Below are 576716 nucleotides of genomic sequence, written 5' to 3'. Positions count from 1 at the left end.
ATATTGTTGTAAAGTTTGTGTAGTTTTTATAGTGAAATTCAACCATCCATTGTCTATCAGATTTATCGAAGGTTTGTCAGGGCATCTTCATATTTATTTATAGTGCGATAAAACACTTTTTTATTTTCAATAATATGGTACTCTAATTTTTTTCCACATGCAAGTTCCCATCTAAATATGTCTTACGTCAAAATAGAAATGTATGTTTCGATTCTCAATATGTTATTGTGTTAAAAAATGTCAGTAACAAACGCATGTGAATGTTTCAGTGGGATAAATGTTTCTGACTTATGTAAACTATTTTGAAGAAGTTCATCAAAATGAAACACAGCAACCAGTTGATTATTTATTAAATTATTTCATGCAACCAACCCCAGACTAAATGTGCTTCGGGATGGAACTGAAAGATAAAATTGTGATGTATCTACCCAAGTAAAATAAAAGCTGATACTTCACTGAATATATGATCACTGAGTTAACATGATTGTGACCATGATAGTACTAGAAGGATTTTATACAAAATGTATCCATCTGTAGAATGTAGATAGAATACTGATGGAGAACTTTTCGACAACCTACAGAAAAGATAAAGAGAAAGCCGACATTGTGGAAATCCTGTTAAATATTTCATACTACAATTTGGAATTTTTTGGTTGTCCCCATGGTTTTCAACATCCTACATCAACACCATCAACACTATGTCCATATTGTACGAGTGAACATTATAATTATAGTGCAAAAAAATATATGCTATATTTAAGTGGATGTACAATATTGTACAAATAAGCAATGTTTATATGTTGTACTTGTAAAAACAGTCCATTTAATTATAATGACTCTTAGTGTTAAATAAGATCAAGGGTTTCTTTGCATATTACCTAAAGCAAAACAAACATTTATCAGTGTGGTTTAAATGTTTTAAAGGACAATTCTCCCATCATTAACATATAAAATCAGAAAACTAATTGTCACAAGTTATTATTGAGATTGTTGGCAAGGAAAAAGACTTCAGTTAAATGAGCTAGAAAGTTACATGTACAGAAAAAGGAATTTCCACCATTACTTGTACCTTCTATATTTTCGATGTTTAATGGAAGACATGCAATAGGAAAAGTTGCTAGAATATTAAAATATGGAAGATTAATGCCTATTATTCCTAAATAACATACACACACACCCCTACTTTATTAACCCAATAATTATAAAACACTAATACATACAATATTAAATCCAATAAATAATGAAATCTAGTCTTCCATACAAAATGAGACGTTATCCATAGGTGATAAAGCAAAGATGTTAATAAGCAGTTACACTTTACACTCGCCAGTTATTGAATCCATTAAAGCCGAATGAAATTGCCAACTCATGAAAAATTAGATACTCTCGATTTTGTTTGTTTGTTTCAATTTAAGCACAAAGCTACACGATAAGCCATCTTCGCTCTGACCAGCACAGGTATCAAAACTGGTTTCTAGCATTGTAAGTCCATAGACATACCACAGATATTATCGAACACATTACTCAGAAATATAAAGAGAAAGCTGAAGTCTTATTAAACGAAATAAATTCTAGAGATGTACAATCATGAAATGATTGAGGAGAATTAATGATTAGTGAATGACCAATCCCAGATAGTAATATAAAGGATCCGATCAACGGGTGCATTAGGTAATTGAAATAATATGCAAAACAATTTATGTATAAATACTTTAAAACAGACCACGAGAAATAATGACAGATGGCGATATTTGAAATATAAGGATCAAGTAACAAAAATTAAAGGATCCAAGCTTGTATCTAAATAGGTTAATTTTTAATAAATTAACAATGCGCTGTTTATTCATTTGTGTATTGGATGTCATCATGGACCATCGCCATTTCTTTAAGTTTGAATAATGTAGCAATTAATCCTGTTTTTTGTAATGGGCATATTGATACTGCTCTCAGAGACAGAACTGGTGGTAAACTAAATGAAAGTAAGTGGTATATTAAATAATTTCTGATGTGGATTAAATACTTCAATCTAAAGCTCGGCATGGCCAGGCGGTTAAGGCACATGATTTATAATCTGACAGTCGCAGGTTCCAAATCCCCGTCACACCAAACATGCTCACTCTTTTAGCCGTGGGAGCGTTATAATGTGATGGTCAATTTCACTATTCGTTGGTAAAAGAGTAGTCCAAGAGTTGGCGGTGAATAGTGATGACTAGCCGTCTTTCCTCTAGTCTTACACTGCAAAATTAAGGATAGCCCTCGCGTAGCTTTGCGCGGAATTTTAAAACAATCTTCGATCTATTAATTGTAATTCTGCTCACTGCGCCATTTATGGCGGAGTACAACTTTTATTGAGATCTGTAAAAGCGTTAAATAAATGCATCACTCTAAAACAAGTCAAAGACTAGTTACGTATGTGACGTCGTTAGGACATAACTTTTAAGAAAATGCGTGATTGTATTAGGAAATAATGAACCATGGCATACCAGTTTGGTAGATCTCTCTAATCTAAGTCATTTAGCAATCACTTAAGTATTTACTCACTTATATCGATGTAATTGCTAAATAAGCATGAGTGTTGCATTCAAGGATAAGAATAGTACGACACCTGTCAAAGCTTTCAAGTAAATTTTAAAACAAAGACAAAAACTGTAAATTACAGAAGATGTTGGAAAAACTACTAATTGTCTGTTTCAATGTTATTTTGAGGAACTAGACATTCAGTTCTTCATTACACATAATGAAATAAGAGCAACTGTGGTTGAATGATTTTATTGTACTCATAAAACTAAAATGTAGTGTTATTTTACACATAATGGTGTTTACAAGTGTATATTTTCACTGAAAAATCTGGTCAAGTTCTATATATATATATGTATAATCAGTCATATTATTGTAATATTAGATTGAGACCAATATACTTGAGTTACTGTAGTCTCTAGTGTGGAAGACAGTTTACAAATTCCAATCAATTTACGCTTTATTATTTCGAAGTGTGTGATCAAGTATGTATTAGTAAAGTCAAACACCAATTAAAAAAAGGCCATATGCCTGGATGGGTAGCCTAAACACTTATGATTCATAAGAAAGGTTATAAAAAAACCTCACTGTAAGACTATATTAAAGAAATATGAAACGGAACTTTCTACAAATCATTTCTAAACAGTTTTCAGACTATTGAGATTGATATAAAGGGCAAAATGGGTTGGCCTATCCAATTTCAAAAAGGGAAAGACACCATAACACTTCATTTTCATCGTCTGTGACATCATGAGAGTGCTTTATTTTCGTGATGCATATTACAGTTACTAACCGATAGATCATTTACCTTATTACACTGGATATCATTACCAATTGTTTATGGATTGGGGAGCTGTATTGAGTAACCTGTTTCGTTAAGCTGTCCAAAAAAGTTGTTCAGTCTGGCCTACATCTGTCATCAGATTTCATACAAGGAAAATCTTTTTTTGATGCTGGAAAATAATTAGCAACGGAAAGAGCTCAGAACCTGATTCAAGATATCAGTAGTTGATGAATATCCAACCTTAAATAAAAAGAGAGACCTAAAGGCTTCTTCTTGAGTATAACTAAAACCGAGAGATAAACAATACCAACTCCAGATTTTATTAACAAGTAATTATGTCCCTTTCAGGAAAATGTCCTGTTAGTTCTAGTAAGTCTGAGCTTGACATTTTGTTTCTCTCTTCCATATAATCTGTAATTGAATATTATCCTTTAGCAGTAGTGACTGACAGAGAACCCATAGAATTTTCCATATTCAGGTTTTGGAGATGAATATTTAAGTCCAGCACAATCATATCTTCATCTAAAAAGCACATATTATCAAATCAGATGGAACCAAGATAAAAAAGGATGAAGATCTTTCTATTCCTCGTAATCTGTTTTTTATTCTCTGTTTTCCTAAGTGAACGTGTACTTGAGCAACAAGCTCGTTTTGTTATCTCACAATCTTCACATGTATAATGCTTACATGAAACTTTACTGAGCAACAGTGGAGAAGCTATGCTAGAAATGTCAAGATCAGCCATTCCATCTTTTTGGTGCATCCTGAAGCATTTCAGAAAGGTATGGCTAATTGCCCTTTCAAATATATAATAGGCACGATATTTTCGATTTCACAAAGAAATTGCAAGCATCTATTGATAAAGCGTATCAGCTCAGGTCTCGCATATATGGAATGTACTGATAACGATTCATTTATTGGATTTTTGAAGAAAAAAACAATTCACAAGACTTAAAATATTAAAATGCAAATTTCGTGGCAATCAGCTTGGACGGAAAACAGATTCCTTTTCGGCCTATAAAACTTAATTTTGATGTTGATTTGTGTGCATGATATCAGCTCTGACGAATACTCAGATGCCATGTACACTATTTGCCTTTCACTTAACACCCAATTTGTCTGAGATTAATACTTTAGTTAAGCGAAGGAGGAAAATTTACATTTTGAGATACATTTGACAGGGTATTACTTAACGCTATAAATATTCTCTCCTATACAGAATTTCAGTTTATTTCAGAAATTGATCAGTCCAGAAGCATATAAACTGAATCGAAACTACAAATACTATGGAAAGTTATTTGATATCCTCACAAGACAAGCTAGAGGTGTGTTTGCAAGTGATCTACTATCTGATCATGCAGAAAAACAGATCTACAATGTAGACATGAATTCGAGTCCTCAACCAGACAGTCACTGAGTTTGTGGTTAACTTGACTAAGATGAAAAAGAAGACTATTTTTACTCATATGGACTACCTTTCCAGATCCTAAACGTAAGAAGAAACATCATAAATAACTGTCAAATGTGGTTTTAACGTAGAAAAGTACTGAAAAGGCTAAAATTTATGTGTGGACAATATTGTATTCATTACGCATATTATCATTGCTTACATAAGTCAAAACAAAAATGTTTACTAATTAAGACCCGATAAAGACGATAATGGTATGTTTATTCATAAATTTATTTGTTTCAAAATACTTTTATCTGAAGGTACTCTTGTTAGGTATATCTTTTCTTGTAGAACAAATGACCAGATCTTTATTGTGAGAAACAATAAAACAAAAAAATTGAAATATTTTTGTCAAGAACATTTTTTGTTGATAACAACAACTAAATAATCTTAAAATCTCTAAAGGAAGGACACTTTATCTTTGACAAATCTTGTATAAAGGCATCTTTTGCTACAGTACTCCAGAAAATGTCATTGATAGGTCCAGATAAATTTAACTATATTACATTTTGATTAAACACTATGAAGTCCATGCACAAAATATCAAGGCTAAACTTAATATCTAATAAACGTAAAATCCTTTGGTTGCAAAGCATATTTTGTAATGATAAACATTGTACATTAAATGTGATATATAATAATAGTGCACTGAATCAATACTAAAAAATAAGCAAACCATAACGCATATAATGAACATCAAAAACTAGATTTCATAACATCTGATAATAAACACAAACTACGAGAGTAAAGTTTATTTAAATGGTTGATATTTTCTTCAATAAGTCATTCATTTAGGTGATATGGTTCAGATGTAAAGTTTTAATGCTTTGGATTGATTAAAATAGTTCTTTAAATATAAGATCATTTAGTGGTGTAAACTATAAAAGAAAACTGAATTAGATTATGATTAGTGAGACATGTTTTATGTATATAGAGTTTGAATGTTTTAGTATAAAACGATAACAAACGGTCCTTTTAAGAACTAAATAATAAAGTAGTAAAACCGTAAAAAATATATCATACAAATTAGATGAGTTATTGATGTTAAGGTTTGATTATTATTGAAGTGAAACATGTACAGTTGATGACGTAATCACATGTTAAGACATGACGAAATATGTTGATGTAGAAGAGATCACGTTTAATAGGCTATCTCTCGTTCCATACGTTGGTCTTCCCATCTTCTTTCCCTAGCAACATTCTCTTTGGTTCCACTTCGTGGAACTATGACGGCACATGACCTCCTAGTCTTAAAGGGGACTTCTCTTATGCATCTGCATCTTGCCATGTAACAGGCTGGTATTTGGCATAAACTCGATATTGAAGAGTGATGCTAATAAAATTTACACAAAGTAGATGGGGATCAATATTTTTATTAATTTCTTCATTAAAACATTTTGTTTAGCTGTTTCGTATGAAATTAGTATAAAAAATAAGAGTCAAACGTCACAATTAAAGGGCACTGGGTTTGATAGTGGTGTATGAACACTGCAGTAATACATACTTGTGTTCATGCAAACTATGTTTATGGTAAAGAATAACACATCTTGCTTCTTGAAACTTCTCAGACTAAAACATGCTTATTGAAGTTCAAGTTTTCCAGACAATGGGTTTTGATTTTTTTGCACATTGGTGTTTATCCGAACTAATGAAAATGTCATATTTACATAAAATTGTACTTGTGCACAAAATGTGTACACATCGTGTAAGTATGACTTGAATAGTACTTTGCTCAGCTTATTGGGTATAAGATAACAGAGATTTAGCTTTGATTCTTACATTTTTTGTGATTGGTGATCTCTGACTTTCTGAATCTTTACCCAACCTTGTGCACCAGTGCTAAGTTTGAAAACATCAACTAGAGTTACTGAATTCATAAAATGTTTAACTGCTTTTGCAAATATGTCAATTGTAGTTGTGTAAACAGCTATGAACAGAATTACAGTTTTTTTGTCATGTTTGTACACGAAAATGTTTTCTATGTATTTTTTCAAGGTTTCAGTACAGCATCCAATGGCATAGGAGTGTGCCTGCGGATTAACACAGCTAGAAACCTGGTTTTGATACCCGTGGTGGGCAGAGAACAGATACCCCACTGTGCAGCTTTGTGTTTAACTCAAACAAATAAATTACTGTACATCAATTTATATGTCACCTTGAACGTCATGTACAAATAAACCTCTGCATTTAAAAATTGATTTATTCATAATTCATTAACACTTTGGTCATTTTCAACATCTTGCCTCATTGTTCCACATTTTTCTGATAGCTCTATTTTTTATTTCATTTTAAGTTTCTCTCATTTTGGAATTTGTTCATCCTAGTGTTTTTAAGTTTTTAAATTAAGCTCAGTTTTTAACTTACGAAATACTTTTACTCTGTAAATCTATGTTATTTATTTTCCTTGTAATTTAAACAGCTTATGCTCTCCTAAAGTTTCCAAAGTTTCACATATATGTGTATGTATGAAGGGGATGATGCTGGTACACATCTGTCAACAGAGAAACTGATTACGGTATGAGGCTGTCTTGTTAATGTGCTCAAATTACTTATCACCATAGGTCGATACCCTTAAATGTTACTGACCTTTCTCTCATGGAGGATATTGTCGGACGACTATGTCATTTATCATAATCTACTATTGTACTAACTTCAACTGTATGGAAGTTTGATATCACCCTAGTTGTACTTATAGAATCATCAGACACAAGTAGAAAATGTATTCTGGGAGATACGTCCTCTTGTGTTATATATTTTCATGGTTTCTCATTCTAAAACAAATTTTCCTTCTCCACAAAGCTCTTTCCACATATCGGAAAAATTAATACTGTCAGATTGGCCTGTGCTCTCTTCTTTAATCGTGTTTGATTTTAAATACCGAATACTTTGCACTTGTTTTTGTAGTGTTTGGTTCCTTTCTTGAAACATGGTCAAAGTCACAAATTCATATTTATTTCCTTATAACTTTCTCTGCCTTTACCTCTGTTATTTGTACATACTTCTCTTATCTGCGAGTTAATGAACTCAACTTAAATGCCACATTACTATCATAAGTTATGATTGCATTATACTTAAAGATACTAATGTTTAGAATTGTTCTATTGTTTCATTGGGAATCTTTATCAATCACGAATAAATGTGATTCTAGATATATAGCCTTTCTGCTAGGCCATAGGTCAGTTCGATTTTAACATTCCTTAATTAAGCATTGACGCTACGTATCGAAATTTCACGCGAGGGGGCAAATTTTCAGAAACTAAATGTTTCTGCTTGTGATTAGACAATATAAGAGACGATGCGAATTATAGCTTAGGTATTATAAATTATAACTTTTTTCTCAATCTCAGTTTTTGCAAGTAAATCCACCTGTGCTTTTGTCGATAGGCTTAATTAATTTTCATTTATTTTTAGCTACAATATTGTTTTTATTCGTTAAAATGTTCTTTTCACTTTTCCAGCTTGTTCATATCACTAGCATTGTTAAATGTGCCTTAGGAACAGTAAAATATTCCTTATCTTACACAAAACTAAAGTGTTTCTTTTCAACATATTCTCACAAATATTCCGTCCATCAAACCTGAGAACCTTTTGTTATATCAGTGAATAGATCGTGTTCCAAACATTATTAAATTACACAATAATCAATCATTACATATGGTCTGTTGGTCAGGGCATCTGACTCACAATTTTTGGGTCGTGGATTAGAATTTCTGAACATGCTCACCCTTTCAGGTAAGGGGATGTTATAATGTTACGGTCAGTACCAGTATTCGCTTGTAAAGAGAAGTCCAAGAGTTGGAAGTGGGTTATGTTGAACAGCTGCTTTCCCTGTAGTCTATCCCTTCAAAATTGGGCCCAGCATATCAGCTGGTAATGACGCTCGACTTGTAATCTGAGGGTCGCGAGCTCAAACACTAATCACACCAAACATGCTCAACCTTTCAGCCGTGGTGGCTTTATAATGTGACAGTCAGTCACACTATTAGTTGGTAAAAGAGTATCCCAAGAGTTGGCGGTGGGTGGTGATGACTAGCTGCTTTCCCTCTAGTCTTTCATTTCTAAATTAGGGACGACTACCGTAGCTAGCCCTCATGTAGCTCTGAGCGAAATTCAAAACAAACACCATATATACACGTTTGTAAATTTTTCACTGGATATATTTTTTTTGTAAACTTCAAAATGTTTATAATACTGAACACTTTGTTTTGCAACAATATACACGACAGAATGAATTGTTGAAGTTCTAATTTGTCACGGTTAAGGTTGTCGAACGCTGTTCTAAATGTGCTGTATTAATTCTTACAATCCAGGCGTGTTGACTCCCTTGCCGATTGACTTTCTCAGTTTTCATATATGTCTTTACAATGAAAATTCAATCAAGGCAACTTCTGTAAAATATTCAAAATTAAAAACGGAACAACAGTTGACGCAAAAAGACTACATGTATTGATAGCATAACGCTACTATCATAACGAGTAAAAATATACATGATTATGGATAGTTGTACAGAAAAAAGATTTAACTCATTGTAGTCTTTAAAGGTAGTATGAATATTACACGTAAGAAATCAATACTACTTTTAAAGCTAACCGTTCATCTCTATTTTCTAAATAATTGTTTAATTTGCAGCACAAAATTTCTATTGATTTTCTAATATTAAACTCAGTTTGAGTATTAGTTGATTCAAAACTACTGTTTGTAACACATTGTATGCATGCTAGTTTTTATTTCTTGAAGAAAACATACGGATGTGGTTAATATAATATTATAGTTAGGAAGTTTGTGGTACGAAAGGTACAGAAAGTACAAATAGAGTTGGTCTGTATTTATATTCTTAGAGATTGTGAGTTGTAATGCTGTTAAATGCAGTGATTTTCTTTCGACATGATCTATTAATGTAATGTGTAGTTTATAGGGTTGTGCTTATACAAGTTTTAATATATCGAACAACACAACCAATTAACTCTTAACAGATCATGTTTTCATGCACATTCAGCCCAGTACCTAATAATCTGATAGCTTTGGAAGCAGTATGAATATTAGTTTATTTTTGGTTTGTTCAGTTTAATCATTTCAAATTCAATGTTCGTCATTGATGATGTAAACTATCTAGCATAGTGTAAAAAAAAATTACTTATTGAAATAAAATGTGTTGCAGCTCTATCGAAGAACCTCATGTTGGCATGGATTTCGAGTGACGTTTGTAGAAAAAGCTTGATGTGAAGTCAACCAAGTAACGAAGAAAGAGATGATTTTATTATATTGTTTAGCCATTTTCCGCACACACGTTGCTTTGAAATCAGAAACACGTACCCGTATTTAGTGGATTCAACTATGGTATTTCAAATACAGTTCTACTATCATACTTCATTTATGCATCTAAATGGGTTAGAAACGGTAGACTTAAAAATTCAACACGACTTAATATATTGAATGGTATTACTTAGTCACTTCGCTCTTTCAAGGTCAACCAATGTAGGATTTGACTTGTTTGAGGGTGGTTTTTGACCCAGAAGGAGTAGTATTACGTTCTCAGCAAAATTTAATTACTAAGGAAATCACTGTAGCTGAATATTTTGTTTAACATATTATCTTTAGATTGATTTATAGAAATATGCGGCATATTTCCCTTTATAAAGCAAAAGTGTTGGATTCATTAACCTAGGTAAGAATACATGCCATTAAGTAAAACAAGTAATAATACAATATAGTTAATACTTTATTCTATCTATCGCAAGAAATAGTTATATGTGGCTTTGATAAGATACATTGATAACTTTGGAATAAGAAGTTAGTTCCACTAGCAAACATACTCTTCCTAAAGACAGTAATTCAGTACAAGGGATGTAACGAAAAGTTGGAATGGCGGAAATGAGATAAACTAAAAATTAATTTTTGAATACTTATTGTCTTACCCCCGAATCTACATTATAATAATATTAATTCGTATAATTATCATTTGATCTGGGCGTGTCATGAATGTTCTTATCAATAATAAGCCCCAAGAAAGGGGGCATTTAACTATCCCAGAAAGGTTACTTACCAACCTCAGCCTCCCTGAGTCGAGTTTACTGCTTTGGATCAATCTGAAAATCAGAAATGTTCAAGCAAATAACGAGAAGCCAGACAGACAAAATATCGTCTATTATAATAACATGTCACATTTCAATCAGTAACTCAAACATATAACTCTAATGCCATCTAAGGTACAAAAAACTGTAATTCAAAGAGTTTTCTCTCTACTAGTTAAATAATAGTACGGTAAAGTGAAAACTATATTTTGACATAAGCGAAGAGAAAGAAATAATTAACATTAGTAAAGGAATTGAGTCACTGCTTATATTTCAAAGAGAGAGATTATAGTAAGAAACTACTTAACTCGTTATGTGAATAAAGAAAGTGATATATTATGGTCTGGCATGTGTGATGAAAATATTAAGAAATTGTTTCTATTGTGTCATTCATGAAAGATATCTCTTTATTGTGCCGATATAAGTCACCCTAAAAAAAAGCATTTAAGAAAATAGTAAAAGACGAAAGAATGTACCAGAAACGTAAAACGTTAAAAGAAAACGAGTAAGGAAGATACAAGTAAAGGCAGTGTTGATGTACACAAGTTGGAAACAAATACATAAGCCAATGCTCTAATTTGTTTGTTTTAAAACACAGCCACAATTTTCTATCCTCTGTGGCCACCGTAAAGAATCGAGTTCTGAATATTTTCGCTGTAAATCTGTAAATTTACCACTGATCCACTCGGGGGCCATCAAACGGTATTAAGTAGATACAAATAAGGTAGTGTTGATATATACAAGTTCAAAACAATGATGTAAACAAAAGATATAATCGCAATGCAAGTATTATTTATAAAATATGTTAATAATCATAATCTAATCAGCGTGGTAGATCTTACATGTTACTTAATGGTAGAATTCGAATCAATGATATCGAAATATTTAAAGCAAGTTTTTCTTTCAAAATAAAGTATCCTAATTACAATTATATAATATGAAGACTACTCAGAATTCCATTAAGGATCAACTAAACATGACACACATTTACTGTTTTGAATGTTTTCTTTATTAAACATTACTAGAAGGTTCTCGTTATTTTTATTAGCATAATCGTGAAACTGAACACACTTCCTCTTTTGTAGAATCCTGTTGTAAAATTTCAAAAGCAGTGACTATAACAAAGTGAAATCTAACCCTTAACAATACTACTTCTTTTAAGGAACTATTTTCTTAGTCTTTAGAGCACCTTTAATATGAGCTCTCGTTCATGGATGATGTATTTGAAAGTAGCATGGAAAACACAACCAAGGTAAAAAATATTGCTTTTTAATGCTGAGATAAGTTTTCTGGTAAAGTAAAGAAAAGGGTTCAGAATTGACGATACACCATAAAAAAGTAAATACATGTATATACTTCAATTATGTCTTCAATACAATTTACGGATTTTTAGGTTTATTAAATTTCTTAACAAATACACTTTGAATGAGTATGAAATTGTAAAAAGAAAACAGGAAGCTGCAAGAAGCCCAAGACACGAATTAATGTGTTTTCTTCAAATGCACCATGTTCCTCAACATCCCAGCCAATCGGCAGAAGCAGATAAAGGATATTGTTCATCAACTATTACTTCTTCATTGTTGAATCGCCAGTAAAGGTTGGCCTTGAAAAAATATGTCAGTCCTGTGAAAGAAGGATATAAATTAAAGAAATTAATATGTAATGTTCATTTAGAAAGTTAGATACTGATTACGAATTTATCTTGTATTTAAACACAATGACGAAATTTTAAATTTATCTTTATTTAAGATATTGAGTATGTTAAAAGGATTTCAAAGCTTGACCACGTTTTTATAGGCCATGTCGCCACGACACACTTATATAACAGCTGTGCATCGTGAAAGTAATCCTGTAACATAAGTTTCATAACAAAAGGTTACCATTTCAAAACACACAGCACCTCCCAGCAGGCTATCTATAAGCCATATAGTGTAAGAAGATGATAGTTTCCTTGCATCCGTTTTAACAGTCTGACTGTATGTTTTGTTTGTTTGTTTTTGTGGAACAGTTCAAATATTCATTTCATCCTCGAGTTTATTGAATTATACAATGGTTTAATGCACATGTTTGTTTATTTTTGAATTTCGCGCAAAGCTACACGAGGACTATCTGCACTAGCCATCCCTAATTTAGCAGTGTGAGACTAGAAGGAAGGCAGTTAGTCATCACCACTTACCGCCAACTTTTAGATACTCTTTTACCAACGAATAGTGGGACAGACCATAACATTATAAAGCCCCCATGGCTGAAAGGGCGCGCATGTTTGGGGTGGTGGGGATTCGAGCCCACAATCCTCAGATTAGGAGTCATACGCTTTAACCACCTGGCCATGCTGGGCCTCAATGGATATGTAATGGAAACAGCTTAAGTTGCTTCTCTTGGAGCATGTAAACAGTTTTACTTCTGCTCTTTATGTTCATGAATTATCATCTGTTACAAGACACCAAATTTTACATACCATAGTTGGTTACGACTTGTTACAGGTTCCACTGTGGATGGTCTTGGTGCTCCAAGTTGATACACATTCCTTTGTTTTTAATAGTGTAAGTACAAAAAATAGCTTGGAAATTCTAACTCACTAATCCGAACAGGTCTTTATATAATGTCAGTATATGAATATTTTGTGTTGGAGAGGGCTGTTACATATCCTTCCCAAAAATAATATATTTCTGGCGGCATTACGCTACCTACATAACACCAAAATCAGAACGTAGTTTTTCACAATCCTTATATCAGCTTTAGCTGTATAGTGTCTTGCTGATTTTATTAAATAAATTTAATATAAAGAACTTAACTTTCTACATTTATGTATTTGCATTAATAATTTTATTAAGTGATGTTTGCTAAAAGTCACAAATAATTCTCTACCATAAAAGTCATACAAATACTCACCATTCCAAGTAAATGCTGCATTTATATTAGAGGGAATTCCTCTCCACCGTTGGATTGGTTGAGGATAAAAGTCATCCATTCTTTTCTTTCTGTCATCATATCGCCAGTAGTTATTTCCTGCGAAGAAGTAAGTTTTTCCGTTTTTCTCCCATACCAGAGCTGCATCAAGACGATTCAAGAATGGAGGTAATCCCAGGTCAGTTAGAGGATAAGGGCTATCTTTAGTAAAACTGTTTCCATCGAAAACCCAGAAATATTTGTCTGGAAAGAAATAAAACTAGATACTGCTTAGAAGAAAATTTTTGTTGAGAAAAAATTAGATTATAAATAATCGACAATTTTGTCATGGTAAAAAAGAACAAATAAACAACAACAACAAAATTGCCAATTAAATAGAAAATTACTTAACAGCAGCAGCAGTAACCTTTCTATCTTACACGACAACATATATTTGGAAACATTCGGGTGTGACTGATAAATACAATCTAAAAAGAGCATATTCAGTAACATCTATCACATGTATAACTTATGTGTTCTGAAGATGATCTCGCAGCTTCTCAATTTCTCTGACGCGCTCTCTTCTCTTCTGCATCTTCCTTAATTATCTCATCTTCCTTTCTGAGGCCCAACTTAGCTGCTTGCTTCCACTCACTCCTGTTCTCAACAGTTTTTTCCACGTATGTGTATCGATGTATATCGATTCTCTTGCAGGTATCTTTGAAACGAAGGCTAGTCTTTTTTCTGTATCCAGCTAATCATTTAAAATATCTTTGGTAATACGTTCATCCTTCGTACATGGCCGAGTCATCTGAGTTTGCGCTGATAGAGAAGCAGAAGTATGCTATGGATATTTGCACGAAAACGATATGGACTTATATTACTCGTAGCTGCTGTTTCCCCCGTTGTTTGTATGTTGGTGACAAAGCCGGAGCGTCCTCTCCAGGATGCAAAAAAATGGACACTTCTGGAGATACTTAACGGTAAAATAAAATGATATACAGTTTTAAAAGGAAGTTGCTATGAAAACAACAGAGCTTATCTTTGTCTGTAGTTAAGCACAAAGCTAAGTAAGTGCCTTCTGTGCTGTGCTGTTGTCTCCATAAATCCGGTTTCTAGCGTTATAAGTTTGCAACTTATCGCTGCGCCACTGGGTGTCAAAAGAACAAAAAATTATCAATTGGAAAATTATGAGATTTTGGATAAAAGTTTCACATTAATGTAAAGAAACATTATTTAATATTTTAAAAGTCTGTAAATTAGTCAAACGGAGAATTATATAAAGGTCTAAAAAACTATATCTCAGACAAAGGTTAAATTGTTTAATAATACAGCGAACTTAATGCATTAATTTGGTTTGGTTTGTTTTGAATTTCGCACAAAACTACATTAGGGCTATCTGTGCTAGCAGTCCCTAATTTAGCAGTATTAGAGTAGAGGGAAAGCAGCTAGTCATCATCACCCACCGCCAACTCTTGGGCTACTCTTTTACCAACGAATAGTGACATTGACCGTCACATTATAACGTCCCCACTGCTGGAAGGGCGAGCATGTTTGGTATGAGAGGGATTCGAATCCACGACCCTCAGATTACTAATGCATTAAACAATCGCATAATTACATAACGGTCGAAAAATATGCAGTATGCAAATGACGAATTATGTAATGGTAAAATAAAACGCTGCACTCAATCGAACAAACAATTATGTAATGGTCTAAAAGCTATACACAGTAAATGGAAAAATTTTGTCAAGGCCGAAAAAAATATGTTTAGGAAACGGATAAATTAAAAAGTCATACACTGCTTAAACACATGAAGACTAGAAGGATTATAAATATGAGATTTCTGATAATGTTTTATTTCGTACAATACGGCAAAAATGACATATTGTATACTGTCCAGAAATGTTATCAACTGAATAAAACTAATTATATTCTATTGTAATTAGGTAATATGTATGCATAGTATGTGTGTTCTACCTTCTTATTTCAAAATAGAATGTTTCAAAGTCTGTCAGTTATTCAGGTGCATATACACTTTTCACACAACATATGGTCAAGAAAATCCTTAAGTAGTTATCGATCTAGCTATCCGTGTCGTTCAACTGAGATAACACCTGGTCTACCTTTGGAGGGTTTAACCGTACTTTGTGTATGATGGTGAATTACAGTTTTCTCTAATGATAACTCTAAATCGATAGGTCTGTGTTCTCGACTTTTTCTTATTTTCTAGAGGGAATGATCAGTCAGTTGATTAGAACTAAAAAACACTAAAAACTAAACGAAGGATTATGGTAAATTAGAAAAAAAACTATACAATAACCAAAAGAAGAATAATGTAATAGTCGAAGAAAAATATAATATTATTCAAAAGGAGAAGTGTATTCATGGAAGCTACAAATATGTAATATTAGTCAAATGGAGAGTTATTTCATGGATGAATGAAAAGACATTCATTAAAAAATGGAATGTTATGTATTACTCAAACTATGCGTTAATAAACCACTTAATCAAATAGTTGTAACGCTCGAAATAATGGCCCCGGTAATAATAAAATATGGGAAAAAGTTATACTAAAAATACAAACATGCGGTATTTGACAATTTTTTTAAAGAAATTGTTTATTTTTATATTAAATTCCGACAAAAACGCGTTGATACCTTAAATACTTAATAATTGAAAATGTAATATTAATTTCATGATCACTTATTTCTTACCACACTTTACATAAATATAACAACAGTTATGAAATTAACATAACGTTTCTTATCGCTTTTGTACTGTAATTACACTGCACTACCTTCACATTTTAACATATATCACTAGTAATGGGTCTGTTATGAAAGATATTTCATAACAGCACCCGAAGATTTTATCAAGTTGCATATAAAATAAAATAAATAATTTTAAAACATAACTTCACATGTAAAAATGATATTAATAAGGAAATTTAGTTCACAAACCTCTAAGTCTAAGTGTATCTCAAAGCGAGACCAGCTAAACTATACATGCATTAATTTGTTTATCCATAGTTGTATGATGAGATTTATGTTCAAGTATATTACCGGGTGAGGTGTGTTCTAGACTTTACGTCCGTCATATTCACGAAAAGACGATGGAATTACTTAAAATTAAGATTTAACTTATGTAGTTGCAAGCTAATCACATCTGACTGTAGACAGAAACATCAGCTACTTTCAATACACTGTTATTGCCTCTGCAAATGTGTGTGCCTAATAGAAGATATTTAATTATTTCTAGTAATATTCAACAGCTAAACAAATCGCCAAAGACAGTGCACTATTAATAAGAACACTAATATTACGTATTAAATAAATAACACACTAACTGGACGATTTGCGTGGCTACTAAAATAAAAAAGATAATTTGATTACATACGTAAAATTATCTTCACAAAATATAACTGTCCTTCTACGTTACAAGTACACGAGTACGATTCAGAATGATGGCAATAAATAATAAAAGTGGGAAACTAATTCTAGACGAGGTATTAGTACCTTATATTAAACCAGCAACTTACAAGATAACCACAGCCAATGTGAGGCGGGCTTTCTTAAGTGTTTATTTTCCAACTGGAAAATAATGAAAAACAATCTACTCCTATAAGTATGATTTAAATACTTCTTGAAAATATAATTACTTAAAAACCTTGTGTCCAAAATCTAGCAATCGGGCTAAATGCTGTAATATTCTTTCCACCTTGATGAAGATGACAGCTGTTCTTCACATGTGTTCTTTTTTACTATATTATATTGCAAAAAGCAAACAGGAAACTACAATAAAGTTTCTCTTCTGTTGCCTTTTTTCTCTAATAATATTTCAACAGCCAACTTTGTTTGCCATCTATTCTAAAATGACAAATATAAAACTCATCACCGAAATGCAAACCACCTTTGTATATTAGCAAAGGCAGATGTAAAAACTAATGTTATCTTATTTACATCTCTGCAGTAAATCCAGCTATATCAGTCTAATAAGAATAATTATTTTGTATTATGATACTTCCATAGACCATAAATGTTAGCTTTTTCTATAAATTGGCATTATACTAATGAGATCAACGCATATGTTAAGGTTTAAATTAAAACGATTTCCTTTACCAATTCTGTGAAACTCTTTACATGCATCTCACTATGTCCCTAGTTATCTGTTTTGATAAATAGACCTCTAATTATCGCTCACAGATTTATCTTTGTAAGGTATTAGTTATATAAACCTAAAATTACCACCACTCACAGCATCTGAATATTAGTTATACAGTTAAAGAGATACACACCTGTTATGTTCAAGGACCTTTTCGCAAGAAAATTAGTCGATTTGTGACTAATACATTTCATTTCCACCCCACTCTAATCAACTGCACATGGCAAAACTAAATATGGCAGGAAAAGGATTATGCACTCTATGTATTCCCCTCTGAAGCAAAAGAGAACACGTGAGGGAATTCATGCAATTTCATGTTCAGTAATTTTTATTGGAAAATGCAATTTACTCTTACCTTTTCAGTTATTAATAACAACAAATGTCTTGGCTGTTGTGTATAGCAATCAATCCCAGATTAAGACATGAGCCAGGTTGAAGCCCAGGGCCTCACACTATCTAGGGGGCCCCAAGCTATGAGTATAAATGTATCGTATATAAAGGTTCTATCTCGAGGTAGCCTCAATAAGTTGAAAAGCCTACGGCAAATAAACCCTTAATCTGGTCTTGATAACGAAATAACATAATTTGAATATTTACACTAGATATACGTGTAAAGGAGATCAAGTGCTTTAAAAAAACAACTAGTTTTATTGCAGGTTCCAAACGAATACTCTTGGATTATGTGATGATCAAATCAAATTATATACTTTCTGGATTGAGTTTACACTCTAATCTTTTTATTTACTCAAAAATTTGTAATCCTAAACAACCATAGAGAACACATGATCACAGTAACATGTTATTTTAAATACTTTCATGCCATAAAGTAATGGGAGAATGTGTGTGCGTTTTCTTAGATCAAAGCCACATAGTGCTATTTGCTGAGCCCACTGAAGGGAATCGAACCCCTGAATTTAGCATTCTAAATTCGTAGACATACCTCTGTACTAGCGGGGAGCTGTTATGGGAGAATCAGCTAATGATAAATTTTCAAAATGCAAATGTTTACCAATTAATCACAATAACGGCTTCAGTCACAGTACGATTTTTTGTTTGTGTTATTGCTTTGAAATTAATTTTTTCTGCTGGTGACATACTACTTTTAATACCCTACCATTGTTTATTTCCTTGATTTTCTGGAACATCTTAACATATCATGTAAGAAATAATATTTGAGATACTTATTATTTATATAGGTGGTTTTAGTAAAACCAACAAATCATCCGAGCCTGGCATAATTTAGGGGAAGACCGGAAAAAAGGAACCAGGTCGATAATTCTCTCTCTTGAGCACAGGGATGAGTGTCAGTCACTGTTGAGTGATACGTCATCACTGGATAATGTGACTGCGCGAGATCTTAGTTCCACGTTTGTCTCCTTTGAACCCTAAGTCAAAGGTAAGTTTTAACCTGTTTGCTCGTAATTGTGATTGTGAATTTGAGTCGCGATTAAAATGCTCAACAAAGTTGTTCTTTAAACATATGCATTTTTATTAATAAGTCAAGAACTCTTACAGTTTCTTCAACAAAAGTTTGTCATCTATAGTTAAGCAAAATCCGAGAGAGTGGGTAACTTCAATTAATCACTGTTAGGCGAAGGCAACCAGGCAAAAAGAACAAATGGTTCTTTTGGACCGGTATTTGTTATAAATCACTGCTTGTGTTCAGCCAGTTTTTCCAATAAAATACAACATATTTTGTTTTCCAGATGGTTTACTTATATAGAAGAAAGACTATGTGCACGCAACGAGATAAAAAATCATTGCAAACTGTCATGGGTGCCGCAAGAGAAGACATGGTTGCTATCCTAGAAGCAGCTAGTACATTTGATACACCATACCCTTAACTGCAGAAACACCTAATAAAATACAGTGAAAAGAAAGTTACTGGGTGTTATTGACCAGTCTTTTCAGAAGAACAACTTAAGTCTACATTGTAAAGATAGTCCTATTTTCATAGTCTCACAATAAATTATGCAAAATTAATGGTATACCAACTGACAATACGAAATCAGATCAAACACCCATTTAAAGGATCTGCAGATCTCGACTGAATAAAAGCTCTTTTGAAATATAATCCTACTGTCTTTGTTTGTACTCCTGAATTAACTTCTATGGCAAGGGCAACTGGTTTTAATTAGCCAATGGTCGAAAGGTTTTTTCCATATCATCAGGGAAGTTAAAACAAAGTAAAACTTTGAAGTTGCCATATGTATAACTGCAATGAGACTAGAATTCGAACCTCTGTCTTATATTCATCAAAGATCTAAGCAAAAAGAGGAGGAAGGTAGTGAATGTTACATCAAGTGTCGAGAAGGAAAAGTTAGTCATAGTTCTGGCCTGCTATTCAGCTTCATGTAATTTTGTGCTACTGATAATGATATTTCCGAGAAAAGGGATGAATTCTGTGCTCATTGATCGTGCACCACCCTAAATTAAAGGCTTTGTCAGTGATTCAGGTGGGGTGAAGGGATGAAGCACTAAGCATGTTTGGGCATGCCAGGGATGAAAGGTTCTTATCATGCTAGTCAATAATGAAAGTGTTATTTCAATTGGTGTCCTTGATTATGCAAAAGAAAACGAAATTGCCATGCTCTCGATTGCTCTACATACTTCCCATATACTTCAGCTACTTGACAAGATGGTGTACAGTTTTAAACGCAAAATTAAAGTCTAGTGAAACATGCAGAACTATTCAGTGCAGCCTACAGAAAAGCAGCTACTCTTCAAAATGCTGTTGAACTACTTTAGAACTGGCAGATGCGTTTTTAGCCAACTATTCAGGTGCAGCGGATCAGCCAAGACCCAAAATGCACCCGTGTCTCTTGTCTCTGATGTATCTTTGGCCTGAACAACCCTGCTACAATTCATGCACCTGAGGCAAGCACAGATAGTCCATTGTATAGCTTTATGCTTAATACCAAACAATTGATCAATCTTTCAATTTCTTATATTCATCTAATTTATAAATGTTCTTTCTTTGTTTTGTATTTTCTTTTAAATTCATTCTACACACTATGACTAGATATTTAAAATAAAGCTTCACAATGGACTATTTACGTTATTTCGTCCGGGCATAATTAAACTTCGGATTTTAGCATTGTAAATATAGAACCTCACTGTTGATCCACCTGGGTACTACATTATGACAAGAATTATTTCACTCCAAGTATTGTGAATAAGTAACATTAAATAATTTAATTTTTATGTTTTTTATATATTAAAATTAATTTATAATTTATTTTACTTTTGGTTAATCTATTTCCAAGGGTTTTATTTAATATATTCATCACGTATTATTTTGTATTTTAAATTGTAGTTAACAGGTTTTAGTTCTACTTTATTCTAATTCTTTGTTTAAACATTGTTTAACAAGTACAGTCAAATACGTGTCTATTGGTGATGTATCTTAATTCTTTTGTTATTTTTCAAAATGAATCAATTTAGAAAATGTGTGAATGATAAGTGCAAAGAAGAAAATGAATAAATATAGAGGATATTTCACTATTTGGCCTGACAAAAGTAGTTTAGAAACTGGCAACAAGTGTTTGCTTATTTTTTGAATTTCGCGTAAAGCTACACGAGATCTATCTTGGCTAGCCGTCCCTAATTTAGCAGTGTAAGACTAGAGGAAAGGCAGTTAGTCATCACCACCCACCGCCAACTCTTAAGCTACTCTTTTATCAACGAATAGTGAAATTGATCATCACATTATAATGCCCCACGGTTGAAAGGGCAAGCATGTTTGGTGTGATGGGGATTCGATCTGCCGGGCCTGGCAGCAAGTGATGTTGACCAAATGTTTTCCAGTCTAGTCTATCGTTTTGAAATAAAAGGTAGCAAAGCACTCACGTATCAGCTTTGCGCGAAATCTAACATATAATCTCTTAATGATTAAAGAAACACATGAAACGTGTGAAATAGCTACGACTTTCATGCACAAATCCGACGATTTAATAACTATGGTCACGTGATAAAGAAGTTCTGAATAGTAATGTTCCAAAAACCTAATATTAAAGCTGAAAGGTATGCAACCACTATTTTCAAGAAGAAATATTCACATGGCAAAATTATTTATCAATAGGTACAAAGATTTTGAAGAAACGAACGTTCAACGTTACTGTAAAAGTGGTAAAATTCTCACAACAATGATTAGGCAAACAACGGGCTCTCAAATACACCACAAACTATTAAGGCTGAATACTTTCATCCACAGTGATGACTTGAGTTATCAAAGAAACCCCTCTAACCCAAAAGTCATTAGATATATCATCTAGTATCAATAAAATTCCGAAGTTTCTAGCCACAACTTGATATTAGTCACTTCTTTCATAAGAGAGAGGGCCACATTAACTGATATTACAGCAATGCCATTCAACCACATAACTGCCAAGTCCTTCATTATAGCTTCAGAGAATGCTTACGTCTTTTATCTGCCTGAACATTGATTTGGAAGTCAAAGATTGCCTTGTAAAACCATAGAAATCCACATTTCTGTGCACTTTGTTTTAATGAATGCCTCACGTCCAGACTCACCTAGGATCACTTAGGTTTAATAAAAGACAATTGCATTGTGTTATCCAATCTTTGTGTGTCTTCACTTTAAATTTAAGACGGAGTTACATAATTATCTATTTAAGAGATACATTAAGATATTTTGCTTAAATATTAAATTCTGATTATGTTCCCTCATTTAAAGCATAAACACGATCTCTAATTTAAAATGAAAATTAAGTAAACAGAGTTGAACTTCATTTGGTACGTCATTAACATAAACACATTAACTCCAAAATCATAGACAGTGTCGTTAATCAAATATAAGTCACATAAAAAAATAATATCAATATGAAGATTGTTTGTTTGTTTTGAATTTCGCACAAAGCTACTCGAGGGCTATCTGTGCTAGCCGTCCCTAATTTAGTAGTGTAAGACTAGAGGGATGGCAGCTAGTCATCACCACCCACCGCCAACTCTTGGGCTACTCTTTTACCAACGAAAAGTGGGATTGACCTTCACATTATAACGCCCTCACGGCTGGGAGGGCGAGCATGTTTGGCGCGAACCCGCGACCCTCAGATTACGAAGCGCACGCCTTAACGCGCTAGGCCATGCCAGGCCCGAATATGAAGATAATTTCACTAATTACCACTGGGGTTTCCTATATATTTTACATAAAATATGTGGAATTATTACATTGAACATTGTGACAAGTAAAAAATATAACTTACTCATTGTTATGTAGTACATGGACCTCGCTAGAAGTGTATGGTATAAAAAACAAGTCAGAAATTTAAAGGTTAAGCATTTTCAGATATTTTGTGAAACCATGATGAACTAAATATTAGAACAAAACCAAGTGCTTCATACAAAATTATTTGCTTTTACAAATGATAAAAGTTATAAATACAATATTCAAAACAAAATTCCAGCTTACATAGCTATTTCTTAGTCTTTGCTTCAATCGTTTTTCTTATAGGAAGCCTGCGAATATATAAACTTTGCAATTTCTATATGATGTTACAAACACATAATATGAGAATAAATCAGATAAAATATATGCATACACTTAACAGTATAACCATACGGAAAAACCATAATAGGTGAGAGGTCATGAGCTCACTTTTTCGATGTTACCGTCATGTGAAAAAGTTAGGACACCCTATGAAAGCCTGTGTATTTTTGTAACATTTTTGGATATATAGATATTTAATCTCCATTTTAACAATACTGAAAGATTATAGGAATATAACTAAACAATTAAACCTGAAGAAAAGACTTTTCAAGATCTTCTGTAAATGTAATTCTACAAAAATGCATATTCTACCTGAGGAAAAAGTTAGGACACTCCCACATTTATTCCCACTTAAAATGACTCAACTCACACACAGGTGTATCACACCAGGTGCACATGATTAAAGGATCGTTACTCAGCATTGTGAATGAGGCTTGCCCTATTTAAACCTCAGACATTTAGTTTGGTGTGCTCCTGACTGTCAAAGTGAGAGTGAGCACCATGGTGAGAGCAAAAGAGCTGTCTGAGGCCTTCAGAAAGAAAATTGTAGCAGCTTATGAGTCTGGTAAGTGATTTAAAAAGATCCCAAAAGATTTTGAAATCAGCCATTCCACTGTCCGGAAAATATTCAACAAGTGGAGGGCTTTCAAAACAACTGCCAACATGCCCAGGTCTGGTCGTCCAAGCAAGTTCACCCCGAGAGCAGGCCACAAGATGCTAAAAGAGGTCTCCAAACACCCTAACATGTCATCACGGGACCTACAGCAGGCTCTGGCTACTGTTGATGTGAAAGTGCATGCCTCTACAATCAGAAAGAGACTGCACAAGTTTAACTTGCATGGGAGGTGTGCAAGGAGGGAAGCTTTGCTCTCTAAGAGAAACATCAAGGCCAGACTGAAGCTTGCCAGAGAGAATGTAGACAAAGACCAGGACTTCTGGAATAATGTTCTTTAAACAGATGAGTCCAAAATTGAATTATTTGGACACTAGAACAGAGGGCATGTTTGGCGTAAACTAAATACAGCGATCCAGGGAAAAAAACTCATACCAACTGTGAAGTATGAAGATGGAAGTGTCATGGTTTGGAGCTGTTTTACTGCAGCAGGACCTGGACAGCTCACAATCATAGAATCCACCATGAATTCTACTGTGCATCAGTGGGTGCTTAAGGATCATGTGAGACCATCTGTAAGAAAATTAAAGCTAAAGCGGAACCGGACCCTGCAGCACGACAATGACCCAAAACATACCAGTAAATCCACCAAGGACTGACTGAAAACTAAGAAATGGAGAGTCCTGGAATGACCAAGTCAAAGCCCAGATCTAAATCCCATTGAGATGCTGTGGGATGACTTGATGGGCTGTACATGCAAGAAACCCCTCAAACATCTCACAGCTGAAAGAATTCTGCATTAAGGAGTGGGGCAAACTTTCTTCAGACCGATGTCAGAGACTGGTAGATAGCTACAAGAAGCGTCTCACTGCAGTTACTTCAGCCAAAGAGGTGACACTAGCTGTTAGAGGGTAGGGTGTCCTAACTTTTTCCTTAGTTAGAATATGCATTTGTGTAGAATTACATTTACTGAAGATCTTGAAAAGTCTTTTTTTCAGTTGTAATTGTTTAGTTATATTCCTATAATCTTTCAGTATTGTTAAAATGGAGATTAAATATCTATATATCCAAAAATGTTACAAAAATACACAGGCTTTCATAGGGTGTCCTAACTTTTGTATCCCCAATACAAAAAAAAGGTTTGACGGTTTATTTTTTTCCCATGGATCTTAAGTTTCAGCTCTGTTATCGAATTCTCAAGTGGTGTACAACACTTCATATGAGGGTTTTAAACATCACCCCCAACGTAATGTTGTATCCTCTTTTTTGTATCTAAACGTTAATGGTATAATGCCACAGTACATTTTCATTCACATTCTGTTGATTTAATTGTTTATTAATTTACTCATAAAGTTTCTTTTAATAAATTCATGTAAAAAGGAAGCACTGGTTATTTAATTTAAAAACATTCTCAATTATACCAATTAGATTACATATGATGATTATATCATTATGATTTTTACTCTATATATTGTACTCTACTATAAAACCTTTTCTTAGTGTTCCCATGAAATATTTATTTATCACAGAATCAGCTCATAATTATCGTAAATTCGAAATTGAATTCTCTTTGTACAAACATATTTATTAACCAAATATTTTGGACACTTTCAGTCTAGATGGTTCGGTAACGAAACTACGTGATTTACAACTAGGTTTATGGGTCATACTCTACATGAATAAAAGTTTATTTTCTGGATTGCTCATTCAATGATAATAGATTAATTGTTCTCATTTATTATGAGACTCTATGGCAAAGCTTCGTAAAATGAAAGAAGATAGATTTTCATCTGATGATTTTGTAGATGGATACTACAAGGCACTGATTGGTTGCTTTAGTTTAAGTACAGTTGTGGAAGTTTTTGACGAGTAAGGACCAGAGGCGTATTTAGGTGAAGGTTCAGCCCTAGGGCCCATGACCTTAATAGGGTCCTATTGATACTTTTATTATATGTAAAATTATATGAGATGTTAGGCCCACACAACCTTAAATCCGCCACTGGTAAAGATGCACCGAAGCAATCAAGAAAAAGGAATGAATAAAAGAACAAGAAACAGGAGCAAGCAAGTATCATGTGCAACAGTTGCAAACTCTCTTCGTTAGCCTGAAGATGACCTAAGAAGGTCTAAACGTTGTTCTGTACTTTATTTCATCTAAAGTTCTAATACCCATACGAGCCGTCTTGAGGATACTCAACTAATCTCGTTTTTAACTGGCAATAAAAAAGAATGCGCCTATCAACAAAATCTCTCCATGTGAAGCAAGTCTTTTATACCATGTAAAATTCGTTTTTTATCAAACGAAAATTTGGACACTTTCTCACATTGTAATGGCTGATATAATTTCCACAGAAAGGTGGCGAAAGGACAGCAACAAGGTTATCCTATTGTATTTTAAGGAAAAATCGGCATCTGATATACTTTAGTTTATGAAGTGCTTCTATTGTGGAAAGATTACCTGCAAGAATGGGCTTTTTTATTTATAGCATTTGCGAACATGAAATCAACAGCAAATGTTCCAATCCCTGCATCAACCTTAGCAACAGTGGTGATAATGAGAATGTTGATCAGTGATTTTCTATATAAAAGCTTACAAGAACACAGTGAACAGAAAACATGATTAATATCAAACGTAAAGTATTAATGTTGTATTTTATTTGTATTCAAGGTTATTAATTTTCTTTGGGAAAAAATTATTACATAATTCCTTCATGGAAACTGTCTTGTCCATTTCACCACAATATCATAATAAATGTCTACAAAGCTTTTCGCTTGAACATTTGTTGTTGCTTTTGTTAAAACACCAAATTTTTCCTTACCTGTTTTGCTATGTATTTATTACTGAGATTTACTCATCGATTTCAATTATGAATGATCCCCTAGCCATTCAGATATGTATAATATGTTAGTAAGCTTTAATTAGAATTATAACATGTGTTTTGAAGATTTAGATATTTCACTGTAGTCGTTGTTTTGAATTAAGCACAAAGCTACACAATGGGCAATCTGTGCTCTGCCCACCACGGGTATCGAAACCCGGTTTTTAGCGTTGTAAGGCCGCAGACGTACCGCTGAGCCACTGGGGGGGGGGTCACTGTAGTCCTGAGACACATTCACGGTATCCCTGCAATAGTGTGATGAAGCATGGATTTCCATATTGTCCTACTCCATACATTCTATACACGTAATGTTTCGTATAATTATTTTCAAGCGTTCCCTGGTCTTGAACAACACTACAAATAATAAAGCATTTACATAACTTCATTCCGTCATGAAACGATTTGATACATTTCTCATATATCATAAAAGTTTACATAGCATATTTATGAATATTTTCGAAACATCTGAGGTTTATGTAGACAATTGAATTGATAGAATTGTCGGAGACAGTTCAGTTTCGTGTAACGGATTTACTATTATATGTATTTATTGTAATGTTTGTTTTGATTAAATATGTATTTGGAATATTCTCGACTGTAAAATAAAAATCAACAATATACGTTTTACAAAAGTACTGGTGTATCTTCGAATATTGTAGCCAAATGAATTTTCGAGAATGTCGTCTTAAAGTTTATAAACCGACACCCCGATAAAGTTACATGTAATATTTTTGATCTGCCACAGTCAATATACTATAAGCCTCTGAAACTATAACTGCGACAAACGTTCATTAATAAGAAAATTACAGATATTTTATTATAATCGTGTATAGATTTCAAACATTACAAACTTCAGTAAATTAACTTCGGAAGTCAGTATTTCTACCAGAACTTTGGGTATTTTGTCGGGAAAAACACTCATGTGTGAAGAATAGAGCTAGCTAGTATATCAACATAAAAGTAATTTGCGCCTCGTTAACCGTCGACAAAGTATTCAGTTCCATACATGATAGAGGACTTAAAATTGATTGTAAGTTTGTAAAAATTTTGTATATAAATAATTTATTTGTAATAACTATTAGAAATAGTCGTTATTATAAAATATAGTGTTGTTTGCATATTAATAGATATTTGTGTTAAGAAAGAAAACTGTATGCATCAACCTTGTTGGCAAATATAATAAATTTAACACATATCGACATTTAATTAACTAGTAAATTAAAACTAAAATTTCCGGCTATTTGAAATCGTAATACATAACGTACGTAACATAATAAACTGGAGAATCGTTCGAGATAAATTATATTATGTAGCATTCGATGGAAAGCAATATAACTGGTACAATATGTTCTTCTATTCATTAATAAATATTATGCATTTCGGAAAGTATTGTTTGATGTATTACTGATAACTCATAAGCAATAATGTAGGTGCACCCCTAATTATGAAAAACTGAAAATTAGGTAACTTTGGGTATTAAGTGTGTGTTTTTTATAGCAAAGTCACGTCGGACTATCTACTGAGTATACCGAGGGGAATCGAACCCAGTTTTTAACGTTGCAAATCCGTAGACTTACCTCTGTAGGCGGGGTACAGGGTATTAGGAGATACTCTCATTCTGAAAACGTACACAACAAAACCCCGCAATATGTCTAATACTGTTAGATATATATCATGCCACCTAAAAGAAAGACATTAAACCTTTTTTTGTACTAGGGTTACATTAAGTCAAAAATGAGCCCATGACCTCTCACCTATTATGGATTCACATTGTTATAGTAGTTTTTTTGAAACAATTATCCTTATACATTAGAATATCTACGCAAAGCAGCAATAAGGGGGCAGTGTGCTTTTTTGTGATGGAACATTTTTCAATGGAAACTCTGGATGGCTATTGTAAGATGTAATTGTCAGATTAAACATAACCATACATGGTGATGAAATTAGGCTCCAATATCATGGTAATATAAAGCATTCTCTATTTGTCTTGTCAGGTATTAACTGCCACTTGCCTATAAATTACCATTTCATTCTTCAGCTTATTGAGGTATATGACTGTTGAATGAATATTTTGTTACAAGCAAGTTAGGTACATGTAACTTATATTGCTTTCCCAAATACATATCATTATTGATTATGTTGTATACTATTGTTTGGGACACATGGACGGCTTATGACACTGGCCTTTGTATTTGTGGGTTTTCATCTGTTACAAGATGCTATATTTTGCTTACCATGGCTGGGGTATGACTTGTTGAATCTGGCTGATCTGAATTCCAAAGTTGATTCATATCTGTAATTTTTCAATGCTATTAAATACAAGGGATAACCTTGATCTACAAACATCTTTGTCATCTGAGTATATGAAAATTTTTATTCCGAAAAGTTTGCTAACTACCCTTCTTAAAAAAGTGATCAGTTTAGGTGATATCACACAGCCTGCGAATTGAGAAACAAAGAAAAAATGTAGATTATATTCGCTGTGGTTCCCATGCGACTTGCTATTTGCATATTGAAATTCTTTTTAATACAACATTTATTCAACACTTTGTACTACAAAGCCTGAAATTCATTGTTAATTATGTGGTAGTCCTCCTGTTAAATTTTTAAATACCAGCATTAGCAGCTAGCCTCCCGGTTTTGTCCTTGACATTGAACAAGATTACATCAAAGCATTGGTCACTGGTATTAGTGTTGTAGGTCTCGGACCATTTATTTGTATCTCAATATTTTACAGGTCTCGAAAACGAGGCCAGCTATATTTAAAAGTTTTACCGCAGCTAAGACCTACAAGGATTATTAAGCGTTAAATATTAAATATCAATTATGCAGCAGTTCATACAAAGTGCGGTATAGCACCAAAGGTATTCTTTGATAGATTAGTTAGGCAGAATATTCATGATGAAACTTTGTAGAATGGACGGTATCTGCGTGTTCATCTAAAGACGAAAGGCGGAAGACTTTCGAAATGTCGGCCTCTATATTTGTGTCTCCACAACAGGCAGTTTCCGTCCATTCTACAAAGTATCAGCACCAAAGATGTTTTACTAGTAAAACCCTTTGGTAGTTGGTACTACACCTTTGCAACGATGTTTATAGCGCTTCTCTTATTTTTGCTTAAATCACCAACTGCCACATTATCGGTCTTCAATCCACAGTTATAATATGCGCTATTCAAAAATAGTTGTTATTACGCATTGCATTATCAATAGACTTACTAGAAGTTGGCCCGACATAACCAGGTGATTAACGCCCTCGACTCGTCATCCGATGGTCGCGGGTTCGAATACCGGCCCTACCAGACATCCCCCCTTTAAATCGTGGGGGCGTTTAATGTGACGGTTAATCCCACTATTCGGATAGCTTTGCACCTTTGTACGAAATTCAAAAAGAAACAACACTAGAAATTTGTATGAACTTCGCCTTATGCATGTATTTACCTAAAGTGTTAGTGATTATTTCTGATATTCGACATGTTTAGTAGAACTGTTGTGATCCTGTTCGGCTTAAAAACTCATAATGAATTCACCGACACCATAAACTATTTAAAAAATAGAACAGCTTCACTTTCCATTTTGATTTATTCATAGATTTTTTATTTCTTTATTCATTCATTCATTATGCTTTCATAGGAGAAGATGTGAAAACAAAGACTCTGGGATTAACGCGTAAAAGATTTGCAGTTAAGATGTTAATAACATTTATTTGATGCAAGTTATTTTTATTTCTTTTACTTTATTCTTCATTATGTAATTTATTCCAAGGTCTCGGTCTTTATATTGACCCCTGAAGTTTCGGTTTTGATCTCGCCTTCAATATTGAGCATTAGTGTTAAGGATAAATTAATTCACTTTGTCAAAACCAGAACATCTTTGGAAGCTGAATGATCATAAATCTAAACACCAAGTTTCCTCACATTTTGTTAGGTTGTAATTTTCTCATGGCAAACTGGTTACAGTTGAGCTATTTGTAATCCGAATTTATCAGTTGGTTTCAAGATAATGACAGAAGTGTTACTCTTGCCTCACTCAGATTTTAAGATACTTGTAATGAGAACATAGATCTGTGGAGTCTTTATTTATTCTCCTGCTTTTTGTAATGTTTAACCTGACCTCCACAAAAGACAGTGTGTGACACGTCACGCTTGATTTCTCGAAATAGGAGAAAATATGTACAAGCCAAAATGCATCTATCCAATCAGAACAGTTCGATTACTGTCTGCCCATTACGATTTTAGCGAAAGGGGTGAAAGGGTGTGTGTGTGTGTCGTGAAATCTTGTAAGTGTAGTGAGTGTTGATATAATAAGCCTTTAAGTAACGACGTAGAGCGCGATCACGTAGCCTAACGCCAAGTGTATAAAATTTATCATGAACGTATACAAATTAAATTTCAATTTTAAATTTAAATCATTTCTGAATTAAGTTATTTTATGTTACTCCACTAACATTTTTAATAATAAACACATTTCTTTAATCAAAGGAGAATCTAAATTAACAAATCAACAATTTTTTCCAGTTTTCTTATCAATACGTTTCATTTTATACTTTCAATACATAAACAAACAATATTAGGTTATACCTTTTTCACTAACAATATGACATAAAAAAGCCATTGTTAGAACATAGTGTTACCAAAACATACTGGCTTTTCTATATTTATTAAAAGTTGATAATCTAAGTAATTTTTTACCAATAATTAATCTGTGGATACGCTACGAATTCATTTATTGAATGATCTTAATTTTGACTGGCTCATGTTTGACTGCTTCGACTGCACTTTTCTGCCTCTTTGTTAGTTAAGCTTCATTTTCCAAAATTTATTTATTTCAATTAAGTTAGTATATACCATTGGGTGGAGGTGGTAACACTTGCTCCGTCATTTTTGGCGGGTTACACTCTAGTTATAATAGTCTGTCATTTTTCTTTCAGAGTGCAATATTTACCATTTTATCTCATCTAGCTTACAGGGTATGTAATGATGTGTAGATGCATAAACTGTGTGTATGATTAGCCAGATTTCTACTGAAAACTGACATAACTCTAGCTGGTAGGGTTCTGTATTCTACCCCCGTTAACTCACTGCCATAATAAATGACTACCGGTACATTTTACTGCCGGCAAAGGCATGCAGAACTCAATTATTTCATTTTAGGGTTTTCTGTATGTGCAGACGTTATATATTATCGGAATATTATGAAATCAGTCAATATCATATCAAAACACTTTGTACAAAAAAGTATGTAATAAAATTTGTACCCGTGCAAACAAACAATTTCGTACTTACTTGGTATATAGTGGTAGCCTTTTCTTCCCAGCAAATTATTCGACTACTTTATTATTCTGCTTTTGTAACAATTTATTGCCCCCCCCCTCAGTGGCTCAGCGGTATGTCTGCGGACTTACAACGCTAAAAACCGGGTTTCGATACCCGTGGTGGGCAGAGCACAGATAGCCCATTATGTAGCATTGTGCTTAATTCAAAACAACAACTAGCAATTTATTCAACTAATTTATTATTTCATTTTATTTATAATATATTAAATACGATATTTTATTAGTTCACTACAATTATTGGAAATAACATCGTTCACTGTGTTAGGAAATGTTTTGTTTTAATAATATAATTATTTATTGTCAGTAAAATATTGCGGCAGTCAAATGGACGGCAGTGAAACGTTGTGATACAAGCTGGTATCACTACTTTCTTCATTGTAAAACAGCCATCACAGTTTAGCTATCATTATGTCTACATTCAACCTCTGTAAGCCCTTTAAGTGTTCAAAAACATCCAGTACAGGCTCATCCAAGCTAATAACAGAATAATGTGTTACCTGCTCCTTATTTCATTAGACGAATCTTACCAGATCATCTTTTGAAAAACCTCAAAAATGTGATCAATTGAATTATCTCATTTCGGCATATTGGCTAATCCAAAACAAACAGAAATGGTCATTTCTTCAGACATTTTCTAAATTTACAGAATAGCATGGTACTTTTAAGATTTTTACAGTTAGAACACTGGTCCAGAAGATATAAACAATTTCAAATATTCATGATCATCCAATGTTTATAGAAAAAAAAAAAAGCCTTGCTTTATCTTCTAATAAGTTTTCCTAAGGTTGCGAGTGAAGAATCAACATTGGCATTGGCACTTCAGTTATTTTATTACTTGTAGACAGTCCACGAAATTTTGACGGTTTCCAGGCGTTTAGAGGATCTAGGTACATTTTTTAGAAGGCACTGCTCTGTTCCCACGCATACTAAAATTCAGATTCTTGCTTGGAAGGACCCTGCAGAGTGACAGCCAACCCAGTATTAAACTCTTCTTAACACTGTTCTCCCAAAATAAGCTTAGAAACATTTAACATTTTCCATGATTCCTGCGCTAGACAGGAGATATCTTCCCTGTTTGGGAATATGGTGGTTTGCTAAACCAAGGAACTGAATTGATACTGCAAAAGGTTATACTACTGAACTACTATTGAAATGTAGGTGAGCGTTATAGGCTCACAAGAAGATTGAAACATAAGAGTCTGAGTGTATGCTCAATAATGTTTCGTAATGTTCTGATTACACAAGTAAATCACAAGAAAACCTAACCTGAAGCTTCTCAATAAATCAGGTCGAATGTAGTTTGCGAACTATGTTATTATGTGTGTAAAAGCCAAAAGACAAACATGGCCTAATGGTTAGCTGTCTGACCATACAGTTGTGATTTGCATTCTGTTACTGACAAAAAATCTTACTTAACACTTTAAGGTAATAGGTGTGTTATAACAGTATTGGAAGAATCACAGTATTCATTGTAACATGAGTAACCCAATGACTTTTGGTGTTTAGTGTTAACCAGCTGCCTTCCATCTTGTCTCTTTGAAGTGAAGCACAAAGATACTCAAGGAGTTATCTGTGCTTTGCCCATCACGGGTATCGAAACCTGGATTTTAGCGCTGTCCCTCTTGCCTATCACTTCAAACTCAACAAAACAAGACAAAAGCCAAAAAATGTTTCTCCCAACAAACTGAGCAATAAACTGAAAAAGTTGTTAGTGAGTGTCTAGTAAAACTAAAACAATCTAACGTTTAGGTTAAATGGGAAATGAATTTTGTTACTCAGGATTTAAGATTAGTATGTCATAATGCTAAAAGATATCCAAATTAATATCGTATATATTAACTTCGATAACAGATATATTCGAGATATCGTGTCAAATTAACGTTTGCCTAAATAAATTGCTAAGTCAATGGTGTAGGAAGGAGTTGCAAAGTGGGATGCTTGGCTAGACATTCAGATTTCATAACGAAATGTTGGAGTATAATGAGCTGATAACAGCAGCTTCCGTGTTACCAAAAGGGATGTCTGGGGTATATCCCCAGAAAATTAATATTATAATATCATTTACAGTTGTTGTATAAGTCAAATATGTAAACGTGGGTGTGTAAGTCACTATTCCATACTACCTAAACTTCAGATGATCATCCGGGCGTTTTGGAGCCTCTACAAGGGTTAATCAAACCTAAAATATATATTCCAGGTCTCATGCTGTTCACAACTACTTTCTCCAACATCAGTATTACTCATTTTAACTGTCATTGGTAAGTGATATTGCCTGATGCTGAAATTTTATTGTGATAATATTTTGCAAAGGACAGTGAAGACAATCTCAGTCATCTTGATAAATTTTCCACATATTATTCTCAATACACGAGAAAATGGTCTTCGAGACTATTTTTAAGGTAAGGAAAGCGAAAAATTATATTAAAGAAGAATTAAAAGACTTGATAGGTATGAGCCATTTGTGTTATTTGTTTCTTTGAAATCTTTCTTGTGAAAAAAGAACACATTAATCTTTAAATGTGTTTGGAAGCTTGTAGCATTCTAGGTTGTAAGAATTTGTCGATTTCAGATTTGATATCACTTTAACAGCTTTATTATAATGTTTTTTTTAGGGGAGTCGAAACATTCTTCAGTATACTGATGAGGATGCTACCTTGTGCTTTGGATAGACCTAAAATGTTGTTTTGGAGCCTACCTCTGTCCTATATATGAATACTTCCATTTCCACTGGATACAATGGATCTCGCTGTCTGAACGTCCTTTTTAAAACATATCTTAAATACGTTGCTAGTAATGACATCGCAGTATTGTAAGAAAATTGCCCTCATAAAATGTAATTAACCATTATTAATGCAAGGTAAAATGGCTAAATATAATACAAGTAAACATAATAATATAATTAAATATAATAAAAATATTTGAGAAGCACTTTAAAAACATGTCTTAAAAGCTCAGGATAAAATAAGACCAGTATAGGTTTAAAAAAAAAAAAACTCAATTGGTTAAACTCAATTTCATTCCCTTCTCTTGTAATGACCTAAACTAATGGACTTTCATCGATAAAAGAAAGAGAAACTGTACCTGTAATGTTCAGGTAGATCAAAAACAATCACCCACTGTAACCATAGTTATGATGAATACTGAGTGAGATACATAGTGGTAAATTCTAAAAACAGCCAAAATGTCTGTTTAATCAAAGACAATAACATCTTCAAGTAAAATCTAAACAGCTACAGAAATGTTTCTGAAACCTTAAGAACTGGGATTTGAAGGAATTTAACTCGAGACTTTGCTTGTAATATTTTATTGTATAAGCTTCCTATCTATTGTTCGTAAATACTTTTGGTTTATGTTAAATGATTCTGTTTTACTAACTGATATTTCTTTTTATGCTTTTCGATTTGTATTACATTTTAAAACCACATTTGCATCTTAATATACTTAATATGGTAATACAATTTTTAAAACAGATTTAATTACATTGGAAGCGCAATTCCGTGTTTAATATATTAAGCAGTTATAAAAATCTAACATGGATATCAAGATATTGTGTTGCTATGTAATTTTATAGAATAAAGTTAAATTGGTTATAATTCTTAAATTCTATATTCATTGATGTGAAATGTTGTACCTATCTTTTTGATGGCCCGGCATGGCCTAACGCGTAAGGCGTGCGACTCGTAATGCGAGGGTCGCGCGTTCGCGCCCGCGTCGCGCTAAACATGCTCGCCCTCCCAGCCGTGGGGGTGTATAATGTGACGGTCAATCCCACTATTCGTTGGTAAAGAGTAGCCCAAGAGTTGGCGGTGGGTGGTGATGACTAGCTGCCTTCCATCTAGCCTTACACTGCTAAATTAGGGACGGCTAGCACAGATAGCTCTCGAGTAGCTTTGGGCGAAATTTCCAAACAAACAAACAAAAAAAAAAAAATCTTTTTGATAATGCTACCGTACGGCGTAATTAAATATATCATACAAACACAGTTAAAGCTTGATTTTCCCAAAGCCAGACATAATACCTATTCATCATATATATAGATGTATTTTAATTCCAGGTTGTTTTAAACTTACCTGAAAAAAGTATAATATTATAATCTGTAGGTCGCTGATAGATTGCATCTATCCGCCGGACTGACCAAGGTAGACCATAGAACACGTAGTGAAAGTATATCGGATAATTTTTCGCTGACAGACCACGTTCTGTTAATCTCCAGACGAACTGCATAAAAATCATTGCAATATATCACAAATATTCAATAATCAAGCATAGCTCTTTTTATAAATTACAACCTCTTCTAATGATTCTTATAGTTAAAAATTATGAATAGTACCTAGTAACTGATTTAGAAGCAAAAACATAATTTTAAAATAAGTACAAGTGCAATAATATTAAAAAATACACAAGATGATAGCAAGCAAATAATAAAATAAGAAAAATAAAAGTAATGCGTATTTATGTTAACAAATCAGAGGATCGTTACAAAAAACTTCAAAGACATAAACTATTTCAAGTAACTTAAATAAATACAAAATTTAAGTAATTGTTTAATTTTGTTAGAGAGTTATTTTGCTTTTTCATCAATTGATTTACTCATCTGGAACTAAAGCAATAGATACAAACAAATATATGGTGTATTAAATACCATTAGTATTATTGACTTACCAAGCCTTTAAAAATAAATATTTCATTCCTAACATTGCCAGCAGCATCAAAAAAACCATTACAAGCATTTGGTTTATACGTTTTCTTGTTATCTGAAGTTTCATTGGAACTGTGACTTTTTTCATCATCACCAACTTCAGTTACGTTGACTACGTCATCGCTTTCAGGAGAGAGCTCAGGGAAATAACTTTCACTTGTTGTTTGTTTTCCATCATTGTCAATCGAATATTCCTCATCATTCTGATCAGTAGTTTCAGTAGGTGAGTTCGTCCGATCATCATCTGAATTCATTTTGTATTGATCATCTTCTACGTTTTCATCAGTTTTACCGTCATCGTCTTTTTGTACAGTTTCATTGTATCCCTTTTTCTTATCCACTCGCTCACTAAAAATGTCGTCGTCTGTACTAGGATTTGTAGCAGTTTCATCCGTTTCGGAAGAGATAGTTCTTGTATCGTCTGTCTCGTTAAAATAGCTATCATATTCTTCGTCTTCAAAATAACTGTTTGCATCTGTAAAACACACAAAGTGAATAACTGAATTTGTGAACAAAATGTCAACTTTAATGTTTTATTATATAAGTACGCATCCATTACAGCTACATTCGTTTCTCTAGCTAATTAATTATCTTAACAGTTTTTGTTTTATATTTTCTGCGTAAAGCTACACAAGAGTTATCTGTACGCAGCCAGCTACAATTTTGAATTTATAATCTAAAGGGAAGGCATTTATTCAAAATATATCCACCATCATTTCTTGGGTCACACTTGTTTGACTGAATAAAGTGAGTTGACTGACTTTCTATAGTGAAATCGCAGTAACCACTAGCCACGTCTGGTCCTATCACAAGAGAATCAAGAAGATATCTAACTAATAATAATAATAAATATATTTTCAATACTTACTGTATAATTCATACATGCCTATTACGTCATCGTAGTCTAATGTGAAGGAAGGGTTGTAGCCTTTGTAGTATGGAAACATTACCGAGTTGGGTACGGTGGAATGCGCAAGACCAAGGCTGTGCCCTATTTCATGCGTTGCTACCGTAAAGAAATCAAGACCTATAAAACACAAACAAATGAGTCATAAATAGAAAACACAACTATTATTATTAAGTTTATTTTGTTAACACTTTAAGCATTACAACTTCTTGATGTAAAGTGTTCATTATCTTAGTAACAATTGTAAGAGAACTTAATTATATTTTAAGACAGAACTGATCGAAAATAGATAAATTAAAATGTGTACTTGATAAAAAAAAAAGTAACCAGTTCTCAAACGCCAGTGACAATTATCGACCATTATACCAAGATTTAATGACACTTGATACATATCCTTTTGTATTGACACAAATGTACAGAATAGGCTATTTACACTACTTTTACCACTGGGAGTCTATAACATTACTATTAACCCACTTGGTTTAATTTGAATTTCGAGCAAAGCTACATGAGAGCTATACGCACTAGCCATCCCTAATTTAGCAGTGTAAGTCTAGAGGGAAGGCAGCTAGTCATCACCACCCACTACAAACTCTTGGGCTACTCTTTTACCAAAGAATAGTGTGATTGACCGTCACTTTATAACGCCCCCACGGCAGGAAGAGCGAACATGTTTTGTGTGACGGGAATTCGAACCCGCGCCCCTCGGATTAGGAGTCAAGTACCTTAACCACCTGGCCACGCCGGCGTTAAACCACTTGGAACGATATATATCTAGCTGTTATAAATAAAGCAGACGAAGAATAGAGATAAAAAAGTAAAACATATCACCAGAAATACTTAATGGGTTTATACTTTAAATATACCTTCAGTCCTGAGTTATATAAAATATAATTAAGATTTTGGTACATGAAGTATACAAGATAAAATAGTTTCTTTATTATTTTAGTAAAATCATTCAATGACATGAAAATATTCTTGATAAAAATTAGTTTCCATGTAAATTTTGGATAACGCTATTAAGGCCTAGTTAAACAAACAGCATTTTTTTCCCCAGAAATGTGTGTGTGTGTTTTCTTATAGCAAAGCCACATCTGGCTATCTGCTGAGTCCACTGAGGGAAACCGAATTCCCAGAAATAAATAATACAGTTAATGAAAAGAAAGTTTATTTCTTTACATTTTATATGAACAAACGTTTTTAATTGAAAAAACAAACTTATTAAAATGCTTAGAAAGACATATTCACAAGTACAGTTAATGTTTATATTAAAACCCACACGTAGAATTAAAAGAATCTTTACTGTGAAAGACAAAATACCAGATCTGATGAATTAGATATAATTGTAGATATTTTCCAAAGATAATCTTGGAATATAGAATTAAAGAACATATTGCTTTTACATTGCCAAAGCAATTAAGTATTAAACAAAACGCATTAATCTGATGAACTTCCAAATAAACTTATTTTGAAACTACTGTTAAGGTTAATAATGGATTATAGTTAAGGATTAAAGACAGTCTTTTAATAAACAGAAGCACTTTTATATTAAAGAATCATCATTTATACATGCAAAAACATATCATGTGATACCATGTTTTTCTACGTGCAAGCTAACTACAATATTTGCTTCAGCTACTGTCCAGAACAATATTAGGTTCCACTAGTTTAAATATAAGCATATTACAACTTACACTGCCATATCTTACACTTGACCCTCCCAGATGTTACGTGGTTTTAGCAAAAACAGGATATGACCCCGCTTTGTTCTTCCAGTATCATGACAGGATACAGACGATGCACATCTGGTGACTGCGTAAATCAGGGTTAAAAAGGGTTTTATCCATCATGACACCTTTTGACATTACCGGTAGTAAAGTTATGAGTTGATTCTGGTCAAACCATAAAGTTGTTATGGATTTAAATTAGCTGCTGTTTAGCATCCAGTAGAATATGGTCATTAAAGTTTTGGACAGCAGTATGAAAATGTAGGGTATATAAGTTAAATTACGAAATATATACAAACACAGTGCATTATGAGAGGAAATATGAAAAGGCATACTAAACAGAGATTCATATCCTACTTTCATTTTCTAATACAGTTTATCACTGAACGGCTGTAGAATATTCTTCCAAATAGGGTGTGACACTTTCTACAATTCATATGTTTCGTTGTCATTAAACTTTCTCAGCATCCATGTAACCCCATTTTTTGTTGATGTCTGTATCAGAACTGTTTGAAAGCCATGACATCTTTGTGAGTGTTACATCAGCCTCGTTACATTTTAAATAAGTTTTCACTACAAAGGATGTATATTTGTGATCATTATCATGTTGAAAAATAAAATCCTGACCAATGAAACGCACTCCTGAGGGAATGACAAAACCTTCCTCTATCTGTCAGTAGTCAGCATACCTTCTATTTTACGAAAGTTCCCGAAAACCTTAACTGAGGTACAGCTCCATAAACGTATATATACACCCCTACCATTAACTGTAGCTGTTGTACATTAACTGTTATACTGTTCTTCAGCCCACCTTCAAACAAATTGCTGATCATTACTATCTAAGTCCAACATGGCAAGGCGGTTAGAACACTCGACTTGTAACCTGAGAATCGCGGACTCGAAATCCTTTCAGCTGTGGGGCGTTATTATCAGGTTACGGTTAATCTCACTATTCGTTGGTAGAAGAGTTGGCAGTGGGTGGTGATGATTAGCTACCTTCTCTCTAGTTTAACACTGCTAAATTAGGGATGGCTAGGACTGATATCCCTCTTGTTGCTTTGCACAAATTAAAAATCAAACAAATCATTATTGCCAAACTGCTCAAACTTGGAGTTGTGTGTAAATCTTTTTATTTTGTTGCAGTGTCGAGTTTTCGAGTTTCCGAGTAATTACACACCAACTGGGTCATATCAGACTAATGTATATCTTACTGTTCTTCAAGAAACATTAACACCTCTACTTGCAACAAGGTTATTCGCATGTTCTCTACTGAATTATCACCTATCAGGTAGAGAATTTACTCTAAGGAACTTAACTTTTAAATATATTGGGTTTTCTTTCTTTACCTCTTGTACAGATAACAGTACCAATGTTATGAACCATATTATCGTCATCATCCACTTGGGCTACTCTTCTACCAATGGATAGCGGGATTGACCATACTTATAACACTCAAGGCTGAAAGTGCGAGGATGCCTGATGGATCTTCAACTCTCAGATTGCGAGCTGAGCGCCCTAAGTACCTGGCTATGCCATCTTAGTGACAGAGAAAAGTTAACGTGTTTTAATAATAAACACTACGAGCTGTAGTTAAACTAAACAAGGCAATAATTACAACAAAAATAAAGAAATGTGTTTATACCCAGAAAGAGAAACCTTTATCCTTTGAAGTTAAAACCCACAATAAATTCACATGACTATCACTTTTTTGAATATTAGTCACATACCACCATGGACCCTAAACAGAGAGATTTGAAAATTAAATAACGAATTTATTAAATTTGCAATCAACGGATACTGTAAAACATGAAGAGACAAGATACTTATGATTTGAGTGTTTATATTCTCAAACTTAAAAGATTTCACCTGACCTGTACAATATCGTATCAGATTTTTGCCACGACATATTCAACTGAAACACTGTATCAAGTGATCACTTTGATGTGTTTAAAAGAGATTGTTTCTTTTTTGATAGACCAGAGGGTAGGTATGATGATCACAGTGTCATAATTACTTTCGTCTAAAGACAATTATCCATCCCTCCAAAAAACAGTGCACTTCTTTGAAGTAAAAAAAAAAAGAGCTGTGCTTATTTTAAAAAAACAAAACAAAAACGACAGTTTAGCTTCCAAATTCCGTTTGATACAATTCTCAGTGAGTCAGTGGCAGATTTACAGACATATGATTCAAAAACTCTAGGTTTGATCCACCATGTTGAACAAAATATAGATAGACTATTGCATAATTTTGCTCTAAAACAAACATCATTCAAACACTTACCACCATCTTGTTTTCCCTTGGATTCGTCCACCCAAAGCTCATCGTCATCAAAATGAATGTCTCCACCATAGTGGCCATGCTCATATGGAAAAAAGGCATGAGCCAGTATACTTCCAGGTCCATCAAAAGGATATCCATCCCCATGAGGACCGTGTCCAAAAGCAACTATAATGTCAGCACTCATACTTCTTACGTATTTAAAGCGTAAGTATGGGGTTGGCTTAGTCCACACTTCAAAGGCTTTTTCTAAATTCTTATAAGTTTCTGAATGTTCAAACTCTGGTGACCAGTTAGCTAGACTTGAAAACAAAAAGCCATAATTAAGGTAAACCAACAATGAAAAGTCAAAATGTTTTAAATAACTCAAGTTGTGTATTATATATGTTAAAACTTTAAAATATTATAGATTTTTATATATATTTTAATTATCAATGGCGAAATCTGTAAGTAAACATAAAGTACATTGTTTAAGAAATGTAAACCAAAAAACAACAAAATATAGTATTGTTCAGCTGTGAAGGAAAAATGGTGCAAATAGTCTCGTACCATGAAAACTGTACAATCACATACCGGAAGCTTTCAACTATGTTAGTTCAACTGAAATTGATGGTTGTGAACAAATGATGTGTTTACGAAACGTACAGTTGTCTTGTTTTTCTTCAATTATGTAATTATATAGTTTCACGAAGAACTAACATTTTCAAGTAACAGTTACATGAAACTTATTAATTTAATATAACACCTATATTTCTCAAATTATGAGGTTACAGATGAAGTAATAAGTAACATTAAAAAAACTTACAATCGTATACCTGTTTCAGAATCTGATTTTGTTCAAAATAATATAATTTACCAACACACAACACATCTTCACCCATTCATTTGACATAGAAGCACGTCTACAGACTTACAACGCTAGAAACCTGGCTTTGTTACCCTTGGTAGACACAGCACAGATAACCCATTATTCACCTTTGTGTTTCACTGCAAACAAAGAAACACATCCTCTTCATTCTATATTGATTATTCTTACGTTTCAAATGAAGTACATAACGAGAGCTCTAAACAACCTAAACTGTTTATAACCGAGCAAGTCAAATTCCTGAAATACTTTATGTTATAATTTCTGAATCAAACTTATTTTTTCATTTGGTTAAGTTTCAAACGTTATAGTCTCCTGTATCTGGAATAACTAAACATGCTACGTCATAATTGTTATGGCCCTTTTCTATTTTGTTTATTCGTTGTAGAAACAAATGTGTTTAGCTTATACGATAAAGATCACTTAGAAATATTAACTATTTAGACAATTTCTGTTATAAAATATATTATAAACATTAATAAACTCTGAAAATCAATACAAGTTTGCTTTTTCACTTATGAGAAATATATATATATTTCTTTTTTAATATTCAATCAGCGGTTTTTCTTATAAATTTACAATGTAATTATCCCTGCAAGAAGCTATGACATTAAAAGTATAATCCTCTTATGTATTATTTATTGTAACCATCACAAAGCTTTGGAAAAAATGCACTTTTCACTAACTTAATTTCAATACAATGTGATAAACTCCATTGCTAATCGGAACTTGGTTTTATACAGGTCTAAGCCTCATACAGAAGTATTAAACAAATAAAACCAACATTTAATAGCATCGATAACTATTTAAAACGTGACTGTCCCATGTCTCAAAGTACAATAGAAATTGTTTTACTTAATTTTAAATTGTTTGAAGTTAAACACAAAGCAACACAATGGGCTATCTCTGTTTTGCCCACCACAGTACTGAAACCCATATTTTTGCGTTTTGTACCATTAAACTTTTGATTTATTTCTTTAATATGTCTATGTGAAACTTACACATATTTCATCCTAATTATAATATGTTTAAGCTTATTCTACTGATCAAGTCTCGCTTTTTATCCTTCCCTTTTGCTTCTGACGTTGCACTAGGAATGCTTGTTAATATTAAGTTTAGCTTTTTTTCTTATCGTTTGTTCTTACTTCTTGAAACATTTCAAAAGGATGAAAAGAAATAATTAGACAATTTTCACTGACTTTATTGCTATAGTGAACAGAGCGATGTGTTAAAATTCACCATTACTATAAAGACCACAATAGTATATATTTTAATCACATAAGGGCTTTTATCTTAATTTTACGACACACAACTGTTTATTAGAAAGGTAGTTTTATGAAATGATTCAGAATTTTTTAAATGGGTAGTCCAAATGAATGGTTATTGGAGAGGAACCCAAGGGACTTGCCACCCTCTAAAAAAGCTGAAATATAAGTCTGCAGACATACCACTGTGCCACTGGGGGGCCTGGACGCTCATACAGTATGGGGAATAATTACAGAAACAGAGAATAAAATGGGTATATAGTGCAAACTACACGTGAGAGAATAATAGCATTACAGGAAAAATAAAATCTTGCCTAATGCAGTGTCATATTGACGTGGCACAATGTGATTGGGTGTCGGACAATCATTCCGAAAGTACAAAACCAGCACAAACCCTGTATAAGTGCAGACAGTTATACGATTTTAGAGTGTGAAACGTTTTGTAAACACCATATCTCCTTGGAAGAAAATCACAAGAATATATAGATTACACCTTGAGCTAAAGAGGATAACCGCTATTGACAGATCGCAGCCCGGGAAGATTTACACGCGAAAAACATATATAAATCCTAGTTTGAGCTAAAAATGTCTACTCCTATCACAACTTGCAGCCCAAATTCATGTTTCATCCAGTGCTATATAGAAAACCCAGAATAGAGTAGATAAAACTAGTAATGTTAACAATACAAATTTTGAAGGAAGAAAACCCAGTTTACTCAAAAGTTAAGTTCCTTAGAGTAAAATCTCTATATGATAGGTGATAATCCAGTAGAGTTCTTGTGAATGATCTTGTTGCAAGTACAAGTGTTAAGGTTTCTTCAAGAATAGTAAGATACACATTAGCCTAATATGGTCCAGTTGGCAGCTACTAGGAAACCTTTGGTGAGAAAAGGCATCAAAGCAAAAAGATTTACAGACAAGTCTAAGTTTGAGCAATTTGACAATAATGATCAACAGTCTGTTTGAAGGTGGATTGAAGAACAGTATAAGAGTTAATGTACATGAGCTACAGTAAAGCATAATGGTGGATATATACATTTGTGGAGTTGTATCTCAGCCATGTTTTTCGGAAACTAACACAAATAGAAAGTATGCTGACCACCGAGAGAGGGAGGTAGGGTCAACCATGTCACTCCCTCAGAAACGTGCATAACTGATTAGAGTTTCGTCTTTTAACATAAAAATGGCCCTAATTTAGTAAAAACCTACTTGAAACGTAAAAATACTGAAAGAACGCTCACAAAAATGTCGTGGCGTTTACAAATTCCTGATATGAACATTATCAAGTTAATATAGGGCTACATGGATTCTGAAAAAGTTACAAGACATTTGGAACAAAATTCCTCAATTCTTCACCAATAAACTGTATAAAGAATGAAAGCATATTGTCGATCTCTATTTAAAGGAAAGGATTCAGATACAGTATTAATGTTCTGTACAATGTATTAAGTGTCTTTGCATAGTTTCTGTTATAACGCATTGTACTTATCTTTGTGCATATTTGCTTAATATAATTGGTATTACTTATCAACTTTGCCTCTATTTTCATATTTATTTCCAGTATGACTATTAATTAGACTACTCGTGAAAGCAAAATTGCATTTTTCTAAGTGCTATTCAAAGCGTTTCCATAGCCTCGTTACCCGAGTAGCTTCTGCACCGAAAAGTATATCACATTTATAAAAGCAGTATTCATTTTTTTTAGGATAATGTTTAATAAAAATTATTCGACTGAGTCTACTTATTTCTGAAGAAAGAGAGAGAACAGCAAATAGAGAGAGAATTTGTGTGTGAGGTGGATAGAGTTACCATCTCATGTAGAGTGAAAAGGATTGATTGGCTCGCTTCTGAATAGTGTGACAAAGTGTAGCCTTGCTTAAAACTAGCATTTTTGCATATTATTAGTAAGTCTACATGTAGTCATTGAATGATGAGCATTAGCCAATCAAAATATTTTTCTCCATATTTTCACGGGAATCAATCCAGGCTTCACCTTCATGGTTTGTGCCCGACGTACAATCCCATTTCTTACCTTATGATTAAGAGTACGCCTAGAATATGACTAGACCGACTTTGCTAGGTTCGATTGGAAATATGTATATCATTCAATTCTTTTTGTTAAAGGCTCTGAATTTTGTTCAATAAAAAGAGTTCACTCAATATTAACAAGGAAAGTAATAGTATTTTAAGCTGATATATTGTATCAGTTGTTTGTGTTTTTACACAAAATTTGCAAACTGTTATCCAATAAACTATCAAGTACTTGTAGGCCTATATTGAATTATTTATCAGCTGTAAATAATTCATTAAAAACTTGACAACCATCATTAATTTGAGGGTGTAAAATACAAGCATTCAAGTATAAACTTGAAATATTTGAAATAAGTACAGAAAATGATATATGATAATTTGTTACGAAATTATTAGGTTGCTCATTTTTACATTTCTCTCCCTCTTCCACACATACCCAAACAAAGCATCCAAGCACAAATATATAAACAAGTATGCTTATTTGTACACACACATATGATTTATTAAGTGTTTTTCTCGTCTATTACACAAATGTACAAACATAACAGAGGTAGGGAAAAGCTAAAGTCCAAGAAAGACGAAGAACAAAATTAAAGAAAGTAATAGCTAAACTTCGAAGATAACAGATTTAGTGGTTTTGTCCTTTATTACTTAAACCTTCGCCAGCAAGTCAATGGAAACAATGTAGACATTAAATCTCTAATGCTGATGACCACAATGTTTTGTCAATACATGGCGGCAGATTTCAGTGAATCTGCAAAATCAATTCCGAGTAACAAATATAAATGCTTGTGCTCAATTACTTTTCTGTTATGAGCAATTGGATGGTTACTCTGATGAAAACATGTTGCAAGGGACTTAATAGAGCTCGTTTCATAAAAATTCATCACCAATTTGAAAAGAATGATGTATGAATTGAAAATTGTCGTAAGCAGTCTTATGACAGCATGTTCTACATGAGTGGAAAATAAGTTGGCATGCAAACCTTGATCAAAGAAACAAACACATTGCAACAGAACTTGTTAGATTTCTCATTAATTTCTTTGAAATTAAAATCAGCACAGAGAAGAACCTTCTATTAGACTAGATTTCCTGTTATGTTCATTTCCACAGTTTGTTTAGACAATGCACAGTGGACTGTCGTATTGAAGTTTCTTTATTCTTTGTATATATAAAGAACTTTTATTTATTTTACTCAACTTCAAGTGCCTGTGAAAAAATCTACACGATGTGCTTGAAAAGTTAGAGTTCCCAATGATAAAGAAATTATGATATACGTGAAGAAGCACCTCTTAAGACGCAATGTGAGTTTCAAAAATGAGTACGAAGCCGTAACACAAATGTTGACTGTCAAAAGCTTCAGATTAGCCTACAGTGAAGCCTTATGCTACAACTAGTACAACAAGAAACACACAAAGTCATTCATTACAAAAACTATCAAATGGATATCAGTACAGCCTCTCATGCACTAAAATATCGCAAGATATTCATGCATTATTTACCAGATTAATTTTCCAAGTATGAGGAAAAGGATAAATAACTTTCAGAATGTAAAGCATATATGGTTAAAAAAATCAAGGAAGACGGGAAGAAATATGCGATGGGATGAAGGAAATACTAGTTTGGTTTTTGGTTTTTGGAATTTCGCACAAAGCTACTCGTGGGCTATCTGTGCTAGCCGTCCCTAATTTAGCAGTGTAAGACTAGAGGGAAGGCAGCTAGTCATCACCACCCACCGCCAACTCTTGGGCTACTCTTTTACCAACGAATAGTGGGATTGACCGTCACATTATAACGCCCCCACGGCTGGGAGGGCGAGCATGTTTGGCGCGACTCAGACGCGAACCCGGGACCCTCAGATTACGAAGCGCACGCCTTAACGCGCTAAGCCATGCCAGGCCCTAGGAAATACTAAAGACGATGATTTTTTACCTTCTACTCAATATAAAGTTAGACTTTTTGTGACAATGCCGTATGAAGATTTTCAGGATCTATGCCTATAGAGGACCTCTGCAATGCCATGAAAATCTTATTAATACGTATTCTACAGGCTTGCAGAGTTGAATAGAAAAAGGCAAAGTTTAATAAAAACTGTCAGGATCCAATACACAAATTATGATAAGAATGATGTGAAATCAATTATCATACTGATAATCTTAAGGATGTACCTGCACCTCATATCAAAGAATTGCTCAGAAAAAAATTACACTCTATGCTAAAAAGGATAAAGAAGACAATTTGAGCAACAACGTCCAAGACAGACTAAATGTAATTGGCGCTTCTATACATACAAAATGGCTAGTTAGGACTGCTTGACACCATATAGATCATAAATGTCTTTGCTACATAACGATACAGGAAGACAGTAACTTAACCAAGTACATATAACTGGGTCTGCTACTATTACTAAAACCAAAACACTGCAATTTCATCCTTGAGCACTAATTTTTTTTATAAGAACAAATTTAGTAGAATTATTTTATTATTATAAATATTTCAATCTGTAGACTGAGTTACTCCCATCATAATAAGGTAAAATATTAGGTTCACGATGGTTTTATGTTTATTATATTCAAACTACTGTCTGTGAATTTCATTTACTAATAACACTGGGGAACACTTTTTCAGTAACTTTGAGTTGCATTGGATATTTTAACTGATTCTGAAGGAGTTTGAGGCGCTGATTTCAAATCTGAAATTAGTTTTTCTCTACAAGCTCTAGTTTGTATGCAATTTGAGGTTAATGAAATTGTACAAATGTGAACTTGCGTAAACCATGTATAAGCATTTTCACGTCCATATATATAGATAGCTTCTAATATTTTGATCATTCTTCTTTTGTTTCAGATCAAACATGGCTTCCAAAAATAGATATCATTGCAGAAACAAGCCTAATGCCTTCTGCTACATATGTAGATGCTACACACTCAATCGTCAGAGACGTAACATATCCTCGTTCGTCAAGCGTGACTACAAGGCATATTTTGAAGTTCATCTTGGTGATCAAGACAAGCAATGGGCTCCTCATGTTGTGTGCCACAATTGTGAGGTAATGCTTCGAGACTGGACCAAAGAAAAACACAATGGTCTGCCTTTTGGTGTTCCAATGATTTGGCGCGAACCCACCAATCATGTAACTGACTGTTATTTCTGCATGGTAAACACAACGGGTGTTGGGAAGAAAAACCGACATAAGATTACGTATCCGAACATTCCCTCAGCTACTGGGCCTGCTCCGCACTCTGAAGAAGTTCCTGTTCCAGTTTTCAAAGGCTTGCCTTCATTGGACGATAAAGACATTGGACATGATACAAGCGAACAAGACAGTTGTGACAGTGAATTGTCAGAAAAGTGTACACAATCGGAGAACTGTTCTTCAGACACTGAACCTTTCCCCGTCCCCAAGCCTCTTCCCCAGGCTGAACTGAATGATTTAGTGCGGGATTTAGGTCTTTCAAAGAAATCAGCAGAGCTTTTGGCATCAAGATTACAAGGCAGAAATCTTGTTGATCACTCTGTTAAAGTATCATATTTCAGAAAGCGTGATCAGCTTTTTGTGACCTTCTTTTCAGAAGACAGACAGTTTGTTTACTGCCATGACATCCAAGGGCTTCTCAAAGAACTGGGTGTACCTTACACCCTCTGCTGAATGGAGACTCTTTTCAGACAGTTCAAAACGCAGTCTAAAGTGTGTTCTTTTACATAATGGGAATGTTTATGGAGCAGTACCTGTCGGTCACTCAGTGCATTTGCGGGAAGACTATGATGATATGAGAATGGTCATGGACTTATTAAAATATCATGAGCACAATTGGATCATTTGTGTAGACTTAAAGATGGTCAACTTTCTTCTTGGACAACAGAAAGGTTTCACCAAGTTTCCATGTTTCCTCTGTATGTGGGACAGCCGAGCACGAGACAGACATTGGGTCCAGAAGGACTGGCCTATTCGTGACACCCTTGAAGCAGGCATGCCAAATATCATACAAGACCCAATTGTAAGCAGAGATAAGATCATCTTTCCTCCTATTCACATCAAATTAGGTTTGATGAAGCAATTTGTCAAGGCACTGGAAACCGAAGGTGAATGTTTCCAACACATCATCACAGCTTTACCAGGGTTATCATTTGAGAAGATCAAAGCAGGCGTGTTTGATGGCCCACAGATTCGAACCCTAATTCGTGATGATCAGTTTGTTGCTAAGATGACCGCTTTAGAAAAGGCAGCATGGTTATCCTTTGTGGCAGTCGTTCAGAACTTCCTTGGAAACAATAAGGCGGAGAACTACAGTGAACTTGTGAACAGAATGCTCCTCGCTTTTCGTGATCTCGGGTGCAACATGAGCATCAAGCTTCATTTTTTGAACAGCCACCTTGATAAGTTCCCTCACAACCTGGGGGCTGTGAGTGACGAACAAGGAGAACGATTCCACCAAGACCTAAAGGTCATGGAAGAACGCTACCAAGGGCGCTGGGACAAAAGTATGATAGCTGACTATTGCTGGAGCATTAAACGAGATTGTCCAGATGAAGTGTACAAACGCAAAAGTTACAAACGCAAATTCCTACCTGAATAAAATACACAAACAAATTGATAAGCTATTCCTATAATTTCCTATAATAACGAAAAATTAAAAAAATAAATAACAATGTCAAATTGCCTAAAATCTGTAGCTTGCAGACAAAAACCGACTTCAGATTTGAAATCAACACACTCAAATTGACTATAGAAAGGTCTTTTTTTAAATGCAACAAAATGAGTGTTCCCCAGTGTAATAATTTCACATACTAATGAATATTTTAAATCACATCGACAGAAATATGTTCTACAGTACTCTTTACAAAAATATGTTACTAGGTTCAACAAGTAAAATTGTGTTATTTAAAATACAAGGTAAAATTTTTTCACTCTCTCAGCTGTAATGTGAGTGTCATGGTTATTTTTATTTCCTCCATAAAAGTGCACTGCCTGTTAATTTTTAAATGTTAAAATGAAAACATATTTTTACTACCACTAATGAAAAAATAGATAAAATGCATTTCCGACAATGTTTTCCAGGTTAATTATTACAGTTAGCCATATATTAATTAATTATAAAATCTAGGTCTCCATGTTCTTGTTGCTTATTGTTATGCTCTTGGTGTAACTGAATAATTCATATCACACAACACCGCTGAATGACTCTGTGAAATGTTCATTATCACACTTCAGCTCACATACATATATTTATTTATATGCATTTATATAAATCTATAATATCACTGGACATTGTCGAGTACTCTAGTAGTTTATACTGTTTACTTAATTACAACATCAATCGCTTCAGCAGTGCTCAGGTTATCCTCAAAAGCTATTTCCAGTTGTGTCATCTAAGAGCTAGAAAACTTTACTCATTTATAGTTTTCACTTCATATAATAAGTAATCAACAACAACATTTAGATAAATTAATACCTTTAACTGAAAGTCTAGTACAGGATTACAATTTGTGCTGTTACTACTATACTTCAATACACGTCAGAGAAAGGACGACTACCTGGTATTTTGTAGAACCAACATACCTCTCAGATAAACAGACAAAACATCTATTGAACACAGTATTCTTAATGCTCACCTAGATTACAGGTTAATACTCTTGAAACATCAGATGGTGGTTCCCTTCATAAAATCCACTCAAAGGCTTGAAAAGCAAGGATCACAACATACTTTCAATCAACGATTTTCCAATAATATATTTCTCCTAGTAAATTAAATGGTAATATATACAGCTTATATCATTAATGAAACACGGACTGATATATCTCAGAAAGCAAAGATTGGTTAATCTTTTCAATAAAATGTTCAAAATCCTAGCTATGATGTTGATGTGCTAGTATTATAACTGTTCATTCCAGCTGACTGAGTAATGTCAATATGGAGTAGTACAGTGGTTTCCAAACTTTTGTTACCCATGTCACCCTTTAATAAATACGATTTATTATGCATTCCTCCTTTTTAAGTGAAAAATAAGTCACGTGATTAAAAATTATACATATATAAACAATAAAATGCTATGTGTGTTACAGTAATTTCTTATAACTTTCCTTCGTTTGTTTGTTTTGAATTTCGCATAAAGCTACACGAGGACTATTTACGCTAGCTGTTCCTAATTTAGCAGTGTAAGATTAGAGGGAAAGCAGCTAGTTATCACCACCCACCACCAACTTGTGGGCTACGCTTTTACCAACATATAATGTGATTGACCGTTACATTATAACACCCCCACAACTGAAAGAGCGAGCATATATAGTGTGACGGGGATTCGAACCCGCGATCCTCGTAAGTCGAGCTCCCTAAACACCTGGCCATGCTAGATCTCCTTAGCAAAAATATATTAAAATGCGTAATTTTTCATAACTGCACCATAATTGCTCGTGCCCTCCAATAAATTATTTGCATCTCATGGAAGGTGTGTCTAACACTTTGGAAAATGCTGTTGTAGGAAATAGAGGGGTACTTCATGTTATCTCTCAGGGGTTAAGGAAAGCAAAGGTTGCAACACATTTTGGTCACTGACCTTTCAATCCTATGGCTGTTATAAGCTTTGATGATTAAACTTCCAATATAGAACGTAAATCATATTTCAATACCACTTGATATTTCTGAAAGTAAGGGTCACAAAGCCATTTTATCTGTTCATTTTTCAATCAAACAACTGATCTAACTGTCGATAGTCAGACATATTTCTCCTGATATTTGGTTGATATCTCAATCAATAAAACTAAGAAAAAACAGAAAACAAAAATTGCAAGACACTTTCAATTATTGGTTACACGCAAATGATTGCTAAAGAGCCTATAGATCTCTGTATTCCACTATCAGGTGTGACAAGTGTTCATGCTAGTCAATCAACAAATGTTACAAGCATCTGTTGGGTAATCTGTATTACTTATTCTTATAAGACATCAGTGTGAAGATGATAAGGTGAAATGCTTATCTTCAACACACTTAACACTCAAGATAACCATGTGAATAATTAGCTATTGAAATTGGCTATTTCATCAATGTGAATTTCTTCCAGTGCTCCCAACCACGATATACAATTCTCAGTGAAGCACAATGCTAATGCTATGACTAAGGAATAAGCCATGACCCACTTCGTAACATAGCTGATAACAATAAGTATGCATTCATGAGGTTTTGCAAACTTTGGGAATGGACTTTCAATACCTAAGGCTGTCCTCTAGACAGAAACCCCCTCTTAGTTATCTGGACAGCATACAGTATGTTACATATATCCAGCATTCCCAAACATTTCAACTTTAATCTGGTTAAAAGAACCATCATCTTATGTTAGCACAAGTATGGGTAATACCTTGGTGTCCTCCAGTCTTTATGCTATGCAAAGTTTGAAAACTTCTTGCCACAAAGCCATAGAAACCACCAGTTGCAGAACAGTAGACAAACAATGTAACTGTGATCTATAATAGAGGTACAAACACTTTCCTGCACTTTAAAGTGGTCGTTCTTGTACCATGGGGTATGTTTATCCACGCTACCCTCCTATATTAGAGTGTAGCAGATTTAACTTTGCTGTAGAGCAAAGAACGTTCATACTTCTAAGTTGGAGTCCTTAAGTTGATCTTCGTCGAATTCCTAGTGTTAATTTTGGTATTTACCCAGTATTAAAACTTTCCACTTCATGACTTGTCATTGCTATGGATTCCAGTATCAGAACTTTATATGAGTGGTCAATATCCACATGTGTGATCAAATAATCTATCATCCTTTCCATGATATTTCCTTCCATGCATATTCTTCAAACTCTGTGATAAAACCTGCTATTGTCCCCTCTGGAATTTTGAAGATCATAAGCCACTTCATTAAAACATTTTCTACTCAAATTCATACCATAGAAATAGCTGTAGTAGTCTTTCATGAATACCATACTTGCAAGAACTTCTTCTTCATACAGTACCTGCTTTGCGAGCTGTAAGCATATGATTAACATGCGAGTTTACACGTTTCACTTCATCCTGTAGTTGTGATAACACCGTTCCAATTCAACTGTCACTGACATAGGTGCTAACAGTAACTCACAGTCTTTTTGTAGATAGAGTAACACTGGAGTTTTGCAGAATGATTGAGGCAAGGTGTTATTATTGCTAATGGTATAATTATTTGGACTATTATTCTCGTTTTTATTATTATGTGCATCGTTATTTTCACAACATTTCGACCTGTGAGTTCTCCAGCCATTTTCAGGTGTTATATCAGGCCTCTCGTACTAGCAGCGTGGCTTGAGTATACTAACGATACTATTGTCCTATGGCAACATCAAGAGGGTGTAACATCATTCCTGAACCATGTCAATAGTCTTCAACCGTCAGTCCAGTTCAGCATGAAACGTGAAAACAATATACTACCATTCCTAGACATACCTAAGGCTTGGGGTTGTCTTTCTTCCTCCCTGATTATTCCTTCTTTGTCGTAACCCCAAACAAAAAGAGGGGAAAATATATGGTTTATGTCAGTCTCTATCATTTTACATTCACTTTTTTCTCCTGTGACGGTGATATTATTGACCTTTGGAGGTTTCAGACAAAGCTTATTGTCGTGGGATTGACTGCAGGCGATAGACCTACTTCGGATACCTGATGCCACATTCTCGGATCCCTAGCTTATTGCCGCTCTTGTATCAGATTACGATTTCAAGACATTCAGGTACTATAAACCGACAGCCACTGTTTGATGCCTTAACTTCGTTCCACACCATCCAGATACTGTGAAGAAACGCATTAGGAAATGCCTATAACGAATGTCAACAGTGCTTATAACACAATATAAAACAAGAAATGAACCAGTTAACAGATATATTTAAGAAACATGGATACCCCAAAGATTTCATAAACGAGATATATAAAGAGGTCATACAGAACAACAGGCACACACCCAAGAGAAATCAGTACCAACTTTGTCACATCCACACATCAGAGCCCAATCAGAGAAGGTATAGAGAATATATAAACAATACACTATTAGGACCATCTTCAGAAATAATACGGCACGTCAAAGAACACCCACCAAAGTCAGACCACTGACGTCTAAGGAGCAAAGAAAACATTACATGTATGACATCCCATGTAGTTGTGATAGATTATAGATCATAATAAAGCAACTATCCAGGGCAAGATCGACAAGTTTGGCATAGTAAAACATGTATGGTCTGAAGGAGAACACAGACCAACATGCAACAAAGTTATTACCATTAACAAGGAGCCACAATGGCAAATAAGAAAAATGAAGAAAGTGGAACACATTGCACTGGCTTTTACTTCTATCATTAATTCAAGTGCAGGCATAAGCCAAATATGCTCCCAGTATTGCAAGTAATTGGGATAAGATATACAACAGATGAAATTAGAGGTACTTCTAAAAACATTCTAAAAGTATTTTCCTGATAGCCAAGCGGTTAGAGTACCCACATTTGGTATCACATGTTTGGGTTTTTGAAGACTGGTAATTCCACAAAAACTTTCTGATTGTATGCACACAAAATATCTTATATAACAGTAGCTATTGTTATGAAAATATAAAGAAGAGAATAACAGTCCAAATAATTACACCATTTTAGGAATCAGATGCTTGGTGCTGCTGTCCTGGAGAAATTGGCCACAAATTTCGGCGATATAATATATAACCAAGGAAATTGCAAGCTTCTTGCTTGGTCAGAGCTTGAGATCAACCTTTAACAGCAGCTATCTTAACTCTACAATGTGTGACCAAGAAACTCCACTTATGACCATACTGTTTTCTAAGCTTCAATTTCAAGTTTGCTTTTTGATTTGCTGGAATACAATTCTCAGGTTCTCATCCACAAACTAGAAATTGTGCCAAAATAAAAACACAGAAACACACGTACATTTTCATTCATTCGTAGTGAAAAAAAAAAGGCATCACTGAAAGTCATCAGGCTTACCCATCTAAAACTGAGAACCCTGGCATACCTTCTTTCTTTCTAACAATTACTATTAAACATGGCCAAACACTCTTGGAAGTTTGTATGGCTCTCCTTCAACATCAGCTACATTCCAGCCTTAGTCACCTTTTTAGATCACCAGGGAAGGTCACTACACTGATTGCTTTATTGCACTGCATCACCTCTAACCATTTGATGCTGCATTACAACTATGTGAACCAACTGGCAACTGGATCTCAGAATTATATCATCATATTCAACCAAAATGTCACTTAGTTGCTTTTGATACATTGAGTGTAGATTGTTTTCTTGATCCTCAACCAGTGACCTCAGATGAGCCAATAACCACATGTTTACTTTCAACTATGGTGTGGCAAATGAATACTTGGCTTTACTGCTACCCTTGGTTACTCCCATTTCACTTATCACTCATAATTATAACACAACGCTAAAACTTCATCCCTTGTTGTACTTACCTTCTTTCTGCGCAGAAACGAAACCACTTTTAATGTGTAACTGCATTACATGGCAATAGCACATTGAACTTTGTCCAGACTAAACCACGTAGCACCACATATATATTTGAAGGTAATGTTATTCCCTTTACTATGTACAATTATGTAGTCCATTGTTCATGGACTCGACTTGAATGGCATTAAATAACCTCTGTAGGACATTCATCCTGATAATGCCTATTCTAAATCCAAAATAAATGATGATGCCCATTCTAAATCCAAAATAAATGATGATGCCTATTCTAAATCCAAAATAAATGATGATTACCTTTTTTCTATGAATGACACCTGTGATTGACATATAACATATAGTCTAAAACCATTTACCAGACCAAAGTTATTACCCACACAATTGTGATGCCATTTGAAAGATTTAGAACACAGTGAGTTCTATGAATGATCTCACAGCCCTATGTCACCTAAAAAGTAACCCTATCTTCCTTGTATTCTCACTATGTTCCAAGTTCCATTCAGCTATGACAAAGCTGGGGTGATGGCTAAAGTTTTTAGCGCAAGTAGTTTTCTGTCTTCCTCGACGCTTGTTGCCAAACCAACTTCGTCTTAACAATTTTCTGAAGCATTTTCTAGAACATCCACCACTTGCTGTTGGTTATCCTGGAATTGTTAATACACTGACCACTACTGATAAACTTCTTTATATGTTGTTGAGCAAAGTACTAATATTGTAGGTTTGCTGGCATCTACTAAGTCATTAGCTGAAACAGTTAACTGCTTAGCAAAGTATGGGAAGTTTCTTCATCGGTTATCGACCAGTCCACAAATGAAGTAAATGCTTTACTCTTCACACCATGAACAATATCTAAGCAGAGGTCACATTTAATGCAGCATGTACCCTACGTGTTGACTTGGATAACCCTAACCATTCATTGAAAACAAGTGTAGTTTCTTCACAGTCTCAAAGTACATTAATGACTAATTAACACTCGGTCTGGGTATACCGTAATACACTGGATATGCCCAAACATGTTGGTCTATCCGAGTATTATCTATAACAGTTACACTACTGTAGGCTTATCAGATGACTGGCCTGAAGTTACCATTTCATTCTGTGTTACTATGAGAACTGCCTTGGTTAGGTTGAGGATGAATGTTCCTCAAACCCAGGTATTGCCTCATGGCGTCACTGAGAATACCCTCAATAAACTTGTTCATGAGTATATCTCTCGTCTTGCATATCTCATTACTGGGTAGGCCTTCCCATGAAATTAGATCAGCTGCTTAACTGAATTGAATTGGCAACACGGCTCATAGATTAATGTCTCCTAATTTTTTTGCTGCTCCTTATGCAGATATTTAGTGGAATTCAAGGACTGGACTGTCCTAGTTACGAGCTGGATGTTTGACAGCTGTTCCTGAGTAAATTAATTCCAAGCAGTTACTTGCCTGAAATGGTTCGAGTCATTTCTCGTCACTCACAGAAACTAGTAATAATGACCAAAGCATCATCCGTGCGGGTTATTATCAATGTCTAGCTGAGATTATACCAATTATATATGTACAGGACGATAGACGTACTCAGAGACCATGATACTTAAATGAGTAATCACTCTCTGGACTGGGGTGATTGCCTATGTAGAATAATTCATCACACAGTCCTGAATGATACCCAGTATTGTCACAGACATAGTAGACTCATGGAAAATCTTTGAACTTGGAAAAGCTGACTGCACTATTGTTCATTACAATACCTGTGATTGCCTACTGTCTCTTCTGTCAGGAAAACTGCTTTGACTGGCAGAGGTTATAAACTAGTGACATATTTAGTTCTTCTTGGCTGGTCATCAGTAATCTAAAACAGAACTTGAACTTTGGTTCTCTGGGTATAGACAACTTTGGAACTCTATAAAGAGCTACTTATGTGTTGTATTATGCAACAGGTACCAATGAACATCAATAACCTTCAAATGTCCTTACTTGCACAGAGATTTGAATTACCAGTCTGTGTGCTTCAAACATAAGCAAATATTCCTGGGCCGTAGGTGTAAGCTGATGTCATTTATTTCACAACATAAGCAAAAGCGTAAGTCCAGGAGAAGATGACTTATTCTACACTCAAAATATCTCCCATGCATATGTAGGTAAGCTGGAAATAGAAAACACCAAAAATGAAGAACCTTAGGTCATATAGGTAGTAATAAAATTTGTTACATAATAACAAAAACTAGTATTTGAAAAATTTTGTCTTCCACACTGTTTATTAGCGATTTTTTGAAAAAAAATCCATCAGTTATTGCCAATTTCATAGTATTTGTAGATTTCCATAACCTCCCACTATCTAATTGGAGAAAAATTCTTATAAAAAACTTCGGCCTCAAGATGTAATAACAACACACTTAAGAAGGTAGAAAATCTGTTTTAAACACATAATTAGTATGAAAGGTTTAGTCAACTAGGAATGATGCCGAATATGTGTATAACACATCGTAAAATATCATAATTTTTTCTGAAATTTTTCGAAATATCGGTCTGTCCTCATAATGACGCGTAGAAAGAATAAAATAATAAAATTGACCAAGGATATTATGGCCTATACAGAAACAGTAATAACGAAGTAAAATCCTAATCGTGTGAAACGATAGTAATAATAAAGTAGTATGGGCCAAAACCTCCTTTCCCCAGTGCCATATATTTATTTATATGCATTTATATGAATCACTGGACATTGTCAAGTACTCAAGTTGTTATAGTTGTACACATAGTACATTGTATAGTTTTGTGCAAACAAACAAGCCCAAAACCTCACACCATGAATCATATGACTTCATCAGCTAATGAGATTCAAAATTTCGTTTAAGACTACATTTACAGAATCTAGTTAACATTTATTTTGAAAATCGTCTTTAAATTCTTACCTTTTATATAAAAATGGCAAATCGAGATTGTAATAGAGATAAAAATATGAATTTGGAAATTTCAAAAGAAAGAGGCCTGCTGCTTTCTGAAACATTTCAAATGATCTATGAGCATATATTTGAAAAATAAAAGAAGTGGCGAGAGGGCTGATTCTAGTAATAATGATAGTGAATAACGTGCGAAAGCAAAATAAATATTCAAAAGTGTTTTTTAATAAATCAGTGGGATGTTTGGAATGTTATGGTAGTGTAATGCTAATTCAACAAGCGTAGATGGTAATTTTGAGGGCAAGTCTGTTTCCTTTAGCAATTTAGATTATCCTGGTGGGTGAATTTGGCCATCAGGTATGCAATATTTTCAAAACAAGACCCAAAAGTCGAGCGCTTTCGAAAATTTGAGTTTTCTTCTTCAGAAGAATAAAGAGTTCAGGCATGCAAGGTTATTCAGAAAGGCCCAATTCGCATCTTCAGCAAAAATTGATTTTTCTCTAGATGATAAAAAAGTTTTAGCTTACTTCACTATAAATACACATTAAATAATGGTGAAAAGCATATCGTCACTGGTCGGTGCATTCTCAAAATAAGGTTGGTTATTTTGTTTTAATTGTTGTTAAATAATAAAAGACATAAATAAAGTACGATGAATCGGCTAGAATTTGAAAGAGACTTAATAGTGAGAATACAACTAAGTAGCATGAACAAGCTCAAATGTAATTAGAGAAACAACTGGAAGAAATATAATATTGTTTTAGCATCACATAACTTAGCCTTCCGTGGTGATGAAGAACGTAATATGGCAATTTCCTTGGATTGGTTAATTTATTAGTTAAATTTGATCCATTCATTCTATGATATTCAGGTCGAGTCATGAGGGATAAAATACATACTCACTACTTTAATAGAACTATTCAAAACAAATTAACTAATATTTAAGAAAGTGAAAAAGGCGAAATATTACGCTTTTATTTTGGACTGTACAAGGGACGTAAGACATCCTGAACAAAAGAGAATAATGTTGCACCATGATAAGTGTAATTTTGTGTAAAATAAAAAGCATTTTATCTGTTTTTCAATCAATACCAGAAACAACAAGAACAGATTGAAAGAAATAAAAAACCTTGGCTTGAACGGTCAACCTTGTCCTGGACAAGGCAATAATAATGGTGCAGATATGCGTGGTGAAAAGAATGGCATAAAAGCAAGAACATTTCAAATAAATCCACTAGTTTTTATCCAGTTTTGGTCCTCTTGGTTGTCATAATTAGAATTTGACCTCAGCAGATGATGTTTCATCTTGTACAAGAGCTGAAATATTTGTTGACTAACTTCAAATGCTTTAGACTTTATTTTCAGCTTTTTCAAATAGATGGCATGTGTTAAAAGTTAAATATTACCTTCAAACCAATTTCAGAAAATAAATAAGTAAGACACAGAGATAGAGCGAAACTCGTTTGGTTTCACCTCAAAGAAATATGTGATGGTTTGCTGCAATTATCGGCAAGTTATAAATGTGATCCCAAACTTCGTAACGAACGTGATTCTCTCATTAAAACGACTATGTCATATGATTTTTTGGTATATTTTTGTTATATGGTATAATCTTTCAAAGAATGTATATACTATCAGTACATTATGGCAGAGTAATAACATGCATTTGGATAGCACTTTAAAGCACATAAAACAATTTTTAAAATGGATTGGTGAAAATAAATCAGCAAGCCATGAGTCGAGACTTTGAATTGCCAACGACTTGACACAAAGTTTAGATACTGAAAATGATTTCAGAATAGAACGTCAGCGAATAAAGAAAATGATGTTTATATATCAAAGTGAGGTTCTAAATATATATATATATATTGTATTTTTATATGATATAACTTACCTCGACACCATTACAAAAGAAAAGCTTTTGCAGTATTGTAAATATCTTATGATTGAAATTAATATCAAGGACTCATGTTACACCAACGAACTGGAAATATTCGAGTGGTATCAAGCGTTTTGTTCGATTATACCACTTAATACCAATACGAACTGTGCCTTAAAATGGTTTATGTGAGATATAGCCAAATATAGACAAAGCACTTCACATAGTCCTGTCTATTCCAAATATACACATAGCACTTCTCATAGTCTAGTCTATTCCAAGTATATACAAAGTATTTCACATAGTTGTTTATTCCAGTTACTTGCTGTTTGGCAGAAAGTTTTTCTCGTCTTAATCTTATCGAAACTTTCATTCAATCTACCTTGTCTATAGAGATATTAGAATTTCTGGCAATATTATGTATAGGAAATGATATATATCAGACTCTGAATGTTTTTTTCTATTTAATCGGGGACTTTAGTGCGCAGAAGAGTAGAAAAATATTGTTATAAACTATATAATGTGCGAAAAAATATTTTATGCGAGTTTAATTAAACGTTTATATATATTTCATGTATTGACATATGCAACAATATATTTTCATTCCATAACTATTCTTTATTTATTTAAAGTATCAATATATCACTTGCGTAACTTATTTTTGAAAATTGATAAAATGCAACAAGAATGCTTGAAATATATTTTTAGGAATTGAACTGATTTTTAGTTTTCCTTTAAGCGTATCGATTAGCAGCACAGTCGTATATCAGCGGACTTACAACGCTGAAATCCAGGTTTTGATACTCATGGTGGGTTTAATTCATTGACTGTTTGGAATTAACTACAAAGTTACACAATGGGCTATCTGCGCTCTGCCTACCAGGGTAACGAAACCCGATTTTTAGCAGTATGGATCCACAGACATACCATTGGGATGCACGGGAGGCATACCGGGGGAGGCATGATTGGCAGAGCACAAACAGCTCATTTTGTAGCTTTTTGCTTAACTTCAAACAAACAAACAAACAATGTCTATTAGCTAGTTACATCAAGCATGCTTGCCATTTCAGCCGTGGGGGCGATCAATACCACTATTCGTTGTCAAAAGAGCAGTCCAAGAATTGGCACTGGGTGGTGATGACTATCTGCCTTCCCTTTAGCTTTACGCTGCTAAATTAGGGACGGCAAGCGCAGGTAGCCTTCGTGTAAATTTGTGCAAAATTAAAAAACAAACAAACCTCTAACTAGCACTTTTGAATGGAATAGATGTACGGACTGACAATGGACACTTTCAATATGGATATGTAGCTTTGTGTTTGGGTTCAAACAGACGAGTCTTTAAGCGTTAGTTACATATAGCTACATTATGTATCGCAAAATAGAGCATTTAACTACTTCGATGGCCAAAATCGCTTACATAAGGGGCCAAGAATGCCCAGCACGCCAAATTTGCATAGGATCCCACAAATTCTAGATCCTGCTCTCAGTAATACATACAATTGTACTACAAAATAAGGCGTGGTAACAAGGGGCTACATTTTTTTTACAACAAAGAAATACCTACATAACTTAGGTATATTACACACAATAAAGGTGTTTCATATAGGCACTAACCGTGTTGTTGTTAAGTTATTTTCACCCCTTATTGTTTCAAGGTGGTTTTACTGGCTAAATTTAAGAATATAAAACCTGGTCCGTATTTTGTATAAGACGCATTGTCAACGTTTTTCAAGTATCGTCTCTTACAATCAAACTAAGACAGTACAGAATGAGTTTTCAAATAATTGTATTTATAGCATAGTTTGAAATACATTTATACAACCGCCCTACAGTACCGCTTCTCTTCATTTCTAAACTAATACATAGAAAAATGGTTGAATAGACCAGTTATGAACATTTGTATGTCGCCAGCTGGAGCACAACCTAATATATGTGATGCTACCAATGGAACACGCCTTCTTTTTCAATAAAAATGTGTTTATGAATCCTTATCGTATACTCTTACTACGTAAATCAAGCCACTTGATCTTCTTCATTCATAAATGTTTCTCAGAACACTTGCGCGTATGTTTAATATTTCAAACATCTGGAAGCAATATCAGCTTGTTAATAAAGGGCTTTGAACGCGTATTAGAATAGAACGTCTATTGCCACATCTCTTTTAACGAAAAACTTGTGAATTTTCTACGCGTATCACACCCATGAAAATCTGACTCTATATTAGAACTTCTACTGATTCACAAAACCTATATTATATATATATATATATCCCAAAGTCATTTGTAGCGAATATGATTCATTTTGAAAAATTTGAAATAAGTGATTTTTAATACTTCAACAACGTTTTGTACTGCACAGTGGCAATAAAAGGTTTCTTGTGGCTTAAACTCTTATCCCATTGAAAATCATTATAAAGGTTTACTTTTGAGTTTATAAATAAACTGTATTTTATTATTTCTAGGTATTGATTAACGATCATTTAGTAATTACACTAAATATGGTTTGGTAAGTCGAGGCTGTCCATTAACTTATGTAAGTTAGGTCTAAAACACTGAACTGACTTCAACTTATTGTAGATTTAAAGTTATCATGTACTGGCACTAAAAATATAGCTTAATATTTTATCAACCACTCACAACTAAAACGAATGTTCTAAGGAGGATCCTTCACTAAAGGAACATCGTGAGGATATTTTTATTAACCAACCACAATTAGCACGTACTTCCCGAGATAATTAACTTTTATGTCGTTTATGGCTTGACCATCTAAATGAAAGGAATTCAATAGTGTAATATTTTCCTAATATTATTATACATTTAAACCTCATTCAGATAAAGTTACAGAAATATCCCAAGTTAAAATACACTGCTGGCCAAATCTTAAAACCAATGAACATAAAGAAAAAATATGCAATTTGCGTTGCTAGACTGAACCACTTATTTGACTAGAGCTTCGAAAAATGAAAATAAGAAAAGGGAAAATAAAAATAAAAAACTTTTTTAGCATTTAATAGGGAAATTGTGAACCATATGAAATTAGCCTAAATACTAGCTGGTCAAAAGTTTAAGACCATACCAAAAAAGAAGTCCTAAGCAGGGTAGGAAATGCCCAACAAGACGTCTCAGTAGTGAGTTGCACGGCCGTCATTGCGAGTAACTTCAAACATTAGTCTTGACACGGTCGATATAAGCGTTTGCAGAAGGCTGGCTGGCATGTTATTCCAAGTGGTGAAGATGGCTTCACAAAGATCACGCACTGTTTGGAATTGACGTCTATTTCTATAAACTTCCCTTGCCATCCACCCCCAAACATTTTCAATGGGATTCAGCTCAGGCAAACACGCTGGATGGTCCAAAAGAATCACGTTATTCGCCATGAAAAAGTTCTTTGTCCTGCAGGCATTGTGAATTGCAGCGTTGTCCTGTTGAAAGATCCAGTCATTTCTACACAAGCGAGGGCCTTCAGTCAATAAGGATGCTCTATCCAACATGCTAATGTAGCCAGCTGCTGTTTGACGCCCCTGTATAACCTCAAGCTCCATTGTTACATGGAAGGAGAAAGCACCCCAGATCATGATGGAATCTCCTCCACTGTGTCGTGTAGAAAATGTCTCCCGTGGGATATCCTTATCGTGCCAGTAACGTTGGAAGCCATCTGGACCATCCAAGTTAAATTTTTCTCATCAGAAAACAAAACCTTCTTCCACTTTTCTACGTCCCATGTTTGATGCTTCTTAGCAAAATTTAACCGAGCTGTTTTGTGGTGTGAAAGGGATTGTGGCCTTTGAAGACGTTTATAGTTTTTAAAGCCTTTCTCTCGTAGATGCCGTCTTATTGTTCTTGAGCTGCATTCTGCGTCCCTAAGGGCCTTAATCTGGTTCGATGATCGGCTGGTATCTTCCCGGACAACCCTTCGAATCCTCCTGCTCAAGGCTGGCGAAATTTTCTTGGGCCGACCACTTAAAATTTTCGTTCCGTATCCCTCAGGGTCCTTTAAGAATTTGCAACAGCAGTTTGACTACGCCCAATCTCACCAGCACCTTGTTTTTGCAACTCGATATTTCTGCCACGTTCAAACTCTGTCAACGTTTTACCCTTTTCCATGTTTTTACCCAGTGTAACACAGGAGATGTCAGTCGGAGATGTTGACAACGCTAATGCTTGAATACAAATGACTAAATTTCGTTACGTGTTTACCGATTAACGCTTCGTTTCAGTATAATCTTAAACTTTTGACCAGCTAGTATTTAGGCTAATTTCATAATGTTCACATTTTCTCTATTAAATGCTAAAAAAAAAATATTTTTATTTTCCCTTTTCTTATTTTCTTCTTTCGAAGCTCTACTCAAATAAGTGGTTCAGTCTAACAACGCAAATTCATATTTTTTCTTTATGTTCATTGGCCTTAATATTTTGGCCAGCAGTGTAAGTTAATATTTAATTGTCTTTCATTTCTTAGAGCTGTAGGGTTTGACGCGGCTTAGTGGTTAGCGGATCGACCTGAAGGTGAAAGGTATCGCTGAATATGCTCTTTTCCTTCAGTTCTGATGGTGTCTTAATAACGATATTCAATACCGCTGTTCCGTTAGAAATAGCGGGTTAGGCGGCAGGTGCAGTTGCTTCTCTCTCTGGTCAATATTTTTAAACTAGGAATAGTTATGTCTGAACCTCAGGGATCTCTGGCCTGGTCGTTTAGCCCATGTTGTAGATATATTTCAAATAGTCACTTTATATTCCACCTCTGGACTTCATTTTGTCGTATTTTACTGTAATATTCTATTTAAGTCTTGGAAGTAGTCATACCATTTCCATAAAAAATAACATATTGACTGAGTTCATAATTACAAGTAAGTTACTGTAAAAAATAACACGTTGACTGAGTTCATACTTACAAGTAAGTTATTGTTCTCTTCTTCCACCCCTCCGCTCCAATCACATACCGCTTTTCCCTGATGCTATGGTTACTGGGAATTTTTCGTATTACGTCAGGAACACCACAACGAGGTAATGTCATCAGCTTTTGTGTCGCTTCATCAATTACACCAGTTTCCGGCAATCCGCCAAACCGTTGCATATCTTTAATAGCTTCTTTAAAACCTTTTTCTGAGTAAAGAGCATCTGTATTTGGTCCTGCATCGATCAAATAACCGAACTGCTTCATAAATTTAACCTGATGAAAAACACAAAAAGGTTTAGGTAATACAAAAAAAAAAAAGACGTAGATAAAATATAAGATATTTAAATGTTATAATTTGTGTTATAAAATGAATTACGTGATGTTTTACGTGCTCTTTATTTGTCTTGTAAGAAACAGTGGTTTCCCAACGTTAATGAAGAGTGAAATTGTTTTTTAAAACATTTAAATTAAACCACCAGGAATTTAAAATCTACTAAATAATTATATTTGCACTATTAGCGTTTACTTCTTCAAACTAACTACTAGAATTATTTTGTAGAATATTTGAAAGAATTATATGACATTTTAAATTATTTTCATGTTAGGAAAGCTGTTACACAATTATTATGTGAAATATTATGGTGGTTAAAATACTTATTTCAAATAATTTTACGTTATTAAAGTTATGGTATAGTTACATAATTATGATTTATGACCTTATGATTTTGTCGCGTTCTTCTTCAATGAAGTATGAAGAATCGTAGATTATTTATATGATTTTTTCTTGAAATTCTTTAAATGTAATTAATTTTGTTGGGAATAACATAAAAAGTCCAAATAATGTTTCGCTGTTTGGAAATATTATTTGAAAATTATGTTGAAATTTCCTTAGTAATGAATATTTTTGAGTACGAAGTGATTGTGTCTTCCTTTTTTAAAGTTTTTTAAAAGTCAGAATTTAATATTTAATTAATTTGTAATTTAAATGACTGGCAATAATATTGAACATATATACCTTTACTTAATTCGTAAATTTATACATTGTCATAAAACAGCCCCCCACAGAAATATTTACGGACGTTGCACATTTTCTAACTGCAATCTAACTACATCATGAAAGCGAATTAAAATTAACAATCGCAGTAAATTATTCACTTGATATTAAGTTTTTCTTGGTTCCCAGTGACCTTTAAGGCTGTATGAGAGATACATTCAAATCTCAGTCGCGCTACACACTGGGTCATGTTGTAATTGAGGCATCCTGTTGGGGACTTGACGTCAAAATAAACATCATTGAATCGTCTTCTTCTAGTATTAAAAATATATGAATATTTTAATGAATTTGGAGCAAGTTCTATTATTTTATAATAAAGCTTTCTATTTAAAAAAGAAAGGAGAAAAAAACATTTGTTGACTGTGTCTCTAGTATTAATTACTCTGAATTAGCCTCACGTTATAAAAAATATCTGTTGTGCATCTAAATCATTCTTACAAAACTTAAAAACGGTTTTTTGATATTTCCCATAGTTCAAACTGATTTCGTTATACTTATAAGACATGAATTAAACCAAAAATAAATAAATCTTAGACCTCAAACTACAGCGTATTTATTTTTTCTATGAAAGCAACTTGAGAGGTGTGTGTAGGCCAGAATTCACTCTCATTAAGCTTTAATATAAACTTTTATATTTTTGCCTATAAAAGATGTTTACAAGGCAATGTTTTGTAAAGTTTCAATAAAATGGTTTGTTTATCTTACCATTTCTGTAGAAGGTGAGTTTGGAATTGGTGCTGTACCTACAATCAGTACATATCCAAATAAGAGTAGTCCTGTATGTGATAATGGCTTGCTTATTGTGAAACACAGTCGATCTGCCATATTTATTTTACGTAATTATCACTTGAGACGTTGGAAGATAACTGATACCACAACGCAGTGGGAAACGGTCGCACTACTAATGAGCGTAAAACGTTAAGTAAGGAATACGTTTAAACAACAACAAAAAGGTTTACATATTGGCGGTTCTATATTCAGTTCTTTAATTTATCCTAAATTCGTGTAATAAATTAGCTCATTTTACCAAACTAACTTCGTTTCATTATATGAATACATACTTTTTCACCAAACCAAAAACTACATTAATTAATATAAAAACAACAACAAACAAAGAACATAAAATTAGGCAATTCATCTGAAAAATATGGTGTATATATGAGGTAAAATTAGGAGCAGATATTTTCTAAACATGTACACAAACATAATTCTTGCCACGTTAACAACGTGAACCTTGGTTCATAATTATAATATTTTTAGACCATGGGATACAGTTATTCTTTAATTACACAAAATTGAAAGGATAAATAAAGAAAAATTTATTTGCTGTAATTTTCTAATAACAATAAACTAATAACGTGACGCTCTCATACGTTTGCAAACTATGTGACTCTTTTTAACGTACAACATTAAGAAATATCACATTAACGTAACAGAGCAACATGTATGTTGTCTTGTGTATCTTAGATACATTTGGTCATTTTACACTATTATTTTTATTAATAATTACAAAGTAAAACTTTAACACTATAATACTAAGACGCCCTAAAAAGTGTTCACTTTATTCTCTGTTACAAAATTATTTTGTTGGATTTGTATCTCAGACAACCAATATCATAAAAAAAATCTCAAATACTCTTTCATTGATAAATACAATCACGCCTGTGAATAAACTATTTCAGCACCTGTGCAATATACTAAAAAGCAGCTTTGCTTGTTTGTCATTAAGCAAAAACTATATAATTGGCTATCTATCTGTGTTCTACTCAGTGGCCCGGCACGGCCAGGTGGGTTAAGGCGTTCGACTCGTAACCTTAGGGTCGCGGGTTCGAATCTCTGTCGTACTAAAACATGCTTGCTCTTTCAGCTGTGGGGGCATTATATGTGACGGTCAATCCCACTATTCGTTGGTAAAAGAATAGCCCAAGAGTTAGCAGTGGGTGGTGATGACTAGCTGCCTTTCCTCTAGTCTTACACTGCTAAATGATGGACGGCTAGCGTAGATAGCTCTCGTGTAGCTTTGCGCGAAATTAAAAAAAAACAAAACGTTCTACTCGTCACGAGAATCTCTCCAGACAAGACAAACACAGTGCTAAAATGATATCAATTTATAGCCGACGGCGAATGTAATCTCTATATGAGCATGAGGATTAATACAGTTTTACGACATTGCGATATTCGGTTAAGAATGTCATTCTAAATGCAGAAAGCCTGTGTTTTGAAAAATTTACCTGAATATGTCTGAATAAAGATATATTATAAAATAGTTATGGAAGAGTGTAATTTGTGGCTGTTATAGCTATAATAGCTTCCCCTTTTCTATTTTGACCAGTGAAATTATCATTACAGGTACTTAAAAAATTCGGCGCATTGGAATTTTCTGTGTTTCAATACAAACTCTATCATGAGTTTTTATTCTGGTTTATAAAGACACCAATTGGTGATTCGGAGCACTGACAAATAGAATCGAGACACAGACCCCATGTGGTAATGCCTAGCGATGACCCTAACGAAGAGGTTTAGTCAAAAACTCCATCAACCAGTAAGAGTAAGATAAGACCAACAATAAAGCTTAAATAAAGTAAATCAAAATCATAATTAAATATTACAAATCACATGAATTAAACAGAAGTAGAATAAAATAAGACAAACGAAAATGGCATTTATGATTTAAAGTAATCAAAATAAAAGTTACGTTATAGAAAATATAATACATTTAAAATCATAACTGACAACAACGGAATGCAAAATCAAAGCATAAAATAGACTTATACGGTGGGCATAAGACTGATAATATATTCTTCTTTGCTGTTAAGTGCAAAGCTACACAATGAGCTATTTGTGTCTACTCACCCTGGGCGTCGAAAACTGGTATTTAGCGATGTAAGCCTTTGGACTTACCATTGAAACAAAATAAAACAGGATACAAAATTTAAACACCGCCAACAAAATAAAGTAAAAAAAAATGATAAAACTGTACAATTTACATGCTTTATATAATATACCAAAAAAATTGCTATTAGGTATTTCATGTTTGGTCTGTTTTTACTATTAATTATTTGGTTAAAATAATTGCCAATTCAGTCTACGTAACGATAACGAATTAATTTATTTCTTGAATAGCGCTTGCTATAGACACTTGTAGTCCTAATTTCACATATAATATTTAAAGAGAAATTTCAAACTAATGGACGCTTAATTTGCCAAAAACTGACTTGCAAATTTTTTTCACTAACATATCGAAAGCAAACACGCTGACTGAATCACTTTTTAGCTTACTAGACGAATGACTGCCTAACACGCTAAATGACAAAGACATTAATAATTATAATTTATTAATTCAATAAATCACTGATTCTAATATGTGCATCATCATTATCCAATGGAAAGCTCACTGTAGCAAGTACATCACAACCATGATATATTTAATTCAATTTTCTTATGTGACAGAGGACCAGGTACATCCATAGGATTCTGCCAAGTTGTGCTAAAAATGCTACTGTATCTGTCTATTCTGTTTCTTTCACAGAACCTTTTTGTTCATAGTATAATTTTCATATCAATTTTCTGAATATTCTCAACAACCAAAACGATAGAAGCATTCTGATACTTTTTCTAATATATTATTAAAACCTAAGAGTATAGTCATTGGGAAGTTATGGGGATGATGGTGTGACACATAATGTAAAAACTGTGAAAGTACCAACTCTAATAATTGTTTTTGTCCACATGTGCCTTCCAATTTCCAATACAACAAACCATCTTTTAGGCATAAAGAATCTATTGTGACCAGTATATCTTTATCTTTGAGTTATATGAAGTGACTGTTTGCCATGACAGAGTTTTTACACTATTCTTCGTACTTGGTTTAAAACTCAGATTCTTTACCTGAGAATCTTTTAGTCGAGTGTTGGACCACATTAGTTCTTCCTCATCACTTGTGGATATCCCATCGTAGACTGTAGTTTATTGTACTTTAAATTAATCAGTTTGATATGTTATGCTTCACTTTTTTCAAAGAATTTTCATTCTCTATTAACACACATTCTTCGTAATCATGCAAGAGCATTTCTATGTTTCCATTGAGTGTTAAGGGTCAGATGGACCTGGGGCTAAATTTATCTACTGAACCTATTATGGTTGTAACTACAAACTAATGTAAAAAAAAAACAAATAAACTTCAAGACATGTTTAACTTTTGGAGACAATGGGAAAATTATATCTAAAGATTTACAAGACTCACCTAAAAACTAATTAACAATATGATATTTTATAATAGGAATAGTAGTTCTCTAACACAGATAAAATTTTCATTTGGACAACACAGCACAAAGACAGAAAAAACTACATGAAGTTAACCACTCGTGCATTCATGAGCGTGTACACAAACAGACAAACAAATGCGCAAACACATACACATTAGACTACACCATTACTCACATACTATGTCTAACAATGGTAGCGAATTCTGATTTTAATACTTGGTTAGGCTACTCTCTTCCTGGCTTCCTTTTAGCATATGAGAAACCGTACCGTCATCCAATTGGAAGTTTTGTACTGAAAAACTTTCTCGTAAAATATCTTCAGAATAGAGAAACATAACTCTGTCATTATACCAATTTCTTTTTGTTCCAATTGTAGCATAAGTCTTTTTCACTCTAAATACACTTGAGGTTTTCAGAATCATCGTCTGTAATAGAACGAAGGATTTCTGCTCTAGCTTTGTATACCATTTTAGGGCTTTTGTTGCCTTTGCATAGACACTCTTTCTAGTAACTGATAACCTCTTTATAATCGAAAGCCCTAATTTGTAAGTAAATAGTATAGGCACTTCCACTGACAAGTTGAGTAAACACATAAAGCTTCTGCATAAAGGCAAAGAATAAATAAGTTTCAATACAACAATCCACAGTGCATTGTCCAATCAGATAAGCATAACAGGGAGCATAATCTTCTAGAAAGTTCTCTTTGCTTCTCGTATTGGATGAAATCTCGGTTATTGTGTTATTTTTTCCAGGGAATTAAATGAAAAATTTACCACGTTCTGCAGCTGTGGAATTGCTTATCGGAAAGAAACTCTGTACCTCATCTAGAAAGTATCTAAACATTGTTAAAAGGTCATGGGTTCAAATGCCTATCCCACTAAACATGCTCGCCCTTTCAGCCGTGGGGGCTTTATAATGTGTGGTCAATTCCACAATTCATTGGTAAAAGAGTAGCCCAAGAGTTGACGGTAGGTTGTGATGACTAGCTGCTATCCATCTAGTCTTACACTGCTAAATTTGAGCCGGTTAGCGCAGATAACCTTCTTGTAGCTTTAAGCAAATTAAAAACAAACAAAAACTCCCTATCTTAGTGTTTCTGGTGTTAAGTCTACGCATTTACAACGCTAAAATCAGGGGTTAAATATCCTTCGGTGGACACCGATGATAGCCTGATGTGGCTTTGTTACTAGAAAAACACACACAAACTATCTTTCAGTGAAGCTTTTAGTAGTGAGTCTCAAAAGTACATCCTTATGTACTCGTAAATTCACATACTGTCTTCTATAATAATAGTATATGCAATTTACTGCTAGGGAAGATGGGGTCAGTTTTATCATACACACATTTTACTCAAAATACAAATGATTATAAAGAAGGGTTTGTGTGTTTTTTTCTTATAGCATGGTCGCATCAGGATATCTGCTGTGTCAACCGTAGGGAATCGAACCCTTGATTTTAGCGTTGTAAATTAAAAACTTACCACTGTCCCAGGAGAACTTAAAAAGGTTTCTTTCTGGTTCTTTTCCTGATTCCATTATTAATTATTTATTAATAGTTATGATAATTTGTTTACTAGCTGATTGTTTAGAATTAAGCACAAAGCTACACAATGGGCCATCTGTGCACCACGAGTATTGAAACCCGGTTTTTAACGGTGTGAGTCTGAAAACACACTGCTGTGCCACTGGAGCGGTCTTGTTTATTAATATCATTATGATGTCCTGATCAAGCACTTGTATATTAACAGTGTTTTAACATAGCGTTTTGGGACGACATGGGCCCTGTAGGTCCATTTCGTCTATTCTATCCTCTGAACTAAACTAAAATAATTTTAAAGATCTTACAGCCTGCCTTTATCTTTCATATATTTATCATTTTGTAAAGATCACTTAAATTTATTGCTTCTACAACATATAAAGGGAGCCCATTCGAAGGCCAATCACCCTATTAGAAAAATGAAACTGTCTCAGGTGAAGATGATTCCTACCTTGCCAAAACTTAATTTATTTTAGTGTCCCCTAGTCCAACTATTCTCACTGCATTAACACTATTAATTCTCTTTACAGTCTTAAACACCTTAATCAGATCCACCCTAACTCTTCTCTCGTCCAGAAAAGACAATTTTAGAGTTTTCAGCATATCCTCCATCCCAAGCACCATTCTAGTAACCTTCCACTGAATCTCTTCCAACCATTCAATATCTTTCTTAAGGTACAAACCCAAGACTAAACAGAGTATTCCAGATGTGACCTAAATATTTTGGTAAGTGTTGATTTCTAAGTGTTGTTATTGTAAATATATTGTTTTTTGTTGTTACACGCTGCAACTGTCAGAGTTCTGAGCATCTTTTTCATAAAGGTTGAATTGTGACTTTGAATGATTTATCTTCAATTTTGTATCGAATGATTAATTCAATAATAATTTAAGTTCAGTTAAATATAAATTAACTGGTGTATGAAAAGAACTGTTTTACTATGGAAGTTCGTGAGCCTGATGTTGCAAGCTTGAAAGAGTACTAACAGGACAGGTGGAAATGGTAACATGCATGAAGATTAATCTACTAGTGAGAAACGACTTAAGTATTCCTCCCATCAACCTCAAACACAAATGTTGAAGGTTTATTCTTCCCAGAGACCTGTGGAAAATTCATCGATTTACGTTATTGCTTGTTAAGAACTTCGATGTCTTGAGTTTCTTCAAGGTTTAGAAATACATTTTATACGTATTAAATATCTGTGAATAAATGGGTGAAAATTGTAACTTCTTGTTTGAGGGGAAGGTAATGTATTAAAATGGTGGAAGGCTTTTGGATCAGAAATAGCTTTAGAACACCAGGTAGAATTTAAAGAAATACTGACTGACTTGTACCTAACTGTGTTAGATAATATCGAATTGGCTAAGTAATTATCTAATAAGAGGTACCACGTTAATGCAGGTGAGTCATTTCAAAGTTTATTTGGACAACTGCAAAAACTTATAAATTATGGAACCCTAGACCTACAGAAAGAGAGATTGTAAAGTAAATAATATCACGATTGCACGTATATTTACAAGAATACCCGGAATGCCACTTTGTTGTATGTATTGCTGACGTGGAACACCAGAACAATAAACAAGAATACTTCAACAGTGAAATTATTAATCTGTACATCATGACATATTTGTAATCAAATACTTATATGTACATTGTCTCAAAGAAATAAAGTGTGTGAGCATGAAACAAAGAAACGGAGAACAGCAGTAGGAAAAAAAGAATAGGGTTAAGAAAAAGACTGTTTTGAGTCTTATGAAAGCAAGACCCTCCATTAACTATTTAACAACAACTAAAACAGATCTGCCACATCTAACCATAAAAATTAATTGTGTGAAAGATATGTAGGTATACTGGATCGGATTATTCATGCTAAATAAAAAAGATATGACAACAAATCCAGAGAAATGATCTAATACTTCGACTAAACAATTGGAGTAAATGTAACTTACGCCTTGTAGATGGAGTGACGAACTGTAAATTTTTAGAATATTGTAAAGCAAAACTATTATAACAAATAGCATTGTACATCAACGTTTTTTTGTCGTCAAAGATTTAGCTGTATCTTGTTTTATTGGGTTAGACTTCATTTAGGAAAAAACGAAACAACTCTTAACCTTTATTCCAAATGTTCTTAAAATAAATATACTATTTGTTAGGCATGAGACTGAAAATATATTGATTTGAAGAAATACAACATTCACATTTAAAGAGTAAAGGCTGTGAATAAGTAAAGGAAATTTGTTAAAATATGCCATTATTTTTAACAATTAATTGGCTTCGTAGATATGTCTGAGCATAGTATTGCAGCCACTAATGAAAAGCCAGCGTTTAGTACACTTTACCATTATTTTCCGACTAATTACAAGTGCTACACCATCAAGTGGATGAAATGCTTGCTTCTTGATGGATTATTTGATATTTGAACCCTCCACTTTTTGGACTTCTCCAGTAGTTACTGTGAAGAAGAAGATTAATGGTTTTAGATTTTTGTGGACTATGGGAAGTTAAATCAAAGTCTCAGAAACTGACTGCCATCCATTTCCTCATATAAATGATAGTTTTAATGTTTTGTAAGGGAGAAACCTGTATCAGTACGTTAGATTTACCAAATGGATACTGGCACATACTTATTAAGTATGTATCAGTTATGAAAGAAGCATATCAGGTAAAAAGGAATTCTCTAGTGTGAGCATGCATCCCAGAAAATAAAGCAAGCTTTATGTGAATCCACTCTATTGCAACTACCAAGAAAAGGTGAACAAGATTGTTTTCATACCTGTGCTTCAACTAGTTGATAAGGAGCAGTTATATGGCAGAATGGTTTCACATCATATGTGAATACTACAGAAAGAAGCTATACTACTGTAGAGTTAGAAAGTGTAGCCGTGGTCCAGGCTATAGAAAAGTTTAAGATAAAACCTAGACTCTTATATCTGATAATGACCCATAATTTGTGTCTAATTTGATTGATGAAACTTGTAAAGCTATGTTAATTAAACACATCTTAAAACTCCATAATATTCTCAGTCTAATATTACTGAAAAAGTAGATAGAAATAGTGGAATAATGATATTTAATATCTACTTATATTGAAAAAAATGATCGAATTTTGGATAATCATTTATCTGAATTTTTTTTACCAGTAAAAGTTCTACTCATTAGTCCACAGATTAAACGTCAACGAAACTTCACTTAGAACGTAAGATCTTCCTTCCTTGGGACTGCCTGTTGAAATACCCAACAAAACCTCAAATTGTTGTGGAAAACAGCAGAACTACGAAATGTCATACAGAAGACAAAATCCAATGTTGAAGTGGCACAGAAGAGTGGCAAGCCTACAATTGTAAGAGACGCCTAGGTATATTTAAAGTAGGTGATTATTATCAAAGATACATCCTTTATCCTCTGCAGTAAATTGTTTTATTTTATAGTTTGCTTTGTAGTGGAATGGACCTTACGAAAGTATAAAGTATGTTATTCCATTAGTGCATGAATTAAAAGACCCTAAATAGGTGAAGTTATAGGACGAATTCATATTTCTAGAATAAAAATATATATATTTCCTTAGTGACAATTCTCTCGACAGTAAAGAATATTGTAATCATCCCAGGCAGTTGCAACAAATCGAAAATGTCAACTACAGACATCTTAACAGTCTTTAACCCATAAAAAAGGGCTTCTGCTGGTATGTCAGCTTTTCATCTTTCAACTTGTCCTGCTGATGACTTATCTATATCTTCTTCTCAAAGGATATTGCAATCACTTTAAAGAGCTCATTATCATAGTTAGCTAGTCTTCCAAATGGTAGACTTTTGGTCAGTCAAACCAGAGTTGGAGGCTATAAAAATGTTGCTGAAGATTCAAAAACACGAATTGTACTTTTGCTGTAAAGTATTTATACTTACACTACAAAGAATTCATGATGTCAGTATAAAGAGGGTGATAAAAGAAAGGATACGAAAATTTAGATATTTTATAGGAAGTGATCAGTGTAAACACTTCGTTTTTCAAGGGTAAATTAGTGTGAGGTAGCAAATTATAATTTTCTATTTTTACGATTGCGTTTATCTTTCATTTATTATTTCCTTCTGTTGTTTACTTTATCTAAGAAATTATAGTCACGTTAAAACGCTAACTCATATTTTAGCTAATCATTTATATTTTGATTAAATATGTGTGTGTATAATGAAACTAGCACCAGTTTCTCTAGCGGTGACGTACAGATATTATTAATGTAGCAGAAAAGTAAGTGCATCTTTGATCACACGAAGTTGTTCTCGTGTGACCTCTTCTGAGAATAAATACTCTGTCATTAGCTTCACCAATGGCGTGTGAGAGTGATGATACATGTAGTGAATTATTGCTGTATGTCGCTCAATATTGTTATTGGCATTGAAAGCTGTTTTTGTACTTTTGTATTCGGTGTGTTCTTTTCCTTTTGGAATCAAATTTTTACTTTCTGGTTCTGATTTCATTATTATTGATTTATTAATATTTGTGATAAATTGTTTATTAATACTGGTACTTATTTATTAACCATGTTTCGGTAAGTGTTGAATTTGTTTCTAAGTATTGTTATTGTAAATAAATTGTTTTCTATACCCTTAATTTAATGATGTTTATTAAGTTGTCTACAAATTATTTACAGCTAATACATGAGTCGATGTGGGTCTACAAGTAATTATGGATTTCATATGGGATAATTATTTGCAAATTCTGTTCAAAAAACATAAATAATTGATACAATATAGCGCAAAAGCATACATTACTGTTACTTGTTAACCATCACTGAACATTACTTCAACAAAATCCAGTCTTTGAAAATGACGAATTAAAACACAGATATGTCTTCAATATAGCACAACAAATTAGATTTAGTTATATTCTAGGCTTACTGCTTGATCATAAGATAAGCAATAATATCCTGAGTACAAGCCAAGAGGAAGGAGTCGGGCTGACAACATCATGACAATGTGAAATGGAAAGATTTTGATTGTTTGAGGCATATCATTTCATTAGCATAACTAGGTCCAGCTTCGCTCATACTTTGCATATTTGCATTGCAAACTATATAAAGGTATGTTAAGTCATATAGTCACACATATGATGATGGTAAAACATAGTCCAAGAAATCATTTTATCTCATACAAGTTCTTTGATGTTAGCCATTTCTGGATAGACTGAACCTCAAGTGGGTCTGTGAACACTCCCTTTCTGTTGACAATGTGTCTAAACCTTACTTCTTGCCAAAACATTTCCCATTTCCTGGGAGTCAGCTTAATGTTCTCTTTTCTTCAACTAATTCAGAACTTTCTTTAGTATATATAATCATTTTTAAAGATGCTCCTCTACATGATTATGTCATTCAATAGGCGAGTACAGTTTTCTAGGAGCACACTCCATTAATCAATTTAAATGTTGCATTCTCTATATTACAAGCTGTCTTTTTCTCTACTCGCATCATTGGCTTTTATTAACAAAAATCAATTTTTAGATCTAATGTAGAAAACAAAGTAAATTCAACCCTTAGCAGCAGGTAGCCGTTCTTCTTCCTGACTTAATCTTGACTCGTAATCTAGGGGCTGCCAATTTGAGTCCCCGTCACACCAAACATGCTTCCCCTTTAGTCCTTTAGTGAGGGCGTTATTAAGTGACGGTGAATCTCACTATTCGTTGGTAATAGGGTAGCCCGAAAGTTGGCAGTGAGTGGGGATAACTAACTGCCTTCCCTCCAGTCTTACACTACTAAAATAGGAACGGCTAGCGCAGATAGCCCTCTTGTAGCTTTGTGTAAAATTAAAAAAAAAAAACTTTCTTGCTATCGTTGGAAGTTCAGCCATTCGTGTAGTAACTGTCATGTAGTGCAAACGAATGTTCTGGTCATAGAATGTGAAGCTACCATAACTTCTCTTCCATGTCTTTACATGAAATTAGTTCCGAATGCGCACACATCCCTAATGTTAATAACTCATCGTTTCCTACAGTAAAGGAAACAACCAACTTTACTCTTGATGGAAACGTAATGCCCACTTACTTTTACATCAGTATATCTTCTGTCTTCATCTCTGGAGGCAATTTCCTTTTACCTTTAATTGTCATACCTGGGCAGACAATTGTAGTTTAGAGTCAGTGTCAATCAAGGCTTCCCATCAACAAGCATCTGGACTTGTGAACTAGTTTTTTCAAGTAATGAATTTCCTTTAGGGTAAATGGGATATTTTCAGTTGATAATTTTCACATAAGTTCAGATAAGTTTTGTTTTCTGATGTTTAGTTAATTCTTTATCATTTTCTTGATCTGATTGGATTCTAACTCTTATCCTTAGGATATAGTCTGCTTGGTTTATTAATATCTATTGATTTATTAAGGTCTCTCTTGTAATGGCCAAATTTCTTACATTTATAACAGTTCCCTTTTACTGGCCTAATTTGAGGAGCGTCATTATTCTCCAAAGGCTTTGTCTGCAGTTTCTAGCAATATACCTTTTAAAATCAAATTTGAAACTCCTATTTTGTGGTTCATTTCCTACACTCTGTATAACTAGTTGTCTAACTAACACTTTCAATTCCTTTACTCTACCATCAGAAGAAGTTGAGGTATCAATAATATTTGATATAATAATTCCACAACTGCTAGATTATGCCTTTAATTGCTTTATCTACGACTTTATTAGATTCATGTTTAATTACTAACTGCAGAGTGTCCATTAAAAATTTAAACCTATTTTGCATCGGCCTAATTCTTATATCCTTATTTTTTATGGAACTTATAATTTGGATATGTGCTAAAAACTCGATCAATTCAGATGCAATCCCTCATAAGATAATTTGAATTTTTTTCCAATTCTTCTGCAAGTTCAGCTAAGGCTCTTTCTTTCTTTTGCACCCTGCTGTAAAACTTTTCTGGTACACTTCTTTTTAATGTGTTATATTAAGCTTGTTGAATACTATACTTCTCTGCTGGAAGGCTCCTTAATATTGTTAAATGATTATCAATGGCTTGAATACCCTGTAAAATAAAAAGAAGTCAATATAGCGCACATAAATAATAAAATTATTATATTAAAATATTAAAAATAGAATAAACAGTCTTGAAATATGTTAAATTAAAAACTTTGAAATGAGCAAAATGCAAAATTCCCATGATATTACAAACAAAAAATGCCACGTTACAAATAGAATCAAATCGTAAAGGCTAATGGACAAACGTATTGAAATAAAATAAAATATTTTATATATTATGCGTCTCTTTAGAGAGATGGTGATAGACAATTGAGGTATCTTAGTACAACATCCTTTTAATGGGTGGAGGATGCTGCTGATTGTTGTGGCTTCTTTCTACCAGAAAAAATAACTAGCAGTTTAGAATTATAGTTTTAAATGACAAGTCAGGAATTAAAATTATACTTAACTTGGTATATGTCGGAAGCTCAGCTAACAATTATAACCACAATTCATCCTTTTCTAGGAAAGACCATCTAGACACATGTAACGTATGTGGCATATGTTTTATTGTTTATGACTAACGAACTTGCCACGATAACATCAGAACACATTAGTTTGAAGCACTAGTAAATGTACAGTCCGCATAGCTTCTTAAGGAACTATGTTTTTACACCTAACTTGGCCAGACCTTTGACTATGCTCAATCATGGCAACAGTCAATGCTCACTGGGTTTAGTCATTTAAGTTACACATAGGTTATTCCATCATTAACTGGGTTATATTGTAACACAGACTTTGGTCCGATGGCAAATGGGAAAAATTACAAGACACCACACACGGTAACTGAAACTAAAACAGCTGCTTTATATGTAGTATCCGAAACTTTGAATTATGAATAATTTATAACAGGTTTGTTCATACATCCAAACTTTCTAATGAAACATGTTAAACATAATTTGAACAAATAAGTAACTTTCGAGTCTGCTTTAAAAAAAAAACAGGATTGTGTTCGTAAAAAACACCAGAACGTGTTATAAACCTGAAACGGAATGTCGTTAAAACATTATTATTTCGGAAGTAATATCGAGATTAATGATTCAATAATATTTGTTAAATTTCAAAAATGGTTCAATACCACTTAGTAAACACATTTCCAAACCAAATCTACTTATAAACAATAATTAATTATGTTTTCATTAATTTCTTTTCATAAAGACTAGGACTGAAAGACATTACTCACTAAAACCATTTAAAAAGTGAGTATATTACTTTTATTATGTGTATATCTCTCAGTGAGAATTTGCGCGCTAACCAACACTCTAGTGTCAGGCCAGACTTTCCATACTCTTATTAAACACAGAACATAATTGTACTTTATATTTGAATTTAGTCTGAACTAATAACTATAATTTTTCACCAAATATATTACATCTTAGTATATCAATTAACAATTTTTTATTAGCCTAAAACGTTGTGCTCTCAATATATCTTTTTTTTTTACATGCATAATAAAGTATGCACAAACTGGTTTAAGAATCTTAAAAAAACCAAAAACATGCTGTGGTATCATGGCTGTATGTCCATCATCACACATTAAAAGACGTAAGTTTGCAGTATATGACGCCACCGTTCAACATCTGGCTTGATTTCCACAGAAACTAATGTCAGTGTGTCACTTGTTATTAAAATGCGTGTAAAAGTCACCAAGCATCAAGCATATTTAAAAGAGTTCGTGAAAGTAAAAAAAAAAAAAAGGACTTATGAGGCTGGTTGGATATAATACACATAATAGCTTTTAAGGCGCTATTTAAAAAATCAAAATGCATGAACAACTATTATTATTTGGACTAGATGAAGTAAGTGTAATTTTTATCAATTTTATTCTAGTAATTTAAAATTACAATTGACGCAAAGCTACACAATGGGTTATCGAAACCCAGATTTTAGCGTTATATATCCGTGAACTTTCCGTTGTGCCAGTTTTCTTGTTAGAAGACCACTTAAGTAATTCTGAGAACTTATTATGACAGTTAAGAATAATTGATTGCTTGAACTATATTTAAAAGATAAACGTAATAGTGGATGAAAACAGTAGATATGGCTTATATGAACATCCAACCAGATCATATTTCATGTCACCAACTGCAAAATACACGAGTATATACATACTCACACAGTCTGATGTTGTGGGCGCACAAAGGACAACAGCAAAATGACTTTCGTGCGTAAAACATACGAGTCGCTTCAATTCTTTATGTTTATAACTAATCGTGTGCCATCTAGGGTTTGTAAAACCTGCTACATCAGATTAGCACGAAACATAATCAGATAGAAATCTAAAAAATCACACATTTCGTTTGAATTACACTCTGTTAATTTTTAATGCTGTATCATAAAGCAAATACTTTACTTCGTTTAAAAAAGCTGTTATGTACAAACAACACCCTCAAACTACACAACATAAAATGTCGATTTACAGGCAAGATCTCGGGTTTGTTCAGGAATTTTCTACAAATAAAAATATCTATCAAGATTTACCACAAAACTCAATTTATTACAAAGACGCGTCTAATGCGCAATATTTCGAATTTTCTCTAGATTTACCTACAGATAAATATTGGCCAACAGTTATTAGAAAACTCAGTTTGGATGATATTAGGCGCACTCTCGTAAGACAACGCAATAGAAAGTTTTAACGACATACGCCGAAGGTCACTGTTCTCTCAGAGAATTGTCGTATGCAAATATCAAGCAACATTTTCCACAAAGTTTAATCTAAGTATTTGGAAGGCAAGGATTATAAAGTCCTTTCAGCATGTTGATATGGCAGGCTCTCCAAATGTTATCAACAGTCAATTTTCCTTGGATTTTATTTTAAACCTTCAGCTATCTGTGTGGTCTTCTGGATAAATTGAGAACTGCGCGTTTTTTAATTATCGACTTACAACTTAATAAAAAGTTTGGAAACTTAGTTAATTTAAAGATCCAGCAATAGCTTAGTTGTACGCTAGCTATTTGATTTAATTCAGCCATGTTTCTGTTTGTTATCTGTTTCTTTAATCATCAGTTTTCTTTCCTCACAAGATCTCCTAACGATCTTTAGCTGGTCTATATTCACCACGTGTTGACAGATTGTAAGGGCACGTTTTATAACACTGGACACTTTGTTCTCAATATTCGAATGTTCTTCTATAACGTTCAATCTGAGGCAACAACTTACGTATTTGGAGCACCAGTATTGGAAGATTATTGTATCACGTCTGAAATAAATAATGTCAAAATCCTTATTGGTAACATTGGGTTGTTGGTTTGCATTCTTATAACTGTAACTCAAAACCATGAAATTTTAAGTAGTAGAAAGCTGAAGTTTAAGTAGTAGCAAAAATTTAGTAATTACCAAGCCAGATAGAAGAAATAAGTTTACTGTTTGAATAGAACTATAAAGATCCCATTATATCATCAGATAAAAATAGCATAAATTAGTCATTGAAGAAATGCAAGTGTTAAAAACATTAGAGTAGCGAATTCATTCGTATATAGAAATCCTTAATAGAAGTCTACAATTCCTAAAGAAAAATGACGTATGAGACTCCTTGTGCCTGATATCGGTTGTTTTTATAAGATTTGACAAGAATTGTAAATAATATTCTGAAATAATTTGCTTAGCGTGGTTTAAATTTTCAAATAATACTGGTTAAAACGATTGGTATATTTATTGATTTAGTTTAAAGTAAAAAGGATTCTGTCCATGACATGCCAAAGAGGATTTTAGGAAGTTGGCGAAAATAATAAAAGAATCGTATTTCATATTTAAAAACGTAGTATTTAAATAGAATGATGGAGTGAACGCGGATCCAAGTTTGGCTCCAGTCATAGCCAACGTAATTGTGTACTACATAAGATATGGATTAAACAATGTCAGATCACTTTTTAATCCATTTTGCATAATACGTACACGGATACTATTTTGCAATGTTTGCGAAATCAGAGTTTATAAGCGTCAATAGAAAATTTGTTATCCTTTTCCTAGATGCTGTTGTTTAGTTTAACTGGGACAATTTTACACAACACAAAATTAAAGAGAATGTGATAAACATTTAGATGGCCAAGCGTGTTAAGGTGTTCGACTCGTAATCCGAGAGTCGCGGGTTCGAATTCCGGTCGCACCAAACATGCTCGCCCTTTCAGCCGTTGGGGCGTTATATAGTGACGGTCAATCCCACTATTCGTAGGTAAAAGATAGCCCAAGAGTTGGCGATTGGTGGTGAGGACAAGCTGCCTTCCCTCTAGTCTTACACTGCTAAATTAAGGACGTTTAGCGCAGATAGCCCTCGAGTAGCTTTGCGCGAAATTCAAAAACAAACAAACAAAAATTTAGATTTACAAGTTTCTAATTTAGCTATTAATCTATAGTTGTTAAGCAAGAATTTTTTATTGTTTTCTTTCTTTGCAGTTAACCAAAAAGATACACAACGGGTTATATGCCGTATGATCAACACGGGGATCAAAACCCGATTTTTATTGTTAATCATTCCTCAGACTTACGCTCAGCCACCGGGAACTGACAAAATAATGAAAAATCTAAAAAAAATGTGTTAAAAAGTTCATTTGTAAGTTTAATATTGGAAAAGATTTACTAAGAATATTTGACTGAAGTTTTCATACCTAAGGAACAAATATGTACAATATATACAAAAGAAATTTGCATGGTTTTATAACTCACTGGTTTGTATTGACTGAAAAAATTAACAAACAACTTAACAGTTTAACTAAAATGTTAACCTGTTAATTAAATTGATTCGCATTTTGAAATTCTCGAGAACAGTGCAGGACTTCTCTTTTTTTCCAAAAGATTACATCACATTGCTCAATTGCTGTAATGTAACCTACCAATACCAGTGTTGAAACCTTTACATCAGATAAAAGGTTTGATTTTCCTGACAACGTATAACAGAGCGTTCGAATATTAAAAATAAAGAAGTGTCACATATTATACAACATGCACTTAAAACTTATAATCAAGTGTTGATTAAAGAACAGTTGGGAGAACCTGTAACAAAAGAGTTTGAATTTGTTTGAAGTTAACCACAAAGCTATACAATGGGTATCAGTGCTCTGCCCGCCACGTGTATCGAAATCCAGTTTCCAGCGTTATAAGTCAGCAAATATACCGCTCCACCACTGGGGGCGTAATGAAAAAAGAATTTAATATTATAAAGACTTTACTAATAAACAGATACTCGCTTGAACTAATTCAAACGGCTAGTACAAAAAGCAGCTACTAAAACTTTAAATTAATGTGAGTTTACTGCACTGAACTATTTGCATGTTAGTAGTTTCAGCTGTCAATTTTGTTTTTCAATCAATAAACTTTCCTCACTTTATATTAATCAATTGTTTATCATATAATTTGATAGTTGAGGGGAAAAAAATACTACTTCCTTTAAGCCTGTGATTTTCAAACCATTTGATTGTCGAAACTGTTGCTTATGCATTTAACCTCAACCATAAGCAGCAGGCGAATCATTAGATCAGAGTGACGGATATTTCTTCATGTTGTCCCTCATAAAAAACCAGTAATTTATTACCAGTGTCTTTCTATTCATTAACGGTGATGTTAATTTAAGATTAAGTACTGTCGTTATCAACTTTCTTGTCCATCACTGACTCCTGGAGTAACGAGTTTTTAAGAGGTTATCAATGGTTAACAGTTTCATCTCACTGATGTGTTCAACTATAACTTATAATTCATGTCATTGAACGTTGTACTACAAACATAGCTAATTTTCAAGCTTGAACTTTCATTCTACTCCATTCTTTGGAATATCTATTTATGTGCGTTCAATTTACCTATTTGCTATTATATAAATTCATGCATATAACATTGTATAAAATTGAATCACTTCATCTGCTTGTGTAAATACTATGGTACGTCAGCACCAGATAAATGGCCATACACCAGAAATGCTGTAATTTTTATCCAAACTTTAAGAAATATACAGATCCTTCAGTCAATTACTGCTCAAACGCATGATATCTCCTCATGATAAACGGTAAGTACTCATCCCAACCAGTTTGATTTGAGTTAACAAGCTTAGCAAGCACATACTAGAAAATCTACAAAGCCCTTTCAGTCAAACTATAACTCTGATGATGATATAATGAAGTTCGTTTCGTCTCCACATCCAACTCATGCCACAGATCTACAAACAATTGTATGTTGAATGTAATTCCTCGATCCACATGTAACTCTGCAGGAGTGCTAAAGCATGAACTCAAACAACTAATCTGGACTTAACTGTACTGTAAAATAACTGATGACGGCCATAACATATCATTTATGTTTTCCAGTTGCGAATAGAGGACCACCTATATTTAAGGTGAGTCTCTCCGAAATATAACCTGAAACTCTCTAATGGATTGTTTGTTTTGTTTTTTGGAATTTCGCACAAAACTACTCGAGGGCTATCTGTGCTAGCCGTCCCTAATTTAGCAGTGTAAGACTAGAGGGAAGGCAGCTAGTCATCACCACCCACCGCCAACTTTTGGGCTACTCTTTTACCAACGAATAGTGGGATTGACCGTCACATTATACACCCCCCACGGCTGGGAGGGCGAGCATGTTTAGCGCGACGCGGGCGCGAACACGCGACCCTCGGATTACGAGTCGCACGCCTTACGCGCTCGGCCATGCCGGGCCCTCTCTAATGGAAGTTTCATTCATGGGCCATATTTTTCTTTGGGCAGAACAGTTGATATTATAAATATGTATAGACATTTATTCAACAAAATGATGTAGATGTGGGTAGAAAATATAGTTTAATATGTTTTAAATAGTTTTGACACTTCTGGGTAGCCTCCAGTCCTTACACTATGAAAGTCCAGAGTATTTCTTTCTTTACAGCTCTAGAAACCACTAGCTGCTTTACGGGTTGGCTGCCACGTCTTTGTACAACACATTGTCATGCATTCATATCTGACTACAAATGCCAAGTATGACACACATCAGTACTATGTTTACTACTTTGTCATTGGCACTGCTATTTTGTTACACGACAACTGTTGCCCAAGCTCTGTCTAAATCTTTCAGGATCTCTTCTGAAATTTCCTTAATTATCGTCCACTTAGAATTCTCAGTATTCGTGTAGTTCATGGTCGCCCTTGTTGCGTTGTGTCCATGACCTTGGCATTCAATAATTGAATGCGCTTTCGGTGGTTGGTAAGATAATCAATCAGCATTTCTATGCTATTGACCTGGTGGTGTTGTTGGTTTAAGTTGTACTTTTTCATCATTTCTTTTCCAATGCTTAATTATACTTTTGCACTACTGTTATCTCAAGCATGTGGTATTTCTCAAATAACCAGGAGAGAAGAAAAAATAGACCCTCTTACAGTAGGAAGTTCTCAAAACTCAAGATTCTGATGTATGTTTTCTTCAAGATACAAAACTCAAATTACAGAAAATGAGAAAAGACACAAGTTCACACAAATATCAAATGTTTACTTGCATTTTCACAGTTTACGAAACGAAAAACAACAACAGTACACAATAATACAAAAAACAGCTAGGAAAGTGATCTTGTGTGTACTTCAAACGTAAAAGTGTAAAACTAGACAATGATGAATATTTTAATAATAGTGCGTTCTTACGCGTTCTACTCCCGGTAAATTAAACTATAATATAAAATAATATTAAATGCTAAATGAAAGTGTCTCCAAATAAATTGTAAAACAGTAAAGTTAGCTGTTGCTTCGATTATGTAAAATTTAACATTCTAAAAGTTCGTCAAAATGTAAATTAAATTACACTGCACAACAATTTTGTTGAAAAGATTTTGCTGATTGTGGCAGGTACCTGGTGCATATGAACAAATATAGTTTTGGTTTTGCTTCATCACGTAGGAACCCTGAGAAATAGACAGTTAACTGTTTACCGGCAATAACGTATTTAATTGCGTTTATATTTCTAATACGGTATTAAGTTCAACATAATGAAAAGTGTTTTTCTCCTGATTTTCGTTTGTATTCAATGTCCAGTGCATCGCGTTGCAGTGTCCAACAGTAGTCAGCAAGCATTGACGGATTCCAGTTGCCCTGATATCGTTTTTCCATTGTAGCAATGTCCTGGTGAACCTGAAGATTTCGATGAAACGGTACGTGATGGGCAAATTTGGATGTGATTTTCGTGATCAGCAGCCAAACATCTATAAGGAACACCCAACAGTGTTCAAGAAGCAAAAATTTTGTTGTGCAGTATTATCTTGAGAAACATTTGACTATCTCATGAAACAAACTCTTCATCATACATAAAACTCACTCACAATGAACGCTAGCAACTTAACTAATGTGATTATCAGGTGACCTTACGTTTTTAGATATATACTGTGTTCTTGTATGTTGTTGAGCTGAAGATTCTTTTGCAGTGGGTGTCTGTGATTTGTTGGCGGGTACATTCGACAAAATAAACGAACAGCACATATTTTATTTGTTTTCAAAATAATGTAAATATTCGAAACTAGTTAAACATACGTACAACAAATACTTTACCTTACAAGTGATTAGAAACATATCATAACAATATACACTTCTCTTCTTATCAAAAGTCCACTCAAGCCCATTTAATTGTCTTAGGATTTAAGTTGACGATCCAAATCAGTCCTTTCTATCACTATCGCCAAACTATCCGAATATAATTTACTTATGTTTCGTCGATTTTCCATTGGGTGTATCTCACACTTCTAAAATTGTCTGTTCCATTTCGTATTTAGGCCTAGTTCAAATAAACATCTACTTTTTTCTCAAAGTTCACACAGGTAGGTTCAATTACTTAAAAAATTTCTTTGATAAAAGAAATTTTGTCTTCTTATCTTTTTTCAACATCTTTAGTCCCACGCTAATATATATCAACCGTTGGGCCTATATTAATCATTCGCCCGCGTCGCGCTAAACATGCTCGCCCTCCCAGCCGTGGGGGTGTATAATGTAACGGTCAATCCCACTATTCGTTGGTAAAAGAGTAGCCCAAGAGTTGGCGTTGGGTGGTGATGACTAGCTGCCTTCCCTCTAGTCTTACACTGCTAAATTAGGGACGGCTAGCACAGATAGCCCTCGAGTGGCTTTGTGCGAAATTCCAAAACAAACAATATTAATCATTAGGCCCTGCTATCTCTGTACGTCTCTTATACATGACTTTACTTCGTTTCTCGTCTGATCTGTCTTTGTCTGTTTGTTTACTTTCCCCACTCACCTCCCGCTATTAGTATGTTTATAACTAAATAGTTCGTGTATCCTCGACATCAATAAATTTCACGCGATGTTCTATAATCTATATATCAATGAGTTATAAACACAACGTATGACTCTCGCCGAGTTACGTAACTGAAGTCGTAATAATATTTAGTTAAAATAATTGATTCTAACTCTGTTGTTGCAAACAAAATTAAACAATTATAAAATGTTTACTCACAAAATAAGTTAATCCATACTCTTTACATTAAATAATCGTTCATATCATAACATTGATGCAAGATATTAGGAGCTCAAAGAAAACTGGAATTCACAGAAACTTGCCTAACTTCTGCTGAAGAAATAAAAAAATAAAAAAAACACACACAGAATTCAGATTCTTGTTCAGCCACACCAATTGCTAACAGCTGCATAAAATCAAGCATACATCCATGCAATCTCCATAGACAAATATTAGCAGTATAATGGGCCATACCTAGGAGCTCAGTGACTTTCAACGTGGCACTGTCATAGGATGCCATCTTTCCAACAAATCGGTTTGTCAAATTTCTGCCCTGCTAGAGCTGACCTGGTCAACTGTAAATGCTGTTATTATGAAGTGGAAATGTTTAGGAGCAACGACAGCTCAGCTACGAAGTCGTAGGCCACACCAGCTCACAGAACAAGACTGCCGAGTGCTGTAAAATTCATCTGTCCACAGTTACAACACTTACTATCAAGTTCCAACCTTCTCTGGAAGTAATTTCACCACAAGAACTGTTCATCGGGAGATTCATGAAATGGGTTTCCATGGCTGAGCAGCTCCACATAAATCTAAAGTCATCATGAGCAATGTCAAGTGTCGGCTGAAGTGGTGTAAAGGACACCGCCATTGGACTCGGGAGTGATGAATCATGCTTCACTATCTGGCAGTCTGACGGACGAATCTGGTTTTGGTGGATGCCAGGAGAATGCTATATGCCTGAATCCATAGTGCCAACTGTAAAGTTTTGTGAAGGAGGAATAATGGTTCAGGGTTATTTTTCATGGTTTGGGCTAGGCTCTTTAGTTTTAGTGAAGGGAAATCTTAATTCTACAGTTTATAAGGACATTCTGAAGAATTGTGTACTTCCAACTTTGTGGCAACAGTTTGGGGAAGGGCCTTTTTTTCAACATGACAGCGATGTCCATAAAAACATGGTTTGCTGAGGTTAGTGAGGAAGAACTTGACTGGCCTGCACAGAGCCATGACCTCAACCCCATCGAACACCTTTGGGATGAATTTGAGTGCCGACTGCAAGCCAGACCTTCTCGCCCAACATCAATACCCAATCTCACTTATGATTTGTGGCTGAATTGCAGCGAATCCCTGTAGCCACGTTCCAAAATATAGTGAAAAGCGTTCCAAGAAGAGTGAAAGCTCTTATAACAGAAAAGGGGGACCAACTCAATATTAATGCCTATGGTTTTGGAATGAGATGTGTGTGATGATCGGGTATCCACATGCTTTTGGTCATGTAGTGTAAAATTTGCGAACAACAATAATTCAATATGCTTATTAATTGCTTAACTATTCCTGTAAGAAAATTAAATAGGTAACCTTTGACCTTTACGTAGAACCACATTTGCCACTTAGAGAAAGTTAAATTAGTAACTTATTGAGTGTTTCATTGCGCCTTAAAGTAATGCTTGTTTTGAATTTCGCGCAAAGCTATACTGGGGCTATCTGCAGTAGCTATCCCTAATTTAGCAGTGTAGGACTAAATGGAAGATATCTTGTAATTACCATTCACAGCCAACTTTTGGACTATTATTTTACCAACGAAATATAGGATTAACAATTACATTATAACGCCCCCACTGATGAAAGGGCAAGCATGTTTGGTGTGACGGGAAATCGAACCTGCGACCGTCAGATTACGAGTCGACGCCCTAACCTGAATGTAGTGATGGTAAGGTTTGACAAATACCACAAAAGAAAATCCTTCTTTGTCATACAGTATCGACTCTCAGAAGCAACCAGCATATAACTCTCATATAATATTGGAAATAATTACGGAAAGAAAGGATAAAGTGGGCATATGATGAAAAATACAGATGCTAGAATGTCTTTTTGGGAAAAAAAATGAAATGTTGCCTAATGCAGTGTTGTGTTGACATGCCACATGAAAACGATATGTACATTACAGCTTGAGCTAAAGATGGCTACTTCTATCAACAGATTGCAGTCCAACTTCATGTTTCACCCAGTACTGTATACAAAGCTCTGATTAGCGTTCGTGAAATTGGAACTGTTGATAATAGAAGTGGTCAAGGATAAACATCCAAGCTATCCGAATAAACTCTCTTCAATAAAAGCGATAATCCAGAGACCTTTTGAATTACCTTCCTCAAGTACAGATGTCAATGTTTTTTGGTGTTTTTTTTCAAGAACAACAGGATACACCTTAGCTGAAAATGGTCTCAGTGGATATGTAGCTGCTGAGAATATTTTGACTGAGAAGAAGCATTAAAACAAAAAGAATAAAATGGGCAACATAAATTAAACAGTGGGAAGATTAGACCTGAAAATATGTGCTCTTTAGGAATTGGTTCAAGGTTTAGCTGTTTAGAATTAATAAACAGCACTTTGTCGAATGCAGATTAAAGAGAGGTCTATCAGTTAGTGAATACCAGCTGCAGTAAAGCATGAAATCTGGTGTATATATATGTGGAACTGTATGTCATCCATGATGTCAGATATTTTCATAAAGTCAAAGGTACCTGTACTGCCGACAAGAGCAGGTTCTGAGCCATCATGTCATTTTCTCAGAAACATGTCTCAATGAGCAGGAGTTCATTTTCGACATGAAAATTACCCCAAATATACAACATTAACCTACTTAGAATATAAAGAGGCTGATGTAAAACTTTCAAAGATGTCACGCCTTTCAAAAAGTATTAATAAAACCATCATTGAGTTAATACTAGATAGCATGGATGCTGAGAAAGCTAAACAGCAACCAAATAACATGTATAAGTTGTGAAAAATGTTACAGGATAACTGAAAAATTATTTTATAGTTTTTAATGGTATTTTCCAGTTGTGTTGGGGAATGAAGCAAGAGATTAAGCTCTTTATTAATCAAAGAACTTAAATATCAAATATTAATGTTTTAAACAGTATATTCAGTATACTTGCACATTTCTTCTCAATATATATTACGTGTATTTTTATAATTATTTAATTAAAACTTCATTACATCTGTACATTGTCCTCTATTTCCACATTTATTTCCAATACTTTATGTGATTAAACACTCCATAATATCCTATATTTGTGACAAAACTTTGCTAAAATTGGTGCATCAACCAAGGTAGACTTCAAGGACTAGAACTTGTATTCACATTCCTTTGTATATATAAAGTACACATCATCCTTTGTTAGAAGAGTTAATGGTCATATATTTTGTATAAATTTGCTACAAATTAACGCTAATATAGCTCAAAACCAGAAAATTTTCGGATTTCGTTTAACAAACGAAAGAAGGTATGAGCCAGCTCTTGACTTTAACAATCTTGATATTATCGGAGAACACTACTAACTATGTGACTGAGAAAAAAAGCACTGCTTTATAAACATGCACATTTCTTGTTTCATTTTTAAGTCTGCATCCTTAATACAATGGAATACACACGCTGAATTCATTTATGACAACTAAACCAAGGAAACATGGTAGCTGTAACATGTTACCTTGCAATATTAGCTGCACTGAAATCGCCAGCTGACATTTTATTTGCACTTTGACTCATATCGCAGACTCTGAAGAATGTTTTGGGACTGCATTCATAGATGCAAGCTCAAATGCTGCTAGTTTATTTTTCAGCTTCAATTAGTGCTTCTATGAAACAACTTCAACCATTTTTATCATAAATACCATCTCTGTGAAAGACGAAACATACCTCAGATCCCTGTGGTGCTTGATGGATGTGTTCAAGCACCCTAAATTAACTTATCAATGGTTATCTCATTATGATATACAGACAGTATGTGGTAGAATCCTGTCCCTCGCAACCTCCATAAATTATCTATGTAATTTGCCAAGTTCTCATTGGCCTCCATATTTTAAACTCAGCTGTAGTTCATCTCATCTCTACCATAAATTGTGTATGGTCTCAGAAAATGCCCTTCTAAATGAACAAAATATTTATTAATAAAAACTGTGTATGATATCTCTTTTACCAGGCTTGCTGGCGCCAGTTTCAAAGCCTGACTACACTCGCTTCTGAGGTGAATTATACAGGCTGTGTTACCTCTTGAGATGAGCGCATTTCTTTCAAAACGGTGGGTTGTAGTTACACTGTCAAAGTACTATAAGCTTCTAGCCTCCAGGATATGTAACTTTCAACTAAGTGAAAGGATTAGTAAGCATTACGACTTTTCAACTGAATGTTGAAAAGAAATCATACTTCATGCAGAACACTGGCATGAAAATTTTAAAAAAATAACTCAAGATTGCTGCCTAAAGATACGTTATAAAATAATTATTAAAATATGAAATTCATAAACTTTTCAGACATAATAAATTCTGTTTTTTTCAGATTTTCGGAACTTACATTTTAACTGGTGAATGCATTGTTTATAGATAAGAGACTAATTTGGTAGAAATGCGAATGTTGCCTATCCATTGCGAAAATATCAATTCTTATTTACCAATTATTAAAATGTTTTTCAACAACTCAAAGGTTAAAATTAATTTTTACTAGTTTCATTATTACTGTAAATTTTGAGTATCTTGTTAAAGCAAAAAATGGAAAGGATACGAATCCATGTTTTGCAGGGCAGCCTCAAGTAAAAAAATAGCATCTTTATTCCATGGGTTTAATCTGTTCATAAAACTAATAATTTAGGACAACACTGACACATAATTTTAATTGAATAACAAGTATTTATTGAATTCTTCTGACAGTATTTATTTTGGTTTAATTGATTTTAGTTAGATAATTAGCTTATTTACAGAGGTTAAGTCAATTATATTAAAAATATTTTAGATTCTCACCATTTCGTTGTAGTCCACATAGGGTACTAACATCTATTTTCACAAACAGCACAAAAAAAAAAATCCCAATAATAAATAAATTAATCATATGCTTAAATCGTATCATTGTAGTTTCTTGCGAGTTATCTGTCAAAGCTCCCCCTTCACCTCTACTACAGTCGTCATTCAGCAAAAAGTGTGAGGGCTTATAAGGCTAAAAATCGTGTTTTGATATCCGCGTTCGTAAGAGCACGAATAACTCGCTATGTATGTTTACAAATGCTCATCTCATTCTTCAGATATTTGTGCAGACGATGGATCTATGAGAGGACACTTTTCAGTCCTTCTTAATATCTTAGATTTAATTCTCACTTCAACTATAGTTTCCCCTCTCTCCATCATAAATTGTATATGGTCTCAGAAAATGCCTTTTCAAATATACAAAATATTTCTTCACAGAAACTGTGTATGATATTTCTTTTACCAGTGTGTATAGCTTTTGCCGTCATGATACGCATCTATCACTTTGATTGGGTTAATGCTTATTGCAGGTCTCTTTCTGGATGATTTTTGGCCAAAGGTTGACCCATATTCCTTTGTTTTTCATTTCCATTAAGTGCAAATTGTATTCCCGTCTTGGAAATTCTAAATTCACAATCTAAACGTACTCTTTTTATCTTAGTGTATGAATATTTTGCATATGAAAGGGCTACAGAATGCCCTTCCTGAAAGCGATAAATGTTTGGTGGTATCACACTCTATGTAACACCAAATAATATCAAACTTAATTCTAATATATGCTGTTCCATAGGATTTTAAATCGCTTGTGGTTGACATGAGATTTGCTGATTTACATACTGACAAAAATCACTTTACTAAAACACGACCAACCTTCTCAGAAGGGTAACAATTAAAATCCGTATGATCCTATGACGTTATTAATATAATTTTTTGGAGGGTGATACAGTAAGAAAATAAAGCAGTTTTTGTATTAATCATATATGGAGTAATAGTAAAATCATACAGACAATAATAATTTATTCGTTATTTATTAAAGTCCCTATGTTACTTTGATTAATTTATTGGTTTTCAACATAGACGCTCCCCAGTGGCACAGCGTGATGTCTGTAGACTTACACCGCTAGCAACTGCGTTTCGATACCGGTAGTGGACAGAGCACATATAGCCCACTGAGTAGCTTTGTGCTTGATTCAAACAAACAAACAATCCAATAGAGATAGATATTTTCAACATACTTAGTCAAATGTTTGTACATACGTTTTGGATTATTAAAATAGTGTATAGAGAGCCTATAAGCGCGACGACACCGTAAAATATAATGACAGTAAAAACAGAAGAATAATGAACAAAATACTTAACCTTTAGTGATATTAAACACAAAAGGACAGCAGATATATTACATTCTTATGATAATCCGGATGGCTCAGAAATGAGTCTGTAGACTTATCGCAAAAAATATCAGCTTCGATATTCACGTAAGAAGAGCATGGATAGCACTATGAGTAGCTTTGTGAGAAACAACCCCTAAATAACTTAAGAATAACAATATTCCGTACGTGCTTGTGATAATTATATGTACAGTAAAAACTAGAAATATGACTGTTAAAATCCATATATTCCAATTACAGCTAAAGCAAAGGGAAATCAAGTAAATACCTAAGTCTCATTACGGTAATAACGGGTCATTAACGGTTAAAATCTGTGGATTTTGAAAACAGAAAGTGTACACAAAAATCAGTGAGACTTTTTTTTTTTTGTTGAAAGCAAAATTCTTGTCAACTGAAAATCAAGCGAAGTCTTATGAGAGATAGCAGCCAATGCATATAACGAAAATGTGTTTGCGATAAGAAGGTTCTCTGTAATGGTTCTATATATTACGTTCATGCCATATGTATTGTTGGTTTTTGGAATTTTGTAAAAATCCCAAGAGAAAAAAATGAAGTTATTAACTCCGCATGATTGTTATTTTTAGTGGGCACAACTCTTTATGAAGCGTTTGTTTCTTTCGATAATGAAAGGTATATGTAACTTAGAAAAAATGGAAGAAATAGGTGTTTTTTTTTAGATTTATATGATGGTCCTGAGATTATGTAACAAATAGGTATAACTGGTTAAATTAAACTGGAATGTTTAAATTGAAAATACCTTTTAATACTATTTTTTACCGCTGAATAATTCGCAAATTTATTATCTGATTCATAACATTTTTGTTCCTGTTTTGGTGTAGTGATACAAGATTGTTTGTTTTAATAACTGACAGTATATTGCTTTTTCTTTGTCCTCGTGACATTTTGGCTTTATTAAGTGTCAAGTGACAAACGTTGTGTTTTTATGATGAAACAAAGAAAAACAAATACCCTAAGCATGCTAAAGATATCTGTGAAAAAACGAAAAGTTTTATATTTGGCTTGAATGAGCAAGAAATAAGTTTCCAGTACAGTATTTCTTTAATAGTCTGAACATCATATAACTCCACGTTTCAAGATTCTGAACCAATAGGAAATTTGCTATCGACAAAATTTCGATAAACCCCATATGACAGTTAAATATTTATAATTGATTTTTCCGAATATTTTAAAGCAAATATAATATTTTCAGTTGAGAAAAATGTTCACAATTTTTAGGATAAGAACATCATGATGTAATATGTAAGACCAAATATTTATGACGTCATTTCATAAGTCAATATGACTTTAGGAAAAACAATGAGGACTATAATGACAGTAATACAACATGAGCATGTAAAGAAAAAACTTTTCCAAAACATTAGGAAATGTAATAATAGCACTGTTATACACTGCGCTACAATGTTAGAAAATAAAAAAAATAGGATCTATTAACCTCAACTGTGCTATAAACTAATTCTTCTCTGTGGTATTATGTAAGAATGATGCAAATACCTTCGCTATTATCTTGTTTATATTGTTTCTAAAAAAAGCTTTTTCTTTATTTATTTGTTTTTCTTAATGCTGTGTTTCAATTGACATAGTAAGTTTGTATTTATAACCAACTTTTAAATACAACGAGGTTAAACTGTAATATTTATTGTTTATCTGTCATAACAAGTAATTAGTGCCTCACTCCGTACTGAAGCTTTTTTTAAGAGGATACCAGATTTCTGTAAAAAAAGATAATTTAAAGGGCTAATCATAACATTGTTTATAGTAGAATTATAATTTCGTTTAATTACTGCTAGTTATTGTTTGTTTGAATTTCGTGCAAAACTACACGAGAGCTATCTCGCTAACCATCCTTAATTTAGCAGTGTAAGACTAGAAGGAAGGTAGCCAGTCATCACCGCCCACCGCCAACTCTTGGGATACTCTTTTAGCAACGAATAGTGGGATTCACCGTCACATTATAACGCCCCCCCCCGGGGTGAAAGGGCGAGCATGTTTGATGCGACGGAGACTCGACCCTGCGACCCTCGGATTACAAGTCGAATGCCTTAACCACCTAGCCACGCCGGGACCTGATAGTTATTAATAATACTTATAGAAGCGGGCACTACGTTTGAAACTATAGTACCTTAGTGAATTTCTTTTGTTTTTGAGTTGTCATTTAATAAAAAGATAGAGAATAAAAAGAAGTAATCCAAACTGTTTTCTATTATATTTACAAACATCCCAGAACTTGTGACTCAGGCATTAGATTACTATCGTTATAAAAAGTTATATAGCATTATGAAATTCTGATGACCTCTTGAGGAGATATTTAAAATACCATTTCGATTAATAATCCGAGCCATCCATACCTCGACAGTACTACCCCTGCCCCATATTACTTAAATATTAACACATTATTTAATGTTGAAAACTTAATCACATGACTAAAAGCTTAATTGGTCAGCTAATAAAACCAACAAGAAGTTAATCAACAATTTAGAATGAAAGAAGTAACAGACTGTAAAACAAGATATAATATTCATTGAGAATAATTTGTCAATAACTAAATTTTATTTTACCTTTCTCTGAAATATTTTTGTACCACAGTTTGTTAAACAAGCCTATTAAACATATGCATTTAAAACGTAAAACATCGTAAAAATAATACTTAGCTGAAAGTACATTAATAGTAAGGGCAGTAGCAGTGCAAGACGCTGTAAGAGGGCGTTACATGTGTGTCGATCTCAGATAATAGGAGGTGAGAGACTATGACAAAATCGCCACAAGGTGCGTTGCTTGGCTGCCATGACAGATGGTGATGACCGACAATTACGTAATAGTTATACAACTTATCACCAGAAGACACATTGTTAGACCTCCACAACAGACAGCCATGACGTCAGAGACGATTATGTAATAGTTCTATCAATTGAAATCAGAGGATATGATGGTAGGGATGGTTTGCTAGGCCGTCATGACAGGCGTTCATGACGTCATAGTTCCACAAAGTGGAACCAGCACCAGTTTGGTAGATATGTATTAACATGGCTATATTTAATATAGTCAGTACAAAACACAAATTTATCAGATCTATGCATATCCTGACCATTTTTATTCTAATAATCCTAAAAAATGTTTATTTAGATATCACTCAATAATTAAAACTTACTACTTGGCTCTTTAATTGTAAATCAAGTGATTATTTCAAATATTTTCGCTAACGTGATTATAATAAAAAAATCTGGACACAGTTGTTTTATTTAACAATTTATTAATTTCCTCATAATAAAGATTTTGCAATATTATGTACATGCAAAAGACATATTTATATAAAAACGTTTTACAAGAAAATCATGAAAAACCATTTATACGTAAATAGTCCTGAGAAAAGATGCTTAAAATTAATACTTTTTTCTATTTAATTACATTTCCTGATCAGTTATTTGTAAATCGTCTTGAAAATAAACACTTATTTGTATATCATGCAATAATCAAAACTTCCACTTCTACAAGTTTGACTTTATGATATCACTACAACTTGACAAAATATTTCATTTTATACATAATACATTATAATTTTATCTTACATTAAACTGTCAATGTATAGATTTAATTATGTTAAAACCATTATTTTAATGACATTCTTACTGTGCATAGGATTTTAGTAAACCTTATGCCAACCATTATTTCAATGAGATCACATTCTCTATAATAAAATATTTTTGATCACTATTATAGAATAACAACACTTACCTTTTCCACAAATTTTGAGGACTTGAACACATGTCGATAACGATAGTAAGAATATCATATACAATATTATCTACTCACACAGAGACAAATATGATCGTTACGTACTTTTATTTCGTTGTATGTTTACGTTCGACAGCTCTTCTTGATGATTTTCTTATACTGATATTATGTAAAGACAATCATAATGGATCAAATGTTCTCTTTTTTCATATTGACCTATGTAAATACAGACCAGTGGCTATCAGACTTATAACTCAAGTCCAGATTAATGATGTACAATTTTTTCTACATGGTCAGATAGCTGATCACTGACAAACACACCTCCAAACTTCTATTGCATATACAAATCTTGTGAAATTATTGATTAAATTTCTAAATTATTTTTAGTTTTTCACACAGTGTTCCATAGGACACTTGCTTTTTCGCTTTAAAAAATCAATGAGACAAACTTTATAAAATATTCTATGTGGACATTGATGTTAAACTAGCTTAACTCTGACTGTTAGAAAATACAAATATTTTCATGTGATCCCACCCACACAGATAGTGTTTTTATAAACGGAAGATGATGAGGTAATTGTCTCAATTTATTATCAATGGCAAAAATGAAGAGGCGGAAAACTTTTATTAAATTAAAAGGCAAATATAGTACACTGTCTTAATATATTTAAATTATACCTAATCCTGAAAATAAATTATTCAAGCTACATAGTCATATATTTCCTACATAAGTGTAACGTTCACCATCTTTTAACTAGAGGTTTTGTATGTCACTGAAAGTGAAAAGTCAGTAAATGTAGTTTTTGACATTAAATAGTAATACAAAACTTTGTTAACGATATCCTATTTCTGTTAGCATATAATCACTGCATACTGTGCCAAACGTACTGATACAGTTAAATGTTCAGAATGTCAGTCGGCTTAGAATAGTTTTTCAAAATGTAAGACCCATTCAATTCTAATTTATGATATTTTTATAACCATGTAAAATGTATGAGATTTCAATGCGCACTAATGTTTAAAAGTAAAAAGTGTATGAAATTTTATTATACAATACAATGAATTATGTACTCGAGTGGTAATTGAGTTAGTTGATAAATTCGTTCACAAGCTTAATCGTCATGTTTATAAACAGTTTATTACTGTATCTTAAAGTTTCGTCAACAAACGTTTCAGTATTTATACATAAGAATGGGATTTTATTTATATATACTAAAAATAGTATACTAGGCTATGATGAGAAAGGGTTTTACATGAGAAAATGACAGAGTACTGGTTTGTATAACTTGCAGTTGAAAAGGCATATTATGTTACAATTTGAAAATCTTCTTTTAAAATACTCAATAAACTAGTCTTTTTTTTTTAAGTGTTAACTGAAATGTTACATGATTAGTTTGCATTGAATCGTTTATTCATTTACGTAGTGGCATGTCGTTACTACGATGTTTTATATTAATTCAGTTGGTTTTTACATATTTGACACTCAATTCAGTTACAGGTTTCAAGTGCGTGATATGTCTTGTATAGTTTCTAAAATGAAGAAACATAATTTTGGAGAATACTCTTATGGTGAATAATAACGTGTTAGAACAAACATATAAAGCAGATATTACATTGTACCGTGTCATTATTTTATAAACTAAGATGTTTTTGTAAATAGCACATTAATATATCTTGAAGTCTTATTAAGAAACGTTTCAATATTTATGACACTTAAATCTGAGATTTGTTCTTAAATATATAAAAAATATAAATATGCTATAAACAGTAAATTAATCTATGACTAGGAGTAAGTTTCATGTAAGGAAATTAGAGAACACTGATTTATAGTTGATGTTTTTTTTATATAATTGATGATTTATTTACTAAGTGTAAATGAAAAATAATTCATATGATAAGAATTTCAAAATTCGTGTAAGGAAATACCTGTTTTGAAATAGTCGAATAATAATCACTTGATTTATAACTAAAGCTTATTTTACAATTATGATTGTCAACTACTTTTAGGTGTTGGTTATTAGTGAAAAAATGTTTGATGCTTTGTTAAACTAATAAGTTTAAATAATATAGTGAATATAAAGTTGAGCTTTATATATAAACAACGAATACTGTTACCACTCGAGTACATAATTCGTTGTATTGTATAATGAAATATCACACATTTCACATGTATATGTAAATAACATCAATTAGAACTGAACAGATCTTACATTTTGAAAAATTATTCAAAGCCGACTGACATAGTCTGACCATTTGCTGTACGTCGGGTACAGTATGTAATAACTCTATGATAACTAAAGTAAAAAATCGTGGATACAAATTTTAGTGCTTTGTATCATTATGTAACGTGAAAGAACTATTTACTGACTTTTAAATTTTAGTGGCATAAAAGCATTAGTTAAAGCATAGTGAATATTAAACTTATGTAGAAAATATATGATTGTATACAGTTTGAATCATTTACTTTCAATATTAAGTGTAACTTAAATACATAGCAACAACGTATTAAAACTAATTTTAGTTTAAAAATAGTTTTTCTCCTCTTATTCCTAGTAATTGATGATGTGTTGAGAAAATGAGTTCATATTTCTCCATTTATAAAAACAATGTCTGTATAAGGGTGTGCATGCGAAAATATTTGTATTTCCTAACAGTCATTGTTTAGCTAGTTTGACATCTGTGTCCACACAGAATATGTTATAATGGTTGTCTCACTGAATCTTGAAAACGAAACAGCAGGTATCCTATGAAACATTGTCTGAAAGAAGCTATAAAAACTTTAGAAATTTATTCGATATTTCACAAAATTTGTATATGCAAAAGAAGATTATAAAGCGTCTCTGTCATCAAATTTGGTTCCACTTGGTAAAATTATTACTTAAAGGTCTTTAACCTCATGTAGGGCTAATAATGCGTCCCTATTAACTAGCTCTTTGATTGTACTTTGTGGAACTGTTAAGCAATTGTCTGTAATGACCGCCTGTCTTGGCGGCCTAGCACCGCGTCCTCTAGTAACAATTTTTAAAATATGACGTTATTATCTGTGGTGACATTATCATTTCTTACTCCTCTCCAAATTGTCAGAGGTCGACACAAGTGTAACGTCCTCTACCACAATGTAGATTGGGTATCATCCTTACTACTATAAAGTCATAAAAGTTATTACAGTTGATAATGTTCCAATGTAGAAAGAATAAATAATTAATAATATTGATTATTCTGAATATTAAACGTGAATCTACACCACGGTCTGTTTGTGCCAATCGCAGATATCGAAATCTGTGTTTATTGTTCCAAGCACCCAGACTTACCTCTGAGTTACCAAGGCTAACTGCGATAAAGCTACGAGTGAGAAGAGTATCGAAGTAATAATGCAAGGTGAAACACGACTCAGTGCTGTAACCAGTGCTATCTTAGTATGAAATTGGTATAACATTTCACAATTTAACAATAGCTTGTGTTAATTGCTCAAGTAAAAATACAGAATATCTATAAGTAAATTATACGATGCAATTACAGGAAGCCTAAATAAAAATCATGTTAATATATGAGAGATACAAAACAGAATACTGTTGTTTAAAAAGTTTGTTTAAATTTTTTGTACTTAAGCACAAAGCTGTACAATGGGCTATCTGTGCTTTGCCCACCACAGGTATCGAAACCTGGTTTCTAACATTGTAAGTCTGCAGATATATTCCGCTGTGCCACTGGGAGGCATTTTAGTTGTAGTTCAGTACTCACCTACACAAAAAAATCTTTTTACTCTACTTGTCACGGGTATTAGAACCTAAGTATTAGCGTTATAAGCCCTTCAGTCTCTCTGTTGAGTCAAGGGATACAACTTTGAATAAACCAGCAGCAATCTAGTATGTTTTTAAACGTAATTTTAGTAACATTCTACATTATGAATTTAATGTAAGTAAAACAAGAATCTATATCTCCAGAACGCTTGTTTATTACTTTACTATTCCGCTATTACAGCCATTTTTGTCAGAAAATATCGATAACCTAGTAATAAATCAGGTAAATTTCGATTAAAATAAATTACATTTTAAAAAGATGAAAATATTTAAAACCTAACAATATTATAATTTAAGAAAATGGATACAAATTTTCAGTTCGGATAGAAAAGTTTTGCAAATATATGTATACATTTTCATATATAAAATGCAGATGCTCATAAAACGTGAATTCCTAAACATATACTTTAAACAAGCACAAATTTGAATAATATCTGCATATTATAAAAAACAACAAAAACGCGTCTCGTTGTGTATCTTTATCTCACTTTTGAGAAATACTAATTTTAAATATTTGATGAACAGTTTTCTTGACTTTTCTTTTTTTTTTCTGCATAGAAAACTTGGAGTTTTCAATATCTTCATTAAAGCTCAAGTTTGAGATTTATGGATAAAAAGTGCGTTTCTGAAAGTCAACACAAAAAACGTTTTATTTCAAATAATTAAAAACAAGCATAAAAAGCATAAGAATATGCACAACTTCATGTGATCGTAAATTTACATATCATTGCCGTCATAAACACACACACATATATTCAAAATACAAATGATTATGTAAATGCAGCGTTAGCCTTTTACTGCAACTAAATTTCATTAATAAGCTAACTGATAGAAAGAAATGATAAGTGAACGATAAACACAACCATGATCATAAGAAAGTATATATAATTCGCTGTTTCACAACAACTTGTACGCAAAGACACTAGTTTTACTAGCACGTAATTTACTGATCCACTAGAGACCAATATAAAAACATGGTGATCAACTTAACTGACACTAGCTCTCCTGCTCTACCGAGTTTTCAATAATGTGAAAACACAATATACTTGTCAACTAGAGCTTATGGAGAAGGCCAGATCAAACATCTAACTCACTTATACTGTCTATCAGAGATAACAGAGCTCAACTAATATACGAGCTACTTTAAAACCGATACTTACAGACTGATATGATCTACTGACCAACCAAGAATTATGGAGACGAACCGAACATACACATGTTCTACTGAACAGCGATGAATTATCGACCGATTTCCTTGATAGCATTGCATTTATAGGGCTGTTATTTTCACGTTTTAAAACCATGTGTTATGTTTAACATACAGTTCGTTTTTATTTTGATCACTAGATAGTAAACTTTCATAACTTTTACAATACAGTAAATATGCTACTCTGGAAGACATTATAGTAAATGAAAGTTGTATCTTGTCTATATTAACCACAAAATATCATACTTTCCAACAATTCGCTTCTCCGTACTCACCATCTATGGAAAAAAAGCTTCTGTGTTACGACTTCTTTATAAGGTGTGGTGGAGTGTTTCAGTTTAGAGCGGGTTACACGGCTGTTACATTAAAGAGTCTCGCCATTGATGGTAGTTTCACGCTCTCTTTGCCGCGCTCCATCTGCAGTCCATACCGCGTAGCTATGTGTGAGGACGGAAGAAGTGACGCTTTTCCACACAACTGTTATTTGTGAAACGTGCCGACAGGTGCATATTCCACTAAGAACACTGTTAATGAGGTGTCGGCATCACATCCAAAGAATGTTCACAAAGAATTTTAAGGCAATTAGTTCTTAACATAACTTCATGGAGATTTACTGCTAGATTCATGGTTTATCGCATTTGGGATCACCATTTAAATTAGTAAACAAATGCTCGTTAAACGAGGGGTTCATGCATGCCACTACAAATTTATTAAAACCACACTGCGCCTTCACAACCCTCGCTACAGCAAATAATTATGTTCACTGTAAAAACACATCTTTGAATTTCAAAAAGTAATGTTTGCTTACGTGAAGTGTCACCAGAAGCTGCAGAAATGGAGGCATTTCCCAGTAGTTTCATCAAATTGAAATTGATACCTGCTTTCCATTAAGTTCGTAATGTTATTTAAAACTGTACAAATTAAAAGATGAAATAATCTGAAGAGTTAAAATTTATAAACAGTTATGAACAGACAGTCTGAATGATTAGTAAATGAAATTCTTATTTATCAGTTCTAAGTGTTTCATAAAAATGGTAGATTTGAATAAATGGAAATATGTACAGAATATTTTAACCATATTCCATTTGGTATTCTCGGATATAGCATTACCTGCTTTAACTATTGATTCTGTAGAGAAAATTGCACAATAAAATCCACGTTTTCTACCTGAATTAAATGGTGGTAGACTTCGTTTACTTGTAATTAAGCACAAAGGACTATCTGTACTCTGCTCACCACGGATATCGATACATGATTTCTAATACTGTAAGTCCGAAAACATACCACTGGAAGTGGAGACAAGTCACAAGTTTACAGTGCACAATGTTTTATTAAAAAGAATCTGACAGTGTGCACCAACACACAATGTTATATTAAACAAGTTGACAGTGAGCACAGAAACATAATGTTTTACTAAATAAGCTGACAGTGAGCACAAACACACAATGTTTTATTAAACAAGCTGACAGTGATCACAAACACTATTCCTGGTCGTACTGACGATATTGATATACTACTGAATGTGTCTTTTTATTGTTATTTAATGTAGTGCTAAGCTACTCGCAGGCTGTCTGTGCAAGCTGTTTCTAGTTTATTAGCGAAAGATTAGAGGGAAGGCAACTAATCAACACCACTATCGCCAACTCTTGAATTATCCTTTACCAACGAAAAGTGGGAATGATTTTCTAAGAAATAAAAGTTGAATTTTTTGCAGTTACCAAAAAATGTTTCTGAAAGATAAACACCACTGGGAGGAGTTATGATGGAGTAACAAGCATCTATCCACATTATTAGTAAACATTGGAGCAGAACCTAACTATTGAGACATTATAAATATTTGAAAAATGATGAAGCACAATGAACTAACCCACTAAAATTCAAAGGTATCTCGACAGAGGACCGGACTTCTTTCCTTATACATGTGAGGCAAGTAATTGTCTTTAGTGGCTGCACTCGGGGACGGGTAATGCAACATTGGATGGGGAATTTTAATGATTTATACTGTTTGAAATATAAATAGCTCAGTGAAAATGACGTAGTTATAGATACGAGGTTGAGCTTTTGATACTTACGAATGTTGCCAGAATTTTGTCGGACCGTGCAATGTAACATGCTCCAGACGACGCCACCATTCCTTTTAGACAACACTGAACTTCTTCGAATATTGATATCTCAGGGATTGACCTACTATAAAAGTTATCATTCAACATGGCCTATAGATAGATGTGCAGATCCGTGTTAAAATCACGTAATTACGATTTGTCTGAGGCCACACAGAATGAACTCTGTGAATACTTGTATGGAAGAAAGTCATAGCGTTTCTAAAGTGGCATATCTGACTGAGGTATCAACAGTAGAGAATCTGTTTAGTAAGTTTCCACCATGTTTAATGTTGATAAAACCAAAGCACAGAAATATAGCATTGATATAACTTAAAACATTCGATAAAACATATAAAGTGTGGAGGAAAACTGGCCATTGCATATTAAGATAAATTAGCAGATGAAGATGGTATTTTTACTCTGCAGCCAGACATTGTAATAACAATCTTTGCCTTCCCTCTAAAAAAAGCAATCAATAAAACAATTATTTTCTAAGATAAAATATAGGTTGAAGTAATTATATAATTTGTCTAATAGAGGCAAAGATGAAGAAGCTGGCTATTAAGTATTAAGATAAAGCAGCAGATGGTTGCCAAAGATGATCGTATTTTACTTTCGCTAACCCCTAAACCACTAACTCCACACCGTTAAGAACAATGGGGAGGCATATAATCGACATTATAGTTCTTCATATATAAATATTTATAAATCATAAATCGGAATATTAGAATAATTAGTCTTGACCTTCAGACCATAGAAATGTGAAAGAAGAAGCCAGTTACATTAAGATAAATCAGTAGATGAATATGACCTAGATGTTGGTAATTTAGTGTGTATAATTATATTTCATACTCTACCGTGTAAACGATCACATTGGAAACATCATGAACAATTATCCTAGAAGGATTGACAACAATGAGTGTTCAAGTCACTTTTTGGTGCGTTCATTATTAAGTTTGCCAATATTACATCATGAACAATTATCCTAGAAGGATTGACAACAATGAGTGTTCAAGTCACTTTTTGGTGCGTTCATTATTAAGTTTGCCAATATTACAAAATAATCCAACTTTCAAACAATGTCATGATGTAATTGGAGGTTATAACATACATTTAAAGTGACCTGCAACACTGATTAACTCGTCATTGATATCACTAAAAATCGTTCGATAAGAGTTCAAGAACACTTAACACAAACTGGATTATCCGTCCCTTGAACGGAAATTATGTAAAACCAGTTATGTAAAAATCCGATGAAAGAGTTACCAGTTTGATTAAAGTTAACAAAAAATAAATGCATTCACGAATTTAAGTTAAATAGTGGAAGAGTACACGAAAATTTTATTCGAGAATTTTAAAAACCTCCTCGCAGAAAGCTAAAAGAAGTTATAAGTTACACAAAATATTAGCTTTCAAAATCATTCAATGCCTTGAATATAATAATAAACCCTTAGCATATGAAAAACGATGACTGGTTCTTATTTGTTTAGCTGGCTAACAGAAACTAGATTATTGGCTAGTCCACCCAAAGTCCACCGATTCGCTAAGAAGAATAGCTCTGCTTGCTAAAATTTAACTGTTTGGTTATTCCTCTAAGAGAACTAGATATCTAAATTTCGACCATTTTCTAACACTCCTGTTGCTGTTTAGAAAGAGTTAAAGTTAGTAACTAGAACTCCACTCAAATGCCTCACCGTTTAAAAACAATATAATTTTTAAAATTTTACCCTTTATCTCAAGGGGTGAAAAATGCATAGTACGTCCCCGTATAAAAGTAGCATGCGCAGTTTCAAACCCTAGCCCTCCCAATTACTCTTCGGTACGCTAACCACTAGGCCTCGCTCGGCCCGAGATAAGAGAAAAACCTCGCTGTAAGCTAGTATAACAATTAAATGTAAACTTGAAGATATATCGTTCTTCAATTAATTTTAATTAAACGTAATTATAAAATGAGTTTATAATAAAATTAGAGTACCTCCAGGCGTTTACAAGAATTTCGAGTATGATCGTTACAAGTTCTAAAATGATATGCTACCTCAACTTATCGACATTTTTATTATTTATTGATTATTATTATTAAATTTAAAGTACTGATAGCATATAACATTTCTTGTAAAACATAACATCTGAATTAGAAAAGGCAACACACTGTCTTAATAAACATTCCTTGTTATTCAAAAAATTGAATTGGGCATTACAGTTATAATAACCTTGATGAAGTAACTGGACATTACAGCTATAAGAACCTTAATGCTAATTAGACATTTCAGCTATAAGAACCTTCAATAATAATTGGATATCATAGCTATAAGAATCTTAAGTTTTCGTGTAGCTTTGCGCTAAATTCAAACCAAACTAAACCATGGTTTCGGAGTTAAAGATGGCGCCACACTATCTATACTGCTTGACAAGATTCCACACTTGAAAATAGAAAAACTTGTGCTAAAATCTTCTTTCGTGTAAATTAAATCAAGTAATTAAATTAAAATCTGATGCTGTAGCTAGGATTTATCATAGTGATATTTGAGAAAATATTCTATGGTGAGTGATTATGTTACTTGTAAGAAGTTACAGTTATGTATATTATTTGTAAGCCACTTCACAACATTCTTAATACAATCGTAGAACAGTTAAAGTAAAACAGAGAAAGGAAACTCATTAAAAAACAGTCGACATTTCTTCCAACATTTTTTAAATATTATTAGGCAACAATTAATCTTAGGAACTAGAAAGAATGAAATAACATTTGTATAACATGACACAACATTCATGACCAACAACATTCTGTGGTGGTTCACTAGCGAACCAGATAACAGAATTACCTGACCACGAACTGCAGATTATCTATTTACCCCTTACGAGTCGTAACTATCGCCCCCTAGTAACATAAATTAAAACTATCTTCCCTAGTGGCATACATTGCATCTATTTCTCTTTTGGCGCTACTATTTGCAATTATGTAGCCACACAGCATCAAAGGTTACCCCCCTCCTATGCCATTAGTCTCCACGTCCCCACTCATCGTTGAACCCCACTGGCGTGGCTACCTTCACCACAGTATAGGAGAGGTAAACTACTGAACATACAAAAAATGTTGTAACTAAAGGAAGGTAACATAATGAGCACTAAGTTTTGAGGGAGATAGTGTCATGATTAAAAAAAGAATTCATTTTCAGCTGGTCGTAAATGCAGGGCATGTATAACTTGTGGCATAGAAGTCAAAATTTGGAGGAATCTACAAAAAACGTGGCAGTGAAAGGAGTGTAATGACAATTATACGGGTTCTAAATGCAGCACATAAGCGACATTCTTTGCTTGATATCACTGTTTCATAATATTCAAGATTACAGACAGTCTGTTGTATAGTCTTTGCTTAACAACAAACAAAATTCAAAAGCTGTTGAAAAACCTTCACAAAGTTTTATAAATGTTGTTCAAGGTTTTCTATATCAGTATTCAATATTTTCTTGAGATTAATTATGATATTATTTTTAAATTTTAATAATATAAAATATGTTAATATAAAACTACTTGCCCGCTAATGACATAGCGGTATTTCTGCGGACTCACACCGTTAGAAACCGTGTTTCGATACCCATGGTGGGCAGAGCACAGATAGCCCATTGTGTAGTTTTGGGTTTAATTAGAAAGAATGAAATAAACAATAAAAGTAGTTTACAGTACATTCTATTGTATCCTCTTAAGAAATCATTAGTCTTAAAAGCATTTAAATGAGTTAAGTTAATAATACATTAAAATATTTTAGCCACGGCATAGCGGCTCATAGAACAGTTCAGAATTTGTTTGTTGTTGCCTTAGAGTACAAACTTTTAGCTCAAACTTCCGTCATCGCTTGACCAATTTGAAATCTGATTGCAATTTTTGACTCAGGAGGTCAAACCTTTTCCAACGATGCGTCTGACCACGCCGAAGGTCTCATAGGTTAATTTACTCTATTTCTGCTTAAATGGATTTCATTTTTAGGGTATGCTGGTAGAGAACTTAATGAGTAATAAAATTTAATCGGGTAAACTCTAATCCTGTCTAAAATAATTTCAAGCCGCGATTATTAAGGATTTTCTCTTGTTTCAGTTGTGTTTATTTGAAAATACTTATGAACTACAATTAATTAACTTACTGTCTTTTACGGCTTATAAGACGCTTTTTTTTTCAAACACCAACAACTCATAAAATCACCATGCTTCCTTTACGCGGTCGGTGTTCAGTTTAGCCTAAACTTATTTTAATTGGTATAATACTGAGATCATATTTGTTTTAATTTTTCTCCGTTAATTGGTAAGCAATAGCATAGGAATATTTCTACCATACTACAGTAATTTTTTTTTTAATTTTTAATTAGTGATAACGCTTCTAGCACGATGAATTTTAATAAGAGACATGTTTACACTATTCGTTCTAAATTACGCAAAGTTCATTTCACCAAAATAAATGATATCAAAGCTACAGAAAGGAAATTTGGGGCGCTGCCTACTGAGAAAATTATTAGTCTGGCATACGCAAGAGGACAAACTGAGGACCGCTCAGAAGAACAACCTAATATTTGTAAGATGCTATCAAGGTGGTCGGTCAGAACTAGAAGAAGTTAAAAATTGGATAATGTATGAAAGGAAGCTTGGAAATTCTGAGTTGACAAAAACTTTGATGAATGAGATCAGAGCCAAGGCCACACAAAAAGGGATCGAAGATTTTTCAGCAATCCCAAGCTGTTGTTTCAGATTTATGAAACGGCATGGATTGGCCTTGTGAATTCGCATAAGGATATCCCAGAAAATACCAGATAAATACGAAAGGAAGATCCTAGAATTTCATAGACATGTTATCAATGCCCAAAAAAAATGTAAATGAGGTCTCTCTAACCTTTGATGTCCCTTCGAATAAGACCGTGGACATGCTTAGTATAAAAAACATGACTATTAAAACATCTGGGGTGAAAAAGTCACTATACAGCAGTTCTGTCATGCTGTGCTGACAGAACAAAACTCCCACCACTTCTGATTTTTAAACAAACAACTCTACTAAAGGACAAAATTCCAGCAGAAATTTTTATTCACGTTCACCAGAAATGGTGAATGAATGAAGATGGCGTCAAACTTTGGTTTGACAAAGATTGGAAAAGGAGGCCAGGTGGCTGCCTTAGGAAACCAGCTCGGTTAGTATGGGATGAGTCTACAGTTCATAAAACCAAGACAACGAAGAAAAACGTACATTAATTGAAAATACAAATTGCTGTCATTCCAGTAGGTCCGACTCCCAACTACTACTACTAAATGTATCGATTAATAAGCCTTTCAAAGTTTTTATGAGGGAAAAATGGAGTCAGTGTATGAAGGGCTCTCTGGCTGTACAAAAAAACAACTATTGTACAGGTGTGTCACGTGGTTAAACTGCTTGAGAAGCAGTTAAAAGAGAAACAATAACTATGTTTTTCAAGAAATGTTGTATCAGTAATGCAATGGATAGTACAGAAGATGACCTATTCAAGTGGAGTGACAGCACTCATGATTCTGATGGTATCGATGACTGATAGTAATTGTTGAAAAGATGACAACAGTGGTAACTTTTCTGGGTTCGAAGATAAGTGAAGAATTAAATCTGTTTTCCCATTATTCCCAAAATTGTTGTCGTATTTTAAAACGTATTTCAGTATTAGTGTTATTTATGTAATTTTATCATTAAATATTAGTTTGGGCAATTAAACGTTATTAATTACAGATGTGGATTTTAATAAAACATATAAAGTTTGGTTCTGTTGGTGTAATATTACTTGGTATTTTGCCTCAAACCCCCTCGGTGGACTCAGCAGATGGTCCGAGGTAGCTTTGCAATAAGAAAACACATACACTGCCTCAAACTGTTTTCTGAATATTACTTTCCAAACTTTGGATGCGTCTCATAAACTACAAAATACGTAATTGTTATGGTAATTCGCAACACTTCTTTTCTTTTTATTTTGGTCGAGCTCGTACTTGCTGCTAAATACGCTCCGAACACAACTGTAAGTGGTATTCGAGTGAAGGCGTGCACTACTGCTGACTGCTTTTCCTTCGTCTCTTGTTCCCCAGTGGCACAGCGGCATGTCTACAAGCTTACAGCGCTAGAAACCAAGTTTTAATATCTGTGGTGGACATAACACAAATAGCCCATTGTGTAGCTTTGTGCTTAACTTCAAATAAATAAACAATAAACAAACCTTCCTCCAGTCATCAGTTCTATATTGGGGACAACTATGCTGGGACCTTTGTGTCTTCGAATCGTACATTTATCAATATCTCAACAAACTAAAAATATCAAATATTTTGTATTTCTCGAGTGATTTTTCTTTTTTTCTTAATACTGGGATTTTTCTTTTCATACAAAACAAGCATTAAATTATTTAGTTTGTTTTCATCGCAGTGGAGAAAGTAACTTCATAAGTCATGTCATTTGTGTGCAACAAATGTGCATAGTAATTATAGAGGGTTTGGTTATTTAGTTTAACCCAAAGCTGCATAATGAACTAGCTGTGTTTTGTCCACCCTAGGTAATCGAATACCAGATTATAGCGTTTTATTTTTGTAAACTTAACATCTACCCAGTGAGGAAACTGTACAAGTAGAAAGGATTTCGTGGTTTCGTGTAACGTAAAGAGGTCTTGTTCGAAAGACGTTGTTAGATAGCAAATAATATTGTTTAAGTGACCACGTACATTGTGATTATTGTTTAAAACTGGTGTATTACTTATAAACATGATATTAAATTACTTATAAATATACTTTTACACTTTTAGTTGACGATTCCTCTAAGACAACTATTCACGAGTTTTCTAATATGACATAAAAATTGAGTAAAATATAAATTGAAAAATACAAAACTATCAATATTTAGGTCATGTTTATGCTTCTGTCGATTTCTTCTGTGAATATAAAGAAACAATTTTATTTGTATAAATGCATAATGAACTTCAAAGTGTGGCAAACATGAGAAGTAAAGTCACTTTTATATTATATCATGAATCAGTCATTCGTAATTATAACATTGTCTATTTCTTGTTTGCTGATTTACTTTGATAACTATGGAGATAAATATAACCTTTTAGTTTAGTTGAAATTGCAACAAAAATTCAAGCTACACCGTGTTGGGAACCGCTTGAAATTATCAGCTACTTACTAAATTTCTTTGTTTGAATAAATGTATATTAAGAGCCTGAAGTGGATGTTTACTTATCAGTCATTGTAGCTACTTCTGTCGTAAGTTTGCTGTATAAAAGTTGATAAGTTGGCAGTCCTCTTTTTCAGTACTATTATTTTTCCAAGACTTCTCACCATAACCAAGTTCAGACGGTTCTTTTCGAACTGTTTAAATTGGTATTCTATTGGTTCTAGACTTAGTGATATTTTTTATTTGTTAATTGATGAAGCCTTTACAAATGAGTTAGAACAGGGAAAAGCTTTTAACTATTTGGTAGTTACGACTATTTGTTATGGCTTTGAATTTGGTTCTAGTACAAACATTTTATTTTAGAATAGATGGTATTATTTTATTATACTGTTAATATGGTTCATACTATTTTATGAGTCGTAATAAATTTCTTTTAATAAGAGCTGCCTCTTTACTAGAAGTATTCAGAAGGGATACCCAGTAAGTGACATATTTAGTTTTGTTAATTAAATTATATCTTGTAAGCATGAAGACGGAACATCGAGAGATGCTGCAGCCTTCTTCCAAGCCTCTTTTTTTTTCTTTCTCAGATTATGCTGTTGGTGTCAAAGTCACTGTTAGACAGAATATTCGATTTCAAAGTGATGCAGAGAGAGTTAATGATTATCAGATTGACTTAGAGGCGTCACTAGGTGCTTAAAAGATCCGGGCCTCAAGCCCACAGCGCGGGAGTTTTTGGCGTTTCACCGTGATATTGATCATGGTTTTCTGTTCTAAGTTTTCAAGACACCAACTGGGAATTCGGAATATTGTCAAACAGAAACGAGGCACGGGCCCCGTGTGCCAGTGCCTAGCGGCGTTTCTGGATGAAGTATAATAAATCTGCGGGTTTGTTCATGCAGGACTAATTCGCTTTTGCTATTTCTTGAACGTTCGTGAAAAATGGTGAGTCTTACATGTTTAGTTAGAAAATATATTTTAGTAATACTAAATAAATAAATAAACTTTCATTTGTTTGTTTATAATTAAGCACAAACTACACAATGGGTTATCGGTGCTCTGCCCACTACGGGTACTAAAACCTGCTTTCTAGCAATGCGAGTTCACAGACATACCGCTGTGCCACTGGGAGGGAGGTTAGTAAGTTTATATAACTAATAATTTGTTCTTATGTGAATGAATAACAAAAAAATAATACAAAAATGAACTCGCATATGAAAACATTTTATTATTTCAGTTGCCACATCGTAGGTGAATTGTCGATACATTAATTACCAAATGTTAACACAACACAAAGAAGATTGAATCTTACTTACACGGAAAAAGAATATTATAGTGAAGGTATTATTAATTCTTTACAAGATCATTCATGTAACAGAGGTCGTTTCGAATCGAACAGGTCATCAATAAATATGCGTTGGACGATATATATATATTTACCTGGAACTCTCAAGTAACTTTTATGTCCTCCAGTCACCCACTAAAACAGTACAGGATTGTGACGAAGCTGTTTCTTTCAGCACGTAAAAACAAACAATTCTGAATACTTCTTAAGCAGCTACGTACTCGAGGGCAAAGTAGAAATGTCACGACTTGCCTAACTTCTGAAAATAATCAGCTGTTCCTGAAATAAAAGATTGATTAATGCGTTTTAATCTGTTATGCATTTTAAGTTACTAAAGTAGAAAAGAAGTCAGACTTATTTTGATACTCTAACTAAAACCTTCAATTTCGCTAGTTGCTTGACAACGACATTGAGTTTGTATTTAAATATTTTGTTTTGTTTGTTATTAATCGTAAAGCTACACAATGGGCTATCTGTGTTATGCCCAACTTAAAGATGGAAACACATTTTTTTTAGTGCTATAAGACATACCACAAGGTCGCCGGTGGGTGTACGAAGAAAAATAGATACAAGAACAATTAATTGGTTTAACAACACCAAGGTGTTAAAAGGTATTATTTGTACGAATTCGAAAAGAAATTAGGTTTGATGATTTCAAGCTTTAATGAGAAATAATATAATTCACTTTTAAACCAATACTATGTTATACATGAAACTTAAACCAGCGGTAAGTTTATGGACTTACAACGATAAAAATATGGGTCTCAACATCTACGGGTAGACAGAGCCCAAATAGTTCAATACAGTTTCCCAAAATCAAACAATATTTTCCACATATTTTGAACTCATGTTATTCTTAAAACTGTATTAGTGCTTTATGAATTTAGAAAAAGCACACGGTAAGGTCCCAAGTGAAAGTCCCGGAAATGTTGGTAGACCAAAGACAGCAGTAAGAATAGGAAAAAACTAGGAAAAACCGAAGAGTTTAAAATAAGAGACGGTCTTCACCAAGAATCGTCTTTAAGTTTTCCCTGTTTGTGATAGTAATTGATGTTTTAAGTAAGGGAACAAGGATAGGAATGCTTTGGGACTTCTTTTTTGCGGGCAATTTGTTTATAACAACGAAACAGGGGAAGAGTTGCAGTAGGATGAGGCAGGAATCTATATAGAGAGAGTAGTTGGTTAAAGATAAATGTAAGTATTGCTAATCAGGGAGGGAGAGAAGAGTTGCAGATACAAGACAGTCAAATAACGAAATACATTTCTGTATCTAATCTCCAACGTTAGTGAGAAAGGAAACTGTAAAATGAAAGTAACAGAAAGAGTAAGAACTGAATGAAATAAATGGAGGAATGTTTGAGAGGCGATTCTTGGGAATAAAATACTGTAGAAAGTTAAGAACAAAAAGTAGTTAAGTTTCTTCTACTTTACGAAGCAGAAATTTGGCGCAAAAAGAAAAGAGGAGAGTATTTTGGAAAGAATTGAAACAATAAGGCTGAGATGCCTGCTGGAAATATCTCTGAGAGAAAAAGTAATGAGTGAAGAAACCAAAAAGAGAGTTGGAATCTGTAAGATCACAGAAGAAACCAAGAGAAGCAAGACTGGGTTTGGTTTAAACATGTAGTAAGAAGTGAAGAATGATGTTAAGTGAGAATAAAGAGCATTGGAAACACCGGTAGAGAGACGAAGAACAGATAATACACGGACAAATGTGATAGACAAGAATAAAAGGGACGATGGTGCAACTGGAAATGGTGCGCAGGATACTTGTCTATGGAGAAGTAAAACGCGAACGAAATGGTTAACGTTATATAAAAGTTTCTGAAGCCTACATAAACATTCGTTAATTAACTTGTTTTTTTTTAATTTAATACTATATAGAAATGACAAAAAAGCTTAAAAACCCAAACTAATTAAGACTTAAGCTAGGTATTATACTGGAGTTATTTTTACCTTTAACATTTAAATCATCACCTGGACTAAATCTAAAAAATAATTAGGTGTCAGATATGTCAATTATGTACTCACGCCTCAAAAAAAACAACTCGTTATGACAATGATATGAACAAGCAATTCATAGTCTGATTTAAAGTGTTCAATTATCTAACACTTGAACAAAGCATAAAACAAAACAAAATTTCAGTTCTGTAGTTGACAATAAGCCATTGTAGAGTGGCCAGAAAATCAACTTTTTCAACCATCTCTCGTATATAAGGGTGTTCGTTACACCAAACATGCTCGCCCTTTTAACTGTGGAGGCGTTATACGTGACAGTCAATCCCACTATTCCTTGGTAAAAGAGTAGCCCAAGAGTTGGCGGTGGGTGGTGATGATTAGCTGCCTTCCTTCTAATCTTACACTGCAAAATTTGGGATGGCTAGCGCAGATAGCCTTCATGTAGCTTTGCGCGAAAATAAAAACAAACAAACAAACTAAATCAAGCACAAAGTAATTAAAAACTACACTTTAATCGTTGTGATACTGGATATACACAACTCAAATGACTATACAGTCAGCTGACTTTCACTGTTTTTACACTTCGAACATAAATCACTTGGCCATACAATGTTTGTTTGCTTTTAAACTACAATCACAGTCGAACCTTCCTTTTTCTTAAGAAAAACAATCTGCACAGCAGAGTAGGTCATGTGTCATTTACTTTTCAACTGTAACTAAACTACAAATAGATGACTCATGCAATCAAACGTTCAGTAGCTTTCTGAAGATATAAACTAATGCAGCACAAAACTCCCATGGTGTAGCCTGCAATTAATATGTTATTTATAATCACCATTAAACATTCATTACCATTCTGCGGTAACCTACCTATAAAATACGAAATAATAGCACTAGGAGAAGAAAAAAAAAACAATTTTGAATTAGAAAGGCCAGTGGAACAGAATGTATCAGAACTACACTAGTGTTTATAATGTGTGGTCGCTTATGGGAAGTGTATGCAACAACTCTTTCCGACGCGAAATATTCATAGATTTAAATCATAATAATGTGTTCAAATCGAATACAGATACTTTTCAAAAAGAGAATATCCCTTGTACTTAATAACATTGGATAACAATGGCATATGGACCTACATATGGCACCAGCACCATTCAGAAATAGTATACATGCAACAGTTCGTACCCAGATCATGATAAACAAAGTTCGGCGTCTCTGAACAAGTGAAAATACACGAACACGAGGATCAGTGGCAATAGCCGTTCTGTGCCATAAGTAAGAGTACGCAACAAAATCAAGAATAATTCTCATCGCGAAAGAGTAAAAAGCTGCTTCGTGGTTAGCGTGCCGGATTGTGGATACGATGTTCCGTGTTACGGCTACTAAAAGATCGCTCTACGCTCTTTGAGGCTACAGGTGTTTTTAAAAAGCGATGGTCAAAGTCCAGTATCTGAACAGAGTGCCCCATTAGTCGGCGGTGGATGACACTGATTACTTATCTTCGCTCTAGTTTATCACTTTCAAATTATGGATGGTTAGTGTAGTTAGCCCTCTAGAAGCTTGATGCGAAAATAAAATAAACAAGAACAATCTGGAATAGTGACTCATACCACTTGTGCACAAGTCACTTACACGATATATCCGTTTTAACTGTCACATGCTTCTAGCAGCTTTAGGATGAGTATCGTAACAGTGCTGTTCCACAGCTGCAACTATGACATTTTCTATAGTTGGACTGTTGAATCTGGCGCTAAGAAACTCTCGTCTTTGGACACAAAATGGATTATGGAAAGTGTGGTGAGAAAACTGGTGTAGTTTGGACAGCACAGCCTGATGGCGAAGCCTTTTACAGTACAAGTTATAGTGCAGAGCTACTGTCAAGATGCACGATTGTCAGATAGACAGTGATTGGACGTAGCAAAATGGACATTTTTCTTTCCATAATGATCACTCTTCTTCGAATTTTCCTTACTTTAAATTTTGAAGCCACAATCTCATTACTGGTTAGAAATAAATTCAAAATAGCATCCACTCTGGTAGGTTCTCTGGCCAGTTGGTATAGAAAACCATCTGAAATAATTCAAGGAAATTCTCTTCCTCATCACTTGAATATATATAATAGTAGTCAATGTTCTAACCAGCTCGTTTGTTACTCTAAATATTTCCTTGGTAATTAAGTTCAATCTCGTTATTCAAGCAATGCTTTAATAGCCTTCATTTCAGCCTTGGATTTTTCCAAATCATTATTCCTGCATCTAGACCCCAAAGGGCCTGGCGTATATTTCTATCTCTAAATCTCTAAAGAAGATTTCTACTCTTTATAAACACTCCTTTGATTTATAATTTCCAAGATAATTTGCTTCAATGGGCACCCCAATACAGAAACTGGACGAGACAGCTACATACATGACGAAACAGCCCCTAATCCTTTACGGTAATGAAGTTAGAACCATACAACTTTACGACGAATCAATTAACACCTTTTCTTTGTACTGTTGTTACAAGCATGACTAAACAGTTAGGGATTGTGTTTAATTTATCCTGTTTATTTTCTTTGGGAAAGGTACAATATAAAAATAGGACTTATATAAGAATATAATGCAAAGCGTTTGACATGCCTACTTCTGCAAAGATTTTATTATAACATAAAACTCTTCAAAGTTTTATTACAGTAGCAGTTTGACACGTTTTTCTATCTTTGCTTACACCAGCGCGGTGGAAAATTAATCTTATATTGACCAAGATATGACATGTCTATAACCTATCGAATGTGTGCGTCATTAACATGAGAGCATCTTCACTATTGTTCAATCTATAAATATATATCAGTATGTAAGTAAAAACAATTCGGGAAAAGGGTGGAACACTATCTATAATTATCGAAGCTTATAATGCTATTTTCTTCCTTTTACTAGTTCTACAATAAACGTTTTACGAAACTTTAGAGAAACTGTTTCGTTTCCAAGATTATTTTATTTTTCTTAAAGAGTCCACACAAAAAAAAACTGTGTTGTCATAAAAGAAGGCAGAGTAGTAATCTCGTAAATGACAGATAATAAAAGCTTATGTCGTTAAAAATGTGTTGAATTCTACAGTTTTGTGTAGTAATAAATGAAAAGACTGCACAGTCCGAAATTGTAATTGTCCATGCCTACAAGCTATCGTTCGTCTTTCTTGCATTTGTACATCATAGTACAGCATATATTTAAATGCCTCTGAAATATTCTGCACAAATACAGAAACAGGCATATTGTATGTATAAGTTCTTTGTAATTTTTACCTAAACTGTACCTTATGTGCTAAATGGTCACGTGAGAGACCTCAAGGGCTGTGGTCATAACTGTTCCTAAATGTGAACCGCTCACCAAAACTGCACCCACCGCTTCAAGGTCTTTGATCGACTTTGAAACAAATAAGAGGAATGACTCTCACATTTATAAAACGTCTACAGTGTATTGCGTGAAGTGTGTTTAGTATAATTACGTCGCGAATCTTGGACCTTCCAATCTGCGGCCCAGCGCATCAACACTGAAACGATTCCAACCTATATTAACAATAAGTGATCTACTTCTTTTTAAGTAATTATTTAATTAAAACCACTGATTATAACATTTAAAATAATTTTGTATATTTAAAATAGTATTGTATATTTTGCTATGTTGATTTGCACTCAATACACGAATACTTAGGACTAACCTAGATTTTCTAAGCTGACCAGACTAGCAAAAATGCCCAAATAATGAATCAATATAATCAGATCACTTTTGGTTTTAATTTTTCTTCTTTAAGCACTTCTATACATTTTCTTGTTCTTGGGTCTATTTATCAATAAATTAATTTCTAGTTTTAATCTGTGTTGTTAACTTGTTTTTAATAATACGTTATTAATAAAGAGAACGAAATATTCCTCACAAACCTAGCCAAACTACTTATAAACATAAACTTACTTTTATATCAACGCCATATTTTTAGTTCTTTTAAGTAGCCAAATTATCTGAAACTGGGGAGTGAATAGTTGCAGGGGTATAGTACGTAGCTTTCACTGACTGGTCGAAGGTTATAGGTCGGGTGTAATATGGTGTCAAAAAATCTGCGGTACAAGTAGAAGAAGACAGAGCTACAGGAGCCGATGGAAGAATTGTGCTGAGGTGAGGAACGCTTAGCCCGAAGTTCGCGTGCAGCAACGGTCTAGAACCCATTCGAAGTTTCTCCAGCTCGGCTTCCTTCAGTCGTTTCTCCTTCGCTCTTCTGTTTTGGAACCAGATCTTAACTTGTGTCTCCGTTAGGCTTAAGGAGCTAGAGAACTCGGCCCGCTCAGCAATGGACAGATATTGTTTTGTTCGGAACTTCCTCTCTAGTGTTAGCAGCTGCTGTGTGGTGAAGGGAGTCCGTGGCTTTCGGTTACTCCTGTGCCGTCTCAGCTGACATTTCACGTTAGGAAGTTTGGGTATCTCGCCCAGCTCTAAAAATCATTCAACAAACAAACACGTACAAAACAGATATGTAGATCAAAATAGTTTTTGTCGATTTCATCGTATGTGTGAAATTCTATTTCATTTTTCGAAAAGAAAGAACATGCAGAAATAGGGAGTAATAGGTCAAGTTGACAACAACTTTTAAAAGCTAATGAGTATTTAAGTACGTAATAAACATAAAATTTAAAATAAAACGAACATAGGTTAACTAAAAGTTTTCCTTAAAAATGCACTACGGTAACTTTATGTTTTGCATTAAAAATATAAAAATGTAATCTTCTTTACCACTCAAACTTAAGTAAAAAGAAACTCTTTTATAAGATAAGAAACGTTACTATCGGAAACTTATGTAAAAACATTTTCATAGGTCAAAAGAATGTCTAATATACAAGCAGTGCCGCTAGTAACATGATAAGAATAAAACTTCTTTAAAATGTCTTAGACCAGAATTAAGTATAACCATCTTTGAAAATGACCTTTATAGCAAATGAATAATTTTGATCACATTAAAGGATTTATTAACTTCGTCTTGGGTGTAAGCTATAACAAAAATAAAATAACTCTAATTTTCAAGTTTATGGTAAAATTACTTTAATAGAATTTACGAGACCTCTTGACTCATACTAAACGCTAGTCACTTTCTTAGGTTTAAGTTCCAGTAAATCAAGTATGCATCTGAAATAAAACTTTAGAGCATAGGACTCAAAAATCATCAGCGCAGAGAAGACGAAAATATTTCAGGGAAAATCAAATCCAGTGAGATCTGCCTCATCTGAAAACAACGTGAGTAACATCAAAAGTTTCGTAAATTATAATATGATATTTTTATATGTGCGGATCTATACAAAAAAATCAAAATATGTAATGAAGTTTAGAGTGCCGCTATATTTAAGGACAATATTTCTTTTGAAAAGTATAGAAAATAAATCCTGGAAAAATTTAACCACTTCCACATCAAAAGGTGGGGAAAGTGTGGATCCTGCATTAGGAAAAGTAAAAAAACTAGTCAGACATTTTACAACAAAGATATATAATTATTTTAAAACTCAGTTTTCACCAATCTAAAACTTCCGTCGAACATAAACTAGCATTTATTCTATTGTAAATTATTGTAAACTATATGAAAGTAATTGATCAATTCTTAATAATGGTAAGAATTCTTTCAACAAGTGAAAAATCACAAGTTTCTTAAGAGTCTAAAATATTCAATATCAGATTCAGATAAAAGTTTGCATAAATAATATAATAAATATGATACATTGCCTATCACTTCATAATTCCCCTAATAGCGGTCTGTATAGTATGTGTGAACCTGTATGATAATCAACAGAATATTTTTTAGAGTTAATTACTTTTGAGATAGCTAAGAAAAATAAAATAAATATTTATTAATAAGTTCCATGAATTTCACTACTTATCAATTAGTTTCGTTATAAATGAAAACGTATTTCAAATTTTCTTATGGCTGCCGTAAGACATAATGAGAAGTATGTGTTGCTCCAGGAATATATCCATTTGAAAATCTCAATATATTTTTATTTATATACAATAAATGCTTGGTTATGTATTTCTTTGGGTATCCATAGATGAACATCTTTTAGGTTGAATGTATCGTTGTCATTTCTTTGGCACAAAATTACACAAATGACTATATTCACTCTGTTCACTGCGAAGAATCGATCTCCGAATATTAGCTTTGTAAGGCTAGAATCTACCGTTAATCCATCAAAGGATAGCTGAACGTAAAGGGATTATAACTGCAATTTGTGGGTTTACGTCTTTTGCCCTTGTAATAAGCCAAACTGCATTTACAGCACATGACCTTTCCCTATTTTATATTATACCAAATGATTTCTTCCATACAAACACATAAGTTGCGTTTTTCATACCATAACACATCATGTGGATATTCAATCTAGAGTATGTTCCAAGCACTGATCAAGCAACTAAAGTAAAAGTAAGTTCTTCTGTGTTTCACAAACCGTTTCATATAGTGTTCGACAGCTCTCTACAACATCAACATGCGCGGACGTCAGCATGTGAACGGTAAAAATCACTGTGCCGTGCCCTCCAGTGCTAACTAACTATTAAAGGTGTGGCGGAACAGCGACACGATACGAGAATCACATCGTGAAGCCGCGATACGCTTGTATCGATACATTATGCGATATAACACGATTTATGTATCATCAAGAAATTTGGCAAGCTTTCATTAAGTATTACAAATGTTTTGTACAGAAGAAATCAGATTTTCTGATAAATATTTTTGGTAAAAATTACTGCTTCAATAAGGGAAGTAAACGATCGAGTACAAATTGTTGTCTTCCTTTAATCAAGAAGATGAAAAATTAATAGTCACAAAATACATAAACAGAAGTTAACTTTTTTATTTTACTTCTCTTCCAACTGCCATTTAGTTAATCAAACCTGAGAATTTCATAAAGTAATTTAAAGTGTGAAGTACCTAAATAATATAATGTTAGTAATATAGATAATAAACGTTGGTAAAACGTTTGTATATAGCTAGACACGTATTATCAACTGCTATGATAAGATACGCATCCCTTCTATGTAGAGGGTTTATCCGAGCACACCATAAAACCTTTCATATGTGTTTAGCCAGGAATTTTATATGAATCAGAACAGTCCACAGGCTGATCTTGTACCAACAATGAAAAAGATGTCAGAATAAAAGGCACTCGTGCAATTAAAGCCCTCAACCCAACAGCCACGTCATAAACAGCGTCAAATTGCTATTTCAATCACACGGAGAATGATGTAACTTTCTCTTTGACATATACGACAGAGTAAGGTCTTTTTGGAATTGATGCTTCTTGAAACAGAAGTAATCCACACCATTAACGTTACTGAATCTACTATGAGTAAAGCAGCTAACTACATCCAGTGTGGGTACAGATAGAATGTCTACTTTTGACCATGGAACACGTAGTGAAAACTTGTCACAATCTAGTAACTCTTCGTTGAAAACATTCTACGTAAAAATAAATTCCGTATTCTACAAAAAAAAAAAAACAACATATATAATAATATTATAATATTTTCCCTAAACCTTGTGTAATAAAGCTCAACTTTCAAGCATTTGAATCATGATGCTTTGCTAATTTTGAAAAGAGACAGCTTGAAACTAATTCGACCTTTTTTTTTTTTGCCTTTATCTATTGTATATTTGATGCAAATTTGTTATTTAATTACCTGAAAGCATTGTTATTCAACGTGATCCATCTACTTCTGTAGATTATTCCTCAAAGATCACTCTGAATTAGGCAGTCGCAGTTTATTTCGCCTGTTTCTTCGTTAGGAAAACTCTGGCTAAATCATCCATAAACGTTTGATGACATGTCTAAGATTGCTTAAAGTTATTGAAGTATCAATTTGATTTTTGTGGTACAATGTGCTATATTAGGTGCTTAATGACAGCCATTCTATACAGAACAATACATATCTGCGGACATTAAACAAACTAGTTTACCGATATTACAAACAATAATGTTAAGCCATTGACATAGTGACATTATCTTTAGAGAAAAACTGAAAACCTGTATGACTTGCGGAAACAAGAACAATCTAAAGTGCACGAATTAAGTTTCTGTTTAGTATTCTGCAGCATTGAAACTAGAAAACAAGAGAAGGCAATTATTTAATGATTGCAAGATCAAACAGGACTTTGTCAGATGAGTGAAAAGATTAACATCTCTCTGAGTGGATGCAAAATGCTGCAAAAAGTTTTAAACATATAAATAGTTTCAAAATTTCTTGCTTAATAACTAACAGACCGATCTACACGATAAGTTATCTACTTTCGTTGCGCCTTCCTAACTGAAAAATACTTCGACCCATCGCGTGCCTTTATCGATTATATTCTTCTTACGAATTCACATGAAATATTAATAATTCTATGTGGTATCATATGCCAAAAGACAGCATAAGAGCTTACGTGAACTTTACTATCATAAATTTCTTTTTCAAAATATGTAGGATTAGACATCCTTTCTCTCAGAACAAAATCATACAAGAAAACGTTTTAAATCATGCGATTCACGAACATAACAGTTTGTAAGAATAATATTATAAATAATCATTTTAGTGATAAATTAACGTACTTATTAATATCCGGAGTTCGATTTTCTGTGGTTAGTGCACATACACTTACTGTTTTACAGTAACAAAATAAGGGCGTGTGCTCAAAACATTGCAGAAGATAAACAAGAAAAGGTTTCATTTAGATGTGTCAATGTATTCTTTATTATCCTTTATGAAACGTTTTCCTGTCACAACGTGTATAACAGCATTCTTTTAAGAATAGTGTAAATAGTCAACTGTGTTAACCGTTACTTTGAATTACTAAATAAAGTGACCCGGCATGGCCAGGTGGTTAAGGCGCTCGACTCATAATCCGAGGATCGCGAGTTTAAATCCCCGTCACACCAAATATGCTTACCCTTTCAGCCGTGGGGGCATTATAATGTGACGGTCAATCCCACTATTCGTTGGTAAAATAATAGCCCAAGAGTTGGCGGTGGGTTGTGATAACTAGCTGCCTTCCCTCTAGTCTTACACTGCTAAATTAGGGATGGCTAGAGCAGATGGCTCTCGTGTAGCTTTGCGCGAAATTCAAAAACAAACTAAACAAAGTATTACTTATTTCCGATATTTTAAGTCTTACAAAAATCAAGACATGGTTTAAAAAACAATCCAACATTTCTAATTTCAAAGATACATATTGCGTTTTATGAAAAACCGAGATTTAGTTTAATATATATATTTTATATCAGTTGCTTTTCATTTTACAAAAATTACATCTATTTTACGTAAAGTACCTTTAACTTACTTTAGCATAATGTACAACATATATTTCATTCGAAGAGAACTATATAACAATCTAAATAAGTTTCTTAAGTGTAATGTTTCACAAATGCCTATCTATGCTTTTCTGATCATGGATATCGAACTCTAATTTTCAGTCTTGCAATCCTTCAAGCTAACTGCTGATATATCAGGAAGCACATTTCGGAAATATTTATGCTGTGAATTGTTATATGTAATGTACTTTAGAAACTGAATATGAAATACAAATTAACCTCGATTTTTATATCTTTACTTGGATGAACATTACAGCCTCGCTTCGGCTTTTCATCCTTATTTATACAAGAACATCCTTACATCGCTTCTTGATTTTTGTATACAGAAAGGAATACAACCTCACTTTGCAACTTGATCTATCTGTAAAGAAAGGAGTATGACTTCACTTCGCTAACTGACCTTTCTATGTAGAAAGAAGTACGCCCTCACTTCTGTTCTTGACCTTTGTAGATAGAAAGGAAAACGACCTCACTTCGCTTCTTGACGTTTTTATGTAGAAAATAGTACTATCTCACTTCTCTACTTGACATTTGTATGCAGAAAGAAGTACGACCTTACTTCTCTACTTGACCTTTGCATGTAGAAAGAAGTACGACCTTACTTCTCTACTTGATCTTTGTATGTAGAAAGAAGTACGACCTTACTTCTCTACTTGACCCTTGTGTGCAGAAAGAAGTACGACCTTACTTCTCTACTTGACCTTTGTATGCAGAAAGAAGTACAACCTTACTTCTCTACTTGACATTTGTATGCAGAAAGAAGTACGGCCTTACTTCTCCACTTGACCTTTGTATGTAGAAAGAAGTACGACCTTACTTCTATACTTGACCTTTGTATGTAGAAAGAAGTACGACCTTACTTCTATACTTGACCTTTGTATGTAGAAAGAAGTACGACCTTACTTTTATACTTGACCTTTGTATTTAGAAAGAAGTACGACCTTACTTCTATACTTGACCTTTGTATGTAGAAAGAAGTACGTCCTTACTTCTATACTTGACCTTTGTATCTAGAAAAAAGTATGATGACAATATTCTGCTTGTTGAAATTTGTATATGGGTAAATAAATGGCCTTATTTTACTTGTTACTTTATATATGGAAATATACAATTGACATTTTTACTAATGATACCCTATAAGATTTAAATACAGATAGTGCTCTAGATAAGGCATCTCCCATTGCTTATTTAAAGAAAAAAAAGTTACATACAAATGTATATTCAACATTTTGAACTCCTCCACCTTTCTAATGTTAAAAACCGTGCGTTACTTTTAGCGGTTAGCCAACATCTTATACAGAAAAATAAACGATATAAGTCAAGATTCGGTTCTTTTTAATTGTTCGTTTTCATTGTTATCGATTAAAGTTATTTCACTACCATGATTACTTCGTCACTTGAAAAACTTTAATATCAAACAAAAGCAATTAATTATGATACCGCTCAAACTCTAATACATATAGGCGAATATGTAGTGGATCGTTTTTCAGGTTGAAAAGAAAACCCTAGTATTCAAATCGTTCGAAAATCAGGAAAGTGAAAACTTAAATAAATTTCAACATGCCCTTCTTTGATAATTCAAAATATAGTTTAAATGTTCAAAAGACGGTGATTTTGGTCATATGTTACACCCAAACTAATATGTGATAGAGGAAATATATTGTCGCATCAAAATGTGCAACAAAACCTACACAGAGAAATAAGTATATTATATCTGTTAGGACGTAAGAAATCATACTTATTATAGTTTATTTTTTGCTTTCATTCTAAGTTGCGTATGCCTAATTCCTAGGGTAGGAAAAACTATTAAAATGTTATTCTTTTCTAAAAGGCCCGGCATGGTCAGGTGGTTAAGGCGTTTGACTCGTAATCCGAAGGTCGCGGGTTTGAATCCCCGTCACACCAAACATGCTCGCCCTTTCAGTCGTGGGGGCGTTATAATGCGAGGGTCAATTCCACTATTCGTTGGTAAAAGAGTAACCCAAGAATTGGCGGTGGTGGTGATGACTAGCTGCCTTCCCTCTAGTCTTACACTGCTAAATTAGGGAAAGCTAGCGCAGATAGCCCTCGTGTAGCTTTGCACGAAATTTAAACCAAACCTTTTCTTTAAAAAAAAAAAAAAATTATCTAAACTAAAGCAATTTAAGTCAAAAATTTTGTGACTGAGTAATTTTACTCATCTGGAGATTGAAGTCGTATTTTGGCGCTAACTTGCCATTGTAACATAAACTGAAAAATTAATATTTTACCAGGCCATTGAATTTACATTTAGTCTGTTTGTTTTTAAATTTCGCACAAAGCTAGTCGAGGGCTATCTGTGCTAGCCGTCCTTGATGTAGCAGTGTAAGACTAGAGGGAAGGCAGCTAGTCATCACCACCCACCGCCAACTCTTGGGCTACTCTTTTACCAACGAATAGTGGGATTGACCGTCACATTATAACGCCCCCACGGATGAAAGGGCGAGCATGTTTGGCGCTACGATGATGCGAACCCGCGACCCTCAGATTACGAGTCGCACGCCTTAACACGCTTGGCCATGCCGGGCCTACATTTAGTCATTTAAGTTTTAAAAAAGTGCAAAACTGGTTGAAATTATATCGCTTTTTTCGTGGTTAGTTCAACTGAAAATAATTCCACAATTACTGGCAGTCAACGAAAAGTCTTATTTTGTAAATTTGTTTATGGGTTTAAACGTTTTTTTTTCAACTTGCAAATATTCGTAAGTAAATAAAAATACAACTAAGTTTCTTCTAAACAGAAAAATGAAATTCTTGTCAATGAGGTTACTTTATGCACAAAACACAATAATAATCCATATAATTTTCGTTCAGACGTTGCTGGAAGAATCGATGGTTTGTTCACCAATTGAATGGAGAACAGTGATTTAGGTGCATAATAATTGTAAAACGGTGACGATTTGTTCGAACACCTACTGAATGAAAAACAGTGACTTTGGTACATGATGATTGTAGAATGATGAAAATCTGTTAAAACTATATTCCAGAACGATGACCTAGGCACATTTTATTTACGTACAAATACGAGAATGTGATTTACATATACTTCGTTTACACATTAAATCAAATCTCGGACGGTGACTTATACTTAGGTTTATGATTTCTTTTGAAATTATGTGTGTAAATATATTTCCTCAGTGTTTACGGCACGACAATCTTATGCTAGATTACTAAACGAAGTGTAATAATACTGTTACGTTCTTACGAAGACAAGAAAATGATAAAATATTAACTACACAGCTAGCCCTAATTAGGCTATATACAATAAAAAAAACGCAATTGTCATTCGTTGAAAGAAATGCAATTAGTTTCTTTAACCTAAAGCCATAACAATGAATTCAGTGAGCTAATTGTTTATAAAGTTAATTTTTCAAAGTTTTCTCGCTCTAATTATAACGTAAATAAAAGGTAGACCGTTGAGTTTGTTCGTGTTAAAATAGTGAAAGAGTATTTATTACCAGTTACTGTCGTGTCACTTTAGACATAATATATTAGTATGAAGGTGCATTCTCCTTTAATGATTACAACTTAATACGAAAATCCTTTGAATTTTCGTTTTCGGGCTGTGAATAGGTATTCTTTGAGATTTACCAGGTCATCATTTAGTTATAATGCCTGTAAAGATGGCTTTCTACTTTTATTCTCTAGGCAACCATGAGATATTTTCAAATGAAATATGAAAATTCACATAATACAGACTAAAGCTTCAAAAAATATACAGTGCATTTTTTAATATTAAAAGTAGAACAAGTCATGTCAGTAATGAAACCTAGCACTTAGATGGCATAGGGTAAAGTTTTGAAATTACCGTGACCAGGTAGAAAAAAACATAACATATGGTACAGCCATCGTCTGAAACACTGAAAACATTATCAGAAAGTGTGACATGGGCATGGAGGACTAGAAGACCCTGTGTTGCCCATTAAGGGCCTTTGATATTATTCTTAAATTTTAAACATATTAATCAACATAAATATTTAACTATACCATAATTGGTTAAAACTAAGTTTTAACAGAATAATCTCGTCTAAAAGTCCCCCGCTGGTATAGCGGTAAGTCTACGGATTTACAATGCTAAAATCAAAGGTTCGATTCCCCTTGGTGGATTCAGCAGAAAGCCCAATGTGGCTTTGCTATAATAAAACACACATGCTCTTCTGAAAATTAATATTTTAGATCATTCTCCTTTCTTGAAACCTAATGTTTCAATCTGGCCGAATAATAAACGTTGTGTTCCTTACTGAACTGTTAGAAATATGAACTGCGAAGCATGTATAATTTGTTGTGAATATACCAATGATTGAAAAGTCCTGCTGACATCCTTCAGAAAAATGGACTACAGTATCCATGATTTTTTCAAAGTGATTTAAGTTTTATTATGCAATTTAGAGTTTTTATTGAGACAGTGAGTTTTAGAACAATGGGTGATACACAAATATTGTGTTAAAGGATTGCGACCGTGAAAAGATAAACTCTAGTATATCTATCCACGTCCAGAACGCCTTGTAGAACAATAAGTGTTATTATGGTGCATAGCGTGGAGACATCACTGAGATTCTGATAGGTTTTTTTTTCAGTCTCATCTGGCTTCATCCTAGCTCTTGGGTCCTGGCATGGCCTGGTGGTTAGAGCGCTTAATTCGCAATCTCTAGATCGCTGATTCCGATCCCAGTATTAAACATGCTTGCTCTTTCAAACGTGGGTGCGTTATAATGTGACGGTTAATCTCACTTTTAGTCGTTAAAAATATAGCTCAAGATTTGACGGTTAATGGTATTGACTAACTAAAGGTATTCCATCTAATCTATGACATCTAAATTAAGGACGGCTAGCTCAGATAGCACTAGAATAGGTTTGCGCGAAAGTTAAAAAACACACAAACATCCAAGCACGTAAATATGAGTGGTGATTTTCAGGGATTAACTTCACCTACTATAATATCAAAGTAATTTGGATCACAGATCAAGACACTGTCTTCATTCGAAGCTTTCACTGGATCGAATATTACTTCACATTAAGATGGGAAAAATATGTTATCAGTCCTGTATGTTATTTCCGAAGGTGACAGAAGCCTTTCTCTCCCTTATTAAAAATATTTTCAACTTTGTGAAACTGAAATCCAGGGAATTCGAACTACTGGAGAGATTCACTTGTATTCTTCATAACAGAACTAGTCTGGTGAATAGATCATTCGTAACTCTACTTTCTGTGTTCGTAATACTACTAGTAATTAAATTATATTCCCTTCAATTCATTTGTATTGGTTTGTAAGAATTTGTACTTTTTGTCATATGGCGTCTACTTACTTTCTACGTTCAACCCAGGCGTCATCTGATGAGGAAAATATACTTGCTTTACTTGCGAACTACACTTCATTAAATATGTTAATACAGGACCGAAATATAAGGCGAAGTATAATTTCATTGAAATAAGCATAAAGATACATACTGGGGAATAGGTGATGTGCCCACCACGGGTATCGAAATTCGTTTTCAGCGTTAGAAGCTCATAGACTTACCGCTGCGCCACTGTAAGGGGGAGTGTAATTAAAAGCAAAAAATTAAATTATCTTGAGTTTTCGAGTACTTACACCCTGTAGGATCTCAGGAATTCTTCCTCGTTGTTGGGGCAGCACAGCCATAATATTGTGCGGCACTTTTTCTAATATCATTTGTTATGTCCACAAGAGTGAATACGCCAAGTTTGGTGCTTTGTTCTAGCAGGTCAAGATGTTAATGATAGTGTATCTAAGTATAACAAGAAAAGTCAAAAACTGCACGGGCCCGGCATGACCAGGTGGTTAGGGCGCTTGATTCGCAATCTGAGGGTCGCGGGTTAACATACCCGTCACACCAAACATGCTCTCCATTTCAGCAATGGGGATGAAATCATGTGACAGTGAATCCCACTAATCGTTGGTAAAATAGTAGCCCAAGAGTTGACTGCAGGTGGTGATGAGCAGCTGCCTTTCCTCTGGTCTTACACTGCTAAATTAGGGACGGCTAGCGCAGATAGATCTCGTGTAGCTTTGCGCAAAATTAGAAACAAACAAATAAACCATAACTGTACAATAACATATAGTTTAAAGTTAACAGTATAAGTTTGTATAAGTAGAAAAGCTGCCTTTTTAACTAAACCAAATAAGTCAAAACATCGATTTAATTAAAGCTCTGTGTCTTCTAAAGACTTATTTATGCCTGAAGCTTCGTGTAAACATGGGTTTAACACGCGTCGAATACAAAGGCAGCCGCTCATAACAACATCGCATCTCTTATGCATTTGGTCTGGCATGACCAGGTGGTTAATGCACTGGACTCGTAATCTGAGGGTCGCGGGTTCGAACCCCTGTCACACCAAACATGCTCCCCATTTCAGCCGTGGGGGCGTTATAAAGTGACGGTCAATCCCACTAGTCGTTGATAAAAGAGTAGTACAAGAGTTGTCGGTGGATGGTAAAGACTAGATGCCTTCCCTCTAGTCTTACACTGCTAAATTAGGGACGGCTAGCGCAGACAGCCCTCGTGTAGCTTTGCGCGAAAATCAATACAAACAAACCAAACCTATGCATTTATAACCACGTAACTCAACTTTCAATGAAAAATAATCAGCTTTTAAATAGGAAACTGAAATTCGCAGCGTTTCACATAATATATGTGTTTAAGATTTAGTGCAAAGTAACCAGCCGATTTTGCTTTAGGCTAAGGAAACAATAATAATTATATGAAGAAATAAGCAAATTTTGTCTAACAATCGTGAAATCGCTTATTTTGCTTGTTATCAATGTTTGGTTAGTCTTAACTATTGAAAAGGACGGTTTTGAGTGTTGTTTCAAGAATACGTCTGCTTTTTTAACCCTAGTACACACACTCAAAAAAATTACGTTGCCCACACTGGAGGGTCATTTTTGACCCCCACCAAAAATATTTAAAAAAAAATTATTTTCACATAAGCAAAGTATATATTTGGACAAAATATTTATTCTATACAATTTATGCATACACTCTGGGTAACTTTATGGTCATTGCAAGCCATTTTACTACATTTGATACACTTTGAAGAAGTTTCTTTCCTTGAATCACATGCGCGTATTTGACACCATTTCCTAATGTTCTCTTCAGCAACTTTGTGTCTTTTTGGAGGGATCACTTCATTTGTATCTTCTTCAGGCAGTAATTCATCAGTAAGCAACTTCAGAAATTCACGTCTTGCTCTTTTTTGGTACTTTGATGCTAATTCTGGATGGCACTGGCTATAGAGAAGGAAAGCATTGTATGCGGCAGCATCAAGAATGTTATAAAATAGTGCCATTGGCCACCTTCTGGTCTTTCTTTTTGTGGAAAAGAATCTAACTATTTGGTCTAGTGTATCGACTCCTCCTTTGGTGGAGTTATAGTATGATATTATTTCAGGTTTTCCTGATTCATCATCGATTGAGGGCTCTCTATGCAACGTAGATAAGAATATTCTAAAATGCTCGAGAACATTTATAGAGTGTTCTAGAACACAAAATTTCATATCAAAATATTAATTGATTGTTTACCAGAAATGTAATTGAATTTTTTAAACTGGGGTCAAAAATGACCCCCAATGTGGAAAACGTGAATTTCGACATTAGACAAGGGGTGTAATACCCCATTTGCATAAAATACATGTTAAACGTATCAGTATAGTATGTTATTAGTATAGATTAAATTTGGTACATTTTTAGGCCCGAAAGTCACACCTTTGATATTTCTATAACAACTTAAACACAAGTGGGCCCATTTTTGACCCCCACCGTGTGTATCAGGGTTAAGATAGCTTTTTGCATGAATGCTCTATTAGAGTTTTGAACAAATTCCTGTGTGATCCCTATTATGTACCGCTGTCGTGGTCTATGATACTTGCCGTATGACTACAATTCTAAACACTATAGTTTACATCTAATCCCTTACGGATAATCAAGAATTATTATACACACTTCTAATTTTTTTTGAAAATCCCTAAAGGACTAGATATAAAACGCGGCGTTTAAAAATATAATAGGCTTAATATTAATCTACTATGACAAGTATCAATGTAATTAATTATAACAAACTTTCAACGTTTGTTTTTATTTTATCGCTTGCTATAAATTTTTGTCGTGCTTTTCACGGAATGAAAAAGTTTCTAACTGCAAGTGATAAAAGACAGAAGAAAACTTGAATAATATATCACTCTCGGAAGTTGGAGATACGGTGTTGTTTGATGTAGCACATAAAGTTAGTCTTTAGGTGTAAATCGTTGTCTCAAGTAAACGAGATTAGTTCATTGCTTGAAGTTTAGGCCATTGACAACAATACCTTTAATCATTTCCCTTTATATTATCAGTTAAGGTCATTTGAAATAAAAATATTTTATATTTGAGGGGTTTATTTAAAACTCTTATTTGTGGCTCAGTGATAAGCTTTAGGACTTACAACACTAAAATGTGCTATTTGGTTCAATGAAAGGTACAGAGAAGCTTTGCTGTTAATAACTAACAAACACATTTATTTGTACTGCCGTCTGATTTTCTTCAAATTCACTGTTCTCAATATTTAAAGCTATGTAAGTATAGTGAACATTATAGTTGCATACAGGTCAAATACACCTTTCTAGATTTCTTTCAGCAAAGATTCTTGTTTATTAAAAATATTATAAATTATAGTTCCAACCTATCAAACGACGCCACCTGATACACAAACAGCTTGAATTAACATGTACAATCTATTATTTATGCTAAAAAATTATATACCTTCATATTTTATATCTATAATTTACCAACATTGTTTTGAACACTGTATTTTAATGCAGTTTACAAAAAATTTCTTACCCAAAACCAGACTTTTGTTTAACTGTGTACCATATTGAGTAAGATATTTATCAATACCTTTCAAATACTTTTTCACAAGAATTAACCTAATCCCTGATTTTCTACAAATTATTTCAAATTTTAAGGAAACCACACAAGATATTTTTGAATTATTAAGTATGTAACTATTTGGAATTTTTAGAATGTTTTTCTGTATAAAATTACAAATATAACATCATCTTGCTGCTCTTTGTGATTTCAAATGCTATTTTCATTAAGAAATACTATCGGACTGCAATTGTCGAATTTTCAGGGATTCAAGTGGTTTTAATACCACCTCTTATCGCTTTGATAGCTCCTCTTTAAATTTCAAAGAAGTCAACAAATCTATAAATTACCAATATTATTTGAGGTACTTTATAATTTTTATAATTTATAATCTACTTCGTCAGTTATAATCTCCAGTCTATGGTTCTCTGTCCCAAAATTTCAGAGAATTTGAATTTAAGTACGTGATGCCAACAGACGAATTAAATCAAAAGTCAGTTAAACATATAAAAGCACATTTAATTCTGCCTGAAATCTAGAGGTAATTCAAATTGGTATAAAAGCAAATTAACTGATATTTGGGTGAAGAAAATATGCATTTAATAACTGATTTTGAAAGCATTTCTTGTAGCCGTGAAAATTATGTGAACAGACATTGGCTGTGTAAGAACTGTTGAATATACAATTAAGTGCTCAGAATCTGACAGAAAGTAACCTACTTGGGTTTCATGTTTACTTTAGAAACCAAGGAATCTGGAGTTTGATTAATATTACGTTAGAGGAAACCACAACTGAAAGTTTGACGAAAGCCGCATTACTTGTCAACTTACGTTTACTCTAGAAATTACCACTAACAGTTTAATGTATGTTACACTGCCTATGTTTGTATTTGAGGTATGAAAATTACGATATTACTTTCGTCTGCATGTTAATTTTAAACATTATTTCTTATTTCTGAAAGTTACTCTAGAATCATCGCGGCATTGACATAAGTTACGTAACCTATTTTTTTAAATATTTAGTGAAAATCATCACTAACGGTTAATTTAGATTACATTATTCACGTTTTTTATGTTAAGGTAGCAACACTCTGGCGGAGGTTAACACAGCTTAAGTATTTTACATTGTATATTTGCAATGCATATCCTTGTAAGTTTATAGTAAAAACCGCTAGTGCAGGTTTACACAAGTTAGGTTTTCCTGTGTTTATAATAATAATTATCATAAAATAAAATATTTTGTGTGTGCGTGTCTGCAATCTGTTGACAGTTTCAACCGTTATAATAAGAAATTATTCCATTTCTGTTATAACACTGAATTTGACTTATCTTCAAAAAGAAAGATCTCAACTGATATGCACCCTAGCCACCAAATGTGTGTCCCGAACAAATAATTATGACAGTGGTGTGATTATCAAACAGTGAAAAACTGAAGTTTCCGTTAAAAAAATCACAGACCATTTTACAAATAAACATTTAATAAGGAATGAGGACCAATAAAGCTAGCACGTATCTTGATTTATTGGAGTGTTGTGAATCAAACAAATACGATTAATTCCTCTTTCTCTTATATTGAACTTATCTTAAGGACTAGATCTTAGACACTTAACTTCTTTATAAACACGCCTGGAAATAATAGGAACTCTGTGAGAATAGAGTTCTGGTTTTCAAAAGTTCTGTACTAAAAACCACATTTTGAAGAACGTACAGGTTTTGTAACTTTAAAATATGACTGTAAGCTACAGTTAATTTAAATTCAGTACAAAACCAATTAACGCTAAAAAATTAATACACGGAAATATGGCGAAGTTTAAGCCAGATAAACAATATTTTGATACTGGTTTTCCTTCTTAATGGCATATTTGTATACATACACGTATACAAGTAGCTATAAAATTAATGGTTGCCAATGTTTTGCAATAGTAATGAAGTTATAAAGTCCTATAGAACAACATGAAGTAATAGTTTTATTGTAAGAAATAAAATTCATGTTCAGAACTGTTCTGTGTAAAAAAGCTCCAACTTTTCCACTTCACAAATGTGAAAAACTAAAAACACAGTATTTCAAATGAGATTAACATTAGAAATCCGTAAACCGAGCATTCAACAGTAAATACTGATAACAGTTATTTTCAACTACACATGTTAAACACTGATGTCTATATATAGTTGAATAGTTTGAAAGTTTTTTATTCCAGTAACTACAAATAAATACTTAAAACATTTTATTAACATACATTAAAAAATATACTTTTAAACGGTTAGATTATAACAAAATTTGAACATTTCTAATAGGTTCCATTGCCGTGAGTGTAACGCAATAGTGTTAAAGTCCCATGCTGTTTCTTCCCTGTCAAAGAATCTTCTTCAGTTTGTAATGGCTAAACGGTCACCGTTGTTTTAAGTATCATTGAGCTTATACCAGAAACTTTTGTTAATCACGATAGGAAAACTGTATTAGCCCCAAAACAAGTCTACCTTTATCAGCTATTCGTCGTGTTAAGTATCCCTCAATCTATACCAGAAAGGTTTATTAATCACGATAAGAAAGCTGAATAACAACGAAGATAAGTCTATTGAAACTAATACGTAAAGTGACTTGGTAAATAAACAGTTTTTGAGAAGTTTAGATTACATTTTACTTAATTTGAATATATCTTTTTTTTTATTTTTCTATTATGATTTTTCTCTGTTTGTTTAACATAGTACACCAACTTATAATTATATTACTTGTAATCTATACTTAAGTTACATGAATTCGATATACTTAGCATCTCATCAACATCAAGATTTTTCAGTTTTATAAAATTTGGTTTGATATTTAATGTTTAGAACTTGAACATAAACTACATACTGCTAATTTTCAAGAAAAATAGATGTATGTAATGAACATCCATGCTTAACTTATTTCTATAAACACAAAAACTTTTGGCAATGTAAGCTTGCAGTTTGAGAAACCTTAGGACTTTAAAAATAAAAATTTAAGTTATTTTGTAATTACATTTATCATAAGTCAAACCATGAAATATACATTAAATGATATTTATAAAGTTTTTTTCTCTACTGATAGGATAAAAAGTATTTATTAATGGTAAAAGTTAAGGTTTGAGTGTTTAATTTTTATATACTATAAAAAAAATTTATGAATCCGCTACTGGAGGCCGCTTTAGAGCCATTACTTACTTGCTTTAGTCGAACAAGATATCAGCTGGCTTTCGTTAGGTAGCCATGAAACTTGACCGGCCATAATAACGGCAGGGTTCCACGGTAAGGAGCACCGAACAGCTGTGGACAAAAGACCAGTTTTCACCGGCATCACATGTTTAGGGATCGGAGCCGTCGGCTGGGTTCGAACTTCTCGCAAAGAACTGTCTTGACGGACTAGCTTATCGATAGAAAAGTTACTTTTGGCGGCACTGTAAGATTCTTTACCAGGCTTTGTACTTAAGTTAGTTTTACGCAAGTCTTCGACATTTTCTGTGCTAATGCAATGGCGCTCATCATTTTCAAAGGAAGGTCTTGTGTCAGCTAAAAGGGAGGCAACGGTAAAACTAAATGGTTTCCGCGACTGTCCTTCGTTTGTGACGTTTAACGACGAGGACATAGTCATGAATATGGATGAGGTGTTGAAGTTAGGCTTAGTTGGAGAAAAATTTCAGGATTTCAGAGGTTTGCAATTTTCAAAATAAACACTAGGCATTTCTGGTAACTCCATTTGTTCGCTCCACAAAACAATTTAAAACTTAGCACGCTTGTTTTAATATATTTGCCCACTTCTTTCAGCTTGTGTTTATACTACTACGTAAGTACAGCTCTTCAAATAAAACAATTATTATGGTAATTTATAATTAAGTAAAGTGGGTAAAGAAAAATATATCAGCCCTAAATAATGTAAATTAAAACACGCATATTATGTCCTGTACTTACAGTAGTAACGTTTAAGAAGCTATTGAGACTGGAGAGGGGTGCAACCTCTTCGTCAACCAGTCAGCAGTCATATTATTATAATCTCTTCCTTGTTGTAATAAAACATCGCTATTTCACTGTCGTGGCGTTGGAGGTGGTATCGTATAATGGATGCCAATCATAGAAAACAGGCGGGCCAGAGCTCTTAAAGCTTCCTCTGATTGGATAAAGTTTTGACTGAAGCATAGTGTAGAGTTTCTTGTTGCGCGTCTATTTAAGTTGAAATTGATAATTGACTTTATTTGGCTTAGAAGTTTAACTCGTTGTTTATATTTAAATTATACAACTTATGCTATAGCCATTCACTGCAGCTTTCGACTAGAATAAAGCGAAGCACTTTATTGTGAAAAAACATATTTTAAAATCAGTAATAATAGTTATTCACAATGCAGCAAGAACATGATTATTTCCTAGCTTGTCCACACAATACCTCAATTTTGAGCAGACAGTGTCTCTTTAAATCAAAATAAATGAAAAAAAAAGTTAATTAATAGTCATAACGATTAGTGAAGTTTCATTTTAATCACATTCGGCAATTAATGTAATACACAGAAAAAGTTACTCAAGAAAAAATGTCATTGCATCATAACGATGCAATCGCCTTTTACGTTTAAAAACAAAACTCCTGAGCAGGTACTTGTCGCTATGTTAAAACAAAACACGAGAACTTCCTAAGTTCAATAAAACTTGATAATTTAAATATGGTTATTATCTCATCCTATATAAAAGAAACAACAATTCTATTTACGTGGAAAAGCGCCATTATATTATTGAAGAATAATTTTTACTAAAGCTGAGGTATGATTAATTATTTAAACGGAAAGAAATATTAAAAGTGTCAGGAAATCCTGTTACCAAAATAGTTTGTCCTTCAGTGGCACAGCGGCATGTCTGCCGACTCAAACCACTAAAAACCGGGTTTCGATACCCGTGATGGACAGAGCACAGATAGTCTATTATCTAGCTTTGTGTTTAACTCCAATCAATCAATCAAAATCGTTCATTTGTGTTTTAGTGACAGAGGAATTTCAGCTTCTGCTGTTTCCTCATTAAACGATTGGAATTGCATTGCAGCATGCAAGGACAATGAAACTGGAATTTCAACACAATTAGAAACGATTATATCAATATTTATTTTTTTTAAACTGAACAATAAGTGTGCCAAACAGAACATTGTTAGTTTACGAAGTATATTATTACATGTTTCTCAAGTGGTATTATGAAGCTTTATACTCGTATGGAACTTGTATATTTAACTACAAAGTTCAAAGAAAAAAGATCTAATAAAACTGAAAAGGCACACAGTAAGTGCAGCGTCCGCCTCGGAATGGTTTTGACTTTTATAATAACCAATTTAAAATCTATATAAAACATGTTTTCATAACCCTTAAATAATAGGTCTAAGTGCCAAGGTGTTCTTTCTTTAAAAGTTTCTCTTGAGGTTTGTCTGTTTCTTAAATATACCTACTTGGTACGATTACAATAAGAGTGGTTAACAATAAGACAAATATTTACGGTTTGAGTTAGATTCAACAAATATTAATGGATTTGTCTTGGGAGAACACTCGACATTTTATATAAAATTTGATCGAAATCGGATGAAATATTTTTGAGTTATAATTCACACAAACAAACACGGTGAAAATAAAACCCTTTCTGTCGAAATGGGTTAATAAATGTACGAATAGATTCAGACGACGTTTAGGTTATAATAACCTTAAAATATTTGAGACATATATAATTTATGATCAGTGGTAAAAAGCCTTATATCATAGTATAACTGATTTTGAGCCTGAAGTCAGACAAATTACAAATACTTTCAATAAAATTTTTACTCTGAAATGGGGTGGGGGAGGAAAGTATTTATTCCTCAAGTGTTTTGGAAATAGTTGCTGCCGCAAAAGCAACAGTTTGGGAAACGTATTCGCTTGAATAAAATTATGCCTTGTATATTATGTACAAGAAAACAGGAGACGAGAGCAATGACAATTCGGGAGAAAATCAAGCATTCCTGTAAAACAACTATGATAAACTTTTAACTAGATGAAGTAAAATATATAAAGAGTAGGAAAATAGAACTGCATATCTATCTTAAATGAGTTTGTTTCCCCTTATATAAAACATTTAAATGAATATACACGTTTGTGTATTAATACACGCCTAATGTTTGATATAAATGTTGGGTGTCCATAAATCTCTTGGTGTGATACACTGTTATTAAAGAACACTATAGCACTGCATAATCACACTCAATGTTAAAAGAAAATAAAGGTAGTTGTGTTTTTTTTCCTGGAAAACTTTGAACCGGTATGCGGTTTTTCTAGTTAATGTAATTTCAGAGTATTTAAGTGTAAGGAGGCAACTGGTTTTTACTAATCTCTACCATAAATTGGTATGATCTGTCTTTAAGTAGCCTAATATGATGGTAGAGAGTGTTTTTATGGGAAACATTTGTTTTTTGACTTTAATATATTCAATGTTTAAAATATTAAATGTACTCTATCTTCAGTCTGTTAATGAATGTTTGTCATATTTAATGAAAACAGCCAGATACTTCAGAAGTTTGCTTAGGACTGAACTTCAACTGAAGGCACAGGACAGTATATTTCACTACCAACCTAAAAAGCAATGGTTCTTAAAGCGTTTCAGGTAGAGAGTGGTCTGTATTCCCTGGACCCCAAACGAGACCACATAGTGTCTAATGTCTTGATGAGGAAGTGGTTAATGTAGTTGAGAATCTCAGTTGAAGGCATTTCAGTGACTGGGAGGTTGGCAGGATTCGAACTACATTTTAATATGGTAGAAGAGAAAGGCATCTGCAAATATTAACTCAAAACTTATTGATGTCTTATATTGAAGAATCTGAATGTCTATACTGATAACTTATGATTTTTTTCATGGCAGTGATAGGTCACAAGTGAAATTCAAAAGTGGTATCAGTCGCTATTCAGTTTTAGACGATCACATCTGCCAGTTGCCATAAACAAAAATCTAGTAACAGCTTTCCTTAAACGACCACGTCCTAAGCTGAGCATTATTTGATGATTCAGGTTGATACAAGAGCTTGACCAGATAGATTATCGGAATAATAGGTTTGAAAGCTACACAATATGACCAACATGGTATGCTTCAATACAAGCATATACATAAGATAGTTTTTAGTGAATACTAGAACCATCTTGACCTTTCTTCATATGAGGCAAGACCAAAAAAGAAAAACTTCCAGATTAATAACGGTGATAGACTTGAGCTGAACAGCACCCTTATAAGCATTTCTAGTTGAACCAAACTGGTGACTGAAGTCTTCGTGTGAATACATGTAGTCTCAGGAAAAATGTGCTCTTTAACTTAACTGCAGTGTGTTAACAGTTTATTTCAAGACAAGACTGCAAGAGTATATTAGAAAAGTAAGTGAAAATGTTATCAAACTTCTAATTAAGAAAAATACAGGCAAATTTACTTACAGATACTCAATTCTACCATAGTCATAGAACAGTTGCTGCAAATTTGCTATTTTATAATCCATGGTAGGAGGTTTAATGACAATTCTGATCAACAGCAGGAATGGTAATTTGTAAAATGCTGGAAAGAATTATGGAAGATGTAAGTGATGTCACACATACACTAAATGTTTCAACCATTACACAAAGTCCAAGTGGCCTCGTGGCACGTCTACTGTTCCTGATCGATGGTTGTCAAAGTATCTTGGGGAAGTGGTGAACATACTTACAGATTCTTTTGGCATATTAAATGGGAAACATAAACAACTGGGCTGAACTATATTTATAGATCATCACATTGTACATATAACATGCTATCTTTCAAGCAACCACTGTGCTGACTTCTGTGGTCCACAGGGGATCTAGCTAGCAAATAAATCAATCAAGTAATGAATGTATCAATAAATCATAAAGCTACCAGAAAAATCTAACCTTCAATAGTTATAATTGTTAAGAAAATGAAAATAATGCCAAGTTCCTACACGGAGTTTCATATGGTGAATATGAAAATGTAGGTATATTACTTTCTACTACCATGTACAAATGAATGTTTGAACACCCTGAGAAAGTCATGTTGGTTCAGTACCTTAGCCAAAGCGGATAGTATGAACCAACTTTAGTCTCTTATCAAGTCATCATGCTTGAAAGCTGAACATAGGAACAACATCTACTCAGAGAAAGCAGTATTCGCACACCTTGAAATAGTAATTCCATGAGTAAGTTACGAATTACACCGTCTTCTCTGAGTAGATGTTGTTCTTATGTTCAGCTTTCAAGATTTGCAATTAGTGCTACAGTGATTATAAGAGCTAGTTTAAAGTTGAAGACAGATGTGAACTGACGTGCGCATAAATTCGATTTCTAGAACAAGTACTAAAATGTGATGAAATGAAGTATTATGAAATTCATAATGTTGAAAAAAATGTTTGTGTTATCGTGGGCTTAGAGCGAGACGTAACAGTTACTTTCATTTTTATTATTCAGGATTATAGTAACGTTTAAAAATTCATTTTCTTATTTACATTAGTGTTTAGAAAGCCAAGAAACATATTACATTATCGAGACCATAACTTCCTAAATCCGAAATATCTTTTATGTTCTAAGCCATATATCAGGTTTATATATCTGGTTTCGAATTAATATATTACGAACCACAGGTTTAGAAGCTCGACTTATAATTATGTGAATAAAAATAGCTAAGGTAACAGCAACTATCAGTTGTCTGTAAAAACTCCTGTTGTTTGTTTATAAATATTTTATTAAACATAATATAATGATTGAAAAACTGAAACTGGAAAAATTCCAGGCGTGATAGTTTCAAAGTAAAAGTCTGGGAATATTTAAATTCATTCTTAAAACTAATGGACACCTAAATGACCATATAAACGAAATATATGCTTCTTGACTACTGACGTCAGATAAGTTGTACCATAAATATATACAACAAAAGCTGAAACTAATGTCTGTGATTTCTCTGCATTACATTAACAAACTTCGCTATATAAAGTACAATATCTAGTCAAAACATTTGGTCTTCTGACTAGAGTTGTACAAAAACCTGCTCACACTCTACATCAGATTCTTTATACAAAAATAAAAAGTTTAAAACAAAATGCTGCTGGAAATCGGTATATTGTTTGTAATCTATTTACAGCTAAAACGTCAAAGATATTCTGAAATTTATTTTGAAACAGGCAGACAACTACAAGTCTGTACTGCTGAACATTTCGGTGCCAACGACAAATTTCAGAGAGAAGTGCCCCAGCTACCACATCTATGATAAACACAGCTTTCTCTCTCAACTAGTACAAATATTTTTTTCACAATTAGAATACTGGCCAAGGCAATGTGTTCCTTAACATATACAACAGAGACGTTTTATTAATTTCTTAACTCCAGCCTACAATAATCAAATATGAAAGCCAGTGTTTGTAGTATAATATTCAGTGCTTATGAAGAAAAATACATGTTATATGATTGTTACTATTATAATAATGATAATATTCTGTGACTGTAGTTTTATAACTGTTATTTCTAACAACGCTTAAATCATGCTGTGGTCAATTTCACTTGAAATAGAACGGTTATCTGATAATTGAATCTAATTTATCATAGTGATCTTTTCTGTAAGAGTCCTGATTAAACCACAGGACGAAACATTAGTTCAATTAAATAAATTATTTACATATCTTAATATACGGCATTGATTTAACGATCGATAGTCCTTGGTCTTCACAGAACGCATGGTTCATGAGTTCTGCTTTGACTACCACCACTCACCAGTTAGCTAAATTCTGCTATCCTCCTGGTATCGCAAAAATGATTTAAATAGGCGTGAAATCACGTCATCATTAACTGCACCAATTGGAAAGCTGTATCAGTCACTGCTATTCCAGAATTGTTTTAAGTTTCATGTTTCAGTGTTCTGTACAAAATATATTTTAATATTTATAAATCATGTACAGTTCATGTTTAGGGTTAGTTGAATATGTAGCTTGATGAGATAAATAAACAAACAAAAGTAAACAAAATGCTGCATTAATAGAAGAATAAAAAATATCACGTGACACTAAAAATGTGTGAATTCCGTGTTACATGAATAACATAAAATGAATAATAATATTGGGTGTAAAGTTAGTTAAAATTACTTTCTAAATTAGTCTAAACATTACCTTCATTACGTTCTCATGTATCTTTGAGTAGATATACATACGTTCTGAAAAATGAAGGCTTATGTTGTTTGACAGGTATTATTGAGAATGACAAGAATGTTGTTAGTATTATATAAAATATATATTAAATTATCTTTCTGGGCACGATGTACCAAGCAAGTGAAATCTCATTTTATGTTCTAGTTTTTCAATTCACTTTATAATATACGCTCTCTTTTCACACGATTTTTTCTATTTAAGGTGAGATGTTTACATACTGGAGATGAGAAGAGCGTAGCCTAATAATTAGGCCTGCATGACTGCACATTACGAAGTTCGAGCCATAATGTGGCCCTGAACACATTACAGTTTTAGCTGTAGGGAATATCTTGTAACTGCAACAGTCAAACTTGTTTCATTGAAAGTAATTATATAGAGGGTAAGTGCTGCTGACTGGTTTCCATCCCTAAAATCTGTAGTCCTAAATCAGAACTTTTTATGCAAGACAGATCTCTGATCTGTCTGTGCAGTCTACGTGTTGTGTATTGTGCCATTCTGGTTAAACATAAAAAAAACAACGAAGAATGTAAAGAAAGGTAGGAGTGTGTTATACAGGAAAGGTAGGAGTGTGTTATACAAGAAAGGTAGGGGTTTGTTATACAAGAAAGGTAGGAGTGAGTTATACAAGAAAGGTAGGAATGTTTTATACAAGAAAGGTAGGGTGTGTTATACAAGAAAGGTAGGGTGTTTTATACAAGAAAGGTAGGGGTGTATTATACAAGCATACCATATTTCCTACTTTCTGTTATAATGTAGAATTATTCCAAACTGTTGACTGTCTAGTGTCCGTACTTTTATAACAGCAACACGTGGTTCAGAGTTTATAATATTATCGTACTTCTCAGTCCATTACAGACTGGATCTTGATTAAACGTTTCAGGAAGTATTTCATATCATCTCTTATCATGCCGTTAAACGTTTGGTCTCGCTCACAGGGGTCTGTGTTGCTTTACGAAGCCTTCCACTTCCTGTTGGGATCTTTACCAAAGTCTGACTGAGGTGTTACTAATGGTATTCCTGGTTAATGGGAGCAGGGTGGGAAATTATTTCCAACAATCCATCATTCAGCTCTTCTTGACTCCATGGTTCTTCATAATTCATGGGGCACTTCCTGCCTTAGTCAGGCTTGCTACCCTTTATTTCATTGCTTTGAGTTGAGTGCCTACCGTCTCGACAGCTCTAGCTAGTGAAATTATTTTGCCAGTGGCACTTTCAAACTCTGTCTTTAAGGTGTTGGTCCCGATCAGAGCTGGGGCTGTTGTGCTCTGGCTTGAAAAACACTTTCACACATGATCACAACTCACCAGTCACTGATCCACTTTGACGGGCATCAACCATCAGTGACTCTCTGTGAAGTACTACATATTCGTGGGTCTGTATTTGAGTCACCAATTACAGAATGATGAACGTCATAGACCTTTCTAGCATTAGTGAAAGTCCTACGTCTAGGAGAGGACCCCTTGACTCCACACCTCTCCTATGCAAATGTTTGTGTTTGGCATCTATCACTCTCATCTTACTGTAGTAACACACTCCGAGAAAGTCATTTTCTTCATAGAATAATTACTTTAAAGTATCTGCAAAATATTAAGCTAGAATTTGTACGCACTTGTCTCTCAGTCTGAAAATCTCAAAATAAATCCTGGATGTTATGGCATCAGAATGGCTACCTTTATAACCTGCTTTTGATACGTTCAGGTAAAATCAGTTTTTCAATAAGGATCAGATAGATAAACCTGCAAATAACAGCAGATTTGTTCAAGAATAAGGGGAGAATTTTGTAGTTGATAGACTTATTGAATGTTAAGTTGCGTGAGATATAAACGTATTGAATACATTTAAATGACAGTGAAAACAATTTTCACTTAGACACAACAACAGAGAAAGCGTACATAATCGTTATCTTATTACAAGTAATAGTTTATGTAAACCAATTCCAAGTAAGCTAAGATTCCGTTGTTGTGGGACAAGGATATTCTTTTATAGCGTTATTTGTTTTATTTTTATCTCCCTATTAATAGGGTTTCTTTGATTTTTATTTTATAGTATTTGTTATCCTTAGAAATTATGTTAATTAAATGATAAAAGGCTGTGTTACCGGAGTCTTGTATACATTTAAAAATGTGACAAGGCATGTGACTGGGCTTCTTTATGTTAGTGTTAAATTTTTTCCTCGTTTCACGTGCACAGCTGGCTGGCTGTTCAGTCCTTATAGTTACATTCATAAACAATGTTGCTAATATAGTTGTCTTGAAAGTTATTTAATAGAATTCTGCGTAGTGTTGTTTCAGGAATAAAATGACATGTTATTATTATGCTAATTTTTTTCTTTAATTTACAATATTATACTATTCTAGATATTGGGAAACACCAAGAATGTAGGGTAAGAAACAAGCAACAGATATTGAGTTGAAATTATTTATAATATCAAACTGATTATATTTATTAACGTTAGTAATTATAATTTCAATAACAGTTTAGAAAATCTGTTATTTGAATACAACATATCATTAGATATTGAATTTCGGTATTAAATATTGAATTTGTCTAGTGCGTTTTTCTTATAGCAAAGCCACATCGGGCTATTTGCTGAGGCCACCAACTCCTGATTTTAGGGTTGTTAATCGTAGACTTACCGCTGTACTAGAGAATTACAAATGGTTGTAGAATTAGAAGTTACTTTTTTTTTTAAGTACATATTTTTGATAGGTTGCGTGGAGATCAATGAAACAATATAAATATGATATATACGTGAAAATGTTAACAAATTATAAAGTTCATGTGGTTCTTGGTCTGTGGTGAATTCTACAGAAATACGTTGTTTGTTAAACGATTCTAGAAAAAGATGGTTTTTTGGTTTTTTGTGGATCAAGAAAATATCTTAAATATTCCTTGAATGTATTGTAGTCAATACATAGGAGGATAGAATGATATTTTGGGATATATTGTTCAATGGAAATCATAAATATGCCACCAAGGTATTGCAGTCGATCCATAAGAGGAAAAAAAAGATATATTTGAGTATATTTTTCAATCGAAATCATAAATATATAATTAAGGTATTGCCGCCTAAAAACAGAAGTAAAGGGTTATTTTAAAATGTGTTGTTTAATAGAAACAGTAAAATATGCCATCAACATATTGTGGCCGATACACAGGACGAGAAATTAATGTTTTAGTGCATATTGTTGAATGAAAATCATAAATAAATAAAACGACATAATAGCGAATGAGTTATTCAGCCATTTATTTGATTGTAGTTTGCGTTGTAAAATAAAAATTTAGTCATTTGTATTGCAAATTTCAGTTTCAAAATTTAGAAAGGACAAAACTTTGGAGAAAGCTTCTTGAATTCTTTTTGAAACGTTGTTTATACACTTGATGTCAATAGGAATAATTGTGTTAAGAAATAGCTGGATGTCCAGGTACAATTTTAGTGAATGTATATCCATCCCACTAGTTAAACCTGTAGGCTTATTACTCAACACCCAAATGTTGATACTCGTGGTGTGTAGTGCACAGATAATCCGTTATGTAGCTTTGAGCTTAACAGGAAGTGTGTGTTTGTTTTTCTTATAGCCACATCGGACAGTCGGCTGTGTCTACCGAGGGGAATCGAATCCCTCTGTATAACGTTGTAAATCCGTAAACTTACCTTTGTAACAGGAAACAAGTAAAAACGTAAGTGGTTTGAGTTTCATAAAATATTTAACTGTTGTGAAAGAGTTCATACACAACAACTTGTGAAACAAAGTGGAGATAAACTAATCCATGCATAGTATACATGTATATGAAACAAAAAATCATTAAATGTACCACTGATTGTGTAACAATGTGAGATACTCATACTACTCTATTCATTATGTAACCACTTGAGGTTATTCATACTACACTATTGATTATGTAACAACGTGAGATTATTCATACCACATTATTGATTATGCAACAGTGTGAAATAAACAATATACTTTATTCATTAAGTAACCACTTGAGATTACTCATACTACACTATTGATTATATAACAACGTGAAATTATACATACCACATTATTCATTACATAACAACGTGAGATTACTCATACCACATTATTGATTGTGTAATAACGTGAGATTATCCATACTACGATGAGAACGTGGAAGCTGCACACTAAACGCTATACAAGGTGTATAAATCTATTCTAAAGTTGAATCATCATATCTTACAGTCATTTAGTAAAAGCCTTGAGATCTATTGAAATAAATGTAATTACTCATGGTAAAAAAATTTATTTTTGCATCACTCATGCTAAATAAAATTATTTTCTTGTAAAACATTGTGCGAGTAAAAACATGTTTTTATATTATACGGGTGCCAGCAAAATATTTACGGAGAACAGTAGAACATGAAAGGAACGTATATTTTTAACTGTCAAACTTGTTAACTGGAGCTATTAAGTGACTAGTCTGCTATCAAGTCGATTGTCATGTAGAAGCGGTAGTGTTAATTTTCACTAGTGTTTATTTAAATTTATTACGATATTTTCTTTTCGTATTCTTCAGACTGTAAAACTGCAAAGCTCTTCTATCACATTGACAGTCTATCCATTTCCTATCACCGGATCTTCGCCATTCGTACGTTTATCCCCTCATTACCAGACTTTCTTGACAAGCATCATCGCTAAGCTTGTCACCGAACTTCGCTAAGAACGTCTGGCGGCCAGCTTACATACTCTATAGCCGCAACCGTCTTTTTCCTGCAATCTATGTTATTCATCCTTTGGTTCTGGAATGCTAAACATGTGAGAAAAATAAGTGCAAATGAACTTAACTGACGTGTATCTCACCATCAGGACAACATTTGTATTTCCTGCCCCTCCGCGAAAGATTGTGCTTTTACAGACTAACAAGCTGCCACGTTCTCTTGCTTTGTTCTCTTAAACGCGCAACAAGATAGGAGCACAAAAAAAGCTTACCAGTCCTGCAGCACCAGAGACTCCTTTTCCATCCGTAACACAAATTGGGCTAGTTTGTCTAATAGATCATGAACTAAAACCACATGGTAGTACTCTGGGAGTGGGAGGGTACGAAGCACCATATAAAAAGAACCATTAGAGTGTCATATGCCACTGGAAGAGTTTAAGCTAATTAACGTACAGTCAACTGAAAAAGACACGAGGGGTGTCAACGGGCGATCAAACTGAAATCTACGAACGTACACTTCCTGTTGACGTTCGTTAATGGCATAAATTTTCCTTAAATACACCTCGGAATTTTTCGTTGCTTTTCACATTTAAAGGAAACTGATAGCTATAACGACCCATGGTAACTAAATATTTACGGTGTTGACCAGTTGATAAATCTGTCTGGTTAGTTACTTTTCAACCTGACGAATAATTTGCATCTTGGAGAACATAAATAGTAGAGAATGTTCGGGTATATTTTTAGTAAATGTATTTAGACACGTCCTCTTACATTACGTCCCACATTTCAGTTGTATGTTAGAACAGTGTTGTCCTTGTGATTCGTACTACATGTTATAGTCAATAACCGTGATGATACTGATGAATTGTGTGGTCATTGAAACGTTACTTACACAGTTGATGGCTACCTACTACCATAGTCTTTATATCCTTTCTTGCTTCATTATGGCTACCACTATAGTCTCTACGTCCTTTCTTGTTTCGTTACGGCTTCTACCAAAGTATTTTCGAATTATGCTCTGATAAATCTCACTATTCAACTTGGTGCTCAAATGTTGACTGAAGAGTATTCTTTAATGATTTCAGCTCTAGCAACAATTCCAATGTATTTAAAATTTGAACGTATCACAACATTCGTGTTGATAAACACCGCAAAGAACATCTGTTGTTTTTCTTTACACGTGTAGAAAGGAAGTAAAGTGATGATTTTGGAGAGTCTTGTCCACAGCGGTGAGAACAAAAGGACAGAACAAACATTTGTTTAATTTGTGAATTAAACAAATACTTAAAATGTCTGTTTTACTGTTTGTCTGTTTTACTGTTCAACTGAGGCCGTGAGCACCGACAAGTCACTGTGATATATTACTTTGGTTTGTTTTTAATTTCCCACAAAGTAACATAGGAACTATTCGTGTTAGGCTTACCTAATTTTAAAGATAGGTAGTTAACCATCATCAACTCTTTACAAAGAATAATGGAGTTGTTATCATTTGTTCCTGTAAAGATCGCTTGTTGAAATGGCGACCATTACCGATAACCTTATACCTGAAGACAATGAGTCTAGTTACTTAACCATAAGACGACACCCCCTAATCAGGATGAGAAATTTATTTAAATAATTAATTCGTAAAATAATCTACGCGATGAAAAACCTTTATCATATTTCCATGTTCGTGGTGAAATCAATGATCACTCACTGACTGAACATGAGAATATGAGCGCAGTAAACAAAAATACTGAGTAGGTTTTATTAAAACTAAAAAAGTTGATAAATAATTGAAGTAAAATGTACTTATAATGAGAAACTAATAAAAAATTATTTTGATTTTTGTAAATATGACATTACGATACATATTTGTGAATCTTATTCAGATTTGTTGCCTTGGAGACTTTCTTGTGCTTTCCTCCTTTAGCGCCTCCGTGATGGTCAGCTCTAATGTGATGCTAGTTTAAATAGTTGTGTGTAAGTGATTCCTGATTAATTATTGGTTCTTGAAACATGGCTTGTGATTTTCGAGGAATTTAGTTCGTTCATTGCTGATCTCCATTCTTACGTCTTTGTTAAGTGTAGACGTTTTTATAGTGACGTCTAGAGCTTATTTTCGTGTTATTTTCTTTGTCAATTAATTTTGCTTTTGGGCAGATCTATACTATGGTATGTATCCATAACATATTCAGCGATATCACAACAGTTTGTCTTTATCAGTCTCTCAGAATGTTGGTGTTTTTTGAACCTGTGCACTAAATGTCTTTCTATTTCCCCTATTTAAGATAATTTATAGAAACCCACTGTTTTATAAATAACACCTTTGCATGTTAATGAGTCTGGGTGTTATTTGAATTGTATTACAAGTTTTAAAACAGACTTGAAGATAAAAAGTCTTGTACATTTTATAGATATTGTAATTTGATGTGGGAATAAACAGAACAGTGAACTTGGCGTTTGATTCTTTTAAAATCATTTCAAGCTTTGAAGAAGACAGAAGAGCTGTGACTTTATTTTCAATGCTTTGCGTTTGTACGTTCGATGAGGCTTATTAGATATCACCTAGCGCAGACAATCCTCGTGTTGCTTTGCGCAAAATTCAAAACAAATCAGAACCTATGTTAATGTTACGAAAAAGACGAATATACGTATTATATTCTTGTTCAAAGCATCCTAGTGATGTCAAGGGTCATAAGAGAAAGGGGAATCATGTTTGTCTGCTTAGTTCCAACTTTTCTACTTTATAATAACCTTTATTTAAAGTGTTCTTGGCGGATGGCAGATACACCTTTCGTAAACAAAAGCTACTGATGCTTTCAAGTGTTTATTAGTTGATTAAATATTTTTATTTAATAGTAACAAATACTCGGAAATTATACTAACAAAAAGAGAACTTTAATTATGAGCTGTCCTTGCGGTACCTAGTGGTACTAAACGTTTTAAATTAATTTTAGCTTCAAATCTAATTAGTTAAATTTCTTTTCTTTTTCACTACAATTCCCAAAATTGGAACATGACATTTTTCAAGAAGGTTTCCAACTTTAACATTTCCCTGGGTAAAGTGGTGATGAGGCATTTTCTTTTCTAATTCACTTATAAAAATAACAAATATTGTTTTATAACAAATATGAAGACGGTTGATAAAAAATAAAACATTTTATTTACAAGGTTCGATTGTTTCGAAATAACCTATTCCATCTTTAGCGAATACTGAAAATCATGTTACAGAGATAATTATTGCTAAAATTATAATAAAATAACATAACCATTAATTTACTTAGCTCGGCATGCTAATTAAACGGCACTTGTAATGGATTCATGATAGGGAAATCGAATTTCAATAATGAAGATGAAGACAGTTGGTAAAACATAGATTCCTTCACATTCTGAAACCACAAATTACAATATTTCATTTAACGATTTTTCTACCATTACCACAGGTTTTTCAGACCTTGACCATTACATTAAAGTAAGTCAACTCACAGCTGAAGACCGCCTGATCCTACAACTCACAAAACCCTTTTGATCTAAAATTGTTCTTAACTTTCACACTTACCTGAGCTATTGTGTAATATATACATATAAACATTGCTTTATACATCAATTTACCGCTTCCCTTAATAACTATTCTTGTTAGCGAATCGATTAGTTCATTCCTTTAAAGTTTCCTTCCTAAGCTTCGATAGTGAGCAATTGCACGAAAAGGGTCTGATGAAACACAGTAATCAAAGGTTATGAAACTCAGTTATGAAGATCTCAGTTAAAAAAGTACTTGTTTAAGCAAGCCCTAAATTCAAAAGGAAAAGTCAACCCATTTATTTACCAATCAGTAATGAAATATAATAAACATATTCACACTTACTCAAACAACATCAGTGTACAAACTTTTATATTAAAATATATAATGGTAATCATAAAATTTCTCATGAAATAAAAGAGACAGAATTGGGTAGAAGTAAAAAGCATAGAATATACCAGCTTTTGATAAAATGTATAAACAAGAACTATTGTAACCACAAAAATCATCGTACTTAACTGGTTCTAAATTGGGAAATATTTGTTAACATTTAGGTCATCATCACGCAAGAAAAAAATAAAAATTATCTGACACATTAGAGAATACGAGGTTAAAATAATGTTCTAATTGCGTGAAACGAGAACAACGATAAAATTAACCAACAATATTATTGAGTATTTGCAAACAGTATGTATGGGGACGAAGAAATAACATTAAAAACCTTTACTTTTCTTAATCTCTTTTAATTATTATTACGCCCCCCCCCCCAGTGACAGAGCTAAAAAACCGGTGAGCTTAATTCTAAACAAACAAACAACCAAGTTACTATTATATTATTTTATATAAACATTCTACTTACAAAGTCCTTTATTATAAATTAATTTTTATAGAAGTTACTTTAAAACAAATTAAATATACAAACAGAACGTTGAAACGTTGTATGGCCATTTTTATATATGTTTCTGTTTCTCTGCAATAAATTCTATAATAAGTTCTAAATTACACATAAGAAAGTGCTGTAATCGCCTTAGGTACACTTATATAAGTATGAAAGTTGATTATTGTAACAGACAACTTAGAGATGCAAAACTCCGACGAATTGAAAAAGTTGCAGAAGGGGCATAGCAAATAATAATATAAATTTTAAAAAACGCCTTCTCACAATATATTTTTATTGTAGGCAATAAATAGCTTATCGTGTGAAAAAGAATAAATGAGGGTTTACTTCATCCATACATAAAAAATAGTTATTAAAATTGCACTTTACCCGAGTCTTTCTTTAAGCTCATTGTTTTTCATAACTTGAGCTTTGTGAATTTTGAGTCATAACTACATATTTATATCTTATCTTCCACAACAGGCTCAGCTGATCACAAAAAATACACGTGTTATATTTAGTTTAACATTAGAATAAACTTAGTTGTAGAACTCCAGACAAATCCATTGAAACAAAGACAACCTCGTTCAGATTTAACGATCAAATTTAGTTCTACAAATTAATGATTTGTTAGGTACAATAAATACTAATACCAGCTGTAAAAACTGTGTGACAATTGAGCAGCTATCATTAGATACACCATTTATATCCTTCCATGAAATTCTGCTTGATAGCTCAGAAAGTAAGGGTCACAACAATATTTTATCCTCTTGTTCTTGTGGTTATGAGGTATCCTAACTTTATGATTATCAAGTACCAATCACAAAGTGTAGTGCACACCTTTCATCGTTTAGACCATTGATTCCTGTTAAAGCCAGAGAACTAGAGGCTAAGCAGTAACACACAACATGCTTCTAGTTCTTATATATGCCATGTGACTCCTAAACTTTGTATTTCAATAGACTTATCTGTTCAAGAATGAAATAAGAACCTGTTTAGTCATAGCTGGGCTGCTTACATGCCATTGACACGTACCAAAGCCACAACCAGTCTCATAACTGTTTTGTAGTAACAACTCTTTTGTCATAGACAGTCTTCCATACCTGTTGGCGATAAAACGTGCAAATCAGCCAGTCCAGAACTTGGCCATTCCACATATTCTTGTAAACACAATTTCTTTATGGAACAAATTTACGTCATTTACAGAGGGAGCAATATTTCCTGTTTAAACGTGAGAATATTTGGGAAACAGTCAGTCGATTTATGTTTTATTGTACAATGTGTTATTATACTGTATGGAAGTATTCACTCCAGTCAGTTTGACCGGGATTAACAAAGGTGAACAACGCGGAAAACATATGATTATTTAAAATGTCCCCTTGTCTTCAGGATCATTGAATTGAGCTATCCAGTGCCCCCCCACACACACACATACCAGAAATAAACTGTTCTAAAGTACTGATTAGTGGGTAAGTGAGGTAATTGATAATGAACCAGCAGTACCAACACATTGTCAGTAAAAGAAACCCAACATTTATTTGCTGGAATTCATTCACCCAGTAGCACACACGTTATGGTACCAAAAACTATTGCTTAACATAGTTAGCTTCATTTTCTTTCAGTTCATCTGCCATGCCTTTGACCATACCAGTGAAAAGCTGGACAGCTGACTTTCCATAATTAGAGAACAACATGAGGATAGATCGCTGTTAGAGCTAATGCTGCCTGTATTTTAGAGAGAAAAGAGTGCATTTCACATTTGGCTCTATATCAATGTTACCCGAAATCAACATACTAAACGCTATCCATGGTAAACCACAGAATACAACATGTATATATGAGAGTACTTTAATTCTTCTGTAATAGACATTCATGTAACCCACTGTTCTCGAGCCATCAAAAGATGGCTATCCTCATAAACACAGTTCATTTACTGCACAAGCAAAACTTATGAATAATTTCTACAGTATGTTAATCTCTCGGATGCCAGTGCCAGACCACAAGTTAAGAATAACTATATTCATTATGTAGCTTACTTTACTCACACGTTGCAAAAACTTTCTTTATCCAGCTCCAGTTCAACATGAGACATGGTCTGAAGGGTTTTTACTCTCTTGTGACCTATTCAAAAGTGTCACTTCTAGCTTTATAAGTGCAAAAATGACCTCCTTTAGGGTTATGATATATATTACACCCAAATGGTGCCTTATCGTTTTACTGAGAGTTTTCTATAAACTTAATAATGAGAATATCCTTGCAGTTTGTTCCTCCACTAAACTGAAATGTGGACAACTGTATCTCAGTCCCAGATCTATGCTTCCCGCAAGTTCTCGATAATATTCGGGTCCACCATCCAAACTCATGTCAGACATTAAATTTCCCCTTTTCCCAGCTAACATATGAGACAATAACCTGCCTGAAGTGCTTCAGATCCAGTTCCTCGTTTATTTCATTTTTACATACTGTGGGTGACATTTTAAAGCTTTCTCAGAGTTGCCCTTGGTTTTTAGTTCAAACCTTTCTCCCTTAGATTCTCATTCCATTTCAGACATTGTACATATTAGAGATGTAAAGGGTTGGGCTTGTACAGGAACCCTTATATTTCTGAGTAAGTGTCAGGCTACTATCCTGAGATCAACTTCCAAAATTATATGGCACCAAAGACCAGATACATTGATAATCAAAGATTGCCAGTAAGCAGAAAGAGGTTGGATTTCTAAGTATTTGATGAAATGCGACCAGTAGCTGATTTCCTTAAACAACCTAAGTGAATACGTATACTTAACTTTCGATACTACAAGAACTAAAATATAGAAGAATGGATGTAACACATAATGCAAGTGTACAGTTTTAAAGTTTGTTCCAAAGAACTTGTGAAAACAAATGAAATATGCGTACCCCTTCAGTGGCTCCGAAAAAGAACAGGCTAAGACAACGAATGACAATTGTTTTACTGAAAAACATAAAAGTCTAGCTTTATTTTTTCAATAAAATACCATAATAAATTTACCGTTTATCATATAAATGTTTGATTTTATGGTGTTGTATAACATCATATGGATTATATTATGTGTCCGGTTAAGAACATATTTTCACAATCTACAGTTAAAACCTAATGTAAACAACTGAGAATACAAGTTTTCATGTTCATTTCTTTAACGTTAAACTCCTAAAACACCCGTGCAGATAACCCAGACGTAGTCTGTTCACTAAGCAACTGCTATTTTCTTTAGTTCCTATCCTTTCGTACTGTATCAATTAGTTGTTGAATTATTTAATACTACTGGCAATAATGAAGGTGTGTAAAACTGAATGTTTTCTTGGAGCAAGTAGCAACCAATTAAATGGAATTACGTTATAGTAAAACTGAAACTCTTAGTGATGTTAAAACACATGTCTGAGTAATCGCAGTTTAAAAACTTTCTTATCTTTTATTAATTTTAATGCTGTTATTGTTTTTGTAACCACATAATTATTTATTTTGTTGTAAATAGTAATGTCGGTTGTTTTTCTGAACCTGAGTTGCCAGTTAATCGCATTTATTCCCACACAGCGTTCAAGGTAGTTGTAGGTAGAACTATTCAGTCAGATCGCCTGGAAGATATACTAGGAAATGACAGATATATTTTCACTGTTTCGCTTTTATTACGAGTTTGTTTTTTACCGTTGGTGGTTCCAGTTGGAGTATTCATGAATTTCAGATGCGCACTTCTCTCGTGACGCCACGCTGCACTTTGTGATGATATTATCAGACAACTAGTATAGATGACGTTCTGAAATTTGGTGGGAAAAAACACTACAAATTAATCATTTTGATCCACTTGTCACGAGATGAATCACTCTGTCGAATGGTTCTCCGAGTGAACTGTCGCTTTATTTCAGAAACAGAAGAACATTCCTGCAGAAATATCCCATCGTTGAACCCCCACGGTCAAATCCAGGTAAGTAAGTAACAGCATGTTTTCGGACGGCTCACCAGACGTCACCTGCACATTTAAATAATAGTAAAACGTTAGGGTAACGTCACGACATAAGGTTGTGGAAAGCCGTCGACTTCAGCAAATAAAGTATATACAGCATGACCAGACAAACCCATGAACATATAATAACAGTTAGAGTTATCTTAAAATACGATGTTTACATCCTGTCTAACTATTGCTAAATTTTTTTCATTAAATAAAAAAAATAAAATATCAAAGTCACCTACAGCACTTTTTACAAATCGCTTGACCTAAAAAATCTCACTTTCTCTTGATTTACCTAAAATGGTCAATTAAACACGCAGACACCAATCCGTTTGGGTCAAGTGTGGTCCAGTTTCTAGCGTGCCGTATAGATATATGGGTCCATCATTTGGTCGGTGAAAAGTATTCCAAGACTTGGCGAAGGATGATGTTGACTAGATGCTTTCACTCTATTTCATAAGTTTAAAAAAAAAAAAATAAAGACAGTTAGCTCAAATAGATATAGACTAACTTAGAGCAACTGGTCGAAATCAAATAAATAAGCAAAGAAATCCGTTTTGCTAATTATTTTATATACTAGGGAAAATATTTCATTAAAACTGATTTTCCAGGTTTCTAAAGATTATTTCGACTTTTTTTCTTCTTGATTATTTTAGTATTTATTCTAACAATTAGAAGATAATATGTGTTTAGAAATTATATGTACACATGTTTTAATTGTCAAGAGAAATATTGTAAAAATCCCAAATTAATAAAGCTTTCTGTATAACTATTCATTTAAATTAGCATAGTTTATAATATTCATCACCTATCATTACATTCATATTTAAAGAGGCCCGACATGGGCAGGTGGGTTAAGGCGTTGGACTCTGAGGGACGCGGGTTCGAATCCCAGTCGCACCAAATATGCTCGCCCTTTCAGCCGTGAGGGCGTTATAATGTCACGGTCAATCCCACTATTCGTTGGCAGTGGGTGATGATGACTAGCTGCCTTCCCTCTAGTCTTACACTGCTAAATTATGGACGGCTAGCGCAGATATCTTTGCGTGAAAAAACAAACTCACGTTCAACGAATATTTTCTGCTTACTGGTACTACAAATTTAATTCTTTTCGAAAAGATTATTTAAGACACTACTCAGTAAATTTTATTTTATTTTTGTTTAGTGTTCAGTGACTAAATATATAATTATTATAAACTGACAGAAGAACAAAATTAACGGATAAAAATCAATATTCCACTTTTCTCTTCAAGTGTTTATTGAATCATGAACTAGCATAATGGTTCATAATAGGGTTGTTGTCGTATGCTATTCAGCCCAAAGCTTCACAAAGAACTGTGTTTGCTGAGTCCACAACGAGTGTCGAAACTCTATTTAGTGGTCTAAGTCCGCTGTGGCACTGGGGAGGGGGGGGGGCAGTTCATAATAGGGATCACAAAAAATTGCTCAAAAACCGTAACAGAACATTAGAGTAAAAAGCACCTTAAACAGTAAAGATTCAGTTCAAATAACACTTTAAAATCTTTATTATTGACTGCTAAGGCTACACAATCAATAAAATGCATAAAAAAGCATGAATTTTAGGTTTAGAAGGAAATGAAAATCCGCTCAAAACCGTTTGAAATTATTATTATATCTTACATAATAATTATGTTGTATTATATTATTATTAATGTAAATCAAACAAATCAGTGGTCCTAAGACTGAGTCCCAAGGTACACCACTTGGAACATTACTTCAGTTTGACTAAATTCCAGTTATAACAACCTTATGCTTTCTTCCATTAGGCCTCTTTTCCATCCAACGAGCGAACTTATCTACCACGCCTGTAGAAGCCTTTTATGTGGCACTTTGTTAAATGCTTTCTGAAAATCCAGATACACCAAACCTACGACCTTATTCTTATCTACTCATACAGTAACTTTTTCAAAGCATGTCAAAATATTTATAAGGCAAGATTTTGCTTTAGTGAAACCATGTTGACTCTCAAAGAAAGGTATAAACTGTGTTAAATTACTTTGCAAAGTATCTTTTATTAGACTTTCCAAACCTTTTCCCACAACTGATGTAAGACTCATAGGCCTATAATTACTGGGATAACTTCTATTACCTTCCTCAAATTTAGAAGTGACACTGGCTAACTTTTAATCTGTTGGTACTTGTCCACTGTTCAAGGACTAACAAAACATTGTGGTAAGTGGCTCACATATCCTTTACCTCTTTTAAAGCCCTCGGGAAAATATTATCTGGCCCAGGAGCTTTATCATTCTTTAAACTTCTCACTTTTATTGTAACAATCTCAGAATTTATGAAATTGTCTTGTTCAACATTGTTTTTATCTATCAGTTATTCAAGATGAGAAAAAACTACTTGAGTCTTCATTTTTCAAGTCTTCCTTAGTTTTACATCTGTTATTTTGATTATGTCTGATGAACGGAACATCCGAAATGATTTTTGATGCTGTTCGTCAGATATTTTAACTTTAAAATGATTCTAGTTATATTTTTGTGTAAGTGGTATAATTTTACATTGTTTAGTTAATGTGTTTCCGGCACGATCATGCATTTGTTGGCGCGTTCACATTAGATAGAAATTGTATATTTTCACACACACAGTACCTAAGGATAGAATCTAAGTGGAAAGCTATGCTTCTTATCTTGTATATTTCGCTTGATAAAGAACTAGACAAAAAATAACGGTTCAAGTTAAGTCCGCAGAATATGAATTTAAATGTTAATCTATTATTGGATAGTTATTATAGTTACCATGACAATAAGGGAAGTTAACGGAAATTTCATTCTGCCACGAAACTCGACAATTTCACTCTAATAGGTAAAGATGACTTGATTTAAAAGGAATTGCGGTAGGCATAAGCAAAAGTTTGTTCACTTTTAAATAATTAAAGCCTTAAATTCACGATTCACATATATCTAATATTTCATGTGAATAATTCTTGTGGTAAACCATTCATTTCGAAATAGCTGCCTTTGAATCACACATAGAGTGCCATTCTTTTTACCACTTTTCTTCTTTGTGCCCGCAAATCCTTCACTTTTAAATTTCTTAATCTTTAAAGTGTTATATTATAACAACATTTTTGTTATTCTATTCAAGACCAGATGATAAACAAAAACAAAATGGAAAAACCAAATTCTAACAGTAACTGTGGAGACAGTGACTTCTTATTAATAACTATGAGAATGTGGGTACAAGCATCTCTTACATTAATAACCAATAGAAACGAGGAAACAACCATCGTTTGAAACAATAATCAACGAAAAGAAAGAGGCGACAATATCTTACAGTAATAACTAACAGAAACAAGGACATGGCCATGTCTTACAGCAATAATCAATGGAAAAAAAGAGGCAACAATCCTACAGTAATAACTAACAGAAACAAGAACATGGCCACGTCTTACAGCAATAATCAATGGAAAGAAAGAGGCGACAATATCTTACAGTAATAACTAACAGAAACAGGAATATGCCCATGTCTTACAGCAATAATCAATGGAAAGAAAGAGGCGACAATATCTTACAGTAATAACTAACAGAAACAAGAACACGGCCATGTCTCACAGCAATAATCAATGGAAAAAAAGAGGCGCCAATATCTTACAGTAATAACTAACAGAAACAAGGACATAGCCATGTCTTACAGCAATAATCAATGGAAAAAAAGAGGCGACAATATTTTACTGTAATAACTAACAGAAACAAGGACACGACCATATCTTACAACAATAATCAACGGAAAGAAAGAGGCGACAATATCTTACAGTAATAACTAACAGAAACAAGGACATGGCCATGTCTTACAGCAATAATCAATGGAAAGAAAGAGGCGACAATATCTTACAGTAATAACTAACAGAAACAAGGACATGGGCATGTCTTACAGCAATAATCAATGGAAAAAAAGAGGCGACAATATCTTACTATAATAACTAACAGAAACAAGGACACGACCATATCTTACAGCAATAATCAACGGAAAGAAAGAGGCGACAATATCTTACAGTAATAACTAACAGAAACAAGGACATGTCCATGTCGTACAGTAATAAACAATGGAAAGAAAGAGGCGACAATATCTTACAGTAATAACTAACAGAAACAAGGACACGACCATATCTTACAGCAATAATCAATGGAAAGAAAGAGGCGACAATATCTTACAGTAATAACTAACAGAAACGAGGACATGGCCATGTCTTACAGCAGTAATCAATGGAAAGAAAGAGGCGACAATATCTTACAGTAATAACTAACAGAAACGAGGTCATGGCCATGTCTTACAGCAATAATCAATGGAAAGAAAGAGGCGACAATATCTTACAGTAATAACTAACAGAAACGAGAACATGGCCATGTGTTACAGCAATAATCAATGGAAAGAAAGAGGCGACAATATCTTACAATAATAACTAACAGAAACAAGGACATGTCCATGTCGTACAGTAATAAACAATGGAAAGAAAGAGGCGACAATATCTTACAGTAATAACTAACAGAAACAAGGACACGACCATATCTTACAGCAATAATCAATGGAAAGAAAGAGGCGACAATATCTTACAGTAATAACTAACAGAAACGAGGTCATGGCCATGTCTTACAGCAATAATCAATGGAAAGAAAGAGGCGACAATATCTTACAGTAATAACTAACAGAAACGAGGACATGGCCATGTGTTACAGCAATAATCAATGGAAAGAAAGAGGCGACAATATCTTACAGCAATAACTAACAGAAACAAGGACATGGCCATGTCTTACAGCAATAATCAATGGAAAGAAAGAGGCGACAATATCTTACAGTAATAACTAACAGAAACAAGGACATAGCCATGTCTTACAGCAATAATCAATGGAAAAAAAGAGGCGACAATATCTTACAGTAATAACTAACAGAAACAAGGACATGACCATGTCTTACAGCAATAATCAAAGGAAAGAAAGAGGCGACAATATCTTACAGTAATAACTAACAGAAACAAGAACACGACCATGTCTTACAGCAATAATCAATGGAAAAAAAGAGGCGACAATATCTTACAGTAATAACTAACAGAAACAAGAACACGGCCATGTCTCACAGCAATAATCAATGGAAAAAAAGAGGCGACAATATCTTACAGTAATAACTAACAGAAACAAGGACATAGCCATGTCTTACAGCAATAATCAATGGAAAAATAGAGGCGACAATATCTTACTGTAATAACTAACAGAAACGAGGACATGGCCATGTGTTACAGCAATAATCAATGGAAAGAAAGAGGCGACAATATCTTACAGTAATAACTAACAGAAACAAGGACATGTCCATGTCGTACAGTAATAAACAATGGAAAGAAAGAGGCGACAATATCTTACAGTAATAACTAACAGAAACAAGGACACGACCATATCTTACAGCAATAATCAATGGAAAGAAAGAGGCGACAATATCTTACAGTAATAACTAACAGAAACGAGGACATGGCCATGTCTTACAGCAGTAATCAATGGAAAGAAAGTGGCGACAATATCTTACAGTAATAACTAACAGAAACGAGGACATGGCCATGTCTTACAGCAATAATCAATGGAAAGAAAGAGGCGACAACATCTTACAGTAATAACTAACAGAAACAAGGACATGGCCATGTCTTACAGCAATAATCAATGGAAAAAAAGAGGCGACAATATCTTACTGTAATAACTAACAGAAACAAGGACACGACCATATCTTACAGCAATAATCAACAGAAAGAAAGAGGCGACAATATCTTACAGTAATAACTAACAGATACAAGGACATGTCCATGTCGTACAGTAATAAACAATGGAAAGAAAGAGGCGACAATATCTTACAATAATAATTAACATAAACAAGGACACGACCATGTCTTACAGCAATAATCAATGGAAAGAAAGAGGCGACAATATCTTACAGTAATAACTAACAGAAACGAGGACATGGCCATGTCTTACAGCAATAATCAATGGAAAGAAAGAGGCGACAACATCTTACAGTAATAACTAACAGAAACAAGGACATGGCCATGTCTTACAGCAATAATCAATGGAAAGAAAGAGGCGACATTATCTTACTGTAATAACTAACAGAAACAAGGACACGACCATATCTTACAGCAATAATCAATGGAAAAAAAGAGGCGACAATATCTTACTGTAATAACTAACAGAAACAAGGACACGACCATATCTTACAGCAATAATCAACGGAAAGAAAGAGGCGACAATATCTTACAGTAATAACTAACAGAAACGAGGACATGGCCATGTTTTACAGCAATAATCAATGGAAAGAAAGAGGCGACAATATCTTACAGTAATAACTAACAGAAACGAGGACATGGCCATGTCTTACAGCAATAATCAATGGAAAGAAAGAGGCGACAATATCTTACAGTAATAACTAACGGAACTTAACACTGCGATCTCCTACAATAACAACCAAGAGAAACGAGTACCAACGATGTACTACATTACTTACTAGTCCTCTCGTGGATAACTTAAAGATGTAAGTTGTCTTTAGCATGTACCTAGTCATTCGTATCGAATGTGTTTGTATTATCACAGAGATTGTCTGTAAAGGTTTAAAATGTTGAACAGTCTGAAGTAATTCATTTTACAGAAGTAATAAACTGCTGTTTTGTTCTGTATTACAAATGAATTGACATATAAATTGTATTGAACCTTAAGTTTATATATATTTATATATACGCGTGTGTGTGTAAATACTTCAGTATTACATTTCGTAGGTATTACATATCGTATTCTGTGAGTTGTTTTAAAATTATCTATCCGACTTCTGTTATCTATAGAAACAAGTAAAAGTTTTCATAGATTCTTGCTTCCCTCTGTATTCTCGTAACTGAGGAGCTAGCGCCAAGACGTAGTCGGTGGTCCTCGAATGTCATCCTTTCCCAGTATTTCAGCTAAGCCTCTAGACACCAGGTCCGACACTCAGGTCGTTCTGTGTGGTCCCAGTCATTTCTTTCACTGATGTTATCAGCACCTGGCGGGCACCGTAGACCTCGCCGACTCATTAGTTTGACGGGCCCATGCATTACGAGGATCTGAGACTTTTCGACAGCAGATTATTTTTTACTCCTATAGTTTTTCATGGCTGAAACTCAGGGATACGTGGATTACTGTGAGGACTCTGGGGTACTTGGATTACTGTGTATGTGATAGGAAAAAACTTAGATGAAAGGGTTGCACATGTTAGAATGAATATATGAGTTCTGAATTCGTGTGCAGTGTGTTATAATACCATTATTCAGATAAATCATCTAAAACTTGAATAAAATATACCCTAGCACATTTACAAATAATACTAAATACACAACCGGTTCACCTGACTTTAAATATAATACAAGTTACTTTTTCTAGTAATATAAAAGACAGTTCATCTTTACATGTAAATTGGTAATAGTGAATTTTATTAAGTGTAAAAACATTACTTGCGATAGCACATTTCTGTAATTTCATACGCTATCAAAACAACATAATTAGAATGTTTTACATAAATATATTTTGAAATGAGTGGGAGACAGGTAGAAACATATCTGTAATATAAATATGTTTTATTTTGAAGTGAGTGGTATGCTTTCACTACCAAGTAATAATAATCGGCCAGTATATTTTGTTACGTTTAATTGTAGGCAGAATTATAAAGGTGTTTTATATATACGTTCGTTGATATACGAACTATGATATCATACGTGTTCGTTTGTCTCCTGATGCTCTTTAACAGTATTATTATTGTACAAGCTGTTGTGGTGTTTTTGAGATCAGTGCTTTTAACAATGCTTTGTACAATGACGGACGTATTTGTCTAGTTTAATGCATGTTTGTATAAATATAAAAGAGTTTCTCATGATCTACAGCCCTAAAGTTACTGAATCAGAAGCGCTCACTTTGACAACGCTCTTCTATGCACGCTATTATGGGTTCACTACGTTGCTTCTGTTATAAAATAGCAGTCTAAAGCGGGGAGATGTTATTATTAGACCGTTGAATATCGACTTCCCGAAAATAATGAACGCTAGTTACCGACAAACGGGACTAAATGGACCGTTAGTTTTGGATCTTTATACGCGATTTAATGTGGTTGGGTACCCTTCCTGCCTATTACATGTCTCACGAAGTTAAGTGTTTGTTTACTATGTTAATAGGTTTTTTAAAAGATTGAAAATGACGGCAGTTTGCGATGCACGTGACTGAGCAAGTTATTGCTGCTGACGCATGCGTTTAACTTCAGTAAGTGTTGTTTGGAGCTGCACGTAATAGCTATGGTCGTATGACAGTTAAATGTACATAATAGGCACACACAAATATCAACAGAAGTTCCACTGTAATCATTTACGTTTCTTTTTATTATTATTGTTAAAACAAAGTCTCAAAGTTTGCTTTCGACGACCGACCTAAAGTATGAAAAATTATTCTTGTTAGAAAAAAAAAAACACAAAAAATCGTTCTTCTAATGGATTTTGTTCCCTTAAATGGCTTTGTAAAAAAAAAGATTGCGCAGAAACACATCTCTGTTCTTAACACAAATATATTTTATTTAAGATAATTTAAGTTTAAATTCTAATATGACGTTCCAGCTATATAAAGGAGCCATGAGTTTGGCGGTCTAAAGGCGTATAACACTAAAAACTGGGTTTGATACCCTTGGTGGGCACAGTACAGATAGTTCATTGTGTAATTTTGTGCTTAAATGCAAACAAACAAACAAAGATATACATGTATGTATGTATTTAAGACGAAGTTAAAATGGATTTAAAATTATATTCACATAAGCCGCTTTGTAAATCGTTGTATATGTGATTACCGTTTGCGCCACAAAATTTTCACCAAAGTAGATCCTTTCAAGACGTCGCTGCACTTCATGAACACACGAAATGACACCACTGGTTCTCACGAGCGCGCGAGAATTTTCAATAGATGGCAAACGATGGGTGGAAAATCAGCGCTAGCCGTGACTGACTGCTTGGGTGAAATTTATGAGTCGGCAACATTGTTTATTGTTATCTGAGAATAGGAATTCTTTGATTGCACGGTTGGCTACCTACGTCTACTTACCTAGCTAGTTCGACATCTCGAGCGCTGAAAAGCTAAGTCAATTGTACAGTTCATTGGCCACGTCTGTACTCAAGGAAAACGATCTACATGTTACTTGGTTCTTTTCATGGTAAACCTCGGCCTTTGAAAACAGTTGCTTGACAATCGCTTCTATTCAAACTTTTATAAAAAAAAGAAGCAGTTGACCTGAAAGAGTGGGTCAAGTTGACTGCTGCCATAAAACCTGAGTAAATTATCGTGTTATGAAAACTAGTTGTAAGTTGGTACCTATACTCAATTTGACTCTATATCAAGGAAAAGTACTCTTTTGAAGCCGAGAAAGAATGTGTAATTCAATACTGTTGTTACGGCAGGATCGTTTACGTGGTTCAGTGGGCATACTTTTGTGTGAATGTTTATACTTTATACGTACTACAACAGAAAAGCTGTTCTTCAGAACTATCATAGGTTAGTTTTAGCTTAGGTTGTTTTTTTATATTACTGGTTGTGTTATTAGTTGATTACAAATATTCAGCTTAATGAATAGCGAAAGATATAGGTTGCATGTTTTGTTTATAGCATCTCCTGTAACTGTTTGTCTCTATTTGAAAGTTGTCATTACACGACTTGTATCGCTGTTTTGCCTCGGCTCGATACTGTTCTGACCATGAGCATGCAAGTTTTGAAACATGCACTTTGAACTCTTATGTTAAAACAACGAAATTGCATCAGACATTATCAAAGCGCATATTACTACAAGTTAAGGTTGCCAGTCTTGAGATGTTGTAATTACTAATATAAGATCTTACAATAAGAAAAGAAGGTGATAAAATATACGCTACATGCTTATTCAAAGTTATTCATCAAAGTTTACCCTTTATTTTGGTTGTGGTATTTAAAGAAGTCTGAACCCTTTACTTAAAAACAAAAACGCATGTAAGATTTAATCTTTATTTAATACGAAGTGTTTGATCTCGACATACAATAAATTATTTTATGTTCTAACTGTGGTCCGTGTAGAATATAGAAATAAATTAATTTGCAGCATATTGAATCCGTGGATCCATAAATTAAATCTAATAGTTTTATGAATACATTTTCATTGTACGCAAGCATAAATACGCAATTTACAAAAACAACTGGATTTTCTGTCAGTGTTAATTTTTAATTTCTTTACCAATAAATATTTTATGATATGCAGATACGATGATACAGCTTAATGCATATTTAAAAATCTTACCAGAACAGTAAAAAGTGTATTTTTGTTTTTCAATTTGCATGATAATAATAGAAAATATAAATTTTATTAATAACACCATATTTATGTTTCACTTTAGTACTATACTATTTAAAGATAGGAAACAGAGTAGGGGGTTTGGCGTCTGTACATTCTTCGCGGGAAATAACGTATTGAACGACCTTAGAAAATCTCTCCACCTTTGACCCCTGCAGTTTGTAATAAATTTACAAACTTTCCCCCATTGTATGCAAGGTATTTGCACCCCCATAGGAAGGTATCGTTTCTCCTGTGATATGGATAAAACTAGAAAGAGGCAGTGTCTAAGAAATTGGTCGCGGTGGGGTGTTGGCTTTTAAAATTGGCGTTGACGAGGGATGATTAGCTTCAACGTCTCCGTGGGTGGGTATCGTAGACCTTAAAAAAGGAGGATGCTTATCATATTCTGAGAGAAAATAAATATAAAGCCCTACCTCAAACATATATATGGAAGATCATTTTCAAGTGTCAGAATTATAGAAACGATATTAGGTTATTGAGTTTTATTTCAACTGGGACCATTCTCACACTAGTATAAATAAAGACAACGTTTTTCTACACTTTTTTTTGCCCACATACATATTTTGAAACGTTCCATATTAATCTTGCACAAACAAAGACTTTCTATTAGAAATAACGAAATAATTCTTTATCTAAACAAATTTTTAGGTTTTCTTGTACTCCTGCTTTACAGTAAGTGTTAAGCTCCTTTTATTTTGTCCTGGAAATGTTGAATAGTAGGAATAAGTTAAAAAAATAAATCACGCCAAATGAAGGCTTGAATGTTTCTTTGAATAACAACGTATTTTTGTGTCGAAAAAAAATTTCACTTTCTTGTTTAAGATTGATATTAAATTAGTTTAACAATAACTTAAAAATACATTGTTTACGTTTAAAAACTTACCTATGTGAAGTTTAATACCACTTCGGTGTTTATATAAATTACACTATGTAACGTAAGTTTTGTTCCTGAATAGTATGTCTTATTTCTTAATTGCTTATGTTATAAGAGTACACAAAATGGCCATTATTCCCTTCAAACTTTGCTTTTGTGACCTGAATAATGAAATTTAGAAATTAACATATTTCCTATGTAAAAACGGGCAAACTTGCACATTTTCATTTACATAAGGTCGGAATAAAACAACATATGAATCTAGATTTATATGTATTTATACTAAAGTCATGCAAAAATGAACAAAAATGTTTAGAAGTGAGTAGCTTTTTGAAATTTGCGACTGTAATATAAATCACTTTCACGTATCACCCTCCAAATATAGTATCCCATCATGTTTTCGCTATACACTCCTAAGTCACAAAAGCAAAGTTAGATGAGAAATATAGGTCTTTTCCACTTACTTTAGGCATAAGCAATTGGGAAAAAACTCTTTCTGCCCAGGAACAAGAAAAAATAAAAATTTTGTTACACAGTGTTATCATAAATTGGGTTTTAACATTTCACAGGGAGTAGAACCAAAAATAAACATTTCCCTTTGTTTCATAGCTAGAACTACTTTTCTGTGAATGACATATTGTTTGAACTTAATCCTTATTCTTTTATTAAATACTTTCTTTGAAATGTTCTGAAAATTTGGGTTGAATTTTACGCAAAGCTATACGAGGGCTATCTGCGCTAAGCCGTCCCTAATTTAGCAGTGTAAGACTAGAGAGAAGGCAGCTAGTCATCACCACCCACCGCCAACTCTTGGACTACTCTTTTACCAACGAATAGTGAGATTGACGGTCACATTATAACGCCTCCACGGGGATTCGAACCCGCGAGCCTCAGATTACGAGTCATGTGCCTTATCCACTGGTCGATGTCGGGCCCTGAACATTTGCTCTTTCATAAATGGTAGAAGGTAAAATGTTACAGTAAAGTGGCTCTCAAGTTGAAATAATATTTCAAATTGGGGAATAATTCTCATGAGGATCTGTCAAAGTCATCAACATATATGTCTGACAGAGATAGTCTGTCACAGTAAAATATTATGATTTCATATAGTTATAAGGTTATAATGAATAGTTTATTTTGCATGCTATGTTGTCATCATATTTCAGTGAAAGAAAGGATAAATTTGTCACATTTTTATATATTAGTTGTCCAAATACTGATTGTTGTTTGTAAAAGTGGCTTATATAATAATTCTACTCCTCGTTTAGGGTGTAATTTTGCGAATAATAATGTAATCGATAATCTCAAATTAAGTAATCAGATTTTAAGATATTACGAGAATATAACGTAGAATAAACCTTCCTGTGTTTTACTATTTATTCCCCAGTCTTTAAAGCTGTGAAGAATTTTGCGAAATTAAAAGAGTGAAACCATTTAAAATAATAGTTCGAATAATTTAAATTAAACGTTTTTATTGAATGCGTATTGGAAAACATAAAAGTAGAATCAAGCGGCTAAAGAAAATACACTGGAGCTTGGGAATAAGAAATATAGCTCAGTAGTACGGGAGTTGTTGAGAGTCTTTATTATTATTAAGTTCTCTATGACGAAGTTTTACAGTCAAGACACCCCTGACTGCGTTTACAGCTATGATAAGACAGAGGTTTTACCTGTAATGGACTAATTGAAAGAAATCTATTGTAACCAAACGTAATTTGAATTATTTCTGTTAAGCCTAAAATTCTCATTGCATTATAAGGTTTAGTTTATCACACCACTGCATTAGGTTTATTGTACAGTATATAAGTAACGTTGTTAATATGATGTCTTTGACAGTTACAGGCTAAATCTAATTGATTAGTTATAGTATTGAACAAAAGAACTTTGAAAAATGACTGTGGTAAAAAATAGATAGGTTTAATATATAATTTTTACTTGCTTCTGATTCCAAATTCTTGATACATTAAATAGAGTAATGTGAAGAAAACACTTTCTGCTGTAATTCGTTTTACATTTCTTTTATCAATAAAGGTACAGTAAAGCAAATTGTTTTTCTATTCATTACTACAGGAACTGCTTTGAGACTTTCAATGGAAAAAAAAACAAAACGAACTCATTTACGCTGTCAAAGGAAAGCTTATTATTAAACGTCATCAAAGGTTAACCCAACTGTTATATATTACACAATCAAAGGCCACAGGTTATATGGACAATATCAATTGTTAAGCTAACGTTTATTTACAATATCAAAAACTAAACAAACTCATAGAAACTCTCAAAGGTTACAATAATTTTTATGTACACTACCGAATACCAACTGTTATTTATTCAATCAAATGTACAGTTAATTGTTATCTTCACTTATGTTATTGAAGGTAAAATAAACTGCATGAATATTAAATCATGTTTTTCATTTCCAGGAAAGCTGAATCCTATGCCCCCAATCACGCAATTTTATATTCTGTCGCAAGAAAGCCACCTCTTGTTTTCACTAAAAAATAACACAAAAACACGTGTTCCAGATTTCAGTTACCAGAGAAAAGGTATATCACTGTATCAACAATTATAGGAAAATCAAGCCTTCTTTCAATCATAACAGAAAGTTTATCTCCTAATTCAACTACTTCATGAATACTAAACCATATTTTGGCTTGCATATGAATACTAAGTCTTTTTTTTTCTGTCATCAACTAACAAAGAAAAAGGAACTATATCAATCATAAAGTTAATTATTACGTAAATATTGCATAAAAACTAACCCCTCGCATAAATTAGTTAAGGGAGTATAACTTGTATATTAACTAACAAACTATAGTTTGTAATTATTTACAACAAAATTGGAAACGTGTTACATTTATCACAACATTAGGATAAAGGAGTTACCTTGAAATAGGTCTTTGATACAAGAAATTATCTTTCCGGCAACTCTTTATTAAAAAAACACCAAAATCGTAGCTCTTTTGTGGTAGCTGAAATAGAGTTCATTTTGCAGTTATATATAGTTCATAAAAAGGGTAATCTTGCATACATTTTTCATTCAAATTTCTATAATATATGTCACGTACAGTGAGGTTTACTATTATAGCTAATACGAGATGTCATTTTATTTTGTAACTCATAGCAAAGTAATCAGGTTATAATTAATCCTTCGAAAATGCAATTAACTTTCATACGGTAATTCAAGAAATTAATTAGATTTTCTACGTGATGACACTAGACGATACTTTACTATTTGAAAGTCAATGTAATATTTAGCCTTCCAGTAAACACAAGCGGGTAACATTCATTTTGCTTAATTTAACTTGGTAGCAAGCTATTTGTTTCATTGCGGTTTTATAAAGTAAAAATTTAGCAATTTTGACATACATTATCATATTGTTTTTATTGGCGTCTTGTTTTTAATCTGTAACGGCCAATGACAAAATAAGAGGACAGAATAGTGCATGTACAGTTTATGAAATTTTTATTATAAATAACAACTTCCTGAGAGAGTTGATACAAGTAAATAAACTATGTGTTAGTTAAGTCGTACATAAACGTGTTTGTTATGTTGTTTAATGATTTAGCTTTCCAGTGATGGTTTATATGACTAATTAACTTTCCTGTGATAGTTTCTATAATGAATTAGCTTTCTTGTGATATCTGATATAATGAATTATTTTTCCTATGATATCTAACACAATTAATTAGATTTCCTGTGATAACTAATATAATAAGATAAAATAGCTTTCCTGTGATATCGTATGAAATGAATTAGATTTCATATGATATCTGATATAATGAACTAGTTTTCTTGTGATAACTAATATGATGAATTTGCTTTTCTGTGATATCTGATATAACGAATTAATTTCCCTGTGATATCTAATAAAAAAAAATTAGTGTGTTTTGATATTTTGTATAACGCCAGAGGTTTTCTGCAAGAGTAAATAAAAGTATTATTTAATTTCTATATTGCATATTTGTGTATAGAAGAAATATTAATACTAAAAAACAAATTGACCTTATTGCACCAAAATATTGCTTTTATTTAATTAGATACTGAACGTTTCGCCTTACAGCTTCTTTAGAAGTGTTCATTAAGATAAGAAGAGGTTATCGTATTGATGCTGTTTACAAGACTATCCAGCGATTTCTGGTTTCTGAATACAATGAACTGTGAGGACATGTTGAAGATTTGATAAAAACAAGCACAGTTAAGATAATTTTTTCTAACATAGTTCTTGGCTTATAAAGTGAGTTGATAATTTCCTGAAAAATAATGGGTGATTTTTTTTTCTTTCTCAAATGTGGATGTGTAAAGACAACCTTGAAGGACAGTGTGGTCTCTTGTTGTCTGTGTGTTATGCCATATACGTTTTTGCCTTATCTCCTATAATTCTTGGAAAAAACCTTTGTGTGGGAGTTTCAGGAATTTAGTTTATCATTATTATATATATCACAGGTTTACTAAGACCTTTATGTTTGTGTTAATATATTAAATGTTTTTATGACACTTGTGGTGTAACATTAGATTATTTCACAATTAAATGTGAATTCAAATTTAGACATATTTTATATTAAAACATATGTACATTACTGTATTATTAGCTGACTCTAAAGTGGAACATATGCTGTAGGAGTTCAAAAGACTTATTTGTTTATAGGTAGAATCAAGACAAAGGAAAACAGATCTATGTTGCCAGTCACATGTCACCCATTGACGTTGTGATGCTTGCAAGTGATAATTGTTATACCTTATATTAAATATAATAAAATGTATAAATAATTTCAGTGTTTCTTTATAAAGGTATTTATTACTACTAACAATTTATATTTGTTCATAGCTTTAAACTTTGTTTGAAGTCATGTATTTGCTACTTCAAATATTGATTACATTTATTCTGGCATTTAAAGGTGTTTCATTATTAAATTCTGAGCTCTGAGACTTGAAATATATCAGTTTGTAAATAGTTAATTTGAAATAAAGCAAAATATCTCATATTTAGTACTATGAAATTAATGTTTATGAATTACCAGCTAGTTTGAGAATATTTTACATAAACCTTTAAAGGTGTTTATTACTGTGAATGTTGGTGTTCAACTCAGATTCACAGTAACTATTTACTGTAAGTAAATTTTGATGTTTTAACGCAGAATTCTAGGAGATACCTTCAAATTTTAATTTTATTTAATCTATTTTTACTGTGCTTTGTTTAGCCACATACGGATCAAAACAGATCATAATTCTATTTTCCGATGTATTAAATGTATAAGAAAAAACAGCGTTGTAAGTTAGTAAATAATTGTGAATGAATCTAGTATAGCTTTTCAAACGAAATTAAAATCTGTGACTCCCTAAAATGCTTATTAGAAAAGTCTATTTAAAAACAAAAAATGCCAATATTTTAAAATGTTTATTGGTATTTTAAAATAATAATATTATTTTTAACATAGGATCTTTCTCTTAATCAGAGGAGAAGTAGTGTTCTTGGGTGTCGGGACAAGAATAAGAAAATTCGGTATTTATTTTCCGACTGTGTACATACACTGTTGCAAATTCGAGAACACACAATCCACGTGATGTTAACTTATTTCAATTGGAAGTTATGAGCAGTCAAAGAGACGCAGGGTTTTGGAGTAGCCGCGCCATTTTACCAACAGTGGTCGCCACGTCACAAAAGTTATCTTTTGTTTTAATTATTATATAATAAAATTATCTGATCTTTCTGCATTGAAGCTGAAATCTTGTTCTTTGACGGAAGACAGTTACTTCTATCACTACTGTCCTCGCTAGAACCAAATCTATGTAGGAGTGACACCACAACATCTTTGGGATCGATAGATCGGTTTGTCTCAACAATAGCTGTCATAAAATCTCCCCAGCGTGTGGACAGGTTGCAAATCGAACATTTTCTCGCTATGAACTAGCAGGTAATCAGGGGAACAGTAATAGCTGAATATGACATCCTGAAGAGTAGCAAGCTTTCATTCACGGTCAGCTGAAGATCTGTTAGGCTCTGGTTTGAATAAAAAAAGAAACAGGCGGAGACGTACTCTCACTGATTATGATGTTTCTGACTACTGTGTGACGAGTCATAATTTGCTAAATGTTTTCAGAAACTGTGTATTGCTATATCCTTTTTAAGTTTCATCAAAGTCGGATAAATCCTCGATTTTTAACGTTCCATCCCTACCGACGAGGCTCATAACATCTGGGATTCTGTTGTTGCAACATTAACACCTCACTATTAGAAGCTAGTTACAAGATACTTTGTAGTAGAGTACTTAACAATAAGACTAGTTCTGAAACACAAAATCAATCTTAAATATCAAACGAATACTTATTTAAAACTTTATTATAACATAGCTGTATTTTGCTCACCCCAAAACTCATCAATAGCCTTATCTTAATGTTATTTTACTTTAACTAAGAAAGTTTCGTATCTTATTTTAACGTTATTTTACTCTAATTATAGTAAGTCCCAGTCATTTTATCACAAAGTGATTTTATATAATATATTGAAAGAGTCACTTGTCATCTTACTTTCATGGTCTTTCATAATAAATAAACTGAAATTCGCACAATAATCTCATCCTAATGTGATTAAAACCCGGTTTCTAGCACTGTAAGTCCGCAGACATACCGCTGTACTACTAACTAGGTGGCATAAATATTAGGTAGAATAATTGTATAGAAAACTTTCTAGGTAGAAGAAAGCACAGAACTATTATAAATGATGCTCAATAAACTGTATAACTTTCACAAGTGAAGTATTTCAGGGCGTAGTATTAGGACTTTTGCTCCATTTGATTTACATCCATGAAAAATGAAAAAAAAAAATGGCCAATAAATCAGTTAAATTAAAACAAGTACAAGGTAGTGGATATAAAATATCATAATGGGAATTATGATTATAAGTTTGATGAGAATAACCAGTGATGACGAGAAAACCGTGAACCTGACGATGACCTAAGAAGGTCGAAACGTTGTTCACTTCTCTGCATATAAAAAAAAAATCTCAACCCAAACCAGCCATTTTTACATATATATTTAACCGTAATAATGTTATGGAAGAAAAGCATCTTGGCATTTTAGTTTATCTGTACCTTAGACCAACCAACCAGTGCGCTATTGCTAGTGGCAGAACAAATAGTATTTTAAGTTGTATTTATAGAAATATTGAATACAAGCCTAAAACTTAATAATCTTAGTGTATATTTCATTAGTTCGGCCACATTTGGAGTATTGCGTTCAGTCTTTGTATGCTTAAATTAGGAAGGACATTTAATTATCGGAAAGGGTTCGAAGGAAGTGCTACCTTGAGAGGAGAAGTTATTATACGAGGACAGATTTCTGAAATTATTAGAGAGGATCTGATTGAAGGTTTTAAGATTGTTGAAGAAAATTATCGCCTTGACGCATAACTCTTTATGGTGGTTAATGGTGAGAATGGTAAGAGTATAAGACACAAATATACAACTTGGTCAGGTATGACGGTTTTCTTTTTATATCTCAATGTTTAGGTTTTGGAATAAACTGCATTCAGATGCGAAAGATAAAATTAATTTAAGGGAAGAATTTATAAATATTTTAATGATAAAAGCAGGTTATTGGTGATTAATTTTTATTTTCTCTTTTGTTTTCAGTTCACTGAATAGGGCAACCTGATAGACCAACAGGCCTATTATACGTTATGTGACAACAATGGTATGGTTCTTAAACTTCATTCCTATATTGTATGCCATTTATTGTGTCATAAAACAGCACGTAAAGGTCAGTGAGGCTATCATTATTGTTTTCTTTGTCCAAATCAGTTTGCCACATATTGGTCATTCACTATAGAATTGGGTCCGAATATGTCCAGGCAACTCTCCAAATGTTTATGCGTCTATTGTCAGGATAAATTGTGAAATGTAATTCATTTATGAGTAAGACATTCAATTATATATCTTTTCACAAGTCCATATTATCTTGACGTCACTGAAGACTATCCTTTTTGTAGTGATTAGATAAAGGAGCTATGTATTTGTCATTTGACACAACGGTTACTGCTTTATTTATGACGATTAGTAGTATAGTTGCTCTAAACTGTTTGCTTTGTTGAGAAGCTGAAGTCTTCCGGTTGATTTTAATCAATAATGTCAAAAGGCGATCCTACTACCTATTTATATAAAGCTTGTAGTCATTCTGACTTGTAGTCATTGAGACTTCTTGTAAATTTAACGTAGTCAAATTACTTCTCTCAGCATCATGGAAAAGACCAAATGATTATGCTTTATTTTCTTGCACAGTGAAGGGGGGGTTATTTTGATACCCGTGGAGAGCACAGCACAAATAGTCCATTATGTATCTATGCGCTTAAAGAGAAACAAACGTAAGGGTGTTATTCAAACTGTAATGAAGAATGTACTACTTTTTTCCTACTTTTATAAACATCAATGCAACGTGTATGTCAGTTTACACGACTAATTATCTGTTTGTTTGTTTTTGATTTTCGCACAAAGCTACACGAGGATTGTCTTCGCTAGCCGTCCCTAATTTAACAGTGTAAGACTAGAGGGAAGGCAGCTAGTAATCACCACCCACCGCCAACCCTTGGGCTACTCTTTTATCAACGAATAATAGCATTGACCGTCACTTATAACCCCCCACGGCTGAAAGGGCGAACATATTTGGTGTGACGAGGATTCGAACTCACTACCCTCGGATTACGAGTCAAGTGCCTTAACCACCTGGCCATGTCGGGCCGACTAGTTACATAGCACTTGTTTTATACAAAGTTAAACTATTGATGTAATTTAATAAAAGTAACTGGGACGTGGTGTAACTAGAATAAGAAAGACCAATTATTACTCGACTATTTTGGGCAATATTTATTTAATGTAATATTAACTACCAAAATTATGCCCTATCATTTTATTGTAAAGTAATTTTATAGTAGATAGTGAAAGACTTGTTGATGTGGCTTTATATAAGTACTGAAAGCTTTACTGTGCTCGAGTTTTGAATGAACTTGAAATGCCACTTTTTCTACTTTTTGTATCTACTTTTTCTCGTGGTATTTATTTGCCTTGGTGATAACACTGCTGTTGACGATGGCAATTAATTAGCGTTTCTTAACATTGTTTACTTAATGCACTAAAAACAAAACGATTAAGATATAAGTTGTTATATATTAATATCCACTATTATGACATGATATCCTTTAATTGCCACGTGAGCTCCTTTTTGATTGTCTACCTGAAGGTGTAGCCTTCCTCAGATTGTATCAATGTTTTCATTCATTCACTTTAAGTAACTACTTGCCTTGAGTGGCACACGTTACTGTTTTCACGTTATTTATTATTCTATACCAAGTTTTATACTGTGGTATTACCACACATAGACTACTACAATAAGTTTACAATTAACCAAACTTACAGCAACGTTTATGTATTTACCACCATATACACAAATGAATATATGGCAATAGATTTAAAAACATGTAGAAAGCTTTAAATAACATAGATTACGAACAAAATACAGACGTTGATACGTTAGTTTGCTTGGTTTCTATTCATGCTGGAGCTGTAGTCCCATTTCGTTGGTTTTGTGAATTTGCTTATAAATCTGTGTTCAGTTATGAAGTTTTCGAACTTACACCGCTATCAGTACCCACTGTCGGCTCTTGGGCTGTTACTCTTACCAACGACTAGTGGGATTGACCATGACGTTATAAGAGCCAGAATGTTTGGTGGGACGGGATTTCGGACCCGTAACCCTCAAATTGCGGGTCGATCGCCCTAAACATCAGGCAGTATCAGACCTCTTTTCGATAGTCAATCATTTCCTTCTTTCGAGTAGACCTTTATAACCAACCTATCGGTTTTTAGCTTTAGAAGCCTCAGAGAGGTTGTCGTGTTTGGCACAAAATATTTCCAGTAATAATTTTCTTATTGTGTTTAATAACGAAACTTTAACTTCTAATTTTCCAGTACTGTCTCTAGTGTGTCTTTTTACTTATAAACATACATTCTGATAACTTACCAATCACTTCTGTTAAGTGATATTTTTTCTCCAACACAAGCACGTACACGCATACACTAATACCCACATATATATGCAAGTGTGTGCACCCCTCCAGTGGAACAACGGTATGTTTGCGGGCTTATAAAGCTAGAAACCGGTTTCAATACCACTTGTGGGCATAGTATGGATAGCCCATTGGATAGCCTTGTGTTTAACTTTAAACAACAAACAAATATATGTGTGTGTGTGTTTGTGTACTTGTGTATGCATACACTTTAGCTTTATAAATTATAATATTTTTACACTGTCCATTGTTTAGTAATTATCTTGGAAGATGAATTAAAGTCATATCAATGTTTACTACTTACGGAAAACATGTATATCGGCCAGTAAATATATGAGTGAATGGATTAAAATCACATCCGTTCATTGTGCAAGTATATTTAAGCATAAAACAAAACAATGAGCTATCTGTGCTATGCCCACCATGGGTGTCGAAACCCGGTTTCTATGTTGTATGTTTGTTTGTTTTAATTTCGCGCAAAGCTATACGAAGCCTTTCTGCGCTAACTGTCTGTAATTTAACAGTGTAAGACTAGAGGAAAGGTGGTTAGTCATTATCACACACTGGCAACTGTTGGGCTACTACTTTACCAACGAATAGTGGGATTGACCGTAATTTTATGACCTTCCAACGGCTGAAAGGGCAAGCATGTTTGGTGTGAAGGGGATTCGAACCCGCGACCCTCAGATTAAAAGTCAAATGCCCCAACCACCTAGCTACACCGGGCCACAGCTTTGTAAATCTGGAGATATACAGCTGGGCCACGAGTGCGCTTTTGTATACGGTTTGGTTTGTTTTGAATTTCGCGCAAAGCTACACGAGGGCTATCTGCGCTAGCCTTCCTTAATTTAGCAGTGTAAGACTAGAGGGAAGGCAGCTAGTTATCACTACTCACTGCCAACTCTTGGGCTACTCTTTTACCAACGAATAGTGGGAGTGACCGTCACATTATAACGCTCCCACGGCTGAAAGGGTGAGCATATTTGGTGTGATGGAAATTCGAACCCACGACTAGTGTGTGTGGAAAACATATATATCATTCCGTAATTATATGATGGATAGATTAAAACCACATTACCACTTGTGTTTATTTTGAAAATATAATGTTCATATGACAAGGTGAAACTTGGATTTCCATCACACAATGTACCGTGATCAAATTAATAACATTACGTTATTCACAAGTTAATGTTCAGAAAGCATGTTTTAAAGACGGCACTTTTATTTCTTGATGGAATAAAGTATTCAAATAATTACCAGCACAAACAATCCTGACTAATCTTGTGTTTAATTAGTTTACTTTTAGAAACTCGACTGTTACTTTGATTTTTTGTTGCTGTTAAAGCAAAAAGCTACAAAATGGGCTATTAGTGTTATTTTAGCGTTATAAGCCTTCAGACTTACCGCTAAATCACTGGCGGAAGGGGGGAGGGATTGTGATCCTTGAAGTCGCTTCTAAATCTAAATTGTTCGTTCTTGGATTTTTAAATTAAAACCTATGCGATTAACGATCAGTGCAAGTATTGAAGTTCATTTTATACAGTTTGAAATACTCATTACAGAAAAATTAGCCAATCTTCCAGTCCGAATAATATTTAATGTGTTGTAATATTTTGCGTGTACAATCATTATTAATCATCTCTTTATAAAAGCGTTCCGCGAGAGGGCTCTATATAACCATTTACTTCCAGTTTTTAAGGTACAACTTCGTGATCTCGTTAGCAAGTTAATACAACTGTCTCACACCATGAGTGTGAAGATAAACTACATATTTGCCCAATCAGGTGATTAAGTAATAAGGCGGCAATCGTAGGAACATGAGTGACTCTTTATGTAACCTGGACACAGAGTTCTCGAGGAACTATAGCGAAGGTCATTTACGCTAGAAGAATTTTCTACAGTTTGTACACTTAGATTAGTGTTCCCCATGGGGCAAAAAAATCAATTAATTTTTATGACACATTTTGTAGCTTACTCTACCCTACAAAGCAACTGGAATTTTGTCTACTCCGCCCATTCGGTTACTACAGGACTTCTTTGTGTGATAGGCGGGAAAAAGTATCTGGCGTCCTATTGGTATACCGAAAAGGCCTAATACATCTTCATTTCTTTTTACACTTTGACCTGCGGCGCTTCATGCACAAAATAATATTTTTTTGTTCTGTTACTTCGAGAAAAAATAGTTTTAATTATTTTCTTTTATCCTTGCACTAAACAAAATTATGTTGTTGTTTTTTCTCCAGAGTATGAAAGCTCTATTTGCACGAAAATATTAAAACATATCTAAAGAACTTGTATCAAATGCCATGCACAGTCAAGGTAACAACAAATAAAGTTTTGGTTTTTGTTTTTTCAAATTTATCCTGATTATTATGAAATAATATAAAAGTCTGGAATAAATCATAGTCTAACGGGACTAATTATGTAAAAGAGAGAGGGATATAATTTCTTAGAAAATAAAACAACAGCGAAAATAATAATCGACCTTTTGAACAGATTTACTGTTTCTGTTTTTCTTAGGTGAAAAACTATTAAATTGAATAGAATGTTAATAAGTGTGTTCATAAATAATTAAAACACAACTATAGTCCAGAAAACAAAATTTTAGTTCACTTCAGTTTAGGTTTATTTGTCCATTTGTATGAAGAATTCTTACATTGAATTTATTATGAAATTTTGTTGTTTTTTTTACGGAAGGCCTGTCATTCTAGTTATTATTAACGACGTGTACTCTTATACGATACCTTCTTTGATTGAAGCTCTTATCGAACTTGCTCTGTTATAGTGAATGCTTCTTACACGGAAATTATTATTAAAGTTTATTGTTATATGTGACGACTTTATAATCTTATGCTACCATGAAAGCTTTTCACTTTTATATCACGTTCTTATATGTGAAAACTTTTCTACACTGGAATTGTCGTTAAAGATTGTAGTGTTTTTGTAGACTCCTTTCTAATCTTTATAAACTGACGATATTATATAATATTAGTTTATTAACTGAGGATCTCATGTTCTATATTATTATTGTTGAACATTCTTACTCTTATGTGAAGAGTTCGACTTCTCCAGGTGGTTAAAGTGCTCAACTCGTAATGTGTTTGTTTGTTTGTTTGTTTTGAATGTCGCGCAAAGCTACACGAGAGCTATCTGCGCTAGCCGTCCCTAATTTAGCAGTGTAAGACTAGAGGGAAGGCAGCTAGTCATCACCACCCACCGCCAACTCTTGGGCCACTCTTATACCAACGAATAGTGGGATTGACCGTCACATTATAACATCCCCACGACTGAAAGGACCAACATGTTTGGTGTGACGGGAATTCGAACCTGCGACCCTCACATTACGAGTCGCGAGTTCGAATCCCCGTCACACTAAACATGCTCGCCCTATCAGCCGTGGGGGTAGCATGTTCTCTTTTACAAAGTCTTATTAAACTAAAGTTATTAAAGCCTGCTCTCTTATGCAACCCATTAGTATAAAGAAGCTATAATTGAACACATTACCATGCACCTATCTATACAGGGAGAGGTCGAGGGAGCTCAGCCGAAACCCCCATTTTTATGGTGCAAAAAAGTATGCTTATATAGTTATAGCACAGCTGCTTATGGTATTCAACATTATCTACATAGTCTACATTCTTCTGATGAAATATTACCATTTTGTGACTAGAAATAGTTGCACGCAGTGGCGTCTGTTGACACTTTGTACTTGGAATACCGAAGCCGTATTGCTACTGTAAGATTTTGCAGACCGGATTATTTACGTAGGTTTCTAGGAGGAGGGTACACGACTCCAGACCTCATTAGCATTACTATGTGTTGATTTTGATCTCACAAATGAGAACCCTTCTTTCAAATATTCTACTTACGGGACTGATTATTATTATATCAAGATGGCTTGTACTGTTATCATTATTCATGGGTTTCGATACCTGGGATGGTCAAAGCAAAGAACAGATAGATCATTGTGCATCTTTAAACTTAAAGTAAAACAAATCACTATTAAAAATTGTGGTCTCATACAAAGGCTTCTTAAACTGAAGATTATATTAAAGTTTCTGTCCCTCCGGTGAAGATCTTTGAACTAAAGATTTAACTCTACACTTAAGTTATTGTTAAAGATTGTTCTCTGACATAAAATGGTGTTGCAGTAAAGTTATTACTAAAGGTTGTTCTCTGACATAAAATGGTGTTACAGTAAAGTTATTATTAAAGATTGTTCTCTGAATAAAATGGCACTACAATAAAGATATTGTTAAAGATTGTTCTCTAACATGAAATGATGTTGCGATAAAGTTATTATTAAATATTGTTCTTTGACATAAAATGGTGTTACAGTAAAGGTATTATCAAAGATTGTTCCCTGACGTAACATTGTGTTACAATAAAGTTATTATTAAAGAATGTTCTCTGAATAAAATTGTGTTACAGTAACGTTATTATTGAATATTGTTCTCTGACATAAAACTGTGTTACAGTAAAGTTATTATTAAATATTTTACAATTATGTGAACATATTTTACACTGAACTTTATGGAACATAATGATACAATGGCATTGTCATATGTGACAACTGACTTTGACGTTAACTTTAGTATTTTGTCTGAAAATTATTTCACACAAACAACACTTAGCCGGATTTAATTTCCTAAAAAATGAACAACATACAAAATAGAATTTTTACGGGATTTCTCGACGTATTTAGGTCTAAAATACGCATGCATAGTTCGTTCAAAACCATGTGCTTATTACTTTGTGAACACCCATTCAGACGTTCCTGCATATACAGCTAGGTTTATCTTCATTAGAAGTTTACTTTTACTTCACAATAATTTAATTTCAGTTCACTTTATAGATTCCTATAAATATCTTGTAGCTACTTTTTTCTTTAAAGAACCGGTTTCATTCTTCATATTTTGCGAGTTTCTTTGTATCAGCTGGTAAAACCATGTCATACAGTAATGTGTCTCATACTATGTACACTATTTTATGTACCGATAATTTACGCGTAATTTCGTTAAATAAAATTACTTCTACCTGAATTTATCTGACCACGTAAAATTCTTTCTGATAGACCAAGATTTATCGATCTCGCACATAAAGCCTGCAATAAAGTGCAGCTTAAATCGCGTACGTGAAAATGATAAAATAAGTTGTAGGCTAGTGTTAAATTCGAAACCATTGGACTATGCATTCAGAGTGCAAATCCATTGAACGACTTGGGTCCGCACTATGTAGTGAGACTAATAATTTAACAACATAGTCTTAACCGCTGCTGAACTATCTCACATATAGCTTCAGGAAGCATTCGTAGTTAAAGTAAGACATCTGATAATACCAAAGTAACAACCTAATAAATTTTGCGAACGTTTGTGACATACATATAATAGTATTTGGTCACTTTCAAAATATAAATAAATATACTATAAAGTGGCTTGTGTCTACATGTTTGTTTGCCTGTAACAATAACTTTTCAACGTTCTGACATCTCGTCATCATGAAACTGCAGTTTTTATCTATGCTCCAGCGTAATTATAAAACTATATTGTCTCTATTTTGCGAGTTTAACAGCTAAGTTTCTTCCTTTGACTTTAATGCCAACGAATGGCGTACATGTATGCCGTCCCTACCTTCTTGTGAAGCAAACGAAAAAAATACCACATCGGGCATGGACATCTTTACTAATAGTTGTAACATACAGAGTATAAAATAATATTTTATAATTTTTATAACGAATATTATAAAAAGGAAATACTGAATGGAATTTGTTTTGAAACACATGAGAACATTTGATAATAAATTAATCAGTATAAAATTATTTTAACAATAATCGTACATGCAGTCAATTACACATTTATTGGACGATATCTTTTGTTTTATAAAAAGTTTGTTTATATACTGTCATTTTATCAGTTATTCGTAAAAAAAACAATTAATTAACAGTAATTCTGTAGACAATAATTGTAAATTTTTGTTTAGAATTAAAAAATATATTTAACTTCATCAGTAACGGGTAGAAAATTATGCAGGGAAATACTTTACGCTAACAATGCAGTAAATTAACGTACAACTACTATACGTCGGTCTGGCTTCTACAATGTTTTCTATAAAATATATTATTAGGGTGACAAATCATTTTTCGTTAATTCAATAAAACCTATATGCTCACCTAAGTATAATTATTAATTAATTATTAGATACTTATTACTTGTCAGTTAAAGCTCCGCGTTTTAGTTGGTTATCTGTTTCCACCTGACTATTCTAAAAGTGGTGTTGGTCAGAAATTTACTTTGCACTGTTCTTATACACCGCTGGGACTAAATGGAAATCAGCTACAGTAGCATAATTTAAAACTACTGAAGAGGACATTACTTTATTTTATTTCATTCTTTCCTCAAGATAGCTACTATGACACAACAGACGAATGACCAATTACAGTAAAGTAGAAGCGACTCTATGTAGTTAAGCATGATATGATGCTGTTCTAAATTCGTAAGACTGTTAATACAATAACTACGGCTGAAAATATCGATAACTGCTGCAGTACTGAAAAGATGAAACAATACATTATAAACAATAAAAGTAATTTGAGTATAGTTATGTTCTTTATTGCGTTAATATTCAGTTATGATGTCGTAAATAACATAGGTTATGATTTTAAAAGCGCTAATAATCTGTATTTAACAACAACAACAAAATCTCCTCATGATAAAGAGCTATCTATAAATAGAAACTTACTGAAGGTGGTGTATAATTAGTGGTACATATAGGAACAAAGAATGACACAATTGACAATACAGTTCCATTGTAACAAACACAGTTTTACGTATATTACAAAATCAGCGACAAAAATAGCACAATTTGTTTGTTTTGATTTCGCGCAAATCTACTCCAGGGCTATCTGCGCTAGCCGTCCCTAATTTAGAAGTGTAAGACTAGAGGGAAGGCAGCTAGTCATCACCACCCACTGCCAACTCTTGGGCTACTCGTTTACCAACGAATAGTGAGATTGACCGTCACATTATAACGTCCCGACGGCTGAAAGGGCGAAAATGTTTGGTGCGACCGGGATTCGAACCCGCGACTCTCGGATTACGAGTCGAACGCCTTCACACGCTTGGCCATGCCGGGCCACATAGCACAATGACAACAGATTAAATCAACACGTTAGTTTCAAACTTAAATTACACAATAAGTTATTTTATCAGACATCACATCCAAAAACACTTACTAAACATTAAGTTAAATAGTAATAATAAACCAGCAAAATGTCGTACATTTATTTAGAAAACTCATTAAAATTTCTAAATTTTACTGACCCGGCATGACCAGGTGGTTTAGGAACTCGATTCGTAATCCAAGGATCGCGGGTTCGAATTCCTGTCGCACCACATATGCTCGCCCTTTCAGCCGTGGGGGCGCTATAACGTGACGCTCAATCCCACTATTCGTTGGTAAAAGAGTAGCTCAAGAATTGGCGGTGGGTGGTGATGGCTAGCTGCCTTCCCTTTAGTCTTATACTGCTAAATTAGGGGCAGATAGCCCTCTCGTACTTTTGCGGGAAATTCATGACAAACTAAACTTTATTGGTACAGTCTTTAGTTTCTGTTAAATAAACTACACGGGTGCGAAAAATAAATTTATAGTTATATACACAGCACTACTTTGTTATAACTTTAACTCAATAAAATAAGGTATATTTATCATAATATCCTTTTATACGTGGCGTAGATAGCCCTCAAGTTGCTTTACGCGCAACCAAAAAACAACAAATAAACTTTATATAAAATAAATGAATCACGTGAATGTCTAATCCCGTGTTGATTTAATATATCAGTCAACACACAAATTAGTGAAAGCCATACCTAAATATATATTTATTCTGCAAATACAGTTAACTACAGTTGAATGTATGTATCTCTCGTTTGTACTCAGTTCTTTCACCAATCAATGCAAAATATTAATTTGAAGCTTTACATGGTTATGAGAAATCGCATGTCTTATACAAGCGTTATAGATCTTAATAAAACGACATAGAAAAAACAGCGTCAAATATCCGCAAATAAGACAGGAACTTGCTATGGATGCATTCACGTAAGATATTATACATTTTATTAATTGTTTTATGTCATCGATCAATCACAAATGAATCAATTAAATTAGTTTGTGTTACCTATGACTTGTTATTGTTAAATCATTTATCGTTATTACATTATAAGGGTATAAGTTGTCAAAAATAACTGGTATAAAGAAAACTATAAATATTGCTATAAATTAACTAAGAAAAATGTTATTCACATTAAAAATCACATTTTTGTTTTATAGTATTTCTTTATGCGTAACACTGACAATGTTTGCTTGCGTCCTAAAATAAATTTTACAAAATATATCATTTTAATTATTACTGCATAATACAACATTTTTATACGTTTTCACATTACTATTTTCCTAAAGATAGTGTGCAATAATGTATCCTAGGCTCAAATGCATAAAATATTTCTAAATTAAACTAATTAAACTATTTTGATCTTATATCGCTGAAGTTATAAAATACATAGAATAAAAAACTAACTTTCTAATAAATTGCCACTCAGTGGTACAGCAGTATGTCTGTGGAATTACACCATTAAAAACCGAGTTTGGATACCCTTGGTGGGTGCAGCACAGATAGCCTATTGTGTAGCTTTGTGCTTAATTTCGAAACAAACAGTTTAACAAATCATTATGTATTCAACACAAACGCCATTGTTGGTCTAAGAACAATGAAGAGATAGTTTTGTTAAAAGCTAAGCAGAGAGGTATATTGTTGAGCATTACCAACAAAGAAGAGTGAAAGTGTTGTGGGCTTAAAACGCTAGAAACCGGGTTTCGATACCCGTTGTGGACAGAGCACAGATATCCCATTGGGTGCCTTTGTACTTCATACAAACTCTACAAAAGATACAAAATATTTGGTAATAATAAAGTTTATGTTTTAAGACCAAGTAGGTAATATACGTGTTAAAATACCAAAAGAATGATTATTAATTAACACCTACTCACCACTTAAAACTTGTTAAACGCTTACTTTATAACGTTTGTACTAATAGGCCTATTTAGAATGATCGCTCCAGTGATCGAAACATTGTACTTGTTCTAACTACAAATCAAATCTTACCGTAAAAAATTGTAACTTGTAATAAAATACACTTAAACACACAAGCGTGTGTTTTCTTATAGCAAAGCCACATCGGGCTATCTGCTCAGCCCACCGAGGGGAATCGAACCCCTGATTGTAGCGTTGTAAATCCGAAGACATACCGCTGTACTAGCGGGGGGCAAACACAAACCAACCTATTAATATTAATCCTTTGTTGAAATCAAATTCTTCACTGATATACTGAAAGACAGTTATGAAACGTTACAGTGAATACGGTGTTTTCGTTTATTATTCTTAACATAGTAAAATAATGTACCTGCAAAGAAACTACAATTATGGAAATGTTAACATAGTTACTTGTTATGGAACCTTATACTGTGATTTTCAATATGATAAGAAAATACTAAAAAATATATACTTTTATACATTAAACTTTTGTACTAAACCGGATCTCACGACCAGTTTTATATTGTGTAATTCCTTAAGCTGTTCTTTGCTTCTCGTGTGTAATATTTCTAGCGATGCTTTAGGTTACCTGAAATTTTGATTGTCGATTAACTTTCTAACGTGTGCAAAACGTGCAGACAGTTACTTTGATAAGAAATGCGTTATTACTAAACGGCTAATTACAAATGTGGGAAAGAGAATCATATTAGCACTTTAAATGTACATTCGTGAGGCGTAAGGCACTAGATTCAGTAGCGATTGTCACGACGGGTGTGCAGATGTAAACGATTGTGAGTCTCAATTACATTACTATACTGTTAACTCAAACAAAATTTATATCATGAACTATTTACTTAGAACTGTGTGCTAAGAAAAAAGCGAGTAGATTTTCAGAAATCTCTTTCTATATCTATACACATTAGTGTGATGTGCGAGGATATACATGTCTAATCAGGATATAATTAGGTATGATAAGCCAGAAACGTGTACGACTTTGTTTTTTCTTATGAACTTCAAAGGGTGAGAATTTAGAAGTAAAATAATATGTTGTTGTTTTGTTTTATTTACGGATTCTGTTAGCGCCGTGATCTAATTGTAAAGTTATGTGCATGAAAGACAATAAGTTTTTTAACTGCCATGGTGCAGACAATATTTCGAAGGAATTGGGTTTCGTGAAGATACGGATTTCCCGCCATACAAAAGCACCAACTAACTGTTTTTCAAAAACTTGGTGATTGGCATACGGGGCAACAAAGAACTAGCATAACTTAAACAATATAGTAACTTACTTTGTAGAGCTTTTCCCATTTCTTTCTGTTGCGTCCAAAGCATAAAATGTTATTAGAAACTAAAAAAGAAAATAGCTCAACAGTCGATATGTCAGTAGAGAATTTAGTACAACACACACGCTACTCTGAAGAAGAAAAAAAAAAAAAAACGACTCTGGCCATTACGTTACAGTTCCTTTATCTGGTACCGTAATAAAAGCTGTGAGGAGTAATTTTGTAATTATAAGTGTATGACTGATTACCCTCAACCTTCAACCACTAATCAACGTGTGTTGACTTTCATTTTGCAAAATGTTTTATTTGAATTGCCCATGACAAAAAATGAATACAAAGGACTTTTATCGTTGTGTGAAGAAATTTTTCTTTATGTTGAACTGGAGGATATCAGTGTGATAAACCAATCTGTTCTGTATGTAAAATGTAACAAACTTACTATAACCTTATCCAGTATATGCAAAAACCAAATTGAGTGTGACTTGAAAAACAATAAGTATCGGTTCTGAGCATTATTAATTGTTGTACTTTATACAACATGCATCATTAACAGAAGCTTCAAACAGAATGATAGTGGAATTGATTGTCTGTTCAAGTTATTCGTAATATCTATTTATCAAAGTAAACAGAATATCGCATAAGAGAGACAACTGCGAATATTAGCATAAAGTACAGAAATAAAAAGGCTGTAATTGTCCAACTGTAGAAATCATTACCAACCATTTACATCAATCAGAACAATGTGTCGAACATTATAACATAGATAGTGGTAATTGGAGATTTATTCACAAATTGCTTATGTCCCCAACTAACCGACCTAGCTCCCCAGTGGCTGATGAGATGGACAGTGGGCAGTTGAAGACTAGAAGACATTATCGAAAGAGTCACGAATTTTGTTTCTTACTGAGCAAGAGTTTACTGGTTAGGAAACTGCTTGAAGCACTAATACCTACCTGTGTGGTTTGAGTAATGCAGACAGCGCTCTGGCATAAAGTATAGTTTCGTGATACGGAGGAGGTTTACTAATTCCAGTGGCGAAAAAGTAAACTTATAAAGACTATATGAATTGTTATTACTGTAACTCATATCTACATGTTGCGTATTTATCCAAATAGAAATGGGTACGTTCAAGATAATAATAAAGTATACATTGTTTACTACTAATGTCATGCCACAGACTTCCAACACGTTTTTGGACCTACTCAGTCACCACGCCCTGATTATTGGTCTCCATACGATGAACGTCAACGAAGTTGTTGTTTTTTTCTGATACAGAACCACTTCCAACTACACTGACTCGATTGAAAAAGACTATTGGGAGAACGAAAAAGAAGAAGTCCACACGTCATATTGTAGCACTAACTTGAGTCAATGCCATGTTCAGTCCAGATTGTCAATAAGATCAAAAGAGGATGTGACTCAACGTTAGGTATAATTCTAATACGGTAGCCTAGCAATGTTAACAATGACTAAAATGCTACTTTTAACCCATTTAATGCAACGGTTTTTAAATGTAAGCTTACTAGAAGTACATAACACTGTAGATCAGTACAGAAGAAAAAAAAACCTATTATGATCATAATTCATGGTATTGAATACTTTCTTTGTTAACAGTTGTTTCAGAAATAACCAACTCAGGATATATTGGAAACTTAGTTTATTTAGAGTATTTCAATATATAAATTAACAACCCCTGTTTAATTTGTGTAGTGCACATTGGAGTATAAAATATATTTTAATATTATCAGTAAACGATCTTATTACACCAAAATACGTACCTGGCCATGACTTAACACTAATGTTAGTGAACAATATATCGTAAATATAAATATCATTTCAGATAATGGGATCAGAAAAAAAAAAGAGCCAGAAAGAAGAAACTTTATTCCAAAAAACTGCAACAGAACAGAAATATATTTCAATACTAATAACAATATCGAATGATAAGCAGCAAGAATTCACTAACTGTATCGTTCACGAACTATCTCGTGACTCTCTCTCTCTCTCTTAGTGAAGCTTCTGGAAGAATATTTATTCATTGAGTATGTCACGAGAATACACCTTATGTGATTATAACTTTACATAATCTTCTGCTATATTAATAGTATCTGTTTGTCACCATTAGGAAAGATGGCGTTAGTTTCATCATACATATTTACTCAGAATAAAAATGATTAACTAGAATATGACTTAGCGTTTTAATGCAACTGAAAATTCCCATATAAACTAAATGATAGAAGGAATTAATAAATGAACGATAAACACAACCTTAATCATAAAAATTATACAGAATATGCTATCTTACACACATTCCCCCTTGAAAACTGAAGTGATGATTTTAATCACTTTATATAAAATATCCCACTTTTCATATCCTTAATTTAAACTCCCTCTTTTTACTCACATCATGAATCCTTTACAGTTTAAGTTCAAGAAAAATACAATTCATGTTTTTGACTCTTCAGCTAGATCTGCTATAACTTTTCAGCTTTGATTCGGTATCAAAAAACAACTGGTACCATCTACTGGTACCATCGTCAGATGCTCTCTTTCAATGGGTTTCTTTGACATGGATTGTTCCCTACCTTGGGATTCCTGTTCATGACCAGAAGGGCTATCAAGCCTTCTGTAATCGACGTTTCTGTTTTGCTTCAACTGATAAGAACGATTGTTATATTTTTTTGCTGTCGATAGAATTGTCACTGGAGATATATATATTTATAATAAAAATATGAAATTATCTTATACTGCACCTGATCGTTTAATACATACACTAATGGAGTAACATACTTTGTAATTTTGAAAGGCCCATTACGCCTCAGAACGAATTGCAATAGAATGATTTACTGTACAAGTTAAAGTTTATTTCCTTAATAATATAAAACCACCAACTTTAAATGTGTCTGGGTGTCTCTTATGCTTGTAGGCTTGTCGATATTGCTTCTGAGCCTTTTCAACGTCGGATCTTACCTTCTGTATGACATATTGTAATTATGCTGTTCATTCATCAATTGTTTAAGGTGCTGTTGAGTATTTCGCTAGTCCCTCTCAATAAAGAAAGATCTCACAACCCAATTAGAGTTTGGCTATTTTGCAACCTGTAGACTCATAAATAATTAGACGTTTTTCAATATAAAAAGGTATCATTCTAACAATACTTCTAATTTCAGTACTGTTAGACTGAGAATGATATGAAGTTTTAAGATATGTTTAATTCACATAGTTTTACAAGTTTCATCCATCAAATGAGGCACAAATTATGAGGTATTATCAGATACAAGAGTCTTTGGAATACCATATCTATACAAGTACTTATTAATAATTTCTCACAGTCACCTTCACAATTACTTGCTTAAGAAGACACAGTTCAACCAAGTTACTGAAATAATTTCTCAATCTAACAAATAGCAATTTTCTGTACTAAACCCAGAATAATTTTCCATGATATCTACTTCTATTATGTCACCACGTTCCATTAGTTCAGTGCTTTGCATAAAATCCACAGACAAATTTTGATCAGATTTAGTGGTTTCACAAACATGGCATTATAACACACAACATATATAATGTTCTTTCTCATACTAGACCAATATCCACGCCTAAATACTTTGTCTGTTGTTTTTGGACTCTTTGATGACCAGCAATAGGACAATCATGCAATCTGATTAACATCGCCAGTTTCAATGTTTTAGGAATAACTGTTTTGAGGTTACCATTCTTAACAACCCTTTTTATGTGATAAATATCATTGCCATTCAAAGCATAGTGCTTGGATATACTTGCAGTCTCTGGAATTATAGTAGAATCATCTGGGGACACTCCAGTTTTTAAATACGAGTATGAATGCTTATATTCGTTGTCTTTAGCCTGTTCTGTAACAACTTTTTCTCTAGTGTTAACATTTAAAATGACAAAAAATTTAGGTGATTGCTTTCTGTGATCCAATTATGAGGTTCCTTCAGGGTTAGGTCGATAGTATGTCTAAATAGGACATCGGGTAATTGGTTCTCTTTTCCATTTCTCTGCAGTATTTCAAACTTTAAGTCTTGTAATTTTAATGACCAATGCGTCAGTCTACCTATTAACTTAAGAGCTGTCTGTAACTAGTTCGAGGCAGCAAGGTCAATTATATTTGTAAATTCTTCTCCATCTTAGGTGTATATTAAATATTTCTACAACCCGGACTACGGCTAGACCTACTAAATGTAGTAGTATAGTTTCTTTCTGCGGACTGCAGTGTTCCAATAGCATATGTTATGATGCTTTTCTGGAACATAACTGCTTCTAAATCATCATTTAAAGCATCAATATGCAAAACACATTCTTTACAAAAAGAATATAGGTATAATAGGTATAAAGGTTTAGCAGTTGTAGCTAAGTTTGGAATGAGCTGATTGTAGCGAATACACATATCCAAGAATGTGCTTAACTCTTTGCAGTTTCTTGGAGTTGGGTAGACTATAACAGCTTTCATCTTTATAATCATTTGTGTTTATTCTCTCATAATAGAGTTTAAATCCTAAATGTGATGATTCTGGCTAGAAAATGTGCTTTTAAAAACATTTATTGTAAGATTAGCTGCATGCAGTTTGGGGAAATATCAATTTAAAATATATTAGGTGTTGTTAAGCTGTGGGTGAAAAACGCTATAATATCATCAATATAAGCCTTGTAACATTCATTTGTTTCTATTAAAGCCTTATCCCTAAATTTCAGAAGATGGCAGGTTCAGTTTTAAGACCAAAAGGTATTACTTTAAATTGATAAAGTTTGTTATCAGTTATGAAAGCAATTTTATGTCACTCCTTTATGCCAGTATCCACTTGATAAGTCTAATGTACTGCTACAGGTTTCTCCCTGTCAAAGCATTCAAAATATCATTTATATGAGGAAATGGATGGCAGTCAGTTTCTGAGACTTTGATTTAACTTTCCATAGTTCACAAAAATCTAAAACCATTAATCTTCTTCTTCACAGTAACTACTGGAGAAGTCCAAAAAGTGGAGGGTTCAAATATCAAATAATCCATCAAGAAGCAAGCATTTCATCCACTTGATAGTGTAGCACTTGTAATTAGTGGGAGAATATTGATAAGGTTTACTAAACACTGGCTTTCCTCTTGTGGTTAGAATACCACGTTCAGACTATAAGACTTGAACGTGATAATCAAATGAAGTCGGCCACCGAAATTTCTCTAATCTTTATAAATATTCAATAAGTTGTTTAAAACGATGTTTCAGTTGTGGGCAATTGGTTTAAGTTTTTCTTTGCACGAATTGAATCGTCATATTTTTTATTTCGTGTTCAAACAAAATTTTTTTCCGTATTAATTAAGTACCTCTTTTGTATTTTTCAATCATTTTTGAAAATGTTTGTTCTCTTGTATTCGACTGAAAAATGTGTTTGACAATTGTTCTATTGAAATAGACTGTCTGTCTATTTTTCATATAGCAAAGCCACATCATTCTATCTACTATGTCTACCGAGAGGAATCGAATCCCTGATTTTAGTATTGTAAATCCGAAGACATACCACTGTCCCAGCGGGGGTAATATATTGAAATGGAATTATTTCTTTCTAATTAGGCGCCAATTTTATGCTACAAAGTGCCGAATTTTTTGAAACAATGCGTAATTTCTTTTCTTGAAAAATACAAGCTATAATTATCAAATTACCAGCCTAATTAAATTCTTACTTGGAAACAAACACTCTTTTGAAGTAATTTTCCTGATATTATTAAGTTCTCACTTTGAAGCAAATAAACAAACAAACTTTCAAGATGTCTTCAAAATAGTAATAACAAAATAAATAAAAAGGTAGATTATACATTTGGATGAGATATTGTCCTTTTTTTTTCTAAAACCTGCTGAGACTTTATCCGTATCTATACAAAAACAGAAGTCTCATGCTTCTCTCCTAACAGCCATCCCACTATTCGTTGGTAAAAAGAGTAGCCCAAGAGTTGGCGGTGTGTGGTGATGACTAGCTGTCTTCTCTCTAGTCTTACACTGTTAAATTATGGATAGCTAGTGCAGATAGCTCTCGTGTAGTTTTGCGCGATATTCTAAAAACAAACGAATAAACCTAACAGCCAAAAAACACTCCCGGAAGTACATACTTTTGAAGTAGATACTTTTAGCTCATATCTCTCGATCTGAGATCTGATTACATATTTGAATTCAAAAGTTCAAACCATTCTGATGAACGTGTTTAGCAATTCCTAAGGTCTTATAGATAAATTTTATTCTAATCTTGCCTAAAATAATTTTAGTTTGATTCTGCTATCAGTGCATAACACAACTGGTGTTGCTAGCGCTCAAAAATATCGCTAAGGATTAAACAAAAAGCTCAAAAAGTAAGAAAATATAGAAATGGTATTTGTATCATCCCTACATAATAGTACAGGAAAGAGTTAATAAATACAACTTATATATATATACGTACGTATAATGAGAAAGATGTGACTCGTTTTATACAACAGATAATCATTACAAGAATTTTCTATAAAAGTAAATATGATCATGACTTATATCTCCAGAATATAACTTTGTTAGTTCGGTATTTCGCTATTACAGCTTCGTTAGGAGCTATCAATATTACACAAGTAATCTAATCCAGTTGAATGATATTGAGCTAATATTGTTACATTCTGGAGACATAGGTCGTGATTTTATTTACGTTTATAAAAATGACTCACAAATAAACCCCAGCTTACGTTAAACAAAGTTAACAATAATAATTTCAAGGGTTTGTTTTTTCTTTGAAACATTATTAAAATAAATAACCTACTACACAGTATCACTTCGTATTGATCTAAATCTGTAATTATGAATGTATAGAATTTATATGAAAATATAAATTTCTAAGTAATTTACTCCTGTAATGATACTAGATAAAAGTGCAAAACTCTTTATAATAATGTAAGTGAAAACATTCAGACACCATTAATATAACTAACAACATAAAACTGTCGAGCTCGCTGCCATTTATAAGGTTTCATGTAAACTAAGCCTCAATACATTCTCTGTGGGCGTTTTTAGTTCATCTTTTGAAGCAATTTTCCTGTCATAAATAAGTTTTCACTGTGAAATAAACAAACTTTCAAGATGTCCTCACAAAAAAAAAAGGTAGACTATATACAAATATTAGGATGAGACATTGTTCGTATCCCGTGTTTGAATGGAAATGTAATGCTCTCAAGTAAACACACCGCTAAAATCAGGCTTCAAATGTAACAACACTTAGAAATAAATTCAACAGTTACAAAAACCCAGTTAATAAACGACGGCCCGGCATGGCCAGAGGGGTTATGCGTTCGACTCGTAATCTGAGGGTCGCGAATTCGAATACCGGTCACACCAAACATGCTCGCCCTTTCAGCCGTAGGGGCGTTATAAAGTTACGGTCAATCCCACTATTCGTTGGAAAAAAGAGTAGCCCAAGAGTTGGCGGTGTGTGATGGTGACTAGCTGCCTTCCCTTTAGTCTTGCACTGCAAAATTAGGGACGGCTATCGCAGATAGCCCTCAAGTAGCTTTACGCAAAAAAACAAAAAACAAACAAAGTGATAAACGAGTGTCTAGCCAGGACTTGCCACTAATGTTAATCAACAATATATAACAAATATTAAAAAAAGAACCAAAAACACAACAAAATACTAATTCCAAAGTATTCATGAGAGTACATACAAAATATTTTGTCTGTTACCACTAGGGTTTGTTTTTTTCTTTTCTTTTGAATGTTGCATAAAGCTACACTATGGATATCTGCTCTAGCCGTCCCTGTTTTAGTAGTGTAAGACTGGAGGGAAAGCAGCTAATCATCACCACCCACCGTCAACTCTTGAGCTATTCTTTTTACGAATGAATAGTGGGATTGACTGTAACTTTATAACGTCCCTACGGCTGAAAGAGCAGGTGCGTTTGGTGTGACGGGATTTGAACCCGCGAGCTTCAGATTACGAGTCAATCGCCTTAATCAGATGGCCATAACGGGCCCTATCTGTAGGGAAGCTGGTGTCTGTTCCATCATACAAACATATTTAGTGAAAATAAAATGATTAGCTAGAAGGCGATTTAACAGTTTAATACAACTAAATATTCATAGGACCCGGCATGGCCAGGTGGTTAAGGCAGTCGATTCGTAATCTGAAGGTCGCGGGTTTCAATCCCCGTCATACCAAACATGTGACGGTCAATCTCACTATTTGTTGGTAAAAGAATAGTCTAAGAGTTGGCGGTGGGTGGTAAAGACTAGCTGCCTTCCCTCTAGTCTTACACTGCTAAATTAGGGACGGCTAATTTAGCAGTCCTCGAGCAGTTTTGCGCGAAATTCAAAACAAAAGAAAAAATCATAGATAAACTATACGAAATAATAGGAAATAATAAATAAACGATAAATACAACCATAGCTATAAAAAAAAATAGAATATGCTGTTTCAAAATGTTATTTTATTTAACTGAACACTCGTAGTTTCACTCTATAACTTTTTCATAATTATTCAGTTAGAACACAGAATGTAACTGACAGTACAACTGCAATTGGTTTAAATAATAAATTCCAATATAATCTATTGAACACATTTAAACAGCGTGAATGTGACGTAGTAAGTATCAAATCTGTTGTTAAAGGAATTGTATTGTTGAAATAATAAACTGCTGCATGTAGTAAAGACAACAGTTCTACTTAGGTTACACACTGAAATAACAAAGTTAAAATAAGAAATAAAATAGTTGTAATTATAGATACCATCCCTTGTTTCTATTCACCTATGGTTCGTAGTTGTTTGATAAGAAGAACGTTTTTCAAATTTCTTTCAGGGTACTTGATGACTTCAGTAAAGATGTATACTTCCAATGGTGGATTAATGTCAGTTATGTGTCCGTAAATGATCTTCGACTATGTTTCTTTCATTTTTGCTTATAAAGAGTGTCAGTGTGATCTATCTTTGTGTAGGAGTTTTCTGGTTTCTCCAGTATACATGTAATGTCATTACATGTACGCTGGTAAACAACACTGAAGACAAGATATTCATCTCTATACTGCAAACACGTTTTTGTAAGATAGTTTATTTTATTACGTAATAGGGTAGTGTATTGAAACTTTGAAAACTGGCCTTTGAGTGTTGTATCTGGATTTTACCATTTTAATAGGGAGTTCAGATTTCCAGATTATAATTTTACTTTCTTGGAGATGGTTTCGTAAATTAGAAGTATCGTAAAAATCGTCTTTTGTGTGCATTATCTTCAGAAAACTGTCTTCTTTCATCTTGATTTATCTTTATTTTTCGTACTGGAGGAGCGATATTAATTTTTGCATTTCATATTCCTTAAAAATTTCTTTGATGTAAAAGAAGATGGATATTCGTAGCTCAAAAGAGGTATTTTACTTCAGAGTGTGGTCCGGCACGGCCAGGTGTTTAAGGCACTCGACTCGTACTCTAAGGGTTGTGGGTTCGAATACCCGTCACACCAAACATACTCTCCCTTTCAGCCGTGGGGGCGTTATAATGTGACGATCAATCCCACTATTCGTTGGTAAAAGAAAAGCTGAAGAGTTGGCGGTGGGTGGTGATGACTAGGTGCCTTCTCTTTAGTTTTAAACTAGGGACGGCTAGCGCAGATAACCCTCATGTAGCTTTGTACGAAATTCAAAACAAACAAACTTCAAAGTGTGTAGTGTTTATTTCACTGCAAGTGAAATACACTTTCTTTTTTAATTCTCTAATAATTGAATCTTTCATGAAAGGTTTCAGGATATAGGAGTTGAAGTTAAGAAAAAGAGGTTTTCAGATGGTTTGTGAAACAGAATAGATTGTATATTATTGTCATTGTCAATCATTAAGGTACTGTAAACAAAACTATACTCTTCTAGTCATTCAAATGATTCAGAATGAATTTGATGGTATTTTTTGTATAATTTATAAAATCTAAAGGTTTAATCAAAGAAGGAAGACCATTGTTCCATGGTCCAAACACGTCATAAATATGTCTAAGCCAGAGATCATGGCTGATATTGGTATGTTGATGTCAGTTGTCATATCCCATTGTTTCCAAAATGGGGTTAAACAGCTATGCTATTAACCATTGCAACACAGATTAGTTGTATATATATATTTTTTGTGAAAACGAACATATCCATTTTGAGAGTGTCTTTTGTCAGTCAATACATCTATTCCTTTCGAAAGTGGTAACTGAAAGACTTTGTTATTTTGTTTGGTTAAGTTAAGCACAAAGCTACATAATGGGCTATTTGTGCTTTGCCTACCAAAATGGGTATTAAAACTCGGTTTCTAGCGTTGTAAGCCCGCAGATACAGCTGTGCCACTGAAGGGGCAGCAAAAAGACGTGGTTTTTGCAGTAGCAACTAAACTTTCTAACCAAGTGTGTTTAAATACGTTAGCATCCCTTGAACACACTGTTAATTTTATTCAATGAACCAGTTCTATGAGAATAACAAAACAACTAAATTTCTGCTTACTACGAATAACAGAGAAACAACTGTAATATACCCAAAAATATCAATCTCTACCACAGCCAACATTGATATAGACATTAATTACGTTTGGAAAATTTGTTCAACTACAGATGCAGCAAATCATGTAGCTTCTAAAATGTTTCAATAAACATTCTTTTGATACCAACAAGTGACAGTCTCCCTACACTAATAAAGATATTGAAAACTAAATCGTCGATATGAGAAAAAAGGGTCATGAATGTTTTACCAAACCACAATAATCATTTGGCCAAGCTTAACTTATATATTGAAGAACAGTTAGCTCTTAAAGATATGAAAACGAGAATAAATTTCAAATGCTTACTAGTGGTCCCAAAATTAAGACCCAAGCTAAAGAGATTACTTATGAATGAACTTGCAAAAACAAGTAACTTTCCTACAAAACTACTGGATGAATTTAAACCCTCTAATAGTCACATTCTAGAATTACACAGTTTAACAAAAGAATATAAACCGAATATGTCATTAAAGCCCTAAGTATCAGAAAATGGCGGTGCCACTGATAGTAACTTATCCAAACAATTTTAGTATCATTATTAATTTACGTTCCAGCACACTTGAATATAATACACAAGACTTGCTGTTTCGAATTGTCGATGTATGTCACATAGCGACAAACATAACAATACTCTTTACATTGGACGTTGTAGTTTTTTGTCCATCAATACCGAAATAACGTGACGACAAGGCAATGTACGGATTCACGTTGAATCACGTAAACAACTCGTAGATGTACAAACTGGCAATAAACACTATATAGAAATTTGACATTTCATCCTTCACAATAAATATTTTTGTTTTGACAACAAATTATATCTCCATCTAAGTGATATTGCAATTGGTAATAGAGTAATTGTCATTTATATCGTATTAATTAATTAAAGTAATTAATTATTTTGTCATAAAAGGATACTTATCATTAAATAAATTGCATTTCCTCACCATTTAAATAGTCCTAAAAGAACAATATCTTAATTAAAAGTTATTATTTAAATATAAATCAAGTATTTAAAGATTTTCAGTAACATGAATATAATTAAAAATTCTTGACACTACAATTCTTTTTAATTATTTATTTATTTTCTCAATTTTGCGATGTGATCTACATTCACGTTTACTAAGGACATATTTACATAAACACATAAATTAATTAAAATTATTTTAATAACTGTCCATTTTAACAAGTCAGAAGATATTGCTTGATTATCCACGAAACAAAGAACGTATTGGTAAGCGGGCATGATACATGTGTGTGTGTTTTTCGTATCACAAAGTCATATTGCGCTCTCTGCTGAGTTCACCTAGGGGAATCGAACCGCTGATTTTAGTGTTGTAAATCCGTAGACTTACCGCTGTACCAACGGGAAACGCCATGATACATACCTATAGGTTTAAATCGCCCTCAAAAGGACAATATCATATATTAATTTAATTCTTATACTTTTACTAATTTTACTTTATACAATAATTTATACTGTCAATAAAACGTTTATTATGTAAGAACACCTTTACTAATTTGATTTTATAACTTGGCTTAATATTTTACACATATTTCTTTATCTCATGTTTTATGAAGGTAAACTTTCACATATCTATGTATTTAATTACTATTACTTTAACAACTGTTCATAAGCTTTTAACAAATATACCGTGACAGTTTGTTTGTAGTTAAGCTCAAAGTTACACAAAGGGATATCTGTGCTCCTCCCACCACGGGTATAGAAAACCAGTTTCTTGCGGTGTAAGTACACAGACATGCTGCTGTGCCGCTAGGGGCATGCTGTGACAGTACTTCCACTTATGATCAATGCTTAGATTTAATTATGCTAAAGCTATTATTTTGCATATTTTAACATCTGTACTAAGAAATCCTAAATGAATGACTTACTTCATTTTTAAATAGCTATTGATTACTGACAAACAAACACAAATCATGCGAAAGTATAGATCACATAATTTCTATCAGACAACGTTCTGTAGGACACTGTTTCACGAATCATACATAACCATTCATCGTTCTAAAACTAAATATAATAATTGAACAACATACCGAGTACTATTATTTATAATACCAGAACTTTCAGATTGTGTATCGCGAAACACACATACGAATATCTAAATGTTGATTCTATTATATGTTCTCAAGACTAAGGATTGATGTCCGTTTAACTTTGCTTTAGACTCGAGAAAGGATTGTGAATCAAGTGTAAAGCTTCCTTCTACAACACCTTAGAAATACAAATGTCATGAACACACAGTTTATCAAGGGTAACTCATTCAGCGGTCAATTCTTAGTTGACCAAGTCTATGTAGTTTGCAAACTGTGTTGCAATATAGAAGTAGAGAAGAGTTTGACGAAAACACGCTAGTTTGATGAAATAAAGCATGACAGTGCGAATCATTTGGCATTCAAAGCCACTGACCGTCTTAATTTTTCACCATTATGTTATTTATCTAGTAATTCATTTTTGCTACAACTAAAAATAATAAATGAATGATTTACTGTTTATTCATATATTTTATTGTAAAAGTTCACGATACTTCGAAACTAACTCATAAACTCGACTTCAAACATATGTCAAAAATGATCACGTGGTCACTTATGCTGTGAGAGAAGGAGGACGACATAATTAAGTCATCACTGATTAGAAAGAATTGGCAGTCACTATTTTAGAGGAATGTTTAGGGGAGTATTCTTTAAGCAGTTAATTTACTAATACTTTAAAATGGCAAAACGTACCATTTTCTATAGATTACGCACTTTAAGTTTAAACCATACCATACAAATAAAACACATACAACTTTACAGTCATAACTATATGTCGTTCAAAGCCACATAATAAGAATAAAATGCAAAATTCTGTTGAATCAGTAACATTTCAATCAAACTTTAACACTTCTTTATTTTAAGATGGTCATCACGTGAACACTGACACAACAGTTGATGATAAGATTACCCTTGTGTCTAATAACTTGTAATATATTATTAGTCACATAGAAAACTTACCACAATACTGAAAATTTAGTTGGCAATCACAACCGCAAAAAGAATCTTTAATTATAAATCAAGTAATTATTCTTCAACTATTTCAAAACAGTTACAGTTCCTCGTGTGGATTTTGAAAGTGTTATCGTAACATGAATTATCTTTCATTTATACTTAAAAAATGTATAAAAATCACCAAAGTTCTGTCATTTTCTTATATGAAACTTACTTGCTATCATAAAATAATATATTATCTTCAGTAAATGTTAAGTAAAAAGTCGGACACACATACTGAAACATTTGTTAACAAAAGTATAAAATACACTTTGATACTATTTACGAAAACTTCTCAGTTTATGAATAAATGTGAAACTTAGTCTCTTGTGGTTAAATTACACACCATGAATATTAGTTTCTAACAAACCTTTATTTAATATAGTTATGTTTCATCATAACCTAATGTAAAAGTGTTAATGTATGTTTGTAAAAAATCATATTTAACAAGTATGCTGAAACATTTATGAACAAATCTTCAAGATTTACCAATATTCTATTCAAGGAAACTCATTAGTTCATAGAAAGCTGGCATACAACTTCTGTAATAATACCTGCTGTATATACTTGTTCAAGTGGATTAAACTAAATGTAACATGAGAGTAATCAAAGTTTGTTTACTTTTAAAACTATACAAAATATCTGCCATACTGTTGTGCGGATCATCACATACCACTCTCGTACACCTTGAAACATATTTATGTAAAATATACTCTTCAAAAAAAGAAACGCAAAAGGCAAAATATGAGACATATTGTTAACAAGTTTATTCCGGGTAGTTCTGTACGACATATGTGAAACTTTGCACAATCACTGCTGAACATCCAAAGTCTGCAAAAGCGAAGTCCACTCTCACTAGGTGAAGTTTAACGTCACTCAATGTCAATAACGAGTATGCCCCCCGTGAGCATCAATAACTGCTTGGCATCTCCTGCTCATGGAAGCGATGAGATGACGAATCACATCCTGTGAAATGGCTGTCCACTCAGCCTGCAAAGCTGCTGCAAGCTGAGGTAGAGTCTGCGGTTGAGGTTGTCGCCGTTGCAGATGTTGGTCCAACTCGTCCCAAAGATGTTCGATAGGGTTTAAATCTGGTGATCTGGAGGGCCAGGGAAGAACGTTGATGTTGTGGTGTCTCAAGAAGACAGTGGTGAGTCGGGCTGTGTGAGGACGGGCGTTGTCATGTTGAAAAACGTCGTTGACGTTCACCATGATGGGTTGCACATGGGGCCTAAGAATCTCGTCGACGGTTGCGTACGGTCTGATCGGAAATCCTACGCAGCCCTGGTATGGTTGAGGCAGTAGACGTCGCAGTGGTGGTCCTATCCCGAAGGTGACGTAACCGGATGTAGCGATCTTGTGCGGGCGTGGTCACACGAGGTCTGCCAGATCGTGGACGGTCACGAGTTGATCCATGTTGTTGGTGACGATTCCATAGCCTTGTGATGGTGCTTGGGTGGACATTCACAGCTCTGGCAACATCTGATCGAGATTCGCCTGCTTTCAAGCGACCAATGGCGTTGTTGCGTTGTGCTTCAGTCAGTCTTGGCGTAACTGTATTGCGTGTCGGTGGCTTAACACTGAGCTATGGAAACCGAGAACCCGTCACTTTTATAGGGATGTTGCGCTTGCAGAACATGCCGATCTCTCAAACAAATTTATTGGACACGCATGCATTTTGGCAAAAAATCCGATGTTTTCCTCCGTTTTCAAAGTGCACAACTTTTATTGTCATTTTGGTCTGACAATCAGTGCCTTAACACGTGTAACATCACATACTCTGAGCTTGTAACGTTATTACATATTTAAAATTATTATTATATTACATCTTTAAAATAAACAAAATATCCCTTTTGCGTTTCTTGTTTTGAAGAGTATATTACACATACATATATTTACTGTCGAAAATTACAGATAATCTTTGCAACTAAAACAAATTTATGTAAAGTATACAGTAACTCTAGCAATGGTTTTATATAAAAGCAAACATATATTTTTACACTTTACGTGTCATTACAGAAAGCTAAATGTATATTCACATCTGATAGCTGAGTAGGAATGTATTTTCTATTTCTAGGTTGCTACTGTTTTCTACTTTTGATCTAGAGCTCATACATCTTGTCAATTAAATACAATACACAAAGTGGGGCCTGGCATAGCCCAACGCGTAAGGCGTGCGACTCGTAATCCGAGGGTCGCGGGTTCGCGCCCGCATCGCGCTAAACGTTCTCGCTCCCCCAGCCGTGGGGGCGTATAATGTGACGGTCAATCCCACTATTCGTTGGTAAAAGAGTAGCCCAAGAGTTGGCGGTGGGTGGTGATGACTAGCTGCCTTCCCTCTAGTCTTACACTGCTCAATGAGGGACGGCTAGCACAGATAGCCCTCGAGGAGCTTTGTGCGAAATTCCAAAACAAACAAAAAGTACACAAAGTTATATATATATATATATAGTGTAACTTCTTTAAGGTGTAATCATTTCGGCACGTAAAGAAATGTCATCATTATCCATCTAACAATTTGTACAATTTTATCTGAAAGACAAATTCCCCTAACACTGTAATAATCTTTGATATTTACAAATAACACAATATGTATGGGTTAACAAGATTAAACTAACTTTTATACAAGTTATTGTATAATCCTTGTTACACTTCTGTTGTTTACGATAATTAGGAAAGTTCATTTTGGTAACAGGAATAGAGCATATCACACAGAACATGTTGTCGCTACGGCGTTATTTCTGTCAGCGTAAAGTAAATAAGTTAGGGATTGAGTGTTTGATGACATCTTCGAGGTCTCATGCTAAGTGAAAATAACAGACAAATACTGAAATAATCAGTTTCCCCTCGTACAGACTTACAAAACTTAAAACAAAACATACGACGACTCTACTAAGTCCAAAATTATATGCGTCGCTACACATTTTCAGTTTTGTAAAGTGAACCATCTATTTTAAATATATTTCAAATACATATATATAGCGACAGTGCATTATAATTTACTTTTATTTTAATAAATGTTCCCCGTAAATATTAAGTACATTGAAAATACGAAATGTGTTATAATTAACTTTAATTCTGATGAACGTTTCCGAAAATATATTGTAAATATCACACGTTTAAACTAATAATAATAAAATTTTCGTTTCATTTTAAGTGGACAGAAACACTCTGATAATCTTCCCGTACAGTATGTAATAACTGTAAACTCAGTAATAAAGTAATCACGATATGTAAACAACCATGTCTGCTGACTTTTTAAATGACAGTAAAACGTAATTAAAGTATGGTGTGCATACATAGAGTTCATTATTAAATACATTGTATATTATAATTACAATCTAATTGCCGAAATATGAGAAATAATAGTTTTATTACGTTAAATCTAGACATCGATCACTTATGAAAGTACTGTCACTGCATATTTGTTAAAATCATACGGTAATAACAGTAATGAAGTATATGTGAAAGCTCACCTTTGTAAAATTTATGTAAATTATTTGGTCACAAATTAGTAAAACTATTATTAATGACATAAAATCAAAGTATAAGTTTAATTATTGCTTTACATAGTTCTTTCTAGGGCGATTTAAACATATATTCATACATTGTATGCATCAGAATAAGTAAAATATAGTTATTTTAGGACAGGAAGTGTAATAATTTAGTATTGAAAATCTTTGATCGCTTGACTAAGTAAGTTTAAATTTCATATTGTCCTTTTTGAACTAATTATATGATAAGGAAATGTAATGTCATTTTTAGAACGAATTAATTACAAATGAATTAGTGTTAAGCATCATTTTAGTGATGATTTAATTAATTAGTGTTAAACGTCCTTTTTAGGATGAATTAATTATAAATATTTTAATTAATGTTAAAAATCATTTTTAGGAACGAATTAATTAATTAAGTATTGCATTAGTGATTAATTACATCCTTGTTGAGACACGTGTATTAGGCATGACTGCCTATTAGCGCGTTTTCTACTTTGTGGTGGAATGATTGAATTATTAATTAATGAATTAGTGTTCACTGTCCTTTTTAGGATTAACTAATTAGTTAGAACTAAGCGTCCTCTTAGGGACTAATTAACTAACTAATGAATTAGAGTTAAGCATCCTTTTAGGGTGATTTAGTTAATACATTATTAATTATCGACATGATGAAACATTTACTTGTGATATTATTACGTAGCCATCCATCAAGGCAGCCTGACAATGCTCCTCTGGTAGAAACTTTTAGAACTATGACCTCATTAATTTTTATGACATCACCCCTCTTCTCTTCGTCTGCTCCTCCTTATGGTGGCATCCTTTAGATTCTAAAGTGTTGAGCTTACTACTAGTTACTTTTAAACGATTTTACACCGTTATCTACTTAAAGAAGTAATTTTACGTTACGTCTTTTGTGAAAAATATGTCTGTAGCAACTTTTATACATGATTTTACGTTACTTCTTTAGTGAGAAAAACAAATATAACCACTTTTAAATACAGTTAATATTTTTAAGAACAAGCCCGTATGTAACTACTTGTCAATACGATTAGTTCTTTATTCACATTTGTGATCTCTATTAGCATGCCCCTATTTGTGTTTTAGTAATTTTCATCTTACGTAATGTTACCTAGACTTAAAAGTTGTATAGCATAGTATTTGCTGTTTCAACTAATGCGATATACACTGGTAACTGTTACCTTAATGACACGTACTCATATATTTTATATTGTTTAATATTTGCTATTTTTCGTAAAGGGATCTATGCCGCTATGTCCTGTGTTGTACTAATTGTCTTCGTACATAACAGTATGCGTATTATATGTTATATTGTATAGTATTTGCAATGTTACTTAAATGCAGTATATACACATATATATTTGTATTTGTGTGGTAATAGCTATCACTTTTTATATTCATATGTTATATAGTGTAGTATTTGCTATTTTACTTAATGCTATTTACTTTGTAATCTCACTGTGTAGTAGTCATTGTCATATTACTTAATGGTATCTACACGTATACGTTATACGGTACTGTATTTTCTCTTTTATTTAATACGATCTGTACTAACTTGTCTCTTCTTTTATCTGTTTTTCTATTTGTAACTTAATTTTATCCACACTTATATGTTATTCACTGTAGTACTTGCTATATTAATTAATGTAGACTATGCTAGTATATCTCGTTTATTGTTGTAGTAACTGTAATCTTACTTAATTATACCTACACTCACATCTTGTATAATAATGTACATTTTGTTTTAATCAATATATTCTATTATAGAATATCTGTTTATGTTGTAGTAACTGCCATCTTATTTAATGCTGTCTGCACTCGTTGTTATATAGTTCAGTATTTGCTATTTTACTTAAACAAAAGCAACTTTATGTTCTTACAGTCATCTATTTTATCTGTTTTATAGACATTTTGGACTAATAAATGGTACGTCTTTAGAGTCAAATGGCGTTCAAGAGCTTACATGCCTTCTTTAGATACATTAACCCATTCACTATGGTTATCATTTATACGGGTAGTACTTTTATCTTTCGTACACTGTGGCTGTGTTCTTCTTGTTTATCGGGTTATAGATCCTTTTCAGGATCTTGGAGAGTCAAGGTTTGATGCTTTCGTTTCCCCTTCCTTACCCCATGCACTGATGTTGTTACGTATTTTAATTTATCCCGGATGATTGGTTTGGTTTGGCTTGAATTTCACGCAAAGCTACACGAGGGCTATCTGTGCTAGTCGTCCCTAATTTAGCAGTGAAAGACTAGAGAGAAGACAGCTAGTCATCACCACCCACCGCCAACTCTTGGGCTACTCTTTTACCAACGAATAGTGGAATTGACCGTAAATTATAACGTCCTCACGGCTGAAAGGGCGAGCATATATGGTGCGACGGGAATTAGAACCCGCGACCCTCGGATTACGAGTCGAGTGCCTTAACCATCTGGCCATGCTGGGCCTATCCCGGACGAACCCCCAATTTAGTATGTTAAGTATTATACGTAATTTATTTCGAACGAATTTCTGATTTATAATACTGCGTACGCTACATATTATTTTAAATAATCAGATATTTGAATTTGAATTTAAAAGTTAGCCCCCTGCTGGTATAGTGGTAAGTCTACGGATTTACAACGCTTAAATCAGGGGTTCAATTCCCCTCGATGGGCTCAGCAGATAGAAGTTAATTTAGAAGTTAATTAAATGTTAATACATATTAAATTTACGTAATTTGATAACAAGATTGATATACACAATTTCGTTTTCAACACAAATATATTTTAATACGCACACATAAAAACAATATAACTTATAATAATGGTTATTACTAATAGTTATTATAAATGATAGTCTAAATATGAGAGTTTTACAAACTTACAAATAATACTGAGTCTTATATCTAGTCTGGAAATGAATATTTTATCGACACTCATTGAGAGCAAATTAATTCTTTGTTGATACACCTATACACTTCTTTCGACGGCCGGCTAAACTTGGAGATTCTGCAACCTTTCTCCGACGATAATATCTATTGTTCTCGTAAAAATACTGCTGTCCGACATTAATTCACTGAAGTTTAACGCTTTTTAATGTTCGAAATCTCCAAATGTTCCTGGTCCAATTCTGTAGTTTTCTGATTAATAGGCGCTAATCACAATTATAGCTTCAGAGGTCTATAGCACACTGACTGTAGCTGACCAATAATAATTTTCTTTGTCTCTTGGTTTTTTATATACCAATCACACGAGTTTCTAGAATTTTCAACAATAATCTAGCGCGTTTTGGTAAACAAATACCGTTGATTCTCCAATTTAAAGAGTTCTCTATAAATTTCGAGAACAGGGAAGACTTGTCCAATACACCATCAAGTATATACGCCACATGCAAAAAAGAAAACTATATAGAAACAAACGTAGACATTAAAATAAAGTATAACGGTAACTTCGTTACAATTTTATTTCACTGTTTAAATATCGAACATCACTCAAACGAGGGTGTTTTTACCACATGATACTGTAACGATTACAAGCCCCCTATTATTAGAGTATTGTCCGTTTGTGTTCAACGTTCCTAATTTACAAGTTCTAGATTTTGTTTCATTTGTTATGCTAAAGTCTTACACCTTACAATTAGCCCCATATAATTCGTGGTGATTCATATTGTAACATATAATGTAATAACCTTTTTTAATATATTTGCATACTAGATAAATGATATTTAAGATAAGTTTAGCAATAGGTGGCTCATTGCTCTACTTATAATACATACTTAGGGGTGGAAAGTATTTAGGCTCATTTTCATCATGTGTGACACAGCGAGCGATCCGGCGTGTGATAAATTACTTTTACGTTACTTTTTTTTTTTCTGGAAGTATGAAAACCAACTGTTTAGAAGTCTATCATGTTTGTATAGTTATGTAAGAAGCAGGAAACTGTTGTGGGTGGGATTTCGTAAAATCATGTGAGGATTGAGTTTCGTAGTGTTTGCAGTTTAGCTTTAATTTTGTTAATCCATGTCGAGCAGGCATACTCGATTACTGACCGTATGTACAGTTTGTATATTTTCAGTGTGTTTTTGGGTGATCTTCCTGTATTCTTCTCATGAAGCCCTCTAGCTTGGTTCACTCGTCTCCAGATTTTCTTTGAAATTTCATTCATGTGTTTATACCATGTTAATATTGAGTCATAAGTGAGAACTAAAAATGTCTGTTGATCTAACAGTCTGGAGAAGGCTTCCATGAAGATATATTTCGGGATTATTTTTGAGAAGTTTATATAATTTCGTAGGTATTAATACTTGTAATTTTGTTTATTTATTTTTATTCCTTTAGCAATTCTGTAATCTAATTTAAAGCGGGTTGTAAGTTTGTGGTTGCCCTGAAGTTGCTACATCACCAACACATTGAGAGGTATAATACATGATGAAGACTATAGTACAAGCTAGTCATCCTTGAGGTACATTTGCCTCAGGAGTAAAAAAATACACTAAGTAGAAGCCCTCGACATTTACCCGATACATTCTATTATCTAGGAAGTTCGATAACCAGTGAATAATACCTAACAGTACTCCTATCTGTGACATCCAGAATTTTAGACCTGAGTACCAGATTATATCTCTTGTATCTAAAGCTTTTTCTAGATAGAGCAGGCAGATGATTGTACATTCTTGCTTATTGAAACTATTACTCCCTTGCTGACGTCAGGGAGAGGTTAAAAAGATGCCTTTAAATGTTCCACTAATAGCTGAATGCCTTTTTTGAGTAAAATTACTTGTATGCTATTTTCTCCAGAACCTTTATTTATAGTTTGTTTTATTGCTGTTGAAAGCTACAGGGGCGGACAAAAAGTGGCCTACCTTGAAAATGTTATTAATTTATTATATTTTTATTAGATAATAGAAAAATATGTTAAACTATATGTTTTTAGAACGCATTCGACAACATCTCTTCAAATATGATCTCAAATCTTAAATTTAACACTGGCTTTCGTAAATACCTGAATTTTCACGATTTTAGTTACAGTTTCTCATAGAAAGCGGTGCACACCTGCTAAAGTTTCTTAGATTTTCTTATCTAATTAGCTTACAAAATGATGAACTTGATGGCTTAGTGGAGATTTTTACCTTTCAAAGGATTCTTCAGGGATTTTTGGATCGAGGAATATAATTTTACTATTACAGTAATTATGAGAAAGAGTTTATAACTTTATACCTTACTTTTCACAAGAAGGTTCACTAGTTTATTGCATAAATATTGCTTAATTTATACCAATGCTAAAAGCTGCAGCTTATGAACCAAGTGAGTGGTGATTGTTCGTTGATTCTTTCAAAGGTAGGCTAAAAGCTGTTTTTCTTCACAATGGTAACATATAAGCATCTGTGGTTTTTTTCCCTATTTGTAAAAAAAATCCTTACGTGATGAAAAGAAAGAATATTATTTTCGATATCTGTGAAGCTGAATCCGTTATTAAGCGTTATCTAGTACATCACAAGTACTTGCTGCCGTAAAACAGTTTGTAGGCGTATAATAATATATTAATACAGAATTGGTATTACTTATGAAGTTTAATAATCGGTTTCCATTCTGTAAACTGCTATTACATCCAAAATATTTGTTTGCTGTTGAGATCCCCTACCACTATATAATTCCAGTCAGTATTCTTTTCATATTTTAAACAAGGCAAGTTCCTGATTGCCACCTGACTGTCAACTCTTTTCATGTATAGTACAGATACTTTATACAAAGCAATACTACTTTCTTAACGTCAACTTAGGCGCTTGCATTTGATCTATACATACCTTAAATGAAACACGAATACATGTATATGCTTTTCTATTGATAAGTTAAAAGTAAATCACATCAAACAGACGTTCAAGTGTTCACATATACACTATAGATATTTATGTCAAGTTCAAAAAGACCTTCAACTGAGAAAAAGGTAGGTCCTCGCAGTAAACCTGTATTTAAATGTGCAAGTGATCTATAAATGTCTTAAATGATGAGATATAAAGTTCTCATCGCAAACTGACAGTCAAATGTTTATATGAGTTTTACAGATACATTATACGAAGCGGTGATATATTTTCATACATAACTGGAACTCAAATGTTTGCATGCCTTCTATAGATATTTTAAATAAAGTCATGGTATGTCATCAAATTAAACTAGTGTTTAAGTATTGCATGTGTTCTATACATACTTTAAAACAAACCTTTGATACGTTTTCAGAGACAATTGGTGATCAAGTGTAAGCATGCGTTCTATAAACAATTTAATCTAGTATATGGCACATACACTAAACCGGCATTCAAGCGTTTAGGTGTGTTCTATGAATATATTAAACGAATAAATGGTACATACCCCCATTAAAGCGACATTAAAGTGTTTGGATGTATTCTCGGGGTACCTTTAACGAATAAATGGCAGGCCCCTTACAGTAATGTAACGTTCAAATTTATTCAATCGAGGACTAAAGTAATGCAATAATACGTTCACATAGTCAACAAAGGCTTTGCTGGTCTTTATAAGTAACTGGCGTCAAGAGATTACATAAGTTTTATAGATACTATAAACTAACTGTTGGTACGTTCTCATAATCAATTAGCGAAACAGTGTATGTAAATGTTCTACAGTTTCTTCAAATGTTCGTCTATGTTGTTATAATAAACTGGCGTTAAAGTGTTTCCATGTGTCCTGTAAATGCCTAAGATGAAGCAAGACTATATCCTCATCTCTCAAGTGTTTGTATGGGTCAATAACTACTTTAAAAGAAGCAATATTCACAGTCAACTAGTTTCAAGTGTTTGCATGAGATTTATATATACTTTACAGGGAACGACGGTGCATTCTCTCAATGAACTCGTTTTCAATAGTTTACATGTGTTTTGTAGATCCTTTAAACAAAGCAATGTGACATTTTCACAAACAACTGACGTTCAATAGTTTACATGTGCTTTGTAGATATTTTAAACAAAGCAATGGGACAACTGACGTTCAATAGTTTACATGTATTTTGTAGATACTTTGCATGAAGCAACTGTTCGTCAACTGACGTTCAAGTGTTTGCATGTGTTCTATGGAAGCCCTGGATGAAGCAATAGTTCGTCCTAGTCGTCACATGACTTTCAGGTGTTTGCGTACATTTTATACGTACTATGAATGAAGTGTTGGTACACCCTAACCTCAACTGACATAAAACTATAATATATATTTAAAAACAGCTGGTATGGATGAAGAAAACACTAGTAGAGGAGCGAACAACGTTTCGACGTTTTTCGACCTGACGATGACCGAAGAAGGTCGAAACGTTGTTCGCTCCTCTACTTGTGCTTTCTCTGACCATACTAGCCGTTAATATATAATTTTCTCTACAAGTGGGATTTCTCGTCATCACGGATGACGTAAAAGTGCTTTCATGTCTTCCCTAAATACTTTAAACGAAGAATGAGTACGTCTTCCCAGTTAAATAACGTTTAATTGTTTATCAGTGTTCTATACACAGTTTAAACAAATTAATGGTGAGCTAAATTGACATTTAGGAGTTAAATGAATGTGTTTTATATACAGTTTAATTACCTCTGTCCTCACAAGTTCGAGAATTTAGCTTTCAACATGTTTACGTAAACTAGCCTGTATTCACAAATACAACGTATTGTTATTTTGAAAGACACCAGTTGTCGAAAAGTGACACGTTGTTCAGTAATACTGAATATTCTTGCAATGATTAACTGTTACCCCGTTTATCAGTTTAACGATTAACTCCATACTACCGAGTTGTCACCTATCTCAAAATGTCACAGCTATCAACAAACTAGCTTGTTTGGCCTCAAGACGTTTATTTTCTCTTTCACCTTCAATACGACATTTTTCAAGCTCGATCTGTTTCAGATTTAGCTGGATTTCTAACTTTTTTTATCACTCAACTCTGATTGACCAGTGAAAACACTAGAGCTTCCCTGATGCTTCCTCAGACAACAAATCATCATCGACTAGTATTTAAATAATATTCCTTTTTAATTCATTTTTTCATATTAATTTCTTAACTTCTAATTCTAAAACTTTGACAATTTCGAACAGTTAACTTTTGTTATACCTTTCTAGTTCTTTGATAGAGAGTGATTCAAGAAAGCTTTAATAATCAGACGTCGTCAAATCATAATTCAGTTTATATTTATTAGTGCCAACTTTGAATTTTAATTTAGAACAAATTAAGTCTCTCACGATAACGAGAAACCTACTTGAAGTAAAAATGTATTCTAAAGACGGATGGTATGGGTATTAAAGCTTTTATTAAAATAAAGTACAGAACAACGTTTTGACTTTCTTAGGTCATTTTTAGTTAACTAACCTCTTTTGTTAGTAAGCAATATAAATATACAAAACTTGTACTAATCAGTATTGTGTATAAAGTTCCAAACCAGCAAGAAACAAGCGACGATTTGTCAAAGGTAAGGATATAATTTTATACAACAGTAATGGTTAAACACAATGAGTATCACAGCTAACTTTTGGTGAAGCAAATCATCTTATAAAGATTAACATGAAAATTAAATCATTGTCTATTATTTAGAGGTTTAATAATGCGTCCATTTCTAGGTGAATATATGATATACAATACATTAATTATAGAAATGAAAATTACTGAACTAGCAGAAGATACAAAGGTATGTCATGCAAATTAAATATAAGTGAAAACTATAATAGTATGCTACTGTACATTATACGTGTTATGAACACTGTCCGACTAAAGTAACACAATCCACCTTTACAAATCCTATGTTCTGTTTCAGTGTCGTTAAATCTCTGTTTTCCATAAAATATATAACCGATATCTGCTTTAAAATATTGATGTATTTATTATGTCTGAATTCTTTATTTATTTTGGAATAGCATTATAATATACTAAAAACATCCTTCATCGTTATTTTCAAACAAACGAGTGATTAAAAATTAATATAAAAGAAAAAAACTATAAATCTAATGAAATAATAGGAAAAAGATTAATGTAACAATGTACACACTGGTGATGATTACTTGATAATATTATGTCACCTAGTAACTTGCCCCTGGTAGTGATGGCGTAATCATATGATTGTGATTCCACCAACTTGCCCCTAGCCACCTGCCCTCTGTACTCTATTAGATGTGCTTGACTGAATGATGTATAAATTGTATTAAAATGCATCACCTTTCATTAAGCACGGTACAAGCTATTAAGCAATTAACACATAACTAATATTTTACTAATTAGTGTGTAATGATATGTGAGTTGTCTAAGTAATCGTATGTCTAATTATGTAAATTGATTAATTGGGTCAATGTCCTCGGAGGTTCCATGTTCACTTCATGGCTTAATAACCCTCATATCCTCGTGTAGTGTATATTTACTTCCGTCTCCACAGACCTATATTAACTATTAATGACCTAATAAGGTTTTGATCAATACAGATAACACTGGACAACAAAAATTCGATACTGGAGAAAACACAAGTAATTTAGGGTAATTTAATGGTGTTAATTTCACACATATAGTGAGAATTTGTCCACTGCCTTTAGGTTTTACGTTATTATAATATTATATTATTTTATCAGAATTATGTGAAATAATATGCAACCAATTCAGTATAATAGATTTATGTTTCTTTGCACTGTTTAATGCGGAGGTGATATACATTGTTGATAACTTCAAACATTGGCTTATTGTACTAGTGTAACGTTTCAGATATATTTTCATATTTGCTATTTGTTCTCAATATAATAGTAAATAATTGCACTGCTTTTGATTCGTTACATGCTACCTGCTTCACTCAGAAATCACGAAAACCTTATAGGCTCAGCTTGCCAGAACAATCCTTCGACTGAGCGTAAAAAGGTTGAAATCAGATGCCTCTCTGCCAATTGCCTCACACTCACTCAGTTGGTCACTTTGCCTCGCTCCGCGCAGTCAAAACAAAGTCTAATTTTCTTCTTCGCATCATACCCGCAATATAATCAAATACATTACCAATTTGTATTTTAAATTTGATAAGCTCTAGTACTGTAAACATAATAATTACTATTTTTTTATTTTTAGAAAACAGTTTGAAATTCTGGTGACTTTCAGCTCAAGTAAAGTCCAAAAGTGCTGAAATCACTCAAACAGTTTCTACTATATTTGTAAAAAATGTATTATAATTTCACAAAGGGCAAAGACCACATTTAAAGTAAAGGTAGCTTATTACCACTACTTTGGATGTAAAACTTGGTGACAAAGAAAACCACTGGGCTTCACATATTTGCATATTTCGTTTAACACAGTGGCTGAAAAAGAAAAGAGCAAGTATATCATTTGTAGTTTCCTTGATAAGGTCATCTAACTGAATCTTATTTTTCCATAACTAATGTTTTTGGATTTTAGGTAAAACTAAGCAATATATTAAACATCCAAACATTCATCTACAATGAAACTAGTTTCTGATGGGAATGGTTCTACAGTGAATTGGGAAACAGAGAAGTTATTCTGTGAAGAAAGCAATGAAATACTTCATTTGCTTCATCTACCAATCATATTCCTGTGACACTCTAACATAAATTGCCTCATCTGATCACCCAAGAAAAGTTAAGTTATCTGATTCGTGATTTGTCAAAACAGCATGAGGAACTTCTTTATTCCTATTTACTTCAAAGAGAATTTATTATCTCCAAGAACAATAGTTTTAATTTACCGAATTCGCCAGCAAAGTCTCGCTTCTCACAACAGAATACAAGTTTCTTTGTGTTTCTGTACAAATACTGATGTACTAATGGAATTAGGTACTGATCATTCTCATTAATGAAGTCTTTTTATCAACTCATCTAAAGTCAGTCTGTTACTTATACTATGAATATAAAATAAACTTATCAAAACACGCAGGCTTTATATGCTTAAGCGCAATTTTTATTTAATAAATTATTTATATAAGATAGTTTTAAATAAATTTATCATAATTCGAAAACTAGAAGTAATAAGTAATTTTTAAATGATTTTGAGAATCAATATTTTCAAATTACTCAGAACAGTTGAATTTTTTGTAGCAAATATTTTTTTCAATCTAGTGTAAGATCTGTTATATAAAGAATCAAAGAATCCGACATTTTTTGTTCTTCTTTGGTATGAAAATTAATAATACCGTTTTGATATGAGGAAAAAATGACACTTACCTAATAAAATACTGGCGTAATTGATAGCAGTATGTAAAATTAGACATTGTTAGCGTTTGTAATCAGCACAGATACATTTTATTAATTTAAAAGTGAGGTTTGTTTGTTTGTTTTTGGAATTTCGCACAAAGCTACTCGAGGGTTATCTGTGCTAGCCGTCCCTAATTTAGTAGTGTAAGACTAGAGGGAAGGCAGCTAGTCATCACCACCCACCGCCAACTCTTGGGCTACTCTTTTACCAACGAATAGTGGGATTGACCGTCACATTATAACGCCCCCACGGCTGGGAGGGCGAGCATGTTTGACGCGACGCGGGCACGAACCCGCGACCCTCGGATTACGAGTCGCATGCCTTACGCGCTAGGCCATGCCAGGCCTTTAGAAGTGAGGAGTTTTAAAGTAATAAAGATGACATTCTAAACTTTACAAAGCCAGTAAGAATATGTATTTCGTGTCGGAAGTATATTTTACTACTATAACACTTTCAACTTCACTAAAGAAACACTAGGACATTTGTTTTATGTAACATTTTACAGATTTTAACTTATATTTCGTAAACATTTTCCTTTGACCATCAACTTAAACCAATAGTGCATTCATTATATATATATATATATATAAATGTTCTTTAATAAGCTTATTAATCGATTTTAAGCTAATAACAAATATATATTAGCGTGCATGATACGCAGATATTCCATGTTTCATATTTGCTTTAGTTATGAAGAAATGCTTAACTTTATTTACTTTGTTTGTAGTTTTAGGACAAACACGTGGTCCATAAAGTCGTTAAAAATGTGTTGTTCTAGTTGTATGTTTTTAATTTACTATAGTAAATAATGTGAATTCAGCATGAGAAGATACCGCAGTAACGTATAAGTTCACATTGTCTAAACTGAACATCCGACCAATGATGCGAATATTACAAAATGACGTTCTAGACTGGACAAAGAAACTGGGAGATCAGGAGAAGATTATTGTATTTAGTTCAATGGAAACTGATCTTGAGAGAAAGAAAGGTGAAGATCTAAATAGGCTTTACCAGAAACAATTGTGATTCCGTCTACATATGTATGCACAGTGTAAATTGTTTGTTATTGTTAAATAAAAAATTTGTTCATTTATTCATATCTGTTCAATTTCACAAGTGCTTATCCAAATTTTTTTTCAGAAAAATGTTTTTGTTAACTCTTTGTTTTCAGCAAGTAATCTGCCTCTTTCGATCTATGAAATGGAAATTATAGGTAACATCAGTTTTGTAGAAATTGAGTCTTATCAACAAAAGTATATGAAATTTTAAAACATAAAATGTTGTACGTAATCATTTATCACTGTTAGAGACGAAACGTTGTACAGAAATAAATATATTATTCTACAGATTGTTGTTTTAAAACTTCATACTGTTGATAAATGGATACTTCTTGTAAAACAAGTACCAACAAAGAAGAATAAAGAACTACAAAGAAGCTTTTTAATCATCATTTATTTTATTCAGATAAAAACTAGAGAGATTAATGGACCTCAATCTGTCTCCTGAGAATTTTCAATTTGTCGTTCAAACGAAGAAAAAAAAAAAGAATGAAGATAATTCTTAGCTAATCATTTATATGTTTAAAGTCACATTTGTGAAATTTACCTGGCACACATGCTGACCTCTGGCCGTCTTATAATATATCTGTGTAAAGACGGTTACGTCATCTAGGGCGTTTTGTAAGTTCTTCAAGTTTTTGGTTGAGTATAGTGTAAATTGCACCCATCCGAATGGGAAAATATAAGGGTGGTATCCTCCTGTAGGGTTCAGCGTGTAAATGGAAAAGGGTTAACAAGGAAGCTGTTCTATGGAAACCTAATGAAATAGTTGAAGGAAGCAACGGCTTAGCTGCCACTCGGAGCTTCTCCAGTTCAGCTTCCTTCAGTTGTTTCTCCTTCACTCTTCTGTTTTGGAACCAGATCTTAACTTGTGTCTCTGTTAGGGTTAAGGAGCTAAAGAGCTCGGCTCGCTCAGCAATGAACAGGTATCATTTTGCTCGGAACTTTCACTCTAGTGTTAGCAATTGCTGTGTGGTGAAGTGAGTCCGGGACTATCGGTTACTCCTGTGTCGTCTCAGCTCATAAGTAACATGATTATGTGGTGACTTAGTCACTGTCTTCTCTGAAACTATAGAGCAGGTTGAGTTAAAATATTGTGACGCAAATAAGTTTTAAGTTTGCACTACGTGCTAATAAATATTTTTTTATTTGCAGAATATTGACAATGTATAATGTTTCGGTACTCCTTTATCACCAGTATTAAAATGTTTTGATACTGTTAATATTCAGAGGTTATGTTATAGGAAGAATGTCATAACCATAGTTAAACCTAACCATTCAGGATGTGAATAGCAGGTATTGCATGTTGCCCTTTATGAAGCAGACTAAATACGACACACAGTTTAATGTCATAACTAACATATGTATTTACAACTTTTGTCTAAAAATATGCATTTCATGCAAGTTGCAAAGTATTCACTGCAATAAGTTTGATTTTCAGTACAGCTTCTTTAATGTTGTCTAATATTTTAACCTCTCCTAGCCACCCCAACTTATGAAGGTTGTTCAGTAAATTCAATAGATTAATGTATTCTGTAGTTTCTTTCAAATGTAAAATATCGGTTAAGAATGATAACACTTATTCTTCTAATAACGTATTATTTTTAAAGCAATTTTTTCCGATACCGTTTGGTTGGTTTATTTTGAATTTCGCGCAAACTAAACGAGGGCTATCTGCGCAGGCCGTCCATAATTTAGCGGCGAAAGATATCGTTTGCAATGTATACATCTAAGAAAAATTACTTTGGTGGGTGTCTATATATTCTATTGTATGGACACTCTTGATATCAGTGCTTTCTAACCTACTTCCTGATAACTTAATAATGTAGGCGACTGAACTAATGTTAAAAATATCTGGTTAAAATTATATAAAGAAATTCATGAATACAATTTTCACTCAACAGGTAATAAAACTGTAACATTTTGTCTTTCAAAATGTTATTTTTACAATAAGGACAAACAGGTGTTTACCCTTTTTTTGCAGCTTATGTGTAAATCTACCTACTACCTTAAGCGCAATGATTCGCGAAATTTTGCTGTGGATCGTTCAAAATGTTGTGCTCAAAGTGCTTGAATCATATGATGTCAACTGCAGCTGAAGGATTGAGATTAGTCGACAACGCTTCCTTACTTAAGTTAATAAAGTTCATTAAATTTAAAAAGAGTTAAATCAGCATTTTTTGAGGTTGAGTGGTTCACTGGTCGCATTTGAAGTGCTTGTCACACAAAAACACAATGCAAACAGAACATTAAAGGGTTTTTATTGTGAATTAAAGTAACCAGGCATAGTAGTAATTATGTGAAAATGTTTTACAAAATGACACCTTAATGCTTTGTATAAGTTACCAGTCTTTAGAAAAATAATTTTTAGGAAATAAATGCAATATAAACTAAGAAAGGCACAGTAATTAACGTACTCTATTGTGCAGCTAACTTTCCATTGTTCTCCTACCGCGTTATAAGATTCACAATCAGTTCCCGCTATTCGCTCTGACAAGAAGAGTTGGCGGTGGATGATATTAAATAGTTGCATTTTCTCGAGTCTACTTCTTTGAAAATAACAAATTGTTAGCGCAGATAAACTTTGGAATTGATTTGCACCACGAATATTTGCAAACAGACAAATAATTAATTAATTTTTATTTCTCACGTCACTGAAGACAGTAGCTTACAATCATTTCTTTACAATGTGTGTTGTTGAATAAGTGCTTTCCCGCTAGCCTAACATATAACATAAAGTACCCTGAAATAACTGTAGTAATAAGCACGTTACGTAAAGTTATTACACAATAGAACTTCACAGCAGTTAGATATAAATAAATTACGAGGAATTACGATAAGAAGAAAATATTATAACAAAATTCATCTTTTAATAATAACAAAGAAAATAATAGATCAATGAAAAGGGTTGTGTTATGTAAAGTAGTCAGTTGGTAGATAATGTTATTTTTTACGTAGAAAAATTGTTTTAGTTACTATGTTGATAAGATGTGATGTAGCCAAGTTAGTATATGTTAAAAAACATTTTTATGAACGGTTACTTGCGATATATATTAGGAAATAAGCTGGTGATGTTTTAACACAGTCTTAAAAATATTAAACAAAAACATTATTACAAAGTGCATTTATATTAAGTAAAGTGATGAATCGTCGGATAGTGTACCAGTATAAATACAGCGAGTCCAGATTTTCTGTCATCATTGAAGGAGTATTAAGCAAACCCTACAGTAACAATACAATCATTTTAATATAACGTACGCAATTTATGCACAAAAGTCCACTGGTATTCTATCTGGAATCCAACAAATGTGCCAAATCCTTTTAAAATTCGGATTTTTCTCCCTTGCTTAACCCCCTACGCTAGTACAGCGGTATGTCTCCGGATTTATAACGGTAAAATCAGCGGTTCAATTCCGCTCGGTGGACTTAGCAGATAGCCCAATGTGGCTATGCTATAAGAAAACACATAAACCTTGATTAAAATTACTGACATATTTAAGTGAGAAAATTTTAATTCTTAAATTTCTTACCACTTGATAATTAATAAGTACTTACACAAAGCTTAATCTGTACTTTAAGAATTATAAAAACTATTCTAGGTTTCCTAAGCTGATTCTACACAGCGAATACTCTTTTCGATTTCGAGGATTTTATTTATTTGTTTGTTATTAAGAATAAAGCTACATTGAAATATCTGTTCTGTGCCTAACTCTGGATTTGAAATTCGGTTTTTAGCGTTATAAGCCTTGAAACTCGATGCTGAGCTGTTGGGGAGTTACTTAAAAGTAAATGCGCACAGCTCACGAATTAATGTAATCATGACAGTGTTATTTCTGACCAGACTGTGATATTAATCGTATTATGTTTAAATATGTTCTTAAAGTAACTTCTACTGATAATTCTCTGATACTAAACCTAAGCAACGACATTATATATGACAGAAAAAATATTTCGGCCAAAAGTAAGTTAAATTTTATGCATTCGCCCATTTTATTTAATTATATGCAAGTACAATTTTAATTGAAAAATTTAGCATCCTAGCTTATATCAAATCGTTTCAATAGTTCATAATCATTTTTCATATGTTAACTTTCGAGTGTTATACATCGCTTTATTATGTTAGCTTATATAAAACTGTTCACGTACGTCAAAATACCTTTTGTCTGTTAAACACGCGAGTATTATTTTTTCTTCGTTTTATTAATGTCAATTATCTGTCATGTGACAAACTCCATGCCAAAGATAACCGTGTCTGTTTAAGTACATATTAAAGATATCACCAATTAAGTAACAGGTGGGTTTTCTCTCCATGTTAACATTAAATTATATCTATAATCTCTATTTTATAACAAGCTGAGGTACTCGTATTTTGTCTAGGGTATGAACTTTAAAAAATGTGAGGGTGAATGCTATGATAAGTAACGCAAAAATTATTAAATTTCACACAAAAAATTATAACATGACATATTAGTACAGTATTGGTTATTCCCTTACATAACTTGTATATAAGCTTTAAAAACTCAATACGTAGGCACTGGACGATGGTCAAGGTGACTTTGTTGGAAAAGGTAGCGGTAAAAGTAGTGGCGGTAAGATGCTTTCTAGTACTCGCATTCAACACCCAGCTCTCTTAATCTTCTTTCACAATGGCAGCAGGAGTGTCTTATGACTCAAGATTGAAACGTCACAAATCAAAGTAGAAAGTTAGTATAATTCAAGAAATAGCTTTTCAAATCAGCCTTATGGTGGCTGTAGGAGTAAAAACTTCAGCTGAGTTGTTGAATTATTGGCTGCCATTTTTTCGTCGCATTCCTCCATAGAAATATACAGGACGTTTGTATGTTCTTCACTATATATTGGGCCCGGCATGGCCAAGCGTGTTAAGGCGTGCGACTCGTAATCTGAGGGTCATGGGTTCGCATCCCTATCGCGCCAAACATGCTCGCCCTCCCAGCCGTGGGGGCGTTATAATGTGACGGTCAATCCCACTATTCGTTGGTAAAAGAGTAGCCCAAGAGTTGGCGGTGGGTGGTGATGACTAGCTGCCTTCCCTCTAGTCTTACACTTCTAAATTAGGGACGGCTAGCACAGATATCCCTCGAGTAGCTTTGTGCGAAATTCAAAAACAAACAAACAAATCACTATATATTTTGTGTTACAGAAAATTTAATACTTTTTGCGTAATGACGTTACGCCATCTATGAAAACAGTAAACGTTAGCTTATGTTAAAGAAAATAAATACTCAATAACAACAATAATAGGGTATAGGGGATAATAATCCAATAACATGCTTCTTGTTCTAAACTATCACCCCATAAAGTTTGGTTGAGATTGGCCCAACAACCTAGGTGTAGTTAGATAACAGACAAACAGACAGGCATGCGAAATTTTGTGCTTTATATATGTATGTTTAATTACTTAAGTAAAATGTATTCATCAGTCTCTTTGTTTACTAACCATGACAACGAAGAATAACGTGATAGTTGTGCGTTATATTTTTCACTTAACTTAGTAATTAATCATTAAAAGTGTCTTAAAAGTGATTGTATACATAACATATATATCATTTAATTCAATAGTAATGATTGACGTAAATGTTACTATGTAAATATATTATTTAACTAAATAGTTAATCATTAAGAGAAATGTTGTGAGTGACTTTAAAGTTACTATTTATATGCACATTTACATAACGTTTGACAAATTACTATGTTGTAAAGATATTGTTACAAGAAGAAAGCAAATCTCAAATTTCTCACGTATTAAAATCTCTAGAAGATTTAGATAATCAAAGTTTAATTTAAAACTTTACTGTTGGTTAACTAACAAAGATACTAATAAAGTTCTGATGGCGAAAATCCCAGAAGAGTAGATAAAACACTTTAATCAATTAACTATTTGTTTTCGAGAATAACATACAAGTTTTACTAACGTCAGGTTTTCGGCATGGGCCAGATTATTTACAGTATTTATTGGCAATACATTTCAACAGTAAATAAACAGCACACAATCCACTTATTTTAACTTAATGTATTAAAACCAGTCAAACATATATATATATATATATATATAAATATTCGTTAAAATGGTATCACTGTTGTATCCAGAGCTTTAAAAAATGTCTCTTTTGTTCAGATTCCATATAGGCTTGTTCAGTTACTTTAAAACACAATTGATAAGAGAACTATTCTTCTCTACCTTATTATTGCAACACAATTTGTGACAACTTCACTTTAAAAACAGACATTATATGAACTTTATGGTTAAACTCATAATCATGCAGTCCAGATCTACTTTATCTCTCTATTGATTAAATTGAATTACATTTTGAAAGCATATTTATAACCTGACAAAGGTATAGAAAGTTCTACACAGTACAGAATACTATGAGATGATAATACTCTCTCTACACGGGCTCGGTCAAATTGGCCTAACATGTGACCATTTTGTATTCATTTAAAGTCGTTATAGTTTGGATACTACTAAGCATCCAATTTAATATACTATGTGTATCTTCATAAGATTTAACAGACTTTCAGTAAATACTATAAATTTTTCACATAAAAAATCAGATTTTTATTGAAATGTTTTTAATAAACTGGGAAAATAATTCGTTTTCTGACTAATCCGAGCGAGAAGTGATTTTCCTGCTGAGGTTGAAAAATTCTCTTTTTCATTTAAAAAAAATTCGAGTTTTATTAGCATAAACTTTAAAACATTCTAAATACATTTCAAATGCTTGTTTTCAGTAAAACTTTATATCTAGTGTATTTTATCAATTATAACTCTATACAATGTTGGTCAAGTTGACAACAATCCAAATAAGTTTAAACTATTATTTTGTTTACTTTCTAGACTGATTTCAAATTGTAAGATAAAACGACCTTCGTTTACTCTAAGTAGCTTACAACTCGTAACAACATCTATCTATTTATACTTAAACTTTATTGTTTTGCTGTTCTGTGACTATCTTTGAACAGTCTCTAGCTACTATTTGCTCCATTATAAGTTGTAAACTACTTGGGGAACGTGGAGTTTCACTTTATGCTACCAATTGCATTACCCACGAACTATTTTGAGTTGTTCGCGTGTGTGCCTCGTGAAACATTTTTATTACATTATTATTATTTATTTTACCTAATCTAACTTTAATTTATCCAAAGAAGTTCCTATTTTTACATTTTAGTTGCGTTTATAGTAACCAATAAAGAATACACATGAAAAACAATAAATAAATTTCTTGCCCATGTCTTCTTCTTCTTTGTTTTTTATTTGCTGTTGACAATTGATAACACTTAACCCTATGTTTATACTAATTATGACTAAGAATTTAGCATACAGGTTCACCTATAAAAGCTGTAATGTTTTCAAATTGTGATCTTTCCATTTGAATATGTTGATCAAAATGTTGTCCATTTAATACTTGATGTTGGTAGTTTTGCAGTTGAATGCTGCTGTTGAGTTCACTAGCCCAAGCAGCAACATCTTGAACTGGTAACATCCATATTGTATCACAACAGCTGTCTTCTTTTTAGATAATGTCTCCATTGGGGTCTGCCAATAATCTTTTATGAGGTCAGTCATTGTAGAAAAAGTGATCCCTTCAAGTTCTGCCACGATAGTTTGTAAGCTGCCCAGGAACCTATACAAAAAGTTTGAATGATCTGTTTTCTTCATAGTTACCACTTGTGAAAAATATACTTACTATAAAGGCTCGATTATTCCAGCTTTTAACATTGCCTCGACTATTTTGCTTGACCAGGTCTCTCATCATATATGGAATCTGGTAGGACTTCACCTTGACTGGATTGGTCCCTAATCATACCCTCAATCTTTTGTTGCTCAAGGTCTGTCTTACCTAGTTCATCTAAGAACACATTTACATACTAAATATCTTTACAGGCTATTGGTAATTAGCACTGGATGATGAAAGTAGGCCTAAGATTACTGCCAGCATTCGAAGGAATGCAAAAATTTTCCTTCGTGCCATTTTGTCTGCAAAATACACCTGGATTAAAAAGATACTAAAGCAATTTACACGTAGAGAAATGAAAGGAAAAATAATTCATTTATGTGGAGGACATTTTTCTATGGTTGCACATTTTATACCACTTCTAAAATCTGGCAATGATATTCCAGTACATCAAAGATGCAGGTTCAGAACTGAAACCAGAAAGGTATGCGTGCATAGGTATGGAAACGGAATTAATTTTCATTTATTAAGTGTGAAAATGCCCACGGTGAAGAACTGGACTTGTCTTTAGAACAAACAAAACGACTGCAGATTTCTAGGTTTCGTATTCTACTATTAGTGATTTGTGACCAGTTTGCATTAGTAACCACACGATTGTGTATACTGACCAATGGTGTTTCATAAATTGATTCACACTTCTTTTGGTCGTTAGAATGTAAGCAATGATTTCAGATTTGGTTGAAACGGTAAGTTTAACTTATCCCTGTCAATATTGCTCATTAATTCTGGATGTCAGTGATCGTGGAATTGGTGTGGTTTTGTCAGATATCCATGATGGCATGGAGTATGTAACTAAGTATGTATGCTAGTCTTAAACTTGTTACTGCTGAATGCTAATACTGCACAACAAAGAAGAAACTGCTTCCAGTTTTAATGTTGTCAAACATTACCACCATTAATGTCAAGGTAGCAAGTTCACTAATTGAGTGGACCAATATAATCAAAATAGATACAAGCTTTTAGATATCTAGGAAGTAATATGGACATTGTATATGCTATAAATTCATTATACAACATAATTTGATTCAGTAGAATGATACTATATTGCAAAGGATAATTCTGCCAAACAGTTGGAACATGCACATTCATTGATTTATAGATCCTAAACAGTGCAAAACTATTACAACAAGACCATAAGGCAATAGAATTTCAACACACTATCATCAAAATGTGAAGTATCACAAATATGTGGAAATATTTGTGTAAATACATACACGTAGAAATTTTGTAGACAAAATTTGTGCCACAAAAGAAATCATTACATCAAGGAAAATCTCAGCAGAAAGTTATAGGTCTTTCTTTAGAGTAAATCACACTGAATTTGCTATTACTCTCTTTCAAAGAAAAATCAACCAGCTAACGCTATTTGCTTTATTATCCTTGAGATTGTGCTTTACTGCAGGTAACCGCTGAAGTGTTTAATGAGCAAGATATAATACGATTTATACCACCTCAAGGAACTATCTTTAACAGCCAGTTGTTTTCAGAATTGTGTCGAGCATTCTGTGTGTTGAAAATCTACATCCCACTTAATCCCAAATTCTGATAAACTGGTCAAATAAACAGTATAAACTGTCAAGGAGCTATTTGTGCATTTCTGCATCGTGTGCCAATCAGTTAGGAAGAATGCATGATGTATCATGCAACTGACGAAGAATCAGTTGAATATTTTCTGAATTTATTGATGTTTAATGACAAGTATAAGCCACAGTGGATCTGATGTATGGCCATCTATCTAGCGCAGATGTATCAAAATGTCCATTGGTAAAATCTGGGTCTGCTTCATATGAATATGCACATTCACGTCAGTGGATCAGAAAGAAAGAGTACATCTCAAGCAATGTTTCAAAAATAGTTCACAAATGAAAGTTCTAACCAGGTGATAGAATATGATCTGTAAAAGGTGATCAGTTAGGTTGTGGCTGTACTGGTCTGTATCTTGTATGTCAACAGTTTTTAAGATCAACTATAATATTCTGTAGGCTTGCGATGTGTATAAGCATTTTTAAACAAACTGAACATATTTTTTTTCTGAAAAGACCTGGTTGTTCCAAGAACATAATGTGAATGAATTCAGTAGCAATTTAACACTTTTTGTAATAATGTAAAATGTTAATATCATTTTCGTTGCCATTATGACTGCTTGACCAGCAGTTAGGATTACCATTTGATCGATAAATAAATAAGTAGAAGGAAATGGTATATGAGTAATCAAATGTAGAATATGCTAGAATGTGTAAACAATATCACTGCACAACAAAGTTTTTGCTTCTTAAACACTTTTGGGTGTTCCTTATAGAGTTTTGGCTGCTGATCACGAAAATCACATCCAACGTTGCCCATCACGTACCGTTTCATCGAAATCTTCAGTTTCACCAGGACATTGCTACAATGGAAAAACGATATCAGGGCAACTGGAATTCATCAATGCTTGCTGATTACTGTTAGACACTGCAACGCGATGCACCGGACATTGAATACAAACGAAACTCAGGAGCAAAACATTTTTAATTATGTTGAACTTAATAGCGTATTAGAAACATAAACCCAATTAAATACGTTATTGCTGGTAAACAGTTAACTGTCTATTTCTCAGAATTCCTACGTGATGAAGCAAAACCAAAACTATATTTGTGCATACCTACCAGGTACCTGTCACAATCAGCAAAAACATTTCAGGAAGCAAAACTTTTAAAAGAAAATTGTTGTGCAGTGTATCGTGAGGGAGCCACTCGATTATGTAACAGTTAAAATAGTTATATAACTGAAAGACTATCAACTGAAATGTTTTTCAACCCCTATCCCCAAGGGGTCACAAATATGTGACGTATAGTAAAATTATGATGGTTTGACATCTTGTGATAATTTCTCGATTAATGTAATGAGATTTAATTGTACTTTGTTATCTTAGCCTTCTGAACACCTTGGCTACGTTTTTTTTTAAAGGCTAAGAGAAATTGTCTGCCAATAGAGACTTTCTGTGTGTTAGTTACCAGGAATGTGTGTTGTATTGTCATTAGAAATTATATCTGTTGGTCTGGTAAGTCTGTGCCATTCTTTCTAAAATAAAGTAAGAAAGTTGGGTGTCGCATAATATGAGTAATTGACATACAATTCTAAAATCTTGAGTGATGTATATCACTTTGCTTAATTATTATCTTATTTAATGAGTTTTCAGATCCCAAGATAGCATAATTAGTGTAAGAAAATGCACAACATTGGTTGGTTCCTGTGTCTTAATGAAGAAAGTAACTTTGCTGTCATTCTTGGTGCCTCCAGGACATCGTGCTGTGTGTGTGTATGTGTAATTATGAGTGATACTGTAAAACTGTTTATAGTGATGGTGCTTAAAGCACTTAAGAAAACTGTAAATCTTGTGTGTGATGGAAGCTATGTATTTGATTATTATTATCGTGAGGCCCGGCATCGTAAGGTGGTTAAGGCACTCGACTCGTAATCTCAGGATCATGGATTCGAGTCCCCGTCACGCCAAATATGCTCGTCCTTTCAGCCGTGGGAGCATTATAAGTTACGCTCAATCCCGCAATTCGTTGGTAAAAAGAGTAGCCCAAGAGTTGACGGTGGGTTGTGATAACTAGCTGCATTTCCTCTACTCTTACACTGCTAAATAAGGGACGGCTAGCAGATATAACCCTCGTGTAGCTTTGCGTGAAATTCAAAATCAAAGAAACAATTATTATTGTGTTAAAACTGTACTTCAAACCAAAAGATGCTGTCACGCCTCAGCTGATCGCTTGTAAGCATGTATGTTACACTTGATAATACAATATGTGATGTGTAGAGCATATTTGAGGTATTCATGCTGATTTCTATCCAAGATTATTTTTACTTCTATGATGTTGTTCGAGTTGGTATAATTCCAGTTCATTCAGTATTTGTTTGCAATTACAATTGAAATTACCACTGTATGGAACTATTGTATCTACAAGTATTCTTTTGTTAATATCAACCGGATAAATGCAGAATAAACTTATGAGTTGGGGAGAGAGCCGTATTAATTTAAAGGTAAACTCACTGCCAAGAGTTGATGTGGTAAGATGTATGGTAATGTGGTTGTTCGCGCAGTGTCGCATAGAAGCTATGAAAATTGAACTGTTAATGGTGTTTAGTAGAATTTCGTTCTTGAAGTGGGGAATAAGTAAATTCACCATTTTTATTGTGAAGTGCATTTATGTACCCTACATCCACATCACTTGCTTCCTAAAAAAAGTTGGGTCATTACTTAATAGACTGCGACATACAGCTTTATATTGCTAGTTAAGCTTATGTTAGGTCTCTCATAATATCTTATAACAAGCATAACCTTTATAAATAAAAGTCAATATATTTGTGTATGTGTCTGTTCCTTGTACGTTTATACAACAAAACTTACACAGTGATGCAGGGCGACATAAGGAAAGTCATGGGAGGGTTGAACCCCCTCTAATTTCACATGTAACTTCGGAAAATTACCAATGTTATATATTTATTAGCTTTAAAATAAACTATGTAACCACTATTTTTAGAATTCTTCAAAACCGTATGTGTCTCTTTTCAGTATTGGTACCTTAATCTAATTTAATTGTACCTTTACTGTTTTTATGTTAAAAATCAAAGATTGAAGCACAATTTCTTTTCCATTGTTACAAAAAAGTTTCTACCTCACCTGTCTAACGGACAGCTAGTCAAACTAGTGAATTATAATTATGCTTTGCTAGGTTCCAAAAGGATTTCGCACCATAACAGTTGTTATTGTAGTCAGTGATATCGAGAAAACCCACATGTAGAGAAATATATATGCAAAAACGGCTCGTTTGGGTTGAGAAAATATTTTACATAGAAGAGCGAACAACGTGAACCTGACGATGGCCGAAGAAGGTCGAAACGTTGTTTGCTCTTCTATGTAAAATATTTTCTCAACCCAAACGAGTTATTATTGTAACAAATGGCTTACATGTATATTGTTCTGACCATTACTGTTGTAGCGCAGCTGGAAAGAGGAGTACTGGATTGAAAGACACGGTTTTCGGCAATGGATATGATGAGTATAATGTGGTACAAATAATATTATTTTACACTCTTCTAATTTTTGGAAATTCCTAAAGGCCTAGGTTAATAATGTAGTATTTAAAACATAATAGGTTTAACATAATATCTTATGTTAAGTATAATTAACTGCTTTGCCAGTTTGTAAAAGACGTTCACATCCTAACAGTTACCAGAGACTATGTTAAATTGAAGTTTTCATTTACAATATTATGCTATGGAAAGTTATATTTCTTGACCACTGGCTCTTCTGTCTTTCAGCCACTGGAGAATACAACTGAACCTGAGCTTTATCATTTCTATTATGGAGAATTTTTTGTCGTAAGAATACAATGACATGAATTTTTATGCCACTGAATCCAAGAAAGACACGTACAGACAATCATGAAAGACAACTTGAATAAGATGTACATCGTAGGTGCTTGAGTTAGGGCAAACTGTTGATACACCAACCTTGTCTTCAGTTACTCTTCTCCGTTGACCTTGTCTGATGACTTCTGCAGGAAATAAACTAGTCACATCTAGGAAATCTTAGGCACATTCCTAATTCCTCATTAAAGGGTTCCAACTTGGATAAGGGCGTAGGGATGATGTGATATCTTAGATTTAGAAAGACCACCTCAACTCAAAGACATGCTGTGTTTTCCCAATTCCAGGATGTTTTATAATGAGAAAAAGAATAATGTATCTGCAGGACTAGTAGTAGTTAAAATTAAGGTAGTCGTACTCAAGTACCTGCCTTTGTACATAGTGGAGTGGTGATGACAATACTGTCACAGACAGGCTTTCAAATGAATATGAATCTGGTTCCTGTAGCAAAAAAAGTGGTCCATCAGCATGGTAATGCCTATATTACAGCTTGATAGCTGAAGGCAAAGAAGGAAGATACAAATTGCCTAGTGGAACTTAAAAAGTGACAACTTCCCATCAGAATCTGTAAGTTTAAAGGGAGATGTCTTTAGACTTCATTTTATCAAGGCGGGTAAGATGGACTTCCTTGTCTTCAGTTCTGCTTTTTATGTTTAGTATTTTTTATTATTTAGTTGATATCATGCAATTTCGTATCACGTCTAATTTTCTTAATGTGAATTCCTGTAAATGCCTGCTATCAACTTTGTACTGACTTTTTATTTTGTGTTGTATTCAAAATATTTATAATCCTAAACTGGTTTATTTTGTAATTGTAGTTCATTAATACTGTGTTAATTTGTTCTCTATTACATTAAATTGTATTTTATTTTGTATTTGTTATTTTGAGCTAAAAATCACACATTGAAACGTATATTTGAGCTTTAACTTCAGAATTTGTTTATGATTCACTGTAGATGTTGTAAGTTTTAATTTATTTTATTTGGTTACGAGCATTTAATTTTTTTTTATATTCGTGTATCTTATTTAATCTTGTAATTTATCAGTCTTGTCCTCATTAAGTTTTATTCTTATATTAAATTTAACATTAATATGATTTGTATTATAGTTTGTTTTTATATTGTGAACAATTTTGCACTAATTTTATCGTCTCTTTGTTGTTAAAGTAAAGCTAAACGTGCCCACCACGGCTATGAAAATCGGCTTTTATCGTCATGAGCTTTCCAACTTACAGCTAAACCAATACGGGGAAAGGTCGTGCTCAGTTTTAAATTGAATTAATAGTAAGTTAAGTTTTATATACAATTTTATTTTTAGTTTATAATATCTAATCTCATTTATTTTGTATTTAATTTCTTTTGATTTATTTTATTGACTGTTGGAGTCTTTGTGTTTTAATGAAGCTACTCCCTTTATGATGAAGAGAAACTTACTTGAAGTAAAATTGTATTCTAAAGACAGCTGATATAGGTATTAAAACTTTAATTGTTCTTTAATACATGTAATGGCGTCTTACATGTGGTCATCAGTGGTGGTTAAGAAAAAAAAGTAGTTACATTGGTTACTTAATTTGGCTTTCTGCTGTTGAAGTTTTAAAGTCCAGGTTTAGAAAAGCTCTGGAATAAGAATTGGAAGAATTTGGCAATTAAAAACTTGTTATATAATAATATATATAATACACATCTTATAACTCTGAAAGTAAATACCATTTTATTTAATTATATTTGGATAACTTTAGAAATATAGTGTAAATCTTCTGTATTTGTCTTACAAACCTACGAAGAACATGTGAATAGCTGAATACTTGACCATTTCACAGAGCATTCACTTCCACGACCATGCCTCTATGTTAGTGTCATCGGAGATGCGGGGTGTTTCTAAGTAGAAAGGTGATAAAGAGATTTGTGCGAGTTTTGAATATCCATGATAGAACTAGCCACTGACGTAGATAATCCATTATTTTGGAGTATTGCCCCAGAACTTTTGTCTGACTTAACAGTGTGCGAATAAACATAATTCTTCCATTTCTTGTAGAGTGAAGAAGTCTATTACCTGCTTCATTGTCAGACCAGTTAACACATGAATTTGGAAGCCAACCAGTACCATAGTACTTTCATGTTTTGAGTAGAAATAAAGGTAATTTTTATTATTTGTCTTTACATCTCTCCTTTTGTTGTCAGTATTTGATTGCAAAACACTTCATGAAAGTTTTGCTTATTACTCATCGTAATTCTTACTTATTGAATATCAAGATATGCTTGATGTTGATCCATACCATATTTTCTTGCTGTTATTTAAGACTTATAACGTTGATAAATTGATATATAAAATTATATGCGGACTTTTCTCTGCGTTAATTTTATTTGCGAGGTTTCAGCCATTTTACCCATACATAATTCTACGTATTTTCTTGCTACTGCTTATCGCTTTAAACGTCCATGTATATTTATCTGTAATATATGATCGATTGAGCGAAGCATCATCTAACCCTTGAATAATAACCAGTAGGTAGTAGACAATAATAATTTGTTATTTCATTTCATACTCTCGAATGCGAAATCTTAGAACGACAGGGTGCTACAAAATTTATACCACAATGTCAGTGTTTAAATATTCACATAATGAAGGAAAACCACAGCACTCGTATATTCTATTCTACGATATTTCTCATTTAAAAATTATAATTAAAGACTACACAGAAACTGGTAAATGACGAAAAGGGATAAAGACTTACTTCATTCCATCAAATTTTGAAAAACTATATAATAAATAAACGTAGATTAATAACATGCTAATATCACAAAATGAACCTCATCTCATCAGTTTTGAGTTTTCTTTATATATTTGTGTTGAATACCAGTTAAATAAATTAAAACGGCACTTGTGCAGCATATATATACATACATAATTAAAAATAATGCAACGTTAAATAGATGCATAATAATTACTTTATTTCAAAAAGGGACCAAGCTCTAAAATGACTCAACATGTTTCGATGTTTTTACGCCACCTTCTTCAGTTTACAAGTTCAAGTTTAGTCAAAGTTTATATAACTATACAATCATTTGCACTCTTTTGGCACCATTTAGACATAAATACCTAGAGTTTATAAAATACGTCTAGTATTTTATTTCTTCTAAACATAGCCCATCTGTTTGTTCAGTACAATAACTTCGTTGTTGTTATTTTTCAATCTCTATTGTTTTTCTCATATTTAATTCACATTTCAACTCACTTGACTGATTAGTTTAACATTACTCCAGATGTTTAGAGAAACCCATTATCCCGTTTAACTGTCATATTTAGGAAATTTAACTAGCCCTTTCTTTCAATATTATCATCCCCAGTGTAAATCAAATAGTTGGACTGATCGAGTTAGGATGTCTTTAAAACTATAGTAATGTATCAACGTCACCCCGCTAACAACAGATATTAAATATCAGTTGACGTGTAGACAGCTTATATTGAAGTGGTTGCTAAAACCAAACATGATATTTCAACTATATATATATATATATAAAATTATGGCCTTGAAGAAGCCATGAATACTATTTAAACAAATGTCTGGTGTTGATATGTGTGTTGATACTATAATGAATAGATGAACACAATTAATCTTTTTGCTGTTGGACCAACATTCGTGATCAAGCCTGTGATTCTTTTTGACCTACTATATGAACTACATAATTTAGACTAAACATATTTTGTAGATTTATTAATGAGAGTATGCTCATGACTGTGACATTTACAAAACCTGAATATCACATGTGATACTTGTCGAATCACTAGACTATCAAAATTGATACTCAAAACAGAGGAAGGATTAAAATCAACGCATATTTCCTATTAACTATAACTGTTGAAAAATCAATTTGCGTTGTTGACATACTAACGCTACTTACAAAGAAAAGAAGTGTAGTCAACAACATTAATAGAGAATCACATCTCACTTAAACATGGGATCAAACACATTATTTGTTACATTAAAAGGATTGTTTGTTTGGTTTGTTTTCTTATAGCAAAGCCACATCGGGCCATCTGCTTTTTGCTACTTGTTCTAAAATTTTGTTTTTAGTACTGTAAACAGAAAAAATAGTACATGACAATTTATGTAAACCGCTAAGTATCAGTTTGTGATGTCTCAATTGAATAAGCATTATAAATATCGCGTTAAAACACTCTACTAGTGTAAGTGCATATATCTGAAATTGTCTGTCACAGTAGAACACTCTCTTTTTATATCTCTCAACAAATCTGAAAAGTAATGACCACATTTCGTCAAGAATTGACACACTAATGAAAACAGCTTCAGTCATCAGCTTCAAGTTTATTCTTGTGTGGTTTATTTAGGTCAGAGTCAGTCTGTCCAACTGGATTAGAACCGACAAGAAGTTAATATTTTATCGTATTTTTACACTGAACCTTTAATTAATTTTAAATTTTGTTTCACTCATTTCAGTACTTATTTATTTTGGTATCATAAGTTGTTATTGTTTGAAGTTAAGCCTAATTCCACACAATGAGCTACTATGCTCTGCCCACCACGTATATCGAAACCCGGTTTTATTGTAAGCCCCCAGACGTACCACTGTGCCACTAGGGAGCGACATTATACGACACAAAAGTTTCATTAAGTAGACTAGCAACTAGAAAATATGTCATTACCTTTAAAAGCCATAAGGAATACACAAGTCCTAGCAGCAAAAAGATGCATTGCTCTTACTTTTAAAAAGCTAGAAGGAATGCACTTATTTATGATGCGATAGTAAGTATATAAATATTGAAGCTAGAAAAAAATACACATGTTTTCATGTTGGTTTAATACGTATAAATAGAAACAATATTATTACGACTATCTAGATAAAAACAGTCTAGAGTCAATACATGGTGTTGGAATATACATTAAATTATCATAAATAAGCTAAGACACAATAACATAAAAACTGAAGTTCATTTCTTTTATTGACTATGATTATGTGAAGTCACCATTATTGTGTTTATTAATGCTTAGAATATACAAAGTTATTTTGTTCAAGAAATGCCTGGCATTTATGAAGATACCACATAAAGTTCATGTATATGATTTCAAACCTTGCTTTTAAGAAGTAATTTCATCAGAAGATTTTAACATACATTTACGTGCATAAACGTTACTTAAATAACGGAAATAGATTCGAATAATAAAAGTTCGTCAAAGGTTAAATTTTAGTTATCATGTGAACATTGTATAAATGTATTGGATTTATCTCTTTACTTGTTTATGTAGTTAACAATCAAACAAGCAACAGTCATTCTGTCTGCTTATTATAATGCCTCATAGTGGCACAGCGATATGTCTGTGGACTTACAACGCCAGAAACCAGTAATGGGCAGAGCACAGAGAGCCAGTTGTGCAACTTTATGCGTAACTTCAAACAAACAAGCCAACATTTTTTTCACTTTTTTATGTATTCGTATATGCTTTTAATATCTACAACAATTGTACTGATGTCTTAACGACAAAGCAATACGTTAATGAAAGGTAAAAATAAATACACAAAACGTGATATTTGTGTTTTAAATGCTTTTTGATAAATACCTTATCATTAGTTTTTCAGTTATTATCGAGATTGTAAATTATGTTGAGATATATAATAAAATACAGTTTTGACATTTTGGCACCCTCGTTTCCAATTCGTGTAGTCCAGTAGATCAAATGATGAGGTAAAAAAAAAAAGCACTTTTGCAATATTAACGAATGGAACACAGGAAGTGCTAAGATTAAGTGATTAATTCAGATACTTCGAGATCCGGCATGGCCAGGTGGTTAAAGCACTCGACTCCTAATTCGAAAGTCGCGTTCCCGTAAATCCCCGTCACAACCAACATGCTCGCCCTTTCAGCCGTGGGGACGTTATAAGTAACGGTCAATCCCACTATTCGTTAGTAAAAGAGTATCCCAAGAGTTGGCGGTGGGTGGTGATGACTAGCTGCCTTCCCTCTAGTCTTACACTGTTAAATTAGGGATGGCTAACGCAGATAGCCCTCGTGTAGCTTTGCGCGAAATTCAAAACAAACCAAACCAGATACTTCGTTTTTATGTACTCAAACATGTAGAGGAGGTCCTGGTTATATGCCGGAGTTACGGACCGGAAATGTGCAACAATGTATAACGGGGACATTTTCTAGACAAGGATAATAAGAAATGGAGCCATAATAGTTCAAGACCTATCAAACAGCATTTATATTTACCAACATTTCACTGAAAACTATTTTTATGAGGATTTTGAAGAAGCCCTGTACACTTTAAAACATTTTTAATAGAAAATTTATTTGTGACATTTTAAAGTAATGGCTAATTTTATTGTAAAAAATCATTTTAAAAATATTTAACAATAACCTTTAAATTTTAAGTTCTTATCCTGGGGAGTGTATACACTGTGCTTAATTCAAGAAGGTGTCATAAGAGGATTAGGTGGAGGATGAGAATGGAGATGTGACTGTAAGGTCATCAACATCACTGCCATATGCCGTCCTTATCTCAACAGAAGACGTAGGCTCAGGATTTTCCTTCACTTGAGAGACCTGGCATGGCCAAGCGCGTAAGGCGTGCGACTCGTAATCCGAGGGTCGCGGGTTCGCGCCCGCGTCGCGCTAAGCATGCTCGCCCTCTCAGCCGTGGGGGTGTATAATGTGCGGTCAATCCCACTATTCGTTGGTAAAAGAGTAGCCCAAGAGTTGGCGGTGGGTGGTGATGACTAGCTGCCTTCCCTCTAGTCTTACACTGCTAAATTAGGGACGGCTAGCACAGATAGCCCTCGAGTAGCTTTGTGCGAAATTCCAAAACAAATGCCTTCACTTGAGTGCCAGAAGAACCTGCTTTGGGTTCCTTGTGTGTTTGTTTTTAATAAAGAGTTCAAGGTTGTTTACTTTCCTACTTTGGTGCATTATTTAATCATATAAAAATTATTTTGTGCATTACTACTGTTAGTATAAAAAAGTAGGGTTAAGTGTAATCGGCAATCACGTATGTGCATGGAAATTTTACAGCGTTTCTGAAAAACATAAGTGCAAAACAACGTATACAGCGACGTTGTATAACGAGTACTCCATAATATTTCCGGCAGTTATACCAGTTATACAATCAGTTATGTAAGTGTTCTAATATGAACACCTCTTGTACAATATGTTGACTCAAGCTCAAAATTTTCTTAGTTATAATTATTGTGTAAAGCGTTTGTTCTCTTGTTTTAAATAACATAGATCCAATTTTATACACCTTTCAAGCATAAAATCTCTTAATATAATTTCACCATTGTCCAACAAGAGGAAGAAAAATAATATTTTATGAATATTTTCCAACTGCAGCTTTTAATAATAATGTACGGTTAAACATTTCTAATATTTATTTTTGCTTAAATCTTCGTTAATTATGCAGTATGTGTACGCATGGAGTGGTATACAACTGTTCACGACGCGAAAAGTACAACTATTTTGTGTAGGAGTAAATGTTTGTGTGTATTAACAAACGCGTAGACTTTACAGATCAACAGATGACAGTAAATAACATAAAAATCTACACGTTATTGATTATGAATTATAAGGTTGAACATGTTATTTTTTTAACATTCTGTCAATAACTATTACAACAACAGTACACTCCGTTTCCTACAGAAGTATTCACAAACAAAACAAAAACAAGTCATTTAGATTTAACCTCATTCAAGATTTAACCAGAGAAAAAAAGATCAGTAGCATAATGACTCCGAATGTGAAATTTCGAGATGTTTGAGAACATAACGACTAGAAGCTTTGAAAAAGATGACGTATTAATAGTATGTAAAGTGATTTTATGATTTATACATACAAAGGTGTACTGATACATAGCTACTTCAAGTTTTAATGAGATAGAGATATGCCACTAGTATAGTAATTTCAAACACCAAATAAGAGAGATGGAGCAAGAGAAATATCAAATCATTAATAAAAAAACAAATATTGGTTAGTAAGACGAATATTTAAAACTTTAAAAACATAGATCGGTCTGCAGTGTAATGTTTCAAGATTTATCAAATTGAAATAAATGAAAATGAACAGTGATTTATTGATTGGAAGGTTTCTGAAACCGAAGTTATTGAAGAACAATGATTTTTTAATTTCCAACTAAATCATATGAATTAGTTGTTTGTTTTTGAAATTTGCGCAAAGCTACAGGAGGGCTATCTGCGCTAGCCGTCCCTAATTTAGCAGTGTAAGACTAGAGGGAAGGCAGCTAGTCATCACTACTCATCGCCAACTATTGGGCTACTCTTTTACCAACGAATAGTGGGAATGACCGTCACATTATAACGTCCCCACGACTGAAAGGGCGAACATGTTTGGTATGACGAGGATTCGAACCCGCGACCTTCGGATTGCGAGTCAAGTGCCTTAACCCATGTGGCAATGCCAGGCCCTGAGTTAATAACCCCCCGGCACTAACTCTATTCCTGTTATATTACTTTACCATAAGTAAAACATAAGTTCATGGCATCTAAAGTACTTTTCGTTTCAAACTAATAGTGGCAATGCTACAGGCAATTTTATAATAATTTACGATTACTAAAACAAATTCTGTTACTCTGTCTAACGCAGAGCAATGGAAATGAAAATTAGGAATGACTAAAAAACCTAATAAAAATAACAAGATCCATAGTTTTCGTATTTTCTAATCAACCTGAAATATATGTGCAAGTTGAATATGAACTATATTATATACACTGGTGTGTGGTTGTCCTTATATTTTACATCTAGCTTCAAAATATGTAAAAAACAAATATACAACGTTATTTATACAGTGTGTATATGTTTTCTTATAGGAAAGCCAACTCGGGCTATCTGCTCTATCCACCGAAGAAAATAGAGCCCCTGATTTTAGCGTTGCAAATCTATAAATTTACCGCTGTCCCAGCGGGGAACTATTTATGCAAGACTAATTTCATCGGGATACATTGTAAAATGTCTGTTTTTTCTGTTGCAAGATTCCTGTCCGTTTCGATGTAGATTTAAACAGAAACTACTTAGAATTTACGAGTGATGTTTGAATTATATTTTACCCACACAATGAACAATATCCTACCTTATCCTCTGGCAGGACAGCAGTAACTTTTAAAACATTGTTGATACACTTAATAATAGTTACAGTTTATTATTTTGTGCTACAGAAAATAAAGTTACCACTACCTCGTGTAGGGCATATCTTAAATAGCCGTTTGTTTCATAGGTTTTCATAATCAATAATCTTCAAACTTCACTAAGGCTAATTTCAGCTGAGAAACAATTAATCTCATGTGTTAATACAGAATATTGAATGAAAAATTTAAATACTACTTGCTTGATAAAAATAACAAACGTTCTGTATTAAGTATTACATAGAAAGTAGAATCTAAAGGTAACGTTCTACACTTAATGAAAGAATTATGTAAAAGAGAAATGTTGTTGTTTTTTAATGTCTACCAGTGGTTCAAAGGTTAGCTTAACAACTTAGAACATTAAAATTCTGAGGTTCTATTCTTTTAGCAACCTAAATCACTGTGTAATGTTCTGCCTCCCTCTGGAACATTGTTGTAAGTCTACGAATTTACAATGCTAAAATAAGGGGTTCGATTCTCCTCGATGGACACTGAAGATAGTGCGTTGTGGCTTTGCTATAAGAAAACACACAAACAGGTACTAAAAGAAACAGTATGGGACACGATAAATTACACTTTTGGAACTTGCTTATAGTATCTGCTGTTCGCCAGAGGACGAGATTACACAGATATTTATTTTCAAGAAGAGTTCAGTGATATTTGTTTTATACCACAGTAATTGTTTTAATAATAAATGTTTTTCCTTCTTTTCAGTATATTTATGACAAACCTGCTTTCCTAATTGGCTTATCATATATTCATTACCATCTCAATGTATTAAGAGTCTATCATATTGTGATTATATTCCCCTTTGTTAAATGCTTTTTAAATTCGTATTATCCCACTTTTTCAACTAATTTTTTAAGTTTATTGAAGATCGTCCGTTTCCTTAATGATTTCTCTTCATAATTATATACAAATAATTCGGTCGTGTTTGTCTGTCTAGAGCTCTTCTCGCGAATTTCTTCATTATACGTTACAAATCTGATCGTTAGAAAGGACTTTAAAGTCTCAAGGAGTCCAGATTGCATAATGGCTTCCCAATTTGAAATCATCCTTCCTGTTCTTTTGTGTGCGTGTGTGTGTGTGTGTGCTTAGTCAAACTTTTCAATGCAATGAGTATAGTACACGATGGTATAACACGTGACGATCGGCTTCAATTTCAACTTTTATTTTTTTTATTTGCAAAGTATCTCACACAAACAACACGTAACCTGCGTGTAGCTTCCTAAGATATTAAAATTACACTAAATACAATTTTTATGTGCTTTTCCGACTTATTTAGGTCTAAAATACGCATGTGCAATTTTTTCAAAACCATTTGCTAATTACTATGTGAACACGCTAAGTTTGCTTTCATTACAACTTTACATTTAGTAAACTTTGCAATAATTTAACTTCAGTTCGTTTCATAGACTCCAATAAACACCTTTCAGCTACTTTATCCTTTACTCGCTTTTAGGAGATTCTTTGTTTCAACTCATAAAACCGTGCCATACACTGAACACTCATAACTGTTTTATAACGTGTACAGTACCATAATACCACACTACACTTCATTGTTTGCTTTATATGTTATTTTATTAAATAATGTTATGTTTGTGTAAATTTGTTTGTCTGAACGAGTTGTTTTTCTCAAATAAGAGAAAATTTATCGATCTAATACCTAAAGCCTGTGAGAAGGTGTAGCATAAAAGGTGTGCATGGAAATGATAGAATAAGAAAAGTTCAAGGGGAGTGCACGATAACTACCGTAAATGCTTTGCAGATCATCTATCAGAGAGTGAGACACAAACACAAACGTAAGCATGAAATAGACAGCCTCTGCTGTAAAGTGTATCTCCAATAAAAAATAATTTCAAACTTTAATTTTAAACATGTTTCCAAAACGTCTTGTTAGGTCGCAGAAAATACATTCAAACTTTGACTCGTATAACTTCTTGTGTTACAAGCAAAATAAGCATGGCATTTGTCTTTTCGTATATCTTATTATGATCCATGAAAAAGCACACGACCTATATCTTGTATATTGCATAAGGTTACAAAGACATTTATATCGTCTTTGTCTTGTATATATATTTTTTGCAGGTCACAGCTAAACACACTTTGTGTTGCAGTACAATTTGTTATGATATGAACAAAGACAGGTCACATAAAAATACAAATGGCTCTGACAAAGTATTAATTAAATCCAATAACAAATACATAATACTAACGCTATAAATAATTTCATGTATTTTAACTGTACTATATAATGACAATAAGTAAATCAAGTAATCTAAACTCATAACTGAAGTTGGCTTTCAATATATGCTCTAAGTCGAAGAAAAGGTAATTCGTTTGCTAATATTACTATAAATTAAATTAACGTCATAATTAAATATAATAACCTAATAAATGCTCAAAACGTATTATCATTCTGAAATTGTTGATATATTCAACTTACGTACACTGAACTTACTTGAAGACGAATCAAGTTGTTACGTACGTCGAATCCGCTGTAGTTCAGTCACTGAAACGACCGACCACAAGTTCTGGTATGTGTTCACCGCGTCATTAGAGTTGGCGGTTCTCATCGACGACCAAGTGGAGATTCGCGGCCCTGTAGCTCTTGAACGATGAATTACGTTATTAGGCTTAACATCAGTCGAGAGCAGTCGGTCCATCACGAAAGTTGCAACATTCTCTTGGATTCTGCTATTCTCTCCGCATTTGTACTGTGAAAGGCGGCCAAAATAAACATTGTGTGCTAGAGATTTTGCAACGCATGGATCAAGTGATGAAGAGAAAGAGACACTCGTGATGTTTTTTACATCAACGATTTCACTATCTTTGTTGTGTCTCGTGTTTTTACTATTTTCATCCTCTAAAATTGCGTCCACCGAAAAACTAAATTGGTTTTTAAGATTATTTTCTTCATTATCACTAAGAAAATTTGACTCTTCTGAGTCAAGACACGATAGCCCTCGTACACAACCGTTCTCATAATGTATTCGAAGTGCTATTTTGATGTGGTTGCAATGTTTACTCTCGCGGTAAGTGTCAGACATTTATTGCTTTTGACAAGTTGTTCCCTTGGTAACCGAAATTATTTTAATCTACGATGCAAAAACTGGAAATGGCCCAAGGGTGTTTTTACAGAAGAAATAACATTAGTCTGAACCTCAATATGAGCTGAATTTAAACAACCATAATATTACGTACTGCTTGAAATAATAAATCTACCCATAGTTAAGAACTGGGTACTTGAAATAGTTCTTAAGTTATATTATAAGATGATACTTAAAATAATTAAAACAAGCTGACTATATTCACTATCAAAATAAAGTATTTCACAATGTAACTTGTAATGCTCGATAATGTCACGTTTGCTTTAGCCTATTCATTAAGCAATAAAGAGCATTTATCAATTTTGGGGTGAGTTCCTTGTGACTGTAGCAAAAGAAACAACAAAAAAGCAATTAATTTTCCCAGACATTCAAGAACATTCTAGTCTCTCTTTTTCCATTTGTCTTTTTTTTTTTTTTCAAAATGAGAAACTAAAATATAGCTATTATTACAGAAACTGATTAGTTAATAACATCACGTGAAGGAACACGAGAACACCACAGCCAATAGAGAAAGTGGTCACAACTTTAGTACTTTGGCAGTCGAAACTAAAACAAGTTGGAAAGGTTTTCGAAAGCTGTAGCACACTTAAAAAACACAAAGGAAGACATAAAGGACGCTTTACCTGCAAGTTAAAGAATAAAAGCTTTACTGTCTGCCATGACTTTTCAGCGGCTGCAGAACACAACCCAGACCAATTGGTAGATCAGAAATACTTGGTGCCTTGTTCTGACTACCTTAACAAAAACCAGACTACAAATCTCATTTTGTACAAAATGTAGTTTACTTGGGTGTTGTTAATAAATTATTTGTGCAAGTAATTATTTCTACAAAAATAACTAAATACGCAAAAGTTCGCTAAAGACTTCGAAAGCCTTATGTAATTAGTTAATTAGATTTTCGTTGATTTAGAATCTTTACCTGAAAATAGGTCCGACATAGCCAAGTGGTTAAAGCTCTCGACTCGTAATATGAGGATTGCGGGTTCGATTCCCCATCATACTAAACATGCTCGTACTTTGAACCGTGGAGACGTTATAAAGTTACGGTCAACCTCACTATTCGTTGGTAAAGAAGTAGCCCAAGAGTTGGCGATGGGTGGTGATGACTAGCTGCCTTCCCTCTAGTCTTACACTGCTCAACCAGGGATGGCTAGCACAGATAGCCTCCGTGTAGCTTTGCACGAAGTTCAAAAACAAACTTAACACATGGCTGTCTGCAGTACTAAAGTGATTATGCCCGATTTTTTTTCTTCCTTACGAAAACGAATGAGAAAAATTTAAAACTGTCTCAGGAGGAACAAAGATGGTGGAATAAGTCTGATTTCTTTCGAAACTGTGCAATCCGATAATTAAAACTTATATAACAAAATCATTACCGAATGTTGGCATTCTAAGCCTATATACTTACCGCTGAGCCTATGTTTCGGGAGTTTATTACTTAAGCATTTGCCTTTATATAAGAGATTAACAAACATACTTGTACAATATCCATTCTAGAAGAAAATATTTAAAGGTTGCTATTAAACACATTAAATGTCAAACTGGCACATTCAGTTATTTATAAAAAAAAATGTGGCAAAAATAAAAGCTAATAAATAACGACCTCAAACTATGACTAAACAAAGATTTTGAAATGTTATCACACGAGAAATTCTGAACCATGCTATGAATATTAATTGCCACATGATTTGTAGTCCGTAAAATTTCACTTATTCTATTTTCTGTCCTTTCTTTCAATGTTAACACACTGTTTCACAGAAGTTGTTATTGCAGAAATGTAAATGTATTCAAGCGAAGTTTTACTTACTTATTAATAAATACCATTAAAAAATTAAGAATTAAAGAATTAAAAACAGGCTATTTGTCAAATATTTTATTAACAGTTGCAGTTTGATAAAAAATATTTGAAGTTTGTTTTCCTGAAACTTATTCTAAAATTTATTTAATGCTATTGTCATGATAACAAACTGAGCTAATACCTTCAGTTTTGTCGTAACCATTTTTTTTCACTGTCTGAAACGTAGCCCCAGTGTTTCGGACCAGTTTTGGTTTAGGAAGTCTCCCTTTTTTTTTTTTAATTTCGCACAAAGCTACTCGAGGGCTATCTGTGCTAGCCGTCCCTGGTGTAAGACTAGAAGGAAGGCAGCCAACTCTTGGGCTATTCTTTTACCAATGCCCAGTGAGATTGACCGTCACAACATAACGCCCCCAGGGCTAAAAGGGCGGACATGCTTGGCGCGACGGGGCTGCGAACCCGCCACCCTCAGATTACGAGTCTCACGCCTTAACACGCTTAGCCATGCTGGGCCCTCCGATATATAACTATCAATTATGTCAGTTTCGTTTTAACAGCCTGATCTATGTATGGCTTTAGAGGTATCGTGCCAGTTTTAATTAAGTTAATTTAAGGTATTTTAAGTAAACACGATGAAAAATGTTTGACGGTCATTATCTAAATTTTTTCTTAAAAGGTATTATACAAATTTTAGTTCATAAAACGCTAAGTAATATCCTAAATTTCATAATAGTAGATTTATTAAATTAAAGAAGCCTGAGTTATTTTTAAAGTAATAATAACTTAATTATTGCAAACTAAAGTATTATTAATATTTTAATACCATTTTCACTTTATCCAGTTAATCTTTTCTCAACTTCAGTAGAGTTTTTAAACTCTAAATGCTGTTAGGCCAATTTAAGACTAGTAAGTTTAGATTATTATTTTTTAATTTATCGCTTTTCACCTAATCTAAAAATAATGAGTTTTAGTTTGTGAAATTTGACCTGTTTTAAACGATAGGTTTGTAAACAGATATTTGATATTGTATAAACAGGATGGTGAACAGGAATATAAGCAATGGGTCTATTTTAAGACTAAATGAAATGTATAAAAAGGTAAACCGTACATGTATTAGAAAGCAGAATAGAGAGATAATACATGATATAAGATTCTCTCACAGTCTTCCTTGAACGTTAAGGCTAACATTTTTTTATTGTCATTTTATTTTTATGATTATATATTATGTAATAAAAACGGCTCTTCATATCAGTCTTATGGTGGTTCTTGAGGTTGAAAATTCAGCTTAGTTTATGTAGTACTGTAATAACAGCGACATTTCCCTTTCATCATATTTCTCCATAGAAAATGCTAACACAATCTCTGAGATATATAATACATTTGTGTATCCACTCCTTCATCACTGTATATATTATGTTATCGAAAATTATAGGAAGGTGTACCATCTGTGAATGTCGTTAACGTTAACTAAGGTCAAAGGTAACAGACGCTCAATAATGAGATGAAGCGGGTTGTGAACAACTTATTAACATCCGTGATGACGAGAAAACCCACTTGTAGAGAAAATTATATATTTGAAAACGTCTGGTACGGTACAGAAGGCACTAGTAGAGAAACGAACAACATTTCGACCTTCTTCGGTCATCTCAGGTTCACAAAGAAAGAAAGGGTTTTTTACCGGTAGCTGACCACATGTTTGAAGGACGGTTATGTAATTGAGTGTAGGAATGTAGAGGACGTGCTTAGATGTTGGATATATTTATTAATATAGGTATAAAGGTGTTCCTTTGTGTTGGTTTATTTTGGGCTTGAGTTGTTGTATAAGTAAGACTTCTTTAATTTTGCGTTTGTTTCTTTATTTAGTATTTGAGTGTTTTCTATGGTTATGTTGTGTTTATTTGACTCGCAGTGTTCAAAAACGTGTGAAGGTGACTTTTTGTGTTCTTTCAATCTGGTTTCCATTTTCCTACTTGTTTCTCCAATATAGAAGACGTGGCAATTATAACATTGTATTTTATAAATAATGTTGGCTTGATTAAATAAATAATTTCTGTAGTCTTATGGTCATTTTCATGCATAATATAGTTATGACAACGATCTGTGACAGGTGTGATGGGTTTAATGTTATATATCGACTTTAATATCGATGTTTGTTTCAGTTATATATCAAGAAATGCAAGTAACACATACTGTTATATATGTGTTGCGAATTTCCTGCGTCTTCACTAAAATTGTAAAAGATTCTCAAGTGTAAGAATCAACAATACATCGTGTATCGTCAGTATTCCTGTGCAGGCTCTTTACGCATATAAAACGTAACTAGCGCGACACGCTAAGAGACAGAATATGGTATTGGTCTGCTACAGTTGCTATGACATAAATCTCGAAATCTATAACACTTATTAATCGGGAACTTCAGATATTGACCAGAAACGTTTATAGATTTCAAACATTACAAATGTTTAGAGTTTGTTATAAAGTTTATTTTTACGATGAAATCATAAAACTTCAGTCGTATGATTGTGGATTGTGTTGGACCTTTACCAAAAACACGATAACGGAACCAGTATTTGTTGACTATTATGTGCACATCCATTCGCTTCCCTGAAGCTACTACCCCTTTAAGAAGCACTTCAGTCCAAAAAATTTTAAGATTTTGATTAATTTCTTCATTTTTGTTGTTTAGCCTAAAGAAATTCAATCTGATCAGGGATTATATTTTATGTTGGGGTTATTTAAAAAAGTTGTTTATCAGATCTAGTGTGTACCATCCAGGATCACAAGATGCTCTTGAGAGATTACATTTTATCTTCAAGAAAATATGATGTGGATTTCCTGTGTCGATAACGAGAAGGATCCCTGATGAATTTAATTTATTATTATTATTATTTGTTGTCCATGGTTCGGTTTAGAAATCGTTAGGGTTTAGCTTGTTTGAGTTGGTATTTGTCCATTCAGTGTGTAATCCTTTAAAATTACTGAAAGAACAGTAGTTGAAATACGACCCAAAAACAAATGAACTTACTGAATGATGTTTCCAAGTTTTGGCCCAGACTCTCAGATACTTGAAGTGATCCCAAGCTAGAATTAAAAACGTTTATTTCAGCCACTCAAAGCTAGGTATTATTATCCCTATGAGGTTATTCAGAAAGTCCATGATACTGACTAGATTGCAAAAACACTGGATCGTTGAAAGACTACCCAGCTGTGTCATATCAATATATTCAATCCCTACCACATTCGAGATGAATCCGAAAATATCTTAGTCATTGAGTATTCTTCTGATACCGATGAAAATATCAGAGATGAAAGTAACATCAAGCTGAGTAATTCTGATGTTCTACCCAATCTCGATTGAGAACTTTATCACTTGCCTCCTAAATAGAGAAAAAAAAATGCTAGTTTAGTGGTTAAATATAAACGTATATTTCTTTATGTTCCTAAAAAACTCATCATTGTTTATGGTTTAGATACAGGTGGCGTTTCTCTTGCGAAACAACATTACTATCATGTGAATCCAATCAAGTTCGATAAAATACATAAATGAATAACTTATATACTAAAAAATGGTATTATAGCGCCCAGTAAAAGTGATTGGTCTTCATCTTGGGTACTGGTTCCTAAATCTAATAGTTCTGTTAGATTCTGTACAGACTTTCCTAAAGTAAATGTTGTGGCAAAGACAGATTTCTATCTCATTCCAAGAATGAGGGATTGTATTAATGAAAAAGTGTGACCTATTAAAAGAAAACTGGGCTGTTCCTCTATTGACAGAGCAAAATAATTTCCTGTTTTAGTTACTCCTGATGTATTATTGATTACAATCTAATGCACTTTGGGGTGAAAATTTCTCAAACACCTTTTCACTGAATAATGAATCAATGTCTCAACAATCTGTCAGATGTTGGAATTTATGTTGATGATATTGTTATTTTCAGTGACACGTGGGAAGAGTATTTATATGTATTACGTGATATTTTTGATAAAAAAAACTTAAGAAAGCCAATCTCACTATAAATTCAGCAAAAATGTGACTTTAGTAACTCCAAAGTTGTTTACTTAGGTCATGTAGTAGACCACCATCAAGTTTCTCCAATTCATGCCAAAGTAAATTGTATCATGAATTATCCAACTCCTACAAACAAGAAAACTTTGATGAGATTTTTGGAAGTAGCTGAGTATTACAAGAAAGTTCGTAAAAAAGTTTACTAATATCACTGATTCTTCTTCAGTAATTTTGTTAATGGTACAAACGTTCAAGTGGTCTGAAACATGTCAACTCGGTTTCCAAAAGATCAAATCTTTAGTGTGCATTTACCCTGTATTGATGGCACCTGACTTTAATAAGCTTTTCACATTACTTGTTGATGACAATGATCATAGTGTTTGTGCTATTCTACTGCAGTTAAACGATAAAGGCGTTGAACAGCCTGTTTGTTAGTTTTCTAAAACGTTTAATTGTCATCAAAATAATTACTTTACTGTGGAAAAAGGAACATTAGATTAAGTGTTAACTTCAGAACACTCTAATATATATGTAGCTACATCATAACAACTCTTCTTATTTACGATGGCCATAACTCGCTGACGTTTTTGAACCAAATGAAGGGCAAAAGCAGAAGATTGTTAAATTGGAGTTTATCATTACAGGAGTATGATATGAAAATAATCTATGCTAACCGAGTTGATAATATTTGTGCTGATGCTCTTTCACGGAGTATGTAATTTTATTTTCATAAGGTCACATATATTGCTCGTGTCATGTACTCTCATAGTTATTGAAGTTTTATAATTCTTTGACAATATATTATGTTTAATGTATTGTTGTTAATATATATATATATATAATATTTTAATTTAAAATAGTTTAAAACCAAATTTTCATTCTCTAAGGAGGGAGATGTGACATATTTACTATTATATATCTATTTTAACACTAATATTTGTTTCAATTAAATATATATTTAAAAATGCATTTAACTTATATTATTCACTAAAATTGCCAAAAATTCTCGAGTATAAGAATCAGCAGTATATGTGGGTACGAAAAAACTAGAGTGTCGTCGGTATTGTTGTGCAGTCTAAAATTTTTTGAAACTCTCATTACGCGTATAAAATGTACAAAAAGACAGTATATATATATATATTATTGGTTTGCAACAATTGGTATACTACGAACCTCAGAAGCTATAACTGTGATTAACACTCCTACGAAAAAAATATTTACATCCACTAAAGTGATTTTGGGGCCTATCAGGCCCCATATATTTTTCCAATAGAAACACAGTGATTTAGCAACATTCATTACAAACAACTTTAGAATGGCTCTGACAAACATTTTTTTTTACAATTTGAGTAAACAATTTTCGACTGTCTATCTTTTGATCTGCCGCACAAATGGCATCGTCCTCTTTTTGCCCTTTTTGCAGGCGGTTCACATGAGGTTGTTTTGTCATTATCTTTGCAGTAAATTTCTTTGATTTCAAGCACCAATTGCCGTATAAATTCTCTTCTGGCTCTTGATTTATGTTGACGAAGAAATTCTGGATGTTTTGTCGAGTATAGAACGAAAGCATTGTACGCAGCAAGATCTAGAATGTTATAGAATATGCAGACTGACCAGCGCTTTGATCGCCTCTTTGTTGTATAATATCTCACCAGTTGATCGAGAGTGTCGACACCTGCCTTCGTTGCATTGTAAAGATTGACGATTTCGGGCTTTCCATTCTCTTCTACTTCACCAGACTGATGCTGAAAACTCAGTAGTAGCACATATTTTCCTGGTTTGTCTGAGTGCCTGAGAAGAGTGATGTCGTCATGGTAGAAAAACTTTGGTGATAACTCTCTAGATTTTGCATTTATTTCAGGAGGCAGGAAGGTTCTTGATTTCCGTATGGTTCCAACAAGTCCTGTTCTTTTGTTCGTAGGTACTTGGCAAGTGTCATTGTTGTGAAGAAATTATCTGTCGTTATTGTCCTTCCTTTTCCAAGAAATGGCTGACTCAGTTCTCTGACTATTCTTTCTCCTTGATTTGTTTCTGTCGTATTTCCAACCTTTCCAGTATAAATTTGAGCGTTGAGGAGGTAACTTGTCTTTGCATCTGTTAGGCACCAAATCTTTATTCCGTATTTGCCTGGCTTTATCGGAATGTATGTTCTGAAGCCAACTCTTCCTTTGAAGTTACATAGTTGTTCATCCACTGTCAGGTATTCGCTTGGGTTGTAACTGTTTTGCAATTTTCAATGAAAAATTCCAGACACCAGAGATGGCGGCATCTTTGATTTCTCTATTTCTTTGAGAGTGGATGTCAAATCTGATTTTTGAGCACATTTTTTGAATTTGTCTTGTGTAATCAGTTTTCGCAAAAATGGCAAACCGAATTCGGTTGAAAACATTTCGTCTATCGATGCATTTTTGGATTTGCTTATTCCAAGGAAAAGATTAGCTGCGATCCATTTCCAGAGGTCTTCTTCAAAATTGGTTCTTTCATGACGGTGTTTGTTGAGTGAATGATCTGTTCCATCATATTATCAGAAATGAAAATTTTGAATGTTTCGAATGGTGTAGAGACTCTTGGAGCAGCTTGCCTTGTAATGCCTGGGTTCCCATTGAATATATTGAGAGCTGCGGTTCTCCTGTTGATCCTTGAAGGTGTTGTTGAATAACTAAAATTCTTATCTTTGGACAAAAGTTCGTTCACTGGCATCGTAGTAAGATCTTCTTGATTACTTTCTTCACTTTCAGAAGGGTACGGCGCGATTTGTTCATCATTTTCGGCTTCAGAAGGATCATCATCACAACTTTCAGAGTAGTCTTCGACATTATCATGTTCACTTTCATCGTCGGATAGTTTTGTCAGTAAATGTACAGCTTCATCAAGAGATAACATTTTTGACACGGTTTGAAGATTCCAGCTCCTATATATATAGGATTTGTGGATTCTTCTAGAATATTCTAGAAGCTTCAAGAATATTCTAGATTATTCTAAATACTTCTGTAAAGTTTCTAGAATGTTCTAGAACAGGCGTGGGCAAACTAGGCAATAATCAGGACTGTCTAAAATTATTGTTGGAGTAGAGTTATTATCCTAAATATCCATCTTTTGAAAAGAAGTTGTAAAATTAATATATTTTTACTATAATTTGCTTTTTTCGGTTGCCCAGACCTGTTCTAGAATTATTCAGGAAATAAATAAAGTCATTTTTATGTTTTTTTATTTGGGGCCTAATAGGCCCCAAAATACCCTTAGTGGATGTTTTAAAAATTTTTTTAAATATTATTTCGCAAATGTCTGAAAAGTCAAAATATTATTGCTCCTTAAAATATAAAGGGATAGGGTCAGTTAATGGCAATTTCATTTAAATACAAAATTATTAGCCTAATATTAATAACCTTTCAAGTTGCTCTGGGGCCTATTAGGCCCCAATTTTCGTAGGAGTGTTAACGTTCATTAATCGGGAACTTCAGTAGTGACTAGAAACGTATATTGATTTCAAGCATTACAAACTATTTAACTTCATCAGATTAACATCGGACGTTAGTATCTGTACGAAGATATTATATAATTTCAGCTGTGAATAACCTTATCATGCGATAACCTATCTAGCTCCCCGTTATGTGAATTATACCAAAATCAACTTGAAATTAATTCACTCATTGTGAACCCTCGATAGAATATCAAGGAATTTCCTAATAAGATAGACGACTGAATATTGTTTGTAAGTTTCTCAAACTTTTGTATATAAATCATTATTTGTAATAAATATTATTATAAATTGTATTATTGTTGGTTTATTAAAATATATTTATATTAAGAAAAACTGTGTGTATCAATCTTGTTGGCAAATATCATAAATTGGATACATATCGACATTTAATTAACTTCGAAACTTAAATTATCATTTAACTTAGTGTCGGGCAATTTCAGATTGTAATATGTAACATAGGAAACAAAGCAACTGATCCGTAAAACAGTTTCGCTAAGCACTCGTGACATCACTCTGTTGGAGAAATGAATCTCAAGGTCGCTCGCTTCAGAATTTTCTGTTTTATATGGAAACAGGTTGGTAGCGAATGTATCTTTGTGCCAAAAAAAAAAAAAAAAAAAGTTGAAATACACGTATACAAGGGATTCTAGTTCACAATATGTTATGAGTTACACGTTATTCATGAGTAAAGTTAATATTTTAAAATATTTTATCTCTCAGTATTTTTATATGTTACCTTCTAGAATCGTAAGCTGTAAATAAAATATCAATGATAGTGTAAGAAGTTAGTTGTAATTCTATTTAACTTATGTTACGAAAAATAATCTTAAAAGCTAATAAAGGAAATCAAGGAAAATGTATAAGCTTTGTATTTACCTTCAGTTTTGAGGAATTTAATCACTCTCAGTACTTTACTTAGATACATATGCTTTTTGTCTCTACTTCAACTGTATTTCTGTTTTTATTTTACGAATTTAATATATAGCACATTATTTACACAATTGCTAATTTTTTTCTTTTTTATTAGTTGTCCTTCTAAATGACTCTGTGATAACTGGTGGTTTATAAACTAAAAACCGGTTTCGATACCAGTGATTGGCAGAGCACAGATAGTCCATCGTGTAGTATTGTGTTTAACAATACAAAAATATTGCCGGTTGCCTGAGACAACATGGCTTTACGGTGTTCAGTGGGGTCTTCGACTGTTTAGTGCTAAGGATTATGGCTTTCATGTACCCCGGAGCACTTTTTCACGTTTGTTTCAATTACGGTTCCGTTTGCTATACGGTGCACCTTCATAGAAAAATTAGGCATTGGTTCCGACTGGTGTTCTGACTTTTACTAGATATCCCAGAAAGTTGATGCTAACAAATATCACAATATCCAAACCAAATATGAAAAACACTTGAAGTAAGAAAAGTTTTCCAGCATGGTATAGCATTGTTTCGTGTTGTTATGGTTGCCACAGAAAAATCTTCATTTTATAAAGCAGAGTGGATATCATTTATTATTTAAAAAACATAATAATAGCAATTATACAAGATGAAATATTTGCACTGTATAGTTTGAACCTCAAGAAAGAATAGTTTTATTAAAATCAAGCATCAGGCCAAACGAACCGTTGAAATTGAAATCGGTGCTATACTATTCTGTGCGTGAACACATGAGCATACCTACCTATTTGCCTTCTAAATGTTGGTTTAGAAATACACACGCTTGCTGGAGGATCCGTGGAAAGTTTATCATAATGCGTGTCCAAGATTAACTACTCTTGCAAAAGTTTTTATAATGGGAAATTCTGATAGGCAATAATAGCACGTAATCATTATAATCATAGTAATTACAAACTGACCAAAAACAACCAAACAATCAAAGTGAAAACTTTAGAAACGATATAAGTTTGGCTTGGTTTTTTTTTTAATTTCGCGCTAAGCTACTCGAGGGCTGTCTGCGCTAGTCGTCCCTAATTTAGTAGTGTAAGGCTAGAGGGAAGGCAACCAGTCATCACCACCCACCGCCAACTCTTGAGCTACTCTTTTACCAACGAATAATGGGATTGACCGTAAATTATAACTCCCCCACGGCTGAAAGGGTGAACATGTTTACGATATCAGTTGTTGTTGTTGTTATCTTTCTTCGGTGTAGAAGCCGATTACTTAAATGTCAGTTATAATAAATTAATAACGAGTCTTTTTGTAATAGAAAACATATAATTAAAGGAAAGGAAATTATAATACAGTTAGTAAGTTTTTGAAAGGGACGGTTACCTTTATAAATATTTTGCCTCACATTTCTTGTCCTATAGCTTTTGTTTATTAAGTCAAAATAAATTATATAATATAGTTAGAAGTATATGCGTAACTTGGTGGCTGTGGCTATTACAACAATTACCAGCTTATGTCGTCCTTGAGACACACAAATGATGACTGCGGTCCAAGTTAAGCAATTTAAAGATAAGATACACGCTGCCGTATAGAATAGGTTCTCCTTATCTGAAATCAGTACCAACCTTTTAAAGTCACGTTTCTTGACACTGATGGGTTGGCTTGTCAATTTTATGAGGGCCCCGGTGTATTTATCATACTTACAGTTCTCATGAATCTTCTCTCGCTGTTTGACGAAACAAGTAGCATCTTATTTAAAATTCAAGTCACGTGTTTTAAAAAACTACATATTCAAATGAACAACTAGTATTAGCCTTTAAATATTAAAATGTGTCAAGTTTTGCAAAACATTACATTAACTTTAATCAGAACAAAGATTTGTTAACATTTGTGAAAAATTTAAGATGTTCTCTTTTTTAAAATAAATAGTATGTGTCCAAAGCAGAAACTCTTCTGAAACCTTACATATAAATGAAACATTCATCATTTAAATAGAACAAAATATATACCACTAAACCTATTCGAGTATTAACGATAGTATTTCTGACATCAGAAATGATTTTATTTTCGTAGACTTATTTGAGTGTGAATTAAATTATATATACGTTTCCTTACAGTGCATAAGTGGCAACAGTCTACTTTTCTAAGCCATGGCACTTAAACATAAGTACTAGTGCTGGCATTAACAGAAATAAAATGGCTGTTTTAAAGCTTTTTTTTTTTAATTTCGCGCAAAGCTACTCGAAGGCTATCTGCGCGGTTTAAAGCTTCAAACCAATTTTGTAACAGGCTCCATACTTGCGGAGAAGAAATACTGTATATTAATGGTCCCCAATCTTCTAAAGAAGCTTTATAGAGAGTTTATGCACTCAGAAAAGAAATTAGTGTATATTGGCGGTCTTTAAGTTTCAAAAGAATATTTTGGTGTGTTGGTATTTTTTTAGCCTAAAGCTATACAGTTTCTATCAGCGCTCTCTCCACTTCCTGGAAACGAAACTCAGATTTTAGAACAGTAAGTTCTAAAGTTTCAAAGAAAGAGGTCTTTCTTTGTGAACCTGACGATGACCGAAGAAGGTCGAAACGTTGTTCGCTCTTCTATGTAAAATATTTTCTCAACCCAAACGAGCCGTTTTTGCATATCAGTAAGTTCGTATACTTACTGCTGACACACAACTCTGTAATATACTTTATGCAGTCAGAGAAGTAATTGGTCTAGCTTCCTAATCACCGAGTTTAAAAACGTCGTCACACTTCGTCTAGCCACCATGAAAACAAAACAGTCTTTACCGGTGGTTGCCAAGCTCCTAACAAATATTGCAATATGCTTCCAGAGAAAAACGAGTCTACCCTGGTGGCCTCAACTTCAAAACAATTTACTCAAATAATAATACTTATATCGTTAGTAATAATCTTGTCGCTGAGCCAATTTCGTTCAGCTCTGGTTTCATTCTGTTAATTAACAAAGTTTTATTTATTCATATACTCTCTTCGTAACGTTCTCTTACGATAATTTGAAAAATACTGTGATGTTTGACGATATCATGTTTGCCAAGCACGTGTTCACATTTACTTGAATTACTACTTGTTATTGAATTTGCATATTCCCTGTGTGTGTTTATAACCACTAATAGCTGAACAAGTATACCTAGAATTAGCTGTAGGGTATTTAAGTTCATATATATAAATTATATGCACTTACGTACTAAAACCTGTTTTTAAACCTGAACAAATTTTGTATTATACTTTCGGATCTAAAACTAATCTAATGAACATACAGATAGTTACAATTAACGACAGTAGCTGTCAGAGAGTGAGCGTGCTTTCTTATAGTAAAGAGACCTGAGGCTATCTGATGAGCCCACTGAGGGGAATCGAACCGCGGATGGTAGCGTTGTAAATCGGGAGACATGACATAGCAAGTAAGGCACAATTCAAAATTTGTGACTTATTTTTAAAAAATCAGCATTATAGAATTAGCTTTAAATATACAGAAATTTCATTTTTTTTTAACGGCGTTATCAAATTAGTGTGAAAAGTGTAAAAGTGTCATGCGATAATTTTTATCATCGACATTATTAAATAAGCGTTAAAGATATAGAAATCTCCTGCTTTATGTATATATAATCGAAACTGTTGAATTAATGCTAAATATATCTAAATCGTTTATTTTTATGACTGGCATTGTTGAATTGTGGTAATATTGCACAAATCTCAATTTTTTTCTAATAGCCAGCGCTGTTGAATTACTGAGAAATCTCGAGTGTTAATTTCTTACAACAGGCATTATTGAATTGTGCTAAATATACAGAAATTACAAGTTGAAAGTTTGATTAATAAAATTTAATATCTTATTTGCTTTTCATATGTTTCATAAAATAAATCTAACCAAACTAAAGAGAATTGTTTATTATTAGTAACCTCTTGTACGTACTATAATGTGCTTGTTTTCTGAACAAAGCCACACTGGACTATTTGTCATGTCCACTGCGAGGAATCGAACTCCAGACTTATAAATTCGTTAGCTTACCACAGTCCAGTCGGAGGACAAATAATAATTTTTGAATTTCGGATAAGAAAAAATGTTTTAATGAAAGAATTATCACGGGGCAATTTTAGGTCAAAATAGGAAGCAGTATGAAATATTATATACGTAAAAACCTGACCGAAGAAGGTCGAAACATTGTTCGCTCCTCTACGTGGGGTTTTCTCTATCCATACCAGCCGTTTTTACATATATATTTTTCTCTACAAGTGGGTTTTCTCGTCATCACGAAGTGTGAAATTTTTTTTTTTTGTATTAAACTTTCATAATTTGTTGTAAACAGTCTTGTTTCGTTCTTCAACTAGGTTCGGCATGGCCAAGCGCGTTAAGGCGTGCGACGTGTAATCCGAGGGTCGCGGGTTCGCATCCCCGTCGCGCCAAACATGCTCGCCCTTTCAGCCGGGGGGGCGTTATAATGTTACGGTCAATCCCACTATTCGTTGGTAAAGAGTAGCCCAAGAGCTGGCGGTGGGTGGTGATAACTAGCTGCCTTCCCTTTAGTCTTACACTGCAAAATTAGGGACGGCTAGCACAGATAGCCCTCGAGTAGCTTTGTGCGAAAATTAAAAAAAAAAAAAAACATTCTTCAACTAAATGTAAGTTTCATTTTGAAAGGTGATAAATATATCAGTGTAAAATGTACAAAGCACAAATATTTTTGAGAAAACTAATATGATCACTAAAGCTGTTCTGTCAACGACCCAGATTTTAACCTTATTATTAAACTGATCCATCACAACAGCTGTTATTACAATAAAGTAGTAATTCTGTAAGACTGAAAAAATCATGTGGCTTCGTACTGGAACTTTTTGTTTGGTTAGTTTTGAATTCCGCGAAAAGCTACACAAGGGCTATTTGCGTTAGCCGTCCATAATTTAGCAGTGTAAGACTAGAGGGAAGGCAGCTAGTCTTCACCACCCATCGCCAACTCTTGGGCTATTCTTTTACCAACGAATAGTGAGATTGAGAGCAAAATTATAACGTCCCTACGGCTGAAAGGGCGAGCATGTTTGGTGTGACTGGGATTCGAACTTGCGATCCTCGAAATCCGAGTCGAGTGCCTTAACCACCTGGCCATGCCTAGCCTGAAGCTGTTTATCAGATATGTATGGATAAGAGGATCAGGTTAAAAGCAAGTGTAGCAGACTGAAAGAATATTGTTTTTATTATAAATATGATCATGTATTAAAACGAAAATAATCATAAGTTGACTTAAGAAAATATTGTCAATTTTTAACACGTGCGTGGGCAGAATTATTGACAGTAGGTGTCTATGACTTGTTGAGAATAAATTTCAACAATAAATAAATATCACGTAATCCATTTATTTTAAACTAATATTTTCAAAACAAGCCAAATGTATATACACATGTTCATTATACGTTAACCACCCCAGTTATAACTAGAGCTTTAAATAATCGTCTCTTTTCGTCTAGAGTTGACACAAGCTGGTTCAGATACTTTATAACCAAACTGACAAGACGAATTATTCTTCTATACTCTGTTATCACAATACAATCAGTGATAAATTCATTTACTTTATCCCGTGGTTACGACAGTTATATTCATAGTTTTAAATAATTCTCATTTACGTCAACGTCTACAGAGCAGGTTCAGTTCCTTTAAACCACCCTTTAACAAGACAAATTAATTTCCTTATCTTTTATTATTACAATGCAAGCTATGAAACTATCTTTCAAAATCGACTGTTATAACTAGAGCTTTAAATAATCGTCTCTTTTCGTCTAGAGTTGACACAAGCTGGTTCAGATACTTTATAACCAAACTGACAAGACGAATTATTCTTCTATACTCTGTTATCACAATACAATCAGTGATAAATTCATTTACTTTATCCCGTTGTTACGACAGTTATATTCATAGTTTTAAATAATTCTCATTTACGTCAACGTCTACAGAGCAGGTTCAGTTCCTTTAAACCACCCTTTAACAAGACAAATTAATTTCCTTATCTTTTATTATTACAATGCAAGCTATGAAACTATCTTTCAAAATCGACTGTTATGACTAATTCACACAGAGTTTAACTTCACTTTTACTTTACTAACTTACTTAATGGCACTAACTTGGTCACATATATATAGAGATAGATAGATAAGTTACCTGACTGAGGTCTAGAACGTTATACAAACCAAGAGGCGTTAAGAGTAACAATACTCATTTGAAGCAACAGAAAAAATTCAGAACGTCAATTTACAGCAACTGAGCTACACAACAAGTGATTCGTAAAGAGTTATGTAAACAAAGTTGCAATAAACAACCGCTTTTAAAAAAAACACACTAAACTTTACACTCATACTATATAAACAATATATACTTTATAAACAATATATAGTATATATACTATATACTATTCACATTAAACTTAAAAGTGAAATTAAATAGATATGGTTATATAACAAATACGTTGTATTTAATTCTGCCTTTAATCTTAAAATTACTGATATACTCCATCAGATTTTTAACCATATATTTTAAATTAATTATGTTTTAAATTGTTTCTGTCTCCATCATTTCACAACATCCTCAATTAAATATGTGTCATAAAAGTTATAAACGAAAATACCGAATAATCACTTGTCACATTAAATGTCCAAAACATTTAATGATGGAGGAAAGAAAGGAAGAAAAAAAAAGGATTTAGACGTGGAATGAACTTGCAAACTTACAGATGTTAATCTTTACCCTGCCAAACCAAAGTCACAGTGTATGATGAATTCATTAAGTTTCATTTTCTATATTAATGATTAGGCTAGTAAATTAATCAAACTACATATTTAGTGATAATTTGGTCACCGCATTCATCGAATACAACAGTTAAATATTATTTGACCACTAATGCAGTTTGACATGTCAGCTAACATGTTTTTCGAGATTTCTATATTTATAATTGTTTTTGGACACACACTTTACCAAAAATAGCATTTTTAATTTAGATGTTTTAAACCTGAAAAAAAGATTTGTAATCATTATGTATGTATTTCTGATGTATGGATTTATGTTTGATCAGATTAAGAAACCATCGTCCTTGTATGTTAAATGATTTATGGAAAATATGCAGGGAAAATGGGCGTGTTTTGGATATAACAGCTTTTTAATGGGTTTTTTGTAACAAAGATTTTAACATCTGTTTGAAGACTAATGCCAAGACACATAGTTGTCAAATAACATGACTGGACATGTTATAAAATTAAATCTTATTGAGCTGGTCATTGAATATCGAATACATGACTCATGTTAGGAATAGGCTGAAGATACCGAGCAATTTTATATACTAAGTTTAAATCTGTATGCAATCCTAATAAACACCGTCTTCCTTGTAAGATACACACATAGTAACAACATCCACCTATAAAAACTTAGTAATACAATCCTATTAAACACTATCTGCCTTTGTAAAACATAAATGGAAAACATAAACATAAGTTAAAATCTCTATGCAACTCTATCGAATACTGTCCACTTTCGTAAAATGTAGCTCATGTTTTACTTGTAAAGTGAACCTGAAAAATAGCACTAAGCCTAGCAAAACTATTTGCCTATGAAACCTTAGTAATACAATTTGCCTAGTAGCATTATCCGCCTACAGAAACACCCCCTGCCTTTATAAAACATACATATGTAAGTTAAAATCATAAAGTAACGTGCGTAATATGAAATATTTTGTAAAGAATAATAAAAATCCCAGTTATACGGATAGCATAAAGTCAAGTTGATGAAATAGTAAGTTTGTCATTAACATAATGGTTTAACTTGTAACATAATTAAACGTAGACATTGATGACATAATTACATGTTGAGATATTCTATCATGAAATCATCATAGCAGCTGAACAACAGTTCCAATTTTATTTATATTATTGGTCCAATTAAATTTATATTCGTAGGTTAGAGCCAGAAATCTGACTGATGTGACTACCTGGTGAAGAGTTCAGTAGAGGTATAATTTTGGAAGCTGTTAGCTCTTCTTTTCTGATTTTGTGAAGAATATAATTTGTCCAGTGACAAAGTTACAGCCACGCTTGGAATACATGAGCTCTTCCAGATAGACACATCATCAGCAAGCTTGGAACAGAAGCAGGAATTTGGATTAAACAGAGGCACTTTACTCACATACATGATGAATATAATAGTGCTAGCTACCCCTCCTTGCAGGACACCTGCCTCTGGGTCTGACACATTATTTTTAACTTTCCTGTTGTTTAGAAAGTTGGAGAGCGAGTGAATAATATCTCGCGGTATTTTCATTTGTGACATTCGACACTGAATCTTGCAAGATGGTCTGTAATTTGTATTTTGTTTTTTGATGGTACAAACCTGTCGTCTGCCTCTTGTATTACATTTACTTTTGTATATTACTTTACAACCTCACTTAGTTCAATGTCTATAAAATATTCATTTGACTTTGATATTGCATTGAAACATATCGTGGGTGATAATCGTTTAATTTTGTATTTCTGATACTGCATCCATTCAAAGACTTTTATTATTAATATCGCTGTCTCATGTTTCTAAAGTTTAGGTGGTCTCATATAATAACAATCAGAGCCTGGTGACATTATCTTGATTCTGCTGTAACTCTAGCCCAGAATTCGTTTATAAGTTTCGCGTCCGTCACATCTCTGCTAACGTTTGGTTTTTATGGTGTTGATATTTTCTCCCACAACTTGTCAGTTCAGTTTCAGTTAGCATAGTCAAAATACTTGTTTATTAAGACTTTATGATTGTATTCATAGTGTGTCTCTGTGTAGAACAAATTCAAAACAATATTGTTAACATTATTAACAGCCTAGAGATATAATATAGTGAAATATTTATGTCAAAAGAGCAACAAAAGATGACCCTGTCATTTATCGCACCTCTAGAGACTTGACTCATCCACCATACTTTTAGACTTAACTGATGGACAATTTGACCCCATTTCCTGTATTTCATAATAATTAGTCTGGTAAACAGCTCATCTTGCCTCGTTAACGAATCGTGCATGACTACGTGGCATTTGATCGGTCAGCTATGGAGTACTTGTTTACGGAATGTACTATATACTCAAACTCCGACTCGAGTGTGTTTTGTGTGTTTTTCTTATAGCAAAGCCACATCGGGCTATCAGCTCAGCCCACCGAGGGGAATCGAACCCCTGATTTTAGCGTTGTAAATCCGGAGACATACCGCTGTACTAGCGGGGGGCTCTCCGACTCGAACCATAACTGAAACTTTTTAATAAAAGACGGTCTGCTGGTTGGAACCCTATCAATAACTCACTACTGTATAATAGGAATAATAATTAAGTAAGACGTGTCAAAATGCCTCAGGGTAGAGAAAGACAACAATAAGGGTTGCCATTGAAAAGGTGAAGACATGCCTCGAGCAACGGAAAACAAACAAAAATTATAACACGTGCTCGAAATAGTGCTCCATATTAACAACTGCTAAAACGAAAACAGAAATACGTTGAGTTACTATCTTTTTAAATATTTCACCAATTACTAAATAAATTATTGACATCAAGTTCAGACGAATTTAAATAATATTAGGGAAGTTAAAATATTGATGTGTAATGTGACCGTATATCTACATGTAATGACACATTACATTACATAATCTGATCGCGAAACAATATATATTGGTATTATATAATATGTAAGGTGGTTAAGGCACTCGACTCGTAATCTGAGGGTCGCGGGTTCGAATTTCCATCACACCAAACATGCTCGCCTTTTCAGCCGTGGGGGCGTTATAATGTGACGATCAATTTCACTGTTCGTTGGTTAAAGAGTGGGTGGTGATGACTAGCTGCCTTTCCTAGTGTTACACTGCTAAATTATGGACCGTCACATTATAACGCTTCCACGGTTGAAAGAGCGAGTGTGTTTAGCGTGATGATTGTGCAGGTCGAAATTTCTAAAAACTCTCCTCATGAGAGCTTGAACAAACCCGTTTCGAAATTAAGCTGAAAGAAATGTAAATCAGAACCAACTCCAATCAGCCAAGGAAAAATTACAACTTTGAACCTAATCGATATGCTAAACTACTGCCATTCAGACCTAGTTTCGCGACCGGTTGTAGTTGGAGTAAGACCTGCTCTGCCAATTAAGGGTGTTTCATTGTTGTTGGAAAATTACACTGCACTTCTGTTTAACTAATGTGTCTGGTTTCTCTGTCATAAACAAGAAGTCAATTGAATACCCTAATCTGCCTTCAGCAATGAGACCCGTGCCACACGACGACAATCTTCCAATTTCGAAACCACTAGAGGAATGGACCTTAGACGAACCAGATGAAGAAACTGCAATGCAGGGAACTGGGAGTGACATTGATCCGGATTTTGAACCGTGCTCCTCAGGCGATCCACATCTCATAACACAGTCAAAATTAAACGATCTGGTCAGAGATTTGGGTCTGTCAAAAGCAAAAGCCGAATTGCTGGGTTCGAGACTGCAGGAATGGTGTTTGCTCTCACCAGGTACGAACATTTGTGTTTTTCTAAGCCACCAAGATGATATAACCAAATTCTTTGCACAAGTTGACAGTCTCTGCTTCTGTGTTGACATCAAAGGATTGTTCTTTGCTTTGGGTTGTGACCATGATCCGCAAGAGTAGCGTCTCTTTATTGATTCATCAATGTTAAGCTTCAAAGCTGTTCTGTTACACAATGACAACGTTCACCCTTCAATACCGGTTGGCTATGGAGCACACATGATAGAAACCTACGAGAACATAGAAATATTGCTGAAGCACATCCAGTACAGCAAGTACACCTGGAATATCTGTGGAGATCTGAAAGTCGTTGCTCTGTTACTGGGACTGCAGCTCGGCTATACAAAGTACTGTTGCTTTATCTGTGAATGGGACAGTCGTGCCAAAGAGTCACATTATTCTAGACAGAGCTGGCCACTCCGTAAAAAGTTAGTTCCAGGACAGAAAAATGAGGCGCATGAGCCGCTTGTCGATCCGGCAAAGATTTTTTTGTCTCCTCTTCACATAAAACTGGGACTTATGAATAATTTCGTGAAAGCAATGAATAAAGAAGGCGAAGGTTTTCGTTATTTAAGACAGATGTTTCCAAGAATAACTGAGGCCAAGATCAAAGAGGGCATTTTTATTGGCCCTCAGATTAGACATGTTATGAGTGACAAGTGGTTCGAAGATCTGCTAGTTGGGCCAGAAAAGATTGCCTGGAAAGCCTTCAAAGACGTTGTTGACAATTTTTTTGGCAATTACAAAGCTCCACATTACATTCAGCTGGTAGATAAACTTCACAAAGCATACAAAATAATGAAATGCAACATGTCACTCAACATTCATTTCCTTCACTCACACTTGGACTTCTTCCCCGCAAATCTAGGTGCTGTCAGTGGTGAACACGGTGAAAGGTTTCACCATGACATTGCTGCAATGGAAAAACGATATCAGGGCAACTGGAATCCGTCAATGCTTGCTGACTACTGTTGGACACTGCAACGTGATGCAACGGACATTGAACACAAACAAAAATCAGGAGCAAAACACTTTTCATTATGTTGAACTTAATAGCGTATTAGAAACATAAACGCAATTAAATACGTTATTGCCGGTAAACAGTTAACTGGCTATTTTTCAGAGTTCCTCCATGATGAAGCAAAACCAAAACTATATTTGTATGCACAAATATACCACCAGGTACCTGTCACAATCAGCAAAAACTTTTCAGGAAGCAAAACTTTTCAAAAAAAATTGTTGTGCAGTTTTATTTGGCTAGGAGAAAAGTCGTTGCTGAACCAAAAACAGTTAGTTATCTGATCACTGTTCTTTTAAGGATGATTTTGTTGTTGAAAATAATCCAAATGTGTTGTCCTCTTCTGCTGCGACTCGAGCCCAGGCCAAGAATGTAAGCCAAAACAAATGATAGACATGTATTCAGAGAACGATATTATAGATTTGTCTCAGACATAATTTGTTCCCGATAGGGATTTTGTGGATAATTATCCCACTGACGATTCCTAGGTGAGTGAGAATGATGGACCTGAGGAATCTAATTAATCTTGTTAAGTTCCGTTTGTTTGATCGCTGAGCAACGTAAGGATCCGAATATCTCTTCACTAGTTACATATGCACTTCCAAAAAATGAACTGGAGAAAGTTCCAAATGTGTTGTTGTTTCAAATGTGGTGTGCTTATGAGAATATGGAGACCACCAGACATAACAGCTTCAGCGTTGTTCTGAAAGTATATCATTATGCAATATTGACAGTTGCCCATGATTTCTCCATGAGAAGTCATTTAGGTGTTAACAAGACATTTGAAAAAAAAAGACAAATTTCTTTTAGCCCAAAATTAGGCAAGATGTTTCTTCATTTTGTAAAACTTGTCATACCAATCAGTTGTTCGGAAAGCCTAACTAGAAAATTCCTTTTTCTTGTATGAAACCTATCCAAGCTTATGAAGAACCATTTACCTATGTAATTGTGGATTGTGTTGTACCATTACCAAAAACTCATCAGAAAACCTGTATTTGTTAACTATCATGTGAACATCCACTCGATTCCCTGAAGCCACACCTTTGAAAAACATTTCAGTCCAAATATTTCTAAAGCTTGAATTAATTTCTTTAGTTCTGTTGGCTTGCCCAAAGAAATTCAGTCTGATCAGGGATCAAATTTGTAAGGTAAATATATCACAAAGTGTGAACTATTAATGGAATACTGGGCTGTTCCTCTATTGACACAGCAAAAGAAATTTTTGCTTTTGCTACTTCTGATGGATTATACCAGTACAATGTAATGTAGTTTTGGATGAAATATTCTCAGGCAGCTTTTCACCGAATAATGAATCAATATCTCAACAATCTGTCAGATGTTGGAATTTATGTTGATGATATTGTGATTTCCAGCGACACGTGAGAACAGCATTTGCGTGTACAAAGTAACAACCTTTCTCATTTACGATGGTCATAACTCGTTAACGTTTTTGAATCAAATGATAGGCAAAAACAGAAGACTGTTAAATTGTAGTTTATCATTACAAGAGTGCGATATGAAAATAATCCACGTTAACTGGGTTTGTAACATTTGTGCTGATGTTCTTTCACGTAGTATGTAATTTTATTATCATAAGGTTATTTATATTGCTTGTGTCATGTACTGTCATATGTATTGAAGTTTTATAATTATCTGATGACATTTTATATTCAATGAATTGTTCGCAATATGTATATATATATAAAATATCTTAGTTAAAATTAAAAAAAAAAAACAGAATATAAAATGTTATGTAAATTTTGCATGCCATTAATCATTCATATGTACAAATGCGTGTAAGCAAGTTTTATTTGGTCTGTTTGGTATTACTATAATAAATGCTTTTTACTGTCACTACTTTGCAATCATGACTATTACCAATCATGTAAGTTTTAGCTTATGAACCAGAATGCATATAATAATTTTAAATATATTGAAATAATAAAATGTAATAAAAAGTTTTAAACTATTCAATAAAAAAAATAAGTGTCAGAGGGAAAAGTTGTTAATAGATGGCACGAAAGTCTTCGAATCACATTTCTATTGAAATTTCATAATGTTGTTTTTGCAGAAACTATACATAACTCTAAACCAGTGGTTCTCAATCTTTTCTGACTTGCGTCACACTACGACAATTTGAAAATTTTCGCGGCACACCTGGAAAGTCTTAACGATTTTTTTAGGGACAAGTTATACAGGAAGAGTTAAAAGCCTTAGGACGAAAATCACGGCCAAAGCAAGCGATAATAATGTCATTGTGCATCACGTTTAGAAACACGTAACACAGAAGAGTCAACTTAAAAAGCCTTAGAATGAAAATCACAGCCAAAGGAAGCGATATTAATGTCATCTGAACATTGGCAATACTATCGTTCGCTTTGGTCGTGAGTATCGTTCGAAGGCTTTTTTTAACGATTTGTGGTATAGCAGAAAAATCAAAACTTTTTATTTTTACATATGTTTTCAATGTGACGCTTGTGCCTGCTTCCGAGAGCAAATCAAATTGAAGCGAGGCTCCAACGTAGACAAACAAGCTCGCATTTCATCATCGACTGTAAGAAGCCTCTCTCTCTTTCTGACTTTAATTTCAGTCAATGCTGAAATTCCAATTTCGCAAAACCACGAAGATGCAAATGAAAGCAGAACTTTAATTGCTTTTGAACTGATTGTAGGATATGAATTTTTAATGGAGATCCAAAACTCATTCAAGCTCTTTTCGGGAAACATGATTGATAAAATTTGTCGTTTCGTAAACCAATGAGCTGTTCTTCCTCCTCAGTTGGGTCCGGCATGGCCAAGCGTGTTAAGGCGTGCGACTCGTAATTTGAGGTTCGCGGGTTCGCATCCCGGTCGCGCCAAACACGCTCGCCCTTTTAGCCGTGGGGGCGTTATAATGTTACGGTTAATCCCACTAGTCGTTGGTAAAAAAGTAGCCCAAGAGTTGGCGGTGGGTGGTGATAACTAGCTGCCTTCCCTCTAGTCTTACACTGCTAAATTGTGGACGGCTAGCACAGATAGCCCTCGAGTAGCTTTGTGCGAAAACAAACAAACAAATCCTCCTCAGTTGTAAGATTTGTTGTCTCGTTGATTCCGAATGGACAGGTCACTCAGTTATATTCGTCGACAGCAAGTGACAGGAAGTAATGTTTTAATGCGGACTGTAGGTCGCTTAATGTGTTCAAAATTTGAGGGACAATTTTCTTCTTTGACGGACATTCGTTAACAGAAGGAAAACAATCAAGGACTCCTTTCGAGATATTATTCTTCCACAGCGTCACCTTTTCATCGAAGGCCTTCAGTTTGGACGTTGCACTAATCATGTTTTCAAATGGTCCTTGGAGTCTTAAGTTCAAATAATTTAATTTGTCAAACAAGTCGGAGAGAAATTAAACCTTCAGCCACCAGATCTCATTATGAAAAGAAAATTCAAAACCTGCTTCCTCAACCTCCAAGAAAAAAATTACTTCAGTTTTTAGTTGACCAAAACACTTTAACACCTTTCCTTTCGAAAGCCATCGAACTTCAGTGTGATACAGTAGCTTTTTGTAGTCTGAATCCATCGCCTCACAGAGAAGAGAGAAAAGTCGAGATTGAAGTGGCCGAGACTTGATGAAATTCACCACTTGAATAACTTGATTCATAACAGACTGCAAATCTTTCGGCAAATATTTGGAGGCGAGCGCCTTTCTCTGAATCATGCAATGAACAATCCTAATGTTTGGATTTTGTTGTCGTACCAGAGTGACGAATCCGTTCTTTTTTTCTTGAATTGAAGGACAACCATCAGTGCAAACGCTGACACAGTTATTCCAATGTAATTTGAAGAGCAAAATGTTTTCATTCACCAACTCGAAAATGTCTTGGCCTTTCGCTGTACTTTTTAAATCTTTGAAAAATAAGTATTCATTTACGATTTTTCTATATTTTATGAATCGAGCAAAAGCCAGAACTTGAGCTTTTCCACTAACGTCAGTAGATTCATCAACTTGAAGAGACCATAGCAGAGACTATTCATCTTCAGGCGCTTCGAAGTGTTCGCAAAAATTGATCCTTCAAATCCGACGACAAGTCTAAAATTCTGCGCGAAATTTGACAGTGGAATTTGCTTAACCTTTTGCGGCATCCGTTCCAAGCATAGTTTCAACGATGATTTCTAACGCAATGACTGATTCGGCCTCCGTATGCAGTTTCTTGCGTTTTTCCAACAATTGAGCAACCTTATAACTTGCAATCAATCCTTTTTCGGGCAGCTTCATGTAGTTCACATGCTTCCTTAATTGTTCATGTTGTTGAGCCGCGAGATTCTCGAAGTATTCTTTCGGTTTATCCTTCACAGCTGAATGTTTTGTCTCCAACTGTCTCTTAAGCTTGCTTGGAACAAGTGCCTCGTTCGATAAAGCTGCATTGCAGAGTAGGCAGAATGGTAATTGAGAATGTTCCGATTCCAAAGAGATAAAACCGTATTCGATGTATTCGTTTTTGTACTTTCGTTTGATTCCTTGCTTTTGATTCAACACATTCTCCTTTGCAGCACCAGACTTAAATATTTTTCCATGAATAAATGATAAAGCTAATTCATACATAATAAGCACGAAGTTCTGTAGTTGATATAAAATTCCTACCTACAGCGTACTAGCTGTAGCTTACCGCAGAATGAGAACGTGTTCCAGAAAGCAGTTTGATTGTTTGATGCATCATTTATGAAGTACGAAGCGCTTTTTGCGCTACAATTAAACTAACAGTCGAACCGTTGCAGTCGAAAATAAAATTTAAGTATGAACTTCTCAGTGCTCGAGTTCAATGAAAACCATCGAAGGAAGGTTTCAGAGTGTCTCTATAGTAGCTTTTATTAACTGATGTGTTCGACTTTGTAAAATCCCAAGAAAGTTTAATGTGTTTCAAAAACACCGCGGCACACAGGTTGAGAATCACTGCTCTAAACTCTTGTAAAATGTTGCACTCCTCACGAAAACACAGTAAGACATCAAAAGACATTTTATCTTTTGTTATATTAAGAATTTAGCTAACCTTATTAGCAATCTGTATAACCAAATGATATTTTATTATTGTTTTGTAAACTGTTAGAATTACTTGACAAGATATACATCTTAATGCAAACCATTCTTTCCTAATTTTACATCCGTAAACAGACACTAACGAGTTATTATTAACAGAGTGTAGAGCAGTAAACAAAGATACTAACGAATTATTAACAGAGTATAAAGCAGTAAACAGAAAGATACTAACGAATTATTATTAACAGTGTGAAGTAGTAAACAAAAAGATACTAACGAATTATCAAGAGAGTGAAGTAGTAAACAGAAAGATACTAACAATGAGGTACTAACAGAGTATGAAGCAGTAAAAAGGGTTTTAATTCTGATATTGTTGACAGAGCCGTCAAGAAATCCAAAAAAAGGAATGAAAATATTATGATAAAACCATTTACCACTATAAGACTGGTGACAGTCGTGTTCTCGAATATTTGTTACTTACACTTCAAACAAGTATGTCAATCTGATTTTTTTAATTCTACAAGTGTTATTACTTAAGTCATTATTTTATTAATAAATAAACGTATTTTGTCTAGTTTCATCTTTATTGCAATCTAATTCAAATTCTTTTGTTTCTTTTCTAGTGTTCCACTTTAAGGGATTTAGCTTAATCTACTTGAAATATTAACTTAGTTCGACCCTTTTCTAGGATAGGGTTTGATTTGATTTGTTTCGAATTTCACGTAAAGCTACACGAGAGCTATCTGCGATAGCCATCTCTAATTTAACAGTGTAAGACTAGAGGGAAGGCAGCTAGTCATCACCACCCGTCGCCAATTCTTTTACCAATGAACAATGGCATTGACCGTCACATTATAACGGCAGCGGTTGAAATAGCGAGCATGTTTGGTGTGACGGAGATTCGAACCCGAGACCTTCGGATTACGAGTCGAGTGCCTTAGCCACCTGGCGATGCCGGGCCCTATAATAAAGACTATGGTCATTTCGCCAAAATTATCTAGTGTTAATATTTCACATAGATTAGAAAAATTCAGACAATTTATTAGACTCAGATTATTCACACTTCCTGAGCAAATGTGCTGTTATTAGTAAGTATAATTGTCTAATACTTGTTGTTATATTAATTTCTACCTTAAAATACAATATGGGAAGCTGCGCAAGAAGTCCTTTACAATACCAGAACTGATCACTTGGGCTGAACAGTGTGAGACAACTGCTAATTAAATACGCAAAAAAAAGTTCTTCAAACAAATGCCCCCCCAGCGATATAGCGGTATGTCTGTGAATTTACAATACTAGCCTATCGTGTATACTTGTGCTTAACTGCAAACAAACAATTAGATGCCAAAATGTGTAAGACAGTTTGAAGTCAATACGCCTAAGACTGATGACAAAAATTGCATAAACTGACGTTTTACTGCCACATAATCTTACTTTATAGATTTCAAAGCCAGAAACACCTGCGAAACAGAATTTCAAACCTATAATTTATTTTCTACGGTTCGTTGCCTAAGAAACCTTTTGTTAATTATCGAAAATATTTAGTTGAGCTGGTCAGTAACAGACAAAATATTCTCTGAAACAATATTTATACACGCACTATGGCAGTTAGATACAAAAAAATCGGCAAAGCATTAGAAGTAAATATACCTAAAATTTTGGATGAAAAATCGTGTGAACTGTTGATGTTTCTTTTCCTATACTCCTCTTAATCTCTCCGTTTCAAACTACTTATCAGGAGAGTAAAAATACCATTTCTGACCTCTTTTTTTGTGTTTCACAAGTCGCTGCTCGAAAGTATTGTCGTTTAATGTCATAACTTATGCATTGGGCGGAACGAAGAGAAAGAAAACGATTCTATGAACCATTATGTATATAAATATAAACAGTATAGTAATTTATAGATTATGGTTTAAATGCTGAAAGTTGACAGGGAATTGGAAATCAAGGGGGTTAATTGTGATAAAAATTAAGTAAACTACTAACATTTTCTTCACATTGCTCTTTATTTTTCCATCTTAGATTTAAGAAATGTAAGAATAGCTTTTTAGGCCTACTTTTTTCCTCAACACCAGTCTATGCTCAAGAAAGCCTTTATTCAACATCAGAACTTTACTGAAACGTCATTTATTTAAGTAGTGTAGTTTTACATTAAGGTGTAAATACAAAAATCTGATGTATAATTCAAAACAAATAACCTTAAGATTTATGATAAAAATAAAATGTAGATGATTTCATGTTTTCATTTCTAATTTAAATTCGGGGGTATGTTAAATTATAATTTCACACTTGTTTCTGTTCAAAAATTCATTAACTGGGCTGAACAATGAGATAAAAGCCATTTATATAAGTAATATAATACTTTAAAAGTTATAGGATGTCTAAAGGTTACAAATCATTAAAAACCAAAAAAACTATAATTTCTGATGAAAATTTCAGTACTTACAGATGATTTTTCCGCACATTTCTCTTAACTTGTCCATTTCATTATCAAAATTATAGTGATACAAAAGATTATATTTAAGGTCTATTTTCTCCCGCAAGCTGCTGAATAAGAGGTATTTTGTTAATTACTAATTATTTGGTCAAAATATTGACAAGTCCAATCCATGAAACAAATAGTACATACATTTGTTTCTTTATTAAACGTTTGTTATAGCCATGTTTGCTTGAAGGCCTAATTTAATGAATAACCTTTTTAACAGGAACTCTGAAAATAATGCAAGCCTAAATGAAAACATTTCAACACAAATTCAGAGCATAATGGTGAACACATAATTTATTCAGCTAAAATCAATAAACAAGTATGTTAATTCACCAAGTAATTGAATAGCAAGTCAGATGCAACAAATTTACTTATAACATCAAAAAACTTTGTTGACAGTGAACTGCTTCAGTCATTGCTGATGAACCATATCTATATCATACGGATTCATACCTTTGTTTCTACACACTACACGAAGCTTCTCAATTTTTTAATTTTCATGAAGTTTCTACTTCTTAATATTCATGTACCCTCTAGTAAACATGTATTAAAACATTGGAAATATGGCTACAACACTACCCCTTCCTGGATTGTGTAGTCTCTTGAACAGATCCAAGGTACAAACTGTACATTAAAATGTCCTTTTACCTTCACCTTTAATAGTTTTTTTCACATACATATATATATATAAATACAATAACTTGTCTTTCAAAAGTTGCTGCCTTAAAGTATTGTATTTTAATACCAAAGCTTATCCATTTGACTGAAAGAAGAGAGAGAAAACAATTCTATGAAATCATTTATATAAACAGTATAGTACTTTAAAGATAACAAGACATTGGAAGCTAAGAAGACCATAATTCATATACATATATGTATAAGATGGCTTTATTTCTTGTTATCACCAGCATGTTACTCAAGAGAGTTCTCCCTGGGTACGTGGTCAAGCAAATCCACAAATGATGCCTGATATTATTCTCCTGAAGTTTCTGGAGCCATCTTGCTATCTGCCCTTCTGTTTTATGAAAATGACTTTCAACTTCAATGCTGAATAAATTACCAAGTGTGACATTTGCTCATGGAAAAAGATATGGAACTTAAATAATAGTATCTCTTGCAGCATTCATTACCTTGCTGTAATATACAAACACACGTGATAATACTGCTACCACTGCAAAATCACTGGAATCTGCATCTAAAATGAACAGATCTTCAAGAGAGGTATATAGTTATGTAATAGCAATGTTAGCTCTTTCTTGAGTTCATTTAATATTTCTCACAAGGAGAATTCCAAGAAAACTTGTTTGGTTTATAAGGTAATTAGTGTAGTAGGCAATCTACGTCACATAATAACTTCATAAAGCAATAATACCAACAGCATAGTACTTCACACAGATTTTTTGGTGTCGGTCAGTTCTGTACATATTTAATCTTAGATGGGTCTGTGGACTTTCCCATTATGCTGATAATTTGCTCCAGGATACTCATTTGTTGTCAGAATAATTCACATTTCTTGGAATTCAGCTTCAAGTTTTCTTCCTTCAACCAATCCAAACATTTCCTTAGCCCATCTTAAACATTATCAAAGATCTTAACCATGTGCAACTGTTTCATCAAAGTAGATAAGTATGATATTCCAGGGGCAGCATACTCCACCAGTCATTGAAATTTATCCATTGCAATCCATAATCCACATGATAAAACAAAGATTTTTCATTATTATTCTCCGAATGCTTCCCCAACTTGTGAACTTCCAAATATCTGCTGTTCAGATCCAATGATGAGAACATTTTGATCCAGATAAATCATATAATAAAGTCAGTCCTTCAACTTCATTCATATTCTAAAAGTTTATACAGATCCTTGTGTAGCCATTCTTCTTCTACACAAGTATGATAGCTGCTGACCAGTACTCAAATACATCTTTCATTGTTCCTTCATAACTTTCATCTCTTTGAAAGCTTCAAGTTTTGCAAGTGGAAGTTGTCTGGCTAAATGACATATTTGGGCTGCTTCTCCAGTATTAATCTAATTTGACCTAAGTCATAAGGTCCATTAAAGAAAGCATCTTGATATTCAATGAGCAAGTCATGTAATCTCCAATACTGATCAGCAGTAACATGCCCATGGCACCAGTCATAAATGTCTTGTAAGTGAAGTATTAAGCTATCCTTATGTGATGACTCGATATAAGATTTTCCACATCTTTCCTCAAACATGACTACATGTACTTTACTTCTTGCAATGTTTCACCAGAATTTTGACTTGAAACATTTCATTTGTTGTATTAATGGCCTTAATTATGATTTATTTATTATTCAAGTCCACAAGAATTTTATCAACCATTAATCTGTCAGAAATAGCAGGAGTATTTGGTTCTATTATGACCCCGTAACCATATGTAACTTTATTCTAAACAAGTCCTGGTATGAATGTTTCACTTCTTAATGTTTTGTCACCCTGTAAATGCCAAGTATCAGCCAAAGGATTTCCTGGTCACAGACTGTTGAGCTAGCCAACTTCACTTCTATGTCTCTGCATGAAGTTAGTTCCCAATATGCCCTCTTCTTCAATTTCAATTATCAACAAATTATGAGTTGTTGATAATCTCCCTACAGTAAGGGTAACTTCCAACTTTCCCCTTGCTGAAGTTTTATGCATATTTAACATCTTCAACAGTCTATTTTCTTTCTCAACTCTAGAAACAATTTCTCACCCTCATCATCAGGGCAGATCAAACTACTGCAGTTACAGAACTGGTGTCAATACAATTTTGTAATATTTCCCATCGATAAGCCAATGGACTTATTTTCTCATTTTAAACTGATGGAATATTTTCAGCTTAACTTTGCCCCATATATTCAACTAATTCTGATTTTTCTAATGTCTGGCTGGGCTTTGAGACTCGTACTTAGGTTATTACCTCCTTGTTTTATTAATAACTGTTGATTGATTCCTCTCGGTCTCAGCTGTAAAGGAAATGTTTTTCCACGTCCCTTTTTTACTAGCATTCTCTCTAAGAGAAGTTTTTATTCACTATGGCCTTTAGTTTGCAATTCCAGACAATATGTAATTTCAAGTTATACTTGAAACATTTATTGTTTTGTGGTTCAGTTCCTTCATTCAGTGTGATTAACTATCTAAGTATAATTTTTAGTTCTTATAGACTATTAACAAAAAAATTAGAAAAAAAGGCTTTTCATTATATACTAGAATTAATCAGTTAGGCTAAACAAAAGATTTGCTGAAATGTCATTTATATATGCAGTACAGTACTGTGACATGGAAATATATCATAAGTTTCTTCTTTCTGTCATATTAATATTTATTCTAAGTTTATTCTTTGTTTAGAATATGTGCAATTTTTCACATAACACGTGATGAGGAAAAGGCATTGAGTCAATATTCTTTCAAGTTACTACCTTTGTTTCTTAGTTATTTTCAGAATTAGGTACATTCTGCTACTAACCATGGAGAACAGTGCTACATGTGACCTTGTTTCAGGATGTTCAGAACAATCTTCACTGGTTATATAGGTAATATCTACACATCATAGTCCCACCTATGTGGAATGAAAATGGCCAGTCATATGATATCACAGTCTCACTAGATAAATACGAAGTCTTAAATAGAAACTTCTCATTTAGTCTGATTCCTAGTCTCATCCAAACTTGGCCTGATCTTGACTCTGTAAAGAAGTGACAGTCTATTATAAGCAAGTACACTTAAAGTGTTTTAAAAATCTGATACAGATTATTTTTCACTGTCTATTACATTTGGTGTTCAGTACATTTATTATTTAACTCAAACTCATTCAGTATTAATTGTTTTGGATTTCACACTATGCTACTCATGGGCTATGTGCACTAGCTGTCTCTAATTTGGAAGTGACAGGCTAGAGAGAAGGTAGTTACCAACTGCTAAATTCTAGATGACTCTTTACCAAAGAATAGTATGATTTGGCTGTCACAGGATTCAAACCTGTAATTCTCAGATTGTTAGTCAAGTCAAATATCCTACCCACTTAGGATAGCAAAATTTACTGCATTTTATGTGAAAATCAAAGGCTTGTTAAAAGAGCATTTAAGATCAATCAGTTGTCTCCCTTAAATTAATGCCTAAGAGGCCTTTTTCAGTGCCATAACTCAAAATTTGGACTCAATAATCAGTGAAATTGTCCAAAAATCCATTTATGTATGCAGTACAGCATTTAAACTTTATTTTCTCTCAAGTCCCTCACACTTCATTCAAAACCCCATCTCTTAGTTGGACTGGATGATGAGAGCAAAAGATCTCTGAAATGCCATTTACATTGCTGTAACGTTAGTAATACCTTTTAGATTACTTATATAAAGAATGTTAAGTCCAGTATAAATACCTATAACAAAGTAATTTATTTTTCAACAAATAAATAACATTTGCCTAGGACTACTTTTATTTGTAAACCTAACTTGAAATAACATTTAACAACTTTAATCCCCTACCCCTCCACACAATGGCACAACAGTAAGCTTAATGGCCTAAACACTAAAAATTGGGCTTTGTTACTTGTGGTGGGTACAACACAGATAGCCCACTGTGTAGTTTTGGTGCTTAACTTCAAAGAAACAAACTTCTGAGATCTAAGGAATGCTTAACTAGCAATACAAAAACTTACTTGAAGAATTTCAATCACAAATGCCCTGAAACTCACTGTTAAACTCTAACTGGATCAGAGAAGCAATAACTGTCTGACCAGCACTAAACTAAGTTACTGCTTCACTGATTTTCATAATTATGTCACACTCATCTTCCACCCACAACTCAAAATTTCTAGATCATAACACCATCATCATTAAGTAATGGCAAATTCATTCTAAGCTCATCTATACTGAAATACTGCTAAAACAGATTACCACAACATATGCAATACAGTACTTTTAAGTATTTATATCATAAGCTTTCAGTGTCAAACAGTATTTGTTGTATTAGTTCTGAGTCATGTCAAGACTAATTACATTGGACGTGTATAAAAATATTACTTGTACAAAATACATAACAGATAGAAAACAAGTTTATTTTCCAAAGGTAACATTTTAATCCAAAATCCTTTATTATATAATATCTAAAATTGTTTTAAAATTTAAAAAAAATTTGAATTGCAATAACAGTTTAAGGAAGGGAACATATTTTATACTACAAAATATGCATATTCAAATACTGTTGTGTAGTTAAAACAATCAAAAGAGTAAAAACAAGATGAATGATAAATCCAAATCATTCAGCCATTATATTCTACCATCTCAAACTGCTACTTTAATACCAGAATTCATCCAGACCAAAAATGAGACAAACCAAAATATGCAGCTTCAATGCATTAGGGTCTAAACCTTGGGAAATTTAACATAATTCCATATCCTACAAGACTATGGAAAGTATCTGTGATATAAAATATATATTTGAAAGTAAATATTTTCTTGTCTTTGAAATTAAACCAATACTTTCATTCTATAAACTGAGCAGATTAGTCAAGAACCATTCTTAAAAAAATAATTCTGGAAACTGGCACCAGATACTATGACTGTGCAAAATTCACAGTTTATGTTGATTACCTGTCACAGATGTCAATCATGCATTTCTCTGGTAATGCACTTTAAAACCCTTACAAGTCAACAGTTTTGCAATAGATGGTGCTCAATTAGTAGACATCAATAAAAGATACAAAACGCATTTGTTTGTTTTGTTAAACATAAAAATACAAAATGAGCTATTTACACTATGTTTACCAAAGGTATCAAAACTTACGTTTTTAGCATTATAAGCCTTCAGACCTTTCATTGAGCTACTTGATAGAAGCAACACAGTATATTAACAAAATAAATGTGAGTAAATAAAAATGTTTAAAGTAATTCAAAATAAAATACAAGAAAATTTCCTTCTTACAGGTATTAAACTACTATTTAAAAAAAAGGGGAAAAGTGAGACAAACACAAGGGTGAGTACAAAATTTTGATTACAGTAAAAAGAAGAAATAATGAACCTCATAATACAAACTGGACTTTTGTACATGTTATTTATGGTTTGTGTTTCAGAGAAAAACTCTTGAAGAAGCTGTAAAGTAAAACACAAAATAAAACATGCATTTCATCTATTTATAGATTTAAAATTTATTTTTATGCATCAGTATAAGTTAGAGAAATTACAAAACAGCCAGAAGAAAACATTAAATTAAATTCCTTGTTTCATCCTGATAGAAAGAAGGCTTCAAGAATGTAAATAAGACATTGTTTCTCACACTTGTAGGAAGAACACGCAAATGGAGCAGAAATTAAAACAACTAGGTTGAAATGTGAAAGACTGTGTTTGTCTTTGCAATTCTGTCCAAAAACTAACACTAGTTACCAATATTTCCATTAATAACATTTCTTCTGAATTCAATAACCTCTCACTAACTTTGCAACCTGTCAATGTGCAAAGACAACAAATTATGCAGTAGATAACAGACTTGGATAGACATGATACATTCTAATTTGAAAATGTTTTCCACCTATGTTGTTATTTGTTGAAGTACATTATAAAGTTAAATTCATGACTATGGAGCTTAAGCAAATAAATTATTAGAATTTTTTACAATAAAGAAATAATTTACTGAATAATTTTAGGGGGGGTATATTTGGTATTTAAGTGATTGACAGTTCAACAATGTAGTGTTTTAGAAATGTCTATGGTCAAAAAGACTATAAAGAATTTATGAAAACCATTAACTCTTCTTTTTTTGAAAATTTAGACATTACTTTGTTTGGTTTATTAAACTAGAACAAAAATTCATGGAGAGGCTTTCTTAACCCCTCAGGATTGTTGAAAATCATGTATGAATGGGTGTTTGTCCCTCTGTAACTCCTAACAGAAGTTGAAAGGGGGAAAACTGGATGGACCCCTAAACCATCACCATTTAAATATCTCTAGTTATAGATATACTGGATAGGTTTATTTGATAACAGGAAACTTGATCATTATTACTCGGTAATACTAAAACTCTTTCTCTACTGAGTCAGTGTTAAACAGGACAATGTGAATCAATACAGGAGTAAAACAAGGTGACAACAAGCTTTATTAAGTGTGAAACACAAACACAGTACGTGCATACTTACATCAAATCACACTTCTACTAGATTTTCTTAGGTTAAGAACATCTGCCAGACTGCAAATTTCAGGGTTTCTCAGGTTCAACTAAAGCTCCTATTTACCAATCAGACATGTGGTATCATGTGAATGGTCATTCTCATTACACACGGGTAAGGCCATAGCCTCTACATATCACTCCAATAACTGTTGAAGGTCACTGTTGTCAACATCCTCACTCATGATCACATGAAGTTATGTTCTCTATGGATTAACAGGTCTTACCTACTTGGAGATTAACAAAGAAAAAAGTAAGAATAACTTAAAAGAAGATTAACTTAATGGTTTTCTTGACCACATGTTCTGTAATAAACAGACAGAAAAGCATAGTAAATTAATATACCACAATACAGTGGCTATTAATAGACAAATATAGCTAAAAGAAATACTTGTTGGCTATAACTCTGGCAACAACAATAAAAAATTACCATGTGTTAGCTCTGTACACACACATATACACAAGCACTTGATTAATCAATAAAGGCCTTATAATGGAGTAAAAAACAAGAAATAAATTTCAAGCTCATCTTACTCATCTCATAATATTGCTTTTATTTTCTAGATGAAATGGACAAGCACTGAGAATGGGAAAAAGAAAGGACTTTAATAAAGAACATTACCAATAATGAATAGCCATGATTTCCTAATAAACAAGAAAACCTTTGTCTTTTGAAATTTTTTGTGAACGTTAAGTTTTAATATTAAAATATATTCCAGTATTTCTTCCTTAACCACTATCTGCTGCAAAGCGTTTGCAGTAGTTTCCACCCTTGACTCTTAAATTTTCTTTATTTTACCATTTTCACACATACCATTTAAGCTATGCTTTCTTGCAAGCATTATCTGTTTGATCCATAAAACATGGTCTTTTGATAAAAGTTTATCTGGTCAGACAAATAAACTCCCATAGATGCAACTTCATTTAATAAAACTACATATGAAGTAATGGTATTTATAAAGGTGTACGGGGTATGAAATGGACACAAGCATTCAGTGTACAAACTCAAAAAAAATGAAGCATCAAACCCATAGTAAAGAAAAAAAAAAGTAGCTAAAAGATGATCATAGTAGTCTATGAAATAAACCAAAGCTAAATTATTGCAAAGTAAATGCAAAGTTGTAAAGAAGACAAACTTAGCTTCATATACAGAAATACTTGAATGTGTGCTCACCAAGTGATAAGCATATAATTTTATGACAAGAGAATATTTTGTCATTCTTTCCATTTTATGGGCCAATTCTCCCATGCCATTACAGATTGTAAATTTCAACACTATGTTAATGCTTCACTTATCCATGTTGACAACTGAATGAGTCGGAGTGAGAATACTTATCATTCTTCAGAATTCCATATACTTGTACCCAGGACATGTCCTAAGGATTCTACTTGAATAAGCATACTGATCGAAGTTTGGGTCTGAAATAAATGTCACGGTACTATATACAGTGTTTTAACTATTTAACAAGAAACTAGCATATGGTATCAGTATTTATTGGAAGAAATAAATGTAATAGCACTCCACAAATAATAAACCTTGATAAAAACAATGTTTAACACCACATATTAAGTTTTGTTGTCATCCGCAACCCAAAAAACTTAAAATTGTCAGAAGAGCAGAGTTCATATAAAATCTATATGTGAAGTTGACTGCACTCCTCAACAAATTGCTGCAGGCTTGAAATGCTCCTTAAAATTGTCATGTACTCCCTAGATTAGTGGTTCTTAACCTGGGGGTTGTATGAAGTTCCTCGAGGGTTATGGAAAGTTTGGGAATTATTGGGGAAATCATGGAGCAGTTTGTAGTTTTTGTAGCAAGTGCCTGTAATTGCCTACTAATGAGAAACACACTAAAGTGAGGCAGTTGAACCACGTCGAGATGCTTGTTGTGCAACCATCTAATTTTAAGTAAAAATTTTCATATATTATGTTTTGAATTGCCTAAATTTTTTAACAATATAATATTAATACATCGAACTTAAAATTTAAATATCAAAGTTTCCATCATATTTAGTATATTTTCTCATTATATATATTATATCAACCCTCACACTGAGTGAATATGTAGGTTTTGTATGATTTTCAGTAATTCCATGGATTTTGCATTTGTTTAGCACTTATAGCATTTCTCAAGGTCATTTATTTGTAACATTTTCAATAAATTAGGATCTTTTTATAGTTTTGTTTTATTCTACCTTTATGCAAAGTTCACCATTACAAAAATTATTATAGGGGACACGGTAATACCCTGGAGGGTCTCAGGGGTAAGACGATGAAAAAGGTTAAGAACCACTGCCCTAGACTGTAAGACTGGGACAGGTAAGTTTGAAAATATGAAAGGAAGAAGCAGAACACCTAAACTCAATTATACTGGTGTTAAGTATCTTTTATTTATGTAGCCCTTGGGACAGAAGAAAGACTGCCACAGATCTCAAGCATGAAAGAAACAGCCATGTACTAAATAACAGAAAAATGTCCAGATCTACAGTATGAAGAAGATGTAATGAGAATGAAATATTTAATTGTGTAGCAGTTAAGAAACCTTTACTTCAAATACCCAAGTATTATCAAAAGACTGAAATCTGCTAAAAACTACAAAACTGCATTGCTGATGATTGGAAAATAATGAAGGAATGAGTCCAAATTTGAAATATTTGGTTCAATGCATAAGTTGCACATCTGGTGGAAAGAAGATGAAAGATACTTACCTCAATACATAGCAGCTATCATGAAGTAAGGAGTGATAGTTTGAGGGTAGTTTTCTGTTTAGGCAACAGAAGGCGTTTGCAAAATAGATGGAATAATGAACTTACACAAGTACCACCAAATATTGATCCATCAGGGTATACACAGTGGTTTGTGTATTATTGGTAAAAGATTCTAATACCATGAAGATAATGAACTCAAACACTCATTAACTCTATGCAGAAATTACTTAGCTAAGAAAGAAGCTGCTGGAGTCATTCAAATGATGCAATGGCTCTCACAGAGCCATGATCTCAACTCAACTGAGTAGATTTGGGATCTGATAGATCAACAACTTGAGATATCAAAAGATACTTCAAAATAAATTTTATTTATGAAAGTGTATTAGACACATTTGGAGTACAATTCAAAATAACATATTGATTACATATGTTGCAATAATGCCTCAAATGCCATCTGCAGTTATTAAAGCAAAAGTGGGACACACAAAATATTAACTGTTTGCTGAACACAAGCACTTCTATTGAGTTTTTGTTGTACTAAACATGAAGATTAATAAAACTTTGATGTTTCATCTGTGATGATTTACCTTCCATTGTTTTTTTAAAATAGCCTGAAATTTAATTTTTGACTTTATCCTACCAGTTTTGCATAGTACTGTATATTGTAATGTAGAAGACAAATGTAATTTCAAAAGAAATTAAAAAAAACAACAGGTTTATATACACATATTCAAGGTGGATATTGACTGATGGGCTATTTCAACTGCAAGAGAGAAGTTGTCTATAAGAAAAAGGATCAGATACATTGGCACAACCATAAAATCACATTCTTTCACATTTATTCACACTTTTTTAATTTTAAAGGAAATACAGAAGTCTTTAGTAAACAAAAACACACACTAAATGCTTGTCTTCCACAGACAGATTACTTCTCCACATTAAAATGGGCGTTTTTTTGGTATTTTGGATTCTTTATCTGATGAGGAAGGTTTTTTCTTTTTCTCTTCTTCCTAGAAATGGCATATGATATCATTATTTCTTTCAAGTAAAAAAGTAAAACCTATCAAAATTCAATTGCTCTTCTAGCTAAATCTAAATATTTGCTGGTTAAATTTAATTTCTAAAATCTAAACTTTTATGAGAATATTCTTCAGATCAAAGGGTTCAAGATTTTAGACACAGTACTATGCACTTTCGGATGTAAGTGCACTGCAAAATGGACTTTTGTGGCAAAGTGTAATACTTCTTGAATATTTTTCTTCTAGCTAGTTGTTCTAAATTATGATAAAGGCTATACCTAATCCACAGATGTCTCTGAACCAGCTATATAAGAGTTAAAGTTCAGCAAAGAAACAGACAGGCATTGAGCACCACTACTACAATAGCTAACAGGAAATTTTATAAAAATAAAAAGGGAGGGTACTACTTTCCACTCAGATCAATTTAAATCTAAACCCTATCCCCGTCTTGTGTGCATCATATGCGATACACAACTACATTTACTTGATATGTTATTGAAGTTTGCAAACGTGGCAATAGAAACTGGTCATTCTCATTCAATATACAAGATTAAAGCATCATATGTCACACTCAAAGGTATGTGAATGATGATAGATTCAGCTACTTTCACTCAACATAAAATGTAAACTTAGGATAAATACAACAAATTATATATATATCAATACTTATGTATAATGTTAAAATAATAAATGTACAACAATACTCAATTTAAATCATTTCAAAATAATGATTCTACATGTTTTGATGTGTGAAGTTGCAAACAATAAATTTCACAATTTATATTCTCTTAAATATCACGTCACCTGTCTGTAATTTTGCATTTATTCATAAATATCAGAACAAGTCTCTCTATGTTCTTGTATAAATATTTGTTGGACCTTCAGCACTATTTAATAATTTATAATTATTTTTAAATTTCATTATTTTCACCAATTCTTGAAATAATGACTGGGAATGAATGCTACTGCATGTGAATGTATTGCAGAATTGGACAGTAAAATCATCTTACAACTAAATGTAAAAACCTCCCTAAAAGAAAAAACATTTTGCCCAGTTATAGTTTGACTGATCATTATTAACAAATACAACATATAAATCATGATACTTGTTTTTACTGCAGGGATTCAATTGATGAAATTATTCATTTCAGTTGTAATAAGAGAGAAGTTAGATAAGCCTTACCAGTAATGTTTTCCTGTTATATTACCTAATTAAAGAAGTATCTGTGTTATTATGTAATTCCAATATTAGGTGTTCATCCTTACACACATGTAACTAACTACTATATGGCTCTAACATTAGTAATACTAGGCTTATTGGTAACATAAATTTAATCGTTAGGCCTATATTATTTGTAACATAAGGTTACCACTATTTTATCACCTTTCATAGTATGCAGTTCATATTTGAACCCAAACAGTTAGGAAAATAAGTGTGTACTATGTGTTAGTGTTTACAGTATTATATATTGTTTCTTAAAAACCAGAAGGAAAAAAAAGAAGCACTTTGTAGAAAAGCTGCACAAAATCATCCATCAGAAAACAAATTCACATTTTATCATTTTTACATTAGTTTTCTGTAAATGGATAGGATGTGTTAAAAGTCTTGCCAGAATTATTGGACACAGGTTTCTTCAACTAGGTCTGATACCGAAATAAAAACACAACTATGCAAGCCAATCCGAAACATGGAATCTCATACTATATTTAACATTTGAAACAAAATTTTTCATATGTAAACAATTTATTCATTGTTTGTTTCTATTTTTTATGTAAAGTTGCATAAGGGCTTTCTGTACTAGCCATCCCAAATTTAGCAGTGTAAGACTAGAGGGAAGTCATCATCACCCCTCGCCAACTCTTGAGCTACTCTTTTACGAACAAATAATGGGATTGACCATCACATTATAATGCTCCCAAGGCTAAAAGGGTGAGCATGTTCAGTGTGCAGTCATTATGAAAAATGAAATATGTTAACACATTATCATGGACAAAAGACAACAATCTTTTAATAAGAGAAATTGGAAGAGAAATAAATCAGATACTTCTCAGATATATAGTCTGATAAAGAAATGTATCCTTTAGGAAAGAATATGTAATTCCTAACCAATATTTTCCATACAATCATTATTCTCATCACAGCCAAATTCAGTTCATACTACTACATACATTGATTGTTCCTCTCCAATTTTCCTGTTTTTCTCTAAATTTTTGCACTGCTTCAACTCTAATTTATTGGGTTTTTTAGATACTTTTTTGCCAATCAATTTTGTAACTTTTGTAATTCCAATCTCTACCAATTCCTTCTTTCTCCCCATTATTTACTTCATCTTCCTAATGTTTTTTATTCCTCATACCTATCTCCACCAAACATCCATTCAGCAACCCTAGTTCCATCATTTTTCAATGTTTTCAAAAACCTGTCTAAAATTTTTTCATCCTACTGTTTTCTTATTACATCTTTCTTTCAACTGTAACAAATACTGCAGTGTATTCTGATAAAATTTTCAGTACTTACTTCATAAATTTTCTTTGAAAATTTTACACTTTATATACCTGCTACCTATATTATCATTGATCTAACCAGCAAGACAATGATTTGAATTTTGTGTTTTATATATTTCATTCTATTTCTATTTTTATGCTCTTGGTAAATCAACTATATCCAAAACCTCATTTGCTTGGTACCAGTATCTTTGTGAGGGTAAGATGAGGATCATACCATCTTCACCTCAAGCCTAAGAATCAAGACGGAACCTAACATTCAACACCAGGAGCTTGCAGGGTAGTCCAATACCGTGGATGCAGGAATATGTCAACAAGAATCCAAGAAAAGTCTAACATATGCACTCAATCACATCAAAATAACCCAAAGTCAGTAACAATTTCATAACTAAATGAGGGAAAACTCAGGGCAGAAACAGCAACAAGCCAAGTAAACCTTCTGTGACTAAGAACATAGATAGAAGACAAGTTGAAAGAGGAGGATGGACAAACTGAAATCTGTGTGAGGACTAATGGTGATTGGTTCACTCAGTTTACAAAATCTCACTTGCTAGATACCAACATTCACACAAGGGTAGGAGGAGGACATCCAATCTGAGGAGTAAACTGATGCAATTTTCACAAGGAATTTATAATCTAGTGATTGTGTGGAACACTTCATTTCAAAGATAAGCATGCATAGTCATGGAAAATATACAAGAATGAACTTGATCATGAGTGCAGATTTGGTAGTAAGATGTTTGTTAATGGTTATAGTCATCTAAAAGGAATTCATTCCAAGTACATGCAGAACTGTAACCTTATTTCTCTCCTATAAATACTCACATCCAATACAAACAACACAAAAAGGAAAGACAATACATAATTTTACATAATAAAAAATACTCTTTAGCATAGAAATTCAATTCCCAGTTAAATCTTTTACAGTAACACTGCTGAATTGGTGAAACAAATCCATTAGAAATGAGAAACCCTTTAATAACAAATACAGTGCATACTAAAAAACCCTTTAACATATGTGCAAGCATAACAAAAAACAACAACGGTTATCTCTCTCAAAAATCCTTTAACACCAACTACAAATATGAAAAAAACTCTTTGATAATGATTAAAAATCACCCCTCAAAAAAAGATTAAAATGAAATAGTTTACTCCAAACACTGTCTAGTGCTTTGGTGCAATGTGGATAAGGAGCAAACTGCTTCCTTTCTGAGGAGAAATGAAGATCCTGTTTTTTTCTGCAGTTATGGATGGTTGGTTATGTAATTGGCATAGTGAGAAAAATGGAAGTAATCTAGGCTAGTGCTAACACTAGGTTTACTTTTATTGCACCTCAGTTGAAAGCAAGTGCTTGATTACAAACATGTATGATGTCACCAGCTGAGGACTGAACAACTGCATGAACTCCAAGTTGTTGGAGCAAAGCCAATTCGAGCTATCAGATGTGTACACCAAGGATAACTGAACTCTTGATTTTAGCATTGTAACTCCAAAATCTTAACACTGTCCTACAGTGGGACGATTGAATATGCCAATGCATTTGTGGGATCAGATAGGTGATAGAGTGAATCAACAGTAAGTATCACATAGGTACATAAATTTGTATAAACAAAAAGTCCATAGACATTAAAGATAAATCTTCTGAGAGCACACCTGAAAGCTTCAGACATATCTCTTAACCAAAGTGATTCATATTTATTTATAAGGTAGTTAATAGAGAATAGTTTTATAACCAGGTAGTTACGATTCTTTTTACAACTTATGGATTTGGCTGATAATCTAACCAATTTATATTATTTGAATTTGCATTTTTAATCTGAACTTTTGCCTTTTTCCAAGTTCAAATTCTTGATCGTTTTGGTTGTGTCATTCGTCAGTTAGCCAGAATTTCATTTTATTGTGTACAAAGCTTCCATTTTTGATATTAAAGTTGACATGGAAGGAAGAAGTTATGAATATAACTACAACGTATATGATTACCTGTAAGGGCTACACTTCACTACCAACCCAAAGGCTCTTGGATCATGCCTAACATTCATCCTTGTAGAGTTCATGGATGAAGATGCATTGCTGGTAGATATACAGAACATAAGGAATTTGGCTGTCAGTTACTGGGCTGATTTAGAGACCTTTTAGGGATAGGCAGCCCTAGTTGGTAAAAAAAAAACCACTAGCAGAATCAAACCCCTTGCCAATCAAAGTGATCATCACAGTTTCTGAAAAACTGATGGAAACCATCGTTTCCACTCATGGTTTAGCCAAGATTACAAATTGCTCAGACAATGTTGCCAACTGAAGAATCATCTGTAAAGAAGAAATCTAGATGGATGTCTCAACATCAGAACCTTTCCTAAGAGGTTTTTTTAGAGACTGTTTAATTACCATCCTGTGAACTCAACAGCTATGAACCAATCTCTAGCAAGACCAGTACAACACAAAGCTTAAGATAATCTTTCTGGAAATGAAGTGTCCTTGAGAAGTAACTGAATTACAGGAAAAAAGGAAAATGTTCTTTGAAACTTGACCACTACAGTGAATCCAACCAGTAAAGGCCTCACTGGCTATTATACCACCAAATCAGCAAGGATGCTTGTACATCTACAGCTGATTCAGTGACAACACTAACTAGAATGGATACAAAGTGAGGAACCTTTTCATAAGCAGCAGTCAAGCCATCACCAAATAAGTGATCCAGGTGCAACAGTCATCTCTGTTGATCCCAGGCTACAGCAAAACTGCATTATCAATCAATGTTTGTAAGTTGGACCGAGTTTAGCCCTATGCAAGGATTTGTTAATAAAGTTAAGCTGAGGGCAACAAAGTCCAGGCTTCATAGCTGTCCTGGATAAACTTAAATACTGTCTACATTAAAGGGTCAATTTTGTGTTTTATGATTTATGTGCATATTATTTCTAATGCATAGATAAAGGGTCTATTTCAATTTAATATTTTCTTTACTTATAAATTACTTGCACAGAGTTTGTTTCTTTGTTCGTTTTTTGAATTTTGCACAAAGCTACTCAGGGCTATCTGTGCTAGCCATCCCAAATTTTGCAGTGTAAGACTAGAGGGAAGGCAGCTAGTCATCACCACCCACCACCAACTCTTGGGCTACTCTTTTATCAATGAATAGTGGGATTGACCGTCACATTATAACACACCCACGGCCGAAAGGGCAAGCATGGTTAGCAGGACGGGGATGCGAACCCGCGACCCTCGAATTACAAGTCGCACGCCTTAACGCGCTTGGCCATGCCGGGCCACCTTGCACAGGGATTTATTTTGTTTTATTGTATACAAATTTAAGTTTTAAGATTTGTTTTAGATTAATTTTAGACTGCTTGTGATTTACAAGTTGTATTTCATTGAAATTATAATGCAATTCACAAAAGCAACTTATATTGAAGTGTTTGTTTTATATTCGTCTTTAATTGTGACTGTGTTATTGTGTATTGGAATTTTAATTTTGTATTTTGCACCTGTGTTCAAAGATGGTTTCAGCTGTTTTTTTTCTTATTTGTCCAGTTCATTCCAACAAAAAGTATTATGGTTATTGGGTTTAATCTGTAACCCTTTAGCAACAGGTCATGGGTCAAAGGCCATATCACTGTATTTGCTGACTTACATTCAAAATTTTATTGAACTACTATTTTATAAATTTGTTAATAACTTTGGAATTAAATTATATATTATAACTCAAACTTTAATATTATATACGACTTAACTTCTTACATTAAAACTAAAATCAAAAGAACACATATAAATACAGATTTTAGTGAAAAACGTGGTATAATGAATGCAGTTAAAAACTAGATGTTTGTGACGTCAAAATACTAAGTGTATAGTTTCATACAAATCAGGATCTCAAATTACTAATGTTAACAAGCTAGAATATAAAATAAGGACCTCATATTTTTTATTTTGCTGAGATATGACTTATGTACTGAACCAAACACAGTGGCCCCATTCACCTCTTCTCATTTTTGGAAACAGTATCTTCTATTTACAAACTTCAATATATGGCATATGAATAAACACTTAGCAGCTTAAAATGTCCCCAGAATGGTTTTCTCGGCCATTTTAATCTGTGAAAAGGCTACCACCTTCTTTTGAGCAAAGAGCAAAGATGTTGAGAAGGTAGGTTGTGGCCTTGGTGTGCTCAAAGTTTCATATTTCTTAAAAACCTAAATATATCTTAGTTACTAAGCTTAATAAATTATAGTGAAATTATAAGGTATCAATATAATTATTTATGATTTCTGGGTTATAAAACTGTATATATAAAACCTAAAAAAAAGTTTGTTTGATATTTTTCACATGCAAAATTTTAAAAGGCTTAGCAACCTGTGTCCAGCAGCAACTGAGCTCATAGGTGATAGCTAGAAGAGATAATTATTTGCTTTACTTTTTATTTATTATTATATATGTTAACAAAAAACAATTTTAATAATTTATATACATATGGACATGTAGCATGAATGCACATGCACCACGTGAATGCAAGTAATGTTAGCTAGGCATGACTGAAAGGTGAATATAAAAAAAATAATAAATATATAGTGTTATGGGACTTTAGCTATTTAGACTAAACATTTATATCTTTGTGTTATAATACATAGTCATTCTAGCACACAAAAAAAGCATAATTTATATTATTTCCTAGGTTTTCTATGATGGTTGACAAGGTTGGTCAAGAGATAGACCCTACATAGTTAGAGTATAAAAATAAGGTAAAATATAAAGTCTTACTGAAAACAAACATTTGAAATGTATTTACGAGGTTTTAGAGATTACAAAAATAATATCTGAGGTTTTTGGGATGAAGAACAATTTTCTTAATCATAACAAAAACTCACTTTGCACTCAGACTAGTAATGAAAAAAGAGTAGATATTTTCACATACAAATCTTTAACAAAGATATTTCATTAAAAATCTGATTTTCTGTGTACAAAATACTTGTAATCTTTTTACTAAAAGCCTACATCATTTTGTGAAGATACACATGCTGTATCACAAGTTATAGTGCAAATACTTAGCATGTGTAGACAAACTCATGTAATTTTATATTAAGCCCATCACAAAAGAGTTAATATAAATAGATAAGAAGCACTGATATGTTTACATAACCCAGCCTCTTAATATGTCAATACAGTTCCTCCTTTCCTAGTTCCTATCCAAACTCCTATGATATTTTTCTGTCTTTTTTAACACTTTTTAAAAATATTTCTTCCATTCTCCTATTTCACTGTTTGCTCTCTGTTTCCCTTCCATTATATTTGTTGACATCTTCTCAAAAACCTTTTATAAGTCTACTCTATAATACTGTCACAGATTCCATCACATTTTTTTCTTTATATATAACTTACAGGGGTCTTTTCTAGTTTTAATATATATTGCTATCATCTTCTTCCAGTGCCTTCCTACCTATCAATAAATGTCTTCTTACTTGCCTCATTTTCTTTTCACATGATAGTGAGTTTCAGGAGAAAATCTACACTTGTAGAGATTGCTTATTTGAAGATAAGTCAAAGCTAGCTTTGGGTAACATAATGACACTTGATAAAAAAAAACAGAAGATTACAAGTAGAAATCAAGGATGCAAGACAGAAAAAGGTAAAAGTTCTTTGAGTGATGGTCAGAATTATTGCTGAAGCTACAAGGATGAATAATAGTACAAAACTTATGGCTATAAAGACAAGTTCAGTTAGTACTCGGCCTCTACTAGATTTGAACTTTTGCCTACTTATAAAAAGGAACAAGATGATCAAAAGTTTTACATGGTGAAGAACTCTCTTTTAAATACGTTAATATTCAGTCATATAAGGATAAGAGTAAGGAAATATTCAGAAATATACTGATAGAAATAGGAAAGTATTCAAAAATATGGGAATAAAAGCAAAGAAGTTTTGTATATATTTCTATCACTTTTCTCAATAAAATGTTATACTTGTTAATCTATAGGTCACTTTTATCTATGGCTGAAGAAGACATTTTCTTTATTTCTATGCCTTTACTTAAAAATGTGCACTCGCGTATTCTTAACCCATTTTGGCTGTTTTCACAAAATTTGAAATACAAGTGTGCAAACTCATTAAATATCTGAAACATGATGAGGAGTTTTCTTTATTCTCTATTTAGCGTATGCAGCACAGATAGCACAACAGTTCAAACATTTAGTAAACAAATGATCCTGGCACAAACTCATGGTTAGTGTCTGGCTAACAATCTGACAGTTGAGAATTTGAATCCACATCACTGAACATGTTCTTCCTATATGGCTGCTGACTACACCAGGCATTCCAGTGTAAAAATTCTTAGCTTAAAAAATATTGGTCAATCCTAAACTAGATGGCCCTAAGGTCAAATGTAAAAAACATCAAATTACCTTCAATATAAAAATATTTTATCTTTAGTTCCATTCAGGAAAAAATATTTCTTTTAATTTTTATTACAATAAAATTGATACCAAAGTATAAAAATCTTTAAAATTATACGTTTCATTTTTTTTTTACTATCAAAAGGGCATATTTAAACAAGTTCTCAATCTTCATTTATTTACATCACATGAAACTTGTTCACATGAATTACCCAATTCAGATAATCTTCCTACCCCTAATTGAGCTTCTGAGTTTTAATGCAAGTTACAAGCTTATAGTACAGATATTGCTAAGAAATAACTTAATTTCGTAGCCTCCAATCATTTTGATTTACAGAGGTATAAATCAGACAGCCAAACCCACGTCATTCCCTACTATCACATTCCAGTTTTCCGAGAATGTCAATAATTACTTCCAATGTTTGCTTACATATTATTTATAACCCACAAAAAGACAAAGGTATAAATTATACTGAAGTATACAACAGTTTACCTTGTTCTCATGGCAACTTTTGAATTATTTGGCCTGAAGATTCAAAGTTTCTATCTCCAAATTCACTTTAACTAATTAGCTCTTTCCCTAAAAGTTTGATTGATTTTAATGACTTTGTAACCTCAAAGTCACCATCTGAGTTTCTATACTATAACCTTTAATATGTTTTGTGTGACTTCACAAAACTGGACAAGCTTTCAATAAATATTACAAGACTTTTCAGCATAAAAAATGAAATATTTTAAATATTTTTACTAAAAATTTTTTTTATAAATGTAGGGTGTCAGATTGCATACATTTCCATGTTAAGATTAAAAATACTTTATTTCATCTGAAAATTTCCAAATTTCATTTGTGTAATCTTTCAAATCTTCTATATAAATATCAAAATCTTTTCAGTAAAACATTTATTTTATCTGTTATTTTCTCTAACCTCATAACCACTATAAAACATTTACAAAATGAATTCAAATTATCCTTTACAGAATGACTGCAATTTGTAACCAGAAACTACAACTGTTGTTCTTAATTGCTCAGAAGTTGTAACAGTATCTATCTGTTCATACTTAAATTTATCCTTTTATTATTCCTTAATCCACCTCTAACTAATAACCCCTCTGTACAAGTTGTAAATCGCTATGCAATTTCATAGCTCACATTAATGTATCAAATTACACAATGTATGAGCTGCTTGCGAGCATACCTTGTGAAGATATTTTTTTAATACCTTACCTCATTTAAGCTTTTACCTTTATAGTAACAAATAAATACACATGAAAAACACAAAATATAATAGATATTTGAATCCTTTGTTTCCTGCTATTGAATGTTCATTAAATATAAGCCTATTTTTTTATACTAATAGTACAAGTACACTAAATAGTTTTTACTTATCTAAATAATGCACCTTAAAACACAGAACAATAACAAGCACAAAGCAAACAACGTCCTATAAAAATCATAACTTTTCTGGCTTTCTAACTTTAGCATAAAAGCCTCTTAATCTTACCTTAAGCTTGTTAAGCTGAAGACTGCAAAAGACAATTTCAAACTGAAGTTGAAATAAACAATTCTCTCTACTGAAAACAACATAACATGTTATTTAATAGATTAAAACTGTAGCCTTCTATTGGTTAGAAATAGTACAGTATAAAACATCAGAGAACTACTGGCAACTTGTGAACAAGAGGATGTGACAGGCAGATTTGAAAAGTGGGTCTAATACCCTAATTTAAAATTCCTTAAACAATTAAAATTGAAGGCTACATAAATAAATTACAGAAGGGGAAAATCTAAAGAACAAATGTCACAATTCTCATAATTAGAAGACTGGGGATATTTTAGATATTTCCTTATAAAATTTAAAAAATCTGATTCATTAACTACAGTTAAATGCCATGTTTGTCTATATACAATGTAAGCAAAGTACTCTTATTAAATTTTTAATGTAATTCTCTAAACTGTTATTACACACATACTTTGACCTACCCATAGCAAGAGATTTAAAGAAAATATTTTAGCATTTGTATAGCTTAGTAAAAAGTCCTTTAAATTATCATAGTTACAGAACACTTTATTCTTTGTGCATATTATAAAAGTATATAAAATGTAAAACTTAGAAACCTATTAAGTAAAAAAACATAAATGAAAAAAGAACTAAATAAACTTCCTCAGTGGTTTGGTTTGAATTTTGCACAAAGCTACAAGAGGGCTACCTGCATTAGCCATCCCTAATTTTGCAGTGTAAGACTAGAGGGAAGGCAGCTAGTCATCACCACCCACCACCAACTCTTGGGCTACTCTTTTACCAAAAAATAGGGGGACTGGCTTTCACATTATAACATCCCCATGGCTGAAAGGGCAAGTATGTTTGGTGTAATGGGGATTCAAACCAAAATCCCTCAGATTATGAGTCGAGTGCATTTACCACCTGGCCATGCCAGGCTCTTCTCACTGAGGTATGTACACCAATTGCATGTAGATTATGTAATTGTGGCTGAACTTCAGCTATTTACTCCTTGAATGCTTACAACTTTGTTATGCATTTGTAGTAGTTGGGCAATGTTCAAAGAGCAATAAAACAATAAAATAAATGTAATTTATCAAATTTGTTTGGATAAATAATTGTAACTTTCTCATTCTATCTGCAGAATTCTAGATAAGTTCACAAGCAAATCTGCAGAAAAAATATTTAATTAGAAAATCTTATTTGTGAGTATAAGACTTGTAATGTTTGCTAAAAGCTTGCAAAATTTTATGAAAATACACTTAACTACATCAAAAGCTATAATACGTAACTTGTATAGTTTCATGATAGCATGGTAGTTAAAAGTTAGGTAAAAATAGTTTGGTTTGGTTTATTTGGAATTTTGAGCAAAGCCACATAAAAGCTATCAGTACTAGCCATCCCTAATTTAGCAGTGTAAGACGAGAGAAAAGAAAGCTAATCATCACCACCCACCACCAACAATTGACCATCACATTATAATACCCATATGGCTGAAAGAACAAGCATGTTTGGTGTAACAGGGATTCAAACCCACAACCTTCAGATTACAAATCGAGTGCCCTAATCACCTGGCTTAATGGGCCTAGGTCAAAATGGCCTAACCTGTAAACAGAGAATTAATGTAGATGTAAAATTAAAACTTTCAGCTACTTCTTGACATAGTTAACTTAATAATACCTTAATTTTATCTAGTAAATTATAAAAATTTATAAAACTACTGGCTTACTCACATTGGCTGTATTTAAGTTTTTTTCTTAGGCACTTACCTTATCATTGTTTTCTAACTTTTTTTCCCTGGTTTCCCTTTCCCTCCCTCTTAACACCTTAGTGTCTGCTGTCTGTACCATTAGTTGTGTAGCAAGAAAGTCCTATTGATTAAAATGAAAATTACATCAGCTCACCAGAATGTTCTTCTCAAGTAATTACACACATGTAGATATTAGAAAACCTAAACAATTTAAATTATTATTGTTATTTGGTACCAACTGTAATTCTACTTGATGATTTTATTTACTACTTAACATAAGCCCATAACTTACTTATTCTGGAAGAACAGATTCAAAATGAAATTATTCAAAGTTATTGTACTACTAAATTCTTGTGGTAACAGTTGATAGGTAACAAAACTAGTTATTTGATATTCTGAAAAACAAGACAAAACCTTAAACAGAGTTAAACTGAAAAAAACTAAAAGTTACTACTTTGTCAGCCACTAACAGGATCAATGTTCTTAAAATTTAGAGCAAATAAATAAGCAAAAAAATCATTTATCTCATGAGTTTGAAATATTCCCTATAAAAAAGAAAAGAGAAAGATCCACTTGAATTAGCCTATAAATATATTTTAAGAAGTGTTAAGAGAAAATACATAACAAATACATTTACTTGAAAGCATAGACACTGAGTAAAATAGGTTACAAGATAACTGAAGTGTGGACACTGATACTATAATGTTATATAAACATTAGCTAGTATAGTCTCAGACTGTAAACAACAAACTCAACAAAGTAAAAGAAAACATTTCTACATGACAGCCATTAGTTGCTTTTTCAATTCTTATGAATACTACATGAAAAAAATAGACACAACTAGTAAGAATAAAGCACTAGAAATATTCTTGCAGTTACTTCAGAGGGTAAAAATATGTTCACTTTGTTAATCTTAGGTAACTGTAATTGCTACACGGTATTATGTCTTTTAATTCACACATAAAACTTGATATACCTATCTCCATTCTCAAAATTGAAATATTTCACACATGAAGTAATTGCTTCACTTCAAATCATATATATATTTGGAATATTTCACCTATAAAAATTATACTAGTTGTATGAAGGGTTCATAAAATATGTAAAAGTTTCTAGTAGCCAGTTTTAGATGAAGCTGAAAATTTTGCAAATTCCAATAATTTCTTCATAAATATTTTATGAGATAATTTTAAAAACTATAAGCAAAATATGTGAATATACTAACCAATCTTATGTCTTCTGCTGTGCTAGAAGGAATTTTGAAAAATGATTTTTTTGTGTTTTTTAAATAGATTTTTCTGTCCTTGTACATTTTCTATAAGTCCTAGAATAATTAGATATACCTGTACTGAAGTAAAATTCTGTAAAACCGAGGTGTTTATTACATGTGTTTAGTGTTTGTTTGTTTTTTTATAATGTTCTTTCATCAACAGTTCTCATTAATGATTCTTCCAACACTGGTTGGATTTATTGCATTTCAAATGTAAAAATAATTGACATTTGAAATAATGCTTCTGAAACTATTCAGCCAGTAACAATAAGTTAGTAAAAAAAACCCTCAAGCAGTTTTTAACAAATATAAATGTGTTACAATTAACAATTCTTGGATTTGATATCTGTTTCTCATAAATGAATTACAAGTGGCATATATAAAGAACAGTGTTACATGTTAAATTGTGATAACCCCAAATTAACTATATCATGAGTAAAAAACAATAAAGTATTTTAGATTGTGTCAAACATCTAGCTTTAAAACCAACATGCCAAATCTAAATATATTTTAAAAAAAGCTAAAAAAAAGGAGAAAGAGAACCAAAGGTTTACTTTATCTCTTAAATATTTCTTGTTGGTAAACACATTATAAAAATAACTATGCATTAAAACACATTCTGTGGAGCACCTGTATATGTTCCATGACTTCCTTTTGCATTTCAATGGCCATTACAAAGACATCATGATCAGAACTGTTATACATGATGGCATTCTGAAACATCAGCATCATATCTCTTTGGAATTCCAAAGTTGTCTTGATGACACCATTTTCTATGTTCTTTTTTATAGCTGAAAGATCCATAGGTCTACACATATGCAAATAGATTGGTGTTTAGAAAACTGAGCAACTTTAACAATTATTACTACAAAGCTAACAATTTCAACACACATTTTCCATGAAAATCACAAGTAGATCCTTGTTCATAACAACATTACTCTATTTCACTATTTTCAAGTTTATGTTAATTTTGTAATTCATAGTTGTTTTTTCAATCATAAAACTAAATAAATATTTTTTATACCTCTGCCACAAATAATTTTGTTTTCAGATCAACTAAACATCACACCATATCAGCAAGTGCCCAATAGGATTAACAATAAAGTATTTGATTACAAACACACCACTGTGTTAACTTTCAAATTTTATTCCATTTTTATGAAATTCTTGCTATTCCCCTTATTACATTATAACATCACAAGATTGAATTTGTTCACATAAATGGTTATTGGCAATATTCTGTTTATAAAGGTCAAATAAATTCACTTTCAAAAATTATAAACAAACCATTTAGACTTATCATATAATTAAATGGCTTATACAATGTCAAAGAAAGAGTGTAAAGTTGAATAGAAGGGTACAAGCAACATAAAAATAGCATCAAGGTTAAGGTTTGAAGTGTAAATAATTCAAAAATATTATATAAGTTATACTGTAATGATAATGTTAAAATATAAGTGAATTTAAAAAGTGTTAAAGTTGTAATGTTGGCTATAAAGAACTTGTGTATACTACAGAAGTTAAACTGTTAGATATAAATACCTAACAGAGACAGCTATTAGCAATATCCCTTTCTTCTAACATTGTAAACTAGTACCATCTTACATAGTTGAGTTGGCTTAGTTTTGCTCTATAAATGATTTACTACTACAAAAATATCAGACATATATAATAATCAATTTGTGAAAAGTATACAAATTATAATTGTAAGTGCAACTTTATAATATACAGATATATACTGTTAGCCTTAGAGTGATTATGTGTAATTCACTTAAAATGTACCTGAAAGTTAAAAAGTTAAATATAAATAACTTACACAGGGTAAGTTTCAACCAGCAATAATTTTGCACAAGTTAACACGACTGATTTTTCAAAATTTTCAAACAATGTAAAATTTCAACTAACCTATACAATATTAATATTCCTTAGTATTATAAAATGTTTAATATATCAAAATGTTATACAACAATCAGTGATCTAAAAATAGCAAGGATTAAAATTTCTGTCATGAGGTGTTACTTCAGTGGAACTTTGGTTTGGTTTGCTCTGAATTTTGTGTAAAGCTACATAAAGGCTTTCTAAACTAGCATTCTCTAATTTAGCAGTGACAGACTAGAGGAAAGGCAGATAGCCAACACCATCCACTGCCAGGTCTTGGACTACTCTATAACCAAGAATAGTGGGATTAATCATCATATTATAAAACCTCCATTACTGAAGGGGTGAGAATGTTCAGTAACAGAGACTTGAACCCACCACCCTCAAATTGCAAGTTAAGTGCCTTAATCACTTTGTGAAACTTTGGACAGAACATAGTAAATTTAAGAAATTTAATGGATTATAGTTACTTATTGAAAGAAAAGAAGATGATATTTATACTTCTGTACCAAAGAAAGCCTTTTGTAAGATTCAAATAAAACAAAAATCCAAATTTTTAGAAAACTCTTTAACAAGTAAATCACAAAATACTAGCCTGTATTTTTAAACTGGTCAATTCATTTGCATTACATGAAAAATACCAGTTTTATTTTTCAATCATAAATGTGTACATGACTATAATATCAATGTAACTAACTCTCACCTGTACACAATACTGTGGTAACCAGGTGCTACTTCATTTGTGACAGGCTGAAGAAAAACACTTGCATATCTGAAATATCAAGTTACACATTAATTATCATTAACATTTGCTCAAACAGTCAAAAGCTAAATATACAAATAATACGTCTTATTCATTATAACAACAAAATTATGAGCTGTGTATCTGAAATTAGGTTTCTAGATAGTAACTAGTATAATAAACTCATGATTACTTTCTAAGACAACATGTATATAAACATGTGGGTATCTGTCAACTACATTTTGTAAATGATTACCATGATTGGTATACTTTTATGGTAAATGTTATTAGAGAAAAATATATAAGAACATTACCTCAAAAACCATAACTTCAGGTAACAGTAACAATGTTTAATCAAAATTCATGCATATTATCTAAAGCTCTAAAGCAATATAAAAATAAAAGTAAATAAAAACAACGAACAGAGTATTTATGATAAAATATTACTGATGAAACTTCTCTAATTTTTATAGAGAATTTCTCTATAAAATTTCTTTCTCTAATTTTTCCTTAGCTGAAAATGTATTTCTGCACCAAAAAAAAACTGTTACTTTTTATTTACTTCTATACAATTTCATGCATGTGCTACAAACCTTAACAAAGCTCCCATCCTACACAAGTCAATGTGTATTGTGTTGGCCTATAATGTAATAATCATTAGACTACAGTCCCCCACCAATACGAAAGTGACACACCCTCCATATACAATATCCCCCCCCCTGAAAAAAATCATATAAATGCACTAAAAGTTGAGAAAAAGGTGGTTCAGAGAGGTGAGTATCTATCTAAAATACATTTTCAGGAAATGTTAATTTCAGAAGTGCTACTCAAATCTCTGTATCACAAAGAGCTGGGATTACAAACAGAAGTTGATAAAGTAGCTGGTGCAGATAAATTAGAAAAATGAGCTCCTTCCTGAACAGAAAGAAATAGCCCATTGAGTTTGACATCCACAAGGTGAGGATGAGGTAGCCTAGTGGGTCAGCACTCAGTATGAAGACTCAATCCATCTCCTTCCCTTACAGAGGAGTTAATGAAAAAATATTATAATAATGTTCTCATGCTTGGTACTAACTTGTTGCTTCAGTGGATAGAATAACAGATTGCTGAACCATTCATTCTCTCACAAGCAGACAGCTCAGCATGACTGTGTAGGGCAGTTAGTGCTATAAATCAAACCAATTCATACTAGAGAAATACTTGTGAGATACCAAAAATTCAGTTGCAAGGAAATGCATTCCATACCTAACCACCAGACTTGGTTCATAATGTAGTGAGATGGTATCCTGTCCTATCAGGTAATACCTTAACCCTACTTCCCAAATGACAAGTGCATTTATTCAGTCTCACACCAGTGAGTCTGAACTGCTCAAAGTGAAATTCTCCATACTGACTTATCCAGTGGTTTGGAACAGTAGAAGCAAGAGTTTCACCACACTCTACTGGAATAAATAGAGAAAAGAGGGAAAATCAAGGGGAGAACACCAAAGGTGCATAGAACAATTTCATTAAGCATATTCACCTGAATTAAGCTCTATATAGAGAGACAATGCAAAAGATTACAACTAAAGACAGCAGATGTCAGTCACGTTCTACGAAAGGCAAACATGTAGTGTTGTCATTTTGTTTTTCTTGTCAAGTGCAACAGAGCCTGGAAAATATAATATATATTATCATGAAATTAAATAATTACATTCAAGTGAAGTTAAATAAATAAACAAAATCATAAGAAAGGAGTGCATTAAAAACAGCAAATGCCAACCTCTGATTAACTGTATTATAACCATAAATTTTTAAGCCATAAACAAAACAGATTAACATGAAACAAAATACGCTGCATATTTTTAAAAAGGATCCTAGGATACAAGCTACAAAATAGGATTATAAAATGTATCCAAGGTTTTGGAGGTGACTAGGAAGTAGGACCCACATTGCAGTGGGGATACACCATCTATCAGTCTTAACCTTTAATTCACTAGTCTCACATAAGAAAATTAGAAATTAGGAGAGTGAGATGTGGGTGCTCAAGCCCACAATGTCCCACATCTATATCACCCTTCAGTGCCTGCTCTCCCAAGTTAAAATAAGAATAATAAAAACATAAAAATATGAAAAATAAATAAATAAAAAATGAAAATAAGATACTGCCATTTGGGGATAAGATAAAACTTACCTCTTGAAGTAAGTTTTTCAATATGGTAGAGGCACTAATTAAAATGACATCAGTAAAGTGATAGTTTACTGTGATTGTCTTGCTTTTATATGCAGCTTAAGGTGTACATCTGCATAATGCAGTGCCAAGTTCTTAGATGACCTTATTTTTAACTAAAAATAATTTTTAGTAGAATTTCTCTGATTTTACTATGTTTGTATTTATTACAGAATAACTTAATAATTTTAATTAAAATTTCTTTATGAACTTGTTAACTTCACGAAGTAAGTTTTATCTTACTTACCACCAAAATGATAGTACCTTATTTTCATTTTTTTATTTATTTATTCATTTTTCATTTTTTTATATTTTTCTTATTCTTATTACAACTTGGGAGAGCAGTCACCTTCCCACAACTGTCTGCAAACAGTGAAGGGTGATACAGATGTGGGATGTTATGGGCTTGAGCACCCACATCTTGCTCTCCTAATTTCTGATTTTCTTATGTCAGAATAGCAAATTGGAGGTTAAGATTGATAGACAGTGTATCCCCACCGCAATGCAGGTTCTACTTCTGAATCACTTTCAAAACTAAGGATACATTTTATAATCCTACTTTGTAGCTTCTATCCTAGGATCCTTTTTAAAAATATGCAGTGTATTTTGTTTCATGTTAATGTGTTTTGTTTATGGCTTAAACATTTATGGTTATAATATAATAAATACCACCATAGCACTCTTATGAAAAATCGTCATCTCAAAAACAGATTGTTGGTAACCACACCCTCTGAAGCAAAACTAGCCATAATAATACCATGTTCAATAAAGTGACTGTGATACCTGATACAAAAAGAGGAAATACCAACTTACCATCAGTGACACTGAGGAAAATGATGAATAGAGGGAAATAAAACCAAAGGCAGTTTTAATGATCATGTGGTGTAAAGTAATGGGGTGCTAATAGGTAAAGGGGTTGTCCACATTCCTACCTGAAAAATCACATACAGAGAGCATCAACAATTAGAAGCAAGAGAAGATATAAGATGAAAAACAAGATAAGAAGAGACATTCACAACAAAGATCAAGGAAAGACCAAATTTATGTTAAGTGGAACATTCTGATATTTAGCTGGTGACTTCCTCCTCCTTAGAATTATAAAAAAGCCAGAAGTAAAACTCCATAATGGAATTAAAGAATGACTAAATGGAAGTTTTAAAAGGTTCAGAAGAGAATAGAAGTACAGAAAGAACCCAAAAAAAGCACCCAATAAATTCAACAGGTTGTAGTAAAGGAAATCCACAAGTGGACAAAGTAAGATATTAGAGCTTGCAAATCATCTCAAAAATCCACAATGACTATCAAAGAGAGAAGAACATGGATAATAATAAGAGGATAACTGCATAATGAGAAACTCAATGAAGCCCCTTGGTCCAAAATGAGAAGAGATGAATGCTAAACAGTTGCATCAGCTCAAGATGCCATATACAAGAAATATCCTGAAGAAATCATATCAGAAGGAAGAGGCTCAAGAAAGAAGTCCTGGAGAGGAAATTAGAGGAGACTCATGCAACAAGGGAGTACAAGATTCAGCATGAATTAATGAAAAAAGAAACAGTAAAGATGGTGTAGCATATTCCACCAAAACATGCAAGGTTTATTTTAGCTTTTGTATTCTTGCTTTTAATCTTACATAATAAATCATTGTGCATGTCTGAAATGATAGAGATGTCAATTTATTTTTGTCTTTCTGATGATGCACATTTAAGAGAATAACAGCAAATTAGTACTGAAGTGTAGAGGTATGTTATTAGCTGTAAGCTTTACTTAGTGATCCACATGGTTTCCAATTCAGCACCATTATCACAAGTCATATGAAACCCTGCATACATGTGTGAAAATCCTTAAAACTACAGTCCAGGTTTACAAAGTAATTCTGCTTGTGAAAACTTACTTGCTTAGACCCATAGCACCTTTAGTTGATCAATAAGTGTTCCTCCTAGTTTTACCAAGTGTAATTAACTGGTTAGATGAAACAATCTTGTGAAAGCATGAAAATGTATTTCTTATAGATACCTTCACTCACAGAATAGCTTGATCCTTCACAGATCTGTATATGAAATTTGCATGTCACTAGCCTAGTCTTAAGTTAACTTTCACCTAATAATCACACATTTAATAAGAACTATGACAGCACATGAAGACAACATCCTGTGATGATAGCCCTCCAGCAATAGAAAGGTGACAAAACCACCTCGCATGGTAATTCCCCTTAAGCACTTGTACTTAAAATAATTTTATTCTCAGCCAAAGAAAGAAGAAAGTGCACCAGAAGTGGGGTGGACAGGTGAAAAGGTGTATAAAAATATATCTACTGAAAATACATTTCTTGCAAAGTAAAATGATAACATTTGATAAAACACCCCTCCTCCCAGATAAGCTTCCTTTAAAACAACCAAAAAGAATCCCACTGAGTGTAACACCCAACAGTAGGGGTTGCACAAGGTCACATTTATGGATGACCATTTCTTGACTCAACCAGGGTAGACCCCATCTGGAAGGAAGAGAAAGAATGGCAAACAAGCCCCATGTGCAGGGAGGGCAGAATGTTTGCATGACCAATCAGTATCTTCACACAAATGGTGAGTGAGAAAAAAGTGTAATGTAATTAGGGTGCTATCAGGCTGTACTGTGTATGCTTGATAGGGGTAACAGTCAGTAAAAATTATATGCACTCAGGTCATGTTCAAACCAAGGAGAGGGAACTCATAAATCACTTAACAATAGTTATGTTCTTACAGACAATTAGTATCCTTTAGCCAGAAGAGATACAAATTCCATGTTAATAACACCACCATAAGAGAATGATGCAGAAGTCACCATCACTTGAAATTCATTATTGGTAAGCAGAATATTTTTTCCCATGATGTTTAGTAGAAAAAAATATATGTATATATAATAAATGGTTACAAAAAATTTAACAAACTATTGCAAATATCATGTAATTAATAAATAATTTTAAAACATGCCCATTCAAGACAAATGCTGAGGAAAAGAATGAAGTTATTTCAAACATTAGTGCTAAGGAGGGTGTTATTTTATAAGGAGGTTGTTTTGCCCTCCTATAAATGGAGGGCTCTTATTGGATGATGATGTTATGCACCAGCAAAGTTTATGTGACTGTTACATAGGAGTTAGCTCAAGATTAGTGCTATACAAATCTCACAGGCAGATGGATTAGGAATCAATCTTGGAAAAAAATCACTAATTCCATTGAGCATCCTTCTGTAATAGCAGCCCCAGGAACATGTTTGCAAAGAGCTTTTGATAAGCATTTATTGCAACAAAGTATATCTGACTTTTTGACAAAAGTAACTCAACACAAGCCACCAAAACATCTTCAAACTTTGAATCTACATATATAGTAATTGTTTTCAAGATGTCCTGTAAAAACAAACATCACATTAAAAACTAATGGTTTAAATTTTACTATGTTGAGAATTTGATGCACAAATAAAACAGGGCAATTACAGGAATTTCTTAATCATATAATCACTGTACACATTCTTTGATAGATTGTTTAGGCAGAGTGTTCATGATGAAACTTTGTAGAATGGACAGCAACTGCCTGTTGTGGAGACACAAGTGTAGAGGACAACGTTTCAAAAGTCTTCCGCCTTTTGTCTTCAAGTCAGAGTGTGTGTAGGTGTTGTCTGTCTTTTTATAGTGTCCTGGTAGATTGTGGAGAGCGTGTTATAATTGGTTGGATCATCATTGTTTCTGATTGGAGGATAGATTTCCTGTAGATTCAACCAATGGCAGCCATGAGTTACTCACCTCTAATCTGGAATCTCTGTTTAGTGAAGGTTTAATAGTGTGAATATAAAATAGAATGCTGAACAAACTAAATAAACAAGGCTTAATCAACAAAAAAACTAACCAAAGACCTAAGATCCAAGGAAAATTTCCCTCCTCAGTTCTACAGGCTACCTAAGGTAGAGGGAAACATGGAACACAAAAAGATATTACATGAGGGAAGGTGAAGTATTGTATCAGAATATAAAATGTTGGAGAGTGTTACTGGTAATTTATGAAAGAGAGGATGTGGCAGGTGGATGTTGATCAAATGGGATTGATCTTCTAGCTTATGACTCCATAAACAAACAAGTTTTAAGACTATAAAAAGTACGCTTTACTTTACAATACCTATGTTATAATAAGTAACTTTACATTAAATTCAATAGTTTTCAAAAGTTTAATAAATAAATTAAAGAAGGAGAAAACTTATGAAACAACTATCACAATTTTCACACTAGGGAAGATTGAGGTACTTTTTTAAAAAAAAACAATATTTCCTTATAAAGTTTAGACCTTAAAGCTTATATAATATTAAAATTCACTCTAACTATGTTTTGATGCCAAGTTTGTTCATACACAATGTTAATGAAGTAGTTTAATACAATTTTCAGTGTAATTTTAAAAAGTCATGACATGCTTACCTTGATCTACCAGTAGCAAGGGGGTTAATTGATTACATCTAATTAATCAATTATTCTTACTTAAAACTTGAGTAGTTAAAAAAAATGAAAAAATTAATAAAAACTAATTTTGATTAGCTGATTATTTCTGTAACATTAATAAAGTCAATCATAACTAAATTGACCTATTATTTTACATGTTACCAATAGATGGAGTGAATGTTAATAGGTGACTGATCATATAAATTAATTAAATCATTCCCTAACTCTATACATAAATGTATTTTTATGCAAGACCTATATGTGAACCAATAACCTGAATATTTTATATTTTTTTTTACAAAAAAAAGTGCCATTCTTTTGTTTTTATGCTACTCAAATTTTCATCAGCAGGTATTTTTTCTAAGGTGTGAATCAAAGTTTCCTGGTATAAATGTACTCATATGATAAAATTTTTTGCATGAACTTAAAAATCTGTATGTTAAATGCTCATGATTTCAGATTATAGAGAATTCGGGACATACTTCCTATAAAGTGTGCTTAAGTGTCAATAAAATAAATTAAATAATAGCTAATTGGTCCTCATTATCTGTTTTTGGTTGAATTTACTGCCTTATGCAATATATCTAACTGTACAAGCAATGAAACAACACAATGTTATAATGCACAAAATAAAACAGTACAAAGTTATATTAAATTAAACAAAAAGCAGGTTATACAGACATGAAATGGCTGATTGTCACCTCTTTATTTTAGTGAATTATTTTCTCATCATGATATACAAATAAATTTGGCATAAAATACATCTAATAATCCACACATTAATATAATACAAGTTTTACGTTCATAATTTTATACGGCAATATTTTTCTTTAAATCTTGATACTTCCCCATGTATGAGAATTAGAACATTCTCTTTCTAGGCATCCCTTCTCGAATTCATTTACCAACTTTCCAAAAATAAACTTTAGTGCAAATTAATTACAATGTATCATTGCTCAGGCAAAGCATAATTTTTTAGTCTTCAATCTTATTTAGTTACAGAGACATCTAATAGAAAATCATACCCACTTATAATATCCTCTCTTTAACACTACATTATGTATACCCAATAGATAGCAGAGGCTTCAACCTATAAAATGATGTAATATAATGCATTGCTTTCTGTATAAAGAACTGTCCATTTCACTTATAATTCATACTTTATTGCCATGGAAAACACATCAATAAGCTTAGCTGAATTTTTAATGGCTCTTGCCATATAGTTAGAAAGTCATACACACTTTTTGCATGTGATTATTCTGCATCCTTTGATGTGTTATTTAATTGAATGAAAAATTATTTAATGCACTAGTACTAGTAGAAAGAAAAAGTAGGGTTAAGTGTCATTGACAGTCAGTAGCCAAAAAATAAAACGGAGAGCCATATGTTTTGGTTTTGGTTTTTCGTGTGTATTCTTTATTTATTGTCATAATAGTGAATAAAGTTTAAAAAATGAAATTTTTAATTAAAATAAAGAACAATAAAATTTCAAGAGGTACACTCATGAGTTTCTCACAAGTTGCTCTGGACTTTGCACTATGTAATTCAATAGGGTAACACAAGCTGCACATTCACCAAATGATTTACAAATGTTATGGTAAGAATATCAGTTAGTTCCAGTTCAAAGGGCAATAAAACAATAACATTTAAGTATAAACAGATGTATACTGTTATGAGTTTAAAGTTATTTATGATGAACACCTGTAGTGTCCTATTACAACTTGAAACTATTCTAGATAGAAAAAAGGATAAGTTTGATTAAAAAAGATTTTTTGGTGGTTATGAGAACAGTAAGAATGACCAACTTTAATACAGTGAGGGTAGAGAAAATAACAAATCAAAATATTTTATTCCGAAAAACATATCTGAAGTTTATTTAGGAGGTTTTAATGATTACTCAAATGAAACTAGATATTTTTCAGATGAAAAAAGTACATTTAATGTAAAGATGAAAATCACTTTGCACTTGGAACAATCAACACTTTCATTCCATGTATTCATAGAGAAATCTTCATGAAAATGCTTCATTCCAAAGTGTGTTTTTTTTTACAATAATTATTGAAAGTTAGTAAAATCTTGTAAAGAAACACACAATATATTAGAAGTTACAGTACGTAAACTATAAAGTTTAATGTGGCTCATGAACTTGATTGTTTTCACCAAGTCCACAGCAAGAGAGTTAAGCAAAAAGCTTCACAAGGGATATCTGTGCACTGCCCACTGCTGTCACGAAACCCAGTTTTAATTATAAATTCTCAGAATAACTATTGAGCCACCAGAAAACTAAAGAGGAAACTAAATCATATAAAAGAAGCAGGTACAACAAACAAAACAAAGCATATACTTCAATTATGACACAATAACTCCAATAATACATAACTCAATTTAAGCACCATGACACACAAACATACATAAATCAGTTAGAAACCATTATACATACAGAACTGTGCAAAAATGTTTAGACAAAGTCAAAAACTGGATTTCAGGCTACTTTCAAAGAACAATGCAAAGTAAATCATCACAGGTAAAACATCAAAATATTAATTTTTATATTTAACACAACAAAAACTCAGTGGAAGTGCTTCAATTCAGCAAACAGTTAATATTTTGTATGTCCCCTTTTTGCTTCTATAACTGCAGGTGTTGTTGGAATATATTTAATCAGTGTATTTTGGGATTTTACACTAAACATCTCTAATACATTCCCATAAAGTTTCTCTGGATGTAACTTTATATTTGTCAAGTTTTTGGTTTATAAAATCCCAGATCTACTCAATTGAGATGACACTGGGGCTCTGTGAAAGCCACTGCATTATTTGAATGACTCAAGCAGATACTTTCTTAGTTAAGTAATTTCTTCATAATGATGAGAAACCCACTTTATTTTAACTAAACTTTTAATACCCAAAACACCCTTTTTTAGAATACTAAGTAACTTTTGCATAGGTTCGATGAGTGTTTAGTACAATTTCTCCTTGGTAGTAGAATCCTTTACCAATGATATGCAATCCAATGGGCATACTATGACAGATCTGTATCTGATTTTACTTGTACTAGTCCATTATTCCAACCTTTTTACAAATGTCAACTGTATTCTTAGCAGAAAAAACACTCCCCAAGCCATCACAACATTGACTTCCCCATGCTTCATGGTAGATGCTATGCATTAAGATAAATATCTTTCACCTTTCTACTGCTAGACATTCAACCCACACTTTGAACCAAATATTTCAAACTTACACACATCTCTCTATAATACTCTTTTCCAATCACCAACAGTCCAGTTTTGTACTTTTTAGTAAGTTTCAGTCTCTTGACAATATTTGGACATAGAAGTAAAATATTTTAAACTGCTACCAACCAAATATTCCCTTCTCATTGAGTCTTCTTGATACTGTAGATTTGGGCAACATTCTGTCACTTGATATGTGGTCACTTATCCCATGCATGAGATCAGTAGCAGTCTTCCTTCTGTCCCAAAGACTGCATAAATAAATATACTTAACATCTATATCACTGAATTAAAATGCCCTGCCTCTTCCAATCCAATTTTCAAATTTATCTGTTTCGATCTCACAATCTGGGGGTACTTGACAGTGTTTGGGGAGCATTTCAAGTCTACAGCACTTTGTCAAAGAGTCTAAAGCATTGTGTAAAGCTCTTATGCAAACTTTCTGCTCTACTGACAATTCTCTATGGTTTATGGGCTGAGGTATGAAAAGAAAAGTTAATATATAGTGTTAAACATTGTTTTGTTATCAAGGTTTATTTGTGAAATGCTATTAAATTGATTTCTTCTAGCATATACTAGTACCATATGCTGGTTTCTTGCTACATAGTTGAGACACTGCATAGGATACCATGACAGTTATTTCAGACCCCAACATTGATCAGTATGTCTATTCAAGCAGAATCCTTATGGCATGCCCTTGATACAAGTATACAGGAATTCTAACGAAGTATAAGTATTCTCATCCTGGCTCATTCAATTGTCAAAAGAGATAGTGAAGCATTACCATAGCATTGAAATTTACATTTGTTAATGACATGGAAGAATTAGCCCCATAAAACAGAAACAATGATTAAATATTCTCTTGTCTAAACACTTTTGCACAGTATTGTAAATCAGTTTAAACACAATGACTCTGATTCCACATAAATCAATTTAAACACCATGACTTCAACCATAAATAAACCAATTTAAACACCATTATTCTTTTCATATAAAAATCAGTTTAAGAAAATTTATTCCAATCATGTGCAAATCAGTTTAAACACAATAACTTAAAACACACTACACACAATCACTCCAAAAATAAATAAATAATTTTCATCAATTGTTTCATATAATTCAAATCAATGTTACTGATCATCACAGATAATCAGCTGTATCAATTAACTGCATAAATAAACTCAGCTCTAATTACCTTTTCTTCACGGGGGTATAGAATTCCAAACTCAGAGGGTCATATATGTCTGTCTGTCTGTGTTGACAATAAGAGAGTTAAAACTGATGTTTCATTGTCATGTGACAAATGCTTCACCCAACTGTAGCTTTTTCATTGCTAATGAGGGCACAACTGGTTCTATACAATATTTCTGTGTAATGTGACACTGATTTGTAATTTTTTTTTTAAAGCTTTAGCATTAAGTAATGATTCATTCAGAATAATGCAACACCTTCAGCACCCCTGATAATTTTGGAACAGTATCTTAAATGGCTAGTTATGGATTTTGATTTATGACCCATACAACAAATGTTATTTTCACATTATCAGAGATTTATAAAACTTGTTAAACCATATAATACTAATTTTGTTATTGTTAAAGATAATCTACAGCCTAAAAAAAAAGAAAAACATAATACCTGAAACATTTATGTACAAATATATACAAAAAAAAAATATATATCACACTGAATGTTGCTTGCAAAGTTTCAACAGTTTTATTTTCAAGAGACTTCTTAGTAACTTCATTACAAAAGAGTAGGAAGTATTTTATGGAAAGTGTTGATAAAAAACTACATTACAACTTTGTCCTACATGGCTTTCTATGACTTCCTCACAACTTTTATATTTTATGTGTTCACTTGTTACACTTTTTCTTCTTTTTCTCCAGCAAATTATCAGAATGATATCACTATTCACTGATAACCATACAACATGTTTTATTTAGTAAAAAAAAATATACTATGTGCTCCATGAAATGGAGCCATGCTAGCACTTACAATTCTGTATTCATGTTTAAAATGTGATACACAAATAGAGGTGGGTGATTAATGGAATTTAACCAATTAACCACTGTGCTCATTACTTGATTAAATTCAATTAATCCATCACTTTCACATAAAAGTTGGATAATTGGAAAAACTAAAAACTGTAATAATTCAGGTGAAAACATTTCACGTAAGTAACTATTCATAATTTTTTCTCACAAAGAACAAGGAACAGGAACATAAAGTACAATTATGCTGGCTTTCCCTACTTGAAAATATAAGCTCTGTCATGTCATATTACTCTAAATATTTATTCTTCCTTGTTTAACTCTCTAGATTTAGTCTCAGTCATTTTTCCAAGTCTTACAACCACCATGAACCACAAAACTATACATACTATAATTCTGACAGTACTATATATATCTTCAAAAAATTTGATATACTTTTAGTAAAAATTGCAATTCTATTGTACACAAGAAATATGATTTTTCAATAAAGTATTTATGCTAAAGGTTTAACTGTGAATTCCTGAAGCCTTCACTGCATTAATCTGATTGCATGGTGATTTTTATACTAGAATTAAAATAATTTACTTCTTCTCTCAGTTTTGTATTTTAATTATCATAATCATTACAACCCTCCTAAATGAATATCGGGAATTTTATTCTTTAAAGCTTTATATTCTGTTATTTTCTCAAACCTAACAATAACTGTAGTAAAATCAGCAAGATAGAGTGAAATAAGAAATTTAAAAAGTATGAAGTAAATCCACATTATCTTTTTTATTTCTAGAATGATGACATATTATAACTGACAATTACCTTTACCTATTCTAAAAGATTTCATTTAGTGTTACTGCTTTAAAGATGTTCTTACACCATTTCATAGTATCTGAAAACTATTTATCATAGCACATAAAGATATAAAATTTCACAATAAATTTTCTATTTAACTTTTTCACTTAAGTCTTCTTATCTCTAATTTTCACACTGTAGTTACTTTTATAATAATACATAAAAAAAAGTAAGTACTATTTACACTTTGAACTCAGGCCTTTTGGTGCAGAACGGCAAGGCATTCTAAACCTATTACTATGTGCCATAGTTGGTTGTCTAAAAAAACTATTCATTTCAAATATGGATGATGATTCAACATATATTGCCTTAAAATAACTTTACTTTAACTGACTTTCTCAATAAGCTACAAATGGTTTTAAAAATTCCTAATTATTTATCTAACATGGAGAGGTAAAAAGAAACAACCTGTATAAAGATGACTGTAGAGAAAAAACTATTCTTTTTATTGGTTATAAACAATGTAATAGCAATTTCATAAAGAATTACTGATATTCTGCGAGGAACAAAATTACATGTGAATGGTGTGTCATGTGGGTTTAACATTTTTTATTTATATATCAGTGAAGTAAAAAATTGAAAGTTCTAATTTTATAATCTGACTTGTCAATATCTAAAGTATGAGTTTGTAATTTAGTTTGACACACAGGAAAGTTAACACTGAAAGATACTACATGTGTGCTCATCCTAAAGGACTCAGAAATTTAAGGGATATCAACATCCCCAAAATAGAGAGAACCATCTGCACAATAGAAGAAGATATATAAGAGTTTGACTGCCCATTCAATTGCCTAGAACCAGACAAAAGTCGGTTGAGCCCAACTTAAAATCATGTTCAAAACGATACCCAGACATACAATATATTGAATTGGCAAAATAATGGATTTCTTGGTTCTGATAAGAAAAAAAGACTTGGTGCCCTCTGAAAGAATATGAGTGTGTGTTCCACCGTATGGCAAGATGGTACCAAAAGAAAGAAGTTGTCCATATATGGATATGTGTACAAGCCCAAAGCACAAAAGTGAAAAGAAAAAGCTAGTATTACTCTGTAGAAGAAATATGATGTAGGTGCTAGGCTAGGGAGCAGAGCCCTGTACTATAGAACCTGACTATTATGTATGAAATATAGAAAGCTACAGGATGACCATGTATCAATAACATAAAAAAATGTTAACATTGGCCAAGAAAGGACTCCATTTTGAACCTGTGAGAATCTAAGAATTGGTTGAGATGAGAAAGATTGATGATTGACCACCAATCCCTTATCTTCTTGGGTACAACAAATAAATGGTAATAAATTCTTGGAAGAACAGGATCAACTCTCTCTTCTGTCTCCTTTACCAATAACTCTCTGAACAAAGATACACATTCTGTAGATCTGTCGGGAATGGAAATGTCACTGGTTGGGAGGATAATGGAAATGGAGAAGTGAACAGAAATACTAACCTTGATGCCAGAATCTGAAGTAATCATGGATTTGTGATGAAAGAATTCCAGGTGTCCAGAAAATTTTGCAACTTCGTTCCCACAGACTACACTCATATAGGGTAATCACAGATAGTCTGCTCAAGTGGAGAAGCCTCAATGATGAGAACAGAATCTATTCTAAGCACCAACAGATCAAGGAGCAGAAGCTAAAGAATTGGACACTTGATGAGCAGTTGTGCTATGACTTCTATCAGGAGCCAAAGAAAGTCTAGAGGCCAAAGACAAAAAGAAAGAATACAAAGAAGTGACATCAATCTGTGATTCCAACACTTCCTGGACACCCACAAATATCGAGGGATGAAAAAAAGAACCTCACACAATTTACAGAAGGATACAGCAGGTAGACAGACTCCCTCCAACAAAGCATCTCCACCAAAGGAAATCAAAGAAAAAGAAGAAGCTGACAATCTTACCAAAGTACAAGTCAGCAAATGATCCCATTCATCCTCAAAATGCTGAAGGGAATACTGAGAGTCTTCCAATAAAATTTAGAGGGAAGATAAAATCTCAGAACAATAGTGAGGATCAAATGAATCTGATAAAACTTTGATCTGTTCAAAGTAATCACAGAGTCCAGTCTAGAATCTCATATATCCAAAAAAGCATTAAGTCTTTGGAAATCTAAATATACATCCTCTTGGAGATGTTAAGACATATGTGGGACACCAGACACAGCTATCCCATCATATAATTGAGCAGTTAGCCTCACAAATGAACAGCAATATCAGATGAAGGAGGGAAAACTAAGTAGTCACCCTCAGACCTTTCAGCCATCAAGGAAGGAGTAGGTTTAGCGACAACTGGAAAAAACTCAATTTTAAAACCTAACTAATTGAAGAAATGAAGCAGGATCCAAACTAGCCATGAAAGAAGCTAACCTAGTAAGTGAAGGTGCCAAAAAAAAAATAAAACGAGTTCAAATTCTTTTCAGACTGTCCTAGATCATTGGCAAAAGCAGCCTCAGATGCCCCTGAACTGAACATGTCTCCATCTCACAACAAAATAGATCACAGACAGCCTCAACTGAGAGAAATTCATCCTTCAACCTTAGAGAAACTCTAGATAATAGAGTTTAAATAGAGGAAAACTGATTAGAATCTGTACTGGAAACAATAATCTGTGAATTCATGCCTGACAATAGTGTGATGCAGATTTTTTTTTTAAATAATAATTATTAAACATAATTTATACAGAATACCATTAGGCAATGCAAAAATTGCATCAAGAGTGTTAACTATCACAGCACTTCTGTACAGAAACCTGTGTCTAAACACTTTATCAAGAAAAATGGATGAAATTATCTGAATGAGATGCTTACATACAGTATCAGAATAGAGGTGCATTGATGTAGGTGGAGAGTATCACAAGACAAATATCTCTTTGAGGAATTGAGTGGAGTCATAAAATACTAGAGTAAGAGATAAAATATCAAACCAATGCTTAGATGGGCAAAGTTGTAATCCTAATAGTCAAATAATAGCTATCAGTAGCAGTAGAAGTAGAAGTATGTATATATTGGAATGGTAATGGTAAAACGAAAATCTAAAAGAGGCAATTTAGGGAGAAATTGTATCATTAAACACAGACAAGTCAAGATTAAATCAACACACAACTCAGAAAATATATATTTATAATAAAGTAACACACCCATATACAGAGGGTAAATAAACACGAAATAAAGATTTTTGTTTTTGATTAGCAGAAACATAAAGAAAAGAATAAGTAAAAATTACTGAAAGATCTTATTTCTCAATATACAGCTATTTTTCAACCTTCAATAACTAGAAAGGAATATAAACCCACAAATATTCAAACAATTTGTTTGAAAAGTCTCTGATTTTCATGTAAAAGAGGATGTGAGACCTATCTAAGGTGGAATTGCACAGCACTGAAAAAATTTCCAGCTCCTGCAGGTTTTCTGGCTTAAATATAGTGAACATGCATTTCCTTAATTATATAGAATTTTTGAGTGAAACGTTATACTTGCTTGACTCAAGGGAAGTAAGACATTTATGAATAAAGTTATTATGCTGTTTATGCTACATTTATTAAAATAAGAACAAACATATACACAAGTACACAAAATCTTAATCAAATTTATTTGAAGAAAGTGTCCAATTTCAACTGTTTCGTTTCTTTTAACAGGCTTTCTCATGTGGTTAAAACAGAACACCAATTCTATGGCCTTTTCATGAAGTTCATTTTCGACTTTCATTTTTGCATATAGTTTGATAGCATTAATATCACTTAACACTTGCAATGAAGAAGTAATTTCTATTTCCTCACTTTCTTTTCCATTTTGTTGATCTTCTGAATCTCTCACACTGTTACCAAATTGTGATTCTATTATAGATTTTAAATCAATTTCATCAGTTTCTGTTAAAACATTCTTGTCAACATTCACAAAACTTTCAGAGTCCACAGAATCATCTGCATCAATCTTTTCAGAGTTTGGATTTCACTAGAATCGTCACAACAAACAACTTCTCTACAATCTCCACCATTATCAAGAATAAATCCACAGTTTTGAAAGTATTTTATTATGCATTCATCTTTTATGCATTTGACTGAATGACTTATAAATGCAACTGCATCTAACACATCAATTTTCATGGTCATTTCAGATGCTCTCTTACAGTCCTCCATGTTTGCAATAATATGCTAAAGCATCAATTTTCTGTATTTCAATTTTATACACTGTATAATTCCATTATCTAGTGGCTGTAAAACTGAAGTTGTACATGGAGGTAGAAAGACTAAATGAACATCAACGTAACTTTTGGGTGACAAGTAGTATTATCTAGGAAAAGCAGAATATTACTATTTTCTTGTTTCATTCTTTTGTTTAGTTTGTTCAAAAATTTATGGAAGAATCAACATCCTGTGGAATGGAAAGCAAATAATAAAACATGGATGACAAGTGCTGTGTTCAAGGAATTTACAGCACAGATGTTCACTTTTACCTATTACCCATGGTAAATTTTCCCTAAATTCTAAAATTAGGGATGATAGGAATTTACCTTTTTTGTGAGAATTATTTAAAGAGTAGAATTTTGCACTTAAAATATAAATATATTTCAACAAATCATGAATCTAATTCAACTGCAAAAATAATGACAGCAGAAAAAAGAACATAATATATTTAACCAATACTTACTGTAACAAAATGTCCAATAATTTATTAATATTTAAACAAATTATTAATGAAACAAGAATTTAATAATACTTAAAGAAATTATTAGTTAAACAAGAAATTAGTAATAAAATAAGAAATTAATATTTAATCAAAAACATTTTTTCTGCCCACTCAGGTTCTAATCATAGTTGTTGGTAAGTGAGGTAGGTGAAAGATAGTTTTCCGTCCGCATTACACAGATTCCACTATATAGAGGGCCTTTTATAAGAGAAATCTTAAGATAATGCTGCAAAATTTTGATATTTCCAGCTTGTACAGGTTTCTGCCTTATGCAGTTTCTGGCTTAGACAGGTTTTACTGTATAATATTCTATCTTAAACAAATGTTGCATATTATAACAGTCATTCCATAAAAGCATATATTTGCTTAACCCTCTTTAATATTGTTCCTCTAGGATTTTAGGTTATACTCAATTTAAAAGGTGATACAAAAGCATATAAAAGTTAATACAAGTTGGAAGTTTATGTCCCTTAAAAACATGTAATATTAAAGATGATTAATGACACACATAATTTATAATGGTAGGATATTGCTCTAGAAACTTTCATACTTATTCAAACAATGCAATACATCAATTATGATTCTTGCTCCAAACTTCATCTAGTGTAGCTTTCTCTACCTTCAGCTCCAGCAACCCAGAATGTTCCATAAACATAACCAAAGGCTAATCAACCATGCTAATTAGCTCAGCTCATTCATTTTTGTTTGCTTCTTCACTATATGTGTCCAATTTATTTTCTGATTAACCTTTTAACAATTTGTTGCTTATAGTTATTTACTTTGTTTTAACCTACATGTTCAAAATTACTGCATCTGAGTTATTAAGTCATATTTCATACTAACAAAAATACCGGATTGCTCTCTCTATGTAATTTCTATTTCTAAGCCAGTTCATGCTCTTTCAAAATTTTAAGTCCAGCAAAGCAGAAAAATTAAATTTTTATGATTTTTCATGGCTTAGTTTAAACAATTCAGTTATTAGTGTTTCCCCTTGAAAAAAAATAATTTATATTAAGTTTCTTTTAGTCTTTAACTGATACTTAGCAAATTTTTGTTATTCATATTCTTCAGAGGTGGGTTAGAGTGGGCCCAGGTCTGCAAGATCACTAAAATTTTAAAGGCACAGATATTCCATTTTTAAAATGTTTATACACTGGTAGTTTTGGGGGGATGGGAAACATACACTTTGATTTATGTTACATTCAACAAGACTTTGAGTTTTATGTTCAAAATAGATACTATATAACCCACATAAATATTGATAAATAAAACAACAATTGTACAGAAATCTTTGGTTTGCAACACTGCACATGGATAATGAAGCATTACAAATGGAATATGTCATGCTTACAAGTTTTTCTACTAAAGACAAATAATAATACCAACAAAAATGATGTAATTGTACTAGACAATACATTATTTATTTGACTTTTTATTTAGAGTTAAATTAGTTTAAAATATAACAGATTTCCTCCTTGCTTTAAAAGGGGAGGATACAACAACAAAAAGCTAAAGAAATGTTGTTGTTTTTTTACCAAGAACTTAGAATATTCAAAACTGATGTTTTATATAAAACAGGAAATGATTATCCCAATTTATAGTAATTAGTACTATCTGCCAAGGACTATCATTTGTTCACATGAGAACGTTCGTCATTTTTTTTGGGCATAAAAAAATTATTTCTGAGTAAAACCTTTTATTTTTTGGTTACATTTTTTGTCCAAAATACTGTATGCATTTGTACATTTCTGCCTATCCTTCATATTTCTCCCTGTTATAACTGCACCAACTTTAATGTTTCTTAAGCATTCCACATACCTTTTTTCTCGCAACTACAATCTACTCACATTTATAACACATTCAACACTATTTACATTAAGAAAAGGGGATTTTCTTTAAATGACTGGCAGGTCCATCACTTTTACATACACTCAATGTTAATTAATATACTCTATATTTTAAAATATTATACTTCTGTTCTTATGAACATTTTATGTAGCTAAATAAACACAAACATTTCTATTTAAGAAAACATTTTTCAAATACTCTATTTTTATAATGAACTTCATGCATGTGGAAATTTAGACATGCATTCTCTGGTCTCCAGTCCACAGACCTATGTGCAACTCATTGAAGAAAAATGCTTTTCACACTATCACAAACAATATATTAGCAAATAACACCATAATATTTCACTAATGTAAACTCTTAGAATGCAGTTTACTTAGAATGCAAAAAAATAACAAATTAAACCACATTTAAAAAAATATACAACATTTAAAACGTACTTATGATTTGCTGCTGCACGCCACACTAGCATAATAGCTTTCTTCCAAACTTTGTAGTCTCTCTGGCTTTCAACATCCTCTCTGAAAAAAAAAATTTACTTTTTTCAAACAGTAACAACCTATTAAGTAGCTGTGTATATGCAAGTAAAGAAAGATAAATTAAAAAGGCTGAAATTCTACAATTTGAGTAGCAATGCATGACAAAAGCACATATGTAATATTACAATGCAAACATATTTCTCCTAGTTTGTCTGTTGTGATTTCAAATCAGAGATGTAAACCTACCATTTTTAAATCTACCTTCTATTTTTATGCACCTCTGACTTTGAGCCACACAGACAAATTAAAAGAAACACAGAAACAAAATCTCCTCAGCTGACATGTTTTTAAACACCTTCTAGGCCTACTGATTTTCCATTATTTCACTGGTTTTTGCAATATGAACCATAATTAAAGTACAATTAACAAAAGAAATTCTTCTCTTCAAGTTAGAATGTTCTTCTGGGTGGCACAACATATAAACATTCCATGTATTGTAATAAAAGTATAAATAATAACTGATAACAAGATACTGAAATGTAAAGCAGAAGAGTTTAAACATAACAGAAGATTTAAGGAAAGTTTTCTATACAAATTCTTATATTTCTTACACTCCAAGACACCAAATTTACTTTTTCCTTCTAATAGTATTTTTAAAGAATAAAAAAATCTAACACTTTAGAAAAATATTAATATAAAAGAAAAGAAAACTTCCAAAACTAGTATCATGGCTGTTATTTCGATTTGAGTGCACACCTCACAGTAGGCTTACCATTTGTCCAGATTTAGCTAGGACAGTCCCAGTGTCCTGTCTGATTTACTAATTTGTCCTGGTTGACACTGAATTGTCTCGAAATGTCCCAGTTTTTGATGAAAAAGCATAAACTCCAAAAAGGATAAATGGAAAATGTTAAAATCTGCATAGAGTTCTAAACTGGTTTTACAAAAAATAATTTTTAAGTTTTCATTTTATTTGTTGATGGGTAGAAGAGGGAGCAATAGTGCTGTAGCATGCAAATTTTCAGATGAAATTCACAGACAGCTGATACAGTATAATGCTGTGCAAGTATAATGATTCATCATACGTTCTTTTACTTTAGAATTAATCCTATTCATAATGTCCAAAGCTGGTAAAAAGAAAGTGCATATTCAACAGTGAATTGCAAAAAGAATATCCATTCTTGAAAAAAATTTGTGGCAAGAAGAACAGAGTCAAATGTTTGCAGTGTTCATTTGGGTTCTCGGTTTCACATGGTGGCTGCTCAGACATAAAAGACCACTTAAAAAGTGCTAAACATGCAGCTAGTCTTTCAGTAGTTGCTCAAAGTTCAAGAGTTGTTCTTCAAAAAACTGTGTCTGAAGAGCATGATTTGTTAATAGCTACTAAAGAAGCAACCTTTGCTTATCACAGTGCTTTTCATGACATAAGCTTTAAAATAGCTGATTGCTCTTCCAAACTGATAGCAAAGTTATTTAAACCAAAGTTCAGTTCTGCCAGAACAAAGAATGAGGCTATTATTTTGAATGCAATTGTTCCTTTAGCAGCAGAGAAATTGAAGAGAGACTTAATAGAGGTCCAGTTTGTTTCACTTACAGCAGATGCTTCAAACCAAAAATATGCCAAAATTATTCCTATCATGGTGCAATATTTTTTGCCAGAGGAAGGAGTGAAAGTAAAACTTTTAGACTTTCAGTCAGTTCCTGGAGTGACAACAGAAAATTTGATGAATTGCTTGGTGTCCACTTTAAAATAACATGATTTATCAAAAAAAAATGTTGCTTATTGTGATGACAACTACAATACAAATTTTGGAGGTGTAAAGAGAAAGGGAAAAAAATGTATTTAGTCAATTGATGAAGGAACTTGGTAGAAATACTGTGGGTGTTGGTTGTGGTGCTCATATTGCACATAACTGTCTCCAAACTGCAGTTGATGTCCTTCCTACTGAAGTAGAAAGCTTGGTGGTCAAAATTTACAAGTATTTCTATATTTGCACTGTGCATGTTACACACCTAAAAAAATTCTGTGAATTTGTAGAAATTAAGTACAAGAAGGTTCTCCAATATGGAAATACATGATTTCTGTCTTTGTTACCAGTTGTTGAGAGAATTCTCCAGATGTATGAAGGGCTGAAATCATATTTTTGTTCACAAGAATAGTGCCCATTTTTGATAAAAATAATTTTTGAGAGTAAATGTGGAGAAATGTATCTATGGTTTTTTAATGGACAATTAGGCTTGTTCAACAAAGTGATTTTAGCCATGGAGTAAACAAAAGCAACTGTAAATGATATTGTTACAGAACTTAATAAGTTGAAAAGCAACCTAAAAGAAAGAGGAGAGAATAACTTTATTCCCCTTGGTGCAAAAAACAAACAAACTCAGTGTACTAGAGGAAGAGGGAGGAAGCCAGGCAGACTTGATTAGGAAGGAATTTACCAGTTTTTATGATTGCTGCCTGTCTTATTTTAAGCTGTGGGAAAACAGTTTTGGTGGTGGGGAATACTTTGTTTGGATAAAAGACAGTATTTTCTTGTAGCCTGACATAGAAGCAGCTGCCGAAAAAATTAATGAAATGCTTAGAAATGCTGCAATCAATGTTGATGATCTGTTTATTTAAGTTGTTCTTGCTAAATCATTCTGGTCATCAAAATGTGACAAGTCGAAAGCAAAAGAAATAGGTTGTGAAGAAAACTGGGTAGAACTTTTCAACCACTTCAAAGATTAAAGTATTTTTGTACCTAGTCTCAGGCAAGCTATGGAGTACATTTTTGTTTACCAGGCACTTCTGCCCCTGTTGAAAGAGTATTTTTAGTGATGAACAGCATTTGGTCTCAAGAAAGAGGTCTAATGAATGAATCAACAGTAAAAGAACTGTTGCATTGTAAACTCAATACTGACTTGAGTTGCAGTGAGTTATTTGGAAAAATAAAAAATAATAAAGATTTTTTGAAGAGAGTTCATTCAAATGAAAAATATGAATGGTCACAAAAAAATGTTCCGTGAAAAATTAATGAAATTTTGATGTTCCTTGCCTGTTGAATTTAAATAAATGTTAGAGATATAAACTACCAGTATTCCTTTTTCTTTTTGGTGTCAGCATTAAAGCTTAAGAGGAGTTAGGTTATGAAAGCACTTTATTATACCAGTGCCAGTACCTATAATAAAAACTGAAAACTGTCCCAGTTTGAGGCTTGGAAATTATGATAAACCTCCCTCACAGCAACTTTATGAACACCTAACCATATTAAGGTAATATATACCCTTTATTGTACTGTGTAGATTTTAGCCTCTTCAAAAAAAAAAATATCTTCATAATCTACTTTTTGTATGAAAATGTATTGAAATAGATACAAAGACATATTATGGTAAATATTGTGTAACATTACCACCATGGATAATTTGTATATTATTGAAATAAAGAAATCCAAAAGAAATGTCTTATGTTCATGTTAACTTGTACAAATATGACTAATTGCTTCTGAAAATCATTCCAGACTTTAATGGGATGTGAATAATTAGTCTGAACTAAATTCAAAATATGCAAACAATTAATTGTGATATTCTTTTGACATTTATAAGTTACCTATTGTTCTGACAGCATTAATCTATGGTATCATGTATATTTTATCATGTGAAAGACTAAGTAGAACATACTGTACAACATTAGACATTGATATTTTCCAGTGACAAAACAGATGATACCTCTGAATTATATCATCTATTATTTTCCAACTAAAATGATCAACAATAATGTAGGTGACTATTCAAAAGAACATGAGTTTTGGGTCTTTTTTTTTTAAATTCACTGCACCTCCTTTTATGTGAGATTCTGTAGGCTAACTCTTTTATTTGAATTAATAGTGATGTAAGTAGTAAAGCATCCTGAAAATGATAGTACATAGAACTGGGCCCATAAAGCTATCTTTTTTTTCAGTCTGGAACAAACTTATACAGATTTTACATAGAGATTTCCACATTCTTTAGAGTAAGCTCACATAAAAATGCTGTTCTTAATCTGACATACTTGTTAGTCTGAACTGTTTTGTGTATTGTACACTGTTTCCTTTTTTTTTCTCTCTCTCTCTCTCATAACGCTGTCAGAAGCTAAAGTTTTTAGTTTAATTATATAGTCCACATTATGCTCAAATATCTTGTTATGTGAGGGTTCTAATAAATTTGTTGAGAAAATTAGTTTATACTGAAGTATCAGATTAACAGAAACATAGAAAAATAAATGTACATGTGACTGTAATTCATATTTGTGTCGCATGAAAAGGAATAGGTTAAAATGCATCACAACATCAAAAGAAAAGCAACAACTACGAGTATCTGATGAAACATCTTTTTCTCAGTGACATGCATAAGAAAATTCTGAAATTTTTATACATTCTCAGTTATATATGTTATCCTTTCTATTTTACACAAGCTTCTTCAGATATAAAAGTCACATAGATCAATGTATTTCACTGCATTCTTTAAAATTGTTTCAGAAGGATCTAAAAAATGTTCTGTGATTGAGGCTTTCAAATTGAAGGTTACAGTAGAAAAAACACTGTTTTTTCCACATTGTTATCATCACATGTACATTTAAAAGGGTTGGCTACCCAAAAGCTCCACAATGTGACTTGACACAATATGAACAAATGAAGGTCAGAGAATTGCTGACTTGAAGTTAAAAATAAAGTTCAGACATGAAAATTCAAGATAAAACATTCTTACCCTTGTGATGTGGAAGAAGGGCTATTTGGAACAGAATCACTGACAGATGATGGTGCTTTGGATTTAGTATCTGAAAGAAGTTCTTCAACTGGCAATTCCTCTTTCATATCCACATCTTGAGATGAAGATGCACTTTTTCCATCTTCATCTGGTTCTTGTTTAGTTATTCGTTTTTCCTTTCCATCCATTAGTTTGGAGGCTTCATGCTTTACTTGGCTAATCTTTTGTTCAATATCTGTTTTTGATTCAAGTTTAGGTTGAGGAAGAGGATATTTTCGAGGACGACCTGGACCTCGCTTCACTGAAATTACATTTACATTGTTTTAGTGATCAATCGCCTTATAAATATTTTTATGTGAAGATTTAAATATTAATTTTGAATTAATATTGCTGTTCCACATCAGGCCAAACATTAAAAAGTAACAAGCATGACTGTTCAAAAATTATAGAAGCAGGTGATTAAGCACTGACAGTAGTCTAAGTAACATTAGCAAATTTTGGCTGCATTTATTCACTTAATATTTCTTTCCAGTGCTTGATCACCTCTGAAAATAAATTTAAGTTGTAAGTCCCACTTAAAGATTTTAACATTTTAATGTGCCAATATTTTTTTCATCTATAAATCATATTTTCTTGCCATAAGTATACAAACCTTGTAGCTTTATTTCTGTATCATACATAAAAACAAAACAAGGTATTGTCAAAATACATTGTATCTTTTATATTCTCTACAGTAAATATTTTACTTTTTAGGACAGCTAAAATTAAGCCAAGTTGATTAGAGAAAACTAGAACAAGCTCACAATTTGAAAGGAGAGAAGAATGGGTGTTAAAACTGGCAATTTAACATTTTCCTATACCAAAAATTTTCTTCTGATTATACATAACTCTGCTCATAAGTCTTTATCTCAATTAAAGTTTCTCTTCTCTGCCTATCAAAACACTGATATGAATCTTACCTCACTTATTCCAGCCTTTATACTCTACTGCCCATAGTGATTTAAATATTGTCATTCTCTCTAACTATGCCAGTGCATCCCAATATCAGATATGTCTATTAGTTCTCGGTTATTACTTCCTATTCACTTTTTAAGATGGTCCAAATTAACAGACCACAAACTGGCCATTTCATGGGAAGGAAGGGTGGGAGATAAGTATTATTGAAAATACATTTTTAGAATAAGAAAATGTAAACTTCTGAAACACACCTCCTCTCACACTTTAGCTAGAATCTCAAATTGGCAAATTTGCATAGAAAAGAGGTTTGCTAAAAATAAATTGTAGTAATAACACACTAGTGGAGTCCACACTACTTCTGAAGCAGGTATGCTCTTCATCCAGACCAGCCAAAGAGACAAAAGCCTAACATCTTTTGAAAAAACATGAATTAGTCAAGCCCCCAACCAGGCAGATAAGACCCCACATTTTATCCTTGGAATTAGAGGGCAATGGACCCAAATCAAGATCCAAGGTGTAGTAGCTAGGGCATGAGGGCCACTGTATGGTTTGTTCTTGTTTAGTAATGTGACACTATTGAAATCTGACCTGAAGAAGTACAAACTGCAACAAACCAAACCAAACTGGGATCCCAGTGAAACTTGTGAGAGGATACTGAAATAGAAAACACAAAATAAATGAAGTTTCTCAGTTCTGTAATAAACCAGCAAGAGCATGAAGAATAATCACAAGGGATAGCTCAACATTTTCTGGGGAAGCAACCACCAAATCATGCAAATAATATGTGTATTACATGTGGTCCACATACCAGCCTGTACAATCTTCTGTAGCAGATGATGCAACCAAGATGCCAGGAACATTGAGATACCAAAAATTTGATAAGATGAGACCTGAAAAAGCCTCTATTTTTCCAATGTCCACAACAGAGCATTAAAGGCATGAATTGAAAATAAAAGACGATTCAGATCCAAGAATCCATAAAATTGTAAATGGAGTGAAGATGAATAGAATAGAAAGATTTATTTCCTTCTCTAATTACTGAAGTTTTAGAAAAAAAGGACCTATTGGGATATAATAGAACATAAGTGGAATGGTAAAAAGTCCTGGGAAAATAAATATCTGATCCATCCAAGACCCATTCAATCAAAGCTGAAAGCATCTATGCCCAAAGCCAGAGGGTGAAGGACAAGAGACCAGAAAAATGGGAGCTAAGTATTTCAGTAAGTTACAAAAGTAACAAACATAAGCATCCAGAGAGAAGAGCAGATCCAACATAAAACTTGTTAATGAAAAATTCATTCTATGGGAAGAACTCCATTGCAATAAAGTAACTGATCTAGTACTAAATTCATAACATGAAATATGATAAGCAGTGAAAGCTATCTAATAACTGTAAACCCAAAAGAGAAGATCTAATGTCTGAAAACAGAAAGGCCTGAAGTACATGCCTATTGCTTGGAAATGTGGGAGACCATTGTGTAATTGTCCACATAAAGCACTGCCACCTTCCCTCACAACAATTTGAGACCCCAAAATATAGCTCATAGAAGTGCTAAAAGCTCTAAAAGATTGATGTGGAGAGGAGATTCCTGTTTTGTTCAGAGGCCCTTGAATATCATATCTTCTACACAAGCTTCCCATTCATGAAAAGAAGCATCTGTGAAAGATGTATCTCAAGACATGGTGGCAGGAAAGGGACACCTATTTTTTGTGTTGTCCCTGTATAACCACCAGCCAAGGTCAAGTGGGATGGAAGTTAATAGGGTCACTGGACAATCCAGCACTTTCTTGCAAATGTTTCAATGGTATTGTAATGGCTACTAAAGGATATGCATAAAGGTCCAACCCCAAGGAATGAGTGATTCCAAGGATACCAACATCTCCAAAAGGGAAAAAACTGCACCTGCCAATGGAGAAAGAGATTACAGTATGAAAAATATGACTCTGAATGGTTTGAAGGCATAAAGGAGAAGGTTGGGCCAAACTGCAAGAACTCAAATGTGAAGCTCTGTCAAGTGACAGGAAGGAGTGAGAAAAATCCAGTAATTTATATCATGGAAAATGTGAATGCTCACTGGGTGAAGATGATGTGAAAAAGATCTAACTATCTAACTATCCATAAACTGGATGCAAAGTGCCACTAGAGAAAGAGAGATAATTCCATGGTAAACCAAAGAGGCTGGAAGAAATGAGAACAGTAAATGACAAGTCACCAACTGCCTATCTTCTTTATTATTACAAACAATTGGGAAAACAAATCTTTGAGACAGTAGTTGAAGCACTATACAGCCTCTTTGAGCAGAAAATCCCAAATGGGTTGCACCTGACGAATGGATGTAAAATGATCCTTGGGGAGGGAAATGATAATGTAGAAGGAGATATAAAATCAAGGACCAACCTGCTGGTAAGAATCTGTATGACCCCCTGATTGGAGGCAAACATCTTTCATACAGACCAAAGCCATCTGTGTCAAGTTCCCACAGGACCTTACCTAATAGGGTAGTCACTTATGCCATTGTCAGCAGTATACACAAGCATAGCATGTCTGCTGTTAAGGCCAGAATCTCCCTTGTGTTCCAATACAACATAAATCCAACGCAGAAGATATGAAAACCTGAAAAGGATATAAAGTAAACCATAACACAGATGACTGAGAAAGGTGAAAGGCCTTTGTCTAAAGAAAAAAGTGGTATTGGAATACCTATCAAAATCAAATATCTGAGAAAAGGAGTTTCTCAGAAACCTCTAAAGGACAAAGAAGGAAGTCAAATGCTCTTAAGCAAAGATCCCAGCAGGAAATCAATCAAGAGGCCAAGAAAAAAGCAGAAGCTGATAACCTTAACAAATTAAAAGTCGGTAAATGATTAAAATCCTTTAAAAAATGAGAAGGCACATGAATGGCCTCAGAAAACAGCTGTAAAGAAGATCAAAAATGCAAAATTGTTCAAAGGAACAACCAAATCCCAGAAAAATGAGTTAGGTTAAGAAGAATAGAGGCAACAGGCCTAGAACCCCAAAGTTAAAAAAGAGATCCAACATCTGAGAATCTAAACTGAGTTCTGTCTTCAAGCAAGCAGAGCAATGTTTGGTGAAGGTGGAAAGACTAAGTAATAATTTTCTCCCTACAAAGAGAGAGAAGAATCATAAGCCATAGGAGATATACCAAAACATCACAAACTTGATGCACTAGTTGTATAAAATGATGCAGGAGGTAGGATGTCCATCCCAGTCATGTGATTAGCTACCTGAACAATGGAAAAAAATCACAAAAATAGATTCCAAATTCTCACCAGTCTGCCCAGCTCAGAGAAGAAACATTAAACTTATGTAATAATCCATCTCTAATCATGTGAGGTATCTGGCATCCCCCACAGAAAGTGGGCCTACCCCAATTCCTAGAGAACACTAGACTATAGAGGGGACACATTAGGAGCACTAAAAGATTCTGTATCAGAGATATGGATGTGAAAATTCATGTCCAAAATGTTTCGGTTTTTCTTTTAATTAAAATTAATGAAAACAGACAATAAACTCAAAACCCAATAATACTGATCAAAATAACTGTCTAGAGTGTAGGTTAACTAAAGTTATACAATACATAAGAGAAACCCATAAAACTTGTCATAAGGTTCTGCTGTCAAAAAAAGTCAATAAGAGGAGCTTATATATGAGTATTAAATAGAGGCACATAGACATAGGTGAACAATATCACAGTTAAATTACTAGGAACAATACAGTGGAGTATGAAGGTTGGAAAGATTCATATCAATGGTTAGATAGGCAGAGAAAATACACTCTCATCAGGGTACAGCCAGTGTGTGTTTCAGAATACTCACTTGTTAAATCATCATCATCTACTGCTATATTACTAAATACAGTCAACATGTGGTGAGTTCTTCTGTGAATGTAATAATAGTCATAATAATAAAATATTCATTTCAAACAACTAGAAGTTTTTTTAATCAATCATGCAAGAACATTAATGAAGATACTGTGTATATGGTAATTTTGCATTTTAGGTGCAAGAAAATTCCTGTAAATGAGGTTTTACCTTCTTTTAACCGTATATACTTAAATATTAAACACACAATAACATAAAAATATGATTTATCATTGCCATTTACAGATTACTTAGCACATAATAAATAATCAAGTTAAAGTTTTTTAACTGTGTTTATAAGAAGCAAAGAACTGTATACATGTTTTGAATTTTGTCTGATGCTTTTAACTTCATAACTGTAATTGCAGAATTGTAAATATATATACCTATATTGCAAAATGATAATCAAGCAAATTATTTAACCTGAATTAATTACATAATGGTTTTGTTTTTAACTTTATCTGTAAATATTCAATAAAGCTGTTCCCCTCACAATGTGCATATTATTAACAACTGTATTACAGATAAAGCACATATGTTATCGCTCATAATGTACATATTACTAACAATTGTATTACAGAAAACAGAGTACAGGTTAAAGTGTAGTTAGGGAATGAACTGGTAAAATAAAAAAATAAAAGAATTATTCTGTTTTCATATAGATATGTTCTTTGAACAAATACTTTAAGGTCAGAAACTTGCAGCTGAAAATCACTGAACCTTTATGTTTAAAAAAGCATAAGTAAATATGAGCTTATTTTTGCATATGACACTCACTAGTTATAAACATGGTACTATGTACATCTTAGAACAATGATTTAGTACTTTTTTCACTTGCATAAAATAATAAAGCATTATGATTAGTTTTTACCTTGCATGGATATTTAATTGCTGTCTTGTAAACTGAATTTTAAAATCATCACTTTTTTTCCATAAGTCAAAATTTCAAGCAACATGAATTACAACATGAAACAAGTATATGTCAAAATACTACTATAATAATCAAATTTTTTTTATTTTCTTACTTTTCCTATGAATAGCACCACACATTCAAAAGTTATAAAAAGAAATAAATCTGCTGGTAAATAACCTGAATATCTGTTATAAAAAATCAGGTTAACTGTAGACTTTTTTTTTCACATTCCTCTTAAATTGTCCATTGCAACTCAAAAACAGTAGCTAGAATATTTAATAAGATAACTACTTCATTTCGCCTAACTTGAGCTTAAGTTAATAAATCAGTGCAATAAAACCAGAGTGAATATGAAATAATTTAAATGCAGTAATCCAATCTTTAGGAGCTGTCAACCAAGTTTTATTTCACCTATCATTAACAGTGTCAAAGGAGTCAATCTTTAAGTCAGTTATTACATGATATTTAATAAAATTATTTATATATAACAGTTTTTTCATTGTTAGAAAGCTAAGTATTTTACCAGACAGCAGTAAAATCAAATTCCTAAAATATAATTCTGGCAAATCTTAAATTACACACGATTAATTTGAAACTAGTTATCAATTAAATAAATATATTGTATTATAAGCCTAATGTATTGACTTTTTGTTGAAATAGAAAATGTTTTCAAGTAATCTAATAATGAGATTTTTCCTTTTCACTAAAATAATTCCATAAAAATAACAAAATGAAGTAGTGATATGTTCAGAATAAGGTAAAAATATTTATTATTTTTAACATTAATTCAATAACTGATTACGATCACAATATTTTCACGTAATAATGCTAATTCTGTTACTACAAGTATAAAGCTCCATTCTTGCAGCTACTGTATATACTTTCAAACAGGTATCATAATCTGGCTGTGTGTGTAAAAAAGTATGTCGTTCTAATCTAAAATTAAGTAGCACAGAAAGCCTAGCCTTAATCATGCAGATATGTCTGATCAGCTCTCATATTTTGCTATCCTATATATGGACACATTTTCATAGCCAAGATTTAATTAATCCCTCTAGCTCTCACCATCTAACAAGAATGATGGAAATGGATAGCATCTAGGGTAAATTAATATTTAATTGTTCATTATCTGTTTTGATAATAATAATAATAAAACTCCTGCAGTTTATAAAAATAAGTGTACCTCTACACTTACACAATTCAAACAATGAAGCAAACAGAAATGGAAATATATTTGCCATAAACATAAAACAGGACTTTGTATGTGTGTGTCATACTTGCTAATAGCCAAAATGTTTAAATTGATTTGGTGACAAACGTTTTATTTCACCAGCACTGCTACCAAATGTTTAAGTAATTGTATAGTTTGTTTTACCATTTACTTCTTTGTTCTTTGAATTTCATGCAAAAGCTACACGAGGGATATCTATGCTAGATGAGTCTAACTATAAGACTAAAGGGCAGCTAGTCATCACCATCAACTCTCAAGCTACTCTTTTAGTAATAAATAGTGAGATTAATTGGTACATTACAAAGCTCCCATGGCTAAAAGAGAGAGCATGTTTGGTGTGACAAGGATTTGAACCTGTGACCTTCAAATTACAAGTCAAGAGCCCTAACCACCTGGCCATGCTGGACAATAATTTTATAGATGATTTACTTTGTGAAAAGCTCAACTGAAAATCAATAAAGAAACTGCCTTTGTTAATATATACAGTTAATTTTCTATACCATATAATTTTTAACTATTTAAGACAACTTCAAATCAAAATGGGTTGTCTGATAGCCATAAAATTGCCATGACAATTTGAGAAAAAGTTAAATAAATCTCAATTCTATCATTTTATTCTTCTCTGTGTTTAAAAATTATTCAAAAGTAAAAGTTGAATAGAAAAGTTTTTGTTTACTTGTTTACAAATGAGACAAATAATTATCTCTTAAAGGTTCTTACTGAGATATGATCAGTATGTTATCACAAATGAGAACATGTACAGATTTACCTTTTTTGGGGGGAGGTGGAGCCTCTCCAGGGTTGTTGTCAGGATATGAATCACTAATAGTAGATGGTAAGGGGGGCTTTTCAGATGTTTCAGGCAATTTTTCTTTGTGATTTGAGATCAATACAGGTTCTTGAAAACCTTTAGATTGATCTTTCAATTGAGATGTTTCCTTAATTTCTTTCTTTCCTAATGTTTCTTCATGATCTGCTTTTTCTTCCATTTTTCCTTCACTTTTCTTTGCTGTTTTTATTTCACTGCTTATACTTTGTAGCTTTTGACTGTCAACATCAATTTCACTGTCATCTTCATTTTTTTCTCTTTCTTTTTCATCTTCTTTAATTGTTGATTTTTCAGGTTTATTATCTGATACTTTTTTGTAACAATTTAGCTTTAAAAGACTATTATTCTCATCTTCAAAATTTTCTTTTTCCATGGTTATTGTGTTGTCCATACGTTCTTGTTTTTCATCTAATTGTAGTAATTCTTTTTCCATTTGCTTTTCTTCACATGGTACAACTTCATCTGTAGAACTAGTCAATGGTTTAGAAGGTGAATCAGAGACTGTACTGCCTTCAGATGTTTGATGAATTTCCTATAAACCAAATTTTACAAGTGAAAAATCAATAAGTAAACAAGCACAGTACAAGTGTACTCCCATATTTTAAAATTTATTTATTAATTTTAAATCTTTATCAATACAAATTAATTAATTTCTGATAAATTACCTTTAAATACTGCAAATGTAACCATGGCAATAAAAACAAGTACTAAAAGAATTTTTTGTTTTTCAAACTCAATAAAATTAAGTGACAGTTTCACTTGTTCTTTTTAAGTTAACATTTTCTTCCAGTGAAAATGCATTTCCAATAGGTACTCACTCCATCACCCAAAGCTATTGACCTTGATTTGCTTTATAAGCATTGCTAAAAATTTGAACAGTGCATCAATCTTTTATACCCCTTTAGTTTTTGCATCATTGCAGCAACATATGTTGATCAAGTGACTTCCTTCCACCAATCACATTGCAGCATCTCTGCAATCCTCACTTTTGTGAACTGGCATATACAAACAGAAACACCAGCAAATCAGTGACCAAGAAGAGTGGGAAGTGAGTGAGAAAAAAGAAGTGCCTACAGCAAATGCATGTTCAATTAGTAAATGTTAATTTCTGAAACAATAACACCTCTTATCATTCAAAGCCAGAATCTCACATTGGTGAGATGGAGGAGCCAGTGAAGGCACAAGAACAATCAAACAATTTGGAGAACAATGACAATGAAAAAAACAAACAGGTGTGCTGCATGTAAAATAGGATGCACACCTGTGGGGTAGAGCATTACTTTTGTAACAAGTATGCACTTCGCACATAAGGCAGGATCAAACAGAATATGTGACTCTGGCTAAAGGACCATATGTGAATAGGACAAGTGTGGTCCACCCAGCAAGAAAACATCTAGCATCTTGGGATACAGCATATTATGCCCAGTAACAGCCCAAGGACAAAATTCAATGGGGAAGCTCCTTGCATAAATTTATAAGATCAACAAGTGTGGTCTGCCTGGGCATAAAACATCCAGGGAAAGTGCCTTGGATTTTTATCAAAATAATCAAGCATGAACAGCCTGGGCAAAACATTAAGGGCAAGCATCTTGATATATGTTGGATTATGTTAAGTGCAGTACAGCTTAGCAGAAAGCATTCAGTAAAAGCACCTTGTCTAGTATTTTTTGTTCCACATTTTGTACACAATAAACTGAGAGATCAATAAGTGTGGTCCACCCAAGCAGAAAACATCTAATGAAAGCACCTTACATAAAAAAAAAATAATAGTCTGAACAACTGCGATCATCCTAGGCAAGAATATCCATGAGAAGTGCTTTGTGGTTATTCAATATAGCAAGTGCAGTCCATCCAGACAAAACACACAGTGGAAGCACCTTGCATTCATATTGTATGTTATGATCGATGCAGTCAACCTGGGCAAAAAAAACATCTGAGAGAAATGGTCTGGATTGAGAATATTATGATAGATACAGATACACCAACAGATAAATGCATGGGGGGTGGAGTATATTTATTAGTAGACAGGTGCAACATTAATTTTACGCAGTCCTGTATGAAAGTATAAAACACATCATATACTGCCAATTTTTTCCAAATGGAAGGGATTGCCTCAACCAGTTATATGCAACTGCAACCTCTGCATAGATCCAGACTAAAGCTGGATGCAACATCAACCCTCAGAGCCTACTGTACAAAAATGAAGCACATGATTAGAGGAACACATTCCATTTACGCCAGCTAAACAACACTACCCTACTTTCTGATGAATAGATTTTTAATTTTTGTTTATTACTGCTTGATTAACATTCAGGAAGATACCTCCATAGTCCACCATTCCAGTGGCTCAGAACAGGAAAATGGCAAAAAATCCCATACTCCATTAGAAGATCAAGGGGTATAAAACATAGTGGAAAGCCTGGAGGAACACCAAAACTGGAGACAGTGCAAGGGTGGCAATAAAAAATCCTACCACTTCTGATTTACTCATTTGAAGAGGTGGCAGGGATGATCAGATATATGCTTCTGCTTTACCCATGTACATTCCTATGTTAGCATGGTCCAAAACAGGCATATTAATGAAGGAAATATACTGCAAAGAGAAATCTATTATCAATCTTGTGGAACATCCAGTCTCAACAATGTGCAATACTGGTCATGAGTATATTGTATTTTATCATTTCACAATAGTTAATACAGTGCATATATGAAATATATTAAGTTTGTTTGTTTTGGAATTTCGCACAAAACTACTCGAGGGCTATCTGTGCTAGCCGTCCCTAATTTAGTAGTGTAAGACTAGAGGGAAGGCAGCTAGTCATCACCACCCACCGCCAACTCTTGGGCTACTCTTTTACCAACGAATAGTGGGATTGACTGTCATATTATAACGCCCCCACGGCTGAAAGGGCGAGCATGTTTGGCACGATGCGGATGTGAACCCGCGACCCTCAGATTACAAGTCGCACGCCTTAACGCGCTTGGCCATGCCAGGCCAATATATTAAGTATATCTGGACATGCAACACTCATCACAGAGTAAGATCTTTAATAAAAGAAAAAAGGGGCATGCCATTGAGAAAAATTAAAATGTACATATAAAAAAGATAACTTACACAGCCACAACTTCACTGAAGTTTTAAAGATTGCAACAGTACCCCGAAAAAGAATAACCAGCTACCCAATAAAGAAAGTGGGAGATGAAACCCCAATGAGAAATAACTAACTACTCAATAAAAAAGTGGGAGATGAACAGAGAAGATGTAGTCCACATGCCGACTGAAGAATTTCCACCAACAGAGGTGGGACACTGGGGAAAAGATAAGGTCTGAACTGATGCAACAACACCTGAAACAGACTTCAGGAAAAACGAGACAAGGATGAATAAGCCAACTGAATCAAAAGCCAAAATCAACTTGTAAGAGTGGAAAAAGAAAGATCACAATCCAAGTAATGTTGCCAGGAGATGAAAAAGCGGGAACAAGAACCACAGAAGGAAGCCACACAAATAATGTAACACATACGAGACATAGAAATCTATCTGGATCAAACTGGAAATAAAAATGGCAAATGGAAGGAAGAAAAATTTCCCTCACGAGCTGCCAAAATTTTGGGAAGGAAAGATCTATTTGAATAAAGAAGAACATAGTTGAAACAGTACAAAGTGAGTGAAACGTTGATGGCATACATATCACACCCAAGATGCCAACAGGTGAACAGAACAAGGAAATGACCTATAAAGGACAAGTGAAACAAAGAACAGGAGGACAAAAATTCAAACAGAGGAAGAGTAAGGCAGTGAAGAACACTGACATCTCAATCTAAAAAGACTGCACAACAAAGAGATCTATGATTCCAGAAGGAATGCAATAAAAGAGAAGTCCACATTAAATAGTACGAGGAAAAACAGATGTGGTATATAAGGCTGCTCAATAACCAGCAACAGATGAGACTGAAGTCTATGATCAAACAGACATGTGACAAAATATGTAACAAGAGGAATAGTAGATTGAGAAGTGAAAGATCCCTACTCAAAGACCAATGGAAGAAGATGTTTCAGTTATGCTTACAGACAGACAATGAAAAAGGGCAAATAGAATGTGCTAAAAGGGAAGTTACATACTGAGACAATCTGGATCTTTTCACCAAGGATCTAATAAGTTTCAAGCATGAAAGTAGAAAGTAGAAAAGTCAGGATGAATTACCAGAGACTGAGATTAAGATACAAGAGATGGAGTAAAGGTTAGAAAAAAGCAGTTTGAAGCCAAATTAGACGAGGAATACATGATTGTATTAGGCAGTAGGGAGCAATCAAAAGGATCCAACATAGAGACTGGACCAGAAAGGTATCTGCCACAAGGTTGAATGCACCTAATCAAAGATAAGAACTGGACTGATGAGAATTGGTAATAAAATGATAGGCAATCAAGACCTCTACTTTGGTCATCCATAGTCCTGAAGAAAAAGCCCACCTTAGTAAGAGAAAGAACTCCATGGTAAAATGGGAAATATTAAAAAATCAGTTAAGACAGGGCAGTTCAATTATGAAATCCCAGACCCCAGTTGTCTTGGGTCCCACAAATAACCTGGAGGGAAAACTTGGAAATGATGGTTAACAGTCTTGATAGTTCTCTGTGACAGAAGAGACCATACTGCCTCAGACAGATGCCTACTAGTAGTAGGATCCTGATATATCAGAAAGGATAATTTGTATGGAAGAAAATCGAGGAAAGAAATGGGATAAAAAGTCCATTAAACAAAATCTGAATAACTCAAGGACTATTAGCAAATTGTTGCCAAGATTACAAAATCAGTCAAATGAAGCCCTACTACACCAAAACCCACAGAATAGTCACTGGTACTGCTGACACTGTTTAAACCTAATCAAGAAACATGATGAATGGTAGAATGGCACAGTGAAAGGAACAGGTAAAGGATGGGAGGATTCACAACATGGAACAGTTGCAAACAGAATGAGACAAATGATCAACCAAAAATGTAAGAGTTGAGTGTTGCCTTAAAGATTCCACAAGTGATTACAAATGCACAATAATATCCACATAAATCGACTGATGGAGAAAGGAGACCATCCACATGTCCCAAAGATAAGTGGATGAAAAATGAATCAAGGACAAGACACCATTCCTTCCCAGAATACCCTAACAGTAAAGAATCCACATGTGAAGGAAAAGAGCCAAAGAGGATAACTGCACCACCATGGACAGAATGAGGGAGAATCTCTTAGTAGATCAATGGAGTGCCTCAGAAAGCAACTGAATGATAGACAAGGACTGTAGGAGAGTTGTAAAAGCAAAACAAAGGCATGAAAAGTGGAACAAGGGATAAACGGATAGAATTGTGAGGGTCAGCTCCCCATACAGAAAAAAGGGATTCTAACTGTTGAGAAGCAAGAAAAAAAGTAGCCTGTCTGAATGTAAGCCAAAGCAAAATGATCCAAGGCCAGTGGAAAGAGAGAGGCATGTTAGCACCAGCTTGAAACTGAGAAAGAAAATACTCAGCATGGACCCTAGTGTCAGAAGGAGCGAAACAAAGTATTGTGAGAAAAGGGTGCCATGTAACAAGGAAATATGACAAATCATGTCTAAAGAGGCTGAGTTAAACCTATCATATTCCACAAAAAAGGCTTAGGAAGACACAGCATAGCTGGGTGGAGAAAAAAGGCTTTTAAAATCCTCATTATCTAGAACAAGTTTGACAGTTTCAGGAAGTAGTCTCACAATATCAAGAAAAGAAGGTTGACTCATATAATGATCAATCTTCCAAAATATGAAAGCAAAAAAATACCTCAGTTATATCCTTACAATTCAAAGCCCGTGTAATGAGGTACAGAAGGTAGTAGAAGCTTCAAAGTGGTAACATGAACTTCAGAATTCATTATGTTATGATGAACTTATTGATTAATTGATCATTTTGGTGTTTTATGGCACAAAGCATCTAGGCTATCTGCACCAAATATACAGTCAAAAGTTAAAATTAAAGCAAATTTAGTAAAATCCATAAAAGGAAATTAAAAGTAAAACAAAACAAAGTTTGAAAATAAAACCAATCTTTACATCTAGTCTACAATGTTAAGAGAAAAACTACACTAATACAAGTTGTAAAGGACAAAAACCACCATCAGTCACCTGAAGTTGGCATTTCCAGTCCTGGTTTGGAGTTATTTGATGTTACAGCCATTTTCTAATTTCAAATTGAACAAGATGTACTTGAATTCTTAAAAGAGAATCACAGTAAAAAAAAGTCTAATGTATAAATTAAAAACTTAAATAGCATTTGAAAGGTTAATGGCCTTTAAAAAACTAAAAACATTTCCCAGGTGGACAGTGTCACCATCACCGATAACACTGTCTAATGTTATGAACAAACCTTGGGACAGAACATGTTTAAAATGGTGCCATCATTGAGAATTGTAAAGATGGCAATAAAGCAAAATGTGGCTTGTTGGTCAGAGTTTTTTAGCTTATCATGTTCTTTGATTTGGAAGTGATTCACCAACATGTAGTCTACTTAAAACAACTTCCTCTTTCCAATCCTTACAGAAGCAAGATGGCCAAAGTCCAATATAGGGTTTTATTTGGAAAAGCTCATTTTCACGTGCTCACTCCAAGTAAACTTGGACAAGCTCATTTTGACAAGCTTGTTCTCACAAATACCAATGTGGCCCGGTATCAAGAAAACCTGGATAGAAGTAGATGTTAAAAAGAAATGGGCCAGTCAGTTTTAAATATCTGCAAGAACAGGGTGTGAACTAACATCCAATATAGTAACCAAAGTCCAATATAGGGTTTTTTATGCCAGGGCCAGTAGAGAACTGAGTGAATCAGTTGAGTGAATCACAAATAGTGCAGTTTGAGTAATACTTATCTTCTAAGTGATCCAGGGCAAGAGAAATGGCATATAGTTCAGCAGTGAACAAAGAAGCTGTAGAGGGGATTCTGCGCACAACCACCGAACCACAACAAACCATGCCCAATCCCACACTGTCACCTGATTTCTAACCATCTGTATAAGTAGGAATGGAAGAATGGTTCAAAATATCTTCTGCAAATAACAGACAATATATCTAATCAGAAGAGTCTGCTTTTCTCAGATGACTAAAAGACAACTCACATTTGGGGACTGTACGAAACCATGGCTGGATGGGCTGACCAGTGGGGATACAGCAATGTTATCCAAGGACAGACCCAATTCATCCAACTGCACTTGGATACGAAAGCCAAAAGGAGCAATGGCACATCATCTGTTCTGAAAAAGTATGGCCCACCAAGAGAGGTAAATTCAACCCCAGGTGGGATGCTTTGGTGAGGAATGAAGTTTCAAAGCATATAGTTAAGACAGTTGCAAATGGTGGAGGTGTAAAGAAGGTTCTTGAGACTATGTATAACATCTGAACTGGGAAAGTGTGGAAAGCCCCAGTGCAAAGCCAATATCCTTGATGATGAATGGGGTCCAGCATCTTTAAGACTGATGGTCTGGCAGAGCCATAGACCAGTGATCCTTAGTTGAGTTTTGATTGAATAAGAGCATAATATATCTTTTGCACAAAACATCGATCTCTCCCCAAGTGGTAGAAGAGAGGACACGGAGGATGTTCAGTGCTCTTGTACATTTGATCCATAGCTGCTTGATATGTGGTATAAAGGTCAGGTAACAGTCAAGTGTAAGCCCCAAAATCTTTGTCTAGGAGACCACAGGCAGCACAACTTCACCAATACGGAGTTCAAGATCAGGGTGAATGCCCTATTGGCGACAAAAACTGCATGCAAATGGTTTAAGAGAGAGAGCAGCTAAAGCCATTTGCTATGGTCCACTTCAGAAAACGATTGAGTGCAATCTGTAGCTGCCGTTCAATAAACCTCATGTTTGACAACTGACATGAGATGTGAAAGACGTCGACATAGAGCCCATTTGCAACGATGAGAGGAAGTTGTTCAGTGATGGCAATAATGTTTGTACTGAAAAGTGTGACACTAAAAACACAGCTCTGAGAGACTCCAAACTTGGAATATCCTGTCCATTAAAAATGTTTAATAAAATTGGGCAAATAGAGACGTAACCCATATATATATATGGAGGTCTCACAAAATGCCATGTTTAACACAAGCTTTCTTGATGTCAAAGAATATTGATACAACCTGTTGTCATTTGAGAAAGGCTTCTGATTGATGTTTCAAGTTGAATCAGGTGGTCCATGGTGGAGCGCTGTCATTGGAACTCACACTGGGTGGATGAGAGGAGGTTGTTTTATTCGAGGAACCAAACAAGACAAGCATTAACCATCCTCTCTAAGGTCTGACAGAGTCAGCTCATCAAAGTAATTGGATGGCAGTTTGAAGGAATCTTGGGACCCTTCCCAGGCTTAGAGAAAGGTAGCACAATAACCTGGCACCAAGCATCAGGAAAGATATTCTCCTGCTAGATCCAGTTAAAAACAATCAGAAGAATCTCAAGAGAAGCAGAAGATAGATGGTGAAGCATTTCATAGTGTACATCATCAAGTCCAACCATCTTGATGGCTAAGAAGGTAGAGGAAGAAGCAGAAGTGTTAGATACCCAGCAAAAGCTTTCACCTAAAGTATTGGCAATGCTCTGAGTATCAGCTACTTCCTGAACATCAAAGAGCAAGATTGAGGGGGAGACAGAATTATATTGCCCACTGACCTTTCAAATCTTGTCCCATATGTCTTTGGAACTGGTGGTAGAAGATATGCTGGTTGTGAACTTAATCCAACATTCTTTCTGGCTTTGACATCTTAACTACTGAGCATGTACACGGGCCTGCTGGAAAGCGATGAGGGTCGAGAGTGTGGGATATCTATGGAAAATATCCCAGGCCCTTTTTTGAGTCTTCTGTGCCAGATGGCAGGCAGGATTCCACCATGGACAAGGATATCATGGAAAACATGTTGAGGTTTTAGGAATGCATTGAGTAGCTGCTTGGAAAATACAGTGAGCTACCGCTGCCACAGAATCGTCTGTTGATGGCTTACAGACAATTGTAGGATCAAGTTTTGCGAGAGCAGTGAAAGAAAGCCAGTTTGCGTGATCCAGCTTCCACAGGGGCACGTGGGTCAGGTGGCATTGATCATGGCCAGTCTCTCTCAAAACTATAGGGAAATTATTACTGCCTCTCAGATTATTGTCAACCTTTCATGAAAAATGAGAGCATAGGTGAGCATATGCTGATCAACCAACAGTGTCACTTATCCATGCACTCATCCATCACACAGCCTGTCATTTCTGTACAAAGAAAACTGCTAAAAGGTGACTGTATCAGCAGGTTTCAAAAATGTTTCCTGTAAGGAAAGACATACAAGATGGTTGGAAGCAATAAGTTTTGATGTCATCCAATTACAATGTAAACCTTGATAGTTCCATTGTATCAAGGTGGCCATTTTTATTTATGTGTAGGTAAATTGGGTGGAAAACCCTTCTGTTTACAACCACGTCTTTTTTATTTACTGTCTTTATTCAAGGGAGCTCTATCGACCTCCATGGATCCTGCCCTCGGTCAATTGGGCAGGTATTTATTGTTGGAAGAAGATTCCAATGACTGAAAACATGAATGAATGATGGTTTTAGAAGATGTATCCAAGGAAATGCTCATACCAGGAATCAAAGGAAGTGGATCTTGGGATTTGTTAAGATGTATGTAAGGGACAGAGATGGGTGATGAAGTTGATTCATCAACTTTTCCAACCATGGAAGTCAAAAGACTTTTCATATGCTTTGAGAATGATTATTTTGGAGGCACAGAGAGATCCATTTGCACTCCCACTGTAGTAGTGGAACAAAGTGCAGCAGCGTACATCCAAGATGAAGTGGTGGACAGCAACTTTCAAGCCACAGAATAAATAATGTTATGAATCATTTTCAAATGCTGCACCTCTTTTTTCTTCCAACCATTTAGGGCAGGAACAAAAGTAGGATGAGTGAGAACCATTGCAATTGACTCAATAAGGGTTCATTTCACACACATAGGCATCATGGTCCTTGCCACTGCAATGAGCACATGTCAATGAACATGACATCTTTGAGTGACCAGACCACTGATGCTGGAAACATAAGATAGCATTTGGAAAGTATGGCCATACCCTGCAATTAAGATAACCTAACTTGATGATGGCAGGTGGAACGTGGTGATGTAAATGTCAGAATAAGGATACTGATCAGCATCATAATGCCATCTTTGCAAGTGGAGATATGCCTCACTGCAGAAACTCCTTGAGAGGAGAAATCAGCGAGAATCTCTGACTCAGGGATGTTCTTCAAATCCCTCTCAACAATAACTCCTTGTGATGAATTCAAAGTAGCATGAGGTGTAACCTCAAGAGGTATATCCCCAATTGCCTTTGAATGCGAGAGTTCACTGTGTTGAGATGTGGATGTTTCCACCAATATGTCACCAGATCAAAGCTTCTTTACTGACTTTGGAGAGCGAGCAAGTCCCTCTAGTCCTTCCTGAATGAAAAAGTAAGACATTTGCTTTAAAGGTTTGTCTGAAAGAGAATGTAGGATAAGAAAATGAGGTACTAGTGTTACAGATGTTGAAGATTGCTGCTCAGAATCTTCAAGACATGGTTGTTTACCTATGGACTATTTTTCAGTATTTTATTTAAGTTTTTATTTAGAAGACCTATAATGAAAAAAAAGAATATTTCAGTGCCTACTGACCCCACCCACCATGGAGCCCTACGAGGGGAAGCATTATAATGTCAAACAAGACACTGCAGCAAAGCCAGGGTTTCGTGAGCACTATACCCAAACACCAGCATTAGATACAATGTCCACAACACCTGTTGAGAACATCCAACACTGGTACTTGGTTGACCCTAGCCCAAGTGAACCAGCAGATTGACCCAAGGCCGCCCATCTACAGGAATTCAAGGCCAAAGTGGTGTGTTGGGGTTTGACCCCTCAACCACCAGGATCATTTCCCCTTCATGGGTCGCCCCGCACGGCAAACAGGTGGGTGGATGTTTAGATCCCAGAGGAGGTAAACTAAAAGAACAGAACCTTTCCTAGGAGGTTCCCTGATCACGTACAGGAATCCACACCAAAGGAGTAATGATGAAGAATTGTAAAAAAAATTAAGAACAACGAAAGTAGGTTACCATGTAAAACTACAGAAATAAACAGTAGTCAAAAATATTTTCACTTTATATGAATTATTAAGGAAAGTAATATTTGAATAAAGCTAAATCAGTAAAACATCTGCATTAGAGCACTGTCTAATGAAAAGTGGTAGTTTAAAAGGGAGCCATGTGCTTCAGGAGTTTGTGTCACACTCTTATTGGTGGAGGTTTGTCACAAAATGATGTAAGTGCAAAATATAGGGTAAGTGAGATTGCAAGGGGCATGTGAAAAATATTTTGCACATAGACGATAGCACTGAATAAGAACAGCTGTATATGTGGAATCATAGATAAAGGACAATATCAAAACAAATATCTTAAACTTGCAGTCAAGCTACCTAGTGGACTAATAAAAGATGCTTGAATTGTTGCCAATTCACTTGTTCTACTTTACCCATTCACCACTTTACTATAATTTATTTGTTAAATTTTATTTTACATATAAATAAGTAAGCGTAATTGATAGGAATAGCTTACATATCACTTCTAGGAAATCCACATACATTAAGGCTACATGTATTATTGATTGGAAATCACTAATATGAAATACTATATACTTACACTTACTGATGCCTCTATGAAATTTGCTACTGAGGCTTTCAGTCTGCTGAAACTAGGTTTTGAAAAATTGTCATCTTGTACAATACTGGAGCTCTGAATAGACTGAAACATGTTTGAAAATGTTTAGACCATACATTCTTTATTAAGTTGTTATTTACTAAGTACAAGAACTACACCATAGTCAGAAAGTTACATTTTCAGAATTAAAATGAATTTCAGCATGAATAACTTAAACATAATTTTTCAGTGTTATATAACTTATGTAAGGGGATCTTACATAAACTCTACCCTCCTGTCATAAATTATATTCCATTGAAAGCTTAGTAACTATGAAGATTCAAATTTCAGAAGGCAGGAGGGGAGTACTTGAACCCATTTGAATTTCATTTTAATTATGAAAATGTAAATTTCAAATTAGATACTTACTTCTGAAATACTGAAAACCAGAATACCCACATTATACAAAAAGATGAGAACTGACCAAGATGAAAGGAAATTAAGGAAAGGCATAATATATACAACAGTGTTGGAAAAGTTTATATCTTAAAAAAATCATAGAAATGTTAACAACATTACTTTCAACAAGAAAATTAAAGTGGAAAATTTGGACTTGTGTAAGATCCCTTGAAGCTTGCACAAGTCACATAGAAGGTAGGGAAATGGAGAAATGTGGAGAAATGTTGCATGGAGACACAGGAAACAGTAAGGCCAAACAGCCCATGGCCTGACCATTTTTTCATGGCATGTATAGCTAAAACTTATGTATTAAAACTTCCTTCTTTTAATTCAATATAATACATTGTGTGTATTCAGTATTTGCGGTTAAAGTGCTTTAAGATTCAATCTCACAGCATTAAATTTTTAAACATTTTCTGGGGGAGGCAGGACCTGTATATCCTAGAAATGGCAATGTGGCACTGGCCTGTCACTCCAAAACTGCTTCCTACAACAATGTGAATAATCTGCAATGAATAAAGAACATTTGAAAAGATTTCAGTATTATGAAAGATACAGAGTTCTCTCCAAGACCCTAAACCACCAATAGACGTTCCCAGCAACCAATTAGCAACCCTCACAGAATTCCCCATGATGAAGACAAACTTCATGTTCAACAACCACAACTATAAATAAACAAATGGCCTAAGCATAGGCAATCCAGTATCACCAGTTCTAGCCAATATTTTATGACATAAGTTAAAACACAAGCAATTAACACAGCATCACATCCACCATTATATTGGTACAGATATGTAGACGACACAATTGTGGGATTCACATCTACAAAACACACACTTAATTTTTCAATCACATTAACTCTATACATCCCAACATTAACTGCACATGTAAACAGAAAGAAAGCAATCAAATATAATTTCTTAACCTCAAAATTACAAGGACCGATACACAATTTAAACAGAAATCCACCAAAAAATCACCCATACTAGACCATTCATTCCTTAGGACTCAGCACATGAAACAAATCAAAAACTCAACATACCAAGAAACCAAATAAACACAGCCATAAAACTATGCTTACCAGATAAAATTAACAACAAATTGGACAAAATAAAACAATACTTCATCAACATCAACAAGTTTCCTCCACAAACCATAAAAACCATTATATGTACACACCTAGACAAAAAGCAAAATCAACTAACAAAAGTAAATATATCCCACGAATTACAAAATCACAAAACCAACATTTGGCAAAAACTAGCAACAAAAAAAGACATCCCAGTTAATACCAAATTTATTTAAAAACCAGGCACAAAACTTAAGTCTATACTATGTAAAAACTACACTGACATTATTTATAAAATACAATGTAATAGCTGCCACAGCTTCTATATTGGAGAAACAAGTAGAAAAATGGAAACCAGATTCAAGAACACTGCAAATCAAATAAACACAACATAACCATAGAAAACACCCAAATACTAAATAAAGAAACAAACATAAACAAATGCAAAATTAAAGAAGCCTTACTTATACAACAACTCAAGCCCAAAATAAACCAATATGAAGGAACACCTTTATACCTATATTAATAAATATATCCAACATCTAAGCATGCCCTCTACATTCCTACACTTAATTACACAACCACCTTCAAACATGTGGTCAGCTACCGGTCAGTAACCCTTTCTTTTTTTGTGAACCTGACGATAACTGAAGGTCGAAACGTTGTTCGCTCCTCTATTAGTGCCTTCTCTACACATACCAGTGGTTTTTAAATATACAAGATTATCATAAGTAAAGCATTTACATTTAAGAAGAAAAAATAAGAAATTACATTTAATTTTGTAACAAAAATATTTTCCATATCAAATAGGAGTACTTCTGGCCTAATTTAATGAATTGTTTTTCAATCGAAGATTAATATAAAATTTCCAAAACACAAACTAATATCTAACACAAAAGTTAAAAAAACATTCAAAAGTGTTGTTCAGGAGTAAACAGCACACAGTGCAAGGATGTATCTCAACACGCATACACAAAAGAAAAATATATTTGTTTTTAGCATACCACCTGTGTAAACAACTTGACAACTAATATGTACTAAACATACTAACATCTGAAAAATTATAATTTCCATATTTTATAATTAAAAATGAAAGCCTGTTTTTTTCTTTACTTTATTGAAATGCCTCATTACAAAGAAGGTTTTGTTTACTCTAAAAAAAATCATAAGCACAATTCTTGTTCTCAGCTATTCATACTTCATAATGATTTATATTGCTGGGTGGGTTCCTTTAGATTACTTGGTAAAAAGAGAAGGTAAAGTAAGTCCAATTAATAAAAGTGAATTCACTTTAGTAAAAAACTGTACAAGTTTCAAACAGTTAATGACAGGCCTAACTTTCCAAATACATAATGTCTCATTTCCACATACATGTTAATTTGTTCATACAAAAACAATTACGTTCTGTAATTCTATTAATTCTATTAACTTCAAAATTTACTTAGCTAAACTAACTAACCAGTTGATTCAAAAACCAATTTACAACTTCATCTTGTCTCATTTAACAAGTATTTTACATTGCTCAAAACATTTCCTAAACTTTGAAAAGATTTCAGAAGTTAAGTCATGCTCTCAACATGCAAAATCAACACACTCCCTCTAGCACAACAATAACACAAGCATCTAAATTTAAAAAAAATACAGTCAATAGCATGTATAAAACCATCTGTTATTTAAAGATAAAACGTTGTAACCTTTCTGCACAGAGCAAAGAAAAATGTTTATATAATACTTTATAAGACATTTATGAGCATTAAAACCCAGAAGTAGCTTACATTAAAAGTCAAGAACCACAGAAACATCTTTCACCATTCTGCAACTGTCCCTTTTCCACAAACAAACACAGAAACCAAATCAAAAATTCTAGTGACCTTCAACACAGTATTTTATTCACTTAAGAAATATTGGTTTCAGAAATTTTAAATTGGGGTACTGTAATTTTTCATAACAAAGTTTATTTATTTAAATGTTCTTCAAAAATTCATAATATAAATGGAAATAAAATAATATAAATATTACATACAAACTGGAAGTCCAGTTTAAATAATGTAGAGACTGTTCGTGTTCAGCGCATGGTCTGCTTATGAGCTACCATTCTGTCAGCCACTTTGACATTTACTGATGATTTTTAGGATTGTACGACTAGAATGTGCTACAAAAATTTGTGTGGCAAAATATAGCTAATTCTTCACTATATACAATGCTATCCATTTCAACTTACTATTTAAATTGAGTAATACTAAAATTTTGGAGAAAAACATTTATATAACCTGTAAATTAATAATTACATCTATAATACAAAACAAACTATCCAAAAACTCCTAACCTCCTGAACAAAAACATGATTTTGTTAATTACTTACCTCCTTTGCACCTTCACCATTACTTTCTTGTAGGACACTTTTATCTTCATTTTCTGATGAAGTCTTTTCAGCATCAAATATTAATGCATCAGTTTTTTTCTCTAGCTCACTGTTAAACAACTCTGAATCTTCTTCCCTGATGATCTCAGACACATCAGATATTCCTACAAAAAATTATCTTGTCAAATAGATGTTTGAAGTATTCACAGCTTGTTTTGCAAGATCAGTTATTCTCTATCCACATATTACGAGTTTAATTCACATTACAAATAAAATATTGAGCAAATAAAATAACAGAAACTTTATAAATTTTTTTACCACATCAAGTTAAAATTTAAATATAAATAATCTGGCAATAAATTATATCATAAGCTAATGTATGCACAATATTTTCCTTCATGCTTTACCACAGACTAATTTTTATAAATCTGAGGTGTGTGTACAATATTACACAAACATCGGAGACTGAATAAGTTATATCAAAATTATTTCGGAGGTTCATCAGACAGTTACAGTCGATGTTGCCATGTCCAGTCATTCTCTGTCTGTGTATCTTGACAACAGCTTTGCAATGTAGTTTCTAGTGCAAATGACTTGTCATAATGTTATCATGACTATAGCACATCAAACATCCATGTTAGCTTCCCATATATTATATGAATATGATGGTTTCCAAGTGTCCATTCCAAAAGGATGATTGTGCAGAAACCCACAGACACTGCATCTAGTGACTTGACCAGTTTGCCTTCACATATAATAACATGAATGATTGTTACATATTCCAGCTGGTTAAAGCATGCAATGGCTGAACTTGAGATGTGACAAGAAATCTGATTTTAACAAACGTGTATCTTATAGCTTTGTTTCCAGATGAAGATCCTTCTTGATTATATTGCAAAACTGTTTGTTGCCTAGGAGCATGTGAATAGCATTTGTCTCTGCCTTTTGTGTTCAAGGGTACTCACTAGTTACAAGATGCTATACTTTCCTTACCATAACTAGAATCCAACTTGTTGCAGGTCTCTTACTGGATGATTCTTTTGTCTCAAGTTCAACCATATTCATTTGTTCTCCAATGCCATTACAAACAAGGGAAATCCCAGTATTGTAAATTCTGTACCTTTAAACTAAATACATTTTTATGATCTAAGTGTATGGTTATTTCAGGAAGGAAAAGACTTTTACATACTTTTCCCAAAATCAATTTATTTTTGGTGGCATCACACTAACTATATGATGCCAAACAATATAAAAATTGTAATTCTGATACATTCCTTTGACCTTAAACTTTATATTGGCTGTGGATGTTATGTGACATACTGATCAATCTGCATATTCAAAATCATTTTGATATAAAGTACTCAGCCCTCTGTACACACACACATAATACATACATACATATAAATATCATAAATGGATTACATGTTTTAAAACCAAGTGAAACTGAATGAGACTACTTTAAAATTTACATAAATATTACAGAACAATACAAAAAGAAAATATAATTATACTTGTAAAAATGTATCTAAATAAAATACTGAGTCCAAAAGTGATGAATCTGAATTTACATTCAAATAAAGACTATATATTAGAAACAGTAAGTCTAAGATATGGTGAGACAAATAGTTAGGATGTAGAAAAATAATCATTCAGAACTGAGTAATATTTTGGAAAAGAATGAGTAATATAAATAACACACCTACTTTACAAGTTATCTAAATGCATTTGGAAAAAAAGGACAAAACTATAAACAAAAAGTTTACTACAAAAGACACACACCCTACATAGTGTATTCAAATATTATTAAAACAAAATATTTTTCTATATTTCATTGCACTTATAACAAAGTGCAGACTAGCCAGTGGAAACTTAAAAGACTATGTACCAGTACAGCTGGCAGAACAAAGTTGCATGTGGCAAAAAAGCCAAGAACATCATATTCCCATTACTTTCCATAGTTCTTATGAATGTATCCCCATAACCATCTATACATTGGGAGCCACCCATCCAGTTCAATCTCAATGAATGCTTGACCACCTAGAAAAAAACCACACCAGATGCATCTATACTTCCAAAAAAGCTTTACACTATACAAATCCATACCAGCCGTTTTAAACATATGTACATTACAAAGCCAAGAAATATATTTTTCGATCAGAAGTTGATTAGAGCCAAGTATATGACTTAAGCTCCAGCTTCCTACTTACCACCATCAGTATAGTAATGCCTAAAGGCACTATGAGTGGCCAGATATCAGCCCAGTTCAAGTTGAATAAGTGACTTCTAGACCCTCCCCATACTATCATTGTCAAATTAACCAAGAAACAGATCCTAAAATTAAATCAGTATTGCCAGTAGATTTTCATAAATTATATCAAGGCCCTCTTGACTGCAAGAAAAGGTTTAGCAGCTACGTATGAAACAACTGCAGAGGAGAAAAGTCTTGAATTGAACCCACAGCATTATGCATGCCACTACTTTAGCCAGCCAACAACCAAGTACCATTTTACAAGGTCTGTTGAAGGCATTCAAGTTAATGAATTGGACCTTGTGTTTGCTGTTAGGTAAGTGTCCTTATTTTGTATACATTCTTCTTTCAGTTAATTTATGTGAGTGTACATGGATGTATAAAAACCATAACCAAGATATCAATCATGAGATTTCAACCTGAAAGAAAATTGTCCATTACCAGTCCTTTTTGTTGTTTATTAAATGATAATAGAAAATGTCTGTGGTCATAACAACCATAAGCACAAGGCATATTCCATCTATCAGGCATAATCCAAATACAAATGTCAAACTAAGTAACAACCATGGAAGATGAAATTAGAAGTTAGGAGTTGACTTCTTGGCTCACAGAATCTCAACTCCTAATGCATTTCACTCTCTGCAGCCAGTTGTGGGAAGGCAATTACTCCTACAATTTTGATATAAAAACCAGTTGCTAAAATAACCTTACAGCAGAAATGAATGACCCTAAATTTCTAAACTATATGACTCCTAACATCCACCCTTTAAATAACTATGACAAATGATGGTAACTGGAATTAAAATCCCTTACCTTGATAGTTTAGTAGTAATTAACTAACCATTCATACTCTTCCCATGATAAAACATATTCAAGTATAGCCCAGGTAAGGTAAGACAAGCTATCTGAAGTTAGCCTTTCCAGTCCAGTATATGAAAAAAGTCATCGGATATTTTTAAGACTAGCTTTGGAAGAGCCTGAAAGGCTTGTGTCAAAACATTTAATGATTTAATTACTGAAAAAGTAATTTTTATCAAATTACCATATTTATTATAAAAAGCAATTTTTTATTCCCAATCTTTAAATCCATTACTTTATAATTTATTTGCTCAAAATTACTGTTATTACAAATACAAGTGAGGAAGATGGGTGCTTAATGGCTAAAAACATGAAAAGACAGTGGGAGTTTAAATATTGGGGCTCAAGGCACTCAACCCCTAATTCCTAATTTGATCTTTCATAACTGCTGCCTAGTTTGACATTTGCATTTGAATCATGTTTCATGCATAGATTAATCCCAAAGTTTTGGGTGCTATAACCACAAATTTTGAGTAAAAACGTATAAATGTTCTCTAAATGAGAAGACATTTATGCAAATATTTGAAAAACAAAAGATAGTTTGCAGATCATTAACTGAACTATGGAGAAGTGTTAATATGTTAATAACATTTCCTTCAGATTTAATCAATTTATTTTCTGAAAAAATTCAAAATACATTATGTGGCAATAGGTCAAAAGTAAGAAAATATTATATTACATTGTTTACAACAGGTATGATTATTTTAATAAAACTATTATATGAATATAACGTAAAATTAAAGTTGACATTGTTTTATTGTGTGAATAAACATTGAGATTCTTACCTTCAATGTTTGTGCCTTCAAGTTTAATATCATCATTTACTTCTGCTTTTTCATACTCTTCCACCTTTGCTTTATTTTCTATTGTTTTATTGTCTAGTGGCAAAAGATGTGACAAAGAATGTTCTGATTCAACTTCAAATAGTTCCTGTTTCACAGTTACATCATTAGCTAATAACAAATCAGATGTTTCATTTTCTGTTACTATATTACTCGGAATATGGTTGGAAGGTGTCGAAGCTTCAGCTACATCACTTGATGATGACGTAACAGTACCTATGATAGAATCAGAAGCTTGTTGAGATGTAGTTGATGAAGTTGTGACTGCTGTTGAAGTAGCGTCTATACAAAAGGTGGATGAAGGAATATTAACAGAAGGGGCATCTTTGGAGAAGAGTATTGGTAATGAGGGAAGTTTTCCAGGTAAACTTGGTGGCAACTCTAGTAATTTGGACAAAGTTGGTGCTATAAAGATAAAGAAGTACTGCTTTTGTAAATACTTTAAAAAACTTCATACAAACATGGGAAAGACAAAAACATTATACATAATGGCAAATACACCAGCAGGAATTTTAGAAGTTACATGGTATTTCTTCTTTTGAAACTTGAACCTTAATATAAAGGATAAAGAAATACTTAACTCTTGTTTTTACACAGATCACTAACAATGGGGTTCACATACTGTATAGTATCAAATAAATAAATGTTTTTGTTCATTACCTACTCTCAGCATAAAAATATTAAATCACATGTAATAGTTAGTAGGATTAAATGCAGTATCTGTGATACTTTTAAATTGTCAATGTTAAGAGGGGCTTGGTCATCAATAAAAGTCATAGACCTACATGCAATTTTATACATAAATAAGCTCATAAAAGGAAGAGCATTGGTCACTGAAGGAATAAAGCTGTTTTATAGAGTTGCCAGTGCAGTGAAAGTCTAAGATTTCCTCTTGTTGCTGCCAACAACTCGTAAAGAAAAGTTGCCAATGTTTGGCACATTCAGAATGGCTATTCATGTTACTTCATTTAGATCAACATCAGTGCAAGGAAAGTAAGGACAACTGAGGTTCACTGTGGTGATGTGTCATCTGAAAAGTCTAAGATTGAATAGGGCTGTCTGTATACGACTCCCAGACTTTCTCAAGCCAGATCAATGTAATCTAAGCTCTGGTTCAAGCAATTCAATAGTCAAGAGAGATGGGAGATGCCATTGAAGAACAACATCCAATACAGAGCTATCTCACTGCCAGGTAATATGCCAGGCAATGAATGAAAAAGATGGTGAACCATGGACCTTTCTGAACGTTTTCCTCTACCACCCTGAACCAAATAGCAACTACCCTAACAAATCCCTCAGTATGTATACAATGCTGCATCTTCAATATCAAACACATGTTGATTGGATTGACAGATCATGATAAAAGGTTGTGGTGAGAAACAGTAAAAACAGATAATGCCCCTAACTTTCAAAAGAGCAGTGACAGAAGATTTAGATAATTTCCTGAAGTGTTTCAGACAAATAACTTTTTGAAACAGTCTCCAGAACACACTGGATAATGCCTTATACTGAGTGTAGACAGTCTGACCCCTTAAACTCTTAGTCCCAGGCTTCACCAAGGCTCAAATCTGGGATTATAAGACAGTGATTGGGGAGCTACACTGAAAAACTGACCAAGTGAAAACATCATGCATTCCATCAGCCTCATGATGTACATGCCACAGAGAGAATGGCCACCTACATAAATGACATGCACCTGTGCATACAGTGAAGCTTTTCTGAAATGGTTTTGGCAGATAATAAAGATATCATTTATCTTGTTGGTAAGTCTATGGAAGAGCTACCCAATAAAACCAGAAGCCACCATATGAACACGGAAAACTTCACATCCTTACCAAGGTAGTTTCTGTAGCTATGTGGCATGAAGTAATAACTTCAAATCAGATGCAAGAAAAAAAAAATCTACAGTGGTTGTAACTTAAATAGACAGTCCTACCCAGGTGTCTACATCATACCAGATCAAGCTGTTTGTTTTAGATTCAACTCAAGATGCACTTTGTATATCAACAAGCTTTTTTTGTTAAGTGTGAAGCATCTTTACATTGGCCACACTTCCCAAGATGCTGAAATTCTAATGTGATAGTCATGCAAACTGATGAAGAATAGCAACTGATTATATAGAGTATTTTGCACATGTTCTTTAACTTAATTAACTTAGGAAGGGTTTTGAGTCTAAGCATTACCATAAACCAACATTTACTGGGCAATAGTTCATTTTGACATTTTTTTTAGCTTTTGAATTTAATTTATAATTTAATTAATTGGTACTACTGTATAATTGGTTCTTTTTCTGGATTCCATGAATAAGTAGAAATTCAAGATTTCATTACAGAAAGTTTTCTTTTACAGTTAACTTATAGTATTGTTAGGAATTATTTAAAATCTTTGTATATTTATAAAATTAGTAAACATGTTGAAATTAATAATTTAGTTTTTTTGTATTCTACCTTTTACTGGTAAACATGCTATAGAATTGAAGAAAAACATTAAAATGATTTTGAATAACAAAGTTTATCCACACATTAAGGTTAGAATTGTTTTCAAACTAATATGTCACATGTAATTATTTTAAACTTAAAGACACAATTACTAAAATGCATTGCTCTTATATCATCTATAAATTCATGTGTCCAAGGTGTGGTCTGGCTCTGTTGGCTCTACATTTTATTGTTTAAGCAAAATTAAATAATTCAAATGTATTTCAAATGGAATGATGAATGAGAGCAAGCATTAGAAGCCCATAAGCATGCTGCAAGTTCTTATCAGACATGGATGATTAGTGATATTTGCTGATCAATTACATTGGATTAACTGATTAGCACATCATTCTTAAAACCACTTTAAGCATCCCCCCATATGCCATGTTAATATCAAAAACAAAAAAATGGGTGCACCAACTTCAACAGTTTGAGAACTATTGCATTATTCTAACATGATGTGAATCTTCCTATTTTCAACAAGTTTACTAATTTAAGTAATTCTGGAATTACCCTTTGTTTAATATTGTATTAACATTTACATATTTTGTAAAAAACCAAAAAACTTTTTGGTTTCAAAAGTTATTTCTGAACAAATTCTTTATACAGATAACCTTGACATGTCAACAGACGAATTTTTCAGTCTTTCTGGATATGATAAATATCACTATAACCCTATGAATTCAAGAAATCAAAATCAAAGTGTGGATGTCAACTTTTTTTTTAAATAGTTACACTAAAAATTTGATTAAACAAATTTATTATAAACATATAATAATAAAGATCAGGAATCACCAGTTTCATATAGGCTTTATACCACATTCAATTAAAGCTAATGAAAACTGAAGTAACTGATTACTCAAACATTACAGTAAAAAAAAAGGACCACTGCAGTAAGTTTCTTAAGAAATAAACATACCTGATGAAGTAGAAGGTGAAGACGTAAACAGTAAAGCTTCACTAATTTCTGGCTGAGTGTTAGTGGAAGATACAGATGAAATAGAAGCTGTTGCTACAGCCAGTTGTCTTGCTGCTGCTGTAGCAAGAGCACTAGTGGGATTAAAGAAAGGCTGTGATGTTGGAGATGGTCGTGGAATAGCTTGTGAAGTAGTAGGTACAGATCCCTAGAGAATAACAATAAGTCTGTTGAAGCTACAAATATCTTTACATACTGTGTTGTATAAAATATGGATCAGACAACTACATTAAAACCTAATTCTGATCCTACAAAAGAACAGTTTATTCAATTGAAAAAAAAATTAATCAGATGAATGTATCTTTGAAAAAACTTTGTTAAAGAAAATATGCCAAGAATGAGTAGCATCAATGTCACTGTGGAATTAATTAATTCCAATGCAAATCTTCATGCATTAACCCTCCATCAATAAGAGTGTGACATACTTTTAAGGCACATGAGACTATTCAACTCTACCTAACTACCACTTCAAGTTTTTACAGCAGATGAAAGTACTAGTTTTCAATGGGGAGAAAGGATGGGAAGTGTGAGAAAGAGACAAGTAACTATCACACATATATTTTCAGTATGAGAAAATTACAACTTCCACTATGGTACATTACCTCCATTTACATAAATAGCTTGAATCCCACACTAAATAGCTAGAGGGACTGGTACAAGATAAAGAATGAAGCATTCTTTGAAAACATCCAAAGATGAGACACATAGAAACTAAGATCTCATATGAGGAACTACAACACTTCTGACCCAGCTATACTCTTCACCCGTCATAGAAAGATGTCTCATATATGTGCAGAAAACAAGAGAAGCACATATAACTGGGAGAGAAATATGATCAGAAAGTGATCTGAATCATACAACATTTATGAAACTTAATCCCACAAATTATAAATGTGGGTAGAATAAAGAGGATGTGCTCCTAAGTGTAGAATGGCTAGGATATAATAGATCAGCCATGGAGAGACAACTACATCCAAAACCCATGTCACTGGAACCAACATCCACGCAAGGGTAGCATGGGCATCATACCAATGGTAAGTCAATTACAATCCAAAACTCAGTTACTGGGTATCAACATCCAGGTCAGGGGTAGAAAAGGATAACACCATGAGTAAATCAACTACAATCCAAAATCCAAGCCACCAAGAACTGACACACATGTGGGTGTAGGAAAGAGAATCATACCATATTCAACTCAAAAGCATGAGGCCAAAGGGAATCTAGTACTCCACAATTCATGAATATGGCACATGTGAATAAGTTAAATTGACAGATCAATCCAGGAAACCAACATACAATATCAAAAAAGATGCCTATATAATGTAAACTATCACCTTCAAATGTGAAATTGACCAGAATCATGCCAAGTGCATTAACAACCTTAGAATAAGAAACTTCAAAAGGTAGCAGAAGGAAGAGAACTGTAGAAATCTGCAACTGGCTCCAAGGTGGCCCACAATGATGGAGTACAAATGAGGTAGGAATACAGATGTAATGTATACGTGAGGACTCATGTTCATTGGTTCAACAATAAATCCAAAACCTAGCCAATGGAAATCGACATCCATGTGTGCGAGGGGGGTGAAGGTAGGGAGTAGAATGAACAATCCCAAGGTGTGAAAGGGTGAACTGTAATTTTGACATCTCACTCCTATTTGTTTTTATGTCTCATACTGGTAAATATCACATCATCTACATCAGCAGAACACCACCACCCTGCTCTCAACTGAATAATTCTAGAATAATTTCAATATTTTGCTTGTATTTAATTAAAACATTCAGAAAAATGCCTCTATGATCCCACAGCTTGGAATTGAAAAGTAGTAAAAACTCTCAAACTATACTAGAAGAAAAATGGAGGGGGGTGTAAAAAAATGTTGGATAATGCAAAGGAATGACAACACCTAAGACAGGGCAACAGATGACCATAAAACTTTATTTTAAAAGCAAACCATACCAATTTATTCAATATAAAGCACAACAAGATGGGCAGCTGTCCCTTCTGCTCTACCCATGTAGTACATGGTAGGTGCAGTCTGGAATGGGCAAACTTATGAAGGATAAATCTACAAGCAATCTTGTGGGACATCCCATCTCTGTAGTGTGCATTACTAACTAACTTGAGTAATTTTAGTTTTGAATCTCACAAGCCTCAAAGTGGCTTAACAGACAACCAAAAATGTTCAATAGCTTTTGTTTCTTTTCAGCCTCACTTGTGGGATTAGGGTTTGGTTCTACTGGAGATGAATATCGATATTACTTAGTGACTATGGTACATACTAGATCATTTGAGATAATTTTATGCAGTCAAATTGATGATATCATTATGCAGTGTTCAGGAAAGGCTGTGCAGTAAAACAAGAGAGGAGGAGAGAAGGCTTGGCTGGGTGGCAGTGATAACTTGGGTATAACTTGATCCATCAATAGCAGCAAAAATCAAGGCTGCAGTAAAGTAGTGAGTTCCAGAATTAAGGATTTACCAATTTACAAGTATTAAGCTATACAAGGTGGTCATATGTACCATGACATTTAATTAAACTATTAATTTGAACATAATTTTAAATTTTGTGCTATAATTAGTGAATTCACTAACTTAGTATGACATGGCACTGTGTGACTATGGAATTATGACACACAAAGTTGACATAGCTTTACAGTACAAATCTGGTCAGATACAAATTGCCACAAAGCAGGATCCAAACAATGAGCATTAATAGGATGGAAAAGAGCTCATGAAAAGGAAAAATAAGAAGAAAAAATCTTGCACAGTCAAAGTCTCATTGAGGGAAAAAAAACCACTATCAAATGCAAACAGTGACAGACAAATATATCATGGGTAGCCCACATGCCCACTTGAAAAAGTACATCCAAAGAATGAAGATGAAATGCTAAGGAAAAAGTATGGCACCCAACTGGGTGAGAAGATTCCTGGAACAAAGTACAGGAGGAAGATGAGAAAGACAAAGAAGCCAATTGAATGAAGAGCTGAACCTAACTGATGAATGAGGAAGGAAAAACAACCCAGACAGGAAATAGTTGCCAAAAGGGATAAAAGTAGAAACTGTTATCACAAAAGGAAGACGTGGATGAAATGTAACAGAAAAGAGCATGTACAGGACATAAAAGTCTACGAGATCAAGACAAGGATAAAGGTGTGAAACAGAAGAAAGAGAAAGTGACTAAATAGGGGAGTTATTCTCACAAGCCACCAAAATGTTATGGAGGAAGAATGATTCAGAAAAAGAAGATATTAGAAAAATAAATAGTACTCAAAACACTGATGGCAAATAAACAGACCACTGATGTTCACAGGCAAATAGGAGAAGGAAAGAAAACATAAGGAAAGGTAAAACGAGAAACACCTAGAGAGTGGTTACATAGAGGCAGTAAGACAGTGCACGACCACATTAATATATTAATTTGAAAGGGCAGTCCACCATGGCAGACAACAAATCCATAAGGAACACATCCATTAATAAAGTGTAGGATTGATAAAAATTAAAGGTGTAGTACAGGACCATCCAAAAATCTGAGACTGAGAAGAGAGAAACTCCCAAATCCAAGGTAAAGAAAGAGGAAATCTACATAACTAAGAAGAGTGAGTTGATGAGGGAGAGAAACCCTGGACCAAGAAGTGAAGGACAGAAAAAATTCCATTTGCAATGAGAAACTTCCATGTTGGAAGGGTGAATGAAACAAAGAAGAAAAGAAGTTAACTATCAGAAGAACCCACATCAACTCACCAATGACCAGAGGAAAATCAGGCATGAAGATGTAAGACAGGAAGATCTGGATGAAGCACTGGTGACTGGTAATGGAGGAGGAAGCTGGAGCTGGAGAAGCCACAGAAATCACAGCTGAGAATGTCAGAAACAAGTTATCAGAAGGACTGAAAACAGAGTGTCAAAATGAAGAAAATCACTCAGAAAAGTATAATAATGGGAGGATAGACAAATGTGGAGGTCCAATCCTGGAATCCTGGCTGAAAATATCAATAACCAAAGCAAAAAGATGAGGAACCAAGACCAAACCAAAGCAATTTGCAGTGAATGGACATAGAAAAAGCCTTTATATGAAGTACCCCACTGAAACTGAAGCCACAAAAGTATTGATCATGAAATCAGTCCATTGAATAAATGTTGTCTGGGTATGAATCTGATCTATGACAAGACTGAAAGCATTTAGAAAATAACATGCAATGACAAGAATATCGATTGTGTGGACTAAAAAAAAAGATCCAACAAAAGAGTACAGAGGGATGGAGAATGCTGCCCTGGTGGTTGAGAAAGCAACCACTGAAAATTAATTGGAATGGATTATTACCAGACAATTTTTAGCTAAGTGGAGGAAATGAACTAAAACATGAATCTCCAGGATATTAACAGGAACTCTCGGCTGCACAAGAGAAAAATACAAAAATCTTGAAAAGAAAGAAGTGGTAAAAGTAGCTGGGGAAAAGATGCATCACAACCCAGAAAATCCCAACTACAGTGAAACCATGAGTGTAAAATGAAAATCGAAAACCAAAAACAAGCAAACATGGAAGTAATAAGGAATGACAGGAAATTGGATAAAACATAAGTACCTGAGAAATCATGTCAAAAAATGCCATATTAGGCCTACATAATTCTGCAGAAGGGGTAAGGAAAACATGGCAAAATCCGACAGTATAAAAAATCTATCAAATCTTTACTGGCCTGAAGAGGTTTGGTTTGTTCTGGAGAATTAGTGGGGCACGTTCAGGAGAAGAAAGCTAACCCATATTATTATCAGTCTCACGATAGATAAAAGCTGAGAAATCCAACTTGCAGCCTGTGAAAATAGTGCTAAAGATGTAATATGATCCTCACAAGTCATTGTACATCAACAAAAAGATTTAATGTAAAATATGTGAGTGTGAGAGAAAAAAAAACATGGAAATTAAAATTTGTTAATGTAAATAAAAAATAATTATAATAATGAAAAAATCCCACTTCAGAAATTAAAGTACTAAAATCACAGTTCACACAAAGACCACCAACAGAAAAAATATCTGAACATGAGTACTGCCAAACCAAAAGTGGTTTGGATTGAAAAGTATCAAGAAAGTATGTTGTACTTTAATTTGTGGGGGGTTGATGTATGATGATTTGCATGAGGGATGCACTGGAATCAGTAAATTGCAGTGGAGGGGAGAAAGAAGGATTGTGACATGCAGAAAAACATTTTTTGCACATAGAGTACAGCACCAAATGAAAGTAGCTATTTATGTGATTGTAGGTAATGTACCATGCAAAAAAGCAAATTTTTTTGGATGTGTATGTATGTGTGGAAATCTGTTACCTTCTCCACACATAAGAGCTGAAATAACTTAAGAAATGACCCCTTATATATACTTACTTCAATATATGCCATGTGAATAACCAGCCAACAGTTTAGAATGTCCCCTGATTGGATTTTTATAGTCATTTTAATCTGTAAAACGGCTACCACTTTCTTTCAAACCACGATTTCAAAAAGGTAGGTTGTGTCTTTAGTCTGCTTAAAGTTTCATATTCTCTTAAAACTAAATACATCTTAGTTACTAAGCATAATAAATTATAGTGGAATTCTATGGTATCAGTGTAGTTATTTATTATTTTTTGGTTATTCAACTGTATAAATAAAACCTAAAAAAAAAATTGATGTCTTGTATGTCAATGCTACTTATGTTAGACAAGTATGGCTGAAAGGTCAATAGAATAAAAATAATAAATATACATAAATGTCCATCTATATTTTTGTGTCATAATCTGTAGTCATTTTAGAATGAAAACAACATAATCTATATTTATTTCCTAATTTTTTATGGTAGTTATGAGGTCAGTAAAAGTGACATATCCCAAATACAGGGCAAAGAAAATAACAGAGAGAATATAAAATTTTACCGAAAACAAATGCTTCAAATGTATTTAGGAGGTTTTAGAGATTACACCAATATTATTTGAGATTTTCAGGACAAAGAATAGTTTTAATCATAACATAAAAATCATTTTGCACCCAGACTAGAAATGAAGCTGACTCTATATCTTCAGAAACAAAGCTTTAATAAAAATACTTCATTAAAAAATCTTATTTTTTGTGTACAAAAGATTTGTGATCTTTACTATAATATAAGTCTATCAAATTTTTGAAGATACACATATTGCATCAAAAATTTTAATATAAAAACTCTTGTATATTACACTGAACCCACTGCAAGAGCAAAAGGTAAAAATGAAAAAAGCCTTTACCTTCCAGATAATGATTAAAAAACTTTTATTTCAGCCAACATTTAGCATTATGACTTCATCAAGGTTAGCAGTACAAGAACTGATGAAGCTGCAATAGTGAAACAGTAGCTGGATTTTTTTGTTCCTTATTATGTGAAAATTGAAGGTACTTTTTTTCTAACTTCACTCTCAAAATGTCTAAAACCCTCCAGTATATACTACAAATTCTGACAAATAACAAGATATTAGCTTACCTCTTTAGGTTGGACACCACAAACTGACAAAGCCATAGATACACTAGGTGAAGCTGGGGTAGCTGCAGTTGGACTCCTTAACAATGAAGTTAGGAGAGGAGAAGTAGATGACACTCCTGGTGTTGCTGTTGGAGATGGAGTTGGAGTAGATGCAACAGGTGGTAAAGTTCCAATTGTTAATACATTTTTTGTTGTGCTTAGAGATGTATCTCCACCACTAATAATGCAAGGATGTAAAGGACTGGAATCATCTTCCACCTTAAAGTAATGATAAAAACTCTAATTTTCACCAAAAGTTTCTATCCTTCAGCAATACATTTCAGGAATAAGAGGAAACAAAAGAGTGCTAGAAATGGGTCTAAAGAGTCATTTCAATGCAAGAGTGAAAAAAAATCAAGATTCACTAAAAGTCCTAAAAATAATTGAAAATACGTATATATAGTTTTTCCACATTACACTGCTTGAAGTGTGAAAAACTTGAAACTTTTATACAATTTCATTGTATAAAAGTAAAGTCTCAATATTTGTAGTATGCTAGAAAGGCTTGTTGTCACATCAAAATATATCTAAGTAAGCTTTTGCAAATGATAAAATAGCAATTTAACTTTGCTAAATAATGGGAATTTAAAAAAACATTAAAAAATTGTAGGGTTAGAAATTAGCAGGGGCTCCAGAGCCAATGATCCCCAAAAATGCCTGCAAGTCCATAAAAACTATCTTTTAGGTACCCCACATGATCCCTTAAAATCAAAAGGGCCACTAAAAATTTGACTACCCAAAAAAACAATATAATAATAGTTTTACAAATCATGTCACAATCTGAAATCCTGACTGCTGATTATTATAATGCACAATCAGCCCAATTTCAATTACATATAGTAAAAGTGATGATGTTATTGTGTAGCATTGTTGACAGCTTAACCTTACAAACTGTAACAACTACAGAGAATGTACTTTGAAGCTTCATTAAATTTGAAATGGTTGACATTATTAATAAATGTGTGATGCAAATAAAAACAAAGTTATGACCTATTTTCCATCTTTTATTTGACCAAATAAAACTAAAAATTTTGAAATTACCTTGATGTTACTACATGATTAATACATAAAGTTATGTGATCAAGGTTACAGATAAATTGTTATGGTTCTTTGCCTAATTTTATCATACACTTCAGCTATAACTCTATGAATTTTGAACTAAACCATTTGCTAAATCACACAGAGTATTCCAACCAAAGGTCAAATAAGGTAACAACATTTGAAGGTTTTTGTTTATAAGAGAGGAATCTTCAAACCTGTTGCTCCTAATCACATCTTTGTTGCATATGTAATGATCAGCTTTCCAACCTTAAAAAAATATCATGATATAACAACTTCAAATGCATTATGATAAAGAAAACCCACATTACGCTGGTTGAACGTATAAATCTTTATTAACAGTAAAAGTTAATATTTTGCGATTTTAGACAAATGTCATAAGTGACACAGTATAATGTTGATATAAAACACATTCAATAAATGGATATGTTTCGAACCAAGAGGTGACAAGTTTTAAATAATTGCTCTGTTATCATGTGCTATTCAGCAACTTTCCAAAATGGCAAGCTAATAAACAGTGTCATCCTGAAAGCTTTGCAGGAAGATTGTACATAGATCTATGGCAAGCACACAGTGTGTATTAACTCTCTGCATAGTGTCCTGTCTTCAACTATTTGCTAATATATAGTCCATAAAGAAATGGATATGAAGAGCACTGTTTTTAACTTCCTCACATTCAGTGTATCAACTTATGTAAATAATAAGAATCACACAGAGACTGTTTTAATTGACAGTATTTTATTCTATGATGAATAATGTTTCATGATGAAAGATAAAGTACAGGGTAACGACTGTAAGCACACTTACATATCGTCATAAGATTACTGTTGTGGATAAAATGCTTGAGTGGCATTACTTTTAATTTCACAGCAATCAGTTTTCCATGACTGGGATGTTAAACTGATTCAGACTGTTACCAAACTATGCAACAATCAGCTCAATTCTGATTGCTGAACTGAGTATCAGTAAAACACTGCATGATATAAAACAATAACTTTAAATGAAAACAAAATAATGATTTAAAAACAAGAATGATAATGCATTTCTCATGATCATTTCATTAATACATTTTCCACATCTATTTCATTTCTTAATTTCACCAGACATAACAAGTAAAGTTAGCCATGGGGTGCTATACACCTCACTTTGGTGTCTATGGCTGTCAGAAATGCATATACTTTTGGTTGGATCCCAACCTGTAGCCATACAGTGATATATTTCACACTGCTAAAATCATAATGGAAAGTAAGAAACCCCAAAAAAAGTGGAAAAACTTTCTCCTCCATTTAAAGGAGTCCAAAAGGCAACATCCCGTGCTCGGAACGACACCATCGTGTATACCTTACTCAAACAAAGGATAAAAACTCACCTGGTCTGAAATTACAAATATTCATCCTCACTCCCCAACCAAGTGAGCAAAAGGTATTCCACTTGTTCCTGGAATTACAGAGATGGCATGGAACCTTTGCTCAACTGAGGGCTTAGGATGAGATAATTTTTTCTTCAGAATTATGAGTAGACAGTGAATCTTGTTCCATTAACAATATACAAAACCAACACTGATCAAAGAGAAGGGCCATGCATGCCCTAACCAGATAGCTTAGTGTCAAATCTGAACCAGAATTATGAGTAAGCTCCTGCATAGGTTAGTGCCACTTCTACCAACATCTAGAAAAAACATGCAGGGACCTCAGAAGGGCTTCTAACTTTGCACTCTTCTCCAATAGTGGAGGAACACATTCTAACACTTTGGAGGAAAAGCCTCTGTCCATAACCCCAGTGACTAGAAACTGGATAAAGATTCACTAGCCCCATTAGTAAGTCTTAGGAGTAAGGTCATCAGGGATTCCTGAGGAGAGAGTGCTCTGAAAACAGTATAATAGGTAAACCTAGGTCCATAAAATTTTAAAAGCAAACCAACCCTGATTTATTCAATCTGATGATCAGCATGAGCAGGCAGAATCCCCTTTAGCTTTACTCATGAAAATCCATGAGTGGCAGTCCATTAAATATAGCAATACCATCTGGTAAGTACCTAAATGATGTTATGGAGCACCTCATTTCTACAGAACCTCTTGTGACTAGTAGCAAATATACTCAAATTAGTTGAGAGTGACTGAAAGAAGCACACCACTCTGGCTACCATTGCCATAAAGTGTGATACACTGAAAGTAAGATGTAAGTACCCTGGAAAATAAAGAGACAAGATTATAACAAAAGCACTCCTCCTCTTTATAATCCATCCACCAGACGTTGTTAAAAACAGTCATGGGGCAGGGAAAAACTCCAAAAGATGGTTAATTGGTGGGTATGGTGTTTTATGGTGCAAAGCAATTAGGCTATCTGCACCAGACATCCAATAAAAAGTTAAAATTAAAGAAACATTTTTAAAATTCATAAAAAGAAATTAAGGTAAAACAAAACTAAGTTTAATTTTTGAATTAAAAACTTAAATAGCATTATATCCAAATTTTTACATCTAGTTTACAGCAGTAAGAGAAAATCTACAGTAATACAAGTTGTAAAAGACTTTTTGCAGCAAAATTTTTATTATAACTCACCAGAATGACTAATGGATAGTTCAAGCATCAGCATTAGATACCTGACGTTGGCCTTTCCAGTACTGGTTTTGAGTTATTTTCCAGCCGTTACAGCCATTTTCTTAAAGAAAGGTCACATTTGGGGATTGCAATAAGCCATTGTTGTGGGATAGGCTTTCCAGTGGATACAACAATATTATCCAAGGACAGACCCAATTCATTCAACTGCACCTGGATGTAAAGGCCAAAAGGAACAATGGCCAATCATCTTTTCTGAAAAAGTATGGCCTAATGAGGAAAGAAAACACAACCCCAGGTGCGATGCTGTGATAAGGATCGAAGTTTCGAAGCATACAGTAAAGACAGTTACAAATGGCAGAGGTGTAGAGGAGATTCTTGAAACTCTGTGCATAAGCTCTAAACTGGGAAAGTGCAGAAAGCTCTGGTGCAGAGCCAAAGCCCCTGATGATGAATGGGGTCCAGCATCTTCAAGGCCGAGGTCATGGCAAAGCCATAAACCAGTGACCCATAGTCTAGTTTTGATCAAATAAGAGCATGACATATCTTTAGCATAGAACATCAATCTGGTCCCCAAGTGGTGGAAGAGAGGGCACGGAGGATGATCAGTGCTCTTGTACATTTGACATGAAGGTCAGCTTACGATCAAAAATAAGCCCCAAGAACTCTGTCTCAGAAACCACAGGTAGCACAACTTCACCAATATGGAGTTCAGGATCAGGGTGAATACCCTGTTGGCAACAAAAGTGCATGCAAATGATTTTATAGAAAGAGAAAGAAAGAGAAGTTAAAACCATTTGCTGTAGTCCACTTCAGTAAACAATTGAGGGCAGTCTGCAGCTGCCACTCAATATACCTCATGTTCAATAACTAACATGAGATGTGAAAGTCGTCGACATAAAGCCCATTTGTAACAGTAAGAGGGAGTTGTCCAGTGATGGCAATAATCTTTACACTGAAAAGTGTGACACTCAAAACACAGGCCTGAGGGACTCCAAGTTCCTGTAGAAATAAAGGGGAAAATGTTGAACACACACAAACTTGGAATTGCCTGTCCTTTAAAAAATGTTTAATCAAAATGGGCAAATGACCAAGTACCACATACAAATAGAGGTCTGACATGAAATGTGAAAGTTGTCGACATAGAGCCCTTTTGCAACAGTAAGAGGGAGTTGTTCAGTGATGGCAATAATCTTTATACTGAAAAGTGTGACACTCAAAACACACCCCTGAGGGACTTCAAATTCTTGTAGAAAAGAACAGGAAAGTGTTGAACCCACACGAACTTGGAATCGCCTGTTCATGAAAACATTTTTAATAAAAATGGGAAAATGACCATGTAACCCACATAAATGGAGGTCTCACAAAATGCCATACCTCCATGTTGTATCATAAGCTTTCTCAAGGTCAAAGAATATTGATACAAGATGTTGTCATTTGAGAAAGGTTTTTCTGATTGATGTTTCAAGTCGAATCAGGTGGTCCATGGTGGAAGGCTGTCATCACAACCCACACTCGGTGGGCGAGAGGAGGTTGTTTGATTAGAGGAACCAAACAAGATAAGCATTAACCATCCTCTCTAAGGTCTTACAGATACACCTTGTCAAAGCAATTGGATGGTAAACTCCAAAAGAAAGCTGCCTCAGCACATAAAGAACATGAAAGAAAAGCACTGTGAGATATCTGAATATCAGCCTGTAAAAACAAATCACCCAATGGATAAATGGAATGACCAGCAAAAAATAAATATGCTGAATCTGCTGAGATGTAACTAAAAATACACCTCACTTGTAAAGACCAAAATATACAAAAAGGGTATTTGGGAATTGACTTCTATGTAAATGGGGAAAATCAAGAGAAACTGAAAGATCCCAATTAAAACAGTCAAGATAATCACCACAAAATGAAGTAAGGTGGGTTACATAACACTTCCAGGTCTGACAGACCAAAACAAATTATCAAATTAAAACTGATTGCAGTGGTTAGAATAAATAGCAAAAGAATTGTAGAGATGGGTGTATTTCCTTTTCTAGCTGCCACAGACTTAGAAAGAAAGGAGCTATCATGATATAGCAGAACCTAAAGGGAGAGAAAAAGTTCTACAAATATGTGAACAACTCCAACTTATAACATCAAAATGTCAACAGCCAACAAAATATACCTCCACTAGTATGCAGAAAAATGAAGCAAGCAAAGAGACACAAAGAACAAATGGTCTATCTATTCCATCATGTAACAAAACAGTAAATCTCCCAGCTTGAGCCAGAAAACTCACAAAGGAGAAACTAAATAGTCCCCCAACTCCTCCAGTAAGGAAGAAGTACACTCAGTAGAACTAGAAAAAGCCCCAAACTCTCACAAATCCAAATGACAAACAGAAGAAAAGGAGTAGGATCCAAAGTGGGCTTGTGAGAAGCTGACATTATTAAAGAAATAACAAAAAAACAGAATCAAAATTCTCCCAAATTCAGTACCAGGATAGACGGTGCATTGGTGAGGGTAGAGAAAGTTGCAAATTATATTGCAAAGGCCATTTAATTGTCCTCAAGACTGGAACTTGCAAGACCAATGCTCAGATAGCCAAAGTTGATGCTGAAGAATAGCTATATTGTAAGTGGATGGTATGTATGTTTTCGAACTTCTGTTTCTCTGATGATTTATTTTTCAGGTGTATGGTTGAAAACAATCAAAAGTAAATAACAAAAACCTTATACTCGTAAAATTATATCTTCTGCACATCAAAAGCTTACTACATAATCAATAATACAATCAACCATTCTATCCATTAATCTTAAACAATAATTCAGCATCTTATTGTTATAAAAACCATTACAAAATAAGTTTTCATCTGTTGTACTTCTAAGATCACACATTTGTGTAACAAAATCCAAACTAATTCAATCAGGCAATTGTCTTAAGTTATTTTAAGAAGCAATACTTGATATACACTCTTTAAAATTAAACACCAAATGTTATGAATTTTACAGTTTCGAGCTGTAAACTAAAGTTACTATTACAGACAATTCATTCAAAATTCATTATTACTATGAAGAAAGTTTACCTCTACACTCAGTGGTTCACTAAGGGGCGAATCTACAGTATTTTCGTGTTCACTTTGTTCAGACTGAGAACTATTCCGTCGAACATCTAAAGAAAATTGTACATCTCCTGGCTTTTTGGTTTTACCCAATAATCCAGCTTTAGATGCTTTAAAAGCAGCAATCTTAGCTTCTCTTTCTTGAAGCCAAACTTGGTGTTCTGCTTCTGCTGCTTGTTTAGCTTTGTTTTCTCTGTGACAAAGGAAAAATAAGTGACTCCAAAATAATAGCAAGCTCAAATATAAAACATCCAAGATACAAACTGGGAGGTAAAACAGCCTAAGCAATTAAACCATCATGCTGCAAAAAATCTACAAAACAAATCAAACAAATATAAAGGGATAAAATCAAGAAAGATAAACATGTCACTATAGAAAAGACATTTCAAAGAGCAGCCACCAACAACCACTCACAACTCAAGAAAATGATGGATTACTGTGAAAACAACGTGAATAGAGGAAGAATAACCAAACAGGTTATATAGTGTATGACACAAAGATGAGAAAATGTAAACATAAAAAAAGATGAACAAAAAAAGAAAATCTGACCCTCAAGTTCAAATTCTCCAGTGTTTAGAAGTCATAGAAAAGCAATATTGCACAAAGTTAGGCCTGGTCATATAAATTAACAAAATGAGAACAAGGCATGCATGCACCAAATTAGTAATAAAAGTAATTGAATACAGACTAGAATATCTGGATAGAAAGTAAAAAAAGCAAAAAGAACCAGGAGGGAATGAATTAGAAAGAGGAGAAACGAAACATACCTGACAAATTTAGTCCTTAAATTACAAAAAAAGGTTTAGATGGATTCAAGAATGCATGGGTACATGATTAGGCAAAGGTAGGTATTGAGAAAAAAAACCCAACAAAATTGATTTAAACAATTACCTATACGCTGAAATCATTCTGATTAGTGTCACACAAACAATCATTCAAAATTATAATTAAATCAATTAAATGAAATTACATTTAAATTTATTAACATGAAAATAACCACATAACCAAAACTAGAATTTCTTATTATTAGCAATTTTCAATTATTCTAATAACTTATTAACTCTCTCAATAAGCTCAATCAATTTGGCTGAATTCATAGACCAAATTGACTTTGAGTTTTCATGCTATAACATGTAATAAGTTTTGTGTATTTTTATCAAATTTCACAAGTTTTCAATAAATATTACAAGTGTTTTGTAGACAAAAAATCTGAATTTTTAATAAAGTATTTTTACTAAATATTTCTTTGTAAATATATCTAGTCAAAGAATTGACTGCTTTGATTGATTTTCATGCTAACATTCAAAATACTTTTATCTGAAAAAGTTCAAATTTCTTTTGTAGTCTCTAAATCCTTTTATTTTACCTGCTACTTTCTCTATCCAACTTTATACATAATTTGGTAAATTTGATTAATCTCATAATACCATAAAAAGAAACAACAAATGTTAAATAACGTTTTTCTTATTAGAATGACTGCAAATTATAACAAGAAATTACAGTTGTTTATCCTAAATAGCTTAAAGCTCTTAAAAGTATACATCTGATTTCACTTAAAGCTCTAACAGTATACATCTGATTCAACTTAAATTTATTGATTTATTGTTCTCTGAACAACATCTAACTAATAATCACATCACACAAACTGTATATCACTGTGAACACATAGCTCATGTTGACATATCAAATTATGCAATGCATAAACTGCTAGTAAGTATAACTCATGAAAAAGGTTTATTATTATCATTTTACTTTATCTTACCTAGCTTAATATGTTTCTAATGCTTTACATTTTAGTTAGTTTCATAATAATAAATACACAAAACACATGGAAAACAAGAATATAATACTTAATTATCTCACTATAGGTTCAACTGATTCAACCTAAAAATTGACTCCAAACTTACCTTTATATTATTCATACAATAACTTCTAATATGCTTTATGTATCTTCATGTAATTTTGCAAGTTTCAGTAATCATGAAGATTAATTTTTGACAAAAATTAAAAACAGATCTATCAATGAATTATTTTCACAAAAGATTTTTCCATAAGCATAATGAGTCAAAATGTTGACTGTTTTGAGTCCATAGTGATCTTCATGGTAAGATGAAAACTACTCTTCTTCATTTGAAAAATCTCAAATTTCATTTGTGTATTATCAAAGACCCTCTAAATATATTTCAAATGATTTTTTTCACTATAACTTTATATTTCATCTATTATTTTCTTTACTTCAAGTCTGTAGGAGGTCAATCAAATTGATCAACCTCAAAACAAATCTACATTATTACATAAAACTACATTTGTTTAACCTAAATAGCTTAAATCCCATAACTGTATAACTCTGTTTATACCTCAATTTTATTGTTTTATTGCCTTTTAAACTAATATCCCAGCCATAAAATTTGTAAATCACTTAGCCAATGTGGAGCTTACATTACCCAACCAAATTTCATAATACACAGGTAGTATGCCAGTTGAAAGCAATCACATCTCATGAAAATTTTTTTATTATTATTCTTTATTTTACTTCATCTAACTTAAATAGGTTCTAATTTTTATATTTTAGTTGTTTTTATAATAATAAGTAAAGAATACACATGAAAAATTTAAAATAAAGTACTTATCTTGATTGTATTTTTTTATTTTTGCTCTCGACTCTCAATGACACTTAATCCTATGTGTGTTTAACTAGAAGTAAAATAGATAGTTTTCTGTAGAGAAGATAACATAACATGTCATTTAACCTTTATGCTGCTTGGCTTGAATATATGATATTAGACACTTGTACCCACCATGAGTACTGAAATCCTGTTTCTAGCAATGTGAGTCTGCAGGCATACTGCTGTGCCATTAGGGAGCCTTTGTATGAAAATTGTGACATTTGCTCTTGAGGTTTTCCCTCTTTCTTTAATTTATTTACTATACATCAAGAAGAATGGAATTTAATGTAAATTACTCATTATAATATAGATATTACTCAGGTCTTTATTTATGGGGCCTTAAACTAGAAAATCAGGCAGGCCCACTTGCTATTCCCACCTATTACATTACATCATTCATAAATTGCCTAACTGATTAAATAATTATTTTTAATTGCAATCATGATAAGTTTTAAATAAAAAAGTTTGACAACCCAAATTGACAACTGTTGTCATCTTGACATTAGTAATCTACCAAGTAGAAAATGTTCAGATTATCTTTAGAAACTTGGTGCCAAATGGTTTTGTCAAAAAAAAAACTATTTTCTTTTAGAAATTATGCAAAGGATATTCACTGACAGATGTCTATTATATTAAAGTGAACAAATATAGTTTGGTAGCTTTCATGAGCAAAAACTGGTAATTAAATTCAGTATTGATTAGTAATTGGCAAATATTGCTTAGCATGTTTTAATGTTCATCATTTTAACACATTATGGCAACTAAATACAGTACTAAAAGTCTTAACTCTTTTCTAAGATATCCAGTAATGAAAAAGAGGAAATGGTATGTTTTTTATCCTAATAGTTATGGGACAGTGTCTGTTTTTTGCATGTCATTATTCTATGTTATTTGTTGCTTTATTTAATTAAATAAAACTTATTTAGTGTACTACTATCATTATTATACAAAAAAGTAAACTGTTATTGAGTTGACTGCAAAAACAAAAAAATTTTCTAGATAATTTAAGGTTTGATTAGGTAAAATAAATTATATAATAAAGTTTTTCACGCGGCACACATCTGAACAGTTTGTAGTAGCTTATGGGTAATGCAATTCAATAGCATAACATGAGCTGCATGTTCTCCAAACTATTTACAACTTGATTTATATTGCTATTAATAAAACCAGTCATTAAACATGGTTCAAATGGCAATAAAACAATCAAATGTAAGTATAAATAGATTTATACTGTTACAAGTTTAAAGCTACCTTGGATAAATAAATGTAGTTTCATGTTACAATTTGAAGTCATTCTAGAAAACAAAAAAAGGTTTTTTTGGTTGTTTTTTCAGGTACAAGGCTGATCAAACCAACCAACCTTGTACAGGGTGAGTACAAAGAAAATAACAAATAAGATATAAAGTTTTACTGAAAAAGAAATCATCTGAAATGCACTTAGGTAATTTTAGAGATTATGCAAATAACATTTGATATTATTTGAAATGAAAAAAGTATTTTCAATCTTAACCTGAAAATCATTTTGCACTCAGACTAGTCATGAAAAAACCCTGATATGTTCATGAATCAATAAACTTCATTAGAAAAATGACTTTTTGTGTATAGGTGACTTGTAATGTTTTAAGGCAAATTTTGTAAAGATATACTTAACTACACTAAGGGTTAGTATTAAAACTATATACATGTAAAAATGGTCACATGGTCAGTTCTTGGGAGTGAGTCCATGTTGATAACAGCTCATAACATGCAAAATGTTAAATATGCAGTGCGTGTACTGTATGTACATAGTCTAGTCTAGTTGGCTGTGTTGCGAACACCAATGAGGCACATTTCAAATGTCAAGAACAGACAACTACAAAATAAATACATATGCAATAGATGCATGATGTGAATTTCTAAGAAATTAACACCAGTTTTGGCTTTGGTATATCAAACTGAAACATTACAGCACTTTCATTGTGTTATTGGAGTTGTCTTAGAGGCATACGAGAGAAAGGAACGATACACACACATTATGCAAAGAAAAAGGAAAGCAATTCACAATTGAGATTGTTTTGATTCACAAATTGCGATGCAAGCCTGTATATTTTGTTCCCTGTATTAAACGAAGAGTAGTTTTAAAATATATCAGAAAAAGAACTAGCTGAAAACAGAAAACGATTAACCTTGGGCAAATGTAATCGATAAATGAAACTAACAATTAATCAAGTAATAAATTCCACTCTTCACTCAACTCCATTCACTATTTTATTCATTTTGTTTGAACATTTCAGGTAATAGTTATATCCTTGCCTTAAAGTAACTTCTACTATTTAGAGCAGTCATTATTAACTGAAGTTGGTGGTCTTGTGCATGCTCCTTTAATAACTTGACACATGTTAAATTTTAATAAATTGTTCACCAATGCAGTATGAATTAAATAAATCCAAAACAAACTCTCCATATAATAAAGCTCAGTCCTTAATGAAAGTGGATTCTAAATATTGGCTTATTATCATTTTACAAAAATTAAAAAAAGGCTTCTGCACTTACACAAACTTTTAACTAAATATAGTCAAATATAAAGAAGTTATTGTGAAATAGTTTTTCAAATACATACTCTTGAATCTGATTCCACATTTCATCCAGTTTGTCATCAGTATGACCACTTCTTACTAACTCAATTTCTCTCTTTAATTTCCTGGAACAGTGACAGTAATCAATAATAACATATTATAAAAATAAGAAATATTTGAATTCAAATATTTTAAAAAGTGGCAAGTTCTGATGAGGTCCACAAATTAAACTTGCCCTACTATTATGTTGAATGAAAGCTAGTGGACTACAAGTATCATAAAACTTTTATCTGAACAAAAGTTCATCTTCCTTAATTCATACTTTGATTACCTGATGAATCTCAAAAATCTACTGCAGATACAATGTTATCCAAATCTAGTATCAAAAACAAAATGACAATGTACAAACATACATGTATCAAACACATCACCAAAAAGAGCATAGCTATTTATTGTTTTTCAGTTTAAAATCTTGCATTTCTAAAAAAAATTGTTTGAGATTTTTTTCTCAGTTCCAGTTTCTCTATCAATTTCTTCTTTAGTAATAAAATGGTGTGAACCTATTTTACTGATTTTGGGTATTTTTGAGTAATATCATCTTTTGGAATTCACCCTAACAAAAGCACTGTAATGTAATCTTCAATTCCTATTTTAAATGCTAAATTTAATTAATATCAACAATTATAATGTTGTGGGATAGGTTTAATAGAAGAAGATGCTTTAAAGTTATATAGAGAAGAAACTGGTTTGTTTCCAAAGGCTATTAAGTCAGTTTTTAGGGCAGATTTAAACTAAGACTAGACATTGATGAGGGCCAGGTTAAATTAAATGCAAAAAAATCAAAAAGTACAAAAAAGTTTAGCACAAAAATAAGTATAGAAGGGCTGGTTTAACTGTTGCTATTGTAATGCTAAAAGTACAAGAAATAAAACATAGCTTTAGAACATTGAAAGGAATGGTGGATTATGATATAATAGAAATAACTGAAGATAGTGTTTTAAATATTCAAGATAAGCATATTTCTTATGGAAGTAGAGGGGAAGTTGGAAGTAAAAAAACAGCTTAGCTCACAAAGGGTATAAGATATAAAATTAAAGGAAAGCATCACAAATGTTAAAAAATTAAATTGACTGATATGATAAGAGGCTTAGAGGATTGTAGGAGAAAGCTGTATCAAAAAAAGGTTAGCTGAAATTTTAAAAATTAACAGTAAGTGTTTCTTTAAATACAATAAGTGTAAACAAAATGCTTGGATGGAGTTATTGCTTTTGAAGAATGGTAAAGGAAGGCATGCGTCTGATGACTATCAGGTAGATGGTGGGTTATTAAATTCTGCTTTCTCTTCACTTTTTACTAATGAAGATTTAGACAATAATCTTCATCTTAAGGAGCTGATAAATGAAAACAAGACTGATCATTACATTAATTCAGAGCTGGTTAAGGTAGAACTGGGAAGTTTAAAGAACGATAAAGTTCCTGGGCCAGATAATATTTCCACAAGAATTTTGAAGGAAGTAAAGGATTGCATATGTGAGCCACTTGCTACTATTTGTTGTATGTCCTCAAATAGTGGGTAGAGGGCAGAAGACTGGAATTTGGCTCATAAAAATTGTCCTAGTAATTATAAGCCTATTAGTCTTATATTAGTTGAAGGAAAAGTTTTAGAAAGTCTGATCATAGATACTTTGCAAAGTCACTTAACAAAATTTATAATTTTATTGGATAGTCAATATGGTTTCAAAATCTTGTCTTACAAATCATTTGATGTTCTTTAAAAATGTTACTGCTTACGTAAATGAATGTAATGGTATGGATTTTCAAAAAGCATTTATCAAGGTGTTACATAAAAGGCTTATAAAAATTATCTTTACAGGTTTGGTACATAAGTTAGTTAATCAGATAGAAGAATGGCTGGATGGAAGAAAGTAATGGGATCTTATTGATGGAATTAAATCAAACTGGTTTAATGTCACAAGTAAGGTACCTCAAGGCTCAGTCTTAGGACCTTTGCTCTTTTTTATTTATATCAATGACAACAGAGGAAGGAATTGTCAATAAATTACTTAAATTTGCTGAAAAGACTAAGGTCTTTGGTGTTGCTAGTTGTGAAGATGATGCTGCTGCTTCATAAAAAAATTAGATTAATTAATAAGTTGATCTAAATAAATAGCAGGTAGCTTTTAATTATGATAAATGCAAGATAATGCATGTGAGTTATCATAATTTAAATTACAATTATAATCTGGATGGATATAACCTTAACAATGTTATGAAAGAAAGGGATTCTGGTGTAGTGATTGATCATATCTTAAGCTATTCAAGAAATGTGCTGTTGCTAGTAATAGTGCAAACAGAATTTTACGTTGGATGTACAGAAATATTGAATATAAATCTATGGAGGTTATAATTTTATTGTATAGGTCACTGGTTAGGCCAAATTTGGAGTACTGGGTTCAGTCCTATACTATTTACATTATGTAAACCTCAACAGTTCCATTGTATCAGAGTGGCCATTTTTATTTACATGTAGGTGGATTGGGTGGAGAACCCTTTTGTTTAAAACCATGGATCCTGCCCTGGGTCGATTGGGCAGGTCTTTGCTGTTGGCAGGGGATTCCAGTGACTGAGGACATGAATGAATGATGTTTTGCATCTTGGGGTGGGAGAAGAAGATGTATCCGAGAAAATGCCTGTACCTGGAACCAAAGGAAGTGGATCTTTGGATTTGTTGGAATGTATGTAAGGGACAGAGTTAGGTGTTGAAGGTGATTCATCAACTTTTTTAACCATGGAGGTCAAAAGACATTTCATTTGTTTGGAGAACGATTCTTTTGGAGGCACAGAGAGATCTGTCTGCATATGTCTGAGATGAGATGGTGGACAGTAACTTTCAAGTCTCAGGGTAAGTAATGCTTTGAATTGTTTTCAAACACTGTATTTCTTTTTATTCCAACCACTTAGGGCAAGAATGAAAATAGGATTGGTGACAGCCATTACATTTATTACAATGAGGGTCTGCTTCACACCTATAAGCATTCTGGTCCTTACCATCACAACGAGCACACGTTCAAGAACCACAGCATGATGTCTTCAACTGACCGAACTACTGACACTGGAAACGTCTGTGAGAATATGAAATATATTGCCATACCTTGGAAATACGTCTCACTGCAGAAACTTCTTGGGTGGAGAAACCAGTGAAATCTCCAACTCGGGGATGTTCTTCAAATCTCTCTCAACAACACCTCCTCATGACAAATTCAAAGTAGCATGGGGAGTAACCTCAATAGGTATATCCCCAATCACCTTTGAATGTAAGAGAAATGCACTGTGTTCAGATGTGGATGTTTCTACCAATATGTCATGAGAGCAGAGTTTTTTGACTGACTTTGAAGACTAGTTCCTCTAGTCCCTTGTAAACAAAAAATGGAGATTTTTGCCCTAAAGATCTGTTTGAACGAGAATGTAATATAAGAAAATGAAGTACAGGTGTTTCAGATGTTGAAGACTGTTGCTCAGAATTTTCAAGATGTGATCACTTACCTATGGACTGTTTTTTCACTATTTCATATTTTATTTAAGTTTTTATTTGGGGGATCCATAATAAAGAAAGAATGTTTTGTTGCCTACTGACCCCACCACCATGGAGCCCTACAAGGGCTTGACACTACAATGTCAAACAAGGGCACTGCAGCAGTGCCAGGGTTTTATCAGCACAATACCCAAACACCAGCATCAGATACAATGTCTACAATATGTATTGAGAACATCCAACACTGATACTTGGTTGACCCTAGCCCAAGTGGACTAGCCAACTGACTCTAGGGGATGACCCCAAGGCCAAAATGGTGTGTTAACGGTGGATCCCTCAACCACCAGAATCCTCTCCTCCCCTTCACGGGTCGCCACATGCAGCAAACATGTGGGTGGATGTTTAGATCCCAGAGAAGGTCAACTTAAAGAACAGAACCTTCTCTGGGAGGTCCCCTTACTATGTACAGAAATCCACACTGAGGGGTTGAACAAGGAACAGCTGGGAGTAAAGACCCAGAGAAAGGTGTAACACTTTTTCCACAACTTCTTTGTTCATATGACCTCGAAGTGCCTTGGAAAGATACTAGCAAGAAAATGGAACTGGGGGGAGGGATAAAGAGGAAGGAATGGAAAAATAAAGAGACAGGACCTACAGAACAACAACTGTCCATGATACAGTGTAGCTATAGCACATGAAATCATGAGAGATCAGTGAGTATTAAGGCTAGCAGCAAACAAAAATTGTGAAAATGGAAGGCAACACAAGTCAAGAAAAGCTATTATGTGAAAAGAGGTATCATATCCAAAACTCAGTCTTATCTGTATGTCTTTGATCCTTATTTCCCCAAATAGAGCTAATCTTATACAAATATTTCTCAAATTACTTCCACATTTTAATATCTATTCACTTTTTCTCTTTTTTTCCACTCAGTCATAAATAAGCAATTTGTCAATTCACGTAGATTGATGTGCACATGTTTAAGTAACCATTATCAATTATAAAATATAAATATGTTGTTAGATTGTTAAACATTGATTTAAATACTAAAACCTTCTTTACATTTAAAACTTGTGTACATGAGAATGACCATAAAAGTTACTTGGATGTCTTATCTAGTGTTAAAATATTCTTCCTTACTGTAAAACTTGTAACTTATAATAAAATTATACTTATAGTCAGTACATCAATTCAAAATTTAAAATCTCATGTTTCTTGTTTTTTTTGTTAAACATAAAGCTATACAATGGACTATCTGTGTTGTATCTACCAAAGATACAAAAAAATTATTTTTACTGTGATATGCTTCCTACTGGAGTCAACAGCAGAATAAATGTTAAGGAAAGGCTGATGGAATATTACAATACAGAAAATGAAAACCTAGTTTGCTAAAATTGTATAAATGTAATTGCACATATCCCTCCTGTAGAGAAAGACTGGGAACCACTGGTCAAATAAATGAATTAGCACAGTCTGATAAGGATGATTAGGTGGATATATTCAAATTAAAAACTACAGTTACTACACCAGCACATTTCTTTTATTGTCAAACATTTTGTGTATCCAGCTGAAGAATTAATAAACATAAAATTACACTCTCTGAAATGACTAACTTCAAAAAGTCATGGTAACATCATTTTCAAATGTGGCCTGTTATATTTTCCTTTTCTATTTAAAGTAGAATAGTAATGAAATTTATAAATAAGCTGAAAATCTTTTACATTTTTAGTATTTGTAACAAAGCAATTAAGGAATCAGTGTATCAGCAAAACCTACAACATTTACTGTAGTTTTTACAAAGAGTTATTACTTACAATTTTTTGATTGTTCCCCCATGTTTTGTGTATTCAAATGAAAACATCGTATGAAAGATTAAGACAAAAAAAAATTCATGTACTTATGTTTTTGTTGTTCCTCTTGAACGATTTTCTTCAGTTCCTCTATACGTTCAATGGTTAGTTTTCTAATAATTACATCCCCTGGTGTTTCTATGTCTCCTTTTTCTCCCCGTTTTCTCCTAAAATTAAAGAATTACAAAGATTACAAGGCGTTAATTTGATATTTGCCTTTAAGCAGAATTAAATCCTGCACGTACACAAAAAAATACAAATATTTTAACCAAGAAATTACAAAAAAACACTAAAAATTTAAAATAATATTAACAAGACCTTCTGTCCATTTTGTTTTCTCTTCAAATACAACTGTCAGACAAAAATCAGCAAAATAAATTACTGGACCTCTATAACCTGAAGTATACAATCATTCAAAATGAATATCAAAGTGAAAAACCAGCCACATTATGGGAAAAATACTACTACATTTATTTTCATATAATAATAAAAGCTGAGATGAGAAATAGTGGTATGTTTCTTGTTTTTTTGTGTTGTATTTTTACTTTATCAACATTTAAGAGTAAACAGGTATCAGCCACTGACCCCTTCATTTTGTGCAGAGACTGGAATAAGAATTCGTAACTGGTCACTGTGATTCACACTGGATTTTTCTAATGGAAAGACTGATAATGTGCATGTATTTTAATTTCTTAAACTGGATATTCATGTGCATACTCGATTCTTCAAATGTATAAAGATACCATAATTTTCCAATTATAAACTGTAGTTCATACAATAATTTTGTCTAAAAAACCATAACACACAGTTTATGGTTGAATGCAGCTTATAAAGGAATTTGTTTTTCAGAAGAAATGTTACAAATTTTATGAAACTGATAACTTTTTAGTTAAATTGCATAAAAATATTATCAGCAATAGCATTACACTTCAATGTTGCCATGCTGTTTTCAAGGTGAAAAATCCATTAAAGTAACAACTGGCAATAGCAAGACATGCTTCACTGTTATCTTGTGTTTAGCCAATGGTACAACATTTTTTCCAGCATTCCTTTTTTTAAGAGTCACTGTGCCTTGAAAAAAGCTGCCTGCTGGTATTATCATATTGGTATCATGTACATCAATTCTTTTCTTTCATAATTACTTAAAAAATCAAAAAAATTACTACAAAGAAACAACTACTATCAAAAAACATGGAATACCTGTGAAATATTTTAATGTAAATCTACAGGTTTATACTTAAGTGTGATTCATACACAAGTTTCTTTTTCTTGTAATGTTAACTTGTAGAAGGTACAGCTTCAACTTACATATGGTGTGGTTTATAAGTGGATAATTATGACATTGAAAATGCTTATAATAGATCTTCCACCTCTAAACACTTAGATAAATTTTAGTAATTTTAATAACATATATGCCATAACATCTTGTGGATCCACTCAGAGTAGTCAGTTTAGGCCTGCTAACTGGAGGCTGAAACAATTTGAATCAGAAAGCCTTTGAACTCTGACCATGTTTTTTTCATACAGAAAGAGGTATTATACAAATGTGCAAGTCAAAAATATTTATCGAACACTGAAAGAAAATGCAAAACATAAAGTTATTTGTGTCTAGTATAAGTGTCCAACTGGTTAGAGATATGTGAAAATTTTATTAACAGTTTATCTTAACAGTTCAGTCTGCTCACACTTGTAATTTAAATTTACATTCAAAATTTAAAAAAAATACAGCAATTAATATAACAAGATGAACTAAAATGATGCAAAAATAAGTGAATGCAAATGCTTTAAATAATAGTTTAAGCAAACTCCATCTCATTTGAAAATGAAGGTCTACTATATGCTAAAAAATAAACTTTTTCATGAACTTTGTTGTTATATTAACTTTTTCACAACAGACTTGATATAATATATGAGTCTGCCTACACATTTGTACACATTAAGTATTTGCACTATAACATTTGATACAGCATGCATACCTTTACAAAAATTTGTAGACTTTTAGTAAAGATTGCAAGTCTTTTTGCTCATAAAAAATCAGACTTTTTAATGAAATATTTTTATTAAAGATTTGTGTGTGAAAATAAAGTATGTTTCATTATTAGTTTAAGTGCAAAGTGATTTCATCTTATGATTAAAAAATTATTCTCCATCCCAAGTATCTCAAATATTATTTGCACATAATCTCTAAAACCTCCCTTCAAATGTTTGTTTTCAGTAAGATTTTATATTTTGTTATTTTCTATACTTTAACTATGTGGGGTCTTTCACTTGACCAACCTTGTAATCATCAAAAAAAAACTAAGAAATATATTATTTTTTTGTTCTATAATGACTACATGTTATAACACAAAAATACAAATGTTTAGTTCAAGTAGCTTAAGTCTCATAAAACTATATATTTGTATATATACTTATTATTTTTTTATTATATTGATCTTCCAGTCATGCCCAGCTAACATTGCATAACTTGCATTGTGTTGTGCACATGTACTCATGTTATGTATCCAATAATATAAAACTCACCTGACCTTTAGTCTTCCCTGTCTTGGCTGGGCTTTAGAGGACTAGTGTCTTGTGATATACAGTCACATTTCAATTATACACTATATATGTATATAGATTACTACTATTTAGAAATAAGTTATTAAACTTATTTTTCTTAAAATATAGAACAATAAAGAGATAAGTAAAGCAAACAATTATCTTTTCTAGCTACAACTGTAAAACTTGGCTGCTGCTGCTGCACGTAGGTTGCTAAGCTTTTTTCTTAGATTTTAGATATGCAATTGAATAACCAAAAAAATCATAAATAACTACACTGATATAACAGAATTCCACTATAATTTATTACAGTTAGTAACTAAGACGTACCTAGGTTTAAAAAAATGTAAAACTTTGAGCAGACTAGAGACACAACCTACTTTCTTAAAATATTAGTTCAAAAAAACATGATAGCCTTTTCACAGGTTAAAATGGCTGAGAAAACCACTAGGGGAACATTCTAAGTTGTTAGTTTGTTATTCACATGTCAGAATGTATTAAAGTAAACATATAAAAGAGACACTTTCTAATAATGGAAAGCAGTAAACGGGGCCACTGTGTTTGATTCAGTACATAAACCATATCTAAGCAAAATAAAAAGATACAATATTCTTCTTTTACATTTCAGTTTATTAATATTAGCAATTTCAAGTTTTAATTTGTACAAAAGTATACACTTGGTATTTTTACATCACAAATGTTTAATTTTAAACAGTGCTGCATTCAACATACCATATACCTCAATAAAATGTATATTTATGTATGTTCTTTTAATATTTATTTTTAATTTAAAAATTACCTCATATATAATATAATCTACAATTTGATTCTAAACTTACTGCATTAATTCATAAAATAGTAGTTCAATAACATTTCAAATTCAACAATTGTAAAGACATGGCCTTTGACCCGTGAATAGTTGCAAAAGGGTTAAAGTAAAAATACAAAGTTACATTACATTGTAAAGATACATTAAAATAAAAAAAAATTTAAAAGTCTGTTTACACAGCGCAAATGGGTCCTTTTATGAAAAAAAAACACAAAGTCAGGACTGCACATGGCTACACTTTTGCCAACAACACATGTTCACAGTGTTTCAATCACAGAGATTATGTATTATCTGATTTTACAACAAGAAAAACAGCTTGTCAAAAGACATTAATATTATGCCTATAATATTTTTTTAAAACTGCTTTTCTAACCTAGTCTTTTAAAAATATAGGCCTAATATTAATGTCTTATGACAAGCTGTTTTTCTTGTTGAAAAATCAAATAATACATAATCTCTGTGATTAATATTAGGGTTATAATATTTTTAAAAACTGCTTTTCTAACCTAGTCTATCAGAGATTTTCAAACTTTACAATATTACACTGTAATAGAACCACACTACATTAGCCACATCTGTTACAAACATTGCACTTCACTCAGTCTAGTACTCTTTTAAGCCAACTGTGGTGGGATACAACAAACACAGTAGTCATTGGAATACTTTTTATACAAGGCATTTGTTACAAGTTATGTTGAGAACAACTTTTACCAGCTGGAAAAGTCATGGTTATTACTATACTTGTAATAAGACACCAGTTCTATGACTATTATATTTTTTTTAGGTTTTTTCCATATGTGTTGTTAACTTTAATTTCTTTTTGCATATCACTTTTCAAAATACATGCAAAATTACTTTTCATTTTATCAATATTAGTATTTATATCTTTTATAATTTTTTATACAATGTTTAAGTGGCAAAAGTTATTCATTTTCATCTTTAGTCCTAGTTTTAATCACATTTTTAATTATAATGTTTTTCATTTTTATTAATTAAAAAATCAAGAAGGCAAATAAATAAGTTTAGAAATAAACTGACTGAGATTAGCAGGAATTAATATTTTTAGATAGTTTATTTAACATTGCCAAGAAAATCTGAAATTCATAGTCAAGTGATATGCATCCAATATATTAACATCAATTTATATTAGGGTGGATGTGATATTTTATCTAAAGTTTAGAAAAATATGGATTCTTTTGCATCAAACATTTCAAGCAGGATAACCTTTAAAATGACTGATGGTAACAGCAGTTATTGAAAAACTTACAAAAAATAATATACTCTATTTATTTATTCTTTCTAAAGCAAGACTTACAACAATAATTTATTTGTAATGTGAGTGTAAACATACAAATTAGTAAAAAAGGACTTTTTTTTCAAATTTGTATATTATTTTCACTTATGACAAATTACTTGATACAAGGTGAATTTTTCTGTCACTCCAGTCCTAGTTCACTTGGAGCAATATTCATTTTTTGCATCCTTACACCTTTTTTTTTATATAGTGTTCATTACAAAAATTTATTTCAAAAGATGAGACAAGTTTTATTCTAAAGTGGGCATGCTGTTCAAATCTGTACAATAATGCAAAATATTCTCCCAAAGTCTTGTACATAGGAAAAAGGAAATTTGAGCAACTTACTTAAGCTTCTTATTGTGTCCAAAATAAGAACTCAGAAAAGTGCAATAATTTTGAGAAAATGTAGACATAAACTAAGGAAAGGGAGAACTAATGTATAAGACAACTTAGTACTACAAGTAGCTATCCCTCCTGTCACTTCAAAATTAAGAATAGCTAGTGAATATAGTTTATGTAAAATTCCACAAATAACCTTGCTTTCAGATCAATTTTTTTTATCAATGTTTAACAACAAATTCTTATTGAGATATTTATTATTATACATCATTCTAAGTGAGCTGAATTAAACTATTGCAAGTAAAATATTTTCTGGGATTTTACACACAAAAAAAGAAATAATTGTTAAGACAAAGTAAATAATGCAATCTCATTAAATTTCTAAATCAATTTTTTTGCTCAAACAGCATAAATTTTGTTTCAAAATACCTATAAAACTACAGCAGGTGGAAAACACATAATATGACTGCATGTCACAGTCCAACATGTCTGCCAGTTTTTCATTACAACTTTGCTTTGGTTACATGTCACTGGACTTTATAATATTTCTCTTAAAATTTTAGTCAATACAAGAGACAATGTGGTAAAGAACTGTATTATATGTTAGCTTTTCCTTTAGTTAATATGTAAATATCTGCAAAGTTATTTTGTTTTCATCATTCTCAGTTTAGAAGCAGTGAAGAAAATTACTCAACCTTCCCTTTCTCTAGTAAGGGCAGTGCATACTTTTATTAACTGGCTGTTAACCATGCTCTTAAAAGGAAGATAACTAGTAACATTAAGAAGAGGCAGTTTTTATACAGGCCATTTTCAGAATATCTATGAATATTGAAATGATGCATATGTATATCATAAAGTGAATATTAACATTACTATATATGAACATGTGAGAGTAACTTAATGAACAGGTTCAGTTGTAACGCATGTACGTAAACAAAGAAGTACAGTGATTTAGAATGATTAGTTGTTAGGTTAATTGTTGATTATAAAAATTACAAAAAAGTATTACCAAACTCATGCTGGCTTCATCAAAAATAAAATCAGTTTATTCACACACAATAACAAGACCACAACATAAAACAAGAAATCACGGAAATTCTCTAGAAACTCTCAGTGAAGTAAATTTACAAACAACTGGAAATTTATCTTTTTCTGTGTTAACATGTCAGTACATTATCAAGAGTCAATGCTACATCTACATTTCTTTCACACTTTTTTAGAAACTAATCAGTTTATACATGTCCAATAAAACTTCAAACTTTAACCCATACAAATCCTGCATCATTGGTAGAGAATTTTTTTTAATATACAATGAGAAAATGTTGAAATAAAATTATCAAAAAAGTAAAACAGTTGAGGGTTAAATAACAGAAATAAATCACTGCATGTGAAAGGATCCATACTTAACACTGTTTCATAATATGAAATTATTATACACATTTAAAGTTACTAGGTTTTATCTGCATACATTGGATTCAATATGATTAAATTTAGGTATGTTAAAATATGTACACTTCTTATGCATAGTATAAAAACAATTCTTCCAAATTTAGACATTTATTCAGGGAAAGCTTACTTCTTATGTTTCCATAAGATGATCTATAATTGTGTACAGTTTTCAGAGTAAGAATGGTACTAAGATTTTGAAATAACCTCCACAGCTTGGAATATTATCAATCAAATCTGGAAATGCAGAAAACATTTCAGAAATCCTAACTGCTAAATGTTTCACAAAAAAACTACTGTGACAAACATTTATTAATCTTACTGACAAATTTTTCATGAAACTTGCTCTGACTAAAATATTTGTTAACTTGAATAGGTTTAATATGTCTCAAAATAAACTCTTAAAATAGAGCATATGATTACCTGTAGCTCATATGTGAAAAATAAAGTAATTAGTTTACAGGTTAATAAAGGAAAGCATTGTGTTCAAAGGAATGTCACTTGATTTTATAAACTGCAAATGATTTGTTTTTAATTATAATTCAGTCAAACTGAGCAAAGTCAAGATGAGCAAACTCAAAATGTAAACAAGTTCAGATGCATTTGGTGAACATTCTTAAATACTCTAAAATGTTCAGCACAAAAATGTAAACAGTATCCAGAGTTGAGTCATTATATTAAAATAATTTTAAATATGCAAATCAGCAAGTCATGTTACAACTGTAGCCAATATAAAATAGTGGTTGAATAGCATGTATGAGAACTGCATCTGATACTGTTGATGCTTCATAGTGCAATGCCACCAAAAACTAACAGCTTCTGGAAAGGATATATAAAAGGCCTTTCCAGTGCAAAATAACCATACACTTAGATCACAAAGATAAACTCAGATCAGGCACTTTGAACTTCCTTTTACTTAAAGGTATTGGAAAATAAACAAATATAGATAAATTTTATGGTGGCAAGACCATCCAGATAGTAATCTTCAAGAAATCATAAACTAGCCACTGTAAGCAAAGTGTAACATCTTATGACAAGTGAAAATCCAGTTCAGTGGCAAAAGCTGTCCATGTGCTCTGAGCAACAGTATGCACAAGAAACGTCTCCAACTGGAAAAGTAACACATTACTAAACACAAAAAAGCAGCAGCCAAGTGACACTCAATTAAATGCACATTATTTTGACAACTGTAACAAGTCCCATAACATATTTTACTGGAGAATGATTGAAAAAATCCAAAAAAGAGTACACAGCATTTATGAAACATTTTCAAAAATATTACCCCAAACCAAGGATACAAAGGTCAAGGCATAAATCTTAAAACCAAAAACAAACACAGAAAGGAATTTCAGAGAGATTATTTCCACCATTAAAAATAGATCTATGTGTATAAACAGAGAAAATGGACCAATCAACATGCCCCAGTGGAATACTTGTTTAATTATTTCCATACTTACAACTTACATTCTTCTTATTTACTGGCCTTGTGTGAAAAATGAACTTACTCATTAACAGTTGTAGCTTAACACAGGCCATAATGATGATAACTACCATTACCAAAACTAGTTACCTGGAACTAGTAATAAAGCATTTACTTTTCACTGTGCCAAAATAACACATTGGTTTTGTGTTGTTTTTTCTTGATATACTAGTACAATGTGCTTTAAAAAAAAAAAGGATTAACATGTTCTTACAATGAAAATGTATTTCAAATAGAAATTTACCACTCTCACATAATAGCTTTTCTTGGCAAGTATTGTACTCTTATGTGCACAAACTTTTGCTTGCCACTGGTCTTGTTCTCCCTTCTACACCCATTATTTGCATGTGTTACAACTGCACTGTAGCTTGCAAATGAGCATGCAATAACACTCCACCAATAGGAATGCAACACAGACTTCTAGTGCAGCTGTCTCCCTCTATATTATAGAAACCAATCTTCACTTCAAGGTTAGAAGCACCAGAAGTGAGGAAGAATAGATAGGAAGTGTGAAAAGAGGTAAATATCTATCAGTAAGATATTTTCATTGTAGGAAAATGTTAACTTCTTATAGAATAACTTACCTCTTATCACATAATAGCTAGAATTCCACAACAAAATGGTGGGGGGATCAGTGCAAAATTACCTGTATAAGCAACTTTTGAAAAGCATATGAAGAGAGCCCATAGACTGTGACATCTTTAAGTAGAGGCATACACTGTGGAAAGCCACACCACATCTGTACCAGGAATATTCCTTGCCCATTGTGAAGATATGCATAATGAAATGGGTAGAAAAAGAAAAACATCCAAAAGAAACTTGGATACGCCCAATGATGTACAGTGGCTAAAGCACAACAGACCACAACTGGCAGGTCACCTCTAGTCCAAAATCAGGCAGCACCAGGAATAGATCATCTGGTCCACATCTGGAGGAAGGTCCCCATCATCCTGAACTTAGACCCAAAATGAGAAGGAAAAAACAAAACCTACATTCCAAATCCTCAAGTCAGAACATGAGTGCAAATGTACTACACATACAACATCAGCCACCCAGGAATATGACAACCAAAAAATGGTAGAAAGATCTAATGCAACATAAATGTTGAACTACACTCCAAAACTATGCAGCATTTGAAATGTATCTTTCAATCTGCATTAGGAGAGTTCCAGTCAAACCACATGTGAAGAGTTAAGGTAGCCAATCCAGCTATAACCAACAAGCCCATGAACCAACATCCAGATGGTGGTAGGAAGGAGGGTTTCCAGCCAGAGGAAAAAACAGCATGTCCAAAATCAATCAGCATCTGTAATGGTACATAAGATCCATGGCAAGAGAAGACTACAACACACCATCTACATAGGCAGAACACCACTACTTTATTCTCAACTAAGTAGAATTGAGCACACTCAGAAGGAAATCTCCATGATCCACCACCCCAGTGGCTAGAAGATTGTAAATGATTAAAAACTCTCATACTCCACTAGAAAAGGGGGGAGTAGTGTGGTAGGAAGTTCAGTGGAATACAATACCAAAGAAAGTGTAATAAATATATATGGAACCCTATTTTGAAAAGCAGAACAAACCCCAATGTATGGGCAGAAATTTCTTCCCTACTTTACTAATAATAGTCTACAAGTTGGTATGGTTTGAAATGGGCATATTTATGACACAATATACTGCAACAGTCTTGTAGAACACCCCATCTCAACAGTTGGAGTTATAGACCTTAAAGGCCATACACTGAGTTTTGAAGGATGGTTCATCTCCCATCCAAAACCAATCCACTTTGAAATTAACATCCAGAAAGCAGTAGAATGGGAGTTCACATGCCAGCCTGCTGGCATCAACTGACAACTGGAGAGAGTAAATTGGTATGGGGCAAGAAAATTTCTGTTGAAAAGCAAGTGAATCAGGTAATTTTCTGTGCCTCATGTCAGTTTCATGAGCTCCAGGGTCTAAAGTAAGAGATTCAACAGTTGTCTCTAAATGTAAGAAGCTTTGCTGTCAGCTGCAGATATATTAATAAGTTACAACTGGAAGAATGCATTGGAAAATAAGCAGTGTAACATTCCTCAATCTGACACTGTATGCATCAATTCAGTTAGGAAGCAGTTAAGGATACTATAATTTTAGAGATGCTACTCCTTCTATGGTTGAACACCTTTCAGGGGCTTTCTTCTTCTGTTTTCCATCAAAGATAACATTCAGAGGTCAAAAGCTTAAAAAGGCAACAAAGAATACATAACATGGTTTTTCCTTAAAAATGGTTTTGAGATTGTGAAGCAAGTAACTGGATTAATGGCTTATTAAATTAATTCTTAGGAGGAGTTTCTGAAAGAGATGGACATGGTATGGAAAAACATGAAATAGTGTTTGCAAGAGTCTCGAGATATTAATATGATGATAATGCCTTTCCTTCAATCCATGTTGCTTGTGATGTATGTATGCATACATTTTAATTTGGCAGAATGAAAGAGGCATTACTGAACACCAATGCTGATTCATCAGCCATGCAGTTATTGGACAACTGTTGATATAAAGCAAAAGTCTTAATGTGCTATCGAGTTAAGATAGTAAACCAGCCACTTAGAAATGAAAATATATCAAATGCTATGAAGGATACACGTGAAGCCAATAAGTTCTTCAATGAAGCACTTGTTATAGATTGCAATATAAAGCCATAGCCTAATATTTCAGAGAAAAAGTAGTTGAACACTACAGTAAAAGATGCACCAGTTGGCACAATACAAGGGTACAATAATAACAATCTGAAAGCAATGCTTCACCTGTTTCTGTGCATCATAAGGTGTACTTTGATCATACTCCAACAAAGATAACAAGCAAGGTAAAGTCTGCTGCCTCAATGGTCAAAACAATGTTATTATACATTAAAAGTGACTACTCCATATACAGTAGATTATTAAACAGTTATTCAACACAACTTACTACCTAAGGTGTAGCATTAATGAGCCAAGGGCAAATCAAGAGGTACAAGTCTCATTGGAAAAGGCAGTGTAAAGCTAATGTTCTAGATGTAGCAGCTAATATGACTGGAATGTATTCTAAGAACACAGTCTCATATGCAGTATGGAAGGTGCTAAATGTACAGCTGCCATATCATTTTAGTGTTAAAGATGTTAGGGAACAAGATAATAGTAGAAGTATTCCTCACAAATATATTATCTTACCATTAACTCCTAGTTAGGTGGGCCTGTCAGAAAAAAAAAAAGGGGGGGGGGTAAATGTATGGATAGAAATATATATATAGGAACATACTGTGTAGATACTAGGGAACTATTTAATCTCAGTCAAGCAGATAAAGCTAAGAAGGTAAATAAGTATGCTAGAAAATTTATAAATATAAAAAAAGCATATTTGATTTGTCTAGTGAAAATAAAATTTAGACCATGATCTGAGAGCTAATCATACAGGCACAGGAGACTACACCAGTCAAAAAAACAGAAGAAACAGAATGCAGCCTATTCCTAGAAGAGTTAATGTCTAACAACACAGATGTAAAAAAAAAAATCTGTCTTGTAGGCCTTCAAAGCATGATTCAGTACTAACAACCAGAAATTGTCTTTTGAAAGCCAAGTCAAAGACAAAATTAACAACATTAAGTAAGCTGCAAAGAACCAGAGTTTCAAAATTAAAAGGGCCCAGGAAAAAGTATGCATCCAGTGCAAATCACTGGAATCTGTGCTCCTTGGTGACTGGGATCAAGCAAATACTTGAAAGACAGAAATATGTAATATGTAACATTTATATACAGTCTGAACTGTTAAATGCAAAATTGTACTTCATTTTCTATTCAGGTTGTAATGTACGTTACCTACATGTGCAAGGGCATACTCCATTGGACTGACTCTGCATTGGAGAAAGAATATTTACTTTTATATTGAATTTACTATGTTTATCTACACAAAATATGGGAAGCTTTTAATAAAATGTACAAGCTTGCAGTACAAAAAAAAATCTGATGAATTACAGAGGTATCTGTACTCAACATATATCTATGAACTGACATTAATCTTGACAAGTTGGATTCAGAGGTGATATTCATTTTAATAAAAATATTTTTCTCTCTCTTATAGTTTGCATATTAAATTTGCATAACTTTCAGAATCTGCAAAATGCATATTCACATTTTTTCCATATATTTATATACTGTATTTGGTATTTATCTTCCTCTACTGTGAACTTTCACTAAATGAATGACAACAGCTTATAATTCTGACATCAAATATATAATATCATGCACATTTCAATCTCTAATCAAGTGAATATGATTAAGGAGTTTTTACACAGGAAAAAAAGTTGATAAATGCCTCACAACTTTAAATGCCAGCTTTTGTAGCCAAACTGTAAATTTATAAACCTTTTTTATCACGCAAAACAAAATTCCATAATCATACTCATATAATTAGACAAAGCTGTCATTTAAAACAAAAATGAAGTGGTTTGTTATCCAAATAGACAACACATTATTTTCACTGACATTCTTTACTCTTACAAGAAAACCTCATTTTAGATGCTCAAAAACATTCAAGAGGCATTCAAGCTAATATTCTGATTTACTGAATGAAGAGAAGAGATATCACTAAACACAAGGAAAATATAATGACTCAGGAATTGTTATTTTAGCTAAACAGACAATATTGTAAAAAAAAAAAAATGATAGAGATAACTGATCAACACCAGATACATTTGTTTTTATACTACACACAATTTTAAATCCAATTAATGAATCATTTACTTTACAGTAGTATAATATTACAAAAATTCTCATTTAGTAACACAGCTTCAAGATTAAAAATTATCATTTTTCAATACATATCTACTTACAAAGCACACATTTTTAAATTGTGTGCACAATTTGTAGTTTATTGTAGGTGATACATTTCATGAAACTTTTTATCAAAATGTTGCACATATAATGACCAAATATATCTGGCTTTTATGCTTGTCCCAGCTTTTTTACAATCAAATGACTTATCTCGTTTATCATACTAAAATTAAAAACAAATGCATTACACTCCTCATAGATGCAACCAATAGTATGCTTAAAGCATGTAAAAAACCAAGAACATGATGGAGGGGAAAAAAAATATATGCAAGTGTAGTAAAATCACTAATAATTTTTAAACAAGTGCACTATACAGTACATTATCTTTTGTAAAACATACTCATTACAAAAATCTGAAACAAGTAAATTTATTCATCTTTACCAAGAAGTACAGTAAGTTTAAAAGCTTAAAGTAATTTCTTTGTGTGAGCCTATAGTGCATGTCAAAGCAGTACAAGGATCATAAAATAAATTTATTACCATGAGTGTAAATGGCTGAAAAATAACAGTATTTCTTACAGAAAAATCAATTATAATAATAAGTAATAAAAAAAACTATAAATATATTTTTATTTTCATGATTAATACAAAATGTTTTTTTTTATTGAGTGTTGCCATTTTCACTTCTTATGTCCTAGTACTGCATGTGTATAAAATGGAAATAATTCAACTACTTTCTTCCTTTCTTGTGAAATGTTAGAGAAAATGTCTTCAAATAATAGTACAGAAATTCCTATATCAACAATCAATCAATCTGTAATAAAAATATGTTAAGTACAGGAATAAGATAAAGGTATTTTAGAAGTAGTGTCTAAAAAGTGCTGTGTATGCACACCATACACAGAAATAAAGTAAAATATGGTTGCTTTAATACAGTAGAGATAAAATTAACAAAGGAATTATATAAAATTGAAGACTAATAATAATGTTTAAAAAATTAGAAAATCCAATGTAGTTTGCCTCTGAAAGAATGACCTACCTTTCAAAAGCACTCAAGCTGTAGGGAGTCTAAATTTTGTCCAATTGATTTTTTATATACTCATATTTCGAATATTATAACCAATACACTGTATATTTTTAAAACAATCTCACAAAACATTTGATGAGTTATTCTGTTCTTTTCCAGAATTTTAGTGAAAATTTACACTATTTTATTTCTTTATTCACAACAATCAAGAGTTCTTTATATTGAAATTTACCAATTGTCATTCCACTATCATTTATTAAACAGTGTTAAATATTGCAATGAGTGGATCCAGTGTGAATTAGATACTTCAAAGATGATGTAATGGTGCTGAAGCATGTTTAAAGAACTGTATAACACCACAAGAGCATGCCATGTGACAATGTGAGAATATACAGATATCTGCATCACTTAAAGAAAAATTCATACCTACAAATGTATTTTATTCAAAGCATAACTGTTTCATTTGATATAAAAATATTTTTGACTTACTTTGGTGTTTCCACATTCTCTAACAAGTCAGAGTACTGTAATGCACAGTTCTATAACAAGAATGAAAGAAAACTATGAAAAAACAAAAATAATTAATATCAAATCACACATATAATAGTGTGATCCTTATTTTGCAACTTTTTATTTTCTACACTCTTAATCTACTACTGTATTTCAATAATTAAACTGAAAGTCTGGGCAAATGTTCAACAATATTTATAAAAATTTAAAGGTTGCTAGATAATCTAGAAGTTTTTCTTGATAATGAGAAACCTACTTGAAATAAAAATGTATCTCAGAACGGCTGGTACAGGTATTATATCAGCCATTCTGAAATACAATCTAGAAGTTTAAAATACAAATCATATATTTGCTTAATATATTTTAAGTTCATTGTCTGTTATTTGTTTACACACAAACTTGCAATGTAAGATATAATACTTGTATTGTTAAAAACTAGTTACAAATAATACAACGGTGTGACTGAGTATGTTGTAAATTGTTCTTTTATGTAGTAGATCTAGTATTGTCTAATACATTGTAATTCCCAAATAAAACTGTTGAAGGATTATTGTAGATATCCACAAATTGTAAATAATTATGTTACTTATATAAACTGTTAATGATGTTGTATTGTATTTTAATACAATCTAAAATTTTCCAGAATGTTCTTTAAAGTTCAATAATATTCTTTGCCATTATCTATTTTTTTTAGAATGTTCCATTTAGTTCCACAATATTCTTTATTGTTCTTTAGTGTTCTATAATATTACAAATATTATAGAATAATCTTATTACAGAAAGTCCTGTAACCAAAATATGTATAAAAGAGTTGACACTCAAGCTGATTAGATTCAACAGAAATTGAGAAAACAAAACAAGATATACTTTAAAATAAACAAAGCTTGAAAAGCATGATAAAATTACTAGCATAATTTTTGACAAAAATGGTAATGACAGCAGCAACAAGAAGCAAGGCTTTTTGCGATTACTAGATAAAGAAGAACTAGAAATAACAAGTAAATTATCTCCAAAAATACAGGTTTTGTGGGTGTGTTTTCTTTTTTTATCATCACAAGACTGGGAAAAACAATCCATGAAAATACAACAGCTGTGAGAGAAATTTAATTATTCTAGAACAAAGCTATAATTTCAAAAGAACCTGAACAGCATGTTATTCAAAAGTTTAAAAACCTTTTTAAAGCTGAAGAAAAATTTCACTAGACAAACAGATACAGAGAACCAATGAAGCAGCTTTTACTGACCAACTAAATGATCTGTTTGATACTGCTCATCAAGATGCCCTTGCAGTAATCAAGATACCAAAAGACAGAGAATTTCTCTTTGCACAGAAAGAAAAAGGGCATCAGGGATGTATGGGCTCAGTAGACAATATAATCACTATGAATGATTCAAGAGCAAAGAGAAGAGATGATGAATTAAGGAGATGGCAACAAGCATAACAAGAAGAGTTTATGTGATCATTTTAGACTGACTGCACATAGAAACAGATGAATTTTTTGTGTCTGAATATCCTCAATCTGACTTGGTTCACTGCTCCTAATGCAATCTCTGTGAAAGAGATCTGAAATTTCTTCAGAGTCCAAAAAAATATGAAGAAATCAAAATCAACCCAGCTACATTCAAATCAGCTTCAAAGAATTTTCTGGGCATATGCAGTATATAAGTGAAGATTTGATAGTCTTAATTTTTTTTACTACCCAAATGTATTGTTAGACACAAAGTGATCCATGATAAAAGTAATGAATGAACTTCATGAAGATACCCAATCAACAAAAGTGGATCAAAAATCAACATCAACATGGATCAACAAAAGGCTCTTCCAAATTCTGTGACAAAAAATACCCTCAATGTTTTGGATGTTTGGACATTTCCACACATTTCTTTGATGTAGATCCTGAACTGTGGAGTCTCAGAGATGACTACAAACCAGCATTGGAAGTTTGTGGACTCTCAAAGTGCTCAATGATATTGCTGTAAGGGATATTACATTAATTGAAAAATATAGCACTTTGCTTACCAATGAAGAAGATCAAAAGCAGTATCAACTTAAAGTTGTTCAAGATCACAGGCATCACTTCCCTGATTCTAACAAAGTAACTGGTAATGTGACATAAGTATCATGATTATTAATGATGACATTAAAGTGATAAACATGAGTTATATTTACAATTTTAATTTGGATAAAAAACTAGTTTTTCATTAAATATTTATTAAATTTTGTTCTTTTGTAAAGTAGGAATAACTTCAAGAAGCCAGTAAAGCTTTATTCTTCTTCTCTTTTATCTTATATCATCCTATATTAGACTTGAAACAGTCATTATAAAAACATTTAAAAGCCTTGAATGACCAGTAAATACTCCATAACATGCTTAAAATTTTACCTGCTAAGTTTTCTTATAAGTTAAACAAATCTGAAAGGTAAGAGTTTACAAGTTCCAAACTTCAAAAAGTTCCATCCCCATTTAAGGGCCACCCTAATACACAAGATATTCAGAAGTGATGCTCTATATAACAAAAGATAACATTTCATAATGCTGAAAATGTATTTCTGACAAGATAAAATATACACACACACCATAAGTGACCGGTAGTCTTATTAAAACACCCCATCTCTACAGGAAGTGTTACGAAAGTACACAGATTTAGTTCCAGGATATAATATTCAATATACTTGATCAGTCAATGCCCATTGCCAGGAGAGATCCTGAAATATGTGTATCAACAAATTACTGTAAAAAAGAATGACATATTAACTTACCCTGGACAAATGCAAACAGAAATGTGTAGAATTGACACTGGAGGAAGATGATACCCACTTGAGGAAGACACAGCTATGTTGTGCAGATAAAGACTGATAAACGTATTGTAAGTTGTCCACATACCAACTAAAATAATCTCCTCCAAAAGATGGAGGCTGCAAGCAGCTAAAGATATCAATGGCAACTATAGTGACAAAACACGATGTATATAATAATATTTCTATAAACACATCATACGAGTTGCTGAACCCAACCAGTGAGCATAACCAGTGAAATGATCCCAGGAAACAAATGAATTCCATGGAACAAAAAGACAGGAACAAAAACCATGAAAGGAAACAGCACAAGACACATAACATAGTAGATAACAAAATGGATAATCTGGATGCAAACAAGAGAGCAGGTCAGAAAAGAAAGTTAAGGAAATAAGAAAAGATGTCCAATAACCTTCCCAGGCAACATATGTCCAGTGAAAAAAAACCAATCCAGATAGTAGTTAACATACAAGGAATGGTAAAAGATGAAGGAAACATTTACCACATAAATATCAGAATGACAATGACCATATACTAGGATGGGGAGGAAACATGTCTTAAGAGAAAACTGGTATATGGAACACAACGTAATTGGTTTAAAGGGAGAATCAACAGGACATGAAGAACAATTTTAAGATCTAAAACCAGCACATAAAGGAATATAGAGGATGGATGAGATGAAATTACCAGAAAAGAAGATAAATAACCAGAGAAGCCATATCGAAAGTGGGAAAAAGGAAGGTGTTCAATGGGGTAGCCCAAAAAGAGCAACAGTTGAAACAGACAAACCCTGAACAAAGAACCAAATGGAGAGTTTAGACATGTGTTGAAACAAAAGGACAGGTTGGTCAGAAGCAATGACCAATAGACCAAAGCCTCTGATACACAGACAAGGACAAAGGGTAATCAGTAATATCTAGAAAATCCACTTGTAGAAAAAAAAATATCTGTAAAAACGGCTCGGTTGGGTTGAGAAAATTTTTTACTTAGAGGAGCGAACAACATTTCGACCATCTTTGGTCATCATTAGGTTCACAAAGAAAGAAAGAGGTAACTGACCAGAAGCTGACCACATGTTTGAAAGGGGTTGTGTAAGTGAATGTCGGAATGTAGAGGGCATGCTTAGATGTTTGAATATATTATTTTATATTATTTATTTTATTATTACCAAATTTATTCAAAAACCAGGCACAAAACTGAGGTCTATACTATGTAAAAACTACACTGACAAACACCACACCAACATTATTTATAAAATATAATGTGATAACTCCCACAACTTCTATATTGAAGAAACAAGTAGAAAAATGGAAATCAGATTCAAAGAACATAAAAAGTCACCTTGCCACGTTTTTGAACACTGCAAGTCAAATAAACACAACATAACCATAGAAAACACTCAATACTAAATAAAGAAACAAACATAAAAAACACAAAATTAAAGAAGCCTTACTAATACAACAACTCAAGCCCAGAATAAACCAATACAAAGGAACACCTTTATACCTATATTAAAAATAATATAATAAATAATATAAAATTATATATACAAACATCTAAGCATGCCCTCTACATTCTGACACTCAGTTACACAACCCCTTTCAAACATGTGGTCAGCTTCCGGTCAGTTACCTATTCCTTTCTTTGTGAACCTGACGAAGACCGAAGAAGGTCGAAATGTTGTTCGCTCCTCTATGTAAAAAATTTTCTCAACCCAAATGAGCTGTTTTTACATATAAGGACAAAGGGTAAATATTAAAAGCAATGAAATATGCTACATGAAGGGCAGATCTCAGAGTTAATATATGGGACCAGACAAAAGTCATGCATAAAGTTCGACTGTGGTAATGTTGGAATGAAAAACATCTGACCATAGTTGTTAGAAGAGTAAACATGACAGAGTTAAGAGCAGTAAAGGCCAGAACAGAGAGAATAATGACTGAGTTGATCAATCTGGAGCAACCAGCAGAAAACAACAAGGAGTGATTTGGATAAAGAGAAAGGCCAAGGTGAAGAGTCTAATCATAAGGTAGAGATATAAGTAAAGACCCCTCCAATCTGGACTGAAAGCATCCACCCCAAAAGCTGAGAGGTGAGGAACTAGAAACCAAAAAGGAAGGAAGTTTGATATTCCAGTGATTAGGAACTGCATATATATGCAGTGTTACCAGTTGAGAACACATCCACAAAAACAAACCTGAGAATGAAGCAACCACTCTACATGGAGAACCTGGTTGGGACAAGAAAAGCAAACAGCCACAACATTCATAACTCTGGGAACCTGACATGCCAGAACAGTCATGTCCTGATTAGTGATCTAGTACAAAAGATCCAGATCTGAAAACACAAAGATCTCATCTTGACTCCCCCTCTTGCTTGGTAATATAGCTGATAGTAGTGAAATTATCAGAATGAATCATAACTAAACCATCCCTGCAGAAATGGGAGGAAGTGATACAGAGCCCAATGAACTGCAAAAGGTTACAAGATATGGAAATTGAGAGTAGCCACCTCAACTAACTACCAACCCTAAATTTAAGGGGAAATGAAGAAACCCCAACAAAGAAGCATCTGTATATAGATGAGACTTGGTACAAAGCAGAGGAATGAGAACCCCCACCAAGTGAGGTCACCCCTGATCTCAGGTGGAAGGCAGATGGAACAGTTCACAGAATCTTAAGGTAAGTTCTAATGAAGTTAATATACATTTGGCCAACTGAAGGGAATGAGAGCTTCCAAGAAAGCTCACAACCCCAAAAGAAAGACAACTTCTCATGTAGAGAGAGGAGAAGGTAAAGTCTTTATGACTGCCTACTCCACATACTGGAGCTGAAGTGGAGAAGGCTGGGCACCACTGAGACAAGAAGAGAAGAAAACCTCAGTATGAATAATATACTGTGAGGGAGTACTAAGCAACTTCTCTAACTTGATGAGAAACCCCACTTGAGCATCTTTTCCAAGAATTAAGCAGGTGGGAGTGACTAACTGGGCATGAAAAGAGGTAAGCATAAGCCATTTGTTCAGGTAATAAGGAATCCAATGATCCAGCAAGTGAAGTTTAAGTACAAAATAGCATATCACTCAACAAAACACATACAGAGCTGAAGAAAGACCAAATGGCAGCACCTAGAACTGAAAGACAACCCTTGTGAACAAACAAAAGAAAAATGGTGTGACACTGTGGTAAAACACTCACTAAAGAGAAAGGAAGGACTACAGAGTGAAACAAGGCATCTCCAGATAAAAATACAAATGGGAAAAAGCTATGATGGGACTCCAATCTCATATATTTCGTAGACAACAAATAAACAGGAGTAAAATCATGGTTGAGTGAGAACACCTGTTTGATATTCCCTTTGTACAGTAGATCTTTAACAGACACAGCAAGACACTTGGATAAGGCACAATCCCAAAAACGAGAGAAGAAAATCTGGGAAGTGATAAAGGGAGAGCAAAACAGAAAGCAGAAACCCATAGGTAGAACCTGTAGAACCCATGGAACTATCACAAAGTGTAGCCAAAGAAATAAACAAAATATACTTAGAGAAAGTACTCATTACTAAGGAACTAATAAAATGTAGAAGCATGTAGAGTCTATAAAATACATAAAAACAACAAACTTGCAAAACTATTCAACGTGAAACAGAAAATAATAAGTAACACCTGAAGTACAAAACCACCAAAGGAACTCAGAACATAAACGACCCCCTTAAATATTGAACAAATAAGTACACCTAAAGAATCTATAAGAAAAAAGAATCAAAAAGTAAAACTAACCCTAAGGATCATGATAATAAAAAGGTACCCAGTTAACAATCACAAAGTTTAACTCTAATAAAATTCCCAATTAGATATGATTAGTAGTGAAAAAAAAATGGAGCTTACAAAATAACATTAACAGTGAAAAAGGGATAAAATATAAGCAAAGGAAAAAATCAAACTCCAAATGTAAGTTTAAACTAAATTAACCTAAACTGTAAAAGTTACGTGGTATGTAGAATGCAGCTGTGGTTCAAATTAGATGTTTCTGATGTCCAAATACAAAGTCTATAGTACCTTATGAATAAGAAACTTAAATTGCAAATACTGACAAGCTAGAATATAAAATAAGAGCCTCGTATATTTTTATTTGGTGAGGTATTACTATACATAGTAAATCAAATGCAGTGGAGCTCTACCCACTTCTTCCAATTCTGGAAATCCTTTCTTACATGCACACACTTCACTCTGTCATGATCAAATGCTCAGAATTTCTCCCACTTTTTTTTTTCATGTCAAGTAACTTGTTGCAGCTCCTGATATTATACAACCTTATACCATCACTCTAAGAAAAATCAGTTTCACATGAAAAATACCATAGCATGGATAGAAAGGAAAATTTTCTAGTGCCATGACCAAGATATACTATTTCAGAGTTTACAATTTTTCATCTACCAAAACATCATTTGCTATCTAATGACATTCTTTGTCCTCTTTCAACTGGTGAAATGGCATCCAAGAAAACCACAAAGGTAAAATGAAACATAAAAGATTTCTGACTGCACTAAACCACCTACACAAAGAGTCCTGTTTTTTTTGTTTTCTTTATTATTCTTTTTTAATTTTACAAGTGCAACTTAACTTATCAACCAGAGACTAAAACTGGTTTTGAGTATCACCACAGGAAGCAATGAAACATTATTTTTCTTATGTGGAAATGCATTTGAGATAATCACCCCTCCACAGAACATATGACTATTACTTTAAATGAATGAAACTCCTACATTTAGAGGTAATAATGTCTATTATGCCAGTGTATCATGCAGGCATCATTAGAATATTGTCCTCAACCAATAGTGGAGTGATACATCTTCCATGCACAGTAAACTGCAGGAGTACTCATGTTTCAAGAAAAGTTCATTCTTCACGAAACAAACATAAAACAACACTGAACTAAAAATGAAGGGTTAGAGATTTTATGGTGAGGTGGGTATTTACCTGCAATATATTTTTAAATAAAGAAAATGTTAATTTCAGAAAAGAAATTTACTTCTCCACAAACAGATAGCTGAAATCCTACAAAATAATGGAAGACCTAGTGTCGATCAGTAAAATAAATGAGCTCCTTTCCACAATTATGAAGTCACAAAAGGAAAAAGCACGAATTGTGCCATCTACTAAAGAAAAAGGGGAACATAACTGGACATCACTCGGTGGAAGGTGACACCCCATATTTTTCATGCAAAAAAAAAATTGAATCAACTCATGCTACTATAGCCTCTGGGAAGATTATAAAATGATGAGTGGAAGAAAACAAAAAAAACAAGAAGAATCTCCATGTGGATGACATAATGAAACACAAAAGTGCACAGGTCATCCAAATACCTGCCTGCAAGAGTTCATCCAAGGGATCTGATGGCAAAAGGCAAGGGAAGCCTTAAGATAAAAAATGTTTAACCCATCCACTATAAGTGGAAGAAGGTAAATCACAAAAGAAAAATAAAACCCACAGCAAGGAGAGACAACATAGACTATTCTATAATGGAGTATGTCAGATAACACCAAATTGCCCTAACATGGCAAATTAGACACTCAGAGTCAGAATTATCATACAAAGAAGAAAAAGACAGAAGCTTTTATGTAGAAAGAGAATAAATCATAAAAGCTTTGATTATTAAAGCTCTATGTCTCAAAGAAGTAAGAAAAAATATGGAGTCTGCCCTGAAAATTAGTTGAAATGACTCCCTTTTAAATGCAGTGACCTCTAGTAATATAAGTTAGAGAAATGTATGGATGTTTCAGCACAAAACAACAGAATGGATCATCTTCATTCCATCTGCCATAAGAAGTGAATCTCAAACTGTAGCATTTTAAGCCCATAAACTGAATGCTGACTCTGTAATGAATGTTTAAATGAAACATACACTAGATGGGGCAAACAGGAATTGTATAAGTTAAGCAGCCAACCTAAGAAAATTACTCCCAAAGAAGAAGAATGCTGCTAAGAATGTCTCTTTGGATGGGATAAGAAGGAGCCCAACTTCCACACAATAATGAAAATGTTGGCCCAACATACGAATCCTCCCATGTGAATACCCTCATAATCTAATTGAAAACATAGAGGAAAAGCCTGAAAATGAAAAACTCTAACCATATTGAACCAACTGAACAAAGTAATTTCAAACTGCCAACCTGCAATGTGAAGATATGCATCCACAACATCAATCCTATGACTCACAGCCCATGCAAAAATACCCACCTTACACTGAGAAAAATCATCAAAATACAATGATCTATGGAGATAAAAGGTAAGAGTACTGTATGACTGTTTCAGTGCAAAGTTTCATTATGGGTCATTTGTGTTCAATCTCTTGTGGGAAGGTGAACCAAAAATTGTAGCACAATTTAAGTTCATAAACCAACTGCTGACAAAAAAAAATCACAGACAGGTCATCAATTGCCCATTTGTACTGGAAAAACAGGTGTAAAACTCCAGACTGGGATCAAGTACCTAATACAGAGCATTCATAATTCTTGGCACCTAAAATACAAGGAAACTGAAGGAAGTGGAAAGAACAGGTTGAATGCAGAAAGAAAGAGAAAGCACCTGTATGACATGAAAGTCTTCAGCAATGGAATCCCAGATGTGCAAAGTGGAAGAGTGAAGTTACCACCCAGCCAAAACAACTCACCTTCGTGATCTGTGATGTTTAGCCACCTTGAGAAGGAAATGGATTGGAAAGAAATAAGAGGATAAGGAACAAAAGAGGGGTACCTTATAAGATCCCCAAGGATAAAAAACCTTTAAAAACTCCCTGAGGAAAAAAAAAAGGTAAAACATCCTGATGAAGCAAGTCACAAAAACTAGAACACAAAGTTAAATGGTATACTTCATGCACAATGGAAGATTTTAAAAATCAAAGCCAAGGTGGAGACCAAGTAGGTATTATTTACACCAATAAAGTTGTAAAGGTCACAGTGTACTACCTCTGAAATATGGACAGACAGCTAAAAAGATGAGCAAGAGAAAGACAAACTACAAGAAATAAATCCAAAAGATTAAAAGAAATAGAAGGCAATCTTTAAGCTGGAAGAAGAGATTTCAGAAAATGAAGCTTAAGGAATGAAGAATCATGATATGCCCTAAAATAAAATTCTCAAGATCTGGAAGGACACAACGGCTAGATTTGGGTACAAAGCAAAACAAAGGAATAGTAGCATGAACACAAATAATGGGGAAGGGAGATAGAGAGTGAAAAAGAGGAGGCTCAAGGTTACCAGAAACAAAGCAACAAGAGAATGTGAACAAAATGGCATATACCTGTAAAAATAACACAGTAAATGATAAGGATGGTGTTTTCTGTTACTTATCAGGAAGAAAAGAGAAGAACTAGATGCACAGACAGGTGATGGCAACTGTAGAAAAAAGTCATTAAAAGACAAGGAATGCTCAATTGGAACAGAAGGTTGGGTATTCTATATCTGAGAAAAATGTCACAATAATGGTAGCATCATTGATAGTCAGTGTGCTTCCAACTGCCACTTAAAACAGTAAAGAACAACTCCAGTTTTGAAGTAACCTTGAGAGATGTCAGAAAATGTAAATTTACAGTTAGGTTGTTCCACAAAACCATTTAATTGTTTTGTTTCATGTAGGATGTCCAGGTATGTCCATGGTACATACATATGCCTTGGTCTTTGTCATAATAACAAAACTGAAAATTAATTATTGAAACTTAAACATGGGTTAATAACATCAGGGAATAGTACTGTTAAAAACTCTAGAACACTTGTTCCAAAACTTTTTAATTTTACAAAAATAAATAATGATAATAGAATTTCAATCAAAAGTTTCAGCTAAAATCTTTAAAATCACATCTCTTTCTTCCTCAAAATTAAGAATATAAAGGCAAGGAAGAATGCAATACAAATGTTACCTAAATGTTTAAAATAATAGGTACAAAACTCCCATTCTTAATGAAAAAAAAAAAAACACAAAGGTAAACAATGCCAAGGAAAGAATGAGTCATTGTTAAAATGCAATTGCTCATGGAAAATGTGTTTCCCTCCTAGTAGTTGCAAACATCATTAAACTGGCACAGTACATGCTATTTGTGTATGAAGGAGAGTTCATTCAATGCTTGATGTATGTGTAAAAATATCTACAGGAGTTTGGTGAGGTAATATCTATCAGTTCTATTTATGTAGCTATAAAGAAGTATCATACAAACACAGGTAAATTTTAGATGTGTAATAAATAACTGAAAAAAACACAGTTAAACATAATGTATAATTTTACAGCTACATTAGTACAACATTAGTATATATTATTCAAAAATATACTGATTGTTTAAATAAAGAAATCACTGATCAATCACGAATCACATACAATGACGTTTGATATGAAAATATTTAAATAAATCCTCAAACACTACATGTAACAATCATGACATTTATGTTTTACCAAAATTTACTTACCACTCCTTTTTCGAGTACAAAGTCTATCATAAATTGATAATAACACTAAGGATATTCAGATGAGAAATTTTCACTGTCCCAGGCTTGAAACTTTGGTATTTAGAACATTCAACTCAAAAAGCAGAAACAACTGCATACCCATCTCTATCATACTAAGAATAAGCTAATATATTTTTCGTACATTTTATCTCATCTAGTTTATATCCAACAAGTTGAGGCACCCATCTACATCCAAGGAAGGGGATAAGGACTAAATGTATGGCTTGAACTAATAAATTAAACATGAATTTGTATTTACGTACATATAATTTATTTCACACAATTTATTTTACAAATACTTTAAATCAAATCTACTTTATTCACACCTACTTTTTTCCCACATTACAGAAATGGTGTGATAATTACTTTGTTTTATTACTTTAACTAATCCTTCTCTACAGCCTCTATGTTTGTTGATACTCTGTTTCTTGATGGACAACATTATGTCTTTTCCTCTTTCCTGGAGCAAAATAAAAAGATTTTTTGGTAATCCTACTCTTGAACAGCCAACATACATTTGACCATGTGAAAAGTAAAGGTTTTCAAAGATATAGCCCTGCCACTTTAAATATGTCTGCAAAGAAAAACTAAACAGAAAAAAAAATTTAGAAATAAACATTGGTCCAAGACTTTGAAGTCATCAGATAAACAAATATATTTTTGTTGTGGATGTGGGTCAAGGTAGGTAGGGTCAAGTACTAACCATCCTATTCCATGGTCCTTGATCCAATGTATCATCTTACCAAATCTGGATGACCAACACCAATGAAATGTTCATGGACAAACTAACTAAAACTATTTGTATATGTATAGACAGAAAAACAAAGTTTTAATCTATTGAATGACTTATAAAATCATACTTTTCATTACAAAGTCAAGGAAATAGCTTATTCAGTTTGAAAATTTCCGTCACACAGTGACATTATAATTGAGTTTGACTTGTAATTCAACTCATGACTAAAATCCCACTCTCACTTGTTTTACATTATAGATGAGGTTGATATTTAGCAAGATAAAATAATATACATCTCATGTAAAATTCACTGAGAATAAACTGTGTGTGACATTATAGCCAAGGTGCTATATTAATGCTTTTGCATTGGGTAGATCAAAGTGTGTACATCACAATCTTTTATAGTTATATTCAAAATTTAATTACTTTATTATCATTACATACAAATAAACATGGCATCAAACAATAGTTAATAAAACAAATTTTACTATCATGCAAGTTTTTAGTTTTTAATTTTATAAATAAATGTTTTTAAAAAATCCTCAATCTCTCCTAGTATGAGAACAGTGACATTTGCTCTTTTTATGTCTCCTCTCTTCTCTAATTTAATTACCACTCTTCCAAAAAGTATGGAATGTTACATAATTACTCATTGTAATATTGCTATTACATAGGTAAAACACAATTTTGATAGCCTTCAATCTTATTTTGTTATTAAACTATAAACTAGGAAATCATGCCCACCTATCATCTCTCTAACAAATTACCAATAGTTCACTCTGACATTTAATACTCTATTATTCATAGCCAATTTAAGCCAAAGGTTTAATCTGTCAAATGACATAATATATTACATTGCTTTTGGAAAAAAAAATTGTCTATTTCACTTCAAGTTCAAACTTTATTCCCATGGGGCACACAATAACTAGCTTAGCTAAATTTTTAACATTTCTTATCACATAATTAGAAAACCAGAAAAACTGGGATAGTTATAGGATATTTTCTGGTTTTTATGTGTTATTACAGTTTTTTCTTAGGCACATTATTTACTGTAGAAGGGAAATGAAATTTGAAAATATTTAGATTTAGAAAAATGTTTTAGCCTTAATATGAAAACCACTTTTCACACAGAACAAACAACGCTCCAATACCATATAATTACAATTTTATTACAAATGTTTAATTAGAAATTCTAATTAGGTATCTTCAGAGTTATAGCATTTAAGCCACCATGATTTTGTTTGTTTGTTTGTGTGTGTGTGTGTGTGTGTGTGTGTGTGTAAATACAGAGAGAGAGAGAGACAGACACACACACACACACACATAAATATATCTACAACTTACCTTCTGTGAAAACCAGTCAGGTGGACGGTTGGGTTCTGCAAATGGTTTTATAGCACGACTCACAGATACCCTATTACCAAAGAGAAATTAAAGGCATTCATAAACACAATGTACATTTAATATATTGCACATTTCTATACATATATGCAAAAACAACACCTTTCTTCATGCAGTATTGTTTCAACAAAATTTCTAAAAAATGCAAATGCACAATAATAGCAAAATGCTTGGATTTTAAATAGAATATACCTATGTATTATTTACAACTGGAAATACATTTTCAGAACAGGAATATCATGATTTCCAATACAATACTTACTCTTCCCATAACATTAGCTGAATTCCACATTCAGAAAGAGGATAGTCAATGTGAGGAAATAACAGAAGCACCCTTGAGAGCATCCCATCCAAAAGATATCCTTGACCATGAGAGAAAGATACCTGTATATCAGAAGAGAAGAACCACACCACTTCTGAGCAAGGTATACTCCTTGCCTATGTGTATAATTTGTAAAACACAAAGGCAGAAATCATGAGGTGTAGGTTGGTTAAAGTGCATCAGACCATATTCAGCAAGTAAACTACAACCCAAACCTCCTCTACAAGGTACTGACATCCCACAAGTGTAAGATGAGGATCATCCTATCTTCACCTCCAACCCAGTAATCAAGGATTAAGATCTGCTCAAATCAGTGGATACTACACAAGGATAAACACTTCATAACAATCCCAAATTGGTCCTATAGCATCGAGAGGATGGATTCTTCTTGTGCAAGGACTTGTATTGATTGGTTCACTTGAATTCAACATCTCAACACTGGTAATCAATGTACATGTAAAAGTAGGATGAGAGATCCCAATCAAAAGGAGCTGAACTGCATTTGCAACAGATAAACTCCAGCTGATGTAGAATATGTAAAAGGAAGCCACATAAACCATTCTGGTAACAGATCAACTCCACAGTAGTGTACATAGTATAAGGAGACCACATTGGCTTGTTAAAAGATGAATCAACTCTTATAATATTGTAAATATTGTAATATTATAGAATCAGGAGGTTACATTCACCAGTAAGGGGCTAGACGAACTCCTGTGGAGGTCATGTTACATCTACACCAGTAAAACATCACCGCCCTCTTCTAGACTAAATTGTTATAGCCAACATTTTAATGGTAACCATTCAAGAGAAAGGCTCCAGGGTCCACCACCTCAAAGGCTTGGAATTGGAAAGTGGTAAAGGCTCCCATACTCCACTGACAGAAGGGAAAGGGAAAGGAGATGTGTTGGAATGTCCAGAGGACTGTAATCACTAAAGAAAGTGCAATGGGTGACTACGAAGCAATATTTTTAAAAGCAGATCATTTTGAATTCTTCATTCAAGGAATGGCAAGCATGGGCCGCTATCCCCTCCTCTTACTTTACCTATTCAATCCATAGATCGTATGGTCCAAAATGGATAAATTTATGAAGCAACCAATGTGAGGTGACAAACCTTTCAGCAACCTTGTAGAGTACCCCATCTCTATAGTGACCATGTGGAGTTATGGATGAAAGCGCATGAACCAACATGGCATAAAGTGTAGATTTTGTTGTTAAAGAATACCCACTCAGACACTACTCATCACAGAGTGAGATCAGTGTGAAAAAAGAGGGAATCAAGAAAATCCACTGAAAAAAGGATAAAAACAAGACTTACCAGTAAAAGTCACACCACAGTTTATAACACAGCCACAGGTGGATGATGAAACTGATGTGAATGAAAATGCAATGTATGAAAGCTAATCGGAGACAAACATACTAAACATGGTTCACATGCAAGGTTGGAGAATCTCCTCCAATGGATGACAAAAACAAGAATCAAGGAAAAAAATCTGATATGATGAATTTGATGGGAGAACATACAGAACAAGGTACAGAGGAGTATACCAAATGGACCAGAAGACAGATCTAAGTCAAATGGGTAAAAGGGAAAAGATCACAAAAAGAGGAGGACTGCCAAAAAATGATAAGATGGTTGTGCACACCCCAAAGAGTAGTTGTGAGTGTAATATAACATATAAGGCCCTGACAAGACATAGCAATATATATATGGGTATGGATGTGGGTAAAGATGGAAAACAGAAGGTCTTTCTTTCTTTGTTTTGAATTTTGTGCAAAACTACATGAGGTCTATCTGTGCTAGCTGTCCCTAATTTAGCAGTGTAAGACTAGAGGGAGAACAGTTAGTCACCATCACCCATAGCTAACTCTTGAGCTACTCTTTTACCAATGAATAGTGGGATTGACCATAACATTATAATACCTCCACAGCTGAAAGGGCAAGCATGTTTGATGTGACAGGGATTTGAACCCGTGACCCTTGGATTATGAGTCAAGTGCCTTAACCACCTCTTGCTATGCCAGGCATGAAACAGAAAGTAGTGAAATTGGAGAAAAGTAAGAACAACCTTTTCAAGCTGCCATGGTCTTAAGGAAAAAGGAATAGTAAGAATAAAGGAGAATATGGGTAGGATGAAAAAGGGGTACGGGAAACATCAAAAGCATATAAATTAGATCAGCAATGTCTACAGGCCAACAGAGGAAAACAGAAGAAGAGGGATTGATTGTACAAGGAGTAGACTTTGTCTAATGGGGTGCAACTAGAAGGGCATGACATGGAGTGGAATGTAGCAGAGAAATCAACCAAAAAAGCAAACAGGTGGGTACACATCAAAGTATTTGTAAAACCAATCTTAGCTGAAGTCATCAACCACAAAAGCCTGTAGATGTGATCAAAAGAGGAGCAACTTGGTACTGAGGCATGTAGCAAATTTGTTCAATGGAAGGGGAAGCAACCAAAGGAGACAAAGGTCTTTGAAAATGATCAGATCTAATGACCACTCCATTGAATAGATTTGGTCTGGATGTGAAAGACAATCGACTAACAGATTGAAGGCACACAGCAAGTGGCATTCAAAAAGAAGAATGTAATGTGTCTGGGCCCAGTATAGAAGATCCAAGGTCCAAAAACAAAGATCTCTAAGACCAGATGCTCCCTTGATGGTTGAAATCACTGTAAAGTTGTTGGAATGAATTATCACCAGATGGTAATGAGCAAAATGAAGAGAAGTGAAATAACACCCAATTAACTGCCAGAAGTTTATGAATGCTGATATGCAAGATATACAGACCAACATCCTAAGCTTCACTGAGATCAACCCAAGCCCCTGAAGGGAATCATCCATAAACAGATGGACATTCAGACATGGAGAAGGCAATGGCACACACATTAGTATATGGGCTGTAGTGGCTTAACAAAGGGAAATAGTGACAGAAAGAGGATACAGTACAAGGTACCATCTTTCATAAAGTATCCATTGTGAGGATCTCATGTGAGCAGGACTGATGGGTGCTGATTCTGTCTTATCACATCCCCAAAAGCAACAGAACCTCTCAAGCAGTAAATGATTAAGCTGAGAGGACACAGTAAACCAAAATTTCTATGGGACTGATGCATAAAGGAGAAGGAAGAGTTTGACTGATGTTGATGTCAAAGAAGACACCCAAATGTACCAAATATTAGGTGGATCAAAGAACCAATTTCTCCGATTTTATCAACCAGTCCACTCAAACTGCCACAGAAAGCAACTGATGAGTGTGATTGGTCAACTCCTGCTAAGGATGAGCTGGTAGTAGCCAGTCATCCATGTAATGATGAAACTGCAACCTTAGAGTGTATTATAAGCAAAAGCTCAAACTACACAGCAAAACACTTATAAAGATAAGGCAAGTCTAAAGGGGTAGAGCCCAAAATTGGTAAACCACTCCAAGATGAAAAAAAATGAAGGTAAAGTTAGGAGTGAAAGGCCATCAGGATGTGTAAACAAGATCCAGAAGAAGAGTGAAGAAAAGTGAGAATGAGTCTCTCTAAAATAACCTTCATCAATCACTAATCCTTAAGAAAGGGTAGCCAACAAAGAATAAAATCCAGTAATTGAGCTCCAACTGGCCACAAACATTCCTACCAGGTGATGACCTTGACAACAGGAAGTACCTGTACTGAAAAGCACGGGTAAAGAATGGAGGGAAAAAGGATGGGAGACAAGAACAAGAAGCATGGAAGACTCAGCTCAAGACAAGTGGGCCACAAAAGTTGAAAGGGTGGGCTGTTGTCAGGCAGTTATTACCCACAGCTTAATATTGTCAGAAGCCACATCAAAGAAACACAACAAGATACAAGTTCCTGAGAGTAGTGAAGGACAACTTAACTTGAGCAGCAACAGAAACAATACCAATAAAGTCCCAACAACAAAGAAATCACATATGCAATGACAGAGCCAAGGAGGAAATATGACCCAAAGTGGAAGATAGAAGGTATCAACAGAAAAACCCTCACAACTACTATGAAGATCTTCTGAAAGGAGAGGTATGGAAGACAAATACCAGAGAAAGGTAGCAATGGTAACATCAAGGCAAGAATATTAAGACACATGTGAAGTTAACATTAAATTTGGGAGCCACTCCCCAGAGAGACAACAAAGAATCCAACAACTGGTGTGTGAAAAACAGAAATTTAGTCTGATGGTAAGTTAGGACATACTGATCAGAGACTCTGACACAGCATACTGATCCCATCATCTAAATGGGAGAAAAAGTGATCAGCCTTACACCAAATATTGGGAGAGCTAGGGAAAACCAAAAAGGGTTGAGAAGAATGCTCATGCAACAAGGAAGGACAAGGGGAATAAGAAATCAGGGAAAGAGTCAAGACATCACATACGAAATACAATGTAACATACTAATTCCAAAGTGATGGGAACATGCCTAAAGGAAAGTCTGCATACAGCATACAGAAGGCAGCACTGTACAATAATAATTAATCTTGTGAGAAGGATGAGTACCACATTGAAAATCTTTGAAAATTCACCACAAATTTTCTTCATAACTAAATTTTTTATCATATATAGATTACAATAAGCACATTTTCATATAAATTACTGTGTACATTGCTGAAATACTACTTAAAGAAACAATACCAATAATCTTGTGAGAAGGATGAGTACCACATTGAAAACCTTTGAAAATTCACCACAAATTTTCTTCATAACTAAATTTTTTATCATATATAGATTACAATAAGCACATTTTCATATAAATTACTGTGTACATTGCTGAAATACTACTTAAAGATTAAATATTTTCTTTCTACAAAATAAAAATCATTCTGTTCTTGAATTTATTTGCCTGGATAAGCGTACACTTATAATATCATCTTTCTTGTTACAATTCTCTTGACAAAGAACACCTGTTAACAGCGAACAGAATTTTTTTTTAAATTCTAGAAACTAGAATAAGACTATGAAGTTTTACACAAAATATAAAAATAAAAATATCATTATAAAAATAATTTTTAACTCTGTAAATGTGTAAGATCACTCAAAATTTATAATTAAAACAAACAAATTAAAAGTTATTAAACAGTGAAAAATAAGACTGATGGTTCTCAATTTAACAAAATGAAGAAAAAGGATACAAAATTCAAAAATTAAAGGAAACCCAAAATTTTAAGAAATTGACAAGACTGTTTATTTGAACAAGTCATAAAAATGTTGTTAAGAGCTGTGAAAAAAAACAGCAGCACTATAACTTTCTGCTATACACTATCTCCAAAATTGAAGAAACTACAGCTTCTGATGATAAAGACAATTTTGAAACTGAAAAGCAAAAGAAATAAACAAGTATTTCATTTGAATGTGAAAGTAAATAATCAAAGACCGACTCAAAGGCACAACAGTTCTTTGGAAAAATAGGTCCAATACAGATGTAGAATTTGACCTTCTTAAAGGCATCAAGGGAAGATAATTCATAAAATGAATTATTAATGCTTTGACAAAGACAACTCATGAATCATATCATTTAGCTTTTCTTGTTTGGTTTGATTTGATGAGACAGTTTATGTTGAAGTACCACAGGAATAGAATCACTAGATGAAGATGATCTGTCTTCTTTGAAGGATAAAGCTTCTGTTCCCCAATTTGCTGATGGATGTGGCACTGGAAGACCATCTCCATGAAAGTGCTGTTTCATTGTAAATGCAATATTTGGATATTTGTTTTCTTGTTTAGTTTTGCCTGAATATCAAGAAATATTAATCATGCAAAAATAACGTTCAATTAGATGATCTTTAAGCTCATATCTCATCAAGGGAACTATAAATAAACGTCACACTTGCTCTCTTCTCGTTCAGCCATTGTGTCAAACCAGATGTGCAAACTGTACAACACACACAATGAAACCCAATGTTTTTATTAATTGCCAATTTCACACCCAAAATAGTGGTAGTAAACTACCTTTACCTCATGTGTGATATTTTTATTTTATGAACTGCTACAGTGGAGCGCTGTTAAGCTGCGGTATTTGGGGGTTCAACCTGCTTAACCGCGGCTTAAGTGGTCTGCGGCTTAAACCTTTGTGACTGAAAAGCCGAAGTCGCCAACAGCTCCGCCGAGGAGCCTCATCCGGCCATTGCGATCATTATAATATTAATGTATAGACTATTCAGATACAATTGACAAGTGCCGTTTTAACAAGTGCCGAGTTATTACATTTGAAATTCTTACGAATATATAAGAAACCACATTAAATTTTTATCCACTTTTTACATTATTATCACAAGAATTTTATTCAATTTATTAATTTTAAAAATTACAAATACATATAATATAGTTCAAATATCGTTTATTTCTTGGTAAAGTATGACGTTATTGTTGCTTGCTTCTTGCTCATTGTTGCCCTCTTCTTGGCGTCTCTAATCATGGACTTTAGTTGTAGTGTTTTCAGCTTGTCTCCCTCATGCTCGTAGTACTCTAGGGCTACCTCAAGTCCTTTGACGGCTTCATCTGCAGTTCTTGTTGGAGGTACTGGAGCAGGATCTTCTTCATCTTCGCTCATGGTCTCTTCTGCTAAAATTGAGGAAGCTACTGGTACATCATCATCAATGGAGAACCACGCTGACAGAATTTCATGGACGGGAACAGTTGAGTGGACAACTTTCATTAACTTCTGCTCTGCTTCTTTCACTTCTGCTGGGGTGAAACCAAGGAATTCTTCTTCATCATCATCTGAGTCTTCTTTTCTGTTGCCTTCAGTGAATGGACCCCCCAGGGCCTTGTTCCAACACTTCTGGATCGATTCTGCCTTTACCGCTTGCCACGCTGTCTCTGATAAATAGAGCGCTTGCTTAACCCATACCTTCTTGAGAAACTCGGCTACGCTCTTGTCTTCTTCTACCATGGACTTGATTAATTCTTTTCTGTAATTGGACTTAAAAGCTGAAATAATTCCTTGATCTAGGGGCTGGATCTTAGATGTTGTGTTCTTGGGCATATAGTAGACAAAAATCTTCCCATCTCTGGACCTCAATGTCTCTGCAGGCGGGTGGGCTGGACAGTTATCTAGGAGTAGGCAGGCTCTAGGTTCTAGTCCCTTGTTTCTCAGGTGTTTCCGAACATCAGGGACGAGCGTCTTGTGAAACCAGTTTTCAAAGATCGCAGCTGTCCTCAAGGCGTTCTGGCTATGGGTATAGTCTACTGGCAGTGTTGATATGTTCACTTTATGGAAGCACTTGAGTGACCTGTACTTCCTGATGCAGAGTGGTGTCAGGTTGTGTAGACCAGTGCAGTTACAGCAGAACAACATGGTCACCCTGTCCTTGATTTGTTTTTAGCCTTCTTTGTTGTTCTTGTCTTTCTTCGTAGCTAAAGTTCTATCTGGCAAAATTCTATAGTAAAGACCTGTTTCATCTGCATTATAGATCTGCTCCTCAACAAGTTGCTGTTCTTCAACGAATTCTTGGAACTTAGGGATGAACTCTTCTGCTGCTACAGTGTCTGCTGACTTGATCTCGCCATTGATTTTTACTTGCAATATGCTGTGTCGTTGCTTCCACCATCTTAACCAACCACTTGAAACAGTAAACTCTGAATCTGCATTAGGGCCATGAAGTTCCTTGTGTAGTTTCTCTGCTTGTGCTTGAATAACTGGTCCAGATATGGGAATTCCATTGTTTCTGGCTTCACAAAATGCATTGAACATTGCCTTGTGTAACTCAGGACCTTGTGTTGTTCTAGCTCTCTTGCGTTTCAAACCACCCTCATCAAGTTCATCAAGAAATGCTCTTAATTTATTCTCATCTTTAATCTACCCATGCAATGTAGACTCAGATATGCCTAACTCTCTACTAACTTTAGTGCAAGTTTCACTATTTCGTATTCTTTCTATGACATTCAGCTTTTGCTGAACGTCATACGATGCATGTTTACATTTGGTACTCATGGGGTAGGAATTTGTCAATATGATATGCTCACTATTAATTCAGAAACTGAAGTGATTTCTATTGGGTTTGTGGCAAATATTTATACAATTCCATAAAAATATTGGATTATCGAATTAAAAATAATACTTTAATTATTGATCACTTTTTTCACAGATTTACCGCGGATTAACTTTAATGTATGGAGAGGTGTGATTCGGTAACAATGGCGGCCTCCATAAAGCTGACATAGAGAGCGGATAAGGTACATTAACGGTCAATTTCTATTGTTTACACGTTCTTAAATTAGCGGTGAGCCGCAATAATCCTCGCTCACATTTGTCATGTCAGTGTCAACGACAAGGAGAGTGTGAGAAACTTTAAAAAGCCAGGTAGTAGATTTAATACATCAAAAATTTTGGGACAAGACTTGCTACAGCGGCTTAAGCGATTTCGCAGTTTACTGGTCCACGGCTTAATGACGATCCACTGTATATACTTTTCACAAATGTAGCAAACTCTATTTGGGTGATTTCTGTATTTTCATACTTTACTTGAACTGGAGGCAACCAGCATTTCAAATGCTTTTTTTTAAATATAAATTAATTTGTGTTTATAGAACTAGAGTTTGAAAGATTTTAAAAATAGTTTTGTAGAATTGTTACATTGTAGATATGGAGTAAAGAGAAGATCAGAACTTTATTTTGAGTGTGCACAAAGCAAGGCAAAGTAATCAAATAAGTGACAGAGAGGCATCTGACTGTGTTCCTTTTACACTCATTTGATGTACACGTTGAATGTTCTAGCAAACAGCATATGAAGGTTTCGTGATTCTGGGGAAAAGCAGGAGAGCATGGAAATGAAGCAGAGGTGATGAAATTCACTACAGTTATATATCTAGAACAAATAACGTGTGAACAATATATTTGGAATTTTTTATCAATACAATTAATGTCTGAAATCAACAAAAATATGTTTTTAACTATTAAACTGTCTCAGTAAACTTAATTTCACAGCATAAATCTACTATACTGAGTTGATTGCATGGTATTTGATCATATAGTTCTGATAAAATATAGATTTTACACTAACTCAAAATCTAGAAGTGATAGTCAAAATCATACTATATTTTTGAAATCAGCATAATCACATCACCTTGCAACATGTTTTTGTTGCTTTTTTTAGGGTGGAGGAGTCATGAAGTCTCTCTCAGTGGGTATAAAGGACCTTCCCTAAAAAATTCTTGGAAACTGAAAGACTCCTCTGACAAACTAACACTCCATTTTAATATGATATTTAATAAAATGTTTGTAAAATTTGCTGGTGCACTAATCACTTTACCAATCCATGGTCCCATAGTATGCACCCCAATTTCTCATACATAAGTTGCACTAGATATCACTGGACCACATAGTTATCATTCTATTATCAACCACAAGTTCAGTGAATTCAAAGAGCTAAATCAGCAGTAAAATAATTTTTAATCAAAATAGATAAATTAAGAAAATGTTGTAATTAACATAATCTAGATCAATGTTTACACGACAATATGAAATAAATGAAAAGATTTACCACAGCTGTATCAAGCAAATGAAATAAAAATAGACATTTCTGAATGTGATCTTGTGGTTAGATAGCTGGCGCACAAGATAAAATAATGTGGTATATGATGATAAAATGTTCTATAAGATCAAATTTCAATATTATTAGCAAAGTATGGTTTTTAAAACAGTCAATACTCAATGGATTATTTTTAGGAAAATACTTTTCTCAGTCTCGACTTATCCTCCCTTAATATGTTTTTTATTACACATGTCAACAACTAATGAAGCTTCCAATTGGACAAAAGTCTGTTCTTGATGCATTATCATCCAATCACAATACATTTTCTAAATTTTCAGTGGGTACATTGTTTACAGCAACAAAGTAAATGTGGGTAGTGCATACAAATAGCAAAATAATGGGAAATGAGGTAGGAACATTTCAATGAATATTACTCCACCATATTTCATGAAGATACGTTAAGTATTTTCAGAGTTAAAGTATGTATACCTTTATGGATATGTTGAAGTTACAAAATCATATAATACATACAAGCCTATTGAGAGAGGGTCAACAGAATGACTGATAAAAAGGTGAAATTCAAAATGATATTAAATTATGTGTACAGTCAAAATGTTCTGCCAAGAACAGTGCAACATTATGAAGGAAAAAAATGAATGATACTAGAAAATATTATTTTAGTACTTTGAAATATTGAATAAATGAATAAGCATACAACATAGTGAGCACTTTTATTTGAATTCATAAATAAGTTCTATTTCTTTATTTTGAAAAATTTGTTTTTTACAAGAACGTAACTTTGCAAAGTCTAAAGAAAGAAAATACTCCAATACAGCTTCTTATATTAATGAAACCCACTAGTTGTTGCGATACTTTATCAAAGCATCAATTATGGTAAATCAGAAAGATATCAAATAACTGCAAACAATAATAAAAAATTGAGTCATAAAAAGTTAGGTTTATGCATGTAAACAAAATCCTGAAGTAAAACATACACAGTCATTTTAAAAAAACTTGTGTTAATCATATGGGAAATTTTTTGTTTCTCATCATACTGACCAGTTTTGGTCACCACTACGAAGCACTGAGGATGCAAGGCATAATTTTTCTTTTGCTGACCACTTGTCTGAAGGTGTCTGCTTGAGTTTCAACTCTAAGATGAAAAAGATTTGCATAAAACACTTAAAAGCAAAGTGTTTGAACAGTGTACAGAACTGAGTTATAAGTGAAATTTAATGACCAGTTAAATGTTAGTTTAAACATATTACATTTAACTAATATATTACTTTCATAAATGGTATTTATAAAAAATACCTGCTTAAACACAGTAGCTATTTCTCATCATCTGATGTTGAAATGTTGCATACAACATAAACTTTAAATTATCTCTCACCTAAATCACTTATTGAAATGAGCCATGCGAGTACATGATGTAACTGTTTTTGGGCAACAACCCTACACCAATAGGAGAGCAACACATCCTACATGTGCAATTGATTACCATAAAACATTTGAACTCAAAATTAACTTTATTCTAAGAAGATGCAAAGTAAAGTACAACAGCACTGGGGAGGAAAGGTGGGGAGGTATATAGAGATAAGTAAGGAAATACATTTTCAAGTAAGGAAAATGTTATTGTCTGAAATGATCCACTTCTTTCTCTTCACACAGAAGCTAGAATTTCATATTGATGTGGTTGGTAGTGAAAGAGCCAATAAAAATGAGAAACCCTAGAATTCCTTTTAGAGAAGGTGTCAAAAGAAAAAAGCCAATGAGGCATACAACCAACCGAAGACTTACTAGAAAGACAACACTCATGGAAGATCAGATCTTTCTCAGGTTGGTTGCTCACTCCAAGTCAACTGCCAGCTAGCACGGAGCTGAGCCTTGAATACAAGACAATAGTCCATGTATGGGACAGGCACAGCGGTGATAGTGCCAGAGCAGATAGACTTAGCTGCAGTGTTTGCGAGCTCATTCCTGCAAAGCAACGTGGCCCAGTATCCAGAAAAACTGAATAGAAGTAGATGTTAAGGAGAAAATGGGCCAGTCGATTCTGAATATCAGTGAGAACAGGGTGTGAACCAACATGAAGTGATTCCAGAACCAGTAGAGAACTAAGCGAGTCAATATAAATAGTGCAGTTTGAGTCCTACTTAGCTTCTATGTGACCCAGGGCAAGAGAAATGGTATACAGTTCAGCAGTGAACACAGCTGTAGGGGGAATTCTGCATGCAACCACCAAACCACAATAAACTACGGCAGAGCCCACACAGTCACCTGATTTCAAACCATCTGTATAATTAGGAATGGAAGGATGTTCATCAAATAGCAGACAGTATTTCCAATCAGGAGTGTCTACTTTTCTCAGATGACTTAAAGATAGGTCACAATTGGGGACAGTAAGAAGCCATGGTGGGATGGGCTGACCAGTGGATCAGTAATGTTATCCAAGGACAGACCCAATTCATCCAACTGCACCTGGATATGAAGGCCAAAAGGAGAAATGGCAGACCATCAGTCTGAAAAAGCATGGCCCATCTAGGAAGGAAAACACAACCCCAGGTGGGATGCTTTCGTAAGGAATGAAGTTTCGAAACATACAGTAAAGACAGTTGCAAACTGCGGAGGTGCAAAGAAGGTTCATGAGACCCTATGTATAAACTCCAAATTGGAAAAGTGTGGAAAACCCCAGTGCAGAACTGAAGTCCTTAATGATGAATAGGGTCTAGCATCTTTAAGGCCAATGATCTGGCAGAGCCATAGACCAGTTATCCATAGTAGAGTTTTGATTGAATAAGAGCACGACATATCGTTAGCATAAAACATCAATCTGCTCCCCAAGTGGTGGAAGACAGGACACAGAGGATGTTCATTTGACCCGTAGCTGCTTGATGTGTGGTATAAAGGTCAGCTTACAGTCAAAGTTAAGCCCCAAGAACTTCACCAATACAGAGTTCAGGATCATGGTGAATACCCTGTTGGTGGCAAAAGTGCATGCAAATGGTTTTAGAGAGAGAGCAGTTAAAGCCATTTGCTGTGCTCCATTTCAGTAAACAATTGAGGGCAGTTTGTAGCTGCTGCTCAATATACCTCATATTTGACGTACTGACAGGAGATGTGAAAGTCGTCGACGTAGAGCCCGTTTGCAACAGTGATAGAGAGTTGTTCAGTGACGGCATTAATTTTTATACTGAAAAGTGTGACACTCAGAACACAGCCCTGAGAGACTCCAAGTTCCTGTAGAAAAGAATAGGAAAGTGTTGAACCCACACAAACTCAGAACCTCTCCATTAAAAAATTTTAATAAAAATTAGCAAATGGCCATGTAACCCATATTTATGCAATACCTCCATGTTCTATCATAAGCCTTCTCAATGTCAAAGAATACTGATACAAGATGTCATTTGAGAAAGGCTTCTCTGATTGACATTTAAAGTTTAATCAGGTAATCCATGGTGGAGCGCTGTTGTCAGAACCCACACTTGGTGGGCAAGAAAAAGTTGTTTGATTTGAGACACCAAACAAGATGAGCATTAACCATCCTCTCTAAGGTCTTACAGAGACAGCTCATCAAAGTAATTGGACAATAGTTTGAAGGAATCTTGGAATCCTTCCCAGGCTTAGACAAAGGCAGGACAATAGCCTGGTACCAGGTATCAGGAATTAGGAAGAATATTCTCCTGCAAGATCTCATTAAAATAATCAGAAGTATAACAAGAGATGCAGGAGATAGATGGTGCAGTATCTCATAATGTATATCATCAGGTCCAACCGATGTACTGCCATACCGATGAAAGGCCAGTTTGAGTTCCACCAGTGTAAAGGGACAATTATAGTCAGAGACAATCAGCTTGAAAGGAAAGAGGTGATTGCTCTCCCCGAGTCTTGATGGCTAAAAAGGTGGAAGAAGAAGCAGAAGTGCTAGATACCCTGCAAAAGCTTTCACCTAGAGTATCAGTGATGCTCCAGGTCAACCCTCCATGAAAAACGGGAGAATAGTGATGGGGAGCAAATTGAGAGATAAATAGCAGTAAAGGACTGACTAGGTGCATGGAAATAAGTAGAAGAACCAGTACTGAAAAGAGAAAGGTTGTAATCAGAGAGCATATGCTCTACAGAGCAACCCCTACTATCAATATCAGCACTTCCCCAGAAGGGATGATGTCCATTAAAGTCCTCCAGGATGAAAAAGGGAGATGGCAACTGTTCAATGAGAGCATAAAGGTCTGATTGATCATATGTTTCTCCAGGCAACAGGTAGAGAGAACAAACAGTGATGGTATGACCCAAGGAAACACGGATGGCTACGGCCCCCAAGGGTGTGTCGAGTGGCAAAGATAGGATGGGCACATGCTAATCAACCAACTGTGCCACCCCTCCATGCACTCATCCATCACACAGCCTGTCATTTCTGTATAAAGAAAACTGCTGAAAGGTGACTGTATCAGGAGGTTTCAGAAATGTTTCCTGTAAAGAAAAACAAACAGGATGATAGAAACCAATCAGTGTTTTGATGTCATCCAGATTAGAACGTAAACCTTGACAGTTCCATTGTATCAGGATGGTTATTTTTATTTACACGTACGCAAACTGGGTGGAGAACCCTTTTGTTTGAAACCACATCTTTTTTCCTTACTGTCCTTATTCGAGGGAGATTATCAACCTCCATTGATCCTACCCTGAGTCGAATGGGCAGGTCTTTGCTGTTGGAAGGGGATTTAGTGACTGAGGACATGAATGAATGATTGTTTTGCATCTTAGGGTGGGATAAGATGTATCCGAGGAAATGCCTATACCTGTAACCAAAGGATGTGGATCTTGAGGTTTGTTGAAATGAATGTAAGGGGCAGAGATAGGGGTTGAAGTTGATTCAACTTTTTTAACCAAGGAAGTCAAAAGACTTTTCATTTGTTTGGACCAAACCATTGGCACTGAAAACATTGGAGAGGGTTTGGAATGTATGACCATAATCTGCAATTAAGATAACCTGCTTTGATGGTAGCAGGTGGACTTGGTGACGTAAATGTAAGAATGAGGACATTGGTCAGTACCATAATTCCATCTTTGTGAGTGGATATACGCCTCACTGCAGAAACTCCTTGGGTGGAGAAACAAGCAAAAATCTCTGACTCTTAGGATGTTCTTCAAATCCCTCTCAACAATAACTCCTCGTGATGAATTCAAAGTAGCATGATATATCCCCAATGGCCTTTGAATGCAAGAGAAGTTCACTGTGTTGAGATGTGGATATTTCCACCAATATGTCACCAGATCGAAGCTGCTTTACTGGCTATGGAGAGCCAACAAGTCCCTCTAGTCCCTTCTGAATGAAAAAGGGAGACATTTGCCCTAAAATATTGTCTGAAAGTGAATGCAATATAAGAAAATGAGGTACAACAGTGGTACAGATGGTGAGGACTTCTGCTCAGAATCTTCAAGACATGGTCATTTACCTATAGACTGTTTTTTCACTATTTTATTAAGATTTTTATTTGGAATATCCATAATAAAGAGGGAAATTTTGGTGTCCACTTGACCCCACCCACCATGGAGCCCTACGAGGGGATGCACTACAATGTCAAACAAGGACACTGCAGCAACACCAGGGTTTCGTGAGCACTATAGCCAAACACCAGCATCAGATATAATGTCCACAACACCTGTTAAGAACATCCAACACTGGTATTTGGTTAACCATTGCTCGAGTGGACCAGCCGACTAACCCAAGGGGGGCCATCTACAGGACCCTCAACCACCAGAATCCTCTCCTCCCCTTCACGGGTTGCCATGCATGGCAAAAACATGGGTGGATGTTTAGATCCCAGAGGAGGTAAACTGAAAGAACAGAACCTTCCCTGGGAGGTCCCCTCACCAAGTACAGGAATCCACACCAAGGGGACAAGGAAGTGATCTGTGGAACACTGTACAGGAGAAATATTAGACATAAACATCAGAATAGTGGTGAGATCAAGCCATAAGGAAAAGGAAATAGGCTAGTGATGATCAGGTGGGAAATGCATAAATCAGAATGGTCTCTACAATTTACAAAAATGAGAGCCATCACACCTCAAGCCCACAACTACATGAAATGGCATTAGAAAAACATTCTATAATGCAAACTTAGTAATCTCATCATATTCAGTCCCCTTCTTTAAAGTTGGGCATTTAGTGATAGCCACTAATTGATTAAAGGACAGCCCCATTAATTAATTAAATTTCATCAATAATTTAGTAATTTTTCTTAAATCATGATACATTAAATAATAATAAAAAAAGCACTGGGAAATGTCAGCCAGTTACCTTCCTTCTAGTCAGCAATTCAAAATTATTAACAGTGGCAAGTACTTGCCCATTTCAATGGCAGTGCTAAAAAGCTTGGTAGCAATAAGAATCTAACTTGAAACCTTTGAATCACAATCAATTCCCCCCTCCCAATCATTAAATATGAAAAAAACATGAAGTAAAAAATTATTAGGCTAAAACTGTGCATTGCAGGGTTAGCCAATTACAACGCTTTATGTCTAGATGAAAGCACAGCAGCAATAATATAATGAATAGTCAAAAATAATAATCAGGATGCCTACTTTTGATTAGTTTATTATTGTCATGACAGTCAGATTAATCATAATTTGAATTAACTGATTTAGCTAGAATAACTTAGACAATAATAACTGGAAAACAGAGCTGCTCTGGACTTTGTCAAAACCACACTTTGCAATTTTTGTTACTATTATTAATGAAACCATTTAGCTTCAGTTGGTTTTCTTTTAGAAAAAATGTTCAATGCCTATAAAATATCAACATTAATATTTCATTCATTCATGGTTACAACACAGCATTTATTCATTGTACCGGTAAAAATCACAGGTAGTTAATTTTGTCTACTATCAAAGTGTCACTTCAAAAGGTAATAAAAACAATCAAGACTGTGAGATACTTAACAAAAAGATATTGTATCTAATAGTGTAAAAAAAAAAAAACTCAAAGTCATTAGATGTCATAATTCTGTCCAATTAAGTTGAATTATCACTGAAAACATAAATAAAGCTACAACAGTCTATGTTTCATCCTAAGCTTAGACAAAGCCCACTTGATGACAAAGCAGGATACTTGATGGTAAATGGTAGATTGTTACTGGACAAATTTCACCTGAGAGCCCAAGGATTTTGGGACTGTATCAAAGATACATCATCATAAAATGAAGCCATTAGCAAATCCAGAGATAAGAAGCAGGTAAACACATTTAGATATAAGCAGCATCACAACCTGAAAGGTCCTGACAACAAATAAACCACTTTTGTAAAACCAGAACTGAAGATAACAAATGAGCCAATGTGGACATAAGGAGAAAGAGGATGTCCCCAAAAAACCCTCAGGACTTCTGAAATGAGTCTCACAGACAAAGGATTGTGGAAATGTTTCTCAAAAGAATTGTGAGGGTAGGTCAAATGTATGGAAAAAAGAGCATGGATAAAACTAACAGAAGATTTGGAGCTTGGGAGAGCATTAAACATCAATGGGAACAGGATAAGGGCTGAAAAGTACAAGTGAATGAAATTAAAGACAAAGTCCATATGTAAAATATGCAATAACCCTTGCATAAATAAAAAACAAATGTACACAGAAGCCCAAGCTGTAACATTTAAGGATCCACAGGACTCAATACAATGAAAACATTACTAACAAGCTCAAAGTGTCTGATGCCAGACAAAAATGGGAATCAAACGACAAGGAACTAGGGGCTAAGATGAGGCATAACAATGGATGGTAGGCTTGGAGATAGTAGAAAAAAGTTTGAAAGTGAGAACTGAAGTTGAGCACCATTATTTCATGAATCAGTCATATTACAAATACCTCCAAACTTCAGGGAAAAGAAAAGACTATGCAAATGGCCCACAAAAGGAAAAAAAAATTGAACTTGGAATAATCAGAAGTAACAAAGAGGTAAGTGAGCAGGGAATGGGAGAAATGGAACATACACAGTGAGAAGTGAAGCAATTGAGAACCACCTACAAAATTCACTGGGATACAGTGAAGTGCCTCAGAATTGAGGTGTATAAAGGAGATAAATAAGTGGGTTAAAAGCTAAAAAAGATCAGGTAAAAACAGAAGCATGGATGCTAGAAGATGAGTAATTAGTCTGTTCCCTCTTTCCAATTGGCAAGTGCAATCCCAATTGCTGTCATCACAGTCTCCACATTAGAATTGCAAAAGAGAATGTAAAATGACAAAAATCAAGAAAATAAGAATCAGACAGACAGGGAGGTTGAGGCCTGAGGTTGCAGAAACATAAACTGTACAGGAATGGTAAAGGAAATGGGTTAAGATTAAAAATTGGAGAACAAGAAAAAGAATATGAAAGAAGAAAGTAAATGAATGTGCATACCTCAAAAACTACATCTAAAGGATGTGAAAAAGTTCAAGGTTTCTCTTCAACAAGGAGAGAAGTTTCGAAAGTATAACCAGGTGAAGAAACAATCAAATTCATGCTCCTCATTCTTCCACAAAATAAAGAAAATGAAGCTTCATGAGTGCAAAAACAGAGGGTGTTAATGCACAGAGAGATTGTGTCACCTTCCTATTGGATGATGGTTTTTACTGCATAATAACTTAATTATGCAACAGTACATTTCACAAGAAAAACTCATGAAAATAGTTTGGCAAATCTCTAAGACAGACTTACAGGGAAGATAGCTTTCTGTATGCAGAGGCATCACCACCTTTGTTAAATGAACCTTTCAAAAAATTTTCCTAACACCAATGTTTGACTAATTAGCCTATAATTACAAGAACAATTTTTATCTTCTCACCTGCAATGACCAGTAATACCAGCCAAGTTTCAATCTTATGTCATCTACTACTCTTTAAGGACTTACCAGAAATATTAGTAAGTAGTTCGAAAGTCTAATCTTTTATCTCCACCAGAACACCTAAGAACTTATTATCTAGCTCAAGAGCATTATTGTTCTTTAAACTGATCAATTTTTTTCTTAACAAGCTTATAATTTGAAATCATCTTGTTAAATCATATTTCAATCTATTAATAATTAAGGATGAGAAATATTCCTTATATTTTCATTTATAAAACTGAAAAAAAAAGAATAAAGTAACCCAGCCATCTAATAGTTATTCTTAAAATCTTATCCTCAATTCTTTTAAACCCACAATTTTTTGTGTATTCTGCCAGAATTACTTTCATGATTTCCTACTAATTATCACCAACACTTATAAAATTTAAATTTTCCTAACTTTGTAAATAACAACAAGGTGTGGATTAGTTTTAAGCCAATTTTTTATTAGATGCCATCACCATCTGATGAGTAAATCAGGATATTTTATCAGATTCTAGAAGCATCTGCTCAAATTTAATGAGTTAATACTTTTAAGGGAATCCTCAGAATAAGAAGCCATGGAGACTAATATTTATCTACAATAATTTCAACTAGCTCAATAAAGACATCAATTATTCCCAATAGCTGTTTATTACCACACAAAGATGAGCTACACATGACAATTCATAAATACTAGACGAGGCATTCACAATCCGAATGGTAAATCCAATAACACATGGATGAACAGTACTAAGACAAAATAATTAATGAAGAATTCCTTCCCTTTCTTAATTTAGCAGTGAAGCACTTATATAACTCAACTAAGTACAAGTCAGAGCACATTGCTATAAAAATTAATATAACTCTATGCCACAAAACAATCATCTATAAACATCATAAACAACACCTTGTGACTGTTTAATCACATCAAACACAAAAGGTTAAGTTCAGACAATATGACTGCACAAAATTTAGCAATGAAACTTGTAAACTAACAGAAGCTGTGCATGTATGCAAAGTAGTAAGTGTGAAATGACATGTTAATATATATAATGATTGTTACAACAGACACTTGCATCTGGAAGAAGTGATAATTATAGCTTAATTCTGCATAAAATGAACACTATATGATATCTAACAAGAAAAGATAACCTCTTTTACCTTGTATTCAACGCTCCTAAAGATACAACTAAAAATCCCATTTGCTTTTCCACTAACAGTGACTTGAAAGATTGATAATCTAACAGACTAATATCTTTTTATTCCTTAACACTATTAAACCGATTTCCATAAATGTAATAATTACAATTTAACTTAATGTAGCCTGCCACTTGTATTTGTAATTTGTCAAATCCCTCTGCAAAATAGTAAGCTCCTTAGAGCCAAATAAAAACCAATGTGGTATCCATTTCTTTTATGTCAGATCCTCTGTACAAAAAATAAAATGGCAGTCAAATTTTGGGATTTTTGTTTCTGGATGAATCTTAATTGTGATTATGAAGACTTTTACACACAGAGTAGTATAATACTTAATAGGCCTAAGGTTAAATCAGAGCTCTTACTAGCAATAATACATGCCAACAATAACTTCTACGCCCCTACAAGTACAGTGCTACAATTTATTACAAATACTTTATCATGTTTAACAATTATTCAAACAATATCTCTCTGAGGATACTGACAGGAGAAGCAATATATTGTTTGACTGGTTAATTCAACAATCATTATAGTGCACGAAAATTAATGATTCGTACAAATAGTTATAGTTTACTGTTTAAGCACATACTTGTATATTACTGTTATACTTATAGTCATCTTATAAATTATAAAGTTGAGTTAAAACTATATTAAAAGCAAAATGTATATGTTATTATAGGCTAACAGTAACACCAATATTTTATTACAAGTAACGACATGACAGTATGAGCGCTCTTTCTTATGTGAGTGAAATTTAATTAATTCGAAAATGTGCGGTAAGAAAGACACGAAAATTAGTTTGACTTTAAAACTTACTTTGCGAAACTGATGAAACTGCTGCCATTTCTGTAAATTGGTTTTATTAACAAAATCTTAAAAGCAAAGCGATAAGCCTACATTCCCATTCGAATGACAAAAGATGAGTTTAACCTAATCATTACATATATATCTACACAAACGCATGTATATCAACAATAAATCTGACACACACATCACAAATGTGGATAATATATAAAATTCTGTAGTTAATCTGCTTGACTTTTCATTTTATGTCAGTTGCTATTTTGTGTATGTGTCTTATATTCTGTATTTTTTTTCGTTTGTTAAAAGTTTAATACATAAAACACGTCAGGTAGAGTGTTTTCAGTTTCTCATGGTTTTTCAATTTTCTTTGATTTCGATAATTCTACTTTTATCTGAGTAATTTGAATTATTCAAAGTAAACAGAAATAAAAAGAAATCTTCCAGTAAGACCTGAAACAATTATTCTCATGGCATGTGAGTGATGCGAATGTTGTTATTGGTACACAAGATATGAAACAACAAAAATTGAAATTGTACCACCCCTAACATTGTTTTCATATAATTTAACGTGAATATATCAATGTAAAAAAGGAACTTATAGGCTTAAGTACTACGTCAAAAATATAAAATTGATCTAGTTGTTTACTATTTTATTTATTTGTTTGTAGTTAAACACAAAGCTGTGAGTATCACGATTATCAAAACCCGGTTTTTAGGGTACAAGCCTTCATGCTTACTGCTGAACCACTGGAGGGCTACAGTGAGTTAGTAAAACCTTAAGCCCAGCACTCGACTCGTAATCCGAGGGTCGCGGGTTCGAATCCCCATCGCACCAAACATGCTCGCCCTTGCAACTGTGGGGGCGTTATAAAGTGACGGTCAATCCCACTATTCATTGGTAAAAGAGTAGTCCAAGAGTTGGCGGTGGGTGGTGACCACTAGCTTCCTTCCCTCTAGTCTTACATCGCTAAATTAAGGACGGTTAGCGCAGACAGCTCTTGTGTAGCTTTGCGCAAAATTCAAAGCAGCAAAACCTTACATTTTAACGTAGGACTTCAGCTTGAAAGTTTCTTTTTATGTTTATATTATCCAACAGCCTCCTCTACATTAGCTTGGCTATGGCCCTGAAAACAAATTTTCTTAGTTTAGTTCTGTTAAAAGGTATTCGAGTAAAGACCTTGCTTTTAAATCATCACGTTGTAATTCTGATCCATCCTGAAAGATTGAAAGCTGTAGGAATATACAGCATTTAGTATATTATCGATTGTGATCCTGTATGTGCAAGTGCAGACAAATATTTTTATTTTGGTGCAATACAGGTGAGGTAAACATTGTCATGAGAGTAACTGATGGATCAATGATAATACGAATCAAGCCGAAAAGATGATCTTTCTTCCAAACGGTTATTCATGAAGACCACAACTGCAAGCAGTTCACACTTCTTCCTACATCATTTTTCAAAAGCCATGACTATATGGTTTGCATGTTCCTCTCCATCCTGCAACTGTGTTAGCATTAGCATCCAACAATAATTTACAGTCTTATCATGGAATAATAATATTGGAACTTCCATTAAATAATGGATGAAGACATAAATGCTTCGTTAAACTTCTAGATCTGTTTAAAATGCACATTGAATTTGCTGATGCAGTAATATTGGAAATGTTGGTTGCGAAAAGTGAATAATCTGACACAAAGACATTTTATTCAGTCAAAGGTTAAGACCAGTCTTGAACCTCTGCCGTATTCACAGAGACAGTAAAAACTCCATCTCTTCCTACAGTGCTAATAAGAAATTTCACCTGTTTATGTACCACTGAATCAGAGGCGTGGATTTTTTACACCCGATGGGGGGGTGATTTTTGCAATCACTTATGTGGACTGTTCAATTTGCAAATTGGTAATCTCTGATTACGTGAACCTGAAAGCTGTAAACATGCAGTCACGGAGTAATCTTGTTGCCACTATACTTGGATGTATACTTAGACCTTTTGACTGATACTTACGAAATTACGAACTATAACTTAGATCGAAAAGCTAAGAAGCACGCCTATATTAAAGATGTACATTTCGGTTACTGAAAAAGCCTACATCTAGGCCTAATTATGTAATTCGATTGGTAATAACACGAGAATCACAAGAACAAACACACAATATGTAGGCCTGTGATGCAATAAAACAATTCAGCAGACCAAACTGTAGGGGTAGGATGATTGTATGCACCATAACCTCACCTAAAATGAAGGGGGGATGTATACCCTCCATTTTTCCCCAGGATCTACGACCCTGTACTGAACACTTCCCTGGTTTCACCTTTACACCTCTCATTCTTATCAGTTTCATTGCCATATACAAGTTCGTGAAAACAGAGTCAAACAGAGCAAAACACTACGACGTCAACATAGACCAGTCATCTTTCCCATAGGAGCTTCTTAAGCATTACTTCTATTAGCTTCTTAAAAATGACAAAAGCATTAGACATGATGTATAACGCAGGTAAACCATTAGAAGTGATGAAAACAATTTAGGGTCTCCGCTCATTGTCCACTTCGACTTGTTAGTATCTGGATGCCAAGTCTAAAGTATCAAGTCATCGGGCATCTTTCATAGCATCCAAAAACTGGTTTACCATGAGAGTTGAAAGGCCTCCACATGAATTACTATCCTAATATATCTAAAATCAACTGTATTTCAGCGCTGCTAAACAACTTCAGTACTATAAAGATTACTGAGTAATGTGTTTTTTAAAGACGTGCATTTATTTTTATTTTTGATAATGAGTTATTTTTCTTCAACTCACTTGGCCATCTGGTTCCACAATTATATAGTCACACTAAACCAACAGGCCACTGAGTTTCTACAAGTATGATGAATTGAGATTGCCTGCACAATCCTCAGTCAGCTGCTTTGGCAAATGAGTAATTGATCTTTAATATTGTATAACAGCAGTAACAATAAACACTGCCAGTTCCAGTTATCTTAATTTTGCCTACTATTCTGGCGTTCATTCTATAATGCAGAAGAACACTGGGATCTATTCCATTTTGATACTGTCCAAGTAAAGCTACCTGCTTTCTAGACTACAAATACTGCATTCCACGCGTTAGGTCTATAACTACATAACTCTTTAGTAAATCTTTTGCAGCGTACACTCATGCAGACCACTCTTCCAATTTCCATTCTAGCCAGCATTGGAATGTTTACCTGTGGAAACGCATCTAACCTATTGCACAAGTAAACTGGCCAATAATTTCTGTGGTAAATTTGCCTTGAGAATGTCAATGTCAGAACCTAGGTTGGCAATGACCATCTTCATTTTGTAGTTCACGTTAACCACAAATAGTCAGAGACATGCTTTTCCAGTCACATCTACATTATTGCCATTTATCAAAATAAAATCAGTTTTAGCTGGCCATAATGATGGCTTCACTAGGAATGGCTGAAACAATGTAATAAACTAGTTCTGGCAGCTTCTGTATCAAGTGGAAACTCCATTTTCCTCCTTTGTATCTTTATGGGCACATAACATAAAGAGAGCTAACACTGTCCATCACACCCTTCAGCGCAATCTGCACCTTCCAGAGTCAATGGTAAGATTCAACTCACGTTCTTTGACAAGACAAATTATTCTCCTTATTTTGGTAAAAATGTGGAACTCACTGTAAAATATTGCCCATTACAGCTAAACTAACAATCGTGTAGTCTAACTTCACTTTCACTTACTGAACTTACGTGCTAAACTAAGGATAGTTAGAACTGAATTATTTAAAATATATGGCGATTGATAAGGGCTATCAATATTATACGGCAAATGGAATCTATGAAAAAATATTATAATGAATCAATTTTTTCTAGATGTACCAAACTGCCAAAAAAAAAAAAAAAGAATATGTTTACTACATGTTCCACATGGGTGAACAAAATCAGGTAGTGTGCTGATGAAAAAAATTTAATCATCATTTAAAACTAATTAATATTGTTGATGATTTTGAAAGGTGAATTTGAACTACAGAATAAATATGGAATATACAGAATTTCATGTAGTTGCGGTTTAAGTTACACTACACAAGTACAAATGTGAAGTTTAAGATTTAAGCCCTTAACCAGGAATATACCCAGTGGTTAAATTCTCACTCAGTGGGGAAATATTTTAATCGAATACTGTCTAATTTAGTATTGTTAATCAGCTTCCGCATATTGCGGAAGCCGAATTAATTAGTCTTCCCTAGTTAAGGGGTTAAAAACATAAATACGCTGTTAATAAAACTACAAAGAAGTGATTCGACGTGAGTGGAACACGTGAGAAATTATTCGCATATCATTGGATGGGAAAATGAATAAAATACCGCAATAAAGAAAATTTAAAATCGCATTCAGTATAACAGAAACGTTACTAATTGTTGAAAACAAAATGATTTTTAGTACAGACTATGGCTCTGTTATTATGGAAATAATTTTCCCAAGCCAATTTTGTAAATGGCGCACACTTAGAGTATACAAATTAATTGTGTGTGTGTATGTTACTCTCCTAAAATTCCCGGCATGGCCAGGTGTGTTAAGGCGTTCGACTCGTAAACCGAGGGTCGCGGGGTCGAATCCTCGTCTTACCAAACATGCTCAACCTTTCAGCCGTGGGGGCGTTAAAGTGTTACGGTCAATCCCACTATTCGTTGGTAAAAGAGTAGCCCAAGAGTTGGCAGTGGGTGGTGATGGCTAGCTGTTTTCCTTCTAGCCTTACCCTGCTAAATTAGGGACGGGTAGCGCAGATAGCCCTCGAGTAACTTTGCGGGAAATTAAAAATATAAACCTTTTATGAGTACATTTTTGGGGTTCTAAGTTAAATACCGGCGACTGCAACATGTCTTTGTAACCCACTCGACCTTTAATTCATTTTTCATTGTCTCGCACAGTCGATACTAAAAATATGGAGCAATTTAAATGATTTACTTAGTGTTTTGTGTATCGTTTAAAGATGTTCTTTCTTTCGATATTAAAATTTAAAAACCAAAGATTTCATCAAATACTTTGTAAATAGTCTAAGATGTTTTAAATGAATGATAATGGCAATGATTTTTTTTATGAAATAATCACTGCAAAACCAAAAAAGAAAGTTTTACATCAGTCACTGTGGGTTGGAAGACATAAGAATTATCTATAAAATTGGAAGGCACTTTAGTTAAGCAATTGAAACCAAAATTGTTTTATTTAAATATTTATAAAACCGAAAAATGTTCAAAGTTTCATACTAAATAATTCACAATATTAATTTTATTAAACACGTGAAATATTTCACTTGAAGTCACATGTAAAATAACTTAAAAATGATTCATCTAAAATTGTAACAGTACTATGTGGATACTTTGTATAAAATGTGTTTATCCTGTAACATTCAACACACTATGTAAACCTATATGGTTGTTTTACATGTTATTTTTATATATATATAGTTTATGAGTGCATTTTGGATACAGCAATTACAAGAATGTATGCATTTGTACGAAAATTTGAAAATAAGAGATTATTAATAATTAGCTGGAGTACTCTTTCCCTTATAAGAAATTATGTATCAGCATGGTAAATGAAACTAGCTGTACCTCCAAGTTTGTTTCAGTTAATCTGTATCCTAACCGAATTTGGCAACCAGAGCATGAGGTTGCTGGCTGAGAATTGTGTTGACAGTCTAAGACTCTTAAACACTGACAAAATCTCAGTAAAATGCTTAAAGAATTTGCTGCTGTTTTGTGAAACCAGATGGCTGCTTGGGTGGGACAATGACCACTTTACATAGTATACATACAAGTGATGCATGTACAATAAAACCACGTTATAGAATCAAACGTAAGGCAATTGATTGAAATAGACAGTGTACTCTTAATTTTAATGAAGATCTAGCTACACCCCTGTAGGGTGTAGCTGCTATCTGATTCACAACCAAGAAAAACAACCATTTTTCTAAGCACTTACTTATTTATTTTTCCTATAAGAGAACACCTGTAACTGATTAACAATGAACACACAAACTGTTTGTTTTAGTTGAAGTAGTAGTTAACTCACTTAAGTGAATCACAACACTCAAATTGAAAATAATGAAAACCATAATTTAAGTAAATTTTGCATATTAACTAAGGTAGCAGAAAATATTTTATGGATTCATATTATATATTTCCTTTCCCTTTTCTTTCCAAAATGACTCAAATATTCTTAATTTTGAAACTACCACAAAACAATATCTTAATCATATGGCATTCAAAAAATCCATAATAACTTACCTAAGAATGAGCCCCAGTAACAGCACTTGCCCCATAAAAGGACAAACAAAGACACGATAAAAATGTTGCTTATATCTCACTTATCCCCTTTAAGAAAGGTTAGTCTAACGAACTACACATGAAATAAAAAATAGAAATAATAAATTAACCCTATAGCAGCACAAAATACTTCTTGATGAAGAGACACTTAAAAAAAAAAAACTTTAGCAATTATATAATCTACCTTTTCTTAATGTTACACACAAACAAAATTGCTAAAACATTTGAACAAAATTCTTAAACCGAAATCTTAAACTGACTTACTCTACCTAAAAATTATAGATGTATGCTATACAACATTTAGAACCTTAAATATAAATGTGATAAACATACACAGTTCCTAAAACTCTTAAACCTAAGCCTTGAATTACACATGTAAATACATACATAAACAAAATGAGCAATGAAATTATAATGGAAAATACATTGTACATAAATGAAAGAAAAATGCAAAAATTAATTATACATAGAGAGAGAGATTCTGAAATACACAGTAATGTACAATTTAGATGAACCTTGACAACAAATTCGCTAATGCAATTGTAAATTTTTGGCACACTGTAGTGAACTGATCGATAATCTCTCCAGCTCTTACTACAACTTTCCAAATTCATGCCAGATATTTTCATAGGTGACACACTTTTTTATCCAAATGCATTTGTATTTCCACGTGATTTAGCAGATGATCTTCCTCACAGTTACATAATACCCAGGCACATAACTGGTATAAGAATTTTAATATTGTTTTCTGATAGCATGTCTTTTACCTTCATTGGGAAGTTTCATGGGAGGATTACCTTCTCTCTCACTGCCTAAATACAGGGACTGCCACTGATGCCTTGGTGTATGCTACAGCTAGAGGGGTTACTACTAGTGGTGCCACAACAATAACTGCTACTTGCTTCGTTGTCTCTTGAATGTTGGGTAAAGAACCTAGATCTCCAGAGGAACATTTCCATTTGATGGAGCATCACTGAAATCGAACCCGTAGTATGGTCTTGTCAGAGTATACAATGCAATGGTTCAATCAGAAACGAGTATACATTTCGAAGCAATTATTCTTTACAATAAAACATCTCAATGCACTGATACTTCTTAGCTTGGTTCTCCACTGCCTCACCTTTGACATTTTGGTTCTTTTAGGTATAATCTGTTACTTCAATCCAAGGAGGTCTGACTCCAACATAAACCATACTGGCTCTATAGTTAGAACACTGGGCACAATGAGCTTTTCTGGACCAAGGATTCCTGACTTCCTAAGCTCTACTATTAGAATTTCAATTGGCAGATTCAAGATATGAATATGTTTAGAAGTTAGGATTGAAATGGCAGACCAAAATAATTCCAATTTGCAAGAAAGACTCAGTCATGAATTCTTTATTTTAGGAAAGACATTGAATTGTTGGAAAGGGTTCAGAGGAGGATTCACTAAAATGGGACCTGGAATGGAGATGATTATCATAAGATTGTTAAAAGTGTTTTCTTTTTAAAAAGAAAAAATGTGAGTGGTGAAACTCAATAAAATGCTATCAGCTTTCTGAAATAATTGGTGGTGGAAGTTTACTAAACTATGTTGTCAGACAAAATTCCTTATTCCAGAATGAATATTCATTCTGTTATACCCTTTGTACACCAATACACCTTAAATTCAATTATGGTTACATCCAATAATCAACAGTAAATGTTCAATCCCTGTTTGGAATGACCACTGACTGTGGACTAGTATGACATTACATATTACCTTACATAAATAAAAAAGCCTGTGTCAGTTAGTATCACAGTAAAGCAAATATAAGTAATTTCAATGTGACAAGATCTATTCCACCAATATAAGTAACCATAACCACTTTCTGTACTTATAAAAAAACACAACTCATTTGTTGCACCACTGAAGAAATAAACACAACACTTTTTCTTTACAGAATGCTAGGTGCATTTGGTAGAACTGGTGTTACAATAAGGGTATTGATTTTTGCTCAGAATAATCAATTGGGCATTCAGAAAGAAAGGATCACAACATACAAAAATACATAACTACTGGTTTCATAGCTTTCAAAATAATTTTCTGTTTCTGAAATAAGACTCTCTTTGTGCTTCAGAATCTTAGATTGGCATTTGTTTGTGTTTTTCATGACCTGGGATGGTTAGGTACTATCTAGATATTTTCCTCCTTCCTTGACAGTTTTATTTTCTGTTAAAATGCTAGATGAGTGACATCATTAGATCAAGGTTAAAAACCTTTACTGGTAATTACACTAATCCTACTTGTCTCATCAGGTCATGTCTTTTAATGTAAAACTTATAGTATTTAGTGCATTTTTGCCACTTTTCTCAATCTGATTTTGCATCAGCAAATTGTCGCATTTCTCTAGGTTGTCATCAGATGCAAATTTAACATAAATACCATATAAGTATATTCATATCATAATTTATGTAATACTTAAGCACAAGTCATAGGTAATCTGTTTGATATAACCTTGGATGTTGTATTTTGTTTTGTTATTGTGTATTTTTAGTGATAATTGAACTCAATGGCTATCTGCACTAGCTGTCCCAAATTAAGAGATAAGCCCAGGGAGAAGCAGCTAGTAAATACCACACACTGCAAACTCATGAGTTACTAATTATCAATAAAAAATGAGATTGACCATAACATGGTGAGAGAGGCAAGCATGTTCAGTTACAAGATTTGAACCCATACCCTACAGATTAGATCTAAAGGAAAAAGGCTTTTAGGGTTAGAATTGTACCAGTTTTTGTTGTAGAGAAATATGATATGTAGCTTACATCTAGTGTGTATTTGCTACTGTGTAACACATAGAAGAATTACATGAAGCTTTAAGAATGTATGTTAAGCCTGATAGGCAAAGTATCCCCACTGCTGCATGTGTGCTATAATTCACCATCATCTCCAAAGACCATGATGCATCTTGTACACCATATAGCCTGAAACTTGGTTAATTTAATTTGATTATGTAGTATTATATTTCTTGTAAGATTTATTTTGTACTGCAAATATATACATATTTCATGAAGCAAGGAGTTCCACTATCCTTGATTTTCAGTAGAATTGACTATACACAGGATGTGTATTCTTTGATAGCCAAAGCATTTGATCAACTAGTACATGCAAAATACAAATTTCAAAACTTTTAAATACATGGTTTCAAATGATATATCCACATGAATATAAAGAACATGAACAGCCCAATATTATTACTAATAAAATTTTCCTTGAGATTTTTAAACATTATATGTAATAAATGAAATTATTTTGTAATATACTATATAACTACTTACTGTACTAATGGTAAGTAACCAATTATGTAATTCAAGTAGAAACTTTCTGTTAAAGCAAATGATAAAATGTGTAAGTAAAGCTTTTACCACAAATACTACCAATAGATATAAAAAAAACTGATATGTTTATATACAGTTAACTTATTTACGATGTATGTATTACCAACACATTCTAATAATGAATTTTACTACCAAACTTTTCAATAACTGTAATAAGTTTATTTCAACATAAATGTAAAACAAAAAATGTTCAGGTGAATTTTTCTGAAGTGTCAAAAGATTTTGTTTCAAAAATTCACAAAGACTTTATATGATGCTACACAAACATTTTATTTTCAAAATGCAACTACTTGAATGTTACACCTAATAAAAATGTTGCAATCAGTTACTTTACATGAAACAATACAAAGCAGAAAACTGTGAACATTTTCTAATTTATCTATTTTTCATAAAACTACTAAGAAGCTAAATTACTTAAATCATAAAACCTTATACAACAATAGCATCATGTTTTTAGGGTACTAGATGACTGAAAACTACTTGAAATGTTCTTATCTGAATACAATGCATATTTTTCAGATTATGCCACAATTAAACAAAGCATTGATCATATTTTGATATAAAGTCATATTAGGTTAAATAATACCATTACATTACTTTCACTAATTACTATAGTAATAAAAAGTTTCAAATTACATACACTTTATTTTTACAGAAACTTTAAAACAGAAATCCAAAATAAAAGAAAGGCAAAATCTATCACAAGAATTCAGGCTAGCTGTATTAAACATCACACAGTACTGTTTCTTGAACTATACAAACAATTTGAAATACACCATACTGTATTAAAATCCTTTTTTCTTGTGGTATTTCCTCTTCCAATAAGAATTATTATCTGTTCTGTCAGAATTCAGTAATTAAATAAGCCTGTTCTAAAAGTTATGGAGTAGCAAAGTCATCATTACCAATTTACTTACAACAAAAAGAATAAGAAATAAATGCATTGTCACACACTAGTTAATTTAACTGAACCCAAATTGTATAAAAACAGAACCTCATAATAATCTTTCTTTCATGGAAAGCACTCTGTAAGACACCAAAATGTTCATAAGGGAAAAAAAATTAAACAAGAAAAAATTAATAAATTCTGAAATATTATGTAAACCAATCTAATCCACCATGTTTTCTAAAATTTATACACAGTAATTAACTCAATCCAAATAATAAAAAAATGCCTCGAAGACTGAAATGACATTAAAAAAAACTAAAATTTCAGAAAAAGTTGAAACCAAACAAAAAATATTAACAAAATATTTCATAAAAGTTAAAGAAACAAAGTGACTAGGTTTCTTATAAACTAAATTCATAAACATTTAAAAAGTTTTATCTCTCAATTTGCAATTCCATATTCAACAAAACATAACATACAAATGTTCATTTTTTGACATTACTAAAAACCCACACAAATGTAAAAATAACTTAGAGATTCCAAAATGAAATACAATATCTCTTACCTTAATAATTGTATTAACAAATAATTATATTTAAACAACAAAATCTGGTTTAACTTTTCACTAACCTTGTAGTAGTTTAGATAAAATAATCTTGTATATCACTAAGTTTCTAGCAGGTTAAGTGTAGTGTACATTTTCCCATTACAGTTTTTATACCTGCCACACAAGCCAACTCAACATTTTGATGTGCATCAAAAAAACAAGTCATTCTGGAAAAGTTCTGTTTGTGTTGATTAGACAAAAAAAAATGTTTTGCACTATTTTTAAGATCTAGGTTGCTGGACCAAACCTGTGACTGAGCTCGTGATCTGACCTGAGACAATGAGAACCAATAGGAAGTCTACTTGTAAAAGTAAAATTAAACAATATAGAAAGGAAACATGCTTGAAGTGTTCTAAATGCAATTGTGAATATGATGGCTGAAGAATGATTAAGGTAAACTGTGGGTCAAGGTCAGATGAAGGGAAAAAAAATATTCAAAGATATTCTAATCTATTTGACATACCAGTTGAATTAAAGATTCATCAACTGGTTATTGAATTAACAGCAAAACATAAAAACACACACACAATAGTATCATTAACTTCAAAGAGAGGGGCTGGAATCATATATAAATCATTAGTTTCAATGTTTTGAGAACCTAACAACTAGTAACACCAAAAAAATGCAGTGCTGAAGTTGAAACAAATGCATTACAAAATTATTTCCCTAGAAATTCTCAAATTAAAAATTCCAGTTTTGTATTGGAGAGTAAATATAAGAAGGATGGTACAATGCTCATTATCATATATATCACCATATTATAATCCATATAGACTTAATCATGCCATATTTCCATCAATATTTAATTTCCTCCATTTTAGAAGTTGTGCCAGGCTTCATGTATCAAGATTTATCAAAATAACCCTTAATCACTGGTTTCCAGAATTCCCCCATCCCTGTTGACCATCCTAGGCTCAGTATTAAAAGATGTTGTGCTGGTTTCTGTGACAGGTGTTAAATATAATATTAAAAAAAAAAATTAAACTCCAAAGCTTTTGGATATTCTCCTCTCCACTATTTTCAGTTCATTTTTTTTCAAAATAATTTCTCTTATTTATGTATCATCAATACTAAAACACAATACTTAACATTAAGGGTAAATGACAAGAAGTTGAAAAATACATTGATGGAGAAGCTCATCTTCATTTGTCTTCAGTACTTGCCAATTCCAAAATAGTTTCAAAAGAGAAAGGAGAAAACATGTATCCTGTACCTCCATAAAATTTACTCTGGAACTCCACCCTATGATATATGGAGATGGTTAATAATTATATTCTTCTTTTAAATATTGTACTGTTAAAATATAATGCTTGCTGTTCACTAATAGATAAAACAAACTTATGTTTTTAAATACTATTAAATAAAAAAATGCTTAGGAAGAATGGGGCACAAAGTCAAATATTTGTGGAAATTTTGTGAGGTGGACTCTTAATATTTGTATTTTGCTAATTCATATATAGATAAATACCAACCATCACTATTAGATCTTTGAAATAAAAAAAATAATGTTCTAGGTATTGTATAGGCACAACAATGTTTTATGTTGACTAGTAAATGAAATCAACAAGGTTGTAACATTACTGAATCAAATATTTTAGGAAAAATTGGAAAGACTGTCAACTATACCTAGGAAAACCAAACAGAGCAAAACTAGACCTTGAAATAAATAAAGATACAAAACTAAGTAGATAAATTGTAAGTTCTTATAAATATACTGGAAGGCATATCAACTGTGCCAATGATCTTCAACGATGTACCACACAAACATTGAATCTGATTTTTGTAGTGCTATAAATAAATAAAATATAAGTTTTTAATATTTCAAGTAGGAAAAGCACTTTAGAAATATATATTTTTAATCCATTAATACATGGTTATTTTTATTTGAAGAAAAATTGTTTTTCCATCAACTCAATTTTTTTTAAAGCTATGATTTGTTAATTCTTTCAATATGTTCAATTTCATATAACAGTGAAAATAGTTCAGGTAAGCCATATCAATAAACCAGTCAAAAAACCCTCATGGACAGTACTGTGTGTAAATAGAGTTTGATGTACACAAAAAAAAAACACACCAAAAAACATTAGTTTACTGATCTATTTCATAATTTTGAACAGGAGACATTCTGCAATACCATCACACATACACACTCAACTGACAGTCATAACATTATTGCTAATATACCATTATATTACATATGGCTTTCAGAAATTATTGTTCTAAAACTATTAAAAAAATAGAAAAATGGCTATTTTTTTAATAGTTTTAGTGTTATGATACTAAAACATATTGTGAAAACTAAACAAAACTATTGGATTTGTGGTAATACAAACTGCTCCTTATATATGATATGCACACGCAAAATTCAGTACATCCTGAATAATTTCACACCAAATGCTTATTGGAAAAGAGAACAACTTAATTCTTATCAAAACATTAAATACTACAACATCAAAACATTCTGACCCTGCACCTTACTATCTGTTACGTTATCAATGGTCACTTGAAAAGTACCTGGTATCCAAAGACTAAAAATATATATTGTTGTAAACTATGTTTTTAAGTTTTAAGTTAAAAGTTTAGCAAGCTGTGCACAATATATTTAAATTTTCTAAAGAATTGATGGAATATTTTGTAATAATTAAAAATACTGGAGTTGTTGTTGATTAGTTAGTTTGCAAGTTTGTTAGTTAAATTTGTAAATGTATTTAAGAGAGACTTAATTGTAGTAAAGTCCTTCCAAGTCTGTTTTAAATACCTGTACAATATCATTGCATTATTCTACTCTCTGTTTATTTCATTGTCTCTTAATTTATTTCATAGTTTCATGCTACATCTTAACTACTTTTACAATGTTTAAGTTTTAAATGTCTGTACCTAATAATTTACCAGGTTCAACATAGCTTGCTTAAGATGAAATATGTACATTTCAAAATGTCCAAGAATTAAATGTTTGTTATCAAACATACACGTTTCAAATGTTGTCATCCTGTGATTCAAACATCTTTTTTTCCAAAATTTTAACAATCAGAGCTTGAACTATATACAATAACAAACTCACACAATAGTTTATAATAAATAAATTTAAAAACAATTTTAAACAAATTTAGAGTATGCTCAATAGTAGGCATAATCTGTTTTATAAGTATTAAAAAATGCCAGACTTAAACTAACACCACCACTTCTCACAGTTATAAAAGGTAGTCCAATTGTTAGTACTGTAATTTGCATGCTTTCATCTTACTCAGCATGTATAAAAGCAAAAATTAAATGTTTAAATACATATTTATTTTTCTTTATAAAAAAAAATTAACATCTTAAAGATCCTACAAATTTTTCACACCTCTAGGGCAACAGTTGTACAATATCTCTACATTTTAGAGAATTTCCTTGAATTATCTATAGGAGGAGAAATTACAGCTGCTTACAATATTTATTCATTAGTGTTAATAACAAGTGGAAATAAATCATTATGGGCTCCAAATATGGCTCAATCAAAACCTAAATTATTATTCTTGTGACAGTTAAGAAAAAACAAACAAACACAGATACTATCCATTTCCATTTTATTACTTCCACAGGGTTTTTTCCCCCCAGAATAACTAATTTTTATATGACATTTTTGTTTTTAAGAACTGTAACAAAGCAGGCTATCTTGCATTCTTTTTTTTGTTCTATTTAGCCACACAAAAAAATTTATTAACCTAAAAACACAAGAATGATTACAATGACTTCCCAGTCAAGGTCAACCAGTCTCAATAATTACTAATGAAACCAAGTTATACATAATTTAACCACAAAAATGTACCAACATGGTACTTAAAACAATGCCTAGCCAATAAAGAAAGCAACAAAAGTTAAAAATCTGATAATGTCTTTTAGAAATTAAATATATACATATTTTCTTACCAGTGAAGACGGAGAGCATGTAGAAATGCTGACAGTCCTTCCATGATCAATAAAACTCCAATGGTCAAACCAGCCCAAAAGGCAAAAATGAAGTACAAGATTATTCCTCCTGGCCATGTTGGAACTACAAATCCAATTTTCATTACCATTGTCCATAGTACTTCTGACAGCTCTGAAACAATTTCAGAAAAACATGGCTCCAGCTGCTTGTATATTAATCAGATTTATCACCTCACAAAATTAACAGTTCTCTATTAACACAGATAGCATAAAGCTCTGCAACTAGGTGGAAAAGTACTTTGTCAATATGATTTTTAAAGATTTCTTTCAGACTTATTTAACAGAAACTAAACAATTTTTAAGTGAAAGGACTAGAAGAAGAATTTTTTTTTCAGTGTTCTTTCTCTACATTTCATTTGCTTATGCATACTTAAATATTTTATCTAATCAATTAATGATAATAGAAATTTTTAAAAAAGTTTCAAGATATGCCCAATCTTGGAAAACAAATGCTCCTTCAATAGAGCAAAACCTTATCCTAGCTCAACTATATCATTGGATATCACACTGATATTACTTACAATTTTGTGTATTTACCTGTTACAAACTGTAGTCAAATGTGTTTTTAACACAGTTTATTTGAGACTGATAACTTCCAGACTTACTGAACAACAAAACAAACTAAAACATTTAGAAGGTAGTATTCATTTATACAGACAATTACCAAGATCAAACATACCACAGTAACTGGTTATATAACAGTAAAAATCAATGTTTCACAAAAAGAAATTATAATCCAACATCAATTGTTATTAAACAAACAAATGAGACACAAAAAAGAACTAAATGGTAACTGAACCATCAAGCAGTAACACAAAATATTTTTACAATGACAAACTTTATTTTAGATTATCCAAGAGTGATACTCAAAAAATTTCTCCAAAAATTACAACTCTAAAAGCCTTTGTTTTACAGTCAACTAGTACTAATTAAGAAAATAAATATTTTCAGAAAGATATCACATTACTCTTATTATAGGTATTCTGAAAGTGCATAGTAATTAATATTTATTTATTAATTATTACAGAAATTTTACAAATGTGTAATAATAATAATAATTCTATAAAAATATTTTACAAATATAAACACACACATGTGTATAAAATTTAAAAAATTAAAAAACATTTTTATGAAACTAAATATTATTTTCCTAACAAAAACATCTTTACCTACTAAAGAAAACAGAACAGGGGTATCAGAAATTTTTAACCATCTTTCTATATATTCAAGTTTATATGATTACACTTTTTCAAGTATCAATAAATGTTACAAAATACTACTTAATGCTTTATTAAACACTATGTAAAGTGTGTATGAAAATAATTTATTCTTTACACCTTAACATGAGAAAGCAAGTATGTAACTAAAAAATGCCTATTCAACTATGTAAAGAAATTTCCTGTAAATACAAAAACACTGTCAAGCAAATTTGCTTGCGAGTTTCACGACACTTCACACTTTAAGGTGAGATTTTCTTAGCATCACAGCATACCTTACATTATGATATATCACAATAACACACTTTAAAATCATTTTGAAAAGTGTGAAGTATCCTTCAAGAACCCCATGAACATTCATACTCCCTACTAGAAAAGACCAGCTAAAAACAAATCACTAATCATGTATGAAATGAGTTGCACTACCTCCACAATCCCACTTTGAACATGGTGACTCAAATGACCAAGTTAAACATTATCACGATCCAATTCAATACCAAAAACAAGATATTTAAACATACAAAGGTAGATCAAATTCAGCATACAATATGTTACTCCTAAGCATGACATCAGTAAAGCCATTTAGATTTCATTCCTGCTTAAAAAAATGTCATATCTGCTAGTCTTGGAACAGATGACTGATGTTAATTTCAAAGGAAAGATTCTGCAAAATCTGATCTTTCTGATCGTTATAAGCATGACATTCAATTTAAAACTGTTGCTTAGCATCACACTACTTTGTCAGTGGGTGTGGTGTATCTTAAACAGAGAAACTTTTACAACATTTTGCTCTGGAACAAAAGTTCTTTGAATGCCCTTGAATTTCTGGTAAGCAATCTAAATAGGGTGTTTTTGATTACCTGAACAGACACATCTAAATTACAAACATACAACAGTTTCTTCTATACCGACTCTTAAAGTTAATAACTGCAACTACAATGGTGCTGTGGAAAAAAAGTTTTAATTAGTTTTAGAGGTTTCTTTTGAAATGAAGGAATAAAACTTGTATAATATAAAACTTTGAATTATGATGTACTTGATAAAAATGATTTCATTAAAATACATTGATAGTAAAGTGGTGTAAATTAAATTTTGAATGTAACTCAGTAACATGTGCAGACAGTTTTAAAAAATGGCATCATTGTCATACAGTCATTAAAGTCCCATGTTGATTAATTCTAAATAACATAATGACATAGTTGATGATACTAAATACTTTGTGAATAACCAATGACTTTTAGACATTTTGTATGTTAAGTCATACCAAATAATCACTTTTAATATATCACACTTTCTGATACTTTCTGATACTGATGTCATTCTGTCTTGAGAAATTATGCTAAACATATCTTTTATACTTAAGTCTGTATTTAGAAAGCTTTCGGGGAATAATGTGGCACTTCTCAATACCTCTTTATGAGAACCCCTAATTAATGATGTCTCTATAACTACAGTTCCTTCACCAATTCCCACAAAAAACTAAACCAAATAAAATTCCAGTTTCACCACATAGTTTTTTAATTTCTAAGAAATTGGACAGATTATAATTTGTCAAAAAAAGGTGACAAATTTGATGCATAAATCTCCCCTGTTCCTAGTAGGTTTATTTATTTGTTTTAGTTTAAGTACAAAGATAAACAATGGGCTATCTGTGCTCTGGCCATCATGGGTATTGAAACCATTTCTAGCATTGTAAGTCTGCAGACTTACTCCTGTGCCACTAGGGAGCCCCTATTCCTATAACAATTTAGTGTCACAAACAGAAAACATTATATTAACACCTGTCATAACAAATCTTGTTTCTGGAGAAAGGTGTTTAATGCTTAAAGCTTTATATTTTAAGCTACTTACAACTAATATTTTCCAAGTTTGGTATTTTGTTTGAAGATTTGGCATCACTGGGAGTATTTATCATATTTTACATATTCAGAACTATGTTTTATTTCTGATAGTTTGAAAAGTGTTTACTTTTCCCTAACAGTTTTAGTTTTATATTTTTAATATATAACATGGTCAAACATTGATACAGAATGAATAATAAGAGCATTAATAAGCTGCTTTGTGTATTAAAACCATAAGCCATGTAGCATTAAAGCCAACATACAGTAATAATACTTTTTCAAACACTTACGAGCATGAGCCAAGCTAAGAGCCCACAGACGTAGATAAGATGCCGTGTGAGAAATGGATCCCAAACAGTATTCAATGGTGTGAATAGCTTGATGAATGAATACATCTCCAAAATTAAAACCCTCATCACTCTCTTCATGTCCAGTTGACAAAGTTTCAATTCTTGTTGTCCCATCCTCATGAACTACTTCACTTTCATCTATGGCTCTATCAGCAGATTTAGGTCTGCTCATCTGTGCATAAGTTTAGTTATTTTCATACATCTATTTCTAATCTAAGATAACTTTCTATTTAATTCATTAACTTTTTTATAACTACAACAAATACCAATCATAACAAGCAAGCTTCATAATTCTGTAAAACAGAAATAAAATCAAAATTAATATATTATTCACTCTATCTTTAAAAAAGCGAACTAAATGGGTTTTGGTTGTTTTTCAGTTTTTTTTTGGCAAAACTGCTATATATAATTTCAAAAAGGTAAACTGATGTAAAATTAGCATAATAACTCTGCTGCAATGAAGTACATGGTATAAGCCTATTCTTTCAAAAGAAAAGAAAACATTAGACATTTCTCTTAAAAACATTGATATACTTGAATCTTACACAAAAATGATGACACTTACAAGGCTAGGCCGATTAAGCCACTGCTTGCGAAGAATAAAAGGTTTCACAAATAGCATCCATGGAATGCAAACAATAGCCAAGATTACAAGGATTGCTTGTATTCCCTCCTGTCAAAAAAAGGTAAATCCCAGTATTATATCTAGTTTACTTAAAGAGTGTAATAATTATTACAAGCTGTAACACACTCTCTTGAAACACAAGTAGTATGTTTTGCTTTGTGACCTTTTAATATAATTTCAAATTCTACACACACACAGTACTTTCCACTACTTCCTACACTTCAGAAACTGATATACAAGTTGGAATTCTCAGTTAAATTGAAAATTATTTAATAGGATGTTAAAGTATCTTTCCAAATTTCTAATGATGAGTGAAATTATTTTTTAGGAGTGAAAACAAAAAAACTGACCATCAACATTATAATTAATTTAGCTGCTCTAAAGCAAAATATTTGTATAAAGTTTCTGACAACTTTTCTTAAAACTACATTATCAAGATTATTGGACAGCAAATTTTGAGAAGTTGTTACATTTTGTTCAGCTTTGACTTTAATCACATACTGGATTCTGTTACTAAAATTGTCGCTCGTGACACTGACTACTTCATATAAGATAACTGTGCAAAAGAACCCTCAACTTGTATCAACTTTTACAAATATCTCTCACCCCATCAGATGGGTTTGCCCCCACACCACTGAATGAATACAGACACAATGGAAAACTGATAAAAGTTTCATAAAATAGCTAATGCTTGATGTAACTTTCATATATTTAAAAGATTTAGGACGTGTTTAGGACCTCCTAACATCTCCTTAACAGGATTGCCATAACTACATGTAGAACATCTTTACAAATGTTTTGAAAAGTCACTAGAATATACCTTAACAGAGATAAATTTTAAAATAGCCATAGTAGTGCAAAATTAACATTTATTTGACTGTGACAGAATTATCTAACACTGCCCAAAATATTACCATAGAAACAAGTCCAAAACAAGTAAAGAAGGTATACACCCTGATACTACATTCATAATTATGAAGATAATGTCATATTCTGCAGGTTGCTGTCCAATCCAGACCTCTTAATTTCAAAAAACAAATAACAATATCAAATCAGTCAAAGCTCGACATGATGGTTGTCTTTGGCTTCTCATACCAATTAAAATGTTCAAAGTCTCCCATTATTTCAATACATAATTCACAGACAACTTTGGTACGAGTATGTGGGTTGATTTATCTCAGACATCATGTCATTTATGCCGAGTCAATTTCCGTTCTTGATTGAAGGCTTACATTTTCCTTTCCTCAAAATTCTGCAGGCTGTTTGTGGCAGCTGTTAACAGCAGTATATGTACAAATTCAGCACATACAGACCTATTACTATTTGTGGTGCTGTTCCAATGTTTTTGTAAATATGTACAATATTACACAAGAACAAATGTTAACTAATGAGTAATAATAATGAAAACAAAGTTGTTTTTTAATAGTTACTTATATGTGATAAATTATTACCTGCTGCAGACAAAACACATTAATTAACACTAACTCTGAACACAAACAACCATATTTTAACATTAAAAATACAAATGCATAGTTATTTTACTTATTTTTACATTGTTGTTGTCCAAAAATGCAGGTAAATTCAACTCTAAGATTACAAATACTGAGTGCACCAGATAGACCATTAAAACTTTTAAAGTACAGTTACTAAGTGCAGCAGAATGTAAAGAAAGTCAGCAAGTTTCTCCATAGCACTTTTAGCACTTTATGCACAAGACTCAATCTTGGTTTCAAATTATTCTGGTTGAAACAGATTAAATTGTTCACTAACACAATCAGAATACAAATTTTTCAATATTTTTCAGTTATAAACAATACCCTTTTTGGTGCTCTGCCATTAACCAACTGAGTAGAAAAGAAATATTTAAATAACCATCATAGAACCTACTTAGCAATTATTATTGCTATTAAGTGACTGACTTAAGATCCTCTATCTTTTTCTTTAAATACAGTTTCTAATAAATCTTTATGTTCTTAGAAAAACAACAATAGTATTAATAATAAATAAAAATAAGAGTAATAGGCTGACTTTGCAAATGCACATATATTTCATATAGTTTATCTTTATGTTTATGCTTTTCTGGAATTTCTTAAAGCCTAGTACCTATACCTATTTATTAACTAAAATCACTGCAAATTCATAGCAGTTTATTCCAAATTTCTAATTAGAAATTTCTCCTTGTGTTTCTGAAATAGTGAGACCTGGTAATGCATCATCTGATATCCTAGGAAATTCCACTGCATTTAATTAATTCTCACAACCATGAGACTGGTTCAAAATGTACAAAGGTCAACAATATCTCTGACACAAGAGAACAAGGGATTGCCCACAACAGAAACTAAAACATCCCACATATGCTCTCCATGACCAATTACAAAGAAAGAAGAATCAAGGGAGGAAAATGGACAACTCCAAACCTGTATGAGGACTTGGGTTGAATGCTTCACTATATCCAAAAGCAGTCTGGGGAGTATTGACATCTGCATGAGGCTAGGATGAGGGCACCCAATCAAATGGGTGAACTGCACTGAGATGTCTCATTCCATCCATAGGATGATATGCCTTCTACACTGGGAACACCACCACCCTACTCTGAACTAAATGATTATAGCCATTTATACGAAACACATCCAGTAGGATGCTTCCATGGTCACCTACCCCATAAGTAGCTTGGATTGCTTTAGTAGCTTGGAACTGGTAAGTGGTAAGGATTCCCATTCTCCATTGCAAGAAAGGGAGGAGAACAGCATTGGAGAATTTGGAATAATTGCTACACCCAAAACAGTGCAATTGGTGATCACGAAACCCTATTTTTAAAAGCAGACCATATCGAGTTATTTAATCCAGCATGACAGGAATGGGCATAGTTCTACTTTACTCATCCCACCCATGGGTGGCACAATCTTGTACAGGTCTATTTATGAAACACCACAAGATTATTGACTATCCAGAGATCTTTTGAAACAACCCATCTCAAAGATGAGCATGTGAAGCCATGGAAAAAGTGTGTGAATCAACATGATGTACAGTGCAAATTTGTATGAGTATAGAAAAAATACCTAGTTAGGTACCCCTTGCCCCAAAGCAGTATTCATGTATTAAAAGGTATGAAGAATGAGCCCCATGAAAACAACAAGAACTTTAATTTTTCATTAATACTTGCCTCTTATCACACTATTACTCAACTGCTAGGGTTTCTTTATCTTTGCCCATCTAAGCACTGGTCTGATTTTTTCTCTACCATTTTATTATCCACATGATTGCCCATGATGACATTTGTCTTTTGACACTCTCCCTGCTGAGTCAATGCACACTTTATCCTGGTACTGAAGATAAGCACTTTCTTTAGACAGTATGACCACTTTTTTTGAGACCAACCAAATCCACAGCCTCCAACATTGGTTCTTAGTGGGGAATAAAAACAAGAGTGTGTGAAAAGAGGTAAGTGTTATTGGAAGTACAATTTTGATCTAAAAAAATATTAGTTCTAAAACATACCTAGAATCTCACATTGATAATGTTAAGGGGCTAGTGAGGACATTATCCTGATAGAATCCAACTGCATATAATGTGTTCATGAGGACAGAAGATTAACACCTAGTGCAGAAACCACACTCTATCCAGAACAGATATGCTCTTCACCCAGAACCTTAATCAGGCACTGCAGATAGAATTTGATATGATCTGTCATCCCCACTGGCCAGGCACCAACCACACAGCCAAAGTCCCACTGCTTGAAGTTGGAATTATAAAACCATGGTCCCTAAAACTCACATTGGTGGCTAAGGCATTTGCAATTAAATAAGTATATATGTGAATGGATCCCATCCTGTAGCTATAGTGATGTTTTCCAAGCAACCAAAATTACGATGAAAAGAAAAACACCGAAGTTAAAAAAACTCTCTCTTCAAACAGGAGATGTTCAAAAGGTAAAACCCCAAACATGGAATAGCAAGATCCTTTATACAATACTCAACACGAAAAAAGAGAATTTATCCAGTTTGAAACTATGAACACACATCCTCACCACCCAGCCATGTAGGCAAGGAAAATTCTGCAATTACAGAGAGGACATGAAACAAATAGTACTCAACTAAGGATCCAGGATGAGACCACTCTGTGTTTACAATTACAAGGAGATAATAGACCCTCTTCCATGAGAAATGTATTGAACCAATACTGATAAAAAAAAAAAGGGACTACACTAAAACCAACTGGACAGCTGAGCATCAACTCTGAACTAGTACTTTCAGCAGGTTCCCAAGTAGGCTGGTGCCACTCCTACCAACACCTGAGGAAAAAAAAAAGGAAATTCAGGGTTCCAAGTAGGGGTGATCCCTTGTCCTCTTCTCCAAGAGAGGAAGAAAGCCACTCAAACATTCTAGAAGAATAACCTCTGTCCATTAAAAATGGTAAGGATTCTCTAGCTCCTCTAGTAGAATAAAAGGAGGTATGGGGAGTCCTGAGAAATAATGCTCTGGAAACAGTGCAATAAGTGAACCACCAAGTCCCTAAATTTTTAAAAGCACACTGACCCTAATTTATTCAATCTACTGATGGGCAGGGAAAGGCAGAAGCACTGGGGGACTTGAAAAATTACCATCTCTTCATATAGATCAATTGTAGGATGATGCAAAACCCCTGTCAAGGAGCCAGGTCAAACACCAAAATATGGTTAGTACATCTCGAGAAAGTGTGTTCAACTTCCTTACAATACACCATTGTAAATGTGTGCCATTTCCACTGATAAACACCCATCGTGGCAGCCTTAGAAGTAGATTCTGATACAGTGAGAATGACCACACAACTTCCATACATGAAGCTTAAGCTTCAGAATGGATGGCTGTAAAATGTTGGACTGTGGTTGCCTTGAAAGAAATGGCCAAAGAGGAAGTGGTGGGCACTCCTGAAGGTACCACAGAAGCAAAATCCAAGACTAAGCCAGACAACCTGTAACTACCAACAAAATGTGACCAGAGATTGAACAAATCATTGTTATCACTCCAACAGATGAATAGGTTTGTAGGCATATAGGTCCAATCCAAACCAGTCCTGACTAAACATGCACTCTACCACTGAAGAGAGACATCTCGAAAATAATGTAATGCTGGACAAAATAAGGGCAGAGGAACACTAATCGCAGTATTGTTCCAATCTAGCCGCCACTCCAAATTGAAGATGTCGATCCTGAATAAGGAAGATAAGAAATCCAGTGGATTGCTGTTCATGATCCAGTGATCATGTAAAGAACAGTAAAGGGATCTCATGTGCACACATCCCAAAGATAGAGAACCATGAAAGGAGACCTAGTGAGAGTTGGACCACCTGTATCATAGTGTAGAACTGAATGGGAGTTAGTCAAACCTAACTGAGATATGTTTTTAAAAAACACCCAGATAAACAACATATTGTGTTGTAATGAATTTCTTGGCTCTAATAAGAAATACTAACTTGATTGCTTCAGAAAACAGTATTTGGGCATGACACAACACAAACTGATGATATGGTGCCAGCAGTAACCATACACCCCTTGAATGGTGCAAGCACAACTTAGGGAATGTAAGTGATGAGAAAAATTTCATATGATTTGGCAAAACACACATGGATTCAATGTTTGTCTGAAGGGCAGAGCCCTGAATTGCAGCACCAGATCCTTGTAAACAAAACAGGTAGAGATGGGATTAATCCACTATAAAAACATGCAGATATGCATTGGTGACATTGAACATGGTCATCTCCAGAGTGAGGCAAGACCTCCATGGAGAACTCTGAAAGGTCAACAGCTTGATTTAGATGAGCTAGATCAATGACCAGACACCAATCTCTTTGGCCCAACAAACAGATGGAATGAAACTCTGGAAGAATTGGAATGATTCCTTCCATAGCTCCCTTGATGAACAAAACTCCGAAGGCCATTTGACAAAGTTCTGAAATCCAAGGATTTGCAAGAAGCAGAAACACTAAGTTGGGAGGGATAACAGTGGTGATAATGTAAACTGAATGATTAAGCTTAAAATAAGGACATGTAGTTCCCATGGATCCATGGTAAAGGTCTTCCACACATACAGAAATCCTCAAAGCCAAGCTTCTATAGACCCTGGAGACATTCCAACCTAGTAAAAATTTTGTGAACATTGGTGGAATTTATTCTGGGTACCCATGAACTAAGGGACTGATGTTGGAGGTCAGGATACTCAAATAGGGGCAAAGGCTATGACCTCTATAGGAGCCAAGGAAAGCTGAGAAGCCAACAATTACAGGAATGAACAAACACAGGCAAAATCAACCCTTGAAGAAAAAAACTCTGAAATGCCAGAACAAAAAAAAAAAAAAAAGGCTTGAAGAGAAGGGCCTCGCATAACTCAAAGAGTGGCAGTACGTAGATAAGTATCCCTCAACAACTCATTTCTATTTAAACAATCTCAACAACATACCAGCCAAGAGACAAAGAAAAGTGCAGAAGCTGACAATCTAACTAAGGAAAATGCTAACAATGGTCTCAACTTGTCATGAAAGTTATGTGGTGATCACTGAGATACTACCTAACAAAGGTGGATGAATGATAAATATTACATCACTGTAGTTAGGGTTAGATGAATCCTAGAAAGTTGACCACAAACTTTATTATAGAACCCCTACACTTCCAGGAGCATGCATATTCTCTAAACGTCTCAACATGCTTCATCCTAGAGGTGGGAGATGAAAGCATATTGTTCTGACAAATGTGGCAAACTAGGCACACCTGTCCCTTCAATATAACTCAGAAGGAAACCTCCCTACATGAACCACAACATTAGTGGATGGAAGAACTTAGTACTCACTTTTAGACCTTTCCACTATGAAGGAAAGTGTAGATTCAAATCATGCACCCGATATAGCAATTGAAGAAAAAGAGCTAGAGGTAGCTGATCCAAACTGGCTTCATGAAAAGCTGACAGAGTAAAGGAAGGTGCTTGAAAAAGCAAATCTAAGGTCTATCCAGAAATAGTAGGATTGCTCCAAAGTGCAACTTCAGAGACTCCAAATACACATATCCACTCCACTAGAGATAAAGTCACAAAAAGCCTCAAAGAGAGCAAACTCCACCAGTCATCAAGCAATGTTAGATATTACAGGCAAGATAGAAGAGACCTGATTTGCATTCCATTAACCTGTGAATGCATGCCAAAAATAGGCTTGCCAAACAACTTTTTTTTTACGAAAATCAAACAGACAAAGAACACTCAAAGTATCTCTAATGGTCATACAACAGAGAAACTCATCACTGAACATTTTGTTGAGAAAAAATGACAATACCATCTGATGTAGGTGCTTATATACAGTACCAAGACAAAGGGCACGTTGTCATAAGTGGGGAGTGTTGAGACAGATATTGCCAAGGGCAATTAAGTGGGAAATAAAAGACAGGGGAAAGCATGAAAAAACTAAAAAGACAAATGTTTAGATGGGCAAAGATAAAGAAATCCTAAGAATCAAGTAGTAGGTGTATTATGAGAGAAGGTTATTATATGTTTTGGAAATATCTTACATAGCTTAAAGATGGAAATGAATAGAAGGGAATCCATGTGATTTTTTTATATATAGGCTCTTGAACAACATGGATAAATAAGATAGTTGCATATGAACATAATAAAAATATATTACCTGACCATTATACATAGCTGAAAGATAGCATGGCTGAGTGGGATAGCTGAAAATGAACATGTTGATTAGCATTATCAGAAGACTTCGAGCACAACTGGAATCCCTGACATCATAAGTCACCCACTTTGCAAAGATTAACAGAACCAAATAACCAAAGATGGCCAACAAAAAAATAATTTGTGGAACAAACTCGCAAATCACATTTAATGGATGCTTGAAGTACCTGTTAAAAAAAGAAAAAAATTAATACAGAACTTACTCAAAAATATTTATTTCTCATCAACATTAATTTTTTATTTTTCTACAAACTAAAATTTCTGCTGTTTCTAAATTAATATAGGTCTATGTATGCAACTACATAATACTTTTATTACAATCAAAAACACATTGGTGCAATAAGTAATAAGCAGGATGGGGGGGGATTATATCCCTAGCAGGATTACAAATAATCTAAATACGGAATGTTTCCTGTAGCATTTAGAGGTTATATTTATTAACATATTAATATTTCTATTATCAGAGAATTTTCCCACTGAATAGACTAAAAAAGAAACTGTTGGCTTTTCAAGATCAACCTACAAATTTTGTTAAATAGCATTTAAATATTTTTAAACTTCATTAAGTAATGAGAGATCTTTTGAAACCAACCAGTATTTTCTTGATGAACCATTTAACCATCACGTATACCAAGGAGTCACTGGATGTTCAAGAGTTCTGTACGTGTGTACTGACACAACACTCTTAACTACAATCAAACATGACTTTAGATGTCTTACATTAAATAAACCAATACACCACTTCTTGGGAAACAGTCATTGAACCATCAACATTCTGAAGAAAATGCCCCAGTCACATACCAGCATAATGACACTTAAAAGTTTGAAGATGATGAAATTACAGCAGTTTTCTTTTTTAATTAAAGGTGAGCTATTCCCACATCTTTAATGCTGCCATCCAAAGTATAAAGTTGGATTTAAGAGAAAAATTATCAGTTTTATCTTTAAAAATCTAAATTTCCATAATTCACAAAACAATTTCCATCTTTTGGAAACACATTTCTCATTAAAACACCATGTGAAAAACTCTAAATATTTCTCAGTCTTAACAAATCTTAGTCTTTCCTCAAACCTGAATACTTTGTTTACCAAGCTTCATACAAACCTATGAGAGCTATTTGCACTAGCTATTACTAATTTTGAAGTTATTTACTAGAAGGAAGACTGTTAGTCAACACTATCTGCCACCAATTCTTAGGCTACTCTTTACTAACACACAGTGGGATTTGACCATCACATTATAGTATCCCTGTGGCTGAAAGAGCAAATATGTTTGGCAATATATTTTGATCTCATGACCTGCAGACTGAGAGTTAAGCAACACCCTAACCACCAGGCCATGTTTATCCCAAACCTGGATAAACCTACCACATTTCTCAGATATGGAAAACAATATTTTTACGTATTTAAACAATTCTTTTTTTGCGATTACTCCAATTCCTTATGTAATTCAAGATCTTGTAGTTACTATTTCAATGTTTATTCATTAGTGTTCTTTACTTGAAACACGTACTTTTTCTAATGATGTAATAAACAAAACCTTTCTACTGAACATTGATGAGAATTTGACACTATTTACATCCTTTTAAATTAGAAATTTAATATAAAACAAGAAATTCAAAATTTGCCATTTTACAACAGAGTTCTGAAGTAATAACTTCACTTGATTCTGGAAACATTCAACAGTTCTAAGCTAACTGTTACACTAAAGAAAATGGTAACTATAAACATTACTGTACTACTTTTCTTTTCTGAAAATCCAAAATAAATATCTAGATATGAATATCATTTTAAGTCGCAATACAATAAAATATTTTCATATTCTATTGACACTAATTACAAAGTAGGAATATTGTAGGTAACAGCATCAATTTATGATGGTTGCCATTAAAGGGTTAAAGCAATTTATCAAGGTACTTCACCCCCCCTTTTTTTTAATTTTTGTACAGTAAAAGAATTAAAAAGCATGACTCTCAGAATAATGATTGGATTCCACAACCAAATACACCAATTTTCCTCCTTTCTAAAACTCTCATACAACCTTAAGTACTTGCAATACAAATTGCAAACAATATAATGGTTAGAACCAGGTGAGTGTCTGGTGGTGTCACCTTTCAGAACACTTTAGTGGTCATTAAACTGATTTAAGCTGTGCAAGTTACAATTAAGATATTAATATGCATGAACAAAAAAGGTTAACATGGGTTAAATAATAGATATGTGCTAGCAGTAAAAGAAAATAGAGTTCAAATTTTTGTAATGTTATAAACTGCTTGTGGAAGATATAGATTTTGGCTTGCTCAGTCTTCTCCATATCTTAATATAACTATAAGCTAATGCACAGCTGCTATAACATAATGTCTTAAGTACGTATATGGTTTGGTTTGTTTTGAATTTTGCACAAAGGTACACAAGGGCTACCTCCGCTAGCCATCTCTAATTTAGCTGTTTAAGCTAGTCATTACAACCTACCACCAACTCTTGGGCTACTCTTTTACCAACAAATAGTGAGATTAACCATTACATTATGTAACACCCCCATGGCTGAAAGGGCTACCATGTTTTGTTGGACAGGGATTCGAACCTGCAGCCCTCATATTACGAGTCGAATGCCTTAACCACCTGCCTATGCCAGGCTTGTGTATATGGTATTCCTCAATAACTAACACTGATGTCACTGTATCATAGCAGTCCATTTCCTGCATATTAGTTATTATAAAAACTTTTATCCCAGTAAACAAAATATTCTTTCCACAACTCAAATAGTGCACAAAAGAAGAGGGGTAAGGGATAGGAATATCAGGACACATTTAAAGAATTTTTCCTTAAGAGAGAGAGATATTTCTCATTTGTTTTCAGATAAAAAGAAAGCAAACATCACCGCTAAACCCTTATTTGGTTGGAAACAGAATTAGGTATGGTATTCTAAACTCTCTCTTGAAAAACAGAGGAAGCATATTTATATTTAAAAAAAATAATGGCAGATATTTTTCTAACAAAGCAAAACTGTAACGTAATTAACCCCAATATTAATAGATTGGTTTAAAAATTATATACACTAGTAGATACAGTCATACTACCAATAATAAGAAAAAATCTGCAATTGGTATCTCGGAGATATGTACCCAAGAGTTTTCAAACCATATTTCATTTTTGATATAAAGTCAAATATACAACAATATATCATACTGTCAAAGAAAGTCACTTCTTTGAAAATAATTTTCAATTTGAATTACTGCACAGAAAAAAGATTACATATGAGCTATAAAGTATAAATGATATAAGTAACAGAATTCAGAATAAAATAAAAAAGTCATGGCTTTACTTTAAAAGAAACAAAAAACATTCATGCAGCACCAAAAATTACAAAAAATAATGCACCAAAAAATTGTCAAAATGTGGAAAGATTCATTAAACATAAGTGAACATGACTTTTAGAACGTTGTTGAATAAACCTACACTTAAAGAAAAGATTTGTTAATGTTAGCATATCTGCTTCATAATATCAATTGATTTCCCACACCAATAAGAACATATTCAAGTTTATTATACAAGAAAACGTTTGTGCCAACTGAACATTCATTTGCAACAAGAACAAGAAATTCTCTACATGTAAATATTTTGCTTTTCTGAATATTTTGTTGTTGTTTCTTATTAACACACACACACACACAGGTATCAAAACCCACTTTTTAGAAATATAACTCTGCAGACATACTCTATGACACTTGGGAGAAAGGACTTTGTGCAAATAAAGAAAAGTATTACAAAATAAGGTAATTGTGCTACTGAGGTTCAGCTAAACCTTCAAAAAATATTCAAACAATACTGAAGTTTTTTTTAAACTTATATTAAAAATATCTCAGTATTTGAAGAATAACAGTGGTATTACATTTTTTAATTTAAAAAAATCTTACTTGTGGTTAATTAGGCTAAGACACACACCAAAAATCATCTGAGATACCCCTAAGATAACAGACACTTTCATCTTGTAGGAGTTCATGAAAAGGATCTTGTTTTCTGCAACTTGCCAAACCTAAGAATACAGAAAAAAAGTTTGATTATTTTGAACTTAAGAATAGAAAGTTTCCATAAATTTGTTGTGTCAAAACAAGCATCATAAATATATAGCACTGTGGTTAATAAAACTTTAGTGCAACACTTAAATAGCGATATGTATAAGGAACATAAAATAATGCAAATCTAATTCTATCAATTGTCTTCATTTGTCCAAGTTTTCTGTGAAATACCAGTAAAAGATAAAAGTAATAACAAGAACTTACGCTGTAAGTCATTTTGCTTGCTGAAAGCCCATATAACATATGCAAGAAAAACAAATAATCAAATCTGTTGAATGTTCTTTATTCAAAGTTCCAATCTATTTGTATTTACTACCATGGTGCACCATAAAAAGCCTGCCAAGGGAATAATAATAATAATAATGCTTAAGAAATCATCAAAATTGTCACATTTAGATCTTATGCATCTCAAGCATTCATTCACTTGAATCATGCATATAGTGTGCATTACTGATTTCACTTACAAATAATAAATGCACACGAAACCAAATTAAAAAATATAAAATAGTTTAAAAACCATCACTTAAATAGTAGTTAGTTCTGGAATGTAAAAGTTATAATTTTTCTATACTGAAAACATATTTCAGATATGTATTTATCTCCCTCACAAGATTAGCTATTCTTGTTTAGTGCTGCCCTTTAAAGGCAAACTTTTTCTTTACACATACCACAAGTCTTGCACACTCCCCTCATTGGAATTAGAACATTCCAATGTGTATCTTATGCAAATCATCATCTACTAACAAATAGTAGCATGGTATGCTTACATGATGCATGTGACTCCATCTACACTCCTCTACCAAACCTTGATTTTGAAGTTTGGCAGAAGATGTGAGCATTGGAAAAAGGAAAGGGAGAATGGGAAGTGTAATCAGAGATAAGAACCTATAGGAAATACGTTTTCAGTATAGAAATATTATAACTTTCAATACAGTACTCCACTAACAAGATTAGCTAGAATTCCATATTGAGAAGGAGGATGTACCAGTTCAAGGGTACAACAGGAGCCTTTGTCAACCTGAAAGTGATGGATCAACTCAACAATATATGTAGACAAATACCAGGAGTGCACAGCAACTAATTTGGGTGATGGATCAACTCCAATGGTTGTGGATATTGTGAAATATGTAAATAATATAAGGAGGCCAAGTCATACAGGAAGGTGAAGAATCAACTCTCTTGATAGTGTAAATAGTAAATAAGATTTTATTGTAAAATAATACCTGGTCAGTCACTACACACTACCGACTGGGATTTGTGCAGAAAAAGAGAAAATAAAAAAAGCACCTAAAAAAAAGGAGGAAAAAAACAAAACTTATCACTTTAAGTTCCAAAGTCTGAAGCATGGCCACAGGTGAAAGATAACATATGGACATGACTGAGAAAGGCAGTACAGTCATAGAAAAGCACATCCTCAAAAGTGAAAGAGTAGTAAGCACCTGAACTGAGAGATCACAGTGAACTAAAAGTTCAATAAAACTGAGGCATAAAGGAGAAAAATCAACTAATGTTGGTATCAAAAAAATACCCCAAATATTGAGTGGGTCAAAGATTAACTTCTCTAGTTGTATCAATCAGTCCACTTGAGGTGCCACACAAGGATTTAGTGAGTGTGACTGGTTGACTCCTGCTTAAAATGAGCTAGAAATAGTCAGTCATCCATGTAGTGATGACACTGTAACCACACAGTATGAATATGAGGAGCATTTAATTTTTATTTAATTAAATAATACACCAAACAATACAAACAAATAACATGCAAAAAGTAGGCAAATTTCCTTGCCTCTCAAAGTTTTATGCTGTATTAACTCTGCGACAAAAGTCACTTCAAATTCATTTAATCTAGGCGTTAACTTTCCCACAACAACGATGTTCGTACTTTGTGTGAAACTGACATTTAACCATTCAGAACATAACATTATACAACATGTCATTTGATAGGTGAAAAACCTCAGCTTCCTATTGGTTATGTGTAATATATAATTAAACATAAAAAAATCACTTAAATTATGACACAGAGGATGTGACAGGTAAGTGTGGCAGATGGGGTGTGATTTTCTATTTGATATTTCTGCTACCAAACAATGTTGAAGTTAAAAATTATTTGTCTGAGCAATGATGATTTTGAGCAAATTTCCTTGCCTCTCAAAGTTTTATGCTGTATTAACTCTGCGACAAGAGTCATTTCAAATTCATTTAATCTAGGCGTTAACTTTCCCACAACAACGATGTTCGTACTTTGTGTGAAACTGACATTTAACCATTCAGAACATAACATTATACAACATGTCATTTGATAGGTGAAAAACCTCAGCTTCCTATTGGTTATGTGTAATATATAATTAAACATAAAAAAATCACTTAAATTATGACACAGAGGATGTGACAGGTAAGTGTGGCAGATGGGGTGTGATTTTCTATTTGATATTTCTGCTACCAAACAATGTTGAAGTTAAAAATTATTTGTCTGAGTAATGATGATTTTATAATGAGCAAATTATGTTTAATATCATAATTTTTCAAGGGATGGTGGATAAAATACAGATGATGACATGCTATGAAAAAATGTCATGTTACTAGGGAAAATTCAGGATTTTTAAAAAATTGTCTTGTAGAATTAAGTACTTAAAACTTGTATGCAATTAAAATAAAGATTATTAGCTAAAGTTTTATGCTATTCTAAGTGATATAACATTAAAAAAAATCTAAGAAGATTTTGAATGCAAAAACTGTTGTGCAGTAAAGGATACATATAGCAAAAAGAATGAAAGAAGTGAAAACCTCATATGTGATTTTAAACAATAAAATTATAATTTCTACATTAATAAGTGATCAGCATTTTACAAAACTTAATAATGGCAATTTTATAAAATAATGCAAATTCACTGAAGCTAGATTAATTTACCTTTTCTTACTACATTTAAATCACTCAAGTTCCATCTTAACCACAATCTGACTCTCCATGAAAACAAAGGAGGTGGTTCTTTTTCCTTTTTAAATACAATCAAGAAAAATATTAAACTTTATGCAAAACAATAATTATACTTTGGAAACAAGTAGAAATTGTTCAAATAAATAATACATAATTCCTTTCAGCTTCTTCCAAAATAGAAATATGCCTCAAGTAAAATTCAAACAAAAAAATAAGAGAGAGAGAAAGACTGAACACAAGGAATGTTCAAGAAATTAATGAATTTCTTTACTTAGATTTTTTCACACTCCATTTTCTATCATTAATGTTTTGAGCAATTTGTCAATATCAAGAAGAATTCTCATTTCTTTTTTTGAACTTAAAAAAATATAATGAAAGTAAACTTACTGGATCAATACCAAATGGATAAGGAACCCCCTGATAATGATTTTCTGGATTTAGCTGAATATGGCTGGGAAATAATTCTTTCCTGACAAAAACAAAACCATAATGTGTCACAGATCATAGTATCATATATGATTAAATATAGCACATTTTTCTATCCAGAGCTCAAAGAACTTTCAAACATCAGTATTATCCAATAAAGCAAAAAAACACAAGTTTTTTAAAATGTACATTTTAACAATGTCTTATGGTCTAGTTTATAGTTTTAAAGTGAAACAGAAGTCTATGAACGTAACAGCACACAAGAATAACTAACAAATTTAAATGAATTGACTATTTCAATGAAGTTCATCTGTCTTATCTGATGGCAGAAATAATTAATAAGTTATGAATATGTATTAATTGAGATTGTAAAACTTGTAAACATTAATTGTAGTTTAACCCTTTCAGGTTTTATAAAGTCAACAAATGTATATCAAATTTCAAATTTTAAGTAAAAATAATAATTTTACCTCCAACAAATGTTGTACTCAGAAACAGAGTTGATATTTTGTTATTATACAATATTTATTCTACAAAATGTACAAAGAACTATGAAACTGTTATATACTTGCATTTAGGAATAGCTCCAAACAATATCCTCTTTATGTTGTACATTTATTGATTCCTTAAAACTTTTTGACCATTTAAAGCAAAGGATTATATTTACTAAAATAATGTTATGTTTATTTTCTTTCTTTTTTAACTTAGCACAGCCTCTTGCTCCCAAGAACTATTAATGAAGCTCAACTACACTATAAACTGTTTACTTCAATGTAGGATGAATAAAGAAGTGTATCTGTGAAGTAATTCGTGGTTTTGTAGAAAAGTAGCAAGACCTTGCTCCTCTTTAGAAAAACAGAATTTAATATGAAATTCAGAACATACAGGAATAAACTGCAGACCTGGGAAATATTTTTACTTTTCTTTAGATGTTCTTAATTGCAAATTTCCCATTACAAAAAAGACATCAGGTAAGCCAAGTTAGGTTCAGAATGTGACAGTCAATGACAAAATATTCCTATGATTCAAATCCTTATCTAACACACTATTTGACTCATAACTGGCAAAACCTTGGGACCAACTGTCATCAAATTTGGCATGTGCCATTACGGTTCCTCAGAGGAAGAAATATGTAGTCAATGTTTGAATCTTATTCTCCTACATTACAAAGTAGTTCAGATGATATTTATATATTATGAATTATATTGTCAAAATATTGTGGAAAACCACCAAAAAAGATGGGTATTTCTTTTCTAAATGATTAGCTGGAACAATAATAAAGTTGTTTAACACGAGAGATAAACATCTTTGAAGATTTATACAAGTCTAATATAAGTTTGGTATCACTGCTTTTACTTCTGTTTTTTTGTAGTGCAGATATTTTTTTCTAATATTCTAGCAGTCAAAGAAGCACATATAACAAATATCAGTCAGTCAATACAGGTCTTTGCTATATATGAAAATATTTTCCTTTGTATGTATACTATTCTTTAGATATCAAAACATTATACAATTAATTTACATTACCAGTATAAGAAACCTAGTTTTGCCATTCTGATTTACTCTTGTCAAGAGTTACCGACGACAGGTGAAATCACCTAAAACTGGCACAACTCAGCAACAAGTGATGAGCTGAAACATAAACTGAGGTTCATATTTAGGTTTATTATTTTAAACAGCTCATCTGCTAAATAATTCAGTAGAACAAGTTAGTAGCATCAGTGCTACATATTTTTCAAATCCTATATAAACATAGGTTCACTGTGGTCAATAAAAAGATCTAAAACATTCCTGACAAAAAAAATCCACTTTATGAAAATACTGGAATTATTTGGTTTCTTAAATGGTAGTCATATTTAAACTTTTTTCTGTTTATTCTGCATGCTTCTGACTGACAATCATGTTTCTGTAATTTTCAAGAAGACATCATTATATCCAAATACCATATCAGATGAAATTGATGAACAGCTAGCAAGGTATCACTTGTAGCAAAGTATTTCATATGAAGATGGTAGACTCTTAACCAAATCCAAATCCAGGTTGATGGTCAGTATAGGATTTTATCATAAATGTGATTTAAAAATTACTGTCACATAACAATATTAAAATATGCACTTTGTTGCCATTCTCACAGGTTTGTTTTAGAGTATTTTAAAAAGGTTTTATTAGCTAAGTTCAATGTTCCATCTCACAACGAGTTTTTTCAAAATACTTTTGAAAAACATTTTTCACATAATACTTTCAAACACCAGTGCTCCCACTGGATGTAAAACAGAAAATACAAACCAACTGAGTTCAACTGTGAGTAGGGGTGAGATGTAATGACTCTTAAAAGCTTTCACTCACAAACATGTTTGGGACATCATTACACTTACTGTGATCCCAATACTTCATGTCAACTTAAGTCACAATGCAAAGACCAGAAGTGTAAATATTGTGGAAACATTGAAAAAAAAAAGGTTTTTGATACAGAGTTTGGGTGCTGAGAAATGTGGCTAAAATGATGCGCTTTATGCATTTTCTTCAATTTAACTGAAAAATTCTGAATGTAGAAATCAAAATCTTATGTCCTAAGAAAACAAAACAACAACTACTAAACAGTTAAATTAGAAAGAGGGGAAAACTTGCATCTTAGTTAAATATGTTTATATGAGATTTGTTTTTGTTTCTATTTAAAACTTTTTGTAATTCAATTATTATTGAAAAAAAACAAACTTACATTGCAGGAGAATTCCAAGATGAACCAAAAATATTAAGTGACTTAGAGAAAACATCATTGTATATCAAACCAGTGTAGATGGAGAATGTTCCCATGAGCAGTATGATATATCTACCATTGAAAAAAGTGTTCCAGATCTACGGAACAAAAATTACAAATCAAAATTTTTTTAGTCTTACCAATGAACACATATGACATATGCATAGTGCTAAATGAACACATCCAAGTATTGTGCAAGACATTTAGTACATTAGAATACAAAAAAATGGATAACGATACAACGTCATAGCACTATACAAAAATTATATTTCAAGGGAGACCTTGCAAATTCTATAAGAAAATTGTTCCAGCAAAATTTGTTAGATCATGGACCTCCAAATATATTTAGCTGGTTAAAACAGTCAGAAATTAATTTTGTGTGTGTGTGTGCATAGTACATATGAAAACGAAACACTCAAAAATACAATCAAATGTAGGAGGACAAAAAATAGGAAGCTAAAACCAAGTGCAAAAAAACCAACACCTAACAGGTATTGGAAAAACAAATCAAATCAGATATTTGAGAGGGAGAAAAGTACTTTTAATCTTAACATGAAAATCACTTAGAACACAGACTATTCAAAACAAATATTTAATATATTCACAGACAAATCTAATATTTAAAATGCTTCAAAAAAAAAATTCTGTGTGTCCCTTATAATATTTACTGAAAGAATGCCTAAGTTCATGAAGATATACATACTAAATAAAAAGTTAGCAGTATCAAATGTAACAAAGATTTTGTACAAGTACAAAGAGGTACCATGATCAGTCAAATACTGAGCCCATAACGAGAAAGTTAATGTGATATATTAGAGTAGTTTGTATTGCATAAAATAACTGTACAGTAAAATCTAGAGAAATTCCATAATCCTGCACACTTTTATGCACTTTTTTTTTTTTTTAAACACTTGATTCTTATGCCTATAATAAAGAATAAAACTTAAGGTAGCACAGAAATTTCAGAATCACATTTAGAAAAATCACCTCATTTTCAGATTTCTGAGCTGAAAGAGCTTTTTCTTTTAACACCATCCATAACCCAAACAGTGCCATTATCAGTCCATGTCCAGCATCTCCAAACATTACAGCAAACAAGAAAGGAAACGTAATGATTGTGTACGGTGCTAAAGAAAAGAATGCAATGTTATTAAAGTGTATACAGATTGGTATAAGATTCATGTTACAAATCTCATCTGAGCTTTGTAAACTGTAAATAACCATTATAAAGTAAATGAATATGTATATATAGTAAATAACAGAGAAGATCCCCTCAATGTTATCCTATGCTCTTGTTGATTCACATCAAAGTTATCAAATGTTCATTTACCATGATCAAACCAGTCATAAGCTAACATCCATGGTACTTACCCACAATGTGCATAACCTAGAACTGTACACATAAATGGTCTATGAAGATCAAAATCTTTTTTTCACCAAATATTATTTTAGTTTGAACAAATTATGGTTCACTATATACTAAGACAATAATAAAAAAAACATATGTCTTCCACTGCTGCTTACCTAAAATAGAATGAGCAAATAATTAGTTCAAGCAGCTTATCAAAAACCTATACAAGTACATCAATAACTTTAAGTACAAATAAAACATATGCAGGATTTACTTCACCATATTTTGTCTAACTTTTAAAATATTTTTTATTAGATAATATACACATTTTTACTTTCTGTATGCACATAAACACACAAAAATAATTCAAAACAAATTTCAACTCTAAACACACACTTAAGTTTTATTTCTTTACAAAGCTAAAAACCACATAACGATGTTACTCCCTTTTTATTTTCTCCTTCATTATTTGGTGTCATTTTAAGTAGTACTTTAGATGAAAACACGCAATACCAACAACTTAATCATTTCTAACATAATACTTAAAATCATAATTCTAAATCAATATTGAATAAGAACATGATAAAGCATAAATATTTTTATTTGTGTTAAAACTTAAACTAGAAATGAGTAGATTTACAAGTTACCAGGATTAACTTCTCTATAGCTGGCTACACCATATGCATCAACAATATTTTGAAAACCACGAGTAAACTTGTTTGTGCGATTGTATGTTGGAGGAGTCTCCTTACTGTCCATTCGATTCAAGATGGATGGAACCGTACTGCCGCTTCTTTCCTAATTTAAAATACATCTGGTTTTCTTATGTATATCAAATATGAATTCAATATTCACTTTCAAATTAAAATATTAATGTACAATACTAAAATCTGAGTTATAAATTACAATATGATTTCAACATTATTGACATATTTTCATAAACTAGTAGTTTAACAAAATTTTGAATGTAAGTTTACACATGATAACATGCCCTATGACCCCTTACCCATATAGAAAAAGTCAAAGCAAAAGAACAGATGCTATAAATTTTCAAATTAGGATATCTAACACAGAAAACCTTGGAAACTGAGAAAATAATGGAGTAAAAGTTAAACATATTAGGTGATAAAAATGAACACCAATAATTTATTTAAACAGGACGAAAAATTCCTTCAAAATTAATAATTGTACAAACATGAATATCTGAAAAATGAGAGTGGTTGCTTGTATATTTTATCTGGGGGATATGAATGTTGCTAAAGAAAAATCACCCAGTAGTAGTCTTATACACAGAAAGGGTATTACCTACTTTCAAAAAAATCACACATGCTTTGAATCAACTATGATATATATTTGAAATACCAGTAAAGTTAATATACTTACATTAAGGAGAAAAGATATGGAGGTTAAAGCAGTGGCCAGTAAACCATACAGAACACTTTTATATGCAAAAACGGCTCATTTGGGTTGAGAAAATATTTTACATAGAAGAGCGAACAACGTTTCGACCTTCTTCGGTCATCGTCAGGTTCACAAAGAAAGAGGTAACTGACCGGAAGCTGACCACATGTTTGAAAGGGGTTGTGTAACTGAGTGTCGGAATGTGGAGGGCGGTATTAGATGTTTGAATATATAATTTTATTTATTTTATTATATTAATATAGGTATAAAGGCGTTCCTTTATATTGGTTTATTTTGGGTTTAAGTTGTTGTATAAGTAAGGCTTCTTTAATTTTGCGTTTGTTTATGTTTGTTTCTTTATTTAGTATTTGAGTGTTTTCTATAGTTATGTTGTGTTTATTTAACTTGCAGTGTTCGAAAACGTGTGAAGGTGACTTTTTATTTTATGTTCTTTGAATCTGGTTTCCATTTTTCTACTTGTTTCTCCAATATAGAAGTCGTGGCAGTTATCACATTGTATTTTATAAATAATGTTGGTGTGGTGTTTGTCAGTGTAGTTTTACATAGTATAGACCTCAGTTTTGTGCCTGGTTTTTGAATAAATTTGGTATTAACTGGAATGTCATATTTTGTTACTAGTTTTTGCCAAATGTTGGTTATTTGTTTGCTGATGTCAGGAATATATGGTATACAGCAGTATATCGTTTCATGATTTTTTGATTCGTGAGATATATTTACTTTAGTTGGTTGTTTTTGCTTTCTGTCTAGGTGTGTGCGTACAACGTTTTCTACGGTTTGTGGAGGAAAAACTCATTGATGTTGATGAAGTATTGTTTTATTTTATCTAATTCATCGTTAATTTTATCTGGTGAGCATAGTTTTATGGCTGTGTTTATTTGGTTTCTTAGTATGTTGAGTTTTTGTTTTGTTTCATGTGCTGAGTCCCAAGGAATGTAGAGTCCAGTATGGGTGATTTTTCGGTGGATTTCTGTTTTGAATTGTGTGTCGGTTCTTGTAATTTAGAGATTAAGAAATGATATTTGATTGCTTTCTTCCTGTTCACATGTGAAGTTAATGTTGGGATGTATAGAGTTAATGTGATTGAAAAAATTAAGTATGTGTTCTGTAGATTTGAATCCCGCAACCGTGTCATCTACATATCTGTACCAGTATAGTGGTGGATGTAATGCTGTGTTAATTGCTTGTGTTTCAACTTGTGTCATAAAAATATTGGCTAGAACTGGTGATACTGGATTGCCCATGCTTAGGCCATTTGTTTGTATATAGTTTTGGTTGTTGAAAATGAAGTTTGTCTTTATCGTGGTGAATTCAATGAGGGTTGCTAACTAGTTACTGGGAATGTCTATAGTTGGGTTAGGGTCTCGGATGTAGAGTTCTAAGGCTATCTTGCAGGCTTCAGTGGTTGGAACTTCTGTGAAGAGGGATATAACATCGAAACCGCCCTCTACATTCCGACACTCAGTTACACAACCCCTTTCAAACATGTGGTCAGCTTCCGGTCAGTTACCTCTTTCTTTGTGAACCTGACGATGACTGAAGAAGGTCGAAACGTTGTTCGCTCTTCTATGTAAAATATTTTCTCAACCAAAACGAGCCCTTTTTGCATATAAATGTCTCAACAAGTGGGTTTCTCGACATCACTGATCATACAGAACACTGTTAAAACTAATTCTACTACACTGACCAGAAAGACACAAAAGACATCAATAAACAGTACTGGTTCACAAAAGAAAATATCAGTAAAATTCAAGGTATTAGTGATGCAATTAATGACACATGCACAGTGATAACAACCAATGAATTCTACAAAACACTGAGAAAATTAACAAGCTGTAGGATTGATAGACTAACTACATCTGTTGTGAAACAAACCCAAGAGCTCATACAGTGATAAAGTTGATAGAGTGGAAAAAAAAAAGAAAACCAAAATTGTTATGTTCGTCTACAAAACATGAAACATTCATGACAACAGCTAGCAATTGATTAAATATACTGTTACTGTCCATTTCAGTCATCTTTTGCAGAAGAAACAATCCATCAATATAGCAGGTACATTTCCATAGAAATACAGCAGATAATATTTAGCCATTGTCTATAACACACATTAGACTACAGTTACAGTTAGTAGTAGGTTTTAATACTGGATCAGAACAAAAACCATTAAATATTTATGGACCTAGTTTAAAGTGGAACAAGCAGGAAAATGATAAATATAGGCAATATTATAGTTTCAAAACCATATTTTCTTTTATAAAAGTTTGTTTCAAACAATATCAAACTGATTAAACCTTTAAAAGTAGTTATCATTGCTGCTATATTCTGTTTTTGAACAGGGTAATAAGTCTGCATGGAGTAGAAGTTGTTTTAATTTATATTTTTGTACAGAATAATCATTTTGTACAAGTTAATGTAGTTGTCAATTTATTGTAAATTCTTGAAAAAGAATAAAAATATAAAAGGAAAAGAAAATATAGCTTCATGCACTAGGTCAAGGGTGTCAATTGTTGGTTAGCAATACGATAGTGGGAAAGATTACTAATTAACAATCTAGAATCATAGATTCTACAATTCTAATCAAATGTATCTGTTTATTGCACGTTTAGAATTACGAAATAAAAACAATGTATTTAAGTTTTAGAAATAACTTTAATATGCTTCTTTAAAATATCTTATAAGAGATTCTTTTATTTTACAATATTATGTTTTAACTAAGACTTTTTTCAATGATTTGAAGTCAGAGTTTGCCAGTTGGACAACCCTAAGCTAGATTACTATATTCAGAGAAATGTACATGAAAACAAGTTTATAAAAAAAATTCAAATAAGTTCTCTTCAGATTATTTATTTGTGTTTTCCTACAACAAAATTACATCAGGCTACCTGCTGAGTCCACTGAGAGGAATCAAACTCATAATTTTAGCATTGTAAATCCATAGATTTACCACTGTACTAGCGGGGGACTGTTCAGGTTATTTATATCCTGAATTCACTGTTCAAGGGTGTACCTTCCATTACTTATGATATAGAGTTAGAAATAAAAGCACCCTAAACATAATAGTTTATCTTAATTTACTAACATAATCAATAAAAGGGTTTGTTTGTTTAGCAAGAAGTTATAAAACACAATAAACTACCTGACCTTTAAACTCACTAACCATATTCTTCTAAACAGTTATACACATTTGTAAGCTGGAACAAAGGCGCATCTCTTTCCACCCCAAACAGACATGCTTGATAAGTCATTAAAGTATAGATGAGTGTACAATCTATTCATTATGTGTGAAAATGCATGTCAGAAACTAGTTTCCCTTTATTGTTAACAGAGATAGTCATGTGCGCCTTAGCAATGTTACATTGAACATATTTCTAAACAAAGTTCTTTCATATGCTCACGTTTTCATTTTGAAATGATCAGATTCACTTTTGTGTTTATCTTGAAAAGTTGTATTCAGCAATAAACAATAGAAGTTTAACTACATACAGACAAAAAATATATATTTTGAAAACATTCAATAACTTTGCTCCAACACAGAAAAATTCAGATGTAAAAAATTATAATGGGCTAGAAGATATCCTCTCCTGCATTCTAATAGACCTATAACAATTCATAATAATGCCAAAAGTCAAGAACAAGTCAGGGGTTTCACTATCAAGTTTAGTTAAATCCAATTGCATGGTGAAATTACAAGAAGCAAAGAGGAGACTGAAAATTTAGCAGGATAAAAAAGTTTACTAATCAAACCAATTCATAAGATGGGGTAGCTAATATCTTAGAAGATGGAGGGTCACAGACACAATTATGAACCCCCAAGAGAAGTTGGGTGGTTGGTTGGTTGGTTGGTTTGGTGTTTATGGCACAAAGCAACTAGGCTATCTGTGCCAAACATCCAGTAAAAAGTTAAAAATAAAATAAAATTAGTAAAATTTATAAAAGGAAATTAAGGTAAAAAAAAACAAAGTTAAAAATAACAACATAAATAGCATAAAACAAATTTTTACATCTAATCTACAGCAGTAAGAGAAAAGCTACAGCAATACAAGTTGTAAAGGGCTTTCTGTAGCATAATTATAATTATCATAACTTGCCAAAAAGACTAACAGGTAAGTTCAAAAACCATCGTTAGTCACCTGAAGTTGGCTTTTCCAGTCCTGGTTTCAAGTTATTTGACATTATGGTCATTTTCAGAAAGTAATAAAAGTTTAAAAAGATTTGTAGCAAAATTTTAATTAATGACTAATGACTAAAGATGACTAATGGGTAGTTCAAACAGCAGCATTAGTCACCTGAAGATAGCCTTTCCAGTCCCGGTTTAAGTTATTTGACGATATGGCATTTTCTAATTTCAAATAGAACTAGATGTATTTTCATTCTCAAAAGGGAAACACATCAAAATGGTCTAATGTATAAGTTAAAAAATTTAAATAGCATTAAAAAGATTAATAGCCTTTAAAAAACTAAAAACATTTCCAAGATGGATAGTATCACTATTGCCAATAACACTATCTAACATTACGAATAAACCTTAGGACAAAATATGTTTAAAATGGTGCCATCATTGAGAGCCATAATGGCAGCAAGACAATAAAATATGGCTTATTGTGACCTGATTGTTACACAAACTACACACTGGTGCATTAATCCCAGATTTAAAAAAAAAGTTAAAAACTGTGACCAACGAATAGTCTACTTAGAACAACTTCCTCTTTCCAATCCTTACGGAAGCAAGACAGCCAAAGTCCAATGGAGGATTTTATATGGAAAAGCTCATTTTCATGTTGGTCACTCCAAGTCAACTGCCAACTGGCACGGAGCCAAACCTTGAATACAGGACCATAGTATATGTATAGAACAGGCACAGCGGTGATTGTGTCAGAATAGCCAGATTCAGCTGTTTTTTCAGCAAGCTCGTTCCCATGAATACCAACGTGGCCTGGTATCCAGAAAAACTGGATAGACGTAGATGATAAAGAGAAATGGAACGGTTTATTTTGAATATCAGCAAGAACAGAGTGTGAACTAACGTTAAATGATTCCAGGGCCAGCAGAGAACTAAGCGAGTCAGTATAAATAGTGCAATTTGAGTACTGCTTAGCTTTTATGTGATCCAGGGCAAGAAAAATGGCATACAGTTCAGCAGTGAATACAAACTGTAGAGGGGATTCTGTACAAAACCACCAACTCACAACAAACCATGGCAGAGTCCATACAGTCATCTGATTTTGAACCATCTGTATAAATAGGAATGGAAGGATGGTTCAAAAGATGTTCTGCAAATAACACAGTGTTTCCAGTTGGGCATGTCTACTTTTCTCAGATGACTTAAAGATAGGTCACATTTAGGGACTGTAAGAAGCCATGGTGAGATGGGTTGACCAGTGGATACAGCAATGCTATCCAAGGACAAACCCAATTCATCCAACTGTGTCTGGATACAAAGGCCAAAAGGAGCAGTGGCAAATCATCTGTTCTGAAAAAATATGGCCCACTGTAGAAGGAAAACACAACCCCAGGTAGAATGCTTTGGTAAAGAATGAAGTTTCAAAGCATACAGTAAAGACAGTTGCAAATGGTGGAGGTGCAAAGAAGGTTCACGAGACTCTGCATATAAGCTTTGTACTGAGGAAGTGTGGAAAGCTCTGATGCTCTAGCTGAAGTCCTTGATAATGAATGGGGTCCAGGCACAGCCTCAGACCAGTGATCCCTAGTCCAGTTGCAATCGAATAAGAGCATGACATATTTTTAGCACAGAACATCGACAGCTCCCCAAGTGGTGGAAGAAAGGACATGATGTTCAGTGCTCTTGTACATTTTACCTATAGTTACTTGATGTCTGGTATAAAGGTCAGCTTACAGTGAAAAATAAGCCCCAAGAACTTTGTCTCATGGACCACCGGCAGCACAATACAGAATTCAGGATCAGGGTGAATGTCCCATTGATGGCAAAACTGAATGCAAATGGTTTAAGAGAGAGAGAAAGCCATTTGCTGTGGTCCACTTCAGTAAACAATTGAGGGCAGTCTGTAGCTGCCGCTCAATATATCTCGTGTTCGACAACTGACATCAGATGTGAAAGTCGACAACAAAAAGCCAGTTTGCAACAGTAAGAGGAAGTTGTTCAGTGATGGCATTAATCTTTACACTGAAAAGTGTGACACTCAAAACACAGGCCTGAGGGAATCCAAATTCTTGTAGAAAAGAACAGGAAAGTGTTGAACCCACATGAACTTGGAATCTCCTGTCCATTAAAAATTTTTTAATAAAAGTGGGCAAATGGCCATGTAACCCATATATATGGATGTCTCGCAAAATGCCATACTTCCTTGTTGTATCATAAGTCTTCTCAATGTCAAAGAATATTGATACAAGATGTTGTCCTTTGAGAGAGGCTTCTCTGACTGACTTTGAGTTGAATCAAGTGGTCAAAGGTGGAGCACTGTCATCAGAACTCACACTGGTTGGCCGAGAAGAGATTGTTTGATTCGAGGAACCAAACAAGATGAGCATTAATCATCCTCTCTAAGATCTTACAGAGACAGCTCATTAAAGCAATTGGATGGTTGTTTGAAGGAATCTTGGGATTCTTCCCAGCTTATGGAAAAGTAGAACAATAGCCTGGCACCAGGCATCAGGAAAACATTCCCTTTACCAGATCTGGTTGAAAACAATCAGAAGAATAGCAAAAAAAGCAGGAGATTCATGGTGCAGCATTTCATGGTGTACATTATCAGATCTGACCAGTGTACTGCCAGACCAATAAAAAGGCCAGTTTCAGTCCCACCAGTGTAAAGAGACAATTATAGTCATAGAGACAATCAGCTCAACAGGAAAGAGGTGATCACTCTGCCCGAATCTTGATGGCTAAGAAAGTGGAGGAAAAAACAGAAGTGCTAGATACCTGGCAAAAGCTTTCAACTGGATTACTGGCAATGCTCCAGGTATCAGCTACTTCCTGGCCATCAGAGAGTAGGATCAAGAGGGGGACAGAATCATATTGCCCACTGACCTTTTAAAATCTTGTCTCATATGACTTTGGATCTGATGGTAGAAGATATGCTGGTTGTAAATGTAATTCAAGAGTCCTTCTGGTTTTGATGTCTTACCCACCAAGCATATGCAGGGGCCTGCTGGAAAGCGATGTGGTGCAAGAGTGTAGAATACCTTGAAAAAGTATCCCAGGCCCGTTTTTTAAGTCTTTTGTACCATGTGGCAGACAGGATTCCACCACGGACGAGGATATTGTGGAAAACATGTCAAGGTTTTTGGAATACATTGAGCAGCTGCCTGTATAATACAGTTAGTTACTGTTGCCACACAGTCGTCTATTGATGGCAGGATCAAGTTCTGCGAGAGCAATGAAAGAGGACCAGTTTGCTTGATATAGTGTCTACTAAGGCACGTGGGTCAGGTGGCACTGACCATAGGTAGACTCTCTCAAAAGTATAGGAAAATAATAACTACCTCATGGAATCTTGTCAACCCTCCATGAAAAGTGGGAAAACAGTGAAAGGGATTAAACTTAGAGATCAATAGCAGTAAAGGGCAGACTAGGTGCATGAATATTAGTATAAGAACCACTACTGAAAAAAAGAAATGTTGTGATCAGAGAGCATATGCTCTACAGTGTCCCCTCCCATCAATATCAGCACTTTCCCAGAGGGGATAATGTCCATTAAAGTCCCTCAAGATTGAAAAGGGAGATAGAAGCTGTTCAATGAGAGCATCAAGGTCTGATGGATCACAGGTCTCTACAGGCAACTGGTGGAGAGAATAGACAGTGATGGTATGACCAAAGGAAACACAGATGGCTACGGCCTCCAAGGGTGTGTCAAATGACAAAGACAAGGTGGGCACATGCTGATCAGCCAACAGTGCCACCCCTCCATGTACTCATCCATCACACAGCCTGTCTTTTCTGTACAAAGAAAACTGCTGAAAGGTGACTGTATTGGCAGGTTTCAGAAATGTTTCCTATAAGTAGAGACATACAGAATAGTAGGAAGCAATCACTACTTTGATGTCATCCACATTAGAATGTAAACCTCGACAGTTCCATTGTATCAAGGTGGCCATTTTTATTTTTGTGTAGGTGAAAAGCCTTTCTTTTTATGACCAAATCAATTTTCTTTATTGTCTTTCTTCGAGAGAGGCCTATCAACCTCTATGGATCCTGCCCTGGCTCGATTGGGAAGGTCTTTGTTGTTGGAAGAGGATTCCAGCAACTGAGGACGTGAACAAATGATCATTTTGCATTTTGGGATGAGAGAAGATGTACCCAAACAAATGCCCGTATCCAGAATCAAAAGAAGTGGTTCTTGGGGTTTGCTGGAATGTATGTTAGGGACAGAGATGGGTGTTGAAGTTGATTCAACAACTTTCTTTTACCATGGAATTCAAAAGACTTTTCATATGGTTTGAGCATGATTCTTCTGGAGGCACAGAGAGATCCTTCTGCACTCTCATTGTAATAGTAGAATGAAGTGCAACAGCATATGTCCGACATGAAGTGGCGGACAGCAACTTTCGCGCCTCAGGGTAAGTAATGTTTTGAATCGTTTTAAAATGCTGCACCCTCTTTTTCCTCCAACCATTTAGGGCACAATAAGCATTGTGGTTCTTGGAACTGCAAAGAGCACACATCAAGAAACCATGACATGACATCTTCAAGTGTCCAAACCACTGACACTGGAAGCATCTGAGAGGGTTTGGAATCTATGGCTGTACTGTGCAATTAAGATAACCTGCCTTGATGGTGGCAGGTGATATAAATGTATGAATGAGGATATGGTTGGCATCATAATTCCATCTTTGCAAGTGGAGATATGCCTCACTGCAGAAACTCCTTGAGTGGAGAAACCAATAAGGTTCTCTGACCCAGGGTTGTTCTTCAAATCCCTCTCAACAATAACTCCTCATATATATGTAAAAACTGGTAACAAAATATGACATTCCAGTTAATACCAAATTTATTCAAAAACCAGGCACAAAACTGAGGACTTTAATCCATATGTAAAAACTACACTGACAAACACCACACCAACATTATTTATAAAATACAATGTGATAACTGCCACAACTTCTATATTGAAGAAACAAGTAGAAAAATAAAAACCAGATTCAAAGAACATAAAAGTGACCTTCACATGTTTTCGAACACTGCAAGTCAAATAAACACAACATAACCATAGAAAACACTCAAATACTAAATAAAGAAACAAACATAAACAAATGCAAAATTAAAGAAGCCTTACTTATACAACAACTTAAATCCAAAATAAACCAATACAAAAGAACACCTTTATACTTATATTAAAAATAATAAAAAATATAAAATTATATATTCAAATGTCTAACACTGCCCTCCACATTCCGACACTCAGCTACACAGCCCCTTTCAAACATGTGGTCAGCTTCCGGTCAGTTATCTCTTTCTTTCTTTGTGAACCTGACGATGACAGAAGAAGGTCGAAATGTTGTTCACTCCTCTACATAAAATATTTTCTTAACCCAAACGAGCCATTTTTACCTATATATTTCTCTGCAAGTGGGTTTTCTCGACATCACTGAATAACTCCTTGTGATGAATTCAAAGTAGCATGAGGTGTAACCTCAATAGGTATATCCCCAATTGCCTTTAAATGGAAGAGAAGTTCATTGTGTTGATATGGGGATGTTTCCACCAATATGTCATCAGAGCAAAGTTTCTTTACAGACTTTGGAGAGCCAGCAAGTCCCTCTAGTCCCTTCCAAATGAAAAATGGAGACATTTGCCCTAAAGGGTTCTCTGAAAGAGAATGTAGTATAAGAATGAGGTACAACAGATGTTACAAATGTTGAAAATTGCTGATCAGAACCTTCAAGATGTGGTCATTTACCTATGAACTGTTTTTTCACTATTTTATTTAAGTTTTTATTTGGAGGATCCATAATAAAAAAAAAAGAATATTTCAGTGCCAACTGACTCCACCCACCATGGAGCCCTACAAGGGGACACACTACAATGCCAGACAAGGACACTGCAGCAATGCCAGGGTTTTGTGAGCACTGTATCCAAACACCAGCATCAGATACAATGCCCAAATCACCTGTTGAGAACATCCAACACTAAAACGTGGTTGATTCTAGCCCAAGTAGACTAGCCGACTGATCAAAGGGAGGCCACCCCAAGGCTGCCCGACAGGAATTCAAGGCCAAAGTGGTGTGTTGGGGTTGGACCCATCAGCCACAAGGATCCTCTCCTCCCCTTCATGAATCACCATTCACAGCAAACACGTGGGTGACTGTTTAGATCCTAGAGGAGGTAAACTGAAAGAACAGAACCTTCCCTGGGAGGTCCCCCTCACATTGAGGGGTCCAAGAGAAGAGGGAAGTTGCTTGAGCTGAAGATCAGCTAGAGCTACACAATGATGTGTATTTTCTGCAGACTGCTAGAGCCTACAAGTCCAAGTAAAAATGAGTATACCATCATTTACATTTCAACATCTGCTTCAACAGTCATTATCTGTCTGGTTGTAGTGATATAAAGCAAATCAAAATGTTGACTTTCAAAGCCACTGCTCAAGAATATCTGAAGAGAATCCTGTAGCAGTTCAACCCTTTCATAACAGGTTCAGTATAATATACAAGCTCATATATACATTTGTACACATTAAATATTTATACTATTTGATGTAGTATGTGTATCTTTACAAAATTTGGTAATCTTTAAGTAAAGCTTACAATATTTTTTGTACACAAAATATCAGAATTTTTAATGAAGTATATTTACTAAGATTTTTTGTGAAAGTATAAAGTCTGTTTCATTACAAGTTTTAATGCAAAGTTATTTCATGTTATGAATAAAAAAAAAACTATTTGTCCCGAAAATATACCATAGTTGTATAATATCTAAAAGCCTTCTAAATACATCTCAAACATCTGCTTTCAATAAGACACTATATTTTGTCTGTTGTTTTCTCTAACCTAACTACGTGGAATCTGTCAATTTGACTATCTTTGTAACCATCAGAAAAAAAGAAAGAGGAAATAAATACAAATTATATTGTTTTTTTGTGCTAAAATAACTACAAATTATAACACAGAAAAAAAATTTTTAGTCTATTTAGCTTAAGTTTCATAACATTATAATATTTATTAATTTGTTTATTATAGCAACCTTCCAGTTGCACTTGCCAACATAACTAGCTTTAATGCGATGCACATTGCACATATACTCATGTTACCGTATCCAATAATACAAAACTGACTCTTAATCTTTACAAAGTGACCCTGTCTTGGTTGTAATTTAGTAGATTAGTATTTTGTAATATACAGTCACATTTCAATTATTATACATTAAATTATTACTATTTAGAAAGAAATTATTAAACATATTTTTATTAAAATATACAAAAATAAAAATAAAGCAAAATATTCTCTCTTCTAGCTACAACCTTTCAATTTGGTTGCTGCTGAACATAGTTTGCTAAGTCTTTTAACATTTTGTACATGGAGGATGAGAATTTTTGTTTTTTAAGGTTTTGTTCATACAGTTAAATAACCAAAAAAATCACAAATTACTGTATTGATACCAAAAAAATTCCACTAATTTATCAAGATTAGTAACTAAGTTATTGTTAGGTATAAAATATTATGAAACTTCGAGCTGACTAAAGACACAAACAACCTCCTTGAAATCTTGGATCAAAAGAATGTGGTAGCCTTTTCACAGATTAAAATGACTGAGAAAACTGCTAAGGAGAGATTCTAAGTTATCAACTGGTTATTCACATATATATTGAAGTGTATATAATGGACCTTTTCCAAAATGAAAAGATATGAGGTTTCTATACCCTTCCTGATCAATACTGGTAATATGAGTTCCTAATTCATACAAACTACAGACTTGTATTTTCACATCACATACATCTAATTTAAAACAGTGCTGCATTCAACATACCATGTGACTTGCAAAAATTGATATTTAGGTGAATTATTTTATCATTTACTCTTAAATTAATAAATTAACTTGTACATAATATCAAAATTTGAATTATAATCTACAATTCATAGAATAGTAGTTCAATAAAACATTCAATGCAAGTCAACACATACAATGATGTGACCTTCGACCCTTAGCCTGTTGTGAAAGGGTTGATCAAATAGTTGTAATAGTTGTTTGATTGTGAACTTTCTCATTTTTTCCCCCCATGTTTAATTAATTCAGTGCTGTACAATATTGAATATTCAAATAAGGACCAATCCTATGCTCAATCACTGGAGTCATTTACCCAACCAATCTTACGCTGGAAAAAAAAGAAAAAAAGCCACCTAATACATTATACAGAATTTCCACAAGGCTTCACAGTTTGATGGTTCACAGAAAATATGGAATATACACAAAGAACTACGATACACAGCTTTTAAGACCAACCATCTAGTGTGGATATGTATTTAGTGATCTTTTTGTAATATATTTTATCCCAAAATGATTCAGATTTTTAATAAACCAATTTTATATATACATATATAAGCTTATCAAGATAAAATTATAAGTCATAATTTTGTTCAACCATTGCATACCTCAAGTTTTGGAGACAGAAACATGTATTCAATGCTATTCATTATAAGGAAATACCAGTCAAGTTGCCTGGATGCATCATCATTAAATTTCTATGCAACTGGATGCTGGGAAATTGTCATCCTTGTATACTAAATGGATTATAGAAATTTTTCAAAGAAGTGATATTCTTTGGGCATTACAACTTCATGACAAGTTTTTCCAATATAAGCTACACTACAGGGTTACTTAAATATGCTTGGTTGCCAGAAGAATGACCAACCACCGTGATATGGACTGTAACAGTGTGGCGAGTCTTCAAAAATACAATGTGTATAACCCTGTGGGTAATGCAATTGTGTAGTTTCATGTTAATTGAATTGGTTTACTTAATCAAACAAATCTAAAGTCATCAAGACATACTTTGACTTGGAATACTAAATGTTGTTTTTATTATAAATGAAGGAATTTTGTTCATCCAGTGCATACATATAGGAATTTTTAATGCATCATAGAAAAGTTTTGTAGGGATCACAGATGTTCACGAATAGAAGCTCTGTCATACTCAAGTTAAAAAGTGAGATAGTTAGAAATTGTAAAGCAAGATTTTCTCTTAATGAAAGCATGTTGAGTTTTCAATAAAATTCTGAACTTTGTTAAATAACATTGGAAAGAATCTTTTATCAGATTTTCCAAAACTTTTCCCACAACTAATAGTCCTATAATTACGGGGACAGCTTCTACTACTTCCCTTGAAGACAAGAGTGACATAAGCTAGTTTCCAATCTGTTGGTACTTGTCCACTGTTCAACAACTTACTAAAAAACTGTGGCAAGTGGCTCACATATCCAATCCTTGACCTCCTTTAAAACTCTTAGGGAAATATTATCTGGTTCAAGGGCTTTATCATTTTTTAAACTTCCTAATTTTAACAAGCTCAGAATGTATGCAATTCTCTCATTCAACTTAGTTTTCATCCATCAGTTAAGATAAGAAATGTGATTAGGTCTTCATTAGTAAAAAACTGAAGAAAAAAGCAGAATTTAATGACCTAACCATTTCATAATGATGAAACACATGCCTTCCTTTGTTATCCTCTCAAAAGTCCTGTCCTCAATCTGGCATTTAGTTTACCTCTAATGTACTTCAAAAAAACATTCTTACTTTTAACATTTATGTTTACAGCCAAATGTTTTTCACACATCCATTTGGATGTTCAAAATTTTCTGTTTCACAAATTTTTTCCTCTTCTGTAATACCAGTCAATTATAAATTCCTTACATTCGTGAATTTTTTCTTCAAAGTTATCTCATACACTTTGTAAGCTGACTTGATTTTATACTTGTAACTATCTATTTCTTTCTATTAAGAATGTATTTGTTCTGAATACTGAAAATATTTTCCATAATTGCTCAGTGTCTCCAAATAGCTCAGTTGCCCAATTCACAACAAATAATTCTTGTTGCATCTCTTCAAAATTTGCTTTTTTTGAAATTTGGGATAAAAATATAATTATTCCTGATTTCCACATGCAGCAAAACAAACCTAAAACAGCAATGACCACTGTACCTAGGTGTTCCCCAATTTCCACTCTCTAAACCATCATTACATAAGAAGTTAATAAATCCAAAATAGAATTATTTCTAGTAGGTTCCTCAACCAATTGGTGAAGAAATCCATTTTGAACAGTTTTAAAAAAACTTACTCCTTCATGGTTTGACTCTAGCACTTCATAATTAATATACCTGGAATTAAAATCACATGTTATTATGACTTCATTAACAACCAATATCTTAGTTTTACTGTAAAGTTTCTCATTAATTTCATCAGTTGTCTGTTACAAATTCCTACCAACAGCTTTTTCCCTGATATCCACTAACAGAAACCCAGATAGATTCAGTCTTCTTGCTATTATCCTTAATATTCTCAACTTTAGCAGGATGTAACTCATGCTTTACATATAAAAACACTCTCCCCCTCTTTAATACTTTGTCCTGATTAAATAACCTATAACCAAGTATTTCAAAGAAATTTCTGTTGTCAAACTCTTGTTATTCCCATTTTTCTCAAAATCTTCTATTCCTACCATTGCCATAAAGTCATCTATTTTATTTCTTATACATCTAGCATTACAATAATAACAATTAAGCCTATTCTTGTAACTATTTTTATGCTGATTTCCAATGCTAAACTTTCCTTTATATCTCAATCTTGTTTCATTCAGTTTATCTCTGCCCTCACCACAAGTTAGTTATAGCTTATAACTTCCCCTATAGCTGAGTTAATAGCCATTACAAACATGGCAGACCTTTTCATACTTAAGTATAAACCATCCATTCCAGAAAATTCTCTCTTTTCATTCACCAGATCCCTAAGTCCAACCAGCTAACCTGCTCATCCTTGCATATTAATTTCAGCTGAGCATTTACCTCTAGTGACTTACTCAAAATTCTCTCTATATTTAATTATTGTCAATATTCCTGGCACAGTTAATTTATGACCTTTATCTTTAAATACTTTTAACAAACCCCTGTACTTGTTAATTATCTCCTCTGATTTATTCTTCCTTATATCGTTAACCCTTATGTGCACAACAGAGACCGCGTAGTTGCTAGCCTTCTTCATTATATATCTTGCTTTGTCAGTTATGTCTTCAACCTGCACCCCAAAATTTTTCTCCCAATTTATCCCACAAACCACTCTATTCACATGTGTGTCAAGGAATTACCTGTGACCATAATTGCTTTAAGTTTATAATCTATATCCATTCTTTTTGCTTCCCCTCTCTCTAATCTACACAGATTCCTCTCTTGCATGTAAAAGCTAAGCTTCTCTTGAAGTTCTGCTGTCCTTTTCCCACAGTTTGCATTTCTATTTATCTATTTCCTCAACTTTAGTTAAAAAATTCTCCAACTTTAACTTTAACCTTCAAAACCTACATATAAATTGAGCATCCTCGCTACTAGCATCTAACAAACTGGGAATACTTAACCTACAAACTACTCTTAACCATTGTATTATTTGAAGAACTAAAATAAATATTCGATACTATGATTAAATACCAGCAGCCTGTTATTAACAATTAAAGTTTTTAATTAATGTATTTAATTTATTTTAGTCTCACTGCAAAATGAATTATAAACAAGCCTAAAAAACCATTATGTGTACTAAACTTAAACTAATGTTATTCTACTAAAACCTAAATTAAAAGCTTATACCTACTATTTTAGTCCCAAATCTTACTAAATCCAGTTAAATTTTTTTGTTATTCAACTCTAACTTCAAAAGATGAAAACAATAAACCAAATAATACTCAAACATCCACAATATTATCAGAACTTAGTTTTCTAATATCTTCTCTTTTCAAATACTACCCTCTATTATTTTCAGAACAGTTTTCTCTGGGACAGGTCTTGGAAAGTAATTGCATTACTGGTAAACAACTTATATACAGTGCACTTTGAATGTCTGAACACAGACATCTACACAGTTTCTTATACACCAACTCTTAAATTTGAGATTTGTAACTGCTAGCACATCATGTACTAACCAGAACTACTGTTTTAATTATTGTTTACAGGTTTCTTTTTAAACAAAATAAAATTTAAATGATACAGAGTTTTTTATTATAATGTACTTGATATTAATACTGTCATTAATATACATTAACATAAAGCAGTTTAATTACATTTTGAAAGTACTGAAGTAACATGTATAGAAAGAAATTTAAAAATGGCACCAGATATCATAGGGTTAAGTAATTAACTGCTGAGGTTGAACCTACTGGAGGAAAAACTTGCTTTGCCAACACACTCATACAAACAGGAGTTTTCCAAGTTCTTTCAATGTAATCTTAATTTTTAGAAATACTGAGGAAACCATAATATTTATCCTTCCAAACAAAACTTTATATATTTTGATTTTTAGTGAAATATCTGAAATTAACCTAAACAAACACACCCAAAAATTCTAAAACTCATTTTGTTTTAAATGCATGTGTGATTAAAGTTAGAATATTACTTCAGATTAAAGCTACATAATATACTTATTGTAAATGAAATAATTTTAAGAGTTGTTTTTCTTGATATTATCTTCACATTTAAATGACAAAAATCTCATATGCAGTAAGTTTGGAACTGCATAAAAAAGAATGTATGAGAAAGGAAATCAATCCAACGTGACTGATTCAAACAATAAGACCAAGTGAGGAATTTTGTTTTTAGAAGTAGCAAAAAGCACAAATTTTCAGGTTCTAGATATTCTTTTAACACAGAATTTATTAGAGAAAGATGATCAAAATGTATAATAATAATAATAAGGATGAGTGCCTAAGCCTTAAAGCTTCTTCTTTTTAATGCCAAAGATGTTTTATTTCCATTTTCTATTCCTAAGTTATATCCTTTCCTTTTTACATGCTTAATAATAACTATTAAATACAAAAAATACAAATTACGACCTTTAAACCATGTGTATGCAACCAAGGATGTCCATGGGAAATTTATGCAACTCGCATGGGAGGAACTCTTGTTTCTCTTTGTATCTTAAATAGGTATTAGCATAATGACTAGAATCTCAGTCTGGATGTTCTGCCTTATTAGAACCATATCTTACTGGTATCTGGTCCATAACAAGTTAACATTTCCTTCTGATAAAGTATTGTGACAGCATTTAGTTTGATAGCAAGCAGTGTTTCCTTTAGAATTCTTGGCACAGATTTACCTTACCATTGCAGCTCTAACCTGTAACCACCATGAATTCCTTAAATCTACTACAACATACTTTTTGCTATTGTTAAAATGATGTGTCACTAAAAGGATAATAATAAATTGCTTATGCTTTTGCATAGCTCATACAGTTATCAACAAATGGTCTTCAGTTTGATGATATACTTTGGGAGAAATATGTGAAAATGACTGTCACTTTAAAAGAGTTAACTCGTAAAAAAAAAAATAAAAAAAAATTGTTTACTGTTCCAAGGGATGTTTAGTGATCCATTGATCACTGATACCTGGTCATTTCCAATAACAAGCTGTTCACTTGAAACATGCAACTAATAGGCAGTACTGGTTGCTTTTTCTTTTGTTTTTTGTGCTTGAATCATACCTTTCCTTGCTTTATTGATGTAGTTTACCACTACAGGTATTTGTGTCCTTAAAAACTAAACTTTACGTATTACTCATTTTTGTAATCGTGGAATAAGAGAACTTAGTACTGAAACATTCTGTAATGTAACTATTTCAAGAAAGGATCAATCTCTGACACCATTTACACTTGCTAATTATCATATTTCAGCTGAATTGTAACAAGAGGATTAGAACTTTTGACCTGCGTAGTCATAGGCCATGGGGAAGGTCACTATACATGCAAATTATCACAACAGACTGTGAACAGTCTGCTATACATTTGACAGTGTTATTACATTAAAACAGTAGATATCGTAGTTTTTTTTCTATTCATTTATTTATAATCACTAAAACATTTGAAAATCATGGCACAATGATATAAAATTTTTGATTAGCTGGGATAACATTAGAAGGATTACTTAACACAAGAGACTTACTGTTCCACGTCGCAATGCCATCTGTATTTTCTCAAGATCATAAACTGCACACCAACATTCTGAAATGAGACATTTCTGAGTGACATCGAGGTTAAAAAGATTCAGTGTATGATAGATAGCTTTGATTTTCCGAACTTTCACAAACCAATTTTTGATATTTTTGGCAGCTGCTACTAATACTCTATGTCTGTGGTCTGTAGTTTGTCCCAAAACCTGGTAAAACACAAAGAAAATTAAGAGTCAAAGTAAATAAAATTATCAAGCATATACTCACTTAATCTTCCTGCAAGCATAAAAATCACTGAATTTAACAAATTGCAACAAGTAGATCAAGACTTAACTTGACAGCCTAGATAATGTAAATGTACAAAATAGTTTCTGATTGGCTATTTTCTTGTTAAAATGAACAAAAACATTTATCACTTAAAGGTTCACCCAAACAATTTGATCCTTTCCAAACTAGAGGGATGTCACTGATATCTCAGGATACTTTCATTCTCACAATATAAATGATTAACCAAACTGTATGAAACTTCAGAATTTCATGATTTTTTTAAGCACATAATAGATACTACTTAGAAAGTTTGTACAAAGTTGTGGTGAAACTTTTGGAAAAGTATAAAAATATTTCCTTTCATTCTATATTTGTAATTTACTTACTATTGATAAGTAAGTTCCATTTTATGTCTCCACTCCATTTCTACCTAACTGATGATGACTTAAGTCTTTGGATTTTTTTTTCAAGTGAAATCATTACTATACACACTGCTATAAATAATAAAAAACACAAAAATTGAATAAAAGGATACTGCTCTGATTTCAAACAGAAATGTAATCCCAAACAAAATCACTTAGAAATGTCTAATGATATTTTTCCCACTAAAAGAGAACTCACTGTATTTAAGTCTTCAATACGAGTCATAACTCCAATAGACATCTCCCTGCGATCAGCTGGGGTTTCTGGACATGGATATAATGTAGCTCGAAAACTAAAAATAAATTTAGAAATATATTAAACAGATATTCATTTATTTTTAGAATTGAGAATATTATTAAGAGATGACTAGAAAGAAAAACATATAAATACTCTTAAAAGACGAATTCAAGTCTAATACAAGATTGTCTTTGTTGATCTTACATAATTCACAAGTTAATTATTTTCACTGTAATAGAGTTTATCCTTCCTATATTTATTCTACACTATTGCAAATCATCTTTGTAAGATGATCAAAATATATAATTAATCATTTCTCATTAAAATATTCTGACACTAGTCAAAATTATTTTACAGTCAAGAAACTTTTTTACACTTTCAATGATAAAATCTATCATGTTATTTTGAGATTCATGCATGTCATTTAAAATAAAGTCCAAAACAATTATACTTTAAACATACACATCACTGTGCCCTAATGTAAATAAAATTACACAATAAATACAAAAACTGAAAAATATACAATGTGTGTAGTTAAACTTTTATTTTAGTGTAAACTCCACAAAGAAATAAAGTGAAAAACCAGGCAGATGTACAACATAAATCTTAACATATCACTACAATTAGAAAGTTTTAGAAAACAAATTAATTTATCATGGGTTGGAATACACACACACACATTTAACGCATCTAATACACAAATAATTTGCTGTTAAATAAAAAAATTATTTTCACTTCCTATAAACTTTGAAATTAACCAGATGCTTGCAACTACTGAAGTATTACATTTTAAGTTGTAGTTTACACAAATGTTTATACAAATGTTATGTATCAAAATGTATGAAGACCACAAAAAAACATCAATTCACAGAAGAAATCCAGCTCATCACACTAACACAAGAGCAATAACGATGAAGAAACACATACAATACATATCTAAAAATAATAGTCAAGCATAAATGGAAAACAAAATTATGCAGCATTAGGCTCTAGTGTACTTCACTTTCACATTTCATGAGAACTTGGACAAAAAAATCTAAATTCTCCATCATTGGAAGTTTCAAACCAAGTCTTCCTTCACTACAACAGCTAGTTCAAGTCAATAGAATTAGAGGAGGCCAGCCAGTAAGTGAAATACTTAACACATTCTTTTCATTCTGAATAAAGTATATCTGTTCCCTTGTATTTATGTTCATTTTATTTTCTAAACAACATTTTTGGAAAACACAGTATGAATACTTTTAAACTGTTGTACATCCATTTGCAAACACTCTTTAAACTTCATATTACTAGTAAACTGTCAAATGCACAAACAGATGATTCCTGCATAATGCCTGCAAATTCAATATGTATTTACTGGATTTTTATATTTTAAATGTGAATTCAATATAGTATTGTGACATTTGGGCTAAATTTGAAATTTATAATACAAATAAAATGTGAATTGTGTAGTTTAAAAGTATAATTTTGAAGTGATAAGTTATGACCAAATAACTGGTGAAAGATTGTCTTTTAAATATTTGGTCTTTAAAAAGTTGTACATTTGTTGATGCTAATTCTGTTATCTTTAGTACCCCCTGAACATGTTGACATGTTATCTTTAATTTTTTCTTACAAAAGTAACTAAAATGTAAATATTAAAACCTTAGATTAAGAAACATAAAGAATTATAATTTTTTTATGAGGTACATTCGCCTCTGCCTCACATGATTTCCTAAGGTAACATGAGATTACATTTTCCAAGTAAATTGTAACTTGTGTGGCAGTTTACAAAGCAATAAAATGAAAACATTTAAGTAGAAACAGATTTATATTGTACCGAGTTTAATTCTACTTAGGATAAAGAAATGTAGTTCCATGTTACAGTTTGAAGTAATTCTAGAAAAAGAGAAATTTAGATTTCATATTTTCTATGGTGGTTAGCAGTCAGTCAAATTGGCCAAACTCAGAGTTAAGAGTTTTTTTTCAGGAAGATTATAAAAGCATTACCAATTTATTCCAAGGTAAATCAAATTATGAAACTTGTGAACCTGCCAAAGAAATTTCACTTCCGATATAAACTTACTTAAAATAAATATATTAAATATATTTTTCACAGTTGTGTCCTTATTTCAGCCTAATACAAAATACTACTTATGTCACATACCAAAATAGCAAGTTTCTAATACAACTGTTGCATATATGTGCTTAAAATTAATTTTATAGCTTTATCCTCAGCCTATTGACAGTAGAAAAAATTTTAGTTATGAGTCTTATACCATATTTGTATCCACTTACCCTTCACATATCTTCTTAACTCTTGATTTTAACTGTTCTCCTTGGAAAAACACAATGAACACACACTTATTCACTTGATCACCCTATTTAAAAAAAAAAAAAAAGATAATCAATACATACACCCTTGTACAAATTAATTGAAACAAATGGTCATTTTACAATATTTTCAGCAAGGCAGCAGGTGTAGGCTTGCTGGACCCGCTAATTTCCTTTAATAGTCATTTTTTCACACAGACGGCGTCATTAGCTGTGTTTTGCAGTACGGTCAATCTATTTTAGGGATATATGACAAAATTTTGAGGAATATTATGTCATTCGAAATTGCGTTAGAAGAGCAGGGAGACCAGTCAAAAAACAACTTCTTACCAACTCAATGAAGAAAAAAACAGTATCAATGGGGTCTGAAATACAAGAACTGGATGCAAGAACAATGAAGGAAGATGTTATTCAGTGACGAGACTCATTTCTTCATACAGGGTCAAAGAAGTCTGCATGTTCGCAGATCTCCAGGTGAGAAACTTCAAGAATCTCACATCCATCAGTAATGAAATCAAATGAAATGGCAATTTCATTTAAATACAAATTTATTAGCCTAATATTAATAACCTTTCAAGTTGCTCTGGGGCCTATTAAGCCCCACTTTTCGCAGGAGTGCTAAAACATCCTAGTGAACATTAATTTTTTTTTGCATTGAAAGTTTACACTTCATGTGTTGTTTATTTACTCTAACTTAAACAGACTTGATTGATTTCACTGACCTTGTAAATATCACAAAAAGTATAAGATAAACCTAAACTGCCATTTTTCTTTCTAGAATGAATGCAGATTGTAACAAAAAATAGAACTATTCATCATAAATAGTTTAAAACTCATTATATTTTACATCTGTTTCTACTTAATTTTATTGTTTTATTGCTTTTTGAAGTGTTTAACTAATAATAACATATTACAAACTATAAACAACACGATGATGCACAGCTTAAGTTACTGTACTCAATGATGTAAAGCATTAGCTACTCTTAGAAGTTGTCTTCTTGTTTTCATTAACTAACCAAACAAGTTCCTTATGTTTATATATTAAATAATTTCACACCAACAGATACAAAAATGTACATAAAAAATGAGAAATTTAGTACATATACATACATATATATATATATATATTAAAAAATATAAAATAAAAACATGCACAAAGCAAACAATATCCTATACCTATTACAATTTAACTAGATTTCCAACTATGGCAAAAGTGCCTTAAGATAATTTATTTAGTCACTTGATCTGAACTTGGCAACAGCAACTTTCAGTATGTAGAAAAAAATAACCAAATCTGTATTGTGAACAATGAAGAGCTACATGTCACTCAGTAACTTAAAACTGTCTTTCGGTCTGTCACAAATGATGTAACAGAAAATATCAGAAAGGTTTACTGACAATTTGTGAAAGAGAGAACATAACAGGTGGGCATGGTAAATTGGTTTGACTCCAACACATCATATTTTTAACAGCTTAGGCAAAGCTAATTATTACATAAACTGTAGTCAATGCAATCTACAAAAACAAACATATTTAATTCACAAAACTACAATTTTTGAAATATACTTTTCAATTAATCCTAATTTCTGAGAATGAATATCAGACAAATCATTTTAATCAATGGAGGCACCATTTAATTTTACATACTATATTATACTTTCATTGCTAAGCAGCATAAAAGCTTTGTTGAATTTGCTTATCAGACATCATTTACTTTCATAAAAGATCTTTTGCTTTCTGAATGTTATTCTGCTTTCTTAAGGGCATTATATGATTAAATAAATTTAGTGTAGTACCATTAGTATAAAAAAGTAGGCTTAATTTTCATCAAAATAACAAGACGGAGGAAACTTCTGTATTTCTTGTTTTCATGTGTATTCTTTATTTATTATCACGAAAGTAATAAATGTAAAAATTTTAAACTTTTTAGGTTAGATAAGCTAAGATTAAGAAAAAATAAAAGTTCTACACGAGATACTTTTGCAAGCAACTAGTGCATTACAAAAGTCCATACAGTAATGCAAGCTGGACATTTGCTGAATGATTTACAACTTGTGTAGTGGGCATATTAGTTACACAGTTTAAAGGATAATCAAACAAAGAAATTTAAATAGAAATAGATGTATACTGTTATGAGCTATAAGTTATTTATGGTAAACAACTGTACTTTCCTGCTACAATTTGCAGTCATTCTAAAACAAAAAAGGTAAAATGTAGAATGCTTCATTTTTTTAATGTTTTAATGATGGTTACAAGATTGGTAAAATCGACAAAATGAGGAGAATAACAGATAAAATATAGTTTTACCAAATAAAAATTTTTATATTTATTTAGGAGGTTTTACAAAAAACAGAAATGAAATTTGACAATTTTCAGATGAACTATTTTTTTTTAATCTTAATATAATCACATAGTACTTGGAGCAGTCAACATATACAAGTGCATACACACACTATATACATATAACTATCTATAAACATACGACCTCACATTTTTACCAATAACAAAATAATAAAATATCATTGATTACAGATTCAATGAGTTAAGTACTAACAAGATGATAATTTTAGAGAAACAAGAATTAGATTTTTATATTGAGCTTGTATAATCAACTGATTATATATAAAAATTTTTAATATTCAAGACAAATTATTGGTTGGAAATGAAGAAAAATTGGTTATACACAAACAGCAATTTTGTGATGTAAATGAATTTCAAAAGTTACTACTTCCAACTCAAGGCAAGCACAAGTTTTAAATTTTAAATATTTTGCAATATTAATGTTTATGTACTTGAAAATACACTAGCCAGCTTTATGTAATAAGCTTAAAACATTGTCTGAAACAAACTGGAGATCTTCAAAAAAGCAGACTAATTTGAGATGAATTTGCAACCTGAAAAGTAAGCTCAATAAAGCTTTTATGCAATAAAAACATTCACTCTATGAGGTTTTAACTCATTCTATATTACTCAAACAGTTATGTCTCTCTAAAAAAAAGTCTACTCTATGTAAGATAACTTATGTTCATGTAAAAAAGTATAATAAAATACAATAAAATTACAAAGAATATCCAAATAATTATGAAACTTACTGAAACAGGATCTTCTAGAGGAGTATCAATTTCTGCTTGTCTAAGGAAAACATTTCCTCTACACACTCGCCACAACATTCGTTCAAAAGAAGGTAGTCTTTCCCTCAATACAACTCCTGCAACAAATCTACTCAAAAAAAAGAAGAGAATTAAGCTTATTTATTACACATTGTTTTGATACACTATACAGAAAATGTGTTACTTATTATTTCATAATATTCAAAAACAACAAAGTTGCTTATTATTATTACTCTAGTATCAAAACTAGATTGTACCCACCAAAAGATGCATGCTATTACAAAAAAATCACTTTCTATTTCTCCCAATATTCAGCAATATTAGAGCTCAGACAACACAATAAAATTTTTGTCACAACTTAGTATAATGTTTCAGAACTATTAAAATATTGTGAAATACCAAACTACTTTCCACTTCAGAAATGAATTATACTAAACAGACCCATGGATGAAAAATCTTTACTGCTACAAATTCACATTCAGTTTTTTCTATTCTATTACAATGGATTTCAATATGAATCAAAATGCAAACTATTATTCTGGCTCCATGCTATTCCACAGAATTACGTTTGGTGGGGTCAAAATAGGGGTTTGTAGTTTGAGTAAATAATACCTGCAGTATCTCCATCCTTGTCAACTTACTTATTTTGCAATCCTTATTTGCAGGTTTCTAAATTCTCAATTTTTTTGATATGCTAATTAACTTTTAACTTTGTAATGATAATAAACATGACTATTTCACGATGATTTATTATAGCTAATGATCATTAGGTCACATCAGATGGAAAGATAAAATGTTAACACATTCATTCTCTAGGTCATATTTGTGGAATTCTTCTGGCCCAACTTCATTAGCTGTACTGATTAGTCTGTTTTTTTTAAACCAGATTTAGGGTTATTAGATATAAATATGGTTTTTGTTAATTTCAAAGAATGAATGATACGGACCTCTAGGAAAGTTCATTTACTTCCAGGACCATGTCACTCGCATCGTTTTTGTTCTAACAAGATGTTCATTTTATTTTTCTAATAAATAACTCAAAGGTGAATTAAAAAAAACAGAATTTGCAATAAAGATTTATAAGTCGTGTTTGTTTTGCAATGCACACACATACACAAAATCAATTTTTGTATTATGATCTAATAAACATATTATATACAAACAAGTTTTTCTGCATAAATATTATTTTAAAACCATAACAAAAGTTTCAAAATAAGCCTTAGGAACCAGACTCACATAACCCCTTACAAATATAAAGTATGTGAATCATACTTTACCCGACATAGATTTAACAACATTGTTGTCACTCATATGAGTGACGTGGGAGCAACATTACCTTACTTCTTCACAGCAACATAGAACATCTACATATATCATGCTAGTTTGGATAATTTCATTTCCACAAAAGGATTAGCAAATATATGTGGCCAGTCATGTATGTTTCCTGACATAAAAATTTTCATTTTTTGTAATAATACTAATGTTTGCAATACTTGATAAATCTTAATATACTGTAAGAAAAAAATCCACCTAGAATGAGAAAAATACATTTTTGTAATAAAACCTGTTAAAAAACATTTTCTAGAAAAAAACACTTAGCAAATACATTATGAAATACCATACAAAAAATAATTATAGCTATGTATCAATGATAAACTTATCTACTTGAGTAATTCATGCCCACATTTTCTAGTTCAATCATAAAAAATGGTTAGTATACAATTTAAAAATTACTTTATTAACTAAAATTACTTAATAAAATATTCCTGGTAAACTTATATCGTGTAACTGACCACAGTTTTCCTATTTGATCAGTTTTGTGTGTGTGTTGTACACATAACATGATCTATTTACATTAACAAAAACACAAGTAACCATATACATGACAATTACATCTTAAAATAAAGTCTTATAAAACACCATAGTAACAGATAAATTTGAAAAAGGAAAAGACATTAGAGTAAGAAAGCCACAAATATATTATTGCAATCTATTTCATCAGTATCATCATTTAGAAATTTTATAGAAATATTTTTTATTTACACATATGATCCTTGTATTTCTAAGTAATCCATGTCATTAAGTACTAAATATTTCAAAATAGTCTCTCAAACTGATTTAAACAATGCAAAACACTTGTACCATAATCAATGTTTAAACATGTAATGTGAAACTAATCTATTTTTAATATGTAAACACTATGAAAAAGTAAAATAATTAAAGGAAGTACTTTTCTATGTACAACTTAAAACTTAGTTACTGTTTGATATACACAGTATAATATCTGTTGTTACAACACTCCAAGTTAATCTGGCATCATTAGGTACAAAAATTCCAGTTGTATCTGATGATGCCAGATTAGTTTGTTTTGGTTTGTTTTGAATTTCATGCAAAGCTACTTGAGGGCTAACTGCACTAGCCATCCCAAATTTAGCAGTGTAAGACTAGAGGGAAGGCAGCTAGTCATCACCACCCACTGCCAGCTCTTGGGCTACTCTTTTACCAATGAATAACGGAATTGGCTGTTACATTCTAACACTCCCATTACTGAAAGGGATGAGTATATTTGGTGTGACAGGGATTCAAACCCGCGACCCTCAGAACATGAGTCGAGTGCCTTAACTACCTGGCCATGCCGGGCCAATACCAGATTAAGCTGGTAAAGCATTGTAGCCACTGATATTATACTCTGAACATCTGACAATAAACAAGTGTTAAGTTTATGAAAATAAATTAATAGTATGTAAAAAATACCTATGAGATAAAGCAAAGAATAATATGCTATAACATGTCAACCATACTTCAACTGTCATATCCAGTGTCTACATGGCCTTTCACCTAATATCAGTGCTCATCAGAATTGTTAGAATATGACAAATGACAAACATAGTAGTACTCTAGATGCTATACATATCATTAATTTACATAAAAAACAACTGTTATGCCACGAGCCAGATGATAATCGCCTTTATTAAATGCTTTTGTCAATGACACGTCTTCATTCTGAACTAAAACACACTCCTTAACATGGAGTTTTAAATATGTGCTCAATTCCTTCAAAATTAGGCTTCAAACTCCAATGTTTGAAAGAAATAATTTCTATCCAATTTGTCATTAAAGACCTGTCTATTTTTACTGAATGTTGCTCTGAGGTAAAACATGAAGGGTAGTTGCCAGTTTAGATGCTTGCACAAAATACAACTCTTTCAGAAGTTTTAACTTTTTTGTATTTAACTATAACTACATTGTCATAACAATCAACTGACTTTAATATATTATTAGACATTAACAACATACCTGAAACTGATGATCAAATATAACAAAATGATTTAAAGACCATTATCAGGTTACTGTGTATTTAAATTACTTATTAGATTAAGCTTTTTCCCAGACTGGTATTAGCTTGTCACAGTTGCTTATTTGGGATTTAATGGCACAAAGCATTTCACTAATTACCATGGAAAACATTTCTCTAATTATAAATTTAAATATTAAAATTAACAGAGTAAAATTAGATATAAAATGTTATCCTAAAAGATATTATTACCACAGAAGTTTTACTGCTATGAAAATAAAGAGTATATATTGTATATCAAAACTAGTAAATTAATAATTCTGATAAAATCTTCATTTTATGGTAAAGTGCTTAATACATTATGTTTAAAATGACTGAAATGGACCATGTCCAAAAGATTTAGATATTTCATTATTTAACAGCTGGATAAATATGATTAAATTCTATTTAACCCTTTCATTATAAGCCAGTATAATACAAACAAGTTTGTGTACACATTTGCACACTAAGTAATTGCACTGTAACTTTTGATAAAGTGTGTGTACCTTCACAACTTGGTCCACATTTAGTGAAGATTACAAGTAATTTCCTTACAAAAAAATCAGATCTTCTAATAAAATATTTTTATTATAGATTTGTTTGTGAAAATAGTCTGTTTTGTTACTAGCCTGAGTGCAAAGTAATTTCATGTTCTAATTTAAAAAAATATTCTTCATCCCAAAAATTTCAAATATTACTTGCATAATCTCTAAAACCACCTAAATACACATCAAAAATTTGTTTTCAGCAAGACTTCAAATACTTTGCTATTTTCCATACTCTAAGTATGTGGGGGTCTATCACTTAACCAACCTCATGGACATCATAAAAAAATTAGGAAATAAACATAAATATGCTTTTTTGTGCTAGAAAGTCTATTATAACACGAAAATACAAATGTTTAGTCATGCATAGCTAACATTACATAACTTGCACAGATGTGATGCATGTGCACTCATCTTACACATTCAATAATACAAAACTGACCTTTAGTCTTCCCTGTCTTAGTTGGGCTTTAGTGGACTAGTATTTTGCAAGATACAGTCACATTTCAATTATTATACATTATGTATGTATACAGATTATTACCATTTAGAAACAAATTATTAAACTTGTTTTTCTTAATATATAGAACAATAAATAAAAAAGTAAAGCAAATAATTATCTCTTCAAGCTGTGACCTATGAACTCAGTTGCTGCTGGACACATGTTGCTAAGCCTTTTAAAATTGTGCATGTGAAAAATATTAAACTTTTTTCTAGGTTTTATATATGCAATTGGATAAACTAAAAAAATCATAAATAACTATACTGATATGATAGAATTCCACTATAATTTTTATGCTTAGTAATTAAGATGTATTTAGGTTTAAAAAATGCAAAACGTTGAGCAGGTTAAAAGACACAACCTACTTTCTTAAAATATTGGTTCAAAAAAACGTGGTAGCCTTTTCACAGATTAAAATGGCTGAGAAAACCACTAGAGAGACATTCTAAGCTGTTGGTTTGTTATTCACATGTCAATTTATTAAAGTATGTGTATATAAGAGACAGTTTTCAAAAATGGAAGGAGGTTAATGCAGCCACTGTGTTTGATTCAGTACATAAGGCATATATATATAAACATGATTCTTTTTTTATATTCTAGCTTATTAATATTGGCAATTTGAGTTCCTAATTTGTACGAAACTACAGACTTAGTATTTTGACATCACAAAACATCTAATTTTAAACAGTGCTACATTCAACATAACATGCGATTCATTAAAATATATATTTAGGTGTATTCTTTTAATATTCACTTTTAAATTAAGAAATTAACACATAATATTAAAGTTTGAATTACAATCTATAATTTGATAAAATAGTAATTCAATAAAATTTCGAAGTCAACAAACACAATGACATGGCCTTTTAACACGTGACCTGTTGCAAAAGGATTAACTGAACATAACCTTAATTATGTTAGAAGTCTAACTTCTAAACAACAAATTAGGTTTCATTAAAATAAACCAGTTTACTTTTATGCTGAAAATGTATTTCCAATCAGTACATCTGCCCTGTAAGCACTGTTAAAAATGTTTTTGGGAATCAGTGCACCAGTCTGTACCTTATCGATTTTGCATCATTTCTAAACATGCAAATTTCATGCAACTACTCTCCATCAACAGTATTGTATCACCTATACTGCTATTTCTACTCAACTCACTTTTGAGAATTAGCAGGCTCCAAAAGAAGAACAGCAATGAGGAAGAAGGGTGGAAAATGTGAGAAGAGGTAAGTATCAATAAGAAATACATTTTGTGTACTAAAAATGTTAACTTATGATGCAGTCTTACTTCTTCTCACACAAATTGGTTGGCTACTTCTTTAGCATTTATTGATGCAAAGCAACTACACTGTCTATGCCAAGCAACCAGTAAAATATGTAGAAATAAATTGAATTAAAATGAAACAATGTTCAAAATTTAGACAAAACATTCAAACAGACTTAAGAAGGACAACGACTTGTAAAAAGTTAAAAACACATGTTACCACTTTAAATGACAATGTCTAAAATCAGGGTTAAACCCAAAGAAAAGGCACATCTAAAATGATGCTGTCACTCACAGTTGTAATGATGAAATGATAATAAAATGTGAGCTATTTTGACTTGACTGCCACAAAGGCCAACCATTGGTGGATCAGTCCCAGATAAAAGAAAATGATAAGTCAAAAACTGAAATCAATGCTTAGCCTAGTTAGAACACTTAATCCTACCACTTCTTACAGAAAGAGTCCATATATTGGATAAGCATTGCTGTGACAGCACCAGAGCTCATTCCAACAAATACAATGTGACCAAGTATCCTGATAAACTGCATATGGATAGAAGATAGAGAAATGGGACAACCATTGTTGAATATCAACAAGAACAGGATGAGAACTAATGCTAAGCAATTCCAGGCCAGTAAAGAGCTAAAAGAGCCAGTGTAAATAGTACAATCTGTGTACTGCGTAGATTCTATGTGATCCAGGGCAAGAGAAATGGCATACAACTCTGTAGTGAACACAAACTGTAGAAAGGATCCTATGAACAACCACAGAGTCACCTGAATTTGAACTATCTGTATAAACAGGAATGGAAGAGTGGTTCAAAAAATGTTTAAGCAAAGAGAAGACAGTACTTCCAATCAGGAGTACCCACATTGCTCAGATGATTTAAAAAAAGGCCACAGGTGGAGATGGTAATATGCCATGGTGAGATGGGCTGATCAGTGGAGACAGCAATGTCATCCAATGCCAGATCCAACTCAACCAGCTGCACCTGAATATGAAGGCCAAAAGGAATAAAAAGCAGACCATCTATTCTGAAAGAGCATAGCCTACTGAGAAAGGAAGACAATCCCAAGTGATATGCTGTGGTAAGGATCAAGATTTAATGGCACACTGCAAAGAAAGCTGTAAATGGAAGAGGTGAAGAGGGGTTCATGGGACTCAAATTTTAACACTCCTATGAAAAGACGTTTCTAGTCCTGATTTCTCCAAGCCCGTTCCCCTGGCTGTGGTTTCGCTAGATAGTAGATAGGGACAGTGGGAATCTCGTTAATCCATTCATTAATGGATTTAAATGGATTATTCATTTAAATACAAAATTATTAGCCTAATATTAATAACCTTTCAAGTTGCTCTGGGGCCTATTAGGCCCCACTTTTCATAGGAGTGTTAAAACTCTGAACTGGAAGTGTGGAAAGCTTCTGTGCAAAGCTGAAGACTCTGCTTAGGAAAATTCCAGCATCTTAAAGGTCAATGTAATGGGATAACCTGATACCCATAGTCCAGTTTGAAGTAAATAAGGGCATGACAGATTTCTTTTCACTCTAAAACCTGAGCTGCCATTGACAAAGGATGCAGTTAGAGTAAGAAAGATACCACTGGAGGGTATCCAAAGCCCTTTTCTGAGCCTTCCATGCCTCCTGACAAGTATGACTACCACAGAAAACATGTGAGGCCCTTAGGAATACATTCAGCAGTTGTTTGGACAATACAGTCAGTTATCTCACAGTTGTCTATCAGTGGCAGACAATGGCAAGATCAAGTTCAAAGATGGAGTTGAAAGAGGGCCAGTCGGCCTGGTCCAACTTCCACTAAGGCATGTTGGTCCGATGGCATCAACTATCACCAATCTATCTCAAAATGACAGAAAAATGGCCACTGTCATTGGAGGGTCACTGTCAACCCTCCAAGACCAGTGAAGAGGAGGCAATAGATGGACCAATTGAAGTAAAAAAAATTAGGTGCATAAAAATAAGCACAAGAACCAGTACTGAAGAAAGGTTGTGATCCAAGAGCATACGCTTTATGAAATAACCCCACCCATTAATATCAGCACTGCCCCAGAGGAAATTGTGTCCCTAAAAAGACTTCCAGGATTAAAAAGGGAGACAGCAACTGTTCAAGGGCATCAAGGTCTAACTGATCACAAGGATCTCTAGGAGACAAGTGGAGAAAATAAACATTGATGTTATAACCCAAGGAAACATGTATGGCTACAGCTTCAAAATGTTTTCTTAAAAAATTCTCAAATATCATAAGAAATATTTTCATTTTTGCAATACATAAATAAAGCACATTCATTTTACCCATAAATATTAATATTTAACTATGCTTTTCTGGTGCTCTAATTTAAACTAACCTCACTGCAAAGAATATACATATTGGTTAAATTTTAAGTAGCAGAACAACTAAGTAAATATATTAGTGCTTAAAACATACTATCTGAAATAAAAGTTACATTATGAAATATGTGTTTTTTAAACAAAATGCTTACCCTAATTTAAGAGCCTGTCCACCAGCTCTTAGTCCCTCTTCTCCCAGAAGGGTTACACTTTCCTCCTGCATACTGGGGTCATGCATCTGTGCACGATGAAATTCTGCCTGATGAATAAATTGTGTGTGTGTGTGTCATGTAAAATGCAAAAAGGCCCAGGGAAAGGAAAGGCGTTAATACTAATAAAAATTTGGCAATGAAAAAGAAAGGTAACTAAAAACTTAAAACTTTAGCGTAATTGTAAAAATTCATGCACTAAGTAATACATTTAAAACAAACATAAAGCTACTTGTCTGATAAATCTGTACATAAAAATTAACAAACAGCATGCCTTGAAAACTAGTATGCATGTTCACAACTGAAGTTTAAACTTAAACACAAGTTAAACAAAACCAAAAAACAATCAAAGGTGAAGAAAAAACAAACAAAAAACAACTAGTTATTGTGGTAAAATGCAAACTTCACAACTATCAAAAATATTGGATAAAGTGATAAAAAAAATGGCGATTGTAGTGTTCTTAAGAGAAAATCACAAGCAGGGCCATTAAACTAACAATGTTGTAAGTATAAAAATATATTTTACCCTGGTCTATATTTATCATACAAGTTTGTGATTAATAAACAGTGATTCTAAGCACATGCTCACCTCAAAAAATATTTCAGATTTTACTTTGCTTGAAATGTAAAAAAAATAACTTTAAATGAACCCTTTCAAGAAAAAGATATTAACAAATATATGCCAAAATACCATCCATGTTTTATGCATGTAATTAAATCTCAAATTAGAAACATATACATGTATATAACCTTCATATTACAAACATTTGCTGATAGTAGTTTACACATAGTGTTATATTGAACAATTTTATATCTTTACCCATTAAAACAGAGAATGAAAAACCAACAAAACATGATTTGGCAAAATAACTTACTTTCTGTATAAAATAGACAGGAAAATATAACAATTATTGAAATTAACTGCAATTCAATATTATTTTCTTCATTAGTAGTATCAATTTAAAAAAGCATTTATGGTGCACCTGGAGTTACAGGTACCATTAATTTAAAATATACAAATGACATATAATCCTCTCACACTATATACTTTACTTGGTATAAACTATCCTCAAAGTATATTTATATGTAGATTAGACAAAGTTGGCAAACACTTCCTCTACATGCAAGTACCTCCCCCCTTAGGTGACATTTCAGAAATGGACTAATTTGAAACAAAGTTGTTTGTTAAGTGTCAAACATCTGAAACTTCAAGAATACTTTTTTAAAATACCCAATAACTTGATATGACAATTTTCATATACACCAATCTATTAGTTTGAGATACAAGTACAGAAACACAGATATACACACAGATCTCACTGCAATACTCTTTAAGAGCAAGGGTAATAAACATTAACACTCCTACGAAAAGACGTTTCTAGTCCTGATTTCTCCAAGCCCGTTCCCCTGGCTGTGGTTTCGCTAGATAGTAGATAGGGACAGTGGGAATCTCGTTAATCCATTCATTAATGGATTTAAATGGCAATTTCATTTAAATACAAAATTATTAGCCTAATATTAATAACCTTTCAAGTTGCTCTGGGGCCTATTAGGCCCCACTTTTCGTAGGAGTGTTAAGACAGTCAGAGAGGAAAAAGGCCTGCAATAAAATACAGAAAAGAAGGAATGTTGGGCAAGGATGACTTCATGATGAAATTAAAGAAACCTAGCATAAAAGTTAAAAAAACAAAACATTCAGGACCTTGGGTATGAAACACAAAAAGTTAATAAATGTATACTTATTGCTCATTCAATTTAAAACCTTCTTCAGCTTTTAGCACTTAAAACTTTAAAACTGTTTGATCTTTGTGTCATTGTTTTTGATATCTAGGATGACTATAATGTTTCCTTCATCTGCTGGTGAAATCTTGATATTGGTGTTCCATTTCAAATGGTTCAGTCACATTCCTGTTTACTGATAGCCAGTTTTATTTTCTTGGCATTCCTAAGGATAGTGTAAGTTTGATATCAGAGTTGTTTAGCTATAGGTTTCAGGATGCACAGTGCAGCAGATTCTAAAGTTGCAGCTATGTCAACAGTTGGTTGTGCTAGGTTGTATGGCAAAATTTGGACCTAGGTTAAAAATCTTGTTTTCTGTATCACTTAGTAGTCTCGTATTGTGAACTGTGTTTATTGTTGGAGAATTATCTTTCTTGGTAAGTATGTTGAAGTTTTGTACTTATTCTTGATGCTTTCTAGGTTGGATGTATAGCATTTGATATCCAATGCTCTTGTATTTGTGAAGAGAAGTGTTTGAACCTCAGCATTTTGTGTTCCAGTTATCTTGGTTAAATGGTGCTTCTTACATATATATTCTTCTACATGTAATCTTAAGAGGTGCCTCCTGGTATTGTCAAGAACTTTTAAGTATTTTTAATTCTAGAAAAAGTAGTTTCTTCGAATATCAGAAACTTAAGAATGATGTTTGAATCTCTGCATTGTAACAGGAATGTCAGGTGATAAAACCAGTGAGCAAGCTTGTGAGCTTCTTGATAATGATGTTGATTTCCTACCCACACTCATCAATTCTATGGACTACCTAGGATAAAAAAAATCTGATACATCTTTAAGGCCTATCATCAGTGTTATGAACTTTCCTTACCATTAACTAACTACCTTCCTGGTACCCATTTCCATTATGAAAAAATACCAAATATCACATTCACAACTTTACATATTTCATAGAACAACTTAGAAAGCTACACATCAGATCCATGAATATTTTGGTCAGTTTTGACAGACTTATTTACCAGTGTTCCAACCTTAGAAACCCTTCATACCACCAAACAACCACCACTGAATGACAACTCTCTATCACACAGAACTGACATGAAGATAGATGCCATCATGGAACTAACAACTATTTGCTTACAATCAACTTTCTTCTAATTCAATGAAGAATCTATATGCAAACAGATAGTCTAGCCATGGGATCACCACTCTCTCCTATCCTGGAAGATACTTTCATGGAAGACTTTGAAAAAAGAAACCTCTCATCCACACATATAAAACCAAGTTTCTATAAGCCTTTGTTAACTGGCCAGACAGTCACAAAAACCAACTAGCCTTCCTACAACATCTTAATCTATAGACTTCACCATGGAAACAAAAGAACAAAAAAATGCCTGCCATATCTTGACACACTCATCAGCAAACAAGAGAAACATCTCAACTGTTCCCAGTTGACCCACCTACTTGTATTCCTACTATCCAACCTCATTAAAACATGGTATAATCCAATGTTTAAACAAAATAACAGAAACAAGTTGCAATCAAATATCCATCAAAATAAAATGCCAAAAGATCAATGTTTCAAACAGAACACTTACACCTTTTTCTTCATCAAAAACTCCCTGAAAAAGACTACAACAGAAAGAGGAGATGAGGAAAACACTACCATTACAAACATTTACCTCCCTCAGCTGCAAAATTTCAGTGAAAAACTTAAATGCATAGCCAAGAAATTCAAAGTATATGTCCAATAGATATCCTACAAGACATTAAAAATCCATTCTGGAAAAAAAACCAAAAAACCTACCATTGAGAAATACAAAAACATTTACGAAACTTCATGTTCTTGATGTGAAACACATTGTGGAAACAGAGAAAAAGACTTGCAACAAGAATAAAAGAACATAAAGACAGTACAAGACTCATGAAAACAAAAAACCTCAAGCAGACTAAAGACACAACCAACCTCCTTGAAATCTTGGATTAAAAGAATGTGGTAGCCTTTTCACAGAGTTAAATGGCTGAGAAAGCCACTCTGGAGACATTCTGAGCTGTTGATTGGTTATTTACATGTCATATATTGAAGTGTATACAGGGGACCACTTTCAAAAATGGAAAGATAAACAGGGTTACTGTGTTTGATTCAGTACAAGCAGCTCACATGCATGCCTCATGAAAAAATTATATTTTACTGAATCTAAATTAACCTAAAAATTTCATTACTTTTACAATTTAACTAACTTTATAAATATAAATAGAGATTTAACATTAAAAACAAGAAATAAAATACTTATTCAAGTTTTTTTCTTGCTCTCAGTTGTCAAAGAGTAAACTCTAATTTTTTATACCATTTTTAGTATTGCAATTAATAATTTTTATTTAATTAAATAATGCTCCAAACAATATATACTAATAACATGCAAAAAGTAAACAAATTTCCTTACCTCTCAAAAATATTCTGGCTTTCTAGCTCTGCCACAAGAGTTGTTACAAATTCATCCAAGCCAGTTGTTAACTTTCTCAAAGGAACAATGTAGTACTTCAAGTGAAATCAACATTTAACTATTCAGAACATAATGTTATACAAAATGCCATTTGATAGATGAAAACCTTAAGTTTCTATTGGTTACATGTAATATACAATTCAGTGCAAGAGAGAACTATTAAATAAGTATGAAAGAGAGGACATGACAGGTAAGAGTGTGGCATGAGGGATTTGATTTTCTATTCAATAGCTTTCTGACCAAACAAAGTTGAAGACAACAATAAACGTGGTTTATATGAGCAATGGCAATTTTATAGAGAGTAATTTATGTTTAATTTCATACCTTTTTATGAGATGGTGGATAAAATAGGGATGATGGACATGCTAAGAAAAAATGTGTAATATGCATTACACTAGGAGAAATTCAGGATTTTTTAAAGTATTGCCCTGTAGAATTGTGAACTTAAAACTTATATACTATTAAAATATGGATTATTAGATTAGCTTTCATGCTATGCTAATGTAATAATAATGTAAACAAAAAGTAGTTTAGTGAAATTTTGAATTTATGACATTAAAACTGTGTCACACGCAGTGAAGGATACTTGTGACAACAAGGTTAACATGAACTAAAGTTATTTTATTCCTGACAAACAACCCTTAATAAACATACCTCATCAAAAAAAGCCTGGGTTTTACGCAATATATGCTTCAGTTCTGTTAATTCCAAGTATGTTTTCTTCAGGGCTTCTGCATTGGTATTTACTTCTTTCAACTCATTTTCAAGTTTTTCAAATGTTGCCTAAAAATGAATGAGAAACAACATAATTATCTTAACATTTATTTTCAATTGGCATGAAATAGTTGTTAAAAAAAAACAAAAAAATGTAATAAATGTTTAACAGGTAAAATAGAGAAAAAAATATATTTCTGGAAGAAACTATACTATACCAATAGACATTTACAGGAACACTAATTTTCTCACATTCATGTGTCCCCTTCACTCCAAGGTTCTCTTCCAAAAAGAAATTAGTTAATAACAGCTTGTTACCAGACATAGAATTCCTCTGAGAGTACAAGTGGCCAGGAGACATTTCAAAACAAGCATTCTTTTGAAAGTCTTTCAACAAAATATAGAATGTTCCAAAATATTTCCATGAAATGCAATATCTCAATTAAAAACATGACTTAAAAACTTGTAAAGTTATTTTGTAATACAAGTTAATGCAAGTACTTACTTTAAATGTGCAAAACTATGAGAAGTGTTCCAAAAAATATGTATACAATTAAAACTCACAGCAGTGCATTTTCAGTATAAGTTTATTTGAAACCTCTATAATTGTACTTGCATTAAATAATACAGATTAGTTGAAAAGTTTAAGTTAAAATCCATGGATACCAAAATCTACAAATTTTTTATAGAAGTAATGACCACTCTCTCTCTCTCTATAGTTTCAGGTGAACTTATTTTAAACATCTATGTTAATTTACTTCATCATTTTCTCCTTTCAATTTCAAAAAAGTTGCCTCATGCTTTTAGCAATGACGATAAACTATTATGATGCATAAAATCAATTACTGAGCAGAGATATTGTAAACTGTTCCAAGTTACTTTTTTTGCTATGTAAAAAGTTTCTACTATTTTACTTTTATCATTTTTCTGTTTTTGTTGGCAAATTGTTGTTAATTTTCAGAAAACATAGTGCACTCTCTAAACGTTTCTTCCTAGATTTACACTGACATTAAAAAGTATATTAAACTTAAAAATAATAAAAAATCCATAGATTCACAAAAAATATGTAGTTCTTGAATGTAGTGCATGAAGTGAGAAAGACATGTCCAGAACCCCCAAAAAATGTTTAATTTGATAATTTTAAATATGAAAGTAATCCAAAGAGAATTTATCAAATTTCAAATTTAAAAAATATAAAATTAAGCATGGAAAAAAAAGATAGAAAAACCACTTTCAATGTTTTTGACTTGGAGTAAAACATCTGACTTACTGAGTAAAATGTAAAGATTACAAGTAAAGAATTGAAGAAGTGTTAGGAATAAGGGCCAAGACCAAAATACTTTTTCACTAAATATGTTAAAATACAGAGATGGGTAATTAGTGAAATTCAGTATCAATTATTCATTATCCACTTTAATAATTTATATTAATCAATTATTTTCATACAAGGCCTGAATAGATGGAATAAAATATTTATAACTGTAAATGATAATTTTGATTAATTGATTACTTAAAAGATAATAAAATATCAATGGCAATACTTTGATTTCTTGGATAGTTGGAATAAACAGAAAACTCATTTTAATTTGTTTGTGGCACTAATGAATGTAATCATAACTTTAATTTGTTTGTTGATAAACACAAAGTTATACAATGGGCTATCTATTTTCTGCCCACTTCAGTGATTTAAAACTTGATATTTTGCATAACAAGCCTGCAGACTTATTGCTCAGCCAATGGAAGGGCATTTTAAATTAAATTTATTTTATACCTGACACAAACTGATGTAATAAATGATCAGAGATACCCAACTATACTAAGTAATAAAGTTAACTTCCCAGGTCTACTGCCAAGCTTTTCTCATCAGAAGTTCTTGATAAGATGCTGAATTAGTTGTATCATAATTAAAAGGTAGAAAAATAATTACAGTTTTACAATAAGTAATACTAAAAAATAATTGTAAAAGAAGTCAAACAGATAAAGCAAACTATTCTGATTAGTAAATTTTATCATTAATATTCCAGCACATTATATAACTTCATATATCTGGAAACCTTACCTCAGAATAACTTCATCACATGCATAAAAGGTTCTTTATCTGTATAGTCTCATTTTTCAAATAGAAAAGTACTTAAACTTACTAACCCAACTATTGTACAGAACAAGCAAAAAAAAAAGCACTGTTGTGTGCAACAAGATCCCTGATAATGCCCATGTCCCAGCTGCAATTACATCTACATTCTGACAATCTTTTATTTGAAATACTTTTGGCTGTGTCAGTTTTATTAGTTGTGAACATAACCTGTAAACTGTACATCATGGATCATGAGTTACTTGGCCATGAACAAAGCCACAGCTGTCAAAGTGGACCATCCACCAATTTTCTTCTGAATATGTACTGCATGAAACTTTAAGGCATTAGCAAAACACTAATAGAGACCTGCAAATTTAAACTTCAAAAAATTTTTGAGTTTAATAATGGATTTTCCATAACTCAACTACAAAGATTTTGAAAATTTTTTTTCTTGTTTTACAAACCAAGAAGAAAAATACTTACTTAGATCAAATTATTATTTTTTACTACAATAAACATTTTTTATTATTATGTTTGTTAATAAAAATATAAACTAAAGAAAAGGTAAAAACACTGATGTAAAACAAATATGCATCCTCACGCATCCAAATTTTCTGTGTGAAATCTGTCTCTTAGCCTCAAAACTGTATGTTATGGTTTTTTTTTGTACTGCATCTGGAGTACATCAGCAGTAATCAACCATCATGCTGATGTTCCACCTTCTTTGATACCTCCTTTCCATTTCCCTGATGTTTTGGTAAAACCTTTCCCTTGTTCTTTGCTGATGGCACCGAGATTTTCAGAGAAATATTCAATATGTCATTGTAAGAAATGAATTTTAATGCTCATATTACAACCTATCTCTTTGAATTTATCAAGCATGTAATATTTGGTAATTTGATTCTTTATTGTTTTCTAGAAATTTGTCAATAACATCTTTAAAAGCAATCTATACTTCTTTTTTAACTTTTCTCATTGTCCTTCAAACTGTTCATCCAAAGTCAATATCCCAATCTGAAGCCCAATAACAATCCCTTCTTGAAGTTTCACTTCGTAAAGAGCTAGGAATTGTCTACAGATACTTGGAACAATTGCCATCTTTGTCTAAAACTTTAAAAACTGCTTCATGAAGCCTGATTTTATGTGAAAGTAATAGGACTTTCTTTGTGTCAACCAAACTTTTACATTCAATGTTTTTCAATCATGTCATCATGTTGGCTCTGCATGGCTATTGCTTTTTTTATCCAGTGCTAATTTCATGCTCTGCTTTCCCCTTCACACAAAAAATATGGAAACTTTGTATCACTGGATTGTTGAACCAACAACATAGAAGGGGATTTTAAGTCTCCACAAAGTATTCAGCCATGTTTTTTGTATTTGACCTAATTATGAAGTTACAGATTTTTATATTTTTCCTTCAAGTTACCTGAATGGCCAATATGAACAGATGTATATACGTTACCATAGTGAAGAACACCTTTCAGACTTCGTATGGAGGAACCAATGAACAATACCACTCACTTGGTTCACAAACTGTAGCTTGTAGCATTGGTTGTAATTCAGCAATATTGTTCTAATAAAGCAGCAAACTTTCTTGTGAAAAGTATGGTATTAAACTCTCTCGTGATTTTTGTACTAGTAAAATGATGTCCCCAGGGAACTTAAGTTCTCAACCTAAAGTCTGGACTCCACAATCTCTATAGAATCCTTTGGAAGGCCCAAGTCATTGGATATAGCAAGAATCAATCTATAATATAAAAATACCCACTACTTTGAATGTTAGAAGTGGTAAATCTAAAAATACTTTAAATGAGTTCAAAGAGGTCCATAATTTTGGAACACCCAAATCATTAGACAGAACAATAATTAATCTATAATGTAATAAATATGAGTAAATATACAGGTTAAAAGAATGTTTTTACAGTTTATGTAAACATTCCTGTCTTTGTTAATTGCAAAAGTATTTGTTTGTTAAATTGTATGTTTGAAAGCTATAGAAATTACCTTCAGTGAAAAGAAATCAGATAAAGTGGACAAGTTCAGACAGAAAACTATAAAACTTTAACACAGGAGCAACTGTACAATATTAGGTTTTCACCTCATCAGATTTCAGTAAACTAGACAACATATATATATATATATATATATATATATATATAAAAGCTTTGTTATCCAGCATCTTATAAAACAAACAAACAAACTTTTGTTACATAAAAATTTCATTATATCCAAATACAAATGTTCATTGTAGCTTGGTGGTGCTGCTGTGGCTTTGTTTACATTCCTTCCCATTGGCAAGCTTCAGTTGTTAGCTACCTGGTTTGTGAGTTACATTTGGAATACTGCATTTATAAAACATTTTATACAACATTTATTACTGTTTAATTCTCAATATGGGCTTTGTCAATTTCACCAACCACATGACCTCTCTGTACTCATTTAAAGTCTTTTTAGATTTAATACTTTTAATGTTCAACATAGTGTGTACCTCTTCTCAGATTTGTCAGTCTTTTCAGTTAATGTTATAAATCTTTCACATACAAAAAAAATCATATCTTTAGTAAAATAAAATTAAGATTTGTCCATAAATATACTGAGTATTTGTTTTGAACATTCTCATATGCAAACTTATTTATGTTAAGATTAAAAATACTTCCCCTCATTTCAAAAGTCTCAAATTTCCTTTGTGTAATTCCTAAGACCTCTTAAATCCATTTCATACTTTTTTTCAATAACATTTTATTGTTTATCTGTTATTTTCTCTACCCTATCTCCAAATGGAATTGGGCAATTTGACTAACCTTGTAACCACACACACACAAACACAAATCTTAATTATCTTTTTCAATTTCTAGAATGGCTTAGAATTATAACATGAAACTACATTCATTTATCCTAAGTTTGTAACAGTATACATTTATTTATAATTAAATTTATGGCCCTTTGAACAATATAATGGATCCCAGTAGTGATAGGATTAAAACCATTGTTGTTACATATGATAGAGATATACTTTACAAAAGCAACAAGCTATTAAACTTTTTCCTGTATCATAAAAAATAAATAAAATTGAATAACAAAGTTTTTCATGTTTATATACAATATGAATTAAAAAAGCCACATGACCAGAGATTAATACATATTGAGATTGTCATAAGTTTGTTTAAAATCACAAGGTGTTTACTTTTTGATAGAAATACTCTAGTTTTATTAAACTACAATGTTTGTAAACATGAGACTACATTTGTTATGTTCATCAAAATAAAACCCTTACAAATTAAGATTAAGTTTACTAGTTAGTGAGTATGGTAGGCAATTAAAATATTGTGATGACTCAAATATTTATTGAATATTGTTTTCAAGTTTATCCTATCCAAACAACATATATAAATTGTCTAGTTGACTACTTAATATCTTGTAATTGTAATAATGACATTTTAAATAATTACATCATTACTCTTATTGTGAGATGAAAACGTTTTCATTACCCAATTTACAAAAGATCAGTGTGGAATTATTACATACTTGTAAAGCAAAATATTGTGATTGCTTTGTGGTATTTAATTATCATTAGCAACTTCACCACCACATAGAAAATGGCTATATAACTTAATGGGATTTTTTTTTTAAAAACAAAAGTGTCTGCAAATTGTGACCAATAGAACAGGTTATCATATGAAATCACCATTTTGATTAATCAATAGGTAAAATCATTGGAAATACTAAATTTATTTATTTAATAATAATTTAGTTTACAATTATTAAAACAAATCACATTCAAAACTTGCCTCCAGATCAATCATCTCTCTAGGCTGGGGAGCTTCAGGGTTGTCTCCAATATCTAACATTGGAATTCCATCCTTTTTTATTTCTTTTTCCAAGAATCCTGTAGACAGTTGGTCATTCAAAACAGTTTTAAGTATGTAAATATATATAAAATATGTACAGTGTTACACAATACACAATACATTTGGAGGTTAGTAAACTTTAAAAAAACAAACAAAAACTTAGTGCCACTGTTCCAAAAATGTCCTAAAAACTGCAAACTAAAACATTTACTAAATATACATAAACATTTCTTAACAAATAGAGAAAACTGTTGTAGCTATACAGGTAATTTAAACTATCTATTTCAAAATTATTTCAGTATTAATATTTCTTTTAATTTCTTTTACTCCATAAATAAAGAGAGTTATGCTACTATGTTTAAATACTTTTTTGTGTAATAATATATCAAATATATAGCATTTCTTTAATCATGAAAGCTTACAAGAGTAGGTAACCATTCAGAATGTCTCTCATTGCTATGACACTAAAGTATCTCTGTATAACCAACATTCATTAAAGAATAGCATACCAACTGGTCACTCAAAGATCAATATTCAATCTACGTATGATCTTACGTTGCAGTATGTAATTTATTAGTTATTAACAACTTACGTAAATGCTTTGGTAGAATAAACTCAAAGTCCTACAGACCAAGCATATTATAGTAATACCTAGTGATAAAAGCAGCTGTTAATTTATACTATTGTCAGTGTTTATTACAGGAAGTTTTATAGCATTAAAACAGCATTATTATTACCAGATTAAAATAGGGAGAATTTCACAACTTTTATTTAATAAATTTATATTCAAAAGTACATTTAATTACATATAATATCCAATAACATAAAAGCCAAATAAAGTCAAACAAAAATAAGCTTATATGCTATGGGGTCATTCCATGTCAAATCATCCAGATTTTGGAAAATTTTCCAGGTGAACCCCTCAGAATGCCTTGAAAAAATTCACATGTGCTCATCTACCCCTACAATGAAAAACTGCCAAAGATTAGACCAATATCGCTAATAGTTTCTGATTTACAGCCCTGTAAAATTGTTTGTTTGTTTTTTTATATATTCATTTTTGGGCAACTTTGGCTGCTTAAAGCTGCAAGAGTAATGGTGGTAGAAGGCTGAAATTTGCTAAACTGACTGAATTCATCTCACAGAATTCAAAAATGGTCTCAAACTAAGTTTATCTCTCTTACGATTTGCATAGCAAGGCTGTAAAATCACCTGAAAACCCAAAGTCGTAAAAAACATTGGTTTATTTAATAAGCCATAGCTCTAAGACTTAATATGATACAAAGCTGAATTTTGTTTTTAAATTTCCTATAACATATCAGTTGATAAATCAGCAATTGTTGTAATTAAAAGTCTATTAGATTTCCTGTAAAAAAAATGTAGTTGCATACAACTTTTTATGATTTAGCTAAAAATAGCCTGCCATACTTCAGGCCACAGTTTGACCATGTCACCAGTTATTCAGCCTTTTCAGATTTTTACCATATATTCTTACATTTCTTAATATGATCTACAAAAAAAACCAGGATAGTGTTCAATCAGGTATTAGGTCACATCATATCTTTATTCCCCACTCTACCAACAAATTGTACATGAGAAGGCTATCAGATGATGATGTGTACACAGTTGTAACTGTTAGTAGTAGCAGTGAAAGTGATGCTGCAGCAGCTCAAATAGGGTCTAATGATAGCAATGACAATTATCAGCCAGGGAAATATGTGGCATGCATATACGATCATGAATGGTATGTGGGAAACAAAAAATAGATCAGATGAACATTCCGATGTGTTGGTGTCATTTATGAAGAAATCAAGAAAGGAACTGTTCTCATGGCCTGCAAGGTCATATAAAAAAAGCTGGATTCCTTTCCAACATACTCTTTGTCTGATAAGTGCACCTACCGTGCAAGGCAGTAGTGCTCGCCACTATGTTCTAAGTCAAAGCGATCTCAACATAATCAAACTCGAATTTCAGAAATTTATTCAAGCTGTCTGAACAAAGCAATGTTTATTTGATGTTGTTAAGGCTAATTTATCACCAAAGTAGTTTTTGAAACATTTCATTTTCACGATTATTGCAGTTTGGTGTGACTATAATCTTTCTCAGTTATCCCCTGTTTTAGCACTGTGCTTTTTGTGTCTGATTTACCTTTGTATTTATTATATTCTGAATCTTAAACTCAGCCATATCTGCATAACTGTAATGCATACACAATATATTTGCATTTCCATGTGATCTAACTAGTTATGCAAATAAACTTCTTCAGAAATGAATTAATTCTTTCTTGTTTCTTACAACTTCATTATTTAACACTGTGAAAGGCTGGTTAGAATATTTCAGTGGGATTCATAAAAGTCTGACAAGTATTTGTCAAAATTGTATGGATATATTTGCACACAGTAACACATCTGAACTGACTGTTTTTAAATAAAAAAGGTATGGTCAGAGGATACTTTAAAAAATTATAACTCAAAAAGGAGGTTGAACACCATCCTGATTTTTTTTGTAGATCATATTAAGAAATGTAAGAATATATGGTAAAAATCTGAAAAGGCTGAATAACTGGTGACACTGTCAAACTGTGGCCTGAAGTAGGGCTATTTTTAACTAAATCATAAAAAGTTGCATGCAACTACATTTTTTTTACAGGAGATCTAATAGACTTTTAATTACAACAATTGCTGATTTATCAACTGATATGTTATAGGATATTTGAAAACAAAATTCAGCTTTGTATCATTAAGTCTTAGAGCTATGGCTTATTAAATAAACCAATGTTTTTATGATTTTGGGTTTTCAGGTGATTTTACAGCCTCACTATGCAAATCCTAAGAGAGATAAACTTGGTTTGAGACCATTTTTGAATTCTGTGAGATGAATTCAGTCAGTGTAGCAAATTTCAGCCTTCTACCACCATTACTCTTGCAGCTTTAAGCAGCCAAAGTTGCCTGAAAATGTATTTGCCAAAAAAAAAATAAAAAAAAAATTAACCAAATTATACAGGGCTGTAAATCAGAAACTATTAGAGATATTGATCTAATCTTTGACAATTTTTCATTATATGGGTAGATGAGCACGTGAATTTGTTCAAGGCATTCTATGGGGTCACCTGCAGCCCCCTAGATGATTTGACATGGAATGACCCTATGGTATGAACCTATCTCTCAAGAATTTTTTGTTGAGTTCATGTTGATATCCTAGACAGTCATTTAATACTTTAATTATACCTTTAAAAATATTTTTAAACTGGTTGTGAAGAGCATTCATTATTGATGAAAAGATGGTCTTTGGAAAAAGGTAAGTGGATTATAATTGTGCAGGTATTTCAAGAAAGTTAGAGATAGAGAGAAACAAAAGGTGAGAGAAATAGTGAAATCCTGACAGAGAAGAAACTTTGAAGTGATGAAAAGAAAAATGTTTAATATGCTCAGTGGAGATATCAGCATAATATTAACCAAGCTTAAGAGATGATGAATAACAAAAACAGAAAAGGAAGGAAAAAATGATATAGTAGAAGAAAAAAAAATCAAGAAACAAACTGAGGAATTTGGAAGAGATAGGATGAAGAGTTATAGCAAAATTATAAATTATATAAAGACACCCTGAAGTTCATTAGATAACTGAATGAGTAAATAAATCAATTTAATAACTTCCAGAATTTAAATTAAGATAAAATAGTCTAGGCAGAGATTTCTAAATAGGGCCTAGAAGCTGATGCAAAAGCAAATCATGTAACAAGCTGTCTGAATATGTTTAAAATAACTTGATCCCACCAATTATCAAAACTGTACAATGAAAAATGCTACTCTTGTGTTTGATCTTTACTGGTCAAAGAAATAAATTGCATATTAGTGTAACAATTGTGCCTTTCAAATAGCTAAATGTATGTTTGTCTGTAAGAAAAAAGCCACAGTTTTACAACAATTAGAAACTGATGCAGTCTCCAACAAACTTTAAAACAAATCTCTACTACATATAATTTTAACTCTTAAACCAAACTCTAATCTTACTAACAGTTTGTTATTTCAAAGGTTGACAATAAAAATAGCTTACATTTTACTGCTGTCATCAAAACTATGAACCTTTCAACCATGCCAAAAAAAAGCAAGACAAAGGAGAAAAGAATATCAATCACAAATAAAACAACTTAAAATGGCACATGTATTTGTAATTAAAAGCAACACAACACTTGAATCATTACATAATAAACAGTTATTAAAATCAGGGACTCACTGTAATCAAAAACTACATATGGTTTAGTGTCCCATACACCATCAGGAGTAACAGAAAAGGCATGGTTTTATATACTCACATAATCATTGATATTTCTACAATGCCATCTATGCTTAAACTACCTAAAGTTACAAAACTTCCATTTTTTTTGTATTATTATTTCTAGACCTGAACTAGCTTTCTTGTTTAATAAATGTTTTTTATTTCAAAAGTTTCTCTGATATTTAATTCAATTTCAAATTCCATCTGCTCTATCAACTTGATGTTACTTCAGTCTATAACACAAAATGTTTCCATCACATGTTCTCTTAATACTATTTAACATACTACAACAAGATAATGTTACACGATAAAAATACTATGTATTTTTTTCATCACATTACCTATTCTTGTTGATAAGGCTTGAACATGTAGTAAAATAATTCTAATGTTATCTGCTTCACATTTTCCTTCTGGCTTTGTACCTTCTAACATTCTTAATTTACTGATATATTTATGATCTGCAAACAATATCAGGTGTACATATCTAACTCTGGATACATCCAAAAACTTAACTCTGCTATCACATCACAATCCTGAGTACATATTTTTAAGGCTTTAAGAGTCTGGCATTCAAAGAATTGGTAAACTGCCAAACATGTTCTTTAACTTCTGAAATGCCATCTGCTTGAGTTGTTCTCATTTCACCATTGTTGTGTATGCCTTTCTTGCTCAAGTCATTCAAACTGTGCTGCAAGTTTGGGATGAGCTTCCTGTAGTATCCAGCTAACCCTATGAAAGATCCAATCTATTGCATGGTTGTTGAAACTGGTACATCTTGTACATGGGTCAGCTTCTCCTCTTCAATGTCATCCATCTTGTGTCCAACAAACGCCAGTACAGAATTGCCAATGTAGCACTTTGATAACCTGAGAGTTAGGCATGTAGTCATCACTTATCTAAACAGGTCTCAAGTTTCTTCAAATATAACAGAATGCCAATCACATAATGTTCGATGTTAATGTGTTATGTAATATATTTCTGATCATGTGGTTGGATATTGCTGCTGAGTTTACTAATCTAAATGACATCTTAAAGTGGTAACATCTTTCTGGTGTTACAAAGGCTGTCTTCTCTTTAGATCCTACCTCCATCAGGATCTGCCAATACCTTTACTGAAGTCGATCTTTGACGAGAACTTAATACATATTTAGCAAATTGGCATGGTAGATATTGGTCTTCCCACCAACTTTTATCTTATACTTCATTATTTTGGCTACTTTATATACTTCATGGTTCTTTCACAGCAGGTCAAGTTTGTTATTGTTGTCTGAAGGTAACAGAACTAAGACCTTCTGTCTGACCTTGAAACATAAATACTTGGTCTTGTATTACAATACAGATGCTTCTGACTGCTTTGATCTGCATACAAGCACTCTAAAGCAAGTTGACAGGTCTCTTTCAATTACTTTCTGAGAACTAACCCATACTGGTATATGTTCCTCACTTCTGATAGTTCTGTCCATAACTCTTTCAATATTTGCACTGGACTTCTTACTGTTCTTCTGTAGAGTAACTCAAAGGATGAAAATCCTGTACTTGGTTGTAGAACTTTATCATAAAAAAATAATACTGACTGCAGTTACCTGTTCTAGTCACATAGTCTTTCCTGGCACATCTTCATCATACTATCTAAAGCTCCACTGACTCTCTCATAAAGTCCATCAAAGGATGATCAGGGTGGTAGAGTTACTATTGCTGATGAGACTGTACACCTCTTGCATCAATCCTTATGTAAAATAGGTCCTTCTGTCCCTTAGGACTTCTTTCAGAAGACCTACTCTGCTACCCTATCTCTGTTTCTATCTTTGGCAGTACTATGGTTTCTGGATAATGTCTCACAGTCAATTACTGTCAGCACATATTGGTTGCCTTTGTCAAAACAAGTGCAAGTGGTCTGATCTTCTGAATGGCTCTTCTATGGAAGGCATCACACACAGGAGCACCTTGACTATCTTTCCTCTGGGTATTGTCATTTAGCAGATGTCACATGATCTGTAGAATCTTGTCATATCTCCAAAGACCAATGGAAATAGTTGGAGATTCTGTCTGCCATCTCATTTGCTCCTAAGTGTCCTCCTACAACTGACTCAGGAGCCAACTTCACTTGAGTCTGACATTCTGTTGGCACTCCCTTCTTATTCTCTATTGTAAAAATTCCTTTCCTATTTGTTTTATTCTCTACTTTCTCCCTGGCACTGTCCCAAAGTTTCTGCAGTGAAAGGCCTTTCTTCTATGCTTCATTCTCTCAATTCCTGCATATCTACAATCAGAATGTCACTTTTTGAAATTTGAAAGGCTTGATGTTCTGTTTACTTTTTATATACAAGCTCTAGTGGTAACTGCAGATGCTTCACCAGTCTTCTTTCTGACTGATTTCTACAAACTTCTACTTCATGGTATATTGCCAATCACAAAGATGAGTGCCTTCATACACATGGCTTCAAAGTCATTCATATAACATATGCAATTGGAAACCTTTTCAATGTCCCATCACTCACTACACAAATATGTATCTTGCCTGTCATGTGATCATCAGATATCGATTCTCACTAATGCACTACTACATTCAATATCTTTTAAGATCTTCATTTTCTTTTAAACATAGCCTTTAGCTATTAGCATGTTGTGATTTGTTGGTGCCTCATGAACTTTGTCACCTGTTCATATAACCATTAGCACTGTTGACTCATTTGCTAACTTTAGTTGACCATTAGTCATGCACTTCCTTCTTGTAGTGAACCTGGGTGGTTATCTTTATTCTATCTCTTCTGGCAGCATCTGCTTTTTTTTCTTGTTTCTTACCAGCACCATCTTTGTAAGTAACTTCAGCTCCTTTATGTTGAGATTTTTGCTACCTGTTGGGGCCAGACTTGCACTAATTTGCAATGTGTCCTATTTTGCAACAATAATAGTATCTCCCATTTGTCTATTAAGTACGTGTTATCTCTGGTGGATTCCTGTTTCTGATCAGCTACCACTGGTTTTGACTTAGTTATTCTTGGATTTGCCACTAATACTCCCTCTATAGGCTTCCATACATTGTGCTGCCATCTTGATCATCTTATCCACATCTTTTGGTGCTCTCTCCTTTAGGAACAGTGATATGTCAGCTGGGTATGTGATCATGAACTGTTCATGTATTAGTTGATCTGCCACTCCTTCAAAACTATTTTCTCATCTGGCCATGTCACTCCATTTTGTGAAGTACTGCCATAGATGTGACACAAACTAAATTAGTTTCTCCAGTATTAGTTTGACTTTTGTTAATTTTTTATGAAAATCTTCTTTAGTAAATTCATAGCATTTCCAAAAGGCCACTTTTAAATTGTTATAGTCTATAGCATCTTCTGAAATCATGCCTGTATATACTTGTAAACATTTTGCTCTGAGAAGGGAGTTATCCAAGTTCTAACAAAGCTAATGTTTTAAATCTCTCCAGGGAAGCATACATGTCACCCTTCTGTTTATTATGTTTAGCCATTATGGGTTTGCTGGCCCTGACCCTATTGTCATTCTTGAATTCTTCCTCTTCCTGTTAGGTGAGCTTGTCTGTGCTCTTTCTCTATTTCCAGTCTCTTCTCATCTTTTTCTTCTTCCAGTCTTTCTCTATATTTTTCTCATTTTTGTCTTTCTTCCTCTCTTTTCTGTATACACTTTATCTCCAGGTCTTGTTATTGTTTAACAAACTCTCATAGATTGTCTTTTAACCCAAGTCACTCGCCTCTCTCTATCCTTGTTTTTAATAATCATTTATTGTGTAATTATTTCAACATTGTAAATAAACATAAATATTTTTTTTTATTTTGAAAAATACAATGAAGACAGCTAAATGTTACAGTAAAAACACAAATGTTTATTTGAAATGTACACTGACTAAATTTCTAGATGTAGCAATATCTGACTAGTTAAATATAATTAAGTATTGCATTGCCTAGATAAAGGGCAAAATTAAGTTGATACTCTTTGTTAAAACTTGTAAACTGCAAAAACTAAAGGTTAAATTAATATATTTTTAACTTACGCAACTTTCTTTCCATTTCATCACAGCGACGAACTTCATTAACAAATTTTCTTTGGAAAGCATTAACATCAGGATTAAGCTGCAAAAAATATCACATGTAAAAACATCTAAATGCAAAATTATGAAAAAGGTTTAACACTAAAAAGCTAGTAAAATACAACACAACATATTCCATATTAGTAAGTAGAAAGAAGGTTTGAAGACAACCAAAATATACCCATACAATTTAAGGACAACAAATGACTTTTTGATCCATCAAGACTATCCCATCCACAACACTAAACTAAAATAAAATTAAAAATGCTCAAAGCCAGACTATATCAATTAAATCTTTATCAAGCATGCCCTTACATTCCCTTAACTTCTAAAACCCAAGCAGCCAAATATTCCATTAATCTATTGTACAGGTAACAGCTTCCAATAACATTTATGTCGCTTTACTGAAAACTAATCCAAAAAAATTATTATCCACCTTATATGAATAGACCAGAAATTTTATGAAGTATGGTTACAAATACTAGAACGTCAAGAAAATACTTCTGGCATAACACAAAAAACTGGGTTTAAAAAATCCTAAGTTAATTATATCTATTATACTTGATGGCAGCTCCATAAACATAAGTATAGAAATTAGAATGCATGATTATATAGGATGAACAAATTATCAACGTAGGCATAAGTTTGAGTATTTATAATTTAGTCATTATATAGTCCTACCAAAAGTATTACCCTCACCTTGTCAAAATAACAGAAAATAATAACCTTCACAATTTATACAATCACTAATCAATACTAAAAGTAAAACACACTAATATTAGTATTACTATTAGTAATCAACAATATTTAACACTGTACGAGAGTATTTTATATCTAACTTAGAACAAGTAGAAACAACCTTCTCATTAAAAGTAGAAATCAATCCATGCTAAATTATTATTATAAAAACTATATTACTTAACATATTCCTCTTACACTAAAACTCTGTAAAAAAAATCAAGTATCATTCTAACTTTTAAAATACAAAAAAAAAAAATGTTAATTATCGTGCGAACTTACGTCCCTGAACTGCACAAGCCCAAGTTCTCCAAGCTCTGATACACAAGCGTAAGCAGCTTCAGATTGAAGAAAAAGCTGACATAATGTCATCTCCTCACAACGAAACAACGTTCCCATTTTAAATGTAAGTATTTAACAAACGTCTCAGTATATTTAAATTACAACACCGGCCTTAAGATTAATTTTACACTTCCAGTCATACACTATCTCTTCGACAACTTTGTAAGCCCTAATACTAACCTGCAGCTACAGTCCGACAATCCCACGAATCCCGTATGTTAAAAAAATGAAAAATAGAGGGCACTGCATCTCACATCTTATCCTCAACCTTTTTGTCATAATATACTGGGAAAAAATCTATTTTTGTCTTTTGAACTATAATATTTTCGGGGAATAGCCCAAATAAATCATGAAATAACCTAACATAATGTTCTGGGACAGCATGGGACCTACTGGTTTGGTTTGAATTTCGCGCAAAGCTACACGAGGGCTGTCTGCGCTAGCCGTCCCTAATTTAACAGTGTAAGACTAGAGGGAAGGCAGCTAGTCATCACTACCCACCGACAACTCTTAGGCTACTCTTTTACCAACGAATAGCAGGATTGACCGTCACATTTAGCTATATGCGCTCTGTCCACCACGAATATCGAAACTAGGTTTCTAGCATGATAAAGATCTGAAAATTGTGTTGTTAGTAGTAAACCTAACAATAGTTTAAGGCTTATTTGTAGATATATTGATTACAAGTTAAATCAGGTAGCCATCTAAATTAGACTTTACTGGAAATACTACCTTATTTTTGGTCTCCTTACGTAATAAATTCCTTTTCTCATTGGAAAAGGTTCAGAGGAGTGCATCAGTAATGATTCAAGGATTAAAAGATAAAAGGAAGGGTAAGAGGTAAAGAGGTAATCATATTGAAGTTTACAAGATTATCGGAACTGTTCTTACACTAAAGCCCCACCACCACCAGATTCTCTAATTCTGTATTCTGGAAACAACAGGACGAGAATACACAAGTTTAAGATCTGACAGGCTAAGTTCAAGTTTGTACAGTTTTCTTTCGTAGCAATAAATTAGCATATAGAATACGTTTCGTAATCAGGAATAGAAAATAACATTTTACAAGAATTTAAGAAAGAAATCGACGTTTTCTTGCAAAGTAGAGATTAGGTTTAAATATTTACTTTTCCTAAAGGTGTCTGTGCAAAAATATCATTAAATGAACAGATGGTTTCTTGCCGTCTGTATGTTTACACGAGCACGAACAGTCTCAAGATAATAACTCACGTTGTGTGTGTGAGGTCTTCTCACTGGTTTGAAGCTAGTAAGACCAAACTTGGATGGCTGGCTTTTTTTTCAATATAAGTTCTGTAGTCTATATACCAAGCAATATGGAAGTCAAAGGTTTAGTCTTCACGCTGGAGGAACCTAAATATGACACTGAACTTTGCGTTCCTTGTCATTTCGGAATTCTAGAGACGCCATATCTGAAACAGTATTCACGCTTCCAGTAGCAAGATAGCAGGACCATACATTGCACACTTACTTACGAGAGGGTGTCTTAAAGAGTTTACTTGGGAAGGTATCCAAGCAACTGTGGATACTTGAGGTGCTTCATTGGTACATTGGAGCATTTGAATCCAAGAATAGTCTTAGTATGTTTGGTCTGGTAGTTAGGGCACTTGACTCACAATATTCGGATTGTGCTTTCGAATCCCATCTCCGAACATACTCTTCTTGTCAGCTGTTAAGGCATTATAATGTTACCTTTCACTGATAAAAAGTAGCTCAAGAATTTGAACTGTCTTCCTTCTATTCTTGTCCTCCAGTAACATAGCGATATGTCTACGGACATACAACTCTAGAAACCTAATATAGATATAGTAGCTCATCACTCACCACTTCAGATTAGTTCCAGCTGCCTAAGTGAACACACACAGATCTATCTGATTTTATCTGATGCTATCTTTGCCTTTGGGACAGCAGGAACACCGAAGCGCACTACAACAGAAAGCACCGGCCACAAAGAACCAAATTCTCTGTGGAGAGGCACAAGGTTAAGTGTGAGACACTAGTGGACCTCTAGAAGGTGTTGTTCCCACCATTACACATAAAATTGGGTCTTATGAAACAATTAGTCACACCTCTTGATAAGGAGTCTGCATTTTTCAAGTACCTCCGAGACTTCTTCCCTGAGCTGTTTGAGGCAAAGGTCAAAGCTGGTGTCTTCGTTGGACCACAAATAAAGAAGATCCTGGAGTGCACAGAATTCCCTAAGAAGCTTAGTAGAAAGGAAAAAAAAAAGCTTCAGGAAGCCTTGTTGCAGTGGTTCGGAGCTTCTTGAGCAATCACAAGGCCGAAAATTATGTGGAACTAGTTGAGGCAAGGATCTGGTGAAGAATGACGGCAAAATGGGCAGCAGGATGTCCCTGAAAGTCCAAACGAAATGGGAGACTATATTTGGGAGCTAATGCGTGAAAGTTATTTACATTACAGTCACAAATCTCGAAAAACTACTCACTTCTAAACATTTTTGTTCATTTTTGTATAACTTTAGTATAAATACGTGTAAATCTTGATTCATATGTTTAATTCAGACGTTATGTAAATGAAAATGTGCAAATTTGCTCGATTTTACATAGAAAATAGGTTAATTTCTAAATTTCATTATCCAGGTCTTAAAAGCAAAGTTTGAGGGGAACAATGGCCATTTATTATACTTTTACAACATAAGCAAATAAGAAATAACACAAACTATTCAGGAACAAAATGTGTGTTACAAAGTGTTAAAAGTGGAGAAAATTTTTAACAATGCGAAATGTAAATTTTTAATAAATGTACTCACGTTTTTAAATAAATTTCTCTGAAACTGTTTTATTTTTATATTTAACATTGAATTAATGTTATGTTTTTGTTGTTGTCCAAAGCTGTTTTGTTTCATGTACATAACTTAAAACTAATATAAAGCCTTCATTTCTCTATGGTTATGGCGCTCGACTCGCAATTTGAAGATTGTGGGTTTGAATCCCCGTCACACCAAACATGCTCGTCCTTTCAGTCACGGGGCATTATAACGCTTCGATCAATCCCACTGTTGGTTGGTAAAAGAATAATCCAAAAGTTGGCGGTGGGTGGTAATGACCTAGCTGCCTTCCCTCGAGTCTTACACTGCTAAATTAAGAACAGCTAGCGCAGATAGCCCTCGTGTAGCTTTTCGTGAAATTCAAAAACAAACTAAACATACGTGCCTATTCCATGCTGTCGTTAACTATGTTTATCGAAAATGATTAAAGCCACATAAGAATAAAATAAGTTTACTTATTAGGCGGTAGTTGTCGTTGTTTCTCATCACTGAGCTACAAAAAGGACGATTTTGTCAGAAACTTGAAAGGTGAAATCTTAAAAATCCACCTTAACCTCCCTCCCGCATGGAAGTTTGTTGTTTTTTTCTTACAGATTAAATTAGGATATTGATATTAATTTAAAATTACTGTGTAATTTTGGTACTCCTATCAGGGACATGTTTGTTCATGTTCGACGTTCGTCATTTTCACTGATATACACTTTGCTGTATTCGTCCATATACTCCGCCTCCCACTTGTTTTGCAACATGTAGCAAACTCACACTGTTAGAAACCGGGTTTCCATAGCTCATTGTGTAGCTTTGTGTTTACTTCCAAACAAGCAAAAACCACGTCACCAGTGCGTGTTCATTTTGTTGGTATATTTTACATGTATTGACATATAAACTCTTTCTAATACACGATATATACGTTTCATAAACGATGAGTTAGATAAGTTTGTTGTTTGTTTTTGAATTTCGCGCAAAGCCACACAAGGGCTAGTTGTGCTTGCCGTCCCTAATTTAGCAGGATAAGAATAGAGGTAAAGCAGCTAGTAATCACTACCCACCGCCAACTCTTGGGCTACTCTTTTACCAATGAACAGTGGGATTGACTGCAACTATAACGCCCCCACGGCTGAAAGGAAAAGCATGTTTAGTGTGACGGGGACTTTGGCCGAAGCCTAAGAGTGGATGGCTAATTGTTATAGTTAGAATACATATTTAGGGATGAGAGAATCGGAACCGCAAATTGTAGCGTTCTAAATCCGAAGACTTACCGCGCTGTTCTAGACGGACCCGAAACTTTCTAGTAAGTAAGTTCTTTTTTGCAAAAAATCTGCCGTCGGCAATAGATATAACGGATAGCGGATGGTTGAAATGCTATTAAACACTTTTCATATTATTTGTTAGCTCTAGTGGACTAAATAAAGAATGTAGTGCTATAAACTACAATAGGTCTGATGACTACAGTTTTCCAATCTGTGCAGTACATTTAATGACAAGCGTAGGTTATTTAATACGCCAGGCATAGCGTGCTCGTCAAAAATGTTGTATCGGTGTAACAAATTCGATATGAAGACTAATATATTTTGTGTCAGGGAAACTGTTTGTTTGTTTATTTGTTTTGAATTTCGCACAAAGCTACTCGAGGGCTAGCTGCGCTCGCAGTCCCTAATTTAGCAGTGTAAGACTAGAGGGAAGGCAGCGAGTGATCATTATCCACCACCAACTCGTGGGCTACTCTTTTACCAACGAATGGTGAGATTGACAGCAAATTATAACGCCCCCACGGCTGAAAAGGCGAGAATGTTTGGTGTAACGGGGATTCGAGTCGAGTGCCTTAACCCATCTGGCCACCCCGGGCGTCAGAGAAACTAACAGACGTTTTCCAACAATACTGAAAGAACATTTCGAAGCTCCTCATAATTTGAACACATGGTTAAGTATAATCACTTCTTTGATTTTTCAGATGTAGAAATAACTAGCAAAAACAATATAAATCCCATAAAATTAAGGAAGGTTTCTTCATCAAGAAACAAAAACTTTACATTAACAAATATACAATTCTGTTTAATTTTATTTTTGCTCTCCTCACTTAAATATTGTTGATTTCTGTTACATCATTTTGATATTGTAACACGTGAGAGATTTAATTCTTACTTAAAGCTTCCCAGATGAAGATATTACATAAACCGAAAGTAATGGTTCAAACAAAGTTTTTAAAGTTTTTAAATGTGTTCATTCGATTACTGTTACTAAATAAATCATATTTTTTGAGTTTGTTTAAACGTCACAACAGTTATGGTTAAACAATATCTTACAGGAACTTTGAGACGGTATTGCTATGACAATAGAACTAATTTGAAAATAAAAGCTTGTGTGAAAGACAGTTACTTGTAAGCAGTTTAATAATCTTATTTAAATATGGGAAAAAGAAGAAAATATACAAGGAGGAAGTTTCAAAAATGGTTTTGGCGTTTAATTGCATCTTAGTATGTGTTTTTTTCCCTTTTATATGGCCTAACGTGCGCAGGTACTCTTAGTTATGCCTTTCTTATTATTATTACACATATTAATATTATACATTATCATTTATCTTCACAATGCATAGTTTATCGCATACTTTAATAATTTAATACAATATATTACTGCAAGAGTAATCAGAAGACAGTGATGAAAATAACTATAAATAAGATTTTATTTTTGTAATTACGTGAAACAATATTTTCAATCAAATACTACAATCATTTCTTGTCACACCTCTACACATTTTGTCTGTAACACACTTAAAGGAAACGTCAGTAATAGCATTAGGGTATTCCTTTTTTTTTTTTTCGAATGATTGTTTGTTTGTTTTTGAATTTCACGCAAAGCTACTTGAGGGCTATCTGCGCTCGCCGTCCCTAATTTAGCAGTGTAAGACTAGAGGGAAGGCAGCTAGTCATCACCACCCACCGCCAACTCTTGGGCTACTCTTTTATCAACGAATAGTAGGATTGACCGTAACATTATAGCGCCCCCACGGCTGAAAGGGCGAGCATGTTTGGCGCGAAGGGGATGTGAACCCGCGACCCTCAGATTACCAGTCTCACGCCTTAACACGCTAGGACATCCCGGGCCTTTTCGAATGAAATTGCCGTGCTCGGTTTATCTAATTTCTGGGTCTATAAGTTTGCTGTGCCAATATGGTGTTATTGTCTAGATTTTTTGAAGCAGACGAATGCACTTTATAAATTTTGTTAACATATGAAAGAAAGCGATAAACTCTGAAGAATTAATAGAGGACCAAACCAACATCTTTCAACGAGACTAATATATTTAAATCTCGTTTTTTCGTATTTATATACATGATTACGTGGTTTGGTTTGTTTTGAATTTTGCGCAAAGCCACACGAAGGTTATCTGCGCTAGCTGTCCCTAATTTAGTAGTGTAAGACTAGAGGGAAGACAGCTAGCAATCGCCACCCACCGCCAACTTTTGGATTGCTCTTTAATTAATGAATAGTGGGATTGATCGAAACATTATAACGTCCCCACGTCTAAAACGGCGAGTGTATTTGGTGTGACGGAGATTCAAACCCGCGACCCTAAGATTACAAGTCGAGTGTCTTAACCACTTGGCCATGCCGGGCCCATGATTATGTGTGTGTGTGTATATGTTTTTCTTATAGCAAAGCCGCATTGGGCTATCTGCTGTGTCCACCGAGAAGAATCGAACCCCTGATCTCACCGTTATAAATCCGAAGATTGCCTCTGTCTCAACAGGGTACATATGTGATTAAAAGCGGTCACTTCTTTAATTTTTCAGATGGTTAAATCAATGGGAAAGAAAGACAACATGCACAGTAGACAAAATTATATTTCCATGTATAAAACAACTTACATTAATAAATATACATTTACGTTTATATTTCTCCGTTCTTTTTTTTAACTATTGTTGATTTCTACTAAATTATTTTTTATACACGTAAGATTATTCTAATGCCCCAAGTGACTCAGTAGTAAGTCTGAAAGCTTGAAGCGCCAAAATACGGGTTACGATATTTGTGGTGAACACAACACAGGTAGCACACTGTGGAGCTTTGAGCTTAATTCCAAACAAACAAACAAAATACTTTTATCAATTTACTTTACAGCTGCTCTGGAGGTGATGAAGAAAAGAAAAGCGACGCTATTAAGGTACAAGAAGGTGAAACGGAGATAGAAAAACTAAAACTGGGTGTGATAGGTAAAACTTTTATATGGAAGATAGCGTTCCATTATCCATAATTGTCAAATATATGTAGTAACAACACAGTAAATATCTGTCTAGATATTTTATGTTATTATAATCATGAAAGTCTAATATTACATTAATGGAACTTGAAGAATACGGTAGTTTCCAGTCTTCTTAGCCAAAGTAGCTATGTTTACCAGTTTAACACAACATAGAAAATATTTGGTCACTGTAGCTTTTACATATGAAAACGACCATAAAGAATCAGTGTTCTTTCTAAATATTCCTCTGATCCATAAGAAATAAAATATATCATTTATATTTGTTTCTTAAATTTTTTGAAAACAATTTTAATAACAAAATTCCTAGAACTTCAGCACATAAAATATGTAAGTTAGACGAAAGATGAAGCTGTTGTCCTATAACTCCCAACTCCCATCTCTCTGACAAAGTTTGTGAAAAGATGTCGCCCAGCTTCTTACTGGAAGATTTTACTATAACATCTTTCGCATTAGAAATTTCAACATAATTAAAATATTATGGCGTTATTTATTCTCTCCAGTTTACTGAACGGTAAACAAATGAGTGATATTGTAAATATACCAATAAAGTTTTCACGAAACAAATAACATTTCTATCTTATCATGTATACATTTGTTTTCCCAGCAATGAAGACATATACCAGCTTATTATCCAGTTCTGTGACGTCACAATAACAACATCTCTATATTTCGAATCTGTTAGAGAAGCAGCTGATTTGTTTAATGTTTATATAAAACGTCTATTTACTATTAAAAGGAGTACAGCGTGTAATGATTTTAGCGTTGCATTACTTTTAATTGTAAAGGTGGGTTAAGGCGTTCGACTCATAATCTGAGAGTCACGGGTTCGAATCACCATCGCACCAAACATGCTCGCCCTTCCAGCTGTGGGGGCGTTATAATGTGACGATCAATCATACTATCCATTGGTGAAAGATTAGTCCAAGAACTGACTGTGGGTGGTGATGACTAGTTCCCTTCCCTCTAGTCTTACACTGCTAAATTACGGACAGCTAGCGTAAATAGCTCTCGAGTAGCTTTGCGCGAAATTAAAAAACAAACAAACAAAATCCGTATGTGTGGAAACCATTATAGTAACAGATAGCGGAAAAGAAACACTGCACTCTACGTTTTGGTTGTGTTATAAGGAAAAATTGATATGTAAACACATGCAGGTGATGGAGGGAAAACAAAAATGCCCTTCTTAAAATGTTATTTTGCTTATTTTACTAGATAACAGAAAAATATATAAAATTATATGTTTTCAGAACACACTTGACGAGATCTGTTCAAATATGACATTAAATCCTAATTTGAACACTGGCTAATAAAATATATAACAAATATATAACGTGTGCTTCAGAGAGCAATATGAAGGAAAATTTTATTTTTAACCAGAAAGAAAGAAAAGATTAAGAATAATTGACTGTCAAATTCTTCCAACTGTAAAAAAATATGGGCGTGCGAACAGGTTAACTTTTTGCCCAGTTTGCATTAATTACTTCACGCACCAGAGAGCAGCTGCAGTGGAACTCTTTTTCGATACGTCAGAATGGAATTGAAAGAGCTGAAAAAGATGTGAATGAGGTAATATTTCATGCTAAGTTTTGATAAAAGTGTATTTCTTATAAGAAAGTTTTGTAGTAAGAAATACATGTATGAAAGAGAAAATGAAGGCTTCTAGCAGGGTATCGCATGATGCCTAATCGTCATCTCTTTCACCTCGTACTAATAATATAGTGTACATCTACAATGAACAACACGTCTCTATGTTTCAATTATTAGTCTTTTGGCAAACCCCTGTCATAAAAAAACGACTGAGTTCACACTGAAAACAGTGTTTGAGTGTTTTCCTTATCCTCACTTCACCAGCATGTACTAACAAGTAAATCAATTTGTTACGAACACCATGCTCAAACAAATAAGCCATTCTCCTAAAATATAAAGAAACAGTTGCAATCATATGCACTAATAAGTGAACCAGTCTTCTAACATACAAAGCAGCACCTACATGTTAGTTTGTCCTTAACAAATCTGCAGCTTATATTAATACTAGTCCATATTCAGAATGATACATAACACATACTACGGCAACCAGTCTTACAGTGCTGACCACTCACATTCCTCTTAAACCATAACTCTGTGACTGCTTTTAGTCTAACTTGTCGGACCTTAGAGAAGACACCTTAATGGACTGCTTGGTTTGTTTTGAATTTCGCGCAAAGCTACACGAGGGCCAATTGCGCTAGCAGTCCCTAATGAACTGTACTTACGAGTCATGTCATGAACTTGTAGTAAGAACACTCAATCGCAACCTGCGAGTCGCAAGTTAGAATCCTGCCACTATACACGCTCACCCTTTCTGCTGTCTGGGGCGTTATAGTGTAACGGTCAGTTCCATTTTGCTATGGTAAAGATAACAAGAGTTTACAATTCCAAAATTAGGGATAGATAGCCCATATACCCCCCGAATAAATCTAATAAACAATGCTCTACCATACGAACTAGGTCAGAATCGTGAACAAGAGGTCTTAGAGGACTTGTTTTAGCAAAACCAATACAGTTATAAAACTCACTTGTGTGGTGATAAAATGTTATCACTGAATAGTGTCCCCTTAAAAACGTATTTCGTCGCTTCCCAGTGCGAACAAATAACATTAAATTAGTTGCAAAGAAAACAGAAAAATCGTCAATATTACGTGTATAGCTCTAAAATAGAGGACAAAAAAAAAAAAGAGTTAAATACGTAATGACTGAAAACTGACCGCAAGTTTGTAATAAAATATAAATTAAGAATTTCTATCATTCTTCTCACCTTTATTTCACCCACTAGGCCCCCATGGTGTATATGGAGTGATTAGTTTTCCTTAAAACAGCTCACTGTTTATAAGTCCTTAGTTTTACGACTAACTCTTTTTCCAGGGTTTGGAATTTCAACTGTATGTTATAAGCAATTACTTAAGCAATAAAGTCAAAAGCCAAAGATCTACATGTAATTCTGTGCATATATTAAAAAACAAAACAGTAAAATGCGCTTAAATATCCTTTGTTTTCAATGGACTTCCATAGTAATTCTTTTTCGGGTTAATTTACAAGTGTGAATTGTAACAGTATAATATACGAGGGCTGTTCAAAAAATACGCGGACTGTTTGAATTGCGCGGCTCCAGTTGGTTCCAGGGGAATCCGCTTGGTGTCGCTAGGTTTGCACAGATCAGCTGATTACGACGCCATTTCCCGATTGCAGATATCTTTATTTGTGTATTAGCTACGCGATTTTAAGTGAAGTGCGATTTTTTCGTTTGGCGGATTTCAGAATGAATGACCTGAAGGAGCAACGACTTGCTGTGAAATTTTGTGTTAAACTTGGAAAATCTGCGACTGAAACTTTTGCTATGCTTAACACGGCTTACGGTGATGTTGCTATGAAGCGTACGGCATGTTTCAAGTAACATGAACGTTTTAAGGATGGTCGACAGTCCATTGAAGATGATGAGCGTCCTGGACGTCCTTCCACGTCAACTGACACCCACACGTCGACAAAATCAACACCCTGGTGCGGGCAAATCGACGTCTGACTGTCAGGGAGCTTGCTGAAGAGTGTGGGATATTTGTTGGATCTTGTTACGAGATTTTGACCGAAAAATTGAAGATGTACCGCGTTGCTGCGAAATTCAGCCCTCAGAACTCGTGAGTTTTTGGCCAAACGCTCGATCACTGTTCTTCCCCACCCCCCTTACTCACCTGACCTTGCTCCTTGCGATTTGTTCTTGTTCCCGAAACTCAAAAGACCCTTGAAAGGAAGAAGATTTGAGACGATTCCCGAGATTAAGGCAAATGCGACGAAGGAGCTGGAGGACATTACAAAAGAAGTGTACCAGGACTGTTTCAACAAGTGGAAACACCGTTGGGATAAGTGTGCGCGTTGGGGAGGAGAGTACTTTGAAGGAGTCCCAGACCTGTAACTTCTAAATAAAGTACATTTTATTTTATGACGTCAGTCCGCGTATTTTTTTAACAGCCCTCGTACTCTGAACCTCGGAGTAACTTATATAAATAAATTTGGAAACAGAATCAAACGGATACACCGTTCTTAATAACATTTCAACTCTAATAACGTGGTTCTCTTTGTTGTTTCTTTTTTCAAAGATAATTCTGGTGTGAAATCGTTGACTTATCACACGATTGTCATGAAAAGCAAGGACAGTGACGTTGTCGAGACAACAAAAGAAGCGACGACAACAGAAACGTCACGTCGAGATATTGTTATACAAGAGGTACTCTACTATATTAAATTCCTGCATGGCTATAATGTCATTAGACATTTCCTATACAATTTTCCAGCTATGTCTGCTAAAATATTATCTTAAGTTACAGTTTGGTTCAACCTGTAAACTAAATTTAATTATTTAAGAATTATGTTTGTGTTACAAAAAATACCTTAGGGTTATAAAAACATCAATAATGATTTTCAGGTTATCTATTACTTTACAAAATAACTATCGGGCTATCAAAGTTAATTCTCTGTAAAGACGTGAGTATGGCTGAACAATCAACCACGCATGCGCAAGAGAACTTCTACGCTGTAAAGTGACGTCACCAAACACGAACTTTTTTTTAAATCGTTATCATCCATCAAGTGTAACGTTTAGTTAGCTTCACATATTCTTCTCAATTTTTAATAATATTTTATTTATATGTTCGGGGGAAACTTATTCGTTGGCCATCTCTGCTAGCCTTCCCTAATTTTAAAATGACAGACACGAAACAAGGGAAATATTTAACACTACCACACTCCGCTACATGATCGGCTACTTTATATCAACAAGTAATAGGATTAACTATTCCATTATAACACCATCACGGCCAAAAGTGTAAGAACATTTGGTAATTGTATTCAAACCTGCGGCCCATAGGTTGCAAGTCAAGTCTTTTAACATCAGTATCATAGCATCGTATAAACCAATTTAAAACTTTTTAAGATTATTACGAAATAAAAAGACAGTATTATGCTTTGTTCGTCGTTTTGTTTCTTATAAAACGCAGCAATCGGGTAACATACCAAGAAAACGTACTTGTAATATTCAAAATATTTTTTTTCCAGAGTTGATGTGTGTCTGTTTGAAGTTAAACACAAAGCAACACCAGGGACTATCTGCACTGCTCTGCTAACTACGGGTATCGAAATCTCGGTACTTGTGTTGTAAGTCCGCAGACATTCCGCTGTGTCACTGGGAGGGGGGCATTGATGTGTGCTATAAGAACTGTTTTCGAAAATACCAAATTCTCACCGCGAAAAACCGGATATTGATGCCCATGGTGGGCAGTGGTGTACAGACAACTCAATGTGTAGATATAATTACGCTTGCCAGCAAACAAACAGACACACACACACACAGAATTCAAGTATAAATTGAGGTATGAAATTCACGCAGCTAGATCACGTGATTAAATAGATTTCTTACTAAATTTGTGATAATAAGAAGTGACCTCTCCCGGTGCTAAGAAAAATTCAAATTTGTTTTTTAAGAAATCCGCTATTCTGCAATCTCATGGTGGACAGAGTTTGTTCAACATTAAGTCGTATTACGCTGACAACTTATCTTTTACCAAGAAAATTAAGTTAACTCTAATCAACTTATTTTAACTTTGTTCCTGGGGCTTAAATTTGGGCAGGGTTTGAAATAATTCTGGCTGATAAAAAGATATATACTATTTCTAGTACATTTGTTATCTTGCTCGTTTGTTGAATTTCGTGCAAGGTAGTCCGTTCCAACCTTGTATATATATATATCATTATCCCTTTCATCCACTATCAAACGTGAAACAAATAAATTCGCCTAAAACGAGAGTGTCCCATATAATTTGTCCCTCCTTTGTTCGGGTGACGTCATGCGGTAGTATTTAGCTGTTCAACTTGTCTAGTCACGTGGTTGGGTTTGCAAGTTGATGTTCGACTTTTAACACCATAGCTTTTTTGAAAATACTCTCTACACCACCCATCATTATAGCGATATCTAGGGTTGCATGTTGGCTTAACGGGTGTTGTTATAAGTCACTCATTTTCTATTCTCCTATAATCCACTGCTGATAGTACGTAGTAATATTCAGAGGTACAGGCTAGTATTGTCAAAGGGTTAACAAAATACATTTCTTTTATTCTGAAATTCTTCCGTTGAACACTTGAAATGTCCAAATAAACATGTTTCAAACAAGACAGATCCATATGGCAATAGGTAGGTACAGATATATATATGACCTCGTTAGGTAAGCAAATGGAGGACACTACCTCATTATTAAGTAATTACAACTTAGTTAAGCGAGATGGAGATTGAATCTTTGATATCAGACCAGAGCTATTCCATCATCACCAAAGTCAACGCAATTTCGTTTTTCCCTTTATGTCTGTAATGATTGGATCATTAAAGTGCAAGAAGGGTGCGCTATATAAAGAAGTAGTTTTGTTATACAAAATGGTCTACGTCTTTAGTACCTTACAATAAATTTATAATCGTTTTTTGTTCATCTTGCGTCAAGTTAATTAGGTTCGGTATCGGTCCTTCATATCAAACTACTATGGCAATCAATTTCACATTTTTCGTTTCTGTCAACATGAAAAAATATGAGTAAAAAAATTCAATCAAATTTTAAACAATGCAAAAGTGATTATTAGCTAGTGCGCATGTGCGTTATAAAAATATTTGCTGAAGTCTGAGATGTGCGAGGAGCATGCCTACCTACTCTGTGATAAAATATCAACAAATTTCGTTTGTGTCTAACATCGGTACTTTCGTTAGATGACGATGAACTTTTCTGCTGGTTTCTTGGTTCTTCTTTTATGGATGTATCTAATATAATGAATAGATTGTCCGAATTTTTTGGCCTTAAGATTTTGGCCAGCAGTGTATATTACACACTACTCCACTCCTTTTCTTTTTGGAGGGAGGATTTATTCTTAAATTATTATCCCTACAAAGTGTATTTTAAATTATTATATTACACACTACTCTAATCTTTTTCTTTAGGTGTGAGGATTTATTCTTAAATTATTATCCCTACAAAGTGTATTTTAAATTATTATATTACACACTACTCCAATCTTTTTCTTTAGGTGGGAGGATTTATTCTTAAATTATTATCCCTACAAGATGGCTAGAGAAATTATTTACCTTCAAACCTAACTGTTCGGCAATTGCAAAGAGTTAAATATTGTCGAAAACACGGCTGTAACCCTTTTAATGAAACCACCGAAGGCTGAATTGTAAAATTTTTAAAAAAATACCTTCTGACCTCGCATCGTTTACTAACCTTCATCCACAAAAGGCTAAATGCAAAATAAACCTGGTAAAACCTCATCTCGCTGAAAGTACCGAATCATTAGAACATCAGTTTCAAAGTAAACGTGAAAGATGTCAACAAGATACATGCTCGATCCCGGGTAATCACTAGACGATCGAAGGTGACAGTACGAAAAAAGACGAAGAAGGAGATAACTTTCGAAGAACACATGTGCTACATGGTAGTTACAAAAGGCTTATGGATATAGGTGAGAGAGGTTCGAATAAACAGTTTAAGAAAATTTTCTACAACTATCGTTCCGTCGTAAGACCCAAAGATATTCAAAATACAAAATAAATAAATACAAAAATACCTCAAGATCTCACACTCGAACGTGTCAGTAATTAAAGATATCTTAAAGCACGTGAAAGAACAACAACCACCAGTTGTATTCTAGTAGTATATTAATTAACTGACAATTTAGTGAAAAATAAATCAGAAATCAGATATTTAGTCTTCAAATTTATTGTGTACAACATTCAAAACGTTCCAGTAACTTGGTAAAGTAACAGTGAATTACGTAAAATGTATGTGCCTTTCTTATCAGCTTTTCTATTTACCATTCACTGTTTGTAAATATTCAACATAAAATCGAAGGTTATAAGTTTTATTAACGTGTAGAAATATAAGAAATAATTTGGAGATGATAGAAACCTACCAATGTATCATCTAGTAACACAATAAAATTTGTCAAATGTATTTTAATACCGTTATTTATAAATATTGCTGTCATTATCCTGTATATACAAAATTTGAAAAATAAAAAGAGTATTTTATGAATATGTATACAGTAAGAACGTAAGCCTGGTTGTGTTTTAAAAACTATTTTATTTGTTTTATATGTCACCCATTGGAGTTTTAGTTGCCTTTTGCTAGACTACATTTGGTAATATTAACCTTTAACAGTCCAAGACCAGTTTTCATATATTTTTAGTAGTTTAGTGATATATGGTTTATAAGAGATTAATTTTTTTACACAGTTTCTTATCGGGAAAGTGTTTTGAAATATCTAGGAATAAGTTGGTTATTTTTGCAGTATTTTGCATTTTGTGTTCTCTTAAGTTTGATCATAGCATAAAGATCGTAAATTGCAATATCGAAGTTACATAAACTCTGATTAGTTAAGTGACGAGATATGTCGGTAAAGGAGTTTCCACTCTGATTAAATGTTGCTTATCGTCATTCCATCTACGGATTTACAACGTGGGTTCGAATCCTCGTCGCATTAAATATACTCGCGCTTTCAGCCGTGGGGGCGTTATAAAGTTACGGTCAATCCCACAATTCCTTGGTAAAAAAAGAGCCCAAGAGTTGGCGGTGGGCGGTGATGACTAGCTGCCTTCTCTGTAGTCTTACACTGTTAAATTATGGACGGCTAGCGCAGATAGTCCTCGTGTAGCCTTGCGCGAAATTCAAAAACAAACAAACTGATCTATTTAAATATCTCAAACTTTAGCGTTACAGGAAATGTAGGACTGAGTACACAACTGTAGGTTAATGAAGAAGAAAGCGAAACATTTGCAATACCGATCATTTGATTTTTAATTTCGCGCAAAGTTACGCGAGGACTATCTGCACTAGCTATTTCTATTTAAGCAGTTTAAGTCTAGAGGGATGGCAGCTAGGCATTATCACTCACTTTTTTACCAACGAATAGTGTGATTGATCGTCATATTATAACGTCCCCACGGCTGAAAGAATGTGCATGTTTGGAGTGACGGGGATTCGAACCCACGACCCTCAAATTAAGACTCAAACGCCTTAACTACCTGCCCATGCCGGGATCCTAAATTTGAAAGAGAGCATTTGTTCACTCAAAAAGAACGATATTTAAAAAATAGAATAGCCATACAGTTCTTTCTATTTCTGCGATTATGTTGTTCTTGTAGCTTTGATGTGTTCAATTCAAAACAATGCTAAGACAGTCTAATGCTTTTATCGTCACAAAGAAAAGTTCATCAAATTGATTTGTTTGTTTTGTTTTGTTTTGAATTTCGCGCAAAGCTACTCGAGAGCCGTCTGAGCTAGCCATCCCTAATTTAGCAGTGTAAAGCTAGAGGGACGGCAGCTAGTCATTACCACTCACTCTTATACCAACCAATAGTGGAATTGACAGTCACGTTATAACACCCTCACGGCTGTAAGAGCGAGCATGTTTGGTGGGATGGGGATTCGAACTCGCGCCCCTCAGATTACGAGTTGAGCGCCTGAACCACCTGGCCATGTCGGGTTCTCAGGGTTGATTGTCTCTAAGTTTGGTTTGTTTGTTTTTTTGAGCGAAGGTAGACAACAAACTAGTGCACTCTGTCCATAATGGGGAATCGAACTCCGAATTGTAGCATTGTAAGTTTGTAACGTTGCCACTAACCTACCACAGGACTTGTAAAATGTTTGAAATTAATATTATAATACTGTCCCTTATTTAAAACACACAAACACAAAAGACAGTATTATTCGCTTTGTTTGAACCAGATGACATGAAACTAAATAAATATCAACAAAAAATGTCAAATATACCTTGCCACAACAGTAATAAAGACACGTGCACTGCCACCCAACCTTAATAAATTTCACTTAGTCTTCAAATAAATCATCGCGTTTAATTTCTCAGATCAGAAATGGAAACTTGTAACATGCACATTGTGATTAGCCAACAGTTTATTAACTCATCTTCTACTAAGCGATGCTAATAATTATTTGACATGTTTGTTCATAGATGAAACTGTATAACCCGTATTTTTAAATGTGGGTTATATTCGGAAGAGATAAATATGTTTAGTTTTTGTATAAGAAGTGTGAAACAAATCTACTCTCTAATGACAATAAATTACTTTAAGCAACATATTTGTTCATAGATGGCACTGTATAACAGTTGTTGTTTTTTTTTGGAATTTCGCACAAAGCTACTCGAGGGCTATCTGTGCTAGCCGTCCCTAATTAAGTAGTGTAAGACTAGAGGGAAGGCAGCTAGTCATCACCACCCACCGCCAACTCTTGGGCTACTCTTTTACCAACGAATAGTGGGATTGACCGTCACATTATAACACCCTCACGGCTGAGAGGGCGAGCATGTTTGGCACGACTCGGGCGCGAACCCGCGACCCTCAGATTACGAAGCCTTGGGCTACTCTTTTACCAACGAATAGTGGGATTGACCGTCACATTATAACACCCCCACGGCTGAGAGGGCGAGCATGTTTGGCACGACTCGGGCGCGAACCCGCGACCCTCAGATTACGAAGCGCACGCCTTAACGCGCTAGGCCAGTGTATAACAGACATTTATCACTGTATACTGTAAAATCCAAAGAAAATGGCTATTTTAATCTCATCAAAAATAAAGTAAAGACGATCCAAAAAACACTGAGTATGTCTATTATAGTGAATTGGGAATGTGGTAATAAAGAACTCGTGAAGTAAACTCTTTAATTATCAACTGAATGGTATACAGGAAGTGAACACGAAATCATAATTTACGGTTAGTGTTGACACAAAAAAAATGGAACAAAAAAGTTAAAGAAATTTGAGATCAATTTGATGAAGGCCAGACGGTCAAGGCACTCAACCCATAATATGAGGGTCGGGAGTTCGAATCTCCGTCACACCAAACATGCCCTTTTAGCTTTGGGAGCGTTATAATGTACCACTCAATCCCACTATTCGTTGCTAAAAGAGTAGCCTAAGAGTTGGCGGTTGGTGGTGATGACTAGCTACCTTCCTTATAGTCTTACACTGCTAAAGTAGGGGTGGCTAGCCCTCGTGTGGCTTTGCGCGAAATTCAAAAACAAAATCATTTTGTTTCTGTACTGAAATATTTTCTGAAGTCACTTTTTTGTTCTTATACCTTATATTGTTGAACGAGCTACTTTTGGTTTATTTGATTAAACGAAGAATGCAAAGTACAGCCCATTTAATGATAGTGATGCTAGTGTTTGATTACTTTAATGACGAGTTGTACAAGTTTACTAAACTGATGTTCGCTGATAGGCCTAAGATCACAGTAAACGGTGTTATTGCTACAGTTTCATTTACTTGCTAACATCTCTCGTGCAAAAGTACATGTGCCTAAATACATTCTTAAAATTAAAAAAAAACAACAAAACTGAAGCAACTGGCTGACAGTAACAGGCGAACTAATTAATCAAATTCGCTAAGAAGAAGATTTACTGTAACACACTCACATTAATACTAATTAACTTACTGAATTGAATAACACGTCTTTTATTATGGTTAAAATTACTGTTTAAAGTATCAAGAAGACCCCAGTCATTAAGTCATACCTATCATATGATGTCAAAACTCCCTCTGAACAAACAACAATACAAACGTTAAAGCTTAAACGTCAAAATTTGGCGAAACATTACAAACAAACAGACCGAAAAATAACGCCCACTACGCGGGTTTTTTTCTCTACGGGTTGAAAATCAAAAGTGTGTAAAAATAACATTTTGAGTCTTTATTTTCTCTTGTTCGAAATGGTTGGTTGGTATTGTGCTTTATGGCGCAAAGCAGCTAGGCTATCTGCCCCAAACATCCGGTAAAAAGTTAAAATTATAAAAATCATTAAAGAAAATTAAGGTAAAGCAAAACAAAAAGTTTTAAAAAATATAAATAACATTAAAACCAATGTTTACATCTAGTCTACAGCGTTAAGAGAAAATCTACAGTAATACAAGTCGTAAAGGACTTTCTGTAGGATAATTGTAATTATTGTTTGATTACTTTAATGACGAGTTGTACAAGTTTACTAAACTGATGTTCGCTGATAGGCCTAAGATCACAGTAAACGGTGTTATTGCTACAGTTTCATTTACTTGCTAACATCTCTCGTGCAAAAGTACATGTGCCTAAATACATTCTTAAAATTAAAAAAAAACAACAAAACTGAAGCAACTGGCTGACAGTAACAGGCGAACTAATTAATCAAATTCGCTAAGAAGAAGATTTACTGTAACACACTCACATTAATACTAATTAACTTACTGAATTGAATAACACGTCTTTTATTATGGTTAAAATTACTGTTTAAAGTATCAAGAAGACCCCAGTCATTAAATCATACCTATCATATGATGTCAAAACTCCCTCTGAACAAACAACAATACAAACGTTAAAGCTTAAACGTCAAAATTTGGCGAAACATTACAAACAAACAGACCGAAAAATAACGCTTACTACGCGGGTTTTTTTCTCTACGGGTTGAAAATCAAAAGTGTGTAAAAATAACATTTTGAGTCTTTATTTTCTCTTGTTCGAAATGGTTGGTTGGTATTGTGCTTTATGGCGCAAAGCAGCTAGGCTATCTGCCCCAAACATCCGGTAAAAAGTTAAAATTATAAAAATCATTAAAGAAAATTAAGGTAAAGCAAAACAAAAAGTTTTAAAAAATATAAATAACATTAAAACCAATGTTTACATCTAGTCTACAGCGTTAAGAGAAAATCTACAGTAATACAAGTCGTAAAGGACTTTCTGTAGCATAATTGTAATTATCATAACTCGTCAAGAAGACTATCAGGTAAGTACAAAAACCACCGTCAGTCACCTGAAGTTGGCCTTTCCTGTCCTGGTTCCAAGGTGGTTGACGTTACTGCGGCCATTTTCTAATTTCAAATCGAACTAGATGGACTTTGATTCTTAAAAAGTGGATCACATTAAAAAAGGTCTAATATATAAATTAAAAACCTTAAATTGCATTTAAAAGATTAATGGCCTTTAAAAAACTGAAAACATTTCTAAGGTCGAAAGTGTCACCATCATCAATAACAGTCTAACGTTACGGATAAACCTTGGGACAGTTGAGAATCATAAGGGCGGCAAGACAATAAAATGTGGCTTATTGTGACTTGAGTGTTACATATACAACACATTTGTGTATCAGTCCCAGATAAAAGAAAACGAAGAGTTAAAAAATTGTGACCAATGCGTCGTCTAGGTAAAACAACCTCCTCTTTCCGATCCTTACGGAAGCAAGACAGGTTTTATTTAGAAATGATTGTTTTCACGTTGCTGGCACGGAGACGAGCCTTTAATACAGGACCATAGTCGATGTATGGAACAGGCACAGCTGTGATAGTGCCAGAGCAGATAGATTTTGCTGCGGTGTCAGCGAGCTCGTTTCCGCGAATACCAACGCGGCTCGGTATCCAGATAAACTGGAGAGAAGTATATGTTAAAGAGAAATGGGCCAATCGATTTTGAATATCGGCGAGAACAGGGTGTAAACTAACGTGAAGCGATTCCAGGGCCAGAAGAGAACTAAGCGAGTCAGTATAAATTGTGCAGTTTGAGTACTGCTTACCTTCTATGTGATCCAGAGCAAGAGAAATGACGTACAATCCAGAAGTGAACACAGAAGCTGTAGAGTGGATTCTGCGCACAATCACAGAACCACAACAAACATTGGCAGAGCTCACACAATCACCTGATTTCGAACCATCTGTGTAAATAGGAATGGAAGGATGGTTTGAACGATGTTCGGCAAACAACAGACAGTATTTTCAATCAGGAGTGTCTGCTCTTCTCAGATGACTCAAAGATAGGTCACATTTGGTGACTGTAAGAAGCTATGGTGGGATGGGTTGACCAGTGGATACAGCAGTATTATCCAAGGAGAGACCCATTTCATCCAAATGCACCTGAATATGAACGCCAAAAGGAGCAATGGGAGATCGTCTGTTCTGAAAAAGTATGGCCCATAGAGAAAGGAAAAAACAACCCCAGGTGGGAAGCTTTGGTAAGGAATGAAGTTTTGAAGCATATAGTGAAGAATGGCCCGGCATGGCCTAGCGCGTCAAGGCGTGCGCTTCGTAATCTGAGGGTCGCGGGTTCGCGCCCGAGTCGCGCCAAACATACTCGCCCTCCAAACCGTGGGGGCGTTATAATGTGACGGTCAATCCCACTATTCGTTGGTAAAAGAGTAGCCCAAGAGTTGGCGGTGGGTGGTGATGACTAGCTGCCTTCCCTCTAGTCTTACACTGCTAAATTAGGGACGGCTAGCACAGATAGCCCTCGAGTAGCTTTGTGCGAAATTCCAAACAAACAAAAAAAAATATAGTGAAGACAACTGCAAATGGCAGAGGTACGAAGAAGATTCATGAGACTCTAAGTATAAGCTCTGAACTGGAGAAGTGCAGAGGCGAAGTCCTGGATGATGAATGGGGTTTAGCATCTTTAAGGCCGAGGTCCTGGCAGAGCCATACCCAGTGATCCATAGTCGAGTTTCGATCGAATACGAGCATGATATATGTTTATCATAGAACATGAATCTGCTCGCCACATAGTGGAAGAGTGGACATGGAGGATGTTCAGTGCTCTTGTACATTTCACCCGTAGTTGCTTGATGTGTGGTATAAAAGTCAGCTTGTGGTCAAAGATGAGCCCCAAGAACTTTGTCTCATGGACCACAGGAAGCACAGTTTCACTGATATGAGTTCAGGATCAGAGTTAATACTCCTTTGGCGGCAAAAGTGCATGCAAACGGTTTTAGAGGGAGATAAGTTAAAACTGTTTGCTGTGGTCCACCTCAGTAAACGATTGAGGGCAGTCTTTAGCTGCCGCTCAACATACCTCATGTTCGACAACTGACATGAGATGTGAAAGTCGTCGACATGAAACCCATTTGCAAGAGTAAGAGGTAGCTGTTTAGTGATGGCATTAATCTTTATAATGAAAAGGTTGACACTCAAAACACAGCCCTGAGGGACTCCAAGTTTCTGTAAAAAATAACGGGAAAGTGTCGAACACACTTGAACTTGAAATCTCCTGTCCATTAAAATTTTTTAAATAAAAATAGGCAAATGGCCACGTAATCCATATATATATGGAGGTCTCGCAAAATGCCATACCCCCATGTTGTATCATAAACCTTCTCAATGTCAAAGAATATTGATACAAGATGTTGTCCTTTAAGAAAGGTTTCTCTGATTGAAATTTCAAGTTGAAACAGGTGATCCATGATGGAGCACTATCGTCGGAACCCACACTGGGTGAGCAAGAGGAGATTGTTTGATTCGAGGAACCAAACAAGACGAGTATAAACCATCTTCTCTAAAGTCTTACAGAGACAGCTTGTCAAAGCAATTGGACCGAAGTTTAAAGGAATCTTCGGATCCTTCACAGGCTTAGAGAAAGGTAGGACAATAGCCCGGTGCCAGGCATCAGAAGAGACATTCTCTTGGCAGATCTAATTAAAAACAAGCAGAAGAACAGCAAGAGAAGCAGGAGATTGATGGCACAGCATTTCATAGTGTACATTATCAGGTCCAACCAATGTACTGCTAGACTGATAAAGGGCCAGTTTGAGTTCTACCAGTGTAAAGGGACAATTACAGTCATAGAAACAATCAGCTCGAAGGAAATAGGTGATTGCGCTTCCCGAGTCTTGATAGCTAAGAAGGTGGAGGAAGAAGCAGAAGTGCTAGATACCTAATAAAAGCATAGTAATGTTCTGGGTATCAGCTACTTCCTAGCCATCAACGAGCAAGATCAAGAGGGGAACAAAATTATATTGCCCGCTGACCTTTCGAATCTTGTCCCATGTTACTTTGGAACTGGTGGTGGAAAATATGCTGGTTGTAAAGTTAATCCATGATTCTTTTTGGCTTTGATGTCTTACCCACCGAGCATGTGTATGGGCCTGCTGGAAAGAGATGCAGTGCGAGAGTTGTAGATACCTACGAAAAGTGTCCCAGGCCCATTTTTGAGTCTTTTGTGCTATGTGGCCAGCAGGATTCCACTACGGACGAGGATATTGTGGAAAGCGTGTCGAGGTTTTAGGAATACATTGAGCAGCTGCTTGTATAATACAGTCGGTCTATTGATGGGTTACAGACGATGGCAGGATCAAGTTCTGCGAGAGCAGTGAAAGAGGGCCAGTTTGCTTGATCCAGCTTCCAACAGGGCAAAAGGGTCAAAATTATAGGAAAATGATCACTGCCTCGTGAATTATTGTCGACCTCCATGAAAAATAGAATATTGAAGGGTAGCAAATTGAGAGATCAATAGCAGTAAAGGACTGACTAGGTAAATGTAAATAAGGAAAACAATCATTATTGAAAAGAGGTTATGATCAGAGCATACACTCTATGGTGCAATCACTCCTATCAATATGAGCACTTCCCCAGAGGGGATGAAGTCCGTTAATGTCCCCCAGGATTAAAAAGAGAGACGGCAACTGTTCAATGTGAGTATCAAGGTCTGATTGATCATATGTCTCTCCAGGCAACAGGTAGAAAGAACAGTGATAGTACGACCCAAGGAAACACAGATGGTTATGGTCTATAAGGGTGTGTCGAGTGACAAAGACAGGGTAGGCTCATGCTGATCAACCAACAGTGCCACACAACCTATCATTTATGTACAAAGAAAACTGCCGAAAGGTTATTGTATTGGCTGGTTTCACAAATGTTTCTTGTAAGAAAAGACATACAGAATGGTAGGAAGCAATCAGTGTTTTGTTGTCATCCAGAATAGAACGTAAACCCCAACAGTTCCATTGTATCAAGGTGGCCATCTTTATTCATGTGTAGGCGAATTGGGTGGAGGACCCTTCTGTTTATGACCACGTCTTTTTCTTCACTGTCTTTATTTGAGGGAGGTATGTTGACCTCCATGGATTCTTCCCTGGGTCGATTGGGCAGGTCTTTGTTATTGGAAAAGAATTCCAGTTTCCACTGACTGAGGACATGATCAAATAATCGTTTTGCATATTTGGGTGGGAGAAGATGTGCCAAAGGAAATGCCTGTACCCAGAACCAAAGGAAGTGGGTCTTGGGATTTGCTGGAATGTATATTAGGGGCAGGGATGGGTGTTGAAGTTGATTTATAAACTTTTTTAACCATGGAGGTCAAAAGACTTTTCATATGGTTTAACAACGATTCGTTAAGAGGCACGCAGAGATCTGTCTGCACTCCCACTGTAGTAGTGCAATAAAGTGCAGCAGCATACGTCCGAGATGAAGTGGTGGACAGCAACTTTCGAGCCTCAGCGTAAGTAATGTTATGAATTGTTTTCAAAAGGTTCACCTCTTTTTCTTCCAACCATTTAGGCCCAAAACGAAAGTAGGACGGGTGAGAGCCATTGCAATTGACGCAATGAGGGTCTGTTTCACACTCATAGACATCGTGGTTCTTGCCACCGAAACGAGCACAGGTCAAGGAACAACGACATGACGTCTTTGATCAAACCACTGACATTGGAAATATCTGAGAGGGTTTGGAATGTATGGCTGTACCCTGTAATTAAGATAACCTGCATTGATGGTGATGTAAATATCAGAATGAGGACACTGGTCAACATCATAATTCTGTCTTTGCAAGTGGAGATACACCTCGCTGCAGAAACTCCTCGGGTGGAGAAACCAGCGAGAATCACCGACTCTGGGATGTTCTTCAAATCCCTCTCAACAATAGCTCTTTGTAATGAATTCAAAGTAGCATGAGGTGTAACCTCAAAATGTATATACCCAATCACTTTTGAATGCAAGAGAAGTTTGCTGTGTTGAGATGTCACCAGATTATTTACTGACTTTGGAGAGCCAGCAAGTCCCTTATGATTGAAAAAGGGAGACATTCGCCCTAAAGATTTGTTTGAAAGAGAATTTAGTATAAGAAAATGAGGTACAACAGCTGTTAAAGATGTTGAAGATCGCTGCTCAGAATCTTCAAGACGTGGTCGTTTACCAATGGATTGTTTTTTCACTATTGTATTTAAGTTTTTATTTGGAGGGTCCCTAATAAAAAGGAATATTTCTGTGCCCACTAACCCCACCCACCATGAAGTCCTACGAGGAGATGCACTACGATGCCAAACAAGGACACTGCAGAAACGTCAGGGTTTCATGAGCACCATACCCAAACACCAGCATCAGATACAATGTCCACAACACCTGTTGAGAACATCTAACACTGGTACTTGGTTGACCCTGGCCAAAGTGGACCAGTGGACTGACTCAAGGCTGCCTGTCTACATGAATTCAAGCCCAAAGTATCCTCTTCTCTCCTTCATGGGTTACCACGCACGGCAAACACGTGGGTTTGAGTTTTAGATCCCAGAGGAGGTAAACTGAAAGAACAGAACCTTCCTTCTGAAGTCTCCTCGCCACGTTTGATTATTATACTTAATATAATCAAACTGATATAATTTATTTTAAGTCACAACATACGTCATCATATCTACCTGCAGGCTAATAGCGAAACCACTATCCTTATCACACCCATATGTATTACCATCACCATTATACCACTTCTTCTATCACCATTATGGCACTACCACAACCACCACCATTATAATGTCACTACTACTACCACCATAACTCTACAACCACCACCATTATAACACTCCTTCTGTCACCATTATGGTACTACCACAACCACCACCATTATAATGTTACTACTACTACCACCATAACGCTACAACCACCACCATTATAACACTACTGCTATACTACTGCAGTTCTGACTGTCACGTTGTTTTTTCACTCTGGTGCGAAGTGTTACCCTATAAAAATGACAACTGAGGATAAAAAGGTTCAACGTATCGTTTGGCTTGTAGATATCAAGTCAGTGACTGTAATGCAGCAAAATTGCATATGGTAGTACAGGATAGAAGTATGGGGTTATATTATGTATATCACGTAACGTAACTATGACAAACATCACAGAGCAAGGTAATGAATACTATGTTGTAGCAAACGTAGACTGACATTGAATATCAGTTTTATGTGCAAAAAACTACTAATTGTGTGAACACAGAAGTCTACTAAGATGCCAATAAAAGCTGTTTAAGTTAGCTGGTAAATAGATGAAAAAACTACATGGTTGTATTTGTTTGATTAGTTAATTATTAAATTTTAAAACAGGAAGTATAAGTATGGACCACCCTGTATTTTTATTTTCTCTACCCATTAACAATTGTTTTTTCATGGATGCATAGCCACTGCCTAATATTATATGATAGAAACAATGATTCAACTTGCACCGTACCATCTCTTTTATTCTAGAATTTGTCACATTACTCGTTTCGACAGAACCTTAGTTTGTATTCACGTTGTACAATTAAAACCCAGGCCTACAAGACGAAACAAGGTTCTATTGAAAGATGCTTGTAGTAAATAAAAAAAAACACCTACAATGAAAAGTTTCATTGTTTAATCATGTATGACTGATTATTGTTTGTTTACCTTACAACATTAAGTAAACAATGTACTTTTCTACACAGATGCCTGGTATTGTTAACAGCTTAGGATTCTTATATCTACAATTAAAACAATGTAAAGTATTAAAACTAATATTAATTACTGTTTGTTGATGTTAGTCAAACCATGTTTAGTCAACAAAATGTTTGATTAAAGGTAAAAAGAAAAAATATTTTTAAATTGCATGTTGCCAATCAGAAATATTTCGTACACTTGTGAGGTTGTAAATTTATTTTGTTCACTCTTCATTTATTATTTCTTCTATCCCTTAGTTTAGCTTTGAAATTGAAGTTAAACTAAAGCATAATTCACCTTTCAACTTACCACATCAATTTTGAGTACGAATCTGACACCAGCTTCCTAGAGTGGTGAGGTACAGATATTATTAATGTTGTGATAGATTATGTAAATTTATGGTCACATGAGATGTAATCTTGTGGTTTAATGACTAAATAAAAACTGAGAGATAACTAAAAAGTGTTATTTCTGATTATTAATAAGTTTTTTATTGATTTTGTAGTTGTGTAAATACAGAATATTATTTTTGAATTGGATATTTTTTTCTACTGGTCATTTTTCTTAATTCCTTTATTTATTTAAACAGTAACCCTGATATTTGTGGTATATTTTTCTTTAATGTTAGTAGCAATTCTTAGCAAAGCACATATTCAATGAACCGTGTTTTAGGGAAATATAACTTTTGTATTCTAATTATTAAAAAAATCACTTTTGATTTATTTGGGTGTCAAAGGCTAATAAATTCGAGTTTGTGTTTCAACTCTGGTTGTAATGGCTTTTTGTTTGTGTCTTAGGCTGACATACTAATTATCGCTAACTGCTTGGAATAAGAGGAGATCCAAAGAAAGATGTTTGAACATTTTCTTTTAGTTACAGATTTTCAGAACAAAATAAATCTTGATTAATTGCTGACAAGTTAAAAATAACATAAAACCAGTTAATTACTGGAAGTAATCGTTGGCGAAAAACCTACAAAATGTGTTGCTGTTATTATTTTGTCTCAAGCAGAGTAAATATTTTGACATATACTTCTTGCATTCACCTGTAATATACGTGTTTTAACGAGCGATTAAATTATCAGTTAATAAATTAATGAGTTATGAAAAATAGTGTCCTAATTAAGTTTAAAATTAAATTTTTTGTAAAACCACGATTGATTCCATTAAAATACACGCTTTTAAAAAGTTATTTTGTAAGAAACAATTTTAAATTGTAAAAACTGCTCTATAACTGGAGCTCATAAAATGGGTAAAAATTTTTTAAGAAGAACTTTTAACTCATAAATTAATCATTTCTTGGCCGATTTGATATCCAAAAGCAGTTTTGGTCTCAGAAGGTCAAGCCCTTTCGATTGATGTTTTTTTTTTTTTTTTTACTACACCAGAAGTTTGATGAATTAGTTACTTTAATCTTGCCTTAAAGAATTTCAAGTTCCGAGGTTATTGTGGATCCTCTGTTGTTCCGAATCTCTGTCACACCAAACATGCTCGCCATTTCAGCCGTGTGGGCGTTATAATGTGACTGTCAATCTTACAATTCGTTGGTAAAAGGTAGCCTAAGAATTGGCAGTGGGCGGTGATGACTAGCTGCCTTTCATTTAGTCTTACACTGAAAAATTAGGGACGGATAGCGCAGATAGCCCTCGTGTAGCTTTGCGCGAACTTCAAACCAAAAAACTGTCTTGTTCATTTTTAGCGTTATTATATTCCATAATTAATAGTTTGCGCAAAACAATCCTTTCGACAATCTTCTTAATTGATTTTAGTGATTTGAAAACATATTTATTAATTATTAATCGTTGATAAGGTTCCGAATTCATAAGTCTAGATATATGATCTTGGTAAAATTTAAAGAACAAATGCTCGCTTTTACAATTTATTTCACAATTTACTTACATCTCCAAAGAAAGAATATGGAGTTGTTGTTTTTTTTATAAACGTTATATTTCAATTGGAAATGCTTTCATACTCACTAGATGACACTAGCTCTATTATCATAAATTAAATGGAAATCACTCCACGGACATAAGTGTATGTCTTGCAGCTACCGTTATCTAGTCGGTGAGAAAGCAGTTACCATAAAAACATTGAATATAAACGAAATTTTCTAAATTGCTTCCTATACATATAAACTGAATAACAGGGTTTAGATCATACGCTCTTACACTGAGTGATACCTTCTTGTCAATTTTCAATATTTTGTTTATAACAAAGAAAACTTTGAAGTTTTATAATTGTTTATAAGCTACAATACCATTAATAATATTTATTGCTTTTATTTTAGTTACTAATAAGTCGACCAGAGTGCAGGTAGCTTCTTAGTATGTTCCTAGTGAAGGGGTTATACTTCCCCAGAGCTCCACTACAATATAATAAATTGTTCATACTTGGACCACCATAGATTGATTATAATAGATAATTCATTAAAATAATTTCTGACTTTATGGCTATGCTATAGATCTCTATGTTCGATTAAACCTTCAAATAACAGCTGAATTATATTATGGCATTTCTTTTAAGAAAACGATGTCATTAATTTTTATATAATTCATTTATTAATATTATTGCAACTGAATTATTTATTTGACCACCTTCCAATGGCTCAGGAGTAAGTCAGAAGACTTAGAGCTCTAAAAACCAGGTTTCGATATCTTTGGTGGGCACAGGACAGATAGTCTATTTTGTAGTCTCGCACTTAACAACAAACAAACCTTGCTCCGAGAAAAAATTTGCTTTGATCCTGAATCCTTTTGCTAGTGAAGTTTGTTTTATTTTGAATCATTTTCCTGGAAAATTCGTCTGAAATCCAGTGTTGAACAATTCATCCGCATAGACTTAATTTGATTTTGAATTGTATGAATAACGGTATTGTTCACATGTTTATCTGAGACACTAACGTCCTCTGTTAATTAAGTGCTGGATGACCACAGGATAAGATTTACTGAACGACGCTCAGAGAACGAGAATTAATTCTATACATTTATTTGTGGCTAGTAGGTTAAAAATAACAGGAATTTCAGAAATCCGCACAGCCCAGATGACGTCTACGTCGGTAATGACAGAAGACAGACGACCGTCTCCCCGAATAATATAATTACTGTCAGACCCCTAGCGGCAAATGAGTTAATTATTGTTGTCTTGAAGCTTCTATGTATATTTACGTTAGTCAGGACTGTCATGGAAACATGGTCGAGATAAGAGCATGGTACTGGAAGATTAAAAAATTAAATTCCCACTTCACCATCCCTGTAATACACAGCAGATATATATAATGACGTAAACCACGTGGTTTTTAATGTTTTTATCTCTTCAAATTAATGGCCTTTTCTCTTCTTTTTTTGTCTGTGCTGGAACATAAGATGCATAATTTTCCTGTCGTTTTTTTCCATTAGGAAACCATCTTCGCTAATCGTCCTTTAACTTTCCTCTTAGAGTAACAACTTTAAATTACTTTGAAAGCATGCGTATTTTCCGTACAAACAAATAATATTTTCTCATAATTAGTGAAACAATTTGTTTATATAGATTTTTTGTCCTCCAAAAAGTTGTTGTCTCGTACTTTGTCCAAGATCTTATTTTTTCAATTTTGTTTGTTTTTTAATTTCGCGCAAAGCTACACGAGGACTATTTGCGCTGGTCGTCCCAAATTTAGCAATGAAAGACTAGAGGGAAGGCAGCTAGTCATCACCACCCACCGCCAACTCTTGGGCTACTCTTTCACCAACGAATAGTGGTAATGACCGTCATAGTATAACGCCCCTATGGCTGAAAGGGCATTCATGTTTGGTGTAATGGGAATTCGAAACCGTGATCCTCAGATTTCGAATCGAGGGCACTAATCACCTGGCCTTGCTAGGCTACTTCATCAAGGAATGCTCAGTTCATTAATATAAGCGTTTGTTAACATTTATGTGTTTTTATGTAAATGTTAACACAATTCACAAAACATAAGAAATATTCAGTTAATGTGGATGTAAGTTATAAAATCATAACGATTATAATTCTCTCACAGGATCTTTAGTGTTTCATGCCCCGCGTTATACAAATAGAGGAAAAAATTGAATGTAGTTTTTAATGCTATTTCAGAAATGTAAATTAAAATTTGGAGAAATGAACATAAATATTTTTTTGTAATTTCTTATTTTGCTGGATGAATTCAATTTATGTCAGGTTATATTAATTTAGACTAATTAGTAAATAATTACACGTTTATTTAAACAAAAAATAAATTTAGTTTCAAAGATCATACTCTTTTAAGTGAGGTACATAACTTACGCTGTTTGATGTTTTAATATTACGGTATTTATATAAGCTTTTCATAGAGTTAAATTTTTATTTAAGGTCGGTTTCTGTGCATTTATTTGTAGTTCCCAAGGTAGGTGGGAGAAATACTTACAACACTTAAAACTGTGGTTCGACTGCCCAGATTTTGTTGGTTTTTTTTGCTTTGAAAATGAGAAATGATAGTACATGGAAATCCTGTACTAAACATTTCTTGGAAAACTGAATTGCCTTAATGACGTCACACAACTCCCTTTATATAAATATATATATATATCACTTATTCGATTACACCACCATTCCCAGTTTGCCCCTAAAGAAGAAAGGTCAACCTTTTGAAAGTACTCACTTTATTGAGTTTTCATTATTTTGTCTCAAGAGTTCTTGAACCGACGTGTTTTTTCTAACGTCATGAATCTCATAAGTATAAATATTGTTTGAATGTATTAAGACAGGCGTTTGTTCATTCGTTTCCAAATGTGTTTCCGAACAGTTTTATTACGTGCACAATGTAGTGTAAAAGTACAGTTGGCTTACTCCTTCAAACATTACTCCATACCAGCTGTTACTTTAAAACATTTCAATGATTCACAGACAGTTTTAGTAAAAACAACCCTAAACAGCTATAAGAAAGAAAGGATTACTGGATTTATAATGATACAAACTGGAATAGGCAATTTAATTTGAACATTGTGAAAAAACACGTTCATGAAAATTCGAAGTTGTAAATGTTTTCTCTTTCCTTGTGAAAGGCCTCGTAAAACCCACTCTTCTCTTGTTCTATATAAAAGCAAGAGATTGAACTGTCATAATAATCATGCTAATTCAATCTGTATAGTTTCTGAAACAAGTCATCGTCTGTTCCTTTCAGGCAAAGCCATAAAATGGGCTATCTGCTTTCTGTCCACTACAGAGAAATCGAACGTCGGATACGATAATTTCCACTCTTGGCATGTGTCTTTGGCTTTTCTCCTTGTGAAAAGCATAAATTTGAAATTAAACAGCATAACACTCATAAAACAAGGGTCCCAAGATAGACAATAATCATAGAAAACTGGGAAAAAAACGACAACAAAAACACACAGACAGACATATAAACGTTCAATCTAATTACACTCATGTAGAATATCTAACTTATTGGCATCAAACTTTTCTACCAGAGAATGATCGACCTTTAGTCATTCTAGAGAGGCTTGGCATGGCCAAATGGTTAAGACTTTCGACTCGTAATCCGAGGGTCGTGGATTCAAATCCCCATCACACCAAAATTGCTGTGGGGACATTATAATGTTACAGCCAATCCCACTATTCGTTGGTAAAAGAGTAGCCCAAAAGCTGGCAGTGAGTGGTGATGACTAGCCACCTTCCTTCTAGTATTACACTTCTAAATTATGGACGACTAGCGCAGATAACCCTCGTGTAGCTTTGCGCGAAATTAAAACAAACTGCAGATTAGAAATATAACAGTAATTGGTCTTGTACGTATCAAAATTATTTATTTGTATATTTGAACCTAATTAGTTTACACAACAAAATTAGTATTTAGATAATACTTACTCGAACACTGTACATTATTTGATAGTTTTAAGATTTGATTTTCTTGTATTGTAACTCATTATTTGTTCATGTTATTGAATAAACGTTTTGTATAGGATAATCAAAAAACTTCGATTTTTTTCTTCTTTCGTTCAGTTTGTTTGAAGGACAGTTTTAACTGTGAAATTCAGTGTTTAACAGTTGCTTCTGTACAACTTGTTCAAAGTTCCCCAACGTTTTCTTTCTTCAACTTTAAAAATAACTAAATACGACACATCAAGAACATTAACAGATGTCGTTGTTTAACGAAAAGAAAACCCAAACAGCCACACTTGCTATATGATTATTATACCAGGATTTTTATTGGTGGTCAGTTCGTTAGGAAGCAGACACACATGTTATATGATTATATCAAGGTCTTTATTAGTGGTCAGTTTATCACGAAGGAGACACACCTATTATATGATTATATCAAGGTCTTTATTAGTGGTCAGTTCATCACGAACAGACACACCTGTTATATGAACATACCAGGGTAATTATTATTTTTCAGTTTATCACTAAACAGACACATCTGTTATATAATTATGTCATGTTTTTATTAGAGGTCAGTTCATTACACGCTGCGTGATTCTAAATTGCAGTTTTAAATTATTTAAATAGTACTTTAGAAATGTTGATATTTGCCCCACACACACACAAATAAAAAAAAGTTAAAATTCGGATTGGTTGGGAGGAACACAATATCATCACGCGGTTTCTAAGATGTACTGTTATTGGAGCTTCCTCGCTGAAACACTGCTATGAAGGATTTTTGGAACCAATCACAATACGTGATACAAATCGTATCACAAACAAAATGATTGTGGAGATATGCTAGTACATTTCAACTTTAGTATATACTGAGCTGTGCTACTTAGGGCCAAAACTGACCTACTGTGCTTTGTAACATGTGACCTGCCAATTGCTTATTATTTTAATTTTATAAACCCTCTACGATCAGTATATATTTTATTTAAGAAAAAAAAGAATGAAAAAAAGAAGAATGAAAATAATTGCGGGTACATTGAGAGAACGAAAATATTAAAAAAAGCAGTCCAGTTTGGTAAATCAAACTCATTCATGAGCGAGCAGTCTTGCGGAAAGATTAATTTTAAACTGATGACATACGATATAAGTTTAGAACAATATGATTATATAGTATGAGGTAAGAAGGCACACTGACGGAAATATCTTTTGTAAGGTACAAAACGACACGATGAGTTGATTTGTTTACATTTTTTAAACCATTTTCCAAAAAGCCTTTGAATTTTCGGCTTCATTCTAACCCCAAATCAAGTATCTCATGGATTGATTGTTTGTAATTAAGCACAAAGCTACGCAACAGACTGGCTATCTGTGCTGTGCCCATCACGGGTATCGAAATCTGGTTTCTATCGGTGTGCTATTGGGGGCGAGCACCTCGTGGAACAAGTATACGATTGGCTAAATAAACAAAACGATTAATATTCTTTGTTAGTTATAAGAACTTATAAGTGAAGTGAAAAAACACCACACTACATCTTTCATATTCATTGCCGATGGGTATGGCCAGGTGGTTAAGGCACACGACTCGTAATCCGAAGGTCGCGGGTTCGAATCCCCGTCACACCAAAGATGCTTGGCTTTTCAGTCGTGGGAGCGTTATAATATTACGGTCAATCCCATTATTCGTTGCTAAAAGAGTGGCCCAAGAGTTGACGGTGAGTAGCAACGACTAGCTGCTTTCCATCTAGTCTTACACTGTTAAATTAGGGACGGCTAACGCAGATAGCCCTCGTGTGACTTTGCGCAAATTCAAACCAAACCATTGCCGACCTAGGCTTTTCGCATAATACTAGTGTTCAATAAGTGTATCAATAAGATACAACAGTTAACTTACCTTTATTCGGGCCATTTAGCAATGTGAAACAAGAGTTAATTGAACTGAACATGTCAACAGTTTTACAGAGTGTTGCTTGTTTCTCAGAAAATTGTATTTAATTTTACTGATACAGTACTAGCATCTCTTACCCACCTTTGAAAAGTCCAGCAGGCTGCTTTTAAATGAGTGTTTTTATTACGAAATAAGCCCATCTTTATGCGTGACTACCAGATAGTCTGTCGATTAGCTTAGCAGGATGGTTTCGAATTAGCGTAGTCTAAGGTATATTTTCTCTCGAATTTAAAGCTATATGTATAGTTCTTAGACAAGAAATCTACAAACAAAACCTGTTCATCAGAGGGCCATACTTATCAACGAATCTTTAAGGTTACCCTATATTGTTAATACACAAAGTTTTCATGTTTCCTAAAACTCGCTGCATAAAAATAGTATCATAAAATTAGGTTCATGCTGGTACTTAACTGTCATTAAACAAATAAAATTCCTCCACTGTTTTCACTTTCCTTTCAACTTGTTAAAAGACTCTTTATCAGTTATTCTCAGAGAAAGACATTTTGGCTATGGTTGATGGTCACATATATACAATACGAATAGCTGAAATGACTATGGGAAGAGTGAAGGTTATTTGTACGGGTGTCTGGAAGGTTACTTCTCCAAACAAAGGAAGAACACAATTAAAGTTACTACAGTTAGCAATAATTAATGTATGTTTATAAACTTGCAGAGAATTTAATGAAAATTAGCAGAATAAACAACACAAGTTTCAACAGCGAGAAGTTTAAAGTTTTATCTTGAAACATTAACTATTTGGAAACTGTGTACGAGAGTGTTTAAGCGCTGTCATAACTCGCATATCAGTTCCTTTGTTGTATTTATACCTATAGTTTTAGTTGCTATTATGTTGACGTTTCAAATGCAGTATTTTTGCTAACTTTACCTACCTACACTCTCGAAACTCGCACGCTAACTGAGAAAAAGAGCGAGCCCTTCAACCATGATTCGGGTTAAAAAAACTTTTTTGAGACGTCTGTCATGGCGGACAGAACACTTTGGACCGTCTTCCCGAGGCTTCGGCGGCACTTTCAGGAACCGAGGTCCCTGGTGCGTGCTTTCACAGCCACGAGCGACGTCATTCGATTCAGCACGTGGAAAGAGGCAACCGTAGGTTTGTCGGGCCAGCTTCAGGTAACAAAACAGTATGTCGCTGTATAGACCATGTGTGGGATAGAATGGCCAGCACCTGGGGTAGATAGCTGTGGAAAGCTCGGATGATATTGATCGTTGAGCTGTATATATAAAAAATCTAATATTCTGTTAAAGATGCACGTGAAAAGTAACAAAAATAACACAGACTCGAACTACTGAATTCACTTTAAAAAAATAGACTTTCAACCTCCCCCCTTTCTCCTCTCCTTCCACCGTGAAGAATCGAACTCCAGATTTGAGTGATGTAAGTCCGTAAATTTGTCGCTAGCCCAGCGGAAGGTGAAGGTTTATACAAAACATTTTTTTTCAACTTGTCCTCTAAAATGTCACAAAGTAAATACCTTAAAGACGCTCATTTGTGGTATTAGCAGGTATATAGAAATTTCAAAAGAGAACAAACTAGAAACGACACGAAATTTATAGAAGAAAGAACCTGAAGAAATGTGGAAGAGGAAAGAAATGGTAGAAACATGTAATACATCATTACGATTGATAAGAGAAAAAAACTTCGAAATGAGTTAAAACCTGAAACAGTCAATCTGCACTAGGCTTTCTTGAGTCTGCGCATAACGAGCCAATAAAAGAAATTATTTCAAATTTGTGCTTATAATAACGACAGTGAAAGGTGAATTGTACATGTACATGCTTAATTTCAACGGTAGCCGCGGGGGACATGCCCCACACTTCTGAAACCAAAGTTATGTCCCTAAGTGTATGGGCTACACTTCTTTGCATTTTTTTGTTACAGGGGAACATGATCCCACATTTCTGATTGATTGTTTGGAATTAAGCGCAAAAATTCACAATGAGTTAACTGTGCTCTGCCCATCATGGGTATCGAAATATGGTTTAGCCGTGTGATCCGCAGACATACTGCTGTGCCACTGGTGTGCCCCCACACTTGTGAAACCAAAGTTACGTCGCTGTATACACGTATAGGTTTATTTTCCTCCACTAGGTAAGATTAAAACTATGCAAAGAAGTGGGCTAGAGATCAGTGTTTCCGGGCAGTGAGTCCGGGTGTTTAAAGTTCGCGTTCCATATTTACACTTATGTTTAAGACATCTATCAAAATCAACAGATATGTGAATTTTAATTCCCCTGGTGGCCATTATATAATATATAAAATCACTATGTAACACAATTTTACATCTTCTGTCTTCCACCATCGAAAAATTTGTGATCATAATATGTACTGTTCAAAGTGTTTAACAATTTGGAGGTATTGGATCATACACAGAGTTATTACTTTGGTTTGAATCCGAGAATTCAAAGTTTGCGACCAATTGCTGTAAAAATGGGGTGTGGGTGCGTTATTAAAGATACTATGAAATCTAACTGTTCGGTCTTACAAGAGTTCGCAGTGGTTGGCGTCGACAAGTTGCCTTGCTGTTAGTTTATTAGCTCAACATTAGGGACAGCTGTGCTTAGTTTCGAACAAAATTATAAAATGGAGTAGCATGCACGTATTGCTGGTCTTGCGTTTTGGTTTGGAGTAACACAATATTTTTACTATTTCACAGGGATTAGAATAATATACATATATTACTGTTCCTGTGCTTAGTTTTTGGAGTAACACAACATTTTCATTAACTCACAGGGCTTAGAATAATATACACGTATTGCTGGTCCTATGCTTACCGTTTGGAGAAACACAATATTTTCACTAATTCATAGGGCTTCTAGTAATATAACACTATTGCTGGTCTGGTGCTTCGCGTTTAGAGTAACATAGAACATTTTTAGTAACTCAAAGGGTTTAGAGTAGCTTATACATTTTGTGGATGTAACACAGATATTATAGTTATAACCTTTTCATAACTTAAAATCATCTTTAGGTAATATGTTTTTTGTTGTTGTTTTTTTTTTATTTTGAGACAGGTTGTCCATTCTAAAAGCCAGTGATGTGCCCCAGCTGTGAGCAATGCTTATTCAGAGTATGGTCAAGCCTATAAAAGGTATTTAACTTCTGCATATGACCAATACACTAATCTTTCTTGTCACTAGGAATGTGTTCTGTACACCGTGAAATAAGAAATGATTTTACACTCTAAATAACAAGAAGTTAGCACGTGATTCACTTCATTTTGGGTTCTACTTCTGATCAGTTGAACCCAGAAGCGCCCCTGTTTATAAGCAAACCTGTCTAGCTCCTCTATTGTTGTTGTCGAGGGAACTGAAGATTCAGCCTTTCATGTTAAGGAAACATCTTTTCGTTGTTGTTCAGCTGTGAATAAGTCTTTTGTCATTCGTTGTTTTTTATTTCATAGTGAAACAGGTTCGTGTCATTCTCTTATGTTTAGCCAAGTATATTTTAACCAAACTCTGCTTTGTGGCCTAGATATTAGCTTCTTCTAAAGTTAGATACTTGAAGATTTAAAAACAAATAAACTGTAAGTGTTGTGATTTGTAAATTCTAGAATACAGAAACAAGTACCAACAGATTGGAAATTAGCTAATGTCACTCCTATCTTCAAGGAAAGTAACAGAAGTTGTCCCATTAACTACAGACCTATCAGTTTTGCATCAGTTGTGGGAAACGTTTTAGAAAGTTTGATAAAAGATACTTTTCAAAGCCTTTTAACAAAGATTAGAATTTTATTGAACAGTTAACTAAGGAAAAATATTGTCTTACAAATATATGGATGTGCTTTGAAACTGTTGCTGTATATGTAGATGATGGTAAATGATGTAAATTTGTTAGATCTGGATTTTCAGAAAGCATTTTACAAGTGCTACATAACGGCTTGTAAAGAAACTTGTTTCTGTAGGTGTAGGGAATGACTTAGCTAATTAGATAGTAGAGCGACTGGATGGAAGAAAGCAGATAGTTGTTACAAATGGAGTTCAGTCAAATTGGATTAATGTTGCAAGTGGTGTACCACGGGGCTCACTCTTATGAACTTTGTTTTTTTGTGATTTACATTAATGACATAGATGAAGGAATGGTCAATAAATTACTTAAATTTGCTGATGACATCAAGGTCTTTAGTATTGCTAAATGTGAAGAGGATGCTTCTGATTTACTAAAAGATTTAGATCATCTAGTGAGTTGGGTAAATAACTGGCAGATTAGTTTCAATTATAATAAATGCAAGATAATGCATGTGGGTTATCATAATTTGAATTATAAGTATAATTTTGATGGAACTAACTTTAAAAGTGTTATGAAATAATGAGATTTTGGTGTAATAGTTTATTAGTCTTTAAAGCCATCCAAGCAATGTGTTGTTGCTAGTGGTAGGGCAAATAGGATTTTAGGTTGTATCAAAAGAAATATTGAATACAAGTCTGAAGAGGATATAATTTATTTGTGTAGGGCATTGGTCAGACCACATACGGAATATTGCTGTTCAGTCTTGAGTTTCTTACCTAAAAAAAGACATTGCATTGTTGGAAAGGATTCAGAGAAGGGTTAACTAAAATTATATCTAGGTTGTCATATGAGGTGAGAATAGATCATTAGAATTGTCTCTTGAAAAGAAAAGTGTTAGAGGGGATCTGACTGAAGTGTTTAAGATAGTAAAAGGAATTGATATGTTGATGCACCAACAGTTTTCATATTTAACAGCGAAAATTATAGGACTAGGGGACACAAATATATATTTATATAAGGTAGAAACCGTCTTCAGCTATGACAGTTTCGTTTTTCATATAGTGTGGGTTGACATATGAATAGATTGCATTTGGATGTTGTGGAGACAATAAAGTTGAGTGAATTTAAAAGAAATCTTGATAGATACGTGAACAAGAAGGGCTGGAATTAAAATTTCTTAATTTATTTATTTAATAGATTTAGTTTATTTTAGAGGGTGGGACTGCCGAGATGGACCAAAAGGTCCCTTGTTGTCCTTAAACATGTTAACTAAAGAGAGGAGGTGAGGTGGGGGAAGTAAGAATAGAAGTCACAAAAGAAAAAAAAAAAGAAAAAGTAAGAAAGGAATAATAATCCATAAGAAGGGTTACAAATTTCCCACAGTTACTACTGTGAGAGATCAGATAAACAAAGGCAGTTTGAAGAATTTATATGCTGTGTCACGCACTCGTGGTGTAAAGGCTTCAGACAGACAAGAACAGACAATGTTGATGCATCAAGTTTGCATACTTACCAGAAGAATTATAAAATTAGTGGTACAAATATAGAATTAGGCTAAGCAGAAAGAATCTTTAGCTAACACAGTTTTATTTTGCATATAGTGTGGGTTGACCTAAAATGATCCTGCTGTGTTTTATCATACTATTTATGCAGTTAACAATTTATCAATTCAGATTTGACCCCCATATCTATGCGACTCATCTTTACCAGCGACAAGTTTTTACCACGGCTTTACTTTTAGCGCTGATAATCCTCGACTAATTTTGTGCAAAGCTTCTTTGTATTGTATGTGTTTCTGATAACACTCCCCGTCACACCAAACATGCTCGCCCTGTCAGCCGTGAGGGCGTTATATGTGACGGTCAATCCAACTATTCGTTGGTAAAATAGTCCGAGAGTTGTCGGTGGGTAGTGATGACTAGCTGCCCTTCCATCTAGTCTTACACTGCTAAATTAGGGACGATTAGCGCGGTTATCCCTCGTGTAGCTTTGCGCGAAATTCAAAACAAACAAATTCAAATGAATAAATTAAGAATATAGAAACTACACGTTGACACAAGGTTTGTAATGATGGAAATATACACAGAGTCAGTGAGTAGATTCATTTAGTACCTTGTAACTATATAATACAAAGATTGTTTTTGTTTACAGATACACTGAAAGGCTAGAGTGGAAGTAGCGACTCAACAGCACCGGCCGCCAACTTTTTGACTATTCTCTCCTGAACGAAACGTATGACTTCATCATCTCCAATTTTAATAACTCTATAGCCCTAAAGTTCGGAACACGATATTCCTTTTTCTTTTGGTAGAACGGGAAGCGAGCATTGGATCCGTGTATCTGTTGTCCAGCACTTCACACTTTATGCTACGCTTGGTCCTTATAACATAGAGGGGGGGGGGAGTTGTTTGGTCCCCACCAAGATGATACTAATGTACATGGTGTTTTTTTTTATATTAATAGACAAAAAAGGTGAAACACATACAGTTCATAAATACACATGCAAACAGACACAACTATCTCACAGTTCTAAATTTTATTCGTGAATAACTGAGACAGGCGTAATTAAAAGCACAGATTGCGTGCCCAGATTGGACTTTGAATACTGATTAGATTTAACAGTATACCTTGTTGTGAATCGCTGATTAGGTCGAACACGTCTAAATCATGGAGGGCCGTATGTTACAACTGTGACCTATCAGGCAACGTGACGTGGATTTCCTCTTTTTTACCGCAGCAACGTGAGTCCATCAAGCTTTGAGCAGGTTCATAAACCACGACAAATGAACGTCGGAAACTCTAAAACCCATTTCACTTCATAGTTGTAAACACGATAGATTCATTCAATTTCCTAATAGTTTTGTATTAATTTCTAAGTAGAATCAGTGGTGTAATTACCATGCAGCAGAGACCGCAATGTGTGAGGTGGGTGGGGACATAGCGTTGTAATAAATCGGAACTGAAGAGGGTCCGATGGGAAAACTTCGCAGGAGGGGGACACACATTATTTGTTTCAATACACATACATATACGAGCTTACATGTTTTAAATGAAATTACTTCATTTCTCAATATGTACGTAGCTTTCTTATTTGTCCATATAATCTATCTAATTATATATTTTTCTTCTCTCTATCGCTCAATCAAGGTACATGACTATTTCTAATTATTTTAATATTATATTGTCAACATATTTTTCACTGACAATTCAAGCGATGGGGAAAGTGTAAGTCGAGTGGTTAGGGCGCTCGACTCGTACTCTGAGGGTCGCGAGTTCGATTTCCCGTACCACCATACATGCTCGCCTTTTCAGCCGTGGGGGGCCTTAACATGTGACTGTCAATCCCAGTATTTGTTGGTGAAAGAGTAGTCCAAGAGTTGGCGATAAGTGATGATACTAGCTGCCTTCCTTCTAGTCTTACACTGCTACATTAGGGACGGCTATCACAGATAACCCTCGTGTAGCTTTGCGCGAAATTCATAAACAAACAAAATCTTTATACTTACAATTTTCGCGTCACTTCAAAGTGGACTTTTCTCACTAGAAGTTCCGATATCAAAATGTGAACATTATATAAAGTAAATGAGATATTATCACAAAGGAAAATTATACAATAATGTTCTCTTCTCTTTTCTTAGACAGTGGTTCTGAAATTCGAAGGAAATGTAAACATCTTTCAGTGTGGAGGTACTTTAATAGACAAATTCCACGTGCTCACCATCGCCCATTGTGTTCACGAGTACGCGTAAGGAAAAGTCTACTTGTAACATATCGATGATAATAAATACACTTATCGTTATATTATTACAACATAGATAATTAGGCTTTGTTGGGTGAAAAGAAACTGAATGAGATAGGAACTATTTTTCTTACGTTTGAAACAGTTTGCTAGTTTAAAATATAAATATATACGCTCAGCTGCGGAGTTATGATTCACGGAGGCCCCAGTGTATTCCCAATTACTTCTATAGCTATCTGAACTGGGTATGTTCCCGAAAACAAAACTGCTAGGACACCCGCCCGTGGTATTTCTAGTTTGTGATAGATGTTTAAAAGATGGCGATCTGGGGATCTCTGGAGGAGAATCAGAAACACAAAATCTAATCGGGCTTAGAAACCCTTTCAACCTACTCTTAAGTCTCCATCATGCCTTGGCGTGATTCAGCTACCCTAGGTAACGTATTGCTTATGCCATATATATAAGGACACTACATAGACCACCCTGCAATTCGCCTGCAATTTAATTCCCGCTAACTCCATAACTAAGAGTTTGTGAACGAAGAAACCAATTCACAAACGAACAAAGTGAATTAACACTGGATTATTCCTGGAAAACGATTTAGCACTATTCAGTATTTTTTATCAGGTCATTTTGAACTGGTCCTACCACGGCAGACTATTTTGGATTAATCCCATCGAGACAGAATTTTAAACTAGTCCTAGCGAAACTTATTATTTTGCTCTAATACTACGAAGGCAGATTTTTTTATTAAGTAGTCTTTCCAACTCCGACACTTCTCGACTAATCTTACCAAACTGGTTTCTATGAAGTAGTTCTACCGAGGTAGAAATAATATTGTTACATATTTTAATTGTTCTTGTGAAGTAGGTTTAATATTGTTGATTTCCGAAGTTTCAAAGTTATGCTTTTTTTATTAATTTTTTTTTTTTTGGATTGTGTTTCACACAATAAATTCAAGTTCGATATTTATCATATATTATATTCTACTATGTGTCTTGGTATGTAGTTAATTCTGTACTTACAATTTCCATATTTTGTCATAATCAAATTTTTCACTTTTCTCTCCCTTTCTCTTCATATAAACATACATACATTTAAACGTATGGATCTGATAACGAAATGTTTACTCCACGGCTCTTATAACGAAACATTCTTTTCACAGGTCTAATAACGAAACGTTCTCACATAAATCCAACAACGAAACGATCTCTCCATAGATCTAGTAACGAACATTTTTTTCACAGATCTAATAAGGAAACGTTCTTTCTACAGGTCTAATAACGAAAAGTTCTCACACAGTTCCAACAACGAAATGTTCTCTTCAGAGATCTAAAATTCTAACAATGAAATGTTTTCTCCCCAGATCTAAAAATGAAACGTTTTCAGAGATCTGAAGTCCTAACAACGAGACATTATCTCCACAGATTTCGTGATGGGTGATAAATGTTTTGTTATATAGTGTGTGACACAGTATGATTGGTTTGTCTATCCAACGTTTATTTCTAGCTTGTAACTTCTAACAAGTATCAGTTTTTCAAGTTAACTGAATTTCACCTTCAGAGCCCATAAAATGCACTGTAATCAATCCTCAACTATAACTTAAGCCTAACACTTTCTGAACATTTTAATACACTAAACTCATTCTCAACCAAAATTTAAGCCTAACATGTTCTAAACCTATAAAATACTTTAAACAAAACTCCAACTTAAACGTAAGCCTAGCATATTCTGAGCTTATAAAAATACATTAAACCAAACCTTAACTAAAACTAAAACTTAAATTTAACACATTTCGAACCTTTAAAATATATTAAATAAAACTATAACTTAAGCCCAACACAATCTGAACCTATAAAATACATTGAACCAAAGTCAGTACATCAAGTGTAGTCGAGGATATTGTTTCACCAGTTGTATTAGAAACACTGTACAAACCAAGAAATGTCTCATGGACGTCAAGGTTCTCATCTACGTATCGTACACATATTGCTTCCTGTTCGGCACCTGCAACATCATGAGTACCATCAACCATTAATGCAAATATTTTACTTTGCTGCACTTCGTGTGCTATGTTGCTCAGTATTTGATTGCTGAACATCTCCATTATTTCATTCTGAGCCTGGGGTGATGTGAATTTGGTTTTCTTTGACAAGTAGGCCGTCAACTTAGGATCTTCCTCTTCCAGGAGCTTCATTAATTGCAGGAAGTTCCCCTCCGTATCAGTATGTCCACGCAATGCTAAACATTGACGCAGTAAGAAACGTTAACTTCTGAATATTTTGACTAGACTTCTTTGCATTCTTCCTGCTGCTTCTTTTTTCCATCATGTAGCTGGACAGTCACTGGAGATACAGCGAATCTGTGCTGAGAGGAGGATTGACGTTCGTTGAATTTCTGTTTTGCCTTTTTCCAGTTGCAAAAACCGGTGGATATGAAGGTATACTCCACTGGCCTCTCCAATTTCCCTGTAAAAAGGCCTCTATTTTCCGCCTTGGCACAATGAAAGCATATGACTCTTTGAGTCTGATTGTGGACGCGCAGCCATGGGAACTCATCAAACCACTTGCCCTGGAAGTTGATATTTTGAGATTTTGCTTTCTGTCGTGGTATTAGTTGTGCGTCTGGATGATATGTCTTTCCACACTGTATCTGTGGGGTGTCAGATTTTTCATTACTGCACGAACTTGTTTCACAACTATCTGGTGGTTCATGATGTGCAATAGTTGCACAAGCATTTTCAGACTCGTCCTCTGATGAACATGGTATTTCCTCTGTATGGCAAGTTTCTATTCCTTTGCTTGAGATTGTTGGATTATCTGCATCTGCAGTGTCACGTGTAGTACTAGTAACTGGCTTGCAGAACTGTCTAATATCGGAAACTTTCAGACGCTTGATTGTCATAATTGGAATCTGTTTCCCAGACGACTCAACTAGCTAAAATATAGTCTTTATTGAAAATCTCTAACGTACAACGAACGAAGATAGAACAGAATGGAGTAGGACTGAACTGTACAATGTATTTAAGACGAACGCGCGAAATTCACAGTGACTACCGAGCCGACTGACTGCCAAGGCATCGCTGGGACAATAATGTGTGCTAGTTACAACACAAGTAATTGCGAGTTTCTCGAAAAATACTTAAACAATCACAAATATATTATATTCCTGTTGAAGCTCATCAAAAGGCAAACACGTTGTGATATAATGTCTAATACAAGCACGTCTATTAAATAAAAACACCTAAACAAAAACTAACAATACAATTTGAGTAGAGGCTTCAGGCCGTTAAAATCGCTCTTTTTGTGTTCTAATTATACAAGAAAATACAATAGTTTTACTCTCTATGATAAGAGAGTATATTGTTATTTTACCATAAAGTACCACCACTTTATTAGAGGGCGGTGATAATCTGAAATTGCATGGATTAATGAGGGCCACAAACACAGGTCTAATGAGCCCTGTTGTGAAATCAAGGCTCAGACTAAAGGGAGCGGAGGGTAGTGATGTAGGGCGCGTCTGGATCCGAGCGGCCCGAACCTGTCGTTAACTGTACACTAAATGTACACTATGGTCAGCGACTTCGGCAGCTAAGGAGAGTAAGGCGTTCGACAATAAAACCAGCTAGACATGCATAAGAACAAATGGCGTAGGAAAACCGCACAATATACACATAAGATTGATGTAGCTACAAGCTACAAATGGCCTGCCAGATCTAGATCACAGGAGTTTACGCTTGGGAGTAATATTTTCGAATTTCATGCTCTGTTCAATCTGTTGTGATGACAATTTTACTTAATCTTACACTACGTACAAGACGTAGGTAGATTCTGTGATTGTGTTTGGAAGCCTTGTATGTATACTTAGGCCTACTGACCAATACTTACGAACTATCGCTTAGATCCAAAAGCTTACAAGCACGCCTATATTAAAAATGTACATTTCGGCTACTGAAAAAGCCTACATCTAGGCCTAATTATGTAATTCGATTGGTAAGAACACGAGAATCACAAGAACAAACACACAATTTGTGGGCCTGTGATGCAATAAAACAATTCAACAGACCAAACTGTAAGGGGGATTATTGTATGCACCATACCCCTACCTAAAATGAAGGGGGAATGTATCCCTCCATCCCCACAGGATCTACGCCCCTGGTATTAAAACTAGCTTAAAGTTGATTGTTGATTATACGACTTGAGATAGGTTAAACAGTGATTTCGACAAATCTAGATATCAATGTGAGAAATTACTTTACCTTCCAATGAAAATACAGTACGTTAATATTTTTATTCTCTTTCTCGTCGTTCAGCAAATGATTCCTACTCCAACGTCCTTAAAGAAGTCTTCGTGTCTGTAAATAACAACGCTAGGTGTCAGGAGCTTTTCAGACAGACACGGTGAGGCAAGTTTTACCAGTTGTATGACGGTTTCGTTTGTGTTGGCGGAGAAAAGGGCAAGAATTCCTGCTAAGTGAGTACTGTGGTAACGCCAGCAAAGACTTCTTATAAATACTCCTTTGCAGTGAGACTGAGGACTCATGTGATAAAAGTCAAGGATCAATATCCGCGTTTTGGAACGGCGCAAATAACCCATTGCACATAACAAACAAACAAAAGAAATCCATTCAGCTAAATCAAAACGGTAAATGAATTTCGATTGCTGTTATGATAACGTCACAAAAGTACGGTTTTTATCAATGTAAAAACAACAGTTGAAACACGCTGTCACGAAGTAAAGATGCTCTTGTTTTAATACGCTGTAAACACTGACAGGAGGAATCCTAGTATTAAGTACTTGTTTATTTGTTAAAGATTTTTCATTATCGAGAAAACAACCAATTTTGTTCATAAAATAATCTGTATCCACATAGAACCGTAGATTGTTCTTTAAAATATAAATAAGAAGGAATGTTTGTTTGTTCTTGGAATTTCGCGCAAAGCTATACGAGAGTTATTTGCGCTACCCGTCCCTTATTTTGCAGTGTAAGACAAGAGAGAAGGCAACTAGTCATCACCACCCATCGCAAACTCTTGGGCTACTCTTTTACCAACGAATAGTGGGATTGACCGTTACGTTATAACGCCCCCACGGCTGAAAAGGCGAACAGGTTTGGTGCGACCGGGAGTCGAACGCCTTAACCCACCTGACCATGCCGGGTCAAGAAGGAATGTATTTGGTATCGTTTTCACTTCCACAGGGTGACGGAGGAGGCCCTCTATAGTGTTGGAGGAGAGATGGAGCACACGGACTGGCAGGCATTATGTCCTATGGTATTGACTGTGGTGACCCTGGAGTGCCTGGTGTTTACATCAGAATCCAGAAGTACATTGATTGGATAACCGATATTTCTCATCATCCAATCACCGACTTCTGCCAAAGTAACATATTTCTCTAGTCATACAATATTAGTACCTATTAAATTATCTTTATGAGTTTGTGTCGTGTAATACAAACCACGTCGAGACACCTTTTCCAAATATAATTCTAATTGACAGTAATATTAACAGTGAAATTAGAATGTAAATTCATCTTTTGTTTTAGTGTGTGTTTTGTTTTTAAGAATAATATACAATTTTATGACACGATAACCAATTAGTGGCATAATGCGGTATTTGAACGATAAACAGTTGGGAATTTAAAAACCCCAACTAAATCTGAGATAAAGAATTTCTTTGAAAAGCATAATATTTTAACTACTGAATACATTATTGGATAATGCAAAGATGATCTAACATACTGACCACTCATGTTTTGAACAACTTAGAGTGAATTTAACTCAATAAATGTTAGTTTCTTGGTGTGTTTTTGTTTTTATAATAATGTAGGGAGTTATTACGTTGGGATTAATTAACCACGAGAACCTATAATCTTAGAAATATGTTGATTAGGTTGTGGTTTTCTGTTTAATAGCTCATGATTATCTTGTTTTTGTCTTTTGTAAACTTAACATTGAACTTAGCTTTCCAGTAACATATATTTTATTCTCACGAATCACTTTGTCTTCGGGCTTCTATATTAACTAATGTATATGTTCTAAGTAATGACGACCTTCGTGTCTCGTGTCAAACATTTACTGATAGTGGTAAAGATAGAATATTCTGGACGGCTTGTAAACGTGATGATGAACGGAGGCAGATTACTACTGTAACTAAGGGGAGCGGATGGTGCGCCTAGATCGGCAGATGTTCATTTTTGTAGTTTAATTGAGCAAAGCTACGCTAGGGCTATTTGTGCTAGCCGTCCCTAAATTAGCTGTGGAAAACTAGAAAGAAGGCAATTAGTTATCACCACCCACCGCCAACTCTTGGGCTACTGTTTTACCAACAAATAGTGGGATTAACCATCACTTTATAACGCTTCCAAGAATGAAAGCAGGTCGAATTGAGATAGCTTATTCTTACTAAAATTTTCGATTTGAATCTTGTTTCAATCTATATAGTAAATACCGTGAAAGTAATTCCGTGAAGCCGATAATTCTTTATTTTAACATTGGAATTTGTCACATAGGGATTAAACATATAATACATTGAAAAGTGAACTTATATGTTTCATTCAAGTGTTGTTTGTTTGTTGTGAAGCAAACAGCTACACAATGGTTTGCTTTTACTGTGCTCATTACAGGTATCAAAGCTCAATTTTTAGAGACAAGCCACATTGGATTATTTGCTGCGTCTACCTCAGGGAATTGAGCTCCGAATTATAAGGTTGTACGTCTGTAAATTAAACACGTCCATAAAAAAAATTGAAATGGTCATTTTTGTTTTTGATTTTACGTCCTTAACCATTTAAATAATATTAATTTAATATACTGAATGCTACTGTAGTGTTCGAGTCTCCCAATGCGGCAAAAGTAACCTTACGAACTTTCATGTTATGGGTATTGATTTTTTTTACTACTTCGCTACATACATGATATAGAGGTTGGCTCCCGAAAAACACCAATTGTATAGCGTACAGAGCATTAAGTAAGTACATGTTACAGTAATATAATGCCCATGAGTCATTGGCTGTTAATTTCTGTTTTACCATGTAGTTAAGCTTCTTAATGGAACACCAGATATCTGTCAGAAACCTAACGTTACGGGGTAATGCTAACGTCGTTTCAACTGTAATTGTGATTATTGCAACTTACGTAAAATATAAAAATAACTTTAAGAGTAACCTGAGCAATGTTCAATGATCCTTTGAGTAATTCTATCCCGGTATGATTGTAATACTTGCGTCCGTTTTTGCTGCAGGCTGGCAGAACAAAAATAAATAATACAGAGAAAAACAAATTTGTAATCCTTCTTATGCCTTGGTTCATATTTTAAAATTACACTATTTTAATTTTGTATTTATAGCAAAGCTACTAAACTTATTTACCTGGCAAGAAAAAAGCAAACAAATCAACAACATCCTACCATCCATGTTGAGGCATTGACAGCTACTCTCATTGTATTGCTAATACTGTTTTATGGAATCTATGTATTAGATTCCGACTTGCCATTTCCCAACCACAAATCTTTATAACGGGTATCACAATAGATGTTTAGAGTAATACGACTTTCTTCCAAGAACGTAACATGACACAAAACTTATCGCTCACGAAATTATGTTATTTCCTGTTGGAAAATTAGATTATCCTTAATCGGTACTACGACAAGCTAGCGAGTATAACAGTCGAGTAATTGTTTGTTGACTCTCTTTCTGTCGGAAAGGACGCAAAATCCATTTCAGCAAAAGTCGACAAAATAGGAAAAGGAAAAAAAACCATAAATTAACAAGAACATTGAAGAAAAAGTATAAACATGCTATATAATGAAAGATTAGAGAGGGAAAAACATATACAATATAATGACCTACAAATGTGTAAGCGCAGATAGCCCTCGAGTAGCTTTGCGCGAAATTCAAGAACATACAAACAAATGTGTAATTGAGGTACCACATTAGATAACATGTCCTACAAGTGTATCATTGAGGTACCACATAAGATATCATCTCCTATAAGTGTATAGTTGAGATGCCACATTAAATATCTTGTCCTACAAGTGGGTAATCGAGGTACCACATTAGATAATATGTCCTACAGGTATATGATTGAGATACCACATAAGGTATCATGTCCTACAAGTATATAACTGAAGTACCACATAAGATATAATCTCCCACAAGTGTATAATTGAGGTACCACATAAGATATCATGTCCTATAAACAAGTATTTGGTATTTCCAATCTCAACAGAGCATCATGGGGCACACGGGGTTAAACGAGTAGGTCCAAAACTCCAGGGTTCGGAGAGAGCTTATATAATTTTCAACTATTAACTAGTCAGCAGTACCCTCCGCCAAAAGAATTTTATCCGACATTTGTCGGACTTTTTTATCCCTTTTATAACGTATCCACATTTAAAAGTTTTGCTGTTATTCGATTTCTTATTAGTCAAAACACGGAATCAACAATTTGCACTCAAACTTACGAGTTTTAAATACGAGTTTTGGAAATCCTTATCACAAGGCTCGATTCCAGTGAAAGGTGGCATTTTTCATCTTCCACTGCAGAAAATCTTTATATTTTTTTGCACCAGATTTTGTTTGTTTTTGAAATTCGCACATAGCTACACAAGAGCTATCTGCACTAGCCGTTCCTAATTTAGCAGTGTAAGACTAGAGGGAAGGCAGCTAATCATCACCACCCACCGCCAACTCTTGGACTACTCTTTTACAAACTAACAGTGGGATTGACCGTAACATTATAATGCCCCCCACGGCTGAAAGGACAAGCATGTTTGGTGTGACGGGGATTCGAACCCGCGACCCTCAGATTACGAGTCGAACGCCTTAACCCTCCTAGGCATGCCGGACCATATTTTTATACAAATAAAATAAATCTTCAGATATTCGATGGTTATCTACGTCATTTATACTGTTTCGTTGTATCATAATTATTTATTTGAAGATATAAAAAATGTGTGACGTAATTCTAATTGATATTTGTGTGTGACTCCTTTTTAAGTAACTGAAAACTATATTATATCTTGCAAATGAGCAGTTGTTTGCCACTCTATGTGAATAGACCTTGAACTTTCACAACTATTCCCACAAAGTCTGTACATTAATCCGGAAAAGTTTATTTACATGCCTATAACTATTACAAACTTTTTAAACTGTTGTTGTCGGTAACAAAGGTTATGAGATGAATGTCTGTAGTTTAGCACAAGGTTATACCATGGGCTGTCAGCGCTTTGCTCACCAAAGGTATCGAAACCCGGTTTTTAGCGTTGTCGGTCCGCAGACGTACCGTTGTTTCTCCACCTGTGGCTTAGAGATTTACAATAAGCAATATCTTTGATATATTTGAAAATTGTGATTCTAATCTTAATGAAAATGTATTATTTTCCGTTTTCCAGCAAAACAGTTTCGAATGAACGTTTTCAGACAATGAAAGCATGCTTATCTTGGCCAATTAGTTAGGACACTCACTTTGCAAACTGCAAGTTGCGAGTTCGAATCTCCTCATGTACGTCTTTTAGCTGTATGGGCGTTATAAATGTCACGGTCAATCCAGATTTTCGTTGGTAAGGCAGTAGCCTAGAGTTGTCGATGGTTGGTGTTGACTAGCTGACTTCCCTCAAGTCAAAATTAAAGACGTCTTGAACAGCTTTACGCAAAATTCCAAAGTCAAACAAACTTTGCGATTAGAATAAGAAAACAAAATGAAGGTTGATGCCCTTTAAAAATTAAGAACGCTTACTTGTGACTTCATATTGTAATAAACATAATATGGAATGTTCATTATCACAGTGTTCTCATTTTTCGACGGTTATGTATTTAATGTGGATGGAAGATCAAATAAAAATAGATAAAGAATTTTAATACAAATCGTCATCATCCTTAACCCCCTTCATAATTCTTCTTCTTAGATGTAATGGTGTGTCTGATATCAGCCATCTTCAAGGATTCGTCTTTGTTCTTGGATGTAATGGTGTGTCTGATGTCATGCGTCTTCAAGAATTTGTCTTTCTTCCAGCGTGTAATGGTTTGTCTGATGTCAGCCATCTTCAAGGATTCGGATTTCTTCTCAGCCATCTTCAAAGATTTATCTAATTTTCTGTGAAAAAAACGTTTTGAACCTTGTTTCAAAAAGAGTTGAAATTTTTAGTAAAATCACTGTTTCTTGTAGATCATCTTCTGCAACTTGCCAAAAAACAAAATATAGTTTCGTCTGTTTGTTTTAGAGCAAAGCTTAACTAACCTATCTGCTGTGTCTACTGTAGGGAATCGGACCAAGGATTTTAGCGTTGTAAGTCTATAGACGTACAGCTGAACCAATGGGGAACAAAGGAATAAGGAGAATGTAGATATTTGGGGAAAAATTACATTAAAATAACAACTTTCACAAATACGTTTTATGTTATTAACATAAGAAGAACGTTCCCCGGTGAGATAACCATAAGCCTACGAACTTGCGAGACTAAAATCTAGGATTCGATCCCCTCGCAATGGACACAACAGATATCCCAATGTGGTCTGGCTCTCAAACTAACAAGCTAAACTTAAGAATGACATATAAGAAAACAAATCTAAAACAGCTTCACCTTATGTTTGGGTGTATCGTATTTTCAACTTTATTTGTATTCATACACATATAACCCCAATTATTTTCCTTTAATTATAAAAAAAATATTCTTACAACTATTTTACTCATTTGACTTGACAAGAGAAATCTACCTGAATTCTAATCGCACAAGGTCACGCACGGTAATCACATTACCGCATGTTAAATGTTGTTGTTGTCGGAAAGAGGGATTTCTGGGGTCTTTATGTTTCGGGGAAAATTTATGTGCCAGAGTCATTGTGGCAATTAGAAGTTTGTGTTTGATAAAAGGTTTAATAATCCTGTAAAGTTCAGTAATTCATCCGAATCTGTTCTTGAAACTTTTTTTTTGCTTTCAAAATTAAATGATTTTGAGTTTCACGTACAGGTTAATAAAAAATGACAACGCCGCAGATAACTGATGGAAATAAGTTTCATACGTTGTACTGACGTGGCCAGGTGCTGAGGACGCTCGAATCGAACTCTGCGGGTCGTGATTTCGAATCCCCTTTCACCAGTGAGGGCGTTATAATGTTAAGGTCAATCTCGCTCTTCGTTGGTAGCTATGTAGCCAAAGAGCTATCGGTGGGTGGTGACGACTCACTGCCTTTTCTCTAGTATTTCACTTATAAATTAGGGATGGATAGCGCAGATAGTCCTCGTATAGCTTTGCGCGAAATTCACAAATGAACATACAAACATCCTTCAGTCTATAAAATTCTTCATTTCTTTCTTGTAAGGACCTCTTTATTTAATATTTATTGGAAAAGTAGCATTGAGAAGTTTCTAAAATCCTGCCATACACAAGGCAATTGTCAGAAAATTTTTTGTTTTGGTTTATTCAAAATCGTTTGTTTCTTTAATATGTTAAGGCTCTTCCCAGTTATTATCCTTACAGTTCTCATGATTGCTAGAACAATTTATCCTAAAAATAATTGTTACTTGAAACACTTGAGTTATTTGGGAATGAAAATCTCTAGCTTTCGTGATTTCATCATACATTATAGACATATCGGTTTCTTATGCCTCGTCTGCTTTCGGCGTTGAAACAACAACATAAAGAAACTTTGTTAGAGAAAATAGAGTTATAAATGTTATCAGAAAGATATCTGCAGTTTCGTCCGATTTTGCGAAATTCAGATTATGATTCAACTTTTTTCCGGTAGGTCAGTTTACATACAAAACTAAGATCCAGGGTTCGATTCCCCGCGGTTGACAGAGCGCATACAACTCGTTTGTTGGCTTTGCGCTAAACCAAAGAATCTGATCTAAGTAATAAGAAAACAGATCACAGAAGTTTTTATATTAAAATCAAAATCGTTAAATTAAGTTTCGAATAAGTTTTAAAGTCCGATCGGTTTAGTGGGTTCACATTCTAATGTTCACATACTATTGTTTGTTCTTCTGAAAATTCATAAAAAGAATCATCCAATAAGAAAAATTGCTTCAAAAATTATAATAGTCAAATAACACTTTTATTGTAGAAGGAAATCCAGCGTCTGGCATGGGCAGGTTGATAGAGCGCTGTAATCATACTCTAAAGGTCACGCGTTCAACTCCTCGTTACGCCAAATACGTTCGCACCTTTCCGCCGTGGGGGTTTAGAAAGGTGAAGGTTAATTATGGTTTTCTTAGGTAAAAGAGGAGTTTTGGGTGGTGATGATTAGATACATTTCATCTAGTCTTATACTTCTAAATAAGGGATGGCTAACATGCACATGGCCCTCGTGTATTTTTCCACGAAATTCAAAACAAATAGAAAGTCCATTATTTTGAGTACTGAAACTGTATAATAAAAATCCTTTGTTTCAAATATTTGTACACATAACCAGTGGCGGACATTTCTTTTAGGTATTTTGTTTAACTGCTTATGAAAGGAATAAATTTACATGGAATAGCACTATTACCTACCCAAGTATCGTTCGAAGTTATCAAACGTTTATGAAAGTATTAACTGTTTTAGCTTTTTTATTGAATATTTTAATACAAAAGCGTTTTCTCAAATGCAATAATACAGTTGTGTATTATTGTGTATTCTGATCTTGAAAATAATAGCAGTTACACGAAGCTAAAGATGTTTCTTCCATATTCCTATTCACAAGTCCATAATGGTGCCACTGGTTATTCTTCTTCCTTTATACTTCGTTATGAATCTCTGACACAACCGTTCAGAATATCATTTTTATTGATGTTGGCATCTGAAACAAACAAGCCATTTAAATATTCTAAAACCCTTTTTAATACTCCCTGTAGTTACTCAGTGGTAAGTCTGCAGGCTTACGACGCTAAAAGTCGGGTTTTGATACCCATGCTAGGAAGAGCACACTGTATAACTTTTCTCTAAACCACACCCAAAACAAACCTTGTTTTCTAAACGAAACTATTTATATAATAATAGTAACGCATTTTTAGAATTATTTTAATTTTATTAAACTCCGCTAATTTTAACAGCTTAATGTTTATTGTTTATTTTATCTGATTGTCCATTTGTACCGCTCCCAGTGGTTCGTTTATTCATCTATTTTGTAAAACATTACCCTCAGACTTGTTCACTTTGAAAGTGAATTGGATTTTTTGGTGGAGTTTTGTGTTTAGAGTTGTGGTATTTATCAGTGTTTATTCAGTAAACAGAATAGTTAATATATAATACCAAAGAATTTACTATTTAGAATATCAATCTAGTTTCCACACCAATGCTCGTTTTACCATTGATTTTTCTACTTTAAAAATTGCCTTTTTTATGTCGTTGACTGATGAAACAAACTTCAAATTTTCAACAAAGAAGTCCTTTGAAACCAGTTTTGCTTATTGTAACAACTCATGATGAAGAGGCCCTGCATGGCCAGGTGGATAAGGCGCTCGACTCGTAATCTGAGGATCGCGAATTTCAATTCCTATCGCACCAAACTTGCTCGCCCTTTCAGCCATGGGGGCATTATAAAGTACGGTCAATCTCACTATTAGTTGGTAAAAGAGTATCCCAGGAGATGGTAGTGGATGGTGATGACTAACGGTCTTCCCTCTATTCTTACACTACTAAATTACGGACGGCTAGCGCATATAGTCCTCGTGTAGTTGTGACGAAATTCAAAAACAAAACAAACATGATGAGGAGGGTCGGTCTCTTAAGGAAAAAACATCATAAGAAAAAGTTTCCAATATTTTATATAACCGGTATTTTTTAACAGCTGGTAACTTCGA

General features: G+C 33.3%; 4 protein-coding genes and 3 long non-coding RNA genes across 31 annotated transcripts; 1 reads left to right on the top strand and 6 right to left on the bottom strand.

Moving 5' to 3' along the window:
* Nucleotides 1-11808: 11808 nt before the first annotated feature.
* Nucleotides 11809-68052, bottom strand: LOC143248994 (matrix metalloproteinase-17-like). Its single transcript, XM_076498095.1, has 8 exons — nucleotides 67849-68052; nucleotides 66085-66362; nucleotides 41824-42122; nucleotides 37778-37936; nucleotides 36873-37384; nucleotides 36281-36428; nucleotides 13715-13975; nucleotides 11809-12445 (listed from the first exon to the last, which is right to left on the bottom strand). The coding sequence occupies exons 1-8, from the start codon at nucleotides 67966-67968 to the stop codon at nucleotides 12336-12338; spliced, it is 1887 nt and encodes a 628-aa protein (XP_076354210.1). The 5' UTR covers nucleotides 67969-68052; the 3' UTR covers nucleotides 11809-12335.
* A 35172-nt stretch (nucleotides 68053-103224) lies between these two features.
* LOC143248993 (uncharacterized) lies at nucleotides 103225-104735 on the bottom strand. The gene is made up of 2 exons (XR_013027329.1): nucleotides 104570-104735; nucleotides 103225-103712 (listed from the first exon to the last, which is right to left on the bottom strand). It is a non-coding gene; the product is annotated as an uncharacterized LOC143248993 (long non-coding RNA).
* A 10029-nt stretch (nucleotides 104736-114764) lies between these two features.
* On the bottom strand, nucleotides 114765-139109 carry LOC143248992 (uncharacterized). The gene is made up of 3 exons (XM_076498094.1): nucleotides 138271-139109; nucleotides 120803-121317; nucleotides 114765-115178 (listed from the first exon to the last, which is right to left on the bottom strand). Exons 1-2 carry the CDS (start codon nucleotides 138695-138697, stop codon nucleotides 120833-120835), a joined length of 912 nt encoding a protein of 303 aa, XP_076354209.1. The 5' UTR covers nucleotides 138698-139109; the 3' UTR covers nucleotides 114765-115178; nucleotides 120803-120832.
* Nucleotides 139110-153066: 13957 nt separating this feature from the next.
* Nucleotides 153067-198860, bottom strand: LOC143248990 (uncharacterized). Of its 3 annotated transcripts, XR_013027325.1 has the most exons (4): nucleotides 198733-198860; nucleotides 172426-172511; nucleotides 158584-158737; nucleotides 153067-158309 (listed from the first exon to the last, which is right to left on the bottom strand). It is a non-coding gene; the product is annotated as an uncharacterized LOC143248990 (long non-coding RNA). The 3 variants fall into 3 exon arrangements; XR_013027324.1 differs by lacking the exon at nucleotides 172426-172511 and having other exon boundaries at nucleotides 198733-198859; XR_013027323.1 differs by lacking the exon at nucleotides 172426-172511 and having other exon boundaries at nucleotides 198713-198848.
* Nucleotides 198861-211200: 12340 nt separating this feature from the next.
* Nucleotides 211201-234576, top strand: LOC143248991 (uncharacterized). 3 transcript variants are annotated; one of them, XR_013027326.1, is made up of 5 exons: nucleotides 214313-215470; nucleotides 232030-232099; nucleotides 232352-233072; nucleotides 233626-233742; nucleotides 234279-234576. It is a non-coding gene; the product is annotated as an uncharacterized LOC143248991 (long non-coding RNA). The 3 variants fall into 3 exon arrangements; XR_013027328.1 differs by lacking the exons at nucleotides 214313-215470; nucleotides 232030-232099 and adding an exon at nucleotides 211201-211307; XR_013027327.1 differs by lacking the exon at nucleotides 232030-232099.
* Nucleotides 234577-274209: 39633 nt separating this feature from the next.
* Nucleotides 274210-428558, bottom strand: LOC143248987 (bromodomain-containing protein 8-like). 17 transcript variants are annotated; one of them, XR_013027314.1, is made up of 22 exons: nucleotides 428303-428558; nucleotides 418515-418608; nucleotides 407603-407672; nucleotides 405857-405985; nucleotides 394212-394261; nucleotides 380022-380141; nucleotides 374637-374717; nucleotides 369336-369564; nucleotides 362619-362876; nucleotides 356078-356282; nucleotides 352625-353086; nucleotides 348734-348897; nucleotides 344847-344948; nucleotides 333071-333662; nucleotides 325321-325621; nucleotides 320560-320640; nucleotides 300811-300879; nucleotides 298860-299037; nucleotides 296979-297080; nucleotides 284708-284819; nucleotides 281073-281328; nucleotides 274210-277630 (listed from the first exon to the last, which is right to left on the bottom strand). XR_013027314.1 is itself a non-coding variant. In XM_076498085.1 (20 exons), exons 1-20 carry the CDS (start codon nucleotides 428328-428330, stop codon nucleotides 281329-281331), a joined length of 3318 nt encoding a protein of 1105 aa, XP_076354200.1. In that variant the 5' UTR covers nucleotides 428331-428558; the 3' UTR covers nucleotides 281196-281328. The 17 variants fall into 17 exon arrangements, 9 of the variants coding, with proteins under 9 accessions (XP_076354200.1, XP_076354199.1, XP_076354202.1 ...); XR_013027319.1 differs by lacking the exon at nucleotides 428303-428558 and adding an exon at nucleotides 427451-427469; XR_013027315.1 differs by lacking the exon at nucleotides 284708-284819.
* Nucleotides 428559-438209: 9651 nt separating this feature from the next.
* Nucleotides 438210-521293, bottom strand: LOC143248986 (V-type proton ATPase 116 kDa subunit a 1-like). 5 transcript variants are annotated; one of them, XM_076498081.1, is made up of 19 exons: nucleotides 521000-521293; nucleotides 519944-520022; nucleotides 511588-511685; nucleotides 505666-505794; nucleotides 500720-500826; nucleotides 492559-492685; nucleotides 489431-489513; nucleotides 487115-487208; nucleotides 486220-486432; nucleotides 467350-467500; nucleotides 466339-466478; nucleotides 465313-465449; nucleotides 462555-462636; nucleotides 459074-459192; nucleotides 455101-455323; nucleotides 447397-447504; nucleotides 446772-447003; nucleotides 443364-443535; nucleotides 438210-441242 (listed from the first exon to the last, which is right to left on the bottom strand). In XM_076498081.1, exons 1-19 carry the CDS (start codon nucleotides 521114-521116, stop codon nucleotides 441200-441202), a joined length of 2454 nt encoding a protein of 817 aa, XP_076354196.1. In that variant the 5' UTR covers nucleotides 521117-521293; the 3' UTR covers nucleotides 438210-441199. The 5 variants fall into 5 exon arrangements, with proteins under 5 accessions (XP_076354196.1, XP_076354194.1, XP_076354197.1 ...); XM_076498079.1 differs by having other exon boundaries at nucleotides 438210-440696; XM_076498082.1 differs by having other exon boundaries at nucleotides 500720-500805.
* Nucleotides 521294-576716: the final 55423 nt, after the last annotated feature.

The sequence above is a fragment of the Tachypleus tridentatus genome, chromosome 4 (assembly GCF_004210375.1).
Source record: "Tachypleus tridentatus isolate NWPU-2018 chromosome 4, ASM421037v1, whole genome shotgun sequence".
Classification (NCBI taxonomy): Eukaryota; Metazoa; Arthropoda; class Merostomata; order Xiphosura; family Limulidae; genus Tachypleus; species Tachypleus tridentatus.
This window is presented reverse-complemented; position numbering and strand designations above follow the sequence as displayed.

Excerpts from the sequence above, each read along its gene's own strand:
- LOC143248994 (XM_076498095.1), bottom strand. The coding sequence starts at position 67,968 with ATGGCAGATCGACTGTGTTTCACAATAAGCAAGCCATTATCACATACA. Across the intron at positions 66,363-67,848 it reads ACTCACCTTCTACAGAAATG|GTTAAATTTATGAAGCAGTT; the intron begins GTAAGATAAACA and ends GTTTTTCATCAG. Across the intron at positions 42,123-66,084 it reads AAGAGAACAATAACTTACTT|TCTAGCTAACTGGTCACCAG; the intron begins GTAAGTATGAAC and ends TTTGTTTTCAAG.
- LOC143248992 (XM_076498094.1), bottom strand. The coding sequence starts at position 138,697 with ATGACTATGTCCTCGTCGTTAAACGTCACAAACGAAGGACAGTCGCGG. Across the intron at positions 121,318-138,270 it reads ATCTTGTTCGACTAAAGCAA|AGCTGGGCGAGATACCCAAA; the intron begins GTAAGTAATGGC and ends AATGATTTTTAG.
- LOC143248987 (XM_076498084.1), bottom strand. The coding sequence starts at position 428,330 with ATGGCAGCAGTTTCATCAGTTTCGCAAA. Across the intron at positions 369,565-374,636 it reads ATGTGGAATCAGATTCAAGA|AGAAAACAAAGCTAAACAAG; the intron begins GTATGTATTTGA and ends CCTTTGTCACAG. Across the intron at positions 353,087-356,077 it reads TTCACCTTCTACTTCATCAG|CACCAACTTTGTCCAAATTA; the intron begins GTATGTTTATTT and ends TTATCTTTATAG.
- LOC143248986 (XM_076498079.1), bottom strand. The coding sequence starts at position 521,116 with ATGGGAACGTTGTTTCGTTGTGAGGAGATGACATTATGTCAGCTTTTT. Across the intron at positions 486,433-487,114 it reads GTATTGAAGACTTAAATACA|GTTTTGGGACAAACTACAGA; the intron begins GTGAGTTCTCTT and ends GTGTTTTACCAG. Across the intron at positions 443,536-446,771 it reads TCTTAGCTTGGCTCATGCTC|AGCTGTCAGAAGTACTATGG; the intron begins GTAAGTGTTTGA and ends AAATTGTTTCAG.